At 40.9% G+C, this 576,716-nt stretch overlaps 2 protein-coding genes and 1 non-coding gene across 3 annotated transcripts; 1 reads left to right on the forward strand and 2 right to left on the reverse strand.

The window, feature by feature from the left end:
• Positions 1-1,553: 1,553 nt before the first annotated feature.
• On the reverse strand, positions 1,554-377,160 carry LOC126470639 (leucine-rich repeat serine/threonine-protein kinase 1). The gene is made up of 46 exons (XM_050098623.1): positions 376,928-377,160; positions 364,143-364,299; positions 363,995-364,035; positions 339,582-339,747; positions 147,487-147,646; positions 145,531-145,675; positions 135,513-135,649; positions 126,239-126,392; positions 120,257-120,389; positions 117,553-117,725; positions 117,275-117,469; positions 115,490-115,669; positions 113,703-113,848; positions 110,715-110,865; positions 107,993-108,169; positions 107,723-107,910; positions 106,768-106,968; positions 106,351-106,544; positions 105,974-106,146; positions 101,218-101,368; positions 100,181-100,458; positions 98,728-98,873; positions 98,474-98,618; positions 98,251-98,360; positions 98,025-98,164; positions 80,713-80,937; positions 78,567-78,689; positions 75,157-75,356; positions 67,754-67,910; positions 67,373-67,578; positions 67,107-67,267; positions 61,238-61,482; positions 60,951-61,117; positions 58,100-58,212; positions 52,799-52,988; positions 52,499-52,705; positions 43,450-43,701; positions 38,884-39,025; positions 38,650-38,759; positions 33,091-33,213; positions 25,860-26,055; positions 16,948-17,134; positions 6,523-6,777; positions 6,188-6,387; positions 5,586-5,719; positions 1,554-5,177 (listed from the first exon to the last, which is right to left on the reverse strand). The coding sequence occupies exons 1-46, from the start codon at positions 376,979-376,981 to the stop codon at positions 4,800-4,802; spliced, it is 7,866 nt and encodes a 2,621-aa protein (XP_049954580.1). The 5' UTR covers positions 376,982-377,160; the 3' UTR covers positions 1,554-4,799.
• Positions 377,161-386,183: 9,023 nt separating this feature from the next.
• LOC126470620 (nucleolar complex protein 2 homolog) lies at positions 386,184-547,075 on the reverse strand. The gene is made up of 13 exons (XM_050098583.1): positions 546,722-547,075; positions 519,526-519,725; positions 513,258-513,358; positions 505,571-505,680; positions 505,004-505,161; positions 497,957-498,181; positions 459,444-459,632; positions 456,851-456,970; positions 429,781-429,912; positions 420,559-420,774; positions 416,153-416,410; positions 411,345-411,460; positions 386,184-386,460 (listed from the first exon to the last, which is right to left on the reverse strand). Exons 1-13 carry the CDS (start codon positions 546,978-546,980, stop codon positions 386,298-386,300), a joined length of 2,247 nt encoding a protein of 748 aa, XP_049954540.1. The 5' UTR covers positions 546,981-547,075; the 3' UTR covers positions 386,184-386,297.
• Positions 540,463-540,537, forward strand: Trnat-ugu (transfer RNA threonine (anticodon UGU)). The gene has a single exon. It is a non-coding gene; the product is annotated as a tRNA-Thr (tRNA).
• Positions 547,076-576,716: the final 29,641 nt, after the last annotated feature.

Below are 576,716 nucleotides of genomic sequence, written 5' to 3' on the forward strand. Positions count from 1 at the left end.
TCGAACATCCAATAAAGCTTCCCTTGTAGATCTTCCTGTTGAATTCACTGTATGGCCAAAACTTGTACCACATATCACTTCTTTATTTCACCTTCGCACCAAATATCTTAGGAAATTTAGTTTTTGGTGTAAATCCAGTGACATTTTTATGGCGAGCATTAACAGAATTTCTCACCACACCGAGTGTAATATGCATAAACAAATACCACTAGTTGAATTATAAAGGAAATGCCGTAGCAGGATATAAGCTCCTGTTGTTGAAGAAAGTACATCAGGAACTACATATGCCTGTGCAGCTGTACACAGATCTCGGTGGGTTTGTAGAGGAGGTCCTATTTTTTGTTTTGGATGCTAACAGCTCTACTTGAATATTTAAAGCTTTTAATTTATAAATGAGATCATTCTGAACTTTTTTGTGTAAGATGTGGCTACAGTGTCAAAAAGGAAAGTTCAAATGGATTATCATATCTTCCTTATCATAGTGCAATTTTGATGCCTTGTTTACTCCTTGGCATTGACTTAAATAACTTCTGGGGACTTTGGCACAGACAAGACATCCTGTAGAATTTGTCTTATAGCAGAGGATTAGGATAAATGACCGTGTGCCTTTTACGCCTTGTAAACAGAGCAAGAATTCAGACTGATTTGAAAAAGTATGCCCTGTGATTTCTTGGTCTGTGCAAATCTTTATTATAGGGAAGTTCATACACAACAAGCCTTTGTTCTAAATGTAAGGAATCTGGCAGACATGACACAGAAAACATGTAAGGTTGGTTTTTCGTTCAATCACCTACTTTGCCTCTGTGGACACTTTCTAATCATTGAAGTTAACATGCATTTCGAATTTTTAAATGAAACTTCTTTGCAAATGGTGCAATGGTGTCCATATCTTGTGCATTTGATCTCCAAAAAATGATTTCATAGTTAAGGATTGAATTATGGAATTTTCTGATGATGTTTCTGCTTGATTAATACTGTACTGTTATTCCTGCTGTTGTACTATCCTGTATTTGCTTTACGAACCATCCCATCCTATTCTCTACCAAGCTATCAACCTTCCATCCCACAGTTCAGTTCTGCAGTCAGCACATATGGTATGGAAAAATGTACTGCATTAATTCATTCAATCATTCAGACATCATCATCTATAAATCGCATAACGAAGGAATGTGGATAAAAAGTTATATGTTAATAGGCAAAGCAGCTGCTGCAGACTACTGCTATAAAATATACTAACAACAAACACTGATAATTATTGGAATTACTTCTGCATTGAAACTTTCTGGCAGATCAAAACTTATGGTGAACCAAGAGTCGAACCTGTGACTTTTCCCCTTCATGGACAAGTGCTCTACAGAATAAACTATCCAAGAATGACTCATGATCCGCTCTCACAGTTGTACTTCCCCCAGTACCTCTCTATGTCTGCATTACTTTATATCTGTAGATTTACATTAGGAGAGGAAGTGTTACCCAGGAAAGGTCACTGCTACTTCAAAAATATTAGTGAAAATTTTTCTTCAATAAAGATTATGTTGACAGGTAAACAACAGTTGGAAACATGAACAATTTATTGCTTACTATAAGCACAAACAATATGTACATCATTATTTACATTAATTAACAACAGTTTACAACAGGTAAAATAATGAGATCACTTTACATCAACAACAAAGGAACCACTTTCTCAAAAATTGCTTCCTCATTTTTTTCTGTAAACAATTCATATAAAATTATTTCCTCTTATCTGATACAGTTTTCTGAAGTATTACAAACAGATGTGCAATCACTATGCCATTAAAATATGTTCCATTCAAACATATATTTGGATGTCAGTGCTGCTTTTAATACTTTACATTTACGGGATTCACTGAGTAACTGAAATGACTAGAAATACAGACTTTAGAAATTCTTCAGTAATTTGCACAACCATATACAGACTTACAAATGTTACAGCAGGATTACTGTCAACAACAACAGTACTGCTTCAAGCTTCTCTTATAAATTAAGTCTATAACATAAATACAAAATGTTCAAATTGTTACAAACACAGTAATCATCACACCACAAGAATCTAAAAAAAGCTGTGAAGTCAACTTTTCTAGTATATTTCATAGGACTGAAGTTTTGGGCCAACATATTTTTTTTACAGCTGTATAGGTATCACAGCATTTAAAGAAAATATTAATACTTTTAAAACACATAAAAATTGCTACAAATGGACAGTAAAAATCCTCTGCTGAGGTAAACAACACATGGTGAGTCTTTAGAAATGCTTGCATTGAAATCTGTTCTGAGGGGGAAGCTTTTCATTTAAATGCTCTCAAAATATTTTCCCCATTCAAGATAAAGGAACCTAGTGTTAAGAAATTATGCATTGGTACTTGATTCAAATACTACTGCTAAGCCTTAATTATAAATGAGCTATCATGAACAAAAAATTGTATAAATACAGTAACAATATAATTAAAGCTCTACAAATAAGAATGTATTTTTGTTGTAAACAGTTTAAATGTCAGTGGCAATAAACTCAAGTAATTCCCTACCAAAAAAAATTCTACAGATGCATCGTAATGAGAGAGAGAGAGTGTGTGTTATTTTATGGTAGCTACTTTCAAACTGTAGATTCAGGAAGTCAGTAACAAAATAACATTACCTTTCAGAATGTGCTACTGAAACTATTAAGCTGTGATTTCTGAAATCTTATTTCAAAATGTGCTAAATTAACAACTAAAGTGTCACCCATTTTAATGAGTGCAGATTGTTGGGATATTTAATGCACTCTGTGTGCGTCTATTCCTTATCACATTTTGTAGTAATTATGAAACTGCCTGACGAGTGTTAAATGTCTGTTACATATGCCTTCAGTTTTGTATTTATTTCATATGTGCTTCATAAGAAATTTAATTAAAACATACGCAAAAAGATGGCAAACAGTACTTATTATTGAAAAGTAGCATAGGAAAAAGAGGGGAGCATATGTAATGCAGTAGGCCAGTGAGCTGAGATAATGAGAAAGCCACATTGTTTTTTGTTTGCTTACAGTAGCCATTCAAAATGAGCATTTCAAGCTCATTTTTATAACTGAACATCTTGTCAAATAAGAAATTTGATTCTTAGTAACAAAAAATCTGAAAGCTGCTGATATTTATTGCAAAATTTGTGCCGTAAGTGGACTGAATATGATGAAACAGGTGATGATGACGATGACAATGGAAGTGACTGTCCACTTGTAAGTAACAACAAACTGGTACAAAAAAACTGACAAAAATTTGTGAACAAATTTCACAATTTCCGAAATGTTAAAGCACTTTCCACAGAGTTCTTGAAGTGTTTTACATGAAGTTGTGCTAAATATTTCGGGTACTGCAAGTTCTGTACTTGTTCTGTTCCAGAAATCTTAAGTGAAAGAATTTTATGCACAGAAGATGAAGTTTACAAGATTTTTCTACTAAATTTGCTTTAGCTAAGCCATTATTTTATTTATAGCCTAACAGAAGTTACTTTCCAGGAAGTCCTCACCAAAGTCAGAAGATTCCTGCTTTAAAAAGCATACAGCCTGTTTCAAATGTGCAGAGGATGTTGCAGAAGGCATATATAAATTTTAATAACTGATCTCACAACAAAAGTAAAAACCAGAATTATACAACTGTGGGAAATTGTTGCAGACAGGTGTTCACGTCATGTACCAATCTGCACTATCCCCACCTTCCTTTTCAATGACCGTATTAATTTTTAATTTACATTTACATTATCTGCTTGTCAGAAAACAGGAAGACTGCAATCATTATGTTTCATCGTAACAGTTCCACCATTCTGGGGCGGCCGAAGGATATAATCAGATGATAAACGGTATAGAGTATCACAAGTAGTGTACCAAATAGTATGGCTTTGCAGTTTTCTGCAATGTTAAAATATGCTTTGTGTTAAAAGCCTGAATGAACTGAATGTTATAAAAGAAATTTAACTGATAGTTTGATGAGATTCCTGCAATTCTGCATTACATTCTGAGAAAAGTTAAAAAAATAATTTTTTAATATTTACACATATGTATACTACTCATTTGTTCAAGCAGAACAGAATAAGATATATAACTTTTTTTTTTTTAAAAAAAAAAGCTTATAAAGTTTCACACTTTTTAAGATATAGTCAGTTTTCATACATTTGTATATGCATGGCAATTTTCAGACAAGTACACTAGAAACAAAGTAAGACTCATATTGTTAAATGCTTGTGTTCCAGAACAAACTGAAACTGTTGCTGAATTATTTCATAAGCGAAAAATATACAGTTATGAAAATATATTCAAATACCTGGAGAAGTATTACGATAAGTATACTGAACCCAGAAAATGGTGAGCAGTGAGAAAACTTCCCATTTCTCCTTTCTATGCACTGACAACCAATTAGTTGCGGTACCTGACGAGTATTAATGCTGCAAAGCAGCATAACTTAAATACAAGGAATCCGCATCTGAATATTTAAACAAACAAAAATAAATGAACTTTTCACACCATTACTACATTTTTTTCCTCAAAAAATCGCAAGTATAAGGCAAGCAGTCAAGCGAGGCACTGGCACAATAATATCAACTGAAGATTTCAGTGCACAATCATTTCTTATTAATAAATCCTACTGATAAGAATAAGAAAAGAAACTCAATGTCTGCGAGTCAATAAATTTCACTATATGATTACTTCAAGATCACTTGATTTTTCACTCTGAGCAGGTGAGGTCGTTAATTTGTGCTATAGTTATGAGGTAATTGAAATATACCCCAAGAAATGACAATAAGAGATTCTAAGCAGCTGCCCAATTTTCTGTTCGCCACAGAATTATATACATATTTTGGTTACGTGCATCGGCGGGTACACTTGTAGGACTCTGTATTGAAGGTGTGACAACAGTATCAGTGTATCGCGAAATTAAGCTGCGGTAACCTTTTCCTACTGAAGCAACCAGTGGATATGAAATTTTTCCAGTATTGCAGTCCTCCGTTGTATTTCTGAAACCAGTAATATCAGCAGAAAGTCTCACTAAAGGTATGATGGCTCTCACTTCTTCCTCATAAGGCCGAAACACGGTAATTGGGCGCATTGTTGACAGTTCTGCGACAACAATACATCCCCATGTTGTACCAATGTACAACTCACTGTTTAATATGGCTAAACTTGTTACCTGTAACAAATAAAGTTCATAACATACATAAACACCTATCCTATGTCTGAAAAAGTTAAGTAACAAAAACAGGATCTTTCTTTCAGAAGTCAAGAGAGGACAAATATTAATATTGAAGCAATAAGCTAACAACAAATGCCTAGAAAAACTCATTATAGCATGTGACAAGAAGGCTAACTATGAAGACAATTGAAAGTAGTGGACAGGAAAATGCAGCCCTGCTTATGAAATGAGACTGGAGGGTTCTTCTTCTTCTTCTTCTTCTTCTTCTTCTCCTCCTCCTCCTCCTCCTCCTCCTCCTCCTGCTGCTGCTGCTTGATGACTCAATGTGATAACATTTTCTGATCTCTTTCACTATCGTCCTGGGAAGTTCTGATTAATATATTCTGAAATATTAAAATAATTTACCTGACACTTTCCTGGGCTCAGGTGTTCCTCAATACTGATAGATTTCAAACTTTCGGAGCAAGGAACCAGCTTAGAACAGTCCAGTTTATTGACAATGGTGTGAGATGCTGTTTCCCATTGATATACAACACACCCTAAGTTACAGAAGAATACATAAAATTGTTAATTATGGATTTTAAGTTAGTAACTTATATGTGCTGAGATAATACAAAATCATAAAATCATACCTGTAATCAGATACATAAAAATCTACTCACCAAGTGGTGGCAGGAAAACACATAAAAGGTTATACAATTGCAAGCTTTCTGAGTCAGAAACATTCTCTCTTATCCCATCTGGTATGTCTCCCCTGACCAGCAGTTCTACATAACTTTTCTGAAATTACCCCTTTTCCTAAATCTCTCCAGTCCTTCTCCTTCATCCGTCTTCCTACCCCTTCAATCATTCTGCCAGAAGAAGGAGCCACTGGCTCCGAAGATTGCAATAGTATAATCTCCTTTTATGTGTGTGTTTTCCTGCTGCTGCTTGGTGAGTAGATTTTTATCTATCCGAATACATTATACTGTCAAAAATTGATTATTTTCATTTTTATATAGTCATACCTGGGTACACGTAAGAGCAAACAACAACTTCTTCATTGTCATAATATATTGGAACATGGGTAGAAATAAGATTTAATACATTAACATTTTCAATCACAGGTTCATAATGGTTTATAATTTTGTGGGCCATTACAATATTGTCTCGGATTGTGTATATTGAAATACTTCCTTGAGATTCTCCACACCACAGTTCACACTCTCTGAAAGAAAACCAGTATGGGACATTACTTTTCATGGTTACAAAATACAGCAAACTGATTCATAATCACAGTAATATTATCAGTTAAAGTGAAAATGTGTCATTATATGTGATTAGTTAGAAAGCTAGTACTTACATGCCATTATCCCTAAAAACAGCAGTAACTGAATGTAATGCTGTGCTGCTTCCCAACTCAGTCATAACAAAGCTTCCTTCTCCCATAGTGGGAGATGTAGGCAACATATCACTGCGAACCAGAAATAGCCTGCCATTGCTAAGTCCAATAGCGACCCTTTGGAGTTCTGGAAGAGGTACCAGGCTGCAGACAGCTGCAGGTTTTGGTGCATCTGGGTCAAGTGCATAACTGAAGAGCTTGCAACAGTCACTCCCCCTAAATTGGTTGTAACAAAATAAATAGAATCAAGACATGTCTCCTGGAGCTACACGCACAATACAAAAGAACAACATGAAGTGACATTCCATTACTTTAAAACAACATTCTTTTTGTACACTTGGGCATGTAGCTGCTGTTTCTTTGTTACAGAATCTCCAGTTTAATTACACTAACATTTCTGAAAAATGTAACATGAATATATATGCAACTGAAATGTACTTTTATCTTACAGGTTTTGATGGTACTGGTGTGTAGTATCTGTAAGTGGTTGTTCTTTGGAGGGCGACAGTACCCAGTGGCACAGAGAGTTGCCAGTAGAAGCAGTTGTTGAGAGGCTGTGGAAGGTGTAGGCTGCGTGAGCCAAAGGTGGTTGCGTAGCAAATGATTTATCTCTGTGTTTAATAGTAGTGGCACACAGTTTGAATAATAGTGTGTTTGTGTTCATGCAATGTGATAAAGGAAATAAGTTAAATTTTATCAGTTCTTAATGCAGCTCTATCAGTTAGTACCACACCATGGCATTTCATTGCATTTAACAATGAACGAAGTCTCGATATACACGGTCAACTACAACAAAAGGATTGTAACATAATAATCATTAATTAACCCATATAATCTCCCAAGAACAAGGGAGCTTATAAGGTTATATACATGATTGACACAAATGAATTACAAAATTGTACATGATCTCTGACTTTGCAAATTAGAGGGTCTGGATATGTCCTAGAGGACTCTTTCTCTCTCTGATTTATATGTGAGCTCACACAGTATGAGCAGTGGCAGTTTGAAGATGTAAGAAATAAACTGTCAATGAATCATGTACCAGAGATTTTTGATGGGTGACACATCATACAAACACACACTGCCTGGGAAGAAGTGGTACTCATTCATTAAAGATATTCACCATATGTAGTCAAGGATAGTTTTCCTGAAATATAGGATGTTGAGTTCTTTGAAGGAGGGATAGAATTTTGAGCTCCAAAATTTTGTCAGTGCAGTGATTTTTGTTCAGAATCCCCTTAGTGCATTGAAGTAAAAATTATACAAGGGGTTTTTAATATGCAATGCAACAGTTTTTTCCTAGGCCAATTTACGATGAAAAAATGTTGAATTTGTTCCGGGACATTGTGGAATATTCCTGCTTCAGCCCCCAAAGTTTCATGAAGTTCTCAGATGTGGCAGCACTATATGTAGCCTTCAAAATGGCATCTATAACAGAGGTGTGTTCCCATCAGAGAGCTATCATTGAGTTTCTTTTGGTGGAAAACCACAGCGTCATAGACCTTTGCAGGTGCCTGAAGAACATCTACAAAGACCTGGCAGTGAACAAAAGCACGGCAAGTCATTGGACGCTGTGACCATCGCAACAAAGTTGTGCGAACCTGTCCAATCTCCCACATGGCATATGGTTGCACGCAACTGTGACTCCATCACAAAAATGCAAACAATCCTGTTCTTCTCCATAACAATGCAAGGACTCTCAAGTCCGTGCACCTGAAAAGAACTCACATAACTTCACGGGACTGTTCTTCCTCATGCACCTTACAGCCCGGATCTCACACCTTCCAACTTCCATCTTTGTGATACATATTGAAGAGCAAGACATCTCACATAACTAGCAAGGCGCTAACATTGTTCATTTTTCTTCACAGTTCTTCAGTGACTTAGCTTAGCATAGCATTGAATTTTCCATAAACACAAAAGAAGGTACTCTTGGGTTTATCCCACCAGTCAGTTCATTTCATTACAGACAGCACTCTGAATCACTTATCACTGTGAACTGTTCTATATATTCTTCAAAGCAGGATTCATTAGGACCATTCTTTCTACACACTGCACTTGAGACAAATATTATGACTAGTCCAGTGGTAGCATCAACAAGAATAAAATAATACAAATGATTTTGTGCCTTTTGATAGTCATCACAGAATCTGAAAAATGCAGCAGTGTTACTAAATATTGTGGTAGGAACACTGTAGGAATAAAAATTACATCCAGTGGTCTTAATTTAATCTTAGTCAGGCACAAGAGAGGCAAAAAACAAATTGAGCTCATGCAAAACTGAGCTTGCCCTTTTCTCGCATAATATTATGGAAACCATGGATGTAGGGCAACAGGCAGATTTCATATTTCTACATTTCTGGCAAACATTTGACACAGTGCCCCACTGCAGCCTGTTACCTAAGGTATCAGAATATTGGATAAGTTCTCAGGTATGCAAGTGGCTTTAAGACTTTTTAAGAAATGCAATCCATTACACCATTGCACTGTCCTGGGTGGCGAGTGTTAATCAGAGACACAGGTATTGCCAAAAGTGGCCTATGAAAGTGTTCATCATCACAAAAATACAAACATACCTCCTCTCTCCCACAACAATGCAAGGACTCACAGAAGTCTGTGCACCTGAGAGGAGCTGGTCATGTTACCTATTATGGTAGGTGAGTCTGCTGCTAAGCAGCTGGCAAGTGTGCCAGTGTCAGACAACACTATTAAATCAAATACTCAATATGACTGATGACATTAATGATCCATTGGTTGAAAACCTCAAATGTAATGGTGATTCCATTATTCAGCTGAATGAAGACACAATAATGCCTATCTAATTTGTTACATGGTGGATGACACAAGACAATAAATTTCACAACGATCAAAGATCTTCTTTTTTGCATGAATATAACTCATGGAACAAATGCAACAGGCCTCTTTGAAATATCACACACTTTTGTGTACCACAATACATAAATTAGGAAAATTGTGTACGTGTGAGTACAGATGGAGGTCACAGCATGGGAGGCTGTTATATCAGATTGCAAGCTCTCATCAGTAACAAGACTCCTAATGCCATCTGTACACACTGTTTTATTCACGAAGAAGTAGTGGTGTCGAAGTGCACGAGCCCTTGACGTTCATCCTACAATCAGTGAATTAACTTCATTAAATGTCAGCCACTTAAGTTGAGATGTTTTCATCAGATGTGTGTCGCCCATTTCCTTAATTTATTAATTGGCTTTCACATAAGAATATTTTGAAAAGCAAGTATGAACTCAGGAATAACTTTTATCTTTGTCTTGTTCAAGAGGAACTCTTGCATACTAAGAAGTTAGTAGAATGGTGACTACATTTTGTTGCTGGTGTACCTTTGAGAAACCACCGAAAATCCATTCATTGACTGTATCTCTTCAAGGTAGTAAGACCAACATTCTGCAACTGTCAGACCAATTCACAGCCTTCAGAAAGAAACAAGTATTGTGAAAAGAAAGAAACAAGTATTGTGAAACAGGAAATTGAATGATAAATATACAAAGGATGATTTCATTACAAATCGTCAAAGATGATTGAGCAGGATAAATATATCAGTTTGAGATAAGGGATCCTGGTCCAGAAATGACAGAGTTGTAAGTTATAAGCAAAAATCAATCTGAGATCTCTAACAATGGAACTCCTCTACTCCAAGCTCTTTGCTTTCCAAATTTTGGGAGTACTTAGTATGGGCTGTAACAGGAAAAATGCCCAGTAATATGGGTAACTTCTTCAGTAGAAGAGATATGTTGCACAGTAGCAAAGATGAACAAATCTCATAGCTTTTAAGGTCCAGTAGAAGAGATGCATTTCACAGCAGCAAAGACGGGCAAGTTCTCACAGCAGTTAAAGGTATGCAGTTAAAAGTCAGACTCTTACAACTTCCACCCCTGTAGTTTCTGAACCAGGATCCTTTACCTCAAACTGATAAGTTTTCTCTCCTCTTCACACAGTTTTAGAAGACAGTGGGAAGAATTGAAGCCTGTGTTTGTGGATAATTTAATTGAACTGTGTGATTACTATCTGAAGCACTTCCCAAAACAAGATCAGCACAACTTGATCAAAGACCCTTTCAGTACAGAACTTCCACCAACACTTAGCACTGGAGAACAAGAGCAATTTATTGATATCTCTTGAGAATCCACTCTGAAATCACTCACTTCCTCATCAATGAATGAGTTTTGGAGCTTGGTGAAGTAGGAGTACCAGCAAACCAGTAACAAGGCCTTTAGAGTTTTTAGATCTTTTGCAATATCTTACTTATGCGAGGTAGGTTTCTCATCATTGATAGTCGTAAATGCAAGAAATTGGTTGAAATGAATGTGGAGATGCGAGTAGTAATTCCCAGTCTTGGGCTGACATTTGAAGAACTGATGATGATGAAGCAAGCTCATCCTTACCTTTGATTTAATTGTGAGGATAAGATAGAATAACACTAAAAGTTGATTAAAATGTGTTATGCCAACACTTATAAAGAAATAACTACCTTCATTCATTCATTTTTTTTCAAAACTTAAGTTTATTTACCCCGCACTTCAAGTAAGACATCAAACTGAAAAATGAGCGGTGCATTTTTAATGTTCAATTCAAGACAGCTGTCGATCCAAAAAGTTTGAAAAGTATGATATAAATGATTTGACAGATATGGCGAGCAGCAATTTGCAACTGTTTGCTGATGACACACTTGTGTACAGGATAGTCATCATTGAGTGACTTTCTTGCCTTCATCCAATAAAGAATGACTTAGAATTCCTGTTTGATGTATTGAAAAACAGACTGCTCTAAGTGTTAAAGAATGTAAGCTATTGCAGATGAGTAGGAAAATAAATCATGTAAGGTTCGAAAACAGTATTAATGGTTTCCTGCTTGATGCAGTCATGTCGATTAAATACCTAGGCGTAATGTTGCAAATCAACATGAAATGGAATGAGCATATAAGGTTGGTTGTAGGGAAGGCAAATGCTCAACTTCAATTTATTGGGAAAATTGTATGAAAATGTAGCTGATATATAACAGAGACCAAATACAGAACACTTGTGTGACACATTCTTTTGTCCTGCTCAACTGCTTGCTATTCCCACCAGGTCAGATTAAAGGAAGACAGCAAAGCAATTCTGAGCTGTGCTGCTAGATTTTTGACCAATAGATCTGATCAATATGCGAATTTACAGAAATGCTTTGTGAAGTCAAATGGGAATCCCTGCAGATAAAATGATATTCTTCTCACAAAATACTACTAAGAAAGTTTGGAAAACATGTGTGGCTGACTGCAGAAGGATTCTACTGCCACCAACATAATCTTGTGTAACGACTATTAAGATAAGGTGAGAGAAATTAGGGCTCTAACAGAGGCTTAGCAACAGTTTTTCTTCCCTCACTTCATCTGCAAGTGGGACAAGAATGAATAACAGTGGTTCAATGGAGCCTCCACCATGCACCGCATGGTGGCCTGTGGAGTATGTGTGTATGTTTGTAGATGCAATCATGAAAATTTATGACCCCTTATCACTAATTACTAGTTTATTGCTTAGGACTACTACTATTTTACAAATGAATTTTACTGAACTTTAACATACAAGAAGGACACTATGAAAGTTTTGAGACGTTTACTTAATCATCATCTTTTAAACCTCGTCCCAATACATCTTTTCAAAGTATGCTGATTTTCCATGCATCACTGCATCTGTTCAAACCAATGCATGAAGGCTTCAATTATGAGGTCCACAGATACACTTGGGTGGCTCCTTTTGGTGATTCAAATTGATGACCACAAATGGTTTCTTTTGCTTTGGAGAACAAGAGGAAAATGCTTGGACCTGGATCAGGGCTATACAATGGATGAACAAGTGTCTATAATTGAGTCTCCTTATGGAGAGCTATTGTTATTTTCCACGAGGTGAGCTAGTGATTTGTCAAGATGCAACACGATCCAGGTCAGAACGAAATTCTGACATTTTGCCTTTATGCATATGAAGAGTTTGACATACAGAATCCAGGACACCAAATTGAAGTTACTCTATTGCCTTCATTCTCAATAAAGGTAGCAATGTGGCTACCTTTTGCATAGAATATGCAGATCAATATTTTTCCCACACTTGTGAAAAGGAAAGTTGCTACTCACCATATAGCAGAGATGCTGCGTCACAGATAGGCACAACAAAAGGACTGTCACAAATATAGCTTTCGGTCAGTAAGGCGTTTGTCAAAATTAGATGACAAACACACACATACACACTCATGCAAACGCAACTCACACACATGACAGCAATCTGAGACAACTGAGGCGACATTGGGAGCAGCAGCATCAATGCATGAAGGGAGTGGCGACTGGGTGGGTTTAAGGAGAAGGCAGGAGTGGGGAGGGGGAGGAATGGTAGGGTAGGTGTAGCGGGCAGAGAAGTGCTGTTGGGGAGCGCGCAGGGACGAGGTGGAAAGAGGGTAGGGCAGCTGTGTGCTGTTGGGAGGTTAGACGGAGGGCAGCAGAGAGGTGGTGAGGTGGAGGTGGGGGATGAGATAGCGGAAAAGGACAGAAGTAAAAAGACTGGGTGAGATGGAAGAATGAGGGTTGTGTAGCGCTGGAATGGGAACAGAGAAGGAGCTGGATGGCAGAGGACAATGACTAATGAAGGTTGAGGCCAGGAGGGTTATGGGAATATAGGGTACATTGCAGAGAAAGTCCCTACCTGCGCAATTCAGAAAAACTGGTGTTGGTGGGAAGGATCCATATGGCATAGGCTATGCAGCAGTCACAGAAATGAAGGACATCATATTTGGCAGCGTGTGCAGCAACAGGGTGGTCCATTTGTTTCTTGGCCACTGTTTGTCGGTGGCCATTCATTTGGACAGACAGCTTGTTGGTTGTCATGCCCACACAGAATGCAGCATTCTGTTGCTGAGCACGCTGTCAAACATGACATCCTTCATTTCAATGACTGTTACACAGCCTGTGCCATATGGATCCTTCCCACCAACACCAGCTTTTCTGAATTGCGCAGGTGGGAACTTTCCCTGCAATATATCCTACGTTCCCATAACCCTCCTGCCCTCAGCCTCAGTCATTGTCCTCTCCCATCCAGCCCCTTCTCTGTTCCCACTCCAGCACTAGACAGCCCTCATCCCTCCATCGCACCCGTCTTTATACTTCTCTGTTTTTCTGCTATCCCCCCTCCCCACCTCTCCGCTGCCCTCCCGACTGCTCATAGCTGCCCTACCCTCTTTCCACCACATCCCTGCGTGCTCCCCACAGCACGCCACTGTTCGCCACCACTACCCTACTGTCCCTCCCCACCCCAGCCTCCTCCTTGCCCCCCCCCCCCTTCCCAGTCATCACTCCCATCATGCACTGGTGCTGTTGCTCGCAGTGTTGCCTCAGACTGCAGTCATGTGTCTGAGTTGCATTTGCATGAGTGTGTATATGTGTGTTTTTTTGTCTAATTTTGACGAAGGCCTTACTGGTCGAAAGCTATATTTGTGACAGTCTTTTTGTTGTGCCTATCTGTGACTCAGTATCTCTGCTATATGGTGACTAGCAACTTTCCATTTCACAATACTGTTACATACTAATCTGGATTTTCCATTGTTAGTATTTTCCCACACTTCACACACTTTTTCACTTTTAACAGGTCCCAAAAATGTGAGTGCTGTTTTATTTAAGAGTAAAAGTAGAAGTAGTAGAGCCATGTTACATCACCAGTTATAACATTAAACACAGCTATTTATTGCACAGAACTGATTTTTTGTAGGATTTTGTAGCTGAAGTCAACAAGCACTTTAAGTTTTTTGTTCAGGGTGTCTGAAGAGGACACATTCAATGAGTGCAGTTATTTTCAACCTGAAGTTTTTCATGCAGAATCTTATAAACCTTTGCCATTGTTCCTTCAGTAGTGACCGTCATTGGTTGCTATGAAGAATTTGCTGCAATGATACAGTTAAGAATTCAAAATACTCAAAATAAATTGCTGAGATTTTTGTCAAATGAACAGAGAGGTACATTTTAGAATAATGAAATATGGACAGTAGCTCCAAAGGTAGGTGTGTGTGTGTGTGTGTGTGTGTGTGTGTGTGTGTGTGTGTGTGTGTGTGTGTGAGAGAGAGAGAGAGAGAGAGAGAGAGAGAGAGAGAGAGAGAGAGAGAGAGAGAGAGAGAGAGAGAGAGAATACTTAATAGGATTTAAATTGATATAACAATAAAATAAGAAGTAATTAGACTTCTTATGTATAAGACTGACTTTATTCTTGTTGAACATAAGTGGCAGTGACATCTTGTGTCATCGGGTGTTCAGCCGCATATCAGCATTGTGCAAGTATGATGGTGATATCTGCCAGAACACCTGACTACCCAAGCTGGGAGAGCCTGAGAGTTACATAAGTGGAAGTATTTAGATATAGTTTCTAGAACTTTACTCGAATCAATGTCAATTACTGGTGTAATAACAACGAGAGATTTGTGCCTCTTGTTCATCCAGGTCCCATCTACAAAAACATAGAGATCCAAAGTATTTTCAAGAGATGCACTATCATGGTATCTTCCCCAATATCTATTTCTTTTTGATTAATTTTCACTGATTATTCTACTGATTTCTTCTTTGCAAATTTGGCAATATCACATACAGAACCTGAAACTTCTTTATTTATTTTGTCCAGTCTTACACATGGTGGAGGCATGTTCAGGAAAGTAGACAATAAATTATCTCCTTCCCTACCCTTTCCAAGGCATCTCGGACCATACGATGGCCTAAAATTGGTTTCATACTTAACAGTGTCAGTTGCTTTTCTTCCCCTCCCCCACCCCAATTTTTGACGCTGAATTAGAAAGGTTATGTTCTTTATTTCTAGCTGCGTTCTCTACTTTCTTGGTACACTGATTTCCATGAACCCATATTTCTTATAAACACAATTTTGCTGCCTCTCATTATGTATTTTTGTTCACTTTAACATGGCAGTTTGGAAAATTCATTCACCACATACTAAACTGTATTCATAACATAAATATACTGCTTTTAGCTGAAATGTAGGGTCATGCAGCAAAACTGTCAATTAAAGATATCAGATGAAAAGAGCCTTGACATTAACTCAAATTCTGCAATGGGCACCAGTTACCCAAACATCTGGAAAAAAAGTATGACATCAGGTGCAGAGTTAAACATTTTAATAGTTGTAATGCATTTACAATGCTACTATCATGACAAAATTTATAGACTACACAAATCATACTCTGTAGATTACAAAATGTATTTTTGAATAATTGATTTTTAGAAGCTAAATCCATCACACACATTCCTAACTCACATTCAATATTGGTTCTGTAATAAAGCATGTAAACTTTTTCTCTCTCACTTCATATGCAGAACTGACAGTGTTTATGTACAGCCATTAATCCATTTAAAGGGACCTACTCATTTACAAAAACTGTTCCAAAAAATTCATATACTACAGATTTAGGTTCGAAATGGGAATATGTTGCTTCACAATACAACAGCCGCTTTACTTCATAGGTCATTAATGTTATGACCATTTACTGAAAAATTAAGTATTTATCATTCTGCTATTGACAGATTCCAATGCAAGTATCTCACAATCGATATTTTTCTTTCCCATGAATCCATAATATTTGTGATTTCTAGAATACCTAGATCACGATCTTCCTTTCAGTTAAATTTTGCAACCAGTATCATTTTATGAAAATCTGTTGACGAAAAACTAAAAAAGTGTGTAAGTTAATTACATACTACTGCATCTAATTTTCAAACACCGTTCTGGGGTTTTAAAGGAGACATGTATTGTGTCACTGAGTCTCAAAGCAGATTACATGATATTTCTGCAGCACCTGCTAGGATAAACAATAAAGTGGAGCAGTTTAAAATCCCGTGAATTAATTGTTGCTTTAGCATGCTCCCATTTTCAATAGAGTTGCGATTATCATGTGTGCCATTTTTTCAGGGCAATGCTCTATTACTCATCCTGAAATATGATTGTTGTTGCTTAGACTGATTTATAACAGAATGGCCATTAGTTCCTAGCTGAATCACAATCAGGAGCTTCCAATGCAATGTGCTATAAAGCATGCATAAATAACACACTCTTTAAATGTGATGATGACTGCTTTGTCAGAAAAGTATACTGTGTTTAGAAGATGCCTGCATTTAAATAAGAAGTCCATTACATTGTACACATTTTGAGGTATTAAACTGAGCAACTGACTTGCATATATCTCAACAATTATCAATGAACTATACTATTTCAAATAACAGATGTTTTGATTTTAGCTTTAGTATTGAAATAAAAACTGCATAGCTCTTTAACATCAAAGTATACAAATTTGGTTAAATACAGCTATGAAACAATTTTTCTTACAGTAACATGTACTCACACATATGCATGTATTTGGCCAATGCTATCACCAAGCCAAACATTGCCATTAACTGTGCATGCTGCTGTTGGCTTTTTAGGCAGAGAAAGGCTGCAGTACTGCAGCCAGCCACGGCTACTAGCCAGCAGTAGATCCACCCTGGCATTGGAGCATGCCAACCACAGTTCAGAACCATTGACAGTTCCTTCTGAAACAAAAAAATCTATGTTCTACTCATGATTTATAAGATGATGGAGGTCAACGGCTGGGATAATTTTGGCACTCACTTGTAAGAGTGGCTGCAATTAAGAGTTATGGCACTATATATGGGCAGAGAGAGAGAGAGAGAGAGAGAGAGAGAGAGAGAGAGAGAGAGAGAGTGAGAGAGAGTTAGGAGGAGTGGCAAACTAAGTTAGTTATACTAGTAACTAGAAGCACAATACTCACAAAGGAGCAACTATATAGAAACATTCCTTTCATGGTGACGAGTGCCAACAATTCTAATTAATCATGAGCAAAAAACAAATATAACTAACCACATATGAGATTCGTGAACGAAGAACTGCACTAAATTCTCATCCTAGAACTCTGCAGTATTTGTTTATTAACTTGACCAAGTAGAGGAAGTCTCCATCACACCATCAGAGTCAATTCATTACTAGGGATGTGACATTCACATATATCAAGGCTGTAGGGAAAAGTAATACTGGAGTCTGAGATGTGACAGTTGTTGAAGTGTTGACTCTGTGGTGGTTGGCTGAATTGTCATGAAAGTATCAATGTGCTGATGTTCAGGAAAATGGCTTCTGGTGAAGGGATGGGACAGGGGAAGCAGATTTAGTTACAGGAACCAAGATTAGGAAGAAACAGAGTGACCTTTTCAAGCATCTGGCCATTTTGATATCAATATATATATATATATATATATATATATATATATATATATATATATATATATCCGCACATATACAGACACAAGCACACATATCAATTTTTTAATATATTTTTCCCATGTGGAATGTTTCTTTATAAGCTGCCATATTTTATTTTCTCAGGCTTGTCTGACATTTGGCATTACCCCCAAAGGCCTCACACTTAAAGTTCCCATCTCTGGCTGTAACCCTTCTTTCCATCAGTCCCTATACCAGTTCCAAACTGAACAATCCATTGCCCTCACCCACCTAATCCTTCACCTACACATCAACTCAGCCAATGAACACACCCGTCAACTTCTATCCTTAATAAAAGTCCTTAATCTTTCCTCTCCCACATCCACATCGGCTGTTCAGAGCATCCTCCTACAGGCCAACCGCAAATTAGAACAGCATGCCACCCTCCACCTCAAAAAACTATCCAATCTCCTGGTTTCCCACCTCCGGAAAGGCAACTCACTCACCCTTCACAACCTTTCCAGCAAACCTCAACCTCCTCTCATTGCACACAGACTCAGTCTCTCCCACCTACTCAATCTCCCACTTCCAGCTCCACATCCCCCAAAACCTCAAAATTCCAATCAACACAATCTGGAACCACTACACCCAAATTCAGTAGTTAACCTTTCCTCCAAACCTCTCTCCCATTCCGAAACCTCTGTCTATCCAAAGGCCTCACCTTCAGCCCCACTCCCAGATTCAACCAAACAGCCCTCGTCAAAGATTTACTGTCCTACACTCGTACTCTCAGCTGGAAATATCACTTTGCCACAAAGAAAAATGATCCTAATCCTACTCCTAATGATCCAACTCCCCAAGACACTATCCAAATAGAACCCTGCCTGGAACAGTTCCGTCCTCCGTCACAGCGGGACCCACCTCCTCTTCCTCAAAATCACCCTCTCCAAAGCTTCCAGCAATTTCTGACTTCCAGCATTGCCTCTCAATCCTTCTTAAAAAACCTTAATCCTACTACCAACATCACCACTGCTGAAGCCCACGCTATCCGTGATCTGAAGGCTGACCGATCCATCGTCATTCTTCCGGCGGACAAGGGTTCCACGACCGTGGTACTTCATCGTCGGGAGTATGTGGCTGAGGGACTGCGTCAGCTTTCAGACAACACTACATATAAAGTTTGCCCATTCCTGATGTCCAGGGAGAGCTTCAAGGAATCCTCAGAACCTTAGGCCCCCTACAAAACCTTTCACCTGACTCCATCAACCTCCTGACCCCACCGACACCCCGCACGCCTACCTACCTGTCAGAACTCCGGAGATGGGAACTTTCCCTTAAGTATATCCTCTCTTCTCGTTATCCGCCACACATAGACAGACACAAGCAGACATATGTACAGGCAAAGAGTTTCGGCAGAGATGTCAGTCGAGGTGGAAGTAAGAGGCAAAGATGTTGTTGAATGACAGGTGAGGTATGAGTGGCGGCAACTTGAAATTAGCGGAGGTTGAGGTCTGGTGGGTAACAGTAAGAGAGGATATATTGAAGGGAAAGTTCCCATCTCCGGAGTTCTGATAGGTTGGTGTTAGTGGGAAGTATCCAGATAACCTGGACGGTGTAACACTGTGCCAAGATGTGCTGGCCGTGCACCAAGGCATGTTTAGCCACAGGGTGATCCTCATTACCAACAAACACTGTCTGCCTGTGTCCATTCATGCGAATGGACAGTTCGTTGCTGGTCATTCCCACATAGACAGCTTCACAGTGTGGGCAGGTCAGTTGGTAAGTCACATGGGTGCTTTCACACGTGGCTCTGCCTTTGATCGTGTTCACCTTCTGGGTTACATGACTGGAGTAGGTGGTGGTGGGATGGTGCATGGGACAGGTTTTACACCGGGGCGGTTACAAGGGTAGGAGCCAGAGGGTAGGGAAGGTGGTCTGGGGATTTCATAGCAATTCCTACCTTCAATGAATATCTCCTTCAGTAGCTGTAAAAGTTTGCAAACAGTAAATGGCTATGACTAAATTCCCAACCAGTCCAAGAGTCTGGAGCTATTCCTTGTAGTTTCACACAAGTCTGCTTTCGTTGATGAAGCACCAAGATACTAGCAAGTTCCATATTTAGCTTTTTTGTTTCTTTCCGTAGTTTAATTGCTCCATCCTTTGTGTGTTTGCATAGTTTAATTCTTAAATTCAATGCATATTTTTGTATTTGAGAGGTACAGTATCGCATTTCAGTAATGGTAACATGTACATTTATGCAGTCTGTGGCACAGTAGACTTCTGTTTGTTTGTTTTGGTTGGTCAAGCACTAGCAGATTAGTTAGTCACCTATTTAGGTCTTTGATCTGTTTTCACAGTTCAATTCTTAAATTCTTTGCATGTTTTTGTATGCTTGAACAGATTAATTATAAAATTTATTGTCTATTTTTATATTTGAGAACTATTACATTGTGTTTTAGTAAAGGTAACATATTCATTCGCAGAGTCTGTAGAACAGTATCATTTGTTTGGTTGTCTTTTTTTGAATGATCAGTAACCACAGCTCAGTCAGCCAGCAAAGAAACTGGCACATTGCATGGCGGACATCAGAAGTTGCTTGTTTGGCACATGGGTTCTGCTGCTGACACTCGTTCCAGCAAACCCGATGTGGGGAATCTGCTATAACTGCAGGGTGAGTGGTGGATTATTAAATGGTTGCGTTGCTCGAGATGGAGAGTCAGTGTGGAAGCTGGTTGTTTGGCCTTCCCCATTCTCTTTGTAAGTGGGCATGTGGCAGAAGTGCTGAAGACTGCTAGCCTTGTTCATGTGATGCAAGCCAAGCATCATGCCCAGAGGCAATTGAGTCATTTGTCTGGGAGCTGAGTGGACGGTCCCAACCAGAGGCTCTGCTGATTCCGCAATGGCCATGGCTGCAGATTTCTGGATCTGTGTTAAAGGGTGGAGAACTGTGGGACTCGCACTGATAAGTCAGGGGAGCACTACACAAAGGAAGGAGCTAGTGGGCAGCACAGTACTTGTGGACATGGGGCTTTTTTAGGCTAGGCGGTAGTTTGAGACCCTCTGGTGAATGATTGCCAGTTGATAAACAGAGTGTGAAATCATATCACATACAAAGTATAGACACTTCAACGGACATAATTTTAACAGTAAATTGTCAAAGTACTCGTAACAAAGTACCTGAACTTAACTGATCTCTAGGAAAGTTGTTATGCTCCAATTATTCTCAGACCGATGAGCTAGCTATTAACTGAAGTAGAAAACTCTGAAACATTTAGCAAGGGATGGAACATATATTAAAATACAGATTAGACACCACAGGAGGGGGACTGTTCATTGCCAATGACAAAAATGTTATGTCTGTAGAGGACGAAATGCAGTCTGACTGTGAAGTTATCTGGACACAAATAGCAGGTCTAGGTGAACTCAAGTTAGGTGTCGGATTTTATACTGGCCATATGATTCAACCGTAAGAGTTGCAGAATCATTCAAGGAAAGTATCTGCTCAGTAGCGCAGAAATACGTAGGTAGTGCAGTATTAGTTGGAGGTGACTTTAATCTACTGACTATAGACTGCGACATCTGTGGATTCACTGAGGCGGTACAGACAGACAGTCTTATGAAGTATTTGTGAATATGTCATCTAAAAACTGCCTTGAACAACTAATTACACAACCAATGCATAATGGAAATATTTTAGACCTTCTAGCTACAAACAGGCATACCTTAACGTTAATGAAGTCTTCAAGAAGGCTAAGAGAGTATAAGTAGATAAGCAGTTGATAGCATCCCACTTAGACAATGAATGGCCATCATTTAGATCCAATATGACTGACTTACGGGCAAAGTTTAACCTGCTTGTAAATTGTGCTCTGGAGACTATGTACCATGTAAATGGATTAGGAATGGAAGAGACTATTGCACACTCAGTCCAAAAACAAACACAGAAATATCGACTCGGAAAAGTTATTAGAAATTTGTACATCTGTAAGAAGTTCAACGTGCATAGCTTACAACAACTTCCACCATCATACCTTACTGAAAGATCTTGCTGAGAAACCAGGAAAATTCTGGTCGTATATAAAATCAATAAGCAGGTTGAAGGCTTCTATCCAGTCACTCATCCAGCAGTATGGGATGGCAATAGAAGACAGCAAAAGGGAAGTTGAAGTCTTAAATTTCACATTTAAGCAACTATTCACACAGGAGGTTTGCACAAACATATCGCTATTTGAGTGTCGCACACACTTCAGTACGGAGTCGTAGAAATAGGCACCCCTGATGTAGAGAAACAACTGAAAGAGTTGAAAACAAATAACTCGCAAGGTCCAGAAGGAATCCCAATTCTGTTTTACAGAGAATACTCTGCGGCATTGTCCACTTACTCAACTTACATTTATTGCGTTAGCTTGCATTTATCACGAATCTCTTGCTCAGCGCAATGTCTCAAGTCACTGGAAAAAGTGCAGGCGACTCCTGCATATAAGGAAGGTATAAGAACAGACCCCCTATAATTACAGAAGAATATCCTCAAAGCCAGTATCCTCCAAAATTCTTGAAGATATTCCAAGTTCAAACATTATAAATTCTATTTATCACATACTTGGGTGCCAACAGAATAATTAAAAAAGGGTTTTACTGTATTACCCAATTAATCCATACTAATAGTATACATGTGAAAGAAACTCTGTCTGTTACACTTTCATGACTAATGTGCTGAACAGATTGATTGATTGATTGATTGATTGATTTCTTTATTAATCCATGTAACAATTTACATTGTGTGGATTTCATCAGCAAAATCATATACAATACAATATACCTACAATTATACACATAAAATTAGTATTTACACACATTTTTGAGGTATCTTAAATTAGTTTTATATCCTTGTGTAATTTGTAATTTTCTTATAGTACTGTACAATTTTTGATTACATATCATAGTTATTTCCTCATGTATTACAATGCAGGCTACTTTAATTACACTACATGTTTTAATTCAGATAGTCCGTTACTGCGTAATAACTTTTATTTAATAAAAAAAATTTTATTTTTGTTTTGAACTGTCCGATTGTGTCAATATCTTTTATTTTTTGGGGTAATTTATTATATAATTTAACAGCATTGTACAACAAGCTCTGCTGAGTTTTAACTTTATTTTTCCTCTCTAGATGCAGATTGAATTGGTTTCTAGTTTCATAGCTGTGTACTAATGAATTTTTCATATAGCAGTCAATATTTTTTTTTACATACATAACACTTTGAAAAATGTATTCACAGGGGACAGTTAGGATTTCCAGCTTTTGGAAATGTTCAAGGCAGTGAGCCCTACTGCCACTCTTGGTTATTATACGAATTGCTCTTTTTTGTAATTTGAAAACTATTTGAATATTTTTACTGTTGACTCCCCAAAATATTATTCCATAGGTAATAACAGAGTGGATATAAGAAAAATATACAGATCTGACACATGTAGTATCACAAACTGCAGTCAGAATTCTCAGAGCATAGCATGCTGTAGCGATTCTGTTACTAAGTATTTTAATATGTTCTTCCCACTTTAACTGACTGTCAACATGCATACCAAGAAATTTTCTGTAGTCTACACATTCTATAGTTTCATTGTTTAACTTAAAGTTGTTAAAGTGTGGTTTTTTGCAGACATAGAAGTTAACAGCATTTGTTTTTTTAAGATTTAGTGTTAGTTTATTATTGGATGCCCACTCACGTACACTTAGTGTTTGTTCGGCTTTTTCTTTTAGTGCATCTGGTGATTTGTCACTGATCAGAACATTTGAGTCATCTGCAAACAATATTGTTTGTCCATGCTTGATGCTCTGTGGGAAGTCGTTTATGTAAATGAGGAATAGTACTGGGCCAAGGACACTACCCTGTGGGACACCTATATTTACATAATTTGGGTCTGAAGTATACTTTACAATATAGTCTGAGCAACTTGAAATATGTGAGATTTCAGTTATCTGTCTTCTATTTTTTAGATATGACTGGAACCACTTTTTCACAAGTCCCCTAATTCCAAGTTCATCTAACTTATTTAACAATATGTTGTGGTCTACTGTATCAAACGCTTTAGTTAGATCAAGAAATATACCTGTTGTGTAGTTCCCTTTAGCTAATGCTTCTAGAATGTGTTTTGTGAGGTGTGCTGTTGCTGATTCTGTGCTTTTCCCTGATCGAAATCCAAACTGGTCAACAGACAGTAAGTTGTATTTATTTAAATAATTGATTAGCCTATCTTTCATAATAGTTTCTAATATTTTTGCAAAGCATGATAGTAGAGAAATTGGCCTATAATTTTCAATTATTCCTGCATCACCCTTTTTGAAGAGAGGTAGTAATTTCGCATATTTTAAATAGTCTGGAAAGTAGCCCTGCTTGAAAGATTGATTTATAATATCAACTAAAGGTGGAAGTAGGCTCTTGATACAGTCCTTAATTATAAAAATGGGGACTTCATCCAGACCAGCTGAGTTTTTGTTTTTCAGTTTGCTGACTGCTTTATAGACCTCTTCCTGTGTTGTAGCGAATAACACCATTGAGTGTGATACACCATTATTTGGCTTTTGGACCTGAGGGGCTGTTAGAAAATTTTCCTGTAATTTTATTCCTATGCTACTAAAATAATCATTTATATAGTTTGCCAAATATATTGGGTCCTTTATTAGAGTCCCTTCCTCTTTGATTTTCAAGTTTGACAGATTCATTTTCCTGGTACCAGTTTCCTGCTTCACATTCTTCCATACTGCCTTATTTTTGTTTTCAGCGGAGTGCACTATTTTGGAGTTATGAGCTCTCTTTGCTGCAAACATTTTCCTATATGTTTTTCTATATCTTTTATAAAAGAGTGAGAAAGCAGGAATTTTGATAAAATTTGATATTGAACTCTGAGGAAGAATATTGGTTACTTTAGAAAGTGTGTAGTACAACATATTTACTGATGTGAAGAATATAATGTGAAATGAGGAACAATAATAACTCTTTGAAAATTCTATTTACTCTTTGAATTTTATCATATTTGAGAAAATGTTTTTGTTTTTCAATATGTTCTACATAATACAATTCAACGTATTGATTGCAATGTTTCTATACTCCTATAAGTGCCTAATCCATACTTTCATACTAACATCAATCACAAGTCTGTCACATTTTTACTGCTGTGTGTCTCGTGTTACTTACAAGTTCTTTGTTGTGTTCAACTTTGCATGAACAGCATGTGATCATGCAGTTAGTGTTGCTATTTCTTGGTTATGAGTTCCTGGGTTCAATTCTAGCTTGGTCCCTCCCCCCCCCCCCCCCCCTTTTCCCACAGCCCCTGCTCAAATCTGGATGTGTGTGTTGTCATCATCATTTTATCATCATTGACTTGCAAGTCATCAAAATGGGCACAAATAAAAAGCCCTGCACCAAGATCCCAAACATCCCAAACAGGGTCTCCGGGCCAATAAAGCCATACACACATTCCATTTCATTTTATTGGTATGTGAGTGCAGTCATGGGTAACAGCTAGAATACAATGCTTATACAATCCTCAACATGTTTAATCCATGGCAGTCGAACTCAGAATTCCGACCCAAGATACTGGTGTTGGCAATTGTGTGTGTGAGGTGTGCTTGCATGTGTGTGTGAATTTTGTGTGTGTGTGTGTGTGTGTGTGTTTTTTTACTGATGAAAGCTATGGCCAAAAGCTTTATGTAAGTGTCTTTTATTTGTGCCTGTTTGCAACTTGACATATCTTCCTTATGATAAGTAGCAATCAGTCTTTTCCAACGGTGTTGGTATTCCTACCTGGAGTCTCCACTGTTTGATTGTAATTTAAAAATGATTTTTTTTCTTCTCAGCATAGTAGGCCTTAAGTATAAGTCTTAGTTTGTGAGCTACTGAACAATGAAAAGTGAAACAGTTTTCAAATTATAAATTTTTTCTTTAATTATCAAGGTCAGAATCTGATCAATGAATCCTCATGTACCATACAAGAAATGCTAAGATGGATTACAGAAAAATAAAAATCAGTAAAGTCATTTACCTGCAGACTGTGGCATGTTGACAACTGTTGTGGCAACAACTGGAGCAGTGTGATTTAGGGACACAGTATCTCCAAGGTGTGTGAATTCAGGTGCAGATGCTATTGACACAATCTGGCTAGCAGATGGTCTATCTCTTGGAGACTGAGACCAACAAAGCACCATCAGATCAAGTATAAAGCTTGGATAAAGTGTTTCCTGCAATGAAACTCGTATATTAGTTCACAAATTAGTTAAATAAAATATTAGTGTGTTATGATACTGTATCTTTTTAAGGAAAAGAAGTAATTCGCTAATGTGTGCTGGTGTGTGTAGTGGTATAATAAAAACAACATAAAAGTTGATAACAAACTTGATTAAGCTGTGTTGATAATAGCACAGTAACACAGACAGAATCCAATGTTCATCTATTTTAACTTACTTAACAAAACTGTGAACATTCTGTAAAGCTTATTCATTCATCCATTTTGGTGTCCTCCATCCAACGATCGTCGTGTTGGGTCCGATATGGTACTCCCCAATTACACAGAGAACCAGACCTGTATATGTACCGTTATTATGATGAAGTCACAAGTTCCAAACACATTTTAAAGTTGCTGCTAGCTCACCCCTGCCCCTCACCATCCCAAAGAGGAACCCATTTACACGTCCTATCTGTGTCTAGTGTATATCATAGATTAAATGTGACATCATGTTTCAAGGTGTTCATGCATCACATAATCAAGGCAGAACTTGGGAACCAATCCAGTATTTACAAAAGTGGGTATTCTGTAACTTTTCTGGTATCCAGCCTTTTAACTCCTATTGAAAATGGAAATGAAAATCACCACAAGCTCAGAGATCTGAATTAATGAGACTTATAAAACTAAACTAAAACACCTCCTGTGGTCACACACACCTTTCTCTGTCATAACATCACATATTTTAGCTGTCATACTTGGTAAACAAATATAGTGTCTGGAAACTACTAGGTGCAAAGAACATACAGCAAAACAGAAACATTATCTCAAAGTACTAAGAATATATATCACAACAACATCACTATTATTTCAGAATAAGTTTTAAAGGTTTGGGAGATCTTTGTTTGAGTTGCTGAATACATGTGTTGGAATAAATATTTTAAGTGGTATACAAATCCTTTCCTGTCAAGTTTATATAGACTAAATTTTATACTCGTTTACATCAGGTGACATGTTGCAAATTTTAAGCACAATAATTACATTTCTAACAGTGGTAAAATTACACATAAATAATAATTTTGTTGGGATTCAGAGATAGGGAGGAAAGAATGGAGGCAGAAACAGAGAGGGAGAGGGAGAGGGAGAGGGAGAGAGAGAGAGAGAGAGAGAGAGAGAGAGAGAGATATCAGGGGGAGGGTGATGGGAGAGTTCTTTATCAGTGGGTTCTTAAGTCTATATCTGTTCACATAATAACTACGTAAAGGGTGGAGTAATACACTGGTTATGCTTTAAAAACATGCAGATAGATATACAATTTATGCTGTTAGTTGATGTACATATATTTCACAGCCGACAGGAGAAATAAGCCGTTGGTGTGATGGTATTTTTGTAAATGAGACCACTCCATTGCTGTTGTGAGGTAATGTCCGTGCAATCTTGTTGTCGGTGGTGAATGATATGTTTATGCTTTTCATTTGAGGACATTGGCAATCTGATATGAAGTACTACCCACAAATGGGATTTTATGGACATTATTATTATTATTATTGTTGTTGTTGTTGTTGTTGTTGTGGTCTTCAGTCCTGAGACTGGTTTGATGCAGCTCTCCATGCTACTCTATCCTGTGCAAGCTTTTTCATCTCCCAGTACCTACTGCAACCTACATCCTTCTGAATCTGCTTAGTGTATTCATCTCTTGGTCTCCCTCTACGATTTTTACCCTCCACGCTGCCCTCCAATACTAAATTGGTGATCCCTTGATGCCTCAGAACATGTACTACCAACCGATCCCTTCTTCTGGTCAAGTTTTGCCACAAACTTCTCTTCTCCCCAATCCTATTCAATACTTCCTCATTAGTTATGTGATCTACCCATCTAATCTTCAGCATTCTACTGTAGCACCACATTTCGAAAGCTTCTATTCTCTTCTTGTACAAACTATTTATCGTCCATGTTTCACTTCCATACATGGCTACACTCCATACGAATACTTTCAGAAATGACTTCCTGACACTTAAATCAATACTGGATGTTAACAAATTTCTCTTCTTCAGAAACGCTTTCCTTGCCATTGCCAGCCTACATTTTATATCCTCTCTACTTCGACCATCATCAGTTATTTTGCTCCCCAAATAGCAGAACTCCTTTACTACTTTAAGTGCCTCATTTCCTAATCTAATTCCCTCAGCATCACCCGACTTAATTAGACTACACTCCATTATCCTTGTTTTGCTTTTGTTGATGTTCATCTTATATCCTCCTTTCAAGACACTGTCCATTCCATTCAACTGCTCTTCCAAGTCCTTTGCTGTCTCTGACAGAATTACAATGTCATCGGCGAACCTCAAAGTTTTTATTTCTTCTCCATGAATTTTAATACCTACTCCGAATTTTTCTTTTGTTTCCTTTACTGCTTGCTCAATATACAGATTGAACAACATCGGGGAGAGGCTACAACCCTGTCTTACTCCCTTCCCTACCACTGCTTCCCTTTCATGTCCCTCGACTCTTATAACTGCCATCTGGTTATTGTACAAATTGTAAATAGCCTTTCGCTCCCTGTATTTTACCCCTGCCACCTTTAGAATTTGAAAGAGAGTATTCCAGTCAACATTGTCAAAAGCTTTCTCTAAGTCTACAAATGCTAGAAACGTAGGTTTGCCTTTCCTTAATCTTTCTTCTAAGATAAGTCGTAAGGTCAGTATTGCCTCACGTGTTCCAGTGTTTCTACGGAATCCAAACTGCTCTTCCCCGAGGTTGGCTTCTACTAGTTTTTCCATTCGTTTGTAAAGAATTCGTGTTAGTATTTTGCAGCTGTGACTTATTAAGCTGATAGTTCGGTAATTTTCACATCTGTCAACACCTGCTTTCTTTGGGATTGGAATTATTATATTCTTCTTGAAGTCTGAGGGTATTTCGCCTGTTTCATACATCTTGCTCACCAGATGGTAGAGTTTTGTCAGGACTGGCTCTCCCACGGCCGTCAGTAGTTCCAATGGAATATTGTCTACTCCGGGGGCCTTGTTTCGACTCAGGTCTTTCAGTGCTCTGTCAAACTCTTCACGCAGTATCATATCTCCCATTTCATCTTCATCTACATCCTCTTCCATTTCCATAATATTGTCCTCAAGTACATCGCCCTTGTATAGACCCTCTATATACTCCTTCCACCTTTCTGCTTTCCCTTCTTTGCTTAGTACTGGGTTTCCATCTGAGCTCTTGATATTCATACAAGTGGTTCTCTTATCTCCAAAGGTCTCTTTAATTTTCCTGTAGGCGGTATCTATCTTACCCCTAGTGAGATAGGCCTCTACATCCTTACATTTGTCCTCTAGCCATCCCTGCTTAGCCATTTTGCACTTCCTGTCGATCTCATTTTTGAGACGTTTGTATTCCTTTTTGCCTGCTTCATTTACTGCATTTTTATATTTTCTCCTTTCATCAATTAAATTCAATATTTCTTCTGTTACCCAAGGATTTCTACTAGCCCTCGTCTTTTTACCTACTTGATCCTCTGCTGCCTTCACTACTTCATCCCTCAAAGCTACCCATTCTTCTTCTACTGTATTTATTTCCCCCATTCCTGTCAATTGCTCCCTTATGCTCTCCCTGAATCTCTGTACAACCTCTGGTTCTTTTAGTTTATCCAGGTCCCATCTCCTTAAATTCCCACCTTTTTGCAGTTTCTTCAGTTTTAATCTACAGGTCATAACCAATAGATTGTGGTCAGAGTCCACATCTGCCCCTGGAAATGTCTTACAATTTAAAACCTGGTTATTATTATTATTATTATTATTATTATTTTTTTTGTGAATGCTTTGGCACTATTGAGTGTTTCTGGGGTGTCTATTAAGGAGCTGTTATAGCCATTTGCAACAGCTGTTTGTTTTATTATTTCAATTTCTTGTTTACATTTACCTTCAGAGAGCTTATTTAGTTCCCCAGAATTAAAAACTTCTGTAGTAATTCCTGTGCATGTAGACAACTTCATCATTACGTACAATGTGGGATGTGTGAAAGACTGAGGAGACAAGTTCAATTGTGTATAACAACAAATAGAGTAATGGATGGAATATTTACAGTTGTAGATAAAAAAACATTAGGAACAGTTTTGGGAACTTATGTATGGGGCTTGAGTGTCAGATGATATTTCACGTAAACAATAGCGTACGATTAGCAGCACAGAAAAAACAAAAATATGTCTAATAAATAGAGTTTATGATTTTCACATCTGAATTTATATCATTACAGTAATTCATTAGCATGTCTTTTTAGGTGTATAATGGCTATAACATATTTAGAAAAATAAGGAAACCAATAGTAGGACACAGTAACGTTTCAGCTTAGGAGATGAAGAGATTAGATAGGGTTAGATTCAGTTTTCGTTCCATACACCCAAAAAATGAAATGATTCTCATGGGTGTGGAGCATGTCGGAAAGTATAACATAAAAACATAAAACTTTTGAATATAATACTTACTACCCTGATCATATGTCAGGAGACTGTCAAAATAGGTGAATATAACACAGTAAACTGGAACAGCTAATATTTACAGAATTAATACACTGTCAAAATGAAACATTGTTATGCACCAGTGATAAATTTATCACATACAAAATACCTAATCTTGACTGTTGTGACCAACTGCTGTCAAAACTGAAATCCAACAGACATTTTTACTTAAGCTGGCCTAACAGTCTCTTTTAAGATATTAATCTACAGAGTAGGAGTTGCCTGTCTAAAAGTCTTTCAGACTCTGTTTAAACTGTTCTTTATCTTAAATTAAATTTTAATGGTTGTGGCAATTTACTGAAAATGTGTGTTCCTGAATATCGGACCCCTTTTTGGACCGAAGTAAGTGATTTTAGGTCTTTATGTAGATTGCTCTTATTCCTAATATTGATACTATGTATTAAGCTATTGGTTGGAAATAGAGATATATTACTCGAAATAAATTTCATCAAGGAATAAATATACTGAGAAGCAGTGGTTAGAATACAAAGTTCCTTGTACAGGTTTCTACAAGATGTTCTTGAATTTACACCACAAATGATTCTTATTACACACTTTTGCAAGCTAAAAACTTTTGCTCGGTTTGATGAGTTACCCCAGAATATGATCCCGTATGACATAAAAGAATGAAAGTAACAAAAGTATGCGATATTTTTTTAAACTTATATCTCCTTTTTGGCCCCAACTGTCTCTGTCTTCACAATATTCCATACAGTTTTTTATTTTGTTGCCTGACGTAGTTATCTTTTTCTCATAATAAAGCTGCTTTGTTTTCTGGATTACTTGCTTTAATATTTTGTAGTATTCTTTGTAACGCATTACAATGCTAACATCACAGCTGTTCCTAGATAATAGATACGGTTACCTTTTTGTCCCACATATCTCTATATTCCTTGTGTAATCCATGGTTTATTTTTTGACTACTGTGTGATTTGAGTTACCTTTAGGCGAAAAAAATTTTTAAAAGTGAAGGTAACTTTATTAATGAATGCTTCGTATTTTCCATTTGAGTCAGGAGTATTGTAAACATCTATCCAGTTCATGTCTTTGAGCATTTTCCTGAATTTCTCAAGTTTTGACTTATTTATTACCCTCCTGTATTCCGATTTAAGAGACTTTTTATCCTGACAAATTTCAACATTTAACACAAGATGCTGCATGCCATGATCAGATACCCTATTTACTACTGAATTTGTGATACAACTTTTTTCCCTACATTTGTCTACAAAGATATTATCAACAGCAGTCTCAAAGCATTTACATATCCTAATTGCAAAGTTCACAGAGGGAACTAAATTGAATGAAAGTGTTACTGACTGCAATAATTGTTCACTGACAGAGCTTTTCAATGAATCCACATTAACATCACCAGCAACCACTATTTTCATTAACTTGGTTGGGTTGTTTGGGGGAAGAGACCAAACAGTGAGGTCAATGGTCTCATAGGGAAGGATGGGGAAGGAAGTCGGCTGTGTCCTTTTAAAGGAACAATTCCAGCATTTGCTTGGAGCAATTTAGGGAAACCACAGAAAACCTAAATCAGGATGGCCGGACGTGGGATTGAACCATCGTCCTTCCGAATGCGAGTCCAGTGTGCTAACAGAACCTCGCTCGGTAACCTCTATTTCCTTATATTTTACTGTGACATGGGACAATCGGGTTACCAGATTTTTTATGAAGAGGTTAAAATTCCCTGAAGGTGATCTGTATATACCTACTACTATAAAGGACTTATCATGAAATACTACTTCTGTTGCACAAGTTTCTAAGTGCTGCTCTGAGCAAAATTTATTAATATCAATATTATTGAAATCAAAACAGTTTCTGACAAATGGGGCAACTCCTCCTTTCTCCATATTTTCTCTACAGAAGTAAGAAGCTAATTTGAGTCCTGTAACATTTAACATATCTATACCAGCAGCCACATGATGTTCAGAGAGGCAGAATATATCAATTGGTTTTCTCAACTGTAATTCTTCAACACAAATAAGCAAGTCATAAGCTTACTCCTTAGTCCTTGGATATTCTGATGCAATAAGGATACCTTGGTACTTTTATCACTTGTGACAGAGGCCCCCCCTTAAATTATTTGCTATTAGCCCAGACAGTTTTTCTTCCCTTTACTGAAAACAGAGTTCATGGGAAAAAAGACACTCTGATCCTTAAGAAAAAAAAACAGAAACAGAAACACTACAGAAATTATGAGAATGCAGTGAAATGAAGGACAACCTGGAATGTAATGCCAAAAAAATCAGAGTAGACATCTGAAAAATAAAGAATGAAGCATGAGATGTAATTCAAATGACAACAAAACACTTCCAATACTATGAAGTCAGTGTCTTGAACGTTCTCCACACTTCTGCTTCAATCCTGTCAACTACACGAGTTCTAGAAAGTTTTGGTTTAGAAGGTTCGGTCACATCCACATATTCAACTGCAGAGAAATTCATGCTTACTGAGAAAAGTCTTACTCATTTTTGCACATGTTTTTAACTTGCATAAAATGCAAAGTGATCTTGAAAAACCAAAAATAAACATTACCCTGTAAGTCAGTGGTGGTCTTCCTCCCTCTAGTATGCACTCTTTTACAGATTCATGTCCCTCAAAAGGCTGGTGAAGGGTCAACAGCTCATAAATAAACATTCCAAACGAAAAGCAGTCAACCTGAAGAAAAAAAAGAATATTTTCTTGAAGTTATCTGGAAGATGTTCCTTCAACTGTAAAATAAGAGAGAAAATTACAGCAGTGTAATGGGATAAGAAAATACAACACAAGATAAATGGTTCAGTAAAATCCAAAAATACTGTGCTTGTTGTTCAACACTGAAAGTAACGGGAAGTAATTATAAGAAAAAAACTGTGTAATACCAACACGATGAAAAGGATAGTTGATTTGACAAAGGTCTAGTAGGCCAAAAGCTAACTTACTGATAGCCTTTTTGTTGCACTTTCTGCAACTCAGCATCTCGGCTATGTGGTGAGTAGCAACTATTCTTTTAATTATATTTTATTATGTTCCATCCTGGATTTTCAAATGTTTGATCTTACCTAAATACCTGAATATAAGGTATTTCATATTACTTTCTCTCTTCAAATAACTATTAACTTATCTGAAAGATCAGTGCTCTGTTTTTGTGTTACAACATTACTCCAAATCTCTCCAAAAATGATAGCAAATGTTTCCTTTAAGTGTCTTAGAACTGAGATGAGCAAAATTCTAGTTTTTTTGTTGTTTCCAAGATACGAGAGATGAAATCATGCCCACACCTTATATAACAGGACAATCTTGTGATGTCAGTTATTTGTGGTGGAAAGGCATGTGAAATACAGACCACTGGAGCGATTCCTTGTGCATTTCACTAGTGGGACACTCATATTACTTGCATAGTCTATATTTCAAAAGTAAAAATAGTAAACTTTGAACTGGTGTGTGTCTTTTACTCTATAGATATTTGTCAGATCAAAGAAATAGCATGAAGGTACCAGTAGAGCAGATTGAAGGGAGGAGCTGATGCTCAAAAATATGATATTTTGTGTTAGTGTATTGTATGTACTTTTACACTATGTATAGTTTCACTATTGTCCTATATTACTGCAAGTTCTCAGGTAGTGCTAAGCAAGAGCACACATCGAGGGAACATATCCTGTACATGTGCAGTGCACAGCGTGTAAGGAGATGTTCATTCCCAATGTATGGTTGCTGTACACTGGGTCTGATTAGACCTGAAACAATGTTCTATGAGGAAGAGGGCACAGAGAGATGACATGGGCATCACCCTTTTCCCTATTTGCTGTTATGAAGAATATGAAGTGATCTGCTACTATTCAGTTCAGTGTCACACTCTCAACATACAAGATTGTGATGTGCTCACGTGAGCCACATACGCGCATTTACTTGAGGGGAGTTGGAAAGCCCTATCCTGACAATGTTAAATTTAGTGAGTTGGCTTCCCTGTATTTCAGGAACCACTGTAGCATTGACATGGAACTTTTACTGGACATTAAACTGTATGTTCTGAGTTTACTGAACTATAATAATTGCATTTCAGCCACTGCTTTAAGAAATACAATTTTTTAATTCCAACAAAAACATTTTTTGGTAAGCGAGTCCATATAAGATTATTGAATGACTCATTAGGATTTTGAGTCTGACCATGCAGACACTTCTTCAGTAATTCAGGATTTGCCAGATCTATGTAAATAGGTTTTCTGATATCCATGACTGCTGCTGGGATGTAATGTTTATGGCTGCATGAACTGTTTGAGTACTGGGCATTAAAGTAATTGGACCATGAACCAGGTCCAGGAGGGCAAAGGTGGTGTACTGGTTTTTCATCAGTTGACAGACTGTGGAAGATGGTAGCCCATACTGCCTGCTTCACTTTCAACAGATCCTCAATATTATTTCTAATGGGCATCCCATAATGCTGCTGTACTCATCAATCATTTTGTCTGTCAGCCTGTGTCTTATGGTTTTATCATCAAAAAGTGCCTTGTCTCTCAAACTTTGTTTCAACTTCCTCAACCTGGTGCCCACTCTCTTCTGGACATGACCAACACATTCCAGTTTTGTGATAAACTTCTCACCATAAGGTTGAGCAGCTACTACACTGTTATATGCTTTTGAGTCTCCATCACCTGAGAACTTAGTGTAACACACTCCCCTTTCATTCACTGATCGACTAAAAATTTCAATAGCTGCAGAGGCCTCCATACCACCACTTGTTCCTTCATAATTTCTGTCACAGATATACACCTCTTCATTTCCTGATTTACACTTTTAACAATTCTTGGTTAAAATCTGGAAATCTATTACCTTTCCAGTATCCACACTGGTCACCGTAGCAACAGAATGCCTATAACTGTAGCCGCTCTTCCGTCAAGTGCCATCAAAAGCTACTGGTATGTCAGTTATACCATCATTTATTCCTCAGCTTCATTTACAGCACCCTTCATTGACTCACATGCAACAGATTCCACAGCAGCTACAATAAATCCTGCATACTTGTTGATTTTACAAGGTGGGCACGGTGTATTCATCACGGCACACATTGTTTCTGCTGCAGTGTGTCCTTTGCCAATAGCCCTCAATCCGTAACATCACCTAACATTTACGTCAAAATAATTATCTTTACAGTTATCAAAATTCAAAAATGAATGAGTATATTTACAACTGGCACAATTAATGATAAGTTTCCTGGCTAGCCCATTTGATACCTCACTGTCTTCATGTAAACTAATTGGCCCTCCACATATTTTGCAACACACACATTCACCTAACACCCTTGTCAGGATGTGTAAATCTATCGGAATATAACCTAGCCTACTAGTTACATCACTTTTGTTTTGAGAAAAGTGTGTATCACGACATTTTATTTTAATCTTCGAAGCACTAATGGGTGTCTCTCTAGATACTGATGAGTTTGCCTGTATTTCATTGTCTGTAACTTCACACACCACATGTTGAACACAATGTTTCCCTTTACTCAAAAATCTATTACTGTGAAACCCACGTTTCTTAAAAACACTTTGTTTTTTGAGAGATTTACCAATCTATTTGTCACTTTTCCACATTGACATACAATGTGTGTTTATACTATGGAATGATACGATACTGTTTTTTCCAGTGCTACCAATACAAACACATAATTCCTCCAGTCTGGAATCCCTGAACCATTACACCAACAACTTGACAACAGCTTTTGCATCCCCCAACTACCCTTCCGACCTGGTACAGAAGCAAATAACCAGAGCCACTTCCTCATCCCCTCAAACCCAGAATCCCCCACAGAGGAACCACAAAAGTGCCCCACTTGTGACAGGATACTTTCCGGGACTGGACCAGACTCTGAATGTGGCTCTTCAGCAGGGATACGACTTCCTCAAATCCTGCCCTGAAATGAGATCCATCCTTCATGAAATCCTCCCCACTCCACCAAGAGTGTCTTTCCGCCGTCCACCTAACCTTCGTAACCTATTAGTTCATCCCTATGAAATCCCCAAACCACCTTCCCTACCCTCTGGCCCCTATCCTTGTAACTGCCCCCGGTGTAAAACCTGTCCCATGCACCCTCCCACCACCACCTACTCCAGTCCTGTAACCCGGAAGGTGTACACGATCAAAGGCAGAGCCACATGTGAAAGCACCCACGTGATTTACCAACTGACCTGCCTACACTGTGATGCATTCTATGTGGGAATGACCAGCAACAAACTGTCCATTCGCATGAATGGACACAGTCAGACAGTGTTTGTTGGTAATGAGGATCACCCTGTGGCTAAACATGCCTTGGTGCACGGCCAGCACATCTTTGCACAGTGTTACACTGTCCGGGTTATCTGGATACCTCCCACCAACACCAACCTATCCGAACTCCGGAGATGGGAACTTGCTCTTCAATATACCCTCTCTTCCCGTTACCCAACAGGCCTCAATCTCCGCTAATTTCAAGTTGCCGCAACTCACACCTCATCTGTCATTCATCATCATCTTTGCCTCTGCACTTCCGCCTCGATTGACATCTCTGCCCAAACTCTTTGTCTTTAAATATGTCTGCTTGTGTCTGTATATGTGTGGATGGATATGTGTGTGTGTGCGAGTGTATACCCGTCCTTTTTTCCCCCTAAGGTAAGTCTTTCCACTCCCGGGATTGGAATGACTCCTTACCCTCTCCCTTAAAACCTACATCCTTTCGTCTTTCCCTCTCCTTCCCTCTTTCCTGATGAGGCAACAGTTTGTTGTGAAAGCTTGAATTTTGTGTGTATGTTTGTGTTTGTTTGTGTGTCTGTCGACCTGCCAGCACTTTCATTTGGTAAGTCACATCATCTTTGTTTTTAGATATATTTTTCCTACGTGGAATGTTTCCCTCTATTATAACCATATATATATATATATATAAAGATGATGTGACTTACCAAACAAAAGAGCTGGCAAGTCGATAGACACACAAACAAACACAAACACACACACAAAATTCGCAACAAACTGTTGCCTCAATTACCAATTTTATTAGATCTTGAAGTAATGCTCATAAAAATTTTAAAATTTTCAACCAGTGTAGATTATACTTAAAAAATAAAATTGAATACTTCCCATGTGAGTTTATAAGTGATATATGTATCATTTTATTTGGAAATTTGCAAATTTTATAATGAGATAAAAATCCAAAAATGTGAAAAAAAAAAAAATTTCTGTTCTAATTCACCTTAAAGAGCAGCTCGAGTGTGCTGTAACTTGAATGGAATAAATGAGGTTTAATTCTCAGCAGTTCATAAAAAGTTGCATTTGAATGTCTAGGAAAGACACATAATCTCAATAATCATACTACTGCATTTCTTTCTGAAGAGGACTGGATTTCATTTTAGTTGGGAAAAATGGATATTTCTATGATTTCAGTTTTTAACTGAATACATATTCGGTTTAATTAAAAGGACTCTCTTTCTAGCTGATGTTCAATATCACAAGAGTCTCCATATATGTCCTGTGTGATTGAACAATGAAAACACTTTGCACCCACCTACCTGAAGTATCCAATAGTTATACATAAAGACTAAGCTTCAATTATAATTATTCATATTACCTACCTTACATCCCCCTTACCCTCAAAGCAGGTGGCATCCTCTCAAACAATTGTCTTAGTGATCTGTGCCCCCTCCCTTCTGTTTACCAAATCCTATATTCTCATTAAGAAAGAAACACATAGTTCTAAAATGTCACCTAATCATCTTAGGGAGTTATTTAATTTTAGGATTACTATTTTGTACTTAATGTAACACCTCAATGATTCTACCACATGGTGAGTTGTTAAATTATTTACATTCCTACATACCTTTCCATTCCATATTTATTTTGTGCTTAAGTGTTTCTATTGGCTTTATTAGGAACGACACCTTCTAAAGTTAAGTACTGAACAACCATTCTGTCCCTTTGTAATTTAACATTATTTATACTCCATAATTTCAATTAAAGAAACTAGGTGATAAATTGAAATGAATCAGAAATATAAATTGCAAAAACGTTAATAGTCACTGCACGCATATGTGGAAAATAGAGGATTAAAATAAATACTACCAAGAACACAAGTGACAAACAAAAATTTACTTTTTCTGTATACTCTTCTTCACCATTATAACGCATAATTTCTGGAGCCATGAACCCTTCTGTTCCACCAAAACCTTTTGTTCCAGAGGGTAATGTCAACCGACTAATTCCTGAAATAGAGAATTTATTGTTGAGAATGTCAGGCTTAACTTCTAGTTCAAAGTGTCAGTGATATTTTTTTCCCCAAACAGTAACTGCATAAATTAATAAGCTAAGCTAAGAGATACAACATACCATAATCAGCTAGTTTTATATGAACACAGTTGTCAGCTTCGTCATGAAATGGTGGTGGCATTTCCCACACTAAAACATTCTCCGACTTCAAATCACGATAAATAATGTGCTGTTGATGGAGGTATTCTATTGCCTTTGCTGCCTGTGAATGAGAACATAATAATATATTTACAATGAATCTGTAATGAATATAAATGAATAACATGTGAAATTACAATGAAATCAGAAATATCAGGACAGGAGGTTTGGAACCATACAACTATTTTTCATATCAACATTTTGAAGGTGCAGCATTGGCTGTAAACAACGGAACACACTGGAAACAAACAAAGAGTATTTTAGTTTTTGAAACACGCAGAAAGAGGGAGAGTCTGAAGATTACCACTTAACTGTTTTCTTTTAGGACAATTTCATTTTCCACCTTGACTATTATAAAATCATTATCTGCTTGCACCCCTTCGTCACTACCAAAATAAGTCCTCAAAGGTGACCTTTAAGTTTTAGAACAGATTAAAATCACATGGGGCCAAATCGTGACTGTACGGAGGCTGATCAATGACAGTGAACCAAAGGCATCAGATTGTTGCTGATCTCGCTGCACTAATGTGTAGTCTGGCATTGTCATACTGAAGGAGAGGGTGCTTCATGCGTGGCCAATCAGCCAAGATGGTAAATGGAATTGTCTTTTAATAACATTCAGTTACAGCATACTGTTTCTCACACACTGACACAGTTACATTACACAACACCATATGTCATTTTCAAGTGCTACTCCTGTCATTATAACTTTACACCATCACTCTGTATGAATGTGTACAGATGTGTGACTGTCATTTAAATATTGAACAACTGTTGTAGTTGGCTTGACTGAGAAAAACATTTTGGAATGCTCAAGTCCACTACCACAGTGGTTAAATATTTAAGTGACAGTTACATATTTGTACACACTCACAAGGGGTGTAAAAGTACGATTGTAAGAGTAGCAGTCGAAAATGATATGTCGCTGATATCAGCTAATTGTGCAATATAAATGACTGTGATTTTATAACAGCAAAGTGGAACTGTCTTTTAATAAATTCAAGGCTGTGACGTCTGGCGTGAAAAAACTTATACAGTCTTCTGTGCAGGAGTTATTTACCATCTGTAGTAACATGTTATTCACATTTTGATTTTGCAGAGTAAGTGAGATAAGGTTGCAGAGTTAGGTATGGGAAGATAAAGTAGTGCAAACAGTTGAATGTGAGAATTGCCAGTCCCTTACACTACAGGGGTGGGCAGGTTGTTGATGGTTGCAAACACAACATCACTTTCAATGTATTCTATGGGAGTCACTTCATAGATGTTGATCATTCATGGTTTGTGTATACAATTGGATGATTGGGGGTCAACCACTCAGCATCAATTAAGGCATGAAGGTGGTTTACTGAGTCACAAAAACAGGCTGCAATATATTAAAATAACATCAAAATGATGGCTGCAGTTGTTTCATTTTTTTCCTTACATATATTTGCATGTTTATGTATGGACAGGATTACTTATTTTGACAACGCTTTTTTAATAAGTAAGATGAAACTTGTAATAAAAATTTGAATACTTATTGGTCTAATGACCTACACGGGAAAAGGGTACCTGGAATAGACAACATTCCTTTCTGATTATTAACATCCTGTTATACTTGGTATGCAAGACATCTGAGAAAGTCACAACACGATAAGACTTCACCAAAGAAGGAAGGTGCTGTACAGTGCAAGAAGCACTGAACTATCAGTTTAATAAGACATGCTGCAAATCACTAACACAAGTTTTCTACAAAAGACTGAAACTTGTCCTGGGAGAAGATCAGTTCGGGTTCTGGAACGCAAGTGGCAATATTGACCCTATCTTACAAGACAGGTTGGAGAAAGACAAACCTACATTTGTAGACTTGGAGATATCTTTTGATTGGAATAGATTCTTTGAAATTCTTAAGATAGAAGGGTAAAAATACAAGGAGTAAAAGGTTATCCACAATTTGTGCAGAAACTAGACTGCAGTTACAAGACTCGAAGGCATGAAAGGGAAGCAGCCGGTGGGAAGGGTGAGAGAGAGAGTTGTAGCATACCCCAATTTTGTTAAATGCGTACACTGATTAAATGGGAATAGCAACCAGAAACAAATACTTTGAGGTTTACTGATTGCGTACTTCTGCCAGGGATGGCAAAGGACATAGAAGATCAGTGAAATGGAATGGGATAGCGCCTTGAAAAGAAGTTATGAGGTGAACACCAATAAAAGTTGAGTAATGTTAATGTAATGTAGTTGAATAAAATTAAGTGATGATGTGGCAATCTGATTATGAAATGAAACACTGAAAGAAGTAAATGAATTTTACTATTTGAGCAATAAAATAACTGATAATTGCAGAAGTAAAGATGCTACAAAATGCAGACTGGAAATCAAAGGAAAACTGTTTCTGAAAAAGGTGTTAACATCTGATATAACAATGGAAAATCCAGGATGGAAAGTAACAAAATAATGAAAAGGAAAGTAGTTGCTACTCACCATACAGTGGAGATGCTGAGTCACAGATAGGCACAACAAAAAGACTGTCACAAAATAAGCTTTCGGCCAACAATGTCTTTGTCAAAAATACACACACACACACACACAGGTACACGCACAAACACATATGACTGCAGTCTCTGGCAGCTGCGTGTCTGGAATTGCACGTGTGTGTGTGTGTGTGTGTGTGTGTGTGTGTGTGTGTGTGTGTGTGTGTGTGTGTGTGGGTGGGTGGGAGGGGGGTGGGGGTGGGGGGTCTATTTTTGACAAAGGCCTTGTTGGCTGAAAGCTTATTTTGTGACAATCTTTTTGTTGTGTCTATCTGTGACTCAGCATCTCCACTATATGGTGAGTAGTAACTTTCCTTTTCATAATATTGTAACCTCTAATATACGTTTATGTGTAAGGAAGTTTTCTCTGGAAGTATTAGTCTGGAGCGTAACTTAATATAGAAGTGTATAATTCACAACAGAAAGTACAGACAAGAAGAGGATAAAAGTGTTTGAAATATATTGTTATAGAAGAACGATGCAGATCAAATGGTGCATAAGATAACTAACAAAAAGGTACCAAACTGAATCAAGGAAAAACAACCATATGGGAAGAACATATTCTAAAGATATTGCTAGAGCAAGCATTGAGTCACACACGAGCAGTGTGAATACTAGAAATATTTCAGCTATCGAACAAAGTCCTTTAGAAGTAAACTCTCACAGAATCACATAACAACTCATACACACACAGTCACTCTCTCTGGGTACTAAGGGTCTTATTTCTAGTATCTTTTTCATTGTAACTGTCTGAAACTACTCTATGAGATGAGTAGCTATCTGTCCTTTCCAAACTGCTGAATCAAAGAAAAATTTATTTATGACACAAATTCCCTGGAATAGGATACTAATATGCATCCTGAGGCATCAAGGAATCACCTGTTTGATAATGGAGGGAACTGAGACTTGCACAAGAAAGTTAGCATGGAGTGCCATGCCAGACTAGCTTTCAGCCAGATGATGATGATGAGCCGGCCGAAGTGGCCGTGCGGTTAAAGGCGCTGCAGTCTGGAACCGCAAGACTGCTACGGTCGCAGGTTCGAATCCTGCCTCGGGCATGGATGTTTGTGATGTCCTTAGGTTAGTTAGGTTTAACTAGTTCTAAGTTCTAGGGGACTAATGACCTCAGCAGTTGAGTCCCATAGTGCTCAGAGCCATTTGAACCATTTTTTTGATGATGACGAAAACAACAACAACAACAGACGAGAAATATTTAAATAATAGTAATATACCATTCTATGAAATGAAATATGGCATCTTAAAATCAGAGTGACTAAATCCATACATGTGTGTCACATCCTACAATCTGTTTCCTCCCAAAAGAAGGGAGATCGGGGTTTAACATCCCTTTGACAATGAGGTTGTTACAGATAGAGCACACACTCAGGTTGGGGATCAATTGGGAAGGAAATTAGCTGTGCCCTTTCCAAGGAACCATTCCAGAATTTCCCTTAAATAATTTAAGAAAACCCAATGTCCAGATGGTGATTTGAATCATTGTCATCCCAATTGTGAATCCAGTGTCTTACCACTGAATCATCACACTTGGTCTTTTTAATCCTACCAATAATGGAATGATACAAATCATGGCACTTGCAGTCTGTGTATTGCTAAGTCAGGAATCTACTGAAATTAACTTAAAAAGGTTAAAGGTAGGAGAAAGGAAAGTAGTTGAAGTATGTTTTTTCTTATTGGTTAGAGCCAGTGACTCATTGTGAGCACTTTTATTATTGACTGGGAGCTTTGAAAGCAAGAAAAACTGTATGATTTTTACAAAAATTATTCATGGTATGTAAAAAAATACAACTGCTATTCTGGGAACATGGTTATCTGTGAAGTACACAAATTTATTTTAAGTAATTTGTAACTTGTGGAACATCGTCAACAGAAAAAGCAATAAAATCTATACATAAACTTTACATTACACCACTTACTCAAAAATAATCAAAAAGAACATTTAAAGCAATGCAGCTACCTGCAAGATAATGGCCTGTAGTGCATAAGCACCAATGCGAGCACCAGAGCGTCTGTAGTGTCTCAAGGTGGCATCCAGTGCTCCTTGGGGTGCAAGATCCAGCACAAGGGCGAGTGGTCGTGGGCAGACACCCACTAGTGGCACTATATTTGGATGCCGCAAATTCAGAAGAATGTTGAGCTCTTGACGTGCTGTACAGTATGCCTTACATGCATACTGTAAAGGATCGCGATCCCATTTTCCTTGGGCTGCCTATATCAACAAATGAAAACACAACTTCTGTAAACTGATTTGAAAGGGAGATAAAATTATTTTCTCACACACAGTACTATTTCATTAGATTTAACTGCACATGATAATCATACATTGTTAATATGTACATTTTAAAACATTGCAATGTTTAAAATTAGATGTGCACAAGGGAGGAAACTATATATAACAGATAATACACTACTGGCCATTAAAATTGCTACACCACAAAGATGATATGCTACAGACGTGAAATTTAACTGACAGGAAGAAGATCTGTGATATGCAAATGATTATCTTTTCAGAGCATTCACACAAGGTTGGCACCAGTGGCAACACCTACAACGTGCTGACATGAGGAAAGTTTCCAACTGATTTCTCATACACAAACAGCAGTTGACCGGCATTGCCTGGTGAAACGTTGTTGTGATGCCTCATGTAAGGAGGAGAAATGTGTACCATCACGTTACCGACTTCGATAAAGATTGGATTGCAGCCTATCGCGATTGCAGTTTATCGTATTGCAACATTGCTGCTCGCGTTGGTCGAGATCCAATGACTGTTAGCAGAGTATCGAATCGGTGGGTTCAGGAGGGTAATACGGAACACCGTGCTGGATCCCAATGACCTCGTATCACTAGCAGTCGAGATGACAGGCATCTTATCTGCATGGCTGTAACGGATCGTGCAGCCACGTCTCGATCCCTGAGTCAACACAGGGGGATGTTTGCAAGACAACAACCACCTGTACGAACAGTTCGACGACATTTGCCGGAGCATGGACTATCAGCTCGGAGACCATGGCTGTGGTTACCTTTGACGCTGCATCACAGACAGGAGCGCCTGCGATGGTGTACTCATCGACGAACCTGGGTGCAAGACTGGCAAAACGTCATTTTTTCAGATGAATCCAGGTTCTGTTTACAGCATCATGATGGTCACATCCGTGTTTGGTGACATCGCGGTGAATGCCCATTGGAAGCGTGTGTTCATCATCGCCATACTGGCGTATCACCCGGCGTGATGGTATCTGGTGCCATTGGTTATACGTCTCGGTCACCTCTTGTTCGCATTGACGGCACTTTGAATAGTGGACATTACATTTCAGATGTGTTATGAACCTTGGCTCTATCCTTCATTCGATCCCTGCGAAACCCTACATTTCAGCAGGATAATGCACGACCGCATGTTGCAGGTCCTGTACGGGCCTTTCTGGATGCAGAAAATATTCGACTGCTGCCCTGGCCAGCACATTCTCCAGATCTCTCACCAACTGGAAACCTCTGCTCAATGGTCGCAGAGCAACTGGCTCGTCACCACACGCCAGTCACTACTCTTGATGAACTGTGGTATCGTGTTGAAGCTGCATGGGCAGCCGTACCTGTACACTCCATCCAAGCTCTGTTTGACTCAATGCCCAAGGCATATCAAGGCCTTTATTACAGCCAGAGGTGGTTGTTCTGGGTACTGATTTCTCTATGCACCCAAATTGTGTGAAAATGTAATCACATGTCAGTACTAGTATAATATATTTGTCCAATGAATACCTGTTTATCATCTGAGGTTAGGTTAGGTTAGTTACTTGCGTTTATTCCTGCAAAGTAGCAGAAACTGAAATAATCACTGCATCTGTTTCAAAAATTCATTACAACATGTTAAAACCAACAGAACTGCTGTTCTGGGTAAAGATTATCAATGCAGTGAACACACAAGATATCATACTTTTTTAACTAGAATAATATTGACTATTTGAGCTTAATGACCCATCCTGGTAGGTGAGCATGTTACCGCAACTCCTTTAACAATGGGGAGGTATGCCGGCCCTGGATCAAATCTACCCAGATTATTAACAATGAGAGGCCAGTGGGGCAGCCAACCTGGATGTGGTTTTTAGGCAATTTTCCATTTCCCACTAGGCGATTAGTGGGCTGGTACCCATGTTCTGCCTCCGATAGCATACAACAAAAACAATTAGAACAGTTTCTTGCACTTGCATACAGAATTTATTCTGTACATAAACATATTGGGTACCCTGCTTTTGTCTTGGCAGATGAATAGAGACTTATGACCTCGGCTGTTTGGTCTCCTTAACCACTTACTCAGCATCTACAAGCTTAATGCTCAATCACAAATATTTCAAGAGTTGTAACTGAGGAATAAAGTACATAGCAACCCATGCAATTTTAAGGGAGCTGATCTCCTACGTTAAATCATTTAGCTACTGAAAGACGTAGGATATGGTCAAGTATCTCAGAAAAGACATAAGCAATACTCCAAGATCATGTCAGCTTAGTTAATTAACAGTGTTATGATGGTAATGTCGCATTTCCTCAAAACTGAAAGCTTCATTTGATCTATAATGGAAGTTTTCACAATTGTTGCTGTGACATTTCTGTGATAAATACAGGCTGCCTTCAGTCACAAAATACTCACATAATACAACAGAATGTTTCAGTTGTTACCTGCAAATGGACCCACAGATTTTGAAATTCAGTAAGCAGCAACAGAAAAGTAATTTTATGTTTGAAGATGGTATTTATTTATCATTAAATGGAGGTCGTTTGTTTGATGTCAATTAGTTATCCAGCACAGTTTCTTATCATGGCCCAAAAGCTGTTGATCAGAGACTATCAATACTGTCTTGGTTTTCAAATCTTACAGCTTTCTCCAACTTCTATCATTGTAATAAAAAATGAAATAATCCTGGAAAGGACACTAAATGTATACCTGCACTGACTGTAGCAACTTGTGTGAATTGTTCTTTCAATAACCGCAGAAAATTCAGCGGTGTAAACCATTTCCTGATTAACCCACAGTAATTCATTGAAATGTCAGTTTATACTCTGACCTTACATTTTGTATGAAAATATATTTTGTGAACCATAATGTAGAGTGTGATTTGGTGTATTTCTTTCTTTTGTTTGAAGAAAAAATTAAGGAAGATGAGGTAATTATAAACAGAATAGTAATTGTATTCAATAAAGATGAACAAGGAAATTGGCCATGTATCTTCCAAAGGAAAATCTGTAGTAGGAACCTTAATGTAATCAAGGAAACTGTAGTAGAACCTAAATCTGGATGGTCAGACATGAATTGGTGGTCACTCCTCCCAAATAACAGTCCACTGTTCCAAGCATTGTACTACTTCATTTGGTTCTCCATGTTGTATTCAGAGATGAATAAATTATAAAACAAAAGGAATAATTGTTGTTGCTCCACAAAAACAACATTATTGCTTTCATTTTTTTATATCTTCATGGAAAATGTACATAGCAAGGAAAAAACTTTTGTCAGAACTCTCAAAAAATATGAATCCTCAGAAATCAGCTAGACTTTTCACCTTTCTTGTTCCTATGATTTCAGGTTACTGGGCATCTCTCTGGCTGAGCATATCTATTCCAAATAATGCTGATGACCTTGACTGCTTCAGACAGTCTAACTTTTATTGGCTTCTGTGCATATGAGCAACATTTCAGCATAGTCTGTATGACAATTCCATGAGGTATAATCTCTATGTTAATTATGCTCTCCTGGTGTGCATCCAATGTACCAGGAATAACAGACTTCTATTAATGTAAACATGATGATGATGATGATGATGATGATGATGATGATATGTGGTTTGTGGAGTGATCTACTGTGTGGTTATCAGCACCCGTACAAATTACCAATCTCTTCACTGTCCAGTCTTGCCACTTCTCCGAGTGATGAAATGATGAGGACAATGCAAAAACCCAGCCCCAGATGAAGAAAATCTCCAACCCAGCCAGGAATCAAACTCATGGCCCTGTATTAATGTAAACAGAGAAAGATATTGTGTAAGAACTTGAGACCAGTTTTCTGCATTCAATTAGTGCTAGTAGAGATCTGTCTCTATTTGCAATGAAGTTTTCACACCTTGACACTTTCACAGTATGTCACAAAGCACAACAAGAACAAATCAACCACTGATCCCAAACATCAGCACCTGTGGCAGCTGGCATGTGAAATCTTGGACAAAGACAGCAGTCAGTGATCTAGACCACTCCATCAGCCACTTCACTGGAGGCAGAGCATCATCAAAAAATCCTGCACGAAAATGCACTTGACATACAGATCTCATTCTTTGATCAGATACTGAATCTGGTTTGGATGGTTGCAGCTGTGGTTGGGGCTGTGGCTAGTTTGCAGCATGAGTGTTGACGAGGGCAAATGCATGCAATATGTTACATAAGGCAACAAATGAAGTCTGATTGGTTGTGGTCAGGTAGTCATACAGAACTTGCATCTATAAACTCACCAAGCAGTCGGACTGCTTCATTGTACACTAGCTCTGCTGGTGATGAATTCAAGTCCAGTTTGTGCACAGTGCAAAGACCAAGCAAGACCATGGGTAAGGCAGTTGTTCAACTGTCATGAGACATCAGTCCAGCCCTCTAAAGAATAGTGCCAGCATTTGATCATGACATTGCTTCCTGGATGGTTGCTGGTTGCCTGTGATAGTGTGCGGCACAGAATTTACTATGCTGTGTAAATGACTATGATTTGAATTGCCAGCTGTGGTCCATAGTTATGTGCACAAAGCACAATACCAAATTTGACACACAGGCAAAGGCTGGTGTTTCTGCCAATGTGCTGTCAACTGGCATACTTTCTGACCAATGAGTGAAACAGTCAACTGCAGTTAATACATAGCACTGACCATTTGATGGTGGAAGTGGATCTACAATATTAATGGGTACATGCACAAAGTGTGTTGTCATACCTACAGAATCTCCAACTGGCACATGCAGGAAGACAGAATATTTTGCTACAGTGATTCTGAAGACACACATGAGCCCACTTGTGACAACCACTTTGGATACCAGGGCACACAAAATGTATTCAAATAGGTGAGTTGATGACCTGATGCTAGGATGGCACAGCTGTGAAGGCTATTGAAAACATGTATGCAGAATGCATTGAGCCGGATAGGATGAGATCTTCTGCTTGAAATGTAGCAATATACACTGATAAGCCAAAACGTCATGACCACTACCCACTGCGACATTGGATGCCACCAGGTACACTTGTGGGCATGTGATGCACTGGCAAAAGTACATAAGTGGAGCAGACCCGGACGGGGATCACCCTAGTGAAGATATGGGCTGCAAATGGGGAAATCCATTGAGACAGGCGACCATGACAAAGGGTATATTATTATTAGACAGAACCCATGAACAAGTATCTCAAAAATGGCAAAGCTGGTTGAACGTTCATGTGCTATTGTCATGAGCGTCTACAGAAAGAGGTAGGAGGACAGTTGAACTATCAATAGATGCTAAATGGCTGGATGTTCATGACTCTTCACGGAACGTGGGGTAAAGTATGATAGATGGTGATCTGTGGCATCTCTGCCAAAAGACCACAATGCTGGTGCATGCACAAGTGTTCTGGAGCACACCGGTCATCGTAAATTGTTGAACATGGAGCTCCACAGCAGACTGTCCCTATGTGTTCACATGTTGACCCAATGACATTGTCAGTTATGATTGCAATGGGCAAGGGACCATCAGGATTCAACTGTCAATCAGTGGAAATGTGTCAGCACTTCGTGTGAATCACATTTTTCCTACATTAGGTTAATGATTATCTCCACAAACACCATCTATGATGTGAACGGAGGACGAAATGTGTAGCATGCCATGGACACAGGCTGGTGGGAGCAATATTATACTATGTGGAGGCATTTTCCTGCACTTGCATGGGACCTGTGGTAGTAATCGAAGACACGCTGATAACTCAAACCACCTGCATCCCTTCATTCTTGATGTCTTCCCTGATGGTAATGTCATCTTTTAGCAGTACTTTGGAGCCAGAATTGTTGTTTGAGGAGCATTACAATGAACTCACACTGATGTCTCGGGGACCAAATTCACCTGATGTAAATACTATGGGACCCATCTGGGTCGCCATCAGCATGTACACAAATCAGTGGTCTATTATTTACACAAATTACATGACCTGTGCATGCACAACTAATGCCACATACCTGCACAAACCCACCAACAAACTGTCGGATCCCTGATATGTGGAATCAGTGGTGTATATCTTTCCAAAGGCAGACAAACAAACTATTAAGCAGGTGGTCGTAATATTTTGGGCTAATCAGTGTGGCTTCACATCTGAGCCCAGAACACTGACCAACTGAAGAGTGGACGATGCGTCATTCAACAGTTTTCAAAGTCCCTGATCGGACTCTCGTGTCTTTGTAAGTTGGCCAAAAACTATAACATTCGTTCACTGCTAACTTAAGACAAGTAGTTGGTAATCACATTGTCAATATTTGAAATATGGCAGATGTTGGTGCTGAACTGGGCAATGAATTTCAGACGGTTATACTGTCACAGTGAGCACTTGCTCTGTCTGAAGATGTAGACACATAGCTTGTAGTCTGTAAATATTGTGAACTCTTGACTTCCAACTGAGGATGAAAGGACTCGATTGATTAGTAGATAGCAAGAAGCTCATTATCACAAACACTCCATTTTTGTTGCAAAAAGGACAGCTTGTGTGGGAAGGTGAGTGGTTATCAAGCACCATTAACTTGCTGTTGCAATGCTACACCAATAACAGCCTGGCTAGCTTCCATCCCCAACCCAAAAGATGCATCCAATGCGATGTGTGGTAGGAGTGCAGCATTTTCTATGCTTTGGTTTGCAGCCTCAAAAGCTGAGTGCACTGGGTCTGTTCACTGGACAGGTGAACTGCCCTTAGGCTACTTTCTTGAGTAACAGCAATGACCCTGCTGTCAAATTAGATGACCTAAGAAGGTAATCTATGGGTTACCAAAAACACACTTAACAGTATTTAATACCAAATCGTGCTATTCTAAGTATTTGAAAACTTCAAACAAGTGTTGCTGGTACTCTTCTGCAATGGGTGAAAAGACGAGGATGTCATCTAGGTATCCTGAACAGAATGACAACCCTTGCAACATGGAGTCAATGAATCTTTGTCAAGAAAGCAGCATTGTGTAAACCAAATGTCATGAGGAGACTCTCGAACCAGCTAAATGGTACGATTATGACTGTTTTCACATCCTTCATAAGTAGGTGGATGTGAACCCACAGGCTACACATGTGCATGTCTCACAATGGCAATTTACCCTTAATGTGTGGGCTGGCATTGTTGGAGACTGTTGAATTGGGCTGTACATTCTCCCAGACTGCCTTGATCATTGTTTGTATCTCACATTCCCCACAAGAGGTTTTCCCAAACATGCTGAATGACGTTCCCAAGCCTATTCATCATTGTATTTGATTTCAGCGTGATGGCACCTCAGGCATTTCAGCAGACAAGTGAGCACACGTCTGCAGGTAACATTTCCCGGCCACTGGATTGGTCATGGTGGATCAGTCGCATGGCCATCACGATCACCCAATCTGTCTCAAATCAATTTTTTCCTGTGGTAGTATCTGCTGGGCCTTGTGTATGAAAGACCTGTTATCTCACTAGAGGACCCAGTAGGCAGGATTGTTGTGGCAGTAGGTCGTCTTTGCGATACACCAGACATCTTTGAGAGGGTTTGCTGTTGAATGCAGCATCAGTATCATGCATGCCTTGATGCATCTGGACAAAACTTTGCGCAGCTCGTGTAATGGGTGTCCATTTGTAGCATGTGACTAAATAACTGCAATGTCGTTTAGTAGCCCCAGATGGCCTCTGTAACATCCTGTTCGTATGTGATTACTGATCCTTGTTGTATGCCCGATGTCATGTCAGTTTGTAAAATATGTTTTTTTGAATCACCCTGTATTTTCTGAAAATTTCATTACAAGGTTCTTACTCGCTTATGACTGCTAACATTGATATTGCCTTTTTTGTGATCTAAAAGCCTGTCTGTATAGACTGCTAGTACCGCACCCCAGATCTCAATATCATATTGAAGATGAGGATTTTTCAACCCGAAATATATTTGCCTTTAGGTAACACAGTTCAGGAAGGCTGAGACGCATTTTAGTCAATACAAATTTCCACTGACTTCCTTACAAATATGATTCATATGTTCTTTACATGACAAACATTCATCTACAATCGTACCCATAAATTTGTGCTTATCTATATAGAAGATTGCCATCGGAGGTGTAAATGGAGTAACATTTGTATTTAGATTACAGTTATGCAGGAATTAAATTGTCACTGTTTTCTCTTAATTTAGAACTAGTATATTTGTATTGAGGTAAGTTGACAGAATATTTTGACTCATTGAACTACTGTTGACAGTGGATTGCACATCACTGCCCCAGCTGACAAAGGATGTGCCAACTGCATAGGTTTCAATCTTCCAACTAAATTAAATTATTAGCATGAAAAAGGAACAGACAAGGCCCTAATATACTCCTCTGAGTCTTGCCTCACTGACGTATGTTTTAAGCTGATTTATTTCTTAGCAACTTTTCATTCCTGTTATAAGTTACCTTAAAACATTGTTTCCTGTCTTTTAATTATTAGTTAAGTAATTTAAAGGATATTTCTCTCCTCTTGGATTCTTTTAATTTATGCAATAAAATGTTATGATTTACAGATTTACTCGTATCCACAAAATAGTCCACTAGAAGTAGTAGTAAGTATTTTACAACTATCTATTATAAGTAACATCTGGTCTCCACTAATCTTAATGTGTTTTCTTTGGTGAACATAATGAAATGAAACGTCAGCCACTCAAGCACTAAACTCAGTTGGTAGGGGGGGGGAGAAGAAAAAAAAAATGTTGACAAGAAACTGAAACACTGCACTCTCCAACTCATATATAAACTTCTCTGGGAAAAACGTGCATTACCTTGAAAGCAATTACTGCAGATTGCCTGGCATTTGGACCAGGCTGAACAGGCTGCAACATTTTCATGGCCACATCAATGTAATTGTTGGAACCTCGCACTTTGCATGATCCTCTGAATACAAAGCCAAATGCTCCTCTTCCCAATAAGCGACCTTTCTTGATGTTTCCCGGTCTTATAAGGTATCTTTCTCCTAAGTCTAAAAACACCTTTGGCAAAAAAGAATATCAATTCAATAAGTTGTATATACATTTGATTATGGGCACCATTTCTTCCTATAAACCACTACAAAATTAACTCACTGTGTCTGGTGCTACTTGGGCGAGAGGTATATCACCATGTGTGGGGCACGTCACACTTTTCTTGTCATATGCAGCTAAGATACATTCTTCAACTATCCAACTATACTGTGGTGGTGACTCAACTTCTTCTTGTAAATGTGAACTTTCTTCTCCACAAATTCCCGGGTGACCTTCAACAGATGGCTTGCGGCTGCACAAAATCAATGAAGGTAGATCAATACCAATGCAGCTAGAGATATAAGAGAAACAGAAAGCATTTGTGTAAAGAATAAATTAAAACAGAAACTGTAAATGACCTGCAGTGTCTTATAAAATTTACAAGGCCATTATCATACAATAACTTTGCAAAAGACATGACCACCGAAAGATATGTTGCAAAACCTTGCAGAGAAAAAGTTAACTTTGAAGTGTAATGATGGCACAGAAATAAAACTCATTCACTAGCAACCTGCTATCTTAGACAATGATAACCAGTTTTTTTTCTCTCTTTTCTCAAATGTAACTACAAAATTATTCTAGCAAACAGTAGCAAAAGAAGTTATTAACATAAAAATGCCATTAAAATACCTTAATGTTGATATTTTTACATACAGCTGATATAACTTTAAATCCAATCAGGACTTATTTCATTTTAACACAAAGGGATTACATCATAAAATGTACTTTCAGGCAAGAGTCATTGCCACAAGATACAGAAGCTGGACGTAGAAACTCTTCTGTCATTGGTTATACGCTGCACTGCAAAACTTGAGGAGGAGATAGGTAAAGTAACACAACATATGAACAACTTGATATGATCAATTAAAGCAGCAGATAACTACTATACTGTGCAACAGATAAGGAGGGTTCACCAATTGCAACCACGCTTATTAAGGACGATAAGGTGTGCAATCTTGCATTCCACAAAGGCATGGTGACTGCACAGAGACAGTGTCTTTGCACAGTGCCGTACTGTGTTCTGTAGACACCCACACACTGGCGACACCATTAGCAACAGCAACAAGAGCCTACAAACTGGACCAACGAGGAATGGGGTCACAAGCTCTTCTTGGATGAGAGCAGATTCAGTCTGACTAGTGATTCTGGACATACCCCCATATGGTGAGATGTTGGAACATTGATACACTCTTCTTGGTTGATCTGCTAAGTGGTGGCAGTGCCTTGTTGCAATCTTTCAATGAGTTTCATACTCATCATCTTCAGGCAAAGTGTCAGGAAGCTGTGTTCTGTGTATCTATGTAGCTGCTGGATGCTGACCTCTTCTGTAGTGGGTCAATCAAGTGCCTCCAGAAACCGGTGCCACACCTACGGTGGGCGAATGCGGCACAGTACCACTGATATGTCACCTGCTTCCTGAAACATGTATTGGCCCACCCACAGAAGAGGTCAGCAGTCCAGCAGCTATACAGGTATGCAGAACACAGCATTCTGACACTTTTCCTGAAGATGATGGGTATGAAACTCATTGAAATGTTGCAACAAGACAACACCACAATTCAGTTGATCACACAAGGCAATTTTATCATTGCAATATGTGAGAAAGTGTGTAATCACATATACCAGGAACACTGTCAAACATGAACATTTTGGAGGTCAACATGTTATGGAGTGTGGAGGCAGAATGTTCCATGAACATACTGCCCTCCAAATCTATAAACATGGAACACTCATTGGACACCATTATTCTGATATTGTACTCCTTCCCCATGTGCATCTTTTCAGGGGTGCATTTGGTCCTGACTTAATTTTTATGGATGACAATGTGTGACTGCAATGAACAGTGCGGGAGGAGCAGTTCTTGGAATGAGAGGATATTCAGGAAATGAACTGTCCTGCCCACTCCCTTGACTTAAATCCCATTGAGCATGTTTGGGATGCATTGGGGACATGAATTGCAGCACACCCACATGTGCCAATGACCATCCAGTAGTTGCCAAACATGCTGCTGGAGAAACGAAACACCCTACCACAAAAACTGCTTAACAACCTTGTGACCAACATTTCTGTTTGTCTCACTGCATATCTCTTTTAATTACCTTCTGCACTATGCTGCAGCAATTCTTTTTATGTATGGGCAAAGTTTCATTAAGCTTTGTTAGTTGGCAGTGACACTTTCATCCTTAAGTTTTGCACACCTGCTTATAAAGAGCATTTTGAAATGCTTATTAAAGAGCAACTAAAAAATTTAATCAACACATTATCTCCAAGCTAGTGAGAATGCTTGATTAAAACTAACACATGGTTGGCATTAGAACAAGGAGAATGGTGGGGCAAGCAATTGGAAAATCACTGCCACCACTCAGATTGTATCTACTTGTTATGGGACCTCTTCTACCAAGATATCACTTAAACAAGTTTTCTTTGCTTCTCAGCAGCCTGTGACTGATGTGACAAAAATTACATAGTTTTGGATAAATGGCTGCTGGCGAACTGATCAATGAAACAATAGGCCAATCCCACAGGACTAGCTAAGCACCGTTTTTCATCTGTTGTAATGAATCTTTAGTAGTCGCACAAAAGTTAATGACTCCCTTTTTGGTTCACCACAAACATCAGCCACAAATTCTCCCAGAAGTTAATTACAAATCTGTCCCTGCCTTCCAAGTGAGAGATCACGTTCACTCACCCCTTTTCCCTCAGGTACCATCAGAATTGCAAATAAAAAGTGATATACAAGACAGGTGATCTAAACGACGTGGCAGCATTAGTATACTGGAAATTGTCTTCCAACATTAGTTTCCATCACTCCAACATGTCAGTTATCAAGCTTTTTTAATTGCTCCAGATATTATTACAAGTAATAAGCCTCTACTTACAACTTATCCTTAAGCCTCGTTTACATGACGACACTAGGTTGCAGGCAACTGCACCACTGGCCACTGCACATACGTGATGCACGTTTGCGCAACTCGTCGGTGAAACTAAACACTTTTGGTGTGTTCCAACTTTGGCAACACTAGTTGCATGAGTTTTGAGGTTATATGTGTACGTAGAGTGTAGACAAACTTAAATATCCAATGAGGAATGGAGTATAATGCTCACTCTTTGGATATCTATGTTTTGCATAGGTGTTTGTGAGATTTCAGTGATGCCAATTACAAAAATAAGCAATATACTGCTGCTCCTGAGAGCATCACGTGTGATCAGAACACAGATAGTTTGACAATTTTTTTTAACTTTTTAAGGAATATTGCTGATAGGAGGCAAGGCTACACAAATCAAGAAGCTGCATTCTTTATTCAATATTCATCTATTTGAAAAGGTCACAGCAGTGCTCTCCATTCACATATGTTTGAATTTTGAAATATTGTCACTGTACAGATTTCAAGAGAGTACTGCTGTTAATGTTAATAATTATTACTGTTAATGTAAATAATTATTGGTGTTAACGAAAAAGCGTCGTCCCCAACTTAAACCACATCATATGGCACGCCGAGTGTTCTCGAATGTAATACCTGACATGTGATATGTAATTTCAGTTCTGGCAGCAGTGCTTCATGCATTACAGTACCTTTATTTCTTATCACATAATGAACTCTATTTAGAAGAAACTTGAACAGTTCTGGTGAGATTCTAAGGTAATTAAAAGAACTTCTTGGATCTTCCATTACAAATTATTTGAGAGCTTACGTCTTTTCTTCATTCAGTCACGAATCAAAACACGTTTCTTATTTTTTTCTTATGCAGCGATCCCATGCAACAAGTTTTAACTCCATCACAACTCGTGCGACGTGCAGCTGCCAAAACTTTCATTTCAGACATGATTAATGAACCTACAAAATGACAAAACTGAAGTGTATACTGGTTTCACCATGTCTACAGTCAAATATGAACTCATCTGCATGCAACTCATTCCACATAACAAGTGGTGCAATCCAATGTCATTGTGTAAAATAGGCTTTAAGTATAACCAAGTAAGACTTATTCTACACATTGTTATTTTAAGCTATGGATCTGCTCAAAGAACAGTATTTACACTGATCAGCCAGAAAATTATGATCACTGACCCACTATCAATATAAACCTGTACAGGCATTAGCAAGGTCGACTGGCAAGGAATGACTGCTAGTTAGACATACACACATGGTGCATGTAGTACCATTGAGCACACTGTCTGTGTGTAGAATAGGGAAGGCTTGTGATCTATTTGAGTCGGATCGAGAACAGATTGTGACTGGCCAGAGGCTCAGCACGAGCATTTTGGAAACTGCACGACTTCTTTGGTGTTCGAGGAATGCTGTGGTGAGTGTCTTCAACACATGGTGAAACCGAGGTGAAACGATGTCCAGATGTCATGGGAATGGATGGCCACACCTCATTACAGATAAAAGGTCTCATAGGCTGGGCAGACTGGTAAAATAGGACAGGCAGCAAACTGTGGCAGAACTAACTTCAGACTTTAGTGATGGGCAGAATACAAGTGTTTCTGAACACACAGTGCACTGAACACTCCTAACGATGCACCTCCACAGCCTCCTGTGCACATGCCAATGTTAACACCACATGACATCGGCAAGTACAACTGAAATGGGCATGTGGCCATTGGCAGTGGACATTGACACAGAGGCAGTGCGTTGCATGATCTGATGTATCCCGATACCTTCATCATCACGCTGATGGGAGGGCATGCATCCTTCGTCTTCCAGGAGCGTAGCTTTTTTCTCAATATCTGTACTGTAAGATGGAGACAAGGTGGTGTGGGGGGGGGGGGATCTCCATTATGCTCTGGAAAACATTCACATGGGCGTCCATGGGTCCAGTGTGGCTCATGCAAGACAATATGACAGTCAAGGAATATTGTACACTTGTTGCAGACCTCGTACACCCCTTCATGACAATCATGTTTCCTGACAGCCGTAGCATTTTTCAGCAGGATAGTGTGTCACGTCATAAGGCCAGGAATGTGATGGAATGTTTACAGAAACACAGGGGCGAGTTCTAATTGATGTGCTGGCCCCCCAACTGAAACTGATCGAATACACCTGGGATATGACTGAACGTGGTGTCAGAGCTCGTCATCTCCCCCCCCCCCCCCCCCCCATATAGAATTTACATGAATTAGGTAACTTGGGTGTGAAAATGTGGTACCAGCTTCCTCCAGCAACCTACCATGACCTCATTGCTTCCGTGCCACGATGCGTCACTGCTGTTATTTGTGCCAAAGTTGGACATACTGGCTATCAGGTAGTTGGTCATCATGTTCTGGCTGATCAGTGTATATTTTATCAGCTGTGTTAAAAGGAAAGAGAATATAATTAAAACTTCCTCACAGGATCACTGAAGTAACATCAGAAGTTATACCTGGAGCCAGTGCTATCAGGACCAACACCACTATCAACATCTGACGTGTAACTTTCTTGTGACTTCCGTACTTGTGGTCCATATTGGCGATCCCTCTCAGCCTGATGGAGTGCCTTTTCAACAAATCAAAATCAATATAGAATTCTCTTCATGTACCTGTACTTCACATTATCATTATAATAAGCAACAATTACTGTTTATCACTATTATTTTAATATTACTTTTTTTTTTTAAATTTGACTTAATATACATGATTTCCATACCCACTAGAAAAAAGGAGACACTGTAGTAAGGGTGCCACACACAATAAACAAATGTTAATTGTCACTGCTAAATCCATTATGAATAAAATATTGTGCTTTGCTTGGTTTCATTCATACCAGTGGCTTTTCACTTCTTCATGCATTTCCCTCTACTGTTTCTTCCCTCTTTCTTTATTGCTTTTTTCTCATCTTTCCAACCTCTGCAACTTAGGAACATGATTGCAAAATATTTCTTCATTTACGAACAACCAGTGCCAACGGACTATGCTGCCATCTTCAGGTCTTCAAAAATTTTTGTGTTCATTTTGAATTGGACCTCATGCCGAGCTGTCATACATATAAAATGTAGCACATTCTGCTCATGGGTCAGTACCATCCAGAACTGGAGCAACTAAACTACATTTTCCACCAGGGTTTCGACTACCTCTTGTCATGCCCTGAAATGAGAAATGTATTACCCACTATCCTTCCCACCCCTCCCACAGTGGTACACTGCCAACTGAACTTATACAATATTCTTGGCCATCCCTACCTGCTCCCAGCCCCATGCCTCATGTGGCTCATAACCCTATAATAGACCTAGATGCAACACCTCCCATCACCACCTACTCCAGTCTGATCACAAACATGATCTATCTCATCAAAGGCATGGCTGCCTGTGAAGCCACTCAAGTGATCTATAAGGTAAGCTGCTACCACTCTGCTGCTTTGTTCAAGGGAATGACAACCAAAGAGGTGTCCACATGAATAGCCACCGACAAACTGTGGGCAAGAAACAGTTGGACCACCAATCGCTGAGCCCACCACCCAACACAACGTTCTTCATTTCAATGACTGCATCACAGTCTGTACCACCTTGATTCTTCCCACCAACACTAGCTTTTCTGAGTTGCACAGGTGGGAACTCTCCCTGCAATATATCCTACTTTTTCGTAACTCTCCTGACCTCAAGACCTCAACCTTCTTTAGTTATTGTCCTTACCCATTTCACCCTTTTCCTGTTGCCATTCCAGCACTACACAGCCCTCTATTCTACCAACTCACCCACAGTCTCTTTTGTTTCTCTCCTTTTCTATTGCCCCCCTCCCCCAGACTCTCCACCTAAACTCCCAATTGTACCTAGCTGCTCTACCCTCTCCCCCCCTCATACTTGCATGCTCCCACGAACAATACTTAACTGTCCCCTACCCCTACCCCTACTCTGCCATCTTTCTCCCTCCCCGCCCTAGTCTCCTCCTTAGCCCCATCACCCAGTTGCCTCTCCCAACTATGCGCTGCTGCTTGCAGTCTATCTTCAGCTGCCACAGACTGTGATCATGTGTGTGTAAGTTGCATTTGCATGAGTATGTGTGTGTATGTTGTATTTTCAATGAAGACCTTGTTGGTCGAAAGCTAACTTTCCGACAGCCTTTTTGTTGTGTCTATCTGTGACTCAGTATCTCTGCTATATGGTAAGTAGCAATTATCCTTTTCATAATATTGTTACATTCCTTCCTGGATTTTCCATTATTTACGACAAACCTTTATACAGAGTGATTCACAAAGATATGCAAGTATTTTAATATGTTATTCTACAGGTAAAACTAAAGGAAAAAGTTCATATAAACATAGGTCCGCAAATGTTTAGTTATGGAGTTACAGTTAATAAAAGATTTTGCCTGAAATTTAGCAACTTCGCTAATACGAAGCCATCACGAAACTGTATGAGGTTAAAGTAAAGCATGATTTCCATTTATTTTGTTGTTATTGATCTGGTGAAGCTAATAAAACATGTCCCAGATTTGTATCTGCAGTAGTTTTCCAGAGTATTTATGTGATCTTGGCTTTAGAAACTTTTTAGCACATAAAACAGATCACTCCCTTCTGATTTCTCAACATGAGAAAATTCAATCTAAGAACATTTTCTTTAGCTTCTAATTTTGCCTACAGTCATCTTTGTTACACTTGGGTCCCTTTGGTTCCACACATTGCAAATTTTTTCTGATCATGATTTCTAAAGGAGACGTACTATCTATTACAAACTGTCATTCCAATTCTTCTGGCTCTTCAAAATTCCTGAAGATTTTGTATTTAGTTTGAAATCACAAGACTCAATAGTTATCACAGTTAATTGGTTACATATAGTGTAATGTTTAAGTTGGAATGGAGGTGAAACCATCGATAATATTCTCAGTGTAAACATTTAGCACATTTGTCATCCTGTTTTTTCTTTTTAATCACAAACTTTGGCAACTTCATCATGTCAAAGTAGTTTTCCTATGTCAGTTGATAAAAATTGAAGAATTTTCACAATACAGTAAAAAACTTATCCCTTATTGTACTTTTACTTGCAAAACATCTTGTTCCAATATTTTGAATCATTCATGAAACACCAAGGATGTACCTGCTATATTGGACATTATAATTTATACAGTAATGAGTACCTCCAAAAATATGTACCCAGTTTAACATTTCTCTTTGTTACACAACAATTACCAATGATATATCTATGTTATATTTTATTGCAATACACAACTAGAATATGGCAGTCCTCTCTACAGTGAAATTCTCTCTCTATGTCCAAAATGATCAGTATAATTTATTTTTACCTCTGCCAAGCTTCTTGGACCTACTCCTAAGTTATTAGGATCATGACTGTGCCAGCTCTCCATACGCTGCATAGGATCCATGTCTCCCAAAGATGCGAGACACCTCGGACAAGGTACTAGTCTTGTAACCAGGAATTTTCCTTCTGAGGTGTGCACAAACCTGGTTCCTGTCATTCATGACAAGTAACATAATTATTATTATTAGCTACAAATGATAACTGTGCTATTCACCAATGATAATGATAACACAAAGAGATATCTGATGGAATCAGACATTAGAGTATTACCGAGAGTAGGGTACCAGTCCTCTAGTAAGATATCAATATGATCCACAGCTAATGCTAGGAGTTTTGCAGTGCATTCTGGACTAGGGTCCAGAACAATTGCCTGATAACCTATAGGTTCTCCTTCAGCATATTCATCTGTGATAGGTCTCTTTATAACAATTGTATCTACAGGAAAATATATTTCAAGTATAGAAGAATTTATCAGATCAACATCAGTCCAAGCTTCCTCCTGTTTCAGACGAAACCTACAGAGAAAAGAAAAAAAAATTAAAAAGTAATGTAAAATATACTTGTGACTATTGAACAATTCTTAGTAAATATGAACACTGTTAAAAAAGTGCAACAGTTTTAAATTTGATCTGAGCTGTGTGTGTGATATAAACATGGCATCTAGAGGATACCAATGTTAGCAAAAATCAAATACGGCAGACTGATTATACAATCTACAAAGAAGAAAAATTAAAAAATATTTAAAATGTATTTATTTTATTTACTTCTTGATAATGTCTCTTGCAATGAGAAATTATCAGTGCAACAGGCATATGTTTAGCAGCAAGAGGTAATGTAGGCATATGTTATAAAACATTTCTCTCTTTCACAAATGTTCATATCACAGAGCACAGAATATCATGAGAATAATTCTTCTAATGTTATTGGTTTAATTTACAAGATCTAGCTGATTGATACTTTGCATCCAGCCTCAAAATATAATGCCAGAAGAGTGAAAACTATTACATTTTGTACCAATTTTGACAATGTTCATTCTTTGGGAGAAGGAAAAAGGTTATGACTTAGCTTCCCACCAATCACATGGTTGTTAGAGAGGGAACACATCACACACTTGGATTGGTAAACAATGGGTAAGAAATGGATAATGTCTTATTGAAATGAACCACCACAGCATTTGATGAGGGAAACAAAGAAAATCAAAATCTGGATGGCTGGACAGAGTTCTGAACAGCCATACTCCCAAATATGAATCCAGTGTCTTAACCAGTGTGCCATCTCACTGAGAAATTTTAATTACTGACTACACAAGGTCACCTTTGTAGCAAAATACTATTTCCAAAATAAGTTAGAAGTGCAGAACAGAAAGTTCTGATGAGCTCTTGTGTACAGACACCTCCTTGTCCAGTTGTTAATGGGAACTGAATGGAAATATGTTTTCGAACAAAGTTAAGAAAAACACATCGGAAAATTACTACAAAATATTTTCTTTACCAATGCATAAATGATAGTTTTATCTCATCCTGTGGGTGTATGATTCTGCTAGTTTTGATTTCACATCAGACTATAGAAAATATGTGTTTTTTACTACACAATGACGAAAAAGACAAATTGCTTAGCAAAGCAACAACAAATATAAACTGATAAAATCCCATCAAATAAAACTTGTAAGGTCATGTGCCAACACAGTATTGGCAGCCTTCTAAAACATGAAAATAAGTAACCTTTCTGGCTTGAAAGAAAACATAACATAACGAAGTTTCCTTTTTTTCTACAGTTTCCGATATTAAATAAACTGTCTCAAATGTCTGCCTCCTCACTAGTAGTGGTGCTGTTCCACTTCACACCTGTATCATCTTCCATAAAATGAAGGAAGCAACACGTTTGGAGCTTATAGGTGCTCACTGACAAGGCTATCAGTGCCCTTGTCCATATTAAAAGGAACAAAGATGGATAAAATGACAGTGAGGAGCAAACCTATAAAATAACTTATGCACTCATTCCCACCTCACTTGCATTAACCCACACAATCACTATCTTACAGGCCTTAATACAATGGAGGAGGGTGAAAGCTGCTATACAAGGGATTAAAACAGAAGTAAAACCACAGAAGAGCCAAAAGAAAGGCACAGGGAAATGTGACTGGCTGACCACTTACAAATGACATGGGGAGCCAGTCACCCTGTTAATACATTAAGAACCTTTCCCTAAAATCTAAGGAAACAAGTTAGACATATTACAAAACCTTAAAACTCAAACCACATTTGTTTTGTTCTCACTTAAAATAGAGGGTAGATCTGCCAGCAAATCTGCCACTGGCACTTGGTCTAGTAAAATGTGATGTACAGTGATCTGTATGTCGCAAGCACCACACAATGGATGGTACTCTCGCCAGAGAAAGAATCCACGAGTTAGAGAACTGTGGCCTATGCAAAGACGAGTAAGGAGAACTTCATCCTGTCTGCACGGCTGGAAGGAGGTGCGCCATGGCCATGTAGTGGGCTTTACTAGACGCAGCTTATTATCAGTCACTTCCAGCCACTCATCTTCCCATCGACGCATCACTGTGTATCTCAACAGCGAGGTAGTAGGATGCAGAGGATAACACACTGACATAACTAATGATTGCTACATGCCTCCTTTTGCTCCCCAGGAGAAAGACAGCTCCTTCCCACTCGATGTAGTTGAAGGAGGGCATCCTGAATATTATGGACTACTTTATTTGCAGAGTACAAGCATTGTAGAGAGTGAACAGCACTCAAAGAATTGGAAGAGACAAAAATTTAACAAAGCATGCCTCATTTGCTTCAGTGCCTGCAAGAACTGCCTTAAAGACAGTAAAGTCTAGAGGCAATCAGGCTTTGAGGACATGATCAGGGAAAACAACAGAGTAACCAACAGAGTCCTCCCATTTCAACCCATCTGTAAAGACAGTTTTAGAGTTGTGGTGCTCAGTTAAAAAATCATTAAATAATGAATTAAAAACATATCCAGGAGTGCAATCTCTCCTGTATTGTACTAAATCTAAAATTATTCTGGGCTTCTGCAGTAATCATGGTGGCAGGCAGTTAAAACCCTGGATTTGGGGTTGTATGTGCTCCGTGCCAAGTGACTCCAGCACATGCTGCACACTGATACCAAACGACCTTGTTGCATTGGACAATCGCAGAAAAGGCATTCCAGAGGTGGATGAGCAACAGTATGGCATGCAGGTGAAGTTGGAGCTGTGATAAACTTAAATGCCTGACGCACTTTGAGAAGCTGCTGCTGGACGGTGAGTGGGAGTTCCCCAACCTCAGCATAGAGACTGGGTATGGGCCTTGTCCTCTATGCACCCCTGGCCAGCCATGGTGGATAGCATCAATAATCTTCAGTTAGGAAAGCCTCGCTGAACCGTACACTGTGCTCCCACAGTCTAGCTGCAAGAAAGCCCTATAAAACTGGAGCAGATGTGTCCTGTCTGCTACTCAAGACCTGTGGCTAAGGCACTTTAAGATATACAGTGCCTTCTGAGTCCTGGCTTTCAAGTCTCTCAAGTATGGTAACCATTACAATCTGGACTCAAGAGACCTCACTGAGTCTTTAAAATGTAGAATGATATCCCTCGTATGCAAGTCAGGTAAATTAAAAATATGATGCGAACATTTAAAATGAACACACACACACACACACACACACACACACACACACACACTTATATGCAAAAACTGAAAACCTCTCTTTGCAGTCCACTCCTCTAACCTCCACACTGTAGGTTGTTAACTGACAGGTCGCTGTTGCAGTACAGGAGGAGGAACAGAAAACAGCAAAATCTAAAGAAAGAAATGCATCCACTTACTTTTCTACAGACCCATCCTATGTACACCATAACTTATTTGGGAGAACTATGAAAAACATGGGGATTTTATCCTCACTAATCCCAAATGCAAGACCAACTACATCAGCACTGTAACACCTCATTTGGTACAACACAACATTAGATTAATGGTATTACGATCCCTATTACAAGCTTCACATGCTTAATTCAGAGGGAAGAAAACATGTACCACTTTCTTTCTGAATTACACAAGTCTTACTTTTCTACGTTCCTCAAGGATATGTTTCATTGTTATTGAAATACCTCTCGTAACAGGACCAACAGATGGTGAAAAAAGTTATTTTTAATTCACAATGAATACACCTATGACGGAACTGGAGTGTTAACAACTGTGAGAACTGTGGCCTATGCAAAGACGAGTAAGGAGAACTTCATCCTGTCTGCATGGCTGGAAGGAGGTGCACCATGGCCATGTAGTGGGCTTTACTAGACGCAGCTTATTATCAGTCACTTCCAGCCAAGTTAATGCACAGGTGATTACAAAATTTCTTATGAATCAACATGTCCATTATCTCACAGATACTGTGATGCATTATTTATTATGTTATGGAGAACAGATGGTAAGACACCCATCCACCAATTTCCAAAAATTATGCTTTGTTACGCTGTATAAGTAACTTGTAATAGCTGTTAAATATTTGAAGAAAACAATTTTTGTAGTCATCAGTCATATACATTCAAGTTCATTCTTAACCAGCTTTGGTTTTCACAACCATCAAACCATCATCACTGGAAGAAAAGTAGTACATCAGATAGATAAAAAATTTGTGCTACTCCAAACAACGGTTAGTAGTTTCTTACGCAAACTGTCTATGTGATTTATGACACTGGTTAAATTATGTAACTATGAAAACAATCAATTTTTGCTAGCATAATGCAATTGGATAGATAAAAAATCTACACACCAAGTGGTGACAAAACACACACAAGGAAGAAGGTTATAATAAGGCAAGTTTTTGGAGCCAGTGGCTCCTTTTTCAGGGAGAAAAGTTGAAGGGGAAGGAAGAGGGGTCAAGGAAAAGGACTGGAGAGGTCTAGGAAAAGAAGCAAATTTCAGAAAAGTCACCCAGAACCTCAGGTCAGGGGAGACTTATCAGACAGGATGAGAAGGAAGACTGATTGTTGGGGACTGCACTCGAAGATATTTGACAACCTGTGAGCTTAAAGGTGGAAGATAGAGTAATATGCAAGACAGAGATGGCTGCTAAAACGTCATATACTAGTTAATAAGAGTCAAAAGCTATGTGCATTGTACATAACAGAGGTGGGAGTGGGACAACGAAAAATGGACAGGTAAGGAAATGACAGATGTAGAAAACTAAAAGGAAGTGAAGAAATTAGTAGTTACTGTGAAGAAATGCTGAGACCAAAGAGACAAACAAGCTTGTGTCTGTGTATATGCGGATGGATATATATGTGTGTGTGTGTGTGTGTGTGTGTGTGTGTGTGTGTGTGTGTGTGTGTGTGTGGGTGGGCGCGCGCGCGTGTGTATACCTGTCCTTTTTTCCCCCCTAAGGTAAGTCTTTCCGCTCCCAGGATTGGAATGACTCCTTACCCTCTCCCTTAAAACCCACATCCTTTCATCTTTCCCTCTCCTTCCCTCTTTCCTGATGAAGCAACCGTTGCTTGCTAAAGCTTGAACTTTGTGTGTATGTTTGTGTTTGTTTGTGTGTCTATCAACCTGCCAGCGCTTTCGTTTGGTAAGTCACATCATCTTTGTTTTTAGATATATTTTTCCCACGTGGAATGTTTCCCTCTATTATATTCAATTACATTATATAGTTAAATTGTGTGTATTTTAATACCATTTTGAGGTACTGTTGTATTTGGTTTGCTAATGAGTCTTGTATGAATAGAAGGCAGTTTTGATCCTTCTGATGTACTGCTTTCCTTCCTGTGATGATGGTTGTAAAAACTGAAACCAGAAAAGAATGAAGCTGAATGTGTCCTGCTGATGGCTATAAAAATGCTTTTTTCACATATTATGTTTTGGTTTGCTTGCACACAGAAACTGATTTTATTGTATACAATAGGCATTTTTCGTAATTTACTCTTGCCCCAGATTACCCACGTAAAGTAGTTTTCATTACACAACAGAAACAAAAAGCATAAAGAAAGAAGAAAAATGAATTGGCTGCAATGAAAAAATTATTACAAAATCTTTGCAAAGTTTTCATTTCAGACATGGTAACAAACCATAGAAACATGCATAAAAGATCTGTTCAAGAACACTATGATTTCCTCATGTCTGAAGAAAAGCTGTACCTCAGTTGCCTGTAGTCTATTGGAGAGTTTCTCATTGAAGGGAGAACTTCCTTCATTCGAAACAGGACTGTATCAGCGTACTGAAGTTCCATTCCAGTTTGCCACAAAATCCATTCAGCTCTGACATCAAGAACATGAGCCAACTTTGCATCTTGAACAACCTAATAAGAATAACAGTGTGATTTTGGAAAGTAAAAGTTGATCAAGACAAAAGTAATGTTCAATACACACTGTAGAAACCAGTGGAACTTAGAATGTTAACTCACCTCCTTTGGCATAATGAAAAATGACCTGACAATATCTACAATAGCATCATCCGCTAAAATTCGTGTGATAAGTCTGGACCAAAAACCACTTGGAAAATATGACATCAAGAGCAAACGCCGAATGGAACATTCAGGGTCAGACCGGTGTGTGATTTCACACTGCATTGCTGCTGAGACATCCATTCCTTCTTCTGGTGCAGCTGGTCCTAATATAAACAAATAAAGATTTCAAAATCAACATCCTTAGTACAAAAGATTTGACAAACATTATGGTCTTGCCTTTACTTAAACCAGTGAGAAGAACATAGTTAGTGAGAGATGAACAGCTGTTCCTAGCTTATACACTATCTGCAAGACATTTTTGCTGCTGTATGCAATTACCTGATATCCTAAATGCACCTGGGGAGCTATGCGGTTTTTGCAAGCGAAATTTTTCTGGACTCTGTGTATAGAAAGATGAATTTCCAACAAGTGTAGAAGCACTCGATATAGCCATTTTCTTGGTTCGAACTGCCCACCCACGGGACCGAACTGGAATCTGACACAAAGTTCCAGATTTAATAAAAAAAATAAACAATGATAAATAGACATAAAAATTATTTACAGTTCCAACATATTGTTGTCAGATTAATACAGTGACATTTTCCCATTTCTATTATTTTAATATCAAGCTGTTTCAACATGCAGTGCACATACATTTGTTACATGTGGAAGAGCAAAAACTTAAATGTTAGACACTTTGTATTTCACCATGTGATTTTGACAAATTATTTAATCAAAATACACTAAACTGATTTTGTATTTATGCATCTAAGAAATTTCAAAGAGAAAAAGAATTTTGTCTCACTTCTAGTGCTGCATAGTAGCAACACATTTCTGGTTGGTTGGTTGGTTTTGGGGGAAGAGACCAAACTGCAAGGTCATCGGTCTCATCGGAGGAGGGAAGGACAGGGAAGGAAGTCGGCCGTGCCCTTTCAGAAGAACCATCCCGGCATTTGCCTGGAGCGATTTAGGGAAATCACGGAAAACCTAAATCAGGATGGCCGGACGCGGGATTGAACCGTCGTCCTCCCGAATGCGAGTCCAGTGTGCTAACCACTGCGCCACCTCGCTCGGTAACACATTTCTGTGGGTTAATACTAACTAAATTCTTCATGATACATTTCATTTTTGAAAAGTCCTCTCTTAATAGGACTAAAAGACAGTAAAAATTGAATATAAGGCTTCATGGAAGATTAAAACTGTGTGCCAGACTGGCACTTGGACATAGAATCTTTGCCTTTCACGGGCAAATACTCTACTAATTGAGCTACTCAGGCACAACCCACCCTCACAGCTCTGCTTCTGTTGGTACTTTTCTCCTCAAAATGTTATTGCTTAATTTCATATACAGAAGTCTTACTTGTCACCATTTATCATGAAGTATGGTGAGTAATGACTGTCAGGCTTTTTTGTTCAACATCGTGCATGCAACAAGCACTTTCCTAGATGTATGTTTGTGTTCAAGTAGGAGTTTGATCTGGTATACAACAAGACTTGTCCTGGTATACAGGGGAATTATTAATAATGAGGTAAAATACCAAGACATTGTCAAAGTGTCCTGTTGTCTAAAATGTTTTTGTAAATATTTGTGTTTATTCTGTCATTGTACAAAACCAGAAGGCCAAGCCGAAGATAAATTTTCACCATACAACTACTCCAAATGTCACAACAGCCACAATACTGTTCACCAGGTATTTGCTGGCTCCAATCACACTCAATTGAATGTCATATTAGGTTTGGTGAATCATTACTCTATTCAATTTTCTTCCATTACTTCATTATAAGTCAAGTAAATAAACCTACCTTGAAGTGCTGTTAAATTTCAAGTATATACTGTAATCACAAACACTGTTGGGAGACACAAAAGGAAGTTAATGTCCACTAGTTCTAAATTTAGCATTGCGTTTTTCATTGTTTTGGTAGTGTTGATATAACGGAGAAATTATGCAATCATCAGTTTGCTTGGTGCATATCAGTATAAGCACAGGACACTGAAACCTGAATGGGACCTTTGATGAATGTCTACTTTTCACATTCTAGATTTATCTAAGATAGTTAACACTCACCAAGCTTAGCAGAGACTGTAATATCAGTAATTTCACAGTATTTTTCAAATGTTTTTTGTTTGAGACCTAAATTAATATAAAATTTGCTAATCATCATCATCATCTTGGACAGTTTCCAGCCACTGGCTGGGTCTGTCGGGAACACAAGCCTCTCCATCGTGTTCTGTCTTTCCACCATTCTACCTCTTCCACCTTCGTCCAGTTCTCTCCTCTTCTCGTCACACATTCCTTCACTCCCTTCACCCATCTATCTCTTGGTCTCCCCCTGGGCCTCTTCCCCTCCAGTTGCAGATCAAACATCCTCTTTGGAATTCTTCCCTCATCCATTCTCTTCATGCCGGCCGAAGTGGCCGTGCGGTTAAAGGCGCTGCAGTCTGGAACCGCAAGACCGCTACGGTCGCAGGTTCGAATCCTGCCTCGGGCATGGATGTTTGTGATGTCCTTAGGTTAGTTAGGTTTAACTAGTTCTAAGTTCTAGGGGACTAATGACCTCAGCAGTTGAGTCCCATAGTGCTCAGAGCCATTTGAACCATTCTCTTCATGTGTCCATACCACTGCAGTCTTGATTTTTCTATCCTGTCCTGTACCGATTCCTCCTTTAGTCTTTCCCTCACATACACATTTCGCAATCTGTCTCGTCTTGTTACACTCAACCTGCTCCTCTGGAACTTCATTTCACTAGCTTGTATTCTACTTTTGTCGCTTTTGTGCATTACCCATGTCTCACTTCCGTATGCCAATATGGGGACAAAGTAGGTTCGGTATATAATTCCCTTGGATTTCTGTGGCACCTCCTTGCTCCAAATAAGCCCCCTAATTCATTTGAAGAACTGCCCTGCTTTTCTGCACCTTTCATTTATTTCCATTGCGTTTCCCCCCTTACTTTCAATCATGCTTCCCAGGTACTTGAAGTTCTCTACCACTTGTAGTTTTTCCCCTCCACAAGTTATATCCACATTTGGCCTATTCTTCTTCCTTGTTGTGACAATTATTTCACTTTTCTTTGCAGAGAAATGCATTCCATATTGTGCTGCCGTTGCCTCCCATACATCTAACTGGTCTTGCACCTCCTTCTCGCAATTTCCCCATAACATCAGGTCATCGGCAAAAAGCTCTGCTTTCATTTTATGATCTCCAATTGCATCTGATACTTGCTGTAGGATTTCATCCATAACAATAATAAACAATAAAGGCGAAAGTGCACTTCCCTGTCGCAGCCCATTTTCCAGCTTGAACCATGCAGTACATTCCCTCCCCACTTTCACACAACTCTCACTTCCCTCATACATTTTTCTGACTTTTTGTGTTATCTCTTCATCTATCCCTTTTGCGTTCAGCACATCCCAGAGCTTGTCCCTATAGATATAGGCCATGATTAAGTCCTTCCTGTACTCGTAGTGCCTTTCCTGCAGTTGCCTTACTGCAAATATGAGGTCCGTTGTTGATCTTCCCGGTCTGAAACCATACTGCTCCTCTTGCAGTCTACTTTCAATACTGCTTCTTATTCTCTTCTCCAGGATCTTTTCATAGATTTTTCCACAGTGGCATAGCAGGGTGATTCCTCTGTAGTTCTCACATCTCCTTTTATCCCCTTTCTTGAAGATCGGGACTATAATTCCTTTCTTCCAATCCTCCGGAATTCTGTTCTCCTTCCACACCACCCTCAGCACTCTGTATAGCCACTGGGTTCCTACTTCTCCTGCTGCTCGTATCATATCCACTGCTACTTCGTCCCAACCTGGTGCCTTGCCCCCTTTCATCCTCTTTATGGCTTCTTCCACTTCATTCCAAGTTAGATCATCAATTTCCCCACTATTATAATCATCTGCTGCCTTAGGCTCTCCATCGTTGCTAGTTACCCACTTGACGGCATTCAACAGATCTTCAAAGTACTCCTTCCAAATCTTTTTGAGCTCATGCATTTCCTCCACAACTCTTCCATTATTATCCATGATCCTCAGGCACTTGCTTCTGTTGTTCCTCTTATTTCTTACCATGGTGTAAAGTACTTTTTTGTTCCCTTCACTGTCCTCTTCTAACATTCTTGTCCATTTTTCCATCCACTTCTCCTTCTCCGCCCTCACTATGGTCTGTGCCGCTTTCTTGCTTCCCTTATATTTTACCCTAGCTTCCTCTGTTCGGGTCTGGAACCATTCTCTGAAGGCTTTGTTCTTTCGAAGTACTGCCTCTTTACATATGTTGTTCCACCATGGGGTTTCCTTACTTCTCCTCTTTGTGCTAGTTCTTCCGCACACAGTCTCAGCTGCCTCAACTAGAGCCCTCTTAAAATCTCCCCATTCTTCTTCCACTGTTCTCTGATCTTCCTTTGGCAGCTTCTTCCTGATCAGTGTCTGGTACTGGGTCCTCCGTTCATCACCTTTCAGCATCCATGTCTTCAACCTTTTCTCCTGTATGTCTGTTGCCCTCCTATCTTTTTTCTCTCCCAGGGTGGCTACCAACAGCCGATGGTCACTGTCTAAGGCCTCAGATGGAATGACCTTAACATCTGTGAGGCTGCTCATCATCTGCCTATCCACTAGTACATAGTCTACTACTGAAGTTTGGGACCAGTCTCCACTGTACCAAGTTATTTTGTGGCTACTTCTCTTCCTGTACCAGGAATTTGCGATCGCCAGCCCATTCCTCTTGCAGAATTCCAGCAACAATTTTCCTTCTCTATTTCGGTTCCCCCAGCCCTCTGGTCCCATTATCTCCTCGAATCCTTTCCTGTCTATGCCAACATGTGCATTGAGGTCCCCTATTATAATCTGATTACCTCCATTTAGCTGCTTTTGCATGTCATCTTCAAATTCCTCCTTCTCCTTCTCCTTTTTTGTACACCCCACCTGTGGGGCATATGCTTGGATGATTTCAATGCTTTTTCCTTTCACTCGTACTCTGGCTTTTATCATTCGATCATTGATACCTTCCACCTCCTCCTGCAGACCCTCTCTGACCACTATTGCCACTCCATTTCTTCCCCTCTCATTCCCTATCAACTGCTTTCAAAAAGGGAACATGCCTCGGATCACGGAACGGATTTAAAGGAAACCGACCAAGCAATGGAAAAGGATTACGAGATGGTTTACGACTGGGCACCTTAAACGTAAGGACTCTAACTGGGAAGTTAGAAGAAATTGTAGAAATGATGGAAAGGAGGAAATTGGACATCTTGCGACTTGCTGAGACTAGGTGGAGAGGAGTTGGTGAAAAACCACTAAGTAAAGGATAAAATTTGCTAATGTTAAAGTTAATTTTATGTCATGCTTACATACCATATTTTTCAAAGGTTTCATATAATTGTTCGCAAGTAACCGGATTATTCTACAAACAATTTATAATTGAAATGGATCAATATACATTGCTAAATATGTGTCTTAACAACACAGAAATATGTATAAAAACAAAATAGCCAAACAACTGAAATGTAACTCCCGAAAAGCTTGAATATGATATTACATGCAAGGAAATTGTGAGCGTTGAACAAATAACATGGATTATAAGAGTTATGCTAGGAATTGAAAGGAAATGCAATACGGTTAAAACTGCTATTCTACAGAACAGCAAAAATGACAGCTGGAGGGTCACATATAGAAGGTAGCTTCCTTTATATTTTTTGTGTTCTTCACTCATTCAAGTTCTAGTCATACACCCGCCAACACCATGTGGAAGCCTTCAGCAAACTTTATCAATAAACCCTGCTTTCCGACAAATGTATGCACACTGTATTACAAGGCACACACTTGAAACTGACATGATTACTGAAATCAGCACATAGCAAACTGCAATAAAAGTTTTAAAACCAGAAATGGGTAATGACCCTTTATATGTCATTTATTATGACTATGGAGCAATACGTCATGAAAATGTTTGAAAAATGCTGTAGTGAAATATCAGGCACAGCTCCGTTCTTCAGCCTTTCTATATTAATGTATTTTCACAGTATTTTAAGTCATATTGTAGCAAAATACACTTTCAGTATTCATCTGTTAAATTAAAAAGCTATTACAGTTTTGATTATATGAACATTTATGTATTCATCAGTTCTGCACGTTAGTTTTAATCTTGGTACAAAGCAGACAATACAAGTCTTATGCTCCCCACAACTAACACTAACACAACTTTGGTTTATTGGTAAAATACTGAGGAAGTGCAATCAATCTACAAAGGAGATTCCTTAGCAGTCACTCGTGCAATCAGTTCTAGAATATTGCTCAAGTATGGGGGTCCCATACCAGATAGAATTAACATGAGATATTCAATGTATACACATAAGGGCAGCACAAATGATCGCAGGTTTGTTTAATTCATGGGAGAGCGTCACAGAGATATTGAAGGAAATGACATGGAAGACTCTTGAAGACAAACATACAAAACTATCCTGAGAAAGTCTGTCAATAAAGTTTTAAGAACTGGCAGTAAATGATTATTCTAGGAGTATCTACAGCCCCCTGTGTACTGCTCACATAGGGATTGTGAGGAAGGATTAGACTAATTACTGCATGCACAGAGGTATGCAAGCAATCGTTCTTCATGCGCTCCATGTGTGAATGGAACGGGAAGAAACCTTAATGACTGGTGCAATGGGACGTATGCTCTGCTATGCACCTCATGGTGGTTTGCAGTGTGTAGATGTAGATGACAAACACGCCAGCACAGTTACTATACACTTGGCGGCTGTTCTGCATCATACTTATAAATTTTTTTGGAAGAGTGGAGAAAGGATAATATGATAGGAAAGGAAATGTATTGAGGGAGCAGTGTTTACAAGTTTGGGAAAAAAGAGCAAGAAACATAAAAATACATATAATTTATTATTTTTTAACTATCCTGCTCTGAAGAACTAAGTGTATCCAAGAACTAAGCAATCAAATTCTCTTAATGATTTTTTCAAAGGTGGCTTTCTACAGACAGTAATTTTCTTGCAAATTTTGTGGGATTGTGTATGTATTTAATTCAGTCTTCCACAATAACATCATCAGTGATTTCCTCATGTAAATTCTGCACACCCATAATCCTGAATGTCAGTAATTTACACACATAGTATGTTATTTCTATTGTTTGGCTCTGTGTGTCTTATAACGTGATCTCTTAACTCGCATGCAAGAACTGAATCATAGCTCTCTTCACCAACATAGAACACTTCTATGAAGTGAAGAACCTCTAAGCAATAGATGTGTGTCTGGTAATTGTTACTTCTTACGATGTGATCTGGATGGCAGCTGTGGCAGAAATGAACTGTAACAACAGTGTGCAGTTAAGAGTCAGAGACCAAGCCAGATAAGCCAAAAGCTGCTTATTGGCAGTTATGAATGAAGAGAAGGCAAAGGATGAGAGAACTCACATGCCCCATTCTGCAGCCAGTTTTGCTGTTCCCTAGTATAGCTAAACACCACAAACAAACAATATAAAATAAGAGTAATTGTTAAATAAAATAATTTCAGATAATTACAAAGGTGCAAGATATGATAACATGAAACAATACAAGAGTAACATGCTTGTTAAGCAAGATAAAGAAAAAGAAAACAACATTGTTACATCTTCACACAACAGAAAATTGAGAATTTCAGAACTATACAATGTGTGCATGATTTCAGATATACTAATGCAATGCGCATAAAAAAGAACATGCATTTTACAATAAAGAGAGAAAGAGAAGAAGATGATTTGCAGCACCTTTACCCTGACTATCTGAACATGACTGCTTTTTAAACTTTCTTCTGAGGGAAGCAATGATGGGATGAGTAGTGTTCTGTTGTCCCATGTTAGTGCTACTTCAAACTTGTTCAGCAAATTCACAATGTAGCCACGGGTGTCCACAGGTCCAATGTTTGATGACTTAAAGACATGTTTCAGATCATCTAATTTCATCACACCTGGAAATTTAAATTCAGACATAACATTCACATGATAACACATGTTTAAATCAGAAACTGAAGCACTGCACATTCTACAAATTTTTGCTCATCATTGTCTAAAATCACAACAATGTTAATGGGCATAAATATTAAAATATCAAACTGTAAAGAGACAGAGGAATGAGCAAAGGTACCCAACCACCATTAACTGAGGCATGGAGTGGTTGACAGGCATGTAAACAGGAATGAGAATGTCATTTAGCTTCTTCAGAGCTAGCAGTTTAATAAAAACAGAAACACATTTAGCATTTTGTGTCTATTAGCCTCTAAGCTCTCAGAAAGCCTTGTAATGATTTCAGTTCTGCCTGTTTACTGCTCAACACCTCAACTATTACCTTTATTCCTTCCATTGTTTATATTACAACCAATCATATTAAATTTAAAAAAATACCCTACTTCACTTACGGACATAGCTTTCATTAATAACCTCTTCTGTAGACAACAAATATCACTCATACTTCAAAATCATATTTCTCAAAGAATCTGGCCCTTAATGCTACATTACACAGCCTTGAGACTACACTGATTTGACGTGAATATCTTAAAGATGTTTCTGTAAAGATTCAAGTAACATAATAAGACTTCCTATTTCATTTTTTGTGTTAGATAGTCCACAAAAATTTTAGATTTTTTTCATTCTACCATTACGGTTAGATGTCCCATTGATATCAACGTACTTAGAGATGGTAGTGTACCTCAGATGGACAAGGGAGATGATGGTAATTGACTATGTGATCAAAAGTATCCGGACACCCCCAAAATCATATGTTTTTCATATTAGGTGCATTGTGCTGCCACTCACTGCCACGCGCTCCATATCAGTGACATCAGTGGTCATTAGACATCATGAGAGAGCAGAATGGGGTGCTCTGCAGAACTCACGGACTTCGAAGGCGGTCAGGTGATTGGGTATCACTTGTGTCATACGACTGTATGCGAGATTTCCACACTCCTAAACATCCCTAGGTCCACTGTTTCCAATGTGATAGCAAAGCGGAAATGTGAAGGGATACGTACAGCACAAAAGCGTACAGGCTGACCTCGTCTCTTGACTGACAGAGACTGCTGACAGTTGAAGAGGATCGTAATGTGTAATAGGCAGGCGTCTATCCAGACCATCACGCAGGAATTCCAAACTGCATCACGATCCACTGCAAGTACTATGAGTTGGATTTCATTGTCGAGCACCTGCTCATAAGGCATGGCTTCGCTTTGTGTAAGGAGCGTAAACTTTGGACGACTGAACAGTGGAAAAACGTTGTGTGGAGTGACAAATCACAGTCACAATGTGGTGATCCAATGGCAGGGTGTGGACATGGCAAATGCCTGGTGAACATCATCTGCCAGCGTGTGTAGAGCCAACAGTAAAATTCGGAGGCATGGTGTCATGGTGTGGTCGTGTTTTTCATGGAGAGAGCTTGCACCCCTTGTAGTTTTGCATCGCAGTATCACAGCAGAGGCCTACGTTTTTGCTCCCCACTGTCGAAGAGCAATTCGGGGACAGCGATTGCATCTTTCAACACAATCAAGTACCTGTTTATAATGCACGGCCTGTGGCAGAGTGGTTACACAACAATATAACATCCCTGTAATGGACTGACCTGCACAGAGTTCTTACCTGAGTCCTACAGAACACCTTTGGGATGTTTTGGAATGCTGACTTCGTGCCAGGCCTCACTGACCGACATCGATACCTCTCCTAAGTGCAGCACTCCATAAAGAATGGGCTGCCATTCCTCAAGAAAACTTCCAGCACCTGACTGAACATATGCCTGTGAGACTGGAAGCTGTCATCAAGGCTAAGGGTGGGCCAACACCACATTGAATTCCAGCATTACTGATGGAGGATGCCACAAACTTGTTAAGTAATTTTCAGCCAGGTGTCCAGATACTTTTGATTACATTGTGTGAAAGGGAATGGCTACTTGGACTTTGAACCTTATTATTCCCCAGGGCAAGGCCATCGTCTGAAAGACATAAAACTATTATTTTAAAAATGCATAGAATTCACTGGAATCAATTACACATCAATGACGTGTGTAGTTGCAGACAGACACAATTGAAAAGCTTTTGGACACATCCTTCATCAGAAAGAGAGAAAGAAACCCCCCCCCCCACACACACACACACACAGACACACACACACACACACACACACACACACACACACACACACACACACACACACACATTCACACAAGCAAGCACACCTTATGCACACATGAGGACCATCTCCAACAGCTTGAACCAGAAAGAATTCTCGGCCAAGCTGCTGAATATGGCGATCATTAGTGCAGAATGTGTGCTGCCTGCTTTTGTGTGTGTGTTTTTTCTTTTTCTGATGAAGGCTGCGACCAAAAGCTAATGTGCAAGTGTCTTTTAATTGTACCTGACTACAACTTCACATCATATTTATGGTAAGCAGCAATCTATGTTTTCCTTACATTGTTGAGATTCCAAGCTGTTTAAAGTTTTAAATATGTTTTATGTAACGAGTAAACTTCATGCCAAAACATGGCACAGGACAAAACATTATGAGAACATTAGCTTTTGAACCAAGGGTTTTCTCATCTAGACAAAGAGAGGAAATTGGTTCATTCATGAATAAAGCAGCAAATTCATCCTGAGTTCTAAGTCAAGGTAAACACAGATGGCACATACAAAAGCACACAAGTAAGCTCTTCAAGTCACTAACTTTCAGAACCAAACTAAACATCCTCAATCCAGATTTCTTTGTTATCTGTTATCTGATGGGCTTCTCTTGATCACCAACCCATACTAAATACACATCCAGTCTTGCTTATACAATCTTTTGATTTATTTTCTTCATTTTAGTTCCAGAAAAAGGAACTTATCATTGCTGGTACTTGAGGTTATGTTTACAGATATATAATGGGTTATAAAAGTTTCCTACTGAGAATATATTCTGTCACCTATCATCCCTCACATATGTACTTCACTGCTTCTACACACAAATTTTCAAAACTAGGCACTTCAAAAACAACATAACATGATGGAAAAAGCTATCAATTCACTGTAAAGAATTTCTTTAAATGTATGCTACTGTTTGTTAAATAGTGTAAACTACATAATTGAACAAAATTTCTGCAGGAATGTTGACAGTGTAACAAAGACAGCTGAAGGTATTAAATGATTTTTTCCACTTACCAGTACGAGCAAATGGGTTAATTTCACGAATAGTCACAACATGTGCTAGCATATCACATAACCACTGTGGGTCCAGAAAATATAAATCTTTTAACGTAGCATCATCATAGTGGAGGAGAACACCTGAAAAGACAAATAAACTCCATCAAATTTAGAATTTAAACTTGGAATATTTACCAATCTTTAGTTACACAATGTCTTTTACAATAAACCTGCTGAATACAACCATACGCCAGTGTTCTTAAAAATGCACACAAGGTTAGTTTCCAAGTGCTTAGAGAAAGTGACCTTTGTTGCCTAAACATATTTCACTCAAATAATTTAATTTTACATTTGATCCTAAGTTTTTTCATAGTACCCCTTTGTAGCTTCTGTGGAACCGCAAGGTGCTGCGGAACAAAATATGGGAAGACAAATTTTCACACAGAGGGGACACTGAGTCACAGACAAGACTGTTATGCATTTAAGATTTTGGCCAATAAGCCTTCTTCAACAACCACAACTCACACACACATGACCACAGTCTCTGGCTGCTGAAGTAAGTCTTACTTGTTTGACAGTCTTTTTGTTATGCTTATCTGCGACTCAGCATCTCCACTATATGGCGAGTAACAATCTATCCTTTTCATAATACTGTCATTATTCCTTTCTGGATTTTCCATTAGAATAACAATAAACTTAGAACAGAAAGACCTCTAAAAGTATTTCTGTACAGCACCAGAGAAAATGGTAAAAAAGAATATTTAAGACACTCTGCGAACATAAAGGTAAAAAAAAATCTGACGGTAAATGGCATCAATTACATAGCAGGGCAAGCAAAATAATTCCAAAAGGTGTTCTTACATTATTACAAAAATGAATAAAACTAACTAATCTTTTGAATTTTTGAGTGAATTTTTGGCTCTATTCTCCAAAAAACTGAAACATGTGTATATGACAAGCAACAAATAAAGTCATCTGCTGTAAAAATAATAAAGTGGAAGAAAGATTAGGGGAGGGGTCCCTTATCTCAAACTGATACTTTATCTTCCTCGATCATCACAGAATCACGCTGTATCTTTGTATCAGTGGACAAAGACACATCAATGGTAGAAACCACAGACATTGTAGGATTAGTGACCCATCACAAGTGCTGGTAACTATGTCATAGAACACAGGCCACACAAGTCGGCAATCTGGGGAATTAATAAGATGGCAATATAACTGGTCACAAAGCATACACAAGTTAGTTCTCTTCAGCCAGCCACCTCAAGCAGATTGTCGCCATGTGCACTAAATCACTGTATTCTTACTGCCACTACTGCTGGACTCGATGACATCACTCCATTCAACAATGGAATCTGCTGAATTCACTGTCTCACCCTGCTGTATGGGAAAGGGGGTTTGACTCTGTTAGCACTGTTATACTGCATGTGACAGATTTTAAAATCATTTCTCTAGCTAACTGTGCTACTATGACCCATGATATGTGGAACACTCTTCCAACTTGATAATGTTATTATCAAGAGTCAATGAATGCATCCTGTGATAGTTTACAACTTCAGCTGCCATTTCTTCTACTTTATTTACTTTTTGTTGTGGACTTCAAAGTTTCCCAGAAACAAGTACCCAGTGATTTAAGTTGCTTTAATTTTTGATAGTCAGTACATACTGTAATGGCAAAAGTCTTTATTTACTGCTGCAGATTACAGGAGTCTACCTTTACATATCTGCTTAACAGACAAATTAAGGTACATTTGAGATTACACTGTGCAGGCATGCCATTGGATATGAAAATATATCCTCCACTAGATTACAATGTTATGTCATCCAAATATTCAAGCAAATATGTAGCTGCAGAAATGTTTAATTCCGTTCTGAAACACACACAACTGATGAAGTATCCATAGTTGGCTATCTTATTACTCACAGTAAGGACTTTTGTACTTGTCTTTATACACTATTTAGTGTATTTTTAAATGAGGAATGCTGTTACTAAACACTGAGCATTATTGTCTTTTCACTCCACACATAATGAGACACCATCCCTGATAGCTTGCCTGCACAACAACCAGTACATCATTTCTGCAACCAAGCAAACATAAATGCTAAGTTGCGCAGCTAATCTGGCAATTGAAATGAAATGCAAGCAGAATAAAAGGATTACCATTATCATGTAGGAACAGTGTTGCTTGGTGTAGTTCAGCTGCATCACGAAAAGTTCTCTGGTATCGGTACTGCATTTCTGCTGTTACAACAGCACGGTACTGCTCGGCATTGAGGACAGGGTCCACACCAGTCTGTCGTCTCTCAGTTGCCAGATGTGTGACAACATCTTCCAAGGCCAAGTAACTTGCTGGCACACGTTGTTCCAAAAGAAGCTCCTTACTTCCTGTCAACAGAAAAATTGAAATAGAATGCCAAGAATAAATCAACAAAACAGTTTATAAATTGATAAACGGATAGACTGCCTGGAAGCTTCAAATTCTGACAGGGGAATGATATCTGTAACAGTAACTAAACATCACGTATTTTACATCAAGTACCAGATTTCAAGGGATTATTTTGGTAAGATTGATAATACAGCATTATTGATAGAGTTTTTGTACACAAAATAAAAATACTATATGATAACAATATAACGGAAGGAAACATTCCACGTGGGAAAAATTATATATAAAAACAAAGATGAGGTGACTTACCGAACAAAAGCGCTGGCAGGTCGATAGACACACAAACAAACACAAACATACACACAAAATTCAAGCTTTCGCAACAAACTGTTGCCTCATCAGGAAAGAGGGAAGGAGAGGGGAAGACGAAAGGAACTGGGTTTTAAGGGAGAGGGTAAGGAGTCATTCCAATCCCGGGAGCGGAAAGACTTACCTTAGGGGGAAAAAAGGACAGGTATACACTCGCACATATCCATCCACACATACAGACACAAGCAGACATATTTAAAGACCACAAATGTCAGACAAGCCTGAGAAAATAGAATATGGGAGCGTAATCTGGCTAGGGCGAAGGCATGTTTGCGGAGGAAATGTAAATAAAACTTAATGGGGTCATTGTGGGGGTGTTGTGAGGGTGACATGGTATTAGAAAGTGGAAAGTGTAACATGAGGTGAAATGAAAATGAAAATAAAAATATATGGGGAGAGATAAAGGTGAACCGGAAAGAAACTGGAGATCTGGAATGAAAAAAGGCGAAAAGGTGTTGGTTACAGCTGGGCTATGTTGGATTTGGGTTGGTAGACAACGATGTGCATAAAGGTTAGGTGGTTGTGTTGCCGCCAAAACACGTTTAAGGACGGAGAAATTCGGGAAAATTTCGAAAAAACTGCGTGTAGTTTATTAAAAGGAGTGGTATTGTGGTGGCAGATTATGAAAATGAGGCTAACAATTGTCTGACGAAGAAATAATGGCGTTAAAACCTGTGGGAAGCGGCTAAAAATGATCAGTGATGTGGGAAAAACGGAAATGGAAATAAAGCGAAAGTTATTAGAACTGGCCGAAATGGTTGTTTAAAAGGTGAAAGGAGCTGTTTGTGAACTAGAAACGGTGGATATTATAGCGGCGGTAGTGCTGAAAGCGGCAAAAAAATTTTTTTGGTTATGGTTTGGAAGTGGGTTACGTATTATTGAGTATATATATAGGCGGGATAAAATAGTATAGCAGATTACGGTAAAAAGGAGAAGGTGAATACAAAGTGAAACTACTGGCAAAAACAGAAAGAGGAAAATAAGACGACAGAAAAGATTTCGAAATGCAACAGTGACAATAACAAACGTAATTGTTGGATTCAAATTAATGATATCAATATAACGGAAGGAAACATTCCACGTGGGAAAAATTATATATAAAAACAAAGATGAGGTGACTTACCGAACAAAAGCGCTGGCAGGTCGATAGACACACAAACAAACACAAACATACACACAAAATTCAAGCTTTCACAACAAACTGTTGCCTCATCAGGAAAGAGGGAAGGAGAGGGGAAGACGAAGGGAAGTGCGTTTTAAGGGAGAGGGTAAGGAGTCATTCCAATCCCGGGAGCGGAAAGACTTACCTTAGGGGGAAAAAAGGACAGGTATACACTCGCACACACGCACATATCCATCCACACATACAGACACAAGCAGACACATTTAAAGACCAAATATGTCTGCTTGTGTCTGTATGTGTGGATGGATATGTGCGTGTGTGCGAGTGTATACCTGTCCTTTTTTCCCCCTAAGGTAAGTCTTTCCGCTCCCGGGATTGGAATGACTCCTTACCCTCTCCCTTAAAACCCACTTCCTTTCGTCTTCCCCTCTCCTTCCCTCTTTCCTGATGAGGCAACAGTTTGTTGCGAAAGCTTGAATTTTGTGTGTATGTTTGTGTTTGTTTGTGTGTCTATCGACCTGCCAGCGCTTTTGTTCGGTAAGTCACCTCATCTTTGTTTTTATATATACTATATGATAAGTTTTTTATCAATTATGTGTAGCTGCAAGAACACTACCCTAAAAATCAAACAATGTAAAAGAATAGAATGAATGGACACTCAATTGCCCACAGAATAAAGCAGCAACTACAAAGAAATTTTTCTGCACAGTCTGCACACTACAGGTTAAAAGTGTACAAGGGTGTATTCTGCAGTTGCTTTCACATGTCTCCAAACCAGCCTCCACAAGTCAACAGTAAGTGTCTGTGTTAAGATATACAGAGCTGAATGCTATTTCATTTCGCACCCTGAACAGCATCTTATTCCACTAATTGTCATAACATTTGGTATGAGAATCAATATTAGTATCTGATGCAGAAATTACAATTAAAAAGTGAACAAAGTTGATATTATACTCTTTTGAGTAAAACTGATATAAAATTAAAGTAATATATTTAATTGTAGGTGAAGAATTAAACAATAACATTTTTTGCAGAGAAAGAACAAAATGAACTAATCTAGTATACAATGTATACAGACATGTTCACTAACATAAAAGTTTTGTTTACAGTTTATTTTCAATTTGGTGAACATGACTCACTAATACACTGCAAAATTTTCACCGTGGACTTCAAATATAATTAAACTTACACCTCTGTTTCTTTCCACATTTTAATGTGTGCTATTAAATTATTTTTTCTTCTAATTAATTATCCATATTGCAAGCCTACAAGCAAGTTTACTTAACATTGTTTTTTATTATTATTCTTCTTCTTTTTCTTCTTCACCACATAAACAGCATTTCACCTCCACTCACTAAATCAGTATATTCATAAAATGTTGCCAGCCACTTTGTGCTATTCCTCTTGTTGAATTTTTATCTAATCTACTTCATAGCCCTCAATAGTTTGTTTTTTGTTTGTAATTCCCTGGTCTAATGACTCTGTACTTACAAAATTTTCCCTTCATTATATTAACTTCAAATTTTGGTGCCTTTCATGTACACACACTTATTTCTCATTATAGTCACCCTGACAATAAACACATTTCTCTCAACGAGAGACCAAGTTTGTTGATACTATCGCTGTGAATGTTTGTTGGTGGATGCACAATCTCACCTCTGTTTGCATTGTTTCACCAGTATCAAAGTGAAGTCCTTGTAGGAGCTCTTCAAGTTTCATAAGCAGATGGAAATTTGATAGTGTCAAGTCAGGACTGTATGGAGATGATCAATGCCAGTGAACCCAAGGCGTCTGAGTCTGCAAATGTCCCAGTGCTAGTGTGTGGTCTGATATTGTCATGCTGAAGGAGAGGATACTCCATTGTGGAAAAACTCTTTGAATTTGAAACTCAATTACAGCATGCTGTTTCTGATGCACTGATATAGTTACATTACACACTGTCATGTTGCACACTACAGTTTAAAAAGCCTTAAGGGTTATCACATAAAATACTTTGAGGCATTACTTTTCAGCACACCCTCGTATCACACAATTATATGATTTCGGTGACATGTTATTTTTAAGTGCTACTCCCATCACTGTAACTTTACACCATCACCTTGTGTGAATGTGTACAATTGTGTAACTGTCATTTAAATATTGAACAATCATTGTACATGGGTTGAGTGAGAACAGTCTACATTCCAGTCTACTACAATGATGGCTAAACATTTAAATGACAGTTAAAAATCAAACAATGGAAAATCCGGGATGGGATGTAACAATTTTGTTACATTAACAATATGTGTAAATGACAGTTACATATTTCTATACACTCACAGGGTGATGGTGTACAGATGCAATGATAGGAGTAGCGCATATAAATGGCAAGTTGCCGAAATCAGCTAATTTTGTGATATAACTGATGAGACTGTGTAATAGCCATGGTGGAAAATGCTAGTATCTTTTAATAAATTTTAATTAATAATTTTATAAATGGCTCAATATAATAAATATGTGGTCAATTATCTCCACCTGCATGTCTATCATTGACTAGCTTTAACATGGTGAGAGCCATCTTAATGTTTTGATTTGGGATCGACTGAAGAAATATGAATGATATACATACATATTTCTTTTTAATATGCTATAGACGTCATTTGTTTAAGGAAAGGTAAAGCCTTCTGCCAAGCAAATGTGGCCACATACATTTTATTGCAGGTGCATTTTACCTCCAGACTTTATGTAATGTGCTATGAAATTTATTGTGGCTCACAACAGCTACGTCAGAAGGTGCTATTGTCTTAAAGCATTAAGTAACTACTGCAACCAACACACTGAATATTGAGGTACAGACTTGGTTCACAATTTCTCTGAAGAACTCTTGATATTCTGAAACTAACTACCACATAACCAAGATTTTCAATTTTTTGGATGTGATCCACTTTTACTCTGAGCCCATCATACAATGGTCAACATAGAAGATTCACAGGCTTTATTACATCTCCATGACAATCTCTCAAACTGTATCAGTGTTATATTTGTCACATAGTTACAGGCTTTCTGAATTTGGAATAATTAGGCAGCACAGTGGAGTAGAAGATTTTCTCTTCGCTCCTTTGGTTCTAACATGCAATAATGATTTTTTACTTGAATTGTCAAAAGACAAAATTTTCAACCTCTTTAGAGGAATAAAAAATTGAACTGGTGTTCCTGCTGGAGGGTCAGCTAGCAAAACATTTGAAAATGTCAACAAATGATTGTAAGAAAACAGACTATCATTGAAGTTTGAGGATACTTTAGCATTTCTCGTGGCGTAATTATGATACATTCAAGCTATGAAATACAAAAAGTAAATAGCTTTCAGAATCTGGGACTATAAACAATCATGACTTGAAATGAGAAACCAATACTCTTGATGTAAGTTTTTATGTGTTTGTCAATTTAAGGTACTTCACATCGAAGTTGTCAGTGGCACTGCAAAAATTATTTAAGAGAAATGCGGTTAAAATTTGTAACACTTCAGGATTGTAAAACTCAAACTCTCTTAAAATCACATTTATGTTCTATCATTTTCATGCACATTCATCAACACATTCATATTATTACTCAAGCAGTAAAACTTGTAAATACAGACATTGCTTAAATACCTACCAAAAATCTGCACAAAATAATAAAATGGAGGCAAAAGTAATGCGACTGGCAACTACTTATAAAAAAAAAGCCTGCAAGTGCTAGCCAATGTCTGTTAAAATCTCATGCCTAATGTTTCAAAAAGAAGTACAGACATTCCACAAAACCAAAAAAGTCATAAAACATTTCTCTCTTCAACTGTTAAAAAGCTGGTAAATAAGCCTCTAGTCTGAATATAACGAACAACCTGTTAAACATGGCATATAGCATCGGCAAGCCACAAAAACAAAACACTGGAGGGTATGCTCACCAGAGCAAGAGTTCATGCAGCATCATATTCTGCTACACTTGTAATTGAGTGAAGAAGGCAGCATCTTAGCTGAGGGGCAGGGAGGAGGCATGCTGTGACCAATTAGCTGACTTATTGTCTATCACTTTTGGGTGGACTTCTTCACACTGATGCATGACTAACTTAGCTATGGGATGATATACTATAGGAGAACAGCATATTGAGACACAGAAATTTCATACAAATTTTCTTCACTAAAACATCTGCTAATTTATCTTGCTGAATTCTCATGTGCCCTGGCACCCAGTAGAAAGACACTTCTTACCTTCAATCTTTGTTGCAGCAGAAGGACATTCATTACATGTTTATCTACTGAGTATAGATTATGTACACTAAAAGCAATGTAGGTACTTAGAGAAGGTGAGGAATTTCTAACCACAAGAAAGTCTCTTCTGCTACAATGCCCATAAGATAATGTGTAACTATGCATTAGATACTGAAAATTCATTTGGTAAGATAATTTTAAGCACATTTTATGGGTAAACTGCACAGCAGCCCCCCCCCCCCCCATTCCGACCTGTGAAAATAACCTTATAGTTGTGGCACGTATCTGAAATTTAATAAAATGTAGAGTTAAAAATATATCCCACAGAACCTACTCTTCAGTAACCTCAATAGATCTAAAATACTTCTGGGCCTCTTCAATAACCACAGTGGCAGTTGGAACCAATTTTGTGTTGGGACTGGTAATTTTCCCATGAGAAATGTCACTAGTTTAGGCTAATGCCCTTGTTTCTGATGGACATTTTATAAAAAATGATGGTGCAGCAGAGTGAACAATGCCCTTGTTTCTTGTGGACATTTTACAAAAATTGATGCCGCAGCAGAGTGAACAAAGAATTGATATGCTGTTAATGTTCTGGAACAGCAAGGAATTTATATGTCTGATGCACTATGAGGACCTTCCGTCATTTGGCAAATAGTAGTTTCGTAGCCTCACTACAGAGCTTGGGTATAGGTCTAACAGGCAGTGGCAGCCAATCTAATTTCACAGTGGGCAGTGACCATGATCTTGAGACAAGTGGGTCTCGCTGCACCTTACAGTATGTAGTCTGCCCCCTTAGCTGAGTGCTTAGTGCATCTGACTGCCACGTAGTGGACCCATGTTTGATTCCCACCTATGTCAGAGATTTTCTCCTCAAGGGGAATTGGTGTCATGTCAAAGTCACCCAATGTGGTGTCAATTGAAAAGACTTGTGACTCAGTAGTCAGACTTCCCTTGGTGGGGACTCCTTACCATCAATGCAATATAATCATTTCATTCACACTGCACACCTTTAGTCCGGCTGGGATCAAACAATACTTCTAAAAAAATTAAGCAGTATGATCTGTCTGCTTTATGAGACTTATAGCTGAGACACTTCAAGGAGTTCAGTGGTTTTAGGGATCTTGCTTAAGATAAATTGTAGGATGTTTCCTATAAGTTTCTAAATGGGTAAAATGTAAAGGACAATGACCTTATATAGTGTCACACCATAAGCACAATCAAGTCCAAATCCAAAAGCAGTGTCCTCAATGATGCACAATACTTAGCAATGAAAGCATGCGTATTAGGAACCCCTACATAGAGACAGAATACTGAACTACTGTACGGAGAGTGCTGCTGTTTACACAAACATTGAATATTCCAGAATACGCAAACATTACAAACATAAGAAATTTAAAGAAATTTTTATAAATGATAAATACTAAATAACAAATATTTGCTGTCGATTGAGTTAGAACTGGCAACTTGCAGCATGCCAGCCAGTGATGATAGCTGCTATGCCACATTGGATGCAACACAGCTCACGAAATTGTTCCGTCTTTTTTCATTTTTTCACAGGTTTTCATTGGAGCTGACTGTAGCATGCTATGTCCAAATTTTGTCAATGCTCCTCTGTGCAACAGTCTGGAGCAGTCTCATCTTTTGGTAATATTATCACATCCTCTTTCTATGATACCCTTGAAAGTTAGGTCCCGTCAGTGAAGCTTCTTGGTCATTGAGCAGGTCTTCAATTTCCTTGAATGAGAAGCCACATTTGTCAATATGCACTTCAGGACTGTACTATAGCTTCATACTCCTCTGTGCTTTTGTCTTCTTGATGAAGGGTCATTATCCTCAACTTAGTACATGATGACCGAAAAGTGATGAAGGCTTCAATATGGCTCAAAGTAATGCTTTATTAACATTTCCGACAGAGCCACTTTCCACACAGGTGTAAAAATCCCTACCGAGTCTCCTGAGCTGTATCTCAATGGCCACTGCTTGGCGTTATGGCACTCTTGGCCTTCTTCTGGGTGTCCAGGGACTATAAGAGAGCCGGATGTCTTGCTTCTTCAGTTCTGGTGATGAGATGTGTCATGTAATCATCCTCCCATGGACTTCAATCTGTTGCAACGAAGATGCTGAAAGATACTTACAGAAGTTGAACTCAATGTATTTCCTATAATGTATAACTCTAGCTTCTCTTAATGAGTCAATTATACATGTATTGCATTCCATCAAGATGTTGTGCGTCCGTCCATCTCGCACAAGACTCAGGAAATAAATAAATCCAATGTTGTGATGATTTCTTTGGCATCATAGAGGTCACATGCACTCCATGCCTTTCCCTCATGGTCCCAAGGAGCAAATGACTCCACCCAGCTGGTAGAAGTGCCAGTCTACAGCCCACATTACCGATAGCACAGTGTTGCTACAGTTCCAATCTGCACAAACCATCAAAATACAACCTTCTGAAAATGGGTGCTTCATATTTACCAAATACCTTAACCAATGAACACCTTTCTTTGGCCACTGGGTATCAAGGACATGGAACATCTCATTCTGAGAACGACATGTTACCCCTCACCTTCACGAAACCCAGGTGACCAGATGTTGGAGAGCTGTGGGAAAAATTGAAAGATGGTTGGCTGTAGATGAGCTGGGATGACAAGCAACCATTTCTGCCCTGTCAGATCATCTCTCTTCTTCAGAAATGTTCAGTTCATTAACTGAGATTCTCCTTTGGTCAGTTCCTACTTCTTCAGTGCTGCTACAGTTTCCTGGATAGCTGGATTTTCCTGTTGTTCAGCAGCAATGGCATTCACTGCAGTGACTGAGATTTCATCCATTCTGCTGTGTTCAACATAAGGATTCCTCAAAAGGCAGTTGGTGTCCTTGTCTTCAGGTTTGCTTTTGTAGGCAATTGTGACATTGTATATTTAAGCTTGTGTGCCCATCTTCCCAGTTGATCTCACAGATCCTTCAGTATAGTCAGCCAGCATAAAGAATGGTGAACAGTTTGCCAAATAAATATGGTCAGAAATTGTTGATGGCCCGAACAACTAGAAGGCAGTCTGTCTCGGTTGTACAGTAGTTCATCTTGGACTTGTAGAGTACTTTGGAAGCATAAGCTACCCCTTTTCAGCAACTTCTTGAATACATACTGCAACTGCAAAATCCCACAACCTCAAGTGTCATTGTGAAGTTCTGTCTTGACATTTTCAGCACGCAGTAGTTCTTGCAAGAAACAGGCATTGGTACAGAACTCCTTTATGAATTGCTGGTAGTAATCTCTGGTAGTATGGACAAATTCCAAGAAAACCTTTCTCATCAGTAATGTAACAAGGAGGTGACTCTTCAAGTTTTCCCAGTGGATGTGTTGTAAATAGTCTTCACGGGTTTGCAGGCAGATCCAGAGGCAAACCCATGAAGACTATTTACAATGTAACATGGAATCGGAAAATCTGTGAATGCTCTCATTTTCTTTGGACCAGGACAGACTCTAGTGACATTACCTACGTGCCCCAATATTTTTATTTTTTGGGTGATGAGGAAGCTCTTCTTCAGATTCAGGTGGAGGCCTGTAGTCTGAAAACATTTCAATATGGTTTTCAAGTGGCATAGATGTTCTTCAAATGTCTCTTAAAAAAGGCCAGTGTTATCAACAATGCAGAGATGTGTTGTCTATTTAAGGTGTCAAAGAAGGTTGTCCATTGTACATTTGAAGGTGAATGGTGCATTATATATTACTTCAAATGACGTAACTTTGAACTCACAGAGGCCACCAGGAGTTATTAAGGTAGTCTTCTCCTGGTCAGCTTCGTCAACCTCCATTTGTCAGCAGCCTAGCTGCATGACGATAGTTGAGAAATACTTTGATCCTTTCAAGCAGTCTAGGGTCTCAGCAATGAGCAGACATAATTTTTCGCGATTTCATTCAGTTGTTGGTAGTCAATACAGAAATACCAAGAGTCATCCTTATTTTCACAAGGACCACAGTAGAAGGTCAAGCACTCTCTGAAGGTTGAATGAGTCATCTCGCAGCATCTTCATCAGTTCCTCCCAAATTCTCTCTCATTCAGTTGGCAACACCCTATACTTATGATATACAGTGTTGATATATTTTGTTTTGCCATGGTCCATTTGGTCTGTCTTTATTCCACTACAGACCTGAAAGTACTTGAAAATTGGTGCAGAATGGCTACTACTTGTCCATGTTGTTGGCCAGTCAGGTCAGAGCCTATCAGGTGTTGACAGTAGCTTCCTCTATAGCATTGTATGTAGTGATAGTGAAGCACAAGTCTTAGTAAATGACATTAAGCTGCCCTTCCTGGACTGATTTTGCTGTCCCTCTACAAATATCTTTAGGGATGATTTGCAGCTGCTTCTGGCAGTTAGCAGTCAAAAGTCCTCCTTGACCACCTGCAATGCTTGTGATCATCACTGGCATGTAGAATTCTCTTTTGATCCTGAGTAGCTTCTTTAAATCAACAAAAGTTTGAAGGTTTAAATGAGTATCTAGACTGAGAGTGGGAGTTGTCTTGCTGATGACAGTGGGTAACAACATTTTTAATGACAGAAAACAACTGCCTCAGCTATCTTTGTTGTGTGTGCTTGTGAGAAGAGCTTTGTAAATCTGGAGCTTCAATCTTCCACAATCTATGACTGATTGTGACGCCTGCAAGAAGTCCAATGTCAAAATAACATTACAACTACATTCTGTTAAAATGACAAATTTGAAGGACTGTTTTTGTCACTGATAATTATTCTTGCAATACATGTTCCTGTTGGCTGAACATTTACCATTTGCATCTTTCAGCACAATAGCTTTCATATCACGGATCACAGTATCATTTACCTGGCAATGATAAGTGTTCAAAACTCCAGAAAGAGACGCCCATGAGTCAACTAATGCTTGGACAGGTTGGCCGTAGACGATGATGCCATTAAGATCTCCTGACATCTTGGTAACTGTTGACCATGGAGGATTTGCACCTGTGGTGACCTCACCTCAACAGATAGCTGCCCTGCTTGCTTTTCCTGAAACTGGTGTCTACATGAGCAGATGATACCTTCGTATGAGATGGGGAACAACTACGGCATGTTAGGGAGTGACAGTAGTCCAGTGTACGGTGTTGGAATTAGTCCCACAGGTTGACTACAATCATCTGCAGTTGACTGATGTGAATATAATTGTCGCGATGGTTGACATCTGATAGTGTAATAGTTGCTGAACACTCGTCTTCTTTCTCTGCAGTGGAGTACACTATGTTCAGAGTCTCCACAGTGAAACCATACCAGTGTTTTTTTCCGCCATCTTCCAAATGTCAGTTGTTCTGCGGGACGTCATATTTGGTTCAGGAGTTGGTTGCACTTGCATCGGTTGGATGATGAGCGGTTGTTTGAAGGTTGTGTGAGTTAAGTTGGTCGAGTCCATTCCATCTGACACATTTGACTAGTCGCAGAGATTGGTGCTAAAGAACGATGCATCTCTCTTACCACCTGATGCATGGGGTCAACATTCATGGCTGCTATCTCTTGCTTACTCAGTGTGACAGTTCTGGCTGACATAAACTGCTGCCCGTATCTCTTCTCTTACTATTTCACATCTACCATAGGGATAACGTTCAGGAGGTTGTCGAACTTCTTTCATATGACTCTTTATTGTTACTTTTCCTCATTGCAGTGGCACCACTTGATGAATTTCTCAGTTGCTGTAACATCCTTTACATGAAGAGCTTGGTGTATGTTTTCCATAATTCCTTTAATTAGATATGGGATTTTGTCAGCTTTTGTCATATTCAGATTCACAATACAACATAAGGTCAAAACATTCTGTGTCCAGTAAGACTGTGTTGTTTCCCTACTACATTGGTCCCTCCTCATCGACTGTTCTGCTACTAAGCAGACATGTTACTGGTTGCCACCAAATATTATCTTCAGTTCAACCTGGAATTTGTCCCAGCTATAAAGCTCCTCTTCACTGTTCTCGATCCACTGCTAGGTTGTGCCATCCAAGTAAAAGTACACATTTTACAAACACATCATATCATACCATCTGTTGTATCTGGTGACTTGGTGAAATACTTTGCGCCATTTTGCTAGGTCCTGACCAGGATCTCCTAAAAATGTTGGATCTTTCGTGCAGTTTACTTATTGCTGTTTTGGAATTCATATGGAACTTGGGAGCAATGTATTATTGACATTCTTGTTCCAGTCTGTGTAATTGCCTAACTGGAGTCACAATGATGCATATGTTTTCAACTACCCAGTATCTCCTCAAAACAATGTCACATCATAACTGCAATCAAATCCAATTCTACAGTGGGGTTTCACTTAGTAATAATGAAAGCATGTTTACTACCACACAGTAAAGCAAGACCAAAAAAGGTCAACAGCAAGAAAATTTTGTGAAATTGCAGATTTTTGTACAGTGGTAGAGGGAGGGAGGTGTGCGTGTGCGTGTGCGTGCGTGCGTGCGTGCGTGTGTGTGTGTGTGTGTGTGTGTGAGTGTGTGTGCGTGTGTGTGTGTCATGAACAACATACTAAAAATCCTGAATCGTGAGGTGTGAGCATGTGCATGGAGGGTCTTTAAAGGCTGACCCCCCCCCCCCCCCCTTTTCTTTAAATCCAGAGCTACCAGGAAAATGTACAAAATTAAAACTGCATTAAATTTTCTATAAAAAAGGTCCTATTAATTTTTTTCTCTAGGACTAATACTTTCTGCTTTGCAGTGGATGGAAAAATCACAGATCATTTTAACTAGTTTTTTAGTGGTATAAAATTGATGTTTATTGTCAAATGAAATGGATTAAGAACAAATATTAAATCTGTGTACCGCATCTAAGTGCAAGAGAACCATATTAAAGGATGAACTGTATTCTGGGGCTGCAACCGGGTGGAGAGGAGGAGGAAGGAGGTTACAAGTGTGAGGGAAAGTAGGTTGCCGGATTGTGGTCACACACCTCTCTCCTTCATAGGTCTCTAAACTGAAGAGCAAATGAGTGATTCCTCATTCTCTCTACCTCACTACACCACAAACAAGCAACTACAGGATATTTCAGAAAGTAAATCTGACCCTTTCACAGCGACCTTTATGAATCACTGGTAATGTAATATGCAGACATGCTCGGGAGTGTTTATTTTCCAGAAAGTATGTTAATACTATGTGGAACATTGGTGTGGATTACTAAGAACACTAATGCAAGAAAAAGTATGGAAATCTATGTTGTAAATCTCTCCACAGTGTTCTACACCGCTACAGTGATTCTTAGTCATTCTGGGAAAGGCAGCTTCCTCCACCACAAGCACTGCTTGCTTTACAGTTTAGAGACAGACTATACCTCCCCAGTATTTCCTGTCTAGCTCTCTTATATATGTAGACAAAATAATTTCACGAAACTTGTGTTTGTATAGTAGAAGTTATTTTCAGTTTACAAGTGAGTACATCTTTGCAGTTGTTAAGTGAGCTATTATGGAAAATACATTCCTATAAACAAATAGCGGAGATGCTGAGTTGTGATAGGCACAATAAAAAGATCCACACACTCATAGCTTTCGGCCATTAAGCCTTTGTCAACAGCAGACACGCATGCATACACACACACACACACACACACACACACACACACACACACACACACACACACGCACGCAAACGCAACACAAAACCTAGCCACTCGTGGTCGTCGCATCTGCAATGACGAACAGTCCTTCTCTAAATATACTGAGGGTCTCACTAAAGCCTTCACTGACCGTAATTATCCTCCCATCCTTGTACAAAAACAAATCTCCCGTGCCTTACCCTTCCAGTCTCCCACCACCTCCAAAAGTTCCACAGTCCAGCCACAGAGGAGCATTCCCCTCGTAACTCAGTACCATCCGGGACTGGAGCAACTGAATTACATTCCCCGTCAGGGTTTCGATTACCTCTCGTCATGCCCTGAAATGAGAAATGTCCTACCCACTATCCTTCCCACCACTCCTACTGTGGTATTCCGCCGTCCACTGAACCTACACAATATACTCGTCCATTCTTACACAACCCCTGCTCTCAATCCCTTACCGCATGGCTCATACTCCTGTAACAGACCTAGATGCAAGACCTGTCCCATACAGCTCCTACCACCACCTACTCCAGTCCAGTCACAAACATCACCTATCCAATCAAAGTCAGGGCTACCTGTGAAACCAGTCATGTGATTTACGCGCTAAGCTGCAACCACTGTGTTGCATTCTATGTAGGCATGACAATTAACAAGCTGTCCGTCTGCATGAACGGCCACCGACAAACTGTGCCCAAAAAACAAGTTGACCACCCTGTTGCTGAACATGCTGCCAAACATGATACCCCTCATCTCAATAACTGCTTCACAGCCTGTGCCATATGGATCCTTCCCACCAACATCAGCTTTTCTGAATTGTGCAGGTGGGAACTTTCCATACAATACATCCTACGTTCCCATAACCCCCCTGGCCTCAACCTTTGTTAGTCACTGTCCTCACCCACCCAGCCCCCTCCCTGTTTCCATTCCAGCACTACACAGCCATCATTTCACCACCACACCCAGTCTTTTAATTTATTTTTATTTTTATTCCTCTCCTTTCCGCTACTTACCCCCTCCGCACCTTCTCTCCTGCCCTCTGTCTAAACTGCAACACTTCACTGTCCACCACTCCCACCATACTACCTCTCCCCCTCCCCGCCCCAGCCTCCTCCTTACCCCCGTCCAGTCGCCACTCCCACCATGCACTGGTGCTACTGGTCGCAGTGTAGTTTCAGCTCTCTGAGCCTGCAGACGTGTGTGCAAGTTGCGTTTGCGTGTGTGTGTGTGTGTGTGTGTGTGTGTGTGTGTGTGTGCGTACTGCTGACAAAGGCTTAATGGCCGAAAGCTGTAAGTGTGTGAACCTTTTTACTGTGCCAATTGTGACTCAGCATCTCCGGTATATGGTGAGTAGCAACTTTCCTTCTCTGGTATTGTTAGATTCCATCTTGGATTTTCCATTGTTTGATTCCTATAAACAAAGACTGAGAAGGGCTTGATTTGTACATATGATAATGTAGTGTTGGTGGGAAAGGGATTGAATTGATAAATATGGAATCTTGCTGCTGACTGTCATTGACAGCATACTGTACGGTTGTGTAACCATGATGTAATCACTTGGTGGTGAATTAATGAATGACCAAAAATTCTCTCACCATGAATTTTGTTACTGGTAGATGCATAAATCTCCATAAGTCAGGAATTGCTGGCATTTTTAAAATGGGCTGCAGTGAGTAGAGCCACTTCCCACACTTCCACACTATATCTTGCAAGTCGGGTGTAATTTGCTGTAATGCATGCTTGATGTGTGTTGAAGTATCTGAAGGTCCATAACACTAAGTGATGTACTTCTGTTACAGAGGATGCCAATTTAAGCCACTCGCCACTGGACCTCTTCAGATGTTGGGAGAACTGAGGCTGGGGTGATGCATTTGATACCCCTTGTGCTGTGAAAAGTATTCCAGTCATTGATAGTGAAGGCAATGAAATCAATATTGTTGAATACATTTTACCTGCATGTTACATCTGGAACAGGCTCTTCAGTGTGGCTCCAACTGTTGAGCTGTTTTAGATAATAGCCATTTGACAACTGCAAATAAATACTCACTTAATCAGTTGATAATAACTCCTCTATATAAACACAAGATCAGTGAAATTATTTTGTCTATTGAAGTGAGAGAAATGAACAGGAAATGCTGGGGAGGTATACTCTATCTGTGACCTGATTAGTGGGCAGCAGTCATGGAGGGGGAAGCTGCCTTTCCTGGACGAACACAACAGCTGTTGTACAGGATGACAAAAAACCCAGTTCCCCGCAGTCCTTACGCATTAATTCGTATTTGTGTACCATGTAGTAATCCAAACCACTTTGTGGGAAATAAACACCCCCAGGCATGTCTGCACATTATGTCGCCAGTGATTCATAAGGCGGGCTGTGGAAGGGTCAGTATAACTTTGTGAAACACCTTGTAGCTGCTTTTTGTGATATAATGGGGTAGAGAAAATGGGGAACCACATGCTCACTCTTAAGTTTGTAGACTTATGAAGGAGCGAAGTGCATGGCCAAATCTTCATGCTTCTAACTTCCATCACTCTTTCCTTTCCATCCTGACATACCTCAGAATACAATTTATCCCTTAACATGGTTCTCCTGCACTGTGTGGTACACACATCTAAAATTTGTTCTTAACCCACTTCACTTAATAATAAACATCAATTTTAATCTATTAAAACACTATTTTTAATAATCTGCAATTTTTGCAGCTTTTGAATGCGGAAACTATTAGTCTCAGAAAAATAATGAATAGTATCTTTTTCTAGGAAATGCAGTTCCAAATTTGTATTGGGAAAAACATTTCACGGGAAGCTCCAGATTTCAAGATATTTAAAAACATAAAAAAGTGATCTCTAGAAAACCACACACACCACCGGTCAGGAGTTTTAGTCTGTTGTTCACAACATTCCCCCCCCCCAAATAATGTACAAAAATTTGTTGACTGGACTACAATGAACATCAAAGTACCGACAAAACACAACTGAACTCCTGTATAGAGAGTGCTGCTAATTATACAAGTATCAGATATTCGAGAAGATACTAAACAAGAAAAACAGTAATCGCTGGTGATCAGGTTCGAAGCGGCAACCCGCACAATGCCCTATTGCATGCAGCACAGCTCACACGGTGTCTCTTTGAGACTTGGTTATTGTTGTTCACTTTTAAAATGCTGGCACTTCTGTGACTTTTTCATTTTGCTTTTACAATCCTCACAGGAAGAAGCTTTTTTTCCCCAGAAATCTGAGGCCACTACTTTTGTTGAATATTTGTGTTGGATGCTAATGTCTGTCTTCATCTATGTACACTTCTGACAGGTAGCATAAAACAATGTACTAATCCATTGTTTCAACTGATGGGCTGTGTCTGTATGTCATTTTATTTACTAACATACAATCTCACTCTACTTACTAACATACAATCTCACTCTACTGAATCAAACATCCTTTTTTTACGTATTTGAGAAGAAGAAGAAGAAGAAGAAGAAGAAGAAGAAGAAAGACTGGTTACAAAAATGTGGATTTAATTGCAACTAATTAATTTTAGATTAATATTGCAAATTTTTCTATCCACTGTAAGTGTGCTTTTTATTTTCTAGTTACATCATAAAATTTTATCGCTGATGATAATTGCACCATCACTAGCGAAGACATAATGAGCTGTATGCCTTTATAGAGAATGCATTTTGGTAGAGGTCATGGCTTCCACTCTACCAGAAACTATAAAAGAAGATCCATGCTTTTGTAGTTAACAAACAGAGTTGTATGCCAAATGAAAATGTAGGACTCACCTGGTGACCTTAGACTGAAAACTGTGTCATAAACCAGATTGCAAAGAAGTCTAATGTTGTGGCGTGTCTTACAGCTGACTTCTATTGTGTCAAGTACTCTTGGAAGACCACACTTTTCAGCATCTACTATGTTGATAAACCTGTTAAAACAAAATGAAAAGTTCAAATACAACTATAAAAAACTGCATTTTAACTAGGACAAGAGAAAATTCTTTTTTACACTTACTTATCCCTTATTATCTGCTGAAGTTCCTCTGATGTTGATGCTGGATACTGTTCTCTCATTAGATCATAGTGTGTACCAATAATTAAGACAGGCGAGTTTGGTGCTCTAGCCTAAAAGCAAGAATAATAATAGTTATTACCTTTAAAACATGAAACTATTTCTTAATACTGGTAATAATTTTTTCAGATGTAATTCTCATTCGCAAACACTTGTAAAGGCTAACCTGTATGTTCACCAGCCACTGTAAAATCTCGTTAATGCCCTTCTGTCCATCAGGGATTCTCCACACAACAAGATACAAACTTCTTTTGGACAGGAAATACTGATGTGTAGCATAATATTCCCTTTGACCTCCAAAGTCCCATGTTCTAAAACAAAAATCAATTAATAAAATATTACAAATTTAAGCAAGGATATATTTTTGCAATGTAAGTCATATATTTTATTTACAACATCCATCACTGTAAAAGACAAAACCTGAAAACAACTGGTCCATAAGATGACTGCCCTCTTATCTTCTTCTCATAAATCCAGTCTCCAATGTCTACACCAACTGTTGACATGTTACATCCTCTTGCAGTTTTCACATTTATATTTTTATTGCCCATCCTTTTCGCCCAGTGCTGAAAAATAAAGGTTGGCAATGATTTCCAAAACTAAAATTGTTATCATTGTTAAGTAGAATATTAAGATTAAGGTATGCTCAGTTGTGGAGAATTACAGAGGAAAGAGAAATAAGCCACTACTGTATCAGATAACATGATGTAGTAAGAAAATCAAAGTATGACACCCCTACTTTTCATTACATAACATGCCTCATTTTTGATTTCCCACTTTTCTTAACAGTAGACAATATGTGAATGAAGAGTGGGGAGATAGATTAGATATCACCACACGTGCAGTACGAAATGGAGGAAAGAAAGAACGAGAACGATAACGATAACAACAACAACAACAACAAAGTGCAGACACTTTTAACATGACAATTATGGCTGAGAGGTTTTAGATCTATGATTATGTAACATATCAGCACACGTTGGGCCTGAAGTGCCTTGTTTATGATATTTCCAACTTCAGCAACCAGTTTTGTGGTCACCATTACCAGAAGCTTGTGTAATCCACTTTACTTTGTTGTGTGCTGTTTTCTTTTCTTATTTTCAAATGAGTAATGGGACTAATCCTGATGCACCTAGGGGTGCGGGTACAGCTCCCACAACACCAGAAAAGACTGATGATCCCTATGACCAGATGTAAGTTTCATTTCCACAGAAGCACAATCACAGATGTAGGCTGCCAACCCTGTGAGAGGGAGGTGGTCCTTGATCCCCCTCACCCCTCTACCCTTCCCATGGAAGTTGAAGTTCTCATGCTTGTGGACAGCTATCATGTTAAAGTGTCCTCACAATTATAATACATAGACTGATTAAACAAATCTAGCACATTAAAAATTTCATATGGCACTGATGAGAGCAGAACAAGAGACATGTGCAGAAGGGTAAGATAAATATTCTCACTGCAAAGTGTCTAGAAATTGACTTTGTTTTAATACGAACTTTACCACTATGTACAAATTCAATGAGGCAGTGGACATTTGGAAGCCATGCAAATAACAAATCCCCTAATGTCTCAGTGATGTCCTACACTGCCATACAATCAAATCTTTCTCTGAACAGCAAAGATGAATGTTGGGTAAAATAATATGAAGCAAACACAAAAGTCTGGACAGTTGCATTTATGCGATTCTTTCAACTGACCTGTCTCATTTCACTTCACTTGTACAATATTTCATTCACTCTTTACTAAATGTTCATTCCTGGAAAACAATTACTGCCCTCTGTTTGTCACATATTTAGCACCATATCACAACATTCTCACACTAATAACAAAGGATTTTGGGTTTCTACACTGAAGTTTCTAAATTAATATCTACCTCAACAGGCTTCTTTTTGTATGATCCAGTTCCCTCCTGCCGCAACTGCTCCAAAAGAGAAGTTTTTCCAATTCCTTGGACACCAACAATCATTAACTTCATTCGTGCATATGGTCTTGCATCCTCAAGTACTGATTTCAGGTAACCAATTACATCCATTGTTTTATATTTCTTGGAATCAATCATAGATTTAAGTGGTTCCTGAAGACTGCATCCACGTGTATTCAGATTCCATAGTCTGGATAACAGACCCATCTGGGGTGGGAGTTCACAAATATCTGAAAATAAAACAGTATTTACACTAAAAATACAGAAAAAAATCCATCTATGAAATATTAACAATTAAAAAGTAAACATTTAAGAAAATCAGATGAAGACTGGCATTTTCCGAAGTACCTCTTGCTAAATGGGAGCCAACGCAGAAGGTGGCAGAGCTGACACAAAACTGTTGCCAAGTCTGAAGATAATGTTTCACAATACATCATCAAAAAACTAATACGTAATAATAAACTACAGTAACATCCTAGCACTGATAAATATGGTTGCACTGGTGGTAATGAGGGCATTTGCTGCCAGCGTATAAAGAAAATAATAGTAAAAGAAAAAACATACTGAACAGTAAATGAGCATCATGTCCTAGTCCTAGTTTCCTTCCACTTAATATATGATCCAGAGTCAACACTTACAATGACAGTTTTTTTTAATTTCTACGGCAATTTCTCCTGTAAAATATTTCCTTTATTTATTAAGTGAATAAATGGAAATAATTGCACTCTAATAAAACCATTTACAAAATGTGGGCTAAAAAACATGAAAATATGTGAAATTATGAAAGACAAATATTTAAATGCCTTAAAAACCTTATCTTTTTGTTTTTTTGAATCTGATTAATGGCAACAAAAATAATATTTTTATGCAAGCTACTTAAGAACTATTGACACACTTTCTGAAAATGTAATAAGACAATATGTAACAGTACCAATATATGATTAAGCTTTTCACTATACCAAATGGTCACAGTTAATGTATATAAATACCTGGATTTCCACTGACGTTTAAAACAGATAAGTTACTCAGTTCATGGATGTTTTGAGGTATTTCACGGAGCTGATTGTTGCTAATATCCAACATACTCAAATTTGGAAACATAAGTCGATTCTTTGAACTGGCAGGAGAATTTAACAGGTCCTGAAAATAGGAAAATGATACAACTCTTTTTTATTTATTTACAAAATGTTAGGAATCTTCTCTCCAGTACAAAAAAAATTGTTTTTTGCTTACTGCTATCAAAGACAGTGGAATTCATAGTGCAAAGAAATGTGTATGAGCAATCACATAGTACAACAAGTTTACTACATCTACAATAATGAGAAAAATTATTAGCACAGTACTGAAATGACTTTCTTTAGGACCACACATGAATTTTAACAAATATCCTAGTTAAAGGATCACATTCCCTTATTTGTTATTGAAGTTGAATTTTCACTTTGTCACTAAACCTCAGGAACTTTCTCATAGTGTTATTTGTTTGTGGATTTAACATGTACTGAAATAAGAAACTAAATATTATTTCCAGAAAATTGGATAGGTGTTAGAAAAAGGAAGCACTGTCTAGTATGGTAAATGATAGGTTCACCTACGATGGACAAAATGAATGTTAGGGCCATATTGGAGGCACTTGAGAAAAGATGGTGCTGTCATAATGTCTAATGAACAAAATCCTTGGATGTTTGCACACTCTCTCTCTCTCTCTCTCTCTCTCTCTCTCTCTCTCTTTCTCTCTTTGAATCTGTTATGCCAGAAAAATACAAAATTTGAGTAACTATAAAACAAGATAAAATTATCACCCTGCTAATGGGCATATCAACCAGGTCTGTCTCTGATCCTAGCAACTGACATCTCTTCACATGGAGTCGTCTTAGTCTTATCACATAACTTTCCAAGTGACCTTCACCAATTGCGTAAAAAACATTATTTCCAACGTAAAAATAACATTCTCAAATGAAAAGGAGGCTGTAGCGTTTACTAATGGTGTACAGGAATTTAATTTTTTTTTTACACCACTATAAATTTCACCCAATTACAAAGCACAAACCTTCCATTCCCTTTCTGGGCCAAAATTCCAACTGTCCATCAAACTGCACACCAGCTCCAATGCTGGGCTTTATATCTACCAAATTTTCAAAATATCAACAATTATGAAAGGATAGATCACTATTCACCATGAAGATGACATGTGGAGTTGCAGGAAGGCACACATGTTACACACTAAGCTTTCAGTTGAAGACACACACACACACACACACACACACACACACACACACACACACACGAAGATACATCTCATGCACACATGACGACTATCTCTGGCCACTCTGGCCGGACTGCAAACTCTTGTGTTGAAGGAAAGCAGCCATCAGGTGTGGGGCATGAGAAAGGGAAGGACAGCAGAGCACAGGTGGGGGTGGGAAGAGCGCTGTGTGCAAGGATTAGAAGGCAGCAGAACATGGCTGCCAAGGGCAGCTTTGGGAGGCTGTGGGGAGTCAAGGGGTGAGGGGGGGGGGGGGGGGGGATGGGGAGTGGAAAAGGAAAGGAGTGAAGAATGGGAAAAGACTGGTGAGTGCATTGGGAGAGAGTGGCATGCAGTGAGGGTGAGGGGAGGAGGTGATAGAACAGAGGGAGCAAAAACTGTTGGGTGGAGGGTGTGTGGACAGTAGGTATTGTAGGATGAGTCTGGGATAATTTTGGGAGCAGAGAATGTGCTGTAAGTACAGCTTCTATCTGTGCAGTTCAGAAGAGCTGATGATGGGGGAAAGTATCCAGATGATCCAGGTTGTGAAGAAGCCAATAACATCAAGCACATTACCATTTATTACTGCTCATCGTAACAATGCTCAAATGCAGAGTTATTACCTACATTGCCTATGGGACCAGATCCAGGGATCAATAGCAACTGAATTGTTCCCTTTCAAATGGGCTGTGACATCAATCAACTGCCATAAGGCTTCCTCACCATGTTTCAGGATGTAGCAATAGCTAAGAGGCAAGATCCTACTTTCAGAAAAGCACTACCCTATATGCAACAAGCTTGGCCAATCACACTATCAACAGCACAACAGTCAACCCTGTGTCAACATTTTGCAAACAACAACTTCAAGCTTTCAAAAGTGTGCTATTCTTAATTTATGAGAATGAAATATGCAGGGTTGTTATTCCATACTCTTTGTTATACTGCATTCTTAACTTACTTCATCAATTACAAGTATAAAAAATATTTATAAGAAGAATGTTGACTGAACCAAACTGGATGGGGACATTACACACCTCATCCAGCATTTCTAGGTACATAGAACACAACAATCAGTGCCTTCGCAAACATTTTCCACAAGGCTGGAGCCCAAGCAAAGTCCCGATGCTGATTTAGTGGGACATTTCTTGGAAGCCATGTGGCTCACTGGAATAATTCATACTCCTACTTCCTATATGTGCTTAAGTTAACAGCACACTGCCATGACATCCACCACTATGACTTTATTAAATATCTTTGCCACTGAGGGTACACGCAATGCAAGACTGATAAATGGATTGCAACTTACAGCAGCCACTTTAAAGTGCATCTGCACTTGCAACAACATGAAACATCTAACCATGTCCCTGTATCACCCTGCATACAATAGCACTGCAAAGACAACTGTGCATACTTTTAAAAATTCAGATGCTTAATAATTTTGTGTTACCACATCTGCAAGAAAATTAAATAGTTTTCTAGCATCATACAGAGTACTACCCGTCAAGGGCAGCAGGCAAGGCAAGATGATTCACAGTCAGCCTCACTGAATGCTCACCAATTTACTGTTCACACCGATGATGGGAGAGGAGGACAGTGCCACACCATCCGAAGCTGATATGCGAAAGTGAGCACAAACATTTGGGGTCACACCAGGATGAAACCAGAGATCTACTGCGGCTCGTCATGGCCATCAGTTGGTGACAGTTGAAACATCTCAGGATCAACTGTGACAACACCAGGATCAGCAGTGCTTAAGCTATCTGAGCCAGGTGTCATGAGCTCTCACCAGGTAATGCAGCAGCTACCATTCAGTAACTTCTGACTGACTGTTCTCTTCTCCTATTCGATGGCAACACCCATTTAAATGAAACAGCATCTCCACAGCCTTCTCACTCAAGGGATGTCCAAAGCAGAAGACTGTCAACCATTTGCACCCTACCTACACACTCCTTGCACTGGGTAGGTCATTTTAGGAACTAAAGGCCATTTCAAAATAGAGGATGGGGGTTGTGATTAAGGAGCCTCAGTAATACACCGACATGGAAAATGCATCACTGCACTCTGTAACTGCTGTGATGTGGGCCAGGCTCCATGTGCGCCAGCAGGCTAGAGTCTGGCATAGGCCACTTCAGTATTTAGTCATGCTGCCTTTCCACACTGACCTCTGTGTGCGTTAGATGAACTGTCTGACTTCTTTTACTGTGTCTGGTTTTCAAACTGAGCTATAACAAAGAAATGGAAACTCATTCTCTTTCTTCAAAGTGAAATAGAATAAGCTGTACAGACATATTTGTATCAGACACCAAAACCAGGAAAGGTGGAAGTCAAGTTCACTGTCATCTCTGATGTCTATTTGTTCACTGAAAAGGGAATGAGGGAATCAAAGAAACTATTGTTGTTTGTCAAGGACACAAAATTAGTACAATACAGTTCACTGATGATGCAGCAGTGATAGCCAAAAGTGAACAGGAACTGAATCAGTGCTGAATTTAATGGAACATGTGCCAGCTGAAGGTTAAGATATGCACATAAATCACGAGGAAGCACTACAGGTGGACATGTTGGAAGGCTAAATGTTACAGCTTGGAAAAAGAATGTACAAGGGATACATACATTTTGATACCTGTGAAGCAGAATTGATAAACATGATAGGCACATGCATGGCACAGAAGAAAGTACAGCGCGAAAAAGTCTTCGACATGAATAAATAGTGGCTCATGTCTAAGAATGTAAATTGTGCCTGGTTTTGAATGTATTAACATGAATTAGTAATCAGTAAGGAAATTTCTGAAACTAACTGCAGTCGGAGGTAAGCATCCAGATATACTCATAATCAGTTCCTTTTGATTTTTTATGTTAAAGCATTTACCATGATATGATTGTGACTCTGTTACAGTGAACTGTATATATTATATTGCAACCTGATTTTATTATTGTATTTTAACAGTAGCAGGAGGTGGGAAATTAGTTTAGTAACATTTTCCTGTTTGTATTTGAAATGCCCCCCCCCCCCCCCCCCAATTTAGTGACTTGGAAGTATGGAAGCAACAGAATAAAAAGTAGCAATTTCTCAGTTGATAACATGGTGTTCTTCTGTTACTACAGGCCAGCAGCTTGGAGTGCCAGTATCACTGCAGCTGTCAAAAGGTTGCATTTTTTCACCCTACAGAATTTCATGATAAAGCCATATTCCTTTAATGTGTTTGGATCATGTTCTATGTGGAAATAAGTGTCAAGTGCTTCTACAAAGTTCTGGGCTTGGTTCTTCATAACAAGAGCCTGGAATACTGAATTTGTGGTACCTCATTTGGTGTTATCGTACGGAGAAAGAGAATTAAATTTCACTATAATCTAAATATCTGCACAGAGGTTATGTAGTTAAACAACAGCCAATGAAACACTTACCTAGGTAAGTAAGAGATTAGGGTTTTAAATCTATTCTAATTTTTTGAATTCTTTCAACATAATGTTATATCAATTCAGTAGTTGCAGAGTGAGCATACCCAATCAGTTTCATCTTCTTCAGATACAGAACTTCCCCCATCATCATCTGTTGATAACTGTATACGGCTAAGGTTGTTGTCAGAGAGTATAAGTGTGCGGAGGTTGTCAAGTCGAAGATGTCGCCTGTGTGTGCAAACATAATTCAAGATGGTACTTCTTAATGATCGTCGACCTGTGGGAACAAAGAAACTTATTACAAACAAGTTAAGAAAGCTTTCAGGTGTTTCTATTTATTAACTTAGCAAGTGACTTCATAATTTCTCGGCAGCACATGAAACATACATACAGCATACTTCCATCAGGCATTGAATGATATATTTATTTGTGAATGTTCCACTGCATGTCATATTAAACAATACTGATTAGAATGACTTGCCTGGCATTAATGGTATTTTTGTACTTCCTTTCATACCAGCATCTACCATAGAATAACAGGCAGTTACTGAATGCTCACTACCATCAACACCATCAATCTGTGGTAAACTTGGCCAGCAACATATTTGGTTGTGTGACACATCTAACTGCTTCAGTGAACTTGGATACGATGTGATGTGGCTCATACTACGGAGGCTGTGAAGTATTAACAACATTTTGTATGTTCATAGTACAATGTGACAACATTAATGAATAAGAAAAGCAAAGTAGCCATGAAAAAACTACAAGAAAAGTGCAAAAATTAAAATGACATTACACCACTCTTGGAATTCTGTTCATTACTCTTTTGTTTTTGTCATGATTTACAGTGACAAATATTTACATCTAGAAATACAAGAGATTTCAAAACAAGCAATACCTATTATAGCTAAGGTTCAGTCTTGTCAAATTTACAGCCAAACAAGGCAGTGCTATTGGTACACCAGTGAATAAATTATGTGCCAAATTTAAAGCTGAGAGCTTTGAGCAATTCTCGTCGTGTTCTTCATCTGTGTGCATGATCTGCTCAGTCACCTCCACACTGCGACTCCATATGTTGTGATGAGAAACATCCAAATGTCTACAACAAACAAAAAGAGGAAATGCATAACCACATGAACTTCATGTTTTAGTAGTATTACTGATAAAGGAAAGCAGTATGATTAAACCAGCAGAAAAACAGTGATATTTACAAAGTTGTTTCATTTTAATATGTAAGTTACTATATCTAAACATACAATATACATCTTGATTTCATAAACATGTCATCAACATCAAAAAGAATGGCTAAGAAAGAAGGTGAAGGGAAGTAAGACCATAACATTTGAAGAGGGAGATAGTCCAGACAGGAGGACGTAATGAATATGAATAATGAATAATGTGTAATGTGCAATGGGTAATGGGTAATGGAAAGAGGGAGTAGTGAGTAGCAGAACTGGGAGAACAAAGATAAAATAATTAATGAGACTGAAAGGAACAAAACTAAAAAAGGTAGGAAATGGGATTAAGGACAAGAAAAAACTCTGCAATATTGTAACTATACATAAGATATCATTTACTAAAACACAAGGAAGCAAAAATAATCTGCAGTGGCCCATGAGCTATATAAACTTATTCTGATTACTGAAACGAAGTCGTGGTGCAGAAATAGAAAAAAGGGAAACTGTTTACAATTCAAAATATCAATATGGATCTGAAAGTCAAAATGAATTGATTAAAAAGAAACTGCACATTCATTCACAGAAAACTTAGTTTCATTCAAAGACATATTGTATTACAAACATTCAAAGACTAATTGTGTTATATGATTGTCAATACGAGTTCGTGATACTCACTCGACAGTTTTGGTTTTCATGAATGTTGAGTGGAAAGTTTGCGCATCAAGGAGATGATCTTCACTGCTAAGGTTCAAGTCTTCTGAAATTTCTGAGCAACTGGTTGATTCTGAATGGTCGCCATAATCAGCTACACCAGCTGATTTTGTACCATCACTATGCACAGGACTCTGGGCTTCAGTATGCTCCTAAATAATTTTAATACACATTTGTGTAATTTTAAATTTACAGTTTTATCAGAATATTTTCAGTCATTGCATAATTTTTTACCTCTGGTGGAGATATAGGAAGTTCTTTCAGCAGGTTAAATGCAGCATTCAGTTCTTTCAATTTTGGAGCTCTCCACACAGCATATGGTAGCTCTTGCAATTTGTTATTTGAAATATCCAACGTCACAAGAGATGACAATTTGAAAATGTCATCACTAATAACTTCCAGTCGATTATCCTGCATAAGTTAAAAAAAAAAAATAAATAAATAAATAAAATTTTAAAAAAATCTATAAAACGAGACATTTCTTCATTTTTTAATCAGAATACATAAATGTACTTAACAGTATGTCACTATTTATTTTCACAGCCTCTCAGCATTGTACTTCTTACTGTCTTATTATTCAAATTCCACTTTGACCATAATTAATCTTTCACTAGTAAATTAATCAATAATATCTTGCTGTTTCCTTATTAATAAATGTATCAATAGTTGTTACACAAAGCTATTTAAGATTGATGGTAAGAATTCCTAAATAATACATAACAGTAGCCTAATACAGTAATGTAATTAAAGAAACAGCAGACTGAATCTTATACACCCAGAGACAGAATGTATGTTGTTTCGAAATATCCTGGCACATTAAATCCGTGTAAATTGTTGATGGTGTACAGCTACCAGCCACAAATTGATTTCATGTTACTTTACTCACAAAGTACTGTTACTGTTTTCAAATTTTTACAATTCATCATCAGATGGTTTTTTCAGACAGATCAAATATGTGGGTCAAGCTGAGGTTTCTATCCACCAATATGTCTCTCCTATTTTCAAAACTCCATAAATGCTCTAAGGAGAGTTATACTTTAACAGGAATATTAGTTAATTCTTTTCTTACTTTGCTTTGAAAATCTTTTTGTTCCACTCATTTACAAAACTGTAAAAATGTGATTCCCTGCACCATATTTGATGTACATTTTAAATATTATTTTTCCTTTTGTTAATGAGACAAAGAAATAGGTAAGAATAGAGTTTAACAGCCTCCAATGATGAGGTTGCTGAAGACAGAGCAGAAGCTCAAATCAGTGAATGACATGGAAATAAATCAGTGTTTTACCACTTGTTCACATCGCTAGTTGCAGGCAGAATGGCATGCAGTAATAGGGGGTGGAAGGGTGGCAGGGTTCAGGTGTGGGCGGTAGATGATAGTAGAAGTGAGGTAGGAGCGTGAATGTACCATTAACATATTAAGATTATCTGGAGCAAAGCTTAGTTCATTTGCTCAATGGAGGGGGAAGAAAATTATCGTGGTTTTTTTTTAAGGAACAGAAGTGATTTAGGAAAGTAGAAATAAAAATATAAAACAGATAACTTGCAGATCTTACAGGGGCTTCCACAAGGCTCTTGCAATTTTTATGCTCAGATTCCAATACATTTACAGCTTAATGGTACTAGTACTAACCACAAAAATATTAAGCGTGACAAACACAACCACAATACAAGATAGAGAAAATATTTCCCTGAACACTTAGCAAAGTTTCACTCTGGAATTACACAAAGGTCTTTAACAAGCTGCTGGCAGATTTAACAGCACAGGTTCCAAAGTCTGTACAATATCAGAAGCAAATTAAAATTGCATCTTCATTAGCTAATCATTCTGAAAATTTCTGATTATTGAAAGCCAGTAATTGGACATTTGTAGGGGAAAAGTAAGACTGTTCAATGCAAATTGATAAAATGTTATTCTTTCACAAAGGTCTGTGGAGTCAGTAAATATTCATTTAGCATTAGCACATAAACAGCAGCTGCTTTGTAAGGAATTAGCAGCTTCTTCTGAAACAGGTTTCCTTCTAGTTTTATAAAGTTATTTCTAGCATGTATAAGCACGAATAACATATAATATAAGCATAATTAGTTTGTAACAGTGACTTGTCTTTGTTAAAATATACTTTATAATGGAAGGAAACATTCCACGTGGGAAAAATTATATATAAAAAAACAAAGATTAGGTGACTTACCGAACAAAAGCGCTGGCAGGTCGATAGACACACAAACAAACACAAACATACACACAAAATTCAAGCTTTCGCAACAAACTGTTGCCTCATCAGGAAAGAGGGAAGGAGAGGGGAAGACGAAAGGAAGTGGGTTTTAAAGGAGAGGGTAAGGAGTCATTCCAATCCCGGGAGCGGAAAGACTTACCTTAGGGGGAAAAAAGGACAGGTATACACTCGCACACACGCACATATCCATCCACACATACAGACACAAGCAGACATATTTAAAGACAGCTTTAAATATGTCTGCTTGTGTCTGTATGTGTGGATGGATATGTGCGTGTGTGCGAGTGTATACCTGTCCTTTTTTCCCCCTAAGGTAAGTCTTTCCGCTCCCAGGATTGGAATGACTCCTTACCCTCTCCTTTAAAACCCACTTCCTTTCGTCTTCCCCTCTCCTTCCCTCTTTCCTGATGAGGCAACAGTTTGTTGCGAAAGCTTGAATTTTGTGTGTATGTTTGTGTTTGTTTGTGTGTCTATCGACCTGCCAGCGCTTTTGTTCGGTAAGTCACCTAATCTTTGTTTTTAAAATATACTTTGAGTTATACCATACCATGAAAGTTTTCCTTTAGTATGGTGCATACTGAACACGACAAAGAATGACTTAAGACTAAAAAGCACTCCATTCAAATACAGGCCTGGCACCTTAACTGCTATACATCACACTCAGTCAATCAGTGTGTTAGTAACTAAAGCTAAAGTTCTGTTTATTCTGTACAGTTGGTCACCTGTAAATACACTTCCTCCAATACCGGTGCAGTATATCCAGTTTTTCTAAACTTATTATTCTTGTTGCCCCCTCCTCGTGTTGGAGAAAGTGAACCCGCTTCATTTGGGGATGGTAGTCTTTCAATTTTGTTCTGAGCAACATTCAAGTACCTGCAATAGGCAAATGTATATATTAATTGGAAAGCATTTCAGAAAAAGGATTTTCTTCCAAATCTGATAACAACACAGACCAGCTTTAAGAAGCAAATAGGATAAAGATTATGGTACATGAGTTAATCTTGAAGAAGTGTTTCAAATCAAAATTACCAAAGGGTATTTTTCAGGAATCCAGTGGAACTGATGCTCCATGTTCATGCACAATATTTTGATGATTGGTCAAGACATCTTTATACGGTGAAACAAGTCATATTCTTATGTTCGTTACCTGGACTCCACCTTCACTGTATAGTAATGTTGCTGTCATGAAGTTTTATACACCCACATTGCTGTTGTGAAGTTTTATACAGCTATTTTTAACTCTTGCAATGTTCTTTGATGAAATGCACATCTCTTTGAAGTTTATTGTCTGTGTCTGATAAAATTATCAGCAAGACATCAATAAACCGAGAGCAGAAGTCAATGGCTTGGTTATTTCTAAATATCTTTCATTGCCCATTAGGTTTTCCAAGATCCTTGCTTTCTGTATTCTGTAATTATGCTATCCCAGAAACTCTTGAGACTGCATTAGAAGATTAGTCTTGTTATGTTTTATTTTATGATTATACTTCGAACCTTGTGCAGTGGGTGCTTATCTGCAATGCTGTTTGGGTGAATAATGTTGTTGTTATTTCTTATTCTTCCCTTTTAGTTTTCTATGACACAAGGAACGAATTTTGACTATTTGTTACCATGTTCTTCCTATGTATGACTTGTTTGTTATGCCTTAAAATGTAGGATAATAAATGGCATACTGGCTGGATTTGATTTTGCAGTCAAGGCATGCTTCTATGTTTTTTTCAGATGTTTTTCTCTAGGCTTTTCTCTGAAGTTTGCTCCAAACAATCAATACAAGTCCTCTCCCTGCTATGTGACCCCACAGTACAGTCTTATACTAAAAAGACATGGCAGTAGGTTCAAAGTAGCCATACAAAAAAATTGTCATCCTAGTCAGTTAATAGGTGGAAACATGTTTACTTCAACTTCAAACATTCTGACATGCAAAATGTTCAATACACTGGCTCATTACAATGTAGATAACTGGCTACCCATCATTACTACTGCTTCACTCAATTCAAAATATACTAACTAATGATCTTACAATCAGAAGTATTCCTTCTTTCCAAGGTTAGAAAGCTCATAATGTTGTGGTGTTACAGCTACTTGTACTTTCTGACACTTAATGAAACCGTGTGGCAGACCTAATGAGTTGACATGAGCCATGATGATGTAGAGGTCAAAAGACCAAAAAACTTCTTCTTCTTCACTAGTTGCATGAAGTCCATAACATTACTCTGTCAGCTGATAATATTATACTTTCTTTCCTTTCCCACAGACCTTCTTTTATTATTTACTCTTTGTTGGAGATACTAATGACAGTTGCACTGTGCTCCATGGAGCTGTTGTATCCTGCATTTGATAGGATTTTTGTAATGGAAACAAATTTAGTTATCTGTAAATAACGGATAGCGTTTCCTGATTCAGACATTCTTCAGTAACATTAATTAACATATGGCAACCTACTTCATGTATTGGCTTATGTTTGAAGCAATTATAATGTTGTCTTTTGCAAAATTGGACCTATTAATATTTTTATTTCCTGGCTTTCATGTAACTCAATGCATTCCATATTTTCAGGATTATTCTATGGATTTTCTACAATTATTTTATAGTTTACAGATTAGGGTAAAGTATGCAACATTTAGAGACAATGTCACTTGATGAATTAACCACAAATTAAACTATGCTTGTGTAACTTCCATTGTGTTAAGTTCTTAAATCATAAACTTTTATTTGTTTACTTAATTATTTGAGTATAATGCCTACGCAACATGAGCACCTATTCCACTACAAAAACATTTAAGTTCCTTCAGAGTCATATCTAACAATATATGGAAGATGAACAATCTAAGACAAGACAGATTGCTACTTACTGTAAAGAAGACACGTCAAGTTGCAGATAGGCATGATTAAAACACACTCACTTATAGCTTTTGGCCATAGCCTTTGTCAATAAAACACACACACACACACACACACACACACACACACACACACACACACACACAGAGAGAGAGAGAGAGAGAGAGAGAGAGAGAGAGAGAGAGAAGTAACACACCTCTCAGGCACACACTTTTCCTGCATTGTTGATATTTCAACCTGGAGTTTCCATAGTTTAATAAATGGAAGATGGTCAGTATTCTTGAACAGAATAACCACAGTTGTCAAGTACTGAATTAGGACTGCAAGTCTAAAACAAAATAATAAGTCGAGTACACACAAAATCAATAACTCATTGCCACTGAGGAAATTTTAGGGGCTTAATTTCTCAAAAACTGATTTCGTTATCTGTTATTTGTAAAATATTAGTATAGCATTAGGTTGCAAAGAACATACTCTAGTATTGTCCGTGGAGCTCGTATAAAGAATACTAGTCATAAGAAAGAAAGTGGAGGAGTAAACTACTGGTTGACAAATCAGCTCACTTTCAAGATAATATTAGGGCCATATGGTTTAATAGACAATGGAACCTTTGAGAAAAAGTCATGGACACTCCCTAAAAACCTAGATTATCTGACAGACAGCTCAGACTCATGTGAGAGATCTTAGAGCAAATCACCAATCTTATACCAAGAAAATACTGAATGCAGTTGTCTGTGAAATAAAAGAAAGTCCATACTTTCACCATTCCACATCCCTGAAATACTCATGCTCAATCAAATTTACACAGCACATTGTACATGTGTGGTACTATGGAAATAAAAGTTAAACACACAATTTTCTTAACATACCTGAGACTATGAAGTTGAAAAATGACTAGAGGTAACCAAGTAAGTGAATTTTTTGACAAGTCTATCCTTGTGATTGCATAGAGAACAATATCTTGATTCTTTGGATTTAATTTAAGCTTGGGATTGACATTCAGAGCTGCATCAACCTAGGAAAAAAAAACAGAAAAATATTAAAACTGTGCAGATGAAAATAAGCTAAGAATATGAAGGTGGAAATACATATACGACAAAAAGAGTGAAGCACTCAGAAGGGGAGGCAGAAAACAAATGAACCTTCCTGAGTTGAGAGGACATGTGGTGTTAACTCAGTAATTACAACATAGAGTCTAATTTACAAAGAACTTGGCAATACTCACTTATCAGCACGACACTGCACCCCTCTAGCTTGGATGCATGTTCTGATTCAGTTGGGAAGGGTGTCAAAAGCCATTGCATCCTTTCCTGAAGCAACTGGTCTTTGATATCCTGGACATTGGTACTAGGACAGAGCTGACATCCATGCTGGTGCCACACGTGTTCTGTTGGGAACAGAACTGGAGGTCTTGCTGCTCATGGGAGTACCTCAACATCACATAGACAATTCATAGAAACGCTTGTCACGTGTGGATAAGCCGTGTCCTATAGCAAAGGGCATCACAATACTGTTGCATGAGAAGTGAGACACGAGGATGCACAATATCAGTGAGATACTGTTGCGCCATCAGAGTTCCATCAATCACTACCAGCTGTGGCCTGAAGTCAAGCCCGATGACTCCCCAGAACACACTGCCAGAAGTAACACCACTATGTCCCTCCAAAGCATTAGAATAATGGGACCTCTCCCCTGGCTGTCACCATACCTGCAGATGTCGGTTATCCGGGTAGCGCACAACCATGATTCATTTCTGAACACAATACAATGCCATTCATCAGCACTGCAAGCTTCTTGGTCACAGCACCACTCCAAACACAGCTATTTATCTTGTGGTGTTTATGGCAGCCTATGTGTTGGATGGAATTCCTTGGCCGAGCCATTGCTAGTCTCTGGCTAATGGTGCAGGATGACACAGAATGTGACTGAAAGACCGTTACTTATTCTCAGATGGCAGATTAAGATGTGAAGGAGTTACAATGTACCTGGCACACAGTATAGTGATCTTTCCTTGTGGTGGTCCGACTTAATCGATTGGAACCTTGATAATGATTATGCCTACCTTTCCAAAAAAATGTTCATATGTGTGTGAATTCCTAAGGGATCAACCTGCTGAGGTCATCGGTCCCTAGACTTACACACTACTTAAACTAACATTGCTAAGAACAACACACACACACCCATGTCCGAGGGAGGACTCGATCCTCCGGCACTCTGTGACGTGGCGCCTGAAACCACGCGGCCACTCCAAGTAGCGCCTACCTTTACATTCCCATGCAGTGTGACATCAGGCCACTGTCACATCCCAATGCCTCACAAATCTGGATAATGTAAAGACCCACAATGTGTCCTCTATCAAATTCTGTAAGTGCTGATAACATTGTCTCACAAGAGTACACAGCATCTTAGTGTCCTTCACAGTGATTACTCAATGTCAGACACCGTTCAGACCTGATAGCAACACCAAACACAAACAAGACTAATGCATTTGATGGTTATTCTATGTAGAACTGCAACTCTTAAACATTCACGTTGCCACCTCTGGTGTGTACATGTACGAAGTTATATTGACATCTGACCATGTCTTCTGGGTGCTTTACTCTTCTTAACAGCAATTTATTTTTAACAATGAATGAAAAGAGAACACACTACTCACCAACCACTGTTTTCGTAGCTGTGCGAGATCACATTGTTGGTTGTGCCAGTTTATCATTACAGCTGTATTTGGAAAGAGTGAGCTGTATGTTAAGCTGCTGAGACCTAAGTGTGACACTGAACCAATTCCTTCTTCTGTCATGGCTGCTTTATTCAGTCTGTATTCGGGATCAGGATATGCCTAATATAAAACAAAAGATTTTAGAAAATGGTTAATTCAATTTCAGAACATTACAGCTCATACATACATATATTTGTTAGCACTATGGCCTCTTTTTAATTCTTCTGTATTAGGATTTAACTCCTCATTGTATATAATGTTCTCTAAGAGTACAGTTAGTACTGTAGGAATTTACAGTATTGTTTGCAAAGACACCACTCATTTGCCTGTAGAGAGTAAACCAAGTAAAACTCTGAATCAAAGTGACAAGAATAGGATTTGAATCTGGCTCCTGGTGAATATGATTTTTATTTTTATTGAGTAGGGCAGTCATATAATGCAGTCAGTAGTAGACTATGAGAACCTGCATACATCTGTTTCACGGACTGTAAAGGAGATCTGTAATCAAATGGAAAACACTAGCAAAGCAATGCCAGACAGCAATGACATTAAGGCAACAGGCATTATAAAAGCATGCATGACTTTTAAAAGTAACAAAGAAAAAGAAAGTGGACAGTAATTCATTCCACAAAGTCTCTTTCGATGACACCTAGCAACTTATTTTACATGCCATGTATTAATTTAGAGTAAATCTATCCACAGAAGATATATGTTGTGAGAGTACATGAAGTTTAGTGTTGTTTGTATGGCTTTTATAGTGTGGTTTAATAAATTCTTCAGATTTTAAAAGCTTTGCAGCTTGCTGCTTGCTTCCAGGCACAAGTGATTGTTCCAGATTTAACAATGCTCCCATCCCTCCTCTGATACCTCCACACATTTCATTTCACTCTTTGTACCGGTAAAATAAAATCCTAAGCTTTCATATTCTCACTGCAGATTAATAACAGCCTCATTGCAGAATGAGATTTTCACTCTGCAGTGGAGTGTGCGCTGATACGAAACTGCCTGGCAGATTAAAACTGTGTGCCCGACCGAGACTCGAACTTGGGACCTTTGCCTTTAGCAGGCAAGTGCTCCACCTTCTCAGCTACCGAAGCACGACTGACGCCCCGACATCAAAGCTTCACTTCTGCCAGTACCGCGTCTCCTACCTTCCAAACTTTACAGAAGCTCTCCTGCGAACCTTGCAGAACTAGCAGACCTGAAAGAAAGGATATTGCGGAGACATGGCTTAGTCACAGCCTGGGGGATGTTTCCAGAATGAGATTTTCCCTCTGCAGGTAGGAGACGTGGTACTGGCAGAAGTGAAGCTGTGAGGTCAAGACCTGAGTCGTGCTTGGGTAGCTCAGATGGTAGAGCACTTGCCCACAAAAGGCAGAGGTCCCAAGTTCGAGTCTCAATCCGGCACACAGTTTTAATCTGCCACGAAGTTTCAACAGCCTCATTGCTGAATATAACGATTTCAATAAGCAAATGTGCAATTACCATATAGAAATGTTATGTATTTCTTAAACAAACACAGAAAAATAAAAAGATTAAAACATTGAGCTATATTTATTCAAAGAAAGTATGTCCTAAATCCTGCAATTAGAGATTTTGTGGGAAGCTAATAAACATATACATACAAAGAGTAATACGTCAGTTGATTCACAGGCTTCAACTGCTTGGCATTCTTTCTATGTCACATTTGAATACACAGCCTGTGAACAGTATTAATTTACCAACCTTTGTTGATAGCAGTTTGGCAGTAAGAATGTCATCACGATTTTGTGTAGCCACACGAAGTGCCTTGCAATCATCATCACGGGCTCCATGCCTTAAAAGAAGATCTGTCATGCCAATATCTCGATTCTTGCATGCCTCAACAAGTGCAGTGGAACTGCTAACAGTACCAACGTCTTCAGTGTCAGGTGACGATACCTGCAAAAATAGCATCCTAAAGGCACTGAGACACTTAGAAGGCCAGTATCTGTCACAAATACGAATGGTCCCATATACAATACCTGATCTGACATTCGGCATGCCAAATTTGGATCAGCTCCACAAAGTAGTAAGGCACTGGCTACTTCATAATGCTTTCCTCTTACAGCAACATGAAGAGCTGTTTCACTGTTGTTGCTGCAGTATATATTTAATTGTAAAGGACTAAGCATGCAGTCATTTTTGGCAGCTTGACCTGAAATGAATTAGAGTTATTAGTACGTGTTCTAAGCAAAGATTAATAGTGGAACATGATATTCTTATTCCGAACAAGATGGTATCTTACTTTGCTCAAAGCATACAGCACACATGACAGAGAGCCTAAAATTCAGAAAATGGAATATTTTCATGATGATTATTTCATTATCTTGAAAGGATAAGAATTTGTACAGAGAGATTCAAATGTATCAGGACAAAATCAGTTCCAGAATTAAGTATGAACTAATGCAAAAGTCTGAACAAAGAAATTAACTTATGTTGGCACAACAACCACAGTATGCGTAGATTAAAAGATGAAGCTGACTGAAGCTCTACTTCTCTGCTGTGTTTAAGTGAGTGTCTGTTCTTCCATCACCTCTGTTTTACAGTTCTCCAGCTTCATTTCTGTGATGTCCTCCATTTCAGTGCTATTTTTTTTTCTCAGACATTATGCCTCCTAATCTTCATCACACTCTCTTTCCTTAAAGTTATAGGAAAGTTCTGGTACAATGTAAATATTTTAGGAGTAAAGGAGACCACTCATTGAAAAGTAGAAAGAAAATTTGCTAGCTTTCGGAGTAATCCTTTCTTGAGCTAGAGCATTCCCCACCCCCCCGCGCACACGCACACACACCAGCTTGTTTGCCAGCTAGGAGTATGTAAGGGAAGTGTTGAAAGTACACGGGCTTAGCAGGGAGTGGTGTACACTGAAGGTGATGTGTGGGCATGAAATGGTAAAGCGTGTTGGAACTTGGAACACTGGATTTACTGGAGATTGAGGCCAGGATGATTCTGGGAGCAAAGGACATGTTGCAAGGGTAACTCCCGTCAGCATGGTTCAGAGAAGCTGTTGGTGAAGGGAAAAATCCAGATGGCCTGGGTTGGGAAGCAGCGACTGAAATTGAGCGTGTTATGCTAAGCTGCATTTTGTGCTGCCAGGTGGTCAACTTTGCTCCTGGCAAAAGTTTGGTGGTAACCATTCATCCTGATGGACACCTGGTTGATTAGTCACACCGACATCAAAAGCTGTGCAGTGTTTGCAGCAGAGTTGGTGTATGACATGACTGCTTTCATAGTTGGCCTGGCCTCTGAAGGTGTAGGATAAGGACTGGAGCCAGAAGTGCTAGACTGGTAGATCAGACAGGTCTTAAACCTTGGTCTTCCACAGGGATGACCCTTTGAAGTTGATTCATGGGGATGAGGTCAGGGGATTAGGGGTATGTGAGGGGTACCCATAACTGTGCTGTGGATTTGTTCGTATATCTTCCATTCAAATAATGGGAGAGAGGCCAAGGGCATGATGAATGTTGGTGTACAGGGAGGTGGCATTAACAGTGACGAGTAGGGATCCAAGAGGTAACAGGGTGGAGATGGTGGAATGTCACTAAAAGGAGTTGGTCTTTGAAATGGAAGGCTGGTTGGAGGTGTTGATCAACAAGAGCAAAAATTCTTTCAGCGGGATCACAACAATCAGCTGCAATGGGGTGTCCAAGATTTGTGGATTTTGGAGAGCATGTAGAAGGTGAGTGCTCAGGGAGTCATTGGGTTGAGGAGAAAGGTAGACTCAGGGGGAGAGGTTCTGGAAAGGGTCTATGCATTTCAATGGGGATGGGAGGTTATGTTGTGACTTCTGGGATGACGATGATCATGATGATGATTGGTTTATGGGACACTCAACTGCACGGTCTTCAGCGCCCATACAAAGTCCCAATTTTTACACAGTCCATTTTTTTTCACAATCCAATCTAATCACTGTATCAAATGATGATAATGAAATGATGAGGACAACACTAGAACCCAGTTCCTGGACAGAGTAAATCCCCAACCCGGTTGGGAATTGAACCCAGGCTTCTGGGATGGGAAAGTGTCAGAGGCCTTCTGCCAGGCAGACACAGTGACTCATCACAACTGTGGAGGAGACATTGTCTGCAGGAAGGATGATTAAATCAGGATACGTTTTAAGGTTGTGTATGGCTGTCCTTTTTTGTGCTGAAAGGCTAATGTTCCTCGGAAGGGACCTGGAGCTTGCTGTACCCCATTAGAGACTGGGGGATCTGCAAAAATAGCCAAGCCATATACCAACTCTTTTGTAAACACCAGACATTTTTTTAAGTCAGCATGACTACCAACAGCTGTCCTCCAAGATGAAAGGCCAGTAATGTATATACATGGTGCAACAAAGGCATTTTGTATAATAAAATGGACAGCCTACAGTGGTTTTTAAAATGGTTTTATCATGCAGAAATTACACTCATACATGAAGAAATATGTAGCAGTGTTTGTTTTCATTGTTAAATAATAATGGAGATTAGATTTTACTGGCAACAACAGACAAACATTAACTGATACTCAAGAAAAAGGGTATGTCAGGCAGGAGAAGATGAAGATAAAACTTGGGGAAATGAGTGACAGTGGATTCATTAGAAGTATTATAGGAACTTACATTAACTTTAAATTCATGAAGAGACTAAAATGGTTAAGTTAAGGAGCTCCAGAACTGTGACTGGCACATTTAAATTTAAAAACTACCTTGATTTTCTCCAGCCCGACTGAGATTAAGACGAGCCATGATTGATTGAATTCCATCAGATATACGCCTCCTTGTTGGGCTAACAATCTCTCCACCTCTGCCAGGATCATTCTCATCATCTTTCTGTAATGACTGAAATTAGATAATATTAATATTAATAAATGAGCAATGACAATTCAAATATTATAGTCAGGACAAGGGGCTGACAATGTCAGCAGTAACATATTAAAAGATCATAATACTATTATAAGGAGATCCACATACAATACAAGAAGTAGCCATAAAATTTAAATTATCACCTCCAAAATATTAAGCTGTGGTCATGAAACTTGGTGATTGTGTCAGTCCTTTTCTACATACTGACTCTTTAATGCAACACATTTTTTTCATGATGGACAGATGGGTTTCTGGAGACAATGACAATTGATGTCTGTATTCTGTCTGTCCGGGAAATGTTCCACTTCAAAATCACTTTGTATTTGTGGAAATACCTGTGACGCAAAAAAAAAAAAAGAACCACACACAGCATGGGTGACTAAATCCTGTGCATAACAGGCTGTGGTGTTGCCAAGGAGCAAAAACAACCCCCTCGAACAGCTTCCTACACTGCTTCGTCTTGGCAGTATTCCATAACCTCATCAGGAGATTTCAGTACTATACTCCTGTGATAGGTTGACCTTTATGAGTATAATCTGGTGGCATCACTCACAGCAGTCTCAAAAAACACTCAGCACAGCCTTGACTGCTAATGCTTTGCCCCTTACTTTTTTTCAGTGGTGCTGAATCAATACATCTCCATAGTTTCCTTTGCTTCTTCATCACAGGGTCTTAGTGACACACTAGGCATTTGGCCATAGTGATTAGGCAGCTAAATAACTCATCATGATTTCCCTGAAGTAGCTACAACATTTTCCTAGCAGGCTTTTTGAATGGGTGTAAGCTAATTCATCATCTCATGGAAGACACTGAAAATGGATCCATGACTGATTTTCACTTTTTGCACTACCAGCTCAATTGTGATATGCTGATCTTTGAACAACAGGGCCTCCACTTCTCTTGCAATTCTCATTCACAGAGATATGGTCAGTCACTTAATTATTCAACACACAAACTTATTTGACTACAGTGGAAGTGTCTTTATCCCCCAAACCACTGTCATAAACAATGGTAAATTTGTTTCCATACACTTTCAACGTTATCAGGAGAAAGAAAACTGGCGTTCTACGGATCGGAGTGTGGAATGTCAGATCCCTTAATCGGGCAGGTAGGTTAGAAAATTTAAAAAGGGAAATGGATAGGTTAAAGTTAGATATAGTGGGAATTAGTGAAGTTCGGTGGCAGGAGGAACAAGACTTTTGGTCAGGTGATTACAGGGTTATAAATACAAAATCAAATAGGGGTAATGCAGGAGTAGGTTTAATAATGAATAAAAAATAGGAGTGCAGGTAAGCTACTACAAACAGCATAGTGAACGCATTATTGTGGCCAAGATAGACACAAAGCCCATGCCTACTACAGTAGTACAAGTTTATATGCCAACTAGCTCTGCAGATGATGAAGAAATTGATGAAATGTATGACGAGATAAAAGAAATTATTCAGGTAGTGAAGGGAGACGAAAATTTAATAGTCATGGGTGACTGGAATTCGTCAGTAGGAAAAGGGAGAGAAGGAAACATAGTAGGTGAATATGGATTGGGGGGAAGAAGTGAAAGAGGAAGCCGCCTTGTAGAATTTTGCACAGAGCATAACTTAATCATAGCTAACACTTGGCTCAATAATCATAAAAGAGGGTTGTATACCTGGAAGAATCCTGGAGATACTAAAAGGTATCAGATAGATTATATAATGGTAAGACAGAGATTTAGGAACCAGGTTTTAAAGTGTAAGACATTTCAAGGGGTAGATGTGGATTCTGACCACAATCTATTGGTTATGAACTGCAGATTGAAACTGAAGAAACTGCAAAAAGGTGGGAATTTAAGGAGATGGGACCTGGATAAACCGAAAGAACCAGAGGTTGTAGAGAGTTTGAGGGAGAGCATAAGGGAACAATTGACAGGAATGGGGGAAAGAAATACAGTAGAAGAAGAATGGGTAGCTCTGAGGGATGAAGTAGTGAAGGCAGCAGATGATCAAGTAGGTAAAAAGATGAGGGCTAATAGAAATCCTTGGGTAACAGAAGAAATATTGAATTTAATTCATGAAAGGAGAAAATATAAAAATGCAGTAAATGAAGCAGGCAAAAAGGAATACAAATGTCTCAAAAATGAGATCGACACGAAGTGCAAAATGGCTAAGCAGGAATGGCTAGAGGACAAATGTAAGGATGTAGAGGCTTGTCTCACTAGGGGTAAGATAGATACTGCCTACAGGGAAAATTAAAGAGACCTTTGGAGAGAAGAGAACCACTTGTAATGAATATCAAGAGCTCAGATGGCAACCCAGTTCTAAGCAAAGAAGGGAAGGCAGAAAGGTGGAAGGAGTATATAGAGGGTTTATACAAGGGCGATGTACTTGAGGACAATATTATGGAAATGGAAGAGGATGTCGATGAAGACGAAATGGGAGATAAGATACTGGGTGAAGAGTTTGACAGAGCACTGAAAGACCTGAGTCGAAACAAGGCCCCGGGAATAGACAACGTTCCATTAGAACTACTGATGGCCTTGGGAGAGCCAGTCATGACAAAACTCTACCATCTGGTGAGCAAGATGTATGAGACAGGCGAAATACCCTCAGACTTCAAGAAGAATATAATAATTCCAATCCCAAAGAAAGCGGGTGTTGACAGATGTGAAAATTACCGAACTATCAGTTTAATAAGTCACAGCTGCAAAATACTAACGCGAATTCTTTACAGACGAATGGAAAAACTGGTAGAAGCGGACCTCAGGGAAGATCAGTTTGGATTCAGTAGAAATGTTGGAACACGTGAGGCAATACTAACCTTAAGACTTATCTTAGAAGAAAGATTAAGAAAAGGCAAACCTACGTTTCTAGCATGTGTAGACTTAGAGAAAGCTTTTAACAATGTTAACTGGAATGCTCTGTTTCAAATTCTGAAGGTGGCAGGGGTAAAATACAGGGAGCGAAAGGCTATTTACAATTTGTACAGAAACCAGATGGCAGTTATAAGAGTCGAGGAGCATGAAAGGGAAGCAGTGGTTGGGAAAGGAGTGAGACAGGGTTGTAGCCTATCCCCGATGTTATTCAATCTGTATATTGAGCAAGCAGTAAAGGAAACAAACGAAAAATTTGGAGTAGGTATTAAAATTCATGGAGAAGAAGTAAAAACTTTGAGGTTCGCCGATGACATTGTAATTCTGTCAGAGACAGCAAAGGACTTGGAAGAGCAGTTGAACGGAATGAACAGTGTCTCGAAAGGGGGATATAAGATGAACATCAACAAAAGCAAAACAAGGATAATGGAATGTAGTCAAATTAAATCCGGTGATGCTGAGGGAATTAGATTAGGAAATGAGACACTTAAAGTAGTAAAGGAGTTTTGCTATTTAGGGAGTAAAATAACTGATGATGGTCGAAGTAGAGAGGATATAAAATGTAGACTGGCAACGCAAGGAAATCGTTTCGGAAGAAGAGAAATTTGTTAACATCGAGTATAGATTTACGTGTCAGGAAGTCGTTTTTGAAAGTATTTGTATGGAGTGTAGCCATGTATGGAAGTGAAACATGGACGATAACTAGTTTGGACAAGAAGAGAATAGAAGCTTTCGAAATGTGGTGCTACAGAAGAATGCTGAAGATAAGGTGGGTAGATCACGTAACTAATGAGGAGGTACTGAATAGGATTGGGGAGAAGAGAAGTTTGTGGCACAACTTGACTAGAAGAAGGGATCGGTTGGTAGGACATGTTTTGAGGCATCAAGGGATCATAAATTTAGCATTGGAGGGCAGCGTGGAGGGTAAAAATCGTAGAGGGAGACCAAGAGATGAATACACTAAGCAGATTCAGAAGGATGTAGGTTGCAGTAGGTACTGGGAGATGAAGAAGCTTGCACAGGATAGAATAGCATGGAGAGCTGCATCAAACCAGTCTCAGGACTGAAGACCACAACAACAACAACACTTTCAACAACACAGCATAGAGTTCTCTTTCAAATTCAGAAAATGATTTATGGACAATACTCCACTTGGAGTATTTTTGTTTTGGCTCCTCTAGCCATATATTTAATAAGTCGTGTGATGCAAGGATTTCAACATGAACCAGGACTGCAGATATGTACCTGCCAAGAAACATAAAATGAATCATGTGATTTTTTTGAGGTGATCATTACAACTACCCTTTATAAAGCAATTGTGGCACATTAATGGTGCAGCTAATTTTACAAACAGCAAGGAAACTTTCAGTTCCTAAAATCATTCTTCTACTAGGTCATGGCATACACCAAACTTGAATTTCAGTTATACAGCATTGATGAAATAACAGACTTAAGAGAAAAATGGAGGGTGGGGGGGGGGGGGGGGGGGGACTGATAGCAGCACAGTGTGGAGGACACAACTGGCTAGGCTGGGTGGAATGGGGATGGGTGCAACAGTCAGATGTTAGTTGAAAGCTACAACAAACATGCAATAGCAAAGACAGAAAGGCCACAGGCAAAGATGGGAGAGGCCATTGTGGCCTTACGTAGTAAGGACAAGCATGACTGGTAAGTGACGAGGAAAAACCACATTAGCTATGGAAAAGGAGAGAGAAGCAGGACAAATGCTGGCAGTGGGCGAATGTACAAGTGAATTTGTCCCCTTCTGGATTCTGGGGTATAGACTTCTCACACAGGCTGCTCACAGGAAATTATGCCTTTTATTTGGCACAGCAACAATTTCAGTATTGTCCTGCATTCAAATAAGAAGTGAATATTTGCAGAATACTGCCAAAACAGACTCTCAAAATCATCCTCTGTTTCTTCCTCATAAACTCCTCACTGAGCTCCAGAAAGGGACCATTAGAACACACTAGTGCATGAATCTCAGTGCCTATTCCCAGCACAAATTAATATGGCTGTAGTATACCTGTTCAGTGTTATCCCCAATTCCCACAAGAAATTCTCCTACTACCAGTACTGCTGAATAGCTTAATCACAATAGTATTTTGCCATTTGTATGTGGCCAAAGACGACCCAGCAAAGGTTGCTGAAACAACATCCAGTTTTACTGTGGGAGAGTGACTGTAGTAAACCTTAAAAAGCATGGTCTTTCTATACAGTAGATGCATTAATCTTTATTTCATCTAAGGACCCGAATGTATCAGATGAAAAGAAAAAAATATGATTTCATGTGCTAGAAGAGTAGAAAAGAATGTGAAAAACCAAGGTAGAGAAGATCTTCATTTCTAGAAGTGATCATCTAAATCTCCATGGGGTCCATCACAGCATAATACACTGTTATTTTGGTCCAGTTCTAGGCTATTAAAAGAGTTGGCTGTACCACAAACCCTGTCTCTGTACTAGGGAGCTTCCCACATTCATCTCGCTGAATGTTGGCATGTGTTACACTTACCCAAACAACCCAAAAACATAGCAGAAAGGCATGAAAATAATTGTAATAAATCTACCAACATGATAATAAGTAAAGTTTTCTAAGCAAACATTTTTATATGTGGCATAAGTTCAATTAGAGATTTTACAATTTATTTCCTGTTTCTTCACTTCAACTGATTATTTTTGTTAATAACAACCAGAAATTGTTCAAATTTTCTGGTATCAAAAAGAGCAATTTAACAATCTCACATCCTCTTCTATAAATTTCCATGAATACCCATGACTGTTGAGTTAAATGAAATTCTAAGGAGTAGTTGGCAGAGAGAGAGGGAGAACACAATAATAATAAAAGAAGCATATGACAGTGAAAAATTCAGAACAAAGCAAGTTGATAAAACATGTACAAACACAGTTACAAGCAATATTAGTATATTAAGTGAATACCTATCTATTTGCGAACAATCCAATTGTAAAGAATACGTACCTTTACGCGGTATGCTTTGACTCTAAATTTCAGTAGGAGATCAACCATTTTGTAGTTTCCAAGAAGTGAAGCAACATACAACACATTTTGGCCTGTTACATCACGCATATTAATGTCAAAAGGCATCTCATATTCCCATTCACCAGTGTGATCCCTAAAGGATATAGAAATACGTACATAACTAAGTATGCCAATTTTACTAACCACTAGAATAATGTTTACTTATCACATATGAAACTAACTTACACGTATCTATTGCTCACATGTGAGGTAAATTTAATATTAAAACTATGTTGAGCCTCTTCTATAGGAATCTTTACTTACATCTACATTGCAAGTATTCCTTTATTTCCTAATGTGAGCCTGTTATTCTTAATATGTATACAGAATGGTATTTGTCAGCATATGAGATAAACAGAAACTTACTATGAATTCAATCTGATAGTAACTGGAATCAGTGGCAGCAACTAAAAATGCAGTTCATGAGATTTTGTAACTTCATTTTAAGAGTGATGATGCTATTTTTGTGAGGAAAAAGCTCCATCTTCAATGTCAAATGTAGATACATCACCTTGTAATATCTATTAGTTGATGTAGTGATCATGCAACTGATACCATTGTCAGGTACCACTTTGCTCACTTTTTTGAAATTATTACATTCATTGATCTTTCGGCTACTGTTTAGTCTCTGGCATATAGTGAAAGCTGCTATGTTTTATCAACAATGCAAACAGCTACAAAAACTTAGTCAAATTCAGACATGTTCAATTACTCCCACGAAGCATGAAAAGAAATGAACTTCAACAACTTGGGTTGAGAACTACGTGACATCATATGATCTAGACACATTGCAGAATCAGACTTTAATGACATCATAACAAAATGCTGAGCATTACGTCATCCCTGAGCAAAATTGAGAATTTGTTTCATATTAATCTTGTTTTTTTCTTCATAATACAATTTTAGAAGAACCTATCTGAACAGTAATTACAATGAAATCTTTGCATAACTGTTTTAACTAGTTCCACTTCTGGTCACTGTATGAAATTTCATGAAAGTGAGATCCAAGTAATTTGAAAAAAATGGATACAAATGCATGACCTTAATCACATTGCCAAGATGGTTCTCAGAAAAGTTATGGAAGAAAATGGGTAGTTAAGAAGTGGAAGGCCATAAAATGTAGTTTTCATTATTCTAGTAACTGTATACTGAAAGTAGCTTCTGATAACATGAGCTCATCTTCATCTTACTTCTTTATGGTTTTACAAAGTGAAGCAGCCTCTCCCTTGATGGACTAGGAATTGCAAATCATGGCATTTCATCACACAACATACTTTGAGTTACCAGCAGTGTAGCCAGCACTCTCTGGCCCAGGGTCAATTGACTGAGCGGCAGTTTCCACCATAGTGTTTGTAGTACACCTTTTTTTCTAGCTAATCAACAACACCTCACAACACTGTCAGTGACAATGGTTATACTGGAAGTTCACCTGTTGTGCTAGTGTTGCAATATCAGCTCTCACTGTGTATTTAACTTATGCTGAGGCATTAGCAATATTTGAACACAATTTAATTTGTCCTGATTTTTGCCTTGTCTTTTAAACAAAACACCAAGCTGATACCTCTTTTAGTCACTGCCTCATTGTGTCCTCCCAACTTGGAATTCCCGGTTACTAGCCAGTTCTGCTAGGAATTTTGGTAGGAAATAAAACAAAATATTATACAATCTGAAAACTGTGTCTGCCACAAAACTGTGTCTACAAGACAAACCATGAATAAGATACAAGGAGATGTAAACAATAATGAAAATAACATTGTTTTAGGGAATATTCAATAGTGAAACTATGTTTTACAACAAAAATGATTCATGAAGCATATAACAAATTTAAAAAAAAGCAAAATCCTGTGTTACTGTATCTGACAACAGGAAAAAAATCATGAAGGGGAAGCTGTCATCAATCAAAAATGGAGTTGACAAACAAGCAATCAAACAATTAGGAAATTTCGATTCTGTCTATATACTGTCACACAGACTCTAGAATTGAGCACCAGTTACAAGAGTAAGTTTACCAACAAGAACTAACACTTCCGACTGAAAGAATGTTTATTATCTACACAAGAAAAGTTCATTTCAAGCTGAATTGCCTGCCTCAGCAGTGAGTTGTCTCATTTATATTTACACAAGAGTTTTCTACTAAATTCCAATATTCCATAAATAAGTTAGTCCCACAATGTTCCAGAAATCACTAATGTTAAATGATGAATAATTGCAGGAGGCAAGCAAAAATTGCAACTGTGATCTGCACATCACCAGCGATTTACTATAATCACCATACCGTGGCGAATGACAAAAAGAACAAAGCGCACAACACATAGCATTACTTCCCCTCCATGCAGAACAGCTCCCTGCTGTTTCAAAGTGTACTACAGCTTCCTAATCATCATTTTCCTCTGTCTTGGACTGCTCACTACTCACTTGAAACACTTTTTTTTTTTTTTTTTTTTTACAATATCATTTCTGATGAACTAGATCGCTGGAATCATAATCATATCTAATGCACCTGCTGCCTCTTCCTCACAGCCTTCTCTTCTGCTCCCCTCCTACATACATTTGACTACTGCACTTGATACAACCATTTATCCTATTCAAGCTTCAGAGCTGCCTGAATGTAACCACCTGGAACAATTAATCTGCATGTGTATTGTTAACTTTGATGAAGAATTTGTTTGAAAACTTACGAATATGCTTAGTATTGTTTATCTGCCTAACAATGACTCAATGCTGTAACTATGTGGTGAGTTGTCATCTTTAATACTTCCTTTACCCACATATACACATACAAAGAAGTAATGGCTGTAGTAAAATTTGGCTACCATGAACAATGTGCCAAAACAGGAACAGGTGAAAGACAGAGATGCTTATTATCACCACTATAATTCAGTATTACAATGGTGCAGGCATTAACATCCAAAGAGAGAGTATTTACATGTTTGAATTTTGAAAACGAAATACTGGTAGAACGTTATGAATAGCTGAAAGAGATGTTGGTAAATATGGAACAATATAGGAATTCTAATGCTAAACAAACTAAAAAATAATTATTTGTGAGTAAAATAAAGATACAAGCAAAAATTGTCTTGAATGTAGTGACAATGGAGAATGTATCAAAATTTACTTTCTCACAAAGTAAGATAACATCTGATAATGGGAGCACAATTGAGCAGAATTAACCAATCAGCAGAAGTGTCAAGAAACAGTCAAATAAAACTATTTATTTAATACAGTAAAAATCTAGAAACAGGAAAAATCAATTGAAAGTATCTGTATGGATTATGCTGTTGTACAAGAGGATATATGGACAGTGGGACCACCACAGGAAAGAAGAACTGAAGCCTTCAAAATGTATGTATCATCAAATCATAAAGATATCTTGTGTCAAAAAGGGAAAGAAATAATGAAGTGCTGCAATGAATTTGAATGAAACTAGATTTATGAGATATAATAATGAGGAGGCAAAAAACTTGGACAGATCATACTCTAAGGCATAAAAGTATGGCGTAATTAATGTAGGCAGATACAGTGGAGGGATTGAACAGCAAAGGAAGACCCAAGCAGAAATACGTCAAACAAATGAGGAAAGGTAAAAGATACACAACAACTATTACCACCTGAAGCAATTGGCTTCGAACAGATAACAATGGAAATGGCTACTGCAAAGCAGTTCATGGGTACACATACACGTAGTACACATTGGGTGTTTTTGCACTGGAGCTCAAGAGAGGATTGATTCCAAAAGTTAGCAAGTCTTCTTTCTCTTTCATGTGTGCCTGCTATTCAGTAAGTGGTCTATTTTACTCATAAATTATTTACTTTCTGCTAAATTGGAGGAATGAGAAAAACCTGCCATAGTTTCGCAGTCATGTTAGAAAGCTGCACCAAAATCAAAGAGAGCTTCACTGCACATTTAAACACATCAAAAGCCTTGTAGACAGATAGAAAGCTGAATGAAGCCAAACTTAAATGTAAGGAGAGCTATGTGTGAAATGTTCAAAGAATTTTTTAAAAAAAGTAAAATGGTACCTAGCAATCTGACAAAAAATTCAAAAAAGTTTTTGCCTAATGTTAAATACATGAAGAGGTAAAAACCATTTTCCAGACACTAAGAAACAATAATGGCATAAGAGCAAAGAGTGAGAAAGAGATGCCAGAATATTAAATTCCTTTTTCCAAAACTGTGTGCTGGAGAACAATGTAGCTACTCCTTTCATTCATTGCATGAATGCAAAAAAGATCGGTATCAAAATATTTGACCAGAAGATAGAAAATCTACTAAAATTGCTGAATAGAGGAAGGTGATCAGACCTGATGGCATAACTGTAAGATTCTACATAGAGTATGCAAAAGAATTTGCTCCTCTTGTAACAATGCTGTAATGTAGATCTCAGGAGTGTCAAATAGTTTCCAAATGGAAAAATGCTCAGGCAATCCCATTTCCAAGAAGAGGTGTTGAACAGATATACCCAACTACAGACTTATATCAGTAATGCAGAATTTTGGAAATGTTTTATGCTAGCTTATTATGACCTTTCCTGAGACTGAAAATCTCCTCTGCAGGAACAAATATGGATTACAATTGTGTGAAACCCAATTCATCCTCTTTATCTGTGAGCCTCAGAAGTCACAGACATCAGCAACCACATTGACGCTTTGTTTCTTGTCTTCCAGAACTCATTTTACACAATTCTGCACTATCGCCTAATGCACAAAATAGGAGCATGCATAATGTCAGACCATCTTTGGGATTCAATTAAAAAGTTTGAAGCACATAGAACACAGCGTATCATTTTTAACTGAGAGAAGTATTCAGATGTAAAAGTAACTTTGGGTGTACTGCGAGGGAGTGTTATAAGACCATTACTGATCACAGCATACATAAATGACCTAGTAGATAACACTGAAATCATCTTGAGGCTGTTTGAAGGTGATGCTGCTGTAGATAGAGAAGTCACTGCATCTGTTGGTCAGTTACCTGCTAGTCAGAGATAATATGCATGCGAAGTAATGCAGGAGTCAATACAGTACTCCCTGTTGCTTGCTAGATTCACTGGAGTAAACTTTGGCATGACAGAAAGTACTGAAAAAAGCACTTTGTTTTTGAGTTGATGTCTGTTATACACACATTTCACTTGCAGAAATACATCAATTTTTACTGATGCTCAGCAATTGCTAAAGACCTATTGTAAACATGTTCTCAATAAAGAATAAAAAAGGAAGTAAAGTAATTCCCAATGTCTGTGTATGTGACTGCATTAAAAACTTATGTCTTCATTTCATAAAAGAAAAAAAGTGTTTGGCGAGTTTGATATTAGGTGTGGTGCATATTCCACGCTATCTGGTGTTTCGGAATAACTAATAATTATTAATCTCTTTCGTAAAATCAAAGCTGCACTTGGGCGAAGAAGTCCCACTTCATATATTAATTTCATTAACTATAATTAATTGCGGCAAAGTAATACTTATTCAACAGACTATCACCAGGTAGTAAAGCATGAATGGTTCACTATACCACAATATAGTATAACTATTACAGTGAAATGTAGGAAGGCCAACAGAGGAACAACACTTGACGTAGGGATAAGGCAGTTGGCTCATCAATCATGAACCATTACTAGGTACCACTGATGGAAGAAATAGACAAGATCTAACAAAGAGCAGTGTGTTTCATCACACATTCATTTAGTTAAGTGTGAAAGAAACACAGAGATGCTCGTCCAACTCCAGTGGCAGATGCTACAAGAGAGGTGTAGTTTATCATGGAATGGTTTAATGTTAAAATTCTGAGAGAGTATGTTTCTAGAAGAGTCAAGCACTATATATATATTGCTTCCTATCATGTATATCTTGTGAAAAAGCCACAAACCACAAATGTAAAATTAGACAGGTCTGAGCTCACACAGAGGCTTACCAACAACCATTGCTCCCTCGAACTATTTGAGACTGGAATAGGTACAGTAGTTAAAGTGCCAATGGCTTTGCTGCAGTCGCAACACAGTTCCTGTCAGATCACCGAAGTAAGCACTGTCGGGCTGGGCTAGCACTTGGATGGGTGACCATCCGGTCTGCCGAGTGCTGTTGGCAAGCGGGGTGCATTCAGCCCTTGTGAAGCAAACTGAGGAGCTACTTGATTGAGAAGTAGCGGCTCTGGTCTCAGAAACTGACATACGACCGGGAGAGCGGTGTGCTGACCACATGCCCCTACATATCCACATCCGGTGATGCCTGTGGGCCGAGGATGACATGGCAGCTGGTTGCTAACATTGGGCCTTCATGGCCTATTCGGGCAGACTTTAATTTAGTTAGGAGTTAAAGTGGCACACCAATAGCCTTGCACCACACACCATAAGATAGCTTGTAAAGTACTGACGTAGTTGCAGATGTGTACGATGATCTAACTGTACTTGTAAGTCACTGCAAAAAAACAGTTGTTCCACTATTTATGAGCAAAAATAAGTACTCAATTTGTGACAATATGCAAAGGTACCCTGCACTGGTAATACTGACAAAAAAAAAAAGAAGAACCACAGATTTTGAGATGCGATATGATGCAACTTTTGCTGTGGTTGAAGTGATGAAAAACTATGCCTACTTAGTGTGGGACTAGACTGTGCTTTACCTAGATGTATGCAGTGGTTGACAGTGCGAGATGGCCCACCACTGACTTGTTTTGACCCTTCAAAATACATGGAATCTTGGCTGCTTCATGGGCAGCATTCCATTATTGGCACCAACAACAAGGAAAGATAGAAAGGAGGGACGACAACGAAAATCTCTTAAAGCTTTGGACAGTTCTGTAAACTTTATGCTAAGAAGCCTTTAAGATTTTTTCCCTTTTTCAGTATCTTATAGTTCAAATTTACATGGGTTCAACTTACTGTAATTTAGTTTTTTGTAACACAGCATAAATTGAGAACACTTAACTTAATTAATGAAACATGTAATAAAAGATTGTTGATGGTGCATATTGGAGTTTTATTTTTTAACAGAACAAATGTTATATTCATGCTTTTAAAATATTCAGAAAAGTGTTACAATAACATTTTAAGAAGTCTAAATTTCAAAAATATCCTCTGGAAGATCATAGTACATTTACCTCTTTTTTTACAAATCAAGCACTGGTGAAAACTATAAAATTATAAGGAGACATCATGGCTAACAGGTACTTACCTCCAGGAGATGAAATTCAGTACTGTCAACTGACTCATTTAGAAGCGTAAAGCTGTCCCTAACTTTTGTAACACTAATTTACATATGTCTGACAACAGTACTGAAATTTCAGCTCCTGAAACTAAATACTGGCCAGCCATAATGTCTCTCTGTAATTTTACAGTTTTCTAAGGCAATTTCTTTTCTTATGTATTATTAATGATAACAATCTAAAGTCATTACGACTTTTATCCTCAGAAAACAATGTTTCTTGGTATTTTCATATTGCACATAGTAAACATATCATTGAGTTCACAAATAATTATTACAGATCACTGTATTTTCCAAACATCACTTTTAAGCTGTTATTTTAACACTGATCAATCTGTTGCGTCCATGAATTATTTATAAAATCCTTTCTGTGTGCAGCATCATGCAGGCCACAGATTAATTTCAGCCTTGTTTTGTATGTACATATACTTGGACACATCCACTTATTTTCTGAGAGTATTTTCATACCTCTCATAGTTTCAGAAAAGGAAACAAACAAAAAGCGTTTGGAATGGGAGAGGTATCAGCTGTACTTTATTACATTGCAGTGTGATTAGGACAATGTAGATTTCCACATACCGGTAATTTATGAAAGGCAACAATGCTTTTTTGCTCCAACAACTTTCTTTCTTTATTAATCTGATATAAAATGAATATCTGCATAGCAGTAACAGAAAAAGGGACATATAGTCCTCACGTTTTATATCTTTCAGTACAGGTGTAACTGTTCCAGTTGAAGCAATTGATAAATTGCAGATATCCAAAATGTTGTTACAATTTTACTTTCATTTCAAGTGAAATAAATAGCGCCTCACTGGCAGTTTAATAGAAAGGACACAAGGAGGATGAAGGAAGAAGAAGAACATTGAGAAAGACACAACAGAGAATGGAGGAAGGATGAGAGATGGAGTCAACAAAGATATTGTCTGCGGTGTGGAAAGGAAAATAAAAGGTCGGGAGGGGGTAAGTGAAAAGTATTAAGATTTATGTCTAATGGTGGGTGAAATTAAGACGAAATGGAAAGGGACATGGAGGGTGAAAAGGTAAAGGGAGGGAGGGAGGGAAAGGTGTGTTCACTTGACAGTAGTGTATAAGAAAAGTGGACACAGAAAAACTAGAGGGAGAAAGCTGTCCCTAACTTTTGTAACAGTAATTTACATATGTCTGACAGCAGTACTGAAATTTCAGCTCCTGAAACTAAATACTGGCCAGCCATAATGTTTCTCTGTAATTTTATAGTTTTCTAAGTCAATTTCCTTTCTTATGTATTATTAATGACAACAATCTAAAGTCATTACGACTTTTATCCTCAGAAAACAATGTTTCTTGGTATATAAAAATAGTTAATTCTCGTATTAGACACAATGATCAGTAGGAAGTGGGAATAAAAAAACAAATAAGAGATTGAAGATATTAATAAAAGTAATAAACATATGAAAACTAATAAAAATAACAACAATGTCTCAATCAACTAGTGTTCGATGACAGCACACAAAACCTTGTAATGTGAAACCCCAGAGGTCACCAACTATCATCTAAAATGCATTATTAATAATCTAAATGTAAAAAGTTGTTTTATGGTTACGTATGAAAACTATCCACGAGAGCAAAACTGGTACAACAAAATCTATAATCAATATGACATACATTAAATATGTTATCAAGAACAGTCACTGAATTAAAGGATGCTGTTCACTTTTATTTGATGACAGATGACATTTCAACTTTCCACTGGGGGGAAGTGGGGCGGGGGATTCGATCTCACACACAGACATGTACCAAATGCTCTTTTCTGTACTGAGTGAGGATTATTGCCAAATGCATACGTAAGTGATACCAAATGAATTAAGAATTAATACTTCACTGTGTCACTGTGCCTACAAAGGCACCCCGTCACTTTGTTCTCAGCATTATCACATAATTTAACTTAAAATAAAAAGAACATGTCCCCCTGACACACACACACACACACACACACACACACACACACACACACACACAAAGAAATACAAATAGTCACCTGAATTTTTTCATTATATGTGGGGGATACTGGTATTTAAGTAGAAGTTCCATGACATGTGTATGCCCATTAATGCAGCACGCATGTAGAGGCAGCCATCTTTCCACTGTATATTGTTTGACCAGCTCTGGGAATTTCTGCATCAAAACAATTAGTAACAACACATCAGAAAACAAGTTCATCTTGAAGATAATAAATAAATAACACTGATTGCAGATACTGAGAAATAATTTTTTTCTCCTTATAAATACATTCTATCAAAATCACATAACAAAGGAACAAACACCAAACATTTTATTTGCAATCAGTGAGGCAAAACAAAGTACAATGTATATGTCTGTTGGCATTCATAAGTCATCATGAAATCTACAATTTCTGGACTGTTGAGTTATACCATTCTTCAAACCATCTTCAGCTCAATATTGTGTCCATGTTGTTGGGATAATCTGCATTGACTCATTTGTTCTGGGGACACAGTCAAAAAACAGTGTTGAGTATAGCAAGGCAACCTTTTTTTACTTTCATTTTAACACAGTATAATAGAAACAGATGGTTGCACATTAGGCTCTCAATGGATCCAGAATATACTCTGCTGTTGGTCCATGACTGTAACCTTGCAGTCTATTCTGGGCCTGCTTGAAGTTCTTTATTTCATTCTCCGATAAAAATGTTGACTTTAGCATATTCTTTCAAAGTATTATACCTATTCAGGCTGTTACTTTTGTGGCATATGGTGCCTACCTGAGCAAAAGAACATCGCTTTGCCTTTCTTGGTGATGCCTTCATCAGATTTGTGTCTGAGACATTGTCTATCGATCTGTTCTCATACCCATAAACCATCAGCCGTATTTCAAGTAAGAACTCCTGGCTTCCAGACTTAGCTTGTGAAATATTTTGAAAGACCGTGAGTTCAGCCCTTAAAAATACCAATTTACATGCTTTTGTCATCCAAATACCTGTCAGTGCTTTCTACAATGAGATGACAAAAGTCATGGGATACCACCTCGTATCACGTCATGCCTCCTTTTGCCTTGTGTGATGCAGCAACTCAATGTGGCATGGACGCAACAAGTCATTGCACACCCTCCTGAAGAAACATTCCAGCAACCTGCCTCTATAGCCATCCATAATTGCAAAAGTATTGCTGGTGCAGGTTTTTGTGCACAAACTGACCTCTCAACTACATCCCATAAATGTTGAGTGGGATTTATTTTGGGCAGTCCAGGTGGGAAAACCATTTACCTGAACTGCCCAAAATATTCTTCAAACTAACAGCAAACAACTGTGGCCCAGTAACATGACACATAATCAAGCATAAAAATTCCACCATTGTTCGGAAATATGAAGTTCATAAATGGCTGCAAATGGCTCCAAGTAACAGAGCATAACCATTTCCAGTCAATGATTGGTTCAGTTGGACCGAAAGACCCAGTCTACTCCGTGCAAACACAGCCACCACCAGCTTGCACAGTGCCTAGTACACGACTTGGGTCCATGCCTCCATGGTTCCTGCACCACACTCGAACACTATCACCACCTCTTACAAACTGAAACTGGGACTCATCTGACCAGGCCACAATTTTCCAGTTGTCTAAGGTCCAATTGATGTGGTCACAAGCCCATGCAGATGATGCCGTGCTGTTCACAAAGGCATTTGCATCAGTCATGTGCTGCCATAGCCAGTTAATGCCAAATTTCATCACACTGTCCTAATGGATATCTTCATCGCATGTCCCACATAGATTTCTGCCGTTATTTCATGCAGTGTTGCTTGTTTGTTAGCACTGACAACTCTATGGTGAGATGTGATGCCTGACATTTGGTAATGTCAGCACACTCTTGACAATGTGGATCTCATAATACAGAATTCCTTGACAATTTCCAAAATTGAATGTCCAATGCATCTAGCTCCAACTACCATTCTGCATTCAAAGTCTGTTAATTCCTGTTGTGTGGCTATGATCGTGTTGGAAATCTTTTCACCTGTGTACAAATGACAGCTCTGCCACTACTACTGCCATTTGTATATGTGTGTATCACTATTCCATAACTTTTTGTCACCTTGGTGTGCATATAGCCTTTGTCAAGAGATTATCATAGGGTCTTCCTACATCTAATATATGTCACAGTCTGATGCTCTATCTGGATCTACTGAACATTGCATATTACATTACTGGTCATTTTATATGAAATATGACACTTGATACCACTATTTCTCTGAATGGATAAAATGAAAACACACCCTCACACATAATAGTTGGTCGATAATCAAAAATACTGAATTTTGTTCATTCTTATTCCATTACAATGTACAGAATACTCCTTTTGTCATACAGAATCTGTAACTGTTATAACACACACACACACACACACACACTTAACACTAAAAGTGCTTTTGTAAACCACACACTAAAGTACAGGTGGAGATCAACTGTCTGCTCCTCTTTAAACACACACACAAAACTTGAGCCTCTCCTGGTGTACAAAATGTTCAAAAAACTTACAAGAATGCAAGCGGGTGACGTCTTTAACAATTGCCAATATTTTAAGGTGCACACCCTGTCATTTTGAAGGCACAAATGCAGCAACAGAGGATTATGAAAGGAAATTTAAAACCTAGTAGGTATGCTAGGCATATGGAGTAAGACAACACACACTCTGTAAACAATTATTATTGCTGTGAATATAAATTACTAGTGGTAATCAGTATTCACAACCGATAATTTCCTAGAACATTCCAAAAATTACCAATCATAAATGGTGCGTACTTGCAGGGCACATGAGTAAAACTGGTGACCCACACAGCCAGCCAGTGACCTCAGACTCTGCACCACGGGAGATGACATACACTGCAAAGTGCTGATGCCCTTCCTCTCAAAAATGAACTGCTGTTTTGGAGTGGACATTGGCTTCCTAAATCTAAGTCTAGTCGGAGATCCTTCTAAAGCTCACGCTAATGGAGCCTTACATTCTGGCTGGATTGTCCTGTCCATATGAGTCGATGCAATGTTCAAATGCAGTTACTTCCTTTGGGGCTTCTTGATCATAAAATACATCTTCACATTCCTTGTATTAGAAAGACTCATTGTAGTTCTTTGCCTCAGGGCTAAGATTTCCTGCAAAAGATATGGATGACATCTCTGCAATTTTTGTCTCCACAGTGGAATCTTATGACCCTTGCCTTCTTAGGCAGTGTCTTACAACTAACATGGAATTTGAAATAGGCCAAAGTAGTGCTTTAATAATTTTTCTGATAGCCTGATCTTCCACACAGGCGAAAAAAAATTCACATTAGATCTCCTGGGTTGTCGGTTACAGGATGGTGTCTGGTGCTATAATGTTTACAATCCTTATAATGAGCATTCAAGAAGCATGGAATGTGTCCTTTGTTGAGTTCTGATGATGAGCTGCTTGACATAATAATTGTCAGGTTGAAACAGAAACAAAGTATCCATTCAACAATGGAATTCAGTGTGTCGACTGTGGCTCAGGAAAAATGGAGTGAAAACAGTAATCTCTTGCTTCGCTGTGTATAAGAATATTACAACAGGCAGTATCAATCATATCCCAGTCTCTCTGACCAATGTCGCTGTGCACCGAGAGTATATTTCTCAATGCCTTATTAAAAAGCTCTGTGAGACAATTATCTACAGATGGTACCCAGTTGTCATCTCGTGGATGTGATGCATAGTGCGACTACTGCTTTTGTTTGTATAGGTTCACATCTGCTGTTAATTTCTTTAGCTAATTTCACCCTCTTCAGCATTTCAAGCTACATCCCACTAAAAATTGTTATGCATAATGTATTCCACCCATCAGCATATCCGCATGGGGGTATCAATGTGTGATGGTGTCACTAATAAGAGTATTGCATAATTATTCCAACCAACCAACCAATCACCTATTGTCTGTTAAATAGAGATGACTTATCAGATACTCTGCAATTGGTATGCTGTCACTCTTAATACACAAAAATGTTTTTGTACTTTTCTTAACATTTCTTTCAACACCTGTAGTTTACTAGGACATTTAAAACATTACCCTTCTGGGTCAATTATCTTACCATCTACCAGAAGTAGGTTTCAGATCATTCGTTCAAAATAGCCTCACAGAATCCCTGTCTTTGGCACCAGTTTTAATTGCATGACTTTCATTTCCCAACCAGCAAATGTAAGTCTCCCCATATTATGATAGCTTGTTCTGGAAACTTATTCATGTTATTCTCCATGATTTCTCTGAAGTGCTCTGCCTGTGTGGCTCCCGAAGCAAACATTTACTAATCATGTGTGCCCCACCTTCAATGCTTACTTTTATCATGATTATTTCACATTTGGACTCCGTTATAACATCAATAGACTGTTTCGAGTTCTTTATGGCAAATAATATGCTGCTAACATTAGCGGATAGCCTAGCCTTCTGATATACGAGGGTTGTCCCCAAAGTAAGTTCCGTTTCTATTTCTATCCACAGCAGTGCTGCAATCGCACTTCAGAGCATGTGCAGCAGTTACTCTCATTCAAGAAGACACGTACACCATTTTCAGCTCGCTACTGCCGACGTGTGCTTTGTAGTGCTTCTTTATAATGTCAGCCGGAATTGAAAAAACCGCCATGTGTGAAATCAGATCTGTGATTCGTTTTGTAAATGCAAAGAAAGTTAAACCAAAGGAAATTCATTGGCAAATCTGCGAGGTTTACGCACAAAATGCTACGAGTGTTTCAATGGTTAGAAGATGGGTCAGACTGTTCAATGAAGGATGTGATCAAGGGCACAATGAAGAACGACGTGGACACCTGTCTGTGGTTACTGATGAACTGGTTCACACAACTGAAGAGAAGTTTAAGCACAACTGTAAGTTTACACTTAGTGCCCTTGCTATGGAAGTTTCACAAATCTCATGATCACTAATTCATGAAATTGTTACTGAAAAACTGAAATTTCGAAAAGTTTGTTCACATTGGGTACCCAAAATTCTTACTGAACAACACAAACAACAACTGACGGGTAGTGCACTTCAGTTTTTGACATGCTACAATCAAGAAGGTGATGGTTTTCTTTCTTGGATAGTCATGGAGGATGAAACTTGGGTATTGTACGACACCCCTGAAACAAAATGGCAACCAATGGACTGGAGGCACACTCCATCCCCAACGAAGGTTAAGCCTAAGCAAATCTTGACACCTCAAAAAGTCATGTGCACCATTTTTTGCGACAGAAAAGGCATTTTGCTGATTTATTTCTTACCATGAGGCCAAACAATCAATGCACATGGTTACTGCGAGACCATTAAGAAATTGCAGTGCGCATACAGAACAAGCACCGAGGATTACTGTCAAAAGGTGTTGTTCTTTTCCACAATAATGCCCAATCTCACACGGCGAATGTGACCAAACAACTCTTACAGGGATTTCACTGGGACGCATTTGATTATCCTCCATACAGCCCAGATCTCACTCCTAGCGACTTTCATCTCTTCTTACAACTAAAATTTGTCCTTGGTGGTCAACACTTCAACGATGATGACGAACTGAAGGAACATGTTACCACATGGTTGAATACACAGGCAGCAACCTTCTATGAAGAAGGCACAGAAAAACTTGTGCCACGCTACGACAAGTGCCTACAACATTTTGGAAGCTATGTAGAAAAGTTGTTTAACAGTTGTACTTTTGTACAATAAATATTTTTTTCTGTACCTGCACACATTTGTTTTATATAACCAAACATAACTTACTTTGCGGACATACCTCATATATTTCAATCTACATTTAGAGTTTTGTTGTAATTGATGTCTGGTTTCAGCCAGTTTTCTGTTCCTAACACCATGCGAGCATTATTACTTTAATAAGTGATACTAATCCTGGGATGTTACAATGGACACTCCTACTATTCACTAATGTCATATTCTCTCTTTCTGATATGGAAGGATAAAAGTTGTGCTCTGAGAGTAATGTGACTGATTTCTCTTTGCTTTTGGCAGACTGATCATCACTAACTTTCAGAGGGAGTTCCTCTAACCTAAAAAGAAGCCATGTCCTTACCTCATGTAATCACAATAGTCTTTGAGTCTCAGAACACAATCATCTTCAGTTGGTACTGATAAGCATCCAATATTCACCAAAAACAATGCTCCAGAATCAATTAGTGCCTGGAAAGGTTAGTCATCTGTCGATCATGAAAGATTTTCACCTGTGTCAGAATCACCTTCATAAATGGTCACCTCATTTAGTTTTAATGATTTTCAGGGGCTGGGGATGCAACTGAACTCTCTGTATGGTGACAGGAAGGAAGGAAGGAAGGAAGATTGAGTTTACCATCCCATTGACATCAAGGTCATTAGAGACGGAGCAAAAGCTTCGATTGTGTCAAGGATAGGGAAGGAAATCAGCGTGCCCTTTCAAAGGAGCCATTTGCTTCATGATTTACAGAAGTCACGGAAAACCTAAATCTTGATGATCAGACGTGGGTCATCCTCCCGAATGCAAGTCCAATTTGCTAACCACTGTGCCATCTCACTCGCAATATATGGTGAGAGGAAATATCTGTGGTGCATTGGAGAGTGACATTGATCAGTATATGGTGATAGGATTTGAAATGCATGTCAGCTGCAGTCATCAGCAGCTCCCTGGCATCCACAGTGTTGCCCTTTTTGATACCTTGGGGCATAAATTTCATCAAATACTCCCATGCTTTCTTTATGGTAGTGTTCAACAAACCCATTTTCTCTGCATGATCGAACTCGCAAGAGCCAGCTGTATCTGTGTCACTGAGAACCTTGGACGTTAATTGATGGCTATGGCATAAACCCAATGTTTCTGACACCATTTCTCATTTTATTACTTGCTACATTAGCAATGCACGGTCCTGACGGTCTTCCATGACTGATACCTGTACGGCATTTGGGAGTCTGTTGAATGTCTTTCACCAGATTCTTTTCTGGTGCATTACCTTGGTGTGCTTGCACCACTTGATACACATCCTATGCAACACAATCTCTTAAGAATAGGACTTGTTTTACTTTTATCATATTCAGGTTTGCTATTTTACACAAAGCCAAACAACACAGTGTGCAGGAATATGTTGTCTCCACCTGGCACTACACTCTGTACTCCAGTTGTCCTTTAGCTATGTGGACCTACTGCTAGTTGTCACCAACTATTCTATTAATTTTCACCTGAAATTCACTTACTGAGCTTTCCCACTTTGTTCTCCAACCACTGCCGTGTTTTACAGTCTCAATAAACGTAAACACTGACAAGACATGTCGTCATCCCATTCTGTTGTATTTACTGAAACGATCAATCCTTTCAGCCATTTAGTTCGATCTTGGCCAGCACCTCATGAAAAAAATGCTAAAAATCTGATGTGCATTTGACTCGCCAACACTTTTGTATCCAGTGGTACCTTGACAATTTGGACCATAGGAGGAAAGTGCTGTTTTTATTTGGATTCCTGCCCGTGAAGGTGACAGCTTTTGCATGGTTGTATTGGGGCCAAGGCAATGTCAGGTTCTGAGATACCTGACATCTCCACCAAACTAGAATCCAGACTCAAGTAACAGTTACAATAACCGAATATTCAATCAGACCCATATCTGCGATATTTCCAAAATGGGGCAAAAACTTTATAATGATGCCTTTCCCCCTCTCCTCTTACTTGAGCATGAGACAGGATGTCAGAAATTTAAAAAAGATCAGTTTTTCAAAAATACATTTATTTTGTAGCATACATCTTACTGAAGAGCTTGTTATATAAAAACATATATCTACGACGAAATGTAAAATGTTATTTGGTCTTAAATGTGCAAAGCAGAGTGCCACGCCTCTTCACACAGCATTCTTCTATCGCACGTCACTGTATTTCGCTCTGTGGAATTCAAACATGTATATTTCATAATGGAAGACATCAAACATATATTCAGGTCAGTGGAAATTAAAGCATCCTGTCGTGCCTCTCCTACTCTCAATCAGCCAGTTTGACATCCTATCCCCCTTAAAAAAGAACTCACAATTAAATCTAACTGGGATTATTTGTGAATGGGAGAATAAGAACTCTTCAAGAAATTTGGACACTTTATTGCCTATTAGCTAATAACTTTCTCTTTTGCGTGACATAAAATTAAATACATGAAACATAAAACCACTAAAGACAAGTGACAAGCAAGACAGTACACATTTCTTGAATCCTTACGCCCCGGAATTTTTTCCCCTGTAATCTTGCTACGGCTTTCCACCATGTGCTTTCCTTTCTGCGAAAGGATCTATTACCTCATCAAAGTATGTGAAAGATTTTACTACGTGAAAAATACAAATGTCGTTGACTAATACTAAAAAGCTGTTAACACGAATAGTACCCCAAGAGTGGTGCGATTTCTCAATTTGATTACGTCTACTTTGTCACTGTCTCCTAGATAAAATGAAATAGGCTCCTCTAATATCGCAGCAATTGCAACATATGAAAAATAAGTGTGACTGTTTTGACACAAATGGTCACTTTTATCTACCTCATTTACATAAATAACATGACAGAATATAATTCACAAATTAGCAATATCAAATGCTTGTTAGGCCTATTAGAAGCAAAAAGTTTTTTCTTAGGATATGGTTTCACATTTCATTCATATGCCTCAGTTTCTCAAGCATGAGATCAAAACTATAGTAGTACAAAAATTTTATATAAATTTGGAATTGTCATATTCTTCCACATAATTTGTGTGATGTCCCAGTTTCTTCTCCCTCCTCATTCTAACAAACTAACATGTCATAACTCATTCTGTTTCTTCCTCCCACTGTCAAAACTTATTCTCCAGTTAAGTTCACTAAACCTGTCAGAATCACCAGTTCAGTTATCCCGCATTTATTCTCCACTTAGTGTTATTAACAACACATTTTCTGCTCTTTTCCAAGAACAGAACTTAAGCGGCTGCTAATTGGAGACCGTTCAACTGGCGCTTAGTAGTGTACCGATCTGGCAAAAATTTTCTGTCAAATTTCATTCTCCTGGGTACACCAAGATGATAATATGTAATCTTTCTTACCTGTTATTCCTGTTAGTTGTTTATTTCCTATCCAGTATTCTATGGATTTTGCTAATAATTAAAACACGCTTATAATTCGCACACCCAATCAACCACATGAACAAACAGCAACTGGTATTAACCCATTCAGGTTTATTCAGCTCAGGTCTTATAGCCCTGTCCTCTTTTGTCTGCGTGAAAGATTTTATTTCTTGACACAATGGGGATTCCCCTGGCACAGACATCGTGTACACTATACACACATTCAAATATCAACTTTTGATTTGTTCAGAAATCAACTTAGAATGTGTTCAAAAATGTTCAAAAACCAACACGGATGTGTTTCAAAATCATATGAATAATCGGTGGATCAGCGTGAGCTGGATGCTAGGCACTTTGTGAAACAAGATTTTTTTCCTAGATTGCTGTCCAGGCAGGTATTCTGGTTTGCCCCCCCCACCCTCTCCCCTCAACAGCAACTAATCCTTCACACTCAAGTACTTTTATTAACTGCACTCAGACATACACACAGAGCTCACATGCCTGTTCCCATTTAAACAAACATAAAATGTTCTGAAACTTCCTGGCAGATTAAAACTGTGTGCCAGACCGAGACTCGAACTCGGGACCTTTGCTCAGTTGGTAGAGCACTTGCCCACGAAAGGCAAAGGTCCCGAGTTTGAGTCTCGGTCCGGCACACAGTTTTAATCTACCAGGAATTTCATATCAGCGCACACTCCGCTGCAGAGTGAAAATCTCATTCTGATAAAATGTTCTAGTAATTTCCAGCATTTCACAAATAAGTAAGACCTAAGACTCTCCTAAAAATTACAAATCTTAAATGATGATAACTGCAGAAAGTCAAAATCTAACAACTGATCCCACATATTGCAAGCCAGCAATTACAAACACAATACCACAGTGGATGATGTAAAGGAAGTGCACATATGTAATACATTATATAATACACACAGCCAGAAATTTATATCTTGTGTTGCTTACCTTCAGTAGCATTTCAACAATGTCCTTTTTCCCACTATAGCATGCAATATACAACGGCGAGTATTTTGTTACAGGATGCATTCTTCCATCAGCATCATATTCAAGTAGTACCTTTGCAATTTCTTTCCGCCCAGATTCACACGCCCTATAAATTGTAAATGATATTTATAAATGTAAATGATACTCATAAACTACTCTGTCTCAAAAGCAGATCACAAAATATGTTCTCAAGAAAAATTTCAATACTCTTTGCTTTTCACTGTAATTCCAACGTAAACTACCGGTACTGCAGCAAGACACAAATAGAGACTATGTATGCTGTACGTTGTATGACGTCATATATACTAGTATCTTAGAACAGCAGAATGTTGAGTTTTAATTGTTATTAACGTACATTAAACTTTACAAATAATGTAAGTCAAGAACCCAATGGCACATGCCTGTAACACAGTTACTACAGAAAGTAAGTAAACACGAAATACGAAAAGCAGATTTTTAGTTCAGCGTGAATTCTGCCTTTTCAAACTGTACTCGATGATTCAAATGTCAATGTCAGATGATTACAGTCACTTACATAAACTGTAAAAACTATGTTTGTCTACATTCAAATAAAAATTAACTTTTTAATAACAATATGTGAAAATGTCCCAATACTAGTACTGATACTTGTAGTAGTAGTAGTAGTAGTAGTAGTAGTAGTAGTAGTAGTAGTAATAATAAGCAACAGCATATCGAATTCAGTAATAAATGCGAAACTCAAAAATAAAAATTACCATAAAGAGTGCAAGCAAAATATATACACTAATAAACTCTCACAGGGCTGTCTAATAAGACAACAGAAGAGACAAGGAGACATTGGGTGGAACCTGGGAGACTCTTCATAAGACAGCAATCAAAATTCCACTAAATTACATCAACACTGGATTTTGTATATAAATAACATTTCAGCTAACAGTCATGATTCCCAATTTCAAGTGTGTCTTTCTCTGCCATTTATTTGTGAAGTTACTTCATGAATAAATGGCATAGTACAGAGAGAAATACACACTTGGAAATATATACAACCTGACCTGTGACATCAAAACATTCCAGAAACAGACTGAACTCTTTAAAGAAATTGCAGAAAAACTGGGGTTGTAAATTTCATTTTAACATGCAGAATATACTATTTGCAATAAACAATGACCATACAGGTAAATAAAGTGAGTCCTATAATATCAGTAGTGCAGTTAAATTATTTAGAAACAAGGAACTGAAATGAAAGCTCATTATGTTACATGGTGGAAAATTGGAAAGAGCATACCATCGGATCAAAAAGTCTACAAGAACTAGAGCATCTTAAAATATATTAAACTGAAACATTATAATTCTATTATAAAATCATAATGACTCTAGATTCCAGAAACATTAATTTTGAACAGGAAAGCAGATATCTGAAATGTTGAAAAAAGAGGATGAAAAGTTATAATAAAAATACTCAGACAAAAAATGCTTAGGCAATCTGGTTAGACTGACAAGCAATTAGCTACACAGTACACAGGCATTTACAATGGCAATAGAAGACAAACACAATATTTTTTTTTTTTTTTTTTTTTACAGCCATATCAAGAGAATGCAACCACGTAGATTTAAAAAACAAAGAGTTGAATTCATTACACAAGCAGTAAAGCAAAAATGGAAACTTTGAAGCAAATTGAGGAAGTATAAAAGAGATCTAAAGTTGGCAGGTATCAGACAAGAAGGTATCCGGAGCAACAAATTTTTTAAAATGTAAATGACATGTTGTTAACAAGGCAAAGGATTAAGGAAATATGTACACAAAGGAAGATCCTACAACATTCCTAAGTACTCAGTATACTCCTAAATAGGTTAATTTGCATCGATAGTAATAATAATAACAATAATAATAATAATAATAGCAATAATAAACACTTGTTAGCAGTGTAGAGAACTTACATGAATAGTAGTGTGTTGGATCCATTAGGTGCCATGTTAACTATAAGCTCTGCATCAGATCCCAGTTGTTGTAGTATAGATTTCACAAGAGCTACATCACCATTCAGACATGCTTCACGTAATGTTTGATGAGAATTTTGTCTCTCTGACTCTTTAACATCTGCAACAAGAATAGCACAATAATTTTATAAAATATAATATCAAGAGGTATCTTTTATTACTGCTCATGACATCATTTATCAAAAGTAATACATTAATCAATAGCTGTTTTGAAAAGTAGAAGCAACATTCAACTGTTGCTGCTCTTCTGTCAATTACAGGTGTACAGTGTGACTTAGTAACTGTTTCCAACATGAAATATTATAAAGATGCAAGATCACAACATCAATATGAATAAATGAACAAATTATTAGAGACCTGAAGCATAAGATTAAAAAGTCTCTCATGAATATTCATCATTCAGTTGGTTAGCATAACAGAATTCATATTGGACAGTCCAAATTAAGATGTACATTGTGTTTTTGTAAATTGTTAGATAATATTTTATTAGTATGTTAATTGTAGGTTTGGTGACTCCATCAGTACATATCTGACTATAAATCCAAAGTTTCAAAGTGTGATGACTGATCAGTATTACGTAGTTTTCTCCCAGCACTTCCTATGACTTTCATTCTACAAATGCCTAGCGTTTTTGAAAATTCTAAGTAGACCACATTCCTGGAACAGAAGCCTCTATATATCCATAACTATAACATGATGAAAATAACTTGCAATTTATAACACTTAGCTTGCAGGAGGGGTGGTTACACTGTTACTCAGGTAATGTTGAGTTAAAAATCGTGCAATAAATTTGAATTTCAATTATATTTACTAGGAAGTAACTAATAAAATAACAGCTTGTGCTCATATGAAAATTCAGAATCTTGCAATCAATTCAAATTTCAATTATAAATATAAGAATGTGCATGTGTGCAAGGTGCATTACAATGACACAAGTCAACCACTGAATACCTTTCTAAATATCTGTCCAATTTTCAATTAACAAAATATTTAAAATACTAAACACTAGTGTGATCAACAAGCTAATAAACCAAACAAACATTTGTTAGTGTAACATTTGAGGGAATCAATCACAGTAATTTACTTCTATTGGTAAAACACATCATCATTTAAGGCCATCTTTAAATATATGTCAATATGAGAAACAGTCTTTTTTTCCAATTAATCACACCACTTATTAGTATTCCACATACATCTTTCAAAAACACTCAAAACCCAACTAAATATAGACTAGCAGCTAGAGGCCTAAGCAACTGCTTTTGCCAATGTAAATAAAAAACATGGATCTAACATTCAACTTGCCTATACTGATATCATCTACAAAGTAGCTGCAGGCATCATATGCTGGATCAGCCAAGGTATCAGTTCCAGAGCCTGAGCTCCACATCCTGTGTAGCTGCTGCATTGTTCCTTATAACTCAGCTTCCATATTTATCTTAAGTTTCTGCACTATCCACTTTCTTTGTCATATTGACAACTCCATGTTATGTATTCGTTGTTCTTTCCAAGACCAAAAGAACCTAGAGTATAATTTTTTAAAACAATAGTTACAATAGCAGTGGGGAAAAATTATATAAAAATGTTTTAAAAGATATTAAAATGGAGCCCAGCAAAAAAATTGGGATTTCCATAAAAAGGTACGTGATAACTGATTTCCATTAGCAAAGTTAGCAACAACAGCAAGAGAGAGAATTAGAGATGGAACACAATGTGGAATGATGCTACAGCATTTTCCTTTCAATCATTTCTTTCTGAACTCTACTGACACAAATTACAGCAATCAGAGCAAAAGCTGAACAACAGTTTTGAAAAGGACTACGCAAAGTAAATCAAAATTTAAGGTGATGTGTTAGTAGTAATTTTGGGAGAAAACCCTCAGGAGAAAATTTTCAAGACAGTTTCCACAGACCAAAACAGATGTCAGAATTTGAAACAAATATTGGTCTGTAACACATCACACATCTGCAACAAATAAAATCATATCCACTCTCTGTGTAGACAAAATACTCCAAAGCCAAGATTTCCAATGAAATTATTTTGAAGTATTCAATTTATACTTGAGCACTTCCATAGTTCAGAGGTTCATGGTCTGACTGCCACAAAGTTTTCTCTGGAATGAGGTCCACTCAGTTTCATGAGAATAAGTGGTGAGCCACTCAAAAAAGGAAGTGACTCCCAGAAATTTTTACAACGGCCATGTGCAAACCCCATGACTCTTCATCAGCTGCATTCAATGGCATCATAGGAAGGAGAACAAAGCAGCAGTTGAGCACCATTTCTCAATAAATCTGGCCTGGTCCTGCAGTTGGATCTTTTAGTTTCAGCTTCACCTGCACACCACATGAGGTATGGTATCATACTCCTTTCGCATACAATACAAAGGTTATCTAGTAATACACTCCTGGAAATTGAAATAAGAACACCGTGAATTCATTGTCCCAGGAAGGGGAAACTTTATTGACACATTCCTGGGGTCAGATACATCACATGATCACACTGACAGAACCACAGGCACATGGACACAGGCAACAGAGCATGCACAATGTCGGCACTAGTACAGTGTATATCCACCTTTCGCAGCAATGCTGGCTGCTATTCTCCCATGGAGGCGATCGTAGAGATGCTGGATGTAGTCCTGTGGAACGGCTTGCCATGCCATTTCCACCTGGCGCCTCAGTTGGACCAGCGTTCGTGCTGGACGTGCAGACCGCGTGAGACGACGCTTCATCCAGTCCCAAACATGCTCAATGGGGGACAGATCCGGAGATCGTGCTGGCCAGGGTAGTTGACTTACACCTTCTAGAGCACGTTGGGTGGCACGGGATACATGCGGACGTGCATTGTCCTGTTGGAACAGCAAGTTCCCTTGCCGGTCTAGGAATGGTAGAACGATGGGTTCGATGACGGTTTGGATGTACCGTGCACTATTCAGTGTCCCCTCAACGATCACCAGTGGTGTACGGCCAGTGTAGGAGATCGCTCCCCACACCATGATGCCGGGTGTTGGCCCTGTGTGCCTCGGTCGTATGCAGTCCTGATTGTGGCGCTCACCTGCACGGCGCCAAACACGCATACGACCATCATTGGCACCAAGGCAGAAGCGACTCTCATCGCTGAAGACGACATGTCTCCATTCGTCCCTCCATTCACGCCTGTCGCGACACCACTGGAGGCGGGCTGCACGATGTTGGGGCGTGAGCGGAAGACGGCCTAACGGTGTGCGGGACCGTAGCCCAGCTTCATGGAGACGGTTGCGAATGGTCCTCGCCGATACCCCAGGAGCAACAGTGTCCCTAATTTGCTGGGAAGTGGCGGTGCGGTCCCCTACGGCACTGCGTAGGATCCTACGGTCTTGGCGTGCATCCGTGCGTCGCTGCGGTCCGGTCCCAGGTCGACGGGCACGTGCACCTTCCGCCGACCACTGGCGACAACATCGATGTACTGTGGAGACCTCACGCCCCACGTGTTGAGCAATTCGGCGGTACGTCCACCCGGCCTCCCGCATGCCCACTATACGCCCTCGCTCAAAGTCCGTCAACTGCACATACGGTTCACGTCCACGCTGTCGCGGCATGCTACCAGTGTTAAAGACTGCGATGGAGCTCCGTATGCCACGGCAAACTGGCTGACACTGACGGCGGCGGCGCACAAATGCTGCGCAGCTAGCGCCATTCGACGGCCAACACCGCGGTTCCTGGTGTGTCCGCTGTGCCGTGCGTGTGATCATTGCTTGTACAGCCCTCTCGCAGTGTCCGGAGCAAGTATGGTGGGTCTGACACACCGGTGTCAATGTGTTCTTTTTTCCATTTCCAGGAGTGTATAACAAAAAGTCGGAGACTTGTGGTGTAGTTTAAATATGAAGGGCAGCAAATGTAGGCTATCAATATTTTTCTTGAGTTCCACTGGGAATTTAATGTACACTGTTGTGCAGCTGCATGACCCATGCAGATTTGGTGCATGATACAAAAAATTAAAACCTGTTATGTCTTTTGCAGGCAATGCTCGTACTGACCAAACTATTCAAGCATATCTCTTGACTGAGATGAAAGTACAAGGTTCTCAATACTTCTGTCTTAATTTCCATACTCCTCTTGGGCTTCCCTGCATATCTCGATAGACTAAAAAGCACAAGAGAAAGGAGATGAGTGTGTGTAACAAACAACTGTTAATTTTAGTAGTTACTAGCAATAAGCAACCTGTCTCTTTAACTTCATAGTACCTCACAACAACTACCAATTCCATTGTACATACAGTCATCAACATGTCATCAAGACGACAAAATTTCGTACCCTGAATGGCACACCATTATAAACTGAAATGTAGGGTTTCTAAATATTTATTTCTGAATGTAAGTCCTATCTATAAGTACAGACATTTCTAGCACCCACAGATGTACAGGGGAGGAATAATGTGTAATAGGCAAGAAAGGATGTACACAGGAAAGGGCAGGTGCTGCAATCCCCAACCCTCTAGAACATAAACATTTTCGCAAACCATATGCTCATCCTGCTCCATCAAACAGTCAGACGTATTAATTCAATACCTATCTGAACAAATTCATGGCATGTAATGAACACTGACTTATAGCATGTGTACCTATAGCCATGTCACTAAATCTCAAAATTATTTCTTCATTCAATGCAAAACTAACATATGTTCCCCAAATGTATATGCTGTAAGTTGCTTTGGTGAAAAAAAACCAGACAGACAATGTTTAGATCTTGCTGGGGCTATTACTGCATAGCAGTAGATTAGTTAGTTCTATTTCAGGTACTGAATCGCACACTGTTTTGTAATTTTTATGAACAGTGACAAGAATACATTAGTGTGATTTTATGAAATGATAATGAGTGGAAAACTCCACTGGCAATCAAACCTATGACCTCTGCATGCTGATTGTCAGAATTAAGTGGCTTTATTTTTTATGTTCACCTAGCAGCTAGATGACAAAGCGAAGCTAAATAATAAAAGTTAACTTTGGCTACTCCTGTGCCAACTTCTATAAACTAATAAACGATAAAAATAAGCTCTAGTAGGAGTCATTCATCTGAAAAATATAACGAATGCACTTAAATTCGAAGTTGCTGCTGAAATGCACTATTATGCAACCATGTAAGGTAAGGAAAAGATTTTGTGCACATAAATTACTGTCTTTTGTACACAGACTGCATGAACGAATGGTGGAGCTTAACATAATGTAGATGACGGCGTTATTAGGACTGGAGCAGATGCTAGAAACAGGGAAATGTGGGCAAGGAAATCAACACTGCCCTTTTCAAAGGAATGGCAGAGAACCTAAATCTCGATGGCTGGACGATAATTCAAACTGTTGTGCGTCTGGATGGAGTCTGGAGTCTCACCTCCGCACCACATCGTTCTGTACTCTATTGAACAGAAAAACTGTGCATCCACCTTATACACGCATCACAAAAATTTTGCATTACCTCGGTTCTGAGAGTTCCGGAACCCGTACAGAAAATTGGAATAGAGATCAACATAAACATCATTTCTGCCCTTTTTATTGCTCTTGAAAACCACAAATTGTATGTTGTACCACCATACAGCGAGACCCTCAGAGGTGGTGGTCCAGATTATTGTACACACCGGTACCTCTAATACACACTAGCACGTACTCTTGCACTGATGCAATTGGCATGTATCCTTCAGAGTGGCTGGTGGGTCACATCATCCATAAACAGCCCTTTTCAATCTATCCCAGGCATATTCGATAGGGTTCATGCCAGTAGCGCTCGTCGGCCTCATCTAATGCCACCCCAAAACAGCAGGGACCTCCACTTTGCTGCACTCACTACACAATGTGTCTAAGGCTTCAGCCTGACCGGGTAGCCTCAAAACACGTCTCTGACAATTGTCTGGTGGAAGGCATACGCAACATTCATCGATGAAGAGAACGTGATGCCAATCCTGAGCGGTCCATTCAGCGTGTTGTTGGGCCCATTTGTACCGCGCTGCATGCTGTCGTGGTTGCAAAGATGGACCTCGCTGTGGAAGTAAGGGGTGAAGTTGCTCATCATGCAGTGTATTGCACACAGTTTGGGTCGTAACACGACGTGCTGCGGCTGCATTATTCAACATGGCGGCGTTGCTGTCAGGGTTCCTCCAAGTCACAATCCGTCGGGAGCAGTCATCCACTGCAGTAGTAGCCCTGGGCGGCCTGAGCGAGGCATGTCATCGACAGTTCCTGTTTCTCAGTATCTTCTCCATGACCGAATAACATCGCTTTGGTTCACTCCGAGACACCTGGAGACACTGCCATTGTTAAGAGCCCTTTGTGGCACAAAGTAACAATGCGGACGCGATCGAAACGCGGTACTGACCGTCACCGTCTAGGCATGGTTGAACTACAGACAACACGAGCCTTGTACCTCCTTCCTGGTGGAATGACGAACTCATCGGCTGTCGGACCTCCTCCGTCTAATATGCGCTGGTCATGCATGGTTGTTTACATCTTTGTGCGAGTTTAGTGACATCTCTGAGCAGTCAAAGGGACTGTGTCTGTGATACAATATCCACAGTCAACGTCTATCTTCAGGAGTTGTGGGAACCGGGGTGATGCAAAACTTTTTTTGATGTGTGTATATGATAAAATACTCATAGTTAATACTAGTGTAACCCTTTACATATTTTCCACCTCCTCGGCCGCAGCGTTGCTTGTAAGTCACTGCTTGTCATCTGACTACATTATCTTTGGTGTGTTTTTGTTTTTATTTGCCATTTTGAAAATGTGTGCTACTGATAACTGCGAACAGTTTACAACTAACTGTATCATCTTGTAAGTAATTTTATTACCACGTGTAATAGCATATTATTAATAACATGTGGGACGTACTACGTATTTTGTAGCATCAGCAAATGTAACGCACACGACTGACTGCATCCAGCGGAAGAAGCACATGTACTCATTAACACTAGTAGAAATTCACTCATTGCAGCTGACGATGAGGATCTAAATCTGTCGTTCGAGTTATCAAAAATTATGTGATTGGCAGACATTTTATTTTTCATATTTACAGTTTACTTAAAAGTTATATCTGAAGATGTATTATTAGCAACATTTAAGAGTTGCTCATAAAATACTGTTGCCAAAGCTGAATTCAAAAAATTTGGTCTAGTATTCGAGGCACACGTGTAGCAGTCTATGTACGTCGGGCCCCCTTCTTTTTTTTTTTTACTGAACGGAAACATCATCTCAAATTTTCTAACCAGCACGCACCATTTAATGTTGCTACTTTGATATATTAATTTTTCCTTGAAGTTTACTCACTAGGTCAAGGTTTCCGCTACACGAACTTTTCGTATTTTTCAGTTTTAATGGACAAAAACTAGAACAGAAACATAAAAAAAACAGGGTGGAGCCCACGATGTTAACAGATGCGACAACCTTAACCATTATTCTATGATCATTGTTAAGGTGGGATGAATATAGTATTAGATTAACAACGGCCTACATGCAAACAACATCAGATTACACAACTACATCCCAAAAGCAGTGTGAAAGTGCATTCTATGTCAAGGGCTCGATATCCTACAACTCAGCTCGTTGTTGTGAAAGCACACGGTACCAGGTATTGTGGATTACAACAAGTGCTACACTAACTCCCCTGCCTCATTCCAGAAAAATACTAGCAAACATTCCCATTAGTCACCAACGTTCATTAATCTTAAATACTAGAAAACAGGTAGCAATAATCAAAACCATTCAAAAACACAATGGAACTTCAGGAAGGCATACTGGGAGACTTGGCTTTCCATACATAATTTGGATCGAACTAAACGACAAACAGCAGAAATTCCAAAAACGGTTCTTGGACACTGTGTCCGAGACATCAAGACGAAACGTATCCCGCGGTTTCGTGAAAGAGGCCGTCTCTTTCTGGAGCAAAGGCAAGAAGCTTTATCAAGATTCAAGAATATGAATGAAATTGTCATATAGGGATGGCCAATCTTTTTGTCAGTTAAAATGGGGAGAAGGTGAAGACGGAAAACATATATGATAGGAAGGCTAACTTGTACCAATCTGAGTAGAGAAGAAAGATATCTGTTAAGATGCAAACTCATTCTAAAATAAAATCAAATGTATCATTTCGTTCCAGGTGTAAATGGCATATAATGCTAAAAAACTATACGGAAAGTACCATGAATCAAGAACATGGATGAGAAACCAAGGACACACGTTAAGTACACAGAAATTTACAGTTCCTTGTTAGGCTCTACTGAAGGACAGATGAACAAGGCCACAAATTCAACTAGATAAAAGACAACCATCTGGACTGGGTCGTGCGTTTGCCAAACGTATATAAAATATAGGGCATGGCCGAAATTTTGGCCGTTCTAAAACTTCGTACACCCACAGAACGTGAAGTTACCGCAACAGCACTTTGAAATATCTGGTATAAATGGGTGGAAGAATCTTTACGTCACGGAATATCGAATCACTTTAGTAGTCTTCTTCTTTGTCTTCGATGACACGACGTTGAAGTCAAAATACATCACCATTGCTTTTAACATAATGTTTTTCTGAAGTTGGTTACGACTGGCAAGTACAGAGCTAAAACATCTAAAGCGCAGCTGACGCGGGGAATAATTAAAAATGAAGTACAAATCCAACAGGGCAAGGATCAACCCAGTTTTCTCTTGAACTGGGGTGATCTGAATCAGGATGGTCGGACCATGTTCTCCCCGAATAAGAATCAAATGTCTTGATCACGGGATGACTGGTAACTGCGGAGAAGTTTTCTTTTTTTATTTCCATGTTTCAATGCTTCTTCATCTCCTTCAACGGTTTTTCTTCTGATCTCGTTATTTTCAACATTTCACCAACCTATCATGACTCTGATCTAACATTGCAAAACACTGCATTATGGAAGCAATCAGGATTTTCGTTTGATGGTAATTTCTCCTCATTAAGTTATCTTTCATGTTAAGAAATAGGACGAAATTATTTGGGGTTCAAACAAAAGAGTAAGATGCTCAAGGAATAAATCACAATTACTACAGATGCAACTTTTGGTTTGCGACAGCTGGTGTCATTTCGAACGTATACCGGTGAAATCAGTACTTTCCGTCGGTGTCAGACTTGGTCGTGCTTCAATTTATTTTTGTTCAAACTAATAACGAAGCGCCAAAGGCGTCTTTTAGTATTCTTAATTTGTTCTAGTAATGTAACAGTATTACACCCCGACGATTTCTGAAAACAGAACCTTTGCCCTTTGCACATGAAAAGCGAAGCTCTCCGGTTTTCGGTCGGGTGACAGCGTTAAAATACTGCAACGTTTCGACGAGTGTCATACTCATCATCTTTTGCCAAAGTAACACACTTCGTCAAAAGCTGATTAGTATGACACTTGTCGAAACATTCTGGTATCTTGACGCTGCCGACCTGCTAGATACCCAAGAGTTTGACATCAATAGTTTACGGCCAAGAAAGTCTACAGAACCTTTCAGTCGACAAACTTTTTTTTTAATTTTATTTTATTTTTACCTTCGATAAGACAGTCACCAACCTTTGTCCGTCGTTAGGATTCTTGTATGGACCCGGGAGTGTGGTGATTGACTCAAGCTTGATCTGAGGTCACGATTAGGGGAAAGCCTCCTGTAGACTGCACCTGAACGTTGCATGTTAATGCGTAGAATTGGTCCAAAAAACTGCACTCGCGTCAACTAGCACGCACAAAAAGCTTTCTCATATTCAGTCTATCGTGCAGAATCTAATCCACTGTGATCTTCCAGTAACTATATCATCACCCTCTTCTTTTCAGTATTTTCTTTGTGATGGATTGAACTGGTGGACCGGAGCACGCTTTATCTTCTTCATTTCTGCGACCACGTTTAGGACCAGTTGAACCAGAGGTACGTAATCACAATCACATCGCGGAGTCTGGATAAATTTAACCCAATTCGATTTTGGTCTAACCAGCTGTTCAGTCTTTCGAATGAAAAAGTTTACTAGCAATATGTTAATAGCTACTGTTATCCCCAATGCCAAACGTTGCCGCTTCAGATGGCTGCCATCAAACAATTTTACGTTACATCCGATTGAAACTTTCAACGAAAGCGTTAAAAGTGCCAAAGTTTAATAAAGTTTAACGCGATGAACTTTACTTGCTTACCAGTCCAACCAAAGGAGGTGGTGTCGTGGCAAGACAATAGATCCACACTCGGGGGGTTCTGGCCTTATCCCATGTCTTTACCAGGTCAGCAGGTTAATCTTGATTTGGCACTGTTAGTGGTAGATGGTGACCGAGTACCCCTTCTGTCGCCCCCCCCCCCATCCACCCCGCTCCCCCTTGGGGACAGAATTTGTATACCTCATATATCTGCGTCTGGCGTTACCCGTGTGAAAGTGTAAGAAAGTTTTCGAAATATCTGTGAATCAGGTAACTGAGTGAGGATGTGGGAATCAGCCCAATATTCACCGAGTCAGATTTCGCAAACCGCCAGAAAACATCTAGGCTGACCGGCACACCAGCCATCATCTTTTATCCACCAGGTGGATTCGATTCGGGGTTAGCACGCCTCCCCTTATCCCACATGAGGCTATCCAAGAGGGTTAGTTAGATTATGTGATCTCCCTAAATCGCTTAATGCAACTGGCGGAATGGTTTCTTTGAAAAGCACGCAACTGATAGCCTTTTGCCAAGCCGCCTCTAATGATCATGTCGTCGATGAGATCTTAATTTGTAATCTGCCCCCTCCCCCCACCTCATCAATATTACGGGGACACTACTTCGTGGCAGTTTTAGGTAGGGAGTGTTTTTAATTACGGCTGCATAAGATACCGATAGAGGTCTGGCCTGGAATACAACTACCAACCGCAGCAAACAATTGCGCTTAACCACTACCAGATCCTTTGTGCGTTGCAATTTGCTTTGGGTTGTGGACTGCTTGTCTCATTTTTTTTCCTTTTTCTTATTTTGAAATAAGTGAAGAGACTCCTGCTGGTGCATAAAGGAATTCGAATGAGACTCTCATCACAACAAAATGAATCAGCGATTCTTATGACCTTTATGTCAGTTCTGCTTTCGTGGAAGCACAGAACGCGGCGTAGGATGGCAGCCCTTCGAGAGTGAGGCGGGGCTTATTCCCCGCATAGCTTCTCTCCATTCGGGCAGTCTTCCTCTAAGTTCTCGTTTGTTTATGGTTGCGGCCGACTGCCACGATATACATTCCGCATACGACCTTGCTTTTCTTAGGCCAGTAAGAGAGTGACTGATAAAATCTGTTTAAGCAACCAAGGTAACATTCGCTTGAGTTGCTGTAGTTATATCACAGATATACTTAATTTGGATGGCTATGGTCCGATTAAAATCACTTGATAGTTGACACTTACGTGTTGGAGTTGGTTTCCTCCAATCAGAGCACTGAACGTCACGCCCGAACCGTTCGTCGTTGCCAAACTGACACAAGAAATGGTCATTTCACTTCCAATTCCTCGTCCGGTTTTCTTGCCAGGTGTATTTGGATCCCGAATGCTGGGTTGGTTCTTTTATTTCTTATTTCGTATTTCATCCTACATGATAAGCACGCCAAAAGCAATCACACACACACACACACACACAATGCTAACGAAATATACATGTTTCGTACACAGCACTAACCAGATACTCCCACACAAGATGCGGTTCAGCGTCCCCCGCACAGAGATCGGTTTACATTAGATAGATAAACTTCGCACGACATTGCGTGAAGCCGAATTTTTGAAGACTGCAATTCATCGTTCCGAGTGCTTCAGCAGAGTTATATTTATAACAATCAAATTCAGTGCAATAGCGTAGCGCAGTACTTAGCGTATAGAGCCTGATGTGTGGTAGGACTTCAGTTTGAATCTCGTCAAAGGCTTGTAATTGCTAAATCTAATGATCATTCAATTAATGTGTTTAAATGCATTTTTTATTTCCAATACTCTGCCGCGCCATTTTCATCATCTTACTGACTCTTACTTGCTCTTATTTTACTTCCCATCATTTATTTATTTATTTCGTTTGGAGTCTGCCTGTGCCACATATAATCTGCAACCTAGTGCCAACAAAGACTGCTCATCGGTTGGTAATGCGGCAGCTCGTGTAGCCAGAGTGAGGATGGTTTCAGGTAAGAAATGACAGCGAGAAAGTACAGTTTGCTTTTAGGACTGAAACTGAAATCTCTCTATTAACTGCTGTGAACAAAGCGATTCGTCAGATCGCTGACAGCCGTTTTCTCGGAGACATTGCACGTCAGGAGGTCGTTAGGTCACGACATGAGTTCCTATTCGCGGCTACGAGACGTGTCGTGCGCTGCAGATCAGTCACTGTCACTTAAAATCAGCTGCCCACAGAGCATCTTGCATTCGCCGGCCTCTTCTAACATTGCTCCGCGTTACACATTAACAGCATTTGTGAAGTGACCCGCGGTGTTTGTGTGTTGCATACAGGGTGTTACAAAAGGGTACGGCCAAACTTTCAGGAAACATTCCTCTCACACAAATAAAGAAAAGACGCTTAATTTCCATGTTAGAGCTCATTTTGGTTTCGTCAGTATGTACTGTACTTCCTCGATTCACCGCCAGTTGGTCCAATTGAAGGAAGGTAATGTTGATTTCGGTGCTTGTGTTGACATGCGACTCAGTGCTCTACAGTACTAGCATCAAGCACATCAGTACGTAGCATCAACAGGTTAGTGTTCATCACGAACGTGGTTTTGCAGTCAGTGCAATGTTTACAAATGCGGAGTTGGCAGATGCCCATTTCATGTATGGATTAGCACGGGGCAATAGCCGTGGCGCGGTACGTTTGTATCGAGACAGATTTCCAGAACGAAGGTGTCCCGACAGGAAGACGCTCGAAGCAATTGATCGGCGTCTCAGGGAGCACGGAACATTCCAGCCTATGACTCGCGACTGGGGAAGATCTAGAACGACGAGGACACCTGCAATGGACGAGGCAATTCCTCGTGCAGCTGACGATAACCCTAATGTCAGCGTCAGAGAAGTTGCTGCTGTACAAGGTAACGTTGACCATGTCACTGTATGGAGAGTGCTACGGGAGAACCAGTTGTTTCCGTACCATGTACAGCTTGTGCAGGCACTATCAGCAGCTGACTGGCCTCCACGGGTACACTTCTGCGAATGGTTCATCCAACAATGTGTCAGTCCTCATTTCAGTGCAAATGTTCTCTTTACGGATGAGGCTTCATTCCAACGTGATCAAATTGTAAATTTTCACAATCAGCATGTGTGGGCTGACGAGAATCCGCACGCAATTGTACAATGACGTCATCAACACAGATTTTCTGTGAACGTTTGGGCAGGCATTGTTGGTGATGTCTTGATTGGGCCCCATGTTCTTCAACCTACGCTCAATGAAGCACGTTATCATGATTTCATACGCGATACTCTACCTGTGCTGCTAGACCATGTGCCTTTACAAGTACGACACAACATGTGGTTCATGCACTATGGGCTCCTGCACATTTCAGTCGAAGTGTTCGTACGCTTCTCAACAACAGATTCGGTGACCGATGGATTGGTAAAGGCGGACGAATTCCATGGCCTCCACGCTCTCCTGACCTCAACCCTCTTGACTTTCGTTTATGGGGGCATTTGAAAGGTCTTGTCTACGCAACCCCGGTACCAAATGTAGAGACTCTTCGTGCTCGTATTGTGGACGGCTGTGATACAATACGCCATTCTCCACGGTTGCGTCAGCGCATCAGGGATTCCATGCGACGGAGGGTGGATGCATGTATCCTCGCTAACGGAGGACATTTTGAACATTTCCTGTAACAAAGTGTTTGAAGTCGCGCTGGTACGTTCTGTTGCTGTGTGTTTCCATTCCATGATTAATGTGATTTGACGAGAAGTAATAAAATGAGGTCTAACATGGAAAGTAAGCGTTTCCGGACACGTGTCCACATAACATGGTTTCTTTCTTTGTGTGTGAGGAATGTTTCCTGAAAGTTTGGCCGTACCTTTTTGTAAAACCCTGTATGTCTGACGACACCTAACAGTCCAGGTCTAAAAGAGGTTCACCTTCGCGACTGAAGCGCTCTCTGAATATAAAGTTAAGTCTGTTGCGAACGCTGTTGCCTGCACCCAGGAGCAGCACGTGCTGCGCGTGGGAGGGAGAGGAGGCGCCATTCCGCGTGCAGGAAGCGGCCCAATTACCTCCGATAGAGGAAGAGACTGCTGCGTCCGCTGCGTTACCAGCCCGCTTTCTGAAGCCAATTGCTTTGAAATGGCGCCGGTGAAAACAAAACGCTGTATGCTAAACAGGCAGGCGGCAATGGTGCACCAGTTGTAAGTTACGGACGTTACACGCCGCAGACCGTTTGTGCAGATAAAGGGACTCTCAGACATTGTAAAGTTATTTGCATACAAAGCTTCACAGACGTCTTGAACGTATAGAGAGAGTTACGAGAATTGACTGTTGTGTTCTCAATCATTAACTTCATCTGTATGTATATCTATCTCCACATTCTGAGAAACACTTAAGTGTATGACGCAGAGCACATCCCACTGTACCAGTTATTAGGACTTTCTCTCGCTCTAATCACATATGCAGGGCTGGAAGAGTGATTGCTGCAAATAGTCTAATCTTGTCTTCACGATCCCTGTGTTATATTCCTAGATTGATCACTTCAAGTTTGTTCTAGAAACGTTGTAAGTAGATTTTCACGGGATAATTTGAGTCTATCTTCAAGCGTCAGCCAATTCATTTCTTTCAGTATCTTCGTGACACTCTTCTATGGGTCAAACGAACCTCTAACCATTCGTGCTGCCTTTCTCTGTAAACGTTCAGTATCCCCTGTTAGTCCTATTTGGTACGGATTCCACATACTTGAACGATATTCTAGGACTGGTCGCACGGTTGTACGAAATCTTCCCTCCATTTTCTTACTATTCTACCAATGAACCACAGATTGTCATCTGCTTTACCAGCGACTGAGAATATGTGGTCGTTCCATTTCGTATCCCTAACAGACTGTTACTCCCAGTTATACATGAGTTCACTGATTCCAACCCTGACTCAGTGCTATTGTAGTCATAAAATATTAATTTTTTTCGTGAAGTGCACAGTTTTACATTTCTGAATATGTAAAGAAAGTTGACAATCTTTGCACCACTATGAAACCTTATCCAGCTCTGGCTGAATATTTGTGCAGGTTCATTCAGGCTGTAGGACTACTTCATTACAGATAACTGCGTCATCTGCGAAAAGTGAAAGGTTACCGTCAATATTGTCCGCAGGATCATTAACTTGCAACGTGAACAGCAAGGGTCCCAACACACTTCTCTGGGGCACACCCGCAGTTACTTCTGTATGTGTCAATGACTCTTTGTACAAAGTAACGTGATGCATCACCGATCAAAGAATCCTCAGTCCAATCTCACATTTCGCTTAATACCCCATACGATCGTACTTTTGATAATAAGCGTAGATAAGGTACTGAGTCAAATGCTTTTCGGAAATCGAGAAATACTGCATCTACCTGACTGCTTGGCTCCATGGCTTTCTGGATGTCATATGAAAAAGTTGGCTTTTAAGCGATCGGCGTTTTCAAAATCCATGATGGGTGGCATGGATGAGATCATTCTGGTCGAGACACCTCACCACATTTGAACTCAGAATATGTCCTACGATTCTACAAGAAATTGACGTCAAAGATATTGGACAGTAGTTTTGTGGATCACTTCTGCTACCCTTCTTGTAGACGGGTGTCACTTGTGTTTTTTTTTTTTCCCCCAACTACTGAGCACGGTCTCTTGTTCGAGGGACCTACCCCGTATATTATGAGTGAACAACGTGTCAAGTCAGCTGCAAATACAGTATACAGGGTGTCCCATTTATCTTGACCATCCTAAATAACTGTTTGTCCAGATGCAAATTACAAAATGTTTCAAGCACATGTTCTTTAGCCGTGAGGGGGACCTCAATCAGCATGATTTCCTTCGTTGTAGCTTTGTTTTTTACAAAGATACGACCAGTGGTATGGCTTTTTTAAATGGAGCCATGTATTTTTATTCGGTAATTCATTTCCTCTCCTAAAAAACTATTAAAAATGTATCACAGTGCACCATTCACTGATACACAACGTTATAAATTACATAACAGAACACTGACTTTGAGCCCGGGATCACAAACTCGTGCACTTGTTAGAGTTGTCAGAAAACAAATGAAAACCAAATAAAACTATAACACAAAATTGAGTTTGACTCTCCTGTACTGCTGCCCACGAGAAGAATATTCAAAGGTGCTCAAAGTGGTGACCCTGGACACCGATACACTAGTGCACTCGTTGAATGAAATAATTATTTACTGCTTCCAGTGTTGCCCGCTGAAGAGAATTACAAGCAAGCACGATACTTCCTGAATGTCCTCTGGAGTTGTTGGAACATCGCGATTGACAACGTCTTTAATGCGTCCCCAAAGAAACAAGTCCAGAGGATTTAAATCAGGACACCTAGCAGGGCAAGTAACTGTTCCTCTTCTACCAATCCATCTGGCAGGATACCTTCGGTTCAGAACACGACGTGCACGCAAGGCATTTTGTGCTGGGCATCCATCGTGTTGATACCACATAAGCATTCTGGTTCTTAGCGGCACTTCATCCAGAAGAGGCGGAAGAATTCGTCTGGGGAAGATGGCAAATGCTGTGCGGCTTAAACTACCATTGATGAAATAAGGGCCAATAATTGTAGTACCACTCCACACGTTAACCCTCCATTGACGCTGATGTTCCACCTGTCTAAGCCATCGTGGGTTGTCGCTGGACCAATAATGCTTGTTCCTTGTATTTACCTGTCCTATGTTTGAGAAGTAACATTCAGCGGTAAATAGAACATTGGAGAAGTAGTTCCGGTTGGCGAGGATTTGCTGCTGTGCCCACTGACAGAACTGTACACTTCTCTGAGAATCATTCCCGTGCAATTCTCGATGTAGGTGTACATGGTAAGGGAGGAAACGGTGACGTGTAAGAATACGATGTACATTGGTTTTAGGAATGCCAATCTCGTGTTCAAGCTGTAGTGTGCTCATATGTGGATTCATAGCAACGAAAGCGAGAACAGTAACTTCAGCAGCTTCGCCTGTACGAGTGTTACGACGATAGCGTTGTCGTGGGTTGAAACTTCCCGTTTCCTGAAGCGTCGCAACAAGACGAGAAAAAAATCCGTCAGGAAGATGGGCTATTGTCAGGATCTCGCTCTCTGTACAGTTCCGCTGCCTACGTAGCAGTCGGCCAGGATGGCCGAGCAGTTCTAGGCGCTACAGTCTGGAACCGCACGACCGCTACGGTCGCAGGTTCGAATCCTGCCTCGGGTATGGATGTGTGTGATGTCCTTAGGTTAGTTAGGTTTAATTAGTTCTAAGTTCTAGGGGACTGATGACCTCCGAAGTTAAGTCCCATAGTGATCAGAGCCATTTGAACCATTTTGAACCTGCGTATCATTTCGCGTACCTTCAACAACAACAACAACAACAATAATAATAATAAAAGAAACGTTATGTCGATGCAGTTTGTAGGAAGGACAGCCTTCACTGTATGCCTACTCTACACTACAGTATTTAAAAGGACTAAACTACTGTACTAAATGTACCCATACATAAGAAAACAGTATTGCAATTACTGTTCTGCTAACTTACAATTTCCCATAGATGAGTAGCATTTCTACCTTCTCTTCGTTGGTGTCGATTCTACTCACACAACTCTTCAAGCAACGATGGTTGACAGAATGACGGGTGTGCATTCTCCCTATGTTTACATTTGTCCTCTGTCAACGTCAGCACGTGGATGTGTTCCATTACCCCGAGTACCTGCACTAAGCGCTGGTAGCGTCAACGCCATTGTTGTGTTATGTAATTAATAACGTTGTGTTTCAGTTAGGAGAGGCAATGAATTACCGAATAAAAATACAGGGTTCCATTTAAAAAAGTCATACCGCTGTTCATATCTTTGTAAAAAAACAAAGCTACAACAAAAGCAATCATGCTGACTGATGTCCCCCTGACGGCTGAAGAACACGTGCTTGAAACATTTTCTAATTTGCATCTGGACAAGCAGTTATTTAGGGTGGTCAAGATAAATCGGACACCCTGTATAATCTGATAAGGATTCCACCGGGCTCTGTAGCTTTGTTCAGTTTTCGTGATTTCAGCTGTTTCTCGACGTCACTAACGCATATACCTATTTCACTTACCTTTTCAGGACTACATAAATTAACTTTGGACAATACTGCTGTGTTTATGTTCGTAAAGGGACGTTTGAAAACGGAGTTAAGCGTTTCAGTTCCTGTCTCGTCTGGGTGTGACTGGACACTAACTTTGGTACCATTACCAGCCTTTACGTATGATCAGAATATGTTTAGGTTTGAAACAAACGGTGGTGCTAATTACGCTCTAGTATCGAAACAACTGGCTTTTATAGTTCAGTATTGGCGTATACGTTTCGTCTTTTTCACCTTCACTGCGTATGAGACTCTTTAGTACGATATTCGTACCGGCGGTTTCCAAATGAATGTCAGCGGTTTAAGGCATTGTAGCACTTATTGCATTCAACTTATAAATAATGCATCGCTTGAAAGAGCAACTGGAACAGTTCTGTTTGTCAGCAAATCCCCACGAAAAGGTACAATTTCAACGAGATTCCCCTAAATTTAATCTTTTCTGTGCCATATCCCGGCGGAAAATTTAGAGGCCTTGCCTTTTCGATGAAGCAACGGTGGGCGACCGGTTAAACGACACGACGTTGTACACGGCCGCTGGCTAGGCCGCAAGGGGCCGGACGACAGCGCTTGTTCCGCTTGGCCTCCACGTTCACCCGATCTGACGCCATGCCTTTGGAGGTTCACAAAGGATCGTGTGTATGTGCCTCCGCTACCGGCTGAGCTACACGACTTCAGAGACAATACGGAACCAGTTGTTGCAACAATTACTCCAGACACACTGATCAAGATTTGGGGAGAACTCGCCTATCGACTCGATACGTAATCTGTGACCAATGGTGCTCACTTGTAACACCTGTAATTTAAACTGTCTGAGTTTCTCCTTCATCTGATTTATTGTTTACAATTTTAAGTTGAATATAATAAATGCTGAATAGCCTTAAAATCTCTATATCCATTTCGAAACACTCGATATATTTATTGTTCTCATGTTTGACATAGATTTGTCTCTAAGAACTGATAAAGGAAGAAAGATTGGAGTTCAACGTTCCGTCGACAAAGAAATTATCACAGACTAGGCACAAGTTCGTGTTGGAGAAGGAAATCGTCTCTCTCCTTTTCAAGGGGACCGATTCTGGCATATGCTTTAAGCGAAATAGAGGAATCGTGGGAAAACCTGCGTGTGGATGACCGGACGGGGATTTGAACCACTATCCCTCAAATACGAGACCATTGTTTTAGCACAGTGTCACCTAGCTTAGGGGAATTGCTAAAACGGTTCGCGTTTCACCTTCAACAGTTTGTTACAGTTTTAGGAGACGATCCAAAATTTTTGTTACTGTGATTCAACACAGGCTTCTAATTTGTGATTATTACAGATTGATGTGCAAATATCCGATCTATAACGGCATGCTGCGTAGCCACTATGGGCATTATACTATACGAATTCATAAAAAAATTGGCAATGTTAGTAGTGGGCGGCCGGATGCTCTTCCTGACGCGACCGCTCTCCCCGAGACGGAATTTGTGTTCCCTGTGTGTCTGCCTGGTGGGCCAAAACATTATGATCACATGCGTAATAGCTTGTTTGTCCGTCTTTGGAACGAAACGCATCACTGACTCTGCGTGTCAGAGATCAGAAAGTTTATTGGAAGGTTTATGGAGGTATGTGGCATTAAATGTCTACGCACAGGTCGCGTACATTTACATCTACATGGATACTCTGCAAATCACATTTAAGTGCCTGGCAGAGGGTTCATCGAACCATCTTCACAATTATCTATTATTCCAATCCGTATAGCACGTGGAAAGAATGGACACCTATATCTTTCCGTACGAGCTCTGATTTCCCTTATTTTATCGTGGTGATCGTTCCTCCCTATGTAGGTCGGTGTCAACAAAATATTTTCGCATTCGGAGGAGAAAGTTGGTGATTGAATTTCGTGAGAAGATTCCGTCGCAACGAAAACCGCCTTTCTTTTAATGATTTCAGCCCAAATCCTGTATCATTTCTGTGACACTCTCTCCCATATTTCGCGATAATACAAAACGTGCTGCCTTTCTTTGAACTTTTTCGATGTACTCCATCAGTCCTGTCTGGTAAGGATCCCTCACCTCGCAGCAGTATTCTAAAAGAGGACGGACAAGCGTAGTGTAGGCAGTCTCCTTAGTAGGTCTGTTACATTTTCTAAGTGTCCTGCCAATAAAACGCAGTATTTGGTTAGTCTTACCCACAACATTTTCTGTGTGTTCTTTCCAATTTACGTTGTCCGTAATTGTAATACCTAGGTATTTAGTTCAATTTAAGGCTTTTATTTTAGACTGATTTAGCGTGTAACCGAAGATTAACGAGTTCCTTTTAGCACTCATGCGGATGACCTCACACTTTTAGTTATTTGGGGTCAACTACCACTTTTCGCACCATTCAGATATTTTTTCTAAATCGTTTTGCAGTTTGTTTTGATCTTCTGATGACTTTATTAGTCGATAAACGACAGCTTCATCTGCAAACAACCGAAGACGGCTGCTCAGATTGTCTCCCAAATCGTTTATATAGATAAAGAACAAAATGGTTCAAATGGCTCTGAGCACTATGGGACTTAACATCTGTGGTCATCAGTCCCCTAGAACTTAGAACTAATTAAACCTAACTAACCTAAGGACATCACACACATCCATGCCCGAGGCAGGATTCGAACCTGCGACCGTAGCGGTCACGCGGTTCCAGGCTGAAGCGCCTAGAACCGCATGGCCACACCGGCCGGCAGATAAAGAATAGCAAAGGGCTTATAACACTACCTTGCGGAACTCCAGAAATCACTTCTGTTTTACTCGATGACTTTCCGTCAATTACTATGAACTGTAAGTTTATTGTATGTAAACTTCACGTAAATAACGAACCGCGATTTGCATGTGCGGTGATGGCGCCCGATAGCGACCCAGAGGGTTCCATAGGATTTACATCAGGCGAACTTGGTCGCCGAAATATCAACGTGAGTTCACGATAATGATCCTCAAACAACTGTACCACAGTTCTGGCTCCGAGACATGGACAATTATACTGCTGAAAGATGACACCGCCCTCGGTGAAGACATCAAGCTTGAAGGGCTGCAAGTGGTTTGCAGCTGTCCGCGTGTCTTCGATTACTACCACAGGTCCCATGCAAGCGAAGGAGAATGCCTCTCATAGCATAATACTGCTACCACCAGCCTGCATCCGTGGCGCGCTGCACGTTTCGAGCTACCGTTCATCTCGATGATGGCGTTTGTGAAGATTGCCAGCGACCTAGTGTGGCAAAAATGTCATTCTCCCGAAGACCCGACACTTTTCTACTGATCGACGGTCGTATCCCGATGGTATCGTGCACACTGCAATCGTAGTTAGCGATATCGTTGGGTCAACATGTGAACACGAAGGGGTCGCCTGCTGCAGAGCTCCACGTTCAACGATGTACAATATACGGTGTGCTCCGAAACAATTGCGCGTGCACAAGCTCTCTTTCGGCAGAGATGCTACAGATCACCAACTATCGTATTTTGCAGAGCAGACAAGCCTCCGAACCTCAAGTTCTGTGACGAGTCGTGGACGTCCAACCATTTAGCGCCTATTGGTGATTTGACTGTCCTACCTCTTTACATGGATGCTCACGACATTAGCACGTGAGCATTCAACCAGCTTCGCCGTTTACGAGATACTCGTTGACAGGCCCTACGTAATAATAATCTGCCCTTCGTCAAAGTCACTTATCTGAATGGATTTCCCCATTTGTAGCCCGTATCTTCGCTAGGGTGATCCCCTGCCCATGTCTGGTCCGCTTACATACTTTTGTTACCGAGTCACGTGTCCGCAGGCCATCATGCGGGATCCAACGTCGCGACGGGCAATAGTCACAAGTGTGTATGCAAGTGTCAGGAAGTTTTTCGAAATGTTTGGATAGCATGTAACTGAGTTGGAACGTGGTTACAAGCATGGTATCTAATTGGATGTGGGAAACCGTCTAAAAGCCACATCCAGGTTGGCTGGGCCACCGGCCCTCGTCGTTAATCAGCCGGGCAAATTCGATGCGAGGTAGGCGCGCCTCGCCGTGTCCGGAAGCAGGCGTTCCAGCAGGTCTGGTTATCCAGGCGAATACTCTCAAATAAGGAGCTAATGGTATTACTTACGCCTTATAGTAACAACTTAAGCTCATAGAAACTATTCAAAATTATGGCCTAAATGCGTGCACTACAACGTAATCCACGGACAAAAAAGAAATCTAAGTTCGTAATCTTATGGCCACATTGCTTACACTCATTGCCTGCGATATGGGTAATGTTGCTGCTTCACTAGTATTCTCCACACTGTATTTTTCAAAAAGTGCATTTCACGTGGGTTTCTTAATGATGAACCTTCTAGAACATGGTCCGAATTCATCTCCTCAAATGTTACTATACGAAGAAACGGTTTGTCGGGAACTGTGAACAGATATATCTGGCGTGAAGGATCCAATTTCTTGTAAATCTATACCCGCTGCGATAAATTTCTGTCAATTAATATGGCTCCTGTTGCGACACTTTTCTCTGTCCGTTCAAGTTTCCGGTTATTACATCCCACCGCAGCATGCATTAAATATGTTAGCAACTTCCTGTTCCGAATGACGCTTCATCTCCGACTACAGTCGTGAACTATAAACAGTGGTAAACTCGACCGCGGGTAAATTACGAACGTCTGTATACTGTTTTTCAAGGTAGCGCCCCTAACGTCGACGGAGCAGGCAATTGTTAGTTATGAAACAAGCAGTTTACAAACATCTGCCCCACACACTGATACACAGTTATTTCAAGACCTGTCGGCCGCGCGGGATTAGCCTAGCGGTCTCAGGCGCTGCAGTCATGGACTGTGCGGCTGATCCCGACGGAGGTGCGAGTCCTCCCTCGGGCATGGGTGTGTGTGTTCGTCCTTAGGATAATTTAGGTTAAGTAGTGTGTAAGCTTAGGGACTGATGACCTTAGCAGTTAAGTCCCATAAGATTTCACACACATGTGAACATGTGAACCCCGTGTCGAGCTGAAACGGCAAACTAGTGCTGAGTTAAGGGAAAGCTGAAAGGCGCAAGGAATATGTAGAAGGGTTATAAAAGGAAAATGAATTTGAAGACAACATTATAGAAACCAAACAGGAAGTAGATGATGATGAAATGGGAGATACAATACTGCAAGAAAAAAATGACAGAGTACTGGAAGACCTGTGTCGAAATACGTGGAGTAGACGAGATTCCCTCAGAACTATTGAGATCCTTACAAAACTATTCCATCTGATGTGCTTGATATATGAGGCTTGTGAAATATCCCAAGTTTTCAAGAAGAATGTAATAATTAGCAATTTCAAACAAGGCAAGTTCTGACAACTGTGGATATTATAGAACTATCAGTTTGATAAGTCATGGTTGCAACATCCTGGCACGGATTATTTACAGAAGAATGGAAAACCTGACAAGAGACCAACGTCGGGGAAAATTAGCACGGCTTCCGGAGAAATGGTGGAACACGCGAGGCAATAATGACCCAACTACTTATCTTAGAAAATAGTCTAAAGAAAGGCAAACTGACATTTGCAGCATTTGCACATTTAGAGAAATGTTTTGGCAGTGTTGGGTATTACAAAGGCAGTAGGTGTAAAATAGAGAAAGCGCAAGTTTATTCACAATTTGTACAAAAAGCAGACTGCAGTTATAAGGGTGTAAGGACATGAAAGGAAAGCAGTAGTTGAAAAGGGAGTACGACAGGGTTTCTGAAGAAGAAAAATTTGTTAACATCGAATATGAATATAAGTGTAAGGTGGTCTTTTCTGAAGGTATTTGTATGAAATGTAGTCATGTATGGAAACGAAACATGGACGATAAACAGTATAGACAAGAAGAGAATAGAGGCTTTTGAAATGTGGTGCTGGCGGAAGAATGCTGGAGATTAGATGGGTTCAAAAATGGTTCAAATGGCTCTGAGCACTATGGGACTTAACATCTGAGGTCATCAGTCCCCTAGAACTTAGAACTACTTAAACCTAACTAACCTAAGGACATCACACACATCCATGTCCGAGGCAGGATTCGTACCTGCGACCGTAGCAGTCGCGCGGTTCCAGATTGAAGCGCCTAGAACCGCTCGGCCACCACGGACACCTGGGTGAAAATGACTTCCAAGTTCGTGGTGCCCTCAATCGGTAATGCTGGAATTCACTATGGTGTTGGACCACCCTTAACCTTGATGACAGCTTTTACTCTTGCGGGCTTACGTTCAATCAGGTGTTGCAAGGTTTCTTGGGGAATGGCAGCCCATTATTCACAGAGTGCTGCACTTAGGAGAGGTATCGATGGCGTTCGGTGAGGCCTGGCACGAAGTCAGCGTTCCAAAACATAGGATTCAGGTCAGGACTCTGTGCAGGCCAGTCCATTACATAAGTGGTGTTGTCGTGTAACCATTCCGCCAAAGGCCGTGCATTATGAACACGTGCTCGATCGTGTTGAAAGATGCAATCGCCATCCCCGAATTGCTCAACAGTGGGAAGCAAGGAGGTTCTTAAAACATCAATGTAGGCCTGTGATGTGATAGTGCACGCAAAACAACAAGGAGTGCAAGCTGCTCCATAACAAACACCACTACACCATAACACCACCGCCTCAGAATTTTACTGTTGGCACTACACACTCTGGCAGGTGACGGTCACCGGACTTTCGTCATACCCTCACCCAGCCATCGGATCGCCACACTGTGTACCGTGATTTGTCACTCCACACAAAGTTTTTCAACTGTTCAATAGTCCAATGATTACGCTCCTTACACCAAGCGAGGCGTCGTTTGGCATTTACCGGCATGATGTGTGGCTTATATGCAGCCGCTGGACCTTGAAATCCACGTTTTCTCACCTCCCGCCTGTCATAGTACTTGCATTGTATCTTGATGCAGTCTGGAGGGAGAGAGAGACCGACCTTAATGGGGTCGCGAAGGTGGAAACGTTTGTATTTTATCGATAACGATGAACTATGTGACAAATCCGGCATTGCCCTGGTATTCATTTTGCCAATTTTGTACTAGAGAGTATAGTTTCTGTACTCTGGGCGCAGCTGCTTCGCGAGTCTACAATGCGATTTAGTAAATGTCTCTAGGGCAACACCTCTTCACAGCTCTATTGACAGCTATTGCTTTCGCTTACAGCCGTTAGCGCTTCGCAATTGAAACCTGTCAAAAGCGCTACCAAGTGTCAGGGATTTCCTTCAGTTGACTGGACTGTTGGAGTGTCTTAGTAGTAAAGAAAAAATGTGTTAAAACTTCACGCAAAATGCGGCATTATTTTTTCACCCGTATCAGTGTTTATTACGTCATATTTCTTGAACTGGAAGTTGGACCATGATATAATTTTGTACGTGCATTTAGCGATATATGTGGATACTGTTTGCGAAATGTATTGCGAATAGAGGTAGTAGCAGAGAAGTAATAAATTTAAACGTCATTCATTGTAGGGCAGTTTTGAAGCATCTCTGTGTTTATGACATCATATCTCCTGAACTCGGATAGATCGTTCTTACCCCCACAGCGATTGTCGCCTGACAGTAAGGGGACATGTGTACCAGGTGTGGTTGAAATCGGTCCAGTGGTTTAAGAGGAGATGTGGAACGCACGCACGCACGCACGCACACGCACGCACATTTTTATAGAATGTATCGTTATTTTTGAGGTTGACCAGATTCTGGCAGCCTGCCATCATCATCTACAGTCTAATTAGCTACGCATGGAGCCGGCGCCCCGGCATCTCCGCTCCTTTATTACTAGTCGAAGCTCGTGAGTGAGCTAGAAATGAAGACTGATGAAGAAGATATTCATGGGCTCCTTGGCAGCAAGGCTGAAGAACTTTCCACCGAGAAACTGATTAAAGTGGCAGAAGAGGGGAAAGTAGTTGACGTAAGGGATGAAGTCACGCCACCGCCGCAAAGAAAGTTCACAGTTCGGAAAGTGGCAGTATGAAAGCTAACAGGTAAACACTTGTGGAACAAAATGTGATTAATAGGTGAGAGAAAGTGTCCCTAAATACTTTAAAACTTTGCTGTTCAAGCCTGGCTGTTGTGAGTGGTTCTTGCAAACAGTTAGTCTAGTAATTAGCTAGAGAACCCATTTATTAATGAGAGACTGGAACGAGTAGGAAAAATGTAAAACTTCAACTTCGATTTAGAGAGAGGGTTTTTTCATGCAACTTCTTGTCAACAGGTGATTCCGTAGAAACAGAACACTACGTTTTGACATCAGCCTTGACTTCCACTAATGAAACGATCATTTATCTGTGGGAATCAAAGTAAATAACTTCAAAAACAAAATTCAAATAAAGCTGTCGGGAGCCTGACTTTGCAAGGGACAAGGTCAGCACTTTAATCCAACGTTGTCTCAATCGGTGAATGACACTAAAGAACAAATGCAGTTAACAAACGAGCTTTAAAGGAAAAAAGCAGCATCACAATAATACCAACGTACACGTCGTCAAACTTCAGCGTTTGACGACTGACAGCTGACTTTCAGTCATTGGCGCAATACGAGTATTTGTAGCTGTTAGTGTACAAATGTGGTGAAAGGTACATCGTCTGATACGTGTCGTCAACTCAACATTTGAAAACTAGCCAACAGGCAGCACCAAACGAATAAAATATGGTGCTGGTAGACTTGTATTCTCGAAAGCTGAAGAGAACGTTTCATATGATTTGATAACAGGCGTTTGCATAACAGCTACTACACATTACTAAGAAGAGTCGAAGTTATCTCGGTCGACTATGAAGTCCGTTAAACTATTGACATCTATCACTTAGGTTTAGCCTCTCTATGTTGTACTTCGTTCCTCTCTTGGAGCCGATCCACAGATGGCTGGAGCCATAATTATATAACACACTGTGATATTTTAATCGTCTCGGAAAGACAGCTAAGCATACTGATTTTAGAATCACTATCTAGTACAATTAAATAAAAACAACATAAAATGCCGAACAAAATTCAGTACGCTGGTAGTCAGATGAGACCTTGAACCGTAGGCCTGTAGTACAGAACGCTGGAATATTATCTTCTTGCAATGGGCATCGTACAGCAATGAGGTTGCGAACGCAGATTACTTTCCACTGCTTGCATTAGTAATGACCACTCGGTAGGCACATAAACTATCTATCACGGTAGATGATTATGTACAAGAGATGGTCCTTGAAGTTCTATATTTTTAAGGTAAGGTTCTGAGGCACACTACACACAGCGCTGCAATCTTTGGGCTTCCGCTCACTAATCATTAAATACAAAAGTACCAAATATGACAACGCAGAAATTTAATTCTACGTGACTATCTCTCGACCTTGAACCGTGTCCTTAATTTAATCAAAATCTATCAACTCAACAGCAATGGGCGAGCGCTTTACTACCGATGTGTTCTTGCGCTCAGCAGAAAAGCGAAGACAGGAGAGTTTATGCATAACGTTACAGGAACGTATTCGTACGTGTGTCGACTCAAAACGGTCATGCATCGCTGGCGACAGCCATTAACTGAACGTGCTGGTAAGTTCACAAAACAGAAGTATAATTCTCTTTATTTTGTGTCAGGCCTCACAAACATCTTCCTCAGTGCTACCGAGTCGAATGATTTTGATGAGACTTGTCACAGGGTTCAGAGACAGCGCGCCACGCCAAATAATTCCTTACTAATGCGAGCAGTCACTATTTTTTAAAATCAAACTTCGTATACGCACGGTGACTCTACCAATGGATTAGCTTCTTTGGTCGAGTCACTCGGGAAGTAAATTTGAATAACATAAGAGATTATCTGTCAATGAAGTCATTAGATATGGTACAACATGCCACTTTAAACAGAAATGGAGATGGCTGATGGCTCACTGATGGACCCTCCTAACATTCACCTGGGACGGTGACAAGCAATTGTGAAAAATCCAAACAAGACTGATGCAGCTCCACAGAAGCGGTAATTACTGATCGGTCGTCGAATCTGTCGAAACCATTCTGACAGGAAAAAGCGAAGCACAGGCCACTGACTGCTGTGACCTTCGCTCGGAACTTATGAGCATCTCGGCCTTCCGAGTACGGCTTTATCGTTCGACTAAGAGTTTCAGTCGATCAGTCGCTCTCTGCCCTTACTTTCCCAAGCTATTAGAAGCCCTCTGGTAGCAGATATGCGAGTAAAGACGCCCCGAAGAATGAGTCTGTCAGAGATTGGAAAATTTGGAAACAGATACTCGTAGACTGATGCATTTGAGGCGATCTATGAGACATAGTGCTTACAGACCCAGGAATCTGCGTGAGTCCGGATCCAGTGCCCAGTTTTAACCAACTGAGAAATAGTCATTTCATCGCACACGGAAGCTGGGGACCGAATATTTCAGTGTTGATCTCGTGTAACAGTTTTCAGCGCAAATGCTGAATGGGTTTAAACGCCACGGAACAGCACAAGCATTTTTTTTTTTATGCCATGTCCATGGCTCTCAGCGAATAACATTGTAACCGATCATGACAAAAAAGAAGCCCGCCCATCGATATGGAATCCAAGTATCATCGTCCTGAGGTTGCATGCCACTAAACAAATAGTTCCGTAACAATTGCTTTTAGTACCCATATTATGGTAAAACATTTCATTCAATAGATGACGAGAAAAAAGATGCAATACTCGGTACAGTCCGTTAGGTAGGCAGATGTCCATATAACTACACAATTGGGTGCAAGAAAGCGGAATACCTGCGGTGGAAGCGGTTGTAAGAGTGCCGATGCAAAAAAGGGGCGCTGAATCGTGAAAGCTTCGCCGCTTTCCGGGTCAGCGATCCACCGTCTTATACCTTTACGCAGTGCTCCCAATCCGTATGACCCGTTACCGTTCATGGAAGTAAAAGTTTCATTTTCATACCTGTTTTTTGTGTGACTGGAGGTATTGTACGCTCTGGTATACATTATGCCAGTCGCTGCTATCATATTTGTTGCTTAAAACTATTGCTCAAGCTTTTACCTGCACCACCGCAACAAATCATCGTCTCCCCTTGCTCTTCGGTTACAACAGTAAACGAATCTTCAGAGAATGAAGTTATTTTTCTTGATTATCAATCGCAATTTTCCACTTCCGTGTCTACAACTTCTGCAAAACGAAACTGTGTTGGCCATTATGAACGAAGTAACAAATCAGTGAAGTCTGTTACAACTACCACGTTTCCCTATTTTTTCCTGCCAAATAATCATTACATACATCATTCTTAAAGTGATACCATAATCATTAAGCCGTATAGTAGAGGAAATGCTTTCACGAAATAAAAAAGCTGTATTATACTCCTTGCTTTTAGTTGTTCGTAGTATCAACACAGTAAGGTCACCATAGTTAATGTTACAAGGCTGAATTTGTCATCATTCAGAATGTTGTCCCCGCACTACTGACAAGGCTGCTGCCCTTCTTCAGGAACCACATGCTAATTGGCATTTCCAAAGATAACCCTCCGGTCTGGTTGCATCTACGAGGCGGATATTGTATTGTTGAAGCACATAAGCCATCGCTTCCGCGACAAGTTCCACGTTTCGTCAAGACGACGACGACGAAGGCAAATCATTGCTTACGTTCCCTTGGAAAAAGGACGCTGAGGGACGTTATACATACTCCTGTTTGTTTTGTATTCTACGGTATCTATGATTACAATATTTATCTTGGCAAATCCCTTCATCTATGTAAACCTGCTACATCGTCAGTAACTGAAAACCTCGTATTTCAATTTTTACCTCGCTTGCTCATCACTCTCCTTTCTCTCCCATCTACATATTTCTTGATGGTGTTGTATCTATAGCAATGACATAACAGAGAGGAGGGGAGAGTTTGCATTTCAAGAGGTGTAATCTCGCGTTTCAGTAACTGTAAAGTGTAGATTTGCGCAGTCTATAGCATAGTTGTCATTTCTTTTGAACGGCCAGCTACACAGCTCAGTGAGTCGTCAGCCTCCGTTGGTCACACATCAGGAACGTAGCTGTTAGGCGTGTTATGGAGCCCCTTAGGGAAATGGCGTCCATGGCCCGAAAGAAATGCAATGTGCGCTCGGTATATCTCAGGGGGTGGGGGGGGGGAGGTGGAAGGGGGGGGCAGAGGAGAGGGGGGGGGGGTGCTCATCCGAGATTTGGAGGAGGTCCTGCCTGCGGCTAGTGTGCAGGGGCAAGTCGACTGCAAGTTTGGTTTACGTCAGTACCAATGACGTCTGTTGTTTGGGTTCCTCACTTCATATAGGCGGCTGGTGGACGTGGTGAAGACTGCTGGCGTCGTTCGCAGGATGCAAACAGAGCTCGCAATGTGCAGCATTGATCCCACAGTTGATCGACGTCCTTTGGTTTGGAGCTAAGTGAAGGGTCTCAACAAAAGGATTCGTCGCCTCTGTGGTGGAAAAGAAGCTATCCAAAAATCAGTACGGATTTAGAAGGTTGAACGAAATTCAGTTTGCCCTTTTCTCCCACGACAGACTGCGAACCATGGATGAACGACAACAGGCAGATTCCATATTCCTATAATTCCGGGAAGGGTCTGATACGATGTCCTACTGCAGGCTTAAGGGTCCCCAGATATGTGAATGGCTGGAAGACTTCCTGGGTAATAGCACCCAGTACGTTGTCCTCGTAGGTGAGTGTTCGTAAGCGACAAAAGTGTCGTCACCAGGGAAGTATGTACACATAAATGATCTGGCGACCAAAGTGATAAGCAATTTACGGCTGTTCGCTGACGATACTGTAGTGTACAGAAAGCTGTCGTCGTTGAGTGGCTGTAGCAGAATACAAAACTACTTAGACAAAAATTTCTACTTGGCGTGATGAATGGTAGCTTTTTCTAGAAATAGAAAAATGTAAGTTCATGCAGATGAGGAAGAAAAACAATCCTGTAATGTTCGAATATAGCTTTAGCAGTGTCTTGCTTCACACAGTTACATCGTTTAAATATCTGGGCGTACCACTGCCGAGCAAAATGAAATGGAACGAGCACCTAAGGACGGTAGCACGGAAGGGGAATGGTGGACTTCGGTTTATGGGGAGAGTTTTAGGAAAGTGTGGTTCATCTGTAAAGGAGACCACACAATGAACACTTGCGCGGCCCATTCTTGAGCACTGCTCGGGTGTTTGGGATCCCTACCAGGTAGGATTAAAGAAAAACGTCGGAACAATTCAGAGGCGGACTGCTAGATTTGTTACTCGTAGATTTCATCAACACGCGAGGATTACAGAGATGCTTCGTGAACCGAAATGAGAATCCCTGGAGGGAGGACGACCTTCTTTTCGCGAAACGCTATTGAGATAATTTGCAGAACCGGTATTTGAAACTGACTGCAGAACTATTGTACTGAAGCCAACGTGAATTTCACATGGGGAGCTCGAGGATATGAGGAGTCGGGACTCGTTTGAGACATATAGGCATGCGTTTTTCCTCGCTCTGTTTGCGAACGGAACAGGAAAGGAAATGACGAGCAGTGGTGCAAGGTACCCTATGCCATGCACCATGCGGTGGCTTGTGGAGTATGTATGTAGATGTCGATGAAGGAGATAGAGCACGGTAACACATTTTAATGTTGACCCATAAAATATGAAGAGTTACTTTCTATTACTTGTAGCGAAAGATAACAGAGAAACGGAAATAATGAAAGGAGGCACGCCGGTTCTTTTGGCAGAACTGACTTAAACCTGATTCGCTTGTGACTTGACGAGCTGCGGACGTTGTGTGTGACGAAATGAAATACGAATGATTCATTGATACGCTCTTTACGAACTTGAAATATTCTGCATGGAAAGTAAGTTTAACACAGTGAACATAGGGGGAGGAAAAGCTACTGAGAAATGAAACTTGCCGCAGTAAGCGCGTACACCGAGTTGAGGTTTTGCGTACAACTACGCTTCTCACACAGGACTATTCAGTGCGGAGAAAGGGGTGTGGAGGGAATCAAGAAGCTGGAGCCACAAGCTCTCTTGCGGAGTTAGCTAGTCGCTTGATTGCCGCTACCAGGGGAATGGAGTAGCGGCCTACAAAGTCAAGGGCGGATGCTTTCACTAACACACGAGTCTGACGCTGTTGCTTGCCCGCTGTTCTCTTTCACTGACGAATGAATGGTCGTTCATTTCACAAAGAGATAGGGGAACGTACGTTAAGAGCAACTTAGTTATATGTAATACTTCAGCTTCTCCTCCTCCTCAACTTATTCTCGATTCGTCCACGAGGTCGGTATTGCTATGCTGCTGGAAATTTGCTATGGAACAGAGACAGTGTTGAACACGAATAGTCACAAGTGGACGAAATGGTACACAGTATACGTGGAATAGAGGTGGAGTGGTATATTTACAACGAAAAATTGTACAGACTTCACCACAAGGGAAACCAGGATAAAAGACGTAAACAACGTTCTGACACAGGCCAGACGTCCACCGTAAAGTTCGATATCGAGCTCTGAGTAAGGTGTATGCCCTCCGCGGGCACTAACGCACATTTTGCACGTGTTATTCATGATGGCTACCAATATGTTGAGGAATCCTTGGGGGATGTTGCCCCACTACTCTCTCAAGGCGGTTTCCAGTTCCTGCGCGGTTCGGGAAAAGAGGGGGGGGGGTTCGTTGAGGAACACGTCTGACAAGAGAATCCCAGGGATTCTCTATAGGGTTTAGGTCCGGGGAGTAAGCAGGCCACCTCATACATTCGACATCTAACTTCCCAGTGCGTCCAGCACCTCGGGGGTCCTGTATGGGTGGGCAATGTCGTCCACAAACAGTAAGTCGGGACCTACCTGCAATACTGCTGTGCTGCAACGGAAACTCGCGCAAAGATACGCAGCAGTGTTTGGCCACTGTGCACAATGTCTCTCCACTGCATAACGCCTAGGCCATACCGATTACGTTCATGATCATTCTGTGGTGTGTAACGTGTTCCCATCTCTTCCACTCCACTTGGTGGCCAGAATCACTTGCCAGAGTAAAAGAGAGGAATTCGTCGGAGAACATCACTTTGGGCCACTGTTAGAGACCTCAACCAACATGCTCCCTCCACCAGCGAACCCTTTCTCGATAGTTGCGTGCTTGAAGTGGGATGCGTTTAACAGACTTCCGAGCAAACAAACCTGTGCTTGCCGGGAAATGGTTCTCGCAGACACACGTGTACCGGTAGCGTAAGGTCTGCAGCCATCTGCCTTCGAGTGAAATGTTTGTTCCTTTTCGCCACCAGGCCTGCTGATCGATTCTCGTGCACTGTGGTGATCCGTCTATTAATCCGGCACATTTCCACCTCCAGCGGCCTCTTTTAATCGCGAGATGACACCTTTCGACACACTCATTGCTGCGGCCACAGCGGTGATACTTAGACTGGCTTCAAGGTATCCAACTGCTCGTTCACGATCTTAAGCATCCATATGATGTCTTGCAGACATTTTGCCATGCCACACACAACGTCGCCCTAATCGGTTCCACAACAGCCTTTGTCAAACAACGCATTGCATGAACTGTCGAATGCATACAGACCGTTCTTGCACAGTCTTCGCTGCAGTTAACACGTCGTCTCCTCTACATTTCCTTTTACTACAATTGATCGGGTGTTCTGTAGTAATTGGCGGTTGTTCCGCAGAAATTGGCGGTTGTTCCGCAGAAAAATGGTTCAAATGGCTCTGAGCACTATGGGACTTAACATCTGAGGTCATCAGTCCCCTAGAACTTAGAACTACTTAAACATCCATGCCCGAGGCAGGATTCGAACCTGCGGTTGTAGCGGTCGCGCGGTTCCAGACCGAAGCGCCTATAACCGCTCGGTCACACCGGCCGGCCAATGTTCCGAAGAAATTGGCGGTTATTCCGCAGAAATTAGTAGTTGTGTCAGTTGTTCCTAGCAGTCGTGAAGCAGTGTATATGGACAGAGGCAGTATTTGTGGCTGGTGATAGGCGGATGGCCTCCCTGATGCCACCACTCCAGCCCCCCCGACCCCCACCGCGAGACGGATGTTGCGTACATCATTTGTCTGTATCTAGAGTAAATCTGTGTTTAAGTGTGAGAAGGTTGTTTAAAAAGTTTGCGATGCGTGTACCTGCGGCAGGACGTGGGTACTAGCCCGTTAATCACCCAGTTGGATGTGAGAAACAGCCTAATAACCACGTTCAGCCTGGCCGGCTTACCAGCCCTCGTCGTTAACCCGCGAGCCCGATTCGATCCTGGGCAGATTCACGTCCCCGTATTGCAGAAGCTGCGCGTTGAAGCGCTCGGTGGTCCGAGCGGGTCGCTGGTTGTTCGTACTATCTTACTGAAATTCCTTCTTCGCTTTACGAATTTTATAAAAATACTTATGTAAGACTTTTTAAATTAATGTTAAGAGAAAAGCTATATAGCTTAGCTTAAAAAAAAGTTTATGGAGGAAATAGAAAGGAGGAAAACACGGGTTTAACGTCTCGCCATCGACGAGGCCATTAGAGATGAAGCACAAGCTCTGGGGAAGGATGGGGAAGGAAACAAGGAAAACCTAAGCTCGGGTGGCTGGACGGGAAACTGAGCCACCGCCCTCACGAGTGGAAGTCTAGTGTCTTACCACTGCGCCACCTCACTCCATTTCTTTTTTCTTTTTCGTAAACAACACATGTTCAACAGCAGAGATATTGAAATCTGCCTACTCAGATGAAAATAATTTTATTTTTATATGAGTATCAAACGACTGTTAGTTATTACATTTCCCTACATTTCAACGAAATTGTCCCCAAAATACACAACATGCAAAGTATGTAAATGGATACGCGTAAAGATTAAAATCTCTATCAGTTTAAGTAATAACGCGTGTCCCAGGAGGGGAAATGAAAGGAACAGTCATTCATAGCAAAAAAGTCCGGTAAACATGGGCTCTAAAATGTGTACATCTTCGCTACTTTCGAACACACCTCTTCTGCTGAACAAGCGCTCATAGCTCTTAAGGGATGCACTTTAGAACTCATATTTACTAGACTTTTCTGTTTCGAATTATCGTTCCTATCATGTCCTCAAATACTGACCGTTCCTCCTGGAGATCCCTGCAATCACTCTTCTTTTCACGCAGTCTTCAACTACTCCCGTTACCAGAAAATTAATCCAAAACGTTGAATCCGCTGAAAGTTTCTTCGTCATACAAAGTGTAGTTATCACTGTAATTGGGCTTAAATGTATTTCCTGATGGAGCCTCACACCCCATAGTATGTTATGTTAACGTATGTAATTTTCACAGAATTCTTCTCACGTACAGAAGTCGTACCTAACGTGTGTCAACATTAATTGCAAAGTTGGACTCGAGACACTTGTGTACAGCGTCGTACAGTTGTTTTGTAGCAGAAGGCGAGCTTGTCACCGTTGCCGCAAACTGTAGTTCACATTAATATTCAGAGAGTTGGCCTTCACATACGAGGAATTCTATAAAACATCACGTTAGCATAACATAATAAAGTGCAAATAAAAGTATAACAGTCTTTGAAGATAGACTTAGACCTCAAACGGTTATTGTGAGATAAATAGATGAAACGTCATTTACTATTGCTTCTTTTTCATCGTTTTTTAGGGTTCTCTGACTCAGTCTGTTAAAACGGGACTCTTACAGAATAGCTTTGTTGTCCGTCAATCTGTCTGTCCGTCTGTGAAGAATCCTTTTTTCTCAGGAACGGGCAAACATATCAAATCATATATTAGGGTCAATGGTCCCTTGGAGGACAAAAATATTAAGCTTCTAAGTCACTTCAATCAAAAGATAAGGCCATATATGTCACATATTTTGATATTCACAAACTCACTCGTCAAAACCTGTAGGATATTCCTCGTTGACCTACAATCATGAAATTCGCCAAGAAGCACGGTTTCACAGTACAAGTAAAACAAAACAACTGAAACTTGTTAGATTGTAATATCATATAGAAAATATCTTTTTTCCATTTGAACATACACTGCAATTTTAAAATATCTTGTCTCTATACATATATAAACTGAAGTCGCCTGTTCACTTCTTTTTGTATGTCCGGGGTAGTCTGAGATTTTGAGACGGTCTTGCTTGTACGGAACACTCAGTGTGCGAGTGGTTCTCGCACTTCGCCAATTTTTCATCATCACATCTCATATTCGTACATTCTGAATTGGTATACTAGCCACACATTATGAACAGAAACGCAAAGAAATCAGAGTGTAAGGTAGTGGCACTCACATCATTCCGCGCTTCTTCCTGGAGCTATTGCGATATATGTTTCGGCTTAATGGGTATTCGAGGCCAGAACCGAGAAAATAGCACTGCTACAACGAAAGTGTAATATCGCCATGTAACACGATCTGACTACCGAGAATGGCGTGCAGACCGTCAGTCATTTATTCAGATAACGGATTCGTATAGTGTACCTCCCGCTTTCCGTAGCAGTTCGCGGCGTAAAGCGTCGCCCTACCGCAGTTTCTTTAAGCAATTACACCCACATTACTATTAATTGTGTAATCGCGACGGGCAACATGGGGCACTGAACTTAAAATTAGGTAAAAGCTTTGGTGGAGTCTTCGTTTCCAAGAGGATGTTGGATCTTCCAAGATGATAACGCGCAGAATCACACGGTTGGTACTGTCACCGTAGCAGTGTTCACTAACCCACGCTTTGTTGCGGCTCTTGACTCGGACTGTGAGCTATCTGGCAGTGGAAGAACGTTTCAACTGCAGTATCTGGCTAGCACGGGGAGCAGAATCTATCGGCAATGTGTGTGATCGCCGGACTATGCTCCACTGTCCTCGCTTATGTCACAAAACTCTCCGCCGCCTCTCGTGCAACGAGGGGCATGCCGAAATGTTGGTTGCGATGTGTCTGTTAGATGAGGGGACGCAGAACTCGGCTGCTCTCTCGATTTTATGTACTGCGTACTGTGTTTCACCCACCTCTGTCATAAGAAACATAAACAGGATACCACTATAGGGACGCACCGAGTGGGTCTGCCAGCACACATACGTCACCTCGCATACGCAACCGCAACCTATTGAAACTGCATCCGGTTTGTTGCTAGGTCGCTTGGGGGAGGGGACAAAACAGCGAGGTCAACGGTCCCATCGAATTAGGGAAGGAAGTCGGCCGTGCCCTTTCACAGGAACCATCCCGACATTTACCTGAAGCAATTTAATGGGAGGGGATCCTAAATCCGGGTGGCCGGACGCGGGTTTGAAGCACAGTCCTCCCAAATGCGAAAATTTTATCTGGAATCAAGGTTTTAATTAGAGTTTGATCGACACTGGGTACAATTAGAAGTAAACGGCTGGGAAAGTCCAACACTGATTAGTTGTGCATGAGGATAAAATAACACGCATTTTATGAAAAGAGCCTGATTATTATTTCCACTGCTAGGCATAAAGTGAGGATTGCTTCTCAGGTACCTTTACCTTTTCCTGAAACAATACTGTAATACTACCAGTACCTTTTCAGATTTTGTGCACTATTTCTTTATATATTACTCAGACCGCGTATAATTTTCGCATTTTTCTTACCTTCTCTATCTTCTGCTACATACAAGCGAGAGTTCAAGCGGTCAGGAAAATGTTTCGCTTAGTTAGAGCAATTTCTCACTTATCCGTTTTCTCTACTTGTAGAAATGTTTGTCAATCTATCAGCTACGTCTTGTATAGGAACCAGGTTCAAGAATTTAGAAATTTTGTAATAATTGAACGTCATACCTACAAGAAATATTATGAGGAATGATACACATTCTATTAAAATATTCTGAGTTATGGGCCTCGTCATGTTATAAAATAAACGATTCCCCAAAGTGAACGCCCAGGGACTTACATTACGCATTTACTGACAGAAATGTTTTCTTTTTCCGTTTTGGTATTCTGGAGGAAGGAAGGAGGGTGGGGGGGAGGGGAAGCGAGCGTATTCGTATACTTCTTCTTCTGCCCAGCAAGGTTGTGTAAAAATCCAGTTCCGAAACTTACGTAAGAGCTGAATGGCACTTTCTTGACGTTTGTCAACGACTCGTTTTCTTTTGGGCCCATATAAGATTGTCGGAAGACGGTCTTGGATAATTTGTTATAATTGTAAGATACGTTGCCAATGGTAGTAGTAGTTTCGCTGCTCATTTTGTTAATATTACGTTTCCTGTGGATATCTTCACTTACAAACTTATTTCATCAAGTCACTTCCTTGATCCGTCGTTACAATCTTATTTCTGAAATTTCTAGTCTTCTCTTCAGCCTTTATCTTCATGTCTCTCTAATATAGAACAGAGCAGGTTCACAGATATATTAGGTATTCTGCCTACAAGAGTGTTCCTCGTATGTTTCTCAACATGGCTTTTAATGCATCCATTCGGCTTCTTTTGCTTCTGGACACTGTCTTCTAAGTCAGTATAATGTTTGTTGCGAACTAGATCTTCAAATGAATGTACCCGTTGTATTTTAATCGTCAGTAACCACTGTGTTAGCCATGTGTAAAGATTTTCTTGCATATCAATTGTTTTCGATACGCTGGTAGATATTTTCATGTTAGGCGTCCGTAATGTTTGATTCAAGTGCGCTAGATTTCTTTGTAAGACGTCTTCTGAATCCATTTCAATTCATTCCATTGTGAGTTGTCTTCTAAATCCAAATAATTAAACATCCGATTTCTCCAAATACACAAATTTATAGCAAAATACGTATCTATACATTGGGTGCCTCTTCTAAGAGTCGTCGGCGCAATTTCTCTGGGGTTTCTTCAGCTATTTGCAATTTCGTTTTTGCAATGTGTAGATGGAATTCGCTAAAATAAATAGCGGTCATCGTGTGTTTCATCGAAGGCTATTATCAACGGAAAACTTCGGTTTGTTTCTCTTCATAAACAAAATGCTGTTCAAATTGGAATTTTGAATAACCACAGGGTGGAGTGGTCACAAATAAATTTAGTGCGATATTCGGTTGAACGACGTGTAACAACAGGGGCAGCGAAACACGAGAATAGCCAGTACAGTACTCCAGCAGCAACCAATAACATGCAGTAGCAGCTGCAGTCGCTGCTGGAATAATGTTCATTACTACTTCGTGTTTCCTGTCCCTGTTAACACATGTCGTTAAGCCCAATAGCGTGTGAGACTTATTTGGGGCTTTACGTCTAATGAACACTTAAAATTCCACTTAGCAAACTGTTTGTGACGAGAAACATACCAACGTTTTCCGTTGACACTAGGCGTGTATGGACATGTGATCAACTGATGTATTCGTTTTTTACACGCTGCAAAAACACAGTTGCAAATAAATACCTAAACACCAAAGATACTTCGCCTAAAAATCGTAGGAAACGTATATATAAAATTCCGAATACAATTAATAAAGGCAAACTAGGTGTTTCAACGCATTGCTTGCAAGTGTCTCTTGCTTACTGAGGCGGTACGTTGGTTAGTCTTTCTTAGAGAGGGTTTCCATGAACCGTGGACCTTGCCGAGGCAGGGTGTATTGCATGCCCTTATGAAAGAGATAGCCGTGCCTTAGGTGCAACCACAACGGAGGGGTACCTGTAACATTAGCCAACACGGCCTTGATTTGCTGGTGCTGCGAACGGCTGAAAGCAAGGGTAAACTATAACCGTCATTTTTTCTCCTAGGATATACAGCTCTACTGTATGGTTGAATGGTGATGGCATCATCTTGGGTAAAATATTTCCTAGGTAAAGCAGTCCCCTCATACGGAATTCCGGGCGCGGACTACTCACGAGAATTACGTCATAAGGAAAAACAAAACTGGCTATCTACGGGTCGGAACGTGGAATGTTAAATCCGTTAATCGTGTAATAGGCAAGAGAAATCAAAAAGAGAAAGTGATAGTTTGAAGTTAGATATAGTGGGAATTAGAGAAATGCGGAAGCAGGAAATACACGACTTTTGATCGGATCAACACGTGGTTATCAACACAAAATCAGATAGGGATAACACAGCTGTAGGGCAAATAGTAAATAAGAAAATATGAATGCGATTAAGCCAACACCCGTCAAAGTAGCACAAGTTGATATGCTTTCTAACTTTGCAGATGACGAAGATATCGGAATAATGTACAATGATATTTTAATTGTGATGGGGGACCGGAATTCGAAATTAGAAAAAGGAAAAGAAGGTAAAGTAGTATGCGAATATGGACTGGGGAAAAGCAATGAAAGAGAAAGCCGCCATGTAGAATGTTGTACATAGCAAATGTAATCACCATTAACAGTTGTTTGCCGGCCGGTGTGGCCAAGCGGTTAAAGGCGCTACAGTCTGGAACCGCGTGACCGCTACGGTCGCAGGTTCGAATCCTGCCTCGGGCATGGATGTGTGTGATGTCCTTAGGTTAGTTAGGTTTAAGTAGTTCTAAGTTCTAGGGGACTGATGACCTTAGAAGTTAAGTCCCATAGTGCTCAGAGCCATTTGAACCATTTTTAACACTTGTTTAATGAGCACGAAAGAAGGTTGTATACGTGGAAGACACCTGGGGACACCGGAAGGTTTCTGACTCATTATAAAATGGCAAGCAACAGATGTTGAAAAAAGATTTTTTTCTGGAAGACATTTCCAGAAACAGATGTGGCTTCTGACCCTAACTTACTGGTGATGCATTGATTAAGACTGACAAAACTGCAGAAAGGTAGGAAATTAAGGAGATGGGACCCGAATAATTTGAGAGAACAGGGGGTTGTTGAGAGTTTCAGAGGGAGCATTAGGCATTGTTGGATGGAAGGGGGGAGAAATAAGACAGTAGAAGAGGTGAAATAGTGAAGGCAGCAGAGGGCCACATTGGTGAAAAGATAAAGCTTAGTGGATATCCCTGGGTAACACAGGAGATAGTGACTTTAACTGATGTTAGGAAAAAAAACGTAAAAATGCAGTAAATGAAGGACGCTACAGGAAATACAGACGTTTTAAAAATGACATAGACGGATAATGCAAAATGGTTAGGCCGAAACGATTGGAGGGCAAAATCAAGGCAGTGGAAGCATGTGTACCTAGAGGAAATGTAAATACCGCCTACAGGAAAATTAAAGAGGCCTGTGGGGAAAAGAGAAGCAGCTGTACGAATATCAACGGCTCAGATAGCAAATCAGTATCAAGCAAAGCTGAAACGTGGAAGTAATAAAGGAAAACAGACTTGAAAACAATATCACAGAAACAGAAGGCTTAGAAGGAAGGACGGTTAAGGTTTTAAGTCCCATAGACATCGAAGTTGTTAGAGAGGGAGCACGCGCTCGGAATGTTTCAAGGACAGGGAAGGAAATCGGTGTTGCCCTTTCAAAGGAACCATTCCAGCATTTGCCTGGAGCGACTTAGGGAAACCAAAGAAAATCTAAATCCGGATGGCAGGACGCGAATTTGAACCATCGTCCTTCCGAAACTAGATCAGAATTACACAAAACATTGAAAGACTTAAGTGTAAACAAGGCTGCAGGAGCAGACGACATCCCCTGAGAATTATTGAGATCCTTGAAGAGCCAGCCAAGATTAAATTATTCTACCTGGTGTGCAAGATACATGAGGCAGCTGAAATACCCTCAGATCTCAGGAAGAGTGTATGAGGGGCGACCGCAAAGTCTCCGTTCGAGGCCATGCCGTCCAGAACCGATACGTCAATAAGGCAAAATCGCCGTGAGCATTGAGCCTAGTCTTACTAGGCCCCGGCCGCGCTATAACATGGACGTGTGGAAATCGCTTAGGGAGTGATCAGGGCTGCACGGAGGATGCTCAAGTGTTTTCCAGTTGAGGTGGCGTAACTTCTGCTTTACGCTATTTGCGACAGGTGGATGTGCGTTACCACAGACCAGCAGCATCCCTTGGTGTAGCATTCCACAACGGTGCTTTTCGACAGACATGCTTCCCCAGACACATTTTTCTATTTTCCGATAAATGTTACCGGTGTTTGTCCTTCGGCAACCATGAAAAGGTCAACAACACATTGGTCCTGTTTGGACGCATTTGGTAATAACGTCGCCATAGTCCGTGCTTCCACATTTACCGCGCGCACGTCGGAAAGACACGAATGCCACACTAATCCCTTCCCTATATGTCGTTGCTTATATACCCGTATCAGAGTCGTTTACGTTGCATGTACGTTGCACCAACGCCCTCAGACGGAAACTTTTTGGTCAGCCTCTTCCAACAATTCCAAAGAAGTCAGATGCTAACCATCAGTTTCATAAGCCAGTTTGCAAAAAATTGACAAGAATTATTTACTGAAGAATAGAGAAACTCGAAGAAGCCGACCCCGGAGAAGACAGTTACGGTGCCAGAGAAATGCAGGACACGAATGGCAATACTGACCCTGCGACTTATCTCAGAAGATAGGTGGACAAAAGGTAAACTTACTTTTATAGCATCTGTAGATTTAGAGAAAGCTTTTGCCGATGTTTGCTGGACTCCTTGACATTTTGCAGCGAACTGTTATTTACAATTTGTGAGACCAGAATACAGTTATATGGCACGTCATAGCTCAGACGGGAGTGAGACATGATTGTAGCCTGTCGTCGAAGTTATTCATGCTTTACAATGCGCAAGCTGTGAAGAAATGAAACACAAATTTGGAAAAGGAATTAAAGTTCAGGAAAAATAAGTAAAAATTTTAATGTTTGCCGATGATACGGTAATCGTGTCGGAGCCGACAAAGGATTTGGAAGTGCAGTACAGTTTCTTGAAAAGAAATTACAGAATGAACATCGTCAAAAGTAAAACTAGGGTAATGAAATGTGGTTGAATTAAATTAACCGATAATGAGAGAACATGATTAGGAAATAAGATACTAATAGTAGTAGACGAGTATTACTATTTGGGCATCAAAATAACTGATGATGGCCGATGAAGATAGGATCTAAAATGCAGACTGGCAATAGCGAGAAAAACATTTCTGAAAATGAGGAATCTGTTAACATCTAATATAAATTTAAGTGTTAGGAAGCTTTTTTTGGAGGTATTTGTCTCTAGTCTTGTACGAAAGTGACAGTTCAGTTCAGGCAAGAAGAGACTCGAAGCTTCTGAAATCTGGTGCTATTGAAGATCAGATTGGTAGATAGAATAAATAAAACATGAGGAGATGCTAATTCGAACTGTAGAAAAATATTTATGGCACAACTTGGCTAAAAGTAGGAATCGGCTGAGGGAACAAAACCTGAGGTGTAAAGGGATTGTTAATTTGGTAATGGAAGATGGTGTGGGGACAGAGGGAAACCAAGGCTTGAATACAGTAAGCAAGCTGCAAAGGATGTAGGTTACGGAAGTTACGCAGAGACGAAGGGGCTTGCACAGGATAGAGTAGCGTGGAGACCTGAACCAAACCGGATTGAAGACGGCCTGATCACGAAAACGATTCTCAGTTGTAGAGGTTCTATCAGGCGCAAATTAAGGGACTGGCAACTAATTTTACTTATAGAGGTTTTTCATTCATTCAGCTTCGACTGTACGTCTTACTAGTTTTAGAAACACAAAAGGTATATGACCGATTCAACCTGACCAGTTATTAGTTTCACCCTTTAAAGAGCACAGTGGTAGCTTTGGGGCGCTGTAGATGGTGTTAAGCTGATACCAGGCAGTCATATTATGACCATCAGCCATTAGCGGAAGTCATGGCAGTGAAGTCACCTCTACGTGAGATGGGTCGACGAGGAGATGTGACCAAATAGCAGAAAGGAGCTACCGTGTTTAGACGTGCCCTCGAGTACGCTGTGAACGAAGTAGCCGGATTTGTTGGTGTATCGATGCAAACCGCCGACATGTTCGCAAGGAATGGCGTACCACTCGCAGTCATGCAACAGGGATTAGAAACAACTGTCACGCCTCCCCAATGACAATCGGCTTCTAACCCGGCAGGAATTGCTGCTATCATTGAACGCACTCCATCTCAACAAATTTCCGAGCAGACACTGCGAATAATACCACATGCAATATACAAAATTTGGAGTGGGTACCTCGAAACTTGCCATTTCTCACAACGGCACATAAAGCTACACGTCTTCAATGGGCCAAAACAAACAGAAACTGGGCAGCAGCTGATTGGGGAGGTTTGATGTAGTCCAACGAGTCGCAATTTTTACTCTTTTTCAAATGATGCAAAGCATCGAGTCCACCGATGGTCCACTGACGTTTAACGCAGAAGGAGAGGAGGGTGTAGGTCAGACTGGAGGTGGATCAGTAATGCTCTGGGGGTGTTTTTCGTAGCTCGACTGGGACCCACTCTTCCAGGTTACCGTGAACATGAACCAGTACGTTTTTTCTGGTATTCTCGGTGGGCAGCTGTTGCCCTTTCTTTTACATGTTGAATACCACCACATGCAATATACAACATTTGGAGTGGGTACCTCGCAACTGGCCATTTCTCACAACGGCATATAAAGCTACAAGTCTTCAGTGGCCAAAACAAACAGAAACTGGGCAGTAGGTGATTGGAGAGGTTTGATGCCGACGCTGCCATCTTTCAAGTTAACGTTAGTCGTGTTTACATGGCTCCACGCATACGTTCCTGTTTTGACAAACACTCTGGCACCCTATCGCACTTCGACTGGCCCGCTAAATCACCCGTCTTAATTCCATATAAAATGCCTAGGATAATTTGTAACGGCGGATGAAACGTAGCAGTCAACATCCCGCAGTCTGGTACGTCTACCATGGGATCTAATCACTAATGAGTGGCTTCCACTGTACACAGGGTGGAGAAAAATATGGAAACACCAAAAACACAACGCATTACTATGCGTAACATGGTATAAGAAAGGTTTTGGCATTCAAAACGGCTTCAAGTTGCCTCGAAATGGATAAACACAAATTCTGCATGGTTTTCAAGCAAGTCTTACAGCATTCTTCCTACAAAATAGTGATAACGATGATGGAGATGCACAGTGATCACGTACTCAATATTATTGAGTCTAAAGGCTCAATAATATTTGGATCTGGTACCTGGGGTGGCAAGAACAGATGCTACAATTTGTCCTCGTGCTCACGAAACGCTGTGAGCCTTGTGATCAGGGGCCCTGTCGTCTCGAAACCACCATGAGAAAAATTTACTGTACCTCGGAATGGACCTGATGAGCCAAAATAGTCACATAATCCTTGACAATAATGAGACCGTGCTGAGTAACTATGGGGCCCATGGAATACCATGATACGACTGCCCAATCATCAACGAATCCTAGCAATGTTTCACTCTTAACAGCAAGTAGCAGAAGTTGGAAACAGTGTGATACAAGATTCATCCGACCAAATTACTTTTTTCCGTTGCTCCACAGTGAAGTTCTTATGGTTTCGCCAAAACCACGCTTTCCTGTTAAGGGGCATTTGCATCACTGATGGGTAGGTTTGGAATTCCAATTCCCCTTGTAGTTCGCTGCTTATCGAGCTCCCTTCATGTTGTTTTGGTGCTGACAGGGTTCATGAGTCGATATTTAGTTCTGCGATGACTTCTGCAGCTATCGACATCTTATTTTTCGTCACAAACCTCTTCAACGACCGTCCGTCACCATCACTCAACACACTTTCGTCTGCGTTCTCAGTTAGCAGACGATGTTTTTCCACTTTCCATGTATGCGACATAAATCTTCAACGCAATACCTCTTGAAACAGCAAACACTTCGGCTACCTTGTTTACGGAAGCACCTCCCCCGCCCTCCTCCAACCCCATACGAGCACTAACAATTTGCCAACGTTCGAAGGCACTTAGCTCCGAGATAATGCACTGCAACTTCACAAACATTATTGTGATCATGATTGATCCTTGCAACATATTGCACGGATAGCGTTCGTGGTCAAATACTGTACACCTGCGCAACATGCAGGCTTGACTAGCATCTGCATTTATGCTGAAGCACACATTTCTTGCGGCGTTTCTGCATTTTTGTACTGCCCCTGTATATGGCATAGCTGAAGAAACTGATCGACTATTAATCACCCGGAATTGAGCCATTTATCAAGAATAGGGGTGTGTTGGAGTGGGGGTTCAAATGGCTCTGAGCACTATGGGACTTAACATCTGAGGTCATCAGTCCCCTAGAACTTAGAACTACTTAAACCTAACTAACCTAAGGACATCACACACATCCATGCCCGAGGCAGGATTCGAACCTGCGACCGTAGCGGTCACGCGGTTCCAGACTGAAGCGCCTATAACCGCACGGCCACAACGGCCGGCTGGAGAGGGGGGGGGGCAGTTTTTTGTTCAGTGTGCTTAAGTGAACTCATGATCATCCACGCATCAGCAGGTTAGTGAATAAATGGGATTTTTTTTTTTTTGGGGGGGGGGGGGTGGAAGAGATGAACAATCGTAGCTGCAAAACGGGCTTCATTATATCATATTTTGGCAATAATACGTTTCGCGTAGTTTAAGGCATCTTCACATTGTGCCTACAAAGAATTATAAAGACTTTTCTTAAAAAATAGTACTATCTCGATTTAGTAAAATTTTGGACTACCAAGGAAAATATTAAAACAAACCTACTGGCATGACAGGTGTAAACACGTAGGTAAACACACAACAGAAAATTTATTAAAAACAATTTACATAATATATTGTTGTGTACATAGGAAGCTACGTTTAAGATACACTACTGGCCATTACAATTGCTACACCAAGATGAAATGCAGATGATAAACGGGTATTCATTGGACAAATATATTATACTACAACTGACATGTGATAACATTTTCACGCAATTTGGGTGCATAGATCCTGAGAAATCAGTACCCAGAACAACCGCCTCTGGCCGTAATAACGGCCTTGATAGCCTGAGCATTGAGTCAAACAAAGCTTGGATGGCGTGTACAGGTACAGCTGCCCATGCAGCTTCAACACGATACCACAGTTCATCAAGAGTAGTGAGTGGCGTATTGTGACGAGCCACTTGCTCGGCCACCATTGACCAGACGTTTTCAGTTGGTGAGAGATCTGGAAATTGTGCTGGCCAGGGCAGCAGTCGAACATTTTCTGTATCCAGAAAGGCCCGTACAGGACCTGCAACATGCGGTCGTGCATTATCCTGCTGAAATGTAGGGTTTCCCAGGGATCGGATGAAGGGTAGAGCCACTGGTCGTAACACATCTGAAATGTAACGTCCACTGTTCAAAGTGCCGTCAATGCGAACAAGAGGTGACCGAGACGTGTAACCAATGGCACCCCATACCATCACGCCGGGTGATACGCCAGTATGGCGATGACGATTAGACGCTTCCTATGTGCGTTCACCGCGATGTCGCCAAACACGGATGCGACCATCATGATGCTGTAAACAGAATCTGGATACATCCGAAAAAATGACGTTTTGCCGTTCGTGCACCCAGGTTCGTCGTTGAGTACACCATCGCAGGCGCTCCTGTCTGTGATGCAGCGTCAAGGGTAACCGCAGCAATGGTCTCCAAGCTGGTAGTCCGTGCTGCTGCAAACGTCGTCGAACTGTTCGTCCGTTACAGCCATGCGGATAAGATGCCTGTCATCTCGACTGTTAGTGATACGAGGCCGTTGGGACACGGCGTTCCGTATTACCCTCCTGAACCTATCGATTCCATATTCCGCTCACAGTCATTGGATCTCTACCAACGCGAGCAGCAATGTCGCGATAAGATAAACCGCAATCGCGATAGGCTACAATCCGACCTTTATCAAAGTCGGGAACGTGATGGTACCCATTTCTCCTTCTTACACGAGGCATCCCAACAACGTTTCACCAGGCAACGCCGGTCAACTGCTGTTTGTGTATGAGAAATCGGTTGGAAACTTTCCTCATGTCAGCACGTTGTAGGTGTCGCCACCGGCGCCAACCTTGTGTGAATGTTCTGGAAAGCTAATTATTTGCATATCACAGCATCTTATTCCTGTCGGTTAAATTTCGCGTCCGTAGCACGTCATCTTCGTGGTGTAGCAATTTTAATGGCCAGTAGTGTACACAAGAGATCTCAGTAGGTAGTTGCCCTTGTGGAGATTTCACTCAGTGACATATTAAACAAAATGAATCAGAAGATAGCCAAAACAACATTCAAGGCAAGTAATCAGCTTATGCCTCTAAGCTGCGAACTGAGAAACAAGGAGGCAGGAGATACCTTGTTGAGTATATGGCGCAGTACAAAAGAATCCAAAAAGCGGGACCAGGCATTCGGCAATGCGTCACAAAACGTAAACACGTGAGAAATGCAGTCGCACATTTTCTGGTCGCAAATGATACTGGCTACTGGGCTAAAAGAGCTGTATAGCTAGTGTGAGCTCCTCGCAGCAGATAGCACCATGGGAAGAGAATTAGGTCAGAGTTATTTTAACAGCAAATGAGTTAAAGAAACGGGCAGTGGAAAACTGATAAAATTCCTTTGCAGCCAAGACTGTTTATCCCTTGAAAACATTTATCTCTGGTTACTGTAACATCCGGCCACGAATTGAAAAAAGTTGTACAAAATGTGTGGTGCTGTAGCGCGCGGTGGCTGGCAGTCTGGCGGCGGCTTCGCTCCTCACAGAGAGTGCCGCGGCATTCCCAGGAGGTCGCTGGCGCTGCCCGGCCGTCCTCTCAGGGCCAGCCACAGCCACCTGTCCCCTCTGCCGGTCTTCGGACCTTCCGCCGGCGGGGCGCTCGCTTACGTGCGCGGTGGCGGCAATCCGATCTCTGTCCAGCGACGCCCTTAAACCCCGCATTACACTGCGGTTTCAAAAAATTTACGTAACAGCCGATGCGCTGTCCGGTGACCTTCCGGCAGCATTCAGACTGCTTATATAAAGCACGTCACGCGGCTGCGGAACCAGGCGGTAAAAGCCATATAGTTGCTTGCGCCCAGTCAACCGCAACATACGTCAAACAGGTTGCAAATAACTACAATTAGCAGAAAAATGGCAAAACTGATCTCAAGTTGATTCCGTATTTCTAGATTTCCGGAAAGCTTTTGACACCGTTCATCACAAGCGACTTCTAATCAAGCTGCGGGCCTACGGGGTATCGTCTCAGTTGTGCGGCTGGATTCGTGATTTCCTGTCAGGAAGGTCGCAGTTCGTAGTAATAGACGCCAAATCAGGTGTTCCCCAGGGAAGCGTCCTGGGACCCCTGCTGTTCCTGATCTATATAAATGACCTGGGTGACAATCTGAGCAGTTCTCTTAGGTTGTTCGCAGATGCTGTAATTTACCGTCTAGTAAGGTCATCCGAAGACCAGTATCAGTTGCAAAGCGATTTAGAAAAGATTTCTATATGGTGTGGCAGGTGACAGTTGACGCTAAATAACGAAAAGTGTGAGGTGATCCACATGAGTTCCAAAAGAAATCCGTTGGAATTCGACTACTCGATAAATAGTACAATTCTCAAGGCTGTCAATTCAACTAAGTACCTGGGTGTTAAAATTACGAACAACTTCAGTTGGAAAGACCACATAGATAATATTGTGGGGAAGGCGAGCCAAAGGTTGCGTTTCATTGGCAGGACACTTAGAAGATGCAACAAGTCCACTAAAGAGACAGCTTACACTACACTCGTTCGTCCTCTGTTAGAATACTGCTGCGCGGTGTGTGATCCTTACGAGGTGGGATTGACGGAGGACATCGAAAGGGTGCAAAAAAGGGCAGCTCGTTTTGTATTATCACGTAATAGGGGAGAGAGTGTGGCAGATATGATACGCGAGTTGGGATGGAAGTCATAAAGCAAAGACGTTTTTCGTCGCGGCGAGATCTATTTACGAAATTTCAGTCACCAACTTTCTCTTCCGAATGCGAAAATATTTTGTTGAGCCCAACCTACATAGGTAGGAATGATCATCAAAATAAAACAAGAGAAATCAGAGCTCGAACAGAAAGGTTTAGGTGTTCGTTTTTCCCGCGCGCTGTTCGGGAAGTGGAATGGTAGAGAGATAGTATGATTGTGGTTCGATGAACCCTCTGCCAAGCACTTAAATGTGAATTGCAGAGTAATCATGTAGATGTACTGTCTGGAGCCGCCATCTGTTTCAACAACGCAGCTAGCTGTATCACAGTACATCAGCACACACAGTTACAGGTTCCATTCACAGCAGGTATAAAGGGCGATTCCGTGATGATGTTACAAAGTTAAATGGATGTAGGAGGAGGATAAATGGATCAATTTGAAGTAAGCGACCCTAGTCCGGAAACGACGGAGTCGAAAAGTATAAGCGGGAATCTGCTCAAAACTGAGGGCAAACTCCTGAACCCTGATCGTGACGTACAGAATTCCCACCGAATACTCCCAAATACCCTCAGATAACTTCCCCCGTTGACGCGCTACTAACGGCGTGCGTAATGTGAGAGACCAAAGATCCTAAGTCTGCGGTACAGTAATAAAGAATTCAATTTGCCTACACAAGTTTCACAAGCTGCTACATTTATACAACAGTTGTTCAAAATGGTGTCCCCCAGCGTCAAACCGAGCGGGGTAGCGCAGTGGTTAGCCACTGGGTTCGTATTCGGGAGGACGGCGGTTCAAACCCGCGTCCGGCCATCCTGATTTAGGTATTCCGTGGTTTCTCTGAATCGCTAAAGGCAAAGGCCGGGATGGTTCCTGCGAAAAGGCAAGGCCGCTTTCTTTCTCCGTCCTTACCTAATCCAAGGTTATGCTCCATCTCTAATGACCTCGTCGTCGACAGAAAGTTAAGCACTAATGATCTTCTTTTTCTCCTCCTCCCCCCCCCCCCCACCCCGACCGCCATCATCAATGCACGCATGGCATCGTCGCACAAAGTTTTTCCTACTTGTTTTTAATATCCCCGGTGTCGTCTGAACAGTGTCGCAGGCAACGAGAATTCTTGCCAGAGATCCTCTTCACTCTCGACAGGCGTCGTCTCGTGCACAAGACTTTTCGTGTGGTCCCACAAGAAGAAATCAAGTGGGATGAGATCAAGTGAAAGTACTGGCCATGAAACAGCACTTCCTCTGCGTATCCAATTTTCAGCGAATGTCTGATCCAGGTGTTGACGAACCCTCAGTTCAAAGTGAGGTGTCGCCCCATCAAACTGGAACCATACTCCTTGATGAGTAACAATTGGGATATGTTACAGGAGCCTGGGTAGCAACAACAGTACAGGTAAATGTATTCCACTGTCAAAGATATAAGAATGATTTTCGCTTATAACTTTCGACTCTGTCATTACCCTTCTCCATCATCTCTGAAAGTTTATAACTGCATCACGGAATCACCCTGTGTGTTTTCTCTAATGTATCACTCTTTTTGTAACGCTCGGTGCACAAGATACAAAACTGTGCCTTGAAACCAGAGGAAATTTATGCAATTTACACAGAATATCCCCGCTTCCACAACAGAGTTCACTGGCAAGTTGTGGTGTTTTGATGATCAGCCCTAAGTTTGGTTCGATACAGCTCTCCCCACTTGTCACGGGCCGGCTATTCTCTTCGTTTCAGTATAGCTGTTGCTTCCAACAATATCGACGATCTGCCTGATGTACTCATACCTATGCCTGTGTCTGAGATTCTTTCCTTCTGCCATCACTTCAAGTCTCGTTATAGCACACACTCAAGGCGTAACACACGCCCAACCATCCCCTTTTTTGATTAAGTACGTTATCAGATTTTTTTTCGTTGACTCATTGCACGACGTCTTCGTTGCTTACTCCATCAACCCACCTCATCTTGAACAGCCGCCTGGGACACTACGTTTTTAAAACTTATAACCATTTCATTTATATTTGCCCCACTGTCCATGTTTCATATCCACACACAACCTGTGTTCAAAATGTACCTTTTCCCGATCTCAAGCTTTACGCTTTTCGACGTCACTAGCTGTTTATTTTTCTAAAAAGCACTTTTGCCTTATGCAATCTTTGCAACATTGTCTTTCTTCAATTTTCCTTTCTGTTATCTATCCTACTTCCCCAGAGAGCACGATTCCTCTAAAATTTACTAGAGTTTAACATTTAGCCATCCAGTATCTCTACCTGCTGCACACAACATTACAATAAGTTTTTAAATGATTATTTGCATATTATAGTCATCAGGTAATGAGGTTTCATTTTATTAAGGGCCTGTCTCCGTTGTTAGACGGCACGAATCTTTGAGGTGGAAAAAAAAAGAAAGAAAATTATCGCCAGTATCTAGCCACCAAAGTGGACTGAGGGGTCACTTTGAAATTTCCAAGCACTAGGCTTTACATTAACGTCCGGGGCAAATACCCAGAACTCAACTCACTGTCTTATAGAATAAGATCGTTGAAACCTGATGATCGTAAGCTCTATGTCGGATGTGGACGATAGTTTCATATGCAACCTCGTTCCCTAAGAGGAGTTTCACCCTCCCCATTTTCGATCATCGTCGTACAAACATGACACTACAGCCTACGCTTATTACTAATAATCAGAAACACTAACGGAGTTACACATTTGACACGTCAGACATGCACGCTGCGTAAAAGGATCCAGACGAATCAGTGGGAGCAAGAAGGTGCTTCAAACATCAATGTAGGCCTGTGCTGTGATAGTTCCACGCACAACAACAAGGAATTCAAGCCCCCTCCATGAAAAACACGACCACACCATAACACCAGCGCATTTTACTGTTGGCACTACACACTCTGGCAGATGACGTTCAATGGGCATTCTCCATACACACACCCTACGATCGGATCGCCACATTATGTACCGTGGTTCGACACTTCACAACGTTTTTCTACTGTTCATAGTCCAATGTTTACGCCCCTTACACCAAGCGAGGCGTCGTTTGGCATTTACCGGCGTGATGTGTGGCTTATCTGCAGTCAGTCGACCATAAAATCCAAGTTTTCTCACCTCCCGCCTAACCGCCATAGTACTTGCAGTGGATCCTGATGCGGTTTGGAATTCCTGTGTGATGGTCTGGATAGATATCTGCCTATTGCACATTACGACCCTCTTCAAATGTCGGCGCTCTCTGTCAGTCAACAGACGAGGTCGGCCTGTCGCTTTTGTGCTTTACGTGTCCCTTCACCTATCCACTTCAGTTTCACATCGGAAATGGTGGACCTAGGGATCTATAGAAGTGTGGAAATCTCGCGTACAGACGTATGACACAACTGACACCCAATCTCACCTGACCAATTTCGAAGTCCGTGAGTTCCGCGGTGCGCCCCATTCTGCTGTCTCACGATGTCTAATGACTATTGAGATCGCTGATATGGAGTACCTGGCTGTAGGTGGCAGCACAATGCACCTAATATGAAAAAGTATGATTTTGGGGCGTTAGTTACACTCTCATGACGTGACCCCATGGAATTACGGTAGCGCTGCTATCGATGGGCCGGCTCGACTTCTCTGTGCATACTGACAATAGGCGCATTTTAGCGGTCATTAAATGTTTCCCATGTTGATAGAGAGCTGTTATCTTAAAAAGTAAAACTTTCACTATGTTCTTGTAATTGACTAGTATTAATGATTGAAACGTCTGGGTCGTATGGTATTAAATTTCTGCAGCCATCACTCGTAAGTACGAGCAATTCACTCCATTTTGTCCTATTCAGAGTATAAACTTACGTGCTGTGGAGGAGACAAGGTGTTGAGCAATACCGTCTGGGTTGCTTTGAATGAGCGACTTCGCATCTCCATGGAAATGGAAATGAGCGTTTGGCGTCATTGGCCGGGAGGCCCCTTACGAGGCAGGTCCGGCCGCCTTGGTGCAGGTCTTATTACATTGGACGCCACACTAGGCGACCTGCGTGCCGGATGGGGATGAAATGATGATGAAGACAACACAACATCCAGTACCTGAGCGGAGAAAATCCCCGACCATGCCGGGAATAGAACCAGGCCCCTTAGGACGGCAGTCTGTCACGCTGACCATTCTGCTATCGGGGCGGACCGCGTCTCCATGAATGAGCGTTTGACCCAATGATGGGAACTGTATCCGCACCTACTCTCGCAACAACTGTTTGAGTTACGTACCACACAAACACGATAGCTGATTTAATGCCACGAGTAATAATTAATTGGCTAATAATTTGAGTGATAAGTAATGGAATAATTGAAACTTCCTGGCAGATTAAACTGTGTGCCCGACCGAGACTCGAACTCGGGACCTTTGCGTTTCGCGGGCAAGTGCTCTACCATCTGAGCTACCAAAGCACGACTCACGCCCGGTCCTCACAGCTTTACTTCTGCCAGTGTCTCGTCTCCTACCTTCCAAACTTTACAGAAGCTCTCCTGAATGGAATAATTAATAACAAAATTAGCAATTATTAATGAGAAAACTAATTATATAACACTCGTTCTGGTATTAGTTAACTGAAAAATTAATTTGCAGCAATAAATTGCATAACAATTAATTGAATAATTCGGTAAAGCACACGGACTGCTCGAACAATAGATATTACAGTGAATGGCTTTGTAAACACAAGATAATGCCCAGTGAACAGGAATGTTTTAAAAGATCGTCATTTTGTAGCTGTGATGCAGTTTGAAACAAATGATTAAGGATAAGCAACTGTCAATGAGCTAATTCTGCAACTACACAGGCATTAGTCCAAAGCTGTTGTCTTAGCATCTGCAAGTCAAGACAGGCCAGACTCTATTCTACCTGGCATAGCAACACTGGCACCGAAAGGTTCCTTGGATGAAATCTCTCCCACACTACACAAATTGGCTCCAGTAAGAAGCTTTAATAAAGGTCAGAAAACCAATATCACTACCAGTGCTTACAGAGACTGGAAGGAGCAGAAAACAAGGAAGGGTAAATAGGAAACAACAAGTAGGTCTAATAGACGTCTACAAAACCATACATACACCCAAGACGTCAGCAGGAGCTCAGCTCTCGTTTCCTTTAGAAGTTTCAGAGAAGACTAGGACTAGGTCTCGGAAGGGGGCTTGGTTTTGAGGCAATGACAAAAAAGATGATATGAGTCAGTGTTTCGTATGTAAAGAGTGGGTTCATGAAAACGTGCTAGCGTAAGAAAGGGGACAAAAGTGTTCTATCCGTGTGACAAAAGTCAAAAAGTGTACACAATCAAAGTCTTGTTTGTCTAATCTTAGGCCTATATAGGCTCCTATGAACAAAATTTAGGTAACTGTTTTCATTACGTATTTGCTATTTTGATAATCAGCCAAATGGGCTTTTCTTTTTACCTCGACGGTGATATTTCTGCTTTTAGCTTCCTTGGTTCGAATACATGTTATTCTGTTCCAAATGTCAACAAAAAACGCCTACCAACAAAAATATGACATTATTGACATTTATTTGGACGTGAATAGTATTTAACAGCTATTACACTAAGACACATTCGTGGAAACTGCCTGGCCCGATGAAGGAAACCAGTCACCTTGACTGGACCAATGACACGTTTTGTTTTTCAAGTATTTCATTAACAGTGAATATTCATGACTTCTGTGTCTACTATAGTGAAATGCAAAAGATAATGTACGATAATTTTCATTGCCACAGGGTATGCAACTGCGATGCATTTTCCTGCGATGAATTTTTTGAATAAGTGACACTAGCGGTGTATCCAATGTATAATGTTCTCTTTCAGACAGTTGAAAATGGCCTAAGACCGCAATCGCACAACCGTACATGAAATAAAGAGAATGGCGGTTGAAGACATCAAGAAATCATTCAAAAGATACTTTTCGAGTTTCAATGAAAATAAAATATTTATTACAGTATACAAGTACTTTAACACATATTTTCATTAGGTAGCCCATAGATAGCTACCTCAGCCTAATCCAGATTTTCCCTACGGGGTCACAAATGCCTCGACCTTCTGGTTGCAGCATCGTGTCCATCTTGAAACGTAATGAAAGCCAGTGTCCTATCATGAACTTGCATAACAGTTTGTGGAATAAACTTTGTCCCTGACAGCTCTTGTTACATAGCTTTTTAATCACCCCCTTCTTTTACGTGACCTTTCGTTAAAATAGTATCAGTGTGAAGGGCAAGAGCTCCCTTAGGAGCACGCAAGTCTACTTATATAACGGAAGTATTAGTCTTCCAGAACCTTGGCGCTCTACAGGGTCTCAATGCCAGATCATTAAAGCAGACAGGACTTGGCACGAACCGTATTCAGAAGAAAAAGAAGAGGGGTGGTAGTGAACGAGAAAACAGCACCTAAAACTCGTTTCTCCGGTTATGTCCACTGTTTGCCACTCGTCAGGCATGCGGGGCCACTGTTTATATAACGCCACACCCGCGTACACCAGCAAAGGCTCGGCTGCACTGTATTCAGTGAAAGAAACAGCCATGGTGGAACAGGTAGTTTCCACCAAATCGTCTCTAGCAATCGCTAAGCCGAGCACAGTACTTGTCAAAAGATCAAAGCAAGGCGTCAACACAGGCACCGAACACGCCATTACGAAAATATACTGATTTTTTACTATTTTCTAATCTATCATTTGCCTACGTCTTTACAGTGAGCGTATGTGAAATGTTTAATTCAGTCTTCTCTCTCTCTCTCTCTCTCTCTCTCTCTCTCTCTCTCTCTCTCTCTCTCTCCAGTGCTTGAGCTTCATGACGAAATTCAAGTGTTAATTTGCCAGCACAATGAAGATGATAAAGCAATTAACAGCAAGTATGCGTCTAGTTACTGGAGAAGGTGAAATCAGTAATTTTCTCGCTCCCTGAAATAAATCTACAGGAAACGGCACAGAACGTTCGTGCTCATTTTAAGCGTATTTTCTATCGCGATTTAGATGCTCATTTGGTTAACTGTATTAGGCGTAACAAAACTTTGGTACGAAACACTTGTTTTGTTTGTTTTTGTAAACAGTTTTGCATACTGTCCATTTGTAGGTGACACATTTTAGTTCGATTTGAAACTTTGGTTTTAAGTTGCTAATTTATACCACAAATGGAAATGTTTATGAAGTCACATGATGATGTACTTACGGTAAGTACCCTACCACTTGCCTAAGTACAAGAACACAGGTATTTGAAAGCTCATTTGCATAAAATGTACGATTAATTGTTTAAACCAAACGTAGAATCATAATTTTGTGCCATTTGCATCTAGTCGCTGGAACACAGGCTCAGACACCAGAAATTGTTAACAGTGTTTCACTATTTGATAAGGGAGTGTCAAATATTAAAAAGTCTCTACTGGCAGATCACCGATGAGACAAGAAAGATCCTTTACAAATGACGGAAACTTTAAAAACGAATTTTCGCGAAGGAATCTAGGAATATCTACCGTAGAGAGCGCGACATTAAAGCTGTACTACACATTTCGCAGCGAGCCATATAATCAATCATCTCCTTCGTTTGAATCGCGAAAAGGATGAAACGCACTTTACAGAGATTTGTTCAGTACAGATATACACTCATCAGCCAGAACATTATGACCAACTACCTAATAGCCGGCACGGATAACACAAGGGGACGCGTCGTGGGATGGAAGCAACGAGGCCTTGGTAGGTCTCTGAAGAGAGTTGGCACCACTTCTGCACACACAAGTCGCCTAAGTTCCGGAAATTCCGGGGAGGGGGCGATGAGCTCTGACGCCACGTTCAGTCACATCCCAGAGATGTTTGATCGGGTTCAGATCTGGCGAGTTGGGAGGGGGGTGGGGCAGCACATTAATTGAAACTCGCCACTGTATTCCTCGAATCATTCCATCACACCATGGCCTTGTGACATGGTGCATTATCTTGCTGAAAAATGCCACTGCTGTTGGGAAACATGATCGTCATGAAGTCGTGTAAGTTGTCTGTAACCACTGTATGATACTGCTTGGACGTCATAGTGCCTTACACGAGCTCCACTGGACTCACAGATGCCTACGTGAATGTTCCCGAGAGCATAATGGAGCAGTCACCAGCTTGTCTCCGTTTTGCAGTACAGGTGTCAAGGAGCTGTTCCCCTTGAAAACGACGGATTCGCGCCCTCCCGTCGGCATGATGTCGAAGGTATCGGGATTCATCAACCAAGCAACGCTCTGCGACAGCCTTAACATCCAATGCCGATGTCCGTGTCCATTTCAGTCGTAGTTGCCGATTTTGTAGTGTTAACACAGGCACATGCATGGGTCGTCGGCTGCAGAGGCCCATCGTTAGGAGTGTTCGGTGCATTGTGTGATCAGATACACTTATACTCTGCCCAGCATTAATATCTGATGTTGGTTTTGCCACATTTCGTCGCATGTCCTGTTTTACCAGTCTGCCCATCCTACGACGTCCGACATCTGTAATGAGAGGTGGCCGCGCAGCGGTACGAAGTCCGGGCGTGGTTTCACATTGGTTTCGCCACTTGCTGAAGACCTTCACTACAACACACCCCGAACACTTGAAAAGTTGCGCAGTTTCCGAAATGCTCGGGCCGAGCGTTCGGGTCATCACAATGTGCCCTCGGTCAAACTCAGATAGAGCGCGCGCTTTCCCCATTTTACACACGGACAGCACGCTCAGTGATAGTACATGCACCGTGCGTGTGTCTGAACATGTCACTCCTCGCCAGGTGACGCCTGGAGGGTTTATATCAACAGTAGGTCCGTGGTCATAATGTTCTGGCTGATCAGCGTAGAAGTAGAAATTGGCGTAAGGTCTTTTCATGGCCTCGATCGGTTCCGCAACCATACACATTACACAGAAACCGATACACTGACGGTTTTGGTGGGGAAAATAGCGAGACAAGTTAAGCTGTAGTAGTCTCCCAGTTAACAGAAGTCAATAAACTATGTTGCAGCAGTGGTACATGACCGGCTTCAGTGAATCTATGCCGTTGACGATGGGCTGCATGCCTGACAAATATTTTACTTGCATCTCCTAGTGTACAACAATAGATCTTATTAACAAATTTCATTACTATTTGCATACTTTTAATTTGCGGATCAGTATCAGCCGTCCCCTTGATTATAACAGCGGATTCTTATAGATCCTGAACAGACGTTATTGCTCTTAATAAAATTTCCTCGCTTTGTTAGACAAACATATTTATTAATTTGATCTTCGTAGAATCATCAGCTGAAAAACTGTGGAATGTAATTCTATGAGTTGTTGTTGTTGTTGTGGTCTGAGAGTGATTTGATGCAGCTCTCCATGCTACTCTATCCTGAGCAAGCTTCTTCATCTCCCAGTACCTACTGCAACCTACATCCTTCTGAATCTGCTTAGTGTATTCATCTCTTGGTCTCCCTCTACGATTTTTACCCTCTACGCTGCCCTCAAATACTAAATTGGTGATCCCTTGATGCCTCAGAACATGTCCTACCAACCGATCCCTTCTTCTAGTCAAGTTGTGCCACAAACTTCTCTTCTCCCCAATCCTATTCAATACCTCCTCATTAATTATATGATCTACCCATCTAATCTTCAGCATTCTTCTGTAGCACCACATTTCGAAAGCTTCTATTCTCTCTCTGTCTAAACTATTTATCGTCAATGTTTCACTTCCGTACATGGCTACGCTCCATACAAATACTTTCAGAAACGACTTCCTGACACTTAAATCTATACTCGATGTTAACAAATTTCTCTTCTTCAGAAACGCTTTCCTTGCCATTGCCAGTCTACATTTTATATCCTCTCTACTTCGACCATCATCAGTTATTTTGCTCCCCAAATAGCAAAACTCCTTTACTACTTTAAGTGTCTCATTTCCTAATCTAATTCCCTCAGCATCACCCGACTTCATTCAACTACATTCCACTGAGTACGTGGTGCAAATGCCGAAAATTATCCTGTCTCTCCAAAAGCTCTCTCTCTATTACTGGCCTTCACTGGAATCGTCGGAAGTTACAGCTGCCATCTGGGAAAGGTCGGCAGGTGGCGGAATGGGTAGAGTAGTTGACCTCAAGGTCCCGATCTCAGGGCCGCGAGAAACAAGAGCAATCGTCAAATCTCGGCCAGAGTGAGGTCTGTTATGTGTCTCAGGCTCTGACGTGCTATCGATGTGCCAAAAACGAATAGCTCTATCTCTGCAATAAGAATTTGAAATTAATGTGTAAACCTGAAATTAAATTTCGAGTTCAACCGCACGCGCCTGGTGATTATGACATCTGACAACGGCTCCTTTACAGTTCCACCTTAGTGACGGAGATTTCCGACGCGGAAGTGACACATTGCGTAGTAAGCACATTCAAATTCTCCACTTTTATTCGGTATAGGCTTACGGGAGAAGTTGCATCCATGCTTCTCGTCGGAAAATGTATATCAGCAAAGAGTTGCACGTCGCTGGTAATCTTACAATATGAAAGTACTTAGATATCGATCTTAAATAAACAATGATAATATTTTATTTGCGTCTGGCCCTGAGGAAAAAAAGAATGCAACAGACCAACAATGACCAAATGTTAACATATTTAATACGCCGCAAAACGTGTCTAAACCAAATTACGGTAATTCGTCGTCTAAGCAGTGAAAGTTGCAAGATTTCAGTTGAGAAATCTCTAAGTAGTGTAGGTGTCATAAAAGCTACTCCTCCTTCGCGAAATTACGGCAAGAATGGAAATGGTTAATGGACATCAATTAAGATTAATGGACATTAGTTAACGGCTTAGATTTAATGGACATCAGTTAACGGCTTAAGTTTAATCCCTATAACTATCCAAATTGTAAAGCCTGTTACTGCGTGTCAGAGCACCAGTCGAAGGCTTCTTCAGAGTTCGATCCCTGTACTAGCTTTTCTTCTGATGTGTCGCTTTCACCTCTGGCAGTGTTTCTTGTATGTGGTAACTACCGAACTGCACACTGGTTCGTAACCCATATCAAATTGCACGTTAACAAACAGGTGGCTTGGCACGTCCGTTTACACGACGCTGAAAGACAAGCGCCGTGCCAGTTAAAGAACGTTGGCTTTCAAACGAATATTCGGAATGAGGATTCGCACTCGATCTGTCGTCGACTACCAGGAAAATTAAAGACTGAGCCCTGGCTCAGTTCCCTAGCATTAGCAATGAAATCGGGAGTCGCCTTGTCCCAGCACTCACCAGTAGTTATTTCGGGAACCACAAAAAAGTTTAATCTCGACGCTCGGATGAATTTACCGGTTGACGGCGATTTCCATCATTCTCCGAATCTGTTTACGAAGTACAACTTCGCTATGGAATTTTTATAATAGTTAGACCCCTATAACTACAAGAACATGTAGATGCTGTACCGTAATTCGTGACTAATAACGTTTTAATTCTTATACATTAAGAAAAGATCTTAATTTATGGCTGACTGATGATTCTTCTTTCTACTAAAATTTTTTGCCCTGGATACATTTCATGTGCCGTTTTTTTCTTATGAGACACTGTGGGTAGTACGTATTTTTTTGCTCCTCGTTCTTCGTTCCTCTTTATCGAAGGCGTTATTCCAGTTAGCAGATTGCTTTCACTTTACTGTTTTCACGAGCGCAGGCAGTCGGTGCGCTGTGCATTACGTAAGAGGTAGAACAAGTACTACGGGACAAGACGAAAGCCACGCTTGCTTCTGGCTGTATGGTTGGTGCACCCTACACCTGGGACAGCCGTGACGAACGGGAACACGAGTCAGTATATAGCGCGGCCCATTTGTGTGTCCTGTAGTCAGGTATTCAAATGCTAGGCAGCATTGGAAACGGCGGCACAAACCCCACACTATCTTGTGAAAAAACTACATAATATTGTTTCCAGGGCTGACTGGAAACACGCTCCGATGCGATCTATCACTGTTGATATAATTACCGTTCGTTGAGACTAATTTTTTGCTATAGGTGGTAGAAAATTTCCATACATGATGAGATTCAATTGCTGATAATTTAATTCTCTTCTGGAACTGGAATGCAAACATTGTTATGGCGACTAGCCTTCTCTCTCTCTCTCTCTCTCTCTCTCTCTCTCTCTCTCTCTCTCTATCTATCTCTCTCTCAAATTTCCGATTTCTCACTCACTTTGGTAGTTGTTCGCTTCGCTCTTCATCATGAGCGCCCTAAGAAAACATTTCAAAACGCGTCCTAAGAAAACATTTCAAAATGCGTATAAAACTGCTGATTCAGTCACTGTCTCGTTACTTCGAACTTCGTAAAGTTAATCATAAATGCCTTACAATCACGTTTTGCGGATTTTGAAAACGAATCACAGTCCGAATCTAATATGAGGCGAGCGTTTAATCTTAAGTCAAACCTGTAAACACTCGTGACCATCTGCACAAGTAGCACAACTAAATGAAAATGGCGCATATTTTCAACCAAAACAGCAACTTGTGTGTAGCACGTGTCCAGAACTGCAACAGGAGGGAGGAAGGAAGGTCATCGTTTAATGTTCCGCCGGAGACAAGACGAAGCACAAATTCATATAGTGGAAGGGTGTTTTCAAAGGAATTAGCTCGGCATTCGTCTTATCGGATTCAGGGAAACCACGGAAAACTTGCCGAATGCGAGTCCAATGTCTTAAAAATTGTGCCACCTCGCTCGGTTCCAAAATTACAGTCACGTCGCAACGTTGCTGGCATCGTAAAAGAAACTAATGTAATTCTGAGTGGCCTATTCTTGTGTGTGTGTGAAATCTTATGGGACTTAACTGCTAAGGTCATCAGTCCCTAAGCTTACACACTACTTAACCTAAATTATCCTAAGGACAAACACACACACACCCATGCCCGAGGGAGGACTCGAACCTCTGCCGGGATCAGATGCACAGTACATGACTGCAGCGCCGCAGACCGCTCGGCTAATCCCGCGCGGCTGACCTATTCTATAAAGAAGACTGGCCACAAGGAAAATTTGCCTTTTCAAGCACAGGAATTGTACCTCTTGGTTACGCTGCACTTCGTCCTTGAAACAAAGTCGTATGTCAGCCTGTCAACTAATAATGCTGTGGACTGAGGCGTGTAGGTACAGCAGAGGTGCGTTAGTGGACTGGAGTCTGCAGGGCATGCTGTGCTGTGGAATACACGTTGTATGACAATGAAAACTAAGCAAAAAACTATACAGATGATGTATGGAACACCAAAGGCAGAGAACTTGGCATCAGCGAAACCACATTAAGATAATAGGTCGGTTGGAGGGCGATATGCGTGAAGGATGGGGAAGCACAGTACATGCAGGGTCTCTCAGAGTCTGATTATTTCTTGGGGGCAGTCAAGACTGGAATCCAGGCCGAAGTCGTGTGCAGAGGGGCGCAGCCCCGAATCCTTCTGCGGTCAGAAAAATGGTACCGAATCCTCGGAAGCCCGCAAGGATCTGAAAAACGATGGGACCGAATCCTCCCGTTTGAAGCAGGTAGCAGTTCTCAACGTTATGAATACTCCAAGCAGGCAAAGGAAAGCATATGAAGTTACAGTAGAACATGTAAAAAATTTTCGTGTGTATTGTATGTTTAAAAGTTTTATCTTTTATGTTATTTAGATATTTATGTTTAGAAACTGGAATCATTTATAGCCTTGATTTCCTCATAATCAATTTATTAAAATAGCAAATCATGATTTCGCAACACATATTCTATCTCAGTGTACATTTTACGAATTATGGTTACATTTCCAGCAAATCTATACATCTCTCCAATGCAGGTATCTCTGGCATGAAATCGTTAACAAAAATGTCACCAACCATATCAGGAGTCAGCATGGGCAAACCAAATATGTACGACAGAAACCTTCCAATTTCATTTTATGCGTAGTAGTCATGTGCGAGCCGCAATGTTTGTATTTTTAGCCACCAGCTCTGTGTTAAATGAAATTTACATCCTTGACTGCGAATATCAGGCCAGACCTCACTTCCAGCTTTCATTATGTTCTCTTCAAAGTCAGAAAACATTGTTGATGGCGAAAAGTTCAAACTTATATCACTACACTTTTCAACAACGCTTTGAAATGCATACTGAGAAGACCAATGGAATGTAATGGCTATTAACTAACCCAAATATTGTGAACAGCTGACAAAAAAACTTTGGACAGCACTTGAACGTAACATCAACATATATAGATTCACACTGCGTTATTGTTTTAAGGTTTGCAGAGTCACAAAATCTAATCACTTTTTTCTCTGTGTTATTTTCTAATAATCACTTTGTCCCGTCTGTGGTTTCCACATTCAGCGCGTTGATAACATCATGAACATCTGCAGCATTCGTGGGGCAGTGTTGGCAGAATTTTGCGCCTAGCTTTGTAAATAGATTTACGAAAATTGTTGACATCTCTCGTAGTTATATCTTGCGTATCTTCTCCTTTTAACTTCTGGTAAATTATTTTTGACGGTCTCTCACAAATATCTTCTATGGCTTTTCTCTTTAGGTCAGAAATGATTTCTTGCCTCTGAATTTTGTTATGGGGCATTTCTTCATGATTGTGCTCTTCTTGACACTCCTCAGTAAAATAGTTTTAAGAAAACTTCTGCAGCCATTAATGTTGAACGTCCATCGCGCTAGACCATCTTTCAGCCGCTTTTGAAAACCGAAGGTGTTACCTTTCAAAACCAACAATTTCCTTCCCTGAAACTGCAAACTGCGAAGTGCGAAGTGGCCGCAGGTAGCTGTGGTCATCAGCGCAGACTATGCTCTGCCGCATTGTGTCCGTGTGGGAGGATTCGGTCCTATTACCTCCTGGTTTCGGGAGGATTCGGGGCTGCGCCCGTCTAAAGACGCCGCGGACAGCGGTGGGATATCAACCCAACCGTCGGAAGCCATACGGTCCGACAACCAGGACTGACGATCTGGTGTCCTATATCTTCTCACAGCATGGCCCGTTGGTTGTCATCCGCGGCACCCTTACACCATAGACAATATTCTACGCGCCGTTTTGTTGTCCACGACACGCCATCCCGCGCCTACACTTCAGCAAGATAGTTTTCTTTTAATAGGCGAGAGTTTCTACTGTTTTCTTCGAGCTTGCCAAACCCTATCTTGACCAGCAGGGTCGCCGGATCTCTCCACAGTCGAGAACGTTTGGAGCATTAAGGGCTGAGTCCTCCAACCGTCTCGGGATTTTGACGATCTAACGCGCCAATCGGACAATATTTAGCACTATATCCCTCAGGAGGGCGTCCAACAACGCTATCAATCAAGGCCAAGGCGAATAACTGCTTGCATAAGGACCAGAGATGGACCAAAGCGTTACTGACTTGTTCCATCGGTGAAGCTCGTTTCCTTGAATAAATCATCCCATTTTTCTAAAACTATAGTCATTTATTTTTCGGTACATGTTGATCACATCTACCGATTTTAGTCCCATTTGGATAATTCCTTCGTGGTGCGCTTTTTTTTTAAATGTATTTATGGTTCAAAATGGTTCAAATGGCTCTGAGCACTATGGGTCTTAACATCTGAGGTCATCAGTCCCCTAGAACTTAGAATTACTTAAACCTAACTAACCTAAGGACAACACACACATCCATGCCCGTGGCAGGATTCGAACCTGCGACCGTAGTGGTCGCGCGGTTCCAGACTGAAGCGCCTAGAACCGCTCGGCCACTCCGGCCGGCTATGTATTTATACACTCGACTGTTGCGAAATATTTCCTCAGGAGTTGTGGAGAAAGGTACCGCATAATATCTAATAAGCTTTGTGAAGTCTCTAGTATTCCACAGTTTGCGAATGGTGTGGTGCATATGAAGATTTGTCGTGTAGGTATCTTTGGTGAATGTTCGTGCAATCTAGCGTTGCAGGAATGTTATGGATGTGTACGAAAATGAACGGAAGATTCGGGGTGGGACAGTGTCAGCAAAATCGTACCCTCGTGAAGTATGCACACAGACCGTTGAATTTAACCTACGCATCAAGAACAGATGACCCTCAACAGTGCAATTCTTAATCTCTTAATAGGCGAAGATATTTAGATTTTAAATCATCGATGCCGAATGAGCTACACGCCAGCACCTTTCCTCCTCTAGCTATGAAACAGAGTTTCTTATCGCTCATTCTGGGAAAACTTTCCCGTACAAATACTTACCGTGACGCGAGAAACCAAGTAGGAAGTAAAACATTGAAGAATTTACAAGTTGTACAATTTTATGATCGAAACACAAAAGAGTCCGAACTTTGTAATTACGACCAACACTGGTAAGTCCTTATGCATCTACGCGGCATAATGCGCAGAATGTGTGTTGCGAATTCTAAGCTCTTCCCGGTTGATACGCTCTTCGAATAATTTACGGTAAAATAATTATCAACATGAATTGTGTTGGATGTTGGCAGTCTTAATACTTTCCACACTTGGGTGCTGCCTGATTACAAGCGGGCGCTGAGTATTCGACGCATCGACCGCCGAACAGGTTCCGAAGTTCCTGGTATGCCGCGTATCGTCTGACATACAGCCGCAGATCGGCTGCAAGAACGGAGACGAAAGCTTCCTACTCGGCTCAACCCCAAACCAATGCAATGATAATAGTGAGCTGTTGAGCGTACACTAGTGTAAGTATTAATGTACAACTAATATGCAGACCAAGTGTGCGTAATTGGTTCCCAAGCACCAAGCAAGCGAATCACCCAGGATTCAAACGAAGGACGATACGGCTGTCATTGTCGAAAACGTAAACAGTTTTAAGTCATTCAGTCTAGACGTATACGTTGCGAATTAAAGCAGTTCCGTAATTACCTGTCACGATCATTCGAGCCCGGATGCTAAATTACAATCTCCACGCAGCAAATCTTCCTGCTCCGACACTAATCTGTAGGCCTGTCTTGAAAGTGCTATACACGAGCGCCATTTGTTCAAAACTTCGCTAAACTGGGAAAAGTATAAGGCATGTGGAGTCGAAAGGAAAAGGGTTATAGACAAATTTTTCTTTTACTTATCGCCATTTGAGCAATAAGGCATTACAGTCAGCCCAGTGTACGTAAAAGTCACAGTTTGTTCTAAACCTATAAGGTCAAAATTATACTATGAACAGCAGATGATCTTAGTGTGGATATTTAGCAATAATGAAACGTATGAATACGTCAGTCATAACGAGAACTTTGCTAAGCAACGCATATGAGGCACGCGTTTATAAACTGGCTATGTTTTATAAAACAAGTTACTCACGCAACGACGTTGATGCCACATGATGAGTTTGCTGTGAAGTTTTCCACAGGTTACAGTTCATAACTGGTAGTCGAAGATGGAGCATTATTTGCAGGGATGTATTTAACGCACGATGCAATAGGACGTGGAAGGCTGAATAAATGTACAGAGAAAACTTCAACAGTCGCCATCCCAATTGGAAGACATTAACCGCCCGCCGAAAGTGGAAAATTACAGGAAACTGTACATTTAAAGTCAAATTTTTCTACAAAGAGTTGTAGAATTTGAGGAAAATGAGTTTGATCGTGTGGAAGAAGAACAACAACCACATGCCAAATTTTCTGTTAAATGCGCGCTACGAAGAATATAATGTGCAAAGCACTGATAGAGCGGTAATTATATCCAAATCATAGACCAAGTGTGCAAGCAATTAGGCCAAATTATTTTGGACACACAGTTTGGTTCTGACAACCGATTATCTTGCACGGGGCATTTTTTTTTATTGTTCATGGTTGACGTCTCTTCCCAGCCGTTTTTGTGTATTCAGTTGCCGCAGTAACCATGTCTTTAATCACCGCGACAAGCTCATGTCAGATCAACAGTAATGGTTCTCAGTCGACTTGTAGGGCGGACGCAACATTAACTAACAATGTCTTATATATTCCCAAGTCGTTGGAAAATTGCACGCTAACAGGTGTTCATTCGAAAGGTGCTACGACACTCACTGGCAGACCTGAATCCCCCTTACCCCCAAATATAACGTACCGTCGCCCGTATGCATAACACGGCACGGATGATTAGGTTTTTAACAATAAAAATAAAATGTAGGCAAATGTGCACTAACGGTGTCTGCACCCCTTGAATTGCATGTTTTTGTTGTTCTTGCCTATTCGTTATCTTTGATCGTAGTCAATCAACTAATAGTATACGATAGCCAATGAGAATCGTTCAATGACATATAATCCTGGTTGTCACAAATATTTGGTGTGTTTTTCGGAATATGTCGCGATATTCGAAGTGATGGGTAGTTCAGCTAAATTTAAGTTGCTGTGAGTGACACAAAATAGCAGCTATCTTCATTTAAGAAGCATAGGAAGTTACGAACGAACAATGGGATTTGTTATCCACGTCCGAGTCATGATACATCGCGTTCACTTTGCAACATTCATTACGGGAAGCTTCAACAAACAGCAATATGCAACGGAAAAACCAAGGACATCTTATTTGCACTTTTGCCAAACTGTATGAAATGTTTTAATATAATTGCAATATTTGTTTACATTCGTGATTAGTGCATTTTTTTGGGGGGGGGTAGGGGGGGGGGGGTGGGGGCTCGTTATTCCCATGAATCACCAACCACTAAGTCTATGTTGGACATTGTACCTCTTATTGTCCGCGAGAGGATGTTTCAACAGCCGGCCGCGGTGGCCGTGCGGTTCTAGGCACTCCAGTCCGGAGTCGCGCTGCTGCTACGGTCGCAGGTTCGAATCCTGCCTCGGGCATGGGTGTGTGTGATGTCCTTAGGTTAGTTAGGTTTCAGTAGTTCTAAGTTCTTGGGGACTGATGACCACAGCAGTTGAGTCCCATAGTGCTCAGAGCCATTTGAACCATTTGATGTTTCAACATGAGATACACCACTCCACTTGGACATTAATGTCCATCAGGACATGAACAACTGATACCTTCGTCATTAGACTAGGAGGTCGTGTTCCATGGTCAAAGCGAAATCATCCTGCTCCTACGAATTTTTTTCGTGTGGATTTACATGAATTTTTTTACCTTACCAAACCAGATACAGACTGAAGAACAATTTATTCCAATAATAATGATGTGAATATTTCAATAAAACTGTACCACAATTTTACATTCAATTAACGTACAATCGATTTCAAGGCAGGCTTGAAATCGATTTACATTATATTTGAACATCAAAATAAATTGTGGTACAGCTGTATAAAAGTATGCATGCTCCAACCACAATGGAATCCGAGGAAAGACGTAATGAAGAATTTGTTGGCACGGTTTTAGCTGTTTATACGGTATATACAGGGTGACACAGAACAACGAGAATGTTTGAAATTAGTAGTGGCAGCCATGGGCAAGAGGCAGCACTGCGAGTTCGTTACAGTTAGCGAGTAAACAGTCCACCATTTCAGTAATCATGGATCAGTGGAACGAACAACAGCGTGTGTTAGTCATAATAAATGTTTTATAAAAACAATGATAGTTTGGTAGCGGCGCAGAGGGAGTTTCCGTCAAAACACGCGATAAAATGTTGGATTAATAACTTTGAAGAGATTGGATCTGCCCTTAAGAAGAAACCAACAAGACGACCAAGAAGCGTGCATTGTCCAGCGAACATTGATGTCTTAACGGGGCCCACGGCGTTCAATGCGTAAGCAAGCAGCAGTGGTTGGAATGGCCCGGGAGAGTGTTCGCAAAATTCTACATCTTGATTTAAAATTTCATCCATGGTGCAACAACTGAAGGACAGCGATCATCGGTTACGATTAGGATTGTGTCAACAAATGATAACAAAAATAAGTAATGAAGATGAATTTCTAAACAAGTTGTGGATAAACTGCCTATTGGCTTCTGTCTCGGTTCTTCGGCCGACGTTCATCTAATGATTTTGCTGACGTTTCGGCAGCACGAGTGGCTGGCATTGTCAAAGCTTCATCCCCACATTGCCGGTGGTAATGATTTTACTGGCGTTTCGCCAACACGAGTGGCTGACACTGTCAAAGCTTCACCCTCCATTGCCGGTGGTGAACTGGCAATGGAGGGTGAAGCTCTGACAATGCCAGCCTTTCGTGCTGGCGAAACGTCAATAAAATCATTAGATGAACGTCGGCCGAAGAACCCGAGACAGAAGCCAATAGGCAGTTTGTCAACATGTGGCCACGAAAGCCTTAACAAAGTTGTGGATGTCAGATGAGGTACATTTTCATCTCACAGATTATGTGAATAAACAGAACTACCGTTACTGGGCAAACACAAATCTTAATGACGTTCATTAGCACCATTTACACGCTAGTAAAGTGACAGTACGGTGTGGTGTTTCGTCACATGTGGTTACCGGACCGTATTTTTTCGCAAATGAACAGGGAAACACAATAACTGTCAATGCCGATCGTTACGTGGAGATGTTACGAACTTTCGTTACACCTGCATAGAACAACTGTCCAAATTTTCAAGAAGTCTGGTTTCAACAGGACTGAGCGACATCACACAATGAACGGCAATCAATGGCATATGTGCGAGGATTATTTGGCAACCGTGTTATCTCACGATTCGGTAACATTCCCAGACCCCCTAGGTCGTCAGATCTATCCGTTTGTGATTTTTTTCTTGTGGGGCTACCTCAAGAGAAATGTCTAAAGGACTCGACCAAGAATCATGTATGAGTTAAAATAGAGAATTCGGGATGCAATTCGCAGTATCCCAGCTGAGAAGTTGCAGCGGCCAATGAGGAATCTCAACATCATATTTCACGAATATATTCGTACAAGACGACGCCATCTAAAGGACGTAATTTTCAAAAAATCAATCTTTCGTAAATGGTAAAGTGGTAAGGTTACAATTACTATGAATTCACTTTCTTTCCTTTAACACTTCTAGTTTTATGGATTGTGGAAATGTTCCCGTTTTTCAGCGTCACCCTTTATTATCGGAATTTGGGAGAGTAGGGGGAATTTTTTTATGCATCGTTATAATGCATACACTGAGGTTGGCGATAGTCACCTTGATCAGTTCCAAAGAGCTTGTCACTATAATTTGTAAACTGTCTACATCAATATGAAACTAAATAACATTTCAAAAAAGTATGTCTTTATGTCAAAGAAATCAGTTTAGGAGGCTCTGCCGTCCCATATAGTTTTGACCCCCACGGTTTGTAACATCCTGTATTTCCGGATCGACGACATTAAGTCCATAGTCGTTGTCTGCACCAATTGATACTGACATGTCATACCTAGAGCTCGATAACTGCTGAAAGTTAGAATTATAACTTGAAAGGCTCTACCTGAATGTGCAAAGCATCCATGCTCTCGTCTTCTCTTATTTATGCGATTCAAAACATTTTCTCAAGTACGCAGCGGACTGCAAACAGAAAAGTGAAACCGCGAGTTGACCAACGAAAACAATAGAAAGTAACGTGGCCGCACTTGAGGCGGCGCCTGGGCCGCGAGCCTGCGACCGTGCTGGTTAAACGCATTACGCACATGCACGGGTTCAGCCTACTGTCGGCGGCGTGAGCGTGTTCAACGAGTATACTCCGTTCACGCGATGGCAACGGCCGCTCCAGCTGTTCGATGAGCCACTCAAAACATCTGCAAAAGTACACAAGTACCGAGGTAGATCGACTTGGCTTCCACTCTACACAATGCAATTATTATTAGTAAACAAAGAATATGGGCCTCATTCCGTTTTTTGCGGCTGTTATAGAGTCTTACTTGGACCAGACGCGTTTCGCTTTATTTAAAACATCTTCGGTTGTCAGTTGTCACTTTTTTGGTTCCTGTATTATTTATATATGTTCTTTTACACACGAGTAATTTACATGTAGAAGAATGCGTGGAAATACAGTATCAGTCAAAACACTGACCACTGAAGATGCAGTCGTAAAAGATGGAATAACTCCAATATTATTTGCAAAACTCCGACTGCGGACTGGGGACCACAAAAACAAATGGCTATATATGAACAGCAAACTATTAAGAGTCGATCAATGACATTGTTCTATTCTTCGTGGGACGAACCATTTACTACAAAAAGAGTCGTAGAGAAGCAACAACTTCATTCGCCTTTAAATGTATTTGAGGCGATCAACAGAAAATTATTATTTTTTTGACTGGTTTATAATGGAATTTCATGGTCTTACATATAACACAGTTTCTCAATTTTAACTTCAAATAGATGTTAGTAAAGATGATTTTTGCATCTAGCTGCTATGCGCAAACCAGAGCGAATCGAGAGATTGAGTATACTGTCAGAAATTTTTAAGCCGTACTTGATGAAACTGAAGTTTTTGACAAGCACTCGTTTGATCCTCATACGCTGATCTAATCGTTTCTATTGCACAATGAATGCTTTCTTTTAAATTATACATCTCGAAGTACTACACCGCAGGAAAAAATGAAAACGTCGGAAAAAAGTTCAAATGTGTGTGAAATCTTATGGGACTTAACTGCTAAGGTCATCAGTCCCTAAGCTTACACACTACTTCACTTAAATTATCCTAAGGACAAACACATACACCCATGCCCGAGGAAGGAATCGAACCTCCGCCGGGACCAGCCACACAGCCCATGACTGCAGCGACTAGACCGCTCGGCTAATCCCGCGCGGCAAAACGTCGAAAACATGTCAACTTATTTACTTTTATGTTTACGAAGCTGGCAATTATTCCTTGGCCAAATAAAATAACCTACTCATTTCTAAGCTACATTATTATATGGCAATGAAACGATGTGGATCAGGCGTTGCCCTGTCTAAAGTGGTACATCTGCATGGCAGATGAAAATGAAATACCTAAGTCTTCTGTAACAATATAAATAACAAAACATGAAACTTCCTGACAGATTAAAACTGTGTGCCGGACCGAGACTCGAACTCTGGACCTTTGCCTTTCGCGGGCAAGTTCAAATTCAGATGGCTCTGAGCACTAGGGGAATTAACTTCTGATGTCATCAGTCCCCAAGAACTTGGAACTACTTAAACCTAACTAACCTAAGGACATCACACACACCCATTCCCGAGGCAGGATTCGAACCTGCGACCGTAGCGGTTGCGTGGTTCCAGACTGTAGCACCTAGAACCGCTCGGCCACTATGACCGGCTCGCGGGCAAGTGCTCTACCAACTGAGCTACCCAAGCACGACTCACGACCCGTCCTCACAGCTTCAATTCTGCCAGTACCTCGTCTGCTACCTTACAAAACCTCACAGAAGCTCTTCTGCGAACCTTGCAGAACTAGCACTCCTGGAAGAAAGGATATTGCGGAGACATGGCTTAGCCACAGCCTAGGGGATGTTTCCAGAATGAGATTTTCACTCTGTAGCGGAGTGTGCTCTGATATGAAACTTCCTGACAGATTAATAAATCTAATAACAAAGCATATTAGGAAGCAAATTACAAAAAAAGGGACGTGAATAAATAAAGTTCCTTATGACAAAATACGAGCTGTTTCTTTAAGGCCACAATACCCTGTGTGGCGCGTCGTAGTCACAAAAGAAAACGTACAATCACGTGTTCTCACCATACATACGGCTTCAGCGACTACAATGCGGCCAATCGAATGTTTGTCGATGCGAACAACGTAAAACCATGCTTCTCGCAAGATCGTTGCATAAGTCACAAGGCTACACAAGTAATCCATTCTGACAAATCCCTGCATTTAGCTGTTACCTGACAGCGCCTACAACGCGCAGCGGCAGTTACATTTCGTTTGACGAATAAACAGTTTCTGATACGACCCGGAAGTTTTTGGAAACAACATAGTTGCCTATGGCGTTTATCTGGTAAGTTGCCTACAATTTTCTCCGACTTCAAGCCGTGTTACTTTTGAATAGGTACTCGAGTTTTTAAGGATCTGCACACATTTGACTGACTGCCGGAATATTCTAGCACTGGAGTTTCTGTTCAGATGTGACACGACTTGGAACAGGTACAAAATTTATACAAAACTCTTTCTTTTTGAACATAAGAGAGGCGACGTAAGTGAAAATATGCTCTAAGAAAGAAAAACGACGCAGCACGAAGGAGTTCTGTAAGTTGATGACAAACAAATTTATACAGGTATCAACGGAAATTTCAAAACTGAACTTTAGCGGCCAATGGATGAATGTACGGCGCTGCAGCGCAGTTTCACCGTGCAGCTGGAAGGAGAGTAAACACGGGACACGTCGGTACCAGGGTACATAAAGTCTTTGAGACTTTCACTCCGGGCACTCAGTTAAACAGCAACTATGCTCCGCAGACAGACACGTCAGCCATACACGTAGATCTCTGCATTTGAGAGAGGACGTGTAGTTGGGCTCAAATAAGCCGGTTGAAGTAATCGGCGAATCGCTCGACATATGAATAGAGGCAATACCACTACTCGATAGCAATTAACAATTCAGGGAGAAAGCGCTCATGATGGAAAACTCAAATAGCGGTTGTCGCAAGCTGTATGTGTAATTTGCTAAAATCCTGGTGAATTTCTGTCGTTACGTTGGAACAGAATTTGAGCATTTCTCCCATCGACTGAATGTCCAACGACCAATAAATTTCCCACCTTTGCTACTATGTTCCGTTCTCTTCCTTTCAGCTCTCAGTAACCGCATGTATGTTGACCCTAATTTCCAAAAAGTCAATGCTGGTGCGATGTATAACGTGTCTATTAATTGTTCATCAGCAACATCCCAATATGACATTTTTTACATGGAGCAAGTATGCTACTGTAGAAAACTGCAATGGCGTGGAATGGTATCGCTGTTACCTCAACATTTCATGACTACTACAGGTTCAACTGTCAGTAATTTAATCTTTTTGTTGATACTTTAATATTTACATACGTCACTAGCTCGTAGTTCATTATCGTACGCATCTAACACTTGAGCGACTGCACCAGACTCTGCACCAGACACAGCGCACGTTATATAACTTCCATTCAGGCTGGAAAAATCTGAACGAGTCCTTTCTAAAGGACTTCTTCCCACATTCCAGACTACTGCCTTACCCCTTATATAATAAAACTGGATGTTTGTTGGCACTGTACTTGCGACTCTCAAACTACAATTTTCCCTCTGACCTCTCGTCCTTCATAGTATTTCTCTGGCACGTGATCAGATTTTTTACGAAACTCTGTTTATGGCGTCATTAAACGTGATCTATATTTTTATTTGTTGTTCTATCTATCCTACAACCTGACCTATTAGTCCGCTAAGATGTTGGAACTGCTTCAAAAATGCTGCTTGCTCAGACGAAGGATAGGCCAAAGGAATTCCATCTCCTTATAGCAGCAGTTTTTATTATGTTTGTCGTAGGCGTACGCAGCCTCAAAATTAGTCGAGGTTATTCCCACATTTGCTTGGCAATTAATACTTGCTCATCAACGATACCTGAAACTCATTTAATTCTTCATCTAATAGTTAACAGCAGTTACAACAGAATACCGATTTGCGGGTAACTAACCAGATTTACTATTTCATTTTTCGTACATTTCGATGGTCGTCTAAATCGTCGTCTGACGCTTGAAGATGTGTGTTATCACTTGTGTGCACCTTGTCTGATCTCTAACCAGAAAATTGCACTCGTAAGCCATTTCGAAAGGCCTAAAAATCACAACAGTTGTAGTATTACATCGTCCAAGTATCACTTGTGTTAAACTTCGACGACAGGTGTTAAAGACAGGCAAAATAATCTTATACTGCACTTTGGCAGTTTTCAACGTAATACCTATTGCAGACTTAACGTCAACCAATAAATGAAGAACCGTAGTTTAGTAAGTGAATACTGGTCCTATTTCAAATCGTTATTGGTGATATCTTCTACAATATTCTGAAGTACCAATGTTCCCCCTACGGGCAATATACTAAGTGTATTCACGCAATCCTATGCGTGCTTTTAAATTAATAACATGGCACAGAAACAATTCATAAAACTTTTTGTCCATAAGAACCAGTTTCACGCAACAAATGCGATATGACACCCGCTAAATCTAATACTCACAGCAAGGCCTCAAAATATGTGATTCACGATAAATGCAATGAGCATTATCGAGTTCGGACCCTCTTCACACTTTCATCACTTGAGCGACTACACTAAACTTTTGAGGTTTCTCGACTTCCATAATTGTCGTCCTTCACCGATTTGATGAATTCATTTGTAAAAAGAGTTAAATTAAACAAAATTGAACTGAATAGCCATATAAAACAAACGATAATTGATTTTGCGGCAATTACTGAACCTAAGAAAAACTGAATGGAACGTAAATAAAGAGTGTACATAAAGTCCGGGAACACTTTCAGTTATTTATTGCACAGGAACCAAACACTGTACTGTACAGTTATCATACATATGTCATTTTGATGAGAAACCTTGAAAGTTTTTTTTTCCCTTGTATACCACCACAGCGGACTTTGGTCATTTGCCGATAGTCAGCGCTAGTCGCAAAAATGACGAGTTCAGGTGCGGTGCAAGGTTTGTGTGTGTTGGAGTTCGACAGAAACAAGTATGCTACAGCTGTTCAACGGATGTTTAGAACCAAGTACGGTAAGAAGCCACCAAGAAGGAAGGCCATTTACCACTGGCACAACAAATTCGTTACGACGGGTTGCTTATGCCCGGCAAAGGGAAGCGGACGTCCCAGTGTGAGTGAAAATGTGGAGCGCGTACGAGAGACATTCAAAAGCAGTCCAAAGAAATCGGTGCGCCGTGCAGCCCGTGAACTCGAAATGGCTCCAATGACAGTGTGGAAAGTCCTGCGACAGAAGCTGTCTATGAAACCATTCAAATTGGAGCGAGTGGAGAAGCTCAATGACGACGACAAATACAAGCGTATTGAGTTTTGTTCGCAGCTGCAACAATTGAATGAGCAAGGGGATGGCGTTGTTGATCGCTTAATTTTTAGCGACGAAGCCACTTGTCACACTAATAGGAAAGTGAACAGGCATAATCGTCAAATCTGGGGTACAAAGCATCCATACGAATGCACTGAATTTGAGCGTGATTCCCCAAAGCTAAATGTTTTTTTTTGCCTTGTCACGTCGAAAATTGTACGGGCCATTGTTCTTCGCCCAGAGCACTGTCACTGGATACTCATACTTGGACATGTTGCAGCAGTGGCTGATGCCTCAAATGCAATCAGTCTCTCCATTCATCTTTCAGCAGGATGGGGCTCCACCCCATTTTCATAGTGAAGTTCGTGGAGCTGCCGCATCGATGGTTCTGAGCTCTATGGGACTTAACATCTGAGGCCATCAGTCTCCACATCGATGGATCGGCCGTGGTACAGAAGGGTATAGTTTCATGAAATGGCCTTCCCAGTCACCAGATCTCACTCCGTGTGAATTTTTTCTATGGGGACACATTAAAGATCTGGTGTATGTACCGCCTCTACCACGTGATGTAGCAGCGCTCTGGGAGAGAATACGGGGAAGCGACTGCCACAGTCGACGATGCCAGGCTGGGAAGGGTATGGCAAGCATTCGATTACCGTATTGACGTCTGCCGGGTCACTCATGGTCCACATATCGAATGTTTGTAAAAAAAAAAAAAAAAACCTTTCCGAATTTCTCTTCAAAATACAAATGTATGACATCTGTACAATGCTTAGTTCTTGTGCAATAAATAATTGAAAGTGTGCCCAGACTTTACGTACACCCTGTATACGACAGGCGACATAGCAATGTATAGCGGAGTCCAACAGATATATATATATATATACACTCCTGGAAATTGAAATAAGAACACCGTGAATTCATTGTCCCAGGAAGGGGAAACTTTATTGACACATTCCTGGGGTCAGATACATCACATGATCACACTGACAGAACCACAGGCACATAGACACAGGCAACAGAGCATGCACAATGTCGGCACTAGTACAGTGTATATCCACCTTTCGCAGCAATGCAGGCTGCTATTCTCCCATGGAGACGATCGTAGAGATGCTGGATGTAGTCCTGTGGAACGGCTTGCCATGCCATTTCCACCTGGCGCCTCAGTTGGACCAGCGTTCGTGCTGGACGTGCAGACCGCGTGAGACGACGCTTCATCCAGTCCCAAACATGCTCAATGGGGGACAGATCCGGAGATCTTGCTGGCCAGGGTAGTTGACTTACACCTTCTAGAGCACGTTGGGTGGCACGGGATACATGCGGACGTGCATTGTCCTGTTGGAACAGCAAGTTCCCTTGCCGGTCTAGGAATGGTAGAACGATGGGTTCGATGACGGTTTGGATGTACCGTGCACTATTCAGTGTCCCCTCGACGATCACCAGTGGCGTACGGCCAGTGTAGGAGGTCGCTCCCCACACCATGATGCCGGGTGTTGGCCCTGTGTGCCTCGGTCGTATGCAGTCCTGATTGTGGCGCTCACCTGCACGGCGCCAAACACGCATACGACCATCATTGGCACCAAGGCAGAAGCGACTCTCATCGCTGAAGACGACACGTCTCCATTCGTCCCTCCATTCACGCCTGTCGCGACACCACTGGAGGCGGGCTGCACGATGTTGGGGCGTGAGCGGAAGACGGCCTAACGGTGTGCGGGACCGTAGCCCAGCTTCATGGAGACGGTTGCGAATGGTCCTCGCCGATACCCCAGGAGCAACAGTGTCCCTAATTTGCTGGGAAGTGGCGGTGCGGTCCCCTACGGCACTGCGTAGGATCCTACGGTCTTGGCGTGCACCCGTGCGTCGCTGCGGTCCGGTCCCAGGTCGACGGGCACGTGCACCTTCCGCCGACCACTGGCGACAACATCGATGAACTGTGGAGACCTCACGCCCCACGTCTTGAGCAATTCGGCGGTACGTCCACCCGGCCTCCCGTATGCCCACTATACGCCCTCGCTCAAAGTCCGTCAACTGCACATACGGTTCACGTCCACGCTGTCGCGGCATGCTACCAGTGTGAAAGACTGCGATGGAGCGCCGTATGCCACGGCAAATTGGCTGACACTGACGGCGGCGGTGCACAAATGCTGCGCAGCTAGCGCCATTCGACGGCCAACACCGCGGTTCCTGGTGTGTCCACTGTGCCGTGCGTGTGATCATTGCTTGTACAGCCCTCTCGCAGTGTCCGGAGCAAGTATGGTGGGTCTGACACACCGGTGTCAATGTGTTCTTTTTTCCATTTCCAGGAGTATATATATAAATCACATTAATCATGGAATGAAAACACACAGCAAGACAACGTACCAGCGTGACTTCAAACACTTTGTTACAGGAAATGTTCAAAATGTCCTCCGTTAGCGAGGATACATGCATCCAACCTCCGTCGCATGGAATCCCCGATGCGCTGATGCAGCCCTGGAGAATGGCGTATTGTATTATCACAGCCGTCCAAAATACGAGCACGAAGAGTCTCTACATTTGGTACCGGGGTTGCGTAGACAAGAGCTTTCAAATGCCCCCCTAAATGAAAGTCAAGAGGGTTGAGGTCAGGAGAGCGTGGAGGCCATGGAATTGGTCCGCCTCTACCAATCCATCGGTCACCGAATCTGTTGTTGAGAAGCGTACGAACACTTCGGCTGAAATGTGCAGGAGCTCATAGTGCATGAACCACATGTTGTGTCGTACTTGTAAAGGCAGATGTTCTAGCAGCACAGGTAGAGTATCCCGTATGAAATCATGATAACGTGCTCCATTGAGCGTAGGTGGGAGAACATGCGGCCCAATCAAGACATCACCAACAATGCCTGCCCAAACGTTCACAGAAAATCTGTGTTGATGACGTGATTACACAATTGCGTGCGGATTCTCATCAGCCCACACATGTTGATTGTCAAAATTTACAATTTGATCACGTTGGAATGAAGCCTCATCCGTAAAGAGAACATTTGCACTGAAATGAGGATTGACACATTGTTGGATGAACCATTCGCAGAAGTGTACCCGTGGAGGCCAATCAGCTGCTGATAGTGCCTGCACACGCTACATGGTACGGAAACAACTGGTTCTCCCGTAGCACTCTACATACAGTGACGTGTCAACGTTACCTTGTACAGCAGCAACTTCTCTGACGCTGACATTAGGGTTATCATCACCTGCACGAAGAATTGCCTCGTCCATTGCAGGTGTCCTCGTCGTTCTAGGTCTTCCCCAGTCGCGGGTCATAGGCTGGAATGTTCCGTGCTCCCTAAGACGCCGATCAACTGCATCGAACGTCTTCCTGTCGGGACACCTTCGTTCTGGAAATCTGTCTCGATACAAACGTACCGCGCCACGGCTATTGCCTCGTGCTAATCCATACATGAAATGGGCATCTGCCAACTCCGCATTTGTAAACATTGCACTGACTGCAAAACCACGTTCGTGATGAACACTAGCCTGTTGATGCTACGTACTGACGTGCTTGATGCTAGTACTGTAGAGCAATGAGTCGCATGTCAACACAAGCACCGAAGTCAACATTACCTTCCTTCAATTGGACAAACTGGCGGTGAATCGAGGACGTACAGTACATACTGACGAAACCAAAATGAGCTCTACCATGGAAATTAAGCGTTTCCGGACACATGTGCACATAACATCCTTTCTTTATTTGTGTGTGAGGAATGTTTTCTGAAAGTTTGGCCGTACCTTTATGTAACACCCTGTATATAGCATGTTTATATACAGAGTTGTCCAGTGAAGGACTCCCTGACCACGAAATTAAATATCTCGAAAATTAAGATCAATAGGTGAAAGCAATAAACAATGTTTATTGTGAAAGTTGTGTAAGAATTTTATACAGAAGCTTCCAAATAGTTAGAAAAACTGCTAACAGATGGCGCAGTAATGGCAATACGTAGTGCCTAGTGCCTACTATAATGTGTTTAAAATTAGTTGCGACTTTTGACGTTTGGCTGAACGAAGAGGGACGTGACGCCGTTGCCCGGGTAACACCAATGACGAGCCGGCTTTCCCTACCACACCCCCAGCGGTTCGGCTGGTACAGCGCCCCTGTTGCCATTCCATGAATAAACAGTACCACGTGGTGTCATGCATTAGATGCATTAACGTTCGTCAGCTCTCATTATAAAGTCGAAATTTTCTGGCGTTGAAGTGTTCTGTAGTCGGCAGATATTGTGAACAAGTGTTTTGCGTTGGCGTTCCACTAATAAGAAAAAGCAGTACATCTGAATACGAGATTTGCAATAAAAGTGTGTCTAAGAACAAGTTCAATGGCTGGGAAGATAACTTTCTGTTTCAAAACATTCCTCAGAATTCGACAATAGTAATGGACAAAACGCCATACCACACTATTGTTATGCGTACAGTCCCAACAATGCAGTAGAGGAAAGTGGATTTTGCTCTGGGTGCATAGAAATGTTCCATGAGATAAAGTTGAACCTAGCATGTAAGGGCGAAGTTAATGGAACTTGTATTGCTGTACAAGCCAAAAACTGTACGCTAGCAGGTCGACGAACTAGATAACGGTAAAGGCAATAGTTTAATCAGGCGACCTGCGTACCATGCTCATTTAAATCCGACAGAGTATATGGGCCTAGGTGGAAAGTGATGAGGCAAAAAGCAACAAGAAGTTTACGCTCACTGCGGCTGAAATGCTGGCAGAAGGAAACACTGCCAATGTCACACGATACGACTGGTCTCGATCAATCAGCCATACCAAGAAAGTAGTCGAGGAGACATTGGTTCATGAAGGACTGTGATGACTTTTGAGAAATACGTAACTTCTCATGTTGCCATGTTAAAATCTGCTTCCTTTGTCGAAACACAGCAGAGTTTAGAAATATTCATCTCTCTAACATTCTAATGCAGTTGACATTGCGACAGTCCTGAAATAATGTATTATTAAACTAACAACTCAGTGCAAGTTAGGTCAATAGTTTATGAACAGCCCATTCTCAAAATGAAAATAAACTTTTAACTTCTTCACTTATATTGTCACAAAACGCACACCAGTTCTCGTTTCATCAGCTATCTATGGCCCTTAATAATCACATTATTTCACTGAAATAATCTGTAGTCGTTTGAATATCGCGGTATATAAGGAAATGTCGCACACTAATCATGCGGCAAAACACTCTTGACTTTGCACGCTGCCAGATCCATCTGAACCATTTTTTGCAAGGTACTATCTTTATTCTTTCTGGCGGGAAATACGTTCAACTGACGAGATGCTGATGTTCGACAGACAGGAGTTTAAAAAGTGTATTACCTGTGAGCACACAGTATCTATCATAGTTTGACGTCAGAGTTCGCTACAGATGCCTATCAAAAACCACCCTGCAGCCCACGTAACCTAAGCCAATACTAGATACCGTAACTGATGGAAAAAATGCGTCACAGTCCGAATTACACTTTGAAACTGCCGTAAAAAAAACAGCACTCATAATGAAAGGGTCATGATGTAGCACATGTACTGAGGAAAATCGTCCATCTAAAAGACTGCAAAGGGGACGGTAGTTGAACGTACGTTCTACTCAATGTACAATCACAAACTGCCGAAAATCTACGCCCTCTTACCTCCCACCCCTCATGCCTCCCCCTCCCTCGCTCCATCCACCTACGGGGAGAACACAGGCTTTTTCAAACGGTCAGTTTCTCCATCAAACACCTCACGGCACGTGTTGGTCACTGTCTGCACACGGCTTTCCGCCCTCTGCTGCTTTTCTACCACCCCTCTGCAGCCGCAGCCCTCCCACCATCTGGCCGCCGTAAGGCGACTATCCTACGTCAACACAATAGCATGTGTAGTCAACTAAACAATACGAGATAAAAGGAAAGCCGCCTCAAGTGCAACTTATACATCTAAAATATAGCGAAAGAACCCCCACCTTTCGCCCCCATAGAGCGCATTCGCCCCCAGAAGCCCGCTGTTCTGCGATGGAGAACAATTATATTTAACGTCAACGCAACTGTTTCTTGCAATCTATTAAATGTAGTTCTCACAAAGACTCGAGCCCTCTGGAACAATAACGAAATTCCGAAGAACGTTCCAGATGGCTTTTTCAAAAGCGACCACAGCCTCGCACCGCAGTGTCTTCAGTACAATGTGGGGCACTGCCGGGCGGTCAGCTATACGTACAATCGAGAGCAACGCCGACATCCCTCAGAACAAAACCGTGATAAGTGATGGCTATCCCAACCATGGCTTGTTTGTCTAAAGGGGAAGCCACGACCTCTTACGGAAGTCGACCACCATGCCCTTCCGAGCACTGGGCACTTGTATTTAACATCAATGCGACTACTGTGATAAAGCAACTATTAAAAAAGAAAAACACGATTGCGACGATAGCAAAAATAGGCACAGACCATTTTCTTTTAGTTTTACGAGCGAAATCGGTATAGTTTTTACGTTCAACTGCACGATACAATTTGCATCGCATTATTTTGCGATATTCAGTGAAGTCCTCCGCCGCTGATCATAGAAGATCACGTGTATATTGCAAACAAATCAGACACGTGAAATAACATTAGGGAATACAATCTTTCACGCTATTAGCTCACATGTCGGAAAAAACAGTCATTTTACGTTCGACAACAATAAGCTATAATTCAAGAGAACGTAGCTGTTTTGTACACTATGGCAGGTCGTGTTTTACCATTGCGATGCTACAGGCGTTTACGAAACAAATTGTAAGAGTCTGTCTTGTAACTGAACCTCCTATAAGTCTCTTCGGTTACATCGAAAACAATTACCATCTGCATTCTTACGTTTCACATTTTTGATGCATAACTCACCTCTTTCGACATGACTGTAACGTGTCTGTCATACAGCAGCAGATTCTTGTGTTCTAGTTTTGTATGCAATTTGATCATCACAAATTGTTTCACGCAATATACTCACATGTCGGAAAAAAAACCACTATCATTTCTAGATTCCACAATGAGCTATAATTTAAGTGGTGTCTACTTTATAATTAGATGTTATGAAGTCTGAAAGAACACCTATTATTTTAAACACATAACCGGGATGATAAAAAAAGCAGCGGAGTCCACGTGAACAGAGACAGCCCTTTTCTATTAGTTTTACGAGCAAAATCGGTGTAATTTTGAGAGAACTATCTGCTTCAAAACTTTAACCAGTTATAGCACTCCTTGTAATAGTACCTCCTGTAAGACTATATCGCGTCTCCCAATACATCGAGAAACAATTACCGTCTGCGTATTGTCAGTCAGCATATTACATATACCGTATCACTGGAGCTGGAGGCCAGCGCTCGAATTCCTTTGCACAGATCTGCACAAAATTTTGTCGTTTGTACTGGAGGAAGACTACATCCAGCAAAACTATTAATCATATGAGAGGGCTCCTGTATTGTTCCCTCATAAGGAATGTAAAAATATTTCATTCCTCTTACGGCTATCGCAGTTTTCCGCATCAAATCCATACCTTCCCTTACGATAGGACATAAGTAATTTTCTTTGCACATGTCGGAACACCCACATACTTTATAAGCCTGCTGCTCAAGGCTAATCTGTCAGGAATCCACTACTACTACTACTACCACCACTACTACTACTTAGTATAACTCTTCACCAATAACTGAATGCTGGCGATACGAAACAATACTGAGCGAAAATCATCGATGGATGGACACGTCTCATAAGTTTTTTTCCTTGCGCTTGGTACCACTGTGTCTTAGAAAAAGGGGTGTAATCGTCTTACAAGCCGCCAGATGTAAAAAACACGATCGCAACGGCCGTGTTACTGTCACATGTTGTCTTGGTTCTACAGGTGCTCATTAAGTATCGCTAACGATATCCATGTTAAAAACTATACAAGCCATATAAATCGAGGTATGGTATTACATCTAAATGAAGTGGTTTTTCCACACAAATACCTCGACGTTGAATATAGACGGTGATCGCCGGAATGTGTATTAACAGAATGACAGTGCTGTTACACGCCGCCGACGGTGTAAACTCGTAATAAAACCACCGAATAAAGTGATTCGGCTAAGGAACGCTGTATGAAGCCGGTATTTTGCAACCCTCTCATGCCGCCGCTAGATATTTCTCCAGTATTTCTAACGCATTCTGTCTCGATGCCGCGTCAGAGGTTCTGCGATATATCCACTGAGTTATAGGCGATGATTGATTGAGAATGATCACATGCAGTAGATGGTGTGTTGATTGAGGTCTAAAGAAATGTACACTGGCTCTTCAGATCTCTGGTGTTACACTTTCCGGTAGAAACGCTGGCTGCGATTCGGAATCAAGTCTTTCCATTCAACCACGAACATGCGTTGGGTCCTACCAACAAGTCTTTTAGTGATTACAGCCACTAGTAAATCATATTTGTGGCACTCTGACACCTCGGAACAAGTCACCTTTTTCGAACCTGTCTGTTACAGTAAAATTCCATCGTGGTTTTAGATAGTACTTATGCATCTTGAGACTGCTCCTCAGACTCTACCCCACCACCCATGCAGCTTTGCACATGTGATCGCCCAATTTAAGTCAGAACTGAGCAGAAGTCGGAGAGAGCTGCATCCACCACATTCGGCAACCCGTGTAGAAACAGAGTGAGATGAGTTAATGCTATAGGATCATGTTTTGACCACTCGATGGAACTGGGAACATGTTGTCGTAGCTCAGCCAACCCTCCTTCAATTTTCTGTGCAGGTTCCGGAACTCTGGGAACTGCGGTGATGAAAAACTTTTTTTGATGTGTGTTTCTGAAACGTTGTTAGCAAACAGAAAAGTTGTATTCATGTCTTAGCTAGTTATTATTAGAATACTACTGCAGAATCTGAATTTGTGATAACAATAAACAAGGCTCAAGGTCGGGGAGGGGCGAACAGGAGGCGACATAGGCGTAGGAACAAATGGGCATAGAAATGAGGAGATGGGCAGAGAAAGGAGACAGGAGGAAATGGAAAAAGGGGAGGGAGAAGAAGCTGGAGATGGAAAGATGGGAGGGAGAAGAAGCTGGACATAAAACGTGGGCAGGAGGTGATGGATAGAGAGAGGGGGAAAGTAAGAGGACAGGAAGCGACGGAGAACGAGGGAGGGAGGGAGGGAGGGAGGGAGGGAGAGAGAGGGGGCGGGGAGGGGGGAGGAGAAGACGGACAGCAAGAGGGGAGAGGTGGTAATGGACAAGAACGGGGGGAGAAGGAAATTATGACTTATATCTGACTCTCATACATATTAGAAATGCGTGCTTTCTCCTTGGTTTCTTTTCCATTTAACCAGACTGAGCTACAGCAACTCGTGGCCGGGAAAAGCTAGTAAAAGGTAAGAGACTATAATTAAAGAGTAGAGAAACTATCAATTTCCAGGAATTATGTTTTTATTTCACAACTTTGCTCTTCCTTGCTTTTGGTGAAGCAAATTAATTGATTTCGTCACTGAAATAAAGTAGCTCTTAAGTTCACTTGTGTGGCCATAATCTCCTGAGTTGTCTTAAAATTATTAATCATATTTTACGTTCGTCTATGCAACGATAAGAAAGCGCGTGTTTTTGCAGCAGTCGCGGTTTGTTTTATTGATATAAAACGTCATCAGTCGTCTGTAATGAAACATATTTATAATTTGGCTTGCTTTCTAGCTCTAACACAGTTCTACCGAACTGTACCACAGAGAAGTAGCAGCACGCTCTCTAGTGTTGAACATGAGGGAGCTGTGGAAGCGGCAACTGTCTGAATGATCCACAATGTTACTACATAAACAGTGCTAGCTATACACGTTTGTTCGGGAATAATTGTCTCTTTATGATGGTACTTGGACGTGAGGACACTGTAGAAATGAAACAGTGGTAAAAGCGAATATTTACAGCAGCGACCCGAGGGAAAGGCCTCATTTTTTTGGATCAGTTTTTACGCCCCCTCTGTACTCGCACCCTTGCCGGGGGCCTGCCTCACCAGACCCTCGGTACAGTCCTCCCCTTCAAGTGGTTGCATGATGATGAAGTCCCATACGCCTTCAAAGAGCGTAGGGGACGATGCGGGAGACCCACAACGCTGAGGTTGCTTGCTCCCACCTGGTACCGTACTCTTGTCTCCTTTAGGGCAGCCGGCGACCGCATACCACTAAAAGTGTGGCGAGAGGATAGGCCCCAGCCAAGGACGCAGGTACAGTGGTTGTGAAAAAAAAACACAGTTTAAGACTTAACCGGCAGAGATATATGAGTTCTCCTAACTCTGCCTACAAGAAGCAGCCTTGCTCTCTGCCCGCGACTGTAAAGCCACGCTGCTCTCATAGTGGCATATCTAAAGCGACAATTTCATCCAAGTAACATTATGAGGAAGCGATTACCACCCAACAGAAATCTATCGCTAACATGCCTCGTGTAGCAACTGTGCGCTCGGTTCACCCAGCTTCCGCCTACACAGCTCGCTCGTGTTCTATGATGGTGTTCATGCTGCCACTTCCCTGTGGCATTATAGCATCTCAAAGGTCGGCGAGCGGACGCTCAAGTTCAAAAAAATGGCTCTGAGCACTATGGGACTTAACATCTGAGGTCATCAGTCCCCTAGAACTTAGAACTACTTAAACCTAACTAACCTAAGGACATCACACACACCCATGCCCGAGGCAGGATTCGAACCTGCGACCGTAGCAGCAGCGCGGTTCCGGACTGAAGCGCCTAGAACCGCACGGCCACAAAGGCCGGCTGACGCTCAAGTAAATACACTGTTTGACCGCAGGCTTCTGATTTTTGTCGTTTTATGTCGACTGAGGACTGGAGAGACTGGCGATGGAGAAACCGAAGAAAAAATATGGAAGGGGTACGTAATTTACTTGGCCTACCAACCAGTGCTTTGCTGCTCCAATTGGTACGATCTACTGTGTAAATAAAACAGAATCGAGAAAAAGTCTTCTGTGGCTGATTAATGATATTAAGGGAGCTGTTAGCCCATTTGCTCATGGAGGTGTACTGAGTTCATCTAAGCTAGATGAAACCTTGCGGAAACAAACATTTGCTCTGCCACAGTGCAGCGGCGGCAACTGGAGGCGTAACACGAATGGAAATAGGCCTTACTTATGTATTGTTCTTGTTATAGCACGAAAGAAATTCTGACAACGTCAAAGCATTGAAGGTGTTGTGTTTCCTCGCTAAGCCCTAAGTTCTAAGTTTAAACCATGTAGTTTTTGTATGAAATGTTACTCTAGACTAGGTTTCGCGGTGCTTAATCTTCATCTTATCTCCATTCAAAACTACAAAATTTGCCAAATCTGCAAAGAATAAAGTGTAGAAAGGAAGTTTTATGGCGGTGGTTGGCGGGGAAGAGGGACGGCGGAGGGGGAGGAGGGGAGGGTAGCATTCGCAGTTCTGCCAGAGGCGCAGGATCCCCACGGTATATCTTGAGGGAGCAGACGGCACAAGGGATGATTTGAGAGTTCCTCCAGCCTACCGTTAATACAGAGCCCACGTTACGATTTCCACAAAGTATAATTCATATACCTGTTACCATTTTCTCAAATGAATTCGTATCCATACGCGATCGGTTAAAAGCTCCGCCTTCGCATATCTTGGCAGAGTTCAACAGCACTACGCTTGCTCCGTATCAGGGCTGCGCGACAGTATAGCTATTGACGGGGAATCAGCAAACAGCCTTAGCATTTTTCATTTATTCTAAATAAGAACGCTAAGATCTGTGGTAGCTAAGGAGACGGAAAACTGGTTGGGCCCCGCTATCGTACTTAAGAGGAACAAACCCAAATCAAATTGCGAACGTAAAGATTAAATCGATCGAGGTTTTCGTATTTTACTGTTCTAACCCGACCACTGGCTGATTCTGCGTAATGAGTGCGTGCTGCTTTTGCTACGATAGGCCCTATAGGGGGTAGCTGAAGTAAGTGTTACTGATGAATACATGTTCAGCTGTGGCAAGGAAGACTAGGATTCCACGACCCGCCGACAATGTACTCATATAAGACGGAGTAAAAGCTCGATTTGGGGAAGGAAATTGTTCGCGTCTTCCTCAAAGGCACCAAACTTGCATTTTCCTTTAAATATTTACGGAACCGACAGAAACATTAAATCTGTATGGCTGGGCGGCAATGTGAAACGCCGCCCCTCGCGAATGAGAACTCGGCACCTTTACCATTGAGCTAGATGGCTCGATTCAACTTAAAGAAAAGGTGCCTGTGTGGGCATACAGTCATAATGAGGCCATCAAATTTGAACGGTAGTAACAAAACTGTACAATGCCACAGTTCTACCTTAATTCTGGGTCCAAGTTTCTTCTGAACTCTTACCGTAAACAACAAAAGTTATGAATAAGCCATACATATTAGAATTATAAAGATGTAAGTATGTATGTATGTATGCATGTTCCATATCTCCTCCTATTAACTTCTGGACCGATTTCAACCAAACTTGGTACATACAGAGTGAATTTTTTCCACCGTGTACAAACTCTAGGGATTCATCGATGAGAGGAACCGAACAAAAAGGTATAATGCACGGTTTCCATTCTAGAGGCCATTTATTCAGTCATGCTTTGTTACAGAAACTGCGGTGTAATACGCGCTGTGTCATGCAGGCACAGTTACACTATGCATGGTTTCCTCCTAGAGGGTGGGTCTGCTCCACATACGTCACGCCTAGCGCCTTCCCCTGCCATTGTCACTGGTAAAGTTGTGCCCGATTCACTTCTCTTACTGACTCACCTTGTAGTGGATCTGATTCAGCGATGTACACAATGGTTCCGTATACGAATCGAGAGCTTGTCGACATGGTGTTTACTTACGAAAAGGCAAATGGCTATGGGCGGCGCGCAGTAATGTTGTGTATCAGGAGACCAATCCCCCCCCCCCCGACAACAACCACTGCATTCAAAGTTTGCAACAGTGTTTCACCGTTTGTCTGAGGCAGGGTCGTTTCAGGAAGCAGGAAATCACGAAGGACGTATCCGAAATGTTCGGACACCAGACTTGGAGGAAAATGTGATTAACGCTGTGGAAGGTGACCGCTGTGTCACTGCCAGGCAGTTAGCTCGCCAGTACAGGGTAAGCCAGACGACCGTGTGGAACATTCTCAGTGACAACTGTTACTACCCTTATCACTTACAGCGTGTGCAGGGCTTACTAGCGACAGACTTGCCACATCGGGAGCAGTTTTGTCACTGGTTTCTTCACCAGGCAACCACGATTCCGGGATTTGTGTCATCCATCCTATTCACAGATGGGGCCACCTTTACGCGGAGTGGTATCTTCACCTTTGATAACGGTCATTTGTGGGATAGTATGCTGAACCCTCATGGTATAGTGACAGCGAATCATCAGCATCGGTGTAGGCGGAATGCGTGGGCCGGGATAATTGGCGACTGTATTTTGGGATCAGTCTTCCTTCCATGCCGCCTAACGGGCCGGAACTATATGCATTTCTTACAGGTCACTTTGCCTCACCAGCTGGAAGATGTGCCATTGATGATTCGAAGGGTGATGTAGCTGCTACATCACGGTGCTCCAGCCCACTTCGCCGTTAACGACCAGACGCATCTCAATGGTGTCTTCTTTGGTCGATGGATCGGACGAAGGGGTCCAGTTGCGTAGCTTGCTCGTTCACCGGATCTCAATCCGTGCGGTTTCTGGTTAAGGGGCCATCTCAGAAGTATCGTGTATGCAGAACCCATTCCAGATGTTGTGACACTGGGGCAGCGTATTCATGCTGCCTTCGACACTTTTCCGATGAAGCCTGCCGGATGTGAACGTGTGATACGCAACATGATACGACGCCTACACGCATGCGTTGAGGCACACTGAAACTATTTTCAACACATACTGTAACTTTGGAAGCGTGGGACGGCGCGTATTAGACCGCAATCTCTGTAACAATGTATGATTGAATAAATGGTCTCCCGCATGGAAACCATGCATTTCCGGACATAAGTTCATTAGTCCTTTTTTGTTCCGTATCCTGTCATCGATCAATCCCTTGAGTTTGGATACGCTGGAAAAAATCACCCCGTGTATCCCTTGCCGTTAGATAACAATCATTTGGGGGGGGGGGGAGGGGGGGAAACCACCTACCTATCATAGCTCAGAAAATGTGACGTCATAAACAATGAGATGCGTGAAAAACTGCCGCATCATGCATAACGTTTAAATTTATTGCTTCTGTGCTACTAACACTATTAGCAATAAATTTGGCAGACAGTATCCACCTATTCAGCTAAATTCCCCCCGAAAATTATATTATGGTACCACTCACAGTTCAGGATATATGACGTCATAAACACTGAGATGTGTGAAAAAATGTCGATGGAAATGTTATTAGAAATACTATTTATAATCAAGTTCTGAAATAAACAAACATTACAAACAATTTGTATTTTGCATGCTATGTTTCTTAATTTGGACAGTGTACTTATAGATTTGTGTATTACCCATATTTCTTTGTACGACTGGGTAGTTTCACAGTGTTTTCACGGACACATACAAATGATTTCTTTTCGATATTACACTGCAAAACACAGTTCATTTTTTGTTTCTAATAGAAAATTGGCAAACTGAATATGCTGATAATGCTGAGTTCGTCAACTAGTTATTTAAATAAAAATGGAGCTTTTACAAATCAGGTATTTAAATCGAACTAGTAAGTATAGAGTAACTCTTCCTAGTGTCACACAGATTCCTAACACCATACAGATAGATTTGAAAATTTGTGATTCTGAATGTTTGGTAGTCATGGCAATACATCTACGGTTTAAAACGAAAAACGTGGACGCCTGCAACAGATAATTCATCAATTAGTAAGTAGTGTGACCGTGACGAAATGAAATAATCATGCATCAATTATGAAATGCATGCGCTCCATAGATATCAAAAAATCGTAATCTCAAGTTGTCAAGACTACTTGCGCAGGGTTAGGAATCTGTATGGGACGAGGAAAAGTTATTTTATACTTTTTAGTACGATGATGGTATATTAAAAACTAAGTTTTATTTAAATAATTATTTTTTATCTTTTAGTCTTGTGTGTGTGAAAATTTTCATCGACTTCAAACAGTTTGATAAGATTATAGCAGCGCGGCATTAGCCGAGCGGTCTTAGGCGCTGCAGTCATGGACTGTGCGGCTGGTCCCGGCGGAGGTCCGAGTCCTCACTCGGGCATGGGTGTGTGTGTTTGTCCTTAGGATAATTTAGGTTAAGTAGTGTGTAAGCTTAGGGACTGATGACCTTAGCAGTTAAGTTCCATAAGATTTCACACACATTTGAACTTTTTTTTTTGATAAGATTATAACAGACAGGTGGCAAATTTCAGGTTTATTTCAATCTCTCTTCACCTGACTCAACCAATATATTGCTTCCTCCTCATTACATCACGCGAAAAGTTAAAAAAAAAAGAGAAGAAGAAGAATCGAACTCACATCGAGGCCCACCAGCATGGTTCTTCTCGCGAATCATTCACGACTCCAACAGGAAAGGAGCGGAAACGACAGATTTACACAAAGTACGCTCCACCACACGCCAGGCAAGCAAGGCTGTTAATATTGCATTGTCATCCAGATCTGAGTTGCGTTTAATATTTCAAGTTTCTAGCTCAAATGCAAAAAAGCGACATAATCAAAGCATGGTCAAAGGTATCTAGAATTATGATTTCATGTCTTGCATTTTTGTTGAAAAGATAAGAAAAGATCGTAAAATAAATAAGATGGTAGTTTTCTTAACTCCCTCTCTTACACAAGATAATTCCAGTGGTTGAACGGATTTACCTAAGAAACTGAACCACAATATTTCAATGAAGGGGAGAATTTCAGGCTCTGGATTGAACAAAGCGATAACAAAACCAGAGAAAGTGGGCCTTTGTAGAATGTTGAGTGACGAGTAACACCCACAACGGTGAGGATGGAGGGTTTGGGAGGGGCGTAGATGGTCTCAGTGTAGGAGTGCCACATCTGACTTACCAGGAGCTTCCCACCATTTAGCCTGTCTCCAACAGATGTGTCTAGAGTCTACTGTAGCGACTGTGTTGTTACGGACCATCTTTGAAATGGAACGAAAACAAAATTATGGGGGGGGGGGGGGGGGGGGGAGAAATGTCGGTAGTACAGTTTTGCGCTTCTCTATATGGCAGTCGCACCAACAAACTAAACAGAGATTCGAACCGCGCTCCTGCCGATTGCATGTCATCTAGCGTCTCAAACAGTCGTCCGGAGATAAGAAAACATAAAAAGTTTACGATCGCCAGTGATATGAACGACCGTGGTATTTAGTGACGATGGTAATACTTACTCGACAACGCTATTCAAGGAGATCCAGACATATCAATGTCGGTAACTTGGCTGAAGGTCTGACAGCAGGAAGGGCACCCTGAACGATGCACGCAAAGGTGAATATCTAGAGCCCCGTGAGGTCAAGTACAGCGGAAGTGGTGACCAAGCAAGCTTTCTTTCCTTTTAACTAGAAAGAAGAGGCACCAATCCGAAATTCTTTTATTCAGAACCAGCCTACGATATTAAGCTAAACAAGACGAGACGGAGAATTTGTAATATCGGAAAATGAAACATACGTGAGAAAATTTTGGCCTCCGCGAGGAAACCATACAGACCGCAATGTACATAAGCAATTAAAGTGATTACACTGATGAGCCAAAACATTATGACCCCTGCATAATAGCTTGCTTGTCCGTCTTAGGCAAGAAATACATCACTGATGTTGCGAATCATGGATCCGACAGTTTGTTCCAGGTTTGTGGAGTATGTGGCACAGATACAAACGCACAGGTCATGTAATTGGCGTAAATAACGGGACGCTGATTTGCATACGCGATGATGGCGCTCGATAGCGATCAAGAAGGGTTCCATAGGATTTACATCGGGCGAATTTGATCGTCGGGAGATCAACGTGAGTTCAATATACCAGGTGTACCGATAAGAAATGAGCGTTAAGATACAAATGTGTTTGGTTGGTATGACATCTGTCAAAGATATTTAGTATACATCAAGTCATGGAACAAACAACATCATATGTTTTCATCGTGTTAACAATTCGAATTTTGTACCAGAAAGTGATGATTTGCGGAAAGCATTAATTTTTTGTTTTCATTTGAAAAAAAGTGCTGCAGAGTCGCATCGAATGCTTGTCGAGGCTTATGGTGATCATGCTCTATCAGAAGCAACATGCAAAAGATGGTTTCAACGGTTCAGAAATAATGATTTTGATGAAAGAAATGAAGAACGTGGAATACCACCAAAAAAGTTCGAAGAAGCCGAATTGCAAGCAATATTGGATGAAGATGATACTTTGAGTCAGAAACAAATGGCAGCAATACTAAATATTGCACAACAAACAAGTTCTGACCGTTTGAAAGCTATGGGAAAGACCCAAAAGTGTGGGAAATGGGTGCCACATGAATTGAATGGAAGACAGCTGGAAAACGGAAAAACCATTTGTCAAATTTTGCTTCAAAGACATGAAAGAAAATCAATTTTGCATCGAATTGTTACTGGCGATGAAAAATGGATTTATTTTAAGAATCCTAAACGGGAAAAATCGTGGGTTAATCCGGGACAACCATCAACATCGACTGCAAAACCAGATCGATTAGGCAAGAAGAGAATGCTCTGTGCTTGGTGGGATCAGAAAGGTGTGGTGTATCAGGAGCTTCTAAACCCCGGTGAAACTGTGAATACTAATCGCTAAAGACAACAAATGATCAATTTGAACTATGCATTGACCGAAAAAAGACCAGAATGGGCCACAAGACATGGCAAAGTATTTTTTTTACACGACAATGCACCTGCACACAAAGCAAAACACTTGGCTGGGAGCTGCTACCCCACCCGCTGTGTTCACCAGACTTGGCACCTTCCGACTATCATTTGTTTTCATCAATGGGACACGTATTGGCTGAGGAACACTTCGATTTCTACGAAGAAGTCGAAAATTGGGTGTCTGATTGGTTTGCTTCAAAAGACGAACATTTCTATTGGCGTGGTGTCCACAAATTGCCAGAAAAGTGGTCGAAATGTATAGAAAGCAATGGTCAGTACTTTGAATAAAATGTTTTTACTTTTGAATTCAAAATTAGTGTTTCATTTTCACAAAAAAACGCTCATTTCAAACCGGTACACCTGGTAATGCTCCTCAAAACAATTTATCACTTTTCTCGCACCGAGACATGGACAATTACACTGCTGAAAGATGACGTTGCCGTCGCGGAAGACAGCAACCATGAGGGGTTGCAGACTGTTCGCAGCTGCTGTCAGTGTGTGTTCGATTACTACCAAAGATTTCATGCAAGCGCAGGAGAATCCCTGCCACGGCATTAATACTGCTCCTACCAGCCTATGTCCGAGGCGCGCTGCACGTTTCGACCCGTCGTTCACCTCGGTGACGCCGTTTGAGGAGGTGACCATCGACCTAGAATAGCAAAAATATGATTCACCGGTTTCCGTTGATCGGCGGTCGAATCCCGATTGATTCCGTTTCTACTGCAATCGTCGTTGGGTCAACATGTGAACACGTAGAGATGGGTCTGCTGCTGACCTCCATGTTCAACAATGTACGATGAATGGTGTGCTCCGAAACACTTCTGCGTGCGCGTGCAAGCATTGTGCTCTTTAGTCAGAGATGCCACAGATCATCATCTATCGTACTTTACAGAGCAGGCAAGCCACTGAACTCCAAGTTCTGTGACTAGACGTGAACGTCCAACCATTTAGTGTCTAATGGTAGTTCCATTGTACTAACTCTTTTAGTAGATGTTCACGACAGTATAACGTGAATTTCGAACAGCTTCGCTGTTTTCGAGATACTCGTTCACAGGTTCTGCGTGATAATGGAAATGAGCGTACGGCATTTTGAGCCGGGAGTCCCCCATTCGGGGAAGTCCTGGAGCCGAGGGCAAGAACTTACTGCATGCGACGCCACATTGGGCGACTTGCGCGTCGTAGATGGGGATGAAATGATGATGAGGAGAACACAATACCCAGGCTCTGAGCGGAGAAAACCTTCTGCCCCAGCAGGGAATCGAACCCAGACCCCTTGGCGTAGCATTCAGCCGCGCTCACCACTCGGCTAACGGGGGACGATTGCGAAATAATAATATGCCCTTTGTCAAAGTCGCTTATCTCAATAACAACAATCAAAGCAGTGGAAACATGCTGATTCTCCGCCAACAAAGACAGCAATGACAATTCCTTCGGCGGGAAAGTCATGGCATCAGTGTTCTGGTATGCGAAGGGAATCCTGTTTGTTGATTATCTCCCCACTGGGCAAATAATTACTGGAGAATATTATGCTAACCTCCTGGACAAATTGCAACAAAAGATAGGCGGAAAAAGGTCAGGTTTAGCAAGGAAGAAAGTCATCTTCCATCAAGACAATGCGAGCCCGCACACATGTGCCGTCGCCATGGCAAAATTACACGTTTTAAGGTATGAATTGCTGCCACACCCGCCTTATTCACCTGATGCGGAATATAACCCAAGACGAAGCGTAGAGATCTGGGCTTTCGCGGCTCTACCTCCTCTTCGATTGTAGCCAAACTACATGCGATGCAAATTTCTTGTCCTTCACGAATCGAACCGGCTACCTCAGATTAGAGAGCCACTGGACAAACAACATCGACTGCGGAGGAACGTAAGTTTCATTGCTAAATGGTTAATTCTCTCTTCTCTTCGTCTACAACGATATTAATTGTGATTTCTCTTCTTAATGGAACAGTCTATCGATAGTGGATCGAGAAAAACATTACAGTTATGTCACTAAGCAATGTTAGGAAAATAATATTAATCTAAAAGAGCCTTCGACAGAATGCAGTTCTGCGAACATTTGGGGAAAAAAGTGTGGGTGGGCAAAATACACGATGCCGGCACACTCAGGTTTCACGTTTTTCTTATTTCCTTCAATTTTTTATTGTTTTATTTACTAATTAAACTTCTTTTGGAAATGTTTCAATGAAGGTATCTCTACAACTCTCTCTAAGGATAATCGAACACCATTCAAAAGGCACATAAACCCATTTGAGGAAAGTTCGATGCCTCGGAGCGTTTGCAGACTATCGGGGCCGTGGACGTTTCTTAGCCCCCTTGATTTCATTCGAGTACATTCCATTACCTTGGTTTTGCTTTAGCTGATGTTCATCTTATATCTTCCTTTTTAGACACTGTCCACTCTGTACTCTGCTCTCTCTGCAAAATTACAAAGTCATCGGCAAACTTTTCTCCTCTCTGAAGTTTGATTCGCCCTCGAAATTTCCCTCTCGTTTCATTTATTGCTTGCTCAATGTACAGATTGAACAACAAAAGGGAAAGAAAAAAGTTTAAGGTTTAACGTCAAGACAACGACGACGACGACGACGTCATTATGGAGCACAAGCTCAGATTGGTGAAGGGTTGGGAGAGAAACTGATCACGCTCTTTCAAAGAAACTAATCCAACATTTCTTTTACACCATTTTGAGAACCACAAAAACTTCAACGTGGATGGTCGTCCAAAGGTTTGAACGCAGTCCTCCCCAAAGCGACTGTACCGTCATCACTGAGCCACACAGCTCAGGAACTTCACGAAAGAATTCAGCGGAAGCGCTCAAGCGTGAGCCAGCCTAAGTGGGATTTCACCAAACAACGTGGCTCTTCAGAGAATAAGCAGGATACAGGTTTGCATTGAGAAGTCTCGCAACCTGTAGCATCCCGAGGGTCTCATTCTTTACAGCTACTACTGTGCTATATGGTAATATCGCGATCTTCGTCTAAAATAAACTAAAACTTGGGTTTAAAATATTCATCTTATGATTGAAGCTCACTCTTTTGTTCTTGTTTCTTTTCAGATACGTTACCACGGAAATTTGGTTCTGCCTTGAGCAAAGATGACGAATTTGGGTTTTCTCATGGACGAAACGTATTTCTGTTATTATTTATGTGTTTAAAAGTTTGAATTTGGATACAATTTTTTTTTATCCTACTAAGTTTTAAAATTATCCTGCGTGCCATTATTTATCAGATTGGAACTTTATGGCAAAATTAGGAAATATGTGGCCTTATGGGACCAGACTGCTGAGCTCATCGGTCCCTAAGTTTACACACTACTTAATCTAACTTAAACTAACTTACGCTAAGGACGACACACACACAATCATGTCCGAGGGAGGACTCGAACCTCCTACGGGGGGAGCCGCGCGGACCGTGACAAGACGCCTTACACCACGCGGCGAACTTTATGGCAATTTTAGTTTCGGACCTGTAGACTGCTGAGTTGCTTCATTGTTCGGCTGGAAGATCGCCTGCCCCCGCCTCTCTGTGCCACGAACATGCATTCTCAATTGGGAGTCGAATAATTGCACTGTGGAGTGGTGATAACAATAAGTTCTCCAAGTGTTATAGCTTCTGTCGGAATAATGCAGCCTGCCAGCGTAAAACCTCGCCAGTCTTATGCTGTCATCGTGCACAGGCCCCAGCGTCCTAGGTAGTTTGGTCGCGCAGACATATAAATCACCCTTCCAGCCCATGGGAGTCTGTAGAAAGACTGTATGAAAAATTGCAAAATACGGAGATCTCTGCGCACCAAATCTTAAAATAATGGCAAAATAAGTAAAATACCGGCGATAATATAGCCGGCTAAGCATGGTGGCTGTCTTGAGGTTCGGTGAAGAATACGAGAGACCTGACTTTTTTGTTATCAAAGGAGAGAAACCTACTATAGCTACGGTCCGTGACATCCACGACGCCAGACTGCCGATCACCTAATTCACTCCTGATATTCGGGAAATTGGCTGATGCCTTGTATCACCTTCGCTTCCTCTCGTCCATCTCGTTGCGGGTAGATAATTAACTAGATTACATAGAAAGGAGCACTTTCGTTTCAGTCATCGTCATCTATTATGTGACGCACCATTTTGATCCACTTTCCAACCCGGTGTCAATCTAAAATCTTATGTTTTTACGCGCGTTTGTCATTTGAGCTATCCGAGGTTTGATTTAGCAGATACAGCACAGACTGTAGAACGCTTTCTACTCTTTTCTCGAGGTAGCAACATGGCGGAGGTGATTTAATTTTCGATCGCGGACACCGGTTATCCTAGGAACTCTTAACTGAAGGCGGGTCGTTGTAACTATTCATATCATATTTTCACTATGTCTGTTGCTTTTTAACTAGCATTCTGGGTTCTCTATCATTATTCATCATATTTTTACGCATATGCTAATGCCGTCTGACTCCACTGTGTGAACTTCAAGAACAACGGATTGCTTTCCCTAGAAATTCGCCCATTTTAAGCCACGACTCGGGCTTTATGGCCGTAGCCACTTTGCTTCCTGAAGTTTCCACACACACACACACACACACACACACACACACACACACACACACACACACACACACAATTTTTTGCACTGGTGATATTCTCAGATGACGATGACGTAACGGCAGGTGCTGGCTGCCTACGGCACACTCAGGCATATTTGCATCTTAATCCAGGAATGTAGGTTAATCAGTACACAGAGGCATTATCAGCTGGTCCCCTTTATGAGAGATATGTTAGTCTTCTCACTAATTCTGCTGCAAAATATTTGTTTGTCACGACAAATAGATTAATACTTTGCTCTACATACAATGTAACTCAGTACTGGAAGCTATTTATTACCTAGGTAGTCGTGCATGCAGTACGTAGTCTTTTAAAAAAGATCAGACACACTCATTCTACTCCATTTTGTAGCTAAAAGTGGTAAGTCGCAATAATTTGCATTTAACTGTGAAGTACGGTCTCACAAAAACCCCGCAGTATGGAAAGAATGTGATTTATTCCCGCAGAGAGACTGAAAAATGGATGCTATGTCTTTAGCAGATGTTTGGTGTCAACCAAACATTCATATCAAGCATGGTCCTAAATACTTTTCATATCAAAACCCAAGCACGTTACTCTAGGCAGCTGCTAAACAATATGAGCTATTCAAAACAGTAAAAGAAACACTGCAAATTAGTTAAGCTGAGCGTTGCGTCGTGATAAAACAGGTTTGCAGCAGTAAAATTATCAATGACTAACTGGTTGCTGTCAGTGCCTCAACACCTAAAAGGATATATTTCTGAGGATTCATAGCTTGTAACAACTCCAAGACGGTAGGTAATGACCGACACACACACACCGCTCGAAACAAATAATTACTAAAATCATTAAAAATTTTACATATATTAATTTCCAAATTCTGCAGCTAATTTTCGGAGACTGCAGTATCGTGAAAACTAACAATCTTGAAAATGGCAAGAAACTGTTTAAAAAAAAAAGGATCTTCCTTTCGATCAGGATACATTTCAGTTGCGCTCTTGACGGTTAGCCCACGTGGCTTGATTTGTGTTGTGTCGAAAACATTCCAGCTTAGAAAAACTGCTCATGCACAGACTAACCATACGCGCTGCCAACAACAAATATGACACGGGTCGTGAGTCTGCAGGTGGAACTGGCGAGAGAAGGCAAGATATAAGGGGAAAGATGAACCACTAAGAAAAAAATTACGGAAAGACTGACTTCCCCGAACGTCGGTTAAAACGGCAGAACAATACTCCTCACCTCCCACGGCACTTACACGGCCATAGTCTGAAGATCTGTGCGCACAAACTTAGATCTAAGTGAAATATTGATAGGTGAGTGTACGCTTCGATATTATACCACATTACCGATCCGGCCCGACTGGTGTGGCGCAGCGTACACTGAAGAGCCAAAGAAACTGGTACACCTGCCTAATATCGTGTAGGGCCCCCACGAGCACGCTGAAGTGCGCAACACGATGTGGCATGGACTCGACTGATGTCTGAAGTAGTGCTGGAGGGAACTGATACCATGAATCCTGCAGGCCTGTCCATAAATCCGTAAGAGTACGAGGGTGTGGAGATTTCTTCGGAACAGCGCGTTGCAAGGCATCCCAGATATGATCAATAATGTTCATTTCTGGGGAGTTTCGTAGCCAGCGGGAGTGTTTAAACTCAGATTACTGTTCCTGGGGCCCTTCTTTAGCAATTCTGGACGTTTAGGCTGTCGCATTGTCCTGTTGGAATTGCCCAATTCCGTCGGAATGCACGATGGATATGAATGCATGCTTACGTACATGCCACCTGTCAGAGTCGTATCTAGACGTATCAGGGGTCCCATATTACTGCAACTGCACACGCCCCACACCATTACAGAGATTCCACTAGCTGGAACAGTCCCCTGGTGATTTACCGGATCCATGGATTCATGATGTTGTCTCCATACCCGTACACGACCATCCGCTCAATACAATTTCAAATGACACTCGTCCGACCAGGCTACATATTTCCAGTTATCAATTCAAGCAGTTGTCAAGGGTACACGTGTAGGCCTTCGCTCCGAAAGCCCATATCGATGATGTTTCGTTGAGTAGTTTGCACGCTGACACTTGCTGAAGGCCCAGCAGTGAAATCTGCAGCAATTTGCGGAAGCGTTGCACTTCTGTCACGTTGAACGATTCTCTTCAGTCTTCGTTGGTGCCGTTCTTGCAGGATCTTTTTCCTGCCGCAGTGACGTCGGAGATTTGATGTTTTACCGGATTCCTGATATTCACGGTACGCACATGAAATGATCGTACGGGAAAATCCCCACTTCGTCCCTACATCGCTACCTCGGAGATACTGTGAGCCAACGCCCGTGCGCCGACAATAACACCACGTTAAACTCACTTAAATCTTGATAACCCGCAATTGTAGCATCAGTAACCGATCTAACAACTGCGCCAGACACTTGTTGTCTTATATAGGCGTTTCCGAGCGCAGTACCATACTCCGCCTGTTTACATCTCTCTGTATTTGAATACGCATGCTTCTACCAGTTTCTTTGGCGCTTCAATGTATTTTGCTTGAAGTCCAATGCGCAGAGTTAAGAATAAAATTCAAAGCAGCGCACCACAGGATAGTTATCTGGAGGCATGAATGTTGTGTGTTCCATATTGAACGGGCGTTTAGACTGACATCTCATGGAAATGATGGGAAGACATTGTAATGCAAGTAATATGTTTACAACCGCTGTAAATATTATATGCGAATCGCGTCTGTGAGTGTGTGTGATTAAGAGATTCAATATGTATCGGAAGCTGCTTGAAGTGACACAAATAAAAGAAAAAATACAAAAAAATACTCATGATGTACATCTTTAACTCGTGGTTCAGCATTCATATTATGAATCATATTCTTTGTCGTGGACTCTTTATGGCTGACTACTTCGTCCTGTCACGCAAAGAATCGTGTCCACATCTAGGTTTGGCTCTGAGCACTATGGGACTTAACATCTATGGTCATCAGTCCCCTAGAACTTAGAACTACTTAAACCTAACTAACCTAAGGACAGCACACAACACCCAGCCATCACGAGGCAGAGAAAATCCCTGACCCCGCCGGGACATCTAGGTTTGATACAAAGAAGGCAGAAAGCTGAAGTCGAGTCATCTGCTGCGCTGCTGAAAGACCGTACCGTATGCAAACGAACCAAAGATGCTGAAGAACTTTTCCGGAAATCGTTTTACTTGTAGCATAAAACACCACACAAAGGGTGGTTATAACTAAACTTTCGCTACCTAATCCAGTGCTGCAGGAAAACTATTTACCTTGTGGGTACCAAACTTTATAGGAATGATGTCCAGACTGTGCGCTGCACGATCTGCGTTGGTAGTGTTAGTGTCATCACCGCCGTTAGCCGCCGGTGCTGGTACGGCGACGTTAAGTTGAACCACAAGATTAAATGTGAAATTACACTTGCAGACCGTCAGCACGGGTCGTGACTACGTGAGCAGGGCTTTACTTGTAAAGCTGTTTTATACAACAGCCATAGCGCTGCTGCTCTTCGCGAGAATCGGCGCTTTAAAGGAATATAGCGAGTCCTCTTTCCGCACAGGATTGAAAAACATGATTCGGGAATTCGAATTAACTGGCGATTTAGATATTACTTCTGGGAGAGGCCGACGGCCAACTACGCCATAAACTGTTGAAGTTACTGTTGCCATGGCCTGAGAACGCTGGACGCAAGGTGAGATCTTCAAGCAGTGCACAACTTATGCCACAACAGCTGAATATTCCACCGTCCACAGTTCGAAAAGTGCAACGAACAATTGCGAAATGGCGTCCGTACAAACTTCCAGGCTGTCGTGAATGCAGCTGGTCTCACACGGAGCAACATTTGTAACCTGGAACGCATACATGATACGCAATTAACAAATGTTACTCTCTCATGTGGAAATTAAAATGTGTTTCTTTCAATGGATTGTTTGTTATTTCTTTTCCACATGTCCTTACAAATGTTTCCACTAACTTTCACTGTCCTACGATCCTGTGGCCGAGCGGTTCTACGCGCTTAAGTCCGGAACCGCGCTGCTGCTGCGGTCGCAGGTTCGAATCCTGCCTCGGGCATGGATGTGTGTGATGTCCTTAGGTTAGTTAGGTTTAAGTAGTTCTAAGTGTAGGGGACTGATGACCTCAGGAGTTAAGTCCCATAGAGCTTAGAGCCATTTGAAACATTTTTGTCCTACCATCACTCGTTTATCATAGTGGGCCTCTAAAATAGCGAAATTTTAATTACAAACCACCCTGTATCTTGGAACTGCATGTTTATTCTCAAACGACTGCAGGAAACTATTGGTTACAAATATTTGATTATTTCAAATTTCAAGTCTCACTTCACAACGTGATCAGGAGGTGGTTATCGTTTCGTTATTGGTTATATTTGTAACGATACTTAAATGTTGAATAACTCATTGCCCGTTGTTCGAAGAATTTGCAATGAATTAAGAGTGCGAATTGCGATTGCTATCCTGTCGGAAAAGCAGATTGGCCGAAATTGTCGTCATATTTCGACATAAGCATCAATGAGAGGTGAATGCTAGTTGAAAATGCACAGCGAAGAGAAAAGTGATCCACCTACCATTCGATCCGGCAACCATTCGGTTTCCAGCCCCATACGCTAACGCTGGACCACCACACCAGATGCAAATTAGATTCAGCTTGCCGCTTTCTCGATACGCTACACTGCTGCTGTTTCGAGTTATGGCGGCTGCTGGCTACGTTACGATAGCATGGTTTTTACAACTTATCTTTAATTCATTATAATTCAGACAATATGTGCGAAATATTTATAAATTACATATAAAACCCTTAATCATGAATCAGTATATCTATTAGTCAAAACCCGATCACAATGCCTGCAGCAGTTCCTGAGATTAGCCTCCATATACAGATAGACTCGAGCAAATGCCTTCGATGTATATACTGTATAGAAGATAAGCTGTGAAAGTATGTAACTTTAATAGTTGGCATGACACAGATGTGTGGCAAATTTTTGGACAAGTGCATTGCAGATCACATTTTACCACAATAATAAAAATAATAAAACAGCGTCCGTAGATAATACGAGGGAGAGATATTTGACCGACAAAGTTGTGCGACATAAACGAAAGTTGGTAGGCGTGTTTCTACATCTGAAAGACGATGTCTATTCAAATTTCCCGCCACTCGCATACGAGTGGCTCTAGTAACGCCACTATGAGGATGCAAATCAGATCTGCTTTAAATACACGCCGTAACGGTCGTGAGAGTTAGCAACATTTGAGGTTGGGCGTGGTGGGTTAATGTCACTCAAGAATGTCTTTACAGCGACAAAGACGTCATTGTCAACCCCTCACTGACTTTGAACTGCGTCTGCGATATTGCAGAAAGACTTGGCAGGTATGTAGCCGCTGCACATGATTGCTGGCAGCAGTGGTCACGAGAATGTCTGATCGTAAGAAGACTGGGCTCCGGACGGTCACGTAGCGCTACCGAGAGGGCAGACCATCGTGTTCGATGTATGGCTCTGGTGCATCGACTGCATCTGCCAGCAATTTGTCCAGCAGTTGGCACCACGATAAGACAACAAACTGTAACAAACTTCCTGGCAGATTAAAATTGTGTGCCGGGCCAAGACTCGAACTCGGGACCTTTGCCTTTCGCGGGCAAGTGCTCTACCAACTGAGCTACCCAATCACGACTCACGCCCCGTCCTCACAGCTTTACTTCTGCCAGTACCTCGTCTCCTTCCAAACTTTACAGAAGCTCTCCTGCGAACCTTGCAGAACTAGCACTCCTGAAAGAAAGGATATTGCGGAGACATGGCTTAGCCACACAGCCTGGGGGATGTTTCCAGAATGAGATTTTCACTCTGCAGCGGAGTGTGCGCTGATACGAAACTTCCTGGGAGATTAAAACTGTGTGCCGGACCGAGACTCGAACTCGGGACCTCTGCCTTTCGCGGGCAAGTGCTCTACCAACTGAGCTACCCAAGCACGACTCACGCCCTGCCCTCACAGCTTTACTTCTGCCAGTACCTCGTCTCCTACCTTCCAAATTTGCCCGCGAAAGGCAAAGGTCCCGAGTTCGAGTCTCGGCCCAGCACACAGTTTTAATCTGCCAGGAAGTTTCATATCAGCGCACACTCCGCTGCAGAATGAAAATCTCATTCTGGAAACTGTAACAAATCGGTTACTTCAAGGACGACTCCGGGCAAGGCGCCCTGTAAGATGCACTCCATTGACCCCAAAAACCACCGTCATATGCGAGTTCATAGTGTCAAGCGAGAGCTCATTGTAGGGCAGGGTGGAGGTTTCTTGTGTTTCCTGATGAGAACCGGTTCTGCCTCGGTGCCAGTGATGGCCGTGCTTTGGTTAGGATGCCAGTTGAGGGCCTGCAACCAACACGTCTGAGTGCCAGACACACTGGACCTATACCTGGAGTTAGGGTCTAGGGTGCGATTTCGTATTACAGCAGAGAACACTCGTCTTTATTTAACGCGCACTGACTGCAAATCTAGTGATTCGACCTGTTGTCCTGCCATTCATGAACAGCTTTCCAGAGGGTATTTCCCAACAGGATAACACTCGCCTACACACCACTGACGTCACCTACCATGCTCTACAGCGTATCGAAATGTTGCCCTGACCTGCTCGATCACCGGATCTGTCTCCAATTGAGCAAATATGGGACGTTATCAGACGACAACTCCATCGTCATCCATAAACAGCATTTCGCGTCCTCGTATCGACCGACCACGTGCAACAGCTGTGGAACTCCATCTCACAAACTGACATCCGGCACCAGCACAACGCAATGTATGCACGTTTGCATGCTTGCATTCAACATTCTTGCTGTAAACCGGTTATTAATGTACCAGCGTTTGACATTTGCAGTGGCTTTTCTCACACTTTTTAACCTGTGATCCTGCAATGTTACCCATTAAGTGCCATGATCTCAATTTGGGGATTTGTCTTTGTAACGGAAATTTTGTTGTTCTAATAATGCTGGCGGAGAATGCTACCATTTGCCATTCTTATCCAGACCTTTGTCGAGCGCTTGCGTTGAACTTTCGTCAGTTGTTGTTAAACTAGTGAGTTGTTAAGTTCTGTGAAGAAGCTGGTACACACATGCACATTTTCAAAACCGCGTAAGTTATATTACTATGTAAATCACTTCCAATATCTGTGTACAACCTTCGATCTCCATTTGGAGCTCATGGCAGTTTCCAGGTAAAACTTTACTTTCCTTGTATTTGCACCTCATGCACAATGAATCGCTATGAAGCACTTTCTATGAGGTAAATTGAAGAAATTGTAAATTACCCGAACTTCATGACTTCTTTTGGTGGTGATGCTGATGTGAATGAGACCACTGACATTATCGAGCTCCTTCCAGATCGTGTAGATGAGATGTCTGACTGTAAAGATATCGACGAAAATATAGCTGAAAATACTGTTCCATCTGACGTGTCAGGTTCCTTGGAAATTCATGCCAATGGAGAAAAGGAAAATGACGAACATGCAGGCCACCGAAAGAAGAAAGTGAAAGCTATCATCACTTCTAAATGGACAACAGAAGATGCGACTTACTCTAAAGCCCATCGTGATACAGCAGAAATTGAACAGCGAAAATCCAATTTGCTAGCAGCACTAAAAGCAAAATCTGCTGTTGAGTGGTTTGAAGAATTTTTTGATGAACTATTATTGAACTCGATTGTCAGTGAAAGTGTCCGATATGCTACACAGAACAATAATCACAGCTATGAGTTATCCAATGGACGCATAAAAAAGTTCATAGGTATACTAGTCTTCACTGTATATCATGCTCTTCCACAGGAAAGGCTATATTGGAATGAAGATTAGGACTTTGGTATAAGGTGTGTACGGCAGTGTATGAGTCGCAACAGATACCTGGAAATAAAGCGTCACCTTCATTTCAATGATAACACACGTCTGAACAGAATCCTACCTGACGCAAGGGTTAAACTTTTTAAAATTCAAGCGTTGATGGACTTGCTGAATAATAATTTCATAAAATTTCAAGTTTTTTCCGATAGCATGAGCATTGATGAGAAAATGGTATGATATTATGGACACCATTACCTAAAACAGTTCATTGAAACTAGTAGATTTGGATTCTAACGGAGGGGGGGGGGGGGTCACTTCCTGTTGTCACAGCAGTTTCTGTTACCATGTATCAGTCTGTGAAGGAAAATCGAAGGATACAAGTGATGTTTCAATTCCGGGACTTGGCGGATCAGTTGTGTTGAATATGATTTATTTTCTGCATTCCTGAACTTCACAACATATATTTTGATAACTTTTTCATGGGCTTCCGTTTGATGAAAGAGCTCTCAGAAATGAGATTAAGGGAAACTGGCACTGCCCATATGAACCGAATGAATAATTGTCCAATAGAATCTGAGAACAACATGAAGAAGGAAACGAAGAGGAGAGTATGACTATAGATTTGAAAAAGAATACGGAGATAACGGCCGTAATGTGGAAGGATAACAACTGTGTAAAGCTCTTGTCAAACTATGAGACAGTGCATCCAGTAAGCCAAGTAAAGAGATGGGGCAAAGCTGAGAACAAAGAAGTGCAAGTTCCACAGCCAAGAATGATGTCGGAATATAACAATCATATGGGAGGTGTGGACATACTGGACTGGAATGTGCAGAAATATCGTGTGAGAATTCGAAGTAAGAAATGGTACTTCCCACTGTTCATCACTGCATTAGATGTAGCGTTAGTCAAAGCGCACGTCATCTACTGCCTCTCGAATGAAAATATTCCACTGCTTCAGTTCCAGATGGTGGTGGCAGTGGTGTTCAGTCATCTGCTGCTTCTGATCCGAAAAGGACAAGACGTCCATCATATCCAAAATCATCTCGTTCACGTGTTCCAATTGAACTCAGGACTTCTGGAATCGGACAAGTGATTGAACGCACAACACTGGGGAAACAAAGAAAATGTGCAATTTGCAAGAAAAATATGAGGAAACAGTGTTGTGTGTGCAATGTGGGACTTCATATTGATTGCTATGTTGTCTGGCCCAAAAGGAAAAGAAAATGTAAAAAGAGAGTGGCATGTGCGTTGATACCCATTTTGGGATAGATTAAAATCAATCTTCTATTTCAAGGTTGATGCATTTTTTTTATTTTATATTCCTTTTCCTCATGTCTATGTCAGTCAGGCAACACAAAAATACATGTAGATGGAAGAAAAATTTGGTACTTAACGGGTTAATCACTTGAATATGTCATCTAGACAAATGTATTCTCGAAATATCACTACTCCGCATTAATTATTTTTTTGGTTTGCAATTTTTTCCGTCAGTAAACAGTGGTGATATTTCAATTCAAAGTCTCAAAATGGCGTTTCAACTTAAAATAGCAGTAATCTGTAGTAATAGTAAGTTACGGCTAATCGACCGTGCAGCAGGCTTGCTTTATACGTTGCCGTGACCGTCAGAGAGATATGGAATGATTATCTTGTACTGCTGAAAAGGCGATTTATGCTGAATTATTGTCAGAGGAATCGCACTTGCATCCTAACTCTGAGAAAACTTTTATCCCACAAACAGAAAAAGACGGAGTTAATCCGCGATCTCTGCTCTTAAATACTGAAAAGCGTTAATTCCACACAAGACGCGGGTCTAGGTCTTAAGCAGCTACTGTGGCTGCAGATATTAACGAACCCTAGCGGACGTACACTAGCAGTAAAAGTAAGTTTAGAACATTACATGTAGCACATTAAAAATAATGGTGAAGGCAAAGTTAGATTGGCGGGGTGGGGGAATCCTGGGTCCTGTTTCAGAGGGATTAATAAAATGGTTCAAATGGTTCTGAGCACTATGGGACTTAACACCTTAGGTCATCAGTCCCCCAGAACTTAGAACGAATTGAACCTAACTAACCTAAGGACATCACACCATCCATGCCCGAGGCAGGATTCGAACCTGCGACTGTAGCAGTGGCGCAGTTCCGGACTGAGCGCCTAGAACCGCGAGACCACCGCGGCCGGGAGGGATTAATAGCTCAATTTCTTTGCACTGAGTGCACACTCAGAAACACAAATTCCATCAGCCACATCTTGAAACCTAAGATATCACAGACTCCAAACAGGTTTGTCGCTACTTAACTGGTTATCCTTTCGGCCACTGCTTTTTAACCCTGGCTTTCATGAAACTTGACCTCCTGCGAACAAGGCAATGCAGCATGCAGTACGCTCTAGGGAACTTTTATCTCTCTCCTGTCCAGAAGTTTACCTCGATAAACCATTAATAGCACTTCACTGTCCTGCATTTTCATATGGTACCAGCTCCAACACGCTTCCTATAAACAAGACGGGTCACGTATCGGACAACCTGTAAATTTATGGCGTAGGTGAATTTCCGCTCTAATGACCGCGCTGTCGACGGGAATCTCCACATCTGAGTTTCTTTCTAACATAGGAAAATCAAAATATGCAGTACAAGAGCTGTTAACTGTCGCAAAGCCTTAAACAAAACGCACCCTCCATATTAACGACAGTGACATGATTCACTCCCGGAAAATAATCGCAATGACAGGTACGTAACGGGTGTCATATAGATTGAATTCAGTTGACTGAGGTGCAAAGTGGCAATGAAAACTGGATGAGCAAGACTTCTGAACGCGAATACGTTACAAGCCAGTCGGATGAGACGAACTTGCTAGTAATACACGGTCCAGTCACAATAATGTGACCCCCTCCTATGTTCGACGTCAAAGTGCAACAACCACAGACACACAGCAGGTGGCGCCACTAGCAATGGAAGGTATATAAGGTAATGGTTTCGAGGATGAGGGCGGGGCAAGGAAGACTCTGGTTCAAATGGCTCTGAGCACTATTGGACTTAACATCTGGGGTCATCAGTCCCCTAGAACTTAGAACTACTTAAACCTAACTAGCCTAAGGACATTACACACATCCATGTCCGAGGCAGGATTCGAACCTGCGACCGTAGCCGTCGCGCGGTTCCAGACTGAAGCGCCTAGAACCGCTCGGACACACCGGCCGGCAGGAAGACTCTGCTTAATGGGGAAACTAAGAGAATTACCTGACGTCCAAACGGTCATGATCATTGGCTTTCAGGCATTTCCAAAACAGGTATGTAAACTGTTCGCGTGCCGCCTTAGTTAAAGTATACCGTGGCGAAGCATCTGTGGTGCACCACGGGCCACAGATGACAGGGGTGAACAACAGCTGCGGAGATGCGCAAGGGCTAACAGACATGCAACTGTTGAGTAACTGACCGCCTAGATGAACCGAGGGGTTACCAACAGTGTCCCCTCAACGACCGTTCAGCGATCGTTGGTTCGTATGGGCCTCTGCAGCAGGCGCCTGGCTCATGCACCCGTGGTGGCAGTTTTCATCGGCGACGAAGGTTGGAATTTGCAAACCAATCCGCAACTGGACTTCCACTGAACGGCGACAGTTGGCTTTTTCAGATGAATCACGTTTTATGCGCCATCGCCGTTGGCGAGTACGGCGTGAAACGTCTGAAAGCGATGGGTCCAGGCCAGGGGAGGGAGAGCTATGGACTGGGAAATATTTTCGTGGTATGCCTGGGTGATCTCGTCATTCAGAAAGGCACCATGGATTAACACAAGTATGCATCTATCCTTGGGGACCATGTCTACCCATGCTTTTCTAGAAAGCAGTGCCATCTATCAGCAGGACAACGCAACGTATCACACATTTCGTAGTGAACGTGTGTGGTTCAAAGAGCATCGGGATGAGTCTGCCCTACTCCCCTGACCACCCAAACTCCCGGATTTAAATCAAATCGAGAATCTGTGGGACCACTTCGATCGGGCAGTTCGTGCCATGGACCATCGACCGATATACCTAGCACAGCTGACCACGGCACTGGAGCCGACATCGCTCCACATCACTGTCGGTATCTTCAAGAATTTCACTGACTCTCTTCCTGCACGCCTCGCAGCGGTCCGCGCTACAAAACGTTGTTATTCAGGCTTTTGCTGGTGGTCACATTAATGTGTCGGGACAGTTCTCTGCGAAACAGTGAACTGAGATTATGAAAATGAAGATGAGTACTGGAGGTTCTAGTTGTGAAATAAAACCCCGTGTTTAGGAACTTTTTTAGTTGCAGACTTCTCAAATAATCTCATACTGGCCACCGTTCAAATCTTTCAGTAGAATAGACCAGTAAAGGGTATCAGGAGTGGAGAAGCGGAATTAAAACGCTGCAAATCATATTGTGCGATGTTGGAAGTGCGAACAACATGGGAAAACTGGAAAATCCAAAGAGTGAGATTCAGTGCTAGAACGTTAAGTTAGTGAAGACTAGTGTCATGCAAGAAAAAATTAAAAATAATTCTGATAATTGCCATAAAAAACAACAGCGTTAACGAATAATGAAGTGCTGTTGTGAAGAAAACGGGAGGTAAATAGCGGTAGTCACTATGAAGCGAATGTTGACAGCCGTTGTTTAGTTTAATAGGAAACGTGGAAAACGTTTGGTGCAAGCGAGTTTTTATAAAATTTGTGGAATGGGCTGAGAATCTGATAGTCTTGTAGGCTGGAAACTGTAACAGTGGAGAAAAGAGACAGTTAACGAAGACTATACATCACGATAACCAACGAGACTTAGGATTACGCAAATATGCCAAAGCGAGGGAACCACAACAAGCAAACTGGTAAAAGCGAAAAATCAGTTTTTCAACAAAAGACCTCTACATGTTTACAAATACTGATGCAGATTTGAGTAAGGAATTTCTGAAACTGTACATTTGGTAAACTGCGCTTAATGGAAACGAAATGTGGACTGTGCGAAAACTGGGAAAGAGACACTGATAGCATGCAGGATGCAGTCCGAGAGCAGAATGTAAGTACACTACTGGATTAAGTTTTTAGGTGCTTTGGGGACGTACAGGACACAAAATTTAGTATACAGAGATAACACGACGCCATACTGGGTCCCTCATGATTATGATGATGATGATGATGATGATGGTGGTGGTGGTGGTGGTGGTGGTGGTGGTGGTGGTGGTGGTAAATCCAATCTGGCAACGTCTTTCACACGTAGATATAGCCACCATGATTCTATGCATGCACTTAACCGGAATTCCTCACTTATGTGTACAGTGTTGTCCATCGACACACATTCTCCGCACGCATCTATCTGCTAACGCGAAGGGAAATAGCAACAATGATCCCCGTGCTGCTCCAGACGTTGTCGCGTGCCCGTATGGGATACTTGTCTCGCTGCAACAAAAACCACTTCCTATTCAAGGTACGTGACCAGGCTGTACGATCTTGCACGGCCGAGCGAACACTATGTTCATCCTCTCGGGCGTTAGTCGCACATAGTGCGCTGAAACCCACCATGTCGTTAAGTATAGCCCTCCTGAATCCATAGATCTCATCCGTATCTGCATGGCAGTCGTAGGGTTCCGACCAAGGCGAGCACCAATACCGCAGAACGATAAACCACAGTTACGGCGGACCGCGGTGCAGCTGCGACACGTGCTGGCACACGTTTCGCCTCCTTATACGAGACAACACGATCTTCTCACAAACATCCAACATTCTGACACGATTTCTGGACGATAAACCCGCTGCATAATCTTCCCTTGTGCAAGAATGATGAGGGCTTTACTCTTACCTACATCATGCGGTTGCGGCGAAAGGCTTATCATTAGCGTATCGAAGCGTGTCAATTTGACACTTCGAAAGTGGAAATGTGAAAGTTCTAAATGCCACTTTTTCACAAAAGGTGTTTTCAGTGCTTTTGCGTTCTCGATACTTTGTGCATGTCCACAGACTTGATTCAGGTGCCATATCACGGAGAAAGTCTTACATACATGCGTTACTAGACAACGCATCGTCTTTGGGCCAAGCTGTGATTCCCTCTGAGGGCCCAAACATTAAAAGATACGAGAAATAGTTTTTTTTTCACTACGATCTACAACTGCCTAATTATTAATGGCACTTGAAACAAATATTTTCTTCCACCTGTTTAAACGGGTATTTCTGAGACCGTAGCTGTGACCAAACCACAAGTTAACTCTTACAAAGAAGAAAACAGCAACCAGCCACTATTACTAATGCTATTTACTTACAATATCAAGAGCTCAGATGGAAACCCAGTTCTAAGCAAAGAAGGGAAAGCAGAAAGGTGGAAGGAGTATATAGAGGGTCTATACAAGGGCGATGTACTTGAGGACAATATTATGGAAATGGAAGAGGATGTAGATGAAGATGAAATGGGAGATATGATACTGCGTGAAGAGTTTGACAGAGCACTGAAAGACCTGAGTCGAAACAAGGCCCCCGGAGTAGACAATATTCCATTGGAACTACTGACGGCCGTGGGAGAGCCAGTCCTGACAAAACTCTACCATCTGGTGAGCAAGATGTATGAAACAGGCGAAATACCCTCAGACTTCAAGAAGAATATAATAATTCCAATCCCAAAGAAAGCAGGTGTTGACAGATGTGAAAATTACCGAACTATCAGCTTAATAAGTCACAGCTGCAAAATACTAACACGAATTCTTTACAGACGAATGGAAAAACTAGTAGAAGCCAACCTCGGGGAAGATCAGTTTGGATTCCGTAGAAACACTGGAACACGTGAGGCAATACTGACCTTACGACTTATCTTAGAAGACAGATTAAGGAAAGGCAAACCTACGTTTCTAGCATTTGCAGACTTAGAGAAAGCTTTTGACAATGTTGACTGGAATACTCTCTTTCAAATTCTAAAGGTGGCAGGGGTAAAATACAGGGAGCGAAAGGCTATTTACAATTTGTACAGAAACCAGATGGCAGTTATAAGAGTTGAGGGACATGAAAGGGAAGCAGTGGTTGGGAAGGGAGTAAGACAGGGTTGTAGCCTCTCCCCGATGTTGTTCAATCTGTATATTGAGCAAGCAGTAAAGGAAACAAAAGAAAAATTCGGAGTAGGTATTAAAATTCATGGAGAAGAAATAAAAACTTTGAGGTTCGCCGATGACATTGTAATTCTGTCAGAGACAGCAAAGGACTTGGAAGAGCAGTTGAACGGAATGGACAGTGTCTTGAAAGGAGGATATAAGATGAACATCAACAAAAGCAAAACAAGGATAATGGAATGTAGTCTAATTAAGTCGGGTGATGCTGAGGGAATTAGATTAGGAAATGAGGCACTTAAAGTAGTAAAGGAGTTTTGCTATTTGGGGAGCAAAATAACTGATGATGGTCGAAGTAGAGAGGATATAAAATGTAGGCTGGCAACGGCAAGGAAAGCGTTTCTGAAGAAGAGAAATTTGTTAACATCCAGTATTGATTTAAATGTCAGGAAGTCATTTCTGAAAGTATTCGTATGGAGTGTAGCCATGTATGGAAGTGAAACATGGACGATAAATAGTTTGGACAAGAAGAGAATAGAAGCTTTCGAAATGTGGTGCTACAGAAGAATGCTGAAGATTAGATGGGTAGATCACATAACTAATGAGGAAGTATTGAACAGGATTGGGGAGAAGAGAAGTTTGTGGCACAACTTGACCAGAAGAAGGGATCGGTTGGTAGGGCATGTTCTGAGGCATCAAGGGATTCACCAATTTAGTATTGGAGTGCAGCGTGGAGGGTAAAAATCGTAGAGGGAGACCAAGAGATGAATACACTAAGCAGATTCAGAAGGGTGTAGGTTGCAGTAGGTACTGGGAGATGAAAAAGCTTGCACAGGATAGAGTAGCATGGAGAGTTGCATCAAACCAGTCTCAGGACTGAAGACCACAACAACAAACATTTACTTACACAAGTAATGACATTACCGGTTTCGATTCGACGGGTTCATTTTCAGACGGCTGTTCACGTTTATATTATATTCGCTGTTACTTACATTAGTTGCCGAACAAAAAAACAGCCAAGAACTAATAGAAACAGTAATAAATGTAATACAAACGTCAACAGCCGCTGAAGACGAAGCTGTCGGCCCGAAACGGGTATTGGCGCTGTCTGTATAAGTAAATAGCATTATTAACAATGGCTGGCTGTTGTTTTCTTCTTTGGTTACGTCAACTTACAAAATATTTCTTACTGCACTTGCAACTAGTTAGTTTCCAGGTACAGTACTTATTGTTAGAACGTTCTCAATCAAGTATTTATTTTCCAATTTGTCTCTTTTTTTGCGGTGAGCAGCATAATTCTGTATATCAGTTACCTACTCAATTTTTTGGATACAGGTTAGTTGTGTACAAAGAGAGGTACAGTGTGTTACCATTCCTCAGACAAATATGAGATCTGTCACTTAGAACAGTTTCCACTTCCACTCTTACTTGTTGCATGTTGTCTTCACAGAGTTGCAATTTTAATGGGCGCTGTGTATATTAATTAAATTTACAAAGTACGAAATGAAAGGGGATTACATAAAGTAGATGAAAAAGGAAGTATATGTAACTCTGAGACAATGAACGTGGTGATTACTGAGGCATGTGCTATCACATCTAAAAAAATAACTAACTTGGCGCTGGAAGTAAGAGGAGAAAGACTGCAGGGGTAGACATGGCTGGGATTGTTACAACTAATTACAGACGACGTTCGGGGGAGATGAAGATGGAGGAGGTGGAGGAGGAGGAGGAGGAGGAGGAGGAGGAGAATCGGGGTTAAAATACTATCGACGACGAGGTCATTAGAGATGGAGCACATGCTCGGATTTTGGAAGGAAGCGGAAGAAAGTTGGCCGTGTCCATTTCACAAGAACCACTGCGCAATTGTGCTTCAACCTATTGAGGGAAGGCACAGAAACCTAAATTTGGATGGCCAGAGGCGATATGAACCCGGGTCGCCAGACAGCGAACGCAGTGACTTAACGACTGCACCACCTCCCTCAGTACCGAGCACTGGCGGCAAAAAACTCACGAATTCCACTTCAGCCGTAGTTACTCAGCGGCAATACCGAGAAATCTTCGTTAGCCTATCTATAATCAGCAGGATAATGAGACAACACTCAGCAGACACGCGATGGGTGTTGGACTCGGGCGGGAGAAAAGGGTTTAATGTCCCGCACACAGCGATGCCACTGGCCGCCCGTCTGACGAGGGAGGGGAGGAGATTTCGACAGCGGTCTTCCGCTGGGAACGCTCCCACGACAATATTAAATCAGGACGGCCGGGACGCACGAGTATTGAATACTAATTCGTTAGAATACAGGAAAGTACGTCTATATAAAGAACACACAATAGAAATCAATACCAGAGTTTACTGTACGTTTTATATTAAAAAGCATGCCTAAATGAAAAATATATACAATTAAGTCCGACAGGAATGTGTGTTATTCTGACAATGTACTCACGACAGAGAGATCATTACACACTATTCTGAGGACAAAAGGGAAAGATATAGGCAGTGGTCTTCTTCAAAAAAACATTTCGAAAGTCACACGTGGTTTATGGAACCAACGAAAGAAAGCCTCCGTTGCCGAGATCGTGAACGCATGCCGGTAGTACCGAGTGCCAAGTCAAAGTTACCCCAGAGGATTTCTTGCGATGAAAGACGTTTTTATCGACATAATTTTGGCGGCATGGTTAGTAATAGTGGAGGTATATAGGTCCTCGTCACCATAAACGTGATGGATTATGTCACAAATGCTACCTCAATGTCTCATGAAATGAGGCCATGTGGCATAACCGATAGTGATCCGTCCCTCGGATGTAAATGTTAAGCTTGACGGCCCCTTTGTGATATTGCAGAGGCGTAGATTATGTGCCGATGGCAGTTATCGTCCTCTCCGTCCCTTTCTTTGTGTAATTCAAAAATGGTTCAAATGGCTCTGAGCGCTATGGGACTCAACTGCTGAGGTTATTAGTCCCCTAGAACTTAGAACTAGTTAAACCTAACTAACCTAAGGACATCACAAACATCCATGCCCGAGGCTGGATTCGAACCTGCGACCGTAGCGGTCTTGCGGTTCCAGACTGCAGCGCCTTTAACCGCACGGCCACTTCGGCCGGCTTGTGTAATTCACATCGACACTGTGCGTGTACAGCACGATGATTTATGTCGGCACGAACCGATCTGGGTTGGTCGGACTACCCTGCCTATGTTTGTGGAACTCCTCTGAGGAGGAAAGGGGTTACATATGGAACAGGCAAAGTTTCTAACCTAACCTAACCATCAGTGGTCACAGTCAGAGAGAGAGAGTGGTACACCTAACATGTCTCAAATCGCCCGATACCTGCAGTGTTAATGTAGCCGCTGGATTAATGGAAGGTTTGCGAGAGGTACTTTCATTCGTCAATATTACAGGCTCATTATTTTGGTCGAACATTAACTTATGGAGCGCCAGTATCACATTGCTCATGCTTGTGTTTAAAGCCTTGACTTTTTAGGATTGTGCAGCATTTTGAGTTAAGAGACTGAACTGTTGCTTCATTCTATAGTGCTAAAGAGATCCATGAAGCAGGGGTTGTCACTAATTACAGAAGTATCTAAAGCTCATTTGCGCGCCTGGTTGTTTATACATCACACTGGTAAAGACCGCTTGCGGGGGACTGTTGTGTTACGTGACTCCAGCTGAAACTATTTGTCTTCTAAAAATTACTGTTATTTTTTGCCCCAGACACTAAACTGTTTCAGGTGTTTGAGCTGACATTGACGAATTGAGCACATTGTTAGACAAGGTGTGTGATGGAGCAGCGATCGTGACACGACCAGACATTACTAAAAGGGAAAGCAATGTTCCACTTTTAATTGTATCAAAACTAATGTTAATGAACATTAAGATCATTTGGTTACCATTGCTACCGCTGAGTCTTCTGTAAGTCCTAAACGAATTTGTATATTCACTTTATTCTTGTAAGTTGAATGATTTGGTAGTTGATTTGATTATGCTTATTCTGGCTCATGAGTAAGTGTGGAAGGGAAACAGTTGATTATTGGTTTAAGTAAGATTAAGGTAACTGAAATTTCTGAGAAAAACAATAATTGAAATACTGCCATAAAATGTTCAATTTTAAGATACTAAATCGCAGGTTTTATTATCAGTGTTGGGATGATTGTAATATGCGTTTTTAAATATTGGTTTCCTTAAAGGAGGTAATGTCATTGCAAGTGTTTACGCTGTATTGGATAACTTTGTTAATTACTGTTGTTGGGTTAACAGTGACCAAGTATTTTGCGACTTGGTACTTTTAAAAGAAATATAATCTTGTCCCTACTCAATCTATCGCTCCACCCTTTTTCTGTCGTGGCCCAGTTACCTGCAACAACATCCAGAGTCCGGAAACCCCCATGCTGTGCTTGAAGGAGCGTACCTTAACCACTGCTACTCATTCCGTTTACTGCTCCACTCGCAACCGGAGCGAAGGAGAAACGACTATATACTATCGTATGTGTTCGGATTTGTCTTATCTTGCCTTCGAAGTCCTTACGGGAGATGTACGTTGGTGGCAGTAAAGCATTCTGTAGTCCGTCGCAAATGCCCGTTCTCTAAACTTGCTCAATACTGTTTCGCGAAAAGAACGACCTCTTTTCTCCAGGAATTCCCATTTGGAGTTCACGGACCACTTCCATAATACTCATTTTGATCGAACACAACTGTAACAAATCTAGCAGCACGCCTCTGAATCGCTTTGATGTCTTCCTTTAATCCGACGTGGTGAGAATCCAGAACACTCGAGCAGAAGAAAACGCGGCCTCCTGCTTACGCATATAATCGACATGACTATATCATGCAGCACATCATAAACACCATATTGTAATATTATAGGATTGTTTTTTCTAATGATCGGCATTAAATTACATTTTTCTACTTGTATAACAAGCTGCAATTTATAAACATCAAACAGAAATTCTATCTATGTCATCCTGTGTCCTTCTACAGTCACTAAACGATGACACTTTCCTGTAAACCACAGTGTCATCAGCAAACAGTGGCAGAGTGCTGTTCGGCCTGTACGTCACGTCATTTATGTATGAGGTTCATTGAAATGAAATCTGGTCAATGCGTCTACCTTTGCCTTACACGTAAGGTGGCACCACGTAATTGCCGGTAAGATGTCGTCATCTATTGGTAGAGAGACTGACGCGTGCGCACCGTTTGATGTTGCTTAGCGCCACTGTGGCTTCACGACGAAGAGAAGCTGGTCACCCAAGTTATCGTCCACTACCGAACATCTATAGAGACCAAGAGAGGTGCTATCACACTTCCATGTGGCAGTCCGACAATATCTTTGTCTCTGATGAACACTCGCCGTCCAGATCAATCTACTGGGCTCTATTATTTAAAGCCTTCGAGCCATTCAGATGTCTGACAACCTATGCCGCATTCTTGGACCTTCATTAAGGGCCTGCACTGTGCCGAAAGCTTTCCGGAAATCTACGAAGATGGAATGTGCCTGTTGGCCTTCATCCATGGTTCGCACGCTACATTGTACAAGCACTCATCACAACCATACATATACATATAGCTGCATCTGTACTCTTCAAGTCAGCGCAGCGTGAGTAGGAGGGATCAAAGGATACCCAGCCTCGTTTTCCCACCACCCTGTTTCATTATCGATGATATGACGAAAGGAAGATTGTCAGTACCCCTCCCAGTGAGGCCAAATTCCCCTAATTTTAGCATCGTGACCATTTCACGAGATCTGAATTGGAGGAAGTAGTATGTTATGAGAATGTAGTTTTTGGATGAACGTTTCTCGGTTTGCTTCCCGCGCCATATTTGTTTGCACACTCGAGCTTTCGACTACTTACGCTGTCGTCGTCGCTAGGAGTTTACTGTAGTACTAATAGGCCATGTGGTACTTTTGGCCACCTATACGCGAAGCAACAACACGAGTTATTAGTACTACAGTAAGCTACTAGCGACGACGACACAGGAAGTCGCTGACAGCTCGAGACGCAAACAAATCTGACGCGCGAATAAAATCGAGAAACAGTTACCGGAGCTGCAGACTAACCTTACATTTACCAAATGTACGCAAAACAAAAATCACCAAACTGCAATTAACACAAGGATATAAAACTGTACAATGACCTACTGAAAGATACTAGAGTTAACTAAAATACAAAATTTTATAATGTCCTTAAAATCTCAGAAAGACAGTTAAAGCAAAGCTCTTATGTAATTCATGATACACGGATTGAGGCAACACAGAGTACGGAATGGTAAAAAAATTAATATTTAATAATAATCAGCAACTGACATTTCACAGTAAACTGCAAAAATTTTACGAGTATTATTATAAAATTTTATGCCCAGGATCTGTGATGGCTAACTCTGCCCTCTTTCCACTTTCTTGAGCTCAACATTTCACTAATTGTGGTGAGGTGCTGTCTCAGCTTTCTCAATAGGGCCGTTGGGACAAAACGAAGAATTCAATGGCAAGCCACAAGTATCGTCGAGGTCCTGACGTCAGACGGGGTTTTATGGGCGAAGTCATGTTGACTATGGATCAGAAGCTCTCTCGGTGTGTGTGTGTGTGTGTGTGTGTGTGTGTGTGTGTGTGTGTGTGTGTGTGTGTGTGTGTTTGTAACAAGTTTCTAATGACGTCATCTCCATGTACACGATTCCGTTGTCTTGCGGTCTTGGACTTCACAGCGCAATTCCTTGTCTACTACCCATACATAAAAGCCTTCTTCATATTTTCGACAGAAAATGAGCGTCATAAATGGCAATTAGGCAACACTGTAACCACATGTACAACAAGTACCTTCATTTAGAAAATATCGGAATCTGGACTCCCATGTAGCAGATAGTGTGAAAAAATACGTTTAAAATCATGTGATTGTGTGGCACACACAGTTGAAAAGAACATACCTAGGAGGAATATGATTTTAATAGTGGCGAGCAAGAGAAGCAGGGTTAGAGCAAGAAGAAACACATGAGTAGAGTTGGAGTTTTTATCGGGGATGTCATGTTGACAACGGATCAGAAACTATAGAAAAGTGTGGTGAGGACAGCGTGTTCCCATGATGACCCAACCAACCATATCGTAAATTACGATCGCGAAGACGCAGGCTGGTGGCGTATGCTGTTGGGGCATGTTGGCGTGGAGTTACCTGTGGAGGTAATTAAAGCCACTTTGACGGCTGCGGCCTTACTGAACACTGAAGAGCAACTGCATCCGTTCATGACCGCTGCCTTCCGTGACGGCTATTGCATCTTTCAGCGGGTAAATGTCGGAATCGTATTAAAGTGGTCTGGGAGCATGGCGGTGAACTCATTTTGACGTCTTGGCCGTCAAATTCGTCTGATCTGAACACAACGGAATACCTCTGGCACGCCACTGGGCGTCAGCTCCGTGGCTAGGAACCACCGAGGAACATCTGATGCCACACACATCCGCAAACTTGCAAACGACTTGTCGCATCATGCCACGCAGAATCGCGGCTGTATTGCGTTCGAAAGGTGGACCAACCCGCTATTGAATGTAAATGTCGTGTGACTAGGGCCTCCCGTCGGGTAGACCGTTCGCCGGGTGCAAGTCTTTCGATTTGACGCCACTTCGGCGACTTGCACGTCGATGGGGATGAAATGATGATGATAAGGACAACACAACACCCATTCCCTGAGCGGAGAAAATCTCCGACCCAGCCGGGAATGGAACCCGGGCCTTTAGGATTGACATTCTGTCGCGCTGGCCACTCAGCTACCGGGGTCGGACAACCCGCTATTAACACGTGGTCACAATGGTTGCTTCATCTGAGTACGTTGTTTACTAGGCGACGATATGGGATTGTATCGAAGGCTTTCTGGAAATCAAGAAACCAGCATCGAGCTGATCTGAGCTATCTATCGCCTTTTCGATTTCACTAACTGATCAAGCAGAGCTCCACATCATGTTGATCCTGACAAAGGCGTCGTCCAGTCTCCAAAAAAGTCTTCATATCCTAACAAAATGTATCTTCCATAATTCCAAAAGAAACTGATCACAGTGAGATAGATTCACAGTTCTGGGCACCGGCGCTTTTCTTTTTCCAATCGCGTGGTACGCTTCGCTGTTCGAGCGACCTACGATTAACTGATGCTAAAAGAGGGGTCAGTTTTTCCGCATGGTCGAAATACAACCTAACAGACACCTTGTTAGGTCCTATGGCCTTTCCTATTTACAGGGTGAAGACAAATTTGAACAATGGAACTTCGCAGCGCGATTCCTCACATATTGGGAATACAAAAATCTCTCTCACAAAATTTCGTCCTGCTCGTATTTTGGGCAGTACATGGACGTTAAAGATTGGCAATCTGGTAACACTTTAATCACATGTAGAGTTAACTACCTCTGTCTGCAGACAACATAGCGCCATGCGGTTGGTGCAGTGGATAGTGTTTTGAGTTGGCATGCAGGAGGTCTAGGGTTCGATTCTGGATCGAGACATATTTGTTTTTATTTGCTAAAAGTAGTCCGCGTGATACGGTATCTGGCCTCTTAATCGTCATACAGCGATCACAGTGGGTCTTCTACAAATATTTGCAGTTACGTTGGTTTTCACTGGCCAGCTTTTAAAGAAGCTAGACAACTAGATTCCAAATCTTTTTTCTGTGTATCTTTCCCCCATACTACCATCGAAATTATTTTCAAAGCACGTTGCTAGCTCTACAGTTGACGTAAGGCCCTAACACACTGTAATGGACTTGAACGTGATAAGAATTATGGTTGGTATTAATCGATGGGACAATTGGGGGAGGGCACACACACAACAAGTTTGAAATCTAGAAGATGCAATGGTGCGAAGCAATTGGCGTCCACAACATATAAAAGATTTCTTTAAAATCGAACCAGTAAAAACGATTGTATTACCATTTCTGTGTTCGTAATGCATAACTGCGAGTGTTTCGTAGAAGATCCACCGCAATCGCTGTGTGACGATCAAGGCGCCAGATACCATACCAAGAAGACTACTTTTAGCAAATAAAAACAAATAATACACGGCGCAGAATCGAACCCTCAACCTCCTGCATGCTAACCCAGAACACTACCTACTGCACCAACTGCACAGCAATACTACTGTATCTTGACAGAGAGAGTTACCGTACACCTGATTACATTGTCGCCAGATTCCCGATCTTTAACGTCCATTTACTGTCCGAACTATGCGCACGACAAAATTTTGTGGGGAAACATTTTTGCATTGCCAGTTATGTGAGGAATCGCGCTGCGCGTGTGCGAAATTTTCTGCATCCTGTAGAGTGACTTGCTTATAGCTGTGCGTCCACGCCCGTACCACACAGCATCTGGCCTTGTGCTTAATGTTTATGGCGTCTTATTTCCTGAACTGGGTGTCGTACAATGATATAATTTTGTAGGTGTATTCAGCGGCATATATGGGTACTGTATGCAAAATGTGTTGCAAATAGGCCGGCCGGTGTGGCCGAGCGGTTCTAGGCGCTTCAGTCCGGAACCGCGCTGTTGCTACGGTCGCAGGTTCGAATCCTGCTTCGGGCATGGATGTGTGTGATGTCCTTAGGTTAGTTAGGTTTAAGTAGTTCTAAGTTCTAGGGGACTGATGACCTCCGGTGTTAAGTCCCATAGTGCTCAGAGCCATTTGAACCATTTTGTTGCAAATGGAGTTAGTACCAACGAAGTAATAAATTTAAACTTAATGCACAATGTGGCAGCTTTTCACGCATCTCATTGTTTATGACGTCATATCTCCTAACTATACCTCGTACTATCAAATAATTTTGCACTTATATTCAGTGGCATATGTGCATATTGCCTACAAAATGTATCGTTAATACAGTTAGTAATAAAGAAGTAATAAATTATAAAGTCATCCCTCATGCGGCAGTTTTATTGCACGAGCAATGGAAAAGCAGTAAGCGATAAATGTGTTTCCTTACATTATTTTGTAGGGGTTATAAGAGAAAAAAAATTAGTAAGGGTTTGAAATTATACACACACACACATCCATTTTTATAATATGTAAGGATTTACGCTGTTTTTCAAACCTGCTCTCGCTTATTTCTACAACCCTCGATTATTTCTACAACTGTCGCCTTCGCATCCGTGCGCAAAATCGAACCTAGGAAATACATTGTGACCTCCTTCGGTAAGTCAGACTTTGGTCTACGATACTTGTCACTTTATTGATGATTCGAAGACAATAAAAAACCTCTTCTGGCACTGCGGGATTCTCGCACCACCATCGATATCAACATTGTGACACTGAATTTTATTCAGTCAAACCTTACACATGGACAACGTTGTCACCAAAGTGGCGCTGTTGTTCCCGTTACGTACGGTCTGTAGTGTACGTATACATATTAAGTAATACGGGGTGTTCAAAAAGTCTCTCCGCAGTGCCGTTTGATTGTTAGCCGCGCGTGCCGTATGACTGCTCGTCTGCCTGGGTTACTTCCCTTCAAGTAGACTCTCCCAACATTCCACTGTTTCGTTTATCTCAGCCAGCGTCAGTAAAAATGAATATTCAATAAGTTAATAACTTGTATTTCACTGAGTTTCATTTCGGTATATTCACTGCGGCATACGGCACGCGAGGCTAACAATCATACGGCACTGCGGAGAGACTTTTTGAACACCCCGTATTTGTCTCCACGGAGAGGTTTGTTCGTCAGCGGTCCAGCAATGGCGAGGAGCCTCGTTACCAGGGACAGGCGGCAAGCTAGAGGCAGGCAGCTGACTCGGGCGCCGTCGCGGCCTCCGCAGCAGGTTCCGGCCACTGCGAGGGCGACAGGTCCGCCCACCCCTTATGGCGCCTCACCCGCTACGTCCATCACGCTTCCGCTAATTACTCGTCCCTAGATCTTGCACTAATACGGCTGTGTTAGGTATCTAAGAAGGGGAGAAACAACCTAAATGGAGTCTTTTTAGACAAGCAAGTAACTACCTCGCACTAAGGTAGAGCGCACGGAATAAGAGACCAGACTTGTGACCGAATTCCTAGTTCCGCTTCCTAGTAAACACAATACGGAATGCTGTCCTTGACGGAGATAAAATCTGAGGCGTAAAACTAGCTTGGCGTGTATATCAATGGAGTGTTACAGTAGAATTACTTTGCACGACCTGTTATGCAAGATATGAAACAAGTGAACTACCCTCAGACTTCGAGAACAACGTAATACTTCCAACTACAAGGAAGGCAAGTGCCGACAGATGTAAACATTAAAAAGTCATGGTTACAAAAAACTGCAAACACCGACAGACACTCCTAAATATCATGAGGGAATTTGAAATATCGTCAGATTTAATCAGATTAGTAAATACTTGTATTGACGGAACTTTATATCATACGGAGATACCTGTAGGAGAAACTTAAAATTTTAAGGTGATCACAGGACTCAGGCAAGGGGACGCTATTTCACCTACTTTCTTTAAGTTTGTCCTAAGATCTATAAAGAATTTAAGAACACTAGTCCACAAGGAGTCCAAATGCAAGAGTTGAACATTATTGCAAAGCCCACTAAGATGATGTAGTATTAAGAAGTAGTTCCACAATACAATTAATAAGAATGACGCAAAATTATTACAGAATCACTCAGAGAACAAGATTACGTGCCAATGAAGAAAAGACAGAATATCTGGTCATAAGTAAGAAATTCCAAAGTGATGCAACATTTGCTGTACAGCGATTCACTTAAAAGTCAGTTGACCGCGTCGAGTACTTAGGGAGTCTCTTCAAAAACCAGAAGGACATAGAAATAGATGTAAGTCTGTCAACAGCGAAAACAAATTTTATTTTTATCAAAATCTTAAAGAAAGGATCAACTTAACAAAAAATCCGTTTGTATCCATCGACTATTATGCTACTATCAAATGGCTCTGAGCATTATGAGACTTAACATCTGTGGTCATCAGTCCCCTAGAACTTAGAACTACTTAAACCTAACTAAGCTAAGGACATCACACACTTCATTGCCCGAGGCAGGATTCGAACCTGCGACCGTAGCAGTCGCGCGGTTCCGGACTGAGCGCCTACAACCGCGAGACCACCGCGGCCGGCTATGCTACTATCATCATACGGATGTGAAGCATTAAAATTCAGAACGAAAGATCAAGAAAAACTGTTAATAGTCGAAAGAAAAATTCTAAGGAAAGCTTTTGGATCGGTATATGATTAAAGTAACAAGGAATGGAGGATTAGAAAAAAAACGAAGAATTAAAAGAGCTGTACAAACATCCTGAGAGATGAAACGCTAAAGAAGATAAGGTTGAACTGGGTAGGCCTTGTAGTAATAACAGACTACCTGAAATACCATACGCCAGGACAGTAGGTGGAAGGAGAGGAACAGGAAGACCCAGAATTAAGTGGTGAGATAACATCTGGGAGGACACAGATAGGATCAACATCAACACGGAATGGACAAGCGGTGCACTCGACGGAGAGAAATGTAAGAGGCTCGTAGAGCAAATGTATGGTCGATAAGGCCCTTGTTACATGTAAAAAAAAAAATTTAAAAAAAGTTTTTTTTCTTTTTTACAGGCGGATGGAAAAACTGGTAAACTCGGGGAAAATCAGTTTGGGTACCGCACAAACGGCGGAAAAAGTGGGCCAGGACGGACTCACTTATCTTAAAAGACAGACTGAAGAAAGACAGAATTAGTTTTAGCGTTCACAGATTTCAAGAAAGTTTCTGACAGGGTTGACTGAAATTGCAATTCTGTAGGTAGCAGGTATAAAATACAGGGCGCGAAAGATTTATCCACAATTCGTGCAGATTACAGAATGCGTTAATAAAGAGTCGAAGTACATGAAAGGGAATCAATGGTTGAGAAGGGAATAATGCAGAGTTGTAGCCTATTTTCGACGTAATTCGATCTGTATACTGAGCAAGCAGTAATAGAAACCAAGAAGAAATTTAGGTAGGCCATTAAAATTCAGGGAGAAGAAATATCTGTAAAAACTTTTATAGAGATGGCACAGGTCTTGCAAGGGTAGTTGAATGGTGAAAAAAGGATGCAACTTGAACAACAACAGAAGTGAAACAAGAGTAATAGAATGTAGTCCAACTAAATCGGGCGATTCTGAGGGAATTAGATTAGGAAATGGGACACTAAAAAGTAATAGATGACTTGGGCAACAGAAGTAATTTTAATCGGAAACAGGTCGCATTAATTATGCAGAGATAAAGAGACTTGCAAAGGGCAGGCTAGCCTGGACTGAAAACAACAACAACAACAATACAGTAATTAGCCTCCATGCTTTCCTCATACGAGAATGAAGCTTCTGTACGTCCCTCTAGGAAACTCAGTTTCTAAATTTCACAACTGTGGTCAGTCTAGCCCTTTGCTGAGCTCGGAAGAAGGTTTATGGGATTTTAAGAATAATCCTTTGTGTAATCAGCAATGTCTTTGTTCTACGGAGCCTCCCTTTTTTATCTCTCAGCATGTCTAAGGCATTTTTAATGTGAGCAAGCAAACTTGTAACTAAGTGTGAAGTCTTCTTTGGATCTTCGTAGTGACCCCCTTCTGTCCTCAGCAGCGTGAAGCCGCGAAAGCGCGTAGCCGCTGTGCTCTGCATAGTCCGGGCCTTAGCGACACACGCGATCCGTCAGTGCCTTGTGTTAAATTCCAAACCCCTCAGCAGCCCCCCATGGATGGAGGCCATGTACCAGTGTCGATGGTGTCTCTTTTGTCCTGTGGACACTTTCACCTCAGAGGTTCCCTTGGTGGTATTTGAGAAAAGTGGCCAGGTGCCTGCACCCTGTTTCACAATCTCCCAGTCTTACCATTGTGTTCAACAAACCAGAACCAACATTAGACTCTGCACATTCTGACCAGTTACCCACAGTAAAATCAGTTACACTAAAGACGAATGTCGCATTTCATATAGGAAAGCTGGTAACGCGTGAAGAAAATAAAAACATTTCCAGTTAGTCACCTGAACCTTGGATCTTGCGGTTTCCACACAATAAAGGTATGTGTATTTTCTGTCCTTATCAAAACGCTGATCTGCAATCTAATCTAATGATCTAAAAGATTATGAACACAGCCCACGGCGAGATTGAACGCCGCGCGAAGTGGGTATATGACGCGGTAAGCAATAGAGACGAACAGGGAATCATTCTAGCTTAGATACTGGTCGCAAAAGGAGACTGACATAAGCTATTTTGATACAAGGCAGACTGTTATGGCCCGGTGCCGGGAAAAAGAGCCTCTAGAAAACGACGAAGCTGTCATCTGTTAGCTACTATTGTCACGAGCATCTATGGAAAGCGGCTGAATGACGGTAAAATCATACGTAGGCAACAAGGTATGGACGTTACTACCTCATCACAGACCTCGGAGGCCGCCGCTTACCCGCTCTATTAATTAGGATAGAAGGCGAGCTGCAACAGACCTGAGGACAGAGCTCAGTGCTGGTGCAGGCAGAAGCGTTTCGGAACAGGCCGTTCAGAGCACATTGTTGAACGTGGGTCTCCGCAGTAGATGACCTGTAATTCAATTACGATTGCAGTGGGCATGGGATCATCGATATTGGCCTGTAGATACGTGGAAATATGTCGCCTTATCGGAGGAATAACGTTTCTTTAGCAGCTGGTCGATGGTCGTATTTAGATACGCCCTCATACAGGTAAACAGCTGCTCGAAAAACACACCGCGCCACAGACTCGGGCCGTTAGGGGCTTTACTACGCTATGACGGACAGTCACCGGACTTCCACAGGAGATGTGGTAGTGACTGAAGACACCATGGCGGTCGTGGACTATGTGAACATTATTGCGGACCACTTGCATTCCTTCTGCTTGATGTCTTCGCCGACAACGATGGCATCTTCCAGTAGAATAACTGTCCTTTTCAAAAGACTGGAATCGAGCTGCAGCGGTTTGAGGTGCATAATAGTGAACGCACGTTGATGCCTTGGCCACCAAATTCGCCTGATCTGACCCTGGTGGAATATCTAAGGGCGTCAGCTTCGGGGCCACCAACCACCGGCCCGGAATTTACAGCAATTGTGCGGTCTGTGCGTTGACATCTGGGGCGACATGCGTACGAAAACTTACTAAAGACGTGTTGATTCCGTGTCACGCAGAAATCGCTGCTGTATTGCGTTCCAAAAAGTGGATCAGCGTCCATAATGTTTTGGCTCATCCGTGATGTCAGTGACCCCTGGTTTTTTTGTACTGTTACGTGCTGTTTTCTTTTGACTTGGGAGGGATCGAATTCAAAGAAATGAGTCCTGCATGTCACAGTCTTTCCTACCATGAAGTTAGAAAACCCTCGCCTGATGATCTTCTGCTCTTCTGACGATGATGGCGTCGGATTCCTCGACACATACTGCAAGCATTTCGATTGCTGGTTGAAAGTAATTAGTTAATGAAGAGAACAGGGGGAGACTACACCCCAGTAACTGGGAGCTAAAAGAAAAGCAGATATATTCTCGTAGCTTACACAATGAAATGAGAGGCAGTCTCGATAGAAACTGACGGTAACTAGCTAGTTCACAACTTCGAGCTGTACAGGCTATCTGCAGGCTTGCTGTGGGCCAAGCCACAAGTACATGGGAAGATACAAAATACGAACAAAGATTGTGATAACTACCTCAGTTCCTACAGAGGGTTTTCATGCAACTTAACGAAGATGAATTCCAGGATTCGAATCACAAGTTATGGTAAAGAGCCACGAGTGGAAACGCGTTGTGAGCACACGGACAGGGGCAACACGACAAAGAATTAACATTGATAAAAACGTGAGGCTGATGCTGATCTCTCGCAGTTATAACCGAATATTTAAATCTTAAACACGGTCGGCTTTGCAATGAGCATTCTACCGCGAATGACTTGATTAAAACTGAGGATAATGCCGCCTGGTTGCTTTCATGACACTGGACACGAACACATGACGCATAAAATGGCAGATACTGTCGCACGACCGCTGGTCACGAAATAAAGCCTACAATATATTGCCACGAAGTGACGACTCTCAGAAGTTTCGTAAACTCGGTTTCTCGCACGCTGTATGCTTCCTCCAAGAGGAAAAGGTCCCTGTTGTCAACATGAGAGTCGGCGGGAAAGCCGACGGTCGCTTAGACGCTCAGCCGAGTGGCTGTTCGGACCGCCCACGCACAGGTTGGCGTTACGAGGGCGGCGCCAAGCCTCTGGCCGTCGCAGGGGCCGGTGTCCCTCCGCGCAACCGTCGCCTTGGCGGGGATGTTTGAAACCATCGGCCACTAGACCTTGTAGAGTACTAAGCCACTCTGAAGAATTTGTAAAATAACTTGTAGGTGAACCCAGAAATTTCCCCGCGCCCAGCGTTTGATAGTCTTGTACTCAGAGAAGCTATACGTGATTACAGAGCACCATCAAGCTAATTAAATTCATCATCTTTTAATAAAGGACTGTGTAGCCCCATGCCTACAACCACTGAACTCGTAATTGTATAAGGAACGCAAATCTGTGTAGGAAAAGCAGTTTTAATTTTATTTTACCCTCTCTCTTTGTATAGGGATTGGGCTGACCGCTATAGGTACTTCCGTGCTGTAAACGTCTCTGAATAGTCTCCGTGTTACAGTAGGTAAGTTTTTACTATAAGCGCGTGACTTTAACTCATCATCACTGTGGTTTACAAGAAGGATAACGACGTCAACGCAAGAGCGCCCATGTTCGCAACGGCTTTCCAGCGCATGTGGTTTCTTTGCACTATATCCGACAAGACCGTGCAAGTAACTAAACTGATTCAGTCCATAAAACGTATTCCCAGTCTCGTCGCACAGCACAGTTTGAGACCACTATGTAGTATTTCTGCACTGTTCGGCGACACATTCGTAATTCACTCGCAAGGATTGAAAGATTAAGGTTTAATGTCACACTGACGACTAGTTCGTAGACTGAGGACCAGCTCGGAATGGCTACGTAAATCGGTCGTGTGCTTTAGATAGAAATGACCCCTGCATTTCCCTCAATGGATTTAGGCAAAAAAAGGGAAAACTGACGCCCGGATGAGCATTTGAACAGCCGTTCTACCGAATGTGATTCCAGGACTTAAGCGCTCCGTCATCTCTTTCGCCATTTTCACTAGGAGCCCGTGGATTCTTCATCTACGTCTACACTCAGCAAGTCATCTTGCGGTGTGTGACGGAGGACACTTTGCGCACCACTGCCCTTCCCTCCTTTCCTGTCCCAGTAGCGAATGTTTCGCGGGAAGAGCGACTGTCGGTAAGCATACGCGTGGGCTCGACACACTAATTTTTCTTCATGGTCTTTTCGAGAGATATGCTTGGGGTTAAGCAATATAATTGTTCACTCATCTGGGAAGGTACGCTCTCGGAACTTAAGCAGTAAACCACACCGTGATGCAGAACGTCTCTCCGACTGACACTGGAGTTGATTGATCATCTCTGTGACCCGCTCGTGCTTAATACATGAACCTTTAGCGCAATGAGCTGCTCTTCTTTGTATCTTCTCTATCCCCTCTATCAACGCTACCCGGTGCAGATCCCAGATTGACGACCAATATTCAAGTATTAATCGATGGAAGGTTTTATAAGCTATCTCCTTTGTTGAGGGACTAGATTTCCTGAGTGTTCGCCTTAGTCGTGATAATTTTATGCGGTCGTTCCATTTCAGATCTCTCCGTAGGTATACTCTATATATTTTATGGAAGTAACTGGGCGTGCTATCTATCTTTCTGCCTACTGACACGCAATCCTTTACATTTGTTTATGTTGAGGGTCCATTGTTACTCCTTGCAACACGTGTCGCTACAGTTTTCTAGCGTTGTGACTTCCCTGTATACATCACCATACGCGGAAAGCCTCATGGAACTTCAAATGTCCAGGAAATGAAAATTCCTTTTGTATCACGATAACATTACTTTATTCCTTCATAACAAAGTAACACCGTATCTCGGCACTGTTCAAGACGGAGACAAGTCTGCCAAAGCGTAGTGACTAACGTAACTATGGCAGTTGGTTAGAGAATTGGTCGCAACAGCATTTTATGTGCGGTTTACGTTAAAAATGCATCGCAGTTTCCGCGGACCGCCCAACAAATCTCTCTTCCCGTAGCACCAATTCCGATTACTTCGTAGTATTATCCCTTGGTATTTCACAGGCATGACAAACTACAGACGTTTTACCCTGTTCTTTTAATCGAATTCTATCCTGCACTGTTACACTGTGATGAACGTTAACTTGGATTTACTCATATTTAAGTAGAATTCATACTATGTACGCCACGTGGAAATACTGTGGAAATCTTTCTGCACTTCCTTACAATCGTACAGCAACAGTTCTTCCGCATAGACAACAGAGCGTGAGCGAACGAGAGTGCCACTGATCCTGTCTGATAAACCAATGGCACTGATCTATCTGATGAACCATTTATATATTGAGAACATAACCAGCCGTATTATATGCACCCTTGAGGCCCACGACATCCCTGTCGCTTCTGTTGAACATTAGCCATCCAGTGCAACTTATGTGATTCTTTCACACGAATGCTCTATTTGGAAGATACGTTGTGTGTGGGGAAAAAAAGCTATGTTTCACAAGATATTGTTCTTTCCCCCCAAGAACGTCATGATGCTGGAGGCTAGGAAATTCTCCGAGCAAAGATTGACGTTAGTGATACTGGTTTGCAGTCCTGCGCATCCTTTCTCTCACTCTCTTTATACGCGCAAGAGAATCGCGCACTTTTGCAGCCGCCAGGGACGGATCGCTTTTTCGATATACATAAGCCACGAAAGGGGGCCAATTCCTCAGCGTACACTATGTGAGAGGGAACAGATATACCACCAACGCTTGGTGCCATGTTCGTTCAGTAAGTCTCAATCCTATAACAGATCGGACTCTCAGGGGACGTTCAGTGCATACAAAGAGAGGCGCGGACGATTTTTGGCTTATTTGATTGACGAGTGCTTGTGTATGTAGTGCGCGCGCGCTGCTTCAAGTCTGTGCCATACTGTTCGTGCATCGTAGTGCCTGGCGAGTGGTAGAAAGCCAGTCTCTCGGCATCGCATTACCGGATATTTTCACTGAGTGAGAGATGTGGAGATCGTGCTCGGTACGGCAACAGTCAAAAACCCTATGTAGTATGGATGAAGAGCAACATGCAGATTCTATTATCCTAGGTTTCCGAAAAGCATTTGACACGGTGCCCCACTGTAGATTGTTAACGAAGGTTCGAGCATACAGAATAGGTTCCCAAATATGAGTGGTTCGAGAGCTTCTTCAGTAATAGGACCCAGTACGTTGTCGTCGACTGCGAGTGTTCATCAGAGACATTGTTAGAACCATGAGTACCCCAGAGAAGTGTGCCAGGACCGTTATTATTTTCTATGTACCTAAAAATCTGACGGACAGCGTAGGCAGCAATCTGCTGTTTGCTGATGATGCTGTGGTGTACGGTAAGGCGTCGAAGATGAGTGTCTGTAGGAGGTTACAAGATGATTTAGACAAAATTTATAGTTGGTGTGATGAATGGCAGCTAGCTCTAAATATAGAAAAATATAAGCTAATGCAAATGAGTACGAAAACCGAACCGGTAATGTTCGAATACAGCATCAGTAGTGTCCTACTTGACAAAGTCCCGTCGCTTAAATATACAGGCGTAACGTTGCAAAGCGATACGAAATGGAACGAGCATGTAAGAATTGTAGTGGGGAAGGCGAATGGGTTACTTTTGTTGGTAATCAGCTTATGATCTCTTTTCAAGACACAATCCATTCCGTTCAACTCCTCTTCCAAGACCTAGCAGTCTCTGACCGAATTACAGTGTCATCGGCAAACATCAAAACTTTACATCCCTTGCCAAATTTCTTCTCGATTTCCTCTATTGCTTGGTCAGTCGACAGATCGAATAACGCTGATTACGCTCTGTAACCCTGTGTCGCTCCCTTCTCAACTACTGCTCGTCTTTCGTCTTTTACAACTACAGTCCGGTTTCCGTACAAGTTGTACATAACCTTTCGCTCCCCGTACTTAAGCCCCGTTACATTCAGAGATTCAAAGAGTGTATTCCGTCCAACACTAACAAAAGCTTTTTGTAAGTCTTGAAATGCTGCAAAAGTAGGTTTGCCTTTCTTTAGGCATTCTTCTGCGAAAAAAATCGCAAGGACAGTGTGGCCTCGGGTGTTTCTGCATTTCTCCACAACCCAAACTGATCTACGAGCTCGGATACTACCAGTTTTTCCGTTCTTCTTCTTCAAATATTACTGGAAGGGATAGCTCGATAATGGAGAGCACAACAAAGGGTCAACTCCGTCTCACACGAGGCTGTGCTCCTAGTGGAGTGACTTGGCAGAGGCCACAATGGAAGGGTGGCGTGATGGGCTCGGCGCGTGTGTCGGGGGAGGTCTTTACGCACGGGCCGACGACACGGCCAATCGATACGAGAGCGCGGCCCGACGCCGAAGACCACATGGCGAGCAGGCGGCGTCCGGCGTGCGTTTCTTAAGCGGCGTCTGCCGGCAGGACTGCATCGCGGCGGCGCGGCTCACGGGGTCGACCCACGTGAGCATTATGCAACTGCCGCTCCTCGCGAATTCCACACCCAAGAAACTCTACCTCGCTACATCAATTGGCCGCAATCACCTGCAACCGGAGGCATCAATTCCGAGATAAAACGACGTAGCGAGAAGAGGCTTTTTCTGGGCCGGCCCAAACGGCTAAGGGTTGTTGTGGATTGCGAGCCCAAGAGCTGACAACAGAGACAATAATTCTTCGACACGCAGCGCGCCATATTTGCAGGAGATCGCATCCAAGGATGTTCGATTAACATCGATATATGACGTTTAAACACGGGTGAAACGGTACAGTATCGAAACTGAAGTATTTAAAACGCGGATCTTAAAAATATCGATCATCATGCTGGCAAAAAGACCAGGCTACTTGTTACCAGTCAGCATTTTCTTCACTGCGTTAACAACACAAGCCCAACACATTTACCACTTGTCAGTTGTGGCCATGGGAAGGTAAAGTGGAACTAAAACCATTGGCTAGTGTTGTAGCTGTGTGTGGACTAAGCTTTGTATTGTTCACTCACTTTGTGCTTTCGCGATGTCAAGTAGTGTGAGCAGCTTGGGTAAACTGAGAAACCAAATTTGATTTGTGAATTGAACGTTATAAAATAGCACAAAAAAGACTAATGTGCGAACTGTAATAGAAATGCAAGTAAAATCATTGTTTAGCCTTCTACATCTTAAACGCGATCTATTAGAAGTATGAAATTATTTAAAAAAACTGCACTTAAATATTTTAACTATATAGCCACATCATCACTTTCCAGACTGTTCTCAAGAGCAGGATATGCTCTTCTCAAAATAGCAGGACTGAAGGATAAATATCTTTCGAAAATGTCTTTTTTTTAGTCTGTAGACACAATGTTGTTAGTTACGTAATCATAATCATTGCTGTATTTAAGGTTGATAAATATAATATTAGATGTATCTGTACGTCGCTTTATATGCCATTCTTCAAATTCAGCATTTCCGTATTTAATATCGATGTTCTAGAGTCTATTGTTACTGGCCATCGATATTACGTCGTCTACCATTAAATATAAATCACCATCGACAATTTGCCAACAACGCACATCCCTAATTGCAACACACTTCCGACATTTCCGAGAACCGTATCCACCCGACTCTTAAGGCACTGACACTTTTTCAGTCATTTGTAGAACGTAATCGCGACTCACAATTTTTAGTTTTCAGGAAAGCGGCCATGTCACCAGGGCAGATGAACTCGTTTTTGTATGTAAATGTATCAACAAAGCACAATCTGCAATTTGTATATTTACTGTAACGACCGGTATCGGCTGAATAGTTCGTATTCGTGTACGGAATATGGGTGTTATGATAGCATCACCGGCATCCGTTGATGCACGTCTTGTAGAGAGGATCGCCGGCATCAATTGCAGTTTTGACGATGCGTATCAGCCGATGCCGATAATAGTTGTCACCTACAGAGCGCTCCACATTTTACATAAGAAGAGCCCTGTTCGGCCGAGACAGACTGTGCTTTGTTCACAAATTTTCCCAGAGTGAAGATGTCGAGCTGTGAATGTTATTGTGCTGTTTATGTTGTCAATTTTCACGAGCATTTACACAATCTTTCACTTTTGTCAACTATCTGTTTAGTAACGACGATATTCTTCGTTTTACCAATGTCACATCGGTCACTACAAAGGGCAAAATCCCATGGATAAAACGACTGTTCTGAGACACAACAAATAATCTACGCCACCCCTACCTCTTGAAGTAGAGGACATGTCTAGTTTCTTCGTTGAGTTTTTCCCGTCAGGCCCAAACTACTTCACAATCGGAGAATTCGCGAAGAGACAACAAAGTTGGTGCAGTTGGTCTCAATCGTTCTGTAATTTCATAACTGAACCGATTTCGCTGAAGCAGCACGATGTCTGTACTATTCACATGGTCTATGCGAGTCATAGTAATAAAAATAATCGCTACACTTACAAGCGTACGGATAAACAAACGAAAATGAACAAGTATGGAACGTAAGTTTATGAAGTGTAACGCAACTTTAGATGCTATCACTATTTACAGAAGGGAAACGAGGAAATAAACGAGCAAACGCAAAGTGCTCTGGGCAGTAAATTTTACAACTACCGTAATTTTTTTAATGCAACGACATTGAAAGTCCACCTGCCTGCAATGAACAAGTTTCCATTCTAGCCATTTCCGAGTACTGTTTTAAACAAAACACTGTTTACATACCATTGCATCATCTTGAAAATAAGTTAATATTACCAGTCCTATAAGGGCACAACATACGTGAGGATTACACCGTATTGTACCTATTTTTGCCATACTTATTTGCTTATTTGAAGGATAAAGAAAGTGGATATTACGAAAAGTGAACGAGTTTCATTACAGTGAGAAAATGAAAATCGTGAATCCTATATGCAATCCTTTCCAATCGAGAAGCACCCAAAAATGTGCAAGGAAATTAGTGAACCTACAAAAAAGACACTAAATCCAACATATGCCACGAATGATGCAAGAGCAACAAAAACAGAACAGGAAATTAGTGGCCAGAAAGCGAGTCCATGTCTTAAGCTACCACGATCGAGCATGAAACCGTAAACATTGTAAGTGGAGAGATTCTGATGAGGTGAAGTATTACAAGAAGAGACAAAAAGATCAGGCATCGATAAAGGTTACGTGCAAATGAATCCTCTATTAGTGCGAAAAGCAGTCGTAAACAGTCAACAGAAAAGATGGGCTAGACACGAGGAGATAAAACGATACTGAAGAAAAAAATAAAAATCACGTATAAGATAGATGGGAGAAGGCATCTGACTGGCTTCCGGTAAGATTCTTGGAGGGAACGAGTAGCACATTGTTTTCCTAGGTATCCGCTACCCACGCGATTAAAGTGAAAACAAGGCATTCACAAGGCGATCCAAATTGTTGATGCGACCGAGAGAACGGGAAGCGAGCGATAGCGGCTTATGCTGTAGCATCACCACAGGGTCCTGGTCGGCTTCTAACCGTGTGGCTACCGCAGACTGGCACGGCAGATGTGGTTGGCGAGGGTCGGGCTGCAGCAACGGTCGACGCGCATCCCTGGTGAGCAATGCGATATAGGAACACTACTGCACAGATAATATATATATATTATGCTGTGCGGGGAGGCACGCGAGGACGGAACTGTGAGCACGACGACTTAGCGCACGCTCGCTCAGATGTTGCCGGGCTGAGCGTCGGCTGAGCACTGGCGGCTAGCCGGCGGCGCTCTCGCACGTGCGTTCGCCGACGGTCGAACCACGCTGGTCGACTTCTCGCGTAATCGACCCGTCGCTGTTGCCGCCACAGCCGGGTGGACGTCGTGGAAGGCGGAGGCTGCCACTGCAGCTCCATTGCCTAATGCGTGCGACGGAGACCAGCCCGTGCGCTAGAGGCTCGACAACCAAATTCAGATGTAGCCACCGACACAGCAGTGGGTGGCCGTCACACAAAAAGTGGACCGATCCTCCTCTTTTTTCGCATCAAAGTAAACGCTAAAGCAAATGCGTAGACAGTGCATCAAAACGAGACAGTTTGTATAGCAATCCTCAAATCTTGGCTGAAAGATTTTGAGCAGTGCCTCAAATATAGGGTTGTGAAATGGAAAGCTCATACAGCTTGTAGGTAAAGTCATAGCCACAACAGGCGGCAGACTTCAGTTCATTGGCAGAATACTCGGGGAAAAAAATGTTCAAATGTGTGTGAAATCTTATGGGACTTAACTGCTAAGGTCATAAGTCCCTAAGCTTACACACTACTTAACCTAAATTATCCTAAGGACAAACACAAACACCCATGCCCGAGGGAGGACTCGAATCACATTCACACTTGTGAGCGATAATTGGCAAGTGTGTCCTATTCTGCGTAATATCGTATCACCCCCATAACGTTCCGCTAGTTCCTGTTTTTCCAGTATTCCTCCACCGCCACTTATCAGTTAAGGCGAAATTGAAAGCCAGCATGGTTCTGTTACAATAGCAGCGCCAATAACCTCCTCTATCCTTCCTCAACCTTGGCTTGCGCTCAGTCTGTAATGACCTTGTCGTCGACGGGACCTTAAACAATAATCTTCCTTTCTTCCTCTACGTCTTCATTCCTGTAACACAAACGCGCCAGTTTATATCCTGCACATTGTAGACCAGGTTTCTCACACGGCTATTACGTGACACCTGTTTTCATAACATACTTCACCCCATTGATTAAGTTACAACTGTGTGGCAAAAGATTCGTACTTTACCAGTATCATTAGTCTGCTTCCCTGTTCCAATCGCCGATGGTGCGCTGACGGTCGATCTACCTAAATAAAATCGCGAGTAATCACACAACTAACCTAAGAACCTTCTCTACCTGCTTTGTTAATTCTATTCAGTGTGGATCCCAGGGAGTCGGGCAGTATCCGAAATTTGGATTTGACGATATTTCCGTGAGAAAATTCCTACTTACATTCCTACGCGTTTTGCGAATGCTTGTGATAAGACACCGCTACAATTATATTTAGGTCGTAGTACCTTTTTAAAAATGCGATTTTTTTCTGATTGTCTCTGATGACACAGAGTTATATCAACAAAAACGCAGGATCTCAACTTTAAGATTTTCCCGGTGTAACGATTGCTGAAAAGTCTCCAGGGTTCACAACCGAGTGATGGTACTCAAAAACGTAAATTTCTTTTTTTTTTTTGTCAGACGGAGATGTTTCGGAAAATTACTAGTTAAATTTAGCTGGCTGTGAGCGTTGAACGCTTTTTGACTTAAAGTATTTCAATGGCGTCTGGGCGAGTAGAAAGTTGTAAACAAAAACAGACGTAATTGGGGAGAAAAGATCATAAAAAAATGTCTTCCATAAATAGAGTTAAAAGTTGTACGAACCTCGAGGTATTATAAAGAAAAATGCGAGTTTCATTCACACATACAACCAGGAAACTGTTCGGTTCCGTGAAGAGTGATTTAGGTTGCGAAAAACAGACATGTACACTATTCTCTGCGAGTGTGGACATGTATATACAGAGCAAACCATTCAGAATGTTAATAACCACTTCTATGAACATCGAATATAACCGAGTCTCACGCGGCCTAACAATTCTGAAGTTGCCGAGCACTACGTAAGGGGAGGCATGTAAAATGGAGTACAATATCTCGAAAAACATGATTCCAGACCTCAAGTTTCTGGATGAGATCATTAAAACGGTTTTACACATAACTTTATTATACGAGTACAACATCAAGTAAAGTGCATCACTTTTGCCAACGTTGTTAACTACCAAGCGACGCATTTTGCACTATGACATGCAGGTAAGCATTCCATACACAACATTAGTTACCATAAACTTTTCAGGTAAGCATTCCATACACAACATTAGTTACCATAAACTTTTAACTTCAGTCTCGTGATAGTAATTACTACTTTTTAAATTGTATCTCGAGGTTTTAGAAATGTTTAAAATGATGACACCGTGAAGGTTATCACACAAAACGTCATGCAACTGTAGCAACATGACCAGGCTGCAAATCTAAGAAGCACATCAACATTAGATGTAAACCGCCTGTGTCAATGCGTGACATTCCATTTTTAACATATAACACCGAAAGCTGCTACTAAATAAACTATTTCTTTTCCTGCACCTTGTTTCGATTCTTCGTCACCGTCTGGCAGACTTTACAACTCGAAGTGGTATAAACCAAATGTCCATGATTGCAGTATTTCTTAAATAAATTATTAATACTGTGGAAACAAATGAGATCGATGTATGACACGACATAATCCTACACCTGAACGTAACATATTACATATGCTTGTATAGAGAATTAGTTGCCAAATTTTGCAGTAGGTTCTCTTGCACTTCGCAACTTGCTATTGACGTTTAGTAACAAGAAAGGTCGCGTTACTTCCACCTTTGTGATAAAAAGAATGAAGCCTTGTTATTCACATCTCGGCGTAAACGTATTGTATTTTCCTCTATCAGTCTGCTTGATATTTCCACTTCCTTTGGTGCTACAAACCGACATAGTCCTGACCGGCATTGCGGGCGCCGTGCATTACTCCTTGGCTACAACTACACCTTTTTTGTCAGTGACATATTGAAGGTGAGGCATCAGAGACATCGTTAGCAGATGACTATCTCCATTTAAGACGGCACCAAAGAAGGTTGAACTTCTGCAAAAACTCGAATCATAATTAGAGCGGAAGACGTTAAATTTAATGCCCGCCTACATCCGCGGAGTTAATTTCCCCTTAGTGCAGCAATTAGCTGGAGTTACCATGAGGCCATGACTACACGTATTGCCGTTTAAAGCGGATATGTCCAGTGACGACGATGTAACAAGACTGATCTGATGATGTAATAACTCTTTCGTTGCGTTTTAGACTAACGCGTTCCATCATGGTGACGACTGAGTTATCTGAGTCCCGTAAGGTCCAGAAAAAGATTCTTTCACTTTCGCAATGCATGCGTCCCCCCAACGTTTTCTATTGCAAATGAGACTACACAGTGTTTAGTAATTACGTTTTACGCACCAGTCATTGTAGGCTTCTTCGTACAGGCTTATGGCACTCGCTGTCTCAGACTGAGGTCTCAGGACAGTCGTTAGCTCTACAAGGATTGTATACATACGCCCGGTAGCCCTCCCTCCTCTTCCTAATCCCACTAATTCAGCCACACAGCTGGCTAGTTAATGCTATAGCGCGATTTCCGTTCAACACAAGTGGTCTGTTGCAGGAGGCAACATAACACTACCGCGCGCTGTGCCACTTCTGACTAATAGTGTTGAGAAGAACCACGCATTCTTGCATAGCACGTCACAGCAAAGCTAATAACAAGAGAGATGGAAAAGAGAATCATTAATAGGACTGAGCTAAACACTAGAACAAACGGAAATGCTAACACATTTAATAAAGATCCATCACATTTTTGAAGGAGTTGTAAAGTAGTAGATGAATTTTGATATTTGGGCAGCAGAATAACTGATGATGGCCGAATTAAGAGAAGGATATAAAATGCAGACTGGCAACAGCAAGCAACACATTTCTAACACATTTCCGAAAAGGAGAAAGTTGTTAATACTGAATACTAACTTAAATGTTAGGAACTGCTTTTTGAAGGTATCTATCAGGAGCGTAGCATTTTACGGTAGTAAAACGTAGAATAGAAGATTTTTAACAGTGGCGCTACAGAATAACGCTAAAGATTATATCGGTAGGTCGGATAACTACTGAGGAGGTACTGAATCCAGACGGGGGGAGGGGGGAGGTGCCGGGAATTGTGACCAAACCTGAACAAAGGAAGGGATCGGTTGATAGGGCACACCTTAGGGATCAACGAATCGCCTGTTTGGTAGTGGAGGGAACTGTGGTGCTTAGCTGGAATACAGTAGGCAGGTCCAAATAGACGTAGGTTGCAGCAGTTATTCAGAGATGAAGAGGCTTGCACAGAGCAGATTAGCGTGGTGATCTGTATCAAACCAGTCTTCGGACTGATGACCTCAACAAGAGCAAAGAAGCACCGCTATAGCTGCTGTTACCAACCTATTACTTTAGTTTGATGTAAGTTATTCACTGCGGTAACAAAAATCGTGGAGTACCTCCTAACAGCGTGTCCGACTCTACATGGCATGCACTCAACAAGTCGTTGGAAGTCTCTGCAGAAATGTAGAGCCATGCTGTCTCTACAGTCGTCCATAATTACGAAAGTATTGTCGATGCAGGACAGTGCGCACGAACTGACCTCTCGATTATGTCCCGTAAATGTTCATATCGGGCGGTCTGAGTGGCCAAGTCATTCGCTTGAACTGTCGAAAATCTTCTTCAAAACAATCGCAAACAACTATGGCCCGTTGATATGGCGGACTGTCATCCATAAAAATTCCATAGTTGTTTGGGAACATGAACTCCATGACTGGCTGCAATTGGTCTCCAAGTAGCCGAACTAACAGTTACTAGTGAATGATCGGTTCATTTGGACCAGAGGACTCAAACTATTCCATGCAGAGACAGCCCACACCATTATAGAGCCACCGCCAGCTTGCACAATGCCTTGTTGACAACTTGGGCCTATGGCTTCGTAAGGTATGCGCCACACACTAAACCTTACATCAGCTCTTACCAACTGAAATCGGGCCTCATCCGATCCGGCCACGGTTTCCCAGTCGTCTAGGGTCCAACCGATATGGTCACGAGCCCAAGACAGGTGTTGCAGACGACGTCGTGCTGTTAACAAAGGCACTCGCGTCCGTCGTCTGCCGCCATAGCCCATTAACGACAAATTTCGACGCACTGTCCTAACGGATACGTTCGTCGTACGTCCCACTTTGATTTCTGCAGTTATTTCATGCAGTGTTCCTTGTCTGTTCGCACTGACAACACTATGCAAACGCCGCTGCTCTCGGTCGTTAAGTGAAGCCTGTCGGCCACTGCCTTGTCCAAGGTGAGAGGTAATACCTGAAATTTGGTGTTCTCGGCACACTATTGACATTGCGGATTTCGAGATATTGAATTACCTAACGATTTCCGAAATGTATTGTCCCATGCGTCTAGGTCCAACTACACTACTGGCCATTAAAATTGCTACACCACGAAGATGACGTGCTACAGACGCGAAATTTAACCGACAGGAAGAAGATGCTGTGATATGCAAATGATTAGCTTTTCAGATAATTCACAAGGGTTGGCGCCGGTGGCGACACCTACAATGTTCTGACATGAGGAAAGTTTCCAACCGATTTCTCATACACAAACAGCAGTTGACCGGCGTTGCCTGGTGAAACGTCGTTTTGATACCTCGTGTAAGCAGGAGAAATGCGTACCATCATGTTTCCGACTTTGATAAAGGTCGGATTGTAGCCTACCGCGATTGCGGTTTATCGTACCGCGACATTGCTGCTCGCGTTGGTCGAGATCCAATGACTGTTAGCAGAATATGGAATCGGTGGGTTCAGGAGGGTAATACGGAACGCTGTGCTGGATCCCAACGGCCTCGTACCACTAGCAGTCGAGATGACAGGCATCTTATCCGCATGGCTGTAACGGATCGTGTAGACACGTCTCGATCCCGGAGTCAACAGATGGGAACGTTTACAAGACGACAACCATCTGCACGAACAGTTCGACGACGTTTGCAGCAGCATGGACTATCATCTCGGAGACCATGGCTGCGGCTACCTTTGACGCTGCATCACAGACAGGAGTGCCTGCGATGGTGTACTCAACGACGAACCTGCGTGCACCAATGGCAAAACGTCATTTTTTCGGATGAATCCAGGTTCTGTTTACAGCATCATGATGGTCGCATCCGTGTTTGGCGACATCGCGGTGAACGCACATTGGAAGCGTTTATTCGACATCGCCATACTGGCGTATCACCCAGCGTGATGGTATGGGGTGCCATTGGTTACACGTCTCGGTCACCAATTGTTCGCATTGACGGCACTTTGAACAGTGGACGTTAGTGTTACGGCCCGTGGCTCTATCCTTCATTCGATCCCTGCGAAATCCTACATATCAGCAGGATAATGCACGGCCGCATGTTGCAGGTCCTGTACGGGCCTTTCTGGATACAGAAAATGTTCGACTGCTGCCCTGGCCAGCACATTCTACAGATCTCTCACCAACTGAAAACGTCTGGTCAATGGTGGCCGAGCAACTGGCTCGTCACAATACGCCAGTCACTACTCTAGATGAACTGTGGTATCGTGTTGAAGCTGCATGGACAGCTATACCTGTACATGCCATCCAAGCTCTGTTTGACTCGATGCCCACGAGTATCAAGGCCGTTATTACGGCCAGAGGTGGTTGTTCTGGGTACTGATTTTTCAGGATCTATGCACCCAAATTGCTTGGAAATGTAATCATATGTCAGTTCTAGTATAATATATTTGTCTAACGAATACCCGTTTATCATCTGTATTTGTTCTTGGTGTAGCTATTTTAATGGCCACTATGGAATGTAGTCGAATTAAGTCAGGTGATGCTGAGGGAATTAGATTAGGGAATGAGACACTTAAAGTAGTAAATGAGTTTTGCTATTTGGGGAGCAAAATAACAGATGATGGTCGAAGTAGAGAGGATATAAAATGTAGACTGGCAATGGCAAGGAAAGCGTTTTTGAAGAAGAGGAATTTGTTAACATCGAGTATAGATTTAAGTGTCAGGAAGTCGTTTCTGAAAGTATTTGTATGGAGTGTAGCCATGTATGGAAATGAAACATGGACAATAAATACACTCCTGGAAATTGAAATAAGAACACCGTGAATTCATTGTCCCAGGAAGGGGAAACTTTATTGACACATTCCTGGGGTCAGATACATCACATGATCACACTGACAGAACCACATTCACATAGACACAGGCAACAGAGCATGCACAATGTCAGCACTAGTACAGTGTATATCCACCTTTTGCGGCAATGCAGGCTGCTGTTCTCCCATGGAGACGATCGTAGAGATGCTGGATGTAGTCCTGTGGAACGGCTTGCCATGCCATTTCCACCTGGCGCCTCAGTTGGACCAGCGTTCGTGCTGGACGTGCAGACCGCGTGAGACGACGCTTCATCCAGTCCCAAACATGCTCAATGGGGGACAGATCCGGAGATCTTGCTGGCCAGGGTAGTTGACTTACACCTTCTAGAGCACGTTGGGTGGCACGGGATACAACGGGATACATGCGGACGTGCATTGTCCTGTTGGAACAGCAAGTTCTCTTGCCGGTCTAGGAATGGTAGAACGATGGGTTCGATGACGGTTTGGATGTACCGTGCACTATTCAGTGTCCCCTCGACGATCACCAGTGGTGTACGGCCAGTGTAGGAGATCGCTCCCCACACCATGATGCCGGGTGTTGGCCCTGTGTGCCTCGGTCATATGCAGTCCTGATTGTGGCGCTCACCTGCACGGCGCCAAACACGCATACGACCATCATTGGCACCAAGGCAGAAGCGACTCTCATCGCTGAAGACGACACGTCTCCATTCGTCCCTCCATTCACGCCTGTCGCGACACCACTGGAGGCGGGCTGCACGATGTTGGGGCGTGAGCGGAAGACGGCCTAACGATGTGCGGGACCGTAGCCCAGCTTCATGGAGACGGTTGCGAATGGTCCTCGCCGATACCCCAGGAGCAACAGTGTCCCTAATTTGCTGGGAAGTGGCGGTGCGGTCCCCTACGGCACTGCGTAGGATCCTACGGTATTGGCGTGCATCCGTGCGTCGCTGCGGTCCGGTCCCAGGTCGACGGGCACGCGCACCTTCCGCCGACCACTGGCGACAACATCGATGTACTGTGGAGACCTCACGCCCCACGTGTTGAGCAATTCGGCGGTACGTCCACCCGGCCTCCCGCATGCCCACTATACGCCCTCGCTCAAAGTCTGTCAACTGCACATACGGTTCACGTCCATGCTGTCGCGGCATGCTACCAGTGTTAAAGACTGCGATGGAGCTCCGTATGCCACGGCAAACTGGCTGACACTGACGGCGGCGGTGCACAAATGCTGCGCAGCTAGCGCCATTCGACGGCCAACACCGCGGTTCCTGGTGTGTCCGCTGTGCCGTGCGTGTGATCATTGCTTGTACAGCCCTCTCGCAGTGTCCGGAGCAAGTGTGGTGGGTCTGACACACCGGTGTCAATGTGTTCTTTTTTCCATTTCCAGGAGTGTAGTTTGGACAAGAAGAGAATAGAAGCTTTCGAAATGTGGTGCCACAGAAGAATGCTGAAGATTAGATGGGTAGATCACGTAACTAATGAGGAGGTATTGTATAGAATAGTGGAGAAGAGGAGTTTGTGGCACAACTTGACGAGAAGAAGGGACCGGTTGGTAGGGCATGTTCTGAGGCATCAAGGTATCACAAGTTTAGCATTGGAGGGCAGCGTGGAGGGTAAAAATCGTAGAGGGAGACCAAGAGATGAATACACTAAGCACATTCAGAAGCATGTAGGTTGCAGTAAGCACTGGGAGATGAAGAAGCTTGCACAGGATAGAGTAGCATGGAGAGCTGCATCAAACCAGTCTCAGGACTGAAGACCGCAACAACAACAAGTGTACATTTCGCGTTCAAAATCTGTTCATTCCTTTCATGCGGAAATAACCACGTCGGAAACCAATTCGCATAACGCACCTGAGTAGAAATGACAGCTACGTGAATGCACTGCCCTTTTATACTTTTGTATACGATGCTACTGCCATCTGTATGTCTGCATATCGGTATCAAATGGTTTAAATGGCTCTAAGCACTACGGAACTTAAAATCAGTCCCCTAGACTTAGAATTACTTAAACGTAACTATCCTAAGGATATCACACACATCCATGCAAGAGGCATGATTCGAACCTGCGACCGTAGCAGCAGCGCGGTTCCGGACTGAAGGGTCTAGAACCGCTCGTCCACAGCGGCCGGCCCTATCGGTATCCAATGACTTTTCTCATCTCAGTGTACGTCACGAGAAACTTGCCTTTCACTATGTTATTACCATTATTATTATTATTCATTCTTTCTTTACTTTCTCAGACGTTAAGTCTGGTTAAAAATGGAAAGTGACGCGGACCTTGATCAAGCGTCACTTCCTTTTAACTGTATGGTATGTGTTATATTGCATTTAGGAACTTTCGGGTAACTGAACATGTATCAATAATTACAGATTTCTGTAGTTGTATATATAAGTTTGGATGTAGCTGTATTGCATTGATGTACTGGTGGATATTGTGTGGTATGACTCCTGTAGTTGATAGTATAATTGGTATAATGTCAACTTTATCCTGATGCCACATGTCCTTGACTTCCTCAGCCAGTTGGATGTATTTTTCAATTTTTTCTCCGGTTTTCTTTTGTATATTTGTTGTATTGGGTATGGATATTTCGATTAGTTGTGTTAATTTCTTCTTCTTATTGGTGAGTATGATGTCAGGTTTGTTATGTGGTGTTGTTTTATCTGTTATAATGGTTCTGTTCCAGTATAATTTGTATTCATCGTTCTCCAGTACATTTTGTGGTGCATACTTGTATGTGGGAACATGTTGTTTTATAAGTTTATGTTGTAAGGCAAGCTGTTGATTTATTATTTTTGCTACATTGTCATGTCTTCTGGGGTATTCTGTATTTGCTAGTATTGTACATCCACTTGTGATGTGATCTACTGTTTCTATTTGTTGTTTGCAAAGTCTGCATTTATCTGTTGTGGTATTGGGATCTTTAATAATATGCTTGCTGTAATATCTGGTGTTTATTGTTTGATCCTGTAATGCAATCATGAATCCTTCCGTCTCACTGTATATATTGCCTTTTCTTAGCCATGTGTTGGATGCGTCTTGATCGATGTGTGGCTGTGTTAGACGATACGGGTGCTTGCCATGTAGTGTTTTCTTTTTCCAATTTACTTTCTTCGTATCTGTTGATGTTATGTGATCTAAAGGGTTGTAGAAGTGGTTATGAAATTGCAGTGGTGTAGCCGATGTATTTATATGAGTGATTGCTTTGTGTATTTTGCTGGTTTCTGCTCGTTCTATAAAGAATTTTCTTTAATTGTCTACCTGTCCATAATGTAGGTTTTTTATGTCGATAAATCCCCTTCCTCCTTCCTTTCTGCTTAATGTGAATCTTTCAGTTGCTGAATGTATGTGATGTATTCTATATGTGTGGCATTGTGATCGTGTAAGTGTATTGAGTGCTTCTAGGTCTGTGTTACACCATTTCACTACTCAAAATGAGTAGGTCAATATTGGTATAGCATAAGTATTTATAGCTTTTGTCTTGTATCTTGCTGTCAATTCTGTTTTCAGTATTTTTGTTAGTCTTTGTCTATATTTTTCTTTTAGTTCTTCTTTAATATTTGTATTATCTATTCCTATTTTTTGTTGTATTCTAGATATTTATAGGCATCTGTTTTTTCCATCGCTTCTATGCAGTCGCTGTGGTTATCCAATATGTAATCTTCTTGTTTAGTGTGTTTTCCCTTGACTATGCTATTTTTCTTACATTTGTCTGTTCCAAAAGCCATATTTATATCATTGCTGAATACTTCTGTTATCTTTAGTAATTGGTTGAGTTGTTGATTTGTTGCTGCCAGTAGTTTTAGATCATCCATGTATAGCAGATGTGTGATTTTGTGTGGGTATGTTCCAGTAATATTGTATCCATAATTTGTATTATTTAGCATGTTGGATAGTGGTTTCAGAGCAAGGCAGAACCAGAAAGGACTTAATGAGTCTCCTTGATATATCCCATGCTTAATCTGTATTGGCTGTGATGTGATATTATTTGAATTTGTTTGGATATTAAGTGTGGTTTTCCAATTTTTCATTACTATGTTTAGGAACTGTATCAATTTAGGATCTACTTTGTATATTTCCAATATTTGTAGTAACCATGAGTGGGGTACACTATCAGAAGCTTTTTGGTAATCAATGTATGCATAGTGTAGCGACCTTTGTTTAGTTTTAGCTTGATATGTCACCTCTGCATCTATTATCAGTTGCTCTTTACATCTTCGTGCTCCTTTGCAACAGCCTTTTTGTTCTTCATTTATAATTTTGTTCTGTGTTGTATGTGTCATTAATTTCTGTGTAATGACTGAAATTAATATTTTGTATATTGTTGGTAGGCATGTTATGGGGCGATATTTAGCTGGGTTTGCTGTGTCTGCTTGATCTTTAGGTTTCAGATAAGTTATTCGATGTGTAAGTGTATCAGGGAATGTGTATGGGTCTGCAATGTAACTGTTAAATAATTTAGTTAGATGTGAATGTGTTGAGGTGAATTTCTTTAGCTAGAAATTTGCTATTTTATCTTTTCCAGGGGCTTTCCAATTGTGAGTAGAATTAATTGCTTGGGTGACTTCATGTTGCAAAATTATCACTTCAGGCATTTGTGGTATCATCTTGTACGTATCTGTTTCTGCTTGTATCCACCGTGCATGCCTGTTATGTTGTACCGGGTTTGACCATATGTTGCTCCAGAAGTGTTCCATGACTTCTATGTTTAGTGGATTGTCTATTTTAACGTGTGTGTTATCTATTGTCTGGTAAAATTTCTTTTGGTTTGTGTTGAATGTTTGGTTTTGTTTCCTTATCTTTTCACTTTATTTGTATCTTCTAAGTCGTTTGGCCAATGCTTGTAATTTCTGCTTCTTTTCATCTAATTGCTCTATCACTTCTTGTTGTGAGATTTTACCTAACCTTTTTCGTTTTTTTTTTTGACATTTCATTTCTTATAAATTTTGTTAGCTGTCCGATATCTTTTCTCAGTCTTTCTATTCTGATCTGTAGCTGTGTTGCCATGCTGGTTTTGTGGGTTTCTTCTGTGTGTTGGTTGGTTCTGATCTCTGCCTAGTGTGTATATTTAGTGTAGTGAGTGCTCCTATATAAACCAGTAGTTGTAACTCTTCCATAGTTGTGTTTTCATTTATTTTGTTGTGTATGATTGTGTTGATAGTTTTTATTGTTGTTTCGACTTGTGGGTTATTTGGCGGTCTATACAAGAATGGTCTAATGTCTGTATTTGTGTCTTTGTATTCTATATATGTCAGCTGAAATTTTTCTTCTATATCTAGCATGTGTGTCACTTCGTGTTCTATTTGTGCTTGTTCTGGTGGCTGTCGTAAGATTTCGTTTTCCTCTGACTGTTTAATTGATGCGTGTTGTTCTTTGTTTGTTTGCTCTGGGATGTTTGAGTCCATTACTGTATTTTCTTCTTCTTCTGATTGCACATTATTTTGTTCCAGTATTTGTTGTACTTGTTGTTTGATGTTTTCTAATTCTGACTGGGGTATCCTGTTATTTTTGATTATTACACGGATCTGATCAGCTAGTCGTTGTTCTGTTAACAATTTTAATTCTGGGTATCTGGTAATAAATGTTGTGTATACTTGTGATCTGTATCCAGTTGTGTTGGTTCCTAGGTTTGTTGCTTGGTAATAACAGAACATGAGGTGTCGATTAACTTCATCTGACCATCTCATCCTCTGTCTTTGTTTTCCTTCTAGGGTGGTTGCAGGAAGCATATCCTGCAAAACACCTCTATTTGGATTTGAATCATTTTCCAGTTGGCTAGCAGTGTCGTTACCATTGTGGGCGGGCATAGGGTTCAAGCGTCGTCCCCGACCATGACGGCGCTTGTCCGAGGCTTCTTTAGTTCTGTCCTGAACCAACCAATCACACTAAAAGGGGGGTTAGCCCTATTAGTGGTTTGTTCTTTTCGTCGCCTTTTGCGACTGGCAGAACATACCGGAGGCCTATTCTTTTCCCGGGCCTCCATTATTATTATTATTATTATTATTATTATTATTATTATTTTACTCTTATAGTTTTCACTTACGGTGTTCACGTCAACATTATTTGTGAAATGATCGTCACGAAAGGTGCATTATTACAGGCACAGGATGATCTGAAGGTTTGTTTCATGGCAGGTAAATTTAGCTAAAATAAGTAACACAACAGTTCTTAGTTGATACATTTTCTATTTCCAAATATTGCGAAAGGAAACCAGATAAACTACGAGTGCATACCACATGTCAGTAACAGGGTAAGAACCTACTCGAGTACCAGAAGTTGTAACCGTAGATATCTTCTTTACGTAGCCAATAGTCTTTAAAGAGTGACAATTCAGCTAACGTTTCGTATAACCAAAATTTAGGGGAGGGGTTTCCAACTCACGAGTCCGCAGGCCACATGCGGCCCAAGAGGTGAGCATAATAATGAAATAGTATATACAGAGCGGTTACAAACAGTCAGAACTTTGTAAAAGTGTAACACGATAGAGTGTACTAAGAAATAACTGTTAAGGAGAAAAATCGATACGTCGCGTCGTTTCCGTGTTAATTAGCATTGAAATGAAATGATCGTGTGGCATTGTTGGCCGGGTTGTCCCAGTCGGGTTCGGCCGCCAAGCGCAAGTCTTACTTCAGTCGGCGCCTCATTGGACGATTTGCGGCCGATGATGAGGATGAAATGATGATGAGAACAACACAACACCAGTCCCCGAGAAAATCTCCAACCTGACCGGGAATCGAACCCGGGCCCAGTGCATAAGAGGCAAGCATCTTACCACCCAGCTAAGCAGGCGGACAATTAGCACTGAGGTTAGCCAATTAGGCAGTTGCGAGCGCAAACTGAAGCGGCCCGCCTGAAGCAAATAGTGTCAGTTGTTATCATAATGTAGATGACAGCTCACGAAACTGCTCAGCCTTTGGCTCGGGTTCGATCTTTACTACCGTCCCATGCCCAAGTTTTGTATCGCTCTGTCGTTCGGTTTTAGGAAAGCAAAACGAAGACCACGTCGGGCGACACCGTCTCTGATGTTCCACTCCAATTCGCGCGCGCAGCGACCTGACAGGCTAACTTCAATGCTAATTAACTCGGAAACCGCGTAACGTATCTTAACGACTGTTTCTCAACACAAACAACCCTGCAACGTTACGTCTTCTATTTTTTTAATTTGCTTTACTACCCCTTCCCGTCAGTACTGATTGCTCGTACAGCCGATACACCACCGACTACACGCAAATCACCTGTTGAAAATCGATACAATAAAGTATTTGATATAATAAAGCAGTAATACGTGTAAACGAATAATTGGCTTGTAAGTAGCCAGACGGCATACCTAGTCATCGTAAAGCTCAACGATATATAGGAGGTCCGAATTTGCACTCGAAATCCGTGATGTGGCCTGTAGCACGAAAATTGTCTTCTTCCGTAATATCCAACGAATGAGCCTTTCGCCGATTTTTACGTACTAATGCCGTAAATAGGAATTACACGATTATTCAAGGCCATCGTCGGAGCAATGTCAATGCAGAAGATACAAACGCAGCAGCTACTAAGCATATATTACTGTCATATAAACTGCGACGGAACTTAAATCAGCTGGCGTATTATGTAACTGCGGATGAAATTTCATATTCGTGACCACGTCTCTTTCAGAAAAAGCACCGCGTCTCCGATAGTGTGTCAAGCATGAGGGAGCAGACAATAATTTAATTAACAGCCAAAATCCCGTGTCAAAGTAAAGACGTAACGTCAAAGTAAGCCATTATTACCACGACTTTCAATTTGAAATTAATGGCAGAGCGACAGATACGGATGTCAATAGAGAATTTTTGACCTGATCGCTGCAGCAATTCGATGTCGCTATATGACAAGGTAAAAATAATTTTAGCATGCTTGTCTAAAACCGGACAGTGACAACTACGAACTGCGTGTGGAGTTTGACAGGCGCGTAATTGTAAGAGGGTGGTAATAACCACAGTTCGACTTCCGCTGATTCTGCCCATGAATTTGCTTCAGGCAACTATAGCGCACTGCGAAAAGAAAAACAAAATACGAGGGAAACATCTAAGACTGCACGTTAAATACCCCACAAAGTTTCAGTTTACGAGAGTTGGAACTGGAAAACACCCTTTCCCTAATAAAGTTCTCGTTTCCCATTCACAAACGATGGGGAATTTGTAAGGTTCGGGTACTGAGTGATCATGGATGTTACAGGTTCAGCATCTGATTCAGACCACACTATCACAAGTAGTTGGAGAATGCTGCTGGCACATAAGAGAATTTTTCTGCGCCCTTAGCACGGTTAATTTTTGATACGTTACATGAGACGAGTTGCAAAAAAATAAAAAAATAAAATAATAATAATATCAGAAACATGCAGTAATTTTTTGACGTAATCCCGATTTGGGTCAATGTAGTTTGTTGAACTTTATTTCAGAGCTAGATTCCACTCTCGAAGTGCAGTTAAAAAGGCACAGCAAACAAAAGGTTGGTCTGAACACCACAGCGCTGTACTAGGCATAATCCAACTGGTGGCGATATGCTGTTAGCTCCATCTGAACTGATGTAACCAGTCAATTATCGTGAAGCCTTCAGTTTAATGTAGGTGCATTCTGCACAATAATAAAAATTTCCAGATGTGAAAGAACTGATGAATAACCGATTAAAATTCTAGGAGTGATCAGGAATTGGACCTGTGACCTTCGGATTTGAGGCACTTTACCACTGAACAACCGCGACACACACCAAGTGTTGTTATAAAAGGCCAATTCGTAATTTATTCCCTCAAGTTCATAATTTTCAAAACAGGTTTAAGATGATGCGCATTGTACTGAAGAGTCGTGATTTTCCAATTTGCAATACAGGCCTTTCCTAATGTATTATCTTATCCATTTGTGTTAGAGGAGTGATGAGTTCGCTATTTCCTGTTTTCTCAGATAATGAAAACGAAGATTCCATTTTAACTCCCAGAATAAATTGGCCACAACCTGTTCGGCATATAAAATCGACGTCCCCTTATCGGTATACAGCCACCGGCTTCGATACCTGCATCGTTTCTGGCGCTGTTGATCCAGGTCTCAACGACGAAAACAAATTGGCGCGTCTCATTAGCTGGATTACTTTTACAATGGTCAAAAATTATTGAGAAATTCCTTATTTCATATACATTCCGTCATCATTCAACAAATGCAGCACTTATGTGGCTCAAAGCCTCTCATACTCAATTTTTCATGTAAAACTTCACCGTACTCTCTTCTCGTATGCCTATGGTCTCTGCTATCTGACACGTGTTTAGTCAAGTCACCAGATACTTCAAATGTTTACAGTTTCGGGATGTCCCTAACGTGGAACCTGTTCAACAGACGTTCTGTCATGTTTTAACTCAGCTACTCTCAGTTATTCACTGTAGAAAGTAAAAGAGGAGACTCCTCATACACCTTCACCATACATTTTCGCCAGCGGCAAAACCATGATGCTACAGCATTCCAGTTTACCCAACGGAACGAAACACACAGAACAAGACAACTTCAAAATCCGCTATAAACAAAACTAGTTAACGTATGAAATTGACGTTTGACTGTTTTTACGACGCAACAACATGACAAATACAACATTTCATTGGCTTCAATGCCATTCCTGTGTCAGCGCGAGATTTCTTCATCTATTCCTCGTTTGCACAAAAGCTTCCACGTGCACAACCTTCTTTCATGACTCTTAATGTCCGGACTGATTGGATTATGCTCTGTGCAAAATTCTACAAGGCGACTTCCTCTTTCACTCCATTCTCTCCAGTTGGTATCCTCCTACTCTTCCTTCTCCAACTGTTGAATTCCAGTCCCTCATACGTTTACGTCTCCCTTGACTACACTATGTGATCAAAACTATCCCGACACCTGGCTGAAAAAGACTTACAAGATTGTGGCGCCCTCCACTGGTAATGCTGGAATTCAATGTGGTGTTGGCCCACTCTTAGCCTTGATAATAGCTTCCACTCTCGAAGGCATACGTTCAATCAGGTACTGGAAGGTTTCTTGGAGAATGGCAGCCCATTCTTTACGGAGTGCTGCGCTGAGGAGTGGTATCGATGTCGGTCGGTGAGGCCTGGCACGAAGACGGCGTTCCAAAACATCCAAGAGGTGTTCTATAGGATTTAAGTCAGAACTCTGAGCACGCCAGTCCATTACAGAGATGTTATTGTCGTGTAACCTTCCCGCCACAGGCCGTGCATTATGAAGAGGTGATCGATCATGTTGAAAGATGAAATCGCCATCTCGCAATTGCTCTTCAACAGTGGGAAGCAAGATGGTGCTTAAAACATTAATGTAGGCCTGTGCTGTGATACTGCCACGCAAAACAACAAGGGTGCAAGCCCTGTCCACGGAAAACACGATCACACCATAACGCCACCGCCTCCAAATTTTACTGTTAGCACTACACGCGCTGGCAGATGACGTTCACCAGGCATTCACCAAACCCACACCCTGCCATCGGATCGCCACACTGTGTACCGTGATTAGTCACTCCACACATCGTTTTTCCACTGTTCAATCGTCCAATGTTTACGCTCCTTACACCAAGCGAGGCGTCGTTTGGCATTTACTGGCGTGATGTGTGGCTTACGAGCAGCCGTTCGACCACGAAATCCAAGTTTTCTCACCTCCCGCCTAACTGTCGTAGTACTTGCAGTGGATCCTGATGCAGTTTGGAATTCCTGTGTGATGGTCTCGAAAGATGTCTGCCTATTACACACTACGACCGTCTTCAGCTGCAGGTGGTCTCTGTCAGTCAACAGATGATGTCGCCCTGTACGCTTTTGTGCTGTACGTCTCCTTTCACGTTTCCACTTCACTATTACATCGGAAACAGTGGACCTAGGGAGGTTTAGGAGTGTAAATCTCGCGTAGAGACGTATGACACAAGTGACACCCAATCACCTGACCGTGTTCGAAATCCGTGAGTCCAATGACTAATGAGGTCGCCGATATGGAGTACCTGGCATTAGGTGGCAGCACAATGCACCTAATATGAAAAACGTATGTTTTTGGGGGTGTCCGGATACTTCTTATCGCATAATTTATCTCAATATTTTGCCTCATCATACATTCTTTCAATCGCTTCACCATCATATTAACGTATACTTCAATGGCGGATGTTGACTTCGTTTCTGTCTGGGCTACGATAATACGTTTGCTATGCTGCTTATAATAGCTTACCTTCATTCTTGTTTTCTTATTTATAATTAGACGTACTACTACACTGACCTGTTTAATTTTGTATTTATAATCCTGTATTCACCAGACCACAAGCCCGTTACTCCTGTCATCGAACTTCACCAACTCACACTACATCTAACTTAACATATCCATTCGCCTTTTTGAATTCTCTAAGCTGCTTACACAACTAAGAGATCTGACATTCCACGCTACGACGCGTAGAATGACAGTTTTGTTCTTATCTATGTCAACATCCTCCTGTGTAGTGTCAAAAAAATGGCTCTGAGCACTATGGGACTTAACATCTGAGGCCATCAGTCCAATAGAACTTAGAACTACTTAAACCTAACTAACGTAAGGACATCACACACATCCATGCTCGAGGCAGGATTCGAACCTGCGACCGTAGCAGCAGCGCGGTTCCGGACTGAAGCGCCTAGAACCGCTCGGTCACAACGGCCGGCTGTGTAGTGTCCACCCAGAGATGTAAACGGCAGACTATTTAACACGCGGAATATTTTATCGGAGAAGATGCCATCATTATTAAAAACACCCTCGTGACAAGAGCCAAAGTCCGTGGATACGTTTAGTTCAGAACTTTAAGTGTGTTCACTTCTAATCTAGTGGTGTGCGGCGACTATTCATTAAGCATAAAGTGACTATCGCTCACGAAAAGTCTTTGAATGGAGGAAGGAAATCGCAATATTGTTTAAATTGCTTGTGAGAGTTTAGTCCCCACGCATTCCCCTGACAGGTCGTCAACTCCATCAACATGATTGAGGATGCAACAGCTTATTTATGAATAGTAAAAAGACAAGTATGTGAATATATCAGACAATCAAGTATAAATAAAATTTACAATTACAGAGGATTTGGCTTACGAGCATAAATTAATTTCTCGCTCTCCGACTTCTGCCGTCACTTGTGAGTGCGGATTTGTGCTACTCGTTTTTCGAAGCAATTTATTTATAGTATTTGAACAGTTAAATCGTTGTTAATTACGCTTTGTAATTTTATGACGATTATGACTTACTTTCGCGACGTTGGTTTCCGTACACTCTTTCAACTGACTGTATTGACTACAATTCGAAAAGGTACACTTCCTACAAAAAATACATGCAGGTTTAGTAATGATGAAATATATTTTATGAACAATCTCCCTGTTTTCGTATTTTGATGTGGTAAACTTTTCCTGGTTAGCGCTCTTGCGGCGACCCAATGTCGAAATGGCGTCTTGTGACCCGTGAATCACTATGGGTGAGAGTGCTTATATAATTTATACATGCAATCGGACGGCTCAGGTGCGCAACGGCATGGACGCTGATGGAACTTTATACAGTTAATCTACAGAGAAAATAATCCGTTGAGGCAGAACCAGCTATAATGATTTTTATTTCTGTTCCCACTTTCACTAGGAATTAGTAGTTTCGATCTCTCTGAAATATGTTCTGATTTCACCCACCACCTCAAAACTACCTCAAAACTTCTATCAACGCTTAAGCATTTTTATACTTCCATACAAGCTCTTTGTCTACCTTCCCAAAAGTGTACAAGAGATCCTGTAGTTCATGTGGGAAACAGAAAACTGTTTCCGGAAATTCAAATACTGTCCACATACGCCTATCCATAAATAGCGCAAGGGATAACTTTCCTAAACAGCTCTCCGCATCCTAAACATTCGAAATGCGCTGGAAAGGAAGACAAAGGAGCTACTTTGTTATACTGTATAGAAGGTGTCGGAAAAAACACATGTGCAAACTGACTCAGGGAACAGAAAACTTCAGGACTGAGCCATGTGTCCACCTTAAGTCAGCCATTTGCCGGTAGAGGTTATCGAAGTCTTGTGCTCGTACAATACTAGTGACCGAAAGCACCAATACTCGTTGTATACATGTGTTACAAGAGGTGATGTTAAAGGATCAGAACCGCTACGAAAATTTTAGGTTTTAATGCAAACAAACAGAGTGAGTATAATCCTTACTGTCACGAACACTCGCACTGTGGGACGTTATACATAACCGCAGATCTGAATCAGAAAGCACTCGTAATGTACTGGCAGGTGCGGGGAACGTTCTCTTCAGTTCCCTAAATATGAAACGAGGTTTCTTTAGTGGCTGCTTTTATTTGGACTCCTGGTCGTCTCTGATCTTCAATAGAATTCTGTCCCGCGTGAATGAATGACCTAAGTTCGTGGCCATGGAGAGAGAAGAAATCCCAAATGAAAAATATAATGATCTTAGGCACTTCAATGAATTTTAAAAAAGGCTGTCGTGGAGAAGTGTTCGCTTTCAGCTTTTTGCACAGTTATGAACGACACTGAACTTTTACGTTCTTACTTTCATAACAACTGTAACATTTTCATCGCTTTTAATAGTTGCACACCGTTGAAACCAACAGTGCATGCTGCAATCGCGAATGTCATGATAGTGGAAGCAAAGGAAACTAAGTAGCGTCATACGTCGTTCGCCGCGAAAACAACGTCCTTTATTCCTCGGAATCACATTACAATTCTACAGTGGAGCCAGTTTGCTTCCTTCTTCCGTGGACTCATCTGAAGCTCCTATAAACAAGTTGGCCGTGAACGAGTGGACCGTTTCAAAGTGCAGGCTCGTAGATCTATCTAAATCCATGCGCCATGATAAAAAAAGGGAACTACATTTAAAATACACGAATAGTTAATATTTGAGCACTAATCTCGATAAATATCGAAGCATCTTTGATCTGTTGACATAAGAAGTATTCACTGCACTTTGTGACATCTTTTTATTTACTGATTTTTCATTATGAGGTCCAACCACTATGTAATATAAACATCTGTTAGCAAAACTTATTGTTTCGACATTACATCGATGTAGATCAACGGCAATATACCAGAAAATCCCTACAATATGTACGAGGGTCATTCAATAATTTAAAAGATAAATTGGACTGAAGAAAAAAGCGTTTATTTTTACAAAGCAATACTTTTTCTACTTTTCAACAGAATCCTCTTGAACATTTATGCACTTGTTTCAACGGGCTACAGGCTTTTTTTATTCCGGCTGCAAAGAACTCTATCTTGATGTTTGAAACAATTTCCCCACAAACTTTTTCACGTCCTCGTTGTCTTGGAACCTATTCTCACATAATGCCTCCTTCAGTGCATAAAACAAATGGAAATCACTAGGTGCCAAATCAGGACTGTAAGGGGAATGAGGCAGTGCTTCACAGCCCATTTTGTCGATGGTTTCGCGGGTTAGTTGATACATATGAGGACGCGCGTTGGCTTGCTGGAGGGTCACACGTCTCCTCTGAGATCCATGACGTCTCTCTCTCATGGCTGGCTTCACCTTGTTCAGTGTACGCTGCTCTTCGAAATAACAACAAAATACTGGACCTTCAGCAGCCCAAAACACCGTCAACATGACTTTTCCTGCTGATGCTTGGGTTTTGGATTTTTTTCTTGACTGGTTAGTTTGTGTGCTTCCACTCCACGCTTTGTCTGTTTGATTCTGGTTCATAATAGTGAACCCAAGTTTTATCACAAGTTAAAATTCTGTTGAGGAAGTGCTCACCTTCTCTTTCATAACGTTCCTTTAGCTCCATGCACACTCTCAACCTTGTTTCCTTGTGTAGCCGCGTTAACTCCTTTGGGACCCATCTTGCACGTTTTGCGGTACTTCAGGTTGTTACAGATAATGTTATGAACTGTACCACTACTAATTTGAACCTTATCAACTATCATTTCCACAGTCACAAGGCAGTCGGCACGTATAATGTCATCAATTCGACTTTCAAATGAGGGAGTTGAAACCGTAACTATTCGGCCAGAACGGTGTTCGTCAGTCAGTGAGTAGCGACCATTTTTGAACGGCTCTACCCACTTGCAAAAATTTGCACGATTCATACAACCTTCACCATAAACTTTAGAAATTCCACAGTATATATTCACTGGTTTCTCGCCTTCAGCGAGTAAAAAATGAATAACAGAACACTATTCAACTAATGAGGACATTTCAAGTGTACTCGCTATCTTAAAATGTATTTTTGAGGTTATAAACGAAACAGTGTTGATATATCAGCTGATCAGGGTTCATCCCAGTGATGCCAACTTACAGCCATTAAAGTACCAAACTTGCCCTACAAACAGTTTTTTCCCCAGACAATTTGTCTCTTTAATTACTGATTGACCCTCGTATATCCCGCAGGTGAAGCGATGCTTAATCATTTCATTATTCATGTATGAGGAATTAATCTTTCAGAGTAGTGAACCAGTGATTCAGAAATATGGAATTCTGTTGTGCAAAGTACATTCAAAAAATCGCAAAATTCTACTGTTTCAAGCTCAAATTTTTCTCCTCAAGGAGGACATACAAAGTATTTCACAATTCCTATTACAAGCTTTCTGTTTTGGTAAGGAACCCACGTCCGAAAAAGTAGCGTTCGGATGAAAAGTAAGTCTGTGGATCGGATCACTTTCCTATCTCCCGATTCGTGGCACACAGGCTGAGCTCTTGATTCGTGTGCTCTACAGGAGGCCACGGCATGGGCGTCGTCGGGTTCTCTTCTACGTGACGAAGGACGTGCTCTTCAGAGTCGAGAATGCGGGGCGCCCGTGGAGCACCTCAGTCAACCCTCCTAGTTGCGAACGTACCATTTTCTCACAGCCGCCATTGTACTCCTAAAAAAAAAAAAAACCCCTGGAAGCCTATAATAGGAATTGTGAAACACCCTGTTTACCGAAGTTTAGAGTTTACGAGAAAAACTTGGCAAAAGTCTATAAATACCATACCTTACTGTTGGAAATATTTAACGGAGTTGCAAGTTTCTTAAACTTACACGATTAGTTGAAAAGTGGCTGTTGGTGCGATTTAACATTGCTGGTGTCAATGGCAGTGGCTGCCGCACGAAGGTTATATTTCCTTCTACCTTTGCTAATCGTAAAACCTGACACATTGAATAACAACAGTTTTATCCAGACTATCATCTCTCCCTACTCAACATCCATCCTTTAAGGCTCTTAAAAGTTTGGATCAGACTCCCATACCATCTAAGACTAAGTTCTCTTGAGTTGCAAGTAAATTGTTTAGTATGATAATAAAATTGAAACTGCGTAAAACTACGCATGAATGGTACAGTATGTTGTATAGTATGGAAGTGCAGTTTAACTACTGAAAATGTTATGTTGCATCTTACATTATTTTAAACAAATGGCGCTGGTAAGGATTTCAACTTTTTCTTCTCATGCCCTACTACACTTCAACTAGTTGAACAGGTTACCAATGAATAACTTAAAGAAAGGATACACTTTCGTGACACTGATCAGTTATCAAAGCTTGTCACGTCGTCCACAGGTGCTCAGTGTGTTCACCTTCACCTTCAGTAACGCAGCGCCCATGTGTGCGATAATCCATTTAATCCCACACACGTGTTGGGGCGTCGCATCTGGCTGGGATCACGGCCCCACAAACACAGCTCCGAAGATTCACGAGATTAACTGGGAGTTGTGACACACGGGACGCCAATGAGAAAAGATGCAGGGGAGTTAAAGTCATGTTCTCGCTACACTAGAAAAAGTCCTACTTTTCTCCAGTGCGCCATGGGCGCTTTAGTGCTAAATGTTTGGTTGAGTTTTCTTCTCGCATGTTTCTATGACAGCGATCTTCTTGGTAGTTATTAAATTATTACTGTAATTAATGTGTGACATTAAATTCTCTGAAATGATTCACAATAGGTTGCATTGTGTCGGATGGCACACCCGAGGTGTGAGCAGACAGTGATGTACATAAATTTCAAGTAACTCTTCGTTATGCTATTGTTGCTGGTGGTGACATCTTTTCTAGTTACTTTACGTCGTCGTTACACTACCGCAACGGACGAACTTATTGGGTACTGTGATTACCAAAATAAGTGTTCATGTTAAACGTTTCTAAGGTTCTCTAGCTGTAAACCTCCACTATTCTGAATAATGTTTGTACCGTCAGCTGTCAACACCGACACAGCAAGCAACACCCTGTGAACCAAATGTACTTTATTAAAAACTTTTGCGTTTATCAATGGTATTGTTTTATTGTATGATATATGACTTTACACTGGTGCGTCTTCTTCAACGAATTGCTTCCAAATATGTTTATGACTAGATGACAGTGCGCTACACTGAGTGGCACAATGATTGATGTATGAGGACGATCTGAAGATGGCAATTTAAAGTGCCGAAACTAGTTGTCTATATATGTATTTATTGCGCTCTGGGCAAATAAAACTTCTTTAGTGATGATGATGATGATTATTGGTTTATGGAGCGCTCAACTGCGCGGTCATCAGCGCCCATACAAAGTCCTAATTTTTTTCACAATAGAATTTTTACACAGTCCAATCTAGCCACTGTCAGGAATGATGATGATGAAATGATGAAGACAACACATACACCCAGTCCCCAGACGTAGGAAATCCCCAACCCGGCGGGGAATCGAACCCAGGACCCCGTGATCCACAGGCAGCAATGCTAGCCACTAGACCACGAGCTGCGGACTCTTTAGTAAGATTACATTTTTCGAATTAAGAGATAGCTCTCCTGCTGACAGTGTCAGATAGCCATAACTAAATCATTTTGTTGAAAATTTTCTCGCAACTGGGATAGGTGGCACAATTTACTGCAAAATTTCCATGCGGTTTAAAAAAGAAAAAAATAATTCTGAATAAACGTACATGGTAGTCACTAGTATCGATTTGACAGATGTTTCTAGACAGTCATCCCAGTTATATGCCATCTACATAAATTAACAATACAATAAGACACACCTGCCAAATAGCTACAGCGGAGCTACTAATCGCATAACCAACTTTGCAACACATAGGTAGCACTGGAGATCCTCTCTGATCCTCTGTCTTTAAACAGCCGTCCACAACGCTCACAGTTTGGTCGGGACAGGGTCCAAGGTTCGCACATCCCACTCTAAACTATCCCAGTTGTGCTTAAAAGAACAGATGTCAAGTGACTTCATAGTATCCGATTTCAAGTGGAGTTATATACTCCTGGAGCTTATCAGAGCATTTAAATATCCAAAGGTAACATTTCAAAGAGAGATGCAACGCAATAAGCGAGTGGAATCAGTATTCAGAAAGGCGAATGGAATATTCTTTCAGGAGTATTCGACGAAAATGCTGTGCTTCTATAAAGGAAATCGCGCACAAGACGCTAATGCGACTAATTTTAAAGTACTGCTCCAGTGTGTTTATCACTTAAATGTGAAAGCAGACACGAGAAAAATACAGATACGTTCTGCTAGCACCGAACGTCTTTTTAAGTCCATGCAAAAATCTGGAAGAATACCTTGGTTTCTCGCGAAACCCTGGTCTGGTAAATTTAGAGAATGGTATTCGTAGAAAACTGTGCAATAATTCTAGCCTCATGATAATCGTCTCGTAGAGATAATGAAAATAATAGAAGTGGGGCGCGTATAGGGCCACATAGCCATATTACCCTCCCCATACGCGAAGGAACAGAACTAAAAGTCGCTAACTGTGGTACGAACCACGAACTATCGTCCACAACGCACTGTACTCAGCTTTCGGAGCACATATGCATACGTAAGCGTCGGGAAACGAGCATATAGTTCGTATTCGAGGAATGTTCATCGAGCTCCTCGTTGGCAATTCGGTATTCATGTGTGGTGCTTTGTCTTCCTGAATGTGCGACCACATTTTCTCTCTATCTTGTTTTTTTAATGACGTTAGTTTCTCTGAAATTCTCACAGACTCCATACTTGTCTTCGGTCACCGCGACGTTTCAGTACTTCAAAGACGAATCATTTAAAATCAGTAGCACAAAGCAATAGCTACGGCTGGCCACTCTGACACAGTAAAATATATTATTTAGTGGAACCTATTTTATTCATTAAGAACATACTAAGGAGGTGCAGTTAAATTATCAAAGACGTCTCATAAAATGGTTCGATTCTTGCCGAAGTAAAATGAATGGAGAAACTTGTAGGCCAGTTTCCAGTTTGATCAAAACAAAGTTACTACGTATATGGTAGCTAAACAATCGTGACAGGTAAACTGAAAATCAACACTCTCCACGACAAGAAATACAATTGAGCTTCCACGAATATACTCTAGGACAAAAATAGAACAGCGCAAGAATATTACAAACCCTGGAAAGCCGTAAAGGAATAGCGAGGATAAAATTTGAGAAATTAGCTCATGTTCAATCGATTTTTTCTCGTGCACTTCCTGAAAGGAGGAAAGTGCCAAAGGAAGGTGAAGGTATATACTGGTGTATGAGTATATACCCATTTCCATATACGATGCAATGCAAGACAAACGTCCCAACGGATGTAGACACGTGTGCAAATTACAGCAGCACGAATAAGAAATGGAGAAGTTGTCCGTTTAGCGCAGTCAACCCAGAAGTTACCTCATATTTGGGTTGTTGATAAAATATGAATAGATCGTTGTTTCCATCAGAAAATATCGATAGACTTCGGCGACATTTTCTTCCCCTATATATCGATATGTCGATATCAAAACGGCAATATTGAATGCCGATATTTTTATTTAATGTTATATTTTTTCCAATTTTTGATAAATATTTGAAAATGTTCCTTTGAAATCGTAGTAGAACATACTTTTATTTTCTCTGCGAGAAGGAGTCTTACTACTTTTTGAGCTTTCATCACATCGAGTCTTTCTCTTTGATTCCGTGAAGCAAGTTTAGGTGGATAAAAGAAGAAGTCAGGGTGCACTGGGGGTGACAGCGTGAATGGAATAACAAGATTTCCGGTGTGAAGAAATAACACACGAACTGCGTTGGAAAACATTTTTTTTTAACACAACTAGTGTGCTATTTCTTCACACCGGCATTCTTCAAAAAACAGCTGCTGAAAATAATGAACAAATGTCTAAAAGAGAAGATTGGTCTTTGCGGCGTGTGGAAACGTCTGAGGGGAAATGCTGACGTAATCGGCGCTACCAACAGCAACATGTAGCTTCACCACGCAACTTTCCAACATCAGCGTGAAAAAGGTTAATTTCGACATCCAGCCAATGACAAATTAAGAAAATAAGGAATGAGAGGTTAACTGAATTGAAATATTTCATGACAATCCATCATATACATAGTTGTTAATTGACAACACAATAGCCGACAAAAAAAGTATTGTAATACAAGCTTTTCACCTGCACGAAGTCCGTCCCTGATAGATGAGTGGTCAGTGCGGCGGAATGTCATACCTAACGGCCCGGGTTCGATTCCCCGGCTGGGTCGGAGATTTTCTCCGCTCAGCGACTGGTTGATGTGTTGTCCTTATTATCATCATTTCATACCCATCGACATGCAAGTCACATTTCTGCGACATATGAGTTGGTGTAAAGAGCGACGTCACTGGGCAGTGAATGACTGAAAACGCGTGATTTGGAGTAATTCATCGCGCTATACCCTGTGGCAATCCGAAGAAAAGGTTTGGGTTTGGCGAATACCTGAAGAACGTTGCCTGGTATCATGTGTAGTGCCAACATTGAAGTACGGAGGACTTTGTGTCACTTTTTTTTTCGTGCTTAGGGTGTGGTCTTCTTATAGCACTTAAATAAACGCTAAATGTGGAAAGATATGAACACGTTTTTACGGAGTCGATGATTGTATCAGCATGACAAAGCACCTTGTTATAAAGCTGTATTCGTGAACATCAATGTTTCTGAAATGGAATAGCGTGCAAAGAGTCTCGACCTGAACCCTTTGCTATGAGTTAGAACGTCGACATCGTTCCAGACCCTAGCGTCCAACATAGCTACTGTATTCGGCCCTTGAGGAAGAATTGGCTGCCATGCATCCACACACACACACACACACACACACACACACACACACACACACACCACTGAAAGATATCCCAGCAGAGTTCAAGCCATTATAAAGGCGAAGGGTGGACACACCTTACATTAATGTCCAGCATATGGGTGTTTGGATACTTTTGAACAGATAGTGTGTATGTCAGCCTGGTTAGCTCCGCAATCAATGGAACACTCCGTGTATTTCCACCTGATATAATAAATTTGGTTTTTGTATCACATATCTTGTGGTGTATTACTTTAGTGTAAGTGGGCAAAGAATCCTCTCGCACTACCCATTCATAACGTAAGTGTACCAACGCACGGCGAAAGACCTGCTAGTCAACAATTCCACAAACTCACATTAACCAAAGCTAGACAAGGAGGGAGACTATCCTGCTCATAAGTTCACCGATAACAATGGTACACGACTCGTTGAGTTACGCCAACAAAACAATCTAAAAATTATGTCAATCTCACTTCGGAGAAAGCCCAAAAAGCAAAAAACCTGGCGATTACCCATCCACCCTTTAGAGTTGCACATTCATCATGTCGCAATATCGTATGACTACCAAATAGAATCTCACGATGCGCAAGTGCAAAAAAAAAAAAAAAAATTGGTTCAAATGGCTCTGAGCAGTATGGGACTCAACTACTGAGGTCATTAGTCCCCTAGAACTTAGAACTAGTTAAATCTAACTAACCTAAGGACATCACAAACATCCATGCCCGAGGCAGGATTCGAACCTGCGACCGTAGCGGTCTTGCGGTTCCAGACTGCAGCGCCTTTAAACGCACGGCCACTTCGGCCGGCTGCGCAAGTGCACAAAGGTGCAAACATCGACTCGGATCATTATTTAACCAGAATCAAATGAAAGTTACACCCAAAAAAATCATAAGGAAAACCCCCATGATCCCAAAATCTGATCTACACAAAATCGAAAACTCTCAAATAACAGAAAAATGGGGAGAACTGCAAAAGACTGGGAGAAATTTCTAACTAAAATCATCAAAACAGTGAAAGACCTGATCTCTCTTCACAAGAAACCAAGATACCTCTGCTGGAGTATAAAACGCATTAGAAGAAACAAAAAAGGCTTTTCAAAATCACAACCCCAACAAATCAGAAGAAACAGAAAGAATTGTGACTACGAAGGCTTTCCCGGCGTAATAATTGATAATATTCTTCTCGGGTGTGCAGCTGGATCATAACGTCTTCATGACAATATTTCCGCGGTCCAACTGGCCGCCATCTTCAGGTGAGAGTGCTGGTGCATGATCTCGCCGGAACTGACTTCCCAGCGCAAGCGGCGGCCCCTATATAGACTGCATAAGGGCCACAACGCGTGCGCGAGAAGGTGCCGTAACTGCCCTCTAGCGCAAGACAAAAACCTCTTGTATCCACATTTGTAGATTTATAAAAGGCGTACGACTCTGTAAACAGGCCCTTACTATTCCAAATTTTAGAAGAGAGGGGACTTGATCCCAAAACACGAGAACTCAATAAAACAAACACTAGCTGGCATGAAATCTAAAGTAAAATTTCTGGGGGAAATCTCTGAAGTCTTTGACACTCAAACAGGTGTGACACAAGGAGATGGGCTCCCTCCTATTGTGTTCTTCGTCGTCCTAGACAATGTTATAGAAGAATAGGAGAAAGAACTCGAGAAATGTGGGCTTTGAAGAAGCCAGGCCTATTGGGCTTTCCCAAAAACAATCTCAGCCCACATCTGCGGACGATCTAGCGATACTTGCAGAGAACGAAGAGACGCTTACAGAATGGCAAATCGCACTGAGCTCTTATGTTCAAAGACAGAAATCACGAGCCTGAAAACAAAATACAGTAAAATCAACACTGTCCCGCCCTATAAATACCTCGGAGAATTCATAGAACCGACAGGCCTCGAAAAAATCTCGCAGTAAAATCGCATTAGGGTTGATCCAAAACCTCAACAACAAAAAATCCATGTCAGACTGGCACTATTAAACAAATTCATAAAACCAACTGCCCTCTACGCGAGCGAAACACTGACGCTCAACAGAAAACAATAACTTGAAGAAATCAACGCAGAAAAGAGAAAAATCATTAGGAAAATTTTAGGACGACATATCTAAGACGGTTAATAAGACCAACAGACATTTGAAAATAGACAAATGGGAGCAACCAAAGCAAAAATAGTACAGAGCAAGGGGGTGGGAAGAATGTAAACAAGCCCTCTCGGAAAGAATGAAAGCCTATTGCAACAAGAAGACGATCCTAAAGAAAATTTGACTGAGTTAACTGTTTAACGATTTCCATTTATTGGGAGTATTCGCTAATAATAATAATAATAATAATAACTGTCCGTCTTGATCGTACATTATTTTATAATTCACGATATGACCGGTTTCGGCTTACTACCGTCATTAGATCATTAAGGGTATTCTGATATGAGTACCAACGTCAAACGCTCAGCCTTCGGTGAAGTTAAAAGCAAAGGCTTCAACATTAAGGGTGCAATGAGAACCGCTCTGTTAAACGCAGATGGTAGAATAGGTAGGTAGAAAGAGAAAATTGGAAGGCCACTTGAGGTGGAGGAACTATCCGATGACGTGATAGAAGAAGAAATGAGAGTCGATACAGATGTCAAACTGTTCGATGATGTACTAGAAGGAGAAACGGAGTCGATATGGATAACGTAGCGGATCCGGTATTAGAGGTGACATTTAACACAGGTTTTCAGTTCAACTGGCTCTGAGCACTAGGGGACTTAACATCTGAGGTCATCAGTCCCCTGGAACTTAGAACTACTTAAACCTAACTCACCTAAGGACATCACACACATCCATGCCCGAGGCAGGATTCGAACCTGCGACCGCAGGGGTCGCGCGGTTCCATACTGAAGCGCCTAGAAGCGCTCGGTCAGTCCGGCCGGCCAGGTTTTAAGACTTGCGCATACTGAAGCGCCTAGAAGCGCTCGGTCAGTCCGGCCGGCCAGGTTTTAAGACTTGCGATCAAATAAGGCAGAAGCGGTAGATAAGAGCCATTAGAAATGGAAACGTGGCAACCAAACGACTATTCAAGTAGATGTGTAGAATCTATGAGACTACAAACTTACATAGGCGTAGACTTCAGGAAAAATTTCATCCACACGACCCACAAGCAAAACCAGGTAAGTGCGAGAACTATCGCATAATCCGTTTAACAGCTCATGCATCCAAGTTGTCTAACATGAGTAATATACAGAAGAATGGAAAAGAAAATTGAAGATCTAATACATGGAAATCAGTTTGGTCTTCGGAAACGTAAAGACACAACAAAGAAATTTCTGACATGACTTTTACAATGAAAGCAAGACATTAAAAAATCAAGACACGTTCATACGACTTGTCGACCTAAAATAGGCGTTCGACAGTGGAAAACGGGGCAAGCTACTGGGAAAGATAGGTAATACGAGAAAACTGTAAAAATGTAAGACCAAGAACGAAGTGCTCGAATTAAAACGGGTATAAGACAGGTATGCAGTTTTTCGCCCCTACTGTTCAACCTATGCGTCGAAGGAGTATTGACGGAAATAAAAGAAAGGTTCAAGAGTGTGATTAAAATTCACGGTAAAAGGGTATCAATGATAGGATTCGCTGATGACATTGCCATTTTCTATGAGAGTGAAGAAGAATTATGAGACCTGTTGAATGGAATGACAGTCTAATGAGTGCAGAATATAGACAGAGAGTAAACTGAATAATGACGAAAGTAACGAAGAGTAGGAGAACGGAATTAGCGATAAACTTAACATCAAAATTGTGAACCGCGAAGTAAACGAAGTTAGAACATGTGTTAAGACACCAGAGAATAATTGCCCCTTCTCGGGTGAGCTGCAGAGTGTAAAAGGTATAAGGGAAGACAAACTGGAATACATCCAACAAATTCTAAGTTCTGCGGACTGCCTTTTCATAGATCTTCAATCGAAGTGCTCTATGCTAATTTTTCAGGGGTAATCCAGGAGAAGTTACCGAAGGCAGGATCTTATGCCAAAACAAGGACGCGCCTTTTCACACTGTGGATGAAATACGTTTTGCAATTCTTAAAGATGAGTAGCAAATCCATACCATCTGATGCCACTCACTGAATTGCCTAAATCCAGATAGCACGATGAGTGCTGATTGTAGCTCGTGTAAGCCGTATTTCACAGTGTCTTGATTCGCACATCCTCGGCGCACTGGAAAGCATTGTTAGTGTGTGCACTTACGCGTACAGGAAGAAGTATCTCGATTCTTTTAATTCTAGATATGATGGTTCTGAGTGTTGACCACACAGACAGCTCCCCATCCTCTTCCATCAGAATGCGGAAACTGCCACCAACGGATCAGGTCACAAACCAAACTGCTGTACTGTACTTCATTTACACAGGGCTCTCATACTCGCACTGACCTTAAAGGCCACCCCACATGAATATTCCACTGAGAAAACACTCCTTTACCGTCGCTGGACTTGGGAGCGTATACAAGGACGCACGCTTCCTTAACGCTTTTGACCCAGCTTATAAACACTAACTCCGCAAAGGGATGCCCCACTGGAAATGTGTATCCAGAAATGAAGTCGGCGACGCACTGTGTAACTAAATATTCAAGCTTTACTACTTATTTTCAGTTAGACTTACAATTTATCTGACGTAGTTTTTCTATTTTTCTTGCAGTACCAATATTCTTCACTGTGCACTTAACTGTATCTGTCACAGAGGAACGCAGGTCACACTGGTCTACAAACTTCTTTTTACTTTTATTGTATATACACAATTAACAATTTACTTCGAAAAGCACAATGAATACCGACCACTGTTAGCTTTGTGTACATCTCGGCTACATTTCATATGTCGTGTTAGTGACATATCTAAGATTAACTGAAGAACTTATCCTATGTTTTTCAGTGCTATCCCACTAGTTGGAGCTTTTCCCGTAAACGTAAACGCCACTTACGAATTTGGCTTTAGGGCTATTTCGAGTGGCCGGCTGCTGTCTACAAGGCAGTACGAGAAACGATATATGATCGTGGGACGTGTGATGATCAATCCATCAGTTGTATTGCCAATAGATTGGATACTGATGATGCCGCTAATTCTTTATTCAAGCAGCTCCTTATATGACCCCACAAATGCCCCTACCTAAAAAATCTGAGGAAGTACCGGGAATCGAACCCGGGTTCTTCCGCACCGAAAGCAGCGACGCTAACTTTTTTTGTTGTTGTTGATCTCATTTTGTTCGTTATTGTTCGACACCCGTCCACGTTCATCATTGATCCGTTCACTCAATTTTTTATTATTGAGGGCAGCTAACCCTCTGACCGACCACGCTGAGCTAGCGTGCCGGCTACCTTCGGCTACGAATGTGGTCGAAAGTTTTTCCATTAAAACGTTCTCATAGCGACCTAAATGAGAGTGTGTTAGGCCTATCGAACATAGAACATGCGACGAACCAAAACCAACTATCATTTAAATGAAATGATCTGATGGCATTGATGGACGGGAGTCCCCACCTGGGGAAGTATGGCCGCTTAGTTGCAAGTCTTTTCGGTTGACGCCACACTAAGCGACCTGCATGTCGATGATGATGAAGACAAAACAACAACTGTCCTCGAGCGGAAAAAGTCTCCGACCCGGCAGGGAATCGAATCCCGGTCCGCTGACCACTCAGCTAAGGGGGCGATCATTTAAATATTTTCTCCGGATACGTACTGACACACGGAAAATCACTGAACGACAACTTACTTCGGATCTGCTAGTTTTTTCTACTACGTTAACTGCAAGCAATACATTTTCTATTCACTCGTCCTCTCTACATCTACATCCATACTCCGCAAACCCCTGTGAAGTACATAGCAGAGGGCAATCCCACAGTTCCATTCGCGTACAGAGTGCAGAATGGGTGCTTCAAATGTGTGAGGGGGGAGGAGGGGGCGCAGTAATTAATTTGATCTTGCCTTCGCAGTCGCTACGATGTCGATACGTAGGGGACAATAGTATAAGCCTTGATTCCTCACTTAAAGCTGGTTCTTGCAATTTTGTAAGTAGGCTTTCGCGGAATAATTTCCGTGTATCTTCAATCATCTGCCAGCTCAGGTTTTTCTGTATTTCCGTGAGACTCTCCTGTGACTCAAACAAACCTGTCACTATTCGTGTTGCCCCTCTTTGTATGCGTCAAATATCCCCGTTAGACGTATTTGGCGTGAGTCCCACACACTTGAGCAATATTCTAAAACGGGTAGCACGTGTGTGTTTTGCGAGTGATCTCTTTTGTAGACAATGCATTTTACCAATATCCTACCAATCAAACGAAGTCCACCACTTGCGGTTAGCACTTCGTAAATGGTAACAAATTCATAATTCTACTATATGACGTCAGAGTCAGAATACTTTAAAAAGGTTTCGGGACTCGATTCTCAGTCGACTACAGACGTTGACACTAAATGCGATTTTCACCTCAAAAAATGGTTCAAATGGCTCTGAACACTATGGGACTCAACTGCTGAGGTCATTAGTCCCCTAGAACTTAGAACTAGTTAAACCTAACTAACCTAAGGACATCACAAACATCCATGCCCGAGGCAGGATTCGAACCAGCGACCGTAGCGGTCTTGCGGTTCCAGACTGCAGCGCCTTTAACCGCACGGCCACTTCGGCCGGCGATTTTCACCTCAGCCAATGCAATGCATACCCGTATGAGAAGAAATGTTGTAGTTTAGGTGCTACGTTCAACGGTGGATTCCATTTACTGGTATGGTGAGCCGATTATCAGATTGGTGGAAAACAAAGGTTGTTACTGAGGTTTTCGGTCTGGATATTGGTTTGATACATCTCTCCATTTAGTCTATCCTGTTCAAGCGTCTTCATTTCCGAATAACTACTGCAACAATCATCCATTTGAATCTGCTTACTGTACACACACACGCCCCAGGATGTGTCCTGCCAACTGATACGTTCAGTTAGTCAGAAATAGCACTTCTAATACGGAGATCATACAGAAAAGTACTGTCGTGTTCAAAATATGCTTCGCACTGGCGACTACTTCACTCACGACCCAAACATTTCCCGCAGACAGCCTGACGCGGAGGTAATTCGCTTGAGACAAGAGAGACGTTAGTCGCTCCTTCCGCTGTTTCCTGCACCTGTCCTTGCCAAATGGCGTGCGCGACGCCAAGTCAACAAAGCAGAGGGGTATGGGAAGACACGGAAAGACGCTGCGGACATGGTGCCTTCCGCAGGCCGTTGGCAGCACGGAAAGTGGGCGACCTTCGCTGTGACTGCAGCCTGGGAGACACTCGACCGCGACCAGCGCCAGATCTGACTGGGGCGGACAGGGATAGGAGGAAGTAACGAACTTACGCAGACCACAGAAATAGAGCTGCAGCGCTGATACCACACAGCAGCAAATGATGTTTCCTTCAAATATTGTCATCCAGCGATGGATGTTAAATTTAGCAAACTGACAATGACATAAAATAGGGGGTGGTACAAAGAGGAAAGGAGCAGGTAAGGAAAGGGGAAATCTCTTATCAGAAGAAGAAACAAGTTTGCAGATTGATTTAGTTTATACAAAACGGTAAATCAGTCACTGGAAGGGCACATAAAAAAGGGCAAAAACTTATATACCCAGATACATAGATGAAAAGAGTAGCTCATTGCAGAAAGAAACTGTAAACTGTATCAAACCAGCTGGAAGAATGATGAGGCTAAATGACTTTTCATTTGGCCAGTAAATCAGGTTTCTGAGAGAAATTGCAACAACAGGAAAAATGTTAATACCTGTTATCCTGATAGCTTGACAAGTACTGAAATAGCCTTGAGCCCAAACACTGTTCTGAATACTGTTATCCTGATAGCTATGAGCCCAAGCACTGTTCTGAATACTTCATTACTTTACTAGGCATGGTCTTATTAAATGGAATTCCCGAGCCTTCCTCAGATCTGTGAAGGAGATCATAAGGCCATCTTTTTAGTTTTTATGAAATTATTTACAGTAGTCAGATTAAAACATTCAGAGACTCTCTCATACTGAACCACAGATGTTACAATTAATGGCATGCACATACATAATTTTTGTAATAAAGATCATATATGAGAATGAACAAATGGTTTATATTGTGATAATTACCTTATTCATATTCTCTTTCTTGACTGAAACTGAATCACATACAATCACTGAAACACATACAATAAATTGTGTGCTGTGAAAGCCGCATTAGTGAAGCAGATGATAAAAAATAAAAAACACAAGGCCAAGCAGAAAAATTTGAATAACATACAACACTGAATTCAACTGACAAAATGAGAAAATATAAAAATGCAGAAAATGAAGACAGCAAATGGGAATAATACACATAATTAACAAACGAGACTGATATGAGTACAATGGGTAACCAGAAATGGCTAGAGGAGAATGTAAAGCTGCAGAAGTATGCATGACTATGGGAAAGATAGATGTCACTTAGAGGAAAATAAAGAGATTTTGGGAAAAAAAGAGAGGTATCGAATGAATATCAAAGAGCACGGGTGGCAAGACAGTTCTATGGATACAATCCTGAAGACAATATTATGGACAGGCAAGAGGAAGTAGATGAGTATGAGATGGGAGATAAGATACAAGAGAAATTTGAACGAGCACTGAGAGACATCTGGCGTAAAGCACATTCTCTCAGAATTATTGACATCCTTGGGAGAACCTTCCACAACAAAACTATTCCACTGGTATGTTCTATATGAGAAAGGTAAAATAGACTTCAACAAAAATGTTATAATACCAATTCCAAAGACGGCAAGTAATGATAGAAGTGAAAATTACCAAACCATCAGTTTATTTAGTCATTGCCACAAAATACTGACACAAATTATTTACAGAAGAAATGGAAAAACTGGTAGCAGCCAACCTTCGGGAAGATTAGTTTGGGTGTCAGGAATCAGTTGAACTGAATTGATGTCTTGAAAAGAGCTTATAAGATGAATATCAACAAATCTGAAAAATGGATAACGAATACACTCCGGACTTATAGGTAAAACCCTATTCTTTTCCTGGGTTCATAGTTGCAAATAAACTTGTACTTACGCATTTCATGACTAATTAAACTCGAAACTATTAATTTTTTAGCACCTAAAACAGCCTATTTTGACATTAACACCTATTATTGCTTATTCTTGCTGTAAAATCACAAAATGCATCTACTTCTTTAATTTAAGATGAAATTCTTGTATTTTCATAAAAGCAGATTTGCTTACAAGGCTTCCAAACATGCAACAAGGAGGTTAGTTGTTATATTTGTATACTTCTTAGGTTTCCCTGTCATTTCGGAATTGCAATATTTGGGGAAAAAATGTCTGAAGCTCATATAATCCAATCCAACTGCCTGTTTCCACAAAGGGAGTAATTCATAGACCTTGAACTGACAGATGAACAAACACATACAAGAAGGGAGACTTAAAGCTGCCTAGCCATTTTAGTAATAAAACCTCATCTCACTCCTTGGTTACACACAGGTTCTCACTGTAGGAAAGCGAGGCCATTGTCAAATTTTTGTTTGCCACCCATCGAACTGAACTGGTACGGAGTGTACTGCTGGACGCATGCAGTGTAAGATGTTCATCGTTCAAAACTCATTCCAGTTTCAGTGAACCAATAGTTCAACGGAAGAAAATGCTAAAAACTACCAGTTGAAAATCTAGGTGTATAATACTGTGGCTACCAGAGCTTCCGCACTATACAACTGATAGAAGTATTATATTCTGCCAACCATAGAACAAAGAGGTTAGGTGTTATGTTTTTATCCTCCTTAGGTTTTCCTGCCATTTCAGAATTGTGAATTTCTTCTCACATCTTTTGACACCAGAGCATTTGTGATGCAGAGTATTTTAGAAATACCATTTAAACTTACACTAAAAGACACCGGAACTCAATTGTTTACTTTATCATTTTTAAGTTGCACCGGAACTCAATTGTTTACTTTATCATTTTTAAGTTGCAGAGTTCAATTTTAATACAAAGGAGAAGTAAATGATGTGAAAATGTCAAAGCTGAAAGGCAAAGCATAAATGTTTTTAACATGATGCACCAAGTTCTGATTTTTTTTCAAAAGCTTTGAATTATGGCAAAAATCTAGGCATGGGCAGGATGGGTAGAAAACTAAAATCACTAAAGTGTATTGTATGTTTTTTTTAATTTTATTTTGATAAAATTAACTACCAGTGACCCTTAATAATACCAAAAGCTTTTTATATGCTCTTCTATATAGCATCTCATTTCTTTCTTGCATTAGTTTCAAATGATGAAATGTTCCACTTACACAAGACAAATGTTGAACTAAAATCAAAATTGAAGAAAACACTTTTAATTAAGACATCTGATGAATACACACACACACACACACACACACACACACACACACACACACACACAAAGTACTGCAACCTATCTGTTTCATTTTCCTATTTTTAACGAATAATAATATGCTCATATGTCAACACTGTGTATTTTACATTATGTTTAGTTTTTCTGCAGAATACTTTTTAGGGCCTATTTCAGGTTTTACATAGCATAAATGTGATACTGAAAGAGCCTATTTTAAGTGCCTAAAATGCACTCTTAATGACCTAAAAATCCATGGTCTAATGAAAGTAGCCAAATTTAATCTGGGAATTAGATTAGGAAATGAGGCACTAAAACCAACAGATGAGTTTTGCTATTTGGACAACAAAATAAATGACAATGGTAAGTAGAGAATTAAAATGCAGACTAACCATAAGAACAAAACTATTTCTGTACACGATAAATTTGTAATCACTAAATGTAAATGTAAGGACTAGGAAGTCTTTTCAGAAGGCATTTATCTGGTGTATTGCCTTGTGTGCATGGACAATTTAAGGTCCAAGCAAAACAAGCAACTTCTTAGGACGCTGATGTGAGAGTGGTTCCAGAGGCATGATAATGGGCGCAAAGTTGGATCTCTTTCACACTTTGAAAAAGGAGAGAAAATTCAACCCAGAAGAGTGAAGAAACAATTTACTTATGAGTCTGATGATGAATCCATTGATGAAAGTGAAGAAGATCATACCTTTACGGTAATTTTTTTTTTATACATTATTGTAGATACAGCTGCCTGCACACACAAAAATAGATATGAACTTTTGGATAGTAATATTAATGGGTTCAGCTTTCTTTACAATATTCTTGGTCTGCAGATGTGGGATGGTGGACAACTACAAGCCACATGACTCCATCTTGAAACTCCGTCAAGTGATGACGATTAAAAAATGCAATTTTATTGACACATTTTCCAATACATTTGTAAGCTTATGAATCCTTCTAGCAGTGAAAGGACGCTTTTAAAACCCAAGCTGAAAAGTCAACATTTCCTGAATAATGGTTGTGTGGGGTGTCAACCTCAGCCATCGGAGCCTAAAGCTGCAAGTCAATAGCATCAAATTTTATATTTCAGAAGATGCTGCTAAGTTAAATGTTAGAACAATTTCAATATAACCTTCTTATTCAATAGAAATAACATCGGTATATATGCCGAACAACTTTAAAAAATTATAAATGACTTTTTTAACAGAACTAGGTGTTACCACAGCCAAGCCCACTCATCAGTACTTTTGTTAAGATGACTGACAGTAAGAAAGTAAGCTACTGTGCTTGCAATAATGTCAGCTGTCCTCGCACATCTGCCTGTTCCGATAATCATAGCTCATGATGCGTCACCCCCTCCCCCTCCTTCACTGTCAGCAATTGCCCCACCGCCCAATTAAGCAGCACACACATTGTTGCTATAAAGTTGTGTGCAGAGAGGTATGAACATTTACTCATCGAGCTATCGAAGTAGTTATACATTATGCAACAAATTTAATAATTTTTTAACATTGCTTATGTTCACTGATGTTAAAAAGGATGTTCCATTCCCCACTTCACACATTAGGGGTTGATTTTTTTTCTGCTAAAGTAGCCTATGTTACTCCACAGGGTTCAAGCCCTCTTGATATCAAATCTCATCAAAATCCCTTCACCAGTGTACTCATGAAAATGTAACAGAAGTTACTTTCACATTTAATAATATTAGTATGGAAGTATAGATGAAACAGATGAAATCTGCATTTTATCTATTATGTTGAATTGTATTTAAAAACATATCAATCAAGGACAGCATTTTCACAAATATGATAAAGTTCAAAAGTCAAAGAGCAAATAACTCTTTCAAAAAGCAAAAATTTTTCTCTAATTTGTGTTACATCCTTCATATCAATAAACATCATGTACTACACACTTTCTCGAGTAGTGTATGTTCTTCCTCAACGTTCAAACCATCTCCATGCCAAACATTACTGAAATCTGTTCAGTGGTTTAGTTGTGAAAACTTAATAGACAGAGTTATTTTCATGTTCGTAATATTAGTATCTTGTACCACACAAAAGTTTATGTTTTCCCTTCCAATTGCATACATAAAAAAGTTGACAATGTGTATCAATCTTTCAACTACTTTCATGGTAACTTTTCTGAAATTTACCTGTTGACTGAGTATCTTTGATACACAGCATATAACTCATGTAGTTAAACAGTGCTTATATTTAACATGTATTTCTGTCTCACTTTTTCCAAAGGATAATGAAATAATGCCTAAGTTATAGGATTAAAAGTTTCCATTACTTTTAAAAAATATATATATTTTCATTCTTTCAACTCAATTTAATAAATGGCATACATTTTTACAACTGCACCAATTAAGTAGACCTACTTATTTCTCTATCCACCAAAAGCTTTTAAGTTCTCAGGAATAATGTTACGTGGAAATGAAAAAAGAAAAGGGGAGACAGCACCAAGTGATATGACACTTGTGTGGAAAAATGTCCCCAGACTTGCCCTACTTGTATGGAAGTTAAATACACATGATAAACAGTTCACACAAGAAGAAAACAAAAACTTTTGAAAGTGTTTCTACAGAAGGATGCTGCATATTATATGGGTAGATCACATAACTAATTAGGAAGTACTGAATCAAAGTGAGGAGAAAGAAATTTATGGCACAATTTCACTAAAAGAAGAGATCTTTAGGATACATCCTGAAGAATCACAGAATAGTTTGGTTTATAATGGAGAGAGGTGGACAACACAGAGAGGAAACCAAGGCCTGACTACAGCAAGCAGGTACATGTGGCTGTAGAATGCAATAGTTTTGCAGAAGAAGCTTGTACATGGTACAACTACTATGGAGGCCTGCAGAAAAAGTGTCTTTCAACTGAAGAGCACTATGGCAATTACTCATTTCTTATATTACACTCAGTATAACATTACCAAACTTACAATGAGAAAGAGATAAATATAACAGTTAATAAAAAAAGAGATAGAGAACAAGTAGGCAGAGAGTAAAAAATGTATCTTAAGGATTTGGGTAGCAATATGATTAGATTACTTTGTATATGGATTCAGTGAGAAATAAAGGAAGAGCTACCACGAACAAATCCTGTAATTCACTTTTAAAACTGGAGTAACTTATAACTTCACTGATATTACATGGCAAATTATTTCCTAGTTGAGAGCTTTCAATACCGAAGGTCTTAGTACAAATACTTGTAGCATGCAAGGAGAATGAAACTGATTTGTAATGAAAGGGTCTGAAGTCTCGTGAATTTTGATGATGTATGAATGTTATATTTGACAACAACAACAAATATTTGTACTTGTGATTATGATGCTTAAAAGCATCTGTCTGCACTGTAATCAGCTAATCTTGTCTTTGCGATCCCTATGGGAGCAATATTTATGGGTTGTTATATATTACTAGATTCACCACTTAGTGCTGGTTCTAGAAACTTTCTAGTATGCTATCATGGGATAGTATGCATGTATCTTCAAGTCTCTGCCAGTTCAGGTCTTTCAGCATCTTCATGACACTCTCCTGTGGGTCATACATACCTGTGACGATTTGTGCTGCCCTTCTCTGTGTCCATTCAATATCCACTGTTAGTCCTATTTGGTGCAGCTCCCACACCTTCAGCAATATTCCAGATGGATTGCACAAATGTTCTGTATGCAACCTTCACTGTAAACTGATGACATTTCCCTAGCATACCAATGAACAGCAGTGTGTCACCTGCTTTACCTACAACAAAGACTATGGGATCATTCCATTTTCTATACCTACAAACCGTTGCACTGAGTTGATCAATTCTACCTTTGTAGAGGGAGACCAAGAGATGAATACACTAAGCAGGTTGTAGGCTGCAGTAGGTACTGGGAGATGAAGAAGCTTGCACAGGACAGAGTAGCACGGAGAGCTGCATCAAACCAGTCTCAGGATTGAAGACCACAACAACAACAACAACAACAACCTTTGACTCACTGATATTGTAATAATATGATACTATAGTTTTTCATTTTGCCTGATACACAATTTTACATTCCTGAACCTTCTAAACCAAGTTTTAACTCTTTGGATCACTTTGAAACCTTATCCAGATTTGATTGAATATTTGTGCAGCTTTTTCAGACTGTATGTCGTTGCTGATAGCTGCATAATTTGCAAAATGTCTCAGGTTACTATTAATATTGTCTGCAAGGTCACTAATACACAATATGAAAAGAAGGGTCCCAACATGGTTCCTCAGAGCACACCTTAAATTACTTGAATATCTGTCGATAACTCCCTGTTAAAAATAATATGTTGTGTCCTTCCCACCAAAAAATCCTCAATCCAGGCACAAATCTTGCTTCATACCCCATATGATCATACTTTTGACAGTAAGCATGTGTGTGGTACTGAGTCAAATGCCTTTCTGGCAGTCAAAAAATACTGCATCTTTTTGACTGTCTTGATCCATGGCTTTCAGAATATTATAAGAGAAAAGTGTAAATTTGTTTTTACACGATCAATATTTTCAGAATCCACGCAGATTTGCATGAGGGAGGTCATCTGTTTGAGGTAACTCACCATATTTGATATCAAGATATATTGTAAGCTTCTGCAACAAATGGATGTCAGTGACACTGGATGGTAGTTTCGGGTCACTTATGCTCTCCTTTTATAGATGGGTGTGATGTGCTATCTTCAGTTTTCTGTTTGAAGGATCTTCAGTGTCTTATGATTAATGGAGGAGCTAACTCAGCCAAATATTTGGTATAAAATTTACTAGGGATTCCATCAGGCCCACGAGTTTCTTCAGTTTGAATAATTTCTGCTGTTTCTCAATGCCACTGATACTAATATCTATTTCACTTATCTTTACAGCAGTGCGAGAATCGAATTGGTGCATTACTATTGGACTTTTGTTTGTAAAGGGCTATTGAAAATAGGCATTTTGAAAATAGGCATTTCTGGTTTTGTTTTCCTACTCCCAATTTCAGTTCCTGTCTTGTCCTTGAGTATCTGAACACTAACTTTGATGCCACTAACAGCCACTACATACAGACAAATCTTTCAATAATATTCTGCTATAGGAGTCATTAAAGGCTTAATACAGTGCTCTCTTGACAGCTAAACACGTTTATTCAACATTTCTCTCTCTCTATTGCCCTATGCTGTTTTACAGCCATTATGCAGTAGTCTCCGTGTCTTCAGAAGTTTCTTCCATGATGCAACCCTCCCATCCTGAAGTGTTTTACTGGGCACATTTTTATCCTCGAGCTATATTTCCTCCACACCAGGGCTGGCCATGGTGTGCCAACTTCACGAGTGCAGCGTGTGTAAGCCGCGTTTGGACCAAGCCCCGGCCTGTCATTCGGATTTGCTCGGTCCTTCTTGGATGTACACAGAAGAGCACTCATTTCATTTAGCACTGCAGTGCGGCATTTTTCGGTCAGCACAACACTCTCAGTTTGGCAAAATCATGGTGTCAGCACTGTTTATTCTTCACTATTTGTTTGTGGTATAAAGAACATTTTTCCCGATGGCATGTAGCTTTACTGAATGGTTAAATGATGATGGCGTCCTCTTGGGTAAAATATTCCAGAGGTAAAATAGTCCCCCATTCGGATCTCTGGGTGGGGACTACTCAGGAGGACGTAGTTATCAGGGGAAAGAAAACTGGCATTCTACGGATCGGAGTGTGGAATGTCAAATCCCTTAATCGGGCAGGTAGGTTAGAAAATTTAAAAAGGGAAATGGATAGGTTTAAGTTAGATATAGTGGGAAATAGTGAAGTTCGGTGACAGGAGGAACAAGACTTCTGGTCAGGTGAATACAGGGTTATAAATACAAAATCAAATTGGGGTAATGCAGGAGTAGGTTTAATAATGAAAAGGAAAATAGGAATGTGGGTAAGCTACTACAAACAGCATAGTGAACGCATTACTGTGGCCAAGATAGATATGAAGCCCACGCCTAGCACAGTAGTACAAGTTTATATGCCAACTAGTCCTGCAGATGACGAAGAGATTGATGAAATGTATGATGAGATAAAAGAAATTATTCAGATAGTGAAGGAAGACGAAAATTGAATAATCACGGCTGACTGGAATTCAATAGTAGGAAAAGGGAGAGAAGGAAATAGTAGGTGAATATGGATTGGAGGGAAGAAATGAAAGAGGAAGTCACCTGGTAGAATTTTGCACAGAGCATAACTTAATCGTAGCTAACACTTGGTTCAAAAATAATGAAAGAAGGTTGTATACATGGAAGAAGCCTGGAGATACTAGAAGGTATCAGACAGATTACATAATGGTACGACAGAGATTCAGGAACAAGGTTTTAAATTGTAAGACATTTCCAGGGGCAGATGTGGACTCTGACCACAATCTATTGGTTATGAACTGTAGATTAAAACTGAAGAAACTGCAAAAATGTGGGAATTTAAGGAGACGGGACCTGGATAAACTGACTAAACCAGAGGTTGTACAGAGTTTCAGGAAATTCATAAGGGAAAAATTGACAGGAATGGGGGAAAGGAGTACAGTAGAAGAAGAATGGGTAGATCTGAGGGATGAAGTAGTGAAGGCAGCCGAGGATCAAGTAGGTAAAAAGACGAGGGCTAATAGAACTCCTTGGGTAACAGAAGAGATATTGAATTTAATTGATGAAAGGCGAAAATATAAAAATGCAGTAAATGAAGCAGGCAAAAAGGAATACAAACGTCTCAAAAATGAGATCGACAGGAAGTGCAAAATGGCTAAGCAGGGATGGCTAGAGGACAAATGTAAGGATGTAGAGGCACATATCACTATGGGTTAGATACATACTGCCTACAGAAAAATTAAAGAGACCTTCAGAGAAAAGAGAACCACTTGCATGAATATCAAGAGCTCATCTTGAAGTCTGAGGGTATTTTGCCTGTCTCGTACATCTTGCTCACCAGATGGTAGAGTTTTGTTAGGCCTGGCTATCCCAAGGCTGTCAATAGTTCTAATGCAATGTTGTCTTCTCCCAGGGCCTTGTTTCAACTTAGGTCTTTCAATGCTCTGTCAAACTCTTCACACAGTATCATATCTTCTATTTCATCTTCATCTACATTCTCTTCCATTTCTATAATATTGTCCTCCAGAACATTGCCCTTGTATAGACCCTCTATATACTTCTTCCACCTTTCTGCTTTCCCTTCTGTGCTTAGAACTGGGTTTTGTCAGACATGTCTGATAAAACAGATGCCACTCATATATATAATTCTATGAGCACAGCATAGCTGAGGCACAGTCAACATCTGAACTCATACAAGAATCACAAATCTGTGAGTAGGGGTTAATGGGTGGGAGTCATTGCAGTGCAACAAATGGGAAGTTGGGTCTGACAGAAAGCTTGTCCGGATAGCTGAGACAGTTAAGGCAACCTTTCTAAAGAAGCAGAGCATCTGGGTTAAAGTCTCAGCCTGGCACAAATTTTCAAGTCGCGCCGTTGCATTGCTGCAATGTCCTGTGCAGCTGGAAGTCATTATTTCCTTCTTATCTCTACCTATACTGTTTCCTTTCCATTGCTTCCATCTCAGTTATTCATGTTTATCGAAAATACCACAGATGTGGCCAGCATTATCCCCCCCCCCCCTTTCCCCCTCCTCCAAATGGCTATGAAAGTTGTTTGCTATATTTCAATAACATGGTTCCTACTAGAAACTTCCTAGCATTTCACAGCCGTCTATATGCTCGTTCCATAGGCAGGGGATGAATAATCTTCCACTAGCACTTAATGCATTCCTGAAATGAAAGGAACATCTGGAAAAAAAAAGACTAGTAGTACTTTAAGGGTGCCTGCACCTCTGAGTACTGTAATGTTTCGAGTAAGATTATGATTTAGCAATATCATCCTTCACAATGAGCCGTATGGACATGCTGATAAGCTGCGAGTACAAATGAATTACAGAAGTAGTACTGGCCAGATGTTCATCTTCCCTTTCTCTTTTGAAAAAGTGCTGTTTTATTTTTGCACAAAGTAATAGTATACACCTGGAAATACTACAAAAAAGAAAGAAGACTGAGGCCATTAGGAGAAGACCACAAGCATAGGTTGGGGATGGAAGCCAGCCACATTCTTTTCAAAGGAACCATCTCAGTATTTGCCCTAATTAATGTAAGGAATGGAAATCTAAATTTAGATGCCCAGACTCAGATTTGAATCACCATCCTAGCAAATGTGAATCCAGTGTCTTAACCACCATACCAGCTCACGTGGTGAAAATACTGTAGGCTACTTGTTAGTACTTTACGATAGTTAAGTACTGATGTGGCAATGAGACAACAAGCATGTCAGAACTGAGTTTAATTGTGTGTAACGTTGCTTGTATCAATTTTGAAACTGGTAAAATAGTAAATATTAAGTAGTTGTGTAATCACTCCTTAAACAGTTTCTTTTACATAACTAACATCTAAGTAAGTCATACTATTACACTATAATCTTCATAAGAAAAATACATAGCACCAAACAGTCCCAATTTTCAGCATTTAAAGTTCTTTCTCACTTAGTCATTGTAGTCTGAAGTGTCACTAACAAAGTTATGCATTCTCCGTTACAATATTATACTTTAAAATATGTCCGTAAATGAATCCTTAAGGCATGATTGCCATAGCGAGACATTTATCCATATTCATGAGGTATTTCTGAAAAATTGCATCCCTTTTCAAATTTTCTTACTACTCAAAAAACAAGAGAAAGACTGCTGTTAAAGTAATCATCATCATTGGGTTGTCTGCCTTGTGGGAGGTTTTGACTGCATGGCCCTCCATGCTTCTCTGTCTTCTGTGTTTCTCTTCATTCTTTGTTACCCTCCTTGTGGCCTGCTGACATCATCCAGCATCTGGAACCTTCTTCTGCCCTTCCCTCTCTTTCCTGCAATGAAACCTTCAATTGCCTCTACTAGAAGGCAATCTCTTCTTAGATTGTGGCCTATCCAGTTTAGTTTCCTGTTCTTCACCGTCAGCAGCATCCTCCATTCTTCTCCAATTCTCCTCAGTACTACTTCATTCCTGACTTTATCAATCCAGCTGATCATCTCCATTCTCTGCCATATCCACATTTCACACGCTTCAATTCTCTTCTCATCCTGCTTTCTCAAAGTCCATGTTTCTGCTCCAGACATGGTCATGCTCCATATTAAGCACTTAACCAGTTGGCTTCCTTAATTCCTTATTTAAACAACTAGTTAGGAGTCTTGTCTGATTTTGGAATGCCTCTTTTGCCAGAGCCATTCTCACTTTGATATCTTTCTGGCAATCCATGTCTTCTTTAATCCAACTTCCCAAATACTTGAATGCTCTTACCTGTTCTATGATTTCTGACCCCAACTTAATTTTCACTTTTCTTTTCTTTAGGCCTATCACCATGCTTTTGGTTTTCTTTTTATTAATTTTCATGCCATATGCTGCACAGGCTCCATTCAGGTCATTTAGCATTTAATTCGGCGTCTCTTGATTTTCTGCGAGGTTCACCATGTCATTTGCAAATTGTATACATTCAATTTTCTGCCCACCTATCCTGACGCCTCTTATCCCATCCAAATAGCTTTCCAGTACTTCCTCGAGAATCGGTGAGACACAACACCCCTGTCTAACACCTCTTCCAATCTTGCTGTCTTCAGAGATCCCATTACCTATTCGTACCCAAGCTTTCTGATTCAGGTACAGATTTGCGATCAATCTTCTCTCCTTCCACTTTACTCCCTTCTTTTTCATGATATCTAACAGCTTATCCCACTGCACTCTATCAAAGGCCTTTTTGAGGTCTATGAAGACAGCATACACTTCTTTGCCCTTTTCTATGTATCTTTCGCCAATGGTTCTTAGAAGTCCAATGGCATCTCATGTTCCCTTTCCCCTTATGAAACCATATTGTTCTTCACCAAGTGTTTCTTCCAGCATACCTTATAGCCTCCTATTCATAATTCGAAGAACTACTTTTGCTGCCTGTGATATTAGGCTGATTGTCCTGTGGTCTTCACACTTTTTGGGATTATTAGTCTTTGAAATTGGGACTATTATACTTACGAGAAAGTCTTCTGGCCATTCCCCTTTGTCATAGATGTAGTTGCAAAGAGAGGTCAACTCATTTTCGGTTGTTTCTTTTAAACTTCATTTCTGCCGGAATGTCATCTACACCATACGCTTTGTTGTTTGTAAGTTCTCCCAATGCCTTATTTACCTATGAAACTAGGATAAAATCTCCTTTATTCATTTTCATTTACTGATCCTTCCTTTTCTATCTGCAGATCGAAAGGTCTTTGATCCACTTCATAGAGTGTTTCAATGTATTATTTACATCTATGCTGAACAGCATGTGGTCACTTTCCCTTCTATCTCCTTATTTGTTTTGTTGTTCCTTCCCTGAAATACTATTTCCTTGGTTACTCTATACATTTTTTCGTACTTGCCCTCTTGTAATGCAGTTTCAATAAATAGCCAGAAACGGAATTTTTTAAAAAATAATACAAAAATGTTTACAGTTATATTTCTCACAAACAAATGGCACTGTAGCTGTTTCTAAGCGAAGGCTCTGCATAGAGAAATTATTGTCTGCTTGCTGCCAGTTGTCATTTTGAGCCCATCGTAATGCTGCTCATACACTGACTACCATAGTATATTGAACAGTTTCTATTAAAAGAACTTTAGCAACAAAATATGTATACAAAATGTATCAAAAATATTTTTTGTGATGGGAATAAACCCTAGAGTTTTGTATTGCTTTCATTTACTACAAGTGACAGCAACAACTTTTGCAGTTCCTTTTACAGCAGCAAGCTCAGTTACAGTTCACTTCATGTAGAAAGGCGTTCCAATTTTCAGCCATTCTGCGCATCCCCCTCCATTGACTGCAAGCAACCAGTAATATTCATTCTCTCTCTGAACTGCTAGCCATGATTTACAACCAGACTGCGAAAATCACTCTCCTGCATGCTGCACTGTCACCATACTTTGGGAAAATACAGTTTCATTCACAGACCAACCGAATTATCCATTCAGTTGTCAATGTATAGAAGTGAATGTGTATCTGTAAATGTTTTGGAATGACTGCCAAATAAATATGTCAAATGAATATGCAGTAGATGTGAAGTGCTTCACCAGCAGGCGAATAGGTTTGTTTACCACATTTACAAATTTTTCAAATGTGGATGTGAAAGTGGGACTCCTATTTTTGACATTTTGAAGATACAAGTGTGAATTGCAGAAGAACATGTTAGCAAAGAACTATACAGAGAATAGTAAATGAAAGAGAAAGGGTTATAGAAACCTCAGGAAAATTTGGTTTTGTGTCACGTTTGAATTGTACATAACTAGTGAATACCTGACATCACAAAAACTTGTTACAATTATTAACGAGAAAATTCGCTTCAGAGATAGCACTTCGTCAATGCAAATAATTTTAAAAGACATTGATTTCAAATAAGTTAAGAAAAGACTTTTTGATTGAAAGGAGTGACATACACCATATGATCAAAAGTATCCTGACACCTGGCTGAAAATGACTTACAAGTTTGTGGCGTCCTCCATCGGTAGTGCTGTAATTCAATATGGTGTTAGGCCACCCTTAGCCTTGATGACAGCTTCCACTATTGCAGGCATATGTTCAGTCAGGTGTTGAAAGGTGCTAGGGGAATGGCTGCCCATTTTTAAACCAGTGTTCCAAAATATCCAAAAGGTGTTCTATAAGATTCAGGTCAGGACTCTGTGCAGGCCAGACTATTACAGAGATGTTATTGTTATGTAACCACCCTGTCACAGGCCATGCATTATGAACAAGCGCTCGATGGTCTTTAAAGGTGCTATCGCCATCCCTGATTTGCTCTTCAACAATGGGAAGCAAGAAGTTGCTTGAAACAATAATGTAGGCCTTTGCTTGATAGTGCCCCCTCCATGAAAAACATGACCACACCGTAACACCACCACCTCCGAATTTTACTGTTGGCGCTACACATGCTGGCAGATGATATTCACTGGGCATCCGCCATACCCACACCCTGCCATTGGAGAGCCACAATGTGTACCGTGATTTGTCACTCCACACAATGTTTTTCCACTGTTCAGTCACCCAATGTTTATGCTCCTTACACCAAGCGAGGCGTTGTTTGGCATTTACTGACGTGATGTGTGGCTTATGAGCAGCCGCTCGATCATGAAATCCAAGTTTTCTAACCTCCCGCGTAACTGTCATAGTACTTGCGGTGGATCCTTATGCAGTTTGGAATTCCTGTGTGATGGTCTGGATACATGTTTGCCTATTACACATTACGACCTCTTCAACTGTCGGCAGACTCTGTTAGTCAACAGACGAGGTCGGCCTGTACACTTTTGTGCTGTACGTGTCCCTTCATGTTTCTACTTCACTATCACATTGAAAACAGTGGACCTAGGGATATTTAGGAGTGTGTCAAGCTCATTTACAGACATATGATACAAGTGACACACATATGACACAAGTGACACCCAATCACCTGACCATGTTCAAAGTCTGTGAGTTCTGCAGAACAGCCCATTCTGCTCTCTCACGATGTCTAATAACTACTGAGGTCACTAATATGGAGTACCTGGCAGTAGATGGCTGCACAATGCACCTAGTACGAAAAACGTATTTTTTGGGGGTGTCCAGATACTTTTTGTCACATAGTGTAGATGCAGCATGAAGCACATCTCTTATAAAGGTGCATGATACAAGACAAGGAAGTAGTTAAAAATGTATCACCTGTATGAAACATTCTTGGATAATTATTCTGTATGGTGGCTCTTCCTTTTGTTTTGTTCCAGAGAGTAAACTTATATATAGGTATAAGAATAACAGCAGTGACTATCATTTGGAAATGAATACTGTCAGTTTCAAGAAGTGGTTCACCAAACAATTCTTGCCATACCTTGCTTCAAAGTTGGTCATAGTAATTAAAATGCCTGTTATCAGTCAGCTGTTACAGAGAAAACACTAAGTACAAACACCATGAAAGCGGATATAGTTCTCTGGCTTAAATAAAAATATTCTGCACATTATAAGCCAGGCTCATACCAAATTTCTGTGGCTTGTTAATTTATATAAGTCACACAAAAGAACATGTGAATTTGACTTCCATATATATGAATGTGGTCACTTCCATACACATGAATGTGGTCACACAGTCAGTATAATCCGACAGAATTAATTTGGGCTTAGGTTAAAGGATATGTGGAGGAAAAAACAAAACATTCAACATAACAGAACCTGAATCACATGTGCGTGAAGCAATAGAAAACATCTCCTTCAGCGTAAGCACACTGTGTGCGGCACACTGAAAAGCTTCAGAAAGAAGACTTTGATAAGGAGTTGAAGATGGACAGAAGCAGTGAACCTATCCTGAATCTACAATTAGGTGGTTCAGACATGAACTCAGATAGCAGTGATGATTGTATTACAATGTAGACCTTGGAAAAGAAGACTTTGATAGGGAGTTGAAGATGGACAGAAGCAGTGAACCTATCCTGAATCTACAATTAGGTGGTTCAGACATGGACTCAGAGAGCAGTGATGATTGTATTACAATGTAGACTTTGGAACATAGTGCACTAATATTATTTCTTCATTTTAAAGACTGATGGCTTAAAAAAAATGTATATCAACATATCAATTGCATACATGGTATACAAGAACTTCCTAGGCTTTATTTATTAGGAATTAGTATGTCATAAAGTATGTAGGCTATAATGTTCAACATATTGTTCAAGGAGAAGCTAAGCTCTGCCCAGCGTGCTGTATGCCTAATTACTCGCAAGAATGCGGCTCGACAAATTTGTCAAGAACCTTGATATTGCGACAAGTACATCCCTATCATTATCAAGGCACGGACAGGAAAATGCCTCAAAATGACGGGAAGTGTTACCTGTCGAGATATCGGTGGTTTTTGATGTTATTGGTCAGCATTCCCTCGAATTATTCATAGAAGATGGTCAACTATTTGTCTCTGCAGTGGATCATAAATGCGTTCTCTCACTGTAGAGTCGAATGAGTTAGTTTCCACACACAATGGCCTTTGACAGCAAGAACTACGATAACATACTGACAATTTTTATGATAGTCTTTTGCATTAGTCTTTCATATCAGTAATACAGTTTTACTCACAAGAATTTACATTTAACTACAGTCGGACACACCCATACACATTCACAAATTATACACATTTTAAAAAAATGCATGGAGTAAAAACAGCTGTCAAGCGTATATAATGATTTTGATTTGAGTTTTAAGTTAATTTTCTTGTGTATTATATTTTTACTTATAATACAGTCCAAATCGCAATAAATGACAAGTGTCACAACCAGTTTTGTTTATCTTGTCATTAGACAATCATCATTTTGAGAAAAATTGTACCTGATGTCTCCACAAAGTTGTACCAGCTGTTCTTGTTTTCTGACATCATGCAGGCTAATGTTGTGGAGTAGCAGATGCAAAGTCAAGACGTGAAGTAAGATTTCTCTCATGTAGACGACCGATCAAAATCGGTTTTAAAATGTATTGTTCCCTCTCATAGATTCGAACAGATAATACGATGCACCATAGGCAAGTGAACCTGACTATTGATGGCAGCAACACAGTTCAGCAACACGGACTTTTGTTTATCCGCGCTCTGCAGCCACGCACACACAGACCTCATAGCCTCCACGCTTGCCTATGCTCTGCCTCTATGCATGGTAGTACCATCCTACATGATGCGGGCTATAGCTAGTGTTGTCTTAAGTAGCTTTAAACTGATCATTGTGATCAGCAGAAAAAATCAGCAATAGCAGCAGAAAAAAAAATGTACCGATATTACATTGAAAAACATCATTTTTACAAGGGAACATCCAACCAGCAGGATGAACAGCAGAATTCTGGAGTAGTTTTTGTTAAATAAATTTGTACATCTTTCATGCTTTTCTTACCTTCTTTTTTATCACTTTGCTTCCTGTGACAATGCAATAAACACATGTAAACAAATCCCATAAAATTTTCCACCCTCCAGGCCTTTGAAGGTGTAGCCAACAACATTGTTCCATTACTTCAAAGGAGACTACTGTAAATACACAACACATCCAACATGCTACATACGTAACAGGAGTATCCAGTATGGTCAGATGTGACTTGATCGCAGCATGCAAAGAGGAAAAGAATGGCCAATCTTTCCGTATACAGAGCTTCATCTTGCTAAGCTGGTGTTATTTAAAAAGACTTGTTGTCTGGTAGAAATGGATAATTTAGTGCAAACTTCCTGTAAAATACCCAGTGGAAAAGTGACTTTTGCTTTTAAATTTTATGTGTAAATGTAAGCAACTGTGGGTTGTTTTACAGCTCTCCATACTCTACTAACTCAAGTGAAGAACCATCTGTTGATGAAAAATTCAACTCTTCTGGCAATAACATTACATTATTATTTTCATAAAAATGGAATCCCATGTCTTTTCACATCTTTTTTAAATAGGAAAAACACACAGCTGACAATAACATTCCAATTTCCGTTTCCTGATGTGTTCTGCTGTCACTTTTTAATTCAACCAGTAAAACAACTATGTCACTCACATTTGTGCTTATTCAGTTACATAAATTTCACAATTGCTTATCTATTAGCCAAATATATGTGTGTGTTCTCCTGCTGCCACTTGGTGGGTAAATTTTTTATCTATTCAATTACATTATGTTTTCAAATATGTTTTCAGTTTTTTAGCTGTGGTAATGACCTGATATTGACTATTGTAGTCTCCAATTTTCATATTCTAGTCTCCAGTGTTCATATTCTTGAGTACGGGATAGCTTCTGTAATTTTTCTGTTTACTGTTTCTCACAAACGATATTTTATATCACACATTTGCCAAAGAAAGTTATGATTCTGTAAAAGCAACTGTACCATTTACATATTTCCCAGATACAATATTTTGCTATGTTGTCATCCAGTACACAACACACTGATTTACTAGTCAATTCTCTTCCTCCTCTTTCCAATACCATTCACCTGATATCAGTTAAATAATCATAAAAATACTTATTGATAAAGTCACTACATAGTGAAAAATTACACATTTTTCTCTCTGCTTCACATAACAGCAATGTAAGACAGTAATTATCATTTTTATTTATATAAATTGTATACAACTCTTAATTGATGAAAATCTGAATATAACATCCATCATCATCTTAGTTAACAAAAACTCTGCATGAACTTGACACTTACCAGCTGCCCTTTTCAGGACTTCCATACATTCTGTATGTTCACATTTCTCAGCAATATCCAGGGCTGTTAGGCCACTGCTGTCTGTTGCCACCACATCTGCGCCATGTGCTAGGAGATGTTTAATATTATTGACATACCCATGCTCAGCACTGATATGCAGAGGGACCTATAAACACATATATACAGTCTTTCAAAGCAAGGTAAGAAACTTGAAATCATTGAGTTTAAATAAAGTTATAATATTTATTCTGACTGCTGCAATTGGTAATATGCCGTGCCGATTTCTGGAAAAAAGTGAAGTGGTACTGGAGTGACCAGCTTCCAATGTCTAACATTTGGAAATTATTTCAGTAAGAAATTACATCATGCTTTTAACGTGTACCTTAATGTAAGCAAATAATTCAGATTCATGTACATTATCTAGAATTAAGGTGAAAAGAAATGCCTTGCAGATGAATCTGATTGTTTAAATCAGATCCCAAATCAGCATCGAAATATCTCCAACATATTTCTCCTGTTTCTGCTCCTTCCTTTTGTGCCTCTTATCAGGTATCTTCCATTCAGGAACCATGACTCCACAAAGAGTCAGGTTGAACAGTTGTGAAGGAGTTCCTGCATCGCAGTATTGACTGTGCCTTCAGCTGTCATGCATTCTGTTTCAACGACATCTAGGGAAATATCAACTGGTTCCAACATATCCAGGGAGCATTGCTCAAATATCAATAATCATTTAAGACAATTGGCTGATTGTTGAATTTGCATCAAGTATCACAGAAATTTTGCTATACAATTCAATTATTTTTTGAAGACTCTGGATTTCATGTCTGCAGCAGCATGACTTAGTATGTTGACACAGGTGAACTTGGAATGAAGAGCACGACCCATGTGCACTTCATTTAAATTCTGAACATCAATTTCTTACTCAAAATCATCTAACGGGTGATTTGCTTTGGCAACTTTTTAGACAGTTCTGAAAACATTAACTGCTTCTTATCTGTCTCTCTCCAATGCTTTAACACAAGTTCTAAAGACTTTTCACTTGCTATAGATAATATTTACAAAGCAGCTTTATGGGCTGAACTTTATGTTTAAAGATATTCTTTCTCAGGGACATCATCTGGTTTATTTTCCTTTCTCCACAGCATGACACAAACTGTTGAACACTGCTATGAAATATTAATTCCTCATATACTCCTCCCGGACCCAGTGTCCCAAATTTCTTACAACTTTTGCAAGGTAGTTTCTTGTTTTTTGCTATCTACGACTCATTCTCATTAAAGAAACATTTCCTGTTCTACTCTCAAACAGCCAGGAAGATCACAAACAACACTATTTACAGAAGCAGGCCTGTAAGAGAATGGCAAATTTTCAGTACATGCAATTTCATTTACATTCTTTTCCTCTGTCATTTTCATCACCACCCTCAGAGAACTTCATCTTTTTATTTGTGCTTAATCTTACGATTTATTTCGACTCAAATTGTAACAGGATTCCACACTTTGCCTTAACTTCATCGACACTGAGTATGGAAGTGAACAAACATCACTGTATAACAATGAAAGAAGTGCCTTCTCAAGATGTATTTTAATATCTGATCATATAAGACTATAATTTATGTTCATGACTCTTAACATTCACATGTGGATCGATTTCAGTAATATTCTAGCCATGTTTGAAAAGGCCGTGAGATTGGCTGCTGTTACCTAAAAGGAATTTAACATGTCCCAGGTACAGATTAAATCTGATATCACTAACTGATTTCACCAATAATGCCACTAATGTATGATTTTTTTGCTTTTTAATACAAATAAAATGTAGCTTGTTCTCCCCTCACAGGAAGCAAAAGCAAAAAGGTAGTGGTAATACATGTAGGCATACAACACTATTAGGGAACAATTTAGAAAAATCAGAGCTTCAAAAACTGAAAACTATTAACTTCAATAACAAGTATCAAAATCTTAGAACGACACAAGATATTAACGATTGAGACTGCATTAGTTACAATGTTCCAGACTCTACATTTATTACACAAGAGAAAAATAAAAGATGAAAGTAAACTGAAAAAAGAAGGACAAAAGATTAGCAATTAACAGCCTTTCAATGATGAAATTTCTAGAGCTGGAGCGCAAGCTCAAATTGGAGAAGGGGAGCACAAGCTCAAATTGGAGAAGGCAGGGGTAGGAAAGTGCACTTGTGCTTTTCAAATGCACCACTCCTCTAAAATTTTACTTAATCCATTTAGGGAAACCGTGGAAAACCTAAATCTGCAATGCCAGATCTGAATCTGGGCCCCAGTCCTCCTGAATATGAGACCAGTGTCTTAGCAATGTGCCAGCTTGGTATGCAACAGACAAGTCGCAGACTTGGAAACTAAATGTCAAGACTGGAAATAATGAAACCAGACACATCCAAAAGAACAGACACCTTGCATTCATATAATTGGTTCACCTAGATGGGCAATGGATGCACGTTCTTCAGTGCAGATGCAAAAGTACGTCTGACCTCCTGCGGGAATCTCAGAGTAGCGAACATGGGAGAAATGGACAGGGACTGTGGATAGATGGTGCTCGGTGGGAATGTGGGTCGGCAGTGAGGCATGCCAAGATAGTCCATGCAGTTGCGATGAACATTGTGTCTAGGTGTCACACTGGTTAATGCACCTGTCTAGTAAGGAGGAGACCCCTGGTTCGAATCCCAGTCCAGCACACATTTTCACTTGTTGCTGCTGATTCCAATTTTCCAATGCGCGTGACATTAGTAATCCCTTCCATTTCCCGTGCTTTCTGCCACCTCCCCCTTCAATTTACATATAAAGTACTATTTGGCAAAGCAAAATGATTACACGGTCAGGTTTGCAGCACCATTGTGTTTATGTCCAAGAAGTGTGGAGGGGAGGGAGTAATGATGTACACTCCAGTAATATTAAAAGTGCAGCACTGTGACACGCTACATATCTGTATGTGCCACTGAATGAAGTACCTGTTTACAACATGAGCAGAAACAGAACATACAGTTTATCTCACCTTGGCTGCTCACAATGCTTTGGTGGCATTATCCATAAAATTACCTTCTCCACTGACACTGCTATCTTCATCAGCCATATCTGTTCATTCATCATATGCTGCTTCAGTCATGGATGATAACGCCGATCCTTTGTTCAAAGCTATGCCACCTGATTTTATTACATTTTCAGTTTTTTCTCCTCTCAAAGTACCTCTGCCCCAGAAGTCAGCACACACTATTTTGGTATGATACACAGTCTTTCAATTCTTATAATGTCACAAAATTAATTAAATGCTAATGTCACAGAAGTGTGAGCAAACTGCTGTGTGATGTAATGATTAGTGTTTTTGGTTATTAATGCCAAATTCCTAGCTCAAATCCCTGTAATGAACTCAAATTTTTCTCTGGTTGAAAGATCTGGAAGGAGACCCACTCAGCCTTGTGAGGCCAACTGAAAAGCCGCTTTTATATAAAAAGCAGCACAACTGATGCCCAAGTCGTTGAAGTACCGTTACTTGAAACAGTTTGCATCAGGCTAGATGGCACATGACATTTATTATGTAGCAGTAAAAGCATCAGCTGTTAGTCTCCCATGTATTGATGACTTATTGACTAATCCATTGTTAAGTATGGGCTGTTGGAAGCCAGTGAAGACACTCCAAGACAGGAAAGAGAGACAAAATGCAGAGGGCAGGTGGAAATTGTAGCGTTTAGATTTCAGGAGGTAAACAGTAATGGGAGAGACATCTGGACTTGCAGAGACTCCAGGCAGCTGTTCCAGGACAGGAATTTCAGTTCAGAGAATTAATTGGTTAAGTGTCACAGTAAATGGCAATCTCAAAATGGCACATTTTAGCATATGCAGCAAGCTCGTACTTACTCCTGAGAACAGCAGTGCCAGTGGATTCACACAAGTGGGGCAGGAAATGAATTAAACTGCTGGAACTGTAGTGCCTACCCCTGAGAAACAGTCTTCGCTCGTAGGGTGGGCCAAAGCAACGTAAAACACTGTTGTTGCTAGCATTTTAGGAAGAGTAGTGAGGTTCAGTTTCTAGTTTAACACTGTTTCTATAAAACATAAGTGTTTGTTAGCGTAGAGGCCAGGAACATTCCTACCCATAGAGTAGGAGAAGGGAAAGCATCTGAGGGTGGTTGGCCACAGCATCAGGGAGGTGCAGAGCCACATGTCAGACTGGTTGATGTTTATAAAGTGCCAGTGGATTTGCGCACTGATGATTGATAGAGAGAACTGTCTGTCATAATTATCCTTTAAAAACTCTTGTTTTTATTCAAAAGAATGCTTAGTCAGACTGTCAGGACATCAACTCTGTGTTCCTCAACAAGTCTGTTTTCTCACTTGGAGTGCCCCCTCAAATGTTTGTACCTTATGATGATTGTAGTGACTACTGTTTCTGTTAGATCTCAACCCACGGATTCAGATACTGACATCTGTTGTGCCAAAAGTCAAATTATTTGCTTTTTCTAATGCTTAGACATAGCCTTCAGTGCACTAGTTAGTACGAATGCAATAAGTACATATATTTCAGACCTTTGACTTATTTAAACTTGTGTAAAGTATTCTTATAATTACTTGCCATCATGGGAAGCTTTTTACCTTCCTGCATTTACTCCTAACTGCTCAGTAACTGCAGACTGACCTGCAATCCCCTTTAAGTTCTCAAAGTCTTCCTCTATCCTATGCCACAACAAGACATACCAGTACAAGACATATGTAAACAATTTATGGAGCAAGGTGAGGGGTAGTTTATGTGATTTTTGAGATCGATGGGTAGTTCACATATATTCAGACCGAGCCCAATGTCATGACTGGACTGATATAATTGAAACTCTATTAAAAGCATCACATGCGCTCCAGTGAGAACAGATGGAGCAAGAAGAGTATAAGGAAGAATCAGATGTCCGGACAATGGAAAATGCGGACAGGGCAGACCATCCTCACAACTGCATGACGTCATGGAAGGCATGGGAATGGCTGAGCAACAACGTACTGTAACAGGGGCCTTAGTCCTGAGAGGCCGCCATGGCAACAGCTCAGCTGTGATGGCAGCAGAGGCAGCACGGTCCTGAGGGCACAAGGCATCTTTGTGAGTTCCAGCAATGTCCACGCAAACTACATGCAGTGACCAGCAACTCAGCGGGCAATGGCCCTGCACAGGAGAGCAAAGCAACACTGTGGGAGTTGTGCAGTCACGTCCCTCATAGCACAGCATACCCACAATGACACACACTAAGTGGCTATGAAATTCCTGCTTGTCTCTGTACAACTCTTCAGTAGACAAAGTAAGTCACAGCCTCATCTGACATTACAAATGCCAGGGATGGAGCAGCAGATAACATTAACATCAGTGATGCCCTTAAACTTATTCTCCAGGATTTCAATGGTACAAAATCTGCATTCAATGAATTTATAAACACTGTGGGCATTGCTTTTGAACTAGTGCATGAAGTGGGCCATCCAATACATTAAAATTTGTAAATACCCATATTGGGGTCCTACATGGAGTGAAGTACTCACGGATAGAAGTAAAAAAATTGTTCAAAAATTATGCATGTACATATACCTTGGACTTCTATGCCTTTAAAAAGGATTCCAGTAAACAATCAAAGAGAGAATCAATTGCAGACTGGGAAAGTGAAGTAGATTTGCTTCAATTTCAATTTTGTGAGGCTGCCCATGGTGCAATGCCAGAGTAAGAAACTGGCAAGATTTTTGGCATAAGTGGGAGTATTAAGCAGAGCAGTAGTCATTCAGAGAATCTTTGATGAGCACATAAAGTATAATCGGCTCACGCGAGTAGAGAATCAGAGACTTCAAAAACAGTCAGAGTCCCTCTAAGAAAGTGAAGCTAATTGTGTGTTTCAAGTGCCACAGGCTAGGGCACATGGCTAGTGAGTGTACCAACAACATGTGGTGTTGTTGTTGTTGTCTTCAGTCCTGAGACTGGTTTGATGCAGCTCTCCATGCTACTCTATCCTGTGCAAGCTTTTTCATCTCCCAGTACCTACTGCAACCTACATCCTTCTGAATCTGCTTAGTGTATTCATCTCTTGGTCTCCCCCTACGATTTTTACCCTCCACGCTGCCCTCCAATACTAAATTGGTGATCCCTTGATGCCTCAGAACATGTCCTACCAACCGATCCCTTCTTCTGGTCAAGTTGTGCCACAAACTTCTCTTCTCCCCAATCCTATTCAATACTTCCTCATTAGTTATGTGATCTACCCATCTAATCTTCAGCATTCTTCTGTAGCACCACATTTCGAAAGCTTCTATTCTCTTCTTGTCCAAACTACTTATCGTCCATGTTTCACTTCCATACATGGCTACACTCCATACGAATACTTTCAGAAATGTCTTCCTGACACTTAAATCAATACTGGATGTTAACAAATTTCTCTTCTTCAGAAACGCTTTCCTTGCCATTGCCAGCCTACATTTTATATCCTCTCTACTTCTACCATCATCAGTTATTTTGCTCCCCAAATAGCAAAACTCCTTTACTACTTTAAGTGCCTCATTTCCTAATCTAATTCCCTCAGCATCACCCGACTAAATTAGACTACATTCCATTATCCTTATTTTGCTTTTGTTGATGTTCATCTTATATCCTCCTTTCAAGACACTGTCCATTCCATTCAACTGCTCTTCCAAGTCCTTTGCTGTCTCTGACAGAATTACAATGTCATCGGCGAACCTCAAACTTTTTATTTCTTCTCCATGAATTTTAATACCTACTCCGAATTTTTCTTTTGTTTCCTTTATTGCTTGCTCAATATACAGATTGAACAACATCGGGGACAGGCTACAACCCTGTCTTACTCCCTTCCCAACCACTGCTTCCCTTTCATGCCCCTCGACTCTTATAACTGCCATCTGGTTTCTGTACAAATTGTAAATAGCCTTTCGCTCCCTGTATTTTACCCCTGCCACCTTTAGAATTTGAAAGAGAGTATTCCAGTCAACATTGTCAAAAGCTTTCTCTAAGTCTACAAATGCTAGAAACGTAGGTTTGCCTTTCCTTAATCTTTCTTCTAAGATAAGTCGTAAGGTCAGTATTGCCTCACGTGTTCCAGTGTTTCTACAGAATCCAAACTGATCTTCCCCGAGGTTGGCTTCTACTAGTTTTTCCATTCATCTGTAAAGAATTCGTGTTAGTATTTTGCAGCTGTGACTTATTAAGCTGATAGTTCGGTAATTTTCACATCTGTCAACACCTGCTTTCTTTGGGATTGGAATTATTATATTCTTCTTGAAGTCTGAGGGTATTTCACCTGTTTCATACACCTTGCTCACCAGATGGTAGAGTTTTGTCAGGACTGGCTCTCCCAAGGCCGTCAGTAGTTCCAATGGAATATTGTCTACTCCGGGGGCCTTGTTTCGACTCACGTCTTTCAGTGCTCTGTCAAACTCTTCACGCAGTATCGTATCTCCCATTTCATCTTTATCTACATCCTCTTCCATTTCCATAATATTGTCCTCAAGTACATCGCCCTTGTATAGACCCTCTATATACTCCTTCCACCTTTCTGCTTTCCCTTCTTTGCTTAGAACTGGGTTTCCATCTGAGCTCTTAATATTCATACAAGTGGTTCTCTTTTCTCCAAAGGTCTCTTTAATTTTCCTGTAGGCAGTATCTATCTGACCCCTAGTGAGATAAGTCTCTACATCCTTACATTTGTCCTCTAGCCATCCCTGCTTAGCCATTTTGCACTTCCTGTCGATCTCATTTTTGAGACGTTTGTATTCCTTTTTGCCTGTTTCACTTACTGCATTTTTATATTTTCTCCTTTCATCAATTAAATTCAATATTTCTTCTGTTACCCAAGGATTTCTACTAGCCCTCGTCTTTTTACCTACTTGATCCTCTGCTGCCTTCACTACTTCATCCCTCAAAGCTACCCATTCTTCTTCTACTGTATTTATTTCCCCCATTCCTGTCAATTGCTCCCTTATGCTCTCCCTGAATCTCTGTACAACCTCTGGTTCTTTTAGTTTATCCAGGTCCCATCTCCTTAAATTTCCACCTTTTTGCAGTTTCTTCAGTTTTAATCTACAGGTCATAACCAATAGATTGTGGTCAGAGACCACATCTGCCCCTGGAAATGTCTTACAATTTAAAACCTGGTTCCTAAATCTCTGTCTTACCATTATATAATCTATCTGATACCTTTTAGTATCTCCAGGGTTCTTCCATGTATACAATCTTCTTTCATAATTCTTAAACCAAGTGTTAGTTATGATTATGTTGTGCTCTGTGCAAAATTCTACCAGGCGGCTTCCTCTTTCATTTCTGTCCCCCAATCCATATTCACCTACTATGTTTCCTTCTCTCCCTTTTCCTACACTTGAATTCCAGTCACCCATGACTATTAAATTTTCGTCTCCCTTCACAATCTGAATAATTTCTTTTATTTCATCATACATTTCTTCAATTTCTTCGTCATCTGCAGAGCTAGTTGGCATATAAACTTGAACTACTGTAGTAGGTGTGGGCTTCGTATCTATCATGGCCACAATAATGCGTTCACTATGCTGTTTGTAGTAGCTTACCCGCATTCCTATTTTCCTATTCATTATTAAACCTACTCCTGCATTACCCCTATTTGATTTTGTGTTTATAACCCTGTAGTCACCTGACCAGAAGTCTTGTTCCTCCTGCCACCGAACTTCACTAATTCCCACTATATCTAACTTCAACCTATCCATTTCCCTTTTTAAATTTTCTAACCTACCTGCCCGATTAAGGGATCTGACATTCCACGCTCCGATCCGTAGAACGCCAGTTTTCTTTCTCCTGATAACGACATCCTCTTGAGTAGTCCCCGCCCGGAGATCCGAATGGGGGACTATTTTACCTCCGGAATATTTTACCCAAGAGGACGCCATCATCATGTAATCATACAGTAAAGCTGCATGCCCTCGGGAAAAATTACGGCTGTAGTTTCCCCTTGCTTTCAGCCGTTCGCAGTACCAGCACAGCAAGGCCGTTTTGGTTATTGTTACAAGGCCAGATCAGTCAATCATCCAGACTGTTGCCCTTGCAACTACTGAAAAGGCTGCTGCCCCTCTTCAGGAACCACACGTTTGTCTGGCCTCTCAACAGATACCCCTCCGTTGTGGTTGCACCTACGGTACGGCTATCTGTATCGCTGAGGCACGCAAGCCTCCCCACCAACGGCAAGGTCCAAGGTTCATGGGGGGGGTATTCTGTGAAAAACAAGAAGCAGGGTAATGACAGCACAGCATAAAATTAGTTGCCTTATGCTGAACTGGGAAAAATATTTGAAGTTCACAGTGAAAATAAAAATGAGTTTGCAGTGCTGACAGCTGTTTTAGATCTAGGAATAGCTCAGGCACTACAAGTGAAGCACAAGTTTCACTGGCAGGAGAGGAACTGGATATTCCCTTTGCCAGTTCAACTGATAGACTTCTTCACGAAGTATTGCATAGTAATTAATTACGGCAAAGTAAAACCTGTGGTTCAGGGCCAAGCCAGTTAAACTATGTACAGGGATAAAAATGCTGGGTGCAAGTACACAGGGGTGGAGGCTTAGAAAGCCACTAACATGTTTTTAAACTGTGAAGTGTGTATGCACTAGAGTTAATATTTCTCTGAATCACACAGAGGAGACAGTAAACAAAAGTAAGCCAAAGAAATGGCTAAGTAAACAAGGTACTCGTATATCGGTAGGCAGACGTGTCACCAACAAGAAATGAAAGCTGCAGAGCCTAAGGAAGATCATATGGCTAAAATAAAAAGTTAGGTCCTCATGACGAGAGGATTTTGAGGATAAAAGGTGCGGATGTTGCAGGAAGGCACGCACCAACCAGAAATACTGGCGAGAGTATGAGAAAGCTCTCGTTTGATTGCTGTGTTAATACATGAGAGGAGGTGGTTTCTATTAAGATGCCTCAAATTAAAGTGGCAGAAGTTCCGCAGTATAACACAAGTCTAAAGCAGACTGTATGTAAGGTAGAATAACTCTGGAGTGAGAAAAAAGTCGAGTGACGCCAAGCAAGAGCACATGTTCCAAGTGCTAAAAGAGAAGTTTTTCAACCTCCCTGTATTACTGTACCCCGATTTTTGTAAAAAGTTTATAATCCTGACTGACACAAGCAATTGGCACTGTTCTTAGACAAGGGGAGGTAGGTAAAGACCTCGTTGCATACACATCCAGAACTCTAAACAATGCTGAATAAACTTATAGCACAACTGAAAAAGAGTTATCAGCCATAGTTTGGGCAGTCCAACATTTCAGCTTGTATGTGTTTGGCCATAAGTTTACCATGTGTACAGATCGTAAACCACTGCAGTGGCTCACAAATATTAGCAATCTGTCCTTACATTTAAAGTGGCTCACAAATATTAGCAATCTGTCCTTACATTTAAAGAAGTTCAGACTAAAATCAGAGGAGTGTGATTGCAAAATTGTACACAAAAAGAGCAAAAATGAGCAGGTAGCTGATGCACTGGTTAGAATAAGGGAGATACAGTCAGCTGATGCCAAAACTGGGGAAAATGAAAGGCAGGAAAAGTCAACAGTCAAGGAAAATGAATGGCAGGAGATTACTGCTGAAGAAAAAGTGGAAATTTTGCGGCAATTCCATGATGCACCCATAGATGGTCATCACGGAATCACAAGAACATAATTTTAAAAAAAAATTTTTAAAAAAAGATGACACAATTACCGTTGGTTGCACCACCAACATCAAGGGGTATTTAGTAAATGTGATATTGATATTGTCGGTCCATTGATGGTAAAACACAGAAATAATAAGTACATAGTAACACTAAAGGACGCTGCAACAAAGTCCATAGTAGCAGAACTGATATAAAAGCAGGGTTCAGGTACAGTGGCTCATATCCTTGAGGAAATAATCATTTTGAGATGTGGGAAACTGTCGGTAATACTGAGTGACACTACAGAAAGCGAGCAGATTGTAAAAGACTGGTAGGCTACACACTACTTCTTACAATCTCCAGTCAAATGGAGCATTGGAAAGAGTACATACAAATACAGTGGAATTTCTGAGTCACTGCATCAACAGGGTGCAATCAGATTGCAACCAACGGTTCCAATTTGTGGTATTTGTGTATAATACCACTCCCCAGAGCATAAAAAATTAAACATCACAAGTTGTTTTTCAGCACACAATGTAACATACTGTGTGCATTGCAAAGAGGTGCCACAGGTGTCAGTTATAATTACAACATTACGAACTTGAATTTAAAGAGATCAGACAGATGCACCAATATGCCATGGATTATCACAAACGGTGTAAAGAGAACAATTAGGAGTACTATGATAGAGATCAGAATTCAAAAGATTTTAAAACAGGTGATCAAGTTCTATTATACAATGAAAGAGTTAGAAGGGGCAGAAAGCATAAGCCAGATACACAGCGACACTGTGGTAAGGCCAAAAAAGCTGAAATGTGGTCATTAGTTGAAAGAGAAACAAATTTTTAATGGTGCATGCCAATAGATTAAAGGAGTTCTACTAAAATAGAAGTTTTATTTGAATTTCAGATGAAGAAACTGACGAGTGTGTTGCGTCTGATGAACTGTATTGCAGCGGTATAGACCATTGGACAATATCAGGGTTTTGGCAAAGATAAGTTTCCTTTGTCACCAGGCTTATGTTACAATAGTTACAGCAAAGTACAAATTTATAGTGTGAAATGGAAAATCTGTAGCTATGCCCATTTCAGGGAGCTTCATGGAAAATCTAATAAGGCAGAGAGACTGACACATTTATCTGTAGGTTATTTTTAAAAAAGATAACAAGTTTGGGAATAAGTGAGCAAGAAAGTACAACCATAGAACAAACCTTAGAATGGCATGTGATAAATATCAAGACTTTGCAAGATCTAACTGGACTACTAACAAAACGTGAAATACAGAGGAAATGAGGTGTCTTAAATTTCATGGGGGAAATTAGTAAAATGTTGTCTGGGATATTAGGTACACAGGACGCCTTACATTTCAATTCAAATATTGATTTAATTGAAAATGAAAAGAGGTAACTGCTTAAGTTGACCAAAGAGCAAGTAACAGTCAAAGCAACTTTAAAAAGTTTGAGTCACACAGTAGCTAACCTTCATGGTAACAAGGAAATCACTGTCAAGACTGTGGAAAGGCTTCATGGATACTTGAATGAATTTGCTAATAGCACTGATCAGATGATACAGTTTTTAAGCTGTGATGACTACTTTCAATGAACAGTTAATACAATTGGTATCAATACATAATGAGTCAGAGCAAATGCACAGAAAGAAACACTGCAACCTCACTTAATAATTCAGTACAAATAGTTAAATACTTGCATTTTATTTGGAATGACATTACAGACAAGGAGTCCCAAATTGCTCTAACAGAACAGGGTGGACACCAGTTGTTATGCATAAGTGAGGTTGATAGGTGTTTATGTCTGGTCATATATTAAGCTGTGTACTGAATGTCCCATTAGTGGAAAATTAAGGGTTTCATTTGTACAGAGAACTACCCATACCTTCCAAAACTGAAGGAAGTCAAAATATATTCATGTACACACAACCACAGAGAGATTATATGTTAACAGACAAGCCAAAGCAGTATCATGCAAAACTGAGCAACAACTAACTGATGTGTAAAGAGATAGATCACAGTCACAAAATTTGCAAGCAAAAGTTTATTTTAATGTCCACTTATGATCATTAACCATGTGAAGCTACAATGCTTCAACTAGTATGAGAAATTCCCAAGGACTGCATTAAGAAGTTTGCAAAATTATATGGTAGTATTTGGACTCCCCTGAGTCAGGAACAATGGTTATTCATTGCCCCGAAAGGGGAAGGCTTGACAATTCTGTGTAATAACGACAAGCCAAAAGATGTACAGGCTAAAGATATATGGAAACTTAAATTTTATGGCAAATGTAAAGAATATGGAACACAGGTGTTCATATAGTCTAAACAAATAAAAATAATTAATGTGACCAATGAGGATATAGTTCTTGTTGTGGCAAGAGCGCCAATCCATTATGAGAGGAAGCCGAAAGGCACGCGTTTAAGCTCACGCAGGCTGGCGTGAGGTCTGGAAAATGACAAGGAATTGAGACTAGCAAAAAAAAGGTACGTAGCTTCTGGAATACTTAACTTTAATCCATAATTGGTGAACATCGGTCTGACGGTACATGCATCACAAGATAAATAGCAAATGATAATGGCGCCTTGCTAGGTCGTAGCAAATGACATAGCTGAAGGCTATGCTAACTATCGTCTCGGCAAATGAGAGCATAATTTGTCAGTGAACCATCGCTAGCAAAGTCGGCTGTACAACTGGGGCGAGTGCTAGGACGTCTCTCTAGACCTGCCGTGTGGCGGCGCTCGGTCTGCAATCACTGATAGTGGCGACACGCGGGTCCGACGTATACTAACGGACCGCAGCCGATTTAAAGGCTACCACCTAGCAAGTGTGGTGTCTGGCGGTGACACCACAGTTCTGGCTCTAAACATGTAGGCTGACTGCTGCTGTATAATAAACAAGGAATGGAGGAACATTTCTGAGTTGAAGTTGGACACGCCAATTAAGCATGTAATATAACAATACAGCTTAACATTTTGGTCCAAGCTGCCAGTGTTGGTAGTAGTGTGTGCAAGATATGCCTGCTTGTGTGAATGAATGTTGTGTTTTTCTGTTTCTGATGAAGGCTGTGGCTGAAGGCTTATATGTGTCTTAATTGTGTCTGTCTGCAACATAAAGGGTCATCTTTATGGTAAGTAGCAATCTATCTTCCCTATATTGTTAATATGACCTTAGTGTAGCAGCTCACAAAATAGCAGAAACAGAGGAGGAAACAGCTTTCCAAGAGCAGCATATTTACTCAGAAATGTCTTGGAATCACAATTTGTTACTGTCCCACACACGTCTTGTACTTCATTGAAAGACACTTTCAGTTGTGCCTGTCTCCAGCATAAGATGTCTTCCTTATGGTAAGTAGCAATCTATCTTTTTCTACATTGCAAATAAATATTGATGTGTAAGTGCACAGGTGACATAAAATACTGCTGTGCACAGGTGACATAAAATACTGCTGTGCATATGTATTGTGGGAAACATTTTAACCAATGATTTATATTGATGTTTCTGTGTGTTTCTAAGTGCAGTGAAAAATGAAATGAAGTTTTATGCTGATGTTTAAATGAGCAAGCAACAGTGAAGTGAAATATTAACTGTGCTAAGTGCAAAATGTAAAGAGAACTAAACTGATTACAAGAATGCATATGTCACATTTAGGGCTGACATGATCTAACCATAACAGAAGTCAGATTGCAAATTTATTGTCAATTGACTGTCAAAAAATTTTTCCTATGAGGACAAATGACATCTTTGCATCATTTTGTTAGTACAGTAAACTCCCGTTTATCCGAAATGATCGGGACGACAACTGGTTCGAATAATGAAAATTTCAGATAAACCGAAGTCCCCTTTTTCACACATTAAACACCCCAAATTGCGTCAATACCGTGAAATATGATTGTAAAATGTGCATAGGGTGTGTAGAAAGTTATTGATATGGTTGTGAATAAGCCTGCATGTTTTTAACAGAAAAAAATTGTGTTAACGTGTTAAAAAGGTGCCAAAGTATGAATGAAAACTCTAAGCTTTTAAATGCTGAATAACGAAGCAAGTTTATTTTGTGTTCTTACAGAAAAAGTCCGACTTATTTGGCAGCAGGAAAAAACAGAAGTTTTAATTTTACAACCTACTGTTCTGAATAAAAAATAAACTACTGTACAAAATTAAGAAACAAATCTAGAGATTACTCAAAGGAACGAAAAGTTTGTCTAGAGGAACTTTAAAGTAAAAACAAATAACTTTTAAATTACGGGCAATTAAGTTCTAGGACGCTTCATTAGAATTTACTTTTCAGTAAAAAAGTCTATAATTGTTTTCTGTTTTTTGGCATGAGAAGCTTTTGTTGCACCAATATATCTCCAACATTGGAAACAAACGAATTCGGGATAAGTCACCTCCTCCTGTTGGCTAATGTACTCCAGGGTAGTTTGGATCGCTTTGTAGCCAACTGTGTGAGGAATCTTTTTCTCTGCTTCATCATTAGAGACATATTCTTCTGACGCTTTCTGATTGGTCGCAACTTGGACGATTTCTTCCTCAATCAATTCAAAAAATTTGTTTTCCATCCACTCTTCAACGTCTTCGAAGATTTCGTCTTCACAACCCAGTAGCTTCTCCAGTAAATTCACCAAAATTACATCATTTTCATCTGTTTCTGGCGCGTCAGCTTGAGTTAGTGTTGCCTTCTTCTTCCCACCACTGATGAGTTGCCTTATGACCTAAGAGTTTTTCCCATGCCCTAAAGAGAGAACTCGGAGGAATTAGATTCTAAGCTTCAGCAATCCAATGGATCGATTATTTTAAGAGCTTGTACAAAATCTTTTTCAGCATCAATCGCACCGATTAAGAATTCCAGCAGCTTGCATCTGCAATGTTTTTTCATTGCCTCAAGAACATCTTTATCCATCGTAGAGATGTGACATTTGGTGAGAGAAACACAGCTTTCACAACCCCATTTGTAATCACCTGGGTGAGAAGGAGTGTTGACCACAACAAGTAGTGCTTTCCGAAGAAGTCCATTTTCCTCCATGTATTTTTCTACAGCTGGAACAAACTCTCCCTGGAACCACTCTTTGAAGATAGCACCGTTCAGCTATACCTTAGACTGATTCGTGTACCACAATGGCAAAGGTTTATCAGCTGGCTGCCATCTTAATGCTCTTGGCTTTTTGGATCTGCCAATTAAATTAGGGTGCAATTAATGATTGCCAGTGGCATTACTGCATGTGAGGACAGTAGCTCTTTCTTTGCTTTTTCTATATCCAGATGCCGTTTTTCTAGTTTAGAGACAATGGTTTCTGTTCACAACATTTTATAATTCAACCCGGTTTCATCACCGTTAATAAGTTGATCACCAGTATAACCACCTGTGTCAATGATTGTGTGCAGTTTCTTCTTAAAATCAGCAATAGTGGCTTCATCCCCGGATAATGATTTGTGCTGATGGCAATTTCATGAATGGCATGCCGCCTCTTGAACCAATCCAGCCAGCCATCACTTCTGAGGAATTCTTGCTCCTTTCCTTCAATCAGCTCATAAAAACTCTTCACTTTTTGACAAAGTACAGGACCTGAAACTGGCACACCTTTGTCTCTTATTTGTTTGTACCACAAAAACAAGGCCTCTTCTAACTGAGGATGTGCACCTTTTCTCTTTGTTTTTTGAGATTTCACTGTGCTGCCTGACACTTGGACGGAAAAATTTTTTTCAAGTTACGATCGACTTGTCTTCCAATCAGTAATCGTATTCCTACCGATGTTCAAATCCACACAACCTTCGCAGGTCGCTCACCAGCATCAATTCTCTGGAAAGTGCAAAGCTTTTGTTCCAACCAGATCACATTCTTTTTTGTTTTACACTCGTAGTCATGTTCAGTGTTTTTTTTGCTGACACTCGACTGATTCTCTTTTGGTTTTTGGCCATTTTTAAATCTGGACATTTTAAACCATGTAGCGTAAACGCGAAACATTAAATAGAAAACACACATATAAGACTTGACAACAGTCGAGGAGCACTAGACAAAGGTTTTGAATTTTGAAACCACACTGTGGCAGCCATCGCATGAAAACATTTGATACATCTATCCCCTCTCCCCTGTCCTATCCAAGACCATGCAGCAACACAACAGAGCATTGTACATTCACTATTAAATTGTTAAATGCTTGGCTTTGTCTGATGTACCAATACCAGGCAAAAAGTGTTTGCCACTGCACTCTCATTGTCGGTTTCAACAGGGCTGTCGTGCTGCATAGAGCAATACTGTATGTACTGTACATCCAGGGAGTTCCAGTAGATGGCAATGGCATGAAACCACACAATACGAAAAAGAAACACGCTAAAACTTCAACCAACACTCACACAAATTGACAACACTCAGACTTTTGACAAGTGCCAGTGCACTGATTAGCAGTAGACTGCCGGAAAACACCAGCGAATGCATGGTTCCAGGCGCAAACAAGTTGAAACTTGTCAAGTGTCAGTCTAGGTAGCCAAAAGCGTAGCTGCACGATGCGTCAGACAGCACCAATGAGAGCAGCAAAAATTGGAAAAATTTGTTCGGATAAAGCAGATTTCGGATAAACGCAATTTGGATAAATGGGAGTTTACTGTATGTTCTCTCATCTGCAAATAATGACTTTCATGGTGGGAAATCTTAAAATAGGATGGATGGAACAGTTATTCTCATAGCTTTTTGCTTACATGGAAGTCCCGTTTGGTGCAGCAAAAGGTGTGAAGTTTTTGCAAAAATAGTATTTCCTTGTACTGTTCATAATAAATAAAATGCTGTTTAATAACACACTTGCCTGTATCATCAATGAAATATTTATTGTGTCCATTTTACTTATTCTCCTTTGGGGCAGATACTTGAATACTGTTCAATGCGCCATCATTCCCTCCTTCCGTAATTTGCACACCGCTGACTTACTTATATCTGCTTGTAATCATTTGATTGCTCATTCCATTGCCTTCTCTGTCAGCAGTAAAATACTTCTCTCATTCTCAGTGTCAGTAAGATTAATGACATTAACAGCAGTTTGTCACAGTTTATTGTGAAGGTATTTTCCACTATCACTTTTAGCACCACACTGCAAGGTAATAACACACCCTAATTTGATCTGTAATATGACTGTAAATAGACCAACATAGCTCCTGCTATACTCAGGAAACCAGTTCATGTTGCAGAGTAATACCTGCAAAAGTAGGTCAAATGTACAGTGAAATTTAAGAAACGTTTTAGGGAAAATAAAAGATAGGCTCTCTGCTGACAGAGGAGGAGAGAAAAATCTAGAGAAGAAGACATCTGCAGTCCCTATCATGCTCAAAACCTTTGGAAACCCTTTATCAATGATGGAAAGCTCCAACATTTTTTAGCTGTTCTCCAACAGTCAATGCAAATGATATCTCATTATGCAGACTGTTTTTGGTGAAGTCATTAGAGAGCTTGGGCATTCACTGCACTTCTGATTAGCTGATATTCATACTGTTGCTTCTATTTAATGAAAAAACCCAGTGTCTGATACTGCTGATATCCATTGTAGTAGCTCCCAACTTCACTCATTCATTTAAATCTGGGTTCTACCTGCAGAACAGAGTAATTTCATCAGAAACCAATGTGTGATTCACATACCAGCAGTGTCCATTTTCTCAAACCCTTCTTCGGTGCATTCTGTTGCAGGGAGATGCTTGTGCAAGGTTATTGTAATGACTGAAGCAATTTCATAAAATCACTACATATGCATTAACTGACAATATTGTGAGAAAACTCGACACTCATATAGAAAGCTCAAGAAATTTTGCACAGTAGCAGCTGCACTTCAGATTTCTGCCATGAGAGTGCAGGAGTGACCAATTTGGCAAGATGGTGGCAGGCATCAAGAAAATTTATGTTGACCTTGAAATGCATTAACATCAGTATGCCGCAATGGTGCAATGAAACTTCAGAATAAAGTTCAACAAATATCCACTAATTGCCAACTCCATTTGGCAATGATATGCACACTTTAAATTTTCAGTATACATCTGCAAGGGCAAATCAATGGGCTGACATATAGCAAGCGAAGAAATTGTTGACAGCATGCAGGAGAGTTTCGCATGAAGCCCACAGAAATTTATGAACAGAGCAAGCAGAGAGCTGAACATATCACAGCTGACCATCTGGAAAATCTTAAGGAAATTGAAATTGAAGCCTCCCGCTTGCAATTGCTACAAGCCCTGAATCCTGAAGACAAAATCAGATACTCTGGATTTTCAACACAGTTGTAGAAGTTTATGGAAGAGGATGAGTTTTGTGAGAAATTCATTTTCAATGATGAAGCAACATCTTTGTGACAGGCACAATGTGTGAATCTGGGGGACAGAGAATCCCAACACTATCATGCAGAACACTCAGGTTTCAACAAAAGTTAATGTGTTCTGTGCAGTCTCACAGCTTAAAGTTAGGGTCTATTTTTCTTCTGCTAAAAGATCGTTACAGGACATTTGTATCTGGACATGGTGGAAAACTGGCTCATGCCACAACTTGAGCCTGACATGTGGACCTCATCTACCAACAGGATGGTGCTCCACTCCACTTCGATCATGATGTTTGCGAATTCCTAAACAGGAAACTGAGAAATCGATTGATCGGTCAAGGTGGGTTGATGATCAGCAATTCATGTCAAGGCCTCACGATCTACATCATCATCATCATCATTTAAGACTGATTATGCCTTTCAGCATTCAGTCTGGAGCATAGCCCCCTTATAAAATTCCTCCAAGATCCCCTATTCGGTGCTAACATTGGTGCCTCTTCTGATGTTAAACCTATTACTTTAAAATCATTCTTAACCGAATCCAGGTACCTTCTCCTTGGTCTGCCCCGACTCCTCCAACCCTCTACTGCTGAACCCATGAGTCTCTTGGGTAACCTTGCTTCTCCCATGCGTGTAACATGACCCCACCATCTAAGCCTGTTCGCCCTGATTGCTACATCTATAGAGTTCATTCCCAGTTTTTCTTTGATTTCCTCATTGTGGACACCCTACTACCATTGTTCCCATCTACTAGTACCTGCAATCATCCTAGCTACTTTCATATCCGTAACCTCAACCTTGTTGATAAGGTAACCTGAATCCACCCAGCTTTCGCTCCCATACAACAAAGTTGGTCGAAAGATTGAACGGTGCACAGATAACTTAGCCTTGGTACTGACTTCCTTTTTGCAGAAGAGAGTAGATCGTAGCCGAGCGCTCACTGTATTAGCTTTGCTACACCTCGCTTCCAGTTCTTTCACTATGTTGCCATCCTGTGAGAATATGCATCCTAAGTACTTGAAACCGTCCACCTGTTCTAACTTTGTTCCTCCTATTAGCACTCAATCCATTTATATTTCTTTCCCACTGACATTACTTTCGTTTTGGAGATGCTAATCTTCATACCATAGTCCTTACATTTCTGACCTAGCTCTGAAATATTACATCGCAAACTTTCAATCGAATCTGCCATCACAACTAAGTCATCCGCATATGCAAGACTGCTTATTTTGTGTTCACATATCTTAATCTCATCCAGCCAGTCTATTGTTTTCAACATATGATCCATAAATAATATGAACGACAGTGGAGACAGGTTGCAGCCTTGTCTTACCCCTGAAACTACTCTGAACCATCAAATCAATTTACCGTCAACTCGAACTGCTGCCTGACTATCCATGTAAAGACCTTTAATTGCTTGCAAAAGTTTGCCTCCTATTCCATAATCTCGTAGAACAGACAATAACTTCTTCCTAGGAACCCAGTCATATGCCTTTTCTAGATCTATAAAGCATAGACACAATTCCCTGTTCCACTTATAACACTTCTCCATTATTTGCCGTAAGCTAAAGATCTGGTCCTGACAACCTCTAAGAGGCCTAAACCCACACTGATTTTCATCCAATTGGTCCTCAACTAATACTCGCACTTTCCTTTCAACAATACCTGAGAAGATTTTACCCACAACACTGATTAAAGAGATACCTCTGTAGTTGTTACAATCTTTTCTGTTTCCATGTTTCAAGATTGGTGCGATTACTGCTTTTGTACAGTCTGATGGCACCTGTCCCGACTCCCAGGCCATTTCGATTATCCTGTGTAGCCATTTAAGACCTGACATTCCACTGTATTTGATGAGTTCCGACTTAATTTCATCCACCCCAGCTGCTTTATTGCACTGCAATCTATTGACCATTTTCTCCACTTCCTCAAATGTGATCCTACTTCCATCATCATTCCTATCCCATTCTACCTCGAAATCTGAAACATTACTGATCGTATTTTCACCTACATTGAGCAACTCTTCAAAATATTCCCTCCATCTGCCCAAGGCATCCACAGGATTCACCAGCAGTTTTCCTGACCTGTCCAAAATACTTGTCATTTCCTTCTTACCTCCCTTTTGAAGACTGCTAATTACACTCCAGAATGGTTTTCCAGCAGCTTGACCCATAGTCTCCAACCTGTTTCCAAAGTCTTCCCAAAATTTCTTCTTTGATGCTGCAATTATCTGTTTGGCTTTGTTTCTTTCTTCAACATAACTTTCTCTGTCTACCTGAGTTCTAGTATGTAGCCATTTTTGATATGCCTTCTTTTTCCTTTTACAGGCTGCCTTGACTGTGTCATTCCGCCAAGCTGTTTGCTTCATCCTACTTTTACACACTACTGTTCCAAGGCATTCTTTAGCCACTTCTAGTTCTGTGTCCTTGTACCTTGTCCATTCCTTTTCCAATGACTGTAATTGACTACATTCAACTAACTGGTACCTTTCTGAGATCGCTTTTATGTACTTGTGCCTGATTTCCTTATCCTGAAGTTTCTCCACTCTTATCCTCCTACATATGGACCTGACCTCCTGCACTTTCGGCTTCACAATCCCAATTTCACTGCAGATTAAATAATGATCAGTGTCAGCAAAGAATCCCCTGAATACGTGTGTGTCCCTCACAGCCTTCCTCAATTCCTGATCTGTTATTATATAGTCAATGACAGATCTGGTTCCCCTGCCTTCCCAAGTATACCGGTGAATGTTCTTATGTTTAAAAAAGGAGTTTTTGATTACTAAGCCCATACTGGCACAGAAATCCAAGAGTTGTTTCCCGTTCCTGTTGGCCTCCATATCCTCTCCAAATTTACCCATAACCTTTTCATACCCTTCTGTTCGATTTCCAATCCTGGCATTAAAATCACCCATGAGCAGAACACTGTCCTTGTCCTTTACTCTAACAACTACATCACTGAGTGCCTCATAAAAACTATCCATCTTATCTTGATCTGTCCCTTCACAATGCGAATATACTGACACAATCCTAATTTTCTTGCTAGACACTGTCAAATCTATCCACATCAGTCATTCGTTTACATACCTTATTGCAACTACGCTGGGTTCCATTTCTTTCTGGATGTAAAGCCCTACACCCCATTGTGCTATTCCTGCTTTGACTCCTGACAGGTAGACTTTGTATTCTCCCACTTCCTCTTCTTTCTCACCCCTTACCCGAATGTCACTAACAGCTAAAACGTCCAGCCCCATCTTACTTGCAGCCTCTGCCAGCTCTACCTTCTTCCCAGAGTAGCCCCCATTGATATTAATAGCTCCCCATCTCATTACCATTTGTTTGCCAAGTCGTATCTTAGGAGTCCCTGGTTTGTCAATTAGAGGTGGGACTCCATCACCTCCAAAGGTCCGAGGCATTTTGCTCTGATTGTTGCCAGCATCATATTTAAAGTACCAGGGAAGCAGGTTGCTAGCCTTACTTGCCCCGAGTCCCATTGGATTTTACCCCTAACGGTTGAGGGACTAACCGGTGGATTTGGTAGTCTTTGCCATATGAGCACAAAGGTGACCATGACTCAGAATATGTCTGAGATGCCCAGCCTTATTCCAAAGTATCTGGTAAATACTTGGCCACTCATACATTACCCATGGTTCATGAACTAGGACATGACTACAGGAACCCACACCATGAACCACCTACACCCACGCAATTTTTTTGAGTGAAGTTATGTGAAAGATTAGGTATTTACACCTCCTCTAAACTCAAACTTACCATACTGTGAGCTCATATCAACAGGGTTTTTAACAGATTGACAGGGACACACTAAGCCAGACTTGGGGAGAACTTGCAGTGGTATGGGGTACCTTCCGCCTTGCATCAAACAGTGGCTTGCAGAGTATTTATGTATATGTAGATGTTATAAACTTGATATCTGCAGTGTCAGTAGGGGCGGGATTGCACCAATAAAAAAAGCTCATTAGAGTAATGAAATTTTGGGAATACATTTGTCTATGTAACTTTTTTTATGTGATTAAAATTTCAAGATCATAGATTAATGTAAGTCACTGCAAATGAGACATGCTGGTACATTAATAACCAGTGTAATTACCAGACTGTTGAATTCAAGCATGCAAACATGCACGCATTGTGTTGTAAAGGCACCATCTGTCAGTTTGGGCGAAGGAATTCCATGCCTGTTGCACTTGGTTAGTCAAGACAGCGATGGGTACTGCTGGTTGTGGATGACGCTGGAGTTGTCATCCGATTATGTCCCATATGTGCTCAATTGGAGATCTTGTGATCGTGCAGGCCAAGGCAATATGTCGATGGTCCATAGAGCATGTTGGGTTACAATAGCAGTTGGTGGGTGAGCATTATCCTGTTGGAAAACACTCGCTGGAATCTGTTCATGAATGGCAGAACAACAGGTTGTATCACCAGACTGACATGCAAATTTGCAGTAAAAATGTATCGGATAACCATGAGAGTGATCCTGCTGCCATCTGAAATTGCACCTCAGACCACTACTCCAGGTGCAGGTCCAGTATGTCTAGCATGGATAAAGGTCGTGAGCCAGTCCTCAACTGGCCTCCTCCTAACCAACACTCAGTGAGCACTAGCACCAAGGCAAAACCAGCTTTCATCAGAAAACACAACAGACATCCACTCTGCCCTCCAATGGGTTCATGCTTGATACCACTGAAGTTGCAAATGGTGGTGGTCTGGAGCCAGTGGAATGCACTCTACGGAGCACTTGGATTGGACCTGTCCTTGATGTAACTGATTTGTAACAGTTCATTGTGTCACTGTGCTGCCAACCGCTGCTCAAATTGCTGCTGCAGATGCAGTACAATGTGCCACAGCCAATACACTGAACACGATGGTCTTCCCTCTCCGTAGTGCCATGTGGCTGACCAGAGCCTGGCCTTCTTGCAACTGTACATCCTTGTGGGAACCACTACCAGCAACCATGTACAGTGGCTACATTCCTGCCAAGTTTTTTCTGTAGTACTGCAGATGGAACATCCAACTTCTCACAGCCCTATTACATGACCCTGTTCGACCACAGAAAGGTGTTGATGGCGTCTTTTTTGCCTTCACAGTATTTTTGCACTGTAATATAGCTACAATAAACCTGTGAAATTGCTTCAATCATTTATAATAACCTAGTATTTCAAATGAGGGTAGAAGGATATTACAGTACTGGCATACACATACAATCTCTCACATATTAGCTTCTCTACAAGTCTGTGACACCAATTATGAGTAGCTATTTAAGTAATAACATTACAGTAACTTCCTGATGGAGCTATACACTACAGGTTCATTACGTGGTACATACGCAACACACTTTCAAAGCATTCACTTACTGGTGTAGTTCGATAACACAAGCTTGTTAACAACACACAAGTAAACGCCTTGCAGTGCATTCAAGAGTTAAAAAATACAAATGACTTATAACCCTAAAACCTTATTACCTTATTTTCACCTCTTATTCCACAGGCAATATTCGGATCAGCTGAAAAAAAAAAAATCAATAAAATTTGTGTTACTGATGCTATATTTTGAAATTTATTACAGCAACACAAAAAGCAGAGAAACAAAAGAAAAAAAAAAGAAACATACCACCAGCATTTAACAAAACACTCAAGCAGCGGGAATTATCTGTAGTTGCTGCTGCGTGAAGAGGAGTTCGACCCCAAGAATCTTGACTGTTTATGTGTGCAACCTGTTCTCCACGCAATAAATCTTCCAACAATTCGGCATTATCCCATAATGCTGCCTGCAGAAAGAATAACTTACAATTACTGACTAACAATAGGGATATTTCACAAAATATACGGATTACAAAATACCACTCATGTTTCACATGTTGATATATGTATTTAATGAAATTTTCTAATGTATATAAATCATACAAAAGAAGAAAACAAAGTTAATACCAAAACACACAAATAAGAATACTGCATATACAATACACAGTTAGCTCAGGCCACGAGTATTTGGTATAATACTAAATTCACATTGTGTCAGTTTCACTAAATTCTCTGGCTAAAACTAAACTGACTTGCCATTAAACTACGCCAATATGTCACTTCACTGCAGTAAAAGTATTCAAGAAAGAAGCATGAAATTATCCTCTATGAAACCTACAGACAGAAGACACAACATAAATATTAACTATTTAGTACATGGTACTTTTAATGTTCTTACGCAGAAAAAAGATAGAACAAATCACATACTTTCTGTACCCGGAAAGCTTAGTGACATGGAAGGAAAGCTGTACAAAGGAATTAAGGAGGAGACTATCTGTGGCAAAGAAAGCATTTGAAAAGGTGAAGCACTTGCTAAAAGCTAGAAGATTTCCAATAGAGCCAAGGAAAATATCTGCGAAAAGTTACACCGGAAGTGGAACATTATACAGCAGTGAACAGTGGACAGTAAAATATTTCAAAAGGTTTGAAATGTAGCTATGGAGAATATTGGTTAAGGTGAAGTGGACTGATAGACTTAAGAATGAAGAACTAATGAAGAAAATAGGGGAAGGAAAGAGATTGTTAAAATTGATCACAATGAGGAAAAACTCTTGGCTGGGACATTTACTGCATAGGAATTATCTACAACAAAGAATTATAGAGGAAAATGTGGAAGAAATGAGAGGAAGAGGTAGAAAGAGATTTGGAAGAAATGGACAAATATGATGAAGCATGATACTCAGGAAAGGACATAACAGAGAACCTCCAATTGAAATATGGGATAACAGACACATTAAAGAAGAAGAAGTCAACTGTACTAATACCTGGCAAACTAAGCAACAGCTGACAAAGCACGTAAAATGTAGAACAGATTAAATCTTTCAGTGGTGACATCATTTTAAGTTGTATATCAAAAACTTGCATTTATGGGTTTAAAAACATGGAAGTACAATCTATTTACACTCCACATCTTCCTTTAATGCCTGGGTAGCAATGTACATTGATACAATAAAAAATCATGGTAACACTTACATTTTTCAGTGTTTACGTGCAGAGACGAGGGTGATTCAAACTGGCATTACCATGTGTTAAAAATTACTCTGATTTGTCACTTAGTTTGGATGGTTTTCACCCAGATGGAGGAAGTGTAGTGTCATTCAGTGATACACTTTTTGCTTTTGGATGGGAAAATGCGTGTGATACAAGCAAAAACTCAATCCTAATTTAGGTGGCCGTTCACCACATATGACAACAGTTGGATACAAGATTATGAAAAGGATAGTTGCTACTCATCATATAGTGGAGATTCTGAGTCACAGATAGGCTGAAAGCTTTGTTTGACAGTCTTTCTGTTGTGTCTGTCTGTGACTCAGCATCTTCACTATATGATGAGTAGCAACTATCCTTTTCATAATATTGTCATTATTCCATCCTGGACTTTCATTTTTTTATTTTAACAGTTAGAAACAGTGCAACAAATTTAAATTTGGTCCAACATCTGTTTTTGATGAGGATCACCAGGATGCCCAGAAAATGAGGTTACCGTGGAAAGTGCATTGCAAATGGTATTTCCCATTTATTTCACTTATGGAGCACTGAAGGAATGACTGCTTAAATACCTGTAGTTAGTATAAATTTATCTTTACTGTCCTTATGGGACCAATACATATTGGGCTGTAGTATATTCCTATATTTATTGCTTAACATTCATTCTTGAAACTTTGTAAATAGGATTTTGCAGGATAGCTGGCACCTATCCAAGCATCTGCCAGTTCAGGTTTTTCATATCTACAAGATGTTCTCTAGTGGATCAAATGAATGTGTGACCATCCACACTGCATTTTTCTGTATACCGGGTTATCAAAAAGTCAGTATAAATTTGAAAACTTAATAAACCATGGAATAATGTAGGTAGAGAGGTAAAAATTGACATACATGCTTGGAATGACATGGGGTTTTATTAGACCACCTCAAAAAAACAAAGTTCACAAAATGTCCGACAGATGGAGCTGGACAGCAAAATGTCAGTGACTGCACATGACAATCGTGTATAAAAGGAGCTATAATTAGAGAGAGAATCAGATGCACCAGCAGTCGCAGCATGTTGACGTGGCGCTTTTAGTGAAGCTGTATTATCAGAATGGGGAATGTGCTAGTTCAGCGTTACGATCCTATCGCCATAGGAAGGGGATTCAAATGGGTAAAGGTTCGTTGACAAATGTAGCTGTGGCGAGAATGATTTCGAAGGCACGGGTCGTTTAGACGATAGACCCCGTAGTGGCCAACCGAACACAAGGCGTAATGCTGCTGAGACAGTTCAGGAAGAAATGGAGACTGTAGTTGCCTATGCACGGAGAAGTCAGCGCTCATGCAGTGGCACGTCGCACCGGCATTCCATACACTACTGTTTGGTTGGCACTTTGGCGTACCCTCCGATGCTATCTGTACAAAATCCATCGGCATCATGAACTGTTACCTAGCGATTTAGTGAAGCGGAGGGTATTTGTGGTGTGGGCATTTCAAAAGATGGCGGAAGATGACGATTGGTTGAGTAACGTGTTGTGGACCGGCGAAGCTCATTTCACACTCGAGGGTCTGTCAACGCCCACAACTGCAGAATTTGGGCTACAGAAAATCCTAGAACTGTCGTGGAAACTCCATTGCATGACGAGAAAGTTATGGTATGGGCTGGATTTACCACATCTACCGTTATCGGACCTTTTTTCTTCGAGGAAATGCGTGACTCTGGTTTTGTAACTGCTACCGTGACGGGTGAGAGGTACGCCGATATGTTACAGAATCGCATCATCCCCAGCCTGGCTGATAAACACCTGCTGGAACGTACGATGTTTATGCAGGATGGCGCTCCACCCCATATTGTTAGACGCATGAAAGATCTCTTGCGCGCGTCGTTTGGTGATGATAGTGTGCTCAGCCGCCACTTTTGTCATGCATGGCCTCCCAGGTCCCCAGACCTCAGTCCGTGCAATTATTGGCTTTGGGGTTACCTGAAGTCGCAAGTGTATCGTGATTGACCGACATCTCTAGGGAAGCTGAAAGACAACATACGACACCAATGCCTCACCATAACTCCGGACATGCTTTACAGTGCTGTTCACAACATTATTCCTCAACTACAGCTATTGTTGAGGAATGATGGTGGACATATTGAGCATTTCCTGTAAAGAACATCATATTTGCTTTGTCTTACTTTGTTATGCTAATTATTGCTATTCTGATCAGATGAAGCACCATCTGTCGGACGTTTTTTCAACTTTTGTGTTTTTTTGGTTCTAATAAAATCCCATGTTATTCCAAGCATGTGTGTCCATTTTTACCTCTCTATCTACATTACTCCGTGATTTATTCAGTTTTCAAATTTACACTGACTTTTTGATCACCCGGTACATCAATAACCGCTTACTGCCCTATTTGGTATGGGTCCCACACACCTGAGCAATGCTTTACAGTGTCTGACAAAAAGTGAAGGGCCCAAAAGACATTGTCAGATGTCAATGTAGCTTTCGATATGTACACACCATCAGCTTGTATGTAAAATGATCAGAGCTGCAATTCTCTGTAAGAGGTAGAAAGCCATCAGAGAGTGTTAGCGTTGTTCGTGCCTAATGTTGTTACCAGACCTACTAGGGTATATAGGGGTATGATGGTGTTGTGTGAACACTGTGGTGGACATGGAGACACAGTGTACTAATGTGAGACAGCATTAGCAGCACTTAACAGAGTTTGACAGTTTGAAAGGGGTCTCACAGTGAGTCTCCAGTTGTTCAGCTCTTCAAATTGGGCAATATCCACATTTGTGGGACACTCGCGTGTGATAGTGGCCCAAAGTTGGACTGCATAGGAACCAGAGGGCAGGCATGCTCATCATCAAGATTCCAGTCACTCACATCTGAGCACCTCAAGAGAGGACTGCCACATTGTGTACCAAGCACATTGCATCCCCTTAACATCTGTGCCTGTTATCTGAGAACACATAAAGGACTCTCTGCAACATTCTGAGACACCCTGCACCTCTGGTTGAAGACTAGTAGCAGCCAGACTACAGAATTATCATGTCATGCGTATGCTGCCATTAATCTACATCTACATCTACAAGGATACTCCTCAAATCACATTTAAGTGCCTGGCAGAGGGTTCAACGAACCACCTTCACAATTCTCTATTATTCCAATCTCGTATAGCGCGCAGGAAGAATGAACACCTATATCTTTCTGTAAGAGCTCTGATTTCCCTTATTTTATCTTTCTGATTGTTCCTCCCTAAGTAAGTCAGTGTCAACAAAATATTTTCGCATTTGGAGGAGAAAGTTGGTGATTGGAATTTCGTGAGAAGATTCCGTTGCAACGAAAAACGCCTTTCTTTTAATGATATCCATCCCAAATCCTGTATCATTTCGGTGACACTCTCTCCCATATTTTGCGATAATACAAAATGTACTGCCTTTCTTTGAACTTTTTCAATGTACTCAGTCAGTCCTATCTGGTAAGGATCCCACACTGCGCAACAGTACTCTAAAAGAGGATGGACAAGTCTAGTGCAGGCAGTCTCCTTAGTAGGTCTGTTACATTTTCTAAGTGTCCTGCCAATGAAACGCAGTCTTTGGTTAGCCTTCCCCACAACATTTTCTGTGTGTTCCTTCCAATTTAAATTGTTCGTAATTGTAATTCCTAGGTATTTAGTTGAATTTACAGCTTTTAGATTAGACTGATTTATCGTGTAGACGAAGTTTAACACGTTCTCTTTAGCACTTTTTACCACAACACAAACAATTTTGTCTTGATTGGAGCCATGACCAGGAAGCATGGACTCACTGGCGAGTAGGGCTAGTGAGGTGTCCCATTTTTTCTAATGTTTTGGAGAGGCACATCAATGTTACTCCTGGTGTCATAGTGTATGAAGCCACAGGGTATGACACACAAGGCGTGGCAATAAAGAAACCAGACTCATGCGCTAACACTCTACTGAGAAAATATACACAACTTAAATGTTGTCCCCTTCAGGTGTAGTCCCCACCCCGATCGCTGCACTGCTCCATGTAAATTTTCCACTGTTGGAAGCAGTGCTGTAAGTCTTTTTCTTTTATGCTGTTGAGGAGGCTCATTACTTTTTCCTTCATTGCATCCATGGACTCGTACCCGATTCCTTTGAGTGCAGACTTCAGTTTTGGGAATAGAAAGAAGTTGCATGAGGCTAGGTCATGAGGATACAGTGGATGTTCAATTATTGGAATGTTGCTTTTCACCAAAAACATCTTCACAGGCATCACATTATGGGCCGACGCACTGTCTTGACGAAGAACCCAAGTGCGATTCATCCACAGATCTAGTCTCTTTCATCACACACATTCATGGAGGGCCTTCAGAAGAGTTACATAATAAGCCTGATTGACAGTCTGACTTTCGGGCACCCAATCAATGTAAATAACCCCTCAGAAATCAAGGAAAACAATCATCATTGCTTTGAATTTTGATTTGCTCATGTGTGCTTCCTTCCTCCTAGGGGATTGAGGACTCTTCCAATGCTTGGATTGTCGCTTAGTCTCTGGATTGTATTAGAATATTCATGTTTCCCACACACAGTTACTTTGTTGGATAATCAGGGTCATTTTCAATGTTTTCAAGAGTGTCAGCACAGCCGTCCATTCAATGTTACTATTGCTCGTTTATAAGGATGCTTGGCATCAGTGTAACACAAATCTTTGTCATGCCCAGATAATCTTGCAAAATCTAATGGTTTCCTTATTGATGCAGGCAAGGTCTGAAACTACTCAAACAATTCCACTGACCTCCGCAATCTCTTCAGTTTTTGAAGTGGAAGGACAGTCTGATTTTTTATCATCTTCGGTGTCTTCCGTAGCATCCTTGAAACTCTTAACACAATCGAAACCTTGTGTGTCCAACACTGATCACCATAAACATGTTTCAAAAAACTGCAAGTCTCTGTGGTGAATTTTCCAAGTTTTGTGAGGAATTCAATGTTAACACGTTGTTCCACTTTAGCGCATAGCACAGCTCTGATAGGGCTCAGACACATGACCCATTTCTAGGAAGACTCACAGCCACACTAACCACCACAGTGGCATGTAATTTTGTATGCGTGTCAGCAATGGTCCACGGTTATTCCCCCAATCTTCTCTTTTTCATCAATGAATCCAGAAATGCACACAACAACCAGTCCAGTTTCTTTATTGGCACACATGGCAAGTTGTGGACACCCTCTCATGTGAGAGTGTCAGATTGCCATTTTTTAAAAGGACAATACATGTGCACACTTGGCATGTGTCTCTATATACTGTCTGCGTGGTGTTGAGGTACTCCTGTGGCCAACAAGATACCCAGATATGTCCGCAGGACATGTGAGGGACCATCTCAGATATCAACTCCCTACCAGTGCCAGTATCCAGGATACTCAGGACTAGTTACAACAGTTATGGGCCAACTTTATGACAGCCTTTCCAATGGAATTTGTGCACGTGTCCAGGCCAGAGGGGGTGCAATATCATACTGATAAGTTGGCTCATACTGTCAAGTTCTTTCTAAATTTGACTCAACTATTGTAATCACTAAAATAACATCACATTCCCGCTCAATCCCATGAAGTTTTATTTCATTTGTATTTCGAGTGCTTCAGTGTTTTTGTCAGACAGTGTAGGATGCAGTGTATGAATATTTTGCAAGAAATCTCCTTTGTAGACAGATTGCATTAACCCAGTATCGTACCAACCAAATGAAGTGTGCTACCTGCATTACCCACAACTGAGCTTATGTTCCATACCATATCCCCACGGACATTAACACAGTGGCATTTGAATGAGTTGACTAATTCCAATGGAGATTCAGTGATATTTGCAGTCACAGTAAATCAAAATGCTTCTCTCGACATGTAACCTGACACTTCACAATAATGTGACCAAGGATGACATTCTCAGGCAGTACAACATGACACCTACTGTTGAGAAGATGGGGGACCTATGTTGGTATGAGCACATGCTTTGAGCAGGTCAAGAAATAATAATAAAAACCTGAGTTTTTGTTGAAAATTGTTAGTCAGTGATCTATTGGGAGTCTGAGGCAACACTGGCTTGATACCCTCCATCCTGACGAAGCACAATATCGTGACAAGTGGAGATGAAGAGGCAAACGAGCGAATCCCATTAAATTGTGGGACAAATTTTGAGAAAGAAGATGCTTTTTGGAAGTGTACAATTTAATAGTTCTGAACATTAAATGCAAGACACCAGTCTTTGCAACACTTTGAAATTGCATCAAGACCTGGTTGAATATTAGTCCTTTTTTCTTTCAGACTGTACATCATTATCAATGAGTGTCATCACCTTAAAAAGTCTGAGGTATATTATTAATATACAGCATGAGTTAAAACATACTTCCCTGGGGCACACCTGAAGCTACTCCTACATCTGTTAATAAATTGTCTTGTTAGGCGCATTCTGCATCCTCTGGCCAAGACACTCTCAATTCCATCACAAATTTTGTTTGACAACCCATATGCCAGAGTACACTCTTTCAAATTATGAAAGTAGCTGGAGTAAAAAACAGGAAGTGAATGTTTATATACAACTTGTACAGAAACCAGACAGCAGTTACAAGAGTCAAGGGGTATGAAAGGGAATCAGTGGTTGAAAAGGTTGTGGCCTATCCCCAATGTTATTCAATCTGTACATCGAGCAAGCAGTAAAGAAAACCAAAGAAAAATTTAGAGAAGGAATTAAAGTTCAGGGAGAAGAAATAAAAAAACTTTGAGGTATGCAGATTACACTATAATTCTGCCAGAGACAGCAAAAAACTCTGAAGAGCAATTGACCAGAATGGACAGTGTCTTGAAAGTAAAATATACAATGAACATTGACAAAAGCAAAAGAAGGATAATGAAGTGCAGTCAAATCAGGTGATGCTGAAGGAATTAGGTTAGGAAATGAGAGACTAAAAGTAGTAGATGGGTTTTGCTGTTTGGGCAGCAAAATAACTGATGATGGCTGAAGTAGAGAGAATATAAAATGTAGACTAGAAACGACAAGATTAGTGTGTCTGAAGAAGAGAAATTTGTTAACATCAAATATAAATTTAAGTGTTTGGAAATCTTTTTTGAAGGTAGCCTTGTATGGAAGTGAAACATCGGACAATAAACAGTTCACACATGAAGAGTATAAAAGCTTTTGAAATGTGGTGCTCCAGAAGAATGCTGAAGGTTAGATGGGTAGTTCATGTAACCACTGAGGCAGTACTGAAAAAAAAATTGAGGAGCAAAGAAATTTGTGGCATAACCTGACTAAAAAAGCGACCAGTTGGTACGACACATTCTGAGACATCAAGGGCTTATCAATACAGTATCGGGGGAAATATGGGGAGTAAAAACCGTAGAGGGAGACTGAGAAATGACGATAGTACGCAGGTCCAAATGCTGTAGAGTGCTGTAGTTATTCGGAAATGAAGAGGCTTTCTCAGGAAAAACAGGATGCAAAGCAGCTGTAAATCAGTCTTAGGACTGGAGACCACAACACAAACAACCCATATGATCATATATTCATTAATAAGTATTGGTGTTGTGCTGAGACAAATGTTTTTCGAAAGTCAGGAAATAGCGCATCCACTGGGCTGCCTTGCATTATGGCTTTCAGAACATGAGTAGACAAAAGTGCAGGATGGGATTCACAATGTGAATGTTTCTGGAATCCATGTTGGTTGGCATGGAGATACTTCATTACATTAAAGCTCGGAAAACATTCAATGTTTCTGCAAGAGATGGGTGTGAAAGGCATCTACCGGTCACAGATTTTTGTTTCCAGCACGTACAGTATATCACAGTTAAATATAGACTAACTCAGGAGTCCTTTTTAGTTTTAACCACTCCAACTATTTTTTAATGCTGCTGAGACTAGTATCTGGAGCTGCACTTCTGCATTTCCCCCCTTGTAAAGCAAAATTTGGAAATGGAGTTCAGCATTTCTACTTTTGCTTTGCTTCCTGAATTTCAGTTCTTGTGTCATTAGTGGATGTCTGGGCACTAAAGCACAAGTTAACAGCCTTTACAAACAATAGAATTTCTTAGGGTTTCTTGAGATCTTTAACAGTCTTTGTAGCTTTCCCTTCTGACAGACAAACATATTTCCATTAGCACCTGCCACAGATTGAGAGCCCTATGCTTTATTTTACACTGAAGTGCAGTCATTCTGGTTTCTTTTGTAGTTTCTTTATAGATACTGTATAACATGGATGGTACCTCCCATTGCAAACCTTTCTACTACATGCATGTATGTATGTAGTTCTTGGTCAATTATTCTTCTAAACTTGAACTACGGTTCCTCTATAAGGTCCTGCCCCTGCTTGTTTAAGTTTCCAGTTCTTTTTTGCCACAACTATCTCACAGTCATTGATACCAATTTCAACATGATTTCCTCAAAGAGGTCAGGTCTATTTGTTGCCATTAGATCTAATATATTACTGTTATGATTGAGCTTCCAACCTATCTGCTCTATGTAGTTTTTAAGAGGATGCATTTTGTTTTGTGTCACAGAAAGATTTTGTCAAACCCACTGCTTACAGAACTATAACTATCCCACTTGGTTGTTGGACAATTAAAGTCTCCTTCAATGACAACAGTATGATTGAGGAACATATGCACAGGTGGACTCGGGGTTTTCTCTAAAGTTCTGGTTATATTTGGGGGTTGTGGGGAGGGGGGGGGGGGGCTTGGTAGTCTATAAAAGGAATCAATTTTTTCATTTTTATTTATTTATTTGTCCTTTGATCATTCAGCACAATAATATAGCACATGTCAGGTACATGACAGAAATAATATATACATGTATAAACACGCACAAATTATGATAAGATTAGGTGAAGATAGGGCACGAAGTTGGTCATGGTCTTATCAAAGGAACTAGTCCAGCACTCATCTTAGCAACTTGACAAAACCATGGAGAACCTAAGTCGGGATGGCCGGACAGGGTAGAAACCCCACTTCTGCCAATTACGATCCAGTTGGTACCTTTTTCACCAATTTATCACACTACCTGAGCACTTCACTTAATGCTACACTTGGTTTTGTGTTTCTTGTCACTACGTACTGTACATACTTCTCTGCCATGATTACAGGTAAACCCTTTCCATGGCTTGTGGATAAGATGAATATTTTACCCTTCACCTTCTTATGACAATGCCTGATATGATTTCTGTAGTTTATAATTGTTTTTCCTCTGCAAGTTTGTGCATTCATGAATGTTAAGCCTAGATTGTAATGTGAATGAAATCTGTTTATGCTTGTTTCGGTCAATTAAGCATTCTTTTATGACACTGCAGTACTTTTCACACATTTTCACTGTCTTCAGACAGAGCTTTGTACCTGTTTTGTAATGGAACACTGTATTTCAGATCATGCAATACAGAACAAAAGTATCATTTACTCCCACTGCCTGAAGATTTTTGTCCACAAAATACCACTTTTGGTGGATCACCCAGACATTGCATCACATTCTCCAATGTACATTTACACATCTGATTCAGGCAACAACTCCTCCAGTTGAAACCAGACGTCCATACAACTTGAACTTTCCAGACAATACTGGGTTTTCCTTTAATGTACTGCTCATAGTAGCAGTCCAGTTTTTGTTCAAATTTTAGATACCTTTTTACCCCGTGTATCTTATATGTCAAGAATTTAAAAGAATGTATTCCAATCAACATTGCCATAATTTCTCTAAATACACAAATGCTGTAAATGTAGGTTAGCCGTTCATCAGTCTATCTTCTACGGTAAGCCACAGTGTCAGCATAGTCATTCTCTGAAAATCCAACTGATCTTCCTCAAGTATTCTACTTATTTGTAAATAAGCTGAACCGGCAACACAGTCCATGACTGCAGCGACTTAGACAGCTCGGCTAATCCCATGCGGCCCACGACTTATTAAACTGATGATTCAGAGCTTCTCACATCTATCAACACCTACCTTTCTTGGAATTGAGATTATTAAAGTCTTCTTGAAGTCTGAGGGTATTTCTATACCTTACATATCAGGAGAGTATTTCTGTCACAGTTGATTCTTGCAACAAATGTCACCTATTAAGGAGGCCTTGTTTTGATGCAGATCTTTCTGCCTATTTCATCCACTGCTGCCTTCACTATTTCATCTTTCAAAGCTGCCCATTTGTCTTATGAGGAGTTCCTTTCCCTGGCAACAGTTGTTTAAGAAATCCTAATATATGATATGGAGGGGGGGGGGGGGGGGGGAGAGGGTATCTTCTGCCATGCACAACAGTGGTTTTTAGAGTGCAGATGTATGGTACAGGCAAATGTAAATCTGTATCAATTGGCTGATTCCAACTGTATCTATTTGATATTGTGCATAGGATATTATGTTCTTGCATTTCATGAAGCACACAATTTCACATTTCTGAACATTTAACCAAGCTACCAATCTTTGGACCACTTTCAATCATTATATATAAAAAAAAACTAGCTAGTATTTCATTATAGATAACTGCAGCATTTGCAAAAAAAGGGGGCAAGCCTGGGTTTACCAGTGTTTTACAGAAGAGAAAAAAGCCCCTAACAAATTACTGATTAATTTCCTTGTACCACCTACGATAGTAGCTGCAAAGACTAATCATCTGAAGACACATAGAGAAAGATTGATGCACATCTGATTCCAGAACATTTATGCTATTGACCAACCCTTACCTGAAGGGAACTGACATTTCATGGATAGCAACAATCATGCTATCATTGTCCACAGCAAGATATTTGAGAATGCAGAAGTTGTCAACAACCCTAGACATTGTCTCTGCTTGTCATAAAACAAACACACTCAACCCACACACAGAAAATCTATGCAAGTTGACTTTACCTGAGAAATCAGGAGGCAATGAGGAACTTCTAATTCTTCTGGGGCGAAACAGCAGTACAAAACAGAAATATCCGAGTGTCACATTGGACTGCAGCATTGTTTGGATGCCACATAATAAGTATATGTCACAAGTAGTGCTGTATGTAAACTGGAAGAAATAGAAGAGTGACCGCTTCTGTGTTTGCTTTGTGCTACATTACATCAGTATGTCCATGTAATGAACGGCGTGGATTGATGACTACTATCAATGAGACAGGCTGCATCATTACAGGTTGTCTACTATATTATCCTATGATGATCAATGAGAAACACATTTAAGATTCGTACTTCTCTCCTGAAACTTAAGTCTCCTATTCTGTGTAGAAACTTCAAACAGTGATTGTTAATATAACATTGCAAACCGCGGCCTGTTTCTCAAAAAGCTGTCTTAATCATCTAACATTTTTCATCCAACAAACAAAAAAGAATATTTCACACTTAATACATGTAACATAAAATATTACACATCAAATTCAGACGCTTAATTTTACATGCATTTTAAATTTTGAGATTACCTGGTGTAAAAGCCTGCCAGGAAAATCTTCGTCTTCAGGAGTCAAATTATCCATGGTTCAGTAGACACCCACTTACTTCTTCCATATACAGCCGGAAAGGTGGTTAAATATAGCCACAACAGAGGACACTATCTTTCCAGAAGAAATATTAATACGTAAAATTTGCAACATGATTGAGATAATGATTTTACTTTCTTTCGTACAGACGAAACTGTCAATGATTTCTAAATAAACATTCTGTTCAAAGATCTTGACGAAGACATGTCTGACTGATGAGATACAAACCCGTTTGACATTAGTAAACTGAAATAATTATTGCAGTAATGCATCGTTAATTCTACAGAGACAGCAAAATGACCTGAATGGACATAAATAACTAAAGTTCATTGCATTATTTCCATTTATTCCATTCCTCTCTAGTTTTTGACGCACTTTCTCTCTCAAAGGGTCCCGATGTTGCAGACGACGCTACCGATGACAGTGAAAGTTCTTGTAGTTTTTGTAACTTCTCAAAGCGTGAAGAGGAAGTCGCGCAAAAGAGAAGGTTATTGTAGCGGACCACCCATGCAAGAGTCCGCTGTTCGTCTGATAGTCTATACCAGTTTCATACATTAAAACCGCGTTTGTTGACTTTTGGTGTCATGAATACTGTACTTCTGTTAAGCTTAGTGTCATTGTTGGCTCGTATTTGTATATTTTTTAGGGCCTGATATTTCAGCTCAGTGAGAAAACGGGTTTTATGCCATTGGTGTTGATAACGTAAATCGAGGGCCAAAATTAAGTGGACTAATAATGCAAAAACATTGGGACCAGTAAATATATGAATAATACCCAAAAAATGGTCCAATGACGGAGCATATGGTAGAAAGCAGAGACTCATAAATAAGAGCCGACAATGACTTACAAGCAGCAAATTGTAAACACACCATGTCGTATGTAAAGCAGTAGATAAGCGTTACCCAAAAGATTCCAAAACACTGTAATATTAAGGCAGGAGGTTCAATATTGTTGTATTAACAATCGTCATTGCAATTATTTAAGAAAAAATGTTACTTTTGGATTTCTAAAGTAGCGCTGGTGTTCATACAAAGAGGTAAGGTTTCATTAGGCCCTGCACGACGATGAGGATTATTATTATTATTACACTAAATTGCAAGTAAGCTTAACTGCTTCAGTGGCAATGAACTGTTAGTAAATACATGTATTTTATATATTAATACCCACAGACCAACTTGGTTTTGTCATAACGATAACGGTGTCTCAGGCAACGGGTTTCAAAGTCTTTTGCTAACCCCCTTCCTTCTCATTTACTGAGAATGCTGCTTCCTTAATATTGACCGTACTCGTAAAGACAGCCAAAGCATTGCTCCTTCAAGAGCATGAGACTTTAATCCACATTTTGTATGTATGGCCACTCCTCCTTGACTCCAGTCACAGTAATGCGACCACCGCCTATGTTCATTGTCAATGAGCAATAACAACTCACGGATATTAGCACTAGCAGTGGAGAGTATATAAAGCATTTTGGGGAGAGACAGAAAACAGTGAAGTTGTCGCAACGTGAAAACGGAGCAATCTATCTGATGTCCAAAGGGTATGACCATTGTCTTTTGGGGCAAGGGTGGAAGCATTTCTGAAATAGCTAAATTTGTAAACCGTTCACATGCTCGCATGGTTAAAGTATACTGTGCATGGCAAAATAGCATTATACAAAACTGGTGCCAAGGTAACTGTGGTGCACTATGGGCCACAGATGATGGGTGACCACAGATGATGGGTGAATGACAGTTGCAGAATTGTGGAGGCAAATAGATGTGCAACTGTAGAGCAAATGTCCACCTAGATAAACCAAGGGGTTGTCAGCAACGGCTCCTCAATGAATATTGCTGTGTATAGACCTCTGCAACACCTGTTTAGTTCATGCATCCATGCTGACTGCTGTTCATTGGTGACCACACACACACACACACACACACACACACACACACACACACACACACACACACACACACACCTGCAGTCTCAGGAAGTGTGTCTTACAGTCCACAGTGCAGTGTGTGGTTCAAAAAGCACCAGGATGACTATTTTAATCACCTGGCCATCAATGTTCCCGGATTTAAACCCAATGGAGAATCTGTGGGACCACCTCGAAGGGGTTGTTTGCACATGGATCCTCAACCAAGAAACTTAGCACAGCTTGACACTCACTGGAGTTGGCATGGCTCCACGTTTCTGTTGGTACCTTCCAGAACCTCATTGACTCTCTTCTTGCATGTCTCTCAGTAGTCTGCACTGCAAAAGATAGCTATTGAGGCTTCCGTCAGATGGTCACAGTGTGACTGAATATTGTATTCCTCTTACAGTAATGTGATGTTAACTTGCACCCATGTAAATGTGTGTGTTCAATTTCTGTTATTTCCCAAAACATTCTGTTATGCATAACACATCTGCAGAAATACCTTCAGATTATTCAATGCTTTGTATTGGTATCAGAAGCTCATCTTTCTTATTTAAGAAGCTTCTTATGTTTTGATAAAGAAAGTCCAAATATACAATGATTGTTATGCTTTCTGCTGTCCAAGACTGCCTTTTTCTGATTCTCCACTAATTGTTTCATCTAAGGCCACCACTGTGTAGCACCTTTGTCTTTAGGAAAAATTCAGCCTAAATCAAATATTGGAAATCAAAAAATTGTTCAAATGGCTCTGAGCACTATGAGACTTAACATCTGAGGTCATCAGTCCCCTAGAACTTAGAACTATTTAAACCTCACTTACCAAAGGACATCACACACATCCATGCCTGAGGCAGGATTCGAACATGCGACCGTAGCGGTCGCGCGGCTCCAGACTGACGCGCCTAGAACCGCTCAGCCACCACGTCCGGCAAATATTGGAAATCACAGGGACTGGGCAGCATGTGTTCTGGTTACACCGAATAGTGAAAATAACCTCTTACCATTAGCAGAATTGTTCAGATGTAAACCATGTCACATATAATGCGACCATGTGTGACGCTCTGTTAACACACTACTGAAGCTTTGCATTTAAACACTTAACAGCACATTTCACACAGAGCTTGTGCAGGGGCACCATGAATATAGTGCGGGACAATAAGTTGCGAATGTGGGTCTCACGGGAGGTGTGTCAGAGATAAGTCCCTGCAGTCGCACTATCCTGTGTGTCCTTAGTGGCTCAGATGGACTATATCAATGCCTGGAGGCAGCTAGAGGTATTCATTTCATTAAAAATATTAGTTGTTAATAATAATAATAATAATCTTTATTTGTCCACATTAACTTAACAGTCTTTGACATTGTCATTTTTTTTGCGCATTTATAACAATATCACACCCTACATATAATTAATTCATACATCATATAGCACATTATATAGTCTTCTATAACATTTACTACCACTAGTATACTGCAGTATACAAAAGTAGAACTACCTGTGTTGCAGCTCAGAATTCTTTAAACATCTTTCAATTAACAACTGTTTCAAGTTGTCCTTAAAGAGATTACCATGAAGTTGCTTTATATTATTTGTCAGCTTATTACAGAATTTTCTTTCAGTTTCAAAGAGACTGTGACCTGCAGCTCTTATTAAACAGTATCCTAAGATAGTCACACCTGGTTTGTGTATTGTAATTATGGATGTGCGTGTTCATTACACTTATTTTATCGTTCTCTTTTGCAAACATTATAATCTCAAGGACGTACAATGAATACACAGTCAGTAAACTATAATTTTTGAAGTAGTCTCTACAGGACTGGTGTTTGCTTATATTAGTAATTATCCTAACTGCTCTCTTTTGAAGTCTGAAAATTCTATCCCTGTAGACTTTGGTGGCCCACCCTATATCTCAATCCCATATTGCAAGTGTGAGAGGATTAAATGGTAGAACACTTGTTTAAGAATGGGGGGGGGGGGGGGGGGGGGGGATGGGGGGGTATAATACTTCAAAAAAAAATATTATTGATAATCTTTTTACAGATGAAGCTCATATGCTCTTCCTATGTGAGATGATCATCAGTTAAAATGCCTAACAAATTACCTGACATTCATTACTAAGGTTTCTTTACTACACTAGCGTTTGTGAAAATTGCAACACCAAGAAGAAAACACATGAATTCAATTTATTTAATACCACAGGTTAGGTAAATGACAAGTAACAAATGATCACCTTTTCAAATCTGTACATGTCCTTTTGTGACGACATTCGCTGCTTTATTTCTTCGTATGTTGTTCTCGGTGTCGACATACTGGGTGAAAAAATTGGGGTGGAAGTGCAGTACTGTCTACTGTAAATGATGTAGCCAACAGGTGCACATTTGCGTTTCACAGTTGTTTACTTTCACTTTTCACAACCCCCCCCCCCCCCCCCCCCCCCCCCCTCATATACACATTTACAAGGTGCTTTCAAGTTCCAAGGCCTCCGATTTTTTTTTCTAATTAACTACTCACCCGAAATCAATGAAACTGGCGTTACTTCTCGACATAATCGCCCTGCAGACGTACACATTTTTCACAACGCTGACGCCATGATTCCATGGCAGCGGCGAAGGCTTCTTTAGGAGTCTGTTTTGACCACTGGAAAATCGCTGATGCAATAGCAGCACAGCTGGTGAATGTGCGGCCACGGGAGTGTCTTTCATTATTGGAAAAAGCCAAAAGTCACTAGGAGCCAGGTCAGGTGAGTAGGGAGCATGAGGAATCACTTCAAAGTTGTTATCACAAAGAAACTGTTGCACAACGTTAGCTCGATATGCGGGTGCGTTGTCTTGGTGAAACAGCACACACGCAGCCCTTCCCGGACGTTTTTGTTGCAGTGCAGGAAGTAAAATTTGTTCTTCAAAACATTTTCGTAGGATGCACCTGTTACCGTAGTGGCCTTTGGAACGCAATGGGTAAGGATTACGCCCTCGCTGTCCCAGAACATGGACACCATCATTTTTTCAGCACTGGCGTTTACCCGAAATTTTTTTGGTGGCGGTGAATCTGTGGGCTTCCATTGAGCTGACTGGCGCTTTGTTTCTGGATTGAAAAATGGCATCCATGTCTCATCCATTGTCACAACCAATGAAAAAGAAAGTCCCATTCATGCTGTCGTTGCGCGTCAACATTGCTTGGCAACATGCCACACGGGCAGCCATGTGGTCGTCCGTCAGCATTCGTGGCACCCACCTGGATGACACTTTTTGCATTTTCAGGTCGTCATGCAGGAATTGTGTGCACAGAACCCACAGAAATGCCAGCTCTGGAGGCAATCTGTTCAACAGTCATTCGGCGATCCCCCAAAACAATTCTCTCCACTTTCTCAATCATGTCGTCAGACCGGCTTGTGCGAGCCCGAGGTTGTTTCGGTTTGTTGTCACACGATGTTCTGCCTTCATTAAACTGTCGCACCCACGAATGCACTTTCGACACATCCATAACTCCATCACCACATGTCTCCTTCAACTGTTGAAGAATTTCAATTGGTTTCACACCACACAAATTCAGAAAATGAATGATTGCACGCTGTTCAAGTAAGGAAAACGTCGCCATTTTAAGTATTTAAAACAGTTGTCATTCTCGCCGCTGGCAGTAAAATTCCATCTGCTATACGGTGCTGCCATCTCTGGGACGTATTGACAATGAACGTGGTCTCATTTTAAAACAATGCGCATGTTTCTATCTCTTTCCAGTCCGGAGAAAAAAAATCGGAGGCCTTAGAACTTGAATGCACCTCGTAATATGGCCAGTGCACTATTGTTTAACTTTCAATAAGCCTCATTAATCGTTTTTCAGGTGAACATCCACATACAGCAACATTGTTTACTATTGAACATCTATGAGCAGTAAAAACCTAACCACCAAGTTCACAGTTCTTGAAGAATAGAAAGGTACTTATGGAGCAGACACTGTCATTGTTTTTACACGCGGCCTAATTGTGTAACACTTATTTCACAGTTAAGTTGAAGCACTGTTGTTGTTGTTCTAACCAACACAGGTTTCTCGTCAAACTTGGCCGTGGACTGCCTGTCTCAGGACCAAAAGTCGGGTCCTTATATCCTCACAATAATAGGTGCTGAGACTACAAACTGTTCGAAGTTAAATTTACAGAAATTACAATTAAAAGTTAACTCATTAAATTAACTGAATACATAAAAAAATTGGTTCTTTTTAACAGTTTCTTCTACGACAAGTGTTAAGCCAAATTATTTGTTTAAATCATGAAATTAACAAATATAAGTAAAAAAAATCCTTTTGATAAAACTGTTAATTACTTTGGAATTAACTAAGGGCTGGCTTTGCTAACATGTTTTTGAATAGATCCAAACAGATCCTTAAGAATACTAGCATTTCACCTTCCAGATGTTTACAATTACTATAGAATTTATATTTGTTTATATGTCAACAATAAAATTTAAGTTACGAAACAATTACTGATTTCACCCTATAATGAAAGTATTAAATAGGAATAGTCAAAATAAATTAGAAAATCAATTACATACATAAAATTAAGCACAAAATTAGATCTGGTGTTATATTCTTTACAACTGAGGGCCAACCTTTCTCTTTCATGAAAATGCAGATTACACTCACATATGTTAATAGTAATTAGTTAAAAGTGAAAAAATGAATTTAGGGAGGCAGATGGCAAAACAAGAGAAGTAAAAATATTCCCTCTTGCTTCATCACACTTTGAGCCCCACTATTGAGTATGTTGTGTGGCCACCATGCGCTGCAATTATAGCTGCTATATGCCGTGGCATTGAATTGATAAGGTTCTGAATACATTCCTGAGGGATTTCCCTCCACGCAGTTTGTATCCAAGCCTAGAAATCCATGACACCAGTTACTGGAGAACTGTGACGCACCAGGTGCTGACCAACCATATCCCAGACATGTTCGATGGGCAACATGTCTGGCGAATGTGCAGGCCACGGAAGCAATGGTACCCATCACTCTTCGAAGAAGGCCTGTGCATTACTAACAATATGTGGCCAGGCACTGTCCTGTTTAAATGTGGCCTGTGGAGATGCTTGAAGCAGGGGGAGTACCTCAGGTTCCACAATCTTCATTATGTACCAGTTGCTGTTCAAAGTGCCTGCAATACGTACGAGATAACAGCGGTTGTTGTAACCAAAGGCACCCCAGACCATCACACCTAGTGTGTCTCCGCTAAGCCGCTCCATAATGCAGCCCTCTAGGTTGCGATTACCACAGTACTGCCGGACATGTATGAGGCCATCACTGTAGGACGCATTAAAGTGAGACTTGTCCGAAAAAAGTACATGTTGCCACTCAGCACCCCAGTGACAGTGTTCACGTGCCCATTGTAGTCGGAGGAGCTTGTGGTTTCTGGACAATGGAAGCCGATGTAATGGCATGTGCAACCAGTCCAGCCTGCACCAGATGGCAATGAACCGTCGATGCAGAATAGTTCACACCTGTTGCAGTGCTCCAGCGACGAGCCGACACTGTGTATAATGGCCATGCGGACAAAATGATGGTCATACCTTGCTGTGATCATGTTCCATGGTCCAGTTCCCACTCGTTGCTGCATACAACGTTTCTCTATCCATTGCTTCCACACATGCATAACTGTCGTAGCAGCATGCCATGTGCGAGGCGAAATGTCACGGTATGACAACCCCGTTTCCCAGAGACCAATCATTCTGCCCTATTCGAACTCACTTTACATGTCGATATGGCTCCCTTTGACATCGACGGGGCATACTGGCACTCACTCTATTGTTTCCTTCTTGTGTGACAGCTATGCACCGACTACACTAGGCACAACACCAACCCTGTTGGACCGACATGAGAAGGGTCTGCTCGGCCTACGTGTAGCCCACCTTGCTGCAAAATGCATCACATATTGCTTGCACACCCTTCACCACTTCCACCAAGTGTTTGGGTAATTCCTTCTTGGTGCTGCACTTTTCACAAAGGGCAGTGTAGTTCAAACATTCTCTTCACGTGGCTACTCTTCAACAGAAGGACCTCCTTTGTCTTTTTAATCTTATGAGTACTAATGGATTTGCACATTTTTCCATCTTACTTGAATGTTCTTGAATGCGTTCAGTTGTCTGCAGACTTTTGTCAATAGTCTCCGGAGCTGCAGAGCTGTTGGAGACATCTAGATTAAAGCTAGCAGACTTGTAAGATCTGTTTAAGCTGTCGCTTGATCTGACATGTTTCACCATAATCCAGTCATCCACCCTATTTCCAACCTTACGGCAGCTATCAGCTGTTCTAATTCTGCTTGTGCTACTAACAGATCAGCTTTGAGTTTTACAATCAGCTGCTATTTCTCCATTATTGTGGAGAAACAGGCACAACTACAGTGTGAAAGGCTAGCCATGTCTCCACCTAAGTTGATTGCTTCATAGTGACGAACATGATTTTCTGATTCTAGATAACTTATTTAGTGATAGCTGTTCAACAAGAAACTACAATTATACAATCGACATAAAAGTTTTCTGGGTATGGTACCGCGTCATAACATATAAAACTACTACTGCTGCTGATGCGGTACCATACCCAGAAAACTTTTATGTCAACTGACTGGCCACAGAAGCCTATGCACTTATATAACTATACAACTTTTTGCAGTTTTATTTATGTGCAAATGACTGACATAGGATCTATACTTTATAAAAGAAAAACATGTATGTGACATACAAATGTCAATGAATTACCTAAATTTTATGTTACTGAATATTGTCACCATATAACACTTGATTATTGTAAATATGCATATATTAACTTTTCTACAGCTGCAGGTGTACTAAAATTTAATTTTTAATTAGCGGTTACTTCTACAGCAACTTTTTAATCAGTAAAATTTCAAATTTAAGGGAATTTTAAAATCTCAAAACCTCTTTCCCAAGCTACTCATTTATAAGCAGCCAACCTCTCAAGTTACTCACTCCCCCTCCCCGCTTTCCCATATCGTGTTGCTAGATGCAGTAAAATGATTTAACATTTCATTTCTAAAGATGTCAGAAAGGAAGGTTTGTTTTTACTATTAGGCAAAATACCATTTTCAGGCAAATGTGGAATCAATAAGATTCATTATATTTAATAATATTTAGTGTTTAATTGAGTTTTGTACATGTGGTTCTGTATAAAAATTCCACAAAACCAGTTACAAATTTCTGTCCAAGATGAATAATGTACATAGTTTACAAATTTCTGTGTTCAAGGTAAAAATCATGCTTGAGTGGGTTTCAACTGTATGATGCAAACGGGTTTACAAAGTATTTATAAAACTAACAAAGTTTTTAATTTTAATTCATATTTTATCTACAAAATATTAAATCATTAAGTATAGTATATAATACAAATTTTACAACTTAATAGTAATACACGTCATTCTATTCACTTTCAGAAAATTCAAAATCTTCAACAATGTCCTCCACCTCTTCTCCTTCTTCAGGCTTTATCTTCATCTCTGATTTTATCTTTGTCTCAGTTTTGGGATTCTGCTGTTTCTTACTTCCTCTTTTACCTCTCTTCTTCTTGGACTGAGCTTCAGCACTGTAGAACCAAATAATATGAATCAGCAGTGATCTAAGAAACCCTACAATCTCAGACTATTACTTAAGACTGTAATATGAAATAACTACAACTAAATCAGTAAAGCTCTTGTTAGAAAGACAGATTGAATTATGTTTAGCATCTTATCAACGAGATAATTAGACACAGAGCATACGCTTGGACAGAATGAGAACGGGGAAGGAAATCAACCATGTCCATTCCCAGGAATCATCTTAGCACTCATCTTAATCAATGTACAGAAAAAAACCGTTATTTAGATGATTCACAGGGCTGCAAATCTCACTTCTCCCAAATGCGAATCCAGGGTCTTAACGATGACACCATTTCAATTGGGTAATTTTGATGAGCTGTGCTGCACTTTGTCTGTTCTGTCCTAAAAAAAGGAACCCACAATGTCCGCGCACGCGCGCACGTTACTCTACAGCACTGGCCTGATTTCAACATACACCTGGCCTGAACTTATTCTAATATAAATCCCTCCCCCTACTTGATTATACTTATCCTTACCGTATCTGTTTGATCTCTCTCTCTCTCTCTCTCTCTCTCTCTCTCTCTCTCTCTCTCTCTCTCTCTCACCCATACCACTGATTAGTATGCAGCCTCTTGATCACTTTGAACATGCCACATATTTAAATTTTGACCACTGCTGGCTTTTCACTGTTAATTCTTCTAGCGTTCTGTAGCATCTGCTTTGGCTGACCATCCTGAGTGACTTCCATACCCAAGTTTTCTTTCTTCCAATCATTTACTGTTACTATATGATGGAATCCCATTTCAAAAGCTACTTTAACTATTGTCTGTATCTATCGACATACCTCTTGCTATCTTATATTTACTCTGTTTCAGTTTCATTTTTCATTATAGTATTTACATGACTACTAGCTATTACCGAATAACTTATGTGCGGTGTAGAAACAACTGTCACAGATACATTACATTATTATGGTTTTAAACAGATTTCTATGATCTTATGAGAAACTTTTTACTTGTCTACGAAAATTATAAACAGAAGAGACACTGAACAAGAGACAGGCACCTATATTAAATGATAAATGTTGAAAATATGAGCTAATATTGCAGCAAAATTTGTTATGTTGTTCACATTAAAATATTCCCTTTAAGCACGAGTGTCATCCTCACTTTATTTTGAAGAGTAACCTACTGACACTTCTTTCAAATTTTTGATTGCAAATAACAGATGACTGACTGTCTAACAATTCTACATGTATTATACCAATGGAAACTGCAGGATGAAAACAACACTAAAAAAAGCAAGCAAGCAAGCGCCCCCCCCCCCCCCCCCCCCCCCACACACACAAATCTGATGATACTGTTTTTTGGTAGTAGTATGTCCAGATATAGTTGGGGTAGAGGTGGAGGTTAGAGACACATTCTAAGGCAACTGAAAGGAAGATGTATAGGGCAGGGATGGGGCAGATAAGTATAGGGTGGCATGGGGAATTGGGGAGGAGGCTAGATGTGGGGGATCAATGATTAAATCAAGGACCAGAAGAAATTGATTGAAAAATAACAGAAGAGCAAAAAGCAAGAGCAAGTGAGTGGGAAGAGATCAGCTGAAGTTGTGGATTAGTGACATTGAAGCCATGAGGATTGTAGGAGTGAACAAGTGTTGGAGGTGCTGAAGTCTGGTAGAGTTTGTGGTCACCCACGGCCTGGTAGTGGACAACAAAAGTTGTTGTTGTGGTCCAATGAGTGACGAACAATAACAGCAGCCCAACAGTTATATTATCAGTTGATGGTTGTTAGAGGCAGAATGCCATGCTGTTTGCTTAACCGAAGGAGAACTGTGGTACTAGATTCTTTCAGCAAAGAGAATCTTCTCACAAAGGTATTTAAGGATATCAAAGGTATTTAAGAATATCAAAGGACAACATGACCCAGTAATACTTCCTTTTGCCATAACCTCATAATTAAAAGTAAAGAAGGTTGCTGTGATTGACCTATCAAGGCACATCTGCAACAGCTTTACAGCAAGTGGCTTCTTCAAGGAGACCATGTCCTCAATCCAGAGGATAAGTTACATGCTGGAACAGAATCTCAAGTGAATTCATCTCTGAAAGAAACAAAAAATGATGCAGTTCCAGTGTTATTGCTAGCTCACAAGTTAGCTTATGGGAGGAGTTCCAGGAGATTTACAAATCGAAATATCTGCAATAATGCAGTATTTGATGGATTAAAAAAAGAAAGTAATACCCCAAACTACTGGCTTAGAAAGTTGAGCAAATCTTTATTTTATTTCTTCTTCTATTACCAAAATGTGGACAGACAATTAATAGCACAGGTTTACAATAGACAGCACCAACTTCTCAGGGTGAGCTTACGACACTTTATACCAATCAAAATCGAACAACAGGCACTCCAGGTAGGAATACCAACAATGTAGATAAAGACACATTGCTACTTGCTATAATGAAGACACATCAAGTTCAGACAGGCACAATAAAAATATACTTACATAAAGTCTTCAGCCACAGCCATCATCAGTAAAAAAAGAGAGATACGCATCATTCACACACACAAGCAAGCACGCCTCCTGCACACATGACCGCCAACTTCAGCAAATCGGGCCAGAATGAAACTATCATGTGGGATGCAAGCAGCAATCTGGATGGGGTGAGGAAGGGAAAGGGATAGTAGTGTACAGGTGTGTGTGTGTGTGTGTGTGTGTGTGTGTGTGTGTGTGTGTGTGTGGAGGGGGGGGAGGGAGAGACGGAGGGGGGGGGGGGGAGAGAGAGAGAGAGAGAGAGAGAGAGAGAGAGAGAGAGAGAGAGAGAGGGAGGGAGAGGGAGAGGGAGAGAGAGAGAGAGAGAGAGGGAGAGGGAGAGAGAGGGAGAGAGAGAGAGAGAGATATGCTGTCTGGTGGAGTGTGTAGGGACTAGACTGGCAACAGGTGCAGAATCAAGAGGTTGTGGGGCAGGGAGGTGAGGAAAATAGACGCAAAAAAGGAGAGGAGTGGGGAAAGAAGGGTGGATGGTTTGGCAGGGGGCTGCAAATAAACAGGGGGAGAAATGTGAATGGGGAGGAGATGATAGGACAGATAGGGTGGAAACTGTTGCGTGGAGGGTGTGGGGACAGTATGTTACCATAGCTTGATGCCGGAATAATTATGGGAGTGGAGAATGTGTTGTAAGGATAACTCCTATCTGTGCAATTCAGAAAAGCTCATGGTGGAGGGAAGGATCCAGATGGCTTGGGTAGCACAGCAGCCATTGAAATCAAGCGTGTTATGTTTAGCTGCATGTTGTGCCACAAGGTCTACTTTGCTCCTGGCCTAGTTTGGCAGTGTCCGTTCATCCTGATGGACAGCTGGCTGGTAGTCATGCCAACGTAAAAGCTGTGCAATGATTGCAGCAGAGCTGGTAAATGACATGGCTGCTTTCACAGGTGGGCTGGCCCCTGACGGAGTAGGATAAACCCGTGAGAGAACTGTAATAGAAAATGCTGGGTAGGTGGACTGGGCAGGTTTTGCACCTGGGTCTCCCACATGGGTATGATCCTTGTTGCAAGGGTTAGGGATTGGGAGTGGCATGGGGATGGACTATGATGTTGTGGAGATTGGGTGGGTGACTTAACACCACCTTAAGAGGGGTAGAAAGTATCTCGGGTACGATGTCCCTCATTTCAGGGCATGATGATAGGTAATCAAAGCCCTCGCGAAGGATGTGGTTCAGTTGTTCCAGTCCAGTGTCATATTGGGTGATGAAGGGGACACTCCTTTGTGACTGATTCTTGGGGGTGGTGTGGGGTGTGAGGGGAAATGGCACAAGAGATCTATTTGTGGACCAGGTCTGTGGGATAGTGCCGTTCTGTGAAGGTCTTGGTGTGACCCTCAGCACACTGAGCAAGGGAGCTTTTGTCACTGCACACATGCCATCCTCGGGTGGCTAGGCTGTATAGCAGGGATTTTTTCATGCCAAAGGGATGACAGCTATCAAAATGCAGAAACTGTTGGTAGTTGGTGGGTTTAAGGTGAACAGAGGAGTGGATGGAGCCATCAGAGTGGAGGACATCAACATCTGGTAGGGTGGTACACTAGGTTGAGGAGAACCACGTGAAACAGATAGTAGAGGAGGAGAGGAGATGTTGAGGTTGTGAAGTAACGAAGATAAAGTGTCTTGGCCCTGAGTATAGATCGAGATATCTTCAATGAACCTTAACCAGACTAGGGGTTTGGTGTTTTGGGAAGCTAGGAAGATCTCCTCTAGATGATCCACAAAAAGGTTGGCATAGAAGGGTTCCATGTGGGTACCCATGGTTGTGCCATGGATTTTTTAGTACATGTTCCCTTCAAATGAGAAGTGGGTAGCATACAGTTAGTAAGGTGTATGAGGAATAAGGTAGTGAGTTTGGAGTCTGAAGAACATGGTGGAAGGTAGTGTTCAATAACAGTAAGACCACAAGTGTGAGGGGTGTTGGTGTATGGGGAGGGTGTGTCAACAGTGACAAGTACGGATCCAGGAGGTAAAGGGGTGGGGATGGTGTAGTCGGTGAAGGAAGTTGTTGGTGTCTTTGATGTGTGAGCTAGATTACAGGCAATTGGTTGGAGGTGTTGGTCAATGAGGGCTGAAATTCTTTCAGTGGGGGCACAATAACAGCCACAATGGGATGTCCATGATTGCTGGATTTGTGGATTTTGGGAATATGTAGGAGGTTCGTTTGCAGTGTGTCATAGTGGCAAGGAGGGAAATGGATTGAGGGGAGACATTTTGGGAAGGGCCTAGGGCTTTAAGTGGGTATTACAGTTTGTGTTGGACTTCTGGGATGGGATAACTCTGGCAGTGTTGATACGTGGAGGAGTCAAATAATTGGTGGAGGCCTTCTGCCAGGTAGTCACTGCAAGGTTGTGTATGGTTGTTCTTTTTTCTACTGAAAGGTAGATGTTCTGAGGAAGGGACCTGGGAAAGGATGGTGAGGGTAAATTAGTCCTGGAAAGTGACCAGCAGGTGCTAGGTGTCAGTGGGGAGGATCATGGTTGGGATGATGGTATGAACTGGAAGAGGCAGGGTTCAATTGTGGAATTAGGATGGTTTTGGTCGGAGGGATTGACGACATAGAAGTGCTTCCATTGCAGGGATCGGGAGATGGTGAGTATGTCTTTGACAAGTACAACTTGGTTAAATTTGGGTGTATGGCTAATGATGAGGCCTTTGGACAGCACTGAAACTTCTGTGGAGCTGAGGGTTTTGGTGGAAAGGTTAACAACAGTGTTATGGAAATGTTTTGGCTGTGGACTTGATGGAGAGTTGGTAGGGAATAGTGGGGAATGTTGCAAGTTGAAAAAGGTCAGCTATGCATGGTTTTGGTGCTTTGAGGGGTGGACGAGGAGAGATACTGTGAGTAAAATAGGTGTTGGACAATGAGGTGGCAGTAGGATTTTAGCATGTTGGATAATGTATGGAAGTGGTGCTGGTGAGCAAGCGATTCAATTTCAAAGAAGAGATATATGAAGTATGGACTGCAGAGCAGTGTATCTTTCACAGGGAACAGAGTTGGTTCTGGGAAGCCTGTGCCATGGAGATGTGTTTTTGCAGTGTCACATTTGCAAGGGCCTGGGATTGACAGAATCTGAAAAGCTGAAGGTCATTGTGAAAGGAGGGGTGGGGTCCAGAGAAAGGAATCTTAGCAGTTAGGCCGTTTTAAGGGATTCCATGGTCTACGCAGCATTTGAGAAACAAGATGTGGGAAAGGAATACTTTTCTGAACTGGTGTAGAGAGGTGGAGCCATGGTCCATTGTGGTAGGAACGGTGTAAACGAAATGGGAATGATGCAGAAATGGGCAAAGAGGTGTTGATGGTTGTGAGAAGAGCTGCACTCTTGAAAAGATATGTAAAGATACACAGAAACAAGCACAGATATGCAAAAATACACACACATACACAAAAATACACACAAATACGTACAAATATCATTTACCAGCTCTGCTGCAGTCATTGCACAGCTTTTTATATTGGTATGACTACCAACCAGCTGTCCACCAGCATGAACAGCCACTGCCAAATTGTGGCCAAGAGCGAAGTAGACCACCCTGTAGCACAACATGCAGCTGAACATAACACACTTGATTTCAATGGCTGTTTCACTACCCGAACCATCTGGATCCACCCCTCCACCACCACCTTGTCTGAACTGTGCAGATGCGAGTTATCCTTACAACTTATTCTCTGCTCTCATAATTATCCCGGCCTCAACCTATAGTAACATACTATACCCACACCCTCCACCCAACAGTTTCCATCCCATCTGTCCCATCATCTCCTTCTCACTCTTATTTCCCACCCTGTTTATTTGCAGCCCTCTGCCAATGCATCCGCCCGTCTTTCCCTGCTCTTCTCCTTTTTGCACCTTGTTTCCCCACCTCCCACCTCCCTACCCCACAGCCTCCTGAAGCTGTGCCTGTTGGTGGTCTAGTCCTTACACACTCCACGAGACAGCGTTTGTCTCTCCCCCCTCCCCTCCCCTCCCCCCCTTCCCCACTCATACACTACTATCCCTTCCCCTTCCCCACCCCTCCAGATTGCTGCTTGCATTCGACATGATAGTTGCATTCCAGCGTGAGATACTGGAGTTGGCGGTCATGTGTGTCTGAGCTTGTGTGTGTGTGTGTGTGTGTGTGTGTGTGTGTGTTTCATTTACTGGTGATGGCTGTGGTCAAAAGATTTATGTAATTATATTATAACTGTGCTTGTCTGCAACTTTACAGGTAAGTAGCAATCTGTCTTTTTCTGCATTGTTGATAATCCTGCCTGGAGTTTCCGTTGTTTGATTTTTGCCGGGCGTCTTCTTCCATCCTACAACCCTGTGATGTTTTCCTTTGTTACTCTTCTCTACAGCATTACTCTTCTCATTTTCCATTCTCTCTATTCTTTCCTGTTTATTCACCACCTTCCCAACTGCATCTACTTCTGAGCCACAGTGTACCAACGATTGCGTGCACAACACAGACTCTGTGACCATATGGATTGTTGATGATGCCCCAGATTCTTTGCTCTAATAGTTATATAATTATATTTATCCCACTTCATCCCTCATCCTGACGTGCTTTAGGATTTTGTTTTCCACACCTGCCCTTGCCACACGAACTTTTGATCCTCAACCTAACCAACTCCCTCCCTCTCTCTTCGCTTATGTATCTGTGTGTATTTTTACATATCTGTGCGTATTTTCTCAGGGTGTAATACATGGACAAGGAAAGAAATTCCCGGATTTTTCCCAGATTTACCAGTTAAAAGTACACTTTCTCCCGGATGAAGATACACTTTTTCCGTGTTAAGTGACAGTATACTCTCATTTGGCACTGTAAGACTCATCAATACTTTGAATGTTTATGGTTTCAAATACCAGAGTAGAATTCCCAGCACTTTAGAAAACGAAACTCTGGGGGGAAAAACATGTTTTGAAAGACCTTTGATGTGCAGCACATGTATGCTGCATATTTTCGTATTATGAAGGTTTAAATTCGATTTCACCAAACACTGCATGTCACTTTCCGAAGCACTGAAATCGAGATTGCGATGCGCTTTTGTAAGCCAGTCATAGCTCATGTCACGTGATCTCGCCAGCTGATGACAGCATAGGACACGTGATGTAATCAGCAAATAGCAAGATCACTCTTAAGTAGCGCGAACACACAAATAAGAAAAGTTAATGGTTTAAATTAATATACATAGCTTTCACATATAATATTGGTCTCGAAGATTAATAAGCTGGAAGAGAAGCTAAGCTTCTACATATAATGTTGATCTTTTTTGTGCTTCTTACACTTTAAGATACATCATACAAACATGCCAGTAAAATTTTTAATAACGATGTAAATGTCTGATCTTCTGGACTCAAAATTCTTCTAAATGATCGTCCTCAAAGAGTTGATTTTTAAATGAGAGTCAAACGCTTTGTAATTTAAGAAATCCATCGTACATTCTCGCATATAGCTCATCTTAAGTAAAAGGAAATCTGCTTTGAATGTAACTCTTTTCAAACCACCATTCGTAATATTTTCCCGCGACCTGTTAGAAATAGGTTCGTTTCTGCAGTTGCAAGAGAGCGCCAGATAACAAGCGTCACAGCGCTTGCGCACCTACGATGAAGCAGGAAGCCCATTGTTCGTACGTGTAAAACATTAAAAGATTGTACATTATGTCATAAAAGAAACAAGACACCAGAGGATACTTCAAGAGCGTCGGAATTTCGTGACCCATACTAAAACGCATAATTCAGCTTAAAATGCACATTAGTATGTAAATTTTCTTGGAGTACCAGTACTGTATTATCTCATGTTCTGTATTATCTCATGTTCTGTATTATCTCATGTTCTGTATTATCTCATGTTCTGTATTATCTCATGTTCTGTATTATCTCATGCTCTGTATTATCTCATGTTCTGTATTATCTCATGCTCTGTATTATCTCATGCTCTGTATTATCTCATGCTCTGTATTATCTCGTGTTCTGTATTATCTCGTGTTCTGTATTATCTCATGTTCTTTATTATGGCATAATGCAGTGAACAGTTGAAACTAACCAATAGTCTGAAATTAAACACTTAGTTTCAAATAAATTGACTGCCTCAACAGAAAAGATTAATAAAAGCCAAATCTCTCTATCAAACCGGCAAAAATAACTTCATTGTTCTGTAAGGCGATTAATGTTTGACTGTCAGAAAGGTGGAAATAAAATCTAAAACCAATAACATATTTTCGCCTTCCGTAATAACGCGAACGTATTTTAATTCATTTGATAGCTCCCGGCCACAGAAATCCGTTTTGTTATCATTTAACGTGAGAGCAAAAAACGAAGAGAAAACAACAAAATCACTAAACATAAACATAGGTCACGTGGAGACGACCCACCTCCCCTCCACAAGTCAGACTGCTCTGTGCATCAACTCCAGATTTAATAATTTCTGAGCCGGGGCAATATAAAGTAGTGGCCCGCAGCCACACTTCTGTAACCAGAAGCGGGAGAAGGTACTACCCATACACGACTCAAAATTGCACGTGCGCAAGTCTGCCCGCAACTGCTCAAACAAATCTAATTCAAACAGTTGTCACGCCACGCTCATCGGAGGCAATTTGTTGTTACAAAGCATTGCATAGTCTTCCTAAAGCCTTTGACAAACTTCGCTGTTGGCAGACGCTTGTATGAGCACCGATTTGTTGTTGTATATGGTGCATTTCCTTTGAAACTTAAGTTTTATTTTCGTTTTTTTTCTCTCTCGTACATGTTTTTTTGGTGCAGTATTATTCTGCAGTACTGGGATACAGTAATATCCTTTGTTAGAGTATTGCTTCTTACCAGTCAAAGTCACAAAAATGTAACTGAAAAGTAAAACAATGAAAACTTACAGGAATTCCAAACAATTCCCGGGTTTTTCCCGGTTTTCTCCCGGATGAAAAAATTCCAGGGTTTTTCCCGGATCTCCTGATTGTCCCGGGTCGTATACATCCTGTTTCTGCATGTCTTTACATATTTTTCATGCGCCTTTAATGTCTTTTGGCTTATACAGCTCCTCTCACAACCATTAACACCTATTATGCCCATTTCTGCATCAATACCGTTGTCTTTACACCATTCTTGCCACAATGGAACCTGGCTCCATTTCTCTGCACCAATTCAGAAAAGTATCCCTTTCCTAGAACCCAGTCCCACATCCTGTTTCTCAAATGCTGCCTAAAGCCAGGAATCCCTCCAGACGGATTAACTTTACAGATTCCTTTGTATGGATCCTACCTCCCCTTTCACAATGACCTACAACTTTTCAGATTCAGCCAATCTCTGGCCCTCACAAACCCGGTACTGCAAAAACACTTCGGCATGGCACAGGTATCCCAGAAACACCTCTGTTCCCTCCGCAGGGTACTACCATTCTGCAATACCTACTCTGCAACTGAATCCCTATCACCAGCACCTGGTGGAGCATTCCAGGTACGACCTCCATAAGTTATCCAATCTGCTGACATCCCATTCCTGCCTCGGGGCACCACTATACAATGCCTATCGAACCTACAGTGTTCCTCCTCATCCACCCCTGATACCAGCTAAACCCTGCCAAGCTGACCTTTCCAACTTGCCACATCCCCCAAAACTCCCTGCCAACTCTCCACTACAATCAGAGCTGAAACATTTCCATAATACTGTTGTTAACGTTTACACCAAAACCCCCAGCTCCATAGAAGTTCCAGTGCCATCCAAAGGCCTCACATTTAGCCCTACAACCAAGTTTAACCATGCTGGACTTGTCCAAGACCTACTCTCCTTGTGCCAATACCTGCAGTGGAAGCATTTCCCTTCCAACAATCCCTCCACCCACAACCACCCTGATTCCAACATTGAATCCTGCCTCTTCCAGTCCATACCATCATCCCAACCATGATCCTCCCCACTCACACCTAGCACCTGTTGGCCACTTTCCAGGACTAATTTACCCTCACCATCCTTTCCCAGGTCCCTTCCTCAGAACACCCACCTTTCAGTAGAAAAAAGAACAACCATACACAACCTTGCAGTAACTACATAGCAGAAGACCTCCACCAATTATCTGACTCCTCCACCTATCAACTCTGCCAGAGTTATCCCATCCCAGAAGTCCCACACAAAGTGTAATACCCACTTAAAGCCCTAGACCCTTCCCAGAACATCTCCCCTCAATCCATTTCCCTCCTTGCCACTATGACACACTGCAAACCAATCTTCTACATATTCCCAAAATCCACAAATCCAACAATCATGGACATCCCATTGTGGCTGTTATTGTGCCCCCACTGAAAGAATTTCAGCCCTCATTGACCAATACCTCCATCCAACTGCCTGTAATCTAGCTCACGCATCAAAGACACCCAACAACTTCCTTCACCAACTACACCATCCCCACCCCTTTACCTCCTGGATCTGTACTCATCACTATTGACGCTCCCTCCCCATCCACCAACATCCCTCACACCCGTCTTAATGCTATTGAACCCTACCTTTCCCAATGTTCTTCAGAGTCCTAACTCACTATCTCATTCCTCAGGCACCTTATTAACTTTATCCTAACCCACAACTATAAATAGATCCACGGCACAGCCATGGGCAGCCACATGGCACCCTCCTATGCCAACCTTTTTATGGGCCATCTAGAGGAGATTTTCCAAGCCTCCCAGAGCACCAAACCCCTAGTCTGGTTAAGTGATGATATCTTCATGATCGGGACTCTGAGCCAAGACACACTATCATTGTTCCTTCAAAACCTCAACACCTTCTCTCCCATCCATTTCACATGTTCCTCTTCAACACAGTGTACCACTGAACTAGATGTTTATGTCCCTCACTCTGATGGCTCCATCCGCACCTCTGTCCACATTAAACCCACCAAGCACCAACAGTTTCTGCATTTTCACAGTTGTCATATCTTTCCACCAAAAAATCCCTCCCACACAGACTCACAGACTGTTCACCTGGGGAAGGCATATATGCAAAAACTCCCTTGTTCAGTATGCTCAGGGTATCACCAATGTCTTCACAGACAGCCACTATCCCACAGCCCTAGTCTACAAACAAATCTCCTGTACCATTTCCCCTCACACCCCTTATCCTCCCACCACCCCCAAGAACCAGTCAATACAACCCCACACTGGAACAACCAAACCACATCCTACGCCAGGGCTTTGATTAACTATCATCATGCCCTGAAATGAGGCACACCCTAACCGAGATACTTTGCACCCCTCCCCCTCCCCCCTAAAGTGGTGTTCCTACACAATATCCTACTCCATCCCTATGCCACTTCCAGTTCCAACCCCTTGCCACAAGGATCATATCCGTGTGGGAGAGACAGCTGCAAAACCTGCCCAATCCATCCACCAAACATTTCCTATTCCTGTCACAGGTTTATCCTACTCCATCATGGGCCAGCCCATCTGTGAAATCAGCCATGTCATTTACCATTTCTGCTGCAATCATTGCACAGCTTCTACATTGGTATGACTATCAACCAGCTGTCCATCGAGATGAACGGCCACTGCCAAACTAGGCCAGGAGCAAAGTAGACCATACTGTGGCACAACATGCAGCTGAACATATCTCACTCGATTACAATGGTTGCTTCACTACTCAAGCCATTTGGATCCTTCCCTCCACCACCAGGTTCTCTGAACTGTGCAGATGGGAGTTATCCTTACCGTATCTTCTCTGGTCCCGTAATTATCCTGGCCTCTACCTACAGTAACTTACTGTCCCCACATCCTCCACCCAACAGTTTCCACCCCATTTGTCCTATCATCTACTCTCCATTCTCATCTCTCCTCCTGTTTATTTGCAGCCCTCTGCCAACGCATCCGCCCGTCTTTCCCCGCTCCTCTCCTTTTTTGCTCCTTTTTTCCTCACCTTTCTGCTCCACAACCTCTTGACTCTGCGCCTGTTGCCAGTCTAGTCCCTATACACTCCACCAGACAGCATATGTATCTCTCCCTCCCAACCTGTGGCATAATCCGTATCACTTCAGGCAGGGGGGTTACCTTCATAGTCTCTGACATTATTGAATTTAGCATATGTTAAAATTCAGGAATAGGTACGAAACATGTTCTTTTGTTTGCTCCAAAAAAATTCCTGCCCTGAGATACAGGCTTCCAAAGATGACATGGCAAACACCATTTTGAAGATGCAAATTTCAGAAAAATATTTAAAATGCTGTATCTCTGTAACGGTTCTAGATATTTTGTTAGTTTTTTTATTTAAAAGATATTTGCTTTATGGTTACAATGGTATCCTCCATTTGGACATATCTGTTAAAGTTCTTTTACTGTTGCCTTTTGAATTTTTTAAATAATTTACAGAAAAAAATTTTCAAAAATGTCAATCCAGTAAAGTTAGTTTTTTTTCTGTTGATCAGTACCACGTAGTACTATATTCTCTGTAAAGGAGAGCTTCCACTTTTTAAGTTGGGCAGGTTTTATTTTTAAAAATCATTTTTTTAACTTTCACGGGTAATATATGTTTTCACTGAAGTTGTTTCTTACTAATTTCTTTGTTATAATGTTTATGTCTATTGTCTTTGTTGCAGATATTGATTACAGTTTTAGTCATTTCTTGTCAGTTTTTTTGTCGTGGTTGTTCATTGCAGGTTTCTGTTTTGTAGCTGTTCAGTGCTAATTTGTTTACTGAAGAGACTTCTAAGAAATCTGAGACAATCCAATGAGTTCTGTGTTTTTGTGAGGAATTTGGCAGTTGACACGGTTGCAGTGTGTTCTTTGAAAAGGGCTGTTTGAAATGTCTTCTGACTGGGGTCACAGGAGAGTGAAGTGTGCTGATTATTTGCATACCCATAAAAGAGTGATATGTAAGACAAACAAAAAAAACAGACTTTGTTCAAGTTGGGGAATAAGTGTTCTCATTTGAAGACTCTTGTTTCAAAGTGAAGATATTTCCAGTGATAACTCTGTGTGTTCTAAATGTTTTGACAGAATAACAACAATGATAATATCTGAACAAGGTACAAACAGGTAGAAGACATTAAAACAAGAAAGCATAGGAATAAAAAGGAGAAGCCAGCCACTCTGCAACGCATTAAAACCCTCACCCTGAAAGCACTAGGGCAGAGGACACACAGGGACAAAGGAATGTGCTAAAATTTAAATCAAATGATAAAAATCACCCTCACGAATAAAACATAAAACTAAATCAGCCAATGAGGCATTATCAGATAAAATTAGCAGCAATGATTCCAGTGACTTAAGACTTCATCGCAGGGCAGTCAAAGTAGGACAGTGCACCAGGACATGGGCCACTCTCAACCGGGTGCCACATCGACACTGAGGCGGATTTTCATGGTGAAGCAGGTAGCCATGGGTCACCCAAGCGTGACCAATGCGGAGCTGGCAGAGAACCACAGAATCCAAGCGAGAGGCCCACATTGAGGACTTCCACACATTCATAGTCTCCTTAATGGCTAGCAGTTTGATGTGTGTAGTGAGATAATTACACCATTCCGTCTCCCAAAGGTGAAAAACCTTGTGGCGTAAAAATGATCACAGGTCAGTTACAGGAATGCCGATCTCCAGAAGTGGGTTCTGTGTAGCCTGTTTCATCAGCCTGTAGGCACGTTCATTGCCTGGGATTCCGACGTGGCCTGGGGTCCACACAAACACCACAGAATGACTGAACCATTCCACGGCATACAGGGACTCCAGAATGCTCGCTACCAAAGAATGGCGAGGGTAGCACTGCTCGATAGCTTGTAGGCTGCTCAAGGAATCGGTACACAGGAGAAATGATTCACCAGGGCATGAGCGGATGTGCTCAAGAGCATGAGATATAGCAGCCAGCTCTGCAGCGAAAACACTGCAGCCATCTGGCAAGGAGTGCTGTTCAATATGTCCACCATGAACATATGCAAAACCCATGTGACCCATCAGCCACGGAGCCGTCGGTGTAAACTACTTTATGGCACCAGTACATGTTGAGAATCAATAGGAAGTGGCAGCGGAGAGCCGCAGGGTTAACGGAGTCCTTAGGGTCATGCGAAAGGTCCAGAAGACTCTGCGGCCTAGGTGTACACCATGGAGGTGTATGTGAAAGGACCTTGAGGAGAGGTGATAAAGGGAAGGACTCCAGTTCAGACAGAAGGGACCGCACGCGAACCAAAATCGTAAGCCCTGACCTGGGCCGCTAATATGGCAGATGTTCCGCCATGGTTGGGAAAAGGAGACAGTAATTAGGATGCTGAAGAGAGCTATGAATATATGCAATGTAACTGGCAAGAAGTTGTGCACGTCTGGTCTTCAATGGAGGCACTCCAGCCTCCACCAGTAAGCTGGTAACTGGACTCATCCTAAAAGCTCCTGTCACTAGTCGAACTCTGCAGTGGCGTACAGGGTCGAGTAAATGCAATGCTGAGGGTGCAGCCGAACCATAAATGACACTCCTATAGTCAAGGCGGCATTGAACAGGGGCTCTGTAGAGCTGCAGCAGCGTAAAGCGATCTGCACCCCAGCTTATGTTGCTCAGGCAGTGGACAGCACTGAGTTGCTGCCAGCACTTCCGCTTAAGCTGACGAAGGTGAGGAAGCCAAGTCAATCGGGTGTCAAAAACCAGCCCTAAGAATTGATATCTATCTGCTACAGTGAGTGGATTGTCAATAAGGTAAAATTCTGGTTCCAGATGAATGGTACGATGCTGGCAGAAGTGCACAACACACGGCTTTGTGGCTGAAAACTGGAAGCAGTGGGCTAGAGCCCATGACTGTACCTTGTGGATGGCTCCCTGAGGCACCACTAAGCAACACCAGTACTAGAGGAGCAGTACAAAATGCAGAAGTTGTCTGCATACAGAGAAGGTGAGATGGACAGCCTTACAGCTGCTGCCCGGCCATTAATGGCCACTAAGAATAGAGACACACTCAATACAGAGCCCTGCAGGACTCCATTCACCTGGATATGGGGGGAACTATGGGAGACACCAACCTGGACACGGAAAGTATGAAGCGACAGGAAATTTTGGATAAAAATCGGGAGCGGGTCCCAGAGACCCTACTCATATAATGTGGCAAGGATATGATGTCGCCAGGTCGTGTCGTAAGATTTTCATAAGTCAAAAAAGATGGCAACACGCTGTTGGCATCTGGAAAAGGCTGTTCGGATGGCAGACTCAAGGGACACAAGATGATCAGTGGTTGAGTGACCCTGGCGGAAACTGCCCTGGCATGGAGCCAGTAGGCCACGTGACTCGTGGACACAACCCATCCGCCACCACCCATACGTTCTAGCAGCTTAAAAAGAATGCTGGTGAGGCTGATGGGCCAACAGCTATCCACATCAATCGGGTTTCTGCTGGGGTTGAGCAATGGTATGTTGGTGCCCTCCCGTTATTGTGATGGAAAGACGCCAACACACCAAATTCGGTTGAAGATGATGACGAGATATCACTTGCAGTCAGACGAGAAATGTTTAAGCATCTGACTGTGGATCCGATCTGGCCCAGGAGCTGTGTTGGGGCAATGTGCAAGGGCACTGAGGCGCTGCAACTTTGTAAATGTGGTGTTATAGGGTTCACTGTGGCGTTTAGTGAACGAGAGGACTTTCCCTTCCATCCGCAGTTTAAGAGTGCGAAAGCCTGGGAGGTAATTCTCCGATGTAGGCACATGAGCGAAGTGCTCAGCAATCGCGTTTGCATTGATAGATAATACACCATCGATGGTAATGCCAGGGACACCTGTTGGGGTCTGGTACCCAAAACCACATCTGATCTTCATCCAGACTTGGGAAAGTGATGTATGGCACCCAATGGTCAAGACATACCTCTCCCAACATTCCTGTTTCCGTTGTTTTATAAGCTGGCAAACATGGGCACATGGTGCTCTAGGGATGGGTGCCTCTTATGTCCCCGTAGAACTCGCCGACGCTCTTTAACTGACTCGGCAACTTCCAGCGACCACCAACGTACTGACTTTTGCTGGGGCCACGCTAAAAAAAGAGGGATTGCGTTTTCCGCCACAGAATTGATCGTTGTAGTTACCTCCTCAACCACAACATCAATGGCACCATGTGGGGGAGTTTTAACGGTGACAGCAGAGGTGAAAGCTTCCCAGTCTGCCTTGTTGAAAGCCCATCTGGGTAGGTGTTCGTGGGCATGATGCTGTGGGAGTGACGAGAAGATGGGGAAGTGGTCACTACCACACAAGTCATTATGTACTCTCCAGTGGACAGGTGGGAGAAGTCCTGGGCTGCAGAGGGATAAATCAATCGCCAAGTAAGTGCCGTGAGCCACACTGAAATGTGTGGGGGCCCCAGTATTTAAGAGGCAGAGGTCGAATTGAGACAGTACTGTTTCGATATCTCTGCCTCGGTCAGTAAGCACGGTGCCACCCCACAAGGGGTTATGGGCATTAAAATCTCCCAAGTGTAGGAAGGGGTTAGGGAGTTGATCAATCAGTGCAGCTAATACATTTGGGAGTACTGCACCATCTGGAGGGAGATATACACTGCAGACAGTTATTTCCTGTGTCATCCTTATTCTGACAGCCACAGCTTCAAAAGTGGTTTGAAGGGGCACAGTTTCACTACAAACTGAGTTTAGGACATAAACACAAACTCCACCTGACACTCGATTATAGTCATTATGGTTCCTGTAATATCACTTAGAGCAGTGGAGGGCAGGGGTCCGCATTGCCGGGAGCCAAGTTTCCTGGAGTGCAATGCAGAAAACAGGTGTAAAGCTTAACAACTGCCATAGCTCAGCCAGGTGGTGGAAATAAAAGCAGTAATTCCACTGGAGGATGACGTTATCATGAGGCAAGGAAGCCATGAAACGCTCAATGAGGCAGGTTATGCCTCAGGGTCACATGCTGCCACCGATTGACACCTGTGTGATGGACATCCATTGTGTCTGAGGGCCCAGAGAGATCTAGGTCCTCAGTAGACGACAGAATCTCCACTTCATCCTCAGATGCAGAGCTTGTAGGGAGGGGTGGAATGTGTGCCTCCACAATGTCTGGGTTCTTGGGGGTCGTCTTATTTTTGGTTTTCTCTCGCTGCACCTTTGGCTGTTCTAGCTGGGAGGGCTTCACTGGGTCAGTCTCAGGGACTGATGAGGACCGTGGGGGTTGGGGTGGGGGGGCAGGGGGTGTTGCTCCTGAAGTAGGTGCTGCAGGAGCAACAGGGAGGGAAGTGCCCCCCACCATCAAGGGGGCAGGTGGAGTCTGACGGTTCTGAGAGCCAACTACATGCGGCAGAACGGAAGGTGCTAGAACCGTTGTCATAGCGGCGGTGTAAGTGGATGTCATATGCACAGGATGTAGCCTCTCAAATTTTCTCTTAGCCTCGGCAGGTCAGTCATTCCAGTGTCTTGTATTCCATGACTTTCCCCTATTTCTGTAAGATCCTGCAGTCTGGTGAGCAAGGTGAATGATGTTCTCTGCAGTTGACACAGATGGGAGGTGGGACACATGAAATATTAGGATGTGATGGACATCCGCAATCTCGCATGTGATGGTGGAAGTACAGCGGTATGACATACGGCCGAACTTCCAGCATTTAAAGCACTGCAACGGGGAAGGGATATACAGCTTGACATCACACAGTAGACCAACAGCTTGACCTTCTCGAGTAATGTGTCACCCTCAAAATTCCAGGAATGAGGCACTGGTGGCAACCTGATTATTCCTCGGACCCCGATGGACAAGCTGGACGAAATGAACAACTCGCCGCTCTAAATTGGTGACCAGCTCGTCATCAGACTGCAAGAGAATGTCCTTGTGAATAATGCCCTGGACCATATTTAGGCTCTTATGGGGCGTGATGATAACAGATACATCCCCAACATGTCACAAGCGAGTAATGCCTGTGACTGGGCGAAGGATGCTGTTTTCATCAAGACTGACCCTGACCACAATTTGGGCAAACCCTCCACCTCCCCAAACTTGTCCTCTAAATGATCCACAAAAAACTGAGGCTTCATTGACATGGAAGATTCCCCATCAACTCTTGTGCATACAAGGTACCAGGGCGAATAAGCTTTGCTGCTATCCTTAGCCTGGCATTCCTCCCATGGTGTGGCCAGGGAAGGGAACAATTTTGGGTCATATTTCTGTGCAATAAATTGATCCCATGAACGCTTACAGACTGCTGGTGGTTGATCACCAGCAAGAGATGATGTACTACACTTCATGGCGTGCCATCTGCCCAGTTGCCACCCACTCGACCGAGCCGCAGCGAAGGCCACCTGGCGGGATGGCCACTGCAGGAGTTCCAATGCCCCAGGGTGACGGGCACCTACTCCTTGGCATATGTGGACAGTTAACGGCGCAGGCATCAGCAGAGTGTTCCCTGTGTGGTCAGGGGGCTACAACCAACAGGGTACATGGCAGCCCCACCACAACAGATGGCTACCATGCTGGATATCAAGTGCCAACGGGCAAACAAGTCCATTATCATTGTCAGCACAGAAAACGATACTGAGCAGTGGATGGAAGAAAATGCACCCAGGTGGGCGACCTCGCCCAACAGCTGGAGAATGAGAGAAAGTGCAGATCACCATTGACGAAGGATGTGAAAGATCTCAGTGCATGATGGACACGATGCACCATGTACGGCACCCTTCCCCAATTGGCTCACTCTTCGGGAAAATTTTGATAAATGGAGGTCAAACCCTACGGGGGACCATCACATGAAGGCCGAAACGTGGGAGACTCCTTTGAGTCACCTCTTACAACAGGCAGGAATAGTTCGGACTTATTCTAACCCCTGGACTCGCAGGGGGAGCTTTGTGTGGTAGCTTTGAAGAACTTACTGGAGCATGTGACATGACACCTTGGTTGGGCATGTGAAGTCATTAGTAGTCTGTGATGTAAAGCGAGAGACTTAATTGTTTCAAGAATGTGGTGACTGCCCTAGAAAGCGAGGAATGTCTTTACAGACACTTGGCCTGGACGACGTAGTGGGTGACTCTGCAGAAATTACATATGGAACATAGGAGGAAAATAAACTAATTAAGAAAACTGTTGCCTTTGACAGTTTCATTGATGAACTTGGTAAATGGTCAGTGAAAGCAGTAACATGCCAGCATCTGAAGAAATTGCAACAACACCACACTGCAGAAGTGAAAGGGTGTGTACAGGCTGAAGAACTATATTTAGTGCTTCACTGTGACTTTGCTGGGAACTGGTCTGTAATTATTCCATAAGAAGTACAAGGGTATCATTGGAGTAATGATCAGGTTTCAATCTTTACAGGATTGACATTTTCAAAACAAGACCACAAGTGTTGCAGTTATAAGTGCTTTGCTAGCAATGCATAAAATTCTTCAACTGTAAACAGGGGCAGAGAAGATCATCATTATTTCTGATGGTGCTCCTACTCATTTTAAAAATCGTTACCAGCTGTCTGAATTGAGGAAGTCGCTTGTGCCAACTGATGGGATATACAGTGCTGTTGGTCATAGGAAGAGGCCTTGTGATGTGTAAGAGGCCTGCTGAAGCACCATGCTACAAAACATAATCTTTCCAGACCAAATACAGCTGTGATTCAGAATGCTGAGGATTTTACGAGAGTCGTGAAATCTTACACATCCACAGCCCTCATTCTTTTGTCTGAAGAGGAAATCGAAGAATTCCGTGAGCAGAAAAAAGAAGAATGGTCCAAACAAACTATTCCTGTGAAAGGAATTCAGAAGACACATTTTTGGACTCAAAGTGATTGGTGAACTCACCTTGCATGCCCTTTAAAGAGCAAGAAAGAAGAAAATTCGTTCATTTGGCCAACACCTCAGAAACAGCAGGATAATATTCAGATTCACAACCTGAGAAGGGGGAGTTTGTGGTGTGTGTGTATGACTGTGACTGATGGATTGCAGAGACTAATAGACAACAGTTATGAGTTAAATGACATTGTAGTGAACTTTATGCTACCACATGGACCAGCTGCTGGATACAGGTTTCCAACTGAAGAACAGCAATGTCACTATCAGTGCCCACTCCCTCTTCACAATATTTTGAAGACTCGAAGTGCTCCAGTTCCTCTTGGTTCAACAGATATAGGAAGACACTGAAGCAGTGGAACACATTTTTAGTTCATTGACTGGCTAATTTCAGTACAAAACAGAGTGCACAGAAGTTTTATAAATTGAAACCTTTAAGTCTTTGGACCTTTCACACACATTTTGGAACCATTTAAAATGCTTGAAAATGAGTCTCTTACTCATCTTTCAAAACTAAAATTATTTTAAATAAGGCTAGGTTTTGATTTTTATGAGCCTGTTAAATGATAATAAAACAGGTTTTATGTATGGCAAAAATTTCAGATGTTTATAAAATCTGTTCAACCTAAAAGTGGAAGCTCTCCTTTTCAGGGAATGTAGAACTAATCAACAGACAAAAAATTAAAATTTTATGGATTGGTATTTTTGAAAATTCTTTTTCCATAAATTATAAAAAAGTTCAGAACACTATAGTAAAAGAACTTTGACAGGTAAGTCCAAATGGAGGATGTCTTTGTAATCATAAAGCAATTAGCTTTCAAATTAAAAAAATAAATAAATAAATAAATCTAGCACTGTTCCAGAAATACAGCATTTTAAATTTTTTTCCAAAATTCGCATCTTCAAAATGGTATGTGCAGTGTCATCTTTGGAAGGCTGTATCTCGAAGCAGTTTTTTTTTTTTTTGAAGAAAAAAAAAAATGTGTTTCTTACTTAGTCCTTCACTTTAACATATGCTAAATTCAGTATCATCTGAGACTACAAAGGTATAATTTTTTCCTAGCCTGCCTGAATTGATATGGACTATGCCATGTACACTACTACCCATTCCCTTTCCCCACTCCATCCAGATTGCTGCTTGCATCCCAATTGATAGTTGCATTATGGCCCTAGATGCTGCAGTTGGCGGTCATGCGTGTATACTGGTAAAACAATTTATAATTCCATAAAATAGTGATCAATAAGCCTCCTCATTACAGAGGTTTGCCTTACATTTAGGGTGCCAAAGCATTTAAACCCATTCGGTACATTAGAGGTCTGATGGTAGCATTGCCCTGACCTAAATTTTTGTTAGCCGAAGTCAGTCCCAGTAATTTACATTCCGCTTACTAAGAAAGTTGCGGTCGATCAAGAACACCTTTTAATAAAACATAGCCTGTCATATTTTTGATATGTTTTGTAATTTACAACTTTCTGTTCTAATTGATGACAAGAATTTTATTATGCTTTCTGTGGAACATTTCCGCTACACTGGTAAGTCAAATGAAGCCTTAACATATTGTATATTGTTAGAGTTAGTCATGTTGTTTATTTATCAAATGTAAATTAAGTTGTCATGATGTTGAATTGTGTTACTACATTTGTTAGGTTAATAAGTAATAATATAGGAAAAGGAAAGTTGCTACATATAGTGCAGATGCTGAGTCGTGTGCGTAGAAGGAGAGAAGTAAAAAGACTGGGTGCATTGGTGGAATGAGGGCTGTGTAGTGCTGGTTGGTTGTTTCGGGGAAGGAGACCAGACAGCGAGGTCATCGGTCTCATCGGATTAGGGAAGGACGGGGAAGGAAGTCGGCCGTGCCCTTTGAAAGGAACCATCCCGGCATTTGCCTGGAGCGATTTAGGGAAATCACGGAAAACCTAAATCAGGATGGCTGGACGCGGGATTGAACCGTCGTCCTCCCAAATGCGAGTCCAGTTTCTAACCACTGCGCCACATCGCTCGGTGTGTGTAGTGCTGGAATGGGAACAGGGACTGGATGGGTGAGAAAAATGATTAACAAAGGTTGTGGCCAGGAGAGTTACAGGAACGTAGGATATATTGCAGGGAGAGCTCCCACCTGTGCAGTTCAGAAAACATGGTGGTGGTGGGAAGGATCCATATGGCACACGCTGTGAAGCAGTCATTGAAATGAAGGATGTCATGTTGGGCAGTGGGCTCAGCAACAGGGTGGTCCACTTGTTTCTTGGCCACAGTTCGTTGGTGGCCATTCGTGCGGACTGACAGCTTGTTGGTTGTCACGCCCACATAAAATGCAGCATAGTGGTTACATCTAGGTCTATTACAGTGATAGGAGCCATGAGTTAAGGGGCTGGTAGCAGGGGTTGTGTAGGAACAGATGAGTATTGTGTAGATTTGGTGGACGGCGAAATACCACTGTGGGAGGAGTGGAAACGATAGAGGGCAGGACATTTCTCATTTCAGGCCATGATGAGAGGTAGTTGAAACCCTCACAGAGAATGTAATTCAGTTGCTCCAGTCCTGAGTGATACTCAGTTACGAGGGAATGCTTCTCTGTGGTTGGACGGTGAGACTTTGGGAGGTCTATCCTTCCCACCCCTCCACAGAGGTATTCTGCCATCAACCCAACCTACACAATATACTCGTCCATCCCTACACAACCCCTGCTCCCAGCCCCTTACCTCATGGCTCACATTCCTGTGATAGACCTTGGATGCAAGACCTGTCCCATACATCCTCCCATCACAACCTACTCCAGTCCTGTCATTAACATAACCGACACCATCAAAGGCAGGGCTACCTGTGAAACCAGTTATGTAATATACAAGCTAAGATATAACCACTATGCTGCATTATATGTGGGCATGACAACCAACAAGCTGTCTGTCTGCACAAATGGCCACTGACAAACTGTGGCCAAAAAGCAAGTGGACCACCCTGTTGCTGAGCACACTGCCCAACATAACATCCTTCATTTCAATGACTGCTTCACAGCCTGTTCCATATAGATTCTTCCCACCAACACCAGGTTCTGAACCGCACAGGTAGGAGCCCACCCTGCAATATACCCTACGTTCCTGTAACTCTCCTGGCCTCAACCTTTGTTAGTCATTTTTCTCACCAATCCAGCCCCTTCCCTGTCCTCATTCCAGCACTAAACAACCCTCATTCCATCAATGCACCCAGTCTCTCAATTCTGTCCTTTTCTGAAACCTCCCCTCCCCCCCTTGCCTGCCCTTCATCTAACCTCCAGACTGTACCTTACTGCCCTACCCTCTCTCCCTCTCATCCTTGTGTGCTCCTCAGCAGTTCTTCCTATCCCCCAGCCCTTTCCTGCTATCCCTCCCCCTCCCCGCCCCAGATTCCTCCTTGTCCTTACCCCACCAAGTTGCAATTCCCACCATGCACTACTGCTGTTGCTCACAGTGTGGCTTCAGCTGCCAGAGGCTGCATTTGTGTGTGTGAGCTGCATTTGTGTATGTGTGTTTGTTGTCCATTTTCTACAAAGGCCTTGGTGGCCAAAAGCTTATATTGTGACAGTCTTTTTGTTGTACCTATCTGCAACTCACCATCTCCGCTATAGGGTGAGCGGCAACTTTCTTTTTCATAATATTATTTGTGTGTTATGTGACACACAATCAGGAGCATGCCATGAAGCAAACATTACCTCAAAGAGTTTTCGTATAGCTTTTCGACAAATTTTGGCAATTGCAATTGCATATGTGACCTCTTTTACTTTAAGTGAGACATAAATTACAACAGTATCAGCCAGCTGCTGGTATGGCAGCAACATGATGCATGTGTAAATGTGCACAAAATAAAAAAAAAGGGCATGTCAGCATCTTTAGCCCTTGCAGACATCAACAACACATCTACCCTTTCCAGGACACTGCACACTGAAGCCAACAACGGGACATTCCACGCTAAATGGGTAATAATAGTGGTGGAAAACAAAAATAATTATCATCATTATCACTGATAGCATATAATATACATAGCAAAAAATTGCAAAACTAACTTTGTCCTTTTAATTTTAACCACAAAGTCATTATTATTGTGGATATCTGAAGGTATACCTGCAGATGCTTGCACTGTTACATATTCTTATCTGCGAAGCAGTTATTGCTACGGATATCCACATCTGCGCAGACCTCAAACCACAGAGGGACAACTTTTTGATTTGAAGCAAATAATAACTATCAAAGTGGTCAGTGAATTCTATGTCGATAGAGAAATTTTATGGTACAGTATGGAAGGTGAAGGCTCATTTAATTAGGCATGGCCACGTGAAGCGAATCTGGAAATGGATGCTGAAGTTCTAGAGAAATAAGCAGGGGCTGTTCTCATCATGCACACAGACCATCAAGATATCAATGACTCTCGACCAGGGTATGGTAATGGAAGGTGTCTTGTGAGTATTCATGGCAGTTCTGTTGATTTGTTTGTAAAACTGGACATTGGAGGAGAAATAATTAAGGATCAGGATTTGGTTAGTCAAAATTATTATAAATAAGATGGTGGGTCTGAGTTCAGGAAGATGCTAGGAAAGGAAGCAGATGTTAATATGTAGGGACGGACATTCACAGCAACAAGCAAGGACTAACAAACAGGAACTGCAGGGAAAATCAGTACAGGAGGTATAGCCCAAAGCCTTCTTACCCAAAGAATTCATCTGCATCAGATTCGTCGGATGGAAACAGCTCCACAGGACCATCATCGTCGCCTGCTGTGGATTTAACTGGCTTCTTTATAACTGGGATGTTGTAATCTCCAAGCTGAAATTTGATGCCACAGCAAAATATAAAAGAATCAAATATAATAATGTGAACAAAACACAAAAGTTGTTAACTTTTGTGGTGTAAAGAAATCTTACAAATGTAGGTAGAAAATTCTGTTACTAGTCGATTCTGTAAAGCTTTTAGTACACTTCTTGCGAGTCAAGTTAATAGAAATAACATTAAATTGCAGTTTGGATGTTTTATATTAACAGAGGCACTTGACAGATGAGAATTTAGAAGATAATCCCTCTAGAAAATCATAACAGAATCAGACTATCAGCTTGCTGTTCAAATTGTAGAATATTTGATCATACAGTTTCACACATAATCAGAACCACACTACAACTTAGTACTGGAAATGCATTTCACCTGTTACTGAGCTAACTAATCCATGCCAGTCACCTAAAGAGAAATGTCAAAATCCTCTATCCAACATCCAAGTGCATCCAACATCCAAGTGCAGTTAAATACGGTTATAAAAGATAAAAACATCTATATTACTAACCAGATAAAATGTCTCTCTAGTTCGGGTTGCAAGTTGCCTATCCAATGGCTTCCAGGAGCAACAAAAATTTGCTTTTCAGTATTCCTAATTTAAAAAATTAGGATGCTGCCACAATCTACTCATTAAGAGCTACAATCTTGTGTTAAAGGTGTAGCACAAACAGTATTAAAGTTGGAAACTGTGTATTTGTCTTGAGGCAGGTTAACTCATTGTGCACAAATTACCCAGCCCATATTTATTCAGTATTTGAGAAGAAGAGCACTTGGTGACTTCCAACAGACTTTACACTTAATTTCAAATTTTTTAAATACTTTTTTTGCACTGACATACCCCCTCCCCCAAAAAATAACGGAAGAAAGACAGTTTATCGCTTACTACATTTTCGCTGTTACTGCTTACTACGTTTTCGCTCTTCATACGGTCAAACTCAAGAATCAGGCACAACATTTGAATTTATTACTTCTGTACTATTAACTTTTCTTGCAACACACTTTGCAGACAGTATCCACATGTACTACCAAATGTACATACACAATTATATTATTTTATGACAAATCCAGTTCAGGAGATATGATGTCATAAAAATTGTGATCTGAAAAACTAGTTTTTCTTATAATAGAGAGCAAGCTACAAAGACTATGCTCAACCATGGGACCTAAATTCTTAAAGACATGACTGAACTTGAGTAACATGTCCAAAAACCACCTGCTATCTAGCTTTTCAGACAATATTACATGCATACTGAAATGCCAAATGAAAAACAGCAATTATAAGAATACCAAAAAATAATGATGAATTGACAACACTCAAAGATTGTTTCATTTTCAAACTAACCATTATAGATTTTCAGCATGTAACACTCCAAAGATGATGAAAAGCTGGTGAGGAGGACTTTCACTTTACGTTCCTAATAACATTAGCATACTGATAATAAAACGGCCTTGCTGTGCTGGTACTGCGAACGGCTGAAAGCAAGGGGAAACTACAGCCGTAATTTTTCCCGAGGGCATGCAGCTTTACTGTATGATTACATGATGATGGCGTCCTCTTGGGTAAAATATTCCGGAGGTAAAATAGTCCCCCATTCGGATCTCCGGGCGGGGACTACTCAAGAGGATGTCGTTATCAGGAGAAAGAAAACTGGCGTTCTACGGATCGGAGCGTGGAATGTCAGATCCCTTAATCGGGCAGGTAGGTTAGAAAATTTAAAAAGGGAAATGGATAGGTTGAAGTTAGATATAGTGGGAATTAGTGAAGTTCGGTGGCAGGAGGAACAAGACTTCTGGTCAGGTGACTACAGGGTTATAAACACAAAATCAAATAGGGGTAATGCAGGAGTAGGTTTAATAATGAATAGGAAAATAGGAATGCGGGTAAGCTACTACAAACAGCATAGTGAACGCATTATTGTGGCCAAGATAGATACGAAGCCCACGCCTACTACAGTAGTACAAGTTTATATGCCAACTAGCTCTGCAGATGACGAAGAAATTGAAGGAATGTATGATGAAATAAAAGAAATTATTCGGATTGTGAAGGGAGACGAAAATTTAATAGTCATGGGTGACTGGAATTCGAGTGTAGGAAAAGGGAGAGAAGGAAACATAGTAGGTGAATATGGATTGGGGGACAGAAATGAAAAAGGAAGCCGCCTGGTAGAATTTTGCACAGAGCATAACTTAATCATAACTAACACTTGGTTTAAGAATCATGAAAGAAGGTTGTATACATGGAAGAACCCTGGAGATACTAAAAGGTATCAGATAGATTATATAATGGTAAGTCAGAGATTTAGGAACCAGGTTTTAAATTGTAAGACATTTCCAGGGGCAGATGTGGACTCTGACCACAATCTATTGGTTATGACCTGTAGATTAAAACTGAAGAAACTGCAAAAAGGTGGGAATTTAAGGAGATGGGACCTGGATAAACTGAAAGAACCAGAGGTTGTACAGAGATTCAGGGAGAGCATAAGGGAGCAATTGACAGGAATGGGGGAAATAAATACAGTAGAAGAAGAATGGGTAGCTTTGAGGGATGAAGTAGTGAAGGCAGCAGAGGATCAAGTAGGTAAAAAGACGAGGGCTAGTAGAAATCCTTGGGTAACAGAAGAAATATTGAATTTAATTGATGAAAGGAGAAAATATAAAAATGCAGTAAGTGAAACAGGCAAAAAGGAATACAAACGTCTCAAAAATGAGATCGACAGGAAGTGCAAAATGGCTAAGCAGGGATGGCTAGAGGACAAATGTAAGGATGTAGAGGCCTATCTCACTAGGGGTAAGATAGATACCGCTTACAGGAAAATTAAAGAGACCTTTGGAGATCAGAGAACGACTTGTATGAATATCAAGAGCTCAGATGGAAACCCAGTTCTAAGCAAAGAAGGGAAAGCAGAAAGGTGGAAGGAGTATATAGAGGGTCTATACAAGGGCAATGTACTTGAGGACAATATTATGGAAATGGAAGAGGATGTAGATGAAGATGAAATGGGAGATACGATACTGCGTGAAGAGTTTGACAGAGCACTGAAAGACCTGAGTCGAAACAAGGCCCCCGGAGTAGACAATATTCCATTGGAACTACTGACGGCCGTGGGAGAGCCAGTCCTGACAAAACTCTACCATCTGGTGAGCAAGATGTATGAAACAGGCGAAATACCCTCAGACTTCAAGAAGAATATAATAATTCCAATCCCGAAGAAAGCAGGTGTTGACAGATGTGAAAATTACCGAACTATCAGCTTAATAAGTCACAGCTGCAAAATACTAACACGAATTCTTTACAGACGAATGGAAAAACTAGTAGAAGCCAACCTCGGGGAAGATCAGTTTGGATTCCGTAGAAACACTGGAACACGTGAGGCAATACTGACCTTACGACTTATCTTAGAAGAAAGATTAAGGAAAGGCAAACCTACGTTTCTAGCATTTGTAGACTTAGAGAAAGCTTTTGACAATGTTGACTGGAATACTCTCTTTCAAATTCTAAAGGTGGCAGGGGTAAAATACAGGGAGCGAAAGGCTATTTACAATTTGTACAGAAACCAGATGGCAGTTATAAGAGTTGAGGGACATGAAAGGGAAGCAGTGGTTGGGAAGGGAGTAAGACAGGGTTGTAGCCTCTCCCCGATGTTGTTCAATCTGTATATTGAGCAAGCAGTAAAGGAAACAAAAGAAAAATTCGGGGTAGGTATTAAAATTCATGGAGAAGAAATAAAAACTTTGAGGTTCGCCGATGACATTGTAATTCTGTCAGAGACAGCAAAGGACTTGGAAGAGCAGTTGAATGGAATGGACAGTGTCTTGAAAGGAGGATATAAGATGTACATCAACAAAAGCAAAACAAGGATAATGGAATGTAGTCTAATTAAGTCGGGTGATGCTGAGGGAATTAGATTAGGAAATGAGGCACTTAAAGTAGTAAAGGAGTTTTGCTATTTGGGGAGCAAAATAACTGATGATGGTCGAAGTAGAGAGGATATAAAATGTAGGCTGGCAATGGCAAGGAAAGCGTTTCTGAAGAAGAGAAATTTGTTAACATCCAGTATTGATTTAAGTGTCAGGAAGTCATTTCTGAAAGTATTCGTATGGAGTGTAGCCATGTATGGAAGTGAAACATGGACGATAAATAGTTTGGACAAGAAGAGAATAGAAGCTTTCGAAATGTGGTGCTACAGAAGAATGCTGAAGATTAGATGGGTAGATCACATAACTAATGAGGAAGTATTGAATAGGATTGGGGAGAAGAGAAGTTTGTGGCACAACTTGACCAGAAGAAGGGATCGGTTGGTAGGACATGTTCTGAGGCATCAAGGGATCACCAATTTAGTATTGGAGGGCAGCGTGGAGGGTAAAAATTGTAGAGGGAGACCAAGAGATGAATACACTAAGCAGATTCAGAAGGATGTAGGTTGCAGTAGGTACTGGGAGATGAAAAAGCTTGCACAGGATAGAGTAGCATGGAGAGCTGCATCAAACCAGTCTCAGGACTGAAGACCACAACAACAACAACTACTGATAATAAATGACATGTCATGTGCTACAAATTAATAAAGAGTTCCTAATAAAGAAATGATATTATTAAACTGCTATCATGTATTTAGCCTACACACATCAATTTTTAGGACATGTAAAGTTTTCACCAGAAAAGGTATTTCCAATAATGTGAAAAACATAACATACCTTTACATTATCTGTTGCTTTCTTAGCTAGCTGCTGTATGTTCATTTTGTTCCAGCTGGTATAAAATTTTGCTAAAGGCGTACCTTGCAATTTTATACCATTTTCCCAAGCACTTACTGCTTTTTTGTCAGACAGTGCAAATGATACTTTCTTTCGTTCCTCTTCAATATAGTGTGCATTTTCTTCTATCTTTTCTAAAATTTGTTTCATTTTCTTGCAATAATTGGGATTTTTACAATTCTTCAGAAACATTTTTATCTGCACATAAAAGAAAACATTATGCATATATCAAGCAGTAACTCAACATGAAAACATTATGCATGTATCAGGCAGTAACTCAACATTTTCTAGGACAAGAAATGCTTATCACAGCCCACAAAAATAATATAATTCTCATCTTTCATCGATTTTACTCTAAATAAACAGACTTAATTTAGCACGTGTTTTCTAAACGGTCATATTCTTTACAGAATTGTTTCTATGAGAAAATTTATAGGATCTTTTCATATAAGGGGACAGTCCTCCTCTGCTTTATGCAACATCATCAGATTTTTCAAATTAAGGGACTTACTCATGTGATACTAGGTAAGAACGCAATACCAACATAGGGACACAGACAGACACTGAGGATGAAATAATACACCATATTATAAATGGACTTGCATTTTGTGCATCTAGATTGACATCAGCTGTTTGTGACAAATGAAAATTTGACGAATGAAAACTTGAACCTGGATTTCCTCCTTACTGCGAGCAGACGCCTTAACCACTTCGGCTGCCCGATCACACTTCCCGGATCAATCCAGACTTCCACTTCATCGTCACCATTGTTCTCTTCATATATAAGAAAGTCTTCACTGGCATCGAGAGCATTACTTATGTCGCACTTCTTGAAAGATTTAATAATAATGTCTTCTCTCACTCTAGACCACAACTGTTTTATCCACTGACACACTTGTTTGATTTTATACTGGCATTCCGATCTGATATGCTGGAGTTGGCAGTCATATACGTGATTGCTTGTTTGTGCAAATGATGCTTGTTTCTCTTTTGCTAATGAAGGTTGTAGCCGAAAGCTTTATGTAAGTGTCTTTTATTCTGCCTTTCTGCAACTTGACGTGTCTTGTTCACACTAAGTAGCAATCTGTCCTTTCCTACATTGCCGTTAGCTACTAAAAAAAGTATTGTACTATTACTGATTAAAAAACTCACTTTCAGTTCAAGTTCACTGGCACTGTAGACTGCAATGACGCGTCGCAGGCTAGACAGTGTTCTGTTTTATGATGACGGGTTAGGAGGGAGACAGTGTTAGCAAGCTTGTGAATTCCCGCAACTCATATTCATTGCACTGGTGCACTGCTGCTGCCATTTGAATCCCATACAGGCAGGTTTCTCGCGACATCGAACATATGACCATTTTTAAGAATGAAAGGAATTTTAAATTAAAACACTGCATTTTTTATATTAATTTCAAGTATAAGATACACCTGCATTTTGGAGGCAATTTTTTGAAGAAAAAAACTGTGTCTAATAGTCTGTACAATACGGTATGTCTAAGGCTAGTTCACAGAAACTAATTTGTGCTCAGAGATCAAGAGCCAGGGGGAAGGGGGTGGGGGCAGATTATGCAATGGCATGAGTTGTGATTATCTGTTCACAAAGTGCAGAGCACTGAGCACTATACTCTGCAAATGGGTGGTTGAGCTGGGAGGTTCTATGGAGTGTGAGTTTGGGGTGCACGACATTTGTGACATTAGCAATAATACTATTTTTCTGACACATGAGTATTCCCAGTTAACAATGCATGATTTGATGTGATGTTAGGCACATAAGCACGAAGTTAAAGCAATTAAAGCCCTCGGTCACAAAAATTAAGTCTTTTGACCTGGTTTTGGCACTTCTTTGAGTGCCTTCATCAGAAATTAAACATTCAAATTGGCATGTCGCGTATAAAATAAAATCAAGCGATAAAGTATTAGTCACAAAAATTTTTTTAAAAATAATAAATGCAAGGCAAGCCACTATGGGCTGCTCACATATGTCAAGCCAAAGGTACCTTGTTCTTATACCTCCAAAATTTCGAAGAGTGTGCCAGGAAGTTTCATATCAGCGCACACTCTGCTGTAGAGTGAAAATTTCATACTAGAAACAACCCCCAAGCTGTGGCTAAGCCACGTCTCCACAATATCCTTTCTTCCAGGAGTGCTAGTTCTGCAAGGTTCGCAGGAGAGCGTCTGTGAAGTTTGGAAGGTAGGAGACAAGGTACTGGTGGAATTAAAGCTGTGGGGACGGGGCGTGAGTCGTGCTTGGGTAGCTCAGTTGGTAGAGCACTTGCCTCCGAACATTGTTAAAAGCATTCTCCATATCTTCAAATTATATAAATATGGGTTCACCTTTCTTCAATCTATCTTCTAAGGTAAGACATAGGGTCAGTATTGACGTGTTCATACATTTCTCCAGAGCCCAAAGTTATTTTCCAGAAGGTGGTTATAAACAAGATTTCCAGTTCTTCTGTAAATAACCATGTCCATATTTTGCAACCATGACTTATTAAATGGCTTGTTTGGTAGTATTCACAACTGTCAGCACCTGACTGCTTTCAAACTGGAAGTATTACAATCTTCTTGAAGTCTGAGGGTATTTCCACTGTCTCATACCTCTTGCACACCAGGTGGAATAGTTTTGTCACAGCTAACTTTCCAAAGAATGTCAATAATTTTGAGGGAATGTCATCTACTACAGGTGCCTTGTTTCAGCTTGGGCCTTCCAGTGGTCTGTCACATACTTCTCGCTGTATTTATTTCCAATCTCATTTTCACTTACTGGTCCCTTTATATAATATTGTCATCAAGTCGTCTTGTCTTATAAGAACCTCTATTTATTCCTTCCACATTTTAGCTTTTCCTTCTTTGCTTAGTAGTGTCTGTCACCTAAACTCTTGACATCAACAGAGTTACTTCTCTTTTCTCCAATGACCTCTTTACTTTTCCTGTAGGCAGTATCTATTTTTTCCATAGTCATCCATGTTTCTACTGCCTTTCATTGCCCTCTACCCATTTTCCATTTTCTGTCAATTTCATTCTTAGCTGTTTGCATACACTTTTTTCTGCTTCACTATTTCTGCTCTCAAAGCTACCCATTAATCTTCTGTTGTATTCCTTTCCTCTGCTTTCATTCAACATTGCCTAATGTTCCATCTGAAACTCTCAACTACCCCCAGTTGTTTCAATTTATCCAGGTCTCATCTCCTTAATTTCCCACCTTTCTGAAATTTCTTCAGATTTAATCTGCAGTACATGATCAATAAGTTAGGACCAGAGGCCACATTTTTTTTTTGCTGGAAATGTCTTGCAATGTAAAACTCTCTGTCTTATAATCAATCAAAAGCTTTCCAGTAAGTATACAACCTTCCTCCATCAATCTTAAACCAAGCATTGGTGATTATTCAGTTATGATTTGTGTAAAATTCTGCCCCAGTCCAGTTCTACTATTTTTCCTACTCTTCCTTTTCCTCCTATCGAATATCAGTCCCCTGCAACAAATTTTTATCTCCATTATTTATTTGAAAAATTTCTTTTGTCTCATCATACATTCTCTCAATCTCCTTTTTTCATCTGTGGAGCTAGCTGGTATATAACCTTCTCCCAAGGTGGTAGGTGTTGGCTTCATGTCTATCTCAACTATGATTATGTGTTCACTATGTTGTTCATAGTATCTTAACGATATTGCTATTTTCTTTTTCATTATTATGGCTACTCCTGCATTACCCCTACTTGATTATGTGTTGATAACTCTGTATTGACGTGACCAAAAGTCCTGTTGTTCTTGTTACTGGAATTCACTAATTCCCACTACAACTAAGTTCATCATATCCATTCTCCTTTTGAAATTCTCTAACCCACCTTCCCAGTCAAGGGACCAAACATTCCATGTTCCACTCCGTTGAATGCCAGTTTTGTTTTTTCTAGTAATCACTCCACCTGAGCAGTCCCCATACAGAGATCCAAATTGGGGATTATTTTACCACCATCACTATATTACAAAGTAGACCTACATACTCTCTGGAAAGCTTTCAGCCATTCCATGTACCAGCACAGCAAGGTCACATTGGCCAATGATGCAAGGCCAGATCAGTCAGTTATCTGAACTTTTGCCTCTGCAGTTACTGAAAAGGCTGCCACCCCTCTTCAGGAACCATGGGTTAATCTGGCCTCTCCACAGATATACTTACATTGTGGTTACACCTATCGTACAACTACAATATTGTTGCAACCCATAAGCCACCTCACCTTGGAAAGGTCTGTCGTTCAATGGGGTGTGAATTAGTAAGATAATGGTAACACAAAGACTCTTTCATATCAGACTAAGATAATATACTGAAGAGAGAACTGAGAAATAATATTTACCTGAATCACAGCTGGAACAGTCATATCTGGGAATGCAATGCTGTGAGATTCATTTGCCATATACTGAAGGAGTAGTTTGTAAATGTTTTCTATGACTGCATCTTTAAATCCATTCTCCTGCAACTGGCCTTTGGACACTCTTAAAATGCATGTGAAGTCCAGAGGTTTCATGGATACTTTCTTATGTTTCTTATTAAAATCAAAGTTTGTCAGCACCTTAAACAATTAATAAGTATATAATATTTAGTTTCAAATTAAAAACTTAGATTAACTATTTGTAAAACTGTGCCTTTGATAATATCACTAAGACTGTGGTGCTATTTGCAGGAGGCTGGAAAATAGGTATCGCACCACAACAATACCACTATAATTTTAAAAAAAACTTCAAACATTTTACGAAAAGAGAACAAGTACCTGTACAGAAACTTTAAAATCCATTGTAAGAAACAATCATTAACTTCCTTTTTATTAAGAAATAAATGTCTCGCCCCCCCCCCCCCCCTTCCACCCAACAGACAGTAAACATACAAGTCTAGGTCACAAGTAAAACAGTCTACTTACAGGTGTAAATTATGTTTTTTGGGTGAACAGAAGATACAGAAATATTCTTGGCAGTGGAAACTACTGCATCACATATGAAATACCGAATACAAGTCTACTAAAAAAGATTCAAAACTATACCAGTGTTACTCTGTTGCCTTGAGTAAATTAAGTTCTCCTAGAACTTATCTTTTTATATGTGTGTCGTGTTGAGCACTACTTTTGGCTAACTGACCTTTGCTTAGTGAGTTCATAGCAAGTGAACAACACTTGTATTGACTCCTTGAAACTTTATTAGGAATGTACACCCGACATTACTCTTATTAACAGACAGGATAGAAATGGCATAATTTGGAAATCTAATCCTTGACAAAAAGGAATTGATTACAGGCTATAACTTGGTAACAGCAGATAACAGAGCATTGGCAAGGAGCATACATTACTAACAAATTCACAAGAAACAAAGAATAAACAGAAAGCATATAGAAACATAAAAAACACAGTACCCATGGTGGCTGGGAGCACAACTGTTCAGACAGCTGCAATTCACTTACTAAGAAGACTGCACTGCTCGTGCACTAGTTAATGCAAGTCGGCTGATGTGTAGGGCACTACATCAGTCCCCTAGGCGGAAGCAAAGTGTTGGCATTGACTAATCATGCCGAGAAACACACCTGGCAGTCAGAATGAGTCATCAGCATCAGAGGAGGAGCTGCATTAGTAGACGGATGCTGTAGTGGCGGAGCTTATGATATAGTGTCTTGATCTGAGGTGGGTGGATGCCTCTGTCGAGCCACTGTCAGTGGAGTATTGTGGAAGACATATGCTGATTTAACATGGTTCAATGAAATACTTGTAGCCTTCTTGTTCTCCAGAATGTCCACTGTTTGGGTATGTCATTGGAGAACTTTATATAGGCCAGAATATGGTGCGTGCAGTGTAGAGCAAACTTGCGTACAATGTTCCAGATCTTGGTGCGCGAAGGAGGGTGGTGCGCCATGCTGTGAGGCTTCCAAAGGATGGATCCTGGAAACATACCCTCTCAAGTGATGCAAAGATTCTGGCTGATCTTGTGCGGCTGTTTCTAATGTGTCTGTGTCGACAAAATCACCAAGTAGACACAATGCCTCACCATAAACTAATTCTGCCACTGACGAACCAATGTCACACTTGAGTATTGTTTACAGACTGAATAGTACCACAAATAGTGCCGATAACCAGGTCTCTTTGAGGAACATTAGTGCTGCCTTCAAACAACAGTGACAGCATTTAATCATACCATTGCTTACCGGATGGTAGCTAGTGTTCTTACAGTGAGTATAACAACAATACTTGGCCAACTGAGTGAACTTTTAATAAGTACCTCTGCCAATTCAATGGGCAAAGCAGTTCAACAATGTCCAAATGTACATGGGAAAAGTGAGTGGTGGTCTCTGTGAAGTCTGCAATTAGGACTTGGATATGGTGGGTAATCTTGCAGTGTTGACACTTGAGACAAGATCTGACCCATTCCTCACAGTCTTTCTGCACGCCTAGCCACACAAAACGCTTAGATGCTACGCAAATTGTTGGATGCACCCCTAGATGGCACAACTCATGGACAGTGTTAAAAGATTGCCTTCTGAACACTGGTGACAGAAAAATGGACAAGGTCAGCCATGAGAGACATTGCAGCACAGTTGCATTCTTTCCCCTGGAATGTCAATCAGCTGTAGCTTCAATACTGATGTAACATTGCTGACTTACATAAGGAGTTCATCATCTTCTCACTGCACATGTGCAAGTGTGGAAAAATCTATTGAATTGGAGACGCTGTTAACACGCAATAGACAATCTGTGATGAGATTGTTGATTCCAGCTATGTGCTTAATGCCTCTTGTGAATTGAGGCATGAACTCCAAGTGGTTAAACTGTCTGGGTGAACACTTGGCACTGTTCCACCTGAATGCAAACATCAATGGCTTGTGGTTTGTATAAATTGTGAGCACTCATGCTCTGACTTGAGGACAAAAGCATTTTACTACCAGGTAAACAGCCTCGTGGTCTCGTGGTAGCGTTCTCGCTTCCCGAGCACGGGGTTCCAGGTTCGATTCCCGGCGGGGTCAGGGATTTTTCCTGCCCCGAGATGACTGGGTGGTGTTGTGTCGTCTTCATCATCATCATTCATCCCCATTATGGTCGGAGGAAGGCAACGGCAAACCACCTCCATTAGGACCTTGCCTAGTACGGCGGTGCGGGTCTCCCGCATCGTTCCCCTATGCTCTGTAAAGAAGCATGGGACTTCATTTCCATTTTTTCCAAACAGCCAGGAGCTCACATTTGTGTGTGCTCCATTTCCTCTGCAAATGCGACAGTTGTTGTGGAGAGAGTGCCAGTGGTTGCCAGGCATTATCCGACCATTGTTCTTGTGCTGTAGCGCTCCACTGACAGCTATATGGCTCACACACCCATCACTACAGCTAGTGGTGCGTCAAACCATGGATGTGCCAGAACTGCTGTATTGGCCCGGCTCTTCTTTACTATCTCACACACAAAACACATATTGCCTATCCACTTCACCACAGACTTGCTACTAACTTTTGAGCCCGATAGTGCCACCATAAAGGTTCCTGTAACTCTGCAGCATGAGGAATGTTTCGTCCACAGAAGTTTAGCATACTCAAGAATCTTTGACTGCTGTTGGCCAGGCTAGCAGCAGTACCGTGTCCACCTTCTCAGGCCGATGAAGGGATCCTGCAGCAGAGATCTTATGGTCTAGGAACGTCATCTCTGGCTGCCCAAAGACACACTTGACAAGATTCAGGATGACTCCATATAACCCAGTCACTCCTGCAGATGCTGTCGACACTGTTCCAAGTTGGCGGAGAACACTAGGACATCATCAATATACGCAAGGCAGTATGGTAGCCTTTGGAGGATGGAGTCTATACATCTTTGCCAAGTTTGAGTGGTGTTGCATAACCCAAAAGTCATCAAAATGCTTCCAAATTACCCAAAAGGCATTATTATGGCAGCCTTGAGTACGTGTTCCATGGCTACTGGTATCTGAATATATGCCTGAAAATGCTCCAGAACAGTGAATACACAGGAACCAAGTAATACACAATTATAAACCCTCAAAAATGTTACAGTGTATCTGTCAGGCACTGGTTGTGGGTTAAGCTCATGATAGTCGTTGCATGGGCACCTTTCCACCTTTATTTGGCACCAAGCGTAATGCTAAGGACCACGGGCTTGTAGACAGCCACATTATGCCTTCATAAAACATAGAACCAAATTTGGCCTTCACTTTTGCTAAGCGCTTTGGAGCCAAACATTTTGGCCGACACACTACAAGGGGTCTATCTGTCGTCTTTATGTGGTGCACTTAGTCATGCGGTATTTGCTTAGGAGCACCAGGTGGCCTGGTCAAGTTTGGGTAGTTGCTTAACAACTCTGCATAGTCACCCCCAGAAGCCTGCATCAACTTGGCATTAAGAATTGCTGCGCTGTGGTGGAAACTAGTGATTGCTAAGCCAATGACGTTGTTCACTAAGCAAGCATTTGCAATGTCTGGAAGTAGTCAGTAGTGTGCCATGAGGTCTGCTCTCACCTCAGTGACGCCCATGACCGTGCAGTCCCACACCTACGAATGGTACAGTTCAAGGTTTAGTTCCATCCACTGTATGTCATGACTGATGGGCTGTTGATCACCATCAGACAGAAGGCAGTTGATGGCAGGCAAAGATGCATGGACATTTGAAGCAGGCTGTTCGGATCTGGCCCCGTATCTACTAAGAATTTCATGCTGGCACCTCTGTTGGTGACAAACAGGTGCTTGGAGGACGTCTGGCAATCGGCTGCACCTACTAGTGACCACCAGTTGTATGTGGGTGAGAGCACAGTGATGAACACTTCTTCATCTGATCACCACACCAGCGGTGCCAGCAAATCTGTATGTTGCCTTGAAAGTCACGACACCACCAGAAGATCTACTCCTTGAAGATCATTGGTATCAATCTCTGCCACTGATAGTGCTGTCCTCTGACAACAGCACACTGACCTGGGCACACAACAGTTCAATCTTTGCCTCAAATAAGTCATGGTCAGCCCGTGCTACTGTTGCTGCAGAGATTGCATTGCACTGTTGTCAAGTGCTGCGACTGTGCTGATCTATGCAGGTGCGATTGCATCTCATATTTGTTTGGCCAGCTTCGCCACGGCATCCATCAGCATATAGGTCTGAGAGACAACTATAACTTCTATCGGCAGCAGCAAATGACTGCTCCACAGCAACTGCATTGACCTTACTGCATAGGCATCTCAGAAATTGGAATGGCTTTCTATCGACCATATTTTCTTGAGTAAGAACTTGCCATCTATGTTCCTCTTTTGATGCGGTCACTCATTGAATCAATTCTTACTTGAGTTTGGGACAGGAGTCCGTCTCCAGTGGTGCCATAATTTATATCTTGCACCTCAGCGACGAATCGATTGTTGAGTCAGCTTACTATGAATGCGAACTTAACTTATCCCTGCAAAGGGGAGGGGGGGGGGGGGGGGAGTGGAACTTGCTTCTGTTTGCTTGAACCAAAGGACAGGATTATTCAGCCAGAATAGTGGCAGGCACATTGCTATTCTCAATACTATTCGGCTATTCTCGATACTATTCATTCATCAGCCATCACTCGATTCGAATGAGATACCACTGATCACAATGGGGTTCACCACTTGCTGAGTTCTGTTCTGCTTTAGGCTACCTGACTTTTGCTTGATGTGTTTATAGCGACTAAGTGAATGACACTTGTATGGCTCTTTCAAACTTTATTAGGAATGAATGCCTGATGTCAGACTTACAAATAGAAAGTATAGAAATGCCCTAATTCTGAACTCTAATCCTTAACATAAAAAGGAATAGATTACAGGTTTAACTGGGAAATACCAGGTAACAGAACATTGGCATTGTACATTACCAAACTCACAAAACATGAAGAATAAACAGGATGCATATGAAACATCTAAAAGAAAATTTATTGTGTACCAAAAATGAAAACAAAAGAATAAATTAAAGTATTGTGATGTGGGCAAGTACATAAACTGCAGTAAATCACCAAGAATATGTAGCAGTCTACAGGGCAGCGGCCACGCGCTAACTTTAAGTTCAGGGCAGTGCATGGGTCAAAAACACTCAGCAGCAATTTATCAAAGCGTAGATGAGAGATCTGATAGTAGATTATGAGAAGAGCAGTTTGGTTTTAGGAGAAGTAGAGGCACTTAAGAAGCTACTTTAGCACTGCAGCTAATAATAGAATGCAGATACAGGGAAAACAAAAAAGCATATACTGCATTCGTACATTCAGAAGACTTTTTGATCATGTGGACTGGACTGAATTTTTTTTCCATTCTTATACAGTATGGTATACCATACTGGTACAGAAGGATAATTAATTCAGTTCTGACAGACCGCATAGGAGATGTCATCCTAAAACTGCTCAAAAGAATTTGGGGAACACATGTATGAATGTCCAGTACGTTAAGTCTATTTTGATACAGGCGATACTTGTGGTCTTATTGCACAGTGTGAAATATTTGCTTTCAATGTACGCAGCAACTAAAGTCATTCACCATCTGTCAGCTGTGTTAGCATGACAGTGTTAGGCAACCACTCAAAAGGAAGTGAGTGCTGGTGTCCCAGTGCTCCCTAGTAAGGTACACAACGGCAGTTGCCATTAGTGGATATTGTATTCAACCAAGCACATACAGTGAAACATCTTAATGCAGTGCATCTTGCAAGAGCAGTCTGTTTGATCTAAGAAGGATGGATTTTCCATCATGTTGCTGCATATGCCAATGTCCCTTCGCCTGTCATGTACAGGTTTTGGATGTGCTACAGAGATACTGGTCAATACACAAGGGAAGTTGGACAAGTTCGTCAACGCAATACAACCCCACATGAAGACTGATATTCAGCCAATTTTGCATTGTGGCATAGTACAGCTACTGCCAGAATGCTGCAAGATGATCTCAGAAGAGCCACTGGAGCCACAGTGTTCAATCGGACTATAAGGAATAGATTACAAGACAGGACCTTACTACCCACACGTCCTGTTTGAGTACACCCCTTGACATGACATCATCTCGCAGCATGCCTTCAATTCCGCCTTTCCCATGTCCACTGGCAACTTCATCACTGGTGAAATGTGTTATTCACAAACAGATTTCCTCTGATGTACAGTAATGGCCAAGTTTATGTGTGGAGATGCCAAGCTAAGCAGTGCCCACCAGATGTCATCCAGGAAATCGACAGATTCGGCTTAAGTTCTGGGATGGTGTGGGGTGGCATCAGTGTTGAGAGCTGTATGGATGTTGTCTTTCACAGTCACCTTACCACCATGCAATAAATCGAACAGATCCTGTTTGACCATGTTGCCGGTGGCTGCTGCATATGGTGAATTTCTTCTTATGCATGATAATACCAGGTTATGTGTGGCGCATATTGTCAGGGATGTCTTGTGAAGCCTGGACATTGAAGTAATGGAATGGCAAACACTGAGTCCCAACCTAAACCCCACTGAGCAGGTGTAAGACATGTTAGCCCAACATATTCTTCGTGATCCTGTTCAGCCAGAAACTTCACTTCAAGAACTCTTCAAGATCACTCAATGAAGAATGGGAATGGATACTAAAGGGGGCCCTCCACAGGCTTATATGGAGTGGGCCAGATAGGTGTCAGGCAGTGATAAATGCTCACTGAGGGCTTACATATTTCTGAATCTTTCAAAGTTAAATGAAAAGTAGATGGGACTACAGTAAGAACGATTGTTTCCAATTTCTTTTGATGCCCATCAGACATTTCAGTTTTTGATGTGTAAATGAACGAGGATGTAATGACATTTTGTTGCCTACTTAATTTGTGAAAGAGAGAAGTACAATGAGGTAACATATTTTGTCCTCAATTATTGATCAATGGAGCATGGCAGATGTCCAAAGTTATGTTCCCCTAATTCTTTTGGGCAGTGTATACTGAAGAGACAAACTAAGTTAGGGACTCATATATATATAATAGAAGGAAACATTCCACGTGGGAAAAATATATCTAAAAACAAAGATGATATGCCTTAGCAAACGAAAGCGCTGGCACGTCGATAGACACACAAACAAACACAAACATACACACAAAATTCAAGCTTTCGCAACAAACTGTTGCCTCATCAGGAAAGGGGGAAGGAGAGTGAAAGACGAAAGGATGTGGGTTTTAAGGGAGATGGTAAGGAGTCATTCCAATCCCGGGAGCGGAAAGACTTACCTTAGGGGGGAAAAATGGCCGGGTATACACTCGCACACACACACATATCCATCCACACATATACAGACACAAGTAGACATATTTAAAGACCTGGGTTGGTAGACAACGATGTGCACATAGGTTAGGTGGTTGTGTTGCCACCAAAACACGTTAAAGGATGGAGAGATTCGGGAAAATTTCGAAAAAACGGCGTGTAAATGTATTAAAGAGAGTGGTTTTGTGGTGGCAGATTATGAAAATGAGGCTAACAATTGTCTGGCGAAGAAATAATGACGTTAAAACCTGTGGGAAGCGGCTAAAAATTATCAGTGATGTGGGAAGAACGGAAATGGAAATAAAGTGAAAATTATCAGAACTAGACGAAAAGGTTGTTTAATAGGTGAAAGGAACTGTTTGTGGACTAGAAACGGTGGATTTTATAGCAGCGGTAGTGTTGAAAGCGGAAAAAAATTTTTTGGTTATGGTTTGGAAGTGGGTGACGTATTATTGAGTATATATAGGCGGGATAAAATTGTATAGTAGATTACAGTAAAAAGGAGAAGGTGAATACAAAGTGAAACTACTGGCACAAACAAAAAGAGAAAATACGACGACAGAAAAGATTTCGAAATGTGACAGTGACAATAACAAACGTAATTGTTGGGTTCAAATTAATGATATGAATTAATAGAGGGAAACATTCCACGTGGGAAAAATATATCTAAAAACAAAGATGATGTGACTTACCAAACGAAAGCGCTGGCACGTCGATAGACACACAAACACAAACATACACACAAAATTCAAGCTTTCGCAACAAACTGTTGCCTCATCAGGAAAGAGGGAAGGAGAGGGAAAGATGAAAGGATGTGGGTTTTAAGGGAGAGGGTAAGGAGTCATTCCAATCCCAGGAGCGGAAAGACTTACCTTAGGGGGAAAAAAGGACAGGTATACACTCGCACACACACACATATCCATCCACACATATACAGACACAAGCAGACATATTTAAATATGAATGAAGGCATTACTTCCTCACTCAGTGGGAAAAGAAAGTCTAATAACAAACATGAAACAGAGAGAGCGAGAGAGAGAGAGAGAGAGAGAGAATGGTTGGACACACATTTCAACACCAGTCATTGCTGAAACGTCTTGTTTAATGAATGTTGAAGGGAAGACTTAAAGTGGAACACCTGAATATGTAATTATAAGGCAGTGTGTTGTTGATTTATAATGCAACAGTTATGCTAAATGAAGAGGATGGCTGGCAAATGACAGGAATGGAATTGCACGAAACCAAACTTATGAGTGATAACTGGAACAACAACTTAGTTCCAATAAATGAGCAACAACACATATGGATCATTTTAAAGCTTATAATTTCAGTGATTAATTTTTTTAGAAATAATGATACTTACCTCGAGAAGAAAAGGCAACACAGGTATGAATACACCTGAATTTGCTGATAGTTCTATTAACATTTCAAGGCAGTGGAACCGAAGAGGAAAGTACTGTGCAGAAGGTACTAACTTGATGGTTCCAATGGAAACCTACAATAAAATTGAAACATAAAAATCATAAAAACCATTTAAAATCAGAATCATCATACATTTGGAAACAGGTAGAAAATACACAAAATTCATTTAAAACAGTAATGGAAATTCCTGGATGGAGCAATACATAAAATAAGGGAAAGGCAACCTCTCACCTGTAGTGGACCGATGCAAGTAGCACAGAAATACCTAACAGGAAATAGCATCCGAACAAGCTTTTGAGGAGTATTGATACTCTAATGCTATTTTGTCTAAAACTGACATGGTGAGACCGTGGCTGCGTACAATTAATGTAGTTAATTCTTACAAAGAAGAAGACAGCAACCAACCACTATTAATACTGCTATTTACTTAGGTAAATAGCACTGTAACCGGTTTCGAACTGCAAGTTCATCATCAGACAGCTGTTCACATAATTTGCAAGATACACTTTACATAATCGTCAGTTTTGGATTTTTATTCTACCACTGTGGCAAAATATTCTTGGTGTGTTGGTGTCCTATGGTAGAAAACAGTGTTAGAAGTGCCCTATGTGAAAATAACTAACCTCCAAATGATGAAATACAAAGTAAATAAATATGTGAAGTTAAGTGGTTACGGTACTCATGTCAAAAATATTTTTCAAATATTCCAAAATATACTCAGCACTTACTTAATTTGTACATCACCATATTGTGCAAAGCAACACACACACACACACACACACACACACACACACACACACACACCAAAAAGAATTTGCCACATGTGAAGTTATCACAAAGATGGCAGATTTATAAATACAACAGTGTCAGAGACATTCTCTCTCAGAGACATTACAATATACAGATTGCTTTGATTTCACAGTATGACTGTTTTTAAGGAATAACATAACATAATGAAAATTAAAACACAAACCTTACATTATGAGCATATAATACTACAGATGAAGTTGACAGATGCATTAATCAGCTTGTGTGAATGCTACTTATATGTTGTTATGCAAATACTGTGCTATATACTAGGAGCAACATAGGGGTGAGATAAAATGAATAATATGACAGTAACAATTATATTAACATCTATGGTGCACTGAAATTTTGAATCAAGTATAGTTGCAGTAAAATAGTTGTTTTAGCATTACAAGTATTTATATTACAAAGAATAAACGTTACATTGGAAACATACCATATTCTGTGAGCATTAATTACATATAAATTGGGAAATGTAGTGGCCAGTCATACATTACTGCAACTGTAAAATTGATTTATAAATAAAAGTGGTGTGCCATACTACATTAATATAATTACTACCGTCACATTATTCATGTATCTCATGTATATGTTGTCACCTGTTTATTGCATTGTATTTACACAATACCATATAAGTAACATTCATGCAACTGGCTGTCAATCCAGAGCATGAAAATATTATCAATGAATCTTAATCTGACAACTCTGTTTTAGGTGTTGACTGGATAGGTAGGATTTCTCCAGATAGGAATGATTCCTCCAAATGACCATTAATAAGATAGCATAAGATGCCTTGCAAGTTTGCATGGGAGTACAACAGATCTGTTTATAGATATGGGTCACACCCACAGTAATCAACAAGAAGTCTGGTGGTAACAGGACAGGAACTATGGGGAGATGGTGAAGGCAGTTAGCAGAGTCTTGAATACCGAATGGGAGGTTATGGACAATAGTTTGGAGGTGTTGGTCAACAAAGGCATGGGTCCATTCTGAAGATGTATTGTACCCAGCCACAAAGAGAAAATCCATAGGAAGACCTATGGAACAGTGTTTGTGGAGTTTGGAAAGTAGGTAAAAGATAGAAGTGCAGGGGGCTGCTGGTGTGAGGAGGGAGATGAATTCAGGTGTCAGGTTTTGAGACAGACCTAAGGGCTTGGGGGACTACTTGAGGCCATGTTAGACTTCTGGGATGGGATCGATTTGGAGGGGTGGGGAGGGGGGAGGAGGAAAGAATGAAGGAAGGAAACAAGGAAGGAAGGAAGGAAAGAAAGAAAGAAAGAAAGAAAGAATGAATGAAGCGAGGAAGGAAAGAATGAAGCGAGGAAGGAAAAAAAGAAAGAATGAAGTGAGGAAGGAAAGAATGAAAGAAGGAGGGGAGGGAGGGAGGGCAGGGAGGGAGGGAGTGCATGACGGAGGGATGGGAGGGGAGGGGAGGGGAGGGGGAGGAGAGGGAGAGGGAGAGGGAGTGGGAGTGGGAGTGGGAGTGGGAGAGGGAGAGGGAGAGGGAGAGGGAGAGGGAGAGGGAGAGGGAGAGGGAGAGGGAGAGGGAGAGGGAGAGGGAGAGGGAGAGGGAGAGGGAGAGGGAGAGAGCAGTTCAGAGAAACTTGGGCTTGAATGGAGTATACAGATGGCCCACATTGTGAAGCAGCTGTTGAAGTCATTTGTGTTGAGGCATGCAGTATGTTCAGTAAATGGATGGCCAAAGTTTACAGCATTTAACAGTTTGGGAGTGGCCATTCATACATGTAGAAAGTTGGTTACTTGTCATATCCACATAGAATGCTGTATAGTGATTGAAGCAGAGCCGACATATAACATGACTGCTTTCATACATGGCCCTGCCTCTAAATGGGTGGGAAATGCCTGTGACTAGACTGCAGTAAAATGCCACAAACCCAAAGCAATAAGTCTCCCTACTGGTCATCCCATTTTCATTGGTTAAAATGCCCCCACAGAATGAACCTCTGCCTTTTTTTACCAACACCTCCATACTATTGTCTGTAACTTCCCATCCTACATCCCCCATTCCTACTTCCCTCTCCACCTCTCCACATCCTGTCTAGTTCAGAGTCATGGATGATATTTTCATGATCTGGACTCAAGGCAAGGACAATCGTTGCTCTTTCCTTCACAACTTCAACACCTACTCTCAAATCCACTTCACATGTTCTTTCCCAGCTCATCAAGCCACCTTTCCAGATGTCAATCTCTACCTCTCAGATGACTCCATAAATATGTCTGACCATATCAAGTGCACCAACCACCAACAGTACAGCCACTTCCACAACTGTTACCCATTCCATGTTAAAAAGTCTCTTCCTTAGAGCCTTGCCCCCCCCCCTTTCTCCCTCCCCATGGATGCCACATCTGCTGTGGAAAGGAGGAGTTGTCCAAATATACCAATAACCTTACCAGAGACTTCATGGACACACAATGTCCTATCCAAGTGATCCATAAACAAATCTTCCATACCATCTGCTCCTCTGACATCAGTAAACCTGTTAACCAGCCACCAACCACAACTTGTCTGATCACCCAGTATCACCCTGGCCTTGAAAAACTCAACCACATCCTCCACCAGGGCTTCAACTACCTCTTGCCCTGCCCTGGGGTGAGGGATATCCTACTCATACCATCCAATGTAGCATCTGATACCCACCCAAACTATGGAATGTTCTTGTCATCCCTATTTTAGTTCTATTCCCAATCCTGCGCCACATGAGTTACTCCCCTGTGATCAACACAGGAGCAAACCTGTCCCATACACCCATACACCCATCCACCACCTCTGCCACAGTCCAGTCACAGGAATTTATTATTCAATAAATCACAGTGTCATGTGTTAAAGCAGTCATGTTATATATCAGCTATGATGCAATTACTGCACAGCATTCTATGTGGGCACAACAAATAACCAATTTTCTACTCGCATGAAAGGCCATTGTCAAACTGTGGCAAACCACAAACTTGACCATCAAGTTGTACATGCTACAAACCACAAAACAAATTATTTCAACAGCTGTTTCACTGTTCGAACCATCTGGATACTCTCTTCTAGCACAAGTTTCTCTGAACTATGCAGTTGGGGTGGAAAAGGGGTAGGGATTGGGAAGGGATTTTTTTTTTTTTGGGGGGGGCGGGGGGGGGGGGGGGGGGAATATGTAGGTAAGGGAAAAGACTAGTAGGATAGTGTAGTGGTGTATTAGAAAGCTTGTGTAGTGCTGGAGGGGGAGCCACCAAAGGAGAAGTAATTGCAAGTGAGGATATAGTTGGTCAGGGTGAGTAGGAAGGTGGTTGTGTGTTTGGAGTCAATCAATAGTTGAGAATTAAGGTGGCAATGTCTTGGGCACTGGAGATGTTAATGTAGAGGGACATGGCATTAACAGTAATGGGCAGGGAGCCAGGTGGTAAAGGAATACAAACTGTGGAAAGTTGGTGAAGGAAATAGTTTGCGTCTTTAATATAGAAGGGTACATGAGTAATAGGCTGAAGGTGTTGGTCCACGAGAGCTGAGATCCTCCCTGTGGAGGCACAGTAACTGGCCACAATGAGGTGTCCTAGGTGGCTGGCTTTATGGACTTTAGGAAGCATCTAGAAGGTAGGAGTGAGGATATAAATGGGTGATTCTGAGACACTTTTGTAGTGATTTTATATAAAAAAAATAAAATATTCAAGATCACATTTAAGGAGATAACAAAATAATTTATTAATAATCATAAAATAACTACAGAAAGAAGCCAGATGGATGAAACAAAAAGACTGAAGTAAGTACTCAGCACCCTCTGTTGGTGTAACCACAGGAATGCAGCACAAGTGAGATAATCAGAGGAACTTAACCACTCTTGTACTCCACAACATGCCATGTCAAGAAAACGATCATAAAAATTTGTTCCAGTCAACAACATCACAGTCAATGAATACAATATATAAAGAGAGACCAAATAATCAAATACGAAGGTAATATGATTGATTTAAGAAAATAAAGAAAATATCTAATGGACGCTATAACAGGCAATGGCAAAGCAAAATACACATAAGAGAAGTGGTAGATGACTAACATAAAATGTTGTTGTTGTTGTTGTTGTTGTTGCTGTTGTGGTCTTCAGTCCTGAGACTGGTTTGATGCAGCTCTCCATGCTACTCTATCCTGTGCAAGCTTTTTCATCTCCCAGTACCTACTGCAACCTACATCCTTCTGAATCTGCTTAGTGTATTCATCTCTTGGTCTCCCTCTACGATTTTTACCCTCCACGCTGTCCTCCAACACTAAATTTGTGATCTCTTGATGCCTCAGAACATGTCCTACCAACCGATCCCTTCTTCTGGTCAAGTTGTGCCACAAACTTCTCCCCAATCCTATTCAATACTTCCTCATTAGTTATGTGATCTACCCATCTCATCTTCAGCATTCTTCTGTAGCACCACATTTCGAAAGCTTCTATTCTCTTCTTGTCCAAACTATTTATCATCCATGTTTCACTTCCATACATGGCTACACTCCATACGAATACTTTCAGAAATGACTTCCTGACACTTAAATCAATACTGGATGTTAACAAATTTCTCTTCTTCAGAAACGCTTTCCTTGCCATTGCCAGCCTACATTTTATATCCTCTCTACTTCGACCATCATCAGTTATTTTGCTCCCCAAATAGCAAAACTCCTTTACTACTTTAAGTGCCTCATTTCCTAATCTAATTCCCTCAGCATCACCCGACTTAATTAGACTACATTCCATTATCCTTGTTTTGCTTTTGTTGATGTTCATCTTATATCCTCCTCTCAAGACACTGTCCATTCCATTCAACTGCTCTTCCAAGTCCTTTGCTGTCTCTGACAGAATTACAATGTCATCGGCGAACCTCAAACTTTTTATTTCTTCTCCATGAATTTTAATACCTACCCCGAATTTTTCTTTTGTTTCCTTTACTGCTTGCTCAATATACAGATTCAACAACATCGGGGAGAGGCTACAACCCTGTCTTACTCCCTTCCCAACCACTGCTTCCCTTTCATGTCCCTCGACTCTTATAACTGCCATCTGGTTTCTGTACAAATTGTAAATAGCCTTTCGCTCCCTGTATTTTACCCCTGCCACCTTCAGAATTTGAAAGAGAGTATTCCAGTCAACATTGTCAAAAGCTTTCTCTAAGTCTACAAATGCTAGAAACGTAGGTTTGCCTTTCCTTAATCTTTCTTCTAAGATAAGTCGTAAGGTCAGTATTGCCTCACGTGTTCCAGTGTTTCTACGGAATCCAAACTGATCTTCCCCGAGGTTGGCTTCTACTAGTTTTTCCATTTGTCTGTAAAGAATTCGTGTTAGTATTTTGCAGCTGTGACTTATTAAGCTGATAGTTCGGTAATTTTCACATCTGTCAACACCTGCTTTCTTTGGGATTGGAATTATTATATTCTTCTTGAAGTCTGAGGGTATTTCGCCTGTTTACATCTACATCTACATCTACATTGATACTCCGCAAGCCACCCAACGGTGTGTGGCGGAGGGCACTTTACGTGCCACTGTCATTACCTCCCTTTCCTGTTCCAGTCGCGTATGGTTCGCGGGAAGAACGACTGTCTGAAAGCCTCCGTGCGCGCTCTAATCTCTCTAATTTTACATTCGTGATCTCCTCGGGAGGTATAAGTAGGGGGAAGCAATATATTCGATACCTCATCCAGAAACGCACCCTCTCGAAACCTGGCGAGCAAGCTACACCGCGATGCAGAGCGCCTCTCTTGCAGAGTCTGCCACTTGAGTTTATTAAACATCTCCGTAACGCTATCACGGTTACCAAATAACCCTGTGACGAAACGCGCCGCTCTTCTTTGGATCTTCTCTATCTCCTCCGTCAGACCGATCTGGTACGGATCCCACACTGATGAGCAATACTCAAGTATAGGTCGAACGAGTGTTTTGTAAGCCACCTCCTTTGTTGATGGACTACATTTTCTAAGCACTCTCCCAATGAATCTCAACCTGGTACCCGCCTTACCATCAATTAATTTTATATGATCATTCCTCTTCAAATCGTTCCGCACGCATACTCCCAGATATTTTACAGAAGTAACTGCTACCAGTGTTTGTTCCGCTATCATATAATCATACAATAAAGGATCCTTCTTTCTATGTATTCGCAATACATTACATTTGTCTATGTTAAGGGTCAGTTGCCACTCCCTGCACCAAGTGCCTATCCGCTCCAGATCTTCCTGCATTTCGCTGCAATTTACTAATGTTGCAACTTCTCTGTATACTACAGCATCATCCGCGAAAAGCCGCATGGAATTTCCGACACTATCTACTAGGTCATTTATATATATTGTGAAAAGCTGTGGTCCCATACCACTCCCCTGTGGCACGCCAGAGGTTACTTTAACGTCTGTAGACGTCTCTCCATTGATGACAACATGCTGTGTTCTGTTTGCTAAAAACTCTTCAATCCAGCCACACAGCTGGTCTGATATTCCGTAGGCTCTTACTTTGTTTATCAGGCGACAGTGCGGAACTGTATCGAACGCCTTCCGGAAGTCAAGAAAAATAGCATCTACCTGGGAGCCTGTATCTAATATTTTCTGGGTCTCATGAACAAATAAGGTGAGTTGAGTCTCACACGATCGCTGTTTCCGGAATCCATGTTGATTCCTACAAAGTAGATTCTGGGTTTCCAGAAATGACATGATACGCGAGCAAAAAACATGTTCTAAAATTCTACAAGAGATCGACGTAAGAGATATAGGTCTATAGTTTTGCGCATCTGCTCGACGACCCTTCTTGAAGACTGGGACTATCTGTGCTCTTTTCCAATCATTTGGAACCCTCCGTTCCTCTAGAGACTTGCGGTACACGGCTGTTAGAAGGGGGGCCAAGTTCTTTCACGTACTCTGTGTAGAATCGAATTGGTATCCCGTCAGGTCCAGTGGACTTTCCTCTATTGAGTGATTCCAGTTGCTTTTCTATTCCTTGGACACTTATTTCGATGTCAGCCATTTTTTCGTTTGTGCGAGGATTTAGAGAAGGAACTGAAGTGCGATCTTCCTCTGTGAAACAGCTTTGGAAAAAGGTGTTTAGTATTTCAGCTTTACGCGTGTCATCCTCTGTTTCAATGCCATCATCATCCCGTAGTGTCTGGATATGCTGTTTCGAGCCACTTACTGATTTAACGTAAGACCAGAACTTCCTAGGATTTTCTGTCAAGTCGGTACATAGAATTTCACTTTCGAATTCAATGAACGCTTCACGCATAGCTCTCCTTACGCTAACTTTGACATCGTTTAGCTTCTGTTTGTCTGAGAGGTTTTGGCTGCGTTTAAACTTGGAGTGGAGCTCTCTTTGCTTTCGCAGTAGTTTCCTAACTTTGTTGTTGTACCACGGTGGGTTTTTCCCGTCCCTCACAGTTTTACTCGGCACGTACCTGTCTAAAACGCATTTTACGATTGCCTTGAACTTTTTCCATAAACACTCAACATTGTCAGTGTTGGAACAGAAATTTTCGTTTTGATCTGTTAGGTAGTCTGAAATCTGCCTTCTATTACTCTTGCTAATCAGATAAACCTTCCTCCCTTTTTTTATATTCCTACTAACTTCCATATTCAGGGATGCTGCAACGGCCTTATGATCACTGATTCCCTGTTCTGTACATACAGAGTCGAAAAGTTCGGGTCTGTTTGTTATCAGTAGGTCCAAGATGTTATCTCCACGAGTCGGTTCTCTGTTTAATTGCTCGAGGTAATTTTCGGATAGTGCACTCAGTATAATGTCACTCGATGCTCTGTCCCTACCACCCGTCCTAAACATCTGAGTGTCCCAGTCTATATCTGGTAAATTGAAATCTCCACCTAAGACTATAACATGCTGAGAAAATTTATGTGAAATGTATTCCAAATTTTCTCTCAGTTGTTCTGCCACTAATGCTGCTGAGTCGGGAGGTCGGTAAAAGGAGCCAATTATTAACCTAGTTCGGTTGTTTAGTGTAACCTCCACCCATAATAACTATCCACTTCTACTTCACTACAGGATAAACTACTACTAACAGCGACGAACACTCCACCACCGGTTGCATGCAATCTATCCTTTCTAAACACCGTCTGTACCTTTGTAAAAATTTCGGCAGAATTTATTTCTGGCTTAAGCCAGCTTTCTGTACCTATAACGATTTCAGCTTCGGTGCTTTCTATCAGCGCTTGAAGTTCCGGTACTTTACCAATGCAGCTTCGACAGTTGACAATTACAATACCGATTGCTGCTTGGTCCCCGCATGTCCTGACTTTGCCCCGCACCCGTTGAGGCTGTTGCCCTTTCTGTACTTGCCCAAGGCCATCTAACCTAAAAAACCGCCCAGCCCACGCCACACAACCCCTGCTACCCGTGTAGCCGCATGTTGCGTGTAGTGGACTCCTGACCTATCCAGCGGAACCCGAAACACCACCACCCTATGGCGCAAGTCGAGGAATCTGCAGCCCACACGGTCGCAGAACCGTCTCAGCCTCTGATTCAGACCCTCCACTCGGCTCTGTACCAAAGGTCCGCAGTCAGTCCTGTCGACGATGCTGCAGATGGTGAGCTCTGCTTTCATCCCGCTAGCGAGACTGGCAGTCTTCACCAAATCAGATAGCCGCCGGAAGCCAGAGAGGATTTCCTCCGATCCATAGCGACACACATCATTGGTGCCGACATGAGCGACCACCTGCAGATGGGTGCACCCTGTACCCTTCATGGCATCCGGAAGGACCCTTTCCACATCTGGAATGACTCCCCCCGGTATGCACACGGAGTGCACATTGGTTTTCTTCCCCTCTCTTGCTGCCATTTCCCTAAGGGGCCCCATTACACGCCTGACATTGGAGCTCCCAACTACCAGTTTCATACATCTTGCTCACCAGATGGTAGAGTTTTGTCAGGACTGGCTCTCCCACGGCCGTCAGTAGTTCCAATGGAATATTGTCTACTCCGGGGGCTTTGTTTCGACTCAGGTCTTTCAGTGCTCTGTCAAACTCTTCACGCAGTATCGTATCTCCCATTTCATCTTCATCTACATCCTCTTCCATTTCCATAATATTGTCCTCAAGTACATCCCCCTTGTATAGGCCCTCTATATAGTCCTTCCACCTTTCTGCTTTCCCTTCTTTGCTTAGAACTGGGTTTCCATCTGAGCTCTTGATACTCATACAAGTCGTTCTCTTATCTCCAAAGGTCTCTTTAATTTTCCTGTAGGCGGTATCTATCTTACCCCTAGTGAGATAGGCCTCTACATCCTTACATTTGTCCTTTAGCCATCCTTGCTTAGCCATTTTGCACTTCCTGTCGATCTCATTTTTGAGACGTTTGTATTCCTTTTTGCCTGTTTCATTTACTGCATTTTTATATTTTCTCCTTTCATCAATTAAATTCAATATTTCTTCTGTTACCCAAGGACTTCTACTAGCCCTCGTCTTTTTACCTACTTGATCCTCTGCTGCCTTCACTACTTCATCCCTCAAAGCTACCCATTCTTCTTCTACTGTATTTCTTTCCCCCATTCCTGTCAATTGCTCCCTTATGCTCTCCCTGAATCTCTGTACAACCTCTGGTTCTTTTAGTTTATCCAGGTCCCATCTCCTTAAATTCCCGCCTTTTTGCAGTTTCTTCAGTTTTAATCTACAGGTCATAACCAATAGATTGTGGTCAGAGTCCACATCTGCCCCTGGAAATGTCTTACAATTTAAAACCTGGTTCCTAAATCTCTGTCTTACCATTATATAATCTATCTTGGGTAAAATATTCCGGAGGTAAAATAGTCCCCCATTCGGATCTCCGGGCGGGGACTACTCAAGAGGATGTCGTTATCAGGAGAAAGAAAACTGGCGTTCTACGGATCGGAGCGTGGAATGTCAGATCCCTTAATCGGGCAGGTAGGTTAGAAAATTTAAAAAGGGAAATGGATAGGTTGAAGTTAGATATAGTGGGAATTAGTGAAGTTCGGTGGCAGGAGGAACAAGACTTCTGGTCAGGTGACTACAGGGTTATAAATACAAAATCAAATAGGGGTAATGCAGGAGTAGGTTTAATAATGAATAGGAAAATAGGAATGCGGGTAAGCTACTACAAACAGCAGAGTGAACGCATTATTGTGGCCAAGATAGATACGAAGCCCACGCCTACTACAGTAGTACAAGTTTATATGCCAACTAGCTCTGCAGCTGACGAAGAAATTGAAGAAATGTATGATGAAGTAAAAGAAATTATTCAGATTGTGAAGGGAGACGAAAATTTAATAGTCATGGGTGACTGGAATTCGAGTGTAGGAAAAGGGAGAGAAGGAAACGTAGTAGGTGAATATGGATTGGGGGACAGAAATGAAAGAGGAAGCCGCCTGGTCGAATTTTGCACAGAGCACAACATAATCATAACTAACACTTGGTTTAAGAATCATGAAAGAAGGTTGTATACATGGAAGAAGCCTGGAGATACTAAAAGGTATCAGATAGATTATATAATGGTAAGACAGAGATTTAGGAACCAGGTTTTAAATTGTAAGACATTTCCAGGGGCAGATGTGGACTCTGACCACAATCTATTGGTTATGACCTGTAGATTAAAACTGAAGAAACTGCAAAAAGGTAGGAATTTAAGGAGATGGGACCTGGATAAACTAAAAGAACCAGAGGTTGTACAGAGATTCAGGGAGAGCATAAGGGAGCAATTGACAGGAATGGGGGAAAGAAATACAGCAGAAGAAGAATGGGTAGCTTTGAGGGATGAAATAGTGAAGGCAGCAGAGGATCAAGTAGGTAAAAAGACGAGGGCTAGTAGAAATCCTTGCGTAACAGAAGAAATATTGAATTTAATTGATGAAAGGAGAAAATATAAAAATGCAGTAAATGAAACAGGCAAAAAGGAATACAAACGTCTCAAAAATGAGATCGACAGGAAGTGCAAAATGGCTAAGCAGGGATGGCTAGAGGACAAATGTAAGGATGTAGAGGCCTATCTCACTAGGGGTAAGATAGATACCGCCTACAGGAAAATTAAAGAGACCTTTGGAGATAAGAGAACGACTTGTATGAATATCAAGAGCTCAGATGGAAACCCAGTTCTAAGCAAAGAAGGGAAAGCAGAAAGGTGGAAGGAGTATATAGAGGGTCTATACAAGGGCGATGTACTTGAGGACAATATTATGGAACTGGAACAGGATGTAGATGAAGATGAAATGGGAGATATGATACTGCGTGAAGAGTTTGACAGAGCACTGAACGACCTGAGTCGAAACAAAGCCCCCGGAGTAGACAATATTCCATTGGAACTACTGACGGCCGTGGGAGAGCCAGTCCTGACAAAACTCTACCATCTGGTGAGCAAGATGTATGAAACAGGCGAAATACCCTCAGACTTCAAGAAGAATATAATAATTCCAATCCCAAAGAAAGCAGGTGTTGACAGATGTGAAAATTACCGAACTATCAGCTTAATAAGTCACAGCTGCAAAATACTAACACGAATTCTTTACAGACGAATGGAAAAACTAGTAGAAGCCAACCTCGGGGAAGATCAGTTTGGATTCCGTAAAAACACTGGAACACGTGAGGCAATACTGACCTTACGACTTATCTTAGAAGAAAGATTAAGGAAAGGCAAACCTAAGTTTCTAGCATTTGTAGACTTAGAGAAAGCTTTTGACAATGTTGACTGGAATACTCTCTTTCAAATTCTAAAGGTGGCAGGGGTAAAATACAGGGAGCGAAAGGCTATTTACAATTTGTACAGAAACCAGATGGCAGTTATAAGAGTCGAGGGACATGAAAGGGAAGCAGTGGTTGGGAAGGGAGTAAGACAGGGTTGTAGCCTCTCCCCGATGTTGTTGAATCTGTATATTGAGCAAGCAGTAAAGGAAACAAAAGAAAAATTCGGAGTAGGTATTAAAATTCATGGAGAAGAAATAAAAAGTTTGAGGTTCGCCGATGACATTGTAATTCTGTCAGAGACAGCAAAGGACTTGGAAGAGCAGTTGAATGGAATGGACAGTGTCTTGAGAGGAGGATATAAGATGAACATCAACAAAAGCAAAACAAGGATAATGGAATGTAGTCTAATTAAGTCGGGTGATGCTGAGGGAATTAGATTAGGAAATGAGGCACTTAAAGTAGTAAAGGAGTTTTGCTATTTGGGGAGCAAAATAACTGATGATGGTCGAAGTAGAGAGGATATAAAATGTACGCTGGCAATGGCAAGGAAAGCGTTTCTGAAGAAGAGAAATTTGTTAACATCCAGTATTGATTTAAGTGTCAGGAAGTCATTTCTGAAAGTATTCGTATGGAGTGTAGCCATGTATGGAAGTGAAACATGGATGATAAATAGTTTGGACAAGAAGAAAATAGAAGCTTTCGAAATGTGGTGCTACAGAAGAATGCTGAAGATTAGATGGGTAGATCACATAACTAATGAGGAAGTATTGAATAGGATTGGGGAGAAGAGAAGTTTGTGGCACAACTTGACCAGAAGAAGGGATCGGTTGGTGGGACATGTTCTGAGGCATCAAGGGATCACCAATTTAGTATTGGAGGGCAGCGTGGAGGGTAAAAATCGTAGAGGGAGACCAAGAGATGAATACACTAAGCAGATTCACAAGGATGTAGGTTGCAGTAGGTACTGGGAGATGAAAAAGCTTGCACAGGATAGAGTAGCATGGAGAGCTGCATCAAACCAGTCTCAGGACTGAAGACCACAACAACAACAACAATCTATCTGATACCTTTTAGTATCTCCAGGCTTCTTCCATGTATACAACCTTCTTTCATGATTCTTAAACCAAGTGTTAGTTATGATTATGTTGTGTTCTGTGCAAAATTCTACCAGGCGGCTTCCTCTTTCATTTCTGTCCCCCAATCCATATTCACCTACTATGTTTCCTTCTCTCCCTTTTCCTACACTCGAATTCCAGTCACCCATGACTATTAAATTTTCGTCTCCCTTCACAATCTGAATAATTTCTTTTATTTCATCATACATTTCTTCAATTTCTTCGTCATCTGCAGAGCTAGTTGGCATATAAACTTGTGCTACTGTAGTAGGTGTGGGCTTCGTATCTATCTTGGCCACAATAATGCGTTCACTCTGCTGTTTGTAGTAGCTTACCCGCATTCCTATTTTCCTATTCATTATTAAACCTACTCCTGCATTACCCCTATTTGATTTTGTGTTTATAACCCTGTAGTCACCTGACCAGAAGTCTTGTTCCTCCTGCCACCGAACTTCACTAATTCCCACTATATCTAACTTCAACCTATCCATTTCCCTTTTTAAATTTTCTAACCTACCTGCCCGATTAAGGGATCTGACATTCCACGCTCCGATCCGTAGAACGCCAGTTTTCTTTCTCCTGATAACGACATCCTCTTGAGTAGTCCCCGCCCGGAGATCCGAATGGGGGACTATTTTACCTCCGGAATATTTTACCCAAGAGGACGCTATCATCATGTAATCATACAGTAAAGCTGCATGCCCTCGGGAAAATAAAATGTTGTCAAACAAAAAAAAAAGTAAGCACTGGGCTCAAAATCGCTTTGTCCACTGAGCTCTTTTGTTGGATCCTTTTTTTCTTTATTTTTGCCTTTATACACTTTAAGATCTTCCAACAAATCGTGAGCATGTGCTTTTTGTGCCCTGTGGAGAATGTCAAAATTATACTCAATGCTCCCTATAGTATGGCTGGTTTCTGCTAACTGCAATCCCAAGGCAGTTCCACTATGTGACTGCAAATGCTCCTTAAAACCTACATTAAAAGAGCAGCTGGTTTGTCTGGTATAATAGTCATCACATTACAGTCAATTCTGCATACCTCGAGCCACAAATTTGCCACATGCATTTCTTAACTTACGTTTTACATGAAGTTTTTGAGTTTTAACAACTTTAAAAATGACTAACATTAGATTTTCTGTAACATTTCTCTCTCTGCCTGGACATACTGCTGTGAAATTCTACTAGAATAGTTTTCATTCTTTCTTTATAATTCCTTTTTTTTTAAGTGGGCACCTGTTATTTATTTTTTGTCTCTATAGCCTATTGTACTGACACTGAGGTGAAAAAGGCTTTTTTATGTTATGGTGGATGGCATGAATCATAGACTGTACAGAATTACTATAGCAACATTATGAAAAGGACAGTAGTTACTCATCATATGGTGCAGATGCTGTCACAGATAGGCACAACAAAAAGATTGTCAAAAATAGGGCTTTTGGCCAACAAGGACTTCGTTAAAGATAGAAAACACACACACACACACACACACACACACACACACACACACACACAAATGCAAGTCACACACACATGATTTTTTTTATTGTGTGTGTGTGTGTGTGTGTGTGTGTGTGTGTGTGTGTGCGCGTGTGCGTTCTATCTCCGACGAAGACCTTGTTGGCTGACAGACCATTTTCTGACAGTCCTTTTGTTGTGTCTATCTCTGACTCAGCAGTTGCGCTATGTGGTGAGTAGCAACTATCCTTTTTATAATATTGTTACAATTCATCCTGAATTTTTTATTCCAGAATTACTTCAGGGTTGACAACCACGACAGAAGTAGTGAGTGGGGACACCACGAGGGAGGCACAGATTGTAATCCACCAATCTCACATAACCTGTTGCCACAGCAAACCCCCAAAGTTGTCTAACCTTTCCTGGTGCTCATACTTGGTCAATTCTCTGTAACAGCTGAATGATAACTGGCACAGTAATTACAATGACTGACTTCGAAACTAGGTATGGCAAGAATTGTTCAGTGAGTCGCTTCTTGAAGGTGACAGCATTCATTTCCGAATGGAAGTTACTATTGTTTTTCTTACACACCTAAATTCCGTTTACTCCGAGGAACCAAATTAGAAGAAGAGCCAGCATGCAGATTAAGTATCTGAGAACCTTTTTCTAAGGTAACTTTAAAACTGCCAGTACAATCATTCCTTTTCCAACAGGTATTCATGGAATAATTCTTATTCACCCATGTTTCATTAAGGTAATACACTGTAGAAATACCTTCTCCTCTTTTATTGTGCATCTTTATAACGGATTTGCTTTGTGCTCCTTCTATGACATTTCTTTCAATTAAAAACACTCTCCTTAACTTGTTTAAAACCAATGTATTTTAAAATTCTTTACATTGACAAAGCACTACCTTTGAAGCCAATTTGCTCAGGCATAATTGTAACAAGTTTTTGTGCTGTTGGGTATTCCTTTCTCAAATACATTTCAAACTCGGAGCACTTTACAACATTGTTATCAAAATTATCTATTTGTGTTACAGATTTCTTTCAATTTAGATGATTTTTCAGGAGTCACGAAAAATTTTCCAGAGGTTTCTGCAGCTCCAACACTTTTGTTTACTGTTCTCTGTACAGTTCTCTTGCCAACACATGCTTCTGCGGATCATTCTCGAGTCGTCAAAATGTCAAAAATAGAAGAACCGTTTTCAGATTCACATTTGAAGAAGTTATACATGATAGACGTAAACCTCTTCACCAGCTTGTGAAGAATCTACATCTACATGATTACCCTGAAATTTACAATTAAGTGCCCGGCAGAGCGTTCATAGAACCACCTTCAAGCTATTTCTATACCATTCCCCTCTCGAACAGCTCGTAGGAGATACGAACGCTTTTGTGTTTCCTTGAAGCTCTAATTTTTCTTATTTTATCATGATGAACATTCCTCCACATGTAAGTGGGTGCCGACAAAGTACTTTCACACTCTGAAGAGAAAGTTGGAGTCTGAAATTTCATGAGAAAATCCTGCCACAGCAAAAAAAAAAAAAAAACACCACCTTTGTTTTGATGATTGCCACCCCAATTCATGTATCATATCTGTGGCTGTCTCTCCCCTATTTCACGATAACACTAAATGAGCTGTCCATCTTTGAACTTTTTTGCTATGGATCCCATGCCTGACAGCAACACTCCAGTAGAGGGAGGAAGTTATCTAGTAGACCTGTTGCACTTTCTAAGTGTTCTACCAATAAATCACAGTCTTTAGTTTGCTTTCCACACAGCATTAACCATGTGATTGTTGCATTTTAAGTTATTCGTAATTGTAATTCCTAAGTATTTATCTGAATTTACACCCTTTAGAGTTGTGTGTTTTATCCTGTAAACCGAATTTAGTGGATTCCTTTTAGTACATGTGAGGCTGACTTCAGACTTTTCATTATTTAGAGTCAATTGCCACTTTTCTCATCATACAGATACCTTGTCTAAGTTGTTTTAATCTCTGATGACTTTGCAAGACAGTAAATCACCGTACCATCTGCAAACAGTTTAAGAGAGCTGCTCAGATTGTCTCCTGAATCGTTTATTAGATCAGGAACAAATGCCAGATATCACTTCCGTTTTACATGATGGTTTTCCCTCAATTACTACATTCAGTGATCTTTCTGACAGGAAATCACGAAACCACTCTCATGACTAAGACGATACTCCATAGGCATGCAATTGAATTAAAGTAGCTTGTGAGGAACTTCATGTTCATTGCCGTCACCTGACATATTCATCTGGAAAAGCACACATACACAGCTATAATGTTACAAGAAAGTAACATCAACATCTGATTGAATAATTCGATTGTTCTGTGCATGAAACTGAAACAGTGCAGTTTGCGGGAGAGAGATTCTCACAGTCTAGTTTGTAACTCTTAGCTAGCTGCTTGGAGAGAGAATGAATCTTATTGGCTGCTATCAGTTAATGGTGGGGGACATGCAGAATGACTGAAAGTAGGGCCACCTTCCAACGTGACACAAGCTATAACTTCAATATCAAAAAAGTCCCCAACGCCAATAATTCAGTAACATTGTCAGAAAATGCATTTGTGTAAACTGTCATATCATATCAATAATTCGTTGCCGCAGATAAAACTAAAATGAAAACATAGTGCAGCTCTTCCAGAACACATCAATGCAAGTCTGCTCTTCATAAAGTGAGTAACAGGCAAGTTGGAGTGAGCAGAATGAAACGGAAGATTATGCTTAAATTCCATGTGGGACATGGCAACTCTACTTCGTGCTTTCTTGCACACCTGGTGAACTGTCAATCCTAAAGTAATTTTGAACAAACTACAGCACTTATGATGATATCTGTACTTTGGTTTTCTGAAAACTGAAAATTTATGTTTTGTTGTGGACTTTCTTAATAGTAAGGTTTGGTAGTTAATGGGGTCACCTTCTTCTATTTCCATGGTAAAAGTTATTTTTGGATGACTGCTGCCAATTGCTTGTGCAAAGTATTTTAGTTGTGGAGCCTTGATAGAAAATTTTACCGGACTAATATCCATCACATGGTCATGTTTGTATGTATAAATTTTGTCATTCAATATAAAAAAAAAAAAAAAACATTGTAAGCTAAAGCAAAATCCAAAAATTCAGTTAGTTCTGTACATTCTGCAGTACTAATCTTATTATGAGCAGTTTATGTCTAATAATTTCAATAGTTTCAATATAATAGTGTGTGTATGTATGTGTCTGCTTGTGTTTCTATCGACCTGCCAGCGCTTTCGTATGGTAAGTCACATCATCTTTGTTTTTAAAAAATTTCAATAGTTTCTTTTACACAGACATTACTGTAGAGGTTTTGTATAACCAGGGGTGCTAGAGGTGCATTATTTGGTATGTGTGTATCCTTGGTTGAATTTGCAAGCTCAGAACTGTTTTTAACACCAAACCAGGTACTGAATATGTAAACAGATTTAAGTTTGTTGTTAAGAAACTTATACAAGGTTCATAGGAGAGCTTCTGTAAAGTTTGGAAGGTAGGAGACAAGATACTGGCAGAAGTAAAGCTGTGAGGACGGGGCGTGAGTCGTGCTTGGGTAGCTCAGATGGTAGAGCACTTGCCTGCGAAAGGCAAAGGTCCCGAGTTCGAGTCTCGGTCCGGCATACAGTTTTAATCTGTCAGGAAGTTTCATATCAGTGCACTCTCCGCTGCAGAGTGAAAATCTCATTCTGGAAACTTATACAATCTCTACCACAGTAATGACATGATGTTCAAAATCATCATATTTTAAGTGCATGTTTTCCACATGTATGAAAGTAATATTTTTCATTATGGCAGATTTTATTGTTTTAAATATGTAAGCTGTCCACTAGTTGTATTTATTTTTCCCATGTTTTCCTGCAGATCTGAAGATGGTCTTCACTAGAGGTAGGAAAATTTTTAGAAAACAATAATGCAAACAAAAGAATGCAAAATCAGCTGTTTTTAGTAAAATAATACAAAATCTGCAATTTGTAGAAGACATCATGAAATTTGTAATTTTGCCACAGAAAAATGTTATAAATCTGTGAATGGCATGTTACTAATATTTGTAACCATGAAAACAATCAATTATTGATAAAATTATTTAATTGGATAGATAAAAAATCTACTCACCAAGCAGTGGCAGAAAACACACACACACACACACACACACACACACACACACACACAAAAGACTGTTGTGATTAGCAAGCTTACCATATAGTTAAGACTCCCCTGGCCCGTGGTTCTGGGTGACTTTCCCAAAATCTACCCTTTTCATAGACCTCTCCAGTCCTTTTACTTCACCCTTCTTCCTTCCCCTTCAGCCATTCTGCCTGAAGAACGAGCCACTGGCTCCGTAAGCTTGCCAATCAAAACAGTCTTTTGTGTGTGTGTGTGTGTGTGTGTGTGTGTGTGTGTGTGTGTGTGTGTGTGTTTCGCTGTGGCTTGGTGAGTAGATTTTTTATCTATGCAATTAAATAATATTTGTAACTGATAGTCATTGAAAGTTAAAATTGCATTTTGACTTCTAATATCCTCTAGGCTGTGTAATATTAAATGATAGATCATTTCCTGTGCAACAAACTTTGATGTGATGAGGAACATGGCACTGATATTGACAAAAAAGATCAACAAATTTGGCAAAAGAGTTTGGCAAAAATAACATTAAAACATGGAAAAAAAGCCTCTGAAATTGCAAAAACAACACCTAATTTGGCAAAGAGACAACCAACTAAAGAAAAAACTTATTTAAGGAAGAAACTTAATAAGAAACAACATGTAATTTGAAAAAAAAATATCAAATTTGGAAAAGACACCAAATTTTGCAAAATGTGACACGCAATTTGGCAACAAACAACATTGAATTTGGAAAAAAGTCAACACTAAATTTGCAAGGGGGGGGGGGCGCACTTGGGGGAAAAAAAAAAAAAAAAAAAGAGCAACACCAATTTGTGTAGGAATAAATTAAAAACAACTGCTGTCAATATTGGAGACACACCAAATTTGGGGCAAAAAACCAAACAAGAAAACCACACAAATTTGGTCAGAATACATATAGATTTGGAGGGGGGGGGGGGGGGGGGGGGGGAATTGGCAAAATACAACACCAAATTTGGCTGATTGAAACCGTTAGTCTAAGATCCAAAATGTTTTGTGATAATAGATGGAAGTAAAAGAAATTTCTTTTTCACTTTCTGGTTTACTGTTTTATTCATGACCATACTGTGGCTTGCAAAAATAAAGCAAATAACTGGAAAGTTAATTAATGCCTTTGAATTCTGATGCCTCCTAAATAGGATACTACCACTTGCTGAAGAAGTTGTAGGAGACTACCAATGTGGGTTTAGACGCAACAGATGAACAGTGGACCACCTATTTACCCTACGTCAAACAACAGAGAAATGCTGGGAATACAATACAGACCTGCACATGATCTTCATTGACCTCAAAAAAGCCTAGACAGCATACACATGGGTACTATAATCAGAGTGCTAAAGGAATTTCAGTTTCCATCTAAAATAATGCACTTAGTGGCAATGTGGCTAGAACAAACACTCTGTAAAGTGCAGACAAGTACCAGTCTACCAGAACGGTTCGAAGTTCAAACCGGCCTCAGAGGGGTAGACGCCCTCTCCCCTATATTATTCAACCTTATGCTAGAAAAAAATAGACTGAGAATTTATGAAAACTGACCCCATTGGAATACCCCTAGACAACACGTCAATGACTCGACTGGCATACACGAATGATATAATCCTAATCAGTGGTAGTAGAAAAGAACTCAAAAGAATGGCAGGCTCGTATTGCAATATTGCCAGTAGGGCAGGCCTGCAAGTCAGTCAAGATAAGACAGAATACATGGTCCTGAGCAAGTCAGCGAGAGATGGGGACCTGCTGACGGTGGACAGTCTCCAATTCAAAAGGTCAAATACTTTCAAATGCCTTGGTAGTCTCTACAGTGATCAGAAACACTGTGAAATTGAAATAAATGCAAGAATTGTCGGAAGCAACAGAGCATGTGCTGAAGAAAAGATCTCTGTCAAGAAGTTTTAAGATCAGGCTGTACCAAAGTATGATTATGCCAGTGGTTATGTACGGTTGTGAAAGCCTCACCTTTAGAAGAATAGATGAAGGGAAACTACTTGTTTTCGGCTGAAAAATCTTCCAAAAAATATATGGTCCTGTGATAGATTCACAAACAGGAGAATGGGAAAAAAAAGAATTAAAAGAGATTTATGCACAGCCTGACATTATAAAAAGAATAAGAAGAAGAAGAAGAAGAAGGTTGACCTGGGTTGGACATGTAGCAAGGATGAATGAAGAGTGGATACCCCATGATGTGTTTCTGGAAGCTGTAGCTGGAAGGAGGTACCGGGGATGACCACGGACAAGATGGAAAGACAATATTGACAAGGACACTGAGGATATTGGACTAGGAGCAGGCGAGTGGTGGCAGAAGGCTCGCAACCAGGAATGATGGAAGAGGAGTGTGGAGCAGGCATTTGGACACTAAGGCCCAAGCCACGGATAAGTAAGTAAGTAAGAATTCTGATTTATGAGCAAATGAAATTTCCTAATACACATTACCAATGTACTACAGTATATTCTATGGAATTAGATATCTTAAATCATGGTTTTTAATAATTTATTTGTTGCTTGTAAAAAAGATAAGTTCCTCCATTAAACTAATTTTTTCATGACTTTAACAACCAAAAATAGTGAGATTATTTTAGGCTACTACAAACACAATCATTACATAAATACTTATCATACTTACACTGAAAGAATCATATATAAAGTTAAATAACAAAAAGTTGGAATTACTTACATGAACATGAATTGAATAAATCACAATAAAAAGTGGAAAAAAAGGAATCATATGAGCAGCTATGCACAAGCACCTGACTTACACTATGGGAAAAATTCTTGGAGCACTCATAATATACAACAACCATTTGTTCCAAGTACTGAATCACTGCTCAACAGGCTTACTGTTGGTCAGAAACATTGAGAAGTATTGATTAGGCTGAAAATCATGAACAGTTTCAGACACAAAGTTCCATCATCCAGTAAGAATGTCACAAGAAAAACAGTAAAGACTCAGTTAAAGGTTACTATTAATGCGATTTCCCCAAGTCATGGGTGTGGGATGGGTGGACTATTTACTCAAAAAAAGATCTGTCCCACATCTATGCAACAGGGAATCAACACAAGTCAGAATGCTAGGAGGGGGGGACATGTCTCAGATCAAAAGCAAGAACATAAACATTCACACTTAGGTACCATAGCACTGAGAGGAGTGCCTTCATGAACAGCCTGCTGGTTTACCAGTTGGGCATAACAATGCTGGGAACTGGCATATGAACTACTGTGGGTGGGGATGGAAATAAAACCACAGGAATTATAAAACTGCAGTACTAAATGGACTGTCCACTTACATAAATATAAGGCCTTCAACAATAAGAATGAAAGAGAACCATGGTGTAACACAAAAATGTTACAGTAACAATATTATGAAAAGGAAAGTCTCTACTCACCATATAGCGGAGATGCTGGGTCGCAGATAGACACAACAAAAATACTGTCACAAAAAAAGCTTTTGGCCATTAAGGTCCTTGTCAACAGTAGATCACACACACACACACACACACACACACACACACACACACACACACAAATGCAACTCGCACACACGACTGCAGTCTCAGGCAGTGTAGTTTCAGTTGCCTGAGACTGCAGTCATGTGTGAGAGTTGCATATGTGTGAGTATGTGAGTGTGAGTGTATTTTTTATGTAGGCCTTAATGACCGAAAGCTTTATTTGTGACATTCTTTTTGTTGTGCCTATCTGCGACTCAGCATCACCGCTATATGATGAGTAGCGACTTTCCTTTTTATAATATTGTTACATTCCATCCTGGATTTTCCACTGTTTGATAAATGTTACAGTAATACACACCAAAAAAACCCTTTCATAATAAAATGAAACCCAGTATCTAGTCAACAAAAATTGGGTACTCCATATAAAAACTTTATACTAAAATTTAAAAAAATGCCCTATTTAGGCAATAAAATATGTTGAGGGAGTGGTTAGATCATATAATGTAACCCCATCTGTGTCATATTGTGTGCACTTGTGCAACAGTTAAACACCATCCTGCATGGGAATGCTCCTAAAATTCTATTCAAACAGCAACACCGACTACATCAATGCACAAAATTTTATTCAAGGAACAATCAGAACTTTGGGTCACATTGATTAGATTGAAAATCCACTTCATTTGTGAATGATATATCTTATACCGCATGATTACTTTTGGAGGCCTGAAGCTCCATTGTTGGGTGCCACACACAACAACAAGAAGAGGGGTAGGACACGGTACAATGTGTTGTTAACTTTACAAGAAAAACAAGTAAATCCTCAGGTAATGGCTACTACTCACATAGCTTGGTAAGTCATGGGTGTGGGACGGAACGCCCAATTACGAAAGATGCACTTGCACTTAACAGAAATTGCCACGCTAAAGGGAGTACTGCTCCTATGGACAATTGTGACATAGATTAACACCTTAGAGTAGCAAAAACAGACACCAGCTCTGGGCTAATGAGCATGTGAAGCATTTAACCATAGGTTGTTTTTTATCGGTACTTGTTGACATGTAGTCACACACTTTTAAGTTTATATATCTCAATCTTTTATGTCCGACATCTAGTTGACTTTTGACTTCATACCTTTTAGCTCACACCATCTTCTACAACCCATGAGCACACGCATCAGATGCTCGTTAGCACAGAGCTGGCTTCTGTTTTTGCCACTCTTGGTCATTAGTGTAGCTTTGTTACATTTTATTGTCTTTATGAGAACTAGAGGCAGGTGGGTTTACATTGTACGATCTCACTGCTCTCTCTCATCCTATATTATTTCTTAAATATGGCATTTCTTCATATTAGTATACAATTTTTTGTATGCTTTACCCAATTTTTGTTGCCTAAATATTGGGTTTCATTTTAGTACGAAAGATTTTTTTCTTTCCTTCTTTTTTGGGTGTATTACAATTATATGTTTTGATTTATACTTGTTGTGGACTGGCAAGACAGCCAATCCACAGTGATGGGTAACCGAAAGGCACGCACTTAAACTCACGCAGGCTGGCGTGAGGTCTGAAACAGGATACGTAATGAATGCTATAAAGAAAAGTACGTAGCTGCTGGAATACTTAACTTTAATCCACAATTGGTGAACATTGGTCTTGTTACTGTACATGCTTCATTAGATACATAGCAAAGGATAAATGGCGCCTTGCTAGGTCGTAGCAATTGACTTAGCTGAAGGCTATGCGAACTATCGTCTCGGCAAATGAGAGCATAATTCTCATTGAACCTTTCCTAGCAAAGTCGGCTGTACAACTGGGGCGAATGCTAGTAACTCTCTCTAGACCTGCCGTGTGGCGGCGCTCGGTCTGCAATTACTGACAGTGGCGACACGCGGGTCCGACGTATACTAATGGACCGCGGCCGATTTAAAAGCTACCACCTAGCAAGTGTGGTGTCTGGCGGTGACACCACAATACTAGGGTTCTGTTTCATCCTTATTGTCCGAGTCTTATATATATGAAGTGAATGGTCCAGTTTGATTTTCTGTCCCCAACATCATTAGTTCATTTGCCAGTTGCGTGCTCCACCACACACAGCTGGTAAGACAACTACTCTCACTGCTCATGTGAAAACTGCAGATGTTTATATTTTTACTTTTGATCTGAGGCATGTCTTCTCTTTAGCATGGCAATTACTGTTGTTTCTCCTGTTGCAGTTCCAAATGTCTCCTAAGTGTGAGTGCATATTTCGTAATTGGGCTGCCCGTCCCACACCCGTGACTTACCGTATTTACTCGAATCTAAGCCGCACTCGAATCTAAGCCGCACCTGAAAAATGAGACTCGAAATCAAGGAAAAAAAATTTTCCCGAATCTAAGCTGCACCTGAAATTTGAGGCTCGAAATTCAAGAAGAGAGAAAAGTTTTAGGCCGCAACTCCAAATCGAAACAAAGTTGGTCCATTTTAATATGAGACACAATTTAGGTCGAATGAATGACGATACAACTACAGTAGTTTGGTTCAAGTCGTAAGCTTAGCAGTTAAGCTTTACAAGGTAGCCATTGCTATGCGTCAGGCGCTCCGTCCGTATTGATACAGGTACCCTTCCTTTTTCACGTGCTTCGTCTGGTTTGAATTGATTGCTTATTTTTCTTTGATCTGATAAGTGCCATTTTCTTTGTTATAGGTGTTAACATCACTCTAAGCTGAAAATGCATTACTATACTGTGTGATGCATTGTTTGTCGCATTCTGATAGTGCGTGTTCACGGCCTGTCGCCGCTCGCGGCATGGTTTGCTTTTCTGCGCGCTACCGCAGCGTAGGCAAGAGACTGCTATTTGTTGTTACTTACACTGCTGCTTTCTTTGATAATGATCAATAAGAACCAAATAATAGACTGCGTATGATAGAAGATGTTCTGAACGAGAGTTTAGCGAAAATTTTTCCCCATTGAAAATCTTTGCAGACGCCGCTTTAGTACATTACATTGCATTCTGCACAGAAATTGATCATCTTAGATTTAAAAATCTAGTCAATGGCCGTGCTTCATTTCTGACTGTATCACTATTAGCCATAAGAATAATACAAATATAAACATGACATGATATGTGTATTCTTCCGCGTTTGCTGTTGTCTCACTCTAGTTTCGTAGTTTATTAGGCAGATAGGATTTAAATGAGATAGCAGCAAACATGAAAGACTACATCGCAAAATGTTTATATTCGTATTATTCTTATGGTGAAGAGACTACCACATGTGATTCACAATTCATAAAAGTTCCTATTAGCAACCATCTCTTCTCACAGGTAGGAAAAAAATCAGAACATAAGAGTTAGCCATATTGACAAAAACCCCAAACAGTCTTGCCAGTCAGATTTTCGTAGTACATTGAAATGCTGCTACATTCGCAGATGAACAATACAGAATTTGTATTTACTTCGTTGTCTCGTTGGATAATGTATGAAAATGCAGTGGTCGAAACTCGGGGCGGAGAAAAAAGTTCGTCTTCCACCCCCCCCCCTTTTTTTTTTACTGACGCAGAGGTTTTGGCGCCAGTATTTATCTTTGTGCCTGCAAAGCAAGCCTGTGTAGCGCTACATATTTTCGACGGCAGAAGTTAGTTGTGGCGGCACCTACAAACATTTTTCAGAACTTCCGCTTACTTTGCACTCGATTCTAAGCCGCAGGCGGTTTTTTGGATTACAAAAACCGGAAAAAAAGTGCGGCTTAGTTCGAGTAAATACGGTAACAAACAATGTGAGTAGTAGCCATTACCTGAGGATTTACTTGTTTTTCTTGTAAAGTTAACAACACATTGCCCCATGTCCTACCCCTCTTCTTGTTGTGGTGTGTGGCACCTGACAATGGAGCTTCAGGCCTCCAAAAGTAATCATGCAATAAAAGATATATCATTCACAAATGAAGTGGATTTTCAATCTAATCAGTGTGACCCAAAGTTTTCATGGTTCCTTGACTAAAACTGTATGCATTGATGTAGTTGGTGTTGTTGTTTGAATAGCATTTTAGGAGCATTCCCATGCAGGATAGTGCTTAACTGATGCTCAAGCGCACACAATGTGACACGGAGTTTGTATTATTCATAACAATATCTTCCAAACTCAACAGCCAAAAGCAATTGTTTCCCCCTTTTTGTTCTGATGGTTGCCAGTTTTCCCCCCTGCTGTGCCTACTTTTCAATTTAGAGCGCAGCAGAAATATCAGTCACCTAGAGAAGAATGGAAACCTGCATTACATATCAATAGCAGCATCACTATTTCTCAGGCCCATTTGTCTTGTTCGTGGTTTTTAATCATTTCTCTTGCTATTGTCATATGTAAACACTGTTATACAAACAAAATCTTACCTGTACTAACGGATATACAAGTTGTTGCAGCTGTGGTTTGTTGACCGATGCACCCAAGAGGTCAGTCCACAGATGAATTGACTGCATGAATTGCCAATTACAGACTGCCTGTCTGTTTTCCTGCAAATTGTTTATACTTGAATGAAACTATATATTTTCACTTAATAAACGTGCACAAATGGTAACAATTTCACCATTCCTGCAATGTTACAGGCTTCTAGTTTTCTGGACATAAACATTTTCAAATCATTTCCATCTTTCAACAAGACTGAATTTTCATTTCATGAACTACTCTTTTGCTGTTATTATAATCAACAGATTGTTATAACTGCACAAACAAGCCATAAAATTTCCTCTGCTTAATGTTACACAATGCAATGTTTTGGACAGCTCAGATGAATAGATAAACACAATGAGAGCTAAAGAAAAAGCATAATGGCAAGGATCCAAATGTTTGAGATTTGTATGGCTCTGTTATTAAATTATTGGGATATTTTCAATGATCTGTATAACACCAGAAGAAATCTAGTTTGCAAAGATATGGGATAGGAAATTTGTATTAGTGAAACCACAGCCAGACAAAAGTGGACAATATAACTATCATCCAATGGACTGGAGACTGTTATTCAGTAGCTGGTTTCCCTTTTGTACAGGCTTAAGAAGTATGTAAAGAAAATCTGAGTGAAACTGGAATCTTTTACAACATAACTGCGTTAACCTTTCCAATTAGCTTAAAGACAATAAGATGAAAAGTTAACGAGATAAAAAGTTTCCAAGCTTGTTCAACTATACAAAACAATCAACAGAGAAACAATCAAGAGACATACAATGTTTTAACTTCTAGAACATCCACCAGCAATAGAAATATAACTGAATATATACCAATGAGGATGCCATTCTAACAACTGCTACCTTTAGAACACTACATTAGCCACTAATGCAGAAAAATGTAAGAAACCTGTCATAACGCAAAAGAAGGTTAGTTGTTGAAAGTAGCAATTACAGCAAGACATGAAAGAAGTGGTAATTTATTATGGTGTGTTCCTGAGCAACTGTTGCAGTTGCATCTGGTAAGATTATGGGAGAAGTACGCGAGTAAGTCAGTCATAGTCATAGCACTGGTTGAAAGCTATGTAAATAGAATTGCTTCTTCAGATTATAAAGAAATTTCCCACAACTATGCAACTGCAACCTCATTGCAACTGATCTGCATAATCTTTCTCATCACTGTGCTCAACTACAATAAAGGAAAATACACTTAAACTGTTTTAAGATGTTCCCAAATTTTTGCTAATGTGCTTCAACAGCATGTGTCCAGATATTCAGATAAAATTATCATTACATCAAAAATAAAGATCTGACTGTAACCAAAATGTGTCAATACAACATAAGACAACTGAAATAAATGACAGTACATTCAGAGATGAAGAAATAAAAAAATTATCAGGCTCATTTGCTTATTACCAAAAAGTAGGCAGAATGTTCCATTCACAGTTCATGGAACACTACATGATAGCAACTTTAGTAAGTATCAAAACCTGTAGCAGCTAATACCTTGAGATGGACTGATCAGGAAAGCACTGTCTATAAAAAAAAAAAAAAATCAGCTATCTAGATTTAGGTTTCAGCCTGGTAAATAATTTTATCTTCTCACAAACATTCAGTTTACAATCAATCATCCTCAGCATTCATTAGATCAGCAGTTAACAAAACAAGACTAGCTTTATCAGGTAATATACAGAATTCAATGACATAAATTATAAAAGAAATCTAAATTTACACACACACACACACACACACACACACACACACACACACACACACAGAGAGAGAGAGAGAGAGAGAGAGAGAGAGAGAGAGAGAGAGAGAGAGAGAGAGAATTCAGTCAACTAAAATTAAATCATTTTGAGCTCACTGAACAAGCATAATTCACCAGTCACACACAATTTAATAATTCTGAATAGGTATATTGTTTCTGGAAACAAATGGAGCCAAGTTATCTGAAAATTATATAGCAAATGATCTCAACTGCACCTTACTACGACAATAATTATGAGGCATATTAATTTATAGATTGTGCAAATGACTTACACATGCTGACAGTACAGAAATTATTTCTGAGAGCAGTACTATGACCAAAGTGAGTCAATCTAAGCAAAATGCATCGATTTTTCACATTCTTCTGTGTATATTATGGTACTGAATTAGTCAACTATTCTGATTTCAGACGAAAGAAAAAACATATTTCGTAAAATGGCTAGATGACATTAAAGGCCACAGTTCCTAAATTTGTCCTTTCACAGATAACAAGTACCATTTACAATTATAAACTATGAAATTTCCTGGCAGATTAAAACTGTGTGCCCGACCGAGACTCGAACTCGGGACCTTTGCCTTTTGCGGGCACACAGTTTAATCTGCCAGGAAGTTTCATATCAGCGCACACTCCGCTGCAGAGTGAAAATCTCATTCTAGAATTATAAAGTATTTTTCTTAATTGTATTTAGTTCTGACAGAGCCCAATGCTAATATGATAGAAAGATCAAAGTAACTTTTCTCTGAACATTCAATAGTTAGAAATCAGTATATTTACCTTTTTCTGAACAGTAATAGCATTTCTAAGGTGAATAGCAAGCTGACGAATGTAGAGGAAAACGTGGTAGTATGAAATGTTTTCATCTAAATTATACAGCTCGGTGAGTGATCGTCTCATGAAATTAACTGCAGGCAATGTGTTTGGTGAGACAAATTTTGAGTTTTTTATGAATGCCATGTACATCATCTGAAACAAGAAAACGATGCAGATATTTATGTATTCCACCAACAATACAGAAACATTTTGCTTCTTCTTCTGCACTCATAGTGAATATAAAGGAACATTTATGTAAATACTTAATTGTGAGAACTATACTACAGTATTATATTAATGTAGGTTGCAGGTATAGTGTTTTATTATTTGTAATATCTTACACATTATGATTTTCTCTTATAATATTTAACATTCAAGTAATCAAAATAAATAAAAACCATGTACTTCAATTCAATTCAGCAAATAATCACAAGATATTACAGCGAGGCTCTGGGCAACGTGTATTTGGCGTAGACAATTAAATTTCTATTTGCATGTGCAGCTCATTCCGCAATATATTGGGGCAGCGGGGCACAACAGAAATACATGATGTAATGATTTCAGATTATCCTACTAATTAAATTCCCAAAACAACAACATTATTTTTATCATTTTGAAATCCCACCACAATTTATTTTCCTCTTTCATGATAATAGATTTTTTATGTCAACCAGCTAGTTTCATATGGTGGCATTCAGCCTTGTTTTAACCATATGAGCTATAAAAACTCTGACAATGTACAACTTATCATTATCAGGTGATTCCTCCTCCCTTCTCATTGTCTTGTAACTATGATGATGTCTGGCAGTGATGCCATGAGCTGACTGGTACAAGTGTACCATATGAGCTGGCCACATAAGCCGATAGTGGGCCTGCAGTAGCCATTTTGGTGTCTACCTACACTGGCATTCAACAGTGAACTCCGTGTGCTTTGTGTAGCAAATAGTGCTATTTGTTGGACTGTGTTTTGTTTAATATTTAGACTTTGTCTCTATCTGCCGCAGCTGACTCTAGCTTGGAGATGGACTGATAGGTTTTTCCACTCCTCTTACTATCTTTTCTTTCACAGCCTAAAATAATTTTATCCATTTCCAGTTCAATATCGGCTTATTTATTTCATGTGTTTATACTCAACTGTATGTGGAAATAGCCACTGACAGTTTGCACAAAACCTACATTTCTGGTGACTCTCTGCTACGAAAATATTTGAACACAGTGATGAGGGATGTAAAAAATGTCCCATTTATATAGTCATAATCAATTTCTAGTGACACCAATGAGCTAATATCTAACAACATTGATACAATGCAAAATTTGTATTCTTTCTTTGCTATATTACAGTCTCTCTCTCTCTCTCTCTCTCTCTCTCTTTTTTTCCTATCTCAACATACAAGAGAATCCCAAAAGAAACTGAACTCATTTTTTGACAGTCAGAGCTTTTGTAGTTCCACATTTTGCCACTAGGAGCACATGGAGCAAATATTCTCATCAGAAAGCAGAGTGCTGCCACTGAAGGATGTCAAAACAAGTGAGTTTATAGTGAAAATTGCTTTGTGTGACTGTCGCTTTCGCAATTGCTCATGTTCCTGAACAGTGTGTGGCGGTGAAATTCTGGTTTTTGCTCAAAAAAAGTGGAACAGAAACTTCTGAAATGTTAAAATGGCTTACAAGGACATCGATATGGGGAAAACTCAAGTGTCTGAGCAGTTTACCCTTTTCAGAAATGGTGAAATGTCAGTTGATGACAAACCTCATTCTAATCATCCTTTCATGGCCCGAACACTTGATAATGTTGAAAACATTCGTGCAATCATCAACGAAGATCAATGACAGACTACTGAACAAATTGTGGAGCTGTCAGGAGTGACATGGAGTTAAGTGCATGAATTGTGACGGAAGATTTAGGAATGAAAAAGAGTGGCTACCAAATTCATGCCATGACTGCTGCACAAAGACAAGGTCACATGAAAGCATGCTGTGCTTTGAAAGAAGAGTCTCAATGTGCTATAAATTTAAAAAAAAAAAAATTATCAAAGGTGAAGAAACTTGGTGCTATGCTTACAATCCTGAATCACAGTGTCAATCAATCCAGTGCAAGACTTCAAGAAAGCTTGTCAAGTGAAGTCAAACATAAAAAATGCTGATTTGCTTTTTTTAAATGAGAGATTAACCAAGTTCTCTACTTGGAAGTTTTGAAAAAAGATTGCACAACAGTGTGTGGTGGGAGCAGCCTGATTTGTGGTAGTTGGACAACTGGCTTTTTCATCAAGACAATGCCAGTGCCCACACAGTCCTGTCTGTATGACAATTCTTGACTACAAGTGGTATGACCCTCATTCCTCACCCATCCTTGACCTGTGTGACTTTTTTTTCCCCCCTAGAATGAAAAGACACACTAAAGGAAAGCATTCTGCTGATGATGCTAAGGTGAAAAAAAAAAAAAAAATTACGGAGTCAATGGCATCATATAGAAAGAGTTAACAATATTAGAAATGGCAATCATAACAGAACAGTAAATAGAAGCCTGCACTACCCTGTTACATTTTTTCAGTAAGACAAGGTGAAATAAAATAGCTGTAAAAAATATATGATTTTTTGTAATTACAATTGTTGTCTATTCTTTATTTCATGAACAAAAATCTGATAAGCTGTAAAGGGGAAAAAAAAGAAAGAAAAAAAAACTTATTCACTAGAAACAAACAGGGCATGATAAAGTTTGTAAGACAAGACTACAGCTAGTGGAGGGAGAAAACCAATTTTGGAGGGTAAAAAAAGCACAATTTATTCCTATTCTGTCTTGTGCTTGCATATGAGTTTGCTCTAGTACTGTCAATATTTAACATTTGGCCAACAGGATTATTCATTTTCATTAGCAGTTTAATTATTAGTAGTTTTACAGGGACAAGAGGGCAGCCTTGGGCTGCAGAATACTCGAGGGTGCGAAAAAGTGCCAGAATGTTTCTTCATATTAGCTGCTATTATATGTGTATATCTTGGAAATTAGAATAATTTCAAGAGATTAATAAATTAATTTTATGAACAGAGAAACAATATTTTATCTATTTGTTACTGATGTACAGATTGCCTAACAGGAAAAAGTGGACACAACCGAATTAAGTAATGTTTAGCACGACCTGCAACTAGAAAAATCAACAGTTCCAATAACCAAACTAGTTGGTCAGATGGCGGAAATGTTCCAGAAAACATTTCTTTTCACCACTGTCCTAAAGCAGTAGGCAAAATCAAAATTTCATCAGTGCGGATTCAATATCAGGTCAAGTTCCTGAAATTACCCTAGCACAGACAGAGGTAGCACAAACTGTTTGCCAATTATCAAATCAAGTTGCTGAAATTACCCAAGGCCAAAGAAGTGTAGCAGATGCTGTCAACAAATTCCCATCATATTTCCACTGAGCAGGAATGAATTTTAATGGAGCGGTTTGAAGCACATAGATGTCAACTACCCAAGAAATTGTCTAAATAGACTTCTGAGAAGGGTAAACAAACTGTCACAATAATTGACACACAATTTAATGAACGTGAAGAAAAAGCTAAGGAACAACTTAAGTCATATAAAGCAGAAACTGAAAATAAAATTAAAGACACATTGACTAGCACCTTGACTGAAGTTTGGTCTGAACAAGAAGCCTATATAGAGCACGTCCAGATGGAACTTAAAGGTTTAAGAAAAACTGTAGTGCCAGATTTTGCTGAACAGTGTTATGCCATTCCAGAAGAGAAAAAAAAACTCACTTAAAAAGAAAACTGTGGACATGTAAGAAAATGTATACAATAAGAAATCACTCACACATAGAAATGACACAATGTGCCAGTTTATGTTGAGTTACAATAAAACACAGCACTTGCAATACCCTCAGCTCAAATTCCCGTTGAACAAACATGCGGGCTGCCCTGAAGGTAACGTCAGCATTACTAGAAGAAAATCTAATATGGCACATGCAATTCCTGACTTTTTACTTGACACATGCAGCATGCACCGTGTCATACTGATTCACTCATTCGGGGTGTACTGTCCCCAGGGTTGCCACAAGTTTCCCAAAGTGAAATTCCCTGACAATTCTTTTATTTGCTGATACAGATTTAGCATTTTTCCCTGGTAAATTTTTGAGATCTGAAGGGTAAGTAAACAGGTAAGCTGACAATAAATATAAGGACTTCTGTATTTCCGAAAGTGTTATATAGTCTAGTTTCAAATGAAGAAAGAGTTATCATCTCCTTTACAAAATTTTTGATCTGAAAAGAAAGTTTTCAGTTAAAGGATCTCTGATTTTATTAATTAGTTTACTCAAACCTTAAATTACGAGCAAGTTTTTGTTCTTTTCTCCATTCAGGGTTTATGAAGTTTCCAGACGAGGTAATGCGTAACCTTGGACAAGAAATATAAACGAATATGTTGTATAACATAACATTGATGTTTCAAAAATAAGAATGGCAGCACTAGAGCCTGCAGAATGACATTGTCTCTACCAAATAATACTGAGTATTTTGTCAACCAATAGAAAGCCAAACAAACAATTAAAATCAATCACAGAAAACAGCCAAAACTCCTGTGTGGAAGAAGCTCATTCTTCGTCAATTCCACTCAGCTCAGTGGCCCTCTCAGCGAGAATCTGTGACCTTTTGGCCCTCTGTCCATTAACTTGGTGGATGATAGACCTCTTCCAACTAGCTCTCTCGGCTTCTTCATTTTCTTCACACTGTTTCTGCCTTAAAGCCTTGTCATGCTGATCCCAAGCAATGTGATAGTCCAAAATCATTCTCTTGTTAACATCAATCTTGAAGACTCCAGCAGCCAATTCCAGGTCTTCATATACTTCACATGTGGCTACCAGTGATTTGGTTGACTATCATACACTCTTCATCATTAATGTAAAAACCTTGCTCTACATAGCAATAGCTCTGACCATGGCTCAGAATGAGACTCTTTTAAAGAAAGGTATACAAGTGCTGACAGGTGGTATCACCATCCAATAAATATTTCCAAGTGAATGTGTCTCATCTCACTTATCTTGAAGTTTGTGCAGAGATCCAAAAATTCTTGCTTAGCATGCAGTTTTACAAATTCTTTCTCAACTTTGTCATAGCCCTTAGTACTCAAACAACTCTGCAAAGAGAATGTCTGCAAAGTATTTGAGATTCTAGTCTTGTTAACTCTTAGACTGCTATTTATCACAGCCGGATCAGTAAAGCTTGTGTATCTAGAAATGCTACACTATGTGATCAAAAGTATCCGGACATCCGCAAAAACATACGTTTCGAAAATTAGGTGCTTTGTGCTGTTACCTATTGCCAGGTACTCCATATCAGCAACCTCAGTAGTCATTAGACATCGTGAGGGAGCAGAATGGGGTGCTCTGTGGAATTCACGGACTTGGAATGTGGTCAGGTTATTGGATGTCACTTGCGTCATACGTCTGTACACGAGATTTCCACACTTCTAAACATCCACTTTTTCCGATGTGCTAGTGAAGTGGAAACGTGAAGGGACACATACATCACAAAGGCATACAAGCCGACCTTGTCTGTTGACTCACAGAGGCCGCCGACAGTTGAAGAGGGACATAATGTGTAATAGGCAGACATCTATCCAGACCATCACACAGGAATTCCAAACTGCATCAGGATCCACTGCAAGTACTATGACAGTTAGGCAGGAGGTAAGAAAACTTGAATTTCATGATTGAGCGGCTGCTCATAAGCCACACATCATGCCGGTAAATGCTAAACAACACCTCGCTTGGTGTAAGGAGCATAAACATTGGACAATTGAACAGTGAAAAACCTTGTGTGTGTAGTGACGAATCATGGTACACAGTGTGGTGATCCGACGGCAGGGTGTGGGTATGGCGAATGCCCAGTGAACACCATATGCCAGGGTGTGTAGTGTCAACAGTAAAATTCGGAGGCATTGGTGTTAAGGTGTGGTCGTGTTCTTCTTGAAGGGGGGCTTTCACCCTTTGTTGTTTTGTAGGGCACTATCACAGCACAGGCCTACATTGATGTTTTAAGCACCTTTTGCTTCCATCTGTTGAAGAGCAATTCAGGGAAGGCAATTGCATCTTTCAACACGATCAAGCACCTGCTCATAATGCACAGTCTGTGGCGGAGTGGTTGCATGACAGTAACATCCCTGTAATAGCCTGGCCTGCACAGAGTCTTGAATTGAATCCTATAGATCACCTTTGGGAATGTTTTGGAACGCCGATTTCATGCCTGGCCTCACCGACCGACATCGATACCTCTCCTCAGTGCAGCGCTCCTTGACCAATGGACTGCCATTCCCCAAGAAACCTCCCAGCACCTGATTGAAAATATGCCTGTGAAAGTGGAAGCTGTCATCAAGGCTAAGGGTGGGCCAACACCATATTGAATTCCAGCATTACCAATGGAGGGCACCACAAACTTTAAGTCATTTTCAGCCAGGTGTCAGGATACTTTTGATCACATAGTGTAAGGAGGAGGTTTGAGCACGTTTTGATCACAAAGCCCTGCCTCTTGCGGAAATCCAGTTCTGTGAGATCAGTTATTCATGCCCACAGTCACAAGTCACCAACAGTGTGTTGTTGAATTGAGACCGCATTGATAAATCCGTGCAATGGATAACGTGTGTGAATACTCTGAGATACAAACAAACCACTCCCCACACCTCCCCGTCACTCTCACCAGCAACTGCTTGGCTAGCAGCAAGCAGTGGTGGCAGTGCTGACTGCAAACTGAAGGGGGCGGTGGGGACAGGAGAAACGGTAGGAAGGACGGAATTGGGAGGGTCACATGAAACCCAGCAGCTACTCAGCTGTGCCCAGCCAGTGATGTTGTCTATTGTCTCCAAACAAACATTTTCATCCATTGGCGCAAAAATGAGATTTTCCAGTGTATTTTTTTCTGAATTTCCCTTCTTTCCCTGAAATGTCTGAAATTTCTTGATTTCCAGAACTTATGGCAACACTGGTCTCACTCACGAGTGGAGAAAGATCACATTCCTTAGCCAGTACATCCAAGGTGATGCTGCTCTTTGGACCATGAAGGCAGCAAAATCTTGCGACAGTTACAAAGGCTCTGAATGTGCTTTCCTTGCTAATTACAAGTCTACAGGTATTCAGGAAAGAATCTGAAAAGAGTTATTTAATCCAGAACCACTGATCTAAAAAAAAGCAATCTCAGAAAGTATTTTTGAAAAGTATATTAATAAAATCAAGTATTGAGATAAACCACTCTCAAATAGGGATATTGTACAAGTACTCAAGGCTAAGTTGCCCATCAAATTAAAAGAAAAATTGGTTAATGTCCTGGTGATCAACTTGGATGAGTTAATGTCAGGGTTCAAATGACATTATATAAATAGATGGGAAAGCTGGACCAAGTAATGTACATCACAACAGGAACAAGCTGGCATTTTGAACAAATATTTAATAAGGTACTAATAATGGATCAGTGACAATCTTGGCAATGGCCATCATGGGTTCTGTGAAGAAGAGCAGACAAATTTATCATGTTAGCCTTACAACAGCAGACTACCAAGATCACCACACACTGACAAAAGGAAGTCGCAACAACAGCAGATAACCAGTACAGGCCCAGTTATCAGAATTCAATGGCAGGATCACAGGCAGGAGCAGAAATGAAACAGCTGGACTCCAGATATGAAGTGGAAGAGATTTATAACTTTTCTACCATTTCTGAACCAAGAAACTAGGGCGACCACATTAATCCCTAGAATGATGGTTAAAGGGAGGAATGGGGGCAGTGATAATAATGTAAACATGCTGACAGGAGTGACATACATGGGAAGTTAGATCAAGAACTGAATGAATGTACTAGTCATCCTGTGAAAGCAAGTATCACTATTGGCTATTCAAGAACATGTGGGATTGCTTTGGATACCACTGCAGCCATGAATGTGCTGTCTACTAATTTGTATAAGAGAGTATGTGAATCTATCAAAGTACCTACTTTATAATAGAAGGAAACATTCCACGTGGGAAAAATTATATATAAAAACAAAGATGAGGTGACTTACCGAACGAAAGCGCTGGCAGGTCGATAGACACACAAACAAACACAAACATACACACAAAATTCAAGCTTTCGCAACAAACTGTTGCCTCATCAGGAAAGAGGGAAGGAGAGGGGAAGACGAAAGGAAGTGGGTTTTAGGGGAGAGGGTAAGGAGACATTCCAATCCCGGGAGCGGAAAGACTTACCTTAGGGGGAAAAAAGGACAGGTATACACTCGCGCACACGCACATATCCATCCACACATACAGACACAAGCAGACATATTTAAAGACCAAATATGTCTGCTTGTGTCTGTATGTGTGGATGGATATGTGCGTGTGTGCGAGTGTATACCTGTCCTTTTTTCCCCCTAAGGTAAGCCTTTCTGCTCCCGGGATTGGAATGACTCCTTACTCTCTCCCCTAAAACCCACTTCCTTTCGTCTTCCCCTCTCCTTCCCTCTTTCCTCATGAGGCAACAGTTTGTTGCGAAAGCTTGAATTTTGTGTGTATGTTTGTGTTTGTTTGTGTGTCTATCGACCTGCCAGCGCTTTCGTTCGGTAAGTCACCTCATCTTTGTTTTTATATATAAAGTACCTACTTTGTCAGTTATGACTTGCAAATCCTGGGACAACTGGTACCAGGTCAAAAAACGTAAAGATAGAGGCCCATTTGTTTTTAAGGCTAGAAAATGTAGCTATTCAAAGCACATTTCTAGTAACAGATAACATCATAGTTGATTGTATTTGAGGAATCGACTTCCTGATTGTGAGGGGCACTACAATAGCATGACTTCTCCTCAGGAAAACATAATATTAAAGTCGATGGGCAGGATGTAATTGTGGATTTATTGCAAATGGATGCTGCTCATGGTAATTTTACCAAGACATTAAGTTGATAATCATTAGTAATGAGGATGACAGTCACCACACACTGCAGCCTGAGTTCTAGCCCACGTATTTTTGACCAAGTAATTAACAAAGTTAATGAATCTCACTATCTAAATGCTAGCCAGCAATCCAAACTGAAATGCCCTCTATTTAAGTACAGAAATGTCCTGAAGAATAACCTGGGACAATTCATTCTTATGAATATCAGCTTGATGTATTTCCACATCAAATATATATTCATACCTCATACTACATATACTGGGTGAAGATATTCAATAATTATTTTTTTAGCATAGTTGTAGTCAATTATGTATAAATAAGGACATTGTTATGTTGCTATGAAGTGCTAAGAACAACTTGAACTCTGAAAGTTGTAATGTGTACTTTATAGACTGTGAATGTAAATACTCAAAGTGATTGCTTTGCAGGATATAAGTAATAGCATATATTTATGATGTTGTTGGATAGATAAAAAATCTACTGACCAAGCAGCAGCAGAACACATATATAACAGGTATTACGTATACAAGCTTCTGGCAGAAGGATTAAAGGGGAAAAAAGAGGAGTGAAGGAAAAGGACTGGTGTGGTTTAGGAAAAGGGACAGAGTTTGGAAAAATCACCCAGGACCTCGGGTCAGGGTGTTCCTTTCCTGGTATTGCTAGGTAAAGTTGTGGAAGAGGTACAATTCTGATCCTCCGCCACACACCGTCAGGTGGCTTGCGGAGTATGGATGTAGATGTAGACTTACCAGATGTGATGAGAAAGAAAGACTGATTGTTGGAGACCATATTGGGTGAGATCTGAAAACGTGAGAGCTTAAAGGTGAAAGATAGGATATCTGCAGATGTAATATTTTATACCCATTTGTTCTCCCGCCACCACATGGTGAGCAGATTTTTTTTTTTTTTTATCTATCCAATTCATGATGTTTTCAAAAATTGATTGTTTTTGTTGATATAGCATATATTTATGTTGTGACCCAACATAAAAGTGTATGATAATCACAAAGAACTTTTCCAATTAAGGTAATTGTGGTATGTGAAAGTGTGCATATCAGTGTAGCTGTAAGTAAGTCTATTTTGTGAACATGATGTTAATTTTAGTGGTCAGCAAGCAATTGTCATGAACTACAGAACATTAGTAGAACTACTAACATATGTACACATATATTTATTTTCCTGCATGCTGCAATTTTAAGAATCTCCTTGATAACAAAGTATGACTTGCATTGAATGCATAGAAGTCACTTTCTGCTGATACAGTAAGTGGTAGGATTTTAGGACCCAGTTTATTTCTTTATGTTGATCATGTTTAAAAAATTGATAAACCAGAAGTAATGCTCAACAGAAACCTATATATGAGAAAGCAATTGGCTGAGTTTTGAACACTGCAATTTATGCACATTACCTTGTGTTTAGGTAGTGTATAATTAGATTTCTTGTCTGTGATATTGATGTTTTAACCAGTTTGAGAAACACAATGAGGTGGCAAAAAATTTTTGAGCCTCAGTGCATGACCTTTATACAATAGACTGGTATGTAAATGGGCCACGCAGGGCTAAGCAGGTACAATGTTCCTTTCATGGTATTGCTAGGTAAAGTTGTGAAAGAGGTATAATTCTGATGTAGCAAAGGTGCTATTTCCTAGATCAGTTTAGGTTAGTTGTTACTATGATGAGACTTTGCATTATAAGTAGATAGCCATTCATGTAGCCTGATTTTCACATGTGATTTGGGAGCTGTGGTCTCGAATATCTCGTATTCTGAGGATGCAGTTTGAGCTGTACTCACAGACTGACAATACATATGTGGTGTCACCGCCAGACACCACACTTGCTAGGTGGTAGCTTAAATCGGCCGCGGTCCATTTAGTACATGTCGGACCCGCGTGTCGCCACTGTGTGATCGCAGACCTAGCGCCACCACAAGGCAGGTCTCGAGAGACGATATAGCACTCGCCCCAGTTGTACGAGGAGATTGCTCGCGACCATACGGACGAAGCCTTCCTCTCATTTGCCGAGAGCCAGTTAGAATAGCCTTCTGCTAAGTCCATGGCTACGACCTTGCAAGGCGCCATTAGCCTTACCTACTTTGAGAGTTATAGTATAAATGTCTCAAGAAGAATGCTGTAGTCATCAAATAATAAAGTTAAGTATAAAGCAGCTACGTACTTTTCTTGCTACCATTCAATAGTTATCCTGTTCCAGAATTGACGCCCGTCGGCGTGAGTGTGTACGCGTGCCTTTCTATCGGCTACCCGTCACTGTGGACTGGCTGCCTTGTCAGTCCACTTCAACATACATATGCAACACTGACAGATCAGAATGTCTATGAACTTGAAGCCACCATAAACAGCAGTACGTGAAAAGAAACAACGTAATGCAAGCTTAAAATCATTGACACAGATGGTGTGTGTAAATCATATAATTGTGTGTGTAATGAATGCTGTTGTCTCCATGAACATGAATTTTGGCAGTGCCAAATGGAATGAGCACAAACATTCCACACTAAGATTTGGAAAAGAATAATGAGGCTGTGAATGTAACTGCTGTGAGGCTGACAGACTGTATTGTTGTTCAAATGGGTGAAACCGGAACCACAGCTATGTGAATTTGATAATTTAAATGAATGTGAACAATATATAGCAAAGACACACTTTTGAGCTTGTACATATTATGACAGAGTATGGAACTAGTACCGACTTGTATTTCAATGTGATATCCATATCATATCAGATGGTGAACTCGATGGCAATTTAAAGATATGTATATCACAAATAAATATATTACGTACTTAGACTGCTTTCCCCCAAATCCTCGGATTTTAGTTTGTGTGATCATAACAATGACTTCGCTGAAATCTGTGTACCTCTGTTTTCTTCAATAAGGAGTGCAACATTAAATTTTTTGTTGTACAACATGAATTTCAGGGAATATATTATGTCATATGTTTTCTGATATTTGCTGTATGATTGTTACATGTACAGCTGCCACCCAATTTCCTGCATGGCATTTTCAAGATATTGGACCTAAGGTCACCGCTGACGGTGTATTCCTGAACCACACACAGAAACAAACACAACCACATCCTTGACTGGCTTGGCTCTGGATAAAGTTACACATGTATAAAAAATGTTTAATGTTTCAGGTTTACAATGACTGAACATATTTTAATTTACTTTGATAGTTCTGTCCTCCCCCCATGAACCATGGACCTTGCCGTTGGTGGGGAGGCTTGCGTGCCTCAGCGATACAGATAGCCGTACCGTAGGTGCAATCACAACGGAGGGGTATCTGTTGAGAGGCCAGACAAACGTGTGGTTCCTGAAGAGGGGCAGCAGCCTTTTCAGTAGTTGCAAGGGCAACAGTCTGGATGATTGACTGATCTGGCCTTGTAACAATAACCAAAACGGCCTTGCTGTGCTGGTACTGCGAACGGCTGAAAGCAAGGGGAAACTACAGCCGTAATTTTTCCCGAGGGCATGCAGCTTTACTGTATGATTACATGATGATGGCGTCCTCTTGGGTAAAATATTCCGGAGGTAAAATAGTCCCCCATTCGGATCTCCGGGCGGGGACTACTCAAGAAGATGTCGTTATCAGGAGAAAGAAAACTGGCGTTCTACGGATCGGAGCATGGAATGTCAGATCCCTTAATCGGGCAGGTAGGTTAGAAAATTTAAAAAGGGAAATGGATAGGTTGAAGTTAGATATAGTGGGAATTAGTGAAGTTCGGTGGCAGGAGGAACAAGACTTCTGGTCAGGTGAATACAGGGTTATAAACACAAAATCAAATAGGGGTAATGCAGGAGTAGGTTTAATAATGAATAGGAAAATAGGAATACGGGTAAGCTACTACAAACAGCATAGTGAACGCATTATTGTGGCCAAGATAGATACGAAGCCCGCACCTACTACAGTAGTACAAGTTTATATGCCAACTAGCTCTGCAGATGACGAAGAAATTGAAGAAATGTATGATGAAATAAAAGAAATTATTCAGATTGTGAAGGGAGACGAAAATTTAATAGTCATGGGTGACTGGAATTCGAGTGTAGGAAAAGGGAGAGAAGGAAACATAGTAGGTGAATATGGATTGGGGGACAGAAATGAAAGAGGAAGCCGCCTGGTAGAATTTTGCACAGAGCACAACATAATCATAACTAACACTTGGTTTAAGAATCATGAAAGAAGGTTGTATACATGGAAGAACCCTGGAGATACTAAAAGGTATCAGATAGATTATATAATGGTAAGACAGAGATTTAGGAACCAGGTTTTAAATTGTAAGACATTTCCAGGGGCAGATGTGGACTCTGACCACAATCTATTGGTTATGACCTGTAGATTAAAACTGAAGAAATTGCAAAAAGGTGGGAATTTAAGGAGATGGGACCTGGATAAACTAAAAGAACCAGAGGTTGTACAGAGATTCAGGGAGAGCATAAGGGAGCAATTGACAGGAATGGGGGAAATAAATACAGTAGAAGAAGAATGGGTAGCTTTGAGGGATGAAGTAGTGAAGGCAGCAGAGGATCAAGTAGGTAAAAAGACGAGGGCTAGTAGAAATCCTTGCGTAACAGAAGAAATATTGAATTTAATTGATGAAAGGAGAAAATATAAAAATGCAGTAAGTGAAACAGGCAAAAAGGAATACCAACGTCTCAAAAATGAGATCGACAGGAAGTGCAAAATGGCTAAGCAGGGATGGCTAGAGGACAAATGTACGGATGTAGAGGCCTATCTCACTAGGGGTAAGATAGATACCGCCTACAGGAAAATTAAAGAGACCTTTGGAGATAAGAGAACGACTTGTATGAATATCAAGAGCTCAGATGGAAACCCAGTTCTAAGCAAAGAAGGGAAAGCAGAAAGGTGGAAGGAGTATATAGAGGGTCTATACAAGGGCGATGTACTTGAGGACAATATTATGGAAATGGAAGAGGATGTAGATGAAGATGAAATGGGAGATACGATACTGCGTGAAGAGTTTGACAGAGCACTGAAAGACCTGAGTCGAAACAAGGCCCCCGGAGTAGACAATATTCCATTGGAACTACTGACGGCCGTGGGAGAGCCAGTCCTGACAAAACTCTACCATCTGGTGAGCAAGATGTATGAAACAGGCGAAATACCCTCAGACTTCAAGAAGAATATAATAATTCCAATCCCAAAGAAAGCAGGTGTTGACAGATGTGAAAATTACCGAACTATCAGCTTAATAAGTCACAGCTGCAAAATACTAACACGAATTCTTTACAGACGAATGGAAAAACTAGTAGAAGCCAACCTCGGGGAAGATCAGTTTGGATTCCGTAGAAACACTGGAACACGTGAGGCAATACTCACCTTACGACTTATCTTAGAAGAAAGATTAAGGAAAGGCAAACCTACGTTTCTAGCGTTTGTAGACTTAGAGAAAGCTTTTGACAATGTTGACTGGAATACTCTCTTTCAAATTCTAAAGGTGGCAGGGGTAAAATACAGGGAGCGAAAGGCTATTTACAATTTGTACAGAAACCAGATGGCAGTTATAAGAGTCGAGGGACATGAAAGGGAAGCAGTGGTTGGGAAGGGAGTAAGACAGGGTTGTAGCCTCTCCCCAATGTTGTTCAATCTGTATATTGAGCAAGCAGTAAAGGAAACAAAAGAAAAATTCGGAGTAGGTATTAAAATTCATGGAGAAGTAATAAAAACATTGAGGTTCGCCGATGACATTGTAATTCTGTCAGAGACAGCAAAGGACTTGGAAGAGCAGTTGAATGGAATGGACAGTGTCTTGAAAGGAGGATATAAGATGAACATCAACAAAAGCAAAACAAGGATAATGGAATGTAGTCTAATTAAGTCGGGTGATGCTGAGGGAATTAGATTAGGAAATGAGACACTTAAAGTAGTAAAGGAGTTTTGCTATTTGGGGAGCAAAATAACTGATGATGGTCGAAGTAGAGAGGATATAAAATGTAGGCTGGCAATGGCAAGGAAAGCGTTTCTGAAGAAGAAAAATTTGTTAACATCCAGTATTGATTTAAGTGTCAGGAAGTCATTTCTGAAAGTATTTGTATGGAGTGTAGCCATGTATGGAAGTGAAACATGGACGATAAATAGTTTGGACAAGAAGAGAATAGAAGCTTTCGAAATGTGGTGCTACAGAAGAATGCTGAAGATTAGATGGGTAGATCACATAACTAATGAGGAAGTATTGAATAGGATTGGGGAGAAGAGAAGTTTGTGGCGCAACTTGACCAGAAGAAGGGATCGGTTGGTAGGACATGTTCTGAAGCATCAAGGGATCACCAATTTAGTATTGGAGGGCAGCGTGGAGGGTAAAAATCGTAGGGGGAGACCAAGAGATGAATACACTAAGCAGATTCAGAAGGATGTAGGTTCCAGTAGGTACTGGGAGATGAAAAAGCTTGCACAGGATAGAGTAGCATGGAGAGCTGCATCAAACCAGTCTCAGGACTGAAGACCACAACAACAACAGTTCTGTCCTCCTATAAAACTTGATAATTCATGTTCAACAATTCTGTCCTTCAGCCATCCTAATGATATTTCCCTATGTACTGCCTATTTTTTGTAATTCTGTATGATCATGTCCTCATTTGTGCATGAATCCATAAAATTTGTCTAATCCTGTCTATTGTACTATACAAGCTGATAGTCTCATCTGTTAATCCATATTCCTTGCACAACTTTTTCTAAAGGATAAATACTAGTACTTATGACATGAAATTGAAGGCTCTTCTTATGGTTTTCCCCTAGTTTTCCATTGTCCACAGCCAAATGGTGGATCTAAATAGATAACCCAGGGATGTTTAGCCAAATCTAATGGCACTCATCAAATTACCAAAAATAAAAATAAAAAATTATTTGGGCTCACCAAAAACAAAAAGCTGGTATAACATGTAATGTGTATCACTGCACTGCATTGTAATGAGTTTTAACTGAACAACCTTATTCAATTTAATTGTACATATGGAACTGTTTTGTAGTGTCAGTAATGACTGATGTCTTGGTGTGGCAGTTACAGACTGTTACTAAAGAAGCATCTTAAAAAATAAAAATATATTATAAATAAAATCCCCCCTGAAATTCAAATGTGGGTAAATCCTTCAGTCAAAGACATACTTTCAAATGAAATAATTTTAAAACTGGAAGTAATAAGAAGGTGAGCAAAACTACAGTGGTGTCAGACATGTTTACAAGTAAAAACGTCTTTTCCCACTGGGGGCTTCCTACTGTCTCAATCAAACAATATCTCTTGTCTAGCAATGTACCAAAGATGCAGTTCTCTGCTATTGCACAAATTTTGCTCACTGGCTTCGATTTCAGAGAGGAAGATGAAAAATAATACCACTATCTTTTGAACCATTATACCTTCAATATTTGTTACATGCAAGTAGGTCACTATTTTATGTTGGAAAGAATAGAAAGAAATTCTGGGAGCACAAAAAAAAAAAAAAGAAAAGACATTAGTATTTCTTTACCTTGACATTATTGCTAATGCTATAAATATTACAGTTTGGTATTTTTTACTAGTTTCAATGAAGATGCAGAGCAGATGCATAAAGAAAGAACCTCATTCTAGTAGGCTCTCTCTATCTAAATAAATCTTAGAGCATTACAAACAGATTTACAATAACATTCCAGCCCGAGATGCTGGAGCTGGCAGTCATATATATCTGTGTGTGTGTGTGTGTGTGTGTGTGTGTGTGTGTGTGTGTGCGTGCGTGTGCGTGTGCGTGTGTGTGCGCGCAAGTCATTTTGTATTCAACCAATGGAATCATATAGAAAGAGTTAGCAATATTGCAAATAGTGATCTAAAAGTAGCGTAGCAATAATAAAAAGAAAGTGCTAGAACTAAAAATATTTCTGCAACATACAAGTTTTTACAGTTGTGTAAATGAGATTTCCATTGTGTTACCAATGCCACAGGCACCTGTGCAACAAAATACCAACAGCAGCTTGGGCACAGTACACACAGGAAGTGAACAGAAGTGGCTTGTACTCTCATGCCGTGAGTTTCTACCAATATTCAAAGTGGAGGGCTTTTGGCGATGCTTTAGAACACCATTTCTCATTCACTTTATTCAACCACATACCAACAACACACCAAACAAATGGCTAAAAATGAGAATCCTAGATGGAATGTAACAATATTACGAAAAACATAGTTGCTACTCACCATACAGTGGAGATGCTGAGTCACAATAGGCACCAGGGTACTTTCAGCCAACAAGGCCTTTATCAGAAATAGACAAGACAAAACACACACACACACACACACACACACACACACACACACACACACACACACACACACACACACACAGAGAGAGAGAGAGAGAGAGAGAGAGAGAGAGAGAGAGAGAGAGAGAGTGTCTCTGGTTGCTGAGGCCAGACTGCAAACAGTAGCACATGATGGGAGAGGCAAATGGGTGGTGGGGGTAAAGAAGAGGCTGGGGTGGGGAGGGATAGCAGGGTAGGGCTGGGGGACAATAAAAGGGTACAGGGACAAGGTGGAGAGAGGGTAGGGCAGCTAGGTGCAGCCAGGAGGTTAGATGAAGGGCCGGAGGGGGGGGGATAGTGGAAAAGGAGAGAAATAAAAAGACTGCAGGTGTGTTGGTGGAATAAAGGGCTATGTAGCACTGGAATGGGAACAAGGAAGAGGCTAGATGGGTAAGAAAAATTACTAACAAAGGTTGAGGCCAGGAAGGTTACAGTACTGTAAGATATATCCCGTCAAAGACAGGGTTACCTGTGAAACCAGTCATGTGATCTACAAGGTAAGCTGCAACAACTGTGCTGCATTCTACGTGGGCATGATAACCAACAAGCTGTGTGTCCACATGAATAACCATCAACACACTGTTGCTAAGAAACAGTTGGACCACTCTGTTGCTCAGCATGATGTTCTTAATTTCTTCACAGCCTTTACCATCTGGGTCCTTCCCACCTGTTCCAGTGTTTTTGAATTGGGCAGGTGGGAACTCTCCCTGCAATATATCCTATGTCCCTGTAACTCTCCTGGCCTCAACATTCATTAGTTATTGTCCTTACCCATCTAGCCCCTTCCCTGTTTCCATTTTGACACTACACACCCTCTATTCCACCAATCCACTTAGAGGCTTTTTACTTCTCCCCTTTTCTGCCACCCCTGCCCCCTCCCACCTCACCCCCACCCTCTGTCTAACCTCCTCACTGCCCCTAGCTGTCCTACCCTCTCTCCACCTTGCTAATGTAGGCTCACACAGGCAGAACTCCACCAGCCCTCCCTCACCCCTACCCTACTATTCCTTCCTCTCCTCCCCACTCCACAACCCAGCTGCCTCTCCCATCATGTGCTGCTCCTTGCAGTCTGGCCTCGGCAGCCAGGGTGTGGGTGTGCGAGTGTGCATGCCCTCGCATGTATATTGTCTACTTCCGATGAAGTCCTTGTTGGCCAACAGCTCACTTTCTGACAGTCTCTTTGCTGTGCCTATCCACCATACGGTGAGTTGCAACTATCCTTTTCGTAATATCATTAAAAACAAGAACTAATGCAACATTTCTGACAAACGAAAGGAACAGAAGAATCCCACAGAGAGATCCCTAGTTCTAACAAGGCAGTCAAAAATATTCTAAGCTATGTGTAGTGCTGTTTGAAATATTGCCAGCCATTGCAGATATCATACTTGGTCTTAATGAGACACACCTCTCATAAAATGTATAAACAACATCGTTACTAATGAGATCTACAACAAAAACTATTAACATAGTGACCAAATATACAAAAAGCAGTAAATCTCTGATTCTTTAAAGAATTGAAAATCCATGTATAAAACAGCTTCAAACATTTCATTACTCTAAACTGTTTAAGTGTTCAGTATTTAACATTCAGTACGTAAGCAAAAAACATTTAAAAAAGGTTGAAATAAAGCTTAAAGGTTGCTGGAAATTGCTAAGTGCTCTAATTATGAATCACTGGATGAATACAGTGTGGGTAATTTGTGCTCAATTTTAAGCAAAACTAGTTTATCATGTATCTCAATATTTGTGATGTCATATCTCCTGAATTGCGTGTCTAAAATGATAGAATTTTGTAGTTACATTCTGTGATGTATGCTGACACTGTCTGCAAACTGTGCTATGAATAGAAATGATAGTAAAGAAGTAATAAATTAAAACCCCAAGTCTAAGGCTGACGTCTTACAGCATGAATAGCAGAAATGTATGCAAAACACTTTTTTTCCTTTCAGCATTTGTGGGAAGGTGTCAGCAAGCAAAAATTTTGTAAATGTTTGAAATTATGTGTAAAGTTTATTGGAAGTCGCTAAGACTCTCATTCCCAAATGCTACTCAAATGAAGTCCATATATTTGTGTGCAATCAGCTATGCTGCCTCAAGACATATAAAAAGTTTCTAACTGTTTTAATTGTCTTAGTGTGTTAACTGTTAACATAACATTATACCTGTTATAACCTTTAATCACTAATAAATTGCGTGGATACACAAAGTAGGAACAATAGCGGGTTACATGCTATTCACTCCGTATCTGTCATTAGACTGCCGTGCCGTGACATGCGGCCGGCGCCGTTCATAGCCAGGTGGCGCTCCCGCGCTCGGCTGGGCTGTGGAGCGCCTCTATCACCGTCTTCGCGTACTGACGTAGCAGCACTTTTAAATCTCGTGGCAATGTCACAACACTTTTCCCCCCTTGAAAAAAAAACTCACTTCCTTGGAGACACGGACAGTGCGGAGACATCCATGGCCTCTAGGGAGGCCCCGAGAAGATCCCGCGGAGAAACACGAGAGTATGGTCGAAAATGGCCAGGACGGAAGCTTGCGCGTGGAACGCCCCTCCTGGACGAGATGATGGGGGAAAGCTCCGGAGCAGCATCCATAGGTGTCGTGGACCTGGGGGTGTGCCCCAGCGAGATGGGTCCCGGAGAAGGCGGCGTCGCGACTGGGGCCGGTTTCGGCGAACTCGGAAGCGGTAGCGACGTCGGCTGCAGCAACACGCCCGGAAAATCGGCAGCAGCGACAGGACTGGCTTCTCGGGCTGGTGGAGACGAAAGAAGGGGCGGTGGCACCGGCGTGGCCACCACTCGTGGGCGCATCTGGTCGTAATGGCGAACAACCATGCCATCGTCCGTACATATTTCACAAAGCCGGCGGCTGCGAAGGGCCTGGACCACCCCCAGAATCCATTTAGGGCGAGATCCATACCCTCGTGCCCACACGTTGGCGCCCACCGCGTATTTTCCCGCACTAGGGGACACAGTACAAGGCCTGACAGGGTGAAGCAGGTGCAGTAGAGTGCGTGGTTGGTGGCCATGCAAGAGTTCAGCAGGGCTGCGATCACCCAGAGGCGTGAAGCGATAAGAACTCAGAAATTGCAACAGAGCATCATCCGTGGAAAAATCACTAAGGAATTTTTTCATCTGGCTTTTGAAAGTGCGGACAAGGCGCTCGACCTCCCCATTCGATTGCGGATGGAAGGGCGGTGCTGTAACATGATGAATCCCTTGTCCAGTACAAAAATCACAGAAGGCCTGCGAAGAGAACGGAGGGCCATTGTCCGTGACAATCGTGGATGGAAGACCTTCTAGCGCAAAGATTTTGGACAAAGCCAGCATCGTCGCCGCAGTGGTGGGCAACGGACATCGAACAACAAACGGAAACTTCGAGAAGGCGTCAATCAACAGTAGCCAATAAGTGCCGAGGAAGGGGCCGGCAAAGTCAGCGTGCACCCGTTCCCACGGCTGCGCCGGATCAAGCCACGGAGAGGGCATAGTACGAGGTGCAGCCAGTTGTTGAGCACACTGACCACACGCAGCGACCATGTGGGCGACGTCCGAATCAATACCGGGCCAATAAACGTGCCTGCGGGCCAGGGACTTAGTCCGAGAAATCCCCCAATGGCCTTCATGCAATAGTTTGAGAACATCTTTGCGAAGAGAGGCTGGCACCACGACCTGTGGAGATGCGCCATCCGTGGCCAGAAGAACAACACCCTCACGAACAGACAGACGAAGGCGCAAGGCATGGTAGTTGCGAAGGGGATCCGATGCCCGGGCCTTGGTCCTGTCCGGCCAAACCCGTTGAACAAAACCGAGCACCTGACGCAGGACCGGGTCCCATGCAGTAGCCGACGCAACCTGCGATCCTGTAAGTGGAAAACCCTCGACCGCACGACGTTCTTCCTCATCAATGTGGAAACAGAGGAGTTCATCTCGATCGAAAACCGGGTCGGGCCCCATCGGCAAATGCGACAACGCGTCAGCGTTGGCGTGCTGGGCCGTGGGGCGATAGTGAATTTCATAGTGAAAACGAGACAAGTATAAGGCCCAAAGTTGCAGGCGGTGAGCTGCCTTATCTGGAAGCGACGCCGAGGGGCTGAACAGCGAGACCAGTGGCTTGTGGTCGGTGATGAGGTGAAACTTAGAACGATACAAAAAAACGCTGAACTTTTTTAGAGCATAAATGATAGCGAACGCCTCCTTTTAGATTTGAGAGTAACGCCGTTGGGCATCGTTGAGGGTCTTGGAAGCGTAGGCGATGGGTCGTTCCGACCCATCCTCATACCGATGGGCGAGAACAGCCCCTAGGCCATACTGTGACGCGTCAGTCGCCAGAACCAAGTGCTGACCCGGACGGAATGTGGCAAGACAAGGTGCCGACCGCAAATGAGCCTTCAGGCGGACAAAAGCCTGCTCACACTCGTCGGACCAGCAGAGAACACGGACGAGAATTCAGAACACAATCCATCCAGCTGTTGATACGGAATATCCTCAGATATGAGGTGCACATCATCATCAATGGAGAACCCGAATGACTGGAAAGCATCATAACCGAACAGATTTTCCGTGCCCGCATGATCCACCACATAAAACGTGAGGGGCCGAACAACAGACTTGTAGGCAGTGGAAGCATCAAACTGGCCAACAATAGGAATTTTCTGCTTATTATAAGTTCGCAGATTTCGCATAACTGGAGACAAGGGAGGGGAGCCCAACTCCAAATACGTGCGAGAATTAATGAGAGTTACCGCAGAGCCAGTGTCCACTTGCATGCGAACGTCTTTATCCAGAACACGAACAGTAATCAACAACTTATTTGTTTGAGAAAGCACATAGTTAACATCCATGTCCGATGCCTCGTCCTCGTCGACAGGAACTTTAGGGGACTGACACACAGAAGCAATGTGGCCTTTTTTCCTACATGAATTACACGTGGCCCAACGTTTTGGACACGCGGCCCTGTCATGCTGTACGAAACAACGTGGACAAGAAGGAAGTGCGGAATGAACCTGCTTCTGTGGTCGCTGTTTTCGCTGCGAGCGTGGTGGCCCAACGCGACGTTGTTGACGCGAGTGAACCGCCGCCACATCGTCGTTCCCCTGTGAAACAGGCAAATTGTCCGCGTCGAAAGTGGGCTGTACAGCGCCCACATCACACCACGCGTCTATTTGCGCACCAGCAGCGTGAGACACTTCAAAAGATTGAGCGATGCTGAGAACTTCTGACAACGACGGGTTTGGCAGTTGTAAGGCACGTTGCCGAACTTCTTTATCAGGAGCAAGCCGTAGAATAGCGTCCCGAACCATTGAGTCAGCATAAGACTCATGATGAGTGTCCGTGACAAACTGACATTTCCTACTCAGACCGTGTAGTTCCGCCGCCCAAGCCCGGTAAGAGGCAGGAGAGGCTCCATGCTTCAAAATGCCTTCTACATGAATTCTTGCAGTTTCCAGAGCTTCAGCCTACTCAGCCTTGCTGATAGTGTAGCAGGTGAGTTAGTCAGTGCATCATTTAATGTGGTGATTGATGTGTCGACAGAAGTGCCGACACAGTGTTATTTTGAGGGGGCCGATAGGCACGCTATCTAACGCAGACGGGCGTGAATTCTGGAACAGGATAACTATTGAATGGTAGCAAGAAAAGTACGTAGCTGCTTTATACTTAACTTTAATGACTCCTTGTGATACATCTCTCTTGACTATACAAATGCGACTCGTAAGATACATGCACTGTTACAATTGGCGCCTTGCTAGGTCGTAGCCATGAACTTAGCAGAAGGCTATTCTAACGGTCTCTCGGCAAATGAGAGGAAGGCTTCGTCCGTATTGTCGCTAGCAATGTCGTCCGTACAACTGGGGCGAGTGCTCTATCGTATATCGAGACCTGCCTTGTGGTGGCGCTAGGTCTGCGATCACACAGTGGCGACACGCGGGTCCGACATGTACTAAATGGACCGCAGCCGATTTAAGCTACCATCTAGCAAGTGTGGTGTCTGGCGGTGACACCACAGTGATGACTGAGATTTTGTTCACAATGCTGTTTTCTGTCAAAGGCTTTTTCGAAAGACAGTTGAAGTCCTTGTGTTTGCATCCACTTTTGAATAACACTGTAATGTCATACTTCTGAAGTATCAGTGCCCATCTCTTTGGCTGACTTGGCAATACTTCAGGCTCATAGGTATGACCTAATATGTTATTTGTGTGTCAACAAGGTGATTCGAAAAACTAACATCAAAATGAAACAGTTGTGTACTTTGTTTGGAAAATGTAAAGTAGATGATATAGGTAAATTGGACAGATGCCTTAATACCAAACAAGGGTTCACCTAAATTTCGAAGGCAAAAAACTCTTGTGACAAAATAAGCAAAATTATCACAGAAAAAGGTGACTTAAACAAAATTCTAAATATCAGAGGTATTAGGAATGCTTTTTTATAGTAAATGGTAGCACAGACCAACATCCAAGCAGCCCTGAACAAGAAACAACTGGCTTAACAGCTAATGGTCTTACGCAAATTAACTTACGTAAGTAGCTGATACTTCTAGTAGCTTAAGATTAAACAAGGCATTAGTGTCAGTGGTAACTGCAGGGAAGCACTTCACAAAGGTAGCTGTGCTTTTGTAAAACATTCCACGTGGGAACGCCTCTGCACTTCCACCTTGACTGACATCTCTGCCAAAACTCTGTGTCTTTGAATATGTCTGCTTGTGTCTGTATATGTGTGTGTGTGTGTGTGTGTGTGTGTGTGTGTGTGTGTGTGTGTGTGGGCGCGCGCGCGCGAGTGTATACCCGTCCTTTTTTCCCCCTAAGGTAAGTCTTTCCACTCCCGGGATTGGGATGACTCCTTACCCTCTCCCTTAAAACCCAAATCCTTTCGTCTTTCCCTCTCCTTCCCTCTTTCCTGACGAAGCAACCGTTGGTTGCGAAAGCTAGAATTTTGTGTGTATGTTTGTGTTTGTTTGTGTGTCTATCGACGTGCCAGCGCTTTCGTTTGGTAAGTCACATCACATCATCTTTGTTTTTAGGTATATTTTTTCCCACATGGAATGTTTCCTTCTATTATATTTATATCATTAATTTGAACCCAACATTACGTTTGTTATTGTCACTGTTGCATTTCGAAATCTTTTCTGTCGTCTTATTTTCTCTTTTTGTTTTTGCCAGTATTTTCACTTTGTATTCACCTTCTCCTTTTTACCGTAATCTACTATACAATTTTATCCTGCCTATATATACTCAACAATACGTCACCCACTTCCAAACCATAACCAAAAAAATTTTTTTTCCGCTTGCAACACTACCGCTGCTATAATATCCACCGTTTCTAGTCCACAAACAGTTCCTTTCACCTATTAAACAACCATTTCGTCTAGTTCTGATAACTTTCACTTTATTTCCATTTCCGTTTTTCGCACATCACTGATAATTTTTAGCCGCTTCCCACGGCTTTTAACGTCATTATCTCTTCGCCAGACAATTGTTAGCCTCATTTTCATAATCTGCCACCACAAAACCACTCCTTTTAATACATTTACACGCAGTTTCTTTGAAATTTTCCCGAATTTCTCCATCTTTAAACGTGTTTTGGCGGCAACACAACCACCTAACCTTTGTGCACATCGTTGTCTACCAACCCAAGTTCACCACAGGATCAACATAGCCCAGCTTTAACCAACACTTTTTCACCTTTTTTCACAACAGATCTCCAGTTACTTTCTCCAGTTATTTTCATTTTCATTTCAACCTCATGTTACACTTTCCACCTTCTAATACCATGTCACCCTCACAACACCCCCACAACGACCCCATAAGTTTTATTTACATTCCCTCCGCAAACATGCCTTCACCCTAGCCAGATTACGCTCGCATATTTTATTTTCTCAGGCTTGTCTGACGTTTGGCATTACCCCCAAAGGCCTCACACTTAAAGTTCCCATCTCTGGCTGCAACCCTTCTTTCCATCAGTCCCTATACCAGTTCCAAACTGAACAATCCATTGCCCTCACCTACCTAATCCTTCACCTACGCATCAACTCAGCCACTGAACACACCCGTCAACTCCTATCCTTAATAAAAGTCCTCAATCTTTCCTCTCCCGCATCCACACCGGCTGTTCAGAGCATCCTCCTACAGGCCAACCGCAAATTAGAACAGCAAGCCACCCTTCACCTCAAAAAACTATCCGATCTCCTGGTTTCCCACCTCCGGAAAGGCTACTCACTCGCCCTTCACAACCTTTCCAGCAAACATCAACCGCCTCTCATTGCACACAAACCCACTCTCTCCCATCTACTCAATCTCCCACTTCCAGCTCCACTCCCTCCAAAACCTCAAAATTCCAATCAACAAAATCTGGTACCACAACACCCTAATTCAGAGTTAACCTTTCCTCCAAACCTCTCTCCCAATCCGAAACCTCTGTCCTATCCAAAGGCCTCACCTTCAGCCCCACTCCCAGATTCAACCAAACAGCCCTCGTCAAAGATTTACTGTCCTACACTCGTACACCCCCATGAACCATGGACCTTGCCGTTGGTGGGGGGGCTTGCGTGCCTCAGCGATACAGATAGCCGTACCGTAGGTGCAACCACAACGGAGGGGTATCTGTTGAGAGGCCAGACAAACGTGTGGTTCCTGAAGAGGGGCAGCAGCCTTTTCAGTAGTTGCAAGGGCAACAGTCTGGATGATTGACTGATCTGGCCTTGTAACAATAACCAAAACGGCCTTGCTGTGCTGGTACTGCGAACGGCTGAAAGCAAGGGGAAACTACAGCCGTAATTTTTCCCGAGGGCATGCAGCTTTACTGTATGATTACATGATGATGGCGTCCTCTTGGGTAAAATATTCCGGAGGTAAAATAGTCCCCCATTCGGATCTCCGGGCGGGGACTACTCAAGAGGATGTCGTTATCAGGAGAAAGAAAACTGGCGTTCTACGGATCGGAGCGTGGAATGTCAGATCCCTTAATCGGGCAGGTAGGTTAGAAAATTTAAAAAGGGAAATGGATAGGTTGAAGTTAGATATAGTGGGAATTAGTGAAGTTCGGTGGCAGGAGGAACAAGACTTCTGGTCAGGTGACTATAGGGTTACAAACACAAAATCAAATAGGGGTAATGCAGGAGTAGGTTTAATAATGAATAGGAAAATAGGAATGCGGGTAAGCTACTACAAACAGCATAGTGAACGCATTATTGTGGCCAAGATAGACACGAAGCCCACACCTACTACAGTAGTACAAGTTTATATGCCAACTAGCTCTGCAGATGACGAAGAAATTGAAGAAATGTATGATGAAATAAAAGAAATTATTCAGATTGTGAAGGGAGACGAAAATTTAATAGTCATGGGTGACTGGAATTCGAGTGTAGGAAAAGGGAGAGAAGGAAACATAGTTGGTGAAGATGGATTGGGGGACAGAAATGAAAGAGGAAGCAGCCTGGTAGAATTTTGCACAGAGCACAACATAATCATAGCTAACACTTGGTTTAAGAATCATGAAAGAAGGTTGTATTCATGGAAGAACCCTGGAGATACTAGAAGGTATCAGATAGATTATATAATGGTAAGACAGAGATTTAGGAACCAGGTTTTAAATTGTAAGACATTTCCAGGGGCAGATGTGGACTCTGACCACAATCTATTGGTTATGACCTGTAGATTAAAACTGAAGAAACTGCAAAAAGGTGGGAATTTAAGGAGATGGGACCTGGATAAACTAAAAGAACCAGAGGTTGTACAGAGATTCAGGGAGAGCATAAGGGAGCAATTGACAGGAATGGGGGAAATAAATACAGTAGAAGAAGAATGGGTAGCTTTGAGGGATGAAGTAGTGAAGGCAGCAGAGGATCAAGTAGGTAAAAAGATGAGGGCTAGTAGAAATCTTTGGGTAACAGAAGAAATATTGAATTTAATTGATGAAAGGAGAAAATATAAAAATGCAGTAAGTGAAACAGGCAAAAAGGAATACAAACGTCTCAAAAATGAGATCGACAGGAACTGCAAAATGGCTAAGCAGGGATGGCTAGAGGACAAATGTAAGGATGTAGAGGCCTATCTCACTAGGGGTAAGATAGACACCGCCTACAGGAAAATTAAAGAGACCTTTGGAGATAAGAGAACGATTGCTATGAATATCAAGAGCTCAGATGGAAACCCAGTTCTAAGCAAAGAAGGGAAAGCAGAAAGGTGGAAGGAGTATATAGAGGGTCTATACAAGGGCGATGTACTTGAAGACAATATTATGGAAATGGAAGAGGATGTAGATGAAGATGAAATGGGAGATATGATACTGCGTGAAGAGTTTGACAGAGCACTGAAAGACCTGAGTCGAAACAAGGCCCCCGGAGTAGACAATATTCCATTGGAACTACTGACGGCCGTGAGAGAGCCAGTCCTGACAAAACTCTACCACCTGGTGAGCAAGATGTATGAAACAGGCGAAATACCCTCAGACTTCAAGAAGAATATAATAATTCCTATCCCAAAGAAAGCAGGTGTTGACAGATGTGAAAATTACCGAACTATCAGCTTAATAAGTCACAGCTGCAAAATACTAACACGAATTCTTTACAGACGAATGGAAAAACTAGTAGAAGCCAACCTCGGGGAAGATCAGTTTGGATTCCGTAGAAACACTGGAACACATGAGGCAATACTCACCTTACGACTTATCTTAGAAGAAAGATTAAGGAAAGGCAAACCTACGTTTCTAGCATTTGTAGACTTAGAGAAAGCTTTTGACAATGTTGATTGGAATACTCTCTTTCAAATTCTAAAGGTGGCAGGGGTAAAATACAGGGAGCGAAAGGCTATTTACAATTTGTACAGAAACCAGATGGCAGTTATAAGAGTCGAGGGACATGAAAGGGAAGCAGTGGTTGGGAAGGGCGTAAGACAGGGTTGTAGCCTCTCCCCGATGTTGTTCAATCTGTATATTGAGCAAGCAGTAAAGGAAACAAAAGAAAAATTTGGAGTAGGTATTAAAATTCATGGAGAAGAAATAAAAACTTTGAGGTTCGCCGATGACATTGTAATTCTGTCAGAGACAGCAAAGGACTTGGAAGAGCAGTTGAATGGAATGGACAGTGTCTTGAAAGGAGGATATAAGATGAACATCAACAAAAGCAAAACAAGGATAATGGAATGTAGTCTAATTAAGTCGGGTGATGCTGAGGGAATTAGATTAGGAAATGAGGCACTTAAAGTAGTAAAGGAGTTTTGCTATTTGGGGAGCAAAATAACTGATGACGGTCGAAGTAGAGAGGATATAAAATGTAGGCTGGCAATGGCAAGGAAAGCGTTTCTGAAGAAGAGAAATTTGTTAACATCCAGTATTGATTTAAGTGTCAGGAAGTCATTTCTGAAAGTATTCGTGTGGAGTGTAGCCATGTATGGAAGTGAAACATGGACGATAAATAGTTTGGACAAGAAGAGAATAGAAGCTTTCGAAATGTGGTGCTACAGAAGAATGCTGAAGATTAGATGGGTAGATCACATAACTAATGAGGAAGTATTGAATAGGATTGGGGAGAAGAGAAGTTTGTGGCACAACTTGACCAGAAGAAGGGATCGGTTGGTAGGACATGTTCTGAGGCATCAAGGGATCACCAATTTAGTATTGGAGGGCAGGGTGGAGGGTAAAAATCGTAGAGGGAGACCAAGAGATGAATACACTAAGCAGATTCAGAAGGATGTAGGTTGCAGTAGGTACTGGGAGATGAAAAAGCTTGCACAGGATAGAGTAGCATGGAGAGCTGCATCAAACCAGTCTCAGGACTGAAGACCACAACAACAACAACTACTCGTACTCTCTGCTGGAAGTATCACTTTGCCACGAAGAAAAATGATCCTAATCCTACTCCTAATGATCCAACTCCCCAAGACACTATCCAAATTGAACCCTGCCTAGAACAGTTCCGTCCTCCGTCACAGCGGGACCCACCTCCTCTTCCTCAAAATCACCCTCTCCAAACCTTCCAGGAATTTCTGACTTCCAGCCTTGCCTCTCAATCCTTCTTAAAAAACCTTAATCCTACTCCCAACATCACCACTGCTGAAGCCCAGGATATCCGTGATCTGAAGGCTGACCGGTCCATCGTCATTCTTCCGGCGGACAAGGGTTCCACGACCATGGTACTTGATCGTCGGGAGTATGTGGCTGAGGGACTGCGTCAGCTTTCAGACAACACCACATACAAAGTTTGCCAAGGTAATCCCATTCCTGATGTCCAGGCGGAGCTTCAAGGAATCCTCAGAATCTTAGGCCCCCTACAAAACCTTTCACCTGACTCCATCAACCTCCTGACCCCACCGACACCCCGCACCCCTACCTTCTACCTTCTTCCTAAAATTCACAAACCCAATCATCCCGGCCGCCCCATTGTAGCTGGTTACCAAGCCCCCACAGAACGTATCTCTGCCTACGTAGATCAACACCTTCAACCCGTTACATGCAGTCTCCCATCCTTCATCAAAGACACCAACCACTTTCTCGAACGCCTGGAATCCTTACCCAATCCATTACCCCCTGAAACCATCCTTGTAACCATTGATGCCACTTCCTTATACATAAATATCCCGCACGTCCAAGGCCTCGCTGCGATGGAGCAGTTCCTTTCACGCCGATCACCTGCCATCCTACCTAAAACCTCTTTCCTCATTACCTTAGCCAGCTTCATCCTGACCCACAACTTCTTCACGTTTGAAGACCAGACATACCAACAATTAAAGGGAACAGCCATGGGTAACAGGATGGCCCCTTCGTACGCCAACCTATTCATGGGTCGCTTAGAGGAAGCCTTCTTGGTTACCCAGGCCTGCCAACCCAAAGTTTGGTACAGATTTATTGATGACATCTTCATGATCTGGACTCACAGTGAAGAACAACTCCAGATTTTCCTCTCCAACCTCAACTCCTTTGGTTCCATCAGATTCACCTGGTCCTACTCCAAATCCCATGCCACTTTCCTTGACGTTGACCTCCACCTGTCCAATAGCCAGCTTCACACATCCGTCCACATCAAACCCACCAACAAGCAACAGTACCTCCATTATGACAGCTGCCACCCATTCCACATCAAACGGTCCCTTCCCTACAGCCTAGGTCTTCATCGCAAATGAATCTGCTCCAGTCCGGAATCCCTGAACCATTACACCAACAACCTGACAACAGCTTTTGCATCCCACAACTACCCTCCCGACCTGGTACAGAAGCAAATAACCAGAGCCACTTCCTCATTCTCTCAAACCCAGAACCTCCCAAAGAAGAACCACAAAAGTGCCCCACTTGTGACAGGATACTTTCCGGGACTGGATCAGACTCTGAATGTGGCTCTCCAGCAGGGATATGACTTCCTCAAATCCTGCCCTGAAATGAGATCCATCCTTCATGAAATCCTCCCCACTCCACCAAGAGTGTCTTTCCGCCGTCCATCTAACCTTCGTAACCTCTTAGTTCATCCCTATGAAATCACCAAACCACCTTCCCTACCCTCTGGCTCCTACCCTTGTAACCGCCCCCGGTGTAAAACCTGTCCCATGCACCCTCCCACCACCACCTACTCCAGTCCTGTAACCCGGAAGGTGTACATGATCAAAGGCAGAGCCACGCGTAAAAGCACCCACGTGATCTACCAACTGACCTGCCTACATTGTGACGCATTCTATGTGGGAATGACCAGCAACAAACTGTCCATTCGCGTGAATGGACACAGGCAGACAGTGTTTGTTGGTAATGAGGATCACCCTGTGGCTAAACATGCCTTGGTGCACGGCCAGCACATCTTGGCACAGTGTTACACCGTCCGGGTTATCTGGATACTTCCCACTAACATCAACCTACCCGAACTCCGGAGATGGGAACTTGCTCTTCAATATATCCTCTCTTCCCGTTATCCACCAGGCCTCAATCTCTGCTAATTTCAAGTTGCCGCCACTCATACCCCACCTGTCATTCAACAACATCTTTGCCTCTGCACTTCCGCCTCGACTGACATCTCTGCCCAAACTCTTTGCCTCTGTATATGTCTGCTTGTGTCTGTATATGTGTGGATGGATATGTGTGTGTGTGCGCGCGAGTGTATACCCGTCCTTTTTTCCCCCTAAGGTAAGTCTTTCCGCTCCCGGGATTGGAATGACTCCTTACCCTCTCCCTTAAAACCCACATCCTTTCGTCTTTCCCTCTCCTTCCCTCTTTCCTGATGAGGCAACAGTTTGTTGCGAAAGCTTGAATTTTGTGTGTATATTTGTGTTTGTTTGTGTGTCTATCGACGTGCCAGCACTTTCGTTTGGTAAGTCACATCATCTTTGTTTTTAGGTATATTTTTCCCATGTGGAATGTTTCCCTCTATTAATAAACACAATTAAATGTCCAACAGTGTTCCACTAAAACATTCAGTGTATCAAAAACAAAGTGCAGCATCTTGAAGTCGAATTGCAAACCCTAAATAGCTCTGTTATATGCATCACTGAGCACTAATGCAAGGAAAGTGAAATTGTCTATCTAACTTTACCCTCATATATATTAGCATCTTATTGTAGAATTTCAATTAAAGGGGGAGGGTCATGTATTTATATTAAGAATGAACTCCAGTATAAAGTAAGAAGTGATATTATCTCTCGTGGTGAAGAAAAACACTTTGAAGTGTTAGCACTAAAGCTATCTTCTCGAAATGTTTCCAAAAAACTTGTCATATTATGTGCATATCATTCTACTAGTGGTGATTTTGACATATTCTGTGCAAAAGTAATAGAGTGTCTAGAACAGGCATCAAACACTAAAAGTAACGTCCTTCTATGTGGAGATCTTAACACAGATAATGTTTCTAATGCTTTTCTGAACATTTTATGTAGCTTTGGAATGACATCACTAGTCAGCTGTGCAACAAGGATAACGGCACACTCAGCCTCTACTATAGGATCATATAGCCATTGATATTGGCACAGAAAACTGACTTAGTACTAAAAAATCTGGGACTTTCTGGCCATCTTTGTCAAATTGCACAAATAAATGTTTCTTTGGGAAAAGCTACCAAGCTACATGCATACAAAAGAATCTACTCCAAATCAGCCATGCACAATTTTACTGTTGAGTTAAGTCACGAAACCTGGGACGATGTATATGCACAAACAGATGCCAACAAAAAGTTCTGTCATTCATGCCATTGTTTGAGCTCAAATTTGAAGAATCCTTTTCCAAAGTCTTCCTTCCTGTTGGAGCACAGTGCAAAACGAAATGGATTACCAGTGGGATTACAAAATCTGCCCAAACCTTCAGAATAAAGAATACATTCAGTGACCGTGGTTTTGTAAGCTACTACAAAAACTACAAAAAAATCTATAGAAAGGTACTTCAGGCAGCTAAAAAGTCAGCTAACAACAAACTGATAAAAAACACAAATAAGAAAAGTAAAGCTGCTTGGACTTTAGTTAAACGTGAGACTGTAAATTTAAAAAAAGACGCAAACATTAAAATCAAGAAATCAGGCAATACAGTCAGTGATCAAAAAGAGCTGGCTAACTTCATAAACTCATACTTCACTACTATTGCAAAAGACCTGAAGCGCACATTTCCAAAAAGATCTGACACTCCAGTGCAAAATTACATAAATTCAATGGTTCTGCTCCCCACTATTGAAAGACAAGTAAGCAGTACCATAAAACAATTAAAAAACAAATCTTCAACAGGATGAAGTCCCAGTTTGTGTGTTAAAAGAGTGCATACACAGCATTTAAGCCCCTTTAACTGGCATCATTTACCAGTCTTTTAAAACTGGCTGCTTCCCAGACTACCTGAAACTAGCTAAAATCATACATCTTCACAAAAAAGGTAATGTTAAAAAATAAAAAATTACAGGTCAATTGCTTTACTTCCAGTATTTTCCAAAATAGTGGAGACTTTAATGAAAAATAGACCTATGAGCTACTTGAATAAATATAATCTTCTCTGCAAGGAACAGCATGGCTTCAGACTGGGCAGAAGCACTGAAACCACAATAGCTCAGTTTACAAAAACTGTTCTTGAACTACTAGACAAGGGCAGTTATGTAACTGGAATTTTCCTAGATTTATCAAAGGCCTTCAATGCCACTGATCATGACATTCTTCTACACGAGTCTACACAAGTTGGAGTCTCTGGGAATCAGAGGAGTGGTAAATAAATGGTTCCAATCGTACCTAAATAACAGAGTGCAGAGAGTAGAAATTTCACATAGCACATCGAAATAAGTGGTAAATCACTTATCTGAGCCACAGTATGTTAATATAGGAGTCCTACAAGGAAGTGTTCTGGGCCCAAAATTGCTCTTAATTTATATTAATGATTTCCCACAATGTGAGGAGGATGGAGAAAAAGTACTTTTTGCTAATGACAGTAATATACTGATTACCAGCAAGAAACCTGACCTGCTATTGTAAAAAGCCACTATAGCACTAGCAGATGTTTACAAATGGTCTACAGAGTAACTCTCAACATTAAAAAAACAAACAGCATGTAATTTAGAATAAACAAGAAGCACAAATCCATAAATTTAAAACTACACAACACTTCAATAATAGATGTAACTAACACTAAATTCCTAGGACTGCACATCGACAGCCAACTAAAATGGATGTACATGTCATGAATATCTCAAAGAGGGTCTCCACAGCATGCTATGCACTTAAGAGTTCTTGCATCAGTATGCAGCAACATCTATGTAAGGTCGGCCTCCTTTGGTTATGTGATGTCCATCCTTAGCTACGGAATAATCTTTTGGGGAAATAGTACCCAGAATCTACAAACAGTTTTCAGATTACAAAAGAGAGCTGTAATAATGGCAAAATGCAATAAATAGGCTCACTGAAAAGTATTATTTAAAAACCTGGACATTCTGACCTGTTCCTTGTGAGTTTATTTTTCAGACCATAAAGTATATCAGAAATAATTTTGACAATTATAGTGTCAGTTCCATATCAACACACCTAGTATATTTATTTATACAATACAATTTCTTTCATTTATGTAATATGTATGCAGGGCTTTGTTTTTATGTATGTTAGTTCTACATTAAAATACCTATGCTTATTAAACAATGTAAATGGCATTTGTTAATAAAGTATTTAGACTTCATACCATAATTTGTACATTCACTGATGACATCCATATAATGTATATTGTTTAAGTATGGATAAATAAATAAACAAATAAATAAATAATCATCCAGCACAGAAAATTATAGTATGTCACACTGGTGAATGGCTCGTCAAATAAATTGGCCAGAATGTGTTGATGGCCCAGACAACTGCTAGGTACTCTTTCATGGCTGTAGAATAGTTCATCTTGGATTTGGAAAGTACTCTAGAGGCATAAACTATCACCTTCTCCGTACACTCCTAAATTTGTACTAGAACTGCAATTATCCCATAACTGCTAGAGTCAGCATGAAGGTCTGTATCGCCATTCTCATGACACAACACTAAGACTGGAGAGGATGTTCGTGCTTCATTTAAATAAAGAAACACTTTTTTGCACCTATCCCCAGAAAAAGTTGATGTCTTCCTGCAGTAGATCTTGCAAGATATGGGACTTGGTACAGAAGTAATTTATGAATTGCTGGTAGTATGACCACAATCCAAGAAAACTTCTCACGTCACAAATGTGCTGAGGAGTTGGAAAATACGAGGGCAGTTCAATAAGTAATGCAACACATTTTTTTTCTCAGCCAATTTTGGTTGAAAAAACCGGAAATTTCTTGTGGAATATTTTCAAACATTCCCGCTTCGTCTCATATAGTTTCATTGACTTCCGACAGGTGGCAGTGCTGTACGGAGCTGTTAAAATGGCGTCTGTAACGGATGTGCGTTGCAAACAACGGGTAGTGATTGAGTTTCTTTTGGCGGAAAACCAGGGCATCTCAGATATTCATAGGCGCTTGCAGAATGTCTACAGTGATCTGGCAGTGGACAAAAGCACGGTGAGTTGTTGGGCAAAGCGTGTGTCATCATCGCCGCAAGGTCAAGCAAGACCTGATCTCCCGTGTGCGGGCCAGCCGTGCACAGCTGTGACTCCTGCAATGGCGGAGCGTGCGAACACACTCGTTCGAGATGATCGACGGATCACCATCAAACAACTCAGTGCTCAACTTGACATCTCTGTTGGTAGTGCTGTCACAATTGTTCACCAGTTGGGATATTCAAAGGTTTGTCCCCGCTGGGTCCCTCGTTGTGTAACCGAACACCATAAAGAGCAAAGGAGAACCATCTGTGCGGAATTGCTTGCTCATCATGTGGCTGAGGGTGACAATTTCTTGTCAAAGATTGTTACAGGCGATGAAACATGGGTTCATCACTTCGAACCTGAAACAAAACGGCAATCAATGGAGTGGCGCCACACCCACTCCCCTACCAAGAAAAAGTTTAAAGCCATACCCTAAGCCGGTAAAGTCATGGTTACAGTCTTCTGGGATGCTGAAGGGGTTATTCTGTTCGATGTCCTTCCCCATGGTCAAACGATCAACTCTGAAGTGTATTGTGCTACTCTTCAGAAATTGAAGAAACGACTTCAGCGTGTTCGTAGGCACAAAAATCTGAACGAACTTCTCCTTCTGCATGACAACGCAAGACCTCACACAAGTCTTCGCACCCCGAGAGGAGCTCACAAAACTTCAGTGGACTGTTCTTCCTCATGCACCCTACAGCCCCGATCTCACACTGTCGGATTTCCATATGTTTGGCCCAATGAAGGACGCAATCCGTGGGAGGCACTACGCAGATGATGAAGAAGTTATTGATGCAGTACGACGTTGGCTCCGACATCGACCAGTGGAATGGTACCGTGCAGGCATACAGGCCCTCATTTCAAGGTGGCGTAAGGCCGTAGCATTGAATGGAGATTACGTTGAAAAATAGTGTTGTGTAGCTAAAAGATTGGGGAATAACCTGGTGTATTTCAATGATGAATAAAACAACCCCTGTTTCAGAAAAAAAATGTGTTGCATTACTTATTGAACTGCCCTCGTATGTGACTGCTCTTATTTTTTCTGGATCAGGACAGACTCCATTGCCATTCACTAGATGCCCTAAGATTATTATTTCTTGGGCAACAAAGAGGGAGAGGCAGTTCCTGGGATTCAGGTGGATGCCTGCAGTCTGAATACACTTCAACACAGTTGTCAAGCAGCTTACATGTTCTTCACTGTGATGGTTGACATCTGGCAACACGGTAGTCCTAGAACACTTGTCTTCTTTCTCTACAGTAGCGTGCAAAGTGTTCAATGTGTTCACAGTAGAAACACAGCGGTATATTATGCTCTGTTCTCCAAATTTTTTTTTTATTTTTTTTTTTGGGGGGGGGGGGGGGGGGCATTATATTTGACAGAGTTGTTGGTTGTATGTCTTGGTCGGATGCTGGGTTGTCATTTGAGAGCTGCCACGTATCTCACATTCCGCTTAGTCTATTCTTCTTGCTGCGTCTGACTGGAGGTGGAGAATGGTGCAAAGTATTGATACACATCTTCTTCAATATTCTCTACCACCTCCTGACATAAGGGGTTGATTTTCATGGCTGCTACCCCTTGATAACTCGATCTCTGACAGTTGGCTGCCATAAACTGCTATACTACTACTATTACCATCTGGTGAATGTGAGAGGCAAAGTTGTGGTGGTTGTCAACAAACACCATAGGGACAACATTTGGTAGTCGGTCATACTTCTTTCATTTAGCCCCTGTCCACTACATTTGTCAATGCACTGCCACCACCTGGTCAACAGCTCAGTTGCTGCGATATCCTCTGCTAGAAGAGCCTGGTACGAATTCTGCAACTCCTCTCATCAAGTGTGAGATTTTGTCCGCTTCAGTTACATTTAGATCGAAAATGTGACACAGCACCAAAACATTCTGTATGTAACATTGTGTCATTTCCCCATGATGTTGCACTCTGTCCTTCAACTGTTATTTTGCAAAGCTGACCTGCTGCTGATTGTCTCAACAAATGTTTTCTTCAGTTTGGCCTGGAATTTGTTTCTGTTAACAAGTTTCTCTTTGTTATCCTCAAACTGGTGCTGGGCTGTGCCATCCAAGTAAAAGCAAACATTTGCTAAACACATAATGTCATCCCATCTATTGTATTTGGAGACTTGGTCAAATCCTTTGAATCATTTCATCCGGTCCTTACCAACATCTCTAGAAAATGCTGATGAATGCCTGATGTGCAGTTAACTTGTTGCTGTTTTGAAACCCAGTCGTCTCCTGAACCTTGGGAATGATTTATGGCTTGCATTCTGGTTCCTGTCTCTCTAGGCATTTACAGTACCTATTTGGAATCAAAGTGATGTTGATGTTTTTAAATACCCATCTCCTCCACCAAACGATGTCATGTCATAACCACAATCACGTCCAAATCCAAAAGCAGAGTCATTAATAAAGCCAACACTTGGCACTGAAAGCACATTTATTACAAACACCATCAAACAGATAGAACAGAACTAAACTTGTGGCACAGAGTTTCGTTATTTATACAGACACAGAATATTCCAGAATATACAAGCATTACAAACCTAAGAAATGTTGAGAATCTTCCAGAATAATAAAACCTATATAAAAAAGAATTGACGGTGGTTGGGTTTGAAAAAGTGACCCACAGTACCCCAGCCAGTGCCCATTCAGTGGGACCTACATTTAACATAAAACTCCATACCAGGCAGGAACTTCATTGTTTGCTGTTTTTCATATTAACAAACATTGCCTGAGGTACAAGATTTGATAAGTGATAGATAAAAATTCTAGGACTTACTGGGGACTGAACCCAGAGCTTTGGACTCATAGTCTGGCACTCAACTAATAAGCCAAACTATACTAACCTAATGGTCACAATCAACATATTAATTTCAGCTATAGCTCACTTATATCATTGTCTCATCAACTATTGTCCTATTTTTCATTCTAAGCTAAACGGTTAAGTCAAGGGACCACCAAATTTTTATACATCTGTGAGATGAATCACTGCTCCCCTGTTTAGTAGTTCCTCTACGGATTTTATTTTACAATATATAAAAAACTAACACTATGTTTGCAAGACCTATTTCAACACAAAAGAGCAATGTAGCAGGCAGAAAAACAAATTACATACATTTGAGTAATTTAAAAACACATAAGAGTATTTACTACCTGCCTCAATAGTGTTTCTTATATTCTTCACAAATTACAAGCATCGTATTTAGAAAATGATGTTCAAAATGCATGTACACGGAAAAACAGCAAACAATGAACAGACAGAAAACTTAACATTTAAGAAGCTGTAACAGTGTACAAACCTTCAGTACTTTGTCAAGCAGTGATTTCTGTTCACTGGTGGTTAGTCTCAATACGCACATAAATGCCAGAACTCTGATAGTTTCTTCTCCACATGACCACAACTCAACCAGCTTCTTCACTAATCCTTTCGTAACATTTGAAAAGTTGGTGACAAAAGGAATCATTTGATGGAGGTGCTTTAATAGTACAGAAAGTATATGTTCTGATGTTACAGCACTCAAAAACTGAAATATAAAACAAAACAAAATTTATTTTCCAATATAACAGTTGCTACAGTTCATATATGTAAGTGATCATTTAAGGCAATACATAAAAACTGCTCTTTTCTATTGCCACACCAGACTCATCAATGAGTGGCTGCACAGGAGCCTTCAACCTTCTTAGTGATTTTGCATAAGACCAAAACCAGAATTTTCTCAGATTCTTGACAAAATCTTCTGCTAAGGCATGATGTTAGAAGTATCTGAATGCTTCCCACATTAATCTTTTTATAGTTATATGAGTTTTTATTAACTTTTGCCTGTCAATTTTTCTACATTAATTTTGAACTAACAGTTGAACAATCTCTGCTTCCTCAAACAAATTTTGATATTAAACCATGGTGAGCCTTTCCGTTCTTAATCCCCTTACTTGGCAAGTCATAAGGTGTTTTTTCATTTTTCAGTGATTCATAACAATTTCTTATGTACAGGGACTGAAAAATGTAGCATATACTTCTGGCAAAATTTGCATCTAATTCCTGCAAAATTCATGTTTATTTTTGTCAAAATTCACTCCTATTTCCTTTGTTTTTAAATGGTTATATGCGCACGTTTAAAAGGTTGTCACACTACATCAGTGAAGACATACAAATTATTACTTCTTTGAAACTGACTGTTAGAAAAATGCTGAATGGGAAATTTTTGACTGGAATGTTTGCTTTTGCAAAAGCTTCAACACCTTTTTCTTCCGGAATGGTCTTTGTTTTTTTCATTTGGCTGTATTTGCACTTTCAAAAATGTTTGTTCTGTTGAAAAGCAGCAGCATTTTTCCACCATTTAAGTGAATGCTTCTCTGATAAAAGGTGTTTCTAGACATAATTATTTTGTCTTTTCCCACCCAATTTGAAAATTAAAAAAATCTGCAGACAACTAATTTTGATCTTTCGTGGACTTTCATGGCCCTAAGACCACTGCTTGGCAATGCTACAGATAGAATTGACAAGACACTTAGCACAGAAGTAGAACCGAACAAACAGCAACCCAATTTTAATGTTAGGGGAAGAATTTCAGCACCATCAAAAAGCGTCACAGATTTTATTTTCGAGTCGTTATAGTGCAGAGGACGGGCGCTATAGGCTATAGTCACAGATGACCGCAAGCGTGAACGGACTAGAATTTCTGACCACCACAGGGGAAGGAGTGATGTGGGGAAATGACACCACTTCCATTTTGCTGGACAGCAGCCTACAGCAGAACTGATACATTGTTACAGGGACCACCGATCTGTTCTAATGTTGTAAGGGTCATAATCAAAATCCGTGACGGACCAGGATTAGTTGCTTCACTTATTTCAAAATAAGGAAAGAAAACGACCGGCACTGCACAACACAAAGTATTCCGGAATGGTTACCACGCAGTTGCTTGTTGAAATTAGCAGAGTATTGTTAACAATATAGTTCACGCCCGACCTCCAGCGGTATTCGCTGCAACTTCAGTTCAATCCGCCATCTAATTTGCCACATTAAAACTGTCTGCATTATACGGTCTTTTGAGCTTTAGCTAACAAACGAACATATGTGTTTCTTTCTTATAAAATGCTAGGTCCCATGGCTGAGTATTAAGTTGCATTACACAATGTGTATCTTAAACAGACCATTCAACAATCCAGATTTGACACAGCACCAGATCATTAAGCGTATCAATACATTGTTGTGTTAGTACACTTTATTTTGTAAGTAGGTTTCACATTATCTTTTCAAATTGGGCTTCACCAGATTATGTGCAATGCCAGTAACTGCTTATATTTTCGATACTGTAAGCAGAAAATTAAACTATTGCAAACTACCTCTGATAAACAGCACATCTGGATACAATGTCTATTAACTAATTTTGCATTTCTGCATTTTTTCATTTTAAGGTAGAATTCACATCTATTTCGCATTTATTGCAAAATGTGAATTTTTCCAGTTCCTACTTATATGGTGACAATTCTTGAACTATATGAAAAAAAAAAAATTAAATTTGTTACAAACTATGGTGCGCACACACTTTATTCAACATATAAATGTCTCTACAGATATTCGGATTTAGATTACGACATGTTCAGTATACCTGCCATCAATGGCGATGAGGTGGCAGAAATTTTGCATGACCCACTAAAGTGTTGGAACATCAATGCCATCAATGACCTCCAGAATAGCTGTTCTTACCTCAGTGATGGTTTTGGGGTTATTGCTGTACACCTTGTCTTTAATATAGCCCCATCAAAAAGGAATTGCATATGTTCAGATCCAGAGAATATAGCGGCCAATCGAGGCCTATGCCAATGGCCTCTGGGTACCCCAGAGCCAGAATGTGATCCCCAACATGCTCCTCCAGGACATCAAATGCTCTCCTGCTTCGATGGGGTCGAGCTTCGTCTAGTATGAACCGCATCTTGTTGAAATCAGCGTCACTTTGGATAATGGGGATGAAACCATCTTCCAAAACCTTCACATACTGTTCAGTAGTCATTGTGTCATCAAGGAATATCGCACCAATTATTCCGTGACTGGACACTGCACACCACACAGTCACCCATTGAGGGTGCAAATACTTCTCGGTTGTGAAATGCAGTTTCTCAGTCCCCCAAATGTGCCAATTTTGTTTATTGACGAACCCATCCAAATGAAAGTGGGCTTCGTTGGTAAACCAAACCATACTAACTCCCATCATGCCCGCAGCCAACCATGCAGTTTGAATTCCTAACCCAAACCGTTCAGAAGTTATGACGATTTTATTTCATATAGTTCAATAACTGTCACCCTTTATGTATGCCGCAGTGTACAACAGCTCAGCCCAAGTTCTCTTTGGTAAAATGCATCCTGGCAACTGGGACCATGCCATATCCAATACTGTCCTCTTGAAGATGATGTTTGGTTTGTGGGGAGCTCAACTGTGAGATCATCAGCACCCGTACAAAGTCCCAATGTTTACACAGTTAATCTAGACACTTTCATAAATGATGATGATATGATGAAGACAACACAAACACTCAGTCCCCAGGCAGATAAAATCCCCAACCCAGTCAGGAATCGAGCCTGGAACATCATGATCCAGAGGCAGCAACACTGGCCACTAGCCGTCCTCTTTAAGCATTCAGCTATAGGATTTTGCTGCGATGTATATGTCAGTCATTTCATGCCAAAGCCCTTCAGATTTACAGAACTGCAACCATTTCCCATAAGAGAATTCTAAGCCACTGTCAGTCAGGATTCTCTTCAAGTAGTTACTAGTTTACTTTCCATCTGAATCTTCCATTTCTTGAATGCTTCAAATATTCATCTTTATTTTTTAAGAAATGCTCAAATACATACCTGGTTGCATCACCATGATACTCATTAAATATCTTTTGCCTCCTAACTTGAAACGTGAATAAGTCCCATGAGATCACTAAAAACAAGTAATTAAGTGATTGTACATTTCTTCAAATTTTGTGATACAGTTTTCAGAAACATGATACAGTTTTCAGAAACATGATACAGTTTTCAGAAACAGTCTACATGTCGATATACTCATGAAACAGTCATCACATGGATTTATTTCACCTTTTTCACAGTATAATCCCAGAACTGCTTTCTTTTTGATCATGTTGTTGACTGTCGTCTTACTGGCATGCATCATTCAACAATGGCCCATCTCTAGTGACTTAGTGTTAAATTTTTTAATCCTCAATATGTTTATTGACTTTCTTTCCTCTGCACATGGCTTTGTATTTATATAATATAAACGAACTTTTTGCTACGTTTTCATGAGCTCTCTTCCAGATTCATCTTAGATCTGGCAACACTCTTTAACGAAACTAATCCTTTTATTGTTTTCAGTGAGTGCCTCACAAATAAGATTGTGTGGCCGATCTCAGGCACAAGTAGTGTATTTTTAGCTATAAATTCTTTAGCCTAAACTTTGTTATTAATTATCATTGCATTTTCAACAGCATTCCCCACAGCTTCGGTTTTTCTGCTATCAGCTAAAGTTATGTTTCCAACTAAAATATTTTTATAAACAGTAGAAAAATACTTTTCATTTGGAACTGTGTGATGAGTTGCCCCAAAATCCATTATTCAGTCATCATTTTCCAATGTAACTGTGCTGCAGAAAGCATTCATACTAAGAACACCTTGTTCCTTTAGCTCTCATAAACGTCTCCTTTTCATGGCAATTTCTGGAATTGTGACCAACTTTGTGACAATTATAACAAACAAAAGTACCCCTTTGTGTGGTTTCTTTCTTTGTTTGTTCCTATCCTTTGTCACATTTTACATAAGTGGCATTTTTTGGTACCTTGAATTACTAGAATTAGCTTTCAGGGACACTGCAGAATGTTTATAGGGTGTACATAAAGTCTGGGAACAATTTCAATTATTTATTGCACAAAAACTAAACATTGTACAGATATCATACATATTGCATTTTGAAGAGAAACTCTAAAAGTTTTTTTTTTTTTACAAACATTCAATATGCACAACACACCGATTTGTTTGGACTCCTTAAGAATGTCTCTTGTACGTGCTCCACATTCACTTCACTCACACTGGGATGTTCACTTCTCTTTGCCGGGCACAAGCAACTGGTCGTAACGAATTTGTTGAACCAGTGGTAAATGGCCTTCCTTGGTGGTGGCTTCTTGGTTCTAAGCATGCACTTAACAGCTTTAGCACACTTGTGTTTGTCGAACTCCAACACACACAAAGCTCACTCCGCACCTGAACTCGCCATGTTTGCGGCTAGCGCTGACTGTCGGCAAATTACCAAACTATGCTGTGGCAGTATACATGGAAAAAAAAAACTTTCAGGGTTTCTATTCACAATGACATATGTATGATATATGTACAATGTTTGGTTCTTGTGCAATAAATAACTGAAAGTGTTCCCGGACTTTATGTACGTCCTGTATATTCATAACATCAACAACATCATCAGCAAGCAGTCTTTTAACCGTAGTACACTTAAAATCATTACCTGGCAAATTTCACAGAGCTGTAACTGTTGCATAACATTTGTGTGAAAGTCCAAGTAGATTAGACACTACTAGATCTCCATCTTCGATTTCATCACCAATATCCACTAGATCTGCTACAGTTTTATTTTTCAGCCCCAGATAATTTTCCACAGACTCATAGTCCTCCATTTTAGAGTCTTCCTGCTCAGTTGCACAGTGTGAAATTTGTTATCCATAGAGGTGTATAATTTTTGAAATTTTTTCCATACTATTTATGAGTTTGCATATTTGGTATAAGCACTTGCAGCTCATCGCATCTGGAAAGTACAGTTTTTGCTAGTACCTTACCTTGACATGATATATATGCCTTTTGATCAGCGACTGGCCCACCTTCATCAAGTTCCATCTCACAAGACTCAATTACAGTCCAAAAATCAGAATCTATTAGAATCATTTTCATTTGACTTGACCAGAAAGTGCAATTCACTCTACTTAGTTTCTCAATATGTTGTCTCTCTTCTCAGTCGTCTCTTTATATTTCACAAATCATTTTGCCATTGCTAAAAGAACACATTCTCTTTCCTGTGAAATTCACAAACGCAGTTCAGTGTCAATTAACATTTACCAAATTCATCATACAAAACTACTTCGTCGGTATCAATCAATGTTTCGTCATTGCCACAATTACAAGTTTTAGGTTGGCTAAATACAACTAAGCAGTTTTCTATTTTTTTCTACTAGCACTCCTGGACCCAAAACCATTGTCAAAGTAATATGAACAGTCATATTACACAAATTAATATTTATTGAAAGAAAAACTGTGTACATCATTAGAGCAGAGAAATTAAACTTCATTTTAATCGGTCAATAGGTTCTTGAATCTTTACTGTCTTTTTGAACAACAGCAATGTCAAAGATGGTCCAGTCACAAAAAAGGGACAAAATGAAGCAGCTCTTGTCCACTTGTTTAAGTCATGACAGATCTGATTGCTAAAACACATCCAAACTTTGTTTCCAGTCAGCAAAGAAGTATGCAATAGTTACACTCCTACAGTCGTAATCAGTATCAGAATGTAAAACATACACCACTTTCAGTATAAAAAACAGATCAGCAAGAAACTGTGTCACAAAATCTTAGCATCATTACAATGTTGGCCATCATTTGATACTTTAAACAAAAATTTTTTTGGATGTACTGCTCTATAAATTGTAGCAATTCTGAGAGAATGCTGCAGTCAGTCAGAAGTGAACTCAGTTTAGTAATACTTGTTTTGTAAATAAAGCCACCTTTCCTTGCTGCAACTTAATTTATTTTACCCATATGTGTTTCGCCTTTTTCTTGCTCTAAGGCTTGTTCAGAGGAATCTATAATGATACCATTTTGTTATTTTTATATTATCAAACAGTTCATGTCATGTTTTTATGTAAATAAGTAATTACTTACAGTCAGCTGTGATCTGCATTTCCTCTCATCTGGTCTGGAGGTCGCACTAAACCTTTATTTCCGACCAGACCAAATGAGAGGAAACACAGATCACAGCAAACTATACGTAATTACTTATTTACATAAGAAATGCAATGGGAACCGTTTGATAACCTAAAAATAACAAAACTGTATTGTTACAGATCCCACTGAATATGCCTTAGAGCAAGAAAAAGGTGAAACGTTTCTGGGGAAAAAAAATTAAGTTGCAGCAAGAAAAGGCAATTTTATTAACGAAAGAAGTATTTCTTTCCTTGCTGCAGAGGATGGCCAGGCAAACAAACTTGTCAGTTATAGTAGTCTGTTAGCATTTATCTATGATAGAAATGGCCAGATATTCACAAATTCCACAAAACAACTGCAAAAGGAAATACACACAAACCTTTAATAAATCTGCTAGGTAGCATCTGAGTGTAGTTTTAATCTTCACCCATTTCTTACATTTATGTGGAGGTATTCGTTTCCCAGGAGGTAACTGCAGAAAGCTTTTGATAGCAGGTTGTAGTTCAAGTACACATAACTGGACAACAGCATTGAAAACTGTAATAATATACAAACAAACAAAAATATAACTTGCAGAAATAACAGTGAGGGTAATTGAACAATGGAAAATCCAGGATGGAAAGTAACAATACCAGACTAGGAAAGTTGCTACTCACCATATAGCGGAGATGCTGAGTCCCAATAGGCACAACAAAAAGATTCACACAATCATAGCTTTTGGCCATTAAGGCCTTTATCAGCAGCAGACACACACACACACACACACACACACACACACACACTCTCTCTCTCACTCTCTCTCTCTCTCTCTCCCCCCCCCCCCCCCCCCCCCCCTCTCACGCAAACGCAACTTGCACACATGCCTGCAGTCTCAGAGAGCTGAAACTACAATGGGGTAATTGAAAATTTATCATATTTACTTTCAAAATATAAATATGACAGTTACCTGAACTTCCTACAACTCTGAGTGATGGTGCTGTTTTATCCTCTTCTGCTGCCACTCTGTTTAGAGCACCATGAAATGCTTTCACAACACAACTTATTGTTGATGAAGTCCTAAAAAACAGAAACACAAACAGCGTTAATTAGCAGATTTTATAACTAAAATTTACATAAAAATTTGTTAATTTAAACACAGCCATTCAAGTACCTTCAGACTTTTGAAAAGCGTCTTATATGTTGCAAATACTCTGGATATTAGTGGCTGTGGATTGTCTACTCATTTATCATTTAATAAAGATTTGATTTAGACCCCCAGTGGACACATAAGAACATTTTCTCTCCTTACACAATGTCCAAGAGACTCTCAAGTTCTGGGTTTTGACACTAAAATGTGTGAACACTTTAACCTGCTACATTTATAGCTGTCGGTGTATGGCAAGTGACATAATAACAACAAAATAATCTGCTCCATTAAGACATGGTACGCCTGACTGTTTACATGCAATGAAAAGAACAGATTACCAATAAATGCTATCTTTACATCCATTGTAAACTGTAACTGATAGTAATGAGTTCTGATTTTCTCATATGAAAATTGGTTTGCTTGAGAGGGCTCTCTCTGGTAAATGATACCTGATCTGTTAGCAGGACCATCCTGAAACAGGTACCATTGTGATAAACCTGCAACAGTTACCCGCAATATTGTTGCTTCCTTGAGAGAAGGCTTTCTCCTGTGTAGCCTGTTATTTTTGCCTTGAAATAAACACTTTATTTCATGGTGTATCAACTAGCTAATTTTGCCCCCTTGGGCATTACCATGCTACAGTAAAGATTGTAGCGCATATAGTAGGCTCTTCCAGTTCAAGTGTCCAGCCGCTGGCAGCTGGGCACCCATGGGCAGCAATGGACACAGGTGGGTGAACAGCTGAAGTGCAGACAGTCACACAACTGGGCTGTAGTTTATGAGACTGTACTGCCCTGGCCTTCCACCAATGGCAGGGGGTGACAAAATGGTTTACGCACACACAGAAACACGGGCAATAGGGCTGCCTGGCAGGTGGCTTGTACTAACTGCAGCTGCCCACTTGCACGTTGACAAGCACTCCCCAGTGCCCTTGCCTCATGGGGCACAGCTAGAAGGGCCTAGCATGACATATCACCACACATCCATTTGATTCTAAGATGCTGACTACATCAAATGCATTTACATTTTAATAGTTACACTTACATATTTTAATGTATAGTTGGCTGGCCCAGTGACAAAATACGTGTAAGGACTGCATTGTGTGTGTGTGTGTGTGTGTGTGTGTGTGTCCTCCATTTTTCATATGGACTTTAAGTATGACATAGTGGTGCGTATGGTTACTACTTTTTTGGAAAGTTGTTATTAGGGATGCAATCACATGTTGCATACTATCTGCATTACAATTTGTACTGTAACTTGATAATGCCCAAGGGGGCAAAATAAGCTAATCACCATATTAAGAAATAACATAATATACATACATAATATTGTTACATTCCATCCTGGATTTTCAATTGTTTGAAATTAAGAAATAATTTGTTAATTTCTAAATAAAACAACAGCCTACGCCGGAAAATGACTTCCCTCAAGGATTTCATAGCTCTTTGCACCTGTGCACAAAAGGGGGAAAAAAAGAATACTGTGTCATTTCTAATATTACATCTTGAATACAAATATCTCTTGATGATATTAAGAATGCAGTCAATTGTAATACAACGTCAGCCACACTGCTGACACTGAAAATCTAGTTTTGTATGCAAAAGCACACTTTCTTCTAGACAGGTATGCTTCCATGTGAAGAAGTAGATCCTCTGTTACCGCAACTGGTTGAATCTTCCTTGCATGATCTTCAAGTAGCATACACACACTGCATGCAAATCATCTGTCTCACCAAGTCAGCAGTTAGTTTCTGGTAATACTGACTATGTCAAGTAATGGTGAATGCTTAGGTAAGCTTCTTGGTGTTCACTGAATTGAATCTCTAACAGCTGTGCCATAAATAAAATACATGATGAACAGAGTTCCATAGACTGCACATGTATTTCAGTATGAAGTATAAATCCAATGAGCCTTTATAAGAACAACAAACTCTTGTACACAAATCACACAATTAAGTACCAATAGAATGCATTTGAGTACAAATTGATTCTGTCACAGCATAACGACATTTCTTGCATCCACCAGTATATACTGGCTCAGGTGCATGTTGGAGAAAATAAATTCTTAGTTGAAAGTTACTTTATTATGTATAATTTTTTTTTAAATCCTTAAGCTTATGCTCCCCCCCCCCCCACCCCCACCCCCCCCCCCCCCCCCCCCACCTGAACCATGGACCTTCCCGTTGGTGGGGAGGCTTGCGTGCCTCAGCGATACAGATGGCCGTACCGTAGGTGCAACCACAACGGAGGGGTATCTGTTGAAAGGCCAGACAAATGTGTGGTTCCTGAAGAGGGGCAGCAACCTTTCCAGTAGTTGCAGGGGCAACGGTCTAGATGATTGACTGATCTGGCCTTGTAACACTAACAAAAACGGCCTTGCTGTGCTGGTACTGCGAACGGCTAAAAGCAAGGGGAAACTACAGCTGCAATTTTTCCCGAGGACATGCAGCTTTACTGTATAGTTAAATGATGATGGCGTCCCCGTGGATAAAATGTTCCGGAGGCCTATTTAGTCTCCCATTCGGATCTCCGGGCGGGGACTACTCAAGGGGACACCGTTATCAGGAGAAAGAAAACTGCGTTCTACAGATTGGAGCGTGGAATGTCAGATCCCTTAATCGGGAAGGTAGGTTATAAAATTGAAAAAGGGAAATGGATAGGTTAAAGCCAGATATAGTGGGAATTAGTGAAGTTCGGTGGCAGGAGGAACAAGACCTTTGGTCAGGTGAATACAGGGTTATAAACACAAAATCAAATAGGGGTAATGCAGGAGTAGGCTTAATAACGAATAAAAAAAATAGGAGTGCGGGTATGCTACTACAAACAGCATAGTGAACGCATTGTTGAGACCAAGATAGACACAAAGACCACGCCTATTACAGTAGTAAAAGTTTATATGCCAACTAACTCTGCAGATGATGAAGAAATTGATGAAATGTATGAGGGGGGAGACGAAAATTTAATAGTCATGGGTGACTGGAATTCGAAAGTAGGAAAAGGGAGAGAAGGAAATATAGTAGGTGAACATGGATTGGGGGTAAGAAATGAAAGAGGAAGCCATCTGGTAGAATTTTGCACAGAGCATAACTTAATCATAGCTAACACTTGGTTCAAGAATCATAAAAGAAGGTTGTATACATGGAAGAATCCTGGAGATACTAGAAGATATCAGATAGATTATATAATGGTAAGACAGAGATTTAGGAACCAGGTTTTATAAAGACATTTCCAGGGGCAGATGTGGACTCTGACCATAATCTATTGTTTATGAACTGTACATTAAAACTGAAGAAACTGCAAAAAGGTGGGAATTTAAGGAGATAGGACCTGGATAAACTGACTAAACCAGAGGTTGTACAGAGTTTCAGGGAGAACATAAGGGAACAATTGACAGGAATGGGGGAAAGAAATACAGTAGAAGAAGAATGGGTAGCTCTGAGGAATGAAGTAGTGAAGGCAGCAGAGGATCAAGTAAGTAAAAAGATGAGGGCTAGTAGAAATCCTTGGGTAACAGAAGAAATATTGAATTTAATTGATGAAAGGAGAAAATATAAAAATGCAGTAAATGAAGCAGGCAAAAAGGAATACAAACGTCTCAAAAATGAGATCGACAGGAAGTGCAAAATGGCTAAGCAGGGATGGCAAGAGGACAAATGTAAGGATGTAGAGGCATATCTCATTAGGGGTAAGATAGATACTACCTATAGGAAAATTAAAGAGACCTTTGGAGAAAAGAGAACCACTTGTATGAATATTAAGAGCTCAGATGGAAACCCAGTTCTAAGCAAAAAAGGGAAAGCAGAAAGGTGGAATGAGTATATAGAGGGTCTATACAAGGGCGATGTACTTGAGGACAATATTATGGAAATGGAAGACGATGTAGATGAAGATGAAATGCGATATACGATACTGCGTGAAGAGTTTGACAGAGCACTGAAAGACCTGAGTCAAAACAAGGCCCCAGGTGTAGACAACATTCCATTAGAACTACTGACGACCTTGGGAGAGCCAGTCCTGACAAAACTCCACCATCTGGTGAGCAAGATGTATGAGACAGGCAAAATACCCTCAGACTTCAAGAAGAATGTAATAATCCCAATCCCAAAGAAAGCAGGTGTTGACAGATGTGAAAATTACTGAACTATCAGTTTAATAAGTCACAGCTGCAAAATACTAACGCGAATTCTTTACAGACGAATGGAAAAACTGGTAGAAGCTGACCTCAGGGAAGATCAGTTTGGATTCTGTAGAAATGTTGGAACACGTGAGGCAATACTGACCTTACGACTTATCTTAGAAGAAAGATTAAGGAAAGGCAAACCTACATTTCTAGCATTTGTAGATTATTGAAAGCGTTTGACAATGTTGACTGGAATACTCTCTTTCAAATTCTAAAGGTGGCAGGGGTAAAATACAGGGAGCGAAAGGCTATTTACAATTTGTACAGAAACCAGATGGCAGTTATAAAATTCGAGGGGCATGAAAGGGAAGCAGTGGTTGGGAAGGGAGTAAGACAGGGTTGTAGCCTCTCCCCGACATTATTCAATCCGTATATTGAGCAAGCAGTAAAGCAAACAAAAGACAAATTCAGAGTAGGTATTAAAATCCATGGAGAAAAAATAAAAACTTTGAGGTTCGCCGATGACATTGTAATTCTGTCAGAGACAGCAAAGGACTTGGAAGAGCAGTTGAACGGAATGGACAGTGTCTTGAAAGGAGGATATAAGATGAACATCAACAAAAGCAAAATGAGGATAATGGAATGTAGTCAAATTAAGTCGGGTGATGCTGAGGGAATTAGATTAGGAAATGGGACACTTAAAGTAGTAAAGGAGTTTTGCTACTTGGGGAGCAAAATAACTGATGATGGTCGAAGTAGAGAAGATATAAAATGTAGACTGGCAATGGCAAGGAAAGTGTTTCTGAAGAAGAGAAATTTGTTAACATCGAGTATAGATTTAAGTGTCAGGAAGTCGTTTCTGAAAGTACTTGTATGGAGTGTAGCCATGTATGGAAGTGAAAAGTTTGGACAAGAAGAGAAAGAAGCTTTCAAAATGTGGTGCTACAGAAGAATGCTGAATATTAGATTGGTAGATTACATAACTAATGAGGAGGTATTGAACAGGATTGGGGAGAAGAGGAGTTTGTGGCACAACTTGACAAGAAGAAGGGACCGGTTGGTAGGACATGTTCTGAGGCATCAAGGGATCACAAATTTACCATTGGAGGGCAGTGTGGAGGGTAAAAATTGTAGAGGGAGACCAAGAGATGAATACACTAAGCAGATTCAGAAGGATGTAGATGGCAGCAGTAAGTACTGGGAGATGAAGTTTGCACAGGATAGTGTAGCATAGATAGCTGCATCAAACCAGTCTCAGGACTGAAGGCCACCACAACAACAACAACAACAAGCTTATGAGCAACATTCTGGGGCATCCTCAGTGTATCTGCAAATTTTCTGTGAATTTCGGGTTTTAACTCATTGACATAGGTGCTTATGGAAACAAAAAACGGCACTGTGGAGTCCCTTCAGTACAGGAGGTGTGTATTTTAATTGCCTCATGGAAATCTACTTTTCCCCTCTTTAATCAAACAGATGAAGAAATTTAGAGCAATGAGTCTGCATTACATTTAAAGTTTGCTTCACCTATTAATTCTAACAATGGTTTCCAACATATCAAAGTATATACATAAATAAAATAGAAAGAAACATTCCACATGGGAAAAATATATTAAAAACAAAGATTCCATGACTTACCAAACGGGAAAGCGCTGGTAGATAGGCACAATAAAAAAAACACACAAACACACACACAAAATTTCGAGCTTTTGCAACCCACAGTTGCTTCGTCAGGAAAGAGGGAAGGAGAGAGAAAGATGAAAGGATGTGGGTTTTAAGGGAGAGGGTAAGGAGTCATTCCAATCCCGGGAGCGGAAAGACTTACCTTAGGGGGAAAAAAGGACAGGTATACACTCGCGCGCACACACACACACACACACACACACACACACACACACACACACACACACACACATCCATCCACACATATACAGACACAAGCAGAAGGTCTTCGTGGCAAACGAATCTGCTCCAGTCCGGAATCCCTAAACCGTTACACCAACAACCTGAAAACAGCTTTCACATCCCGAAACTACCCTCCCGACCTGGTACAGAAGCAAATAACCAGAGCCATTTCTTCGTCCCCTCAAACCTAGAACCTCCCACAGAAGAACCACAAAAGTGCCCCACTTGTGACAGGATACTTTCCGGGACTGGATCAGACTCTGAATGTGGCTCTCCGGCAAGGATACGACTTCCTCAAATCCTGCCCTGAAATGAGATCCATCCTTCATGAAATCCTCCCCACTCCACCAAGAGTGTCTTTCCGCCGTCCACCTAACCTTTGTAACGTCTTAGTTCATCCCTATGAAATCCCCAAACCACCTTCCTTACCCTCTGGCTCCTACCCTTGTAACCGCCCACAGTGTAAAACCTGTCCAATGCACCCTCCCACCACCACCTACTCCAGTCCTGTAACCCGGAAGGTGTACACGATCAAAGGCAGAGCCACGTGTGAAAGCACCCACGTGATTTACCAACTGACCTGCCTACACTGTGAAGCTTTCTATGTGGGAATATCCAGCAACAAACTGTCCATTCCCATGAATGGACACAGGCAGACAGTGTTTGTTGGTAATGAGGATCACCCTGTGGCTAAACATGCCTTGGTGCACGGCCAGCACATCTTGGCACAGTGTTACACCGTCCGGGTTATCTGGATACTTCCCACTAACACCAACCTGTCAGAACTCCGGAGATGGGAACTTGCCCTTCAGTATATCCTCTCTTCTCGTTATCCGACAGGCCTCAACCGCCGCTAATTTCAAGTTGCCGCCGCTCATACCTCACCCGTCTTTCAACAACATCTTTGCCTCTGTACTTCCGCCTCGACTGACATCTCTGCCCAAACTCTTTGCCTTTACAAATGTCTGCTTGTGTCTGTGTATGTGCGGATGGATATGTGTGTGCGAGTGTACATCTGTCCTTTTTTCCCCCTAAGGTAAGTCTTTCCGCTCCCGGGATTGGAATGACTCCTTACCCTCTCCCTTAAAACCCACATCCTTTCGTCTTTCCCTCTCCTTCCCTCTTTCCTGACGAAGCAACCATTGGTTGCGAAAGCTAGAATTTTGTGTGTATGTATGTGTTTGTGTTTCTATCGACCTGCCAGCACTTTCGTATGGTAAGTCACATCATCTTTGTTTTTAAATATATTTTTCCCGCATGGAATGTTTCCCTCTATTATATAAATAAATATATAATTTGTTAAAGACATTCACTGTTCCATTAAAATTATTTCTTTTGTCTTCCTTTCCTCATTTTGCAAATTTAATAGAAACAAAGAAAATTAATTTCACAGTATGGTAATTTGGATATATTCATCACAAATCTAAATTCTTACAACACATATACAAAAACAATTAATATCTATTATAAACATAAAACATACTTATCAGTTTTCAACTTTTCTCGCCACTCCTCTACCATTTTTAATGTAACAAGACCTGGTGGTTCTGGAACAGTTTCATCATCAGTTTCATCACTTGCCACCTATGACAGAAAATATATTTTTATGACACTTTTGAGATAATAAATCTGTCAAAACCAAACGATCTACTATCATCCACGAGAAGTTGTCATTACTTAACAACATACATATTGAGCAACACAGAGAAATTCATAACAGAACGCACCTTTACATACTGGCTCCACAGAGAACTTAGCTAATGTACACAGAGGCACAATAACCAAAAACTCTATATGCAATTGCAGTCTTTCTCGGCGTATTCCACTGATGAATTCTTCTCAGGTTATCAGCTGAGAGGTGGTGTCGTCTAGTCACAACGTTTCAATGAGTTTCATACCCATCATCTTCTGTGAAGTCAGAAGATGAGGGGTACGAACCTCATTGAAACGTTGCGACAAGACGACACCATCTCTCAGCTGATAACCTGAGAAGAATTCATCAACCAATAACTCTATTTTTATAATCTTATTTTGCATCCTCAGAACTCATTTCTATTAAGAAATATTCCACATTATAAAGGATGTGAAACTGCTGCTTTGCCAAAAATCTACAGATATTCCAAGACACAAATTTGCTAATGATAAAGAGTTATTCAGTTTGCAATGACCCAGTTTGGCATGAGTTCTTTTAGGTAGAATGTTTCACATCATATGCATGAAAGTCAGCTTTATACAGATTTGAAATAAAATATGCAGAAAATTGGAATCTGTCTACACATTGCTGATACTAACATTTCAATTTTTTAAAAATTTAACTTTTTACATTGCAATAACTAATAGTCTAATTTTTTGAAAGAGATGCAACATGATATACAGGACATCTAGTGAAGAATGATTGTATCTTACAATGCAGCATTTTGTAATGTTTAATCATTCCTCTCCATCTCTATAGCTGAGTGATCAGCATGTCTGACTGCCATGTGGAGAAGGAATTTTTCCTTGGTGAGAGAACTAGAATGGGGTCCACTCAACATCATGATGACAGCTGACAAGCTACTTGAATGGGAAGTAGTGGCTCCAAGGTCTCGGAATCCAACAACCGCCAAGAGAATGTCATGTTGACCCTTTCCATACAGCATTCAAATGGTGCCATATGTCAGATGATACGTCAGCTTGGCACTGCATGGTCCTCTGGGTCTGATTGTAGAGTTTAGTTCTAATCAATACACTGAAAGACTCCCTATGTTGCCCAAACTGAAACTATCATGTATAAGCCAGTCAAAACTGAAAGCAATACTAACATTTTTTAGATATAGACTGAATAGGAGCAAACAATTCAGAAGTACTACCCAAAAGTTCCAGCCACGCAGCAACAACAAATAAGGGACAAACTACTCAATTTGTGGAGGAACAAATTACAGATTCTGTACCAGAACAATATAATAGCCTACAATGCCATCCCTGTAAAGCACTTTTTAGCAGAAGAGAGTATTCTGCACTCAGATGTCCTCAACATTTCCTTCTCAGCAAGAAAACTGTGTTGATGGTCACGCATTTTCAGTATGTATATGACATGTACAACAAAATAACAGAGCTGTTGCAAGGAAGTAACAACATTCCTCTAAACAATGGAAGATACAAATTCAATGGTGCATAGGGAGAGGAAGGTTAATGATAACAACCCAGTTGAACAAGATGGTTTTCAAGGAGATCACACCTGCACATACCAAGCCCTCAATCTCATACCCTTCACCGAAAAAAGCTTTCACAAGAAGGCTTTAAAACATATATATTATTTGTTGATTTAACTGCAATTATGAGGGGACTCCTAAAGTTCCTAGAAGTATCCCTGATACAACTCTAGCTCAGCTACTAAATAATATGTTAGGTAATATATTTTTCAAAATTATTCTAGAGGAAAATCAGCAAGCAAATGATTCTGAAGTTTGCTTACGCACATGGTAACCAAAGAAAGACTATAGATGAAACTGAAAGAATATGGAAAGACAATAAATTTTCAGTCTGGTGGCAGTTTAGTTAAGTTTTTTTGCATGTCTGTGGATCATATTTGCAACAACCTATCATGGTGCAGAACATGTCAGTAGGTCTTTGAATAAGATACTTACTTGTACTCTTGTTAGTGGCTGCTCAAGTCTACCAAAGTAAAACAACGTCCACGTTTCTATCTCAATAAAACAGGTCAACTGCCAACTGTAAATCAATTTAAACGAAAATCTGTAAAATGCAACACTACCCTTAAGTATTTGGGTGTCACACTTGAAAGGTCCTCGACTTGTTGATTGCATTGACTAACAGCAGAGCCACAATGTATTTAACAAAGCCACGCAGCTTGTGTTCACTGCAGTTAATATCTGTACATTATTCAGGAACTTGGTACTGTTGGAAACTCCCTTAATATTAGGCATAAAAGGAAAATTACATTAATAATTTTAATTAAATGAACATAGGGAATGCAGGCAACAGTAGACAGAGATTATCAAAAGAAGACAAAACGCTAGTTTTTGGAACCAGATGTTCCTTCATCTAGTTATGGCCAGTCCCAAGCTTTCCTCCCTGATTATATCCCAAGTGTGACATCTGACAAGCTGCAATCCCAATAACAAGCAATAAAAACTGCACTGTCAGGAGCACATACCGATCTAAACAACCTTTGATCTGCCTTGACATATGTGACAGACAGCTCACAGAATCCACACAAACCATGGAATATGTGAGGACTTTCTTTAGAACTAGAAAGCAGCATCTGATCTACATTGCAGTTGCAGGAAGATATCCCAGACCATCCAACACATCGTTCAGGTGTGTACTCTCACATCACATCAAGCCAATGTGAAAGACTTCCTCTGACTGACTCTGGACACTGTTGTCAACACTGACAAATTAAATTTAATGATTGTTTCTCCATTTAACGAGTGTGCTGTATATGTAATACATCTGAACTGTATGTTTTATTTTTCATTAGTACTACAGTTTTATATTTGTAACATAGTGTATAACAACACCATGTGTTCCACCATATGCTAAATAAAAAAAACACACATTTCTTAATAATTATAATTTAACACTGCATCATGTGACACAATTTAACATCGCTATTTCATAGAAAGATGTTTTATAAACCCCTCTTAATCTGCAGACAGAAGAATGTTTGTTGGTTCCTCACTTGGGGGTTAAGGGACTAAACAGCAAGGCGATGTAGTTCCTCAGTTAAGAGAGAATTCATCTACAGTTAGTGATGTCAGCTAAATATTTGATTAAATTATGAAAATAAGAGTAGTGTAAAATCCAGGCACTGAGTTGACACATCAGTCAGCTCCCCGCAAATCCAAGAGAATAACTACCCACATAGCTCCATGTCTCTTTATCAAAGAAGAGGCCTAAAAATTGGAACTGTGCAAACATATACAACTCTGGATACTCAAACAGAATTCTGGATCATGATGGACCATGGTACAATGAGAGAAATGCCGAACTCATGTTTGTATTGCGAGCTATATCAAATGCAAAAGTCAATGATGCATAACATGGGAGTGACCAGTGGTCTGATGGAGGTCACTAGCTCATTGATGGTGAGGAGGAAGAGTAACACTCAGCATGGAGCCATGTAGGTGGTCATTCTCTTAGACCCATGGGGAGCTGAATAACATGTCATCTCAAACATGAAACGAACAACATGGCTCCCCACCATCAAGGAAGTAAATATACGGCCATGGTGTGGGAAAATACAAACAATGCCCTGGAACCCACATCTGTGAACAGTAATATTTTGGATAACATTCCCCTCTCATGCTCTGTCCATTTCGTTTCTAGCCAATGATGTGGGCCCATCAACAGCAGCAGTAGTAAGTTTAACCAATAACTCTTCTTCACCACATGTACAGGAAAAATCCCTTTCTAACCTATGACTGCTGGTTACCCAATAACTCCACTTCTCCAGCACAAGTGCGGGAAAACTCCCCTTCACACGAGAAGGTGACACTGGTCTCTAACAGTGCTTGATCTACAGTGGGCACACAAGATCCTTAAGTAGATCCCAGCAGATGAGCTGAAACGTCAATTTTTTAAGAAATACACTCCTGGAAATTGAAATAATAACACCGTGAATTCATTGTCCCAGGAAGGGGAAACTTTATTGACACATTCCTGGGGTCAGATACATCACATGATCACACTGACAGAACCACAGGCACATAGACACAGGCAACAGAGCATGCACAATGTCGGCACTAGTACAGTGAATATCCACCTTTCACAGCAATGCAGGCTGCTATGCTCCCATGGAGACGATCGTAGAGATGCTGGATGTAGTCCTGTGGAACGGCTTGCCATGCCATTTCCACCTGGCGCCTCAGTTGGACCAGCGTTCGTGCTGGACGTGCAGACCGCGTGAGACGACGCTTCATCCAGTCCCAAACATGCTCAATGGGGGACAGATCTAGAGATCTTGCTGGCCAGGGTAGTTGACTTACACCTTCTAGAGCACGTTGGGTGGCACGGGATACATGCGGACGTGCATTGTCCTGTTGGAACAGCAAGTTCCCTTGCCGGTCTAGGAATGGTAGAACTATGGGTTCGATGACGGTTTGGATGTACCGTGCACTATTCAGTGTCCCCTCGACGATCACCAGTGGTGTACGGCCAGTGTAGGAGATCGCTCCCCACACCATGATGCCGGGTGTTGGCCCTGTGTGCCTCGGTCGTATGCAGTCCTGATTGTGGCGCTCACCTGCACGGCGCCAAACACGCATACGACCATCATTGACACCAAGGCAGAAGCGACTCTCATCACTGAAGACGACACGTCTCCATTCGTCCCTCCATTCACACCTGTCGCGACACCACTGGAGGCGGGCTGCACGATGTTGGGGCGTGAGCGGAAGATGGCCTAACGGTGTGCGGGACCGTAGCCCAGCTTCATGGAGACGGTTGCGAATGGTCCTCGCCGATACCCCAGGAGCAACAGTGTCCCTAATTCGCTGGGAAGTGGCGGTGCGGTCCCCTACGGCACTGCGTAGGATCCTACGGTCTTGGCGTGCATCCGTGCGTCGCTGCGGTCCGGTCCCAGGTCGACGGGCACGTGCACCTTCCGCCGACCACTGGCGACAACATCGATGTACTGTGGAGACCTCACGCCCCACGTGTTGAGCAATTCGGCGGTATGTCCACCCGGCCTCCCGCATGCCCACTATACGCCCTCGCTCAAAGTCCGTCAACTGCACATACGGTTCACGTCCACGCTGTCGCGGCATGCTACCAGTGTTAAAGACTGCGATGGAGCTCCGTATGCCACAGCAAACTGGCTGACACTGACGGCGGCGGTGCACAAATGCTGCGCAGCTAGCGCCATTCGACGGCCAACACCGCGGTTCCTGGTGTGTCCGCTGTGCCGTGCGTGTGATCATTGCTTGTACAGCCCTCTCGCAGTGTCCGGAGCAAGTATGGTGGGTCTGACACACCGGTGTCAATGTGTTCTTTTTTCCATTTCCAGGAGTGTATGATCTGACCTAATAATCCAGAAGATTTTAACTTCATAATTAGAAAGTAGCCCAGTTTAATCTAATACAGGTAGAATTTGACTGTCAAGGAAGTAGGGCTCTTTTCCTACTGTATCTGATGGTTGGTGATTTGATAAATTATGTTCAGTTTTGCTGTGTTGTTCATGAAAAGTCAGAGAGAAAGAGTAACATCCTTTAAAGTTTTGAGAAAACAGACCAGTCATAGAGGTTGGTAGTGCTTAAGAAGTACATTTATTTTAATTTTCTGGTTTCAGTTAAATGTTGAGTGTATATTTTACATATATTTTTAAATGGATATATCTGCTTGCTAATGACAAGAAAAGCTTTACACATTTTCTGCCTTATTGTAAAATTAGTGTGTTTAGAGCATAGTTGCTGAAAGATTAGTGTAATTTGTAAGGCTTTATTTTATGACATTTTAATTTTTATCAACTGGTGTTCTATTAAATTGAAAAGAGAGTTTACTTGCATGGATAATATTTGAAGAATTAATCTTTTTGATTAGAATTGAGTAATATGATAGAAAAAGGTACATTTATGCAGCAATTTTAGATTCTTGTTTGGGTTACTGATGTCAAATAAATGTTTTTTAAAAGTTTCTCTTAACTTTCAGTTAACTTCCAGTACATTCCACTTCCCTAACTCCATGTCCTATCACTGTTCAGAAAGAATTAAAACCTGCAGTAAATTTTATGTTTACTTGATTGTTCTTACCTCCAATTCATCAGGTGGCTTGTGGACATCTTCTGCTTCATCATCCGATAACTCACTATCAGACATGTCAAGTTCAGGTGGCAGCTCTCCCATTTTTTTAAGGGACATTTCATTACTCATAAACTCTTCATTGTCTGTATCACTTGTGTGTTCAGCATCAGCACCATTAGCAACAGCATCATCACTGTCACTTATATCCTCTGAACAGAAAGTTCTATAATTAGTTAACAGAGAGGAGCCACATCAAAAAGTGTGTATCAGAAGATAGCGAATTTTAGTCCTACAGTTGCAACAATATAAACATCAATTTTTTTTTACAGGTGACTTAGTAAGAGACTTGTCCATATCCGTAGCTGGGTGATCAGTGCAGCTGACTGTCACGCAGGGGATCCAGGTTCGTTTTCTGGTACTGCCAGGGTGAGAGGAATGGAACAGAGTGCACTCAAGCCTTATTGGCCAGCTGAGCAGCTACTTAACAGAGGAGCAGCAGTTCCAAGGCCAAGAAACCAACACCATGATGACATGACGGCCCTCCATATTGCATCCAATGATGCTATTGGCCGAAGATGACATGGAAATCAATTGGGCCAGAATGTGGAACTATCTTTACCTTAACTAGTAATAGATTTGACATTATTTTCAGAAGGAATCTTTTTCTCTGCACTGGAGTAAAATGAAATTTTAAAAAATGCCTGTTATCACATCGATACACTTTTTTTTAATATTTGCATACAGTAATGTCCGTCTATTGTGTTTTTGATGGATAATGAATGTAATGTATGTACTAATGGCAGAAAGAAACTTTTATGTTGTATAATTACGGTTCACCAATTTTTTGATTTTTTTAAAACTTTGCTTGTACTGTGACACCTTGCAAATTGCCAAATGTCATGGGTCTATGTCAGTGGGAAGTACACTATAGTTTTGATGAGTGAGTTTGCGCGTATCAAATCATGACATAAATGGGTGAATCTTTTGATTGTGTTAACTTAAAACATTCGATTTCTTACACTGTGAAGAGACTACAGACTTCAGATTGTCACAAGAATTTGAATTTGCTGTGCCAAACTGTTTGAGGGGAAAAGGGGTATTAACAAGCACACAGACAGCTGGACAAAAAATGACAAAAAATATTATTTTATTATTTTTGTGTGATATAATTACAAATTAACAATTTTTCGATTTTTTCCTTTATTTGTGCTGTGAAACCTTGGTTCTTGCCAAATTTCATGATTCTACATCAATAGGAAGCACTCTACACATTTTGATGACTGAGTTTTCAAGTATCAAAGTATGTGACGTAAGTGGCCAAATCTTGCCATTGCACTGACTTAGAAGGTTAAATTTTTTATACCATCAAAATTTTTCGCTCCTCCGAGTGACCACAGACATTAGTGTGTGAACATAAGCTTGAACCTCATATGGCAACCTGTGCATGAGAAAAAGGGCTCTTAACAGATGGACAGACAGATAAAAAATGACAAAACAATATTTTTTTCGTTTGACATAATTACTGATTAACAATTTTCAGATATTTTCTTTTGCTTGTACCGAGACACCTTGCTACTTGCCAAATTTCATGATTCTAGATCAACAGGAAGTACCTTATAGGTTTTGATGAGGAAGGTTGTGAATATCAAAATATGTAACATAAATGGTCGGGTCTTCTACAGCGCCAAGGAACTATCGACCTCAGTATGTGACAGTAATTTTAACTTGATAGGTCTCCCGATACCTGAGGAAAGAGTTCTTAACAGTCGGATGGACAGACAGACAGATGGACAACAAAGTGATCCTTTAAGGGTTCTGTTTTTACAGATTGATGCACAGAGCCCAAAATGAAATGTCCAAGCTTTAGTCTATCAAGAAGCTTCATTACAATGAAAATCCTGCTGCACAGTGAACAATTTATTCTGGAAACACAGCCTAGAGTATTTCTTTACTACATTTTCTCTTCCAGGAGTTGTCCTAGTCTAGCGTGACATGCAGAGAGGAGACAGTCTTTGGAGTTTGGGTGAATAAGATACAGGTACTGGGAGACTGAACCTTTAAGCTGAGCTATGAGGCACGTTTAGATCCACAACTAGTCCAGGTTTGGATCTCAGTTTAACCTACAGTTTTAATCTGGACAGAAATGATGTTACAGGCAAGCAGTACAAAATGTAAACTTTCAAGCAAGGAAATCATGAAAACAACATGTAAGTAAAAGAACAGTGCCTTTTATTAGAACTTATCCTGACCAGACACATAAAGAGTTTGTCCGTTTCCAAAAGGCATTTAACATACTTTCTGTCCATTCAAATTAGGAATTAACAGCTTCTTTGATTTAAAGTATTAGTGTAAATAAGTAATCAACCAGAAGGTTTGCTTGAACACCACACTGCCACTCTTGCTCTATGGCAGTTGAGTACCCTTGCCTTCCTCAGATGTCTGAGTTAACTTAGCCATCCAGTTACACTGTGTAGTGTCAAGTGCCCAACTGCCAGAACCATAGTTTTTAAATATTTTTCAATGTAATTTCTACTACGAAAAATATCAACTAATGTTTTATCTTTGAATCCTGAGAATTGCCTTTATATTAATAAAACTTTCACATTGCTGATTTTTTCTTTTGTCACTAGCATCAGCTTGTTTTTTAACTTGAGCCAGACAGCTTACACAGCTTTCTCCCAATAGCACTGCTTGAAGTTAGATGTATGGTCAAATTGATCTACTTTCTTATTGTAAAACTTTTACTACCTGAGTAAATCAATGGCACTATCCACTGATTCATGCAATCAATATGATGTTAAATTATTACAACAATGCAAATCAATTCACATGTGAATAAAAACAAGGTAAATTACTGATTGTTTGTTCTCATTTGTATTTACTGAACCCCCTAGTGATGAGACTACTAATGACGAAGTTCAAGTATCCCATCCATACGGAACATGGGTCTGCTATGGTCAGGCAACAGTAAGAATAAAACAAAACGTACCATTACATCATCCAATTGAAATATTTAAAAAAATGTCCCTCCCATCTGCTTGTTTTTATTATTCATGGTATATAAGAAGTAGTATCTACAATTTAACATGGAATCAGAAACAGCATACAACCTGATTCCTTACATATACACTACGGTTTGTTAGATGTGAAAGTAACAATAAGTGACAGAAAATATTTGAGTTGACAATGAATTGAATATTTCACCCAGAAGGGACAGCATTATGAGGGCTGTTACTGTTGAGAAATACAAGTAAAACAGTCTCTGCATCAGTCACTAGTTTCTTTTGCCACTACTGGTCCACACAACTATCTTCAGGTGTAGAACTGTTTATTTACATGGCTGGGGTTAGTGAAGAATACAGACATCTTTTCACAATCACAGGCTCAGGGCAGTGTAGGTTTTCTGTGTCTTATGCTAATGTTAGAAACTGTTTATCTAGAAAAGGCACTTTAGAGGTTAAAAAAAAATATGAATTTCTGACAGTGAATTGTAAATGGTCTACATACTATTGTTTAGATACACAGATTAACTGGTGTCTACATAAATATGTTTTTCATTTTTAAAATATGAACGGGCTGTGCCAGAATAGTGACATGTGCACAACTCAGTTATTATATTAGGTAGTTGTAAACACATCAAAAAAAGTTTTGCATCGCCTCGGTTCCAAGCGTTCCAGAACCTGTACAGAAAATTGGAATAGAGATCAACATAAAGATCATTTCCACCCTTTCTATTGCTCATGAAAACCATACATTGCTTGTTGTACCACCATACAGCGAGACCTTCAGAGGTGGTGGTCCAGATTTCTGTACACTACTGTACCTCCAATACACAGTAGCACGCCCTCTTGTAATGATGCATGCCTGTATTCGTCATGGCATACTATCGACATGTTCATCAAGGCACTGTAGGTTCAGATTGTCCCACTCCTCAATTGCGATTCACGTAGATCCCTCAAGAGTGGTTGGTGGGTCACGTCATCCATAAATAGCCCTTTTCAATCTATTCCAGGCATGTTCGATAGGGCTCATGTCTGGAGAACATACTGGCCACTCTAGTCGAGCGATGTCGTCATCCTGAAGGAACTCATTCACTAGATGTGCACGATCGGGGTGTTAATTGTCGTCAATGAAGATGAATGCCTCGCCAATATGCTGCCAATATGGCTGCACTATCGGTCGGAGGATGGCATTCACATATCGTACAGCCATTACAGTGCCTTCCATGACCACCAGCGGCGTATGTCAGCCCCACATTATGTCACCCAGTGTGTCTAAGGCGTTCAGCCTGACTGGGTTGCCTCCAAGCACGTCTCTGACAACTGTCTGGTTGAAGGCATATGCGACACTTATCAGTGAAGAGAATGTGATGCCAATCCTGAACAGTCCATTCAGCATGTTGTTGGGCCCATCTGTACTGCGCTGCATGGGGTCGTGGTTGCAAAGGTGGACCTCGCCGTGGAAGTCGGGAATGAAGTTGCGCATCATGCAGCCTATTGCGCACAGTTTGAGCATAACACGATGTCCTGTGGCTGCACGAAAAGCATTATCAACATGGTGGCATTGCTATCAGGGTTCCTTCGAGCCACAATCAGTAGGTAGCGGTCATCCACTGCAGTAGTAGCCCTTGTGCGGCGTGAGCGAGGCATGTCATCGATAGTTCCTGTCTATCTGTATGTCCTCCATGCCCGAACAACATCGCTTTGGATCACTCAGAGACGCCTGGACATTTCCCTTGTTGAGAGCACTTCATGGCACAAAGTAAGAATGCGGATGCGATTAAACCACAGTATTGACCATCTAGGCATGGTTGAACTACAAACAGAATGAGTCGTGTACCTCCTTCCTGGTGGAATGACTGGAACTAATCAGCTGTTGGACCCCGTCCATCTAATAGGCACTGCCCAGGCATTGTTGTTTACATCTCTGGGCAGGTTTAGTGACCTTTCTGAACAGTCAAATGGACTGTCTGTGTTACAGTATCAACAGTCAACATGTATCTTCAGGAGTTCTGGACACAGAAGTGACGCAAAACTTTTTTTGATGCGTGTGATCTCAGTATGTTCAACCTTTTTTTTAAAAAAAAAAAAAAAGAGACCAGAAGGAAAACAAACATTTAACCAATATTTTTGTATCCAATGCTGCAGCACATTCATATTTCCCAAAAAATAAAAAGTTTATATAGCTACCTAATATAATACCTGAGTTATTCATACCTCAATACTATGGTCCAGCCCATTCATAGTTTAAAATTGAAAAACATGTTTATGTACATACTGTTTAATCTTTTTTCTATGTAACCTATGTACAAACATATCTGTAGCACGCACAGTATCTTTGAAGTGACAATGTAAATGTAATGTGCAGTAGGAGTGCACACATCAATCAATAGTATGCAGATCCTTTATGACTCTGCCGTCCCTATAAATACAATTCGCTGTCAGAAATTCATATTTTTTTTAACCTCTAAAGAGCCTTTTCCAAATAAACAACTTCCATCATTAGCAAAAAATAAACTACACTGCCCTTGGTCTGTAACTTTGAAAAAACATTTGTACTCTTCACCAATACCAGCCACGTAAATAAACAGTTCTCCACCAGAAGATAACAGTGTGAACCTCCGAAACGCGTAGTGGCATAATAAACAAGTGCTGGATGCAAAAACTGTTTTATTTTTATTTCATACTGAATTGAATCCCACCTACACTTACACTGACAACTGCACCCAACAAAGCATTATAGAGTACATAAACATCAAATCAAATACATAACTGATGGAGACAATCTCAATAATGAATAGTACAGTTGACTCACCTATATTAACTAGAAAATCAATTTAAGTTCAAATGATAAAGAAAGAGGGGTTTAAATAAGAAACACAATCCCTCAAATATACTGACAATATACTAACACATGCCATAACAAGAACTGCAAATGTTGTTTCAATGGCTGTCATAGAAACATACAAATCCTGCAAATTTTCGAACAGGGATTTAATGATATTTGGAAGGCACATGAAAAGCATCGATTGTATAGTCTGCAAAAGACATTTAAAGGGAATATTTTCATCCAGTTTCTCAATGAACATGTGTGAGGTCTGTTCAAAAAATTCCAGAACATAAGTAATTTTGTGCCAATGGTGTGCTGGAGCAAAATGCGGGTGATATCCCTACATACACCTGTGTTTAACGTGTAACTGTCCGAAGTTTCATTGTTGTATGTCTGTTAGTTATTGTTTGGTGCTATATTAAGTGGAAAGTTGTGCTGCACAGTTTGCAAATTTCAAGATGGCACAGTTAGAGGAGCCATGCATCTGCATTAAATTTTGCATGAAACTCAAGAAAACCTTTACGGAGACACACCAAATGATGCAGGAAGCCTATCATGATGAGTGCTTAAGCCATACTCAGTGTTATGAATGGTTAACGTGGTTTAAAAGTGTTCGGACATAAGTTATAGATGACCCTCGTTCAAGACTTCTTCAAAGTCTACCGACGGTGCTCACGTCAGGAACATCAATGAAATTGTGAGTGCCAATCGAAGACTTATTGTCAAAGAGATAGCAGAAGAATGAAACATTTCAATTGCCAACATGCCATGAAAGCCTGACACAACATCTTGGAATGCATTGCACTGCCGCCAGTTCTCCCCACAGCTCCTGAGTCAAGACCACCAGAACTGGAAACAGTGTTGGAAGTGGTACATCAATTGTGGAGGAGAGTATTTCAAAGGAAACCATGTACAAAAAGTAAAAGGTAAGCGTAGAAAATTTTTGGGACAAAACTCTGGAATTTTTGGGACATATCTCGTACATCATAAATTGCATTACGGAGTGCTTGACAATCTGACAAACAGACAAATGCTTTCATTTTTTACCTCTTTTAGTGTGTTCAGCCAGGTGTAGTCATAGTCGTCATTATAGCAAGAAATTTCAACAACCATTCTTGCTGTCATCTTCACACCTGTACACAACTTCACTGTGCTGCCACCCCCAACCTCTCCCCAATCACACACTTTTCTGAACTACATAGATGGGGGTTATCCTTGCAACACGTCCTTCATTCCTGTAATCCTCCTGGTCTCCATCTCCACTAACCTCCTGCAATCACACCCTCTTCCCCACAGTCTTCCTTTGCTCTGTTCTGTCACTCCTTCCCAAATCTCTCCTCCATGTAATCATACTTGTGCATTGCACGATCTCACCAGATCCGGTGCCCATGCGTCACATTCCTATGCTGTACACCTGCTGCCTCCCCCTCACACATTCTTTTCTTGAACACTTGCTGCCATCCTGCAAGCTGTCTCACCACCCTTTGTTCCTGCCAAATTGGAGTACCAGGATTGTGTAGTCAGATGGTACTATATAACTGCACGCACACACACACAGAGAGAGAGAGAGAGAGAGAGAGAGAGAGAGAGAGAGAGAGAGAGAGAGAGAGAGAGAGTGTTTTCTCATTCAAAAGCTAGTGGAGGGAGGGAGGGAGGGAGGGAGGGAGGGAGGGAGGGAGGGAGGGAGGGAGGGAGGGAGGGAGGGAGGGAGGGAGGGAGAGAGAGAGAGTTTTCTCATTCAAAAGCTAGTGAAGTTTTCAGTTTTGTTTGTGGTCTTCTATTGCTCCCTATGTGGCTAAACCTAATGCAGCAATAGCAGAGAACAATATACTCTTTTCTTTGCAGTGTAGCTATGGATACAACTCAAACCAGTCCAATTACAAGTAGTTTCATCTCTTTGAGGAAACTTACTCTTCCCAGATAGGAGAAACTTGGCTTCAAAAATAGGAATACATCCAGATGAGCCAATGTGTTTTCACATAGACAAGGTTCTGCATCGTCTGACAGTTCTAAGCCACAACTTCCTGCTTCACCTCCTTTACTGCAAATCATTACAGGAACACAAATATGCAACATGAAGTACCTTGCATGCATAACAATAAAATAGAAATTGATTTCAATAAGCAAAATATGTTCACAATGAGCATACTTTATGATTACATATGCATAAGAGAAGACCACTCAGTAGCTTACCAATAACAATGATTGTGGTTTCTTGTATGTTACTAGTATTACTATCATCAGACTGAGACTGGTCACTGTTGTGTGTAATGTCAATAACACTTTTTGTATTTCTCGACAATTATACCTTGTTCAACATTGTAAATGAAATGTTTCCAAAAGGTACATATCCTGATTGGTTAACATTAATAACATCTTGCCTCACACAAACAGGAGAAAGAAACCCACCAGATAATTAAAGATGCAATACAGTAATATCAATTGATTTCTAATGTCTATGCCCGGCTGCTGCAACCACTCTTCCCCCCCCCCCCCTCTCTCTCCCCCCCCCCCCTCCCCTCCCCCACTCTTTTCAATTCTAGACAAACAGTTGCTCATCTGAAGTATGGTAGGTAGTAAAAGAGAAATGATTTGCTTGTTATAAGCCAGTACCTTACAGTTTCAGGATATAAAATGAATTCTTGTTTCTGTTTATCAGCATACTTATAACATCATCTTTGTTTTATTTTCAATAGATATAATATTGTCTTTCTTGAGTTCCCTTACTTTTATTTCCCAGAATTGTTCCTACCACTACATTTGTTATCTATGACTAAAACATTTTTTCTTTGTTTGATAACTTACCATCAAGTCTCTAACATGGGTGTGGCAGTATGGTTGTGGTCTTAAGGTAATCAGTGCTCAAGTGTGTAGAGTCTCAACAAACAGTGTACGATTACTTCCTGTGTTTCCATTTATATATAAATATAAGAGAATTGCATGTTTGGTACAACCAAATGAGTGGGTGAATTTGTTATCACAATGGCCTCAGATTATGAAGGATAAAGATCTACAAATAGATCTATAATCTGCAAACTACTGTGAAGTATATGGCATAGGGTATGTTCCATTGTACCAATTATGAGGGCTTCTTTCTGTTCTATTCACATAAGGATCGCGGGAAGAATGATTGCTTAAATGCCTGTGTGTGTAATAATTAGTCTAATCTTGTCATCGCAAACCCTATGTGAGTGACACACATAGGGTTGTAATACATTCCTGTATTAATCAGTTGGTTCTGGAAACTTTCTAAGCAGGTTTTTACACGATACTTTATGTCTATCTTTAAGCATGTGATACACTCCCATGGGTTAAAAAAACTTGTGACCATTTGTGTTCTCCTCCTTTGTATCCATTCAATACCCCTATTAGTCCTATCTGGTATGGGCCTCTCACACTTGAGCAATATTTTAGGATGGACTGCCACAGAGCTTTGCATGCTGTCTTCTTTGTAGCATTCTGCCAATGCACAATCTGCTTCTTGCTTAGTCCAGCCATTCTAATTTAGGATGTCCTAAATCATTTCGAGTAAAAACCAGGGTGGTTCCCTCAACAAACCTACAGCTGACCACCTGTACTCTTCTCGTTACAATGTGTGTATATTCTACATCTACATCTACATCCATACTCCGCAATCCACCTGACGGTGTGTCGTGGAGGGTACCTTGAGTACCTCTATCGGTTCCTCTGTGTGGGCTCTCATTTCTCCGATTTTATCCTCATGGTCTCTTCGCAAGATATACGTAGGAGGGAGCAATATACTGCTTGATTCCTCGGTGAAGGTATGTTCTTGAAACTTCAACAAAATCCCGTACCGAGGTACTGAGCGTCTCTCCTGCAGAGTCTTCCACTGGAGTTTATCTATCATCTCCGTAATGCTTTCACGATTACTAAATGATCCTGTAACGAAGCACGGTGCTCTCCGTTGGATCTTCTCTATCTCTTCTATCAACCCTATCCGGTACGGATCCCACACTACTGAGCAGTATTCAAGCATGGGCGAACAAGCGTACTGTAACCTACTTCCTTTGTTTTCGGATTGCATTTCCTTAGGATTCTTCCAATGAATCTCAGTCTGGCATCTGCTTTCCCGAACATCAGCTTTATATGATCATTCCATTTTAAATCACTCCTAATGCGTACTCCCAGATAATTTATGGAATTAACTGCTTCCAGTTGCTGACCTGCTATACTGTAGCAAAATGATATGGGGTCTTTCTTTCTATGTACTCGCAGCACATTACACTTGTCTACACTGAGATTCAATTGCCATTCCCTGCACCATGCGTCAATTCGCTGCAGATCCTCCTGCATTTCAGTACAATTTTCCATTGTTACAACCTCTCGATATACCACAGCATCATCCGCAAAAAGCCTCAGTGAACTTCCAGTGTCATCCACAAGGTCATTTATGTATATTGTGAATAGCAACAGTACTACGACACTCCCCTGCAGCACACCTGAAATAACTCTTACTTCGGAAGACTTCTCTCCATTGAGAATGACATGCTGCATTCTGTTATCTAGGAATTCTTCAATCCAATCACACAATTGGTCTGATAGTCCATATGCTCTTACTTTGTGGGGAACTGTATCGAACGCCTTGCGGAAGTCAAGAAATACGGCATCTAACTGGGAACCCGTGCCTATGGCCCTCTGAGTCTCGTGGACGAATAGCGCGAGCTGGGTTTCACACGATAGTCTTTTTCGAAACCCATGCTGATTCCTACAGAGTAGATTTCTAGTTTCCAGAAAAGTCATTATACTCGAACATAATACGTGTTCCAAAATTCTACAACTGATTGACGTTAGAGATATAGGTCTATAGTTCTGCACATCTGTTCGACGTCCCTTCTTGAAAACGGGGATGACCTGTGCCCTTTTCCAATCCTTTGGTATGCTACACACTTCTAGAGACCTACGGTACACCGCTGCAAGAAGGGGGGGCAAGTTCCTTCACGTACTCTGTGTAGAGATACAGGTCTATAGTTCTGCACATCTGTTCGACGTCCCTTCTTGAAAACGGGGATGACCTGTGCCCTTTTCCAACCCTTTGGTATGCTACGCACTTCTAGAGACCTACGGTACACCACTGCAAGAAGGGGGGGGCAAGTTCCTTCGCGTACTCTGTGTAAAATCGAACTGGTATCCCATCAGGTCCTGCGGCCTTTCCTCTTTTGAGCGATTTTAATTGTTTCTCTATCCCTCTGTCGTCTATTTCGATATCTACCATTTTGTCATCTGTGCAACAATCTAGAGAAGGAACTACAGTGCAGTCTTCCTCTGTGAAACAGCTTTGGAAAAAGACATTTAGTATTTCGGCCTTTAGTCTGTCATCCTCTGTTTCAGTACCATTTTGGTCACAGAGTGTCTGGACATTTTGTTTTGATCCACCTACCACTTTGACATAAGACCAAAATTTCTTAGGATTTTCTGCTAAGTCAGTACATAGAACTGTCAAGTCAGTACATAGAACTTTCGAATTCATTGAACGCCTCCCGCATGGCCCTCCTCACATTACATTTCGCTTCGTGTAATTTTTGTTTGTCTGCAAGGCTTTGGCTATGTTTATGTTTGCTGTGAAGTTCCCTTTGCTTCCGCAGCAGTTTTCTAACTCGGCTGTTGTACCATGGTGGCTCTTTTCCATCTCTTACGATCTTACTTGGCACATACTCATCTAATGCATATTGTACGATGGTTTTGAACTTTGTCCACTGATCCTCAACACTATCTGTACTTGAGACAAAACTTTTGTGTTGAGCCGTCAGGTACTCTGTAATCTGCTTTTTGTCACTTTTGCTAAACAGAAAAATCTTCCTATCTTTTTTAATATTTCTATTTACGGCTAAAATCATCGATGCAGTAACCACGATACGATTGCCAATTTCCTGTTCTGCGTTAACTGTTTCAAATAGTTCAGCTCTGTTTGTCACCAGAAGGTCTAATATGTTATCGCCACGAGTCGGTTCTCTGTTTAACTGCTCAAGGTAGTTTTCAGATAAAGCACTTAAAAAAATTCACTGGATTCTTTGTCCCTACCACTCGTTATGAACGTTTGAGTCTCCCAGTCTATATCCGGCAAATTAAAATGTCCACCCAGAACTATAACATGGTGGGGAAATCTACTCGAAATATTTTCCAAATTATCCTTCAGGTGCTCAGCCACAACAGCTGCTGAGCCAGGGGGCCTATACAGACATCCAATTACCATGTCTGAGCCTGCTTTAACCGTGACCTTCACCCCTATTATTTCACATTTCGGATCTCCGTCAATTTCCTTCGATACTATTGCACTTCTTATCACTATAAACATGCCTCCCCTTCATTGTCCATCCTGTCTCTGCAGTATACATTCCAATCTGAGGTTAGAATTTCATTACTGTTTGCATCTGGTTTCAGCCAACTTTCTGTCCCTAGTACTATGTGGGCATTGTGATCGTTTATTAATGAGAGCAGTTCTGGGACCTTTCTATAGACGCTCCTGCAGTTTACTATTAGCACATGAATATTGCTATTCCCTGTTGCATTTTGCCTACTCCTACCTTGCCGTGTTTCAGGAGGTGTTTTGTCGGGCTTAGGGAGGGAATTCTCTAACCTAAAAAATACACATGTGCACTCCACACGTACTCCGCTACCCTTGTAGCCACTCCCTGCATGTAGTGCATGCCTGACCTATTCAGGAGGACCCTACATTTCTCCATCCGATAGCGGAGGTCGAGAAATTTGCACCCCAGATCTCCACAGAGTCGTCTGAGCCTCTGGTTTAAGCCTTCTACTCGGCTCCAAACCAGAGGACCGCGATCGGTTCTGGGAACAATACTACATATAGTTAGCTCAGATTCCACCCCACGAGCGAGGCTTTCTGCCTTCACCAACTCTGCCAACCGCCTGTACGAACTGAGGATGACCTCTGAACCTAGACGGCAAGAGTCATTGGTGCCAACATGAGCAACAATTTGCAGTCAGGTGCACCCAGTGCTCTCTATCGCCGCCAGCAGGGCCGCCTCCACATCTCAGATGAGACCCCCAGCAAGCAGACAGAGTGAACACTGGCCTTCTTCCCTGAACTTTCCGCTATTTCCCTAAGGGGCTCCATCACCCGCCTATTCATTCATATGTCTACCTGTATGACTTATATTTCCCAGTATTAGTGACAGATATACTATTACCTTTCTTGCCCTCCCCTGGCTTTTGTTTACTAACATTTCTTGCTCCCATTACATTTGTTAAAAATATCTATATTAAATTTAAACAGAAATACAGCAAAATTGTTTTCTTTTTTGAAGAGTTGCTAGTAAGTTTCTTCTTTAAAAGTTGTGTGGTAGCTTGGATTGTGATCCTAAAATAATCTTGGGCGAATAAATCACTACTGTAACTTCTTTCAAAACATCTTCACTGTATTTTCTTTCTGTTCAACTGTTACCCTGCAGGATGGCCTTTCACGCACAGAAAATCGCCTCAACTCAGCTTTTTTCTTTCTTTCTTCAACACTGAAACAAACACTCGTAAGAAAGATACTACAACACTGGAACAACCTGCTCTGGAAAGGGCAAAATTTCTGTAAGTCAATTTTAACTGGAATGGGAACTTTCTTATTTGTTTGTTAGTTGTGACGATAAAGCCAAATGCCTAATTGGCAGTAATTATATGTGTAAGAAAATCATCTATTGAAAGACACTACAGCAAATTGCATTCAGAAAAACACAGTGAAATCGTAAGGTACACTATGGAGGAGGAATTAGAGAAGCTGCAAACCCTTGTAGAAGAGAATGCTGCATCCACAAATGAGGTTTGTACCAGTACTTTATTTTTAGATTAAAGGTCCTGCTAAACAAAATGAAGTTTGTTTACATTTCTCACAAATGTGTATTTGCTTTCGTTTTTGCCTGTATTATCCTTAACACAATCTTTTTCTCCAATTTAGGATGAAGAAGATGAAGGATACTGCAAAAGGACTCCTAGAGCTAGTTATAAAGTTACTCTATGTTTAGCAAGAGCTGAGAAGCCTTCTATGGAAGGACCACTAATAGAGAATATTTTGTTGGACACAGTACAGACAATGAATCCCCCATTAGCTCCCGTGTACAGCAGATTACCACTTTCCAGTATGACAATATCTTAGAAAATCAGCAATATTGCCAGAAACTTGCATGAACAATTAGCAGCCAAAATTGAAAACCTGTTTTGTACATCATCTCATTTAATGAGTCCCAAGCCATGGATATTAGCAATATGGTTCAGTTAGCCATTTTTTCGCAAGGTGTGGATGATGCCTACATGTAATGGAAGAGGTCCCGTACACTATTTCAATGAAGGGCTCTTCTACAGGTGCAAATAATTTAGAAGCAGTCAGAGTGGCAGCTGAAGGAATAGGACTCACTTGGGAAAAGCTGTTTTCCACTATCACAGATGGGAAACCAGCAGTGCACCATGAAGTAAAAGGGTTTATTGGCCTACTGTAGAGAAACCTTAACATGCCAAGCCGCCCTGCCATTCATTGTTCTGCACACCAAGAGAATCTTAATGCAAAAGTTATCGTTCTGCAAGATGTGATAAACTTAGTTGTACATATCTTGAACTAGCTATATTCACTCTCACAGGCTCATTCATTCTCAGTTCAAAGAATTTTTCATTGAATTTGAAGAGTAGTATCCAGATATTCCCTAGCTTGCTTAGGTACGCTAGTTCATTAGAGGAAAAGTGATTTCCTGAGTTAATCTACTACGTCACACAGTGGCTTTGTCCTAAAACTAAGGACGTCCAGAGCCACTTTTGCACGACCCAGAAGGGGTAGCTGATTTAGGATTTGTAGTAGATATTATGACTCCCCTAAATGATTAAATCCTGAAACTTCAAAAAATAAAATAATCTCATCAACAATATGGCCAGCAATATAAAAGCTGTGACTCTTCAAGCTTTCCCAGCGGATATGTTGTAAATAGTCTTCACGGGTTTGCCACCAGATCATGTTGTGCAAATTCCACAATATTTCCTCAGAGCAACTGTCCGACATCTTCAGATGGTTCAACCTTGATGGTGGCTAGGTACAACTGATGGTATCCCCACGTTGATGCCCCATTTCTAGAACACGCTAGAATGCGCAGCTGCGTACCTAGCCACCAGCAAGGTTGAACCACCTGAAGATGTCAGACATTTGCTCTGAGGAAGTATTGTGGAATTTGCACAAAATGATCCAACGGCAAACCCGTGAAGACTATTTACAATATAAATGTAAACTTCAACTACTAAACAACAACATTTCAGAGAAAAGTGTGCAACACTTTTCTGAGCTAGGTAAGCAATATATAAATTTTACCTTTAATAAGGCATCCACATTTTTGAAAGTCATTTATCCTAAATGGCACTATGGTTTCATTCGACAGTATCTGTGCAGGAAGGCGTGCGCTTTGAAATATATGTCGAGGTGTTGTAATTCCTTGAAAATCAGTTTAGCAACTGATTACAGGTAATGTACTGGTATATCATTAACAGCAAAATAAACTCAATTTTGTTAAATGTACAAGTGTAACATTACATTAAAAACAACAGACCACAGTACCTGTTTATCGAAACACATCACATTTTTGGACTTCAAAGCATTTTATACATTATCTTCGTTTATTAACATTTGGTTTTGTTTTTGTTACAGGAAATTACTAACTTACAGCAAATAACTTATTTGATTGTAAAGCCTTTTTCAATAGCAATTGAAAGTGCGCCTCCTGTTTTACATTTCAAACTGATGTATTTGTACACCGATTATTACCGAAAGTATTTGACCAGACCTTTGAGTATTACAAAATAAATTTGATGAACGAACGATTTCCTATGCAGCACTGAGAAGCAACAAACATTATTTCTATGTTTGGTTCCACATGTATGTGTGAAAGGTGTTTTTCTGTTTTGCCTTGTACAAAAGTTAGATTGCGTGCAAGTACTACAATAAATTCTCTTAGAGTTGCTGTTGCCTAACTTGTTCCAAGTCTCGGTAGCACAATTACAAATAAAAAAGGTGAAAATAGATGAGAAAATTTTCTGCTAAAACCAAACTTAAAGTTATTATCATTATTATTATTTAAATCTCTTCTGCACCAGTAATCTTGCCCACCAAACTAAGCTCTGCACCCGCTACACGTAAACATTTGACAATGATGAAGAAAACAGATAGGAAGTTTTAGGGAAAGTCGAAACATGCAGAGCTTGCGATTGAAGTGTAAGGAAAGAGAGAAAGTGCTATTGCACCAAGTCAAGGAGTGCAGATTTTCACCGTCGTCACCATAGCAAAGAAGCCTTCTGCACGTCACCATAGCAAAGAAGCCTTCTGCACTCTACACTACGTGATGCGTTGGTGCGTATACTGTCAGAGGCCCTGCTCTGTAGCCTTCTCCAAAGCCACATTTACAGCACTTTCTGTATATTATGAGTAGTATCTAGCCTTCACAGTCATGCATAAACAGACTGAAGATGAATTTCATGACAATTCTTTTCCTATATAAAAAATTTTATTCAGTAATAGTCCCCCCCCCCCAGTGAAAGCACATTTTGCTGTTGCAATTCTTGCTCAGATTTCCATTTACTATCTATTGCCTTCTATAACTGACGTACTTCAATGACAAAAGTATCAAATTTTTCTATTTTATTTTTTTTCAGCATTGTTCTCATTTTTTATTACTGCCGTGTTTAAATATTAATTTTGAGTTTGAGCCTTCCAGAATTGTTGCAAATTTATGATTAATATATTCTGTATTTTTTTTTTTTTCACTATCAACTGTCAGGGTATCCGCAAACTGTAAGGGGTGAATTGAAATTCTGTTAACAGTAACTCCAACTGTTCTTGTTTTGAAGGTGGCTGTAGATATTTCAGTTGGGAAAACGACTGTTTTAGTGGAATGTAACTCTTTCTCCATCTCCACCCCAACCCCGAAAAATTTAAAATGTGTACTATTCATGTTATGGTGTGTGGCAGAGGATGTTTTTTTGTATCACTATCATCATGGTCATTCTGCCCTCTGCCCCTTCATAACATACTTTATGTTTCTTCTTGTGGTGACCACCACCAGTTGGGAAAACGACTGTTTTAGTGGAATGTAACTCTTTCTCCATCTCCACCCCAACCCCGAAAAATTTAAAATGTGTACTATTCATGTTATGGTGTGTGGCAGAGGATGTTTTTTTGTATCACTATCATCATGGTCATTCTGCCCTCTGCCCCTTCATAACATACTTTATGTTTCTTTTTGTGGTGACCACCACCACCCCCTCCCCCCCCCCCCCCCAACCTCTACTGACTGTTGCAGGGATCATGATAATTTGTACTGTGCATTTCAATATCACAGCTGTAAGACAACTCACAATGAAAGTAACTAATATGATGTTACCTGACCCAATACTCAATTACTGACAACAACTTTAGTTCAAACGAAGTAGAAAACAGATGTGTGTTGTTTCTGGGACCTTACATCATGGCTGTGTGCATTGTCAACCACAACATCTGTATATGGGCAGGGCACATTATTTATTTATATTTTCTAATACAGGCCTACTTCCTCCCTCATGAACCCTCAGATTCCACAAAGGTGGGGAAGCTCACGTGCTCAACGATATAGACAGCAGTACCTTTGACGCAACCACGACAGAGGGGTATCTGCAGATGATTCACTGATCCAACCTCATAACATTAGAGACAATATGGCTTTGATGAGTTGGTTCTGTGAATGATTGAAAGTAAGAAGAAACTGCAGCCATTATTTTTACTGCTTGCATTCTCTTGGGTAAGATATTCTGCATGTAAAAAAGAACTGTCAGATCTTCGGGAAAGGACAACTCAGAACTGGCATTCTACAGGTTGGATTGACATGTTAGATACCTTAACTGGATAGTTAGCTCAGAGAAGTTAAAAAGGGAAATGGGTAGACAAACTAGGAACTAGTGAAGCACGATGGAGCAAAGAACAGAATTTCCAATCAGGTGAGTACAAGGTTACAACTACAAAATCAATGGGGATACTGCAGGAGTAGATCGATTAATGAATAAGAAAATAAATTTACCGGTAAGCTACTATGAACAGCAAAGCAAATGCATTACCATGACCAAGATACACACGAAGCCACCACCTACGATGGTAGTACTAGCTCCACAGATGATGAAGAAGATGAGATAGAAAGACTGTATAATGGGAGAAAAAAATTAGGCCTATTCAGATAGTTAAGGGACATGAAATGAAAGTTTAATTATGATGAGGGATTGGTGTTCAACAGCAGGAAGAGAAAGAGTAGGAAAAACAGTGGAACACAGACTGAGGGGGGTGGGGGGGGGAGAGGTATGATACAGACAGCCATCTGATAGAACTCCGCAGGGGCCTAATTCAATCATTGCTAACACTTAGTTTAAGAATCACATAAAAAGGTTGTAAATGTGGAAGAGAACTGGAGACACTGAAAGGTTTCTTAAAAGACAAAGATTTAAGAACCAGATTTTAACAGCAAAACATTTATGGGGGCTCATAGGGACTACAACCATAACTTATTGATAATGGACTGCAGGTTAAAATTATTTAAGAAATTGCAGAAATGTACAAAATCAAGGATACAGAACATGGATAAATTGAGAGAAGTGGAGATTAATGAGAATTTCAGAGGGAACATTAAGCAGTGATTGACTGTAACGAACAAAAGCGGAACAATAGCACACAAACTCGTAGCTTTGAAAGGTGAAATAGTGAACATATCAGAGGCTCAAATAAGTAGAGAGAGAATATCCAGTATGAAATCTTGGTTAAGAATAAATTTATTGAATTTAACTGAAAAGTAGAAAACATAAAAATGCCGCAAATGAAGCAGGTGAAAGAGGATGCAATCATCTAAAAAATGAGCTTGAAAGAACATGCAAAATGGATAGAGGACAAATGCAAAGCTGTTGCATGCATGACTATGGGAAAGATAGACACTGCCTACAGGAAAATTAAATTGACCATTGGAGGATACAGGAGCAAGTGTATGAACAAGAGCCCAGACAACAAACTAGTACTAAGTAAGGGAAATGAACAAGGAAAATGAAATTTAAGGCAAAATTACAGAAAAGGAAGAGAAAGTAAATGAAGATATGATGGGAGATATGATTATGTGAGAAGAATCTGACAGAGTATTGTACAACCTAAGCTGAAATACGGCCCCTGAAGTAGACGACAATCCATCAGAATTATTGAGTTCTGTGGGAAAGCCAGCCATGACAAAACTATTCCATCTGATGAGTAGGACATATGAGACAGACAAAATATCCCCAAACTTCAAATTTCCTATTTCAATGAAGGTAGGTACCAGCAGATGTGAATACTATTGAACTATCAGTTCAGTAAGTCATCATTTCAAAAAACTGATATGAAGGCTGGAAAAACTGGTAAAAGTTGAGCTCGGGGAAGATTACTTTGAGTTCTGACGAAATGTAGAACACACAAGGTAACACTAACCCTAAAACCTATCCCAGAAGCTTGACTGAAGAAAGGCAAACCTATGTTACAACATTCGTAAATCTGCTGAAAGCTTTTGACCATGGTAATTTGAACATACACTTTGAAATTCTGAATAAAATAAGGATAAAATACAGAGAGTGAAAATTTATTTATTTCATGAACAGAAACCAGATTGCAAAATTTGTAAGACACAATGGACATTAGAGGGAAGCAGGGGTTGAGAAGGGAATGAGAGAGTTGCAGCCTATCCCCAATTTTATTCAACCTGTACATCGGGCAAGTAGTACAGGAAACTAATGAGAAATCTGAGAAGGGGACTAAAATTTAGGGAGAAGAAATAAAAGCTCTGTGATTTGCCATGACACTGAAAGTGACTCAGAGGAGCAGCTGAATGGAATGGATACATGCAGCTGAATAGAATGGACACAGTCTTGAAAAGCAATAATAATGACCATCAACAAAAATGGAAATGAGCGTTTGGCGTCATTGGCCGGGAGGCCCCTTACGGGGCAGGTCTGGCCGTCTTGGTGCAGGTCTTATTACATTTGACACCATATAGGGCAACCTGCGCGCCGGATGGGGATGAAATAATGATGAAGACAACACAACACGCAGTCCCTGAGCGGAGAAAATCCCCAACCCAGCAGGGAATCGAACCCGGGCCCTGTCACACTGACCACTCAGCTATTGGGGCAGACATAAATAAAACAATGGCAATAGAAAGTAATCAAGTTATCAGGCAATGCTGAGAGAATCAGGTTTTAGGCTAGACAGCAGTTTGAGGAACACTTGCCAGTCGATGCACAGCAAGGGAAATCAGACAGAGGTCAGAGTAAAGACACTGCCACTGCAAAAATTTTATCAGTAAACTGTCAAAGTATTCATAATAAAGTTCCTGAACATACTGCCCTCCAGGAAAGTTCTCATGCTCAAATTATTCTTGGGACCGAGAGCTGGCTGAAACCTGAAGTGGAAAGCTCTGAGATATTTAGCAAATTGTGGAACTTATACCAGAAAGACAGATTGGAAGCCATAGGACGGGATTGTTCATGGCAGTTGACAAAAATATTGTATCTACTTGAGGTCGAAGTGTACTGTGACAGTGAAATTACATGGTTACTTATAACAGGTCTAGGTGAAACCAAGTTTATTGTTGGGTGTTTTTACTGGCTACCAGACCCAGCTGTGAAAGTTATATAGTCATTCATAAAAATCTGTGGTCAGTAGTGCAAAAACACCCAGATCGTGCAATACTAGTTGGAGGAGAAGACTGGGATGCCTACGGGTTCTTTGTGGGAAGTACAGACAAACAGTCAAGTGAGATACTTTTGAACATGTTTTCTGAAAAAATGTCTTGAGCAGCCAGCTCAGCAGCCCACAAACAATGGAAATTTCTTAAATCCTGTAGCTGCAAATAGGCCGGACCTTGTTGACAATGTCTGTACTGAAACAGGGATCAGTGATCATGATGTTATTGTGGCAACAAATGTTATGGAATTTAATACATCACCAAAGCGTGCGGCAGTAATGAGTGGATGGGCAAATGTCTATATGGTACTTTACATATGTAGAATTGTGGACAGTTGGGAGTGTGAATCTCACGGGAAGCGTGCAAGGGATAAGTCCCTGCAGTCGTGCTATTCATCTGTGTTCTCGGTGGCTCAGATGGATAGAGCGTCTGCCATGTAAGCAGGAGATCCCGGGTTCGAGTCCCGGTCGGGGCACACATTTTCAGCTGTCCACATCGAGGTATATCAACAACACCTGTCGGCAGCTGAGGGTTTCAGTTAGTTAGTCATCATTTATTCCAGGGAAAAGCTGCACGGTCATCAGCAGTATCTGTTCTTTCAAGAACAGTTACTGTCTTCATATATACAGTTAAAAGGCTACCCAGCCATTGACCTCCGTCTGTGCGAATGCGCACAGGTTGCCCAAACTCTTACGGGGAATCGGAGCAAGTAATGAGTGGATGGGCAAATGTCTATAAGGTACTTTACATATGTAGAATTGTGGACAGTTGGGAGTGTGTGTCTCACGGGAAGCGTGCAAGGGATCGTCCCTGCAGTCGCGCTATCTATCTGTGTCCTCGGTGGCTCAGATGGATATAGCGTCTGCCATGTAAGCAGGAGATCCCGGGTTCGAGTCCCGGTTGGGGCACACATTTTCAGCTGTCCACATCGAGGTATATCAACAACACATGTCGGCAGCTGAGGGTTTCAGTTAGTTAGTCATCATTTAATAAATCAGTCAAGAAGACTAGGAGAGTGTTTCTGCTAGAAAGAGCAGATAAGCAGTTGTTAGCATATCATTTAGACAGTATAAATTCAAATCACTTAAGTTCCAGTAAAATGGGAATTATGGACAAAGTTCACACAGACTGCAAATTGTGGTCTGGGGAGTTACGCGCCTAGCAAATGGATGTTGTTGTCATTGTGGTCTTCAGTCCTGAGACTGGTTTGATGCAGCTCTCCACGCTACTCTATCCTGTGCAAGCTTCTTCATCTCCCAGTACCTACTGCAACCTACATCCTTCTGAATCTGCTTAGTGTATTCATCTCTTTGTCTCCCTCTACGATTTTTACCCACGACGCTGCCCTCCAATGCTAAATTTGTGATCCCTTGATGCCTCAAAACATGTCCTACCAACCGATCCCTTCTTCTAGTCAAGTTGTGCCACAAACTTCTCTTCTCCCCAATCCTATTCAATATCTCCTCATTAGTTACGTGATCTACCCACCTTACCTTCTGCATTGTTCTGTAGCACCACATTTCAAAAGCTTCTATTCTCTTCTTGTCCATACTAGTTATCGTCCATATTTCACTTCCATACATGGCTACACTCCATACAAATACTTTCAGAAACGACTTCCTGACACTTAAATCTATACTCTATGTTAACAAATTTCTCTTCTTCAGAAACGATTTCCTTGCCATTGCCAGTCTACATTTTATATCCTCTCTACTACGACCATCATCAGTTATTTTACTCCCTAAATAGCAAAACTCCTTTACTACTTTCAGTGTCTCATTTCCTAATCTAATTCCCTCAGCATCACCGGATTTAATTTGACTACATTCCATTATCCTCGTTTTGCTTTTGTTGATGTTCATCTTATATCCTACTTTCAAGACACTGTTCATTCCGTTCAGCTGCTCTTCCAAGTCCTTTGCTGTCTCTGACAGAATTACAATGTCATCGGCGAACCTCAAAGTTTTTACTTCTTCTCCATGAATTTTAATACCTACTCCAAATTTTTCTTTTGTTTCCTTTACTGCTTGCTCAATATACAGATTGAATAACATCGGGGAGAGGCTACAACCCTGTCTCACTCCCTTCCCAACCACTGCTTCCCTTTCATGCCCCTCGACTCTTATAACTGCCATCTGGTTTCTGTACAAATTGTAAATAGCTTTTCGCTCCCTGTATTTTACCCCTGCCACCTTTAGAATGTGAAAGAGAGTATTCCAGTCAGCAAATGGATATAGGATGGAAAGGACCAATAATGGTTTCATAACGAAATTCGGAAGATGTGAGGAAGCAGAGCTGTTGCACTCTCGGTTCAAAAGAGAACACACAAGTAACGACAAGCAAAGGTTCGTAGAGATTCATGCATCTGTTAAAAGATATAGGCCTATACTCGAAGCATATAACTACTGCTGTCATACCTTAGCAAAAGATCTGGCAGAGAACCCGAGGAAATTCTAGTCCTATGTAAAATTGCTACGTAGGTCTAAGGTTTCCATTCAGTCCCTTGTTGACCAGTCTGGTGTTGCAGTTGAAGACGACAAATCGAAAGCTAAAGTTTTAAATTTCACATTCAAGGAATTGTTCACACAGGAGAATCTTGCAAAAATACTGTCATTTGATCTTCGGACAAGCTACCACATAGTAATAAGCATCCCTGGCATAGAGAAACAACTGAAAGATTTGAAAGCAAAAAAATCATCAGGTCTGCACGGAAACCCAACTCAATTTTACGAAGAGTACTCTGCAGCATTGGCTCTTACATATCCTGCGTTTATCACGAATATCTCACCCAGCACAATGCCCTGGGTGATTGGAAAAAAGCACAGGTGATTCCAGTATATAAGAAGGATAAATGAACAGACCTCCAAAATTACAGACCAATATCCCTAACTTAGGTTTGCTGCAGAATACTTGAACATATTCTCAGTTCGAATGTAATAAAACTTTCTTCAGACTGAGAAGCTTATGTCCATGAATCAGCACGGCTTTAGAAAGCATCACTAGTGTGGTACACAGCTCACCTGTTTATCACACGATATACTGTGAACCATGGATGAAGGTCAACAGGCAGATTCCGGGATTACACAAGAGTCCGATTCCACCCATCTGCTTTGACGCATGACGTCACCAGTATGGCGGAAATGATCAATCTCATCATCTCCAATATGGCGCCTATGACATCATTACATAAACACGACAACAAACACTAAAATACGTACAAAACCAACACCTCTCCCTCCAAACTAATGGGAACAGCACATGAATTTGGGGGTTTTTGGGTGGGAGCAAACTAAATATAAACACACACACACACACACACACACACACACACACACACACACACACACACCACAATCCCAAACCACGCAAAACGATGACATCAAAACACCACAAAATTCCCAAATTGTGCTTCACTTACAATATCAAAAGGAATTGATCACTTCCCTTCACCTACATAGCTCAACCGCAATTGTCGATACCACAAAATTAAAAGCAACTACCACAAAACCGATGCCTAAAACAGCAAAAATTGGAATCTGACACTTCCATTGACCAGTATAGTTCAACAGCAGCTCACGATTCCAAAACACAGCTATAGCGACACATTGGAATCCGACACTTCCCTTGACCTATATAGGTCAACAGCAGCTCACGATACCAAAAAACATATCTACAATGACACATTGGAATTGGTCACTTCCCATGATCTATATAGCTTAAATACAACTCATGACACCAAAAAAATCGAAATCGAGTACTTCCCCTACGATACATAAATCAACCACAAGTGCCGATACCGAAACATCAACCACCAACACATGCAGTAAATAACACTGACTCAACAATAATCCACGCCAATCTATCTCTTCTCCCCCCCCCCCCCCCCCCACACACACACAAAACCCAACGCGCATATTCTGCTTGCATACGCTGCATTTCACTATCTCCACCACAAGCCCAAAAAGTTGCAGAAACTTAATGACAGACAACATGTCGTCCCCCATTTCAGCCTGCAGACGTGCACTATTAAACTTAGAAGTCATATCCATACCTAACACGAGAAGCCAAAAACTGTATTAAATGACTTGCCGTGCGACAAACAGCATACCAATAACACCAAACGACACCGCAATAACACAAACACAACGAAAACTTAATTCTTAACTCACTGAAACTAATTTCAGTTCTTCTATAACAGTCACGACCGATAAATGCACACTTCAACCCCCAACACCCAAATGAACCCAATACACCACATAACATGCGGACCCTACACACACAACCAGAGGACACCTCCAACCGCAACAAGACGACATCTACAAACACAACATACTCGTAATCTAAACTCGGTGCTGACATGACGTCACACACCACAACACCCGTACGTCACGGGTCAAACCCGATGGGTAGGATCAGACGCCTCCACTGACCCCAGATTCCATATGTCTAGATTCCTGGAAAGTGACACAGTGCCATACTGCACGTATGAGCTACGGAATACGTTCAGAGATATGCGAGTGGCTAGAAGACCTCTTAAATAATAGAACCCAGTACGTTGTCCTCAATTGCGAATGTTCATCAGAGACAATAGTATCATCAAGAGAACCCCAGGGAACTGTGATAGGACCTCTGTTGTTCTCTATAAGCATAAACAATTTGGTGATGGTGGCAGCAACCTGTTGTTGTTTGCTGATGATGATGTGGTATACCGTAAGGTGTTGAAGTTGAGTGACTGTAGGAAGATAAAAGACAACTTAGACAAAATTTCTAGTTGGTGTGATGAACCACAGCAAGCTCTAAATGTAGAAATATGGAAGTTAATTAGGATGAGCAGAAAAAACAAACCTGTAATTCACACTTACATTATTACTAGTGTCCTGTTTGACATAGTCAGGTCATTTAAATATATGGGCATAACATTGCAAAGTGATATGGAATGGAATGTGGTAGTATAGGTGAATGGTCAACTTTGGTTTATTGGGAGAATTTTAGGAAAGGGTGTTTCCTCCATAAAGGAGACCACTGGTGCAACCTATTCCTCAATACTTCGAGTGTTTGGGATTCGTACCAGGTTTCATTGAAGGAAGTCATTGAAGCAATTCAGAGGCGGGCTGCTAGATTTGTTCCTGATAGGTTCAAACAACATGTGTTATGGAGATTCTTCAGGGCTTCAAATGGGAATACACAGAGGGAAGACGACTTTCTTTTCGATAAACACTAATCATAAAATTTAGAGAACCAGTACTTGCAGCTGACTGCCGAATGATTCTACTGTTGCCAACATACATTATGCTTAACGGTCACGAAGATAAGATTCAAGAAATTAGGACTCATATGGAGGGATAGATGCAGCCGTTTTTCCCTCTATTTGCGACAGGAACAGGGAAGGAAATGACTAGCAGTGGTACAGAGTACCATGCACCGTATGGTGGCTTGCAGAGTATCTATGTAATGTAGAAATAGACTGATGTTGGCCATAGTCGAGAGTACATAAAATTGAGACTGGCAATAACTAGAAAACGGTTTCGAAAAAACATGTATTTGTTATCTAACATATATTTATGTATTAGGAAGTCCTTCCTGAAGGGATCTGTCAGAGTGCAGCACTGTATGGAGTTAGTAGTTATGCAGAGATGAAGAGACCAGCAGGGATAACTGCAGCGACCTGGTTTTTATACTTATGGCCACCACTATCAACACATAAAACATTGTCTACAATGTGGGTTAAAGGAAAAATACAGTGCATTAAATCCTGATTATGCAACCTGGTCATCCGGGTTGAGTGGTGGGGCAGCTAACTAGTAACCATCATAAAAATTACTGACTTTCAGCCCTCGAATTTGTCTCAAAAGACCAGAAGCTAATCAAAATATGATGATAAATACACAAGTGGCGACGCAATTAACTGGAGAAGTAACCACTGGCGCTAAAAGGTTCACAGTTTCTTTCAATAGAAATTGAAAGGAATGGAAGATAAATGATATCTTATTGCAGTCAACTACAAATTCACAGTTGCGAGCAAACGGTGGAGACTAGCTTTCAATCTCTTTGAAGTATCAAACGACTTTAGAAATTAGATTAACAGCTTATGATATATACCAGTACAGAAAATGTAGCATACTCGAATATGGCTTCTTTTTGTTGGACTTCATAATTTCGCTGAACTACTTCACTAATACAAAGTCTGTCGATACCTTACAGGTATAATTTCCCAATTAGAGAATATCTGGAAAGTCAATCTCGCTAGTAAAGTATTTACACATCACTTGGTTTACGAGACACTTTGATGGTTGTCATTCGAAAATGAAAGACGCATAAGCAACTACAAACCACATTCAAATACATGTTAGGCACACATATCGGCCACTTGCAGATTGCAGACACCTTGCCATACAAACAGCTTCATATCTACACAATGTAAATCCACAGTTGCTGCAACGCTATCTGAAAGGACAATACAATTTTTTACACTGTGAAAAACATCTCATTGCATTGTCACGCAGTCTTGAAAGCTTAAGATGCAATCCGTTTTAGCTTTACATTACATAGCAGACAGCAAAATATAAATAGATTTACGCAAAAATCTTGGGTTCTACACCAGTCTCTTATCTCATCAAGTAATAATTAAAAATCTAGGGGCTATTTCACACGTTACGAACCATTGTTAGAAAACCTAGGTCTGGCGAAGCCCTTTGGACTTGCATTCTTTGAAGACGTTGCTTTCTTCTTCACATATTTCGCTCTCATTTCGGAAATCGCCTCTTCTGCTGCACTGTCACTTTCTGGCTCAAAATTTTTCACTTTAATATTTGTTTGCGGCCGAAAAGCGCCAGATTTCTTCTTTTTGGTCTTCAAATTGGATTTCTTGACAGTGGATAACCGTTTCGTTATTGGTTTGCCTTTCGATTTTATGTTCATTTTTTATACTGTCACATACACTACTAAAACGCAAACTTAACCTCAATTACCGCGTGGACACGGACACAAAACATAACAACAAACAACACGCTCCTTATCACAGAGCATAAGCACTAAGCAGTGCAGCCAAGTCATACCAAGGAGATAAGAAAATAACTTCCTTCAGTGATACAAAATATATGTCCCTTTCCCTTTCATAATCACATATTTGGACTGATGTATGAAAAATATCAGAAACGATAAAAAAATAACAAGGAAAGAGGAGTACGTCAGAATTAAACTTATTTATGTTGGAATTGTGTGAACAATGTATTTCGTGTGAGACAGCGGCTAACTGCATCATGTGAAATATAATAGGCCTCTCTGGTGCTATTGTAAGCTCCGAATTTTGTGGGTGTAATAATTTTCCTTGGTTTTTGTGTTCGATGTAATTTACCTGGAAGTGCAAATATAGTTACTGGCACTAGATGTCTTTTATTCACTATTACTTATTCAACTGTGTCGACTCTAATAGGTTATGGGACCAGCGATGCATTTGGAATAAGGGTCCAAGTAGTACACTTGCGTCAAGTATGAGTTATCCTTACAAGACTAACGCAACCCTTTTGTATTATTCTTCGGTATTATTCTTTACGTCAAGAAAGATCAAGTTACCGTTAAATTGAGCGCTGCCCAAATTCCGCAGATTGAAAGACTTATGCGTCGAGAAAACTATGCATCGAGAAAATTTGCAGTAGAAGCGTATTTACATTTGGACGACCTATGGGATGTGGTGGATGGACAATGAAATCCACAGATCAGAATTATTCAAGTAAGGATAGGAAAGCAAAATCACGTTGAAAAAGATGCAACAGCAAAATAAGCCTGGGACCAATTACGAAGTGCATTTCAGGATGGAGGTCGTACAAGGAAAGTAGGATTATTATGTGAGCTAATTACCACTCAGCTGGACAAATGCAAGAGTGTAGACGGATACGTAAACAAAATAATAGCCACGTCGAACCGACTGAGAAACATTGGGTTTGAGATCGCTGACGAATGGATAGGGACACCACTGTTGGCAGGACTGCCTGAAAGGTATCCGCCTATGATTATGGGGCTGGGAAGATCAGGTATACTGATCATGGGCGACAGTGTTAAAGTGAAGATCCTACAAGATGTAGAGTACTTCAAGCAGTCACATATTGAAGAAGGAGGCTGCATCTGCTCTTTATTCAAAAACAAAAAGAAGAATTCCGTGAGGTGCTATAGATGTCAAAGAAAGGGACATATTGCATCTTGGTGCAGACAAAAAATAAACCGACGGTCAGACATGCAGCAAAAGGGGTATGTTGTTGATAGCACAGAGAGAGGGACCAATAATAAAGGTAGGGCACTCTCCTGTTTTTACTATTTTGGAGATGTGGATAATAGCCAACTGGAATGGATTTTAGACTCAGGTGCATCTGTGCATATTGTTAGAGACAAATCTCTTCTTTATGAAGTTAAAGATAAGACTCATATGGGAATATTTACTGTTGGCAGCAATCTCCAATGTCATTTGGTTGGGAAACTAGATCTATATTTAAGTGTAAAAGGGGAATCTGATATGGTTATAACACATGATGTTCATTATGTAAAAAACGTTGCGAGTAGCTTACTGACTGTGGGGGAAATTCTCAAGAAGGGAAATACAGTCGCTTTTGACATGCATGGAGCAAGAGTAATCAACAAAGATGGTGAAATTATAGCTACAGCAAGTAACGAAAGGGGTACTTTTAGTTGGATACCACCGACAGTAAATATAGAAATGTTAGTCGTTTAGTATACTCAACGGAAGGTTTTTTTATGCCATCACAGACTTGCACACCTAAATAAAGAGTATGTCTTTAATAAGGGATACGGTAAAGGGAATACATAATTACAGTGTATCCAAGGACCCTTGTAAGATATGCATAAAGGAAATCAAGCAAGGCTACCTTTTACGACTAGTAAATGTAAATCTACAGAGGTCTAATAGTTAATACATACAGATGTATGTGGCCCGATGAAGAGCAAATCCTTAGATGGGAGTTATTATTTTCGAAAGTTTATTGATGAATATTCACGATATACTCACGATTATTTTCTTAGTTCCAAAGACCAAGTGAGTGACACTTTTGAGAAATATCTAACATGGTCGAAAAGTAGATGGGAAAGATGATTATGATCATCAGGTCTGATAACGAGAAAGAATATACTAACCAGGCATTGGAAACACGTCTGGCAAAAATGGGAATCAGGCATCAAACTACCATAAGGTACAGCCCATCTCAAAATGGGGTTGCCAAGAGGGCTAATAGGACCATTGCTGAAAAAGCAAGGAGCATGATAACTGATGCTGGATTATCAAAAGATTTTTAGGCAGAGGAGGTATCAACATCCGGGATACCCTACAAAAGCATTATGGAATAGAACGACCTACGAGATATTGGTAAGAAGGAAACCTGACATAAACAAAAGAAGGATTTTTGGGTGTGATGCAATGGCGCACACTCCAAAACAGCTGAGAGGAAAATGGAAATTAAAAGCTAAAAAGTATATTTTTGTAGGCTATTGTGAGAATTCAAAGGGCTACCGACTAATGGATCCATTGGATAAAAGGATAATTACAGGCAGAGATGTAGTATTCTTTGAAAATAGAAAGGACTCCGAAGAGGGCAAGACTACTAAGATAACTGCACCTAGTTCCATGAGTAAAACCTTATGTGAAGAAAGAGAAAGTGAAGAACAGGAAGAGGACAGTCAAAGGTAATTGGAGACTATTTATGATGACAATGACTTTGAGGACAAACAAAATGAAGAGAACAATAAAAGACGTTCTTCTCACGTACCAAAATCGAAAGAATATCCGGATTTTCAGATGTATGCAGCCCAGTCTTTTAAAGATGAGTCAGCAACAGCAGAAGAAGCAATGAGCGGCCTAAACTCTCAAGAGTGGAAAGAAGCGATGGATAGGGAATTGGAATTTTTTTTCTCAGAACGAAACCTTTGAATGGGTAAATATGCCAGCAGATAAGAAACCATTATAGGCAAGACAGGTATTCACTTTGAAAAGCCCCCAAAATTCATCACCAAGGTATAAAGCACGACTTGTAATAAAAGGATATTCGCAAAAACAAGGGGTAGATTACAAAGAAACTTTTTCACCTGTAGTCAAGTATGCATCATTGAAATATCTTTTAGCCTTAGCAGCAAAACAAAATTTAACAATTCATGATATGGATGTAAAAACAGGATATTGAAATGGGAAATTGGAGGAGGAGACATATGTCATTTCACCAAGAGAAGTCATGAAAACGAGATCAGAAAGTGAAAAGATTTGGCGTTTGCGAAAAAGTATTTATGGACCTAAACAGAGTGGACATTGCTGGAATCGATGTCTACATAAAACTCTAATAAATATGAATATGAAGCAATCTAAGAAAGATCCCAGTATATACTATAAAAGAGGAAGAGAAGGGACAATAATAATGGCAATATGGGTGGACGACTTCTTTATTTTGACTGAAAACAAAAGCCAAATGAGAATTTTTGAGAAACAGCTGCAAACCAAGTTTAAGGTGCTTGATTTGGGAGAAGTTAAACGTTATTTAGATACGCAGATCACTAAGGATCAAGAGAGATAAGAATCGAGCATAAATCAATCATCATATACAGAAAAACTCTTAAAGAAATTTGGCATGAGTGAGTGAAGTTAAATATAAATGAAGCAGATGTGGAATGTGATAAGAACATTCCAAATTTAGAAGCAGTAGGGAGTTTGTAGTATTTGTCTCAAACGTCACGATCTGACATTGCTTTTGCCGCCAATGCAGTGAGCAGGTATTGCAGAGATCCAAAGGAAAACCACTGGAAAACTGTGATAAGTATATTCTTTTATTTAGGAGGAAATTCAAACCACAAATTGAGATAGCATAGAGAAGGTAAAGCAAGACTAGAAAGCTATAGCGATGCAGACTGGGAGGAGTGAATTGGGAGGTAGGCACTACTGGCTGCTCCTTTAAATTAATGTCAGCCCTCATTTCATGGTCCTGTCAAAAGCATAAACTGTTGCATTGAGTACCATAGAGGCTGAGTTTATGGCGCCATCTTATACCACACAGGAAACATTGTGGCTAAGAACATTAATATGTGACATAAAACCCATATTAACTGTGGAACCTATAACAATCTTATGTGACAGTAATGGAGTAACCTAGCTAAAAATGATGTCACTATTGCTAGGACAAAACATAATGTTATGAGGCACCATTTTATCCAGAACCACACAGAGTGACAGAACATCACCATGCCCACCTGTACATAGAAGACATGTTGGCTGGCCTGACAAAACTCTTGGACAAAGAGAAATTGTGGGGCTATTTGGTTTATCTTGTGAAGGCAAACCACAAAATATATATTCAAAGAGGGGTGTTGGAATTGTCTGAACAATGCATTTCGTGTGAGACAGCGGCAAAGTGCATCATGCGAAATATATGAGTAATAGACCTCTCTGGTGTTATCGTACGCCCTGAACATTATGTGTGTAATATAATGTTCCTTGGTTGTTGTGTTCGATGTACTTTACCTGGAAGTGCAAATATAGTTACTGGCACTATATGTCTATAACTCACTATTACTTATTTGACTGTGTTAACTATAATAATTTACATACAGCTTCCTCAAATAAATAAACTAGATGTATATTTCTGCTTCATATTCTAAGAAAGGATTAAATAAAGATTTTGGCTAACTATAGAGAGAAACGACCTGAGGCCCTTCTGCGCTTTGGGGATAATTATTGTTAGTCAGCATCAGCAACACTTTGCTAAATATTATCACAATTAACCATTATAATTTTCATTAAGCCACCAACATATTAAACACCTTTAACTTAATTCCAGTACTGGTCATAGTCCAACACAACATTCGCAACACTTCGCCTCGATTTTGTTATATTCTGCACCAGCAAAGCGCCAGTAAGTAAGCAAAACTGGCGAGTTCGGTGCGATCGTGAAAGCAAATTCTGGTTGTTTATTTTTGTTTGTACAACGGTTTGTACAAACGGAAACGTCTGTGGCGCAATAAATGGCAGCAGCAACAACAAGCAGAAGGCACCACATTGTCTTTCTTTAGGTTTCCTAAGGATGCTGGGAGGTACGCTATGTGATCAAAAGTATCTGGACACCCCCCAAAATACGCGTTTTTCATATTAGATGCTTTTTGCAGCCACCTACTGCCAGGTACTCCATATCAGCAACCTCAGTAATCATTAGACATCGTGAGAGAGCAGAATGGGGCGCTCCACGGAACTCACGAACCTCGGACGTGCTCAGGTGATTGCGTGTCACTTGTGTCATAAGTTAGTACGTGACATTTCCACACTCCTAAACGCCGCTAGGTCCACTGTTTATGATTTGATAGTGAAGTGGAAATGTGAAGGGACACTTACAGCACAAAAGGGTACAAGCTGACCTCGTCTGTTGACTGGCAGAGACTGCCGACAGCTGAAGAGGTTCCTAATGTGTAAAAGGCAGACATCTATCCAGACCATCACACAGGAATTCCAAACTGCATCAGGATCCACTGCAAGTACTACCACAGGTGAGAAAACTTGGATTTCATAGTGCAGCGGCTACTCATAAGCTACACATCACGCCAGTAAATGACAAACGATGCCTCGCTTGGTGTAAGGAGCATAAACATTGGACAATTGAACAGTGGAAAAACGTTGTGTGGAGTGACGAATCGCGGTACACAATGTGGTGATCCGATGGCAGGGTGTGGGCATGGCGAATACCCAGTGAACGTCATCTGCCAGCGTGTGTAGCGCCAAAAGTAAAAGTCAGAGACGGTGGTGTAATGGTGTGGTCATGTTTTTCATTGATGGGGCTGGCACCCCTTGTTGTTTTGTGTGTCACTATCACAGCACAGGCCTACATTGATATTTTTAAGCACCTACTTGCTTTCTCCACTGTTGAAGAGCAATTCAGGGATGGTGATTGCATCTTTCAACACCATTGAGCACCTGTTCATAATGCATAGCCTGTGGCGGAGTGGCTACATGACAACAACATTCCTGTAATGGACTGGCCTGCACAGAGTCTTGAACTGAATCCTATAGATCACCTTTGGGGTATTTTGGAACGCTGACTTAGTGCCAGGCCTCACCGACCGACATCGATACCTCTCCTCAGTGCAGCACTCCTTGAAGAATGGGCTGCCATTCCCCAAGAAACCTCCCAGCACCTGATTGAAAATATGCCTGCGAAAGTGGAAGCTGTCACCAAGGCTAAGGGTGGGCCAACACAATATTGAATTGCAGCATTACCGAATGAGGGCGCCACGAATTTGTAAGTCATTTTCAGCCAGGTGTCCGGATCATTTGATTACATAGTGTATATATATACACATGATTACATAGTGTACATATATCTCAGGATTCGCTTGCAAACTACATGTGTGTATTAATGACTAATGTTTCATTTTAGTAGCATACAGTGACTAGTGAATAGCAGATGAGAATAACTAATGAAAAAAGACCTTATTTACCTTTATAATGATGTTAAGTTTTGTTTGCTGCATTTCGAATCAAACCAGTTCATGAATGCAGACACTAATAAATTCGTGTGGAATACAGTACCCACAATGTTCGACGTCCCGCATAAGCCACCTCAGCTGACAATGAAGAGCAAACTGCCACAAAGGTTTGGCAATTAGTATAAAGCCATAAAACAGTCCCACGCATAGAAACAACCACTTCAGCCCTCCATAGATCAGAGTCAGATACATCTGAATCATCAACTCAGACCTGTGTTTGGATTAAGAGCAGTTATTCATCTCTTGCAAAAGCGCGTGAAGCATCAGAATGTGCAGATCGCTAGACTTCGTGCATAACTATTATGGGACCACGATAGTGCCTATGATTTTAAGTACAGACAGTAACAGAAACTGTATCAGAAGGATCAAGTGAAGAAGCAGAAACACAATTTGAAGACTATAGGATCATGATATTTAAAAAACGATGCCATTTACTTATTAGTAAGCCAGATTAGCATGCCACTGGAGGAGAAATGTGCTGCAAGACTGAAAGACAAAAGTAAGCTGTTTGCTCTAAATTTATTGTATTATAGCACTCAGGCATACAGGTTTTGTCAGAATGTTTTATACTTCTACCAGTGCATATATTATAGAGGTATATGGAAGTCATACAAATAAAATTTGGGATAAGTGACAATATATTCCACCTTTTAAAGCAGAAGGTTCAGTATTTATCCGATACTGATAAACTAGTAAATATGTCATTGGATGAAATGTCTCTAATGGCAAATTTAACATATGACAACACCTCTGACTGTGTTGTTGGCTTTGAGAACTTAGTGTTTAGATGAACAGCATATTTCTCGCACTGTTTGGCAGTTGCTTGTCCCACTTAGAATAATATAATGTGGCAACAGGTGACATCTGTGTATTTATATATTGTTTATATCAATGTGGTAAGCTGCAGTTGTATCCAACTTCACACAAGTGTTTCTTCAGGAACGTGTTGTAGCTTACCACTTGCCTACTTGCACTTATTTTAGAATAATTTTTAGAAACATCTGTCTTCTGATATTACACAAACTCTCAAAGACAAAAAAATTCAAATATTTCGTAAATCACGAAATAAAGGGATGCTATTTCCGTAACAGTAAGAAAATATTTGTTCGCTCCAGTAGCTATCCTCTCTGGAAATATCACCAGGGTCTACGACCTTTAACTGGGGTCACTGATTCAGGAACACAGTTATTCCGTTACCTACTTTCAGGTTACCTGTAGTGACAGCCCGTTAACTGCCAGAGAACGGGAACTGTAAGCCAATAACTGCCAGAGAAAAATATCTATCTCTGACAGTTATTTCCGTATGGTAACCCTCGTACTACCCGCTCAAACTAAATTGACATATAAGGCGGTGACTCAAGGGAGCAACCGAACTTGTTAATTCCTGTACTGCAGATTCTATCAGCCACCGCTCTGACATTAACTTTATTTAATTGTTTGTGCTAAAAGTAACGAAGGCGCACGAAATAATACACAGTTCTATCAACAGATGGGGCGCAGTCTCACAGTTATTCCAATGACATACAGAACGCACTCCAAATGGTCTATCCTCTCCTTCAGAGCCAGGTCTCAGATGAGTTCACGCGAAAGCATAGTACGGTCATCGGTCAACAGATGGAATGGGGCACTGTTGGCAGTTATTGAAACAACTGTCAGTATCAGATGAGCGGTTATCACAGTAACCGTTACTTCCCACTAACCGGTTATTTCTATCAGTTACGTTATTGGGGAAATGGGATGAGAAGTTCCGCCTTATGCAAGACACCTTTTTTCTTTTTGTTTCACACATACATGTTTCAGCACTTTTGTGCTATAGTCAGTGGGTTCTATTTTTATATTTTACTGTAAATTTGTTGTTAACATATTAACATTTGCGTCGTTTACAGCATTATGTGAAGGTTGCATTTATAACTTAATTGGCGAAAAGTAAAATACCTTACATGATGTTATTGTCCTCTTGTTCTGGTAGCTGTTCTGCTACACAATATACAACTTTTCATCTGCAAACAGCAAAAATGTAATTTATTTTCTGTTTGTTATGCATTTACGAACGGAAATAAGACTGTATCAGGTTTTCTTTCTGTTACTTGCAGTTTTGAAGTTGTGGTGCGTTTTCCTGTGTTGTTGGCGAAGTAAATAGGCTTACTTCTTTGCCTGTGTTCGTGTGGCAATGCAGTTTTTCCGATTACTCAAAACATAGGCGGAGTTTTCGCTGCCATTACGTGTTGTTGTGGCTGTGTGGCGTTCATTTGTTTTGTAACGTGTTCTGCTGGGTGAGACGCGCGAGTTTGAATTGTATTTGGTGCCACCTATAGTTTACAGCAATGAGTGTCGTGACTGTTATGTTAGATTGTGGTACCGGAAGTTGAAATACCTGTTCGAGTGACAGATAGCTGCATAAGCCTTACTGACTGACACTCATTTTATTGATTAGTGTATGAAAAATCCTGTAGTCCTTTAAGTCAAATACTCAGTGGATTGTCTGACCACGACAGACAGTAGCTTATTCTTAAGCCTGGTTCACACATGCAGCTAATGTGGCGCCACAGCTTATGGCTTTCTGTAGTGTGCTCGAGAGCTACCGTTCACACAGAACGCCACAAATTCTGTGTAGCCGCACAGCTTTCAATATGGCGTCAACTGAAACCATATGAACAGGTATTAATGTTACAGTGCCGGTTATGATATTAGAGCATTGACAAGAGTTAAATACAAAGAAGATGGAACCCAAATGCTGGATCCCATGGATTTTGCACAAGGACAAATTAGGAGCGACAATCACATTTATAAAAGAAATAACACAGGAGACGAAAATGGGGCATTCCATCCCCAGTAATCACATTTTTCAAAAGTTTACTACCCTTCCACTTCCTATTTTGTTCATATTGGCGATGGGTATGGATATACCATAGAAATGAACTCATGCAAAATTTGAGTTCATAATACCCAATATGTCGGAAACTGTGGACTAATATCTGAGGAGCTCCTCGACAAGGATGTGGTAGAAGCGAGCTAACCACAACGATTGAACCTTTCTTAGTACAAGGGAACAGCAACAAGGAACCTCCTGTTTTCAAATCTTATTCAGCTTTTGACCTTGAATCAGAAAAATAGAGTAACCCAAGAGTAAACCGAAACATGCAAAAAAATTCAAGTTTTTTGGCCTTCTTTCGAGTCAGATACCTCTGGAAGAAAAAATGCTAAAGAACTAGTACTTGGTAGAAATATTAACAGAACCCAGAGCAGGACTCTATCAGTTCATGTCCCTGCCTAAGCACTTATTGAAGATCATACTCAATCCTCTCCTCAAATCCAGCCAGTTTCCTGAAGTCTTAAAAAGAGCTTAAGAGTACAAGCGCCAGTTCCACCACGAATCGAAGGCAACGGTTCCTCTTCGCCATATCATGAGCAATATAGAAACCCCGACATATTACCTGGCAAAACACCTGGCTTTTCTTCTAAGCCCACTGGTAGGAAAATGTGAGCATAACATTTGAAACTCAAAAGATTTTATACAGTGACTGAAGACTTTGCGTCTCGAACCAGCTGACATTTTAGTGAATTTAGATGTTGTCGCTTGTTCGCACGAGTGCCTTTGGCGGATTCATTACTATTTATAGGAACTAAGTTGGAGGAGGACATCTTATATCTTTTCAAACATTTGCTTACCCCGACGCACGTTTTATTTAACGAACAATATTTTGAGCAGACCAACGGTGTTGCTATGGATTGTTCTTTGTCTCCCGTACTAGACTTCGAGGATAAAGCACTTCAGGCAGCGGTGTTGAAACCTAAATGTTTCTGGAGATATGTGGACGGCACTTTTGATGTTTGGCCGCATGGAGCATGAACGTTTCCTGCATTTCTGGAACATCTTAACTCCCTCCATCGTAGCATTTGCTTGACCATGGAAGCGGAGAAAAATGGAGAGATCCCGTTTCTTGATATCTTGGTCCGCAGAAAGGAAGATGGTTAATTGGGTCACAGTGTGTTTCACAAACCGACTCACACTGACCTATATTTACGAGCTACGAGCTGCTGTCACCCATCTCAACGCAGTGGCGTGTTGCGGATTCTCGTTCATAGGGCCAGGATGATCTCTGATGCAGAGAGCTTATCAGCAGAGATTAGCCATCTTCGCTATGTGTTTGTACAAAACGGGTACTCTGATAAACAGATCCGTAGTGCATTTAAACCTGCGCGCACTAAAGCTCTAGAACAGTCAGAAGAACTGAACTCCAAGAGGATGGTTTTTCTACTGTATGTTGGCGGCGTGTCCTTTAAGATTGGCAGGCTGTTCGAGAAACATCAAATAAAATGTGTCTCCCGCCTTCCAGCGCGAGAGCAAACTACGCTGGGTTCTGTAAAAAACCACCTAGTACTAAGGAGACCAGGGATATATATAAAAATCCATGCCACCCAAGCTGGGTCAGCCAGAGAAGTCTGCTGTGGCTGAACACTGTCTTCACACGGGCACAGCATGAACTATGGAGAGACAAAGATCCTTTCGTCCGCTTCCACGTACTAGGATTCCATCACTAAAGAAGCAGTCGAAATTCGTGTAAGTAACGACCTGATCAATAGAGAAACGGGATTTTAACTCAGGAAGGCATGGGAACCAGCACTGGCGGTACTAAGGTATCGTCGGCCGCAGCCGAACGAATCCGAGTCAATACAGGCGGAGAATCAAAGTCTGCACACTTAAACAGGGCGCCAACAATCTGCCAGCAGGCGCGTTGTGCCGCTATTTGTGGCTGAGCTTTTCCCGCGTCGCGAATGAGAAGCCCGTGGTCCGTTTGTAGGGTAGGGGGCCACTGGAGGAGGAGGAGGAGATTTAGTGTTTAACGTCTCGTCGACAACGAGGTCATTAGAGACGGAGCGCAAGCTCGGGGTACGGAAGGAAGTGGAAGGAAATCGGCCGTGCTCTTTCAAAGGAACCATCCCGGCATTTGCCTGAAACGATTTAGGGAAACCACGGAAAACCTAAATCAGGATGGCCGTAGACGGGATTGAACCGTCGTCCTCCCGAATGCGAGTCCAGTGTGCTAACCACTGCGATGGGGCACTGGAGGTCGCCGAGCTGTATGATTCGTCTACAATGATGTTATAGCCTTAACCCTTAGCGTCTGCGCATCTCTAGGGAGACAGTGTATATATTGGCGAGGCATTGCAGCAACACGTCACCTCACCTGGATCCCTCATCTCCGCTCCATCCAATCCAAAGCCCATAACCGCCTCTGACTCCTCAAACTCCTCTCTGGCCGGACATTGGGGTTGCACTCCCCTACCATCCTCCACACCTACAATTCCTTAATCCATCCCATCCTCTGTTACGCCAGTCCCGCCTGGATATCTGCCCCCCCCCCCCCCAAATTCTATAAGTCTCTCCAGATCCTCGAGTGCCATGCACTGCGCCTCGCCTTCCGTATAAGCCTCCTGTCCCCCACGCAGATCCTCTATGACTCCATTCCTTTCCCCCCATCTGCTCCTATTCCTCGAACATATCTGCATACCCTACACCTCCCGCCGCCTTGATCCCCCTCACCCCCTGGTTGCTCCTCTCCTCTCCCATCCCTGCCCCCTGCCACGTCTTCACTGTTGTGTCCCCCTACCCCCCATCTCTACACCCTTCATCTCCTTTCCCAAGATAGCTTCCATCAACTCCCCCTCCCGGATGATGCCCTCTCTCCCTCCATTTATCCCTCCTATCAACTCTGATCCTCAACCCCCCTCCTTTCCTCTGTCCTTTTCCTGAGCTTCCTCTCCCCCCTTCCATCCTTTTTTTTCCTCGCCTACCCTCTCTCTGCCCCCCTTCTCACCCCCGAGTCCTTTTGCATTTCCCTCCTCTGCCTTTTCCCATTCCCTCTCGAGTCTGCCCTGCCCCTCCCCCTTATGAGTCCCCCACCTCCTTCGGTTCCTCCCCCCCTTTCGTTTATCCTCTCCTCCCTCCTTGTTTTCCCCCTCATCTGTCCAGGTCCCCCCCCCCTCCATCTGCCCTTGGCTATGGTGTGTCACCTTTGTGCTGACATTTTAGTGCAGTGTTTACAGTGTGTTCAGTGTTGTGTGTCTTTTCCGCAGTGTTGCGAATGGAAATCATACTGTCACTGGGTGTGATTTTTCTATCTCTTGCGAACAGAAACCAGACTGTCGCCATGATTTTTAATTGTCTGTCTACTATTTTACCTGTCTGCTTCATGTGTATTTTATAAGCATTGCCAACCCTTTGTTTTATGTCTTAACTTTTGAAACGTCCCCTTTGAACAATTCTACATGACTGTGCTTAAACTGACACACAATATTTTGTTAGCGCAACGCAATCTGACTTTCAAAATTCCCTACAAAAGAATGGCCCTGACTAACATTAAACTATACCTTTCACAAATCACTTACCTCACAAAAATCTTCGCTGCTCAAGCTACTGCAATACACAAGCACCACTACTGCCAGCTAAATAAAAGATTCAAACTACTGAAGGCACTAACTACTGATAGGGGTAGTTAGCAAATGAAAGATATTAATAGAGAACAAACAATGTATTTACCTTGATATCATCATATATAAATATAGCAGTTCATGACAAATTTCAAAACTCCGCCATCTCTCTCCCCACATCCACCACTGCTGGCGGCTCACCTCCAACTGCGCAACGCTACGCGCTGTTCACATCCAGCTGCCGCTGCCCAACACTACAATGGCAGACAACAATGCAAACTAGCCACAGACTGCACACAGCACAGCCAGTGATTTTCATATTGAGCGCTACGTAACGTTGCCAATAAGAAAACATAAACAGCCTACTTACATAGAGAAAACATAAACAGCCTACTAAACATAAACAGCCTACTTACATAGACATAAACAGCCTACTTACATAGCCCCCATGCTCCCCACAAAAATTTTTACAAATGGTGTTGGGCACTGGCAAATACAGATTTGACAAAAATTTTTCACAATTACAGTAACAAAGATATAAAATGCACACACTTATTGATACAACGTTGGTCAAAAGCTCAAATTTTCTCACAGTCCATAAAGACAGTCCTAATCATACATAACAGTAGAATAGCAGTGTTTTTCTCAAAGTCTGAGCAGTAAAAGAAAATGCACACGGAAGTAGTGGATTTCCATGCAGTCTTGAAGAAGTAGTGTTGTCCTTCCAACGGAAAGACAGTGCTGACTCTCGACATGCTGACAGGTAATGGGCCACAACAGAGCAAACCCACTGCAGAGTCATTCGAAGTTTTGAAGAATATTGGTAGGTAGGTCATCACAGAGCAGACCCACTGTAATCCTGGTAGAGATTACGGTATTGGTGGGCCACCAGAGGTGCAGACCCACTGTAGTCCTGGTAGAGATAATGGTATTGATGGATCATCAAAGATGTAGACCTACTGCAGTCCTTGAAGAGATGGCCAGCAGCCATCTGTTGTGACTGTGCTGGTGCACAATCACCACTGAAGAGTCTTGCGGACAATATAGCAAGTCCATAAACCACCACTTGTGCACTCACAAAGTTTTTGAAATTGTTCTTAGAACCAGCAATGCTGTTATCCAGTCCCTTGCTGAATTATTAACACACGTGCAAACACTAACAGTCCCTACTTCTCACATATTGTCTATATACTATGACCAACAGAAACGTGTGCAGTGAAATGTAACTTAATTTGAAGAACTGGTAACAATTACAATTTGGTAACATAAAAATACAATAACAAAGGTACAAAATACATCATTAAAGAACATAACAATACAGATAACATTTGTAGTACAGGCTTTACAAAAGAATCGAAATAACATATACATCAGTGTTACAGGAATTATGACATGAGTACATACATAAAAGATCACAATAACTTTCGAAACATCAACTTCACACATGAGCATTAAACAGAATAAATAATGTGTAAGCATATTTATAAGGTAAATAACATATTATGAATGCCAATTATATTTGAGGATAACAGTATTCCTCATCATAGTGAATGTAGCTTAATATTAATAGAAGAAAAAATTCTATGAAATTACACAGAGACAGGAAGAAAACAAATACACAAGGGTACACAAACACATAGTGGGATAACACCAATAGGAAAGGACAGGGTTCGTTTTCAGTGTAACATTTGGTACTGCAGTCCAACCCAAAACTTCATATATCTTTCCTCTTATTTCATCCTTTGTTTCCACCAAAAAAATTCTATCTAAGCATGCTTTCTGTATTTATATGTTCACACATTTCTTACCTCAACATTTATTTCCAAGAAAATCCTACCTAAACCTGTTTTCTCAATGCATTTCTTCCAATTCATCGCAACTCATTCTCTTAGAGGCTACCCCCTCTTAAGCTAACTTAAATCTACTGAGCTCAGATGCTAAACTAAGGGACGGGGCAATGCAGCATCACATAACAAATCAACACAAACAGCAATGCAAAAAATGCAAATTGGCAAAGCTAGCAGCATAAATGAGCAAAAGTCAAATTCAATAACACTATGCCTGGCAAACAGCAGCAACTTATACCTAAACATGACATAGCTCAAGCAGAAAAAATATTACACTAAAATGGCCATGTCTAATACCTATGTCACATCTTAACATTAGAGTGATGCATCACAATTTATTCTACAAAAGAAATTACCAAGTACTTGAAAAGAAAATTATGTGTTACTGTTACTAGTTCCTTCTTATTGTTCTTTCCTTTCCAAGTGCTCTTTTTTTTAAAGAATGTGGATCATAAAATAATTATTTAATAGATCTGTTGACAGAAAGTGTTCACATTAGCAAATGCATTTCATTTTATAAAAGCAATGCTGCAACACAGCTGAAAAACAGGTATCAAATGAAATAAGCAATTACGCAAACCAAAGCATAAAAATATCATTCAATAGTCATGTGACATTTCATAAGTTAGTAGAAATTCTCTCAACTCTCGTAGAAAGACGCTTGTCGTAATCAGGTGTGCAGATGTACGAATATTTCCCATCAATTCATAAGCATTTCAGTAATTAGCACAAAGTGCGAGTAATCATATGTTTTCAAGTAACGAGGGTGTCGCATTAGCGATGAAAGGCACACCCTAATGGCTTGTTCTCCAGGTGTTTGACACAGCTGTGTGCCCACAACGCATTACAAAAATCATATGTTTTCAAGTTCGACCGTGTCGTTTTTGCGATGCTTTCTACAAAGGAATGTCGGAAGCGAGGTTAATGGCGTCCCCTTTTTTTTCTACCTGTGCCGCTGAAAAGGGCTCGCAACAATGGCTTTTTCTCCAGGCGTCTGACACAGCTGGGTGCCCGCGACGCATTACGTGCAGGTGGTCACTTAACTTTCTTACGGAAATATTTACCGCTACAGTGACAGTCTCACATAAAAATATTTCACAGGTCAAGAATTAGCGTTGCAAATCTGTAGAAACAAAATCCTATGAATATAACAGTGTCCAAAAAATGTTCAGTGGCATTGTGATACATTCACACATGATTCACACATGTCATAACTCTTAAAGTACGACTCTTGGTTTCCAACATCCTTTTTCACAACTCAAGAGTCCCTACCCACTATTCATTACTCCTTACCTTATTACACATATACGTATCCATCGACACTCGTCAATATTTCGTCATTATAAATATGAAGCATAATCAAATAACTCATATAGCCTCAGCCTATTAATCATAAACATACCTCAGCAGCATAATACACATCGTCGTCGTAAAAATAACATCATAACACCTCAGTCAAATCTCAAAATCGTCGTAGCTTCCCCCAATAATTAAAAAAATTCTCTGCTCATGTCAAAAGTGTCATCTGCCTCAAACGTACTTTAAAAATCATAATCCCTTTACCAAATACATCATTCAAAGCTCTCATAGTATCACAATGGTTCCGAAAAAATATGAACAGTTTACAAAGTACAGACAAAATACAGTTTCATAAGTGTGAAGTTATCCAACTGTGTAATTACGTAAACATCTGTCACTGATATAGTAAAAATAAATGTTTGTCTCTCTCAGTTAAATGATCAGATAGCTGTGTAATTTGTGTGTTAGAGAAATATGGTACCGATGTGTAAAGTTGTATAAGCAAATACCATATTAGCTAGGGTTCCTTGTGCTTGCCAAACACATGGTACACAAAGTAGGCGTGTACCCCCCTGAGGATTAATGTAATTATACCCTCAGGTGTTACAGATTACAACAATGGAATGAAATGTATCACGGAAAACTTTCTTTGTAATTCAAAACTCTTTAAAAATAAATGTTTTAAGTACAAAATTAATCACTCAAATACGTGTACTGTAGCGCTAAATGTGCGTCTTGTTGCAACATAATCTCTGTGGAAGTGTCGTAGTTATCGTCCTCCGAAAGCTAAGTTCTGCAGAAGTCAATGTACTTACCTCATGATAAACAAAAGTGAAATGCTTTATGTATAGATATCTTAGTTATTACGCTTATTGCCATGATGAAGAAAGTACTGTGCTGTAACGTATTGTTGTGCTACGGAAAAGGCAATCTCATTGTAGCTATACCACAAAAGTTACTACTAAAACCTGTTTTACTTTCCAGAAGAATTCAGAAAAACTGTGCAGATATAAAACAGATACACCGCAAAAGCAACATTGTAAATTGTCACTCATTAGTAGCGTCGTGATAAAATCGTGTAGCTGTCACATAAACTAACCACTGTCTCATCTGGTATTTCACAGAAAGTACTTTAAATCCAGAATGTATTTTCAAGTGAACCAAAATGTTGCATTAAAATCTCATTAGCAGTACTGGTAAATGTTCTAAGTATGTGAGCCTTATAGTCGTTACGTAATCGTGCAACTAACAAGCAAGAATGTACAAATACAACACTGTGTCATCTGTTCACTACAACAATGCATTCGTAATTTCTGTTTAAAAATGTTCCCTAGGTTCTAGACTGGATATTTAACTTCAAACATAGTTGTATGTTAACAGTTTCTTAAGTCTGACACAGCATACTAGTAATGTAAAGTGAAAAGTTATATGGCAAAGACAAAGTTAAAAAGCAGATTATCTTTCAATAAACGGTTTTACATGTGAAATGTGGTGTAAACCTTTACTCTTCCTAGTACGCAGACTTTCAACTTCAAAGCAATTATCATGTTGTTTACATCGGTAAAGAATGCTAAATCTTTTCTCAAGGCTAGCGTCTTTGTTATTTTTCCCTGAGCCAGCGGCCGCACGCAGCTGCCTGCTGTGCGAGTCATTGTCTGTCTCTTTGTTGGCGAGCGTCGTTATTGGGATTTGGAGACCTAACTTCTACAAATTCGCCTTGCCGAGAGGGCCCAGCTCTGTTAGAATCCCGCCAGTTCTGATGAAATTCACGTCTGTCGTTTTGTCGGTAGTTTACATAGTTTCTTGTTTGTCGGTCATGTGGTGGAGAATTTCTCCCTGAATCGTAACTCTGCGCCGAACTGTTGCGTCTGAAGTTATTCTGCCTCCCTTGATAGTATTTATTTTGGTTCCCATATTGTCTGTTTCTCTTATTGTCTCTGTGATAGTCATTACCACGGAGAGGTGATCTTTCCCTGTAGTTATTACTACTCTGCCAACGGTTGTCATATGGGTGGTGTCTGTTTTGGTCACGATTTGCGTTGTAAGAATAGGCTTGTCGTGTCCAGTTATTGCTTCTGTCGTCACGGAATTGTGACGGATGTGACCTGTAATTGTTGTGTCCTTGTTTTCGCGTTCCGCGATTATCAGTGTCAATTTCTAGTTCTTGTAACAGTCCCTGAAATGCTTCAATGTCGTCTTTGCAACGTCCTGCCAAAATAATATGTCGTAAATGTTCAGGTAATTTGATTAAGCAAATGCGGATGAGTTCTGAGGTGCTGTATGGGTTTGACAGGTACTGATTCTTGTGCAACATGTCTTCAAAAGACTGTAGAATTCAGATTGTTCGAAATGTTTCATCATTATGATGCCATGTTTTACGCGGTCTTGTGTGGCTTGAGACCAATATGCTGAGAGGAAGGCATGATAAAATTCTCCTTCACTGTGACAATCGTGAATGACCGATCGCATTCTTACAGCTGGTTCATTCTCTAAGTAGCCACACATAAATTCTAATCTGTGTTCTAACGACCAGTTGGGAGGAAAACAATGAGAGAATTGATGGAGCCATGCTTGTGGATGAATGTCGTTGCCTGAATTCTTAAATGTTTTGAATTTACGTGTAGTAATGAACAGCTTATAGTCAAAATCATCATGTCGGCGAGTCGCATATCGGTCATTTTTAGGTCGTGTCGGCCGTTCCATCTCGAAATTCGGTGCACATTGCCAGTTTCTTTCATAACTTCCGAAATGCCCTGTGTTATTATTTTGCGTCTTTTCCGTATTTCTAAGTCCCTCTTCCCGTGTTGGGGCGCGAGTGTCCTCTGAAATACGTAATTCTTGTATTACCTGTGTCAGCTGATCTTGTACTTCCCGGATTTCTCTTTGGTGTTGTGTATTAATTTGATTCTGATTTTGTTTGAATTTTCTTATTTGTTCATACTCTTCTGTGTCAGTGAAGCCTACGGGTCTTGTGTCATTCAGATCATCATCTACCTTTGTAGATAAGTTAGTGACCTGATCCGAAAGTTCGGCTACTTTCTCCGATAGTGTACTTATTTCTTCAGTGTGTTTTTCTGAACCAAGTTTCAGAGTATCTACTGTGTCCTTAAAGTTTTCCTGAGTTTTTGCAAGTTGTGTAACCGAATCGGTAGATGCAACTGAGTCAAATTTAGCTTGCAAGGTCTCATGATTTTCATGAACAATAATTTGCAGTTCTTTTATGGCTGATTCGTGATTCTGTAATGCATTTTCATGCCGCGAAAAAATAGGTTGAAAATGCTCACAAATTTGTGTTTTTACGTCATTACAGACTTTTTGACATTTCGATTCAATGTTATGTAACTCAGTAGTTAAACTTTCACGTGTTTGTTCAAGTGTAGTGTCTAACTTTTGAAGATTTTGTCCCATTGCGTCTAACTGTTGCTGTGTTTGTCTCTGGTGTTGTTCCATTGTGTCTAACTTTTGAAGATTTTGTTCCATTGTGTCTAACTTTTCAAGCTTTTGTCCCATTTGTTGCATTAACTGTAATAACAATGCACTGGTGTCTGAAACATGTTCCTCAGTGCTTTTCGGCAGTGAATTTGCACCGGCAACATTCACATTTTGACAAGCGGAAAATGTGTCTTGACTCATTTGAGAAAACGGTGAGGACGCAAAACCTGAATCTACAGTATTTGCAAAATTGTGTCCTGTCATTTCGGATTCCTGAGGCGAGCTGTTGCCGACCGATCGATCGATAATGCTTCCCTCTTCACTAATTGTTTCACTGTCCGTGCCATTGTTTGCCGCCCGCTCCATTTCCCTATGCACGATTACCAAATTACTACTTTGAACATCAGTTAATTCATTACTCGGTGGCGCTAACACACTGCTTTCATTTTCACTGTCATTTCTCAGTTTACTTTGGAGCCTAGTATTACGTTTTTCACACGCCATTATTGTCACAGTATTTCACACGACAACACAGAAAAACACAATTTGAAGATCAAAAATAAGAGAACACATTAACATAGCACTGAAAATAATATCTAGTTAATTACCAGCGCAGCTGCGAAATACTTGGTGCAAATCTACATGCATGCCACAACTGTTTTACTGTACAACAATGAAAAACTACAACTACAAAGGAAATTCTCTCTACAATTACGCGCTAGCAATAAACAGAATCTACACTAATTACACAAACTACAAGAAAAAATCAGAAGATTCCAGTGAGGTATCCTAGGCGAAGGGTCGACATATGAAACGTCCCCTTTGAACAATTCTACATGACTGTGCTTAAACTGACACACAATATTTTGTTAGCGCAACGCAATCTGACTTTCAAAATTCCCTACAAAAGAATGGCCCTGACTAACATTAAACTATACCTTTCACAAATCACTTACCTCACAAAAATCTTCGCTGCTCAAGCTACTGCAATACAGCGAGCACCACTACTGCCAGCTAAATAAAAGATTCAAACTACTGAAGGCACTAACTACTGATAGGGGTAGTTAGCAAATGAAAGATATTAATAGAGAACAAACAATGTATTTACCTTGATATCATCATATATAAATATAGCAGTTCATGACAAATTTCAAAACTCCGCCATCTCTCTCCCCACATCCACCACTGCTGGTGGCTCACCTCCAACTGCGCAACGCTACGCGCTGTTCACATCCAGCTGCCGCTGCCCAACACTACAATGGCAGACAACAATGCAAACTAGCCACAGACTGCACACAGCACAGCCAGTGATTTTCATATTGAGCGCTACGTAACGTTGCCAATAAGAAAACATAAACAGCCTACTTACATAGAGAAAACATAAACAGCCTACTAAACATAAACAGCCTACTTACATAGACATAAACAGCCTACTTACACTTTCCACAATTTTCCGCCGTTTTACAATTTACATCACCATTTTATCGCCTGCTTTTATTGTTTCTTATCTTCTTCTTACGTTTTAAAAAGTCTGCATGCTGAAGAGCATCATACTAAGCTGCTACCAGACCGCCCCATTAGGGGGGAATCGAAATTCAATAAAGGAAAAAAAAAACAGCAACACGTCAGTCAGTACCTGAAGATGACGAGCAGCTGTGTAGTCGAAATATTGTGCAGCTTCTACAACATTATCCGACGCAACGTCCGGGAACCAAGGAAGCAGCTAACTTTTAGTTTAACAACTTCGACTTCACACTCATTAACTGTTTCCTGTATAAAATTCACAACTTATACAATACCTGGTCTCACAAATCATGAAGTTTATACAACTGGCCTAATGGTTATGTGTATTAACTTTATTTATTTATTCATCCAAAAATCTTTTAAGATTGTGGAATACATCATTGGTCTGCAAATATTGCTCCCCCCCCCCCCCCCCACACACACACACACACTGCTGCAGAAAATCAAACATAGGTTTCTCGAACAGTCCACAGGTGTAGAGCCAGTCCATAGTGTCCAATGGTCACAATATTTCGGCGATCAGACATGTCGTCATCGTCAGGTCCACTGACGAACTGAGCTCCTGAGGACGGGCGGCCGTCTTAAACCCCTCCCCCCTGCGAGGCGTTCTCTCCGTGGCCGCGGCCGCGCGTCGGCGGTCGCTGACACGCTGGCGTTGGAGTCTGTGGTGGCTTCGGTGTGACTGCCTCGTCCGCCATGGTCGCCTGTTCGTTTTCTTTGCTGAGCGTTTTTTTTTAAATTAGATTCAATGCTGGTTCCCATGCCTTGCAATCTCGGTTGATGAGTCCGTCCCTGGTACAAATTTCTATAGCCTCTCTAACGACGCTGTTCTAGTATTTAGATGTCTGTGCGAAGACACTGGAATGTTGGCAGTCTATTTCGTGAGTTTTAGACAAAGAGTGCCCTGCAACCGCCGACTTGTTGGGGTACATAAGTCGAGTGCGCCTCTGATGTTCTCGGCAATGATCTTCGATAGTGCACACTGTCTGTCCCATATAAGTCTTCCTACACTGACGATGAATCTGGTACATGCCGGCTTTCCGCAAACCGGGATCGTCTTTGACACTTCCCAATAATGATCGTGTTTTATTGGGCGGGCAAAAGAAGTACTATATTGAGTATTTCGAGGAGGAAGCTTTGGCGTCATCCAAATGGAAACCTACTTGGTTTCTCCCTAAATCAGTTTTTAGGTGATTTAAAATAATCAACTTTTACACATTAGAAACTTTCAGTCATCAGTTGCAGCAGACTGACCAAAGCCCAGTGTAAAAAGAAAGAAACGTTAAAACCAAATTTAATCTATTCACTGCTGAATCCACACCACTGTTTGAAGCAGTACTTTCTAAGAAAACTTTAAAAATTAATCCCCAGGTTATCGAAATGAAACCCCAGATTACAAAAGGAATAAAAATTTTATTAAGGCAAAAGAGAGTTATATATATATAAAGTGTACATGAAGTCCAGGAATACTTTCAATTATTTATTGCACAAGAACCAAACATTGTACAGATATCACACAGATGTCATTTTGAAAAGAAACCCTGAATGGTTTTTTTTTCATGTATACTGCCACAGCTTTGTTTGGTAATTTGCCGATAGGCAGAGCTAGTCGCAAACATGGCGAGTTCAGGTGCGAAGCGAGCTTTTTGTGTGATAGAGTTTGACAAAAATAATTATGCTACAGCTGTGAACAGGCGCAATTGCCGAATCTGGAGGACAAAGAATCCACTCAAATGCATTGAATTCGAGCGTGATTCCCCAAAGGTAAACGTTTTTTGTGCCTTGTCACGTTGAAAACTGTATGGGCCATTCTTCTTCACCGAGAGCACTGTCACTGGATATTCCTACTTGAACATGTTGCAGCAATGGCTGATACCTCAAAAGCAATCGGACTCTCCATTCATCTTTCAGCAGGATCGGGCTCCACCCTATTTTCATGGTGAAGTTCGTGGGTACCTGAACACGGAGCTGCTGCATCGATGGATCGGCGATGCTACAGAAGGAGAAAGGGACAGCTGTTTCATGTAAAGGCCTCCCCAATCAGCAGATCTCACTCTGTCTGACTTTTTTTGTAGGGACACATTAAAGATCAGGTGTATGCACTGCGTCTACCAATTGATGTAGCATAGCCCTGGGAGAGAACACGGGAAGCGACTGCCACAGTCGAATGTGCCCTGCTGGGATGGGTATGACAAGTATTCGATTACCGTATTGACATTTGCCGGGTCACTCATGATTTGCATATCAAATGTTTGTAAGAAAAACTTTCAGAGTTTCTCTTCAAAATGCAATGTGTATGACATCTGTACAATATTTAGTTCTTGTGCAATAAATAATTGAAAGATTTCCCATACTGTATATTATATATATATCACGAAGACTTTCTGATGAGCTTGAAATAAAAGAGCACTATAGATTATATAGTAAAATCTTAAAAAGAAATACAAAATGCTCCAAAATCATACATAATAAATTGAAATTGACAACTCCAAAAACAAAACAGTAACCATCTGGGGTATTATTAAAAGGGAGGTGAGGAAGGATGGTGAAAGTCAGCCCAACATTGAAATTAGATATGGTGGAAATATGTTTAAAGAAATTGGTGTAGTTGCAAGTGGCTTTAATAATCAATTTCTAACAATTGTTGAGAAAACTGGCTGTATGGGCTCCGTCTAAGAGGCAATTTTCTTCTGAAAGGAAGTGGCTTGAAACTTACTCGCAGATTAAACCTGTGTGCCAGACTGAGACTCGAGCTCGGGACCTTTGTCTTTCGCGGGCAAGTGCTCTACCAAGCACGACTCACGACCCATCTTCACAGCTTCAGTTCTGCCAGTACCTCGTCTCCTGCCTTCCAGACTTCACAGAAGCTCTCCTGCAAAACTTGCAGAACTAGCACTCCTGGAGGAATATCAGCACTCACTCCGCTGCAGAGGGAAATACTCATTCTGGAATCATTCCCCAGGCTGTGGCCAGGCCATGTCTCTGCAATATCGTTTCTTCCAAAAAGGATCATCAGTAAAATGCAAAACAAAAATTCATCTGCCTTTGATGTTATTTTAATTGGTATACTTAAATTTTGTCACATTGCTATTTGTGTAATACTTTGTCATATATTTTATGAACCTCTTTAATGTAGAATCATCCCAGCCAGGTAGAAGTATGCTGATATGAAACCACCATTCAAGAAAGGTATAAAAACCGATGCTTCAAACTACCACCCTATCTCCCTTTTAACACGAGTCTCAAAAGTTCTGGACAAACTTATACTTAAGGGAATTGTGGAACAGCTATTCACAAGTCACTTGGTCATTGTCAGTTCAGTTTCCAAACAGACCTATCAACTGATGACGGTATATTTTCCTTTACCAATAATGTTTTAGAAGTGCCTAACAACATATTGACTTCAGCTGGGATATTTTGTGATCTAAACAAGGCTGTCAGCTGTGTGAACCATGTAATTTTCCTTATAAAAGCAGCCTTTATGGCTTAAGTGATATAGTGGGAATGCAGCTTCGATTGTACCTAACTGACAGAGAACAGAAAACATCACTGAATCATGCAAACGTACGATAGCTTCATCTAATTGGGAAGCAGTAGGTATAGGAGTGCTGCAAAGTTCTATACCGAGCTCCCAACTCTTTCTTACTTTTATAAATTACCTTTCAGTATGTGCAAAAGCTACAAGCAAATTTATTTTCTTAGTAGAAAAAAACTTGTATTTAACTGGAAAAACGGCATTTCAGCATCTGCCAACTATGTTTTCATGGGTTTCAGGAGGCTATAAGATTGAAATGTAATTAATAATCCACACGCCAAGTTCATCCTTCAAAAATGTTAACGCTCCATATTCACAATAAATTAAATAAGTTATGACTTAATCTGAATTGTCAAAACATTTAGTTCAGCAATTTATGCACTACATATTATAGAAAGAACTGTTGATACTCATGTTGTTAAGGCTAATTATTACATCAAGATCTGATTTTAATACATTTATGAAAAACTCATCACAATATTCTGTCATTTCCCAATGATTTACAATGACTCTGTCACCTGTATAATTTGTGAGGTTTTTCATTTCCATTTCCCCCTCCTCTCCCCACTCTCTCCCTCCTGCCCATCTACTCTATCCACACTCTCTCTGTCCATTTACACCTCTCCTTCTCTCTGTCCATCTCATTCTTCCCCTCTCTCTGTCCCTCTAGTCCTCTCCATCTCTCTGTAGTGCACATGTAATAGCCATTGATTTTCTTCATTTATTCAGTAATTTCATGTTGTTTTGTTTTGTGTGTGTTCGTTGAAGTGTTTGGGTTCAGTACCACATTACATTCCGTTGAAACTGACAGCATTGAAATTATTTTGGAGGGGTTGTCTTATCGACATTTGTACTCGTGGGTCACATTTTTTTGTAATAGGACTAGATTAGTGCAATTTTTGCGTCAGGTGTTATATGGGGTTTTCGCTGTTATATATTTTGTGGATTTAGCATTAATGAATGCTAACTCGCAGCAGGGCGCGACTGTTGTCGAACGCAACTCAAATAAATAGACCGCACACAATGGAGCAGGATCAGGGTAGTAGTAGGGTTGAGCCAAACGAAGAAGTGCTGAGCTTTCCCACGGGATGGGAGGTGTGGAACACAGACGATAGGAGCGAATCGGAGGCAGACTGAGAACAGGAGGATCTCAGTGGTGAAATCAGTGAGAAAGAAGAGGAGATAGAAGTGAATAGGCAAGTGAAGGCTCTTGTTTGTATTAATAAGACCACAGATGAGAGCACACTGAGGAAAATTCGGCCACGACAGTATAACAGTGCTCAAGTGTCTACAGTAACATCATCAGTTGGTGAAGAAGGGCCTAGTCAGACAGGGGATTTATTATTAGAGATTTTGGGGGTGGTAAAGGGCAAAAAGCAGGACCTAGAAAAGAAAATGGATGAAATAGGGAATAAGACACTTGCGAATGTGAACGAAGACAAGAATGAAACAGCAGAGGTCAGTAAGACGAGTGTTGAAGAGAAGAAAAGGGCCGTCGAAGCCAAGAGAGATGCAGAGTTGGCAAGGGTAGAGGCAGCTGGCGCCAAAGAATTGGCAAAAATCTCAAATAACAGTGCAAGAATCGCTAGGCAAACTGGAAACATCAATGCGGTAGAAATTGTTGTGGTATAAACCCAAGAAAAGAAAGCGCTTGCAAGTACGACGCAAAGAATGGAAACGCTTTGTAGGTACCACCCAACGATGCGAAAGCATAGAAGAACGTGTGGCACGCCTGTAACACCGGGTACAAATTGGTACATCGCATCCAGAGGCGACGACCGGCGGACATGGAAACGTGGCGCCGGACAACGGCCCACTGTGCTCGGTGCAAGGTAGTGGACTACCAAGCGCGCACAGCAGCCCAGAGAGCGCACGGACGCCAAATTATAGCCTGATCAAAACAACTAACGCTCAGTTACAGTATCATTATGGGGCAAAAAACTTTTCCATCATTACTTTTATCATCTACTCAGCCTATTTTTCTTCAAAAATGCTATAAATAAGACTCTTGAACTTAAATTCTTGTCTGTTGATGTAAGAGGAAACTTTGTTCCTCTATTCATGTAGTTATTTTAATTCCGCTGTTTGTTATTCTATATAAAAACCACTCCGTTTCCAGCAAACATTTTTAAGTTTAGCATTCTTAATTTTGGCATGATTCCTCCATGTATGATAATTTTGTAATGTAACTTGAATGTAATTGTGGTGATTTTTGATAATTTGTTTTCATCTTTTGTGAGAGAGATTTCTGACAGATATGGTACACTTGTACTGAGGAAAACCATGACAGTTAGAAAGCGACGTCATGCAACATATTTAAATGCACATATATCATGCAATAATGGTTAGTTATTTTTGCAGCTGTCATATCTTAAAGGAAACTATCTTGGGTTTAATTGATTTCTTTCATTACAATGAAGGAAAGGGAATCCACTTTTGGTTTTTCTTTTGACAGATATTGTGATTTTTTGTGGCCGAGCTGACTGCAAAGCGAGAGAAAGGACAGTTGCTGAGAGACAGGTTAGAAATGTGGACACATCTCACGTTTTGTATTTTCATTGATGTTGAGAATGATCAATTCATGCACCCACTATTAATATTCATAATCAGCAGCAGCAAATGATGGGGTAAAGTCTTCTCTATCATTTAAGTTTCGGAATACAAGAATTTCGAAACATTGGGTGTGGGTATTATGGCATCCACAACCAAAATGGCTTGTTTCAATAATGGGCACTTATAGTGAGACCTGAAGACATGATGCATCTATCACCAGCAGCAATTCATCAAGTAAATATGCAAAGCAAAGAAAATCTTGTGTTAATTCACTGTATCAGAAGTGTAGAGAGCTCTGTCAGTTTCCCTAATGTGAGATGCTGATTTGAGCAATAGAGTAATTGAAACTAAAGGTTTAAAAGTGCTACTAACCTAGACAAATTCCTGTTTCCACTATGCAAGTAAATCCAGGTATTAATCTGAGTATAGAAATGTGCTTTTTTAAAGATTCCAATTACAAAAAATTCTTGTCCTCATAAATAACTTAAGAATACAACACTGAATACTACCTCAGAGCTAAAGAATAATAAATGAATGCAATGGTCGCTCTTCTAAATATAAATTTGCTGGAAACACTTTTCAATTAAAATAATGTCTTGAGTTGGCTTATACAGAAGTGATTACTAACATAATGACTTTTTTGAACAAATAAAAAAAATTCCCCCTAATGTTCTCAAATAAACCTATCATGGCCCAGCAGTGGTTACCATGCAAATCATGTTTTCTAGCAAGAAGATCCGATCTTCCTCAACCAATCACAGCAGTGCAGTACACATTCTGTTCTCCGAAGAAAAAAATCAGCACACAATGCCTGGAGGTCCTACAGCCAAACCCCTGGCGCATTTCACACGATGAGGGAAGCTTCCTAGTGAAAACCAGCTCTGCCTCATCCATAAAATGATATAGTGGGCCCCATCTTGACAGAGCGCGGCAGCAAAAATGGTTCAAATGGCTCTGAGCACTATGGGACTTAACTGCTGTGGTCATCAGTCCCCTAGAACTTAGAACTACTTAAACCTAACTAACCTAAGGACATCACACACATCCATGCCCGAGGCAGGATTCGAACCTGCCACCGTAGCGGTCGCGCGGTTCCAGACTGTAGCGCCTAGAGCCGCTCGGCCACCCCGGCCGGCAGCGTGGCAGCATCTAAGAAACGTGACATCCGGAGAAATTCATCATCCTGTCACACAGGGTACGCTGTTCTTATAATAAACACATTAGCTGGGCGCCAGACCGACGCTGCTTTGCCTGAACCCACACACGGGATAAGGAGACCAGACTCTAACACCACACCCACTCACTAATAAAGCAGTCAAGCGCCAGGATGCCTGGCGCCGCCAGTTTCTGAAGGAGTGTCATTTCGCATTCAGCCATGGCGTTTCTACCTTCTTGCTTGGCTGCTAGCGGAACAATGTCGGCCACCAGAATATAAACCACTGCCCTGCCAGGCCCACGGCCCGTTTTGGTGACTCCAAAGGAATCTGCGAACTGGCATGCTGCCTGGGGAAAGTTCTAAAGCTGCCCCTAATGCAATGGTCACCTCCAGCGTCCAAACATCTGTCTCTACAGCTGAGTTCAATTCTATTACTGCTACTCCAGTCATGTAAGTACTGTGAGATCAACCAGTGGTTTACGCTAACCCTAATAGTCCATCAGACTAATATCAATCACAGAAAATTTCGATACACCAAAGATGAATGAAATTGTATGTTACTCATTGAAACATAATGAAAGGGGAGGTGTCTCACAGGTATTACCTGGCAGTGGCCTGCCAGGAAGGCACCGCAATCTTTCAGTTTAATTTCCACAATGGGAATGGGAAACAGAGAAAACGAACACTGTTGGTTGTATTTACCCCACATTATTAAGTGATAGTTTACTTTGCTACCTTCTTCTCCTAGCAATTCACCAACATTTGGTGCAATTCCGTGCCATATGACCAAGGCGTTTGCAGGTGTTACAAACCACCAGATTGAACAACACATAGACTTATGTCAAATTCACGTGAATTTCCTCTAAACTAAGTTAATTCCTGACTGCTGTATTCCTAATTGGAAATGGAGGAAAAAGATCCCATGAACATGTGTCTGGAACTGCAACAGTGCCAAGGTATATGGCACTGATGAATGAAAGTTCCTCTGATAGTGTGTTGTGTGTTTCTTGTGTGGTGCAAACTGCGTAATTGATGCATCATACGGTAAACAGCAGAACGGTTTGGTATTCACGTCGGGAACAAGGCTAGATGACGTTTGTGTATGGCTAAGGAGACAGAAATGGTTGAGAGACATCGTGCCCATACAAAACAAGTACCCACACAGACACCAACCACATCATATGACACACAACATTTCGACCCCTCTTTGGGCGTCTGTATGATCATGGGTCCTTTCAGACAGACTGATGTGCATGGAGGTGGTAGACTGTGCGTTTACCGGATCTGGAGGACCTGGTTCTACAGAATATTGAGATGCAAGCTAGTACAAGCTCCAGGTGAGTGGCCCGTCCAAACGG

The sequence above is a fragment of the Schistocerca serialis genome, chromosome 1 (genome assembly GCF_023864345.2).
Source record: "Schistocerca serialis cubense isolate TAMUIC-IGC-003099 chromosome 1, iqSchSeri2.2, whole genome shotgun sequence".
In the NCBI taxonomy this organism is placed as follows: domain Eukaryota; kingdom Metazoa; phylum Arthropoda; class Insecta; order Orthoptera; family Acrididae; genus Schistocerca; species Schistocerca serialis.

Bases quoted from the DNA above. Each gene is read 5' to 3' on its own strand.
- LOC126470639 (XM_050098623.1), bottom strand. From the start codon at position 376,981: ATGGATAATTTGACTCCTGAAGACGAAGATTTTCCTGGCAGGCTTTTA. The intron at 110,866-113,702 runs GTATGTTAAGAA...TGCCTATTGCAG, and splicing joins TTTCAACTTCATAGTCTCAG to GTACTTGAATGTTGCTCAGA. The intron at 33,214-38,649 runs GTAAATTTTTGT...TTTTTTCTTCAG, and splicing joins AAGAAGAGTATACAGAAAAA to GTTGACTGCTTTTCGTTTGG.
- LOC126470620 (XM_050098583.1), bottom strand. From the start codon at position 546,980: ATGAACATAAAATCGAAAGGCAAACCAATAACGAAACGGTTATCCACT. The intron at 505,162-505,570 runs GTAACTGTCATA...ATATTATTACAG, and splicing joins CAGAGTTGTAGGAAGTTCAG to TTTTCAATGCTGTTGTCCAG. The intron at 420,775-429,780 runs GTAAGTATCATT...TAATTGTTTAAG, and splicing joins TGTTGCCTTTTCTTCTCGAG to GTGCTGACAAACTTTGATTT.